This window comes from Zalophus californianus, chromosome 4 (assembly GCF_009762305.2).
Source record: "Zalophus californianus isolate mZalCal1 chromosome 4, mZalCal1.pri.v2, whole genome shotgun sequence".
Classification (NCBI taxonomy): domain Eukaryota; kingdom Metazoa; phylum Chordata; class Mammalia; order Carnivora; family Otariidae; genus Zalophus; species Zalophus californianus.
The window spans coordinates 169,429,028-169,933,071 of record NC_045598.1 but is presented as its reverse complement, the minus strand read 5'-3'; the positions used below and the strand labels follow the sequence as shown (position 1 = coordinate 169,933,071).

Sequence of the window (504,044 nt, the reverse complement as noted above, 5' to 3'; positions counted from 1 at the left end):
ACCGTTGCTATGTATTATTTATTGAACTCTGACACGTTGAGCTATCTGATGGAAACAAACATGGGGAAAGCATTTGTCGTGAAATAATTCATAATCTGAAACAGGAAGTAGGATTAACACAGCTAGATTTAAATACTTGCTCACACATAGAATGGATACAGAGTATGCCACCTCCCTCTCAGGGTTGAGAAGACCAAACGAATGATGGACATCAAAATGCTTTATAAGCTGTAAGAGCAGAAAAGGAAAGAGAAATATCATTTATTGAGTGCCTACTACATGGGGCACTGAGCCAGGTGCTGGATTTATATAATCATATTTTCATATTCATAAGAAATCTCAGAAAAATAAAAACATTAAAAAATGAGACTGTAATAAGTAGGTAACAAAAATGCCAATTCTGTCAGTGTGGAAATTATTCAGATAAATTGTATCACTCAGGCTAATGAATGGGATATGCACGAGAGGTATCCTCTCTCACCCCAAAACACACAATAAATATTTGTTGTTTAATAAGTGCTGAAATCACCCAAACATATTCTGTAGTTTTGATAATGAAAATATACCCGAGTAAATCTGTCTCCTAAGGTTCCTTGGATTAAAACCTACATTTGGCTCCAGCAGTTGGCAATGGAAGGGGAGAATTTAAGATGGCTCCAGGAAGTGGCTCCTAAGAGCTGTTGAATGCAGCAAGTGGTCCTGTGGCTTTGCACTAGCCATTTGTAATTTTGTGCCCAGCGGACTCTCTCCAGGTTTCTAGAAATACTTGTTCTAGAAACTCTCTATAAACACTGCTAACAGTGTTGCACTTTGCCAGGTCCCTGCCCCACCCACCCCGGCACCAGTTGCTTCCAGAGTTACTATGGAGCCGAGGTGGGAATAGATCTTTCAGTCCTCTGAATGCTCTGGAAACGTATTTGAGGATAAGAGCAATTCAACACCCCATTAGTAATACTCACACTAAGGAAGAAGGGATTGGAAGAAGTCTAAAGAGCACACTAGGATTGTGCATTCCCCAGTTGCTAGAATGGGGGACACTGCTGTCAATGGGAGCACTTACTGGAGTATGAGAAACTCTAAATATTGCAAAGTTCTGAACCATAGGATTTCTTTTTATGTAGAAAGATTTTCATAGCTTAAATGTCCAATAGGGGATTGCTTGAGCAAAATGTGGAGCAACTATATGAACACAAAAAATCACGCAGTAAAACTGTGTATATCAGTATGAAATAATGTGTGAAATATACTGTAAGAGGATTTCAGTTGCAAAGCGGTATTATTCAATATCATCTTACTCCGATTCAAAAATGCATAAATATGAATGGAAAGATGTTTGATGATGAAATTACAGGTCATTTGTATCATCTCTTTGCTTATCTACATTTTCTAAATTTTCTACAGTAACATATAACTTGTAAAAATAAAGTTTTTTTCTGAACAAGTGTTATTTTTTTAGCATCAGGATACTAATAAATAACATTTTTTTCTGAAGCTTACTACAGTACACGGTACTTTATTCTTGTTAGGTCATTTTCTCCTCACAATGGTATTCTGAGGGTATTCTTTAATGAGAGGAGGTGTTACCCCCAACAAAGCAAATGGATCGATGCTAATTGTAGATTTGCATTTCTTTCTACCACGCCTCAGTCATCTGGAAATTCAACTCTTCCTGACTTCCACCTACAGCCTCCATTTTGGAAAAAGACAAATTAGGAAGATTTGTTGAGGAGGTTGCTGGTATAGAAAAGGTGGTGACTGTAGATATAGATCAACTATATGCATATACCTGTCACAGAGTCCCAAGTTATTGTAGCAAAACAGCTTTTTCTAAGTGAAGGCAAATGGAAGGTTATGCAGATAATACTAAAATTGCTTTCAAAGAAATATTTTTATTTTAGTTTAAATATACAAATGGGATGCAATAGGGTATATTCAAAAAGCTAGACACACTGTAGCCCTGAGAAGCAACTAGACCCCAAACCAATAGATCTTCCAGGAGCCCTCAAGCATGTCCATACCCAAATGACCCACCTCCCCGCTAAATGCCATTTACTCTCATTTTAGGACGCCCCGGAGAGATGACAGTATGACCCACATTTCTTTGGGGTTTGTTGTTAACCCGCTTTTAAAATCTTGATTTTCATAAACACAAATAACTGCAGAAGAAACCATCTGTGGCCTCCCCATTATCCATTTTTCTTTCCTGCTAACACAATCCATATCTTGTTTGGGTTTTGAGTAACATGCTAGGGAAAGTAGGCTCAGCTCTGATGGACTGTTCTTAGTCTGAGTCAGTGTGATGGTTAAGTTTGTGTCAGTTTGACTGGGCTGTGGGGTGCCCAGATGTTTGACTACACTGGGTGTGTCTGTGAATGAGATTAACATTTGAATCAGTTGACCTAGTAGAGCAGATTGGTCTTCCTGGTGTGGGTGGGCCTCATCCAATCCACTGAAGGACTGACTAGAACAAGGAGGCAGAGTAAAAGCAAATTCTCTCTTCATGACTGTCTTCTTTTGCCTTTAGAATCAGGTTTGGATTGTGACTGGGACATACACCATTGGCTCTCCTGAGTCTCCAGCTTGCTGACTGCGGATCTTGGGACTTGTCAGTCTCAATGATCACATAAGCCAATGCCTTAGAATAAATCTCTTTATAAGTAAATATATATATATTTTAATATACATTTTTAGATATAAAAATATATAACATATTTTGTTTATATAATATATATAATATATATTTTATATATTTAGATATAAAATAATATATATTTTTAAAATATAAAATATGTGTGTGTGTATATATGTGTGTGTGTGTGTGTATATATATATATATATACATATATATATATATATATATCTTCTATTGGTTCTGTTTCTCTGCAGAACCTGGATGAATACAGCCAACCATGGTCATGGTATTCTCTTTTGCTGGTGACTGGTAACTATGTAACCTGTTTCTGCTCAGTGAAACATAAACAGAATGCTGGGAGGGGGGATGTTCTGGGACAATTGTCCTCTTTACTGAGGAAGAGAACAGCACCAACGGAAACTGCTGTGGTTCCCCTTGCTTCCTGCTTTTGGTTGGGGTTATGTGAAGACCAAATGCCTGGAGCTGGTGTAGACATACTGTAGCATTATCGCAGATTTCACTGACACATTAAAAATGGCAAAATGATGGCAGGGGGTGGGGCAGTGCCTGGCTCACTCAGACCATAGAGCATGCAACCCTTGATCTCAGGGTAGTGAGTTTAAGGCCCTCATTGGGTGTAGTTTACCTAATAAATAAATAAATAAATAAAATCAGAAAAAAAGAAAAAAAATGGCAAAGTGGGAAGCCAGAAAACCCTGGATTCTTCCTGGTAGTGCTGCCCTGCTTCATCCACCAATGGCAATTTCTAGATGACCCGTTAAGTGGGAGGCTAGTGATAAGACTTTCATTCAAGCCCCTTTGAGTTTGAGTGTGCTGTTACTTGAATCAGAAACTAGCCAGAGCACGAAAAAGTGTAGTTCTCTACTACTATCATATTTTGTTAGTCTGTTTTTTTAAAGTTTCCTCTTTATAAATCATTTCCGCTACAAAATTAGAAACTTTAAAAAATATATCATTTATTGTTTGTAAGATGCTGAAAGTCATCTCTGCAGGAGGACAAGGAATATATAGAAATGTGCATCCCTTCCACCAGTGAAGATGTGTTCATGTTGTGGTTGACCAGACACACACCTGTAGCTGGAGAGGGGGCCCAGGGCTGGCGGCGGTGGGGGAGGGGAGAGAAGACTCCCTCTTTTCTGTTGACCATGGGGCTGTCAGTGCTGCCAAATCACTCTCAGACTTCAGAGTTATTGGAGGAAAAGTCATTTCAGCTTCTAAAGGGTAAAACTGGTTTTCTTTGGCAGTATAGTTTCTTGCCCAACAAGAGAAACTTTTATTTTAAAAGGTTTAAAGTGGAAAGCAGTTTATTGATGATATTGGCCATGAAGCCAGAGGAGACACGCATGCACACACAGCTTTGGGCCTTGGCAGCTTGCCTCTGAGCCCAGCCACCTCTGGGACCTGGAGCAGGGCCAAGGAGATGGCTGGATGCAGGACTTGGTGACCACGAGGCCACTTCGTTACTGTAGGCACACTCATTCTGGGACAGTTAATGACCTCTCTATGGAGCCAAAAAAATTGAACACTTGGGTGAAGGAGTTAGTCTTGAACATAAGGCCTAGCCAGTGGTAAACCTAGTGAGAATAAGGCAAATGGGCTTACAGAAATAATGTAGTAATTCTAAATGTGTGCCATCTTCTAGTGATTCTAAGCAACCCTGAAAAGTGAGCAAAAATCAACTTACTATAAAGAAGATCCCATTCTATTGGTGGCTATCATTTCAAAGATGACTTGTCAGGCTAATTAATTTCCATGTGCTATTTGTTTCCAACCCTTTAAAAACTTAACTTAAAAATTGTCTTTTCTCAGGACGCCTGGCTGGCTCAGTTGGTGGAGCATGCATGTGACCCTTGATCTTGGGATTGTGGGTTCGAGTCCCACGTTGGGTGTAGAGATTACTTAAAAATAAAAATCTTTTTAAAAAATTATTTTCTCTTCCTAAACCTCTTAGTAAACTGGCATTATGTTAAATTAGGGGTTCACTCCATTCAGTCAGTCAACATACATTTAAGGAGCACTGAACAGTGTGTCGGGCACCGGGCTGGGTGTCCAGGAGACAGAGGTGAAACATACATAGATCATCCTTGTCCTTATGAGGTTAACAGCCTTCTGAGGCTTCTGGTATGTAAATCAACAATTGAAATAAGATTGGAACAGCATTACTACAGAGTCTTGGCCAAAGAATGAACTGAGTAACTGAGCGTCCTAACAGAAACATCCCAAACATCATAATATTAATAATCTGATTGAAGGCCCTCCTTCCGCACACACACAAATGTCATATGCATTATAATACGTGTACTATTTCTGTAGTTTTCTGGAAATGGACTTATGGCTTAGGCAGGAATGATAGAAGACCTTAACTTGGGGATAACTTGCTTGCATTTTATTTTATTTTATTTATTTTTTAAAGATTTATTTGAGAGAGAAAGAGAGAGAGTGAATGAGTGAGGGGATAGGCAGAGGGAGAGAGAGGAAAAGAAGCAGACTCCATGCTGAGCGCAGAGCCCGATGGGGGACTGGATCTCACGGCCCTGAGATCATAACCTGAGCCGAAATCGAGAGTTGGAGGCTTAACCGACTGAGCCACCCAGGCGCCCCTTGCTTGCGTTTTAAAGAGACTCCCTCCCTGGCAGTCTCGGGCACGTTACCCCGACTGCCACCCTGAGAAAGCCTGATGTTGAGAACAAGCCTGGAAGGCTAAGAGACTCAGAGACCAAGCCGTGTATGTAGTGGGAGGGGTAGAATGCACCAGAAGCTGTTGGAATGTGACAAGAGGGCATTTATTTTAAGGATGTGGGGAGAACAATAAATTAGGCTGCAATTGGATTCTTCAGTCAGGGGCAGGAGTTGAGAGGTGCACTGTGCTCGTGTGAGGAATTTTTTTTTAAAGAACACCCAAGTGGAGAACAAGGAGATATAATTTTTCTTGACACGCCAGTGTACAATAAGAACATATATTTAGTAACATTCGCCTCCCTGCACCCTGAGCAGCTGTTCAGCTCCAGCAAACACTCCTCCTTCCGGAATGGGAAGAAGTGTGCTGCGCGAAGTTTCTGGAGTTGCCAGAGAGCTTGAGGCCGTGGCTTTGGAGCTGCCTTTTGCCTCTTTCAGGCAGCAGGGGGTCCAACAGCCTTGGGTTGAGAAGCAAGAGAAGTTGCTCCAAGGGAAGGACCAACTGAAGGGCCAAGTTTGACTTGGGCAGGAAGAGCAAGTCCGCTTCAGTCTGGCAGTCACACTTTGGTCAGGCTCTTAGAGACCCCAATGGGGCTAAAGCACACTCCCCTCGCTGCACTTTCTTAAAAGCGGGGATCAGGAAAGAGAATCTCTAAAAACCATCCCTCTTTGCTCTGTGAGACTGTACCTCACTAGGCCAGGTTTTTGGCTGTCAGGGAAATGTTTTCTATCCCTTGGCGGTAAGACCATGGGACGTGGAAGACAGGATGTATCCACCTCAGGTCTGACCATCCTTATCCAAGGAGCGAGAGTGCCATCCTGGACGTCTGGTTTCCTAGGTTCATAGTCAACGTCTTGATGCTTTTTGCCAGAGCCTAGGGGGTACAGGTGGCCGTGAGGAGGGTGCAGTTGACAATGAGGACTGGCCAGGATGGAGAGAGGCCGTAGGTAACTGCAGTATCAGGGATACGTATTCACTGGTGTGCTCCAAGTGTGGTCCTCTACTGGCTGTGTCATCATCTCTTAAGAGATTGGTAGAAATGTGTTCTTGGGTCCCACCCCATACTACTGTGGGAGGCAATGTCTAAGATGAGGCAGAAGTGATGGGATGTCACTTCCTGGAGAAGGTTACAGAAGGACTCGGCGATAGTCCTGGATGCTCTCTCTCACTCACTCACTTCGAGAGAAGCCAACTGTTGTGTTGCGAACAGCCTTTTGGGGAGGCCCCGGGGGACAAGGAACTGATGTCTTAGGCCAACAGCCTGTGAAGACCTGAGGTCCACCAGCCACCATGTGAGTGAGCCTGGCATCGGACCTTCCCCAGTCAAGCTGTGAGAAGACAGCAGCCTCTGAGGTCCCACAACAGCCCTGTGAAGGACTCTGAGCCCCAGAACCCCGCTAAGCTGTGTCTGGATTACCGATTCACAGAAACTAAGTGATAAGAAACGTGCTGTTTTAAGCCTGGATTTCGGGTTAATTGGTTAGGCAACAATAGACAACTAACACAACTGCTGAATCCGAAACTCTGTAAGGGGGGCCCTGAAATGTGTATTTTGACATGTTCTTCAGTTGCTTTTCATGCCCAGCAGTCTGAAAACCACTGCTGTGACTCAGTGAAGAGCCGGGGCTTTGGCACCAGCCTGCCTGGGTTCAAGTCCGAGCTCCACTACTTTAGCTGTAAGAGCTCATGTGGGTTATATAACCTCTCCGTGCCTCCATTTCTTCTGCAAGATGTTGTTAACCATAGTACATATCTTTAGGTAACATAAAGAGGATTAGTTGAGTTAATATATTTAAAGCACTTAGCATATTGCCTGGCAACAGTGAGTGCAATAACCTTAGGGAAGATTCATTCAACAAACATGTAAGGCATCAGCTAAGGGTCTGGCATAATTCTAGATGCTGGAGTTACAAAGATAATAAGACATGGTCCACTTCTCCTGGGACTTTTGTCCCAGAAGGGAGATAGGCATATAGAAGAATAAACACAATAATGGCTTAAAGATGCTGGGATTGACTTCCGGAGCCCAGAAGATGTCAGTTCTATCGTGGATGAAGACATTAAGGAGAGGCTTACTAAATGGGGTGCTTGGAGGGTCGGAAAAGAATCGAGGATACGGGCTTCATTCCCCACAACGACTCGCCTCAGTTCTTCTGAGTCTCCAGAGCTTCCTTTTTATATGGAGAAATGACAAAGCTATCATCCCAAAGAGCTTCCTTTGACAGAAGCTGCTTGAATGCAGGACCTGGGTGTCTTACCACATTCCAGCTCCTTGGTCCTGTTTCCTGCACCTACACCAGGCAGCCTAGTTTATCTGGCCTTCAGATGTTGGCATCTGCTCTTTGTCTCTCTGAAAGCTTCTCTCCCCACCCCCTCCCCCTGCGCCTCCCAGTCCTTGCCAGTCCTTCTTGTATCTGCTTAAATGCCTCCTCAAGGAAGTCTTCCTGGTCACGCTGTTTAAATAACGCCTCCATTTCAGGACACTATTCATTTCCTGGGCAGCATGAGAATTTGACGCTTACTCAGTTTGCTTATTACCCTGTTCACCATCCTCTCCCTGAGCAGCCTTTACTCTAAGGGCTAACACATGGTCCGTTTTCCTCACATGCTGCATGCCCCGTGCCCCGTGCCCTCCCTGGGACATAGTAGGCATTCAATAAATATTTATTGAGTGGATAAATGAATGAATGAACCTGTCCTTTCCCAGCCACTGGAACACTTGAGCATGATTTGCTGAAATGTCAATCTTAATCATGAAGGACATTAATTCAAATTCTGGGAGACAAAACTGCTGAAAAAACAGAATGTGAAACCAAGTCACTTTTACTCTAAGGGGCTGCTAAGGAATTGGGAAGGGATGGGGGAGGGGGAGGCCATTATATACTATTTAACATTTACTAAGTCCTTCCTCCGAGGTCCTGGGCACTGAATTGTCTTATATAAATTATTTCGTATACATCTGAAGTAGTTATTATCATGGGGGGCAGATGGGGAAACTGAGGCTTAGGGCCCTAAATTAATTTGCCTAGAGTCCCAGTCAGTCTGGTGTCGGACCGTGATTGAATCCAGGTGGTCAGATTCCAAAGCTCTTGTGTTCAACTTCTCTACTGTCCTGCGTCTAACGGAACGCAGCTCATTAAGTAAATATTCTGCACAAATAGAAGTGTTTACAGTTGAACAATGGTAAGACTGACACTATAACCCCAGACCAGACAGGGAAATATCAGAAAGGTTCTCAGGGTCGCAGCCAGGAGACAGTATCCATGAGCACGGGAACTGGGCTCTGGCCAGGCGGTAGCTCACTCTCAGTGGCCACCCTTCCCCATCCAGGGGTCCACCGTGCTGCTCGCAAGAAAGGGGGTCAGGACTGCAGTTGCGTGTCCCACCACCTCCAATTGATGTGAGTGACCTCACCCTCAAAAACAGGTTTGGTGGTCTCTTCTTAGACTCCAAGGGATTAACATTCTCCTTGTCAAAGCAGTATGTAATTTATAGCAATTGGCAGTTCCTGTTGCAAGGAGTTCCAAGAGCAGACAAGCCAAGGGGGGGCGGTGACAGGTCAGATTTGAGCTTAGATGGAGAAGTTGCTGGGTGTGGGGTGGGGGACAAGAGGTAGTGGGGAGGGAAGTTTTTCAAAGCAGTGAGGCCCGTCTGCAATGCGCCTGGAGCAGTCTTTGGCTGGGGGTTCCCATTAGCAACAAGTCCCCACAGGCCTAAAAGAACAAAAAAGGAACCAGGCTTCTCCAGGCTTAAATGGGACTAAAGTCTGCATTTTTCCCACATTATCATGTGGGAATTCCTGGGCCAGTGGCTAAGGTAGGCTAACCCAGGCTAAAATCCCCAGTAGGGGAGAATAATTAGAGAAATCGTGAATTATGCTTCTGTGGGCAATTCCCTTTTCAAGGCTTACTCAAAGCCAGAATGTATATTTTTAGTCTGCTTTTGTGACATTTAAATATTCAGATTTTCAGAGAGACAAAGCTTACATATAAACATCAAAATAGATTTCAACACTAGTCTTCTTCATACCTTTTTCTGATAGTTCCTGACCTATCTGCACTTCCACAGTGTGATCAGTCTCTGGGAAATGAAGAATACAACAGTGTAAAGAGACAGAAGTTGAGGCAGAATTGCTGGGAAGTTGATGTCTCAGGGTGGACCTAAAGTTGTGTAGAGTTTATAATTAGAGGAATGGTTTTGTTTGTTCAGACTGCAAGTTTTCAGAAGGAATCCCCAGTGATGCAGACTTCTGTAGACGTATTTGTGAATTTTTACTTATTTAGGAAGGCAACAGTCTCCCTGAAATTGACCTGGAGACTCACCTTTAAGACCTCAAGAAATCTGGGGTTCATAGATATAGAAGAAATTTGATCAGACAGCCTTAGAGTATCCAAGGCACCAAACATTCAGACAACTACCTCTAGAGTTCATCTTATCACCGTGCTAATAACAAGTTACTCCATATGCTATACATGGATCACCAACTTTAAATGATTTTTGACAATCATGAAATGCACTTCAAACACTGAAATAGGACTGGACATGATTTAACCCCCCTCCAGTGAGTTGGCAGTTACCTTGAGATCCTACAGGGTCTCACGGTTATCATTGTGAGCATCAGTAATCATTGTACCATAGTAAACTAGAAGCGCCAGATGATATAAAAAAAAAAAAATTCTGCTGACAGAACGTAAGACAAACTTGATTCTACTGAGTAGCAGAAGTTGAAAAAGAAAGGAGTCAAGGGAGCATTGACAGACTATTGCGTAATAAAACGTGTTATAGTCTAATGGGAAAAATTGGCAGGAATCATGGGTGACTTCCTGATTTCATCATCTTCCATGGTTGACATTCCCATCTCTCATTTTTGCTCACTCATCTATAAACGGATCCACACACAGTTAATAGGAACCCACACACGTGTAGCCACTTCCTCCTCTAGTTAATGACACCGCGGGGCCATTTTATTATGACCATTGCTGTCCATGTCTGCTTCTCCCCCTGAAGTTTGAGTCTGTAGAGGGCAGGGGCTGTGTGGCACATTCACTGCTAAAGGGATCAAAGTCTTTGGAGGAACCAGAAGCTACCACGACCAGCCAGCAGGGCCGAATGTCTTTGTCTTCCACCAGGGGTCAGTAAAACTTCTATTAGACTCCTAGGATGGCATCCCAACTTCCCTAAGGGTAACGTCTTGGTCACTCTTTGTCCCTCGGAAAGCATTCACCAACAAGAGGATGTCCTATCGCTGGGAAGAGCAGTTGTTGTTAAAGTTGTTAAACACATACAAAAGGCACAGCTGAATATAAATATCTACGGGTTGGACTCTACCAAGCACTGGAGTTAACATCATAGAGAGAGAGTATCAGCATACTGCGCACTGGAATTAACATCTTAGAGAGAATTCTCAATTTAAATGTGCTGTTTTGATAAGTACTAAGGCAAGCAATCTTGCCTATCTGGCCTAGTCCAGTGACTAGGGCTTATAGGCTTGACTCTGTCATAGTTTCTTCTTCCCTTCCGGGCTTGCTATCCTGGCTTACAGTGGTTGTTATCACAAGGAAGAAAGACTTTCAAAAATAGGTACTAGACCCATCAACTTGACTCCCTGCTTCCACTTTCGCCTTCCTGTCAGCTAGCGGGAGCTGTGAAAAATGGAAATCACATCATATTCTTCCCCTGCTTCAAATCCTCCAAGGCCTACTCGCCCCACAGAAAATAAAATCCCAACACTTCACCCCCCTGCAGGGCCAAGGCATGCTCAGTTTTCTGCAACTGATCTCATCTCCTGATCCTTTCCCCTGCACTCAACACACCCCAAAAACAGTAGCCCTTTCTGCTGATGGCTCTAACTCAGTGATTCTCAAAGTGTGGTCCCTGGATCTGCAGCATCAGCATCACCTGGGAAGCTGCTGGGAACGCAGAGTCTTGGGTCACACCGCAGATCTACTGAATCAGAAACTCTGGGGGTGGGCCCCAGCCATCTGTGTTTTAACCAACCCATCTGGTGATTCTGATCACTGCTGAGGTTTGAAAACCACCTTCAATTTTTCAAACTCACTTCTGTCTCCAGGTCTATGTACTTGCCAGCCCCTTTACCTGGCGCACCCTTCCTGGGGCTCTGGCCTCATCATTGAGACAGCAGCTGAAATGTTAGCCCCTCAGAGAGACTTCCCCTAGCTGCCTATTCGACATGTGCCTCCCTGCCCTTCTTCATCCCACTCTATGCCAGAATCCTTTGATTAGAGCTATCCGAAATTATCTTGCCTATTTATTTATTTGCTATTTTCTTATCTCGCCCATTAGAATGAGAGCAGATTCCTTATCTACTTTTATCCCCCAGATCCCAAGTGTCCAGAAGCATGCCTTGTGCAGACGAAGTTCTCAGTAAAAGTTTCTTAAATTCATGTCCATGAGATTTTTTTGATCAGGCTGTCTTGAAGAGGGAGATAAATTAAATTCTCTAAAGGAAGCTGCAGTGTTGTGGCAAAGCCCAGGGAGGGAGTCAGAAGATGAAAGTCAAATTCTAAATCCTCCACTTGAAAATCAACTGACCTTGGGTAAGTCGTGTAACTAGATTAGGTGATCTTGCCTCCTACGGGCATTTAGCAATGTCTAGAGATGTTTCTGGTGTCAACTGGAGATGCAGGTGGGAGTGGGGCGTGCTGTTGGCACCTGATGGGTAGAGGCCAGGGATGTGGCTAAACATCCTACAGTGCATAGGCCAGCCCCCTGCAACAAAGAATTATGCTGAGCACAGTGTCAGCCATGCCCGGGCTAAAGAAGACTGAACTAGAGCCTTATGTAGTTCCTTTCTCATTAGTAAAACCGAGATCATATTCTCTTTCTAATCCATGGGGTGCTTGTGATGCTCGAGGAAAATTCTTCTCATGAAAGTGTTTTCTATATGACAAAGGACTATAGACAAATACCCTAAGTGTCTGGCACCATGCCTTATGCAGAATAAATGCTCAAAAAATATTTGTTCAGTGAATGAATGAATGAATTGCCAGGAGTCCCTTCCCAAGATTGAGCTTTTGTTTTCTCATTTGTGACTAAGGAAAAGGAGAGTACTATGTGTGCTGGGGACCTTGTGAGGATCGCAGAGACACTGTGTATTGGTCTATATGGGGCATCTCTGACTGTTTCAGGTGGAAAGGTATCACGAAGTCCTACCCTGTGTTTTCCAGATGGAACCCTCAAAGCCTGGTATTCAGAAACAGTATGCTTGAGGTTTCCCTAAGTTCTGGCCCCTGTTTCCTGGTTGGGAATCTCTCCGCCCCTCCATCATGCCCCAAATCTTTTTGTCCTTGTCTTTTCTCACCTTCTGCAACCAATCAGCATATACCCAACAGGGTTTCCAGCCTTTTTAGGAGCCAGGATTACTTACTGTCAGAGACCCCATCGCACATCACCAAAACATGAAAATGTGCCGACATCAAATGAAAAAAAGAGGGTGTATAACTTTATGAAGATTGGATTGCCTAAAGTTACATTTTAGAGAATTTAAACATGTATTAATTTCAGTATTTTAGTTTGTTTTCCCATTTTGGAGTCAATGATCTTCTCTGATAGCAAATATAATTATAGGCCCTTGAAAAGCATTTGTGTCTTTGGTGCTTTATATACTAAAAAAAAAATCTTCTTTGCTTTTTGTCCATTGGTGGGTTTTCCTTCTTCCCTTTCCTGTTTGCTTACAACAGTCAGTGACCATTCCACAGTCTATAAAGCATCTGGAAACGGTTGTTTCCAGTTTGGTGGGTGATAGTTCATGTTATTTAATGCTGTCAACTTGCAAACATGGTCTTATATCCATATTTGTCCAAGAGTGTGATGACCAGACCTCACATTTGCTATGTGCATTGTGGACTGCAAAGGGCTTTCTCATACATTATCCATTTGTCCTCATTTGATTCTCACAGTGGTCCAGTGAATTGAGCATGATATATATTACAGTTACTCCTGATTTTACCAAGGAGAATCCAAAGCTTAGGGAAGTGTAGGGACTCGTTCAAGGTGATAAAGTGGCAAAGCCAAGATGAGAATCCACATCTCCTGGATTTCTTGGGTGCCATGCTATTTTCAGATCTTTAGTTGGCTGTGGGAAAGAATTATTCCTGGAAAAGGAGATGAAGCAAGACTTGAGCACTGGGATAGCTTTAGAGGTGTGTGTGTGTGTGTGTGTGTGTACGCGTGCACTCGTCCGTGTGTGTGTGTGTGTGTGTGTGTGTGTGTGATACTAGAACTCTAGCCTTGAACATTCTCTATTTGCTCTATAGGCGATGGGATCAAATTAATTAATTAGTTCAACACATACTTATTTAGCGATGGGCACTGTTGTGGGTGCTGGGGATATAGCAGATAACAAAAAGACCACATCCTTGCCTCACGGAGCTTATTTACAACAGATAAATGATAAATTAGCAATCGATATATAGTACGGTGGATGTTGATTACTGTTAAGGAAAAAAAATAAAGCAGGGTGAGGGGGTGGGAAAATGGGGGAAGGATTGCTCTTTTATTTAGGGAGGTCAAAGGTGGCCTCAACAGTAACGCGGCATTTGAAAAGAGACTTAAAAGAAGTGAGGGAGTGTGTCATGTGGATACTGGGGGCATGCTGGCAGAGTTGAGGATGTGCAAAGGCCTTGAGGCAGTGACATGTTTGGTACACATGAGAAACAGTAAGGAAACCAACCTGCCTGGGGGAGAAAGAGTAGATTGGAATGGAAGGAGAGTTACTGGCAGGAAATGAGGTGAGAGGTATCCTGGAAAGAGAAGGAAGACAGGGAAGATCCTGAAGGATCTTACAGGTCACTGTGAGGGCTGTGGTTCTTATTCTAAGAGAGATGGGGATGCCTTAAGGACTTTTACCAGAGGCATTACACGATCTAATATACAATCTTGGAGGATTTATGACACTTTGGTTGGCCCTCTGTGAAGATATTCCTGGTTAGTAATATTTCTGTCTTGAACAAGAGACTCATTTCTGCCGTGGGGGTGTGTGGGGGGATTCTTTTGAAGCATGCTCAAGTGCTGTGGTGAAGTTGAATTTTAGTAATTCATTCATCATTCAGATCAGTGGTTGAGTTCCACCTAAGTGCCAGGAGCTACCCGAGGCTTTGGGGGTTCAAGAGTGAGACAGACAGGGCCCCTGCTCTCAGGGAGCCTCTACAGTGAAGAAATACAGACAGTAAACAAGCGAACAAATAAAAGATTTCAGCTAGTAAAACGGGCTAGGAAGAAAATAAAACGGAGATGTCATGATGATGCCATTGTAGGGGCTACTTTAGATTTCAGTTGGATTTTGAAATGTGGAACTTAGGCAAAAAAATCTTACACATGTGGGACAATTTACAGTTTACAAATTCAAAGAGGCTGGCAAAAAAAAAAGTGTTAATTATTCTGACTTTTTAAATGAGAAGCTGAGGTTCAGTGAGATTAGGCCACATGCCCAAGGCACTAGTAAATGGCAGATTTGGGATCTGAGTCCAAGTGTTCTCTAATTTTCAGTACCAAAACATTTCTCACAGTGTGCACCGCTGTGAAACGCACAGTAGGGCTGGGTAACCCTGGGACATGGGATGAGGGAATGAATGAGCAATGGTTAGGCAAGGCAAGAAGCAGGTGCCAAAGCAGGAGGAGAATGTGAAAGACTAAGGATGGTAGCTGGCTCCCCCTAAGGTCACATAGGACAACTGATAGGATGTACAGGGCCTAACATCCCCACATGCCCAACTTCCCATAGGACCCAGATAATCTGCATCCTGATCTCAGCAGAAGGATCCCTGCCTTGGATGGCTGCTCTCAGCAACCCCAGGCTGGGGAGAGCCCAGGGTCACATGTGGTTTCAATCACTGCATTTATCTGCATCATTGTCATCATATTTGGAAGACAACTGAAACCTCATTTTTGTCCCAGGCCTCTCCAAATTGTGCAGGGGGTACAAATCAAATCTGGGAAAGCTACCTCATCTTTGGCAGTTCAGAAATAGGGAGAGGCTTCAGGAATGTACAGTAATGTCCCACCCATGCCCCTTCCCCCCTTTATTAAAACAAATCTGAAACAACAAATGTCTAAAATTTTCCACTGGATCATTTCCCCCTGCCTTGTTATAACCATGCCCTTCGTCCACGCCCTGCTGGAGTTTTTTGCAGCCTGAGGAAAGCCGGGAAGTGTCTGTCCCTAGCTTTCAGTCACTCCCATAATAAACAATCACTAAACAGCTTGCTGCCCTAGGCAACTGTCCGGCCTGGCCAGACCCTATGGACTTCAGCTAGGGAAGAGGGTGGGAGATGTTCTCTGTAAAAAAAAATTCAGGCTCTGAGGCCAGGGAACTTGACTTTGACCAGAAATGTTGTTTGGGAGCTGGCACATCTTTGTGGGCCTGGAGGACACCTTTAGGGAGACTGCAGGTCTTTATCGGAGCTGTCTAATGACGTTCCCTGGGGGTAGCTGGCGCTTGGGGCTGCAGTGTGGGAGGGCGGTTGCCAGAAGGACCAACCATCTAGCACTAACTGGAAATAAGGTCATTTCCTGCCTCAAGTTTCCCTTCTACAGCTGGGACAGTTGGCAGTTCTACCAGTCATCCATTCCTAAGAGATATCTCCTTAGAAACCACCACCCCACCACTACAAAAAGAGAAGAACATCACTTTAGGGACTGGAACCAGCTTAAATTAACCTGTTTCTCTCCAGTCATTAGAAAACCTCCCCCCCCCCCCCACCCCGCGCTGTGATTGGAGCTCTTGGAAGCTTTCTACAGAATAGACGAAGGGGCTTCAGGAAGCGAGGAAAGGATGTGCACGTAGATAATGAGGATTTAGAATAGATGTATTCTGTCAGCACAGACACGAAGAATTGCACAGATTCCTCTTGATTGTAATATTTCCTCTTTATTGGGGGGGATTGGGGCGTGTCCTTAAGGACAGAAAAAGCAAAGCTGGGCTTTGTAGGGAATAAAGGACCTGTTTAAACGCTTGGGAGGAAATTTAAATACTGGTCCTCATGAGGGTCCAAGGTGGGCGGGGAGAGGCTTCCTTCTGGTCGGCGGTCGCATTCTGCGAAGTCTTTCCTCCCCCACCCCTCGGGCTCGCCACACCGCTCCATTTTCGAGCATCTTTCCCCAGGAACCCGCACACTCCCTGCCGCCTGCTCGGGGAGGCGTTCCCCGCAGGCAGCCGAGGAGACCGGATTCTCAGGGGCGCCCTGGGAGCGCCGGCCGGTCCCTGCTTCCCCGGCCGCCCCGTGCCCGCGGGCGCCTCTGGGCGGCGCTGGCTCCCGGCGCAGCGACAGCAGGCGGTGCGGCCCAGGCCCGGGTCCCGGTCTGGCCGAGCCTCTGGGCCGCGGGGCTCGCACCGGGCCGCCCCGCGCTCCGCCCGCCGACCGCGGCCGAGGTACCCCGGGGTCCCCGCGCCCCTCGCGCCCCCGCGCCGCGCCGGCGCCTCGGCCGGCGGCCGGGGGGTTATGAATGGGCGCAGCGGAAGCACCGCCCCCCCCGGACGTGACGCTCGGCCAATGGCAGCGCGGGCTGCGTGGATGGATGAGGTCAGCGCTGTCGTGTCGGGAATGGAATGTGTAAGTGTAACATTCAGAACCGGGTAACATTCGGCGACCGAACGCGGCGGTCGGCGGCGATCGCGCGGGGGCCTGCGAAGCGCCGCTCGGGGCCGGCACTGCCCGCGGGGAGGACGCGCCGCCGCCGTCACCCAGCGCCGCCGCCGCCGCCTCCAGCCGGGCCGCCGCGCGTCCCGGGGGCCGGCCCCGCGAGCGCAGGAGTAAACACCGCCGGAGTCTTGGAGCCGCTGCAGAAGGGAATAAAGAGAGATGCAGGGATTTGTGAGGTTACGGCGCCCCAGCTGCAAGATGCACTAGCCGGCTGAACCCGGGGATCGGCTGACTTGTTGGAACCGGAGTGCTCTGCACGGGAGTGTGGATGAGTTGAAGTTGCTTTCCCGGGGCTCGTTTTCCACGCTGCCGAGAGGAATCCGAGAGGCAAGGAAATCACTTCGCCTTGCCATTGATTGGGCATCGGGAGCTTTTTTTTCCCCCTCTCTTTCTTTTCCTCCGTCTTGTTGCATGCAAGAAAATTACAGTCCGCTGCTCGCCCGCCCTGGGTGAGAAATATTCAGCCCCGCTTTCTCCCGTCCATTGTGCAAGCCAAAGATGAAAGACCGAAGGGGAGAAAGTTAAAGAAATCGCCCACATGCGCTGGATCAGTCCACGGCTTGGGGAAAGGCATCCAGAGAAGGTGGGAGCGGAGAGTTTGAAGTCTTTACAGGCGGGAAGATGGCGGACTGGAGCTGAAAGTGTTGATTGGGAAACTTGGGTGATCCTCGTGTTTATTTACAACCCTCTTGACCCAGGCAGGACACATGCAGGCCAAAAAACGCTATTTCATCCTGCTCTCAGCTGGCTCTTGTCTCGCCCTTTTGTTTTATTTCGGAGGCTTGCAGTTTAGGGCATCAAGGAGCCACAGCCGGAGAGAAGAGCACAGCGGTCGGAATGGCTTGCACCACCCGAGTCCGGATCATTTCTGGCCCCGCTTCCCGGACGCTCTGCGCCCCTTCGTTCCTTGGGATCAATTGGAGAACGAAGATTCCAGCGTGCACATATCCCCCCGGCAGAAGCGAGACGCCAACTCGAGCATCTACAAAGGCAAGAAGTGCCGCATGGAGTCCTGCTTCGATTTCACCCTTTGCAAGAAAAACGGCTTCAAAGTCTACGTCTACCCGCAGCAAAAAGGGGAGAAAATCGCCGAAAGTTACCAAAACATTCTAGCGGCCATCGAGGGCTCCAGGTTCTACACCTCGGACCCCAGCCAGGCGTGCCTCTTTGTCCTGAGTCTGGATACTTTAGACAGAGACCAGTTGTCACCTCAGTATGTGCACAATTTGAGATCCAAAGTGCAGAGTCTCCACTTGTGGAACAATGGTAGGAACCATTTAATTTTTAATTTATATTCCGGCACTTGGCCTGACTACACCGAGGACGTGGGGTTTGACATCGGCCAGGCGATGCTGGCCAAAGCCAGCATCAGTACTGAAAACTTCCGACCCAACTTTGATGTTTCCATTCCCCTCTTTTCTAAGGATCATCCAAGGACAGGAGGGGAGAGGGGGTTTTTGAAGTTTAACACCATCCCTCCTCTCAGGAAGTATATGCTGGTATTCAAGGGGAAGAGGTACCTGACAGGGATAGGGTCGGACACCAGGAATGCCTTATATCACGTCCATAACGGAGAGGACGTGGTGCTCCTCACCACCTGCAAGCACGGCAAAGACTGGCAAAAGCACAAGGATTCTCGCTGTGACAGAGACAACACCGAGTATGAGAAGTAAGTGGCTCGGCTGTCAGGCCTCTGCCGGCCTGCCAGGGGCCCTGCCCACCTCAGCCAGGTGTGAGGTTGGGGGATGGGGTGGGGCAGAGGGGCCCTCCGGCCTCTTCCCCTCCGGCTTGGAGGGAGCCTGGGACTGAGCAGCCTGGTTCGGGCGCGTGGCTAGGAGCTGGGGACCGAGAGCTTGAGCTCCTTGGGCAAGCGGAGAAGCCCAGAGCACTTTTCCTGGGCCAAGTAGGCGACCGTGTCTCCCTCTGGCTTGGAAATCCTTCAGGGCCATGTGTCTTCTGTGAAAGGCGTGGGTTTGAGCCAAGTTTGGAAACCGTGCTTCACCAGTGGGTGAGGGAGGGTGCCCGTGAGGAGGTCTAGGGACCCCGAAGAGGCTCTGAATCCACCCACAGTCTGGAGACCTCCCCCCCGCCCCAAGATTGATGCTTTATTTGCTTTTCTCAGGAGCAGGGGTACTGCTTTCCCGGGAATTTTCCAGCCTCCAGTTGTCAGATTTCTGTACACCTTAAATTTACGTTAGTGGTGGAAGTGTTTTAATTTAAGCTACTAAACTTTCCGTGCCTGGCTTCTCCCTACCTTCCGTGGCGTTGACTTTTGCTAAGGGAGACCCTAAGCTGATCGGGGCCTGTGATCTTTCTTTCATTCATTCATTCATTCATTCATTCACTCATTCATTCATTCACCCATTCATTCATTCATGTATATGTGTTTGTATATTTGTATCCTATCTCCTTCCTAGGGAGAAGCGGTTTTTAAAATCTGGGCCTCTGCCCCACTTGCTGTAAACTCCAGTTGCTAATTTAGATTTTCCTTTCCCTTTTGTCTTTATTATTTGCATGTCAATCGGAGACTGTTACTCTTTGAATGGGCATGAGATGCCTCCTAACCCTCTGTAGTGAGGCTAGTTTTGTCCAGTTGCTAAGTAACTGAGTCGGATGCTTTGTAGCCTTTCTTTCTCTTCCTTTTCCCTCCAGTGACAGTCACTGACACACAGGATTTGGGGTCAAAGCTAGTTTCTACAAATCTGCTTTAACCTGAGCTTGGCGGGTCAGTTTCCAAGTAGATGGGGTCGGAGCCCCAGACTCTCACTTATAGCTGGCTGTGAAAGAGTTAGTGAGCTCCTACAGTGCATTTCCACGTTACGCCAGTTAAAAACCGGAGCAGCCTTGTGCTACCCAGGGAGGGAAGGGGGAACCTCTCAGCTGAGTACAAGAGGAACTGGCAGAGGTTGGCAGATTTTGCAATTGATTCATGAAATGCAGAATAGGGGAAACGCTTCGCAAACCTGATTGGCACAGGAAGGGCTATAGTGGGAAGGCAACCCTGAAAATGAAAGGTTTGATTGTAGTCTGTGGATTTCCTCAGACACTCGGGCTTCTGTAGGAGTGATTGGAAGGGAAATTAAAGTCCTCCTGTACTGGATCACAGACACCGAAGGAGAAAGTATCAAACCCTCGGATTCCCCAACCCCCAACAATCCTTGCCTTCCAAGCATAAGAAAACCAGAGGCTAGGGTCAATTATGAATCCATATTTTACTCTTCTTCAGGGACAGTTATGTGTGAATGTTGGGTGCAGCTGCGATGGATTAAAATTTTCTCACGAGAGAAACAAACTATGGTTAGTAATAAACTGCTTTGTTTACACGACATTTACATTGACCTATTCCTGTGGGTGCTTGTAAGAAAAAAATGCTTATAGCCTTTCAGGAATTCCTTTGTCTGGCTTATGCTGGAGTAACTCTAGATGAAGTCTAACCTTTTGGTGTCTTCTAAAGCAGTCTCACTGAATTTTGTGGAAGGATCGCGGTGGTCCTCATTCTTCTAAAGGAGCTGGAGCTGAGTTCTCAGCTTAGGAAATCTGAATGATAACATTTATTCGGAAAACACCCTCGATCCCATAAGACAATCATCTTTTTTTACCCTCTTATTCCCCAAATAAATATTTAATCTCTATATTCCCTGCTGAAGCTTTTTCTAGAGCTTGGCAATGAAGGAAGGAGGGGCTGGTTTCGTAGAACCTCTAATTTTTGCCAATTAAATCTAACTAATTTTTGACCTCTTTGGGATTGGGCCAGGAAATCTGACACCCACGCTCTTGTTTTGGGTTTAAAGACCACAAGGGGTCCGGCCCTCCGGATTGGGTCTCATCTGAAAAGTGGCATTTAGTTAGGAAAGCAAGTGTGCGCTTTCTCCCGAGGAGGGATTTCTCCAACAGAGTCACTTCTGGATGTTTTTCATGTTCCCCTTTTGCACACTTTCCAGCTCTAACCTTGTTCAGTGGGATGGGATGGTGCTGTAGAACATTCACGTTCATTAGCCTGGTCTACCTGGAGTTTTAACTCATTCCTCTCCTTGAGTTATCAGAACCTGTGATCATTGAGAAACGGTACTTGCAAACATGATTGCCTTTTACTGTTGACTTTGAAGCACATGAAGATGAAGACTGAGCCTGGAAACACAGTGACAATGCTCATGCGTAGCGAGCAACTGCATGCTCTGCTCAGAACCAACAACTCCTTTCCACCCTGTTTGCTGTGTTCTGGAAGTGAGTCTCGAGTATGTGAGATGCAGAACTCCAGTCTGGCACTAATCTCTCTCTTCAGGGTCTTAGAGAAGGAAGTACTATTGAAGTTAGGTCTGTACAAGTCATGTAAGTCTGATTTGTCATACTTGACTCATCGTGTGACTTTTGATTTGTTACCTCGGACGTTAGTTTATCCTTTTGTGGAATGGGTTTTCGAGTCCTTTAGGGGCGCTGTACGCATCTATTTGGTAATGTCTTGTAAAAACATGGTCAGTTTTTGTCCACTTCTCTTCATTAGCAGGTGCCTATGAAAAGCCTTCAGTTTAATTTGCTGCCACCAGCAGCCCACAATATAAGTTTGCTTTGGACTTACGAGGTCTGATAATTAGGTTGACAATTTATGGTACCACAGCCTAGTTAGGGTCCTACAGAATATACACAGGTGAACCAACAGAAAAAAAAAAAAAAAAAAACAGTTGCCCTTAGTGAAATTTAGCCTTGTGTGATGATGAGGAAGTCGTGCTAAGTGGTTGAGGACTTCCATCTCACCTGTACTTTTGTGAAAATCAGACATTACTGGAAGTATAAAAGAGCTGCGCGGTATGAGGGGAAATACTTTTCTCTTGTAACAGCAATAGTTTTGAGCCAGACTTCCAGGATTATATTAAAACATCCATTTTCATGACACCCATACTTAATTTTCATCAGTTGCACATATTAACAGATGTAGGTGAGACTGGCTAAAATAAGTTGCTGCAGTGATTACATGATTTGGAATGAGGCTTTAGAGAAATTCTGTTTGACTCCTTTGAGCTTCTTATGCATCCTTACAGAACTACTATATTTTTTTTTTGCATGAACTTCATAGTTCAAATCCCTTCAAGGGGCATTATTGCGAAGCTTCAAATTTGGCTTTCTGAAATAGAAGAAAGAGAAGGAAATGAGAGGTGGCTTCTATCTTTGACCCCTCCAAGGAAGGCAGTGGTGAGTATTTTAAGCAGTTCTTTTGGGAACAGGCAGGATTTTGTGCAGGCCTTTTTAATGTCTTTTCCTGTGTTTGCTGAAGCTCTGCCTCACAATCTTGGTATTTTTAAGGGTCCTGAAGCTAAGTGATCATCCAGCTTCCAGGATCTTCATTTTACAGATGTGGAAACGGAGGGATAGAATGTTTGAGGGACTTGCTTAAGGTTAAAAAACTGGTTAGTTGCAGAGGTGGGTAGCCCTAGGATGCAGGCCTTCTGAATTTTCCCTCTTGACATACAGTGTTCCATCTTCAATTGCAGATACACTTGAAAGCTCTTCAGTGGCTAGGAGATCCTTACTGATGTGGTTTCTTGGGGGATTTCTCTTGGAATCCTTAGGGGAGCTGAGGAAGACCTTGGACAAACTTGGAAAGAAAAAAAAAAAAACCGAAACGACATATGTGCACCATTTGTCATAGAATTTAAGGGGCTGATACACAGCCACCTCCTCAGACTTTCCAAATTCTTGCTCTAGGGCCTACCTTCTGCTTTTCATTGCTAACTAAGGTGTTGGTCCCTGGAGCTGTTTAGTCAAAGTAGGAGGTTTTTGGACCTTTCAATTTGGCCCTAAGGGATTTAGGGATAGACTATGAATTAACCGAATGATAAGTTGAATACAGATATGTTCATAGAAAAAGAAAATGTGCCCAAGTAGTAATTGTAAATGATTATTTGTTTATTTCCCACCATCCCAAACTATATTAACAGACTCCTTGAGCAAGTTCATGATCCAGCAGTGAACCTTAAGTTGAATGTTTTCCTCCTCTAAAATGAAAGGTGGAAATTGTGCTTCTTAGCTTTTAAATGTAAAATGTGAGTGCCTTTCCCCCCACAGTTGTATGATAGCACAAAAGCATTTCTAAAATAAACCGTACAAGCACAGTTTAAAAAGAAAGGGAACATTATGCAGAATTAATGAAATTGGCAAGTGTGTCTTCTTGCACCCAGGTTCTAGTTCTCTCTGCTACCCCTTTCTTAACCTCCATCCGAACTTGCTTTCTGGAGAGGACCTGGGAGCCTCACTTCCAAGGAATACCCCAAATAAAGGTAGGGGTGCTGGGGGCTCCACCTCTGGGGACATTTACGAATTGGTTGAGTCCAGATCAACAAATGACTTGGTTTAGAGTAGAATCTGACCTAAGCTAGGATTTCATCATACAGCGAATGGCTTGCTAATAAGGCTTGGACAGGCCTTGCAAGGGGAGGCCACCGTTGGTCCCCCTGACTGTACCAGCAGCTCTAGGTGACACACACTTGGCAGAAGGGGAGTTGTCACACACCCTCAGGTGGTGATTGTTGTCTTTGTCCGAAGGCCTTTAGCTCTGCCTCCCAGAACCCTGCTAGAAAATGACCTTGAGTATACTAATGTCACACCAAAGGCTGCACTTGATCCGTCCTGGCTGCAGTGTGTCTCGCGAGGCCATTTTACAGGTGTGTAGACTGAGACCAGCTCTGGTGAGGTGGTGTGTCTAAGGTTGCACAGCTTTGGAAGTGGCTGAACTGAGGCCACAAGCCAAGCTTTTTCATTCCAGTTCTCTCGTTCTCACTGAGGCCTGCCGCCGCCCCGAGAGTGAACCAGGTCAGGCTAAGTGGTCACTGGCTTCGGCAGTCTTCTGAGCACGTTCTGTGTTCAAACGCGGACAGTGGGCTGGTGTTGCCCTGAGCTCAATGACTGATGGCTTTTACTAAGAAACTCTTCCACTTGTGACCAAGTTCGTCGACTGAACAGGGACTTCCTCAGAAGTGGAAGATCTGTTGAGAGCCTGCGATTTGCATTTACCTTTATTAGCTCATCTCAGCCTTTCAACAACAGCCTGAGGTGGGTTAAATCCCCATTTTACAGATTAGAGTGCAGGCCTGGAGAGGGTAAAGGAAGGAGCCCAGAGTCACATGGCTGGTGAATAAATGGTGGCGTTCTAAGGGGGGGCGCTTGGATTTCCGAGTCCGTTCTTTCTCCCTCTACGAAATGTTACTGCCTTAAAGAATTGAATGAAATTTCCACCTGTTCTTTCCACCCCTTCTTACGTTATTAGTGAGTTTAGTGTGTTTCAGGTGTTTGTATATCATCTCTTTTTTTCCACTGCTTTTTAAATAACATGTTTCCCAAGAAAAAAATCTGACTCAGAGATGTGATCACAGTGGCCCCTAATTTTGACATTTAAGTATTGAACTCCTTAAATTCTTCCCATTATAACTTTGTGCAAATTCTGCTTTTAATTCTCTCCTAGAGCTCTTTTAAGCAAAGCAAGGAAAAGGAGTGTGTGTGAACTTTGCCCTCACTGATCATGTGATTGTGAGCAGGGTTTCCCCCCTCTGGTTGCAAGTGAACTGTGAGACAGGACAGGAGTGAAGGTTGCCCTAGGTAAACAGGTAAACAGCATGTTCCGGTAGAAATGGGAAACCCAATGGAAGATCCCATTTCTGACAGAATGGGCCAGGTTTCTAGAACGCACCTCACCCCACTGCTCCCAGATCTTCCAGCTCCCTAAGGCAAAATAGTGATTAGAAAATTATAAAAGTTAGACAGTGCCTTTGTGAAAAATTGGGAAAAGAGATAAGGTACAAATGTGAAAATAAATTTTTTCTCTAATCCCCTTGATAAGAACTCCCTATTGTAAGAACTAACCACTGTGATTAAGCTTCAGTGTCATTGGCCTGTTATAGCCATACATCTATGCCTTTATGATTATATCATTCCATCTCTGCATACCCAAGTGTCTTGTATAGATATGGTAATTATCACTTAATTAATAGTAAGTAAATAATGAATTCAACACATTTTCCTTAAGTGCCTTGTTTGTGTCAGACACACAGGCATTGGACCTGGGGCTGTAGCAGTGAACCACACACCCTTGACCTTTCTTCCCATTCTAGTCTGTCGGGTTTGAAGTCAGACTTGAATGTATTTTTGCATGTTGCTTTTTTCTTAACATTATCCAAGAACATTTTCCACTTCTACTAAATAGGGAAATCCCATTAAAATATTAAAACAGGATTTTAAAAAAATAAAATATTAAAATGGGATTTTAATGGCTGCATGTTTTCTTTTTTATGAACCCATAGCTTGTACCATAGTTTGTTTAACCATTTACGTTTTCTTAAGAAATTTGTTGTTTCTTATTTTTCATTTTTGTTATTATATAAATAAGATTTTCTTAGTGTTCTTATTATAATTCTTTATTGCTTTTTTATCATTATAAGTAAGTCTGTGATGACTCTCACTTGGGTATTGGGTGTTTGTCTTTGCCCTGAGTTAGGTCTCTCAGAGGACAACGCGGAACTTCCCCTATCCCCTTCCCCCCTCACTCCCCCAGCCCAGCCTTTCTGAGAGGAACAGCTATTTTTGAGGTGAGCCTGAGCACCCATTTAGTGAAGTCGCCGTCATTAAATGACTGCTTAGATAAACATTTGTAGGTGTTAATTGGTCCGGCAGGGGGTCTTTGAAGCTCCCACAGCTTCTGTTCCCTTTGAAGTTTTGTTTTTGCCTGAGCCAAAAACCTCCAGGAGTCTCTTCTTGAGCAGGCCCCCTCAGCCTTCTTTCTCCTCACACGGTGTGGCCTTCCCCAGACCTTGGAATCTGCAGGCCTACCCCTCGGAGATGTCATTCTCTCAGCCAGCTGTTCATCAAAGCTCCGGTTCTGTTTTCCCAGTGGTTGCTGACACCATGGCACAGGGGAGGTGAGTTGGGGCAGGTCGCTTGAGCTCTGGACATCCAGTTAAGGTCTGGGCTCTTAAGCGCGAAGGAGGCCCTCGTCCTCTTGTCTAAGTGATTGACAAACTGAGACCAAAAACACAGCAAGCAGACAGTTTATGCTTCGTTATGTTCAGGGCTTGCTTCGCATCTCATTGCTCTGAGCAGTAAGGCCATGTGTCAGGATACACGTCCTCGCTTTGTGTACCCTCTGATCTTCTTGGAAAACCTTTAGAAGACAGCCTGTGACTCCGGGCCGAGTAAGGAAGTGACCCCCACAGATTCCTGGACGAGGTGCTTAGCCTCTGCCTCAGTTTCCACATCCGCAAGTGGAGATCCTGACATTCACCTCACAGGGTCGTGAAGGGGTTGCGATGAGGTGGCGCGTATGAACATTCCTTATAAATGCCAATGTGTTCTACAGGGTGGTGTTATTATTAAAAACTGTCTTCCTGCTTTCTTCTAATTAACCACAGTGGTTTGCTTAGTTTCACAACTTGGCTCTTCTTAAAGAAGCCACAGAAATAACTCTTCCTCTCTTCCTTGGTGTCTAATCCTTGGAAAATTGTGGTCGGGGCCGGGGAAGCAGGGCTCTTGTGTCTATGGAGTGTGGAAAGACCTACAAGGGGCCTTCAAGTTGGAGCTTGCAGGTGGGCTGGGGCAGGGAGAGGGTGGCCTCTGGGGCAGTCAGCACTTCCCTGACTCTGTGTCCTTCATGATTCCTCGTTGGCTGCTCTAAGAATGCAGCTTCCCATTTTTGCAGTGGACTTGTGCACCCTCACCAGTGGAGGGTGACATCGGGAGGGACTTGTCGTATGACTGGAGCTCAGCTCGTCGGTAGCCTCCCTGGGCTGTTTCTCGGCAGGCCCTCAGGTGACAAAAAGCAGAAAATTACTCAGGCCACTTTAAGTCACAGGATTTATTTGAGGAGACGTGGAACAGAACACTGATCTGTAAGTGCCCCAGCAGGTTCTCAGAACTCAGCATAATACCTTTCTACCCACTCTGGGCCTTCATATCTCCCTTGACTGGCACCACTGTTCCTGTGTGTGTCTACCAGCTACTGCCCAGTCTTTTCTGAAAACTCCTGTCGGGGCCCTGGAGGCGCCCAGCCTGATAACTGGCCAACGTTACTCCTTCTGGGGGAGAGCCATTCACAGGAGACCACATCTTGGGGATGGTGGTGATCTCATCAGTTAAGAGGTTACCCCGCCAGTCTGCCACTCTTGATATTTATTTGGCCATCCTTTTGCGAAGAACAGCCTGAAGTTGCTTCCTGGAACAGGGGACTGTGGTTAGGGGAAGTTGGCTGTGGCAGGCGCTGATGAAGCCATATCCTGTTGGCATGACATATTAGAGCCCGGTTGATGGTGACGATAATAGTAATAGCAACTAATATTTCTTAAGAGCATTCTGTGTGCCTGGTCTTGGGCAGTATCTTCTTCAATCTTTCTGTCCACCCTAGCAGGAAGAGCTGCATTTTAGGTGCATAACTGAGACAGAGGATCTTTACAGGTGACTTACGTAAGAGCACACGGCTGGGATATGAGCCAGGCCTGGCCTGGCTGCTGGACCTGCACTCTTCCCCACGGCAGGCCCCTAAAGTCTCTGCACAGCCGGACTGGATGTCCCAAAGACCCCACACTCACCAACAATACTGTCATGGACTGAGGAGCACTTGGACTTCTCCCCTAGTATTTATTTAATCTTACAGTAGAGGGACTTTTTTTTTTTGTTTAATTTCAATTCAATTAGCCAACGTAAGTACACCCTTCGTTTCAGATGTCGCGTTCCATGATGTCTCAGTCCCTCAGAACACCTAGCGCTCATCGCGTCCCGTGCTGTAGAGGGACAGTTCTCACCCGTTTGGTGATCTGGTTTCTCAGCCCACAGTAGATGAGCAGCAGTAAATCTGAAAGGTGGGGACTCCTGCAGACATCTAGGAAGAAGGGATCCCTGGCCACCTGGATGGGAGGAAATAGGCCAGGAAATGATGTCATGTCATGCCCAGAAGAGGTAAAGAAGCACTGCAGTCTGCGAGCAGCCGGCCCAGTGCCCGGGAGTGTGTCCTGTGGCGTCTTGGGGGGGTGTACCTGGCGCCCCACCGCCTAGTGCCGTGCCTGTCACGGCTCAGAGCTTCCATAAATATCTGAACTGCGCCACAGTGCAGGGCTGACCATGAGCCATCGTTTGTGGACCCTGCCCTTTGTTCAAGAAAGTAGAGGAACAAGGAATGCATTTTGTAACTTTTTTAACCCCGATGGTTTGAATAAAAATAGTTCCCTGCTCCTAAGCATAAGATCTCCATTTGAAAACTTGTCTGCTGAGCTCAGCAAGTTCCCCAAGGGCTCTAGACACCTGGGGTGTTCTCTGAGCTAGCACTGGATTTCTGGTGTTTGTTGCTAACTCAGATTTCTTGGGTTTCATGACACATATCAGGACTTTAAAGTTACAAGAAATGAAAAGTTTCCTGGTAATTGCGGTGTGGGCCTGTGACATGAGCTACTCTTGATTGACTAAGACCCAGAATGACTTGGGCCGTGGGCTCAGGAGAGAGAGTGGCCCTGGGCCAGGGCTGGCCAGCTTGCCCCGGGCATGGCACGTGGAGGTTGGGGATTGCAGAAGGGAGGTGCCCAGGAGAGGGGAGGGGGCATCAAGATTGTTGCTTAGGGGTCGTCCTGGCAGGCGTGTTGGAGCATATAACCTTAGCTTGCTTTGCTTTTTTCCCACAATGCTGGGGGTGCCCAGAATGGGAACTGATGGGTGGAGGTATAAGATGGATTTCACACTTGCTACATACATCTAGCACCCTGACAGATGGGTGGAAATCATCCACAGCACCCCCGACAAAACAGTAAGACCATGCCACCACCCTAGCTCAGCTTGCCTTGGAGGCTTCCCATAGTTCATTCACATGATAATCAAGGTGGGATTGTGCCTGTCTGTCCCCAGCCCCATGGCAGAGCCCTATTCCTCCTTCCTTGCCCCACATGCCCTCTTCTGCCTTTCTGGAAAAGCCGCTCCCCTGCTCCATTTTTCTTCTTCCAAAGTCTGGGTCAGAATAATGTGTTCTAATAGAACATGTGATACTTGGTTGCAGCTGTGGTTTTATATTCATTTAACTATTTATTTTTCTCTTTCCTAAGTAGATTGTATAGGCCCTGAGGGGAGGATTCATGTTGGTTTTTCATTACTTTCCTCAACAAATACGTACTGAGCACCTACTGTGTGCAGGCACTGTAAACAAAACATCCCTGCCCTCTAGGTGCACACTGTCTTGTGCCACCAGCAGTGGCATGGGTTAGAAGGTGCTAGATGCTGTGGAGAAAAGCAGGGCATGGAAAGGGGTAAGGCAGTGGATCTCAATGTGGGGAGTTTCTGGAAATGGGGCCTGGGCCCTACTTGGAGCCAGGCCCACCCTCTAGGGTTGAAGTTCCAGGTTTTTAAAAAGCTCACCAGGTGATTTGGGGGCACCGTGAGAGTGGGGGTGAGGGGGGTTTTGAGTGTCAAATATGGGGGGAAGGAAAGCCTCGTTGGGGAAGTGACATTGAGCTCAGTGGCCCTTGTGTCTTCACAGCCGAGCATCATGTCTGACCCACCCATACCAGGCACTCAGATTTTGTTGGGTACATGAAAACAACGTCTGTTTATTTAACGATGGAAATATTACCATAGCTGGCTGTCTATTCAAAGTACAGATTCTCTAGCTGAAACGCTCTGGTATACAGCACAGGCCTCCCCACGCGCCCTCCTACTTCATTGGATCATTTGCTGATTCACCCAGAGTTTCTTTTCATTTTCATTTCCTTTTAATTTTTAGAAAAAAAATATTTACTTTTAAGTCATCTCTACGCCCCACGTGGGGCTCGAACTCATGACCCAGAGATCAAGAGTCACATGCTTGGCCAAAGGAGCCAGCCAGGTGCCCCTTTCATTTCCTTTTTCTTCCAATTAAACTTTTTAACCCCTGAGGTAGTTTTTTTTTTCTTTTCCCTTTTCCTTCCCTTCCCTTTCCTTTCTTTCTTTCTTTTTACTGTTCTGTTGGATAAGAGCATCAGTGAAACCAAATTAAAATGAACTGAGGGGGTTTGCTGCATTATATGAACCCAAAGAATTTATTGCTGTAGGAGAAACCATTATGGCCTTTTTATTATTTAATTTTAACAGTCTGTAGGTATTGGGACTTTCTGTCCCTCCTTCATTGCAATTTTTCTTCCTAATAGTTGGTCAGATACAACTTTTGGCTTGTGTTTTTTTGCTCGGGTTACATCGAAATTCTGTTAACTGCTACTGAAGCATTGCCCCAGAGTATATAATAACATAGTGCTTAATTGAGCTATCAGGCTCCTAATGAATTCATACCGAGATTTATCATTTAATTAAAGAGCAAAGGGGAAAAAAAGCAAAGGGAAGGTGTACCATTGTTTCTCCCACTGGCCTCCATTTCCTGTGTTTAAAATCGCCTAGCTTGTTTGTGTTCGCTTGTCTACGGGAGATGGCATACAAGTGCTCAAGGTGTGTGGATAAAATGGAGGATGCACTGTATCACAGTTACTTCTAATAGATCTTAAAAATTGATTCAGATTTGGTGGCAATCGTATGGCACTTGATTAAATATGAATTATGTTTTATGTTTTATACAAAGCTCGGTGAGGTCATTCTCCAGAATTATTTCTAGGTCTGTATATGTAAGCCAATCTGAAAATCTAATCACAGGGAATCTGCTAACTGAAATGCTTTGGCTTTACTGAGAGGCAGAGAATACATTTTTCTTGAGAACACCATATCTTATATGCTACATGCTCCTTTAAAATTCACACTGCGTTAAAAAAGCTACCTTTAAGCAACACCTTTCATGATAACTGCATTTTTAAGTATGCAAATGTAATGTTGCCAACAGGTAAATGTAGGGCAGTCTTTTATTGATTCAGAGAGTGGAAACGCTTAATACTTTCTGTATTTAGGTGAGTTATATTACTTTTTTTTTTAAAGAACGGTATTTTATGTTAAGATAAAACTTAGGTACCTCATAGTGTAGTTAAAAGACAGTAGTATTTTCCTATACTTACTTTTGATTTAGCCATGTATAAGAAGTAACTCAAGTGGGATAAAAGGATTAAATATCAGAAGAAATCCTTTTTTTAAAAATTGAGATATAATTGACATTTAACACGGTATTAGTTTTAGGTGTACACCATAATGATTTGATGTATAGCAGTTTTTTTTTCTTGTGACAAGAATTTTTAAGATCTTTCTCAGCAGCTTTCCAGGATACAATACAGTATCGTTAACAATAGTCAACATGCTGTATATTGCATCCTCGGGACTTATTTGTCTTGTAACTGGAAGCTTTTACCTTAGACCCCCTTCACCCATTTTGCCTGTCCCCTACCCCATCTGTGGGGACCACCAATCCGTTCTCTGCATCTCTGTCTTTTTTTTTAGATTCCACATGTAAGTGAGATAATGCAGTATTTGTCTTTCTCTGTCTCACTTCTTTCACTTAGCATAATGCTGTCAGTGTCCTTCTATGTTGTTGCAAATGGCAAGATTTTTTTTCTTTTTTAAGGCTGAATAATATTCCATTGTATATCGCTACCACATTTTCTTTATCCGTTCATGTGTCAGTGGACACTTATGTTGTTTCCATGTCTTGACTATTGTAAAGGCTATCAGAATAAATCTTAAGTTTCTATAAAAATAAGGTAAGAAATGAGCATCCTTAAATCCAAAGTACAAAGTAGATATTCTGTGGGAGAATTGGTGACTGCTTCAGCCTCCTTGGTCCTCAGTTTCCCTCATTTGGTTTTCCTGCACAGAGACGTAGGAGCTCGTTGCTGATTGCGACTGCTGTCCACGTCCATTTATGTCTGTATGTTTGTCATATGTTTGTCTGAGGAGACAAGCTTGGTGTCAGTCATGGTATCAGATGGTTTTGTCTGGAGGGCAGAGCAACAAGATCATGGAAATGACCTTAAAGATTCAGTGTAACTCTTGCATTATATAGATAAGGAAACAGAGACCCAGGGATGTTGGGCAATTTGCCCAAGGTCATGTAGCCAGTTGTGACAGAATCAGGAATGGAACATACATCTCTTGACTTCCAGCCAAGTATCACATGGAGATTATACATGTGGGCTCTGGAGAGTAGTGGCTTGATTTCCAGTGGTTGGCTGTGCCACTATGAATTGGGTGACTTTCTTCTCTACTTCAGTTTTTGCACTGGTAAAATGGGAGTGGTGATAATTTCCACCTCATGGTGTTGTTCCTATGAGGAGTACATGAGTCACATTATACGTAATATGCTCAGAGTGGTGCTGGGTACACAGTAATTGCTCCATCAATAACCACCGTTAACCATTGTCATTAATCTGATCCATTAAAAACCTTCAACTTGTATCATTTCAGACTTAGCATTTGTGTGTGTTTGTCATTGTTTTATTTCTTTTATTTGACCTGTTTACAGCTCATTATAATGGTAATGTGCCGTATGATGCAGTAGCTTGCCAGTCATATAGACGCTCAAGGTGGTTTGGCAAGTGCCCAGAATTCCAGCCACCTGTTGTAACTATTGCCAACATACAGTAGATTTTCATTTCTGGGAGGGTGTTCAACCAAGAGTCCAAGTCATTAGTATGACTTTGTGTCTTTAAAAAAATTCTTTCTCCTTTTACAGAAGTGTTCTGTTTCCCACTTACTTGTTCTGTGAAGCAGAGCAGTCACATGGGTCTTCTTGTCCCTGTCTCTTGAAAATGCATTAAAACAGTGGCAGATGTGCCACTGGGATCACCTGAAATGGCTTTCTGAGATAAACCTGTGCGAGATAGGGAAGATAAAACTAGTCTTTTTTTTTTTTTTTTTTTTTCTCCAGCAATTCGAGTAGGCAGGAGAGTGATCCCATCGTGATGGGGCACTTAGCAAGTCAGGAAGCAATAGCAATGAATAACTTTCTACTTCCCACAATTTGCATGGCTATTAACAATTGATGACTTTTCCTTTAGGATAGAATTACCAGCAGCAGCGATGCCTATCCTTGATGGTAAACTTCTAATGGCGGTCCCGGTGAACATTAGGGAGGAAACTGTAGGGAGGGTTCAGACACAGTTGTAACTTACATTTTCATCCTTTCTCCCAGGGGACACAGCTGCAGTTGATGCACAGACACATCCTAAGAGCTTTTCCATAATACCATTTTTGCCACCAGATCCAGATGTGATCTGATTCCTACTGGATTCTACATGGTAGCGGCCCTTGCTGTGATTGGGATATACCATGGAGGACATCCTTTCCCTCAGAACTTCATCATATCAAAACAAACAAACAAACGAACGTGTTAGAATGGTATTATATTCTTGTTGAAAATCACAGAATCACATAGAGAGTTCTCTAACAACCGCTTTTTGAAAAAGCGGCTCTGGCGAATGGTTCACTAAGTATGAGTAAAAGCAAGACCTTCCTGCCCTCATCCCAAATTTGATGCTGCTTAGTCCCAGACAAACAGCAGGCATATATTTTATGCACAGTGGTGACCGTTGGCCTGTATTTGTATATGGAATGAATATTCAAAATCCAAATTGTTTTTTCCTGGAAACATTCCTGAGTCAGGTGTTGGATATTATTTTCTGCCAAGAATCACGGTACTATTTTTAAAAATACTACTTTTTTCGTACCCCCTTTCCTTGTCCCAGTGTCTTCTCCCTTCTCCACAAAATACAAACTGCTTTTCTTTCTCCCAGTAAGCTGACTTGTCGATTCAGGTAGCAGAGAGATAAACAATAGCGTATTGTATTTCCAATTAACTCATTTAATTAGATGAGGTGAATTAATTGGATTTTTTTGACACGTCTCTGAAAATCTAAAATACTCGCTTTTGGATTTCCCAGGTAGGGTGGCTTGGGTGCTTTGTCACTTGGCTCCTATGGAGGACCTGGTGTAAGACCTATCATTTGGAGGCTGTCATTTGAGTTCCCCTTGGGGGTATAAAAATGGACTAGTGATTTTTCAGATAGCAGAGCATAAATCAGCAGGCTGTTTGGCCTGCCCTTCAGTCCAGGGCTTTCTCTGGTTATCACCAACCTCATCAACAGAAGGTTCGATTAAGCATTTCTCTGTCCACGCGGGGCAGGTGAGATGATCATCTAAGGGACTCTCTGAAGTTTTTCTCCCCCCATTCCCATTCTCTCACCCTATATAATTTTAGGGGTCTGGGCATGCAGGCTTTGAGGGTCCTTCTTCTATCCTGTCATGACAGGGCCTGGAGAAATTCTAGAATTTAGACCGGGGCAGTTTTAAACCCTAGGTCATTCTCCCTTGCATTATAATTACTTAGTTTTTATCTCTCTGGTTTTATGTACCTTACAGGGTAAAGCCGGCTCCTTCTCCTCTGTACCCTAGAGTTCACCCCCACCCCCGATGGCAGCCATTTGCTTGACAGTGTCTAGTAAATGTCACTGTGTTTGATCAGCTTGTCATCTTCCTTTCTTTAGGTCTAGAAACTACTGAACCAAAACAGATGGAGGAAAGACTATGGTATATTTTGGAATCCTTCATCTTCATTTAAAGTTTTCTTTAGCATATGTCTTTTTCAAACACAGATCAAGAGGGCCAGCCCCCCCCCCCGCAAAAAAAAAAAAAATGGGATCAAAGTATACAGCACCTCCTTTCGTGGTGGAAAAATGCAGCCGATAGGCTCTTTCTCTCTACCATTTGCCTCTAAACAGTTTTCATTCACAAAGATTTTGGGCTGTTTCACACTTTATGTTCTACCTCAAATACAGTTGGTAAGTCTACTGTAAGTTAGAAGTTGGTAGTAGTCAGATCTAAAGCAGGTCATCATCCTGAATGTCAGTCAGCTCCAGGGGAACAGAGATGGTGTGTATTTCTTTTTAATGTGTTTCCCTGGCATCAGCCCAGTGCTGTGTGGCTAGTAGAGCCTCAAAAAGTACTCGTCGATCGAGTGTCTTTTGGTCATGGTGGCCTGTTAGTGCCGAATAAAAGACTTGTGGAACTGAATTATTAGAATTCTTTAATTTTGTTTGGGATCAACGACCCAGAGGGGGTGTCGAATAGGAAAATCCGTTTAGAAGAATTTGTCCTTTTCACCGCCGCCCTCCCCCCACCTTGAGGTTCAGCCTAGGAGTGAAATTAGAGAATCACCAACATCAGATGATGATTTGCAGCTTTGCAGTAACCTGTATCTTTGACTGTCATTTTAGCTGTGAGTAGGTTCCTGATCATAATTCTGTAATATCCCTAAGAGCCTGCTCTATGGAGCTTGAAGTGCACTGTATTATCTAGGATGGGCCTCAGTTCTGGGCCAGGTATTGTTTCTGTTGTTCAAAGCTTGCCTCCTTCTGGGGAGCAGGCTGAGAGAGTGAAGTCATTGCAGGGAATTGTGGTGGATCCGGGCAAGTCCACCGTGAAAGGACTGGCCGTTCAGTCCCTGGTGCTTTGAGTGCCGCCTCCAAGGAAGGGACTGAAGCCCCAGTCCTCCTGTCTGCTGATGTACGGCACACCAGCCTGCCGTGCTCAGCCAACCACGTGTGCTGCAGTCGTCTTTCCTGGGCTCTAACCCCATGGCATAAACCTTACCGAGGAAGCCCAGGGATACAGTTCTGTGGCCTTACCCGCCATCCACAGCCATCCATCATGGCTTCCTACAAGTTGGCTTGAGCTTCCTGGTTCATCCCTAGGCACGTCATTCTTCTCTACAGGCCTTCAGATGACGCCTCTGGGCGAGGCAGCACCTGCCATCTCCCACTACCACTCACAGGGATGGATTTTTTTTTACCACTCCTCTTTTCCCTGAGGTGCTCTCTGGCTCTTATCAGGGAACCATCAGACGCACTTTGTGGCTGTTCTGAAAGCCCTCCCCCCAGCCAGAGTCACACCACCTACATTGTGCTTCTTCCGTTTTGTTACCTTTTTTTTTTTTTTTTTTAATAACAAACTCTTCCTCCCTCCTGTGAAGGTTGTGTTCCTCCCTCCTGTGAAGGTTGTGCATGCCCAAGCGCATGTGTACACACTCTCTCTCTCTCTCTCTCTCTCTTCCTGTCCCGGCTCCCCCTCATCCTATGTCAGGCCTCCTCCTGCCATTCAAGTCAAGCTGTTCTAGCTTCTAAGAGTTCTCATCTTGGAAACTCAATTTTACATTTAACTCTGAAGCTAGAGCCACCCGAGGGTTACAGCATAAACCACAATCTGGTCATGTTTTGGAAACAAATATTTTAGAATTCAGGTTACAGGTTGCAGAAGTTAATACTTGAACATTGTTCCAAGTTCAAATATTACAGAAAGTGAAAGTTACCTGTAATATGTCCTCCATTTACTACTTTTATATTTATATATAGTTCTCTTTTCTAATTTCCTGTCTTCCTCACTTACTTAAGTATCCAAGCATCCATGTCTGTACATATAGATCTCTCACTTTAACAGCTGAAGGTACTCTCTTGTGAAAATAATCCTTTGATTACATTATAATAGAGTGTAAAATGAATTTGACTACTGGCCAGAGTCTGTTTTCCCGTATATTCACCCCCAATTCTTGGTCAGAATGAGGGGTAGTCCAAGTTGTTTTTTGTTTGTTTTTTAGCAGAATGAGTTTTTTTGAGGGATAACTAGTTTACATGCTTTGATTTCTCAGTTTCCCACACCTGTTAAAAAATCTATTTGAAGGGCTAAAAAAGGCTTAGGATTTTAATTGTTTTTTTAGATGTAAAAAATCATACACAGTTTATTTTTTTCCAGTTAACCAAGAGACCAGAGTCCACTAATAGTAAAGACTCGGTCTCCTGTAGAGGAAGAATTGGAAAGCTTTGCCTCCATCAGGACAACTCTGAGATTTGAAGCACAAGTCGTGGAAGTTGGGGTGTGACCCCTTCAATAAGTGTGATTGGGAAAAGGTTTGTCGATACTCTTTGTGGAGAGTTGGTAGCCAGATACAATTGCAAGCCGTTTCACATTACTTCACATAGTGCTTTCAAAGTGTCTGTTTATTGTCCCTCTTGGCACTAGCGTGTGCAGATCAGGACTGGCTGGATGAGAGTGAGTCTAGCACAGGGGCAGACAGTGGGGCTCACTCTGATTTCATCAAAAGCCAATAAGAAAACAAAAGCAAAGTGGAGAACAGTAAAAGAAGGAGACCACAGTTTCCTCATTTGGGGACCAAAATGCTGGGTGCTGAATTTTCACTTTCCGATTAGAACTGACAGTTGAACAGATATGATTTATTTCTGTGGTTGTGTGTCCATTGCTCCAAGAATGATAGAGACAGGAAGAAGCTGTCAAATTTTAGTTTGTTCCTTTTCTCTGTCTCCCCCTACTTTTTTTTTTAAGCATGGCTGTAAGAATCAGATATCGGCCACTGTCTGACATGTCCTTCTGTGGTAAGTGTTTGCAGATCAAGTCTGCCAGAGATCACCATGCCAGAAAGAACCATGCCAGAAATCACTTTGCATTTTTCTGATGGAGCAGAAATGAACCTGGTTCATTCCATCTCAACAGCTTTACCCAAAGGGCTCAGCATGGACCACTGGTTTCATAAAAGAGGGCTAATGTGGAGTCTGGTTCAATATGGTGGCATTAAGACATGTAGATTTTTTTTTTTCTCACCTCCAGGTTTTATATTTCCATGAACATTGGCCTTAATTTTCTTCCAAATGAGTCTGTGATAACATTGTTTTGAGTATCCCTTGCTGATTTCAACTCCTGAGTAATAAGCCTGGGAATGTCCTCTTTCTCAGCTCAGCAGGAGAAGAAGGGGTATTCCACAATTGTGTTCCATACATTTAGTTTCTACCTGCTGGCTTCAAACAGTATTAATTTTTATGTGCTCATTGTGTATTGTGTTTAATTAAAAGCATTTCTATTCGCAGAGGTACTTGTAGGATTTTTTTCCCCCTGAAATGAATAAAACAAACAGGCATCTGGTATTTGTTTTGTATAACACAATCCCCATAAAATGAAGAGTAATAAAACATAATTATCTGTAAAGGCTTGTTTTATAAGCCTGAGAATGGGCTTGTTTCTATCAGGTTTTTAAATTCCACTCATACGATAAAGACTCTCTTTGTACATTAATCCATAACAGCAATAACAACAAAACCTTCCCAATTACATGTGTGAATTCAACTTATCTTTTATTAAACAAATGGGTTTCCTTTTTTCTGTTATAGTGTGCGTGATAAAAGTTTGTCATCACATTTCTTCTACACAAACACATTCTGTTCAATCGGTGTAGCTTTAATTTTGATTTTTCCCTATGATTAAATTAATTAAACAATTTTTTAGTCCTTTATTGAATTTTTTAGATCTCAGACCACTGTGTGGATTCTAAAACCTTTCAGAAAAGTACACATCAAACTTTTGCATATGTTTTTATAAAGTTTGTAGGCGTTCTGATTCTTGGTTAAAGGATCTGTTAATTATTTTAAAAAGTGCGCTTATCATCTGAAGCTCAGATTTTAGCTTTAGTGTATGAATATCTAATGAAAGAAATCTGGTTTTGTAGCATTGGATTTAATTTCAGGGTCGGGCTCCTTTTTGGGAATGGAGGAACCCTCTCATATGAGAAAAAAAATAATTCAGAATGTGGGAGGTATAAAAATTATTAATTCAGTGGTGGAGTTGCTGTCAGATTAGACGGCAGTGCCTACATCCCTGGGGGCTCCTGTTCCCAAGACCGTTTTTATTGTTTCTATCCAGCGCCAGGCACGAGCCTTGAAGTGGCAAATTCATCCTCTGAGGTTGTGTGTCCATTGCTGCAAGAATAAAAGAAGCAGTAACAAAATCATGCAGCGCATATTTCACAATGACAGTTTTATGTGGTTGTGTGATGTTGCAGAGTCTCGTATGTGATATCGACCCCTTTCTTTTGAATCAAAGCACAGAGTTTGCCTGGAGAAGGGAGGCTTCAGAAATAACGGAGTCTAATACAAAATTAAGCCCCTACATAGTTATCCCATTCTGTCTACTATTATACTAATTGCTTACAGGAAGTGGAAGTACATATATGTAATATTTATATCCAGTTTGACTAGTGACTTCTAATTTTAGATTTCTGACCCTTTTTTTTTACATTATCCTTTTGCATTGAAATCACACTGAAACATTTGTATTATTATGAATGCACGCTGAATTAAATAGACATGGCTACTTGATCTCTCCCTTCATGTTGTCATCTATTGGAGAATGAATAGCTGAAAATAAGAACATCAGTTCCTCATCCAAAGGGAGGCTGAATATTCCAATTCTAGATCCGTAGTCACTTGGTATGCTTTATTTGAAATACCATTTTTGAACATACTTGGCAACTTAAAGTGCCCAATTGAAAAGCACTGTAGAGAGAGGAAGTCTGTGGACGTGCAATTAGTCCTTGGGATTCAGAGCATTTCCTTAATGTGTGGAAGGCCATTATATGAAATCACTGGACACCATAGCTTTATGCCAGATGCTTAGAATGGAAGGCATTTTCAGGATGGATTATTTCTGTACTCTTGCTCCTAAAATGGCTTGCCTAAAGAGACTCCCAACTCCATAAAAGTACTGGTGGTGTGAAAAAAATTCGGTGGTGTGCTTTCATCAAATTGTAGGCAATTGATAACTGCAACTGGCCACCTAAGTGACAGGTAATCTTTATTATTACAAGAGGACTTAAGTTTGCGGACTCTATTTTTATTTTATTGGCAACCTCCTTCCACCTTTTATTTTATTTTCATGTTTTTCAAGAGATGAGGGTTGGGTGCTGGAGAATTTGGCAGATACTGTGCTGTTCCTTACTAAAAAACGAAGCCTTCCTGAGTAGAGCCAGATGAGCTGTATATTCTGAGATTTATAGTGTCTATGATAGAAAGACCAAAAACACTAAGCACTTAATAGCTTTCCTTACTTACAAGTCAGATTCATCTAAGGGGTATTATTCTTTTATTTTTCTGGTGCTTGAAATGCTCCTTTGAAAGAGATTATCAGGGAGGATGCAGAGTGACACAAGATTTGCTGGCTGGGAAAATGCAGAACAGGTAAAGCTTTCCTTCCTTAATGCTCTGCAACAGCCAGAAAAAGGTCCATTGTATTTAAGTAGAAACACTGCTTTTTGTCTAAGTGAAGTCACTCACACACACATATACCTAACATAGGGTAGGTGAGTGTACGTGAACATGGGGCTCTTATTTCCCAATTATATAATAGATGCATTCCATTAAAGTTTGCAGTAAAATGAATGTCTGTTAAGTGAATTACTTTTCCCTAGTGACTTCTGTAAAAATAGTGCTGTCTTCCACTAGGCTGTGAAAGTAGTATGTTCTCATGTTCGACTACCAGGAAAAAAGAATAGAAAGGAAACCCCCCCTTTTTAAAAAATATTTTTGTTTTTTTAAAATTTATTTGACAGAGACACAGTGAGAGAGGAACACAAGCAGGGGGAGTGGGAGAGGGAGAAGCAGGCTTCCCGCCGAGCAGGGAGCCCGATGTGGGGCTCGATCCAGGACCCTGGGATCATGACCTGAGATGAAGGCAGATGCTTAACGACTGAGCCACCCCGGCGCCCCAGGAAAAACCCTCTAAATACCATGAATCTAAAGAAAACACGAAGCTTCTGATAAAGCTTCTAATGACACCCCAAATACTGCCTGTGGTAGTTAAGCTAGGGTATATGACTTTAATAACAAAATGGCAAATACGCAATAGTATCACAGCTCTGAAAGTGGTACTCACTTCCCTCACCCTTCTTCCCATTGTTCCCATGGCAGAGAGAACAGTCACAAAGGTTTTAGCAAGTAGGTTATTTTAATAATCTCAGCATCCTGTCTCCATACTGTATAAACCTGACATCCAAGTTTTGTTTTGTCAACTTAAATATGTAAGTTGAAAATAACCTCTTTCTAAACATTTTGTCCTAACTCTTCAATTTGTTACAGTATCTTTGCAAGAGGAGTGTTCGCCATGTTATTTAATGCTCAACAATTGAAACGTCTGCACCCCTTTAGCAATAAAGTCTTCTCCTTGGTTCTTTCAATTATCAGCTATTGATATGGATCAATATATGGATCGTCTGAGGTGCTGTGCTTTGGGTCCCCTGCCCAAATGCCTGATGTGTATTAGGCACTAACCGTGTATCACAAAGGTGCTGTGCTTAACACACACTCTGTCCTCTCATCCTTCAAAAGCTCCATGTCACCATTTTACAGATTTGGACAGTGAGGCTCAGACTTGCTAGATGATTTGCCTGGAGTCACTCAAAGAGTAAGAGGCAGAGTCGGCATTTGCCCTGCACTCAGATTGAGCTCTGGAACCTGGGCACTTACTTAATGCCATGGTCTCCGCCTGAGCTGTGTTTTCAGTCATCTGGGACTTTTCAAAACAGTGGTGAGTATAGACTCAGCATCTTGAGGAGCTGGGCCCTGAGCATCTGTGTCTTGAAGGTTTCTCGAGTGACCCCAATGCTCGGTCAGGCAAGCCAGACAGTAACTGAAACCTGTCACATGCCCGGCTCAGTTTCTTGCTAGGTTGTTGAGCTGCTGAATGATCTGATCTCAACGTCTTCGAACCTGCATTCCAGTGAGGGAAATGCACGTACACACAGCCAGTCGTGAGCATGAGGCATTAGGACAGGTGCTGTGGTGGTGTCTTAGTCTGTTCCAGCTGCTCTAACAAAATGCCCCAGACCAGTGCCTTATAAACACCAGAAATGAGTTTCTCACAGTTCTGGAGGCTGGCCGTCCAAGATCAGGGTGCCAGCACGATCGGGTTCTGGTGAAGGGCTGCTTTGGGTCTGTAGCCTGCTGACTTCTCCCCGTGTCTTCACATAGCAGAAGGGGTGAGCCTCTTTTATAAAGGCCCGGATCCCATTCAGCAGGTTCATGCTTTAATCACCTCGCAAAGGTCGCCACCTCCTAATTCCATCATCTTGGGGATTAGGTTTCAACATACGAATTTGGGGTGGGGGGTTGGACACAAACATTTAGACCATAGCAGGAAATAGAGACTGTGCTCTGTAATAATTCTGATGAGGGGGCTTATGACGGAGGAGGTAGCATCTAGAACATAGTCACTTCAGCAAGTGTTATTTATTCTAGCTCCAAAGAGGTGTTGCATCTTTCCTCTGTAAACCCTACAAACTAACTACAGAGAGCCTTGGTCCAGGTTCTCGTGAAGGTCCCAGTCAGGGATCTTGAATCTTCTCCATTCAGTTTGTCTGGGACAGCTTGGGTGATAAGACCAGTCATTTTTCTATTTCTTCAATTTTCTCATCAAACTAAAGGGTATATTCCTCAGGGTCCACTTGAACGGGATTATTAGGTCAGGGATAAAGCACCAGCTCGGACTAAGCAGGCTTGGTTGTGATGGTGTTATCTTTCACTCTTTTCTTTTTCTTTTTAAAGATTTTATTTATTTATTTGAGAGAGACAGCAAGAGAGCACAAGCAGGTGGAGGGGCAGAGGGAGAGGGAGAAGCCCCAGTGAGTGGGAACCTGATGCGGGGCTCGATCCCAGAACCCTGAGATCATGACCTGACCTGAAGGCAGACCCTTAACCGACTCAGCCACCCAGACGCCCCTCACCCTCTTCTTCTTGAGACCCATTGAGCAAAAGCTATTCTTGATTCCTGAGTTTAGAAAACCTCTGTTGAGCTGCTTGCTTCTGTTCTGGGCAGTGAGGACACCAGTGTGAGAGTGGTTCTTAAGGAGCCAAGTAAACTTGTCTAGGTTAGGAAGACTGGTGTTGAGGTATCAGCTGAGGCATAGGCAGAAGACCTATCTATGTAATGATACTGGGATTTAGTTCTTGAATTCTTTATATTCAGAATATGAATTAAGTCCAGGCTGGCTTTGACAACCAGGATCATTCAACACTTACGGTGACTGTTGGGTGATTGGCCGCATTATAAGAAGATATATTCCTAACAGCTAGTAGGAGCAGTGGGGACCCAATGGAGGGTATTAAATAGTACGGTGTTCTCCATAAGTGTTCTTTAATTGTGAAGAGGACTGTTCTGTAGCTTCATTCATTCATGCATTGAAGATGCATTGATTAAGTGCTTTTTGTATGTCAGACTCATTGAGAAGTCTATATTTTAAACTTGGTTCTTTGATCCCTTAAGTTTAGAGCTTAGCTAAAAGTTTTGTTATATCTCAAGAATTTTATCAAATTATGCTTAAAATGAGGGGAAACTCTGTCTCTCCATCCCCCCAGCCCTCCCTCCCCCCCCCCCCCCCCCGCCCAGTTCTGCTATTGATTGGTCTTGTCAAACAGTTTTGGGAGGTATAAAAATTTCTTGAGCCAAAAGTACCCCACTCCACAGCGTATCCTAGTAACATAGATTGAGAAGCCGATTAGAAGAGAAGTTTAATCATTACCATTGGCCTCACTGTTCTGAGATTTCGGGTTTCTTTCCCTTACCACAGACTTAATTCTTTCATCTGTTTTCAATTTCAGAAGAACTTTAGGAGTGAGGGAAATTAAAAGGAAGTTGGGAAGACCAGCAAAGATGCCATTGGTGGTGTGGATAGGAGTGACTTGTGACAAAGTTATTTGAAGTTGGATTTAAAAAAAAAAAAAGTGTGGTCAGCTCAGTATGTAATGACTTTTAGGCAGAAATGGTGTTTGGGGTTGTATTATCTGTGTTGAGAACTTTTTTTTTTTGTTATAGAGAACACTGGTACCCTACATTTTCTTAAATTCATCCTTTTCTTGCTAAAAGAAACTGTGGGCATCTGATAAAATATCCTCATTTTAGTATAGTTGATTTTACTGTGACTTTAGAGTGGTTTCATTTCTGGAGAGCTTTATTCACATTGGTGTGATTGAGGAAGAGTAGGCAGATCTTACAGGAAAATAAATGTAGAACTTTCCAAGTAATAAAGTCAGAAGGTTTCCAGTTGCAATCTTAAGGTACTCTCTCTTGGCATCTAGTTTCAGAAACGCATTTTGCCCCCAGGTGTGAGTAACGGTGCTTCTTAGGACAACAGGGAGACTTACTCCATGAGAATTGTCCTTCTTGCCTTGTGTTATGGCACATGATATGGAGGTTTAGAAGTAAACACACCTCTGGACACAACAGTGTCTTAGTTAAGACATCTACTATTTTTAATACATTTTGTCTGTTTTGGGCCTGGTGTGTTATCTTAGGGTGAGAAAAACCATCCACTTGCCTTGGTCTGAGGTCATATGTAGCTGTCAGTTCTCTGTAACGGACTCGATGATGTTATGGGTTTAAAATAACTGAAAACTAACATTTCTTGTCCGCACAATAGTGGTTGCAGCCCTCTATCATTTTTAGGCTATTAATCACACTCCTCTTTTACGAGAAACTCCTGTCCTGCCCCCCGAAGTTAAATCTCATAATTTAATATGCCTAGGTAATGCCTGGCTCAAATCCTGTAATATTTTGTTTTGTCCTCTGCTTTTATGATGGTGTTAAGACAAAGGCAAGTAGTGGAGGGTTTGGGTTGAAAGAGGAGAAAGAGGAGAAAATGGAGCATTGTAACCCTTCTAGGGGCCGGGTAGGAGATTGTTAGTACATTAGTGGTAGGAGGGCTTCTCCAGAAAATATGATGGTACAATTAAATGGGGCTATTAAAAGTATGTCAGCATCAGTTCATTAAGTCACAATGGCAATTTCTTTATGAGCCCCTTTGGTCTCTCTCCTCTTGTGACTCTGTATTTTCAGGGAGGGAAGTTCCACAGTTACTTAGATGCCCATTCTGTTACCCCTTCTTCGGGGGCTGGTTCTCTGATGAAAAGATTTTATAGAAGACCCCCCAAGTACCTGTTTGCATCTGCAGGCATTGGGAAGGAAAATGGGGACGATCTGGTACCACGTTCCCAAGCACTCCTGACCTTGTAAGAAGGTACCAGGTAGAAGAAATCTGCTTGAGAGTACAACAAATGAAGTCTTGTGGAAGATTTTGGATGAGAACCTTTTTATTCTGCAAGAATACTGAATTCACATTTGGCAGACTTGTGTAAAAACCTGCAGAAATGTTTCCATTGAGGAAAACAATGTGTTTTCAAGATCAGTTGGAATCTGATTACCTCCCCCGGTTTAGTGAGAGCTTCAAGGCTTGAGTTGAGTGGGTAAGCATGTTTGACGTCAAACTGTGTAGTGGGGAGTCGGACCTGGCATCTCTGTCCCTGTCACTTAACTATGTAAGCCCCCACTTCTTCATCAGGAAAATGAGGATTCTAGTATCTAATTCTTGTTGCTTTGTGAGATTAAACGAGATACCGGATGAAAAACATTCAGCACAGTGCTTGGCACAAGGGACCTGCCCCCTGAATATTAACTGGCTTTATTATCAATTTAGTTTTAGGACCAAAAAACCCATAAGCCCCCAAAACCATAGCGATCTTATCTCTCTGTTGAAGGGTAGGCCTATGAAGGAAGCTGAAGCCCAGAGAAATGATATGTTAATTACTGGTAGAGCCTGAATTAGGATCCAGTCTTCTGACTTTTCCCTGGAGCATGGTGCTTCCCATAGTAGGGGGTTGTTCTGCATTGTCTAAAGGAGGGTGTGCTCCTAAGAATTTTGCCTGGTTTTCCTGGGCATCACACAGCTCGTAGGGGTCGTATGAACTTTTCCATTTGGCCTCAATACCTTCTCCATCCCTATTATTATATATATGAGGTACGACTTTTATATATTTAAGAATGAATTTTTATATATTTAAGAACCTCTGTTGCCCTGGTTCTTTTGCTGGCAAAAATTTCTGCACTTTTGAAGGCATTGTCATTGTCTGAGTTTTCAAAGAACTACCTTCAGAGAAAAATTCACAGTTTTTGATTATGCCTGAGGACCGCAGAACAGCATTTGAACTACAAGTGATAAAAAAGGGCAAGTATTTGATTAAAACCAATCTCCCTTAAAGACTAATGTTTCAGTCTCCATCCGACCTTCTTCAAGGGAACTTTGGTGTCTGCTGATGGTCAGGTCCAATTTATTGGGAGGTAAAAGAAAAGGCAATCATTTTCTTAATTCATTTATTAGCTTCCAGGCTTCATAGAGTGAATCTAAAAAATGGCGTTAGATAATAGAAGAAGTTTAAGTGCTTAAGAAATATCTGACACGTCTCATACTTGCAGATTTCAGTACGGTATGAAGTTCTTATTGATATCGGGCAAGTGGCATTTATCAGCTGAGCAACTCAGGAAGCACAGATGCTTCACACTGCTGGGGACACATGCTCCGTACAATTTTCTGCATCGCTTTTGTGATTATCTGAGTTCTCTACTGAACGGACACAGACATTCCTATTTCCAGCTCAGATTCTGGCATTTGCTTTTTCCCGGTGCTCGGGCTGCCACTGGCCTCACCTCACCCGACTCTGTCGCTCACTTTTATGTCTTTGAAGACTTAGCTTCCTCCGCCCATCCCGGGCCAGGGGCGCCTCTTGTTGGGATTCCGTAGCACCCTGCTTTTGCCACTTCTCTTGGCCCTGTGGTGTGCAGTATTACAGGTGCATTGCAATCCTCCGTTTAGTGGTCTCTCCTTCCAGTTGCTCTCTGAGCTCTGTGGGGACAGGAACCCCTTTTGTCTTTTCATCTAGTGCCCAGCAGGTTGCCTGGAGGCAGAAGTGAATGTTCATTGAGTGAATGAATGAATCACTTTCTGCCAAAACCTGGCTTCCCTGAGCTTATATGCCCTGTAACCTTTTGTAAGTGAAACCATTTCTGTATAATTAGCCATTTATGCTTTTCTTTTCTCCTGAAGTAATTTTTTATTTTCCATGTAAATCTTGTTGTGCCCATTCCCCCCTTCCCTTTCCCCCCACACCCATGTGGCTCATGCTTTTTCCTTTCTTTAAAAAAAAAATGTTTGGAGAGGTGTGAAGTACAAGATAGAATATAATGTGGGCTAAATCCGGGGCTATTCAACTTGACTAGACTCTTAGCCTTCCAGAATATTGAGAAAGTAATTAGTGGGAAGGAAAGTGTTAGAAGAGATAGCTGCAGTTCTTTGTATGGGAAAGAATGTTTCTCCTTGGTGATGAGGTGGGCATTGTCACCCTTCTGAATAAATCTTAAGCAAAGTACAAAAACACCAGCAGGCGAGACAATGCCTGGCCCCTCTCCCTTTGGGATGGCGGTACCTTGTATGGGTAAGTTTAGAATTGGGTTTCCTGTTCAGGTTTTTGACGAGTCATAATGTTGAGTGGCAGGCTAACCTTTGAACTTTCTGTGTGTTTGACATCAAAAGGAATTCTGTGCTGTACCAAAAACCTTTTATGCAAGGAATTAATACTCCTAAGGTACAGAGGGAAATTAGCAGCAGACTTGGAGAGCGATGGTGGGAAAACTAGTATCTTTCATTTGCTTAGTTTTTTTGGACTATAGTTGGGTTTTTTTGTTTGTTTGTTTGTTTTTAAGATGGGAAGGTCACATTTCTCTAGTCCTCCCGTATGTTGCTTCTAATACCCTTAAAATTATTTTTCTTATGCAAAATTGAATTTGATGAGAGGTTTTTTTGTTTGTTTTTTGTTTTTGGTGACTTGAATATTCCCCTGATTCTCCAGTACATCTCCTTGTGTTAATTTTACTCATGAAAAAGCTTTCCCACGAGAGGCATGTTTTTAGTAACATTTTTATAGTATATGATACCTTTTATAGTAAAAACATGAATCCGTAAGTGTGCTTTTCGCATGACTTCTCTTTTAATGGAATTGAAAATCTTAACTCATTTTGCTAGCAAATTTTTGCACATAGTAGGTTCTTAATATTTGAACTGAATCCCCTATTCCTTGTATTCTCAGAGTCTAATGTGTTTCATTTTGTCTTTCACTGAGAGTTGTGGGGTTTTTTGTTGGTTTTTGTTTTTTTCTGTGCACACGTAGATGTTTGTTTTTTCTGTTCTTAATTTTTTTGTAACTAAATACATCCATTACTCAGTGTTTCCCTATTTATGAATAAGAGTGATTTAAATCTTTCCCACATGGCGTTATGTGATGTGTATTGTAACTGGAGGCCACCACTTGTTTGCATTTATTTCTTTATTTGCCTTTCATTTTTAGAAGATGACTTACATATTTATTATATAAAATGTCTTTCATGATGACCTTTGGGGCTGAGATTTTTTAATTTTTTTCTAAAAGGGTCTTGACCTAGGAAGGCTGATGATTAAAATTTTTAAATTAAAAATCTAGTCAAATGCCCCTCATTCTTTAACAAATAGTAAGTTATGTAAAGAAAGGGTTGGTAAGGGAGCCTGTAGAGTCACAGTGACGTAAGGATATAACAAATTTTGTTTTAAAACATGGGGAAGACTAAATCATAGTGTTTAGGGAGGCACACGGGTGATAAAACTATATAGAGATGCAAAATACTACTATTAAAAGTAGTTTATAAATATGTTGCCAGTAGTATACAGAATGATCACTTAATTTATGACAGAAGCATTTGGTATTTACAAATGTTTTTAATTTTTTAAGAAACTACAAATGAAATCAGGTTATAAGCTGTAGGCACAGGTGTTAATTATAGCTAATGTGAAAGTTCTGAGTTATTAATAAAAATATAAGGAATAGTCTCTGAAGTATGGGCCTAGCAGGAATACTAAGTAGAAAGGTGGCTCTGTTTTTTTTTTTTAAACTGTGAAGTAAATTTATTGTCATTGTATTTGATATTTATTATCAGAGTCCCTATGTTAATTCTGGTTTTATTGCTTTTCAGAATAATTAAGATCTAAATCATCCGCTGAATCCTGCTTGATTTTCTGACTTCTTCCTTCATCCTACGAATACTATTGGTTACTTTCCCTATGCCTTGCCTTGTGCTGAGGCTACAGTGAGTAAATACCATAGGGTGACCCTGCTTTTAAGGATCTTCTGGGATGGGGCCTTGAATAGTAGGACTCATTATTTTTGCTGTAAAAGTTTATTGGGATCCATCCTACAATACCATTACTGCCATTACTGTATATGGCTTTTCTTTTTTGGTTAAAATACACATTTTGCCCTGTTTTGTGGTAATTTATTTGATTACAGTGGTCATCATTGAATCATTAGGGAGGCTTCCTGAGCTCGATCCTAGGGATTGTCCAAAGCCTAGTGGTGATCTGGAAGGCATGAGAATGCATGCAGCCAGAGGCTCACTGCTCACTGGTGAGCTCTTCCATGTACAGCAGAACCCTGGGCATTCCTAATCTACCCCCTTGAAAGACAGTTCATTGCCTCCTAGGAGTTCTGGACATTGTGGGAATAATTTGTGTCCTTTATTTATTCCTTCCTTCCTTCCTTCCTTTCCTTCCTTCCTTCCTTCCTTCCTTCCTTCCTTCCTTCCTTCCTTCCTTCCTTCCTTCCTTTCCTTCCTTCCTTCCTTCCTTCCTTCCTTCCTTCCTTCCTTCCTTCCTTCCTTCCTTCCTGCCTTCCTTCCTTTCCTTCCGTCCTTCCTTCCTTTCCTTCCTTCCTTCCTTCCTTTCCTTCCTTCCTTCCTTCCTTCCTTCCTTCCTTCCTTCCTTCCTTCCTTCCTTCCTTCCTTCCTTCCTTCCTTCCTTCCTTCCTTCTTTCCTTCCTTCCTTCTTTCCTTTCTTCCTTCTTAAAAAAGATTTTATTTATTTATTTTTGTGAGAGAGACGTTATTTTTCAAAATAAAACCTAAAATGCACTTTTTGGAAGAAAAACGAACCTGTTTATTTCACTGCAACAGCTTGGACTTTTCCATGTGTTGGTTCCTTAATTGAAAAATCTGTCTGGAAACTGGTTTTCATTCTCCTTCCCTTCTCTCTAGTTTTTATTGGAACATTGCTTTCGAAATATTTTCACAGAAACAAACCCCTGCCCCAAGTAAAATCAATGTAAAGTCTTTTATTATTTTCATTATTATTCTGTTTTTATTTTACTATTAATCATTTTTGCTGTCTATATGAAGTCAAACAAAAATTACCATGTAATTTCCATGTGGTTACACAATTTTGGAATCTGAATACAAGATAAAAATAATTTCAGGAAATAATTGATTTTTCTAAAAGAAGTATCTCTGTCTCCAAAAGTTCTGTCAAATGTTCACTCAGCAGGCACTTTTTTTATAATAGTAGCTCACGTTTATTGAACATTTGCTCTGCACCCCACATTGGGCCTCCTCAAACTTCTTGAGCATGATGGTAAGTAAAGCCCTTGGCCTCCAACAGCTGAAAGATGGAGGGTGCGCCGTGGAGGGGACAGACAAGTACAAGGGGGGAATACTTACCGAGTGTTAATGGAAGTGCACCAGAGATGCTGAGAGCAAAAGAGACATGGAGACATTCTGAAAACTTTTTAGCGTTTACATTTGTTGTTAAAACTCATGGAAGGCAGCCAGTGATATCTACATCCTCAGGAATGAAAGTACCCAAAGATTATAATGGACAGTGTTCAAAACTCCACAGTTGACACCATTCCCTTTCCCTTGTAGCATGGTAAAGTAAAGGAGAAAGTGAAATCTGTTCTGGAAACCTTGTCAGAATAGCTTTTACATTTAAAAGAAGCCAAGTTTGTGTTTTATGGGCTTTGAGATCGTATAATCCTTGTAATATTGACTGGTGACTTTTCTCTGAAAATTTTTTTGGAATTACTTTATGTTTGGTTTCAGGGATATGCTTCCCTCTCCCATAAATTATAATAATGGGAACATTTAGATCTTCCCCCAACCAGAAGCATAACCTTGGTTGTATTTATTTTCTTTTTTTCAGTATATAAAATGTAAAAGAAAACAGAATAAGGCCCCCTGCAGTACAAATAACAACTTCTTCTTCCAAAGGAACTTATTTGTTTAAATAATGAGAAACTTGTGTCCTTAGTAACATTATTTAGTATATATTATACCTCCCAGTGTCCTCCTGACCCTTCCTGAAGATGAATAAATTAGCTTCTCTTTTATTTGTAAAGCTGGAGTATGAGATGTGGGGACACCACCCAACCAAGATTCCTAGAAGTAGAGAGGCTTGGGTCAAGCCAGTCCTTGACATTAGAATTCCCCGCCTCTGTCCTTCTTCAGGGGCAAATAACTACACAGCCTGGCTCTCAGAGCCCAAGACTTCAGGTGCTTTCTGAAAGGTCTTCTTGCAGATACCCCTGGAAAGAGGTCTCAGATCAAAGATGATTGGACCTCCCATTTTCTTTGTCAAGATAGATGATCTGTGTCAAGAATTAGGACCTGTGTTTAAGTTTGACTTCAAAACAATAACTTCTGCAAATGTTAACCATGCCATAATATGTGAGGGGAAAAATTTTTATGAGAAAAATGTCCTTTAGGAGTGTGGGGTCATTGAAAACCTACTTTTTTTTACTACTTATTGTAGTCACTGGAAATAAATAGGACTGGTATCCACACCTCCTGGAATGGGTCTAAATCAAACCCATGGCCAGCTCTGCTCTCCTGGATCCCAGCCTCCTGTGGTCCAGATTTTCATATTCTTCTCAATTTGCCCCAGAGCGTGCTGTGACCCTCATCCATCTTTTTTGCATTTAACAAAGTTGTAAAGGGATTTATATGCTTCCCATTAGCCTTAGCAAAGCTGCTGTCATGAATATTTAATGGTGAGCGCAGTTTGCTTTCTTTTCCTCTTTCCCAGCCTGGGTCCCCACCCTCACCCCCGCCTTAGGCAGCTAGAAGAAGGGTAAATATCTCAGCCCTGCACCCCTGGCCCGGTCCCAAAGCAGCGCTGGGCTCTCTCCATTCAAAGCCTTGACCCCATAAGGCAAGGTTTTTTTGTTTTTTTTTTCCTTTTTTCCTTTCTCTTCACTGTTTCCCCCTCCCCTGTCTTTCAGTTCCTCTTCCTGCAGGAGTTGGGGTTCCCTGGCGCCGTGGCCTGCAGTGGTGCAGGGACAGTCTCGCTTGGGGCTCTGCCTCCTCCGGGTCTCCGGAGCCCAGTGCCCGAGCTGCAGCCCAGCCACCCCAAGCAGCCCCGGACGGTCCTTTCCTTTGAACTTCACTGAAGCACAATAGCTGCCCTGCAACTTCGCTGGGGCTCCCTCAGATGCATTCCTGACCCTTCACGGGTCGCTGGTCCCTTTCTTTTTGCAACAGCAAAAAGGGTGAATGTCTGGGACAGAAAATGACTTTTGAAGACACTGAAAGATTTACCATGTCTAGAGCAACCTCTGAACTTTTGTGGTTGTTGTCTCAGAAAAATGCACTTTTCCCATTGGTAGCTTAGATTCCCCCCTTCCCCCCCTCCCCCCCTCCCTCTCCTCGTCCCTGCCTTTACTGTGGATTTTCTCTACTTCTGTCCCACCTCCTCTCCTCACCTCCAATCCGGCTCTTCCTTTCTCCTTTGAGCCTGGTCTACTCCTGGGCTGGAGGATTCTACCCGTGAGGATGGGAGGGGACTGAGGAGCCTAATCCTTAACTGAAGGGCAAGGTTAAGCGCGGGGAAAGCCTCCCTCCCCCATTGAAATCAAACGTGTTTGAATGCCTGATCCCCAGGTACCTGCCCTGAAGGATTCCTTGAAAGGGGAGACAAGGAAATCCAAACAAAATGTTTAGCACAGTATTCGGCTGTAGTAATTGCTCATTAAATGTTATGTATATGTTATAATTAATATTATACACATGTACTCCTTTTTCTGAAATTCATCAGTGTGGTCTCAAAAATTCACATGGGTTCCAAATCTCCCCCATTTAATTAATTGTAGGGTGGAATACATGTTAGAGCAACTGAGCTGGATTCTGTTTTTTTTTTTTAATGTGTACAAACATAGCTTTCTTTTTTGCACAGTTAAATGCAAAGCTAAGGAGCATGAACATGGATTTTTCTTTATTGGCTTCAGACTTTCCCTTTTTTTCTGTGTATCCTGGGCCTCTCTTCTACTTCCTTCCATCCGTTGGATCTGACTTTAGTCTTAGTTTCTTTTGGTGTGATTTTACCCACTAAGCACATTTTATAAAGCCTCAAAAGTAATATCTCTTCCTGATCCAGAATGCAAGGTACTGTGTTGGCACTTCTGCCAGTCTCCATCCCTCTCGCACTTCCTCTGCTTAAAACAGTAAAAAATACTGTGTCTCCTCCTACCTTTAATTGCAGACACTATTAAAAGATGTTGTAACATTACAGCAACACCATGTCCCAAGTGATATCTAATCCTATTACATTTCCCAGTGAAACTTACTGTAAATCTAGTAGTGAACCAGGCCTGTGTGTTAAGATTTATTTTGGGATATCAAATGGCTATCTCTTATAGGAAAGAGTGAAAAAAAATTGCTGCAGCTTGGAGAAAATCACCAAACAAATTTTATAGGAGTCTGCGTTAGCCTGCCCTTAGGCTTCTATAGTGGCATCATTCTGTTTGCCTGCCAGTGAGGATACCAGTAATAATTGTTAACCTGGTGAGTTCAGGGCACTAACCATAGGAATGCACATGGCTGTTGAAGGAACTGAATGGGAATGTGAGTAAGATTTATCTTCTGGGAGCCTATTCATCTGCAAATCCATAAAAACGTATAACAGGCCCTGGAAGTAAGTGGGTCCCTCTCTCTGAACGAATTATTTTTACCAGATCCTTAAGTGCTTATCTATCTCTGATGAACGCCTACTGCTGTGTGCTTAATTGATGGGAGTGTTGTTTCATTTCTCTTTGGGTTACCTAAAATTAATTAGTTAGTGTGTGGGTAACCTTATCTCACTAATTCATAGTGCAGTTACAATCAATGAAAATCTTGGAAAGATTTCTGCATGGGCTACTAATTAAACATCTCCTCCTCTCTCCTGTTTGGTAGATTTAACCACAACTTTTACATATTTCTATGTTCAATTTCTTTTTTTGTTTCTCTCTCTTTTTTTAAGATTTTATTTATTTATCTGAGAGAGAGAGAGCGTGCACGCACACACACGAGCTGGGGCAGAGGGACAGGGAGAAGCAGACTCCCCATTGAGCAGGAAGCCCGATTTGGGGCTCTGGGATCATGACGTGAGCCAAAGGCAGACGCTTAACCCACTGAGCCACCCAGGCACCCCTGTATTAAATTTCTTGTTAATGGATTTGGCCCCAAATTCCAGCTGATGAGATAGCTTTGTATTCTGCCCCTGAAGTCTGTCAGATCATTCTCTCCCAGCTTCAGGCTTCCCTCAGATTTGGTAAACACGTGCATGCCCCTGGTGTCTGTGATGGCTTTGTTGACAGACCAGCAGCAGGAGGAACTCTTTGGTGCATCTCTGTGGACCTGCTTGCCTTGAGTTGACTTAGACCCATTAGTTGGTCCCTTTGGGTCAGAGTTCCCACTGACAGTTCTTCCTCTCCATTTCTTTATCATGCTATGAGGCTGACTGGAAAGATCTTGTCAAGTGTTTTGCTAAAATCCTGACATACTTGTGAACAGATGTTGATATGATTAGGCTGGATGAACAGAAAACACGGATAGCCAGATCCGTTTCTCGAATAAACCAATTTCTACATTGCTTTTGATCTCCTCCCATTGTTTCCTGTAAGTAAGACTTTCAGTGCAAATATTAATTGATGTTAAGTCAACAAGTACTGGGGGTCTCGTCACAGGGTACTAGGACAGACAGAGAGAGACAAAAGGGGGCCGTGCCCTGGGGTAAGCCAGAGCCTTGCTGGGTCAGACAATTAGGTAACAATGTAAGGTGATGTATAATGAAATGCTAAATTATGTGGAACAGATTATAGGTATTATGGAATGGGAAAAATGACTTACATTTCTTACATCTTGAACGGGTTTCAAATTGTTTCATGCAAGTCTGTCTTCTCTATTCTGAGGCTGTTCACGATCATTGAGACTTCCCTTTCTTGAAACAGTGACAATTGTTAATATTTTCTGAGCACCTAGGATATGTCAGGGGACTAAGAATTGTACTGATACCAACTATTTGACCTTCACTGCACACCTCTGAGGTGGATGTGATTTTTTTCTTCCTTTTACAGACGAGGAAATTCAGGTGGGCTGGCTAATCGTCCCTCAAAGTGAGGTCTGATTAATTCCTTCCTCTTTTTGCTGTGGTGGGCCTGCAGTGAGGGGAGCCAGGGAGAGGTGGTATTGCGTTCTGTGAAGCGAGCCTGGATTTGAATCCTGGCTTCTTTTTACCTACTTCCCTCTGTAGGTAGGACCTTGGGCAAATTGCTTAACCTGTCAGAGCTTCTCAACTGTAAAGTGGAGCAGGATTGTTTTAAGGACTTAAGTGCCTCCTATGCAATGGTTGCTCAGTGAGTGGGAACTGTTGTTGATTAAAATAATGATAAGAATATCATTATCACATTCTCCACCCAAAGAGACCCGTTAGAATTGTACAGAAAAGGAACCTGTTGGTCTTGACAAGTTTTTAAAACCCCGGGGACCAAGTATAGCATTAGTCCTTTGTGGAACATTTGCCAAATGGATGAGTGGAAAGACAGAAGAGGACAGGGACCAGGAGAGTTCCCGTAGCAAGCAGAAGCACCGTCATTTTCCATTGGGGTTATTCTTTTCCTGACTCATCATTTATTAATTGAAACAATCCCTTTCTTAGCCTTACCCTCCACCATTTTGTGAAGGTAATGGTCACCACCTGACTTACTTTCTTTGGAAAACACAAGCAAACAAAGCTGTCTCTTTCTGTCATGGAGATTTGAATAGTAAATACCCACTGCATCGTTAACTCCTGCCTTGTGTTCCAGAGCATAGTAAAGGATGTTGTACCATCGCGGTCTCAACACAAACAAAGAACTATGCAATTTCACCCCATATTAATACATTGTCACATAGCAGGTACTGTCATTAGCAATCTATAAAAATGACTCCTGAGACCAGGTGCAGGCACAATTATTTATTCTTCAATTATTTATTCAGTTCGAAGGAAGGGAATGCTGACAGACACTGCAAAATGCACTACCTACCAATTTACAATAATTGAATGACGGAATCATTTGCAGACTGAAGTAGCTCTTTATTGGCACTATTTTTATTTACTTAAATTCTTACTCTCACAGCTTAACTGTGTTTACTACACCCACTTAGACAATCAAAATGAGAGCCTGTTTTGTTCGTAAAAGCTACTTCAAAACAAATAAATTAGCATTTAGGCTGAAAGGGTCAGATCATAAATGGAAGCTTTAAAACAGTCTCAGGAACATTCAAATCACAGTCTTAATATTTTATATGGTTTTATATTTAGATTGGGTATTTTATGTGAAGTCTTTTTTCCCTTTTTAGTGCTCTCACCTCTTGAGATCCCTTTTCTAGCTGAGTCAGAGAGAAAGTTACACTAGGCTCCATTTGCAGTAAGTAATTTCAATTCAATATATGTCAGGGGAGATTACCAGAAAGTTCTTGCCCTTGCCTCTTTCTTCTTCACTTAACTGAATGGATAGGTGCTGTTCTGGTGATTCTAATATGTTATTTGTATGTGATAAAATAGAATTCGTACGAATTTGCACATAGCAGTTATAAAAGCATTCGTTTGGATTTAACTCTGAAGTTTCAGAGGTTATTTATATTTATATTGATACTGGAATCCAAAAATTGAATCCTTTCCCAGATGGTATGGCTTTCTTCAGAGATCAGTTTTCAATTTTTCTTAAATCAGTTATTTTCAGTTTTGATTTTTCAACTCTTGGGTAATCCCCAGTTAATCCCGCCTTCTGAGATTTCTGAAAGAAAAGTAACTTTAATTTACATTAATTTAAAAGATCTTTATGCCAAACTCTTAATTGATTTGAGTGGATTGACTACATAAACAAAAATCCTACGAGAGAGAAAGAACTTAGAGTGTTTTAGAGGTATTTTTTTGAAATAGCCATCACGCTTATCCTAGGTGTATGTGTGTGCATGCATTCGTTTATGATACAAACACATAGACAGAAATTTATGATGTGCTTTTACAATCTTGGGTCTGTCAGAAAAAAGTAAAGTAAGTAAAATAAAAGTTTTTGAAAATATATTCCTGGAGTAAAAATATATCATCAGTGTTATATTTCTGTATAAATTAAATTTGCTGAAGTTTAAAAATAATCCACATTTTTTATGGTTACTTAAAACTTGGACATAACCAGATACATCTGTTGACAATAGTAACAGTATAAAAGTGGTCACATTTTTTTGCTTAAAGCCTCATTCCCATGGGTGAAGCGGGTATTCGAGGATAGCATCCGGTTCATGAGGTTCCTGTCAGAATTAAATTAGCTAATATAGCACAAACCTTTCCAGTGGGCCTGGATGACAGGTAGCCTGTACAGAAGGATCATTACTTATTACATTCCTAGAGGTAGGCTTCATGCTGGGTCTGACCATGAATCATTTTATAGTATTGTGCATGATACAGAGTGGCAGATTAAAAACAAAACAAAACAAAACCCTTGCAAATGCCCATGACATTGCTACAAAGTATCTTTCAACTCTTCTTGGGAAGTTATTCCCTGGAGGTTAAAGTTGGCCATCCGGATGACCTGTCTTGGTGTTCACTTGATTTCTGTAACACCTCTCAGCTGGTCCATCTCCACTAACTCTAAATCTGTCCTCCTGCCAAGTACACACTTGGCCACTTGCCATAACACCTTTTGCTTTATTTTCAGCCAAATGGGAGAATTCTATGATTTGCAAGAGGGAGAGAATGCTAGGTTTGCAATATTGGCCTCCAGCCGGAGGAGTTCTGAGACAACCAGCCTAGAGAGGAGGAAATGGAATCAGAATAACATAACAGGGGCAGCCAGGGCAGCCACTGGCTGTAGATCACGTGGGCGCCCGTAGATCTGTTTATGATTGACACGCTGGAGTGCCAGCTATAAGGCTACCCTTCGGTTCTGTGTGAAGAAACCATAAGCTAAAAACCACAGGTTGTTGCCTCTCTCTGTGCAAAGTATCGCAGGTGGGAAGTTGACCTCTGCCACATAATACCAACAAAGACAAGTCGCGGGCAAGTGGAAAGATCTAAGTGGCTTGTTTTCAGCCTCCTGTGTCCTTTCTCATTGTCTTGGGTTTCCTCACACTACTTGCTTCTTCCAGCTGGTCCAAGCTGGGTTTATCCAAGTAAAACCTGCCGTTGAGTGAACACTTGCTTAGAGCCAGGCATTGTGCTGTGGGGGAGGGTGGGTGTTCAGGGGGAACACCTCCCCAGCAGGTTAGCTTGGCCCAGTGTTCCAGCATGGTAGGAGTCGAAGCCACAGGGCTTCTGAACAAATCACAACAGCAGCAAAACAACAGCCGGAATAATAATAATACAAACAGCTCTCCTGGGAAGTTTGAGACAGATCTCTTGTTCATTGAACATCAGAAATATTCACCTTTAAAGATTATTTTAAAAATTGAGTGTTGTTTGTCAAGCATGTGCACTTGGAATCATGTGCTTGTGTAACATGTTCTACCACCCGAAAAGAGGCAGGATTTTATTCAAACAGGGGTGTTATGCAAGTTTATAACTTTTAGTGTTTCTTTGTCTGTAATGTTGCATTAGCCAATCATGATACCACATTAGCCACGTGGACACAAAAACCAATGTGCTTTTTCTTCAAGACAAGATTTTGAAAGTGTATCTACATTTTTGAGTTCTCTTTCAAAATGCCAAGAAAAAGCTGACCACTTTATTTTAGGAATTGTTAAGAACTCAGACTTCGGAGTCCACTGGACCCGCGGTCCCGGCCCAGCCCTGGCATATATAAGTCCTGTGGCCACACAATCTTGCTGAACTGATTTACTGAGCTACGAAATGAGAATAATAGTATCTTCCATATGAAGGTGAAATGAGAGCATATTTCTAAAGATCTGAAGACATTGCAGTGAGGCGTTATCTCAGGTAGTCAGAGATTGTGGTGGTGAGTGTTGCCCAGCTGCTCTGCGACCAAGCGTTGGTGACCATTTCTTATGGACGACGACACAAGCTCACTTTCCACAGTGAAGAAATGAATGACTTCCTTCCCTTCCACAGTGCTCACTCGCTTGCTCCAGCCTTGCAACACAGACAGCATGGGGCCTGTGAATCATGGATCAGCACAACTGTTAGCTAGCTGGGAGGGAGTTTAGCAGAAGTAGGTCCGTTTCAAGATAAGGTCTCTGACTTAATACGCAATTTCTAAAAACCAGCCAGCATTTAACTGGCCTTATCCCTGCTGAGATAAGATCTCTGGATAGTTGCTTTGCAATTTTAGTAATTGGGGGAGGCTAATTCCCATAATTTCCAGGTAGTATTGATCTGACTGCTGCTCTGGGAGGAAACCCCTTTGTGTCGGTCTGATGTCCTCAGCTGTGGCATGTGTCGTCTGCACCTGAAAGGGGGCGCAGGGCTGTGCTCTGTTCAAACTGGAGAGAACTGGGCAAGGAACAGAGAACCAGCAGGTGTCCCAAGCCAAACAGTCGTCAGCCAGTGAACACTGCGGAGCTCACATCCATCTTGCTAGTGTGTCCTTTCTCATTCTTTTGTGTTACTTCACACTACTTGCCTCTTCAGGTCAGTGCGTGCTCTGCTTGTCCAAGTAAGAACTGCCACCTTGTGAGCACTCGCTAGGAGCCGGACACCCCCTGGGGGCGAGAGAGGGGGTCTAGGTACTCCAGGGGGAAGGCATCTCCAGCAGGTTAGCTCAGGCCTGTTTGTGTGGCGGCAGTGTCCCAAGAAGGCCGTAAGTGGAAACAGCCAGGCTTCTCACAGTTTAGGCTTGAAAGCCTTGCCATGTCATTTCCACCACATTCTTTTGGTCAAAACAGGCCACCTGACTAAACCCAGAGTCCATGAGGGAGGGGACTGGTGAGAATCAGGCATATGGGGAAAGGACTACTGTGGCCATGTTGCAGACAATCTACCAGAGACTTAGAGATGGGCATCTGTCTTTTTCCCATTTGGCTTTGTCACTTAGGAGCAAACATTTTTCAAACAAATACTGGACGGCAAAGTGTCTTGGTATTAGGTTTTAAGTGTTTTATTTTTTTAACGTTTTCTTCAGAAAGTTTAACTCCATCTGCAAGCATCTGATTATCTAGCACATCTAGAAACTCTGAATTTCAAAGAGGTGTGGGGGCTAAGCAAGACGAACTTTTAAGACTGTTCAGGACAGTAACCTTATTAGAACTAGAATTGCCTTTAGACTCTTGAGTTCAGTTTCTTCTCATCTCCTTCTCATGAGCTCTCTTTTTCACCAAATGGGACAGCTGAGACCAAGAGCAATTTCAGACCCAAGTCCCAGGTATTTAGTGACAGAGCAAGGGCTTCAGCTCCTTTCTGCAGCCCCACTGCCTCATTGCAAGAACTGGGACAAGGGGAGATTGAAAACATGCTCACGCACTACATTTTATCTTTCTGATGCCCCCCCCAACAGATATGCTCGAATTCTCAAAAACTCATTTTTGATTGTACTTGGTTTGCAGAATGCATGATTAGAGCCACCCTTTCTTTAGTGAATTCCCAAGGTGTAAGTTCAAATGTAGAGTTGTTTTTTTTTTTCCTGAACGCTTTAACAGTATGCAGTTTTACAACATGTATAAGATTCTTAGATTCATTTGGTGAAGTCTCTGATTTAAAACCTTAATGTTTTAATGAAGCTGGAGAAGAAATAGAGAATTGACACTTTTTTTTTTTTTTTCTTCACACAGCTTTGTGAAATCATGGTGTTCCTGGCCTTTCTGGCCTGTTTGTTGCTACCATTTTGTTCCCCACTTTATCTGTCCTTGTGTTTACTTTAGAGAGCTTCTGGAATGTAATCCGTTGGGTTCTGGGGTATTGAGTCTTTTCAAAGACTCCATCTGGAGGCATATTTAAAAGCATGTAGCTCCAGCCTTACTAAGTGTATGATGTTCGTCTCTGTGTAAATAATAGGAATATAAGACCTGAGAAGTTAATACTTCAAGTAAAACCTTCGGTCTTCTGAATTAGGCTGGTGATCGCCCAGGTGAGTCCGGTTGCAAACTCAAGGCCAGAACTTAGAAGACTGCAGTGTTGTTTGTAAGACGGTATTTGGTCTGTCCCGGTTAAACAGACTCCTCTGTTTTCCCACTGAGAAATAAAGTAATTTGTTTCCAAGACTCCATAGAGCAAAACATCTGCACGTGGCGGGAATATCCACAAATGGAGTGCACCCGTGGTCACGTCAATTGCTGTGTTTCAGCTCTGTCCACCGCGTGATCCTCTGATGAGGGCTTCAGCAAAGCTTAGGAAAATGCTTCATCCACATTTGTGAGAGGCAGAAAAATAACTAAGTAGCTGCTTTCAGTGAGCCTTGCCAGCCTTGTTGAAGTGTACACCTTTCGTACAAAAACCTCTAGAGGAACTGCAATGGAAAATACGGGTTTGTGATCATTTTGAATGATGTGTGATTGCCTTGATGAGCACTATAGTTACTAAGCAGATATGCGCTTCTTTGTTTTAAAAGGGAACTTGAGTTTTTTTTTTTTTACTACAACTGCCAGTTGATTCATCTCTACCATCTTTAATATGTTCAAAAAAAAATTTTCCCCACCTCATCTGTGCTTGTCAGTGATGTCAGGTTTTAAAAGTAACTCAAGTTAAAAAAAGAAAAAAAAAAAGCTCTATAGAAGCCATCATCTGTCAGAAAGTTTGCATTTAATTTTTCCTTTCAGGTAGAGAGGAGACGTTTTTTTGCTTCCGTTTTCCACATTTGCACCTTTGAGTTTCCAGAAAGCTTGGCATCCCTATTACTTTGAGTTGATGAATTTATAATGACCCAGTAATATTTATGAGGTGGTTGGGGTAGAGGACATGGGTAAGTAACAGAAGAATGTTAAATGGAATAAATTGTACATTCTTACCTTTGACGAATAGTCTAGCATGCAGATCCCTGCTTTCTTTAGTCCACATTTAGAACTTCTCTTTCTGAAACACTGGTCCAATTAGGCCAGTTTCTTGTTAAAAAGCTTTTTATATCTGCCCCTTTACTGTGGGCAAAACACTCAAGCTTCGAGACATAGTTCTTCCTAAATTGGCCGTAATCATTCTTCCCACCTCATCCTCACTTCTGTTACTCATGGATATCTCACATCCCTGGGCTAATAACATGCTATTCCTTCTGCTTTGAATACCTGGAAAACCGCCCTCCTTCTACCAGCTGGTAACATTCCCTTGATTGACGTAGACTTAGATCAAATGCCCTCATTTTGTTGAGTCTTGTGATAATGCCCCAGGTAAGGCTGGCCGGGTCAGGTCCTCCTCTGCTTCCTGAGCCCTTGAGCGATCCTTCTGTAAAGCATGAAGTGCCCTGCCTTGCGAAGTCTGTGTCTGCAATTCTCTCTCCCTCACTGGGCTATGGCTTAATCATCTTTGGACCTCTAGGCTAATAAGGGCTTGACATGTCATAGGCTGCTGCCTAAATATTGAGCAAGTCAATGAGTGAGCCTTCATTGTAGGTTACCAGGCACCAAATGATCTTTTCATAGAATCTGTGTTAATTGGGGAAGGATTGTTGAGGCACAGAGCTCATAATGATCATGAAGCTAGAAAAAAGTCATTGAATGTGGGATGTTCCTTCAGTTAATGAATGGATGCTACCTGACTGTGGGTGTCTTTTTTACAAAAAAGTTTTGTTAACGAAGCTCTACCACTACGAACCATTTCCCCCTCTCCAAGTTTCTTGTGGAATTTCTTTCCTTATCAAGGTAATAATACCTTAGGGTTTTGAAATTTATAAATCCAATCAAAGCATTTTTTTTCATTGCACTTAGTTACTTAGATTCTTGTCCTGTAAAGTGGGGATAATGTCCTTGCTATTAGTTTATCTTGAGGGGGACAAAATGGAAATGTGAGTCTTTGGAGGTGAACAACTCTTAGTTTGTTGGTCTCTGAACCAGAAACTGGCCTGTGCTTTTAAAATCTTGGGGTGCTATAGCATGGTGCTGACCAACTAAATGTATGAGTATTTCACTGAGCTTGCCCCTTTTCAGATGACTTGTGGTTGAATCTTGAGGTTCAGGTTGAACAGAGTGCTTTTCAAACTTCCCCAGAGACCTAGCCATTTCTACCCCGGATCCCAGGGTGTGCCGAGCCAGTCATGGGGGAATTTCTCTTATTTTCTGTTTGAACATTTGGGTAGAAAGTTTAGGGTATGAAACCTTGTGGGTTATGAAATGGTTTTAGGTGTCTAATGAGCCACACCATGTTTCTACACAGATGAACAGTTTTGTTATCACATTTTCTAGCAAATGTGTTTGCTGGTTACTCTTAAACCAAACCAAACCAAACACAGTCTCCAAACTGCATCCCAAACAAGCCCCAACGTACAGATCGTGATTTATAAATGTCTTGATTTACAGCCACTGGAGTGGCTGCCAAAGGCATCCCTCTCCCTCTTTGGGTGGAATGTGCTTTTAATTTTGGCATGAATTGTCTTTGCTGATAATAATAATACAGTAACGGTAATTTGAGCCTTCATTGAACATGTGTGCCAGCCCCTCTGCCGAGCGCTTTACATGCAGTGCTTACTTCTTTCCCACTGCAGTGCTCTTCTGATGACTGATTGTAGACCAGAAAACCAGGGCAGCAAGGAGGGAAGTCGCTTACCCAGGTGCCCGACCATGGTTTGCGGAATCGGACTTTTCGTGGAGTTTTTGCATGTCTTTCTGATGCTCCTGCTTTCTTCTTTCAGGCTTGGGCATCTGGCCTGCAAAGCACTCTCGCTTGAGAACATCCCTTGTGCAGCCGTTTCTGCTTTTCCTTTTGCTGTTTCATGATGTAAAGAAAGAGAAAACAATACTGGTCAGTGTTTTGAATAATAGAAAGCAGATCTATCTATCTATCTATATATATCTATATATATATCTATATATATATCTTCCTTAAACTGCTCTCCTTGGGGGAGAGTAACAGACTTGCTCCACAGGCTCTGACAGGGTGATTCTTCCCTGGAGCTGCCGAGCTGGGTGATGTTACAGCCTGCTCTTGGACATGTTGATACGGCCCCTTGATTGCTTAAGGTATGTGCCTCTTCTTAATCACCTCTACTTGAACATAAGAGCTGTGCAACACTGTGACCTGGAAAACGTAGGCATTTCTGGCAACCCCAAACGTAAATGGCCCTCACTGACAGGGACTACTGAAAACCACAAGTCACCAGTTAAACATCCCAGGATAAAACAGTTGAGGGAATGGAGACATCACACAAAGGCTATGTCTTTGAGCTTTAGAGGCCCCTGAGTACAGACTTCCTAAGAATGAATACAAGTTGGTGGTTGCAACCCCGAATGTTCTCAGGGCCTAAGCAGGTAGTGAGTGCATGGAGTGCGCAGTGGACACTGAGATGGTTGCCACGTGGGAAAGTGGGGCTCGGGTGGGAAGGGGGCAAGATTGTCCGGTCTTTTAGAAGTTGGAAATGTGGAATCTTAGGGGAAATCCCCCAATGTTTCAAACACTGGAACCAGTCCAAAGCTTTGGAAAAGTCTGAGGGCCAAACCAAACATGCCTGTGGGCCAGAATCAGCTTTCAGGAACCCAGTTGGTGACCACTGGTTTAATACATGTTGATAAATGAATTTACTGGCACTTGGCTAAATGGAATCTGGGAAGATTTATCTTTTGGGTGAAAACAGAACTCACAGGAAGGAAGTCACTTATCATTACTCAAGAGTTATTTGTTCAACTAGCAAAATATTGGAAACTTAGCCCTTTGGGGCCCTTGGCGCATAGTAGAGAGCTATCTGCCGTGATAGTCAGATTTGGCGTGAAGATTTGCAGGGGTTCAGTGTGGTACTGGTGTGCAGATGGGTCATGTGTGTGGGACTGTAGATGCACGTTTGTTAGCGGGCCGTTTTCCAGTCCTTGGGTCTCGTTGCATGAGATTCCAAGCGATTTCACAAATGGGATCAGTAGTATGCACAGTGGGTATGGCCTGAGGTCTTTTCTCCATATTATCCTCTTTATCAGCCAGGTTTCAAAGAAGCAGAGCCATGGTGAGTGTTGTGGAATTAAGGGATTTATAGAAATTGGCCCTTCCTCACATATGAGAGGAGCTGGGGAGGTGCAAGTCTTAGTGGAGTGGGGGGTGTCAGAGGGTTACAGAAAGTTCCATCTGGAGGCTATCCGAAAGGGACCATGAAAGGAAGCACATGAGAGGGATCTGAAGGCCAATGCCTCTGTGTCTGTGTCATTCCTACCTCTGCCATCTGTAGCCAGGTGTCTGGTGGTGGGCTGGGGCCACTGCTGGCTGGCAGGGCCATTACTGAGAAGACAAGGGAGAGAGAGCAGAAGGAGACAGGGGCAAGCTGGGGCCCATTAGGCACCTTCCATCTGTTTACCAACTGTCTGAGAGTAATGGACTGGACTTCACTTCTACTTTCAAATCTCACACAAGCTCCTCACGTGGCTAGCTGTGGTTGGACCACAGGGGGAAGGGTCTTCTGTTCAAGTGGGCTTCACAGCTAACCAAGTTGACAGTAGTAGCATCTGTGTACTCTCTGAGCAAGAATGATTATATCCTTAGACCCATGTACTGAGAGCTGCTGGATTCTCTCTCCTGCTCCTGAAAGCCTTCTTCCCATTCTGAAACACAGGACTTGGGTAATGCGGTTTAGGACCCCGGCCGTGGTCAGGTCAACATAGGTGTTTTTCTGCTTAGGATCCTCTTCACATTCAGTTAGCCATTTACATGCACGTTAAGGGTAATTATTTTATCAGATCTTTCTTCCTGGAAAATTTTGGTCTGGTGGGTTGGAGGAAAGAGGGGTATTGGGAACCACCATGCAGAGAAGCAAAGGGGAGGAAGACAGAAACTTTGGAGGTTGGGTTGAGGGAAGCTGAATTCAATTTTGCCTTGGGCCCAACCCATGTAAGTCTCCTACCTTATCATTTTGTCCATCCGCTTATCTGTCTATCATCAGTCCATTCATCCATCAGTCACATATATGTGTATCTGTTCCTGTCAGTCCATACACCTATATCTGTCCACATATTTATCTACCATATTTTCATCTAATCTATATCATGCTATATGCACGTAGATGAGAAGCTTTAGAATGGAAAATTTTATGGGTTTTTGACCCTCATGTTAAAAGTATTCTGTATCAGATAAATATAATGATCCTCTTTAGGAGGAAACTTCAATTCTAGAAATTCTCACACAAAATAAAGCAGTCTTAGATGTCTGCTCTTTTCAGCCATATAGTGAGATAATTGGTTTCTCTCCATATGAAGAGATGCTAGGGTAAATGAGAACTCCTGCTCCCAAATTTGTCCACCCTCTGCCTGACTCCAGAGTTGTTCTTAGAGAATTAAATCTTGGTGGTGAAGGGAAACCTCTTTGTAAGTTTATGGCTGAAGTTGGCAATTTTTGCCGAAGTATGAGCTGCTCTTAGGTGATACTTCAACTTTGTATTGAAATTTTGGCTACTTGTACTTCTTGACTGGTAGGTAGTATGACTGCTGAACAAAAGAAGGTAAATTACTTTCAAACCTCAGAACATTACTTTGGAAGTCCTGGAGCACAGAATCTGGTTTCCCCCTTATTTCCTATGTGGCAACTGAACTCCTTCTTATCACCTTACTCCCAATTTAGTAGATGTTTCTTCGTAAGTTTTCGTTGCCATAAAACTGACCAGACTCCATTTTCTTCCTCACGTTGTATGTTTCTAGTGTGTATTTATGTCTATATGTGTGTGGGTGGGGGAGTTACGTGGTGTGGAAGTTTTGAGGGAGATATTGTCATTAACGAATATTCTCCTGAAGCAGCTAAATATTCTGAGTAGAGATAGCCTTTTGCTCAGGTGCAGATCATTTTAGATTTTTTAAGAGAGCAGACATTTATTGAAGTCCTCCACATGCCAGGCACCGCTCTGGATACTTGGCCATGGTAGGTACTCAATAGGAAGATTGTCTACTGGTCATGCCCAGGTGCAGAACAAAAGAATGGAAATTAAACATTTGTGAATTCACCACATTACATTCATTAATTTAATTTTTTTAAGATTTTATTTATTCATTTGAGAGAGAGAGAATGAGAGACAGAGAACATGAGAGGGAGGAGGGTCAGAGGGAGAAGCGACTCCTTGCTGAGCAGGGAGCCCGATGTGGGACTCGATCCCGGGACTCCAGGATCATGACCTGAGCCGAAGGCAGTCGCTTAACCAACTGAGCCACCCAGGCGCCCCTACATTCATTAATTTAGCGTGCATTTATTAAGCACCTACTATGTGCCTTAGGCATTGGGCTGAGTGCCAAGGATATAAGTGGTGAGCAAAAAGACAGCCCTGTTAGAGCGTGCAGTGTAGCTGGGGAACAGACAATCAGATGATCGTACAAGTCAGTGTATTTACTATGGTAAATGTCTGAGGGGAGCTAACAGGTGTGATGGGAACATGAATTGGGGACCTAGTCATCGGGGGTTGGGCAAGGCTGTTGAGAGAAGGCAGGGATTTGAGGAGCAGATACACTGGGAAGAGAGACTAGCCTTTCTGCCATGTCTGCATGAAGCTATCCTGCAGCCCTCTGCATACTGTAATCAGAAAGCAGAGCATCCATGAGGGTGTTCCTGCTCTGCATCCTCTGTTTTGGGAACCTAAGTCATACCCCCAGGCCTGTTTGGTAGCAGGGCATAGCTGGCTCTCACTCCGAGGACTGTTCTCCAGGCTGACCGAGTCGCCTCCTGAGCTCTCTAGCTACACGTGCCAAGCCCACCGGGCACTTCATTCCCAGCCAGGGTCGGAAACTCACACAAAGTCCCCCTCCAGGCTCTCTCCTCTAGGAGAATTCCTTGACCCTTTGCCCTGTTCTACCGTTCTTCCGATTACATCAGTGTCCATGCAGTGTGCCCACCATCTCTTTGGGGGAAGCTTACTGTTTTAGGTCAGGCCGCCCAGTGCAGGATCTCTTGCTGGCCTCCTCACAGATGGTCAGCCAGGCTGAAATTATAGAGCACGTTTCTTCTCCACCCAGGGCTGATTACTTGCCTTCCGAACACTCCCTTTTCAGACTTGCCTGCACACGGGCAAGGAGGTACAAGGGGTGGATGTTAGGGGCCAGGCTGATGGGGGGCAGGGTGGGGTAAGTAAACCAGTGTGCAAGAATTATTTATCACAGTCTTCCTGGAAATTAGTTGGGTTTCACCGAATCCATTCATTTCCTTCTCTTGATGAATGAATAATCAGGTGACTCATAGTGAGCTGCTAGTTAGAAGGTTGCAACATGTCCTCACTGGTTCTGTCCTATTAGACACTGGGGGAAAAGCTTATATTTGATGTGTTTTTAGGCACAATGTGTCAGTTCTTCTGAGACTTTTATTAAAAGCTCCCCCCCCCCGCCAAAGGAGGCATAATTTAAAAAAGGTTTAAGAAGAACTGTGTTAGATCATCTTTTGTTTGCTGTCTGATTTCGAAGTGGTGGTGTGATTACTTTTAGGTAAAATCACTATAGAGGAATTTGGCAGAAATAATAGGAATTTCTGTTTGAAGGCATAATGAAGCCTAATCATTTTTCACCATAGATATTCATGTTAACAGTAATCATATCACATAGTTATTGAACACTTACCATACGTTGGGCAGCAGGTTATGATTGTGTATGGATTATCATCATCATTTAATCTTTACAACAGCCCTGTGAAGGAGGTTCTGGTATCTTGATTTTACACATAAGGAAAGTGAAATAAGGTTAAATTATTACTAAGGGAAGAGTCCAAATGACAAGACAAGCCATCTGTCCTGGAAGAACATGCTCCTAGCCATTTCTGCAATGTGCACTCAATAGGAGAGCATGCTTGGTGCTGGAAAAAGGGTTCAGATTTAACACAGTTTTATGACCTGGCAAAATTCTTCTTTGGATGCAGCCATATTTCAAAGAGAATGGTGACTTGTACATGAATGCTCATAGCAACTTGTAATATCCCTAAACTAGACACAACACACATGTCCCTCACCATTTGGATAGCTAGACTGTGGCATATCCATACAATAGAATAATATCCAGCAGTTAAGAGGGAATGAACTATTGAAGCACCCTAACATGGGTGAGTCTCAAACTATTATGCTAAATGAAAGAAGCCAAAGGGAAAAAAAAATAGTATATGTGCTATATGATGCCTTTTATGTAAAATTCTGGGAAATGCAAATTAATTTACAATGACAAAAAGCAGATCAGCTGTTGGCTGGGTATAGTTGGGGGTAGATGATGGGGTGGTGGTAAGGAGAGGACTGTGAAGAAATTTTTCAGGGCGATGGGTATATCATTAACTTGATTTTGGAGATGGTTTCAGGATCATGTATATATGTCAGACTTACATTACCAAAGTGCACATTTTAAATATGTGTGGTTTATGGTATGTCAGTTATACCTTCATAAAGCTGTTATATATATATGCATGCAGTGGGGAAAATCAAGGAGAATGATGTGTTTATGTGTGGGGCTAATAAAAGAGAAATTTGTATGGTGGGAACCTCATTCGCAGAGTGACCCCTGAACCCCAGAGAGGTTGTTACCATGAGATCAATCTATCAGTGGGTGTTTATTGAACACTCTGCCAAGGTACTTTGGGAGAATCGAAGGTTTGTGTGAGACACAAGCTTTTCCTATGCCTGTCACTGGAACCCATTCAGAAAGAGCCTGAGCTTTGTAGTCAGCTGGATACAGACTTGAATCCGGGCTCTCCCACTCTCAGGCTGAAGCCTTTGAATTCCTTTAACTTCTCTAAGCTTCAGATTTGTCGTGGGGGAAAACAGAGAGAACGGTGTCTTTATTTGAGGTTATCTTGAGGATATCAGTAAATACCAAATGCTTGGCCAAAGTCTGGAGCACACAGGGGGAATGCAGTGGCAGTGACCATGATTATCAAACATGTGAGCCGGGAGTGCATTTTAACTGGCCGACTGGAGAGGAGGAAACACTTGTGGCAGGCTGGTCTTCTCAGGCAACACTTAACTTGAAAGAGCTTTTGGAGCCTGTGCAGGCGTTAGATGAAGTAGAATGAGCTGAGTACAAGCGTAGAGATAGGACTACATAAATCAGTTAGTTTTCGGGGGGCGGGGGTTGCAGGGAGGAGGTCAGGTCGAGGAAGAGCAAAAACTTTAAGAAAGTTTTTGGGTGCAAAGAGTCGATAGACTTGAAGGCAGTGGTGGAGAAAAGGAACGGAGGGAAGATCTTTGTCCTGGGAGGACTTAACTTACTGTCATTATTGACGTTTTGTTCCGGACAGTTCTTTATTGCGGGGGCTGCCCTGTATATGTAGGATGTTGAGCGGCATCCCTGGTGTCTACCCATTAGATGAGAACAGCACCCCCCGCCCCTATCCAGTCAATCAAAAGTATCTCCAGACTCTCAAGTGTCCCCTGGGCGGGGGGGGGGGCACTGAGGACCATTGCTCTGGCGGTTAGACCTGGCTTCACTGAAGATAATACTTTCTTTTCTACATTGGAAGGGAGAAAGGATTTGGAGCTTGTACAATAATGGAATAAACTGTTCTGGTCATAGAGGTTTAGCAGAAGTAGAGTGGTTTTCGGCATTGATCAGGAGTTGGAACTGATTGAGGTCCCGGTCCCGCCAATTACAAACATGGCCTTTGCCAGACAACCTCTTTGTACTTCAGTTCACTTACCTGTGAAATGGGGGGCAATTATAGTACCTCCCAATAGGGTTGTTGTGAGAATAAATACATTGTGACTGAAACCATTAATTATTTACTTAAAGAAAGCAGCCTACCGTGTGTCCCTTTATTCAAAAGACTCTGAAAGCCACATCTGGGAAGATAAAGAAGTCTTTCTGTCTCGAGCAGTTGATTTTTAAAATGCCCATCTCTTGAAAAGACCTGTTAAAAAATTAGCCTGAAATGAAGGTATTGAAAGATAAGTGTGGAGAATGGTACTTTGTCTCCAAGCCGATTCTTTTTCCGTGGACCCACTGAGAGGTCCTTGTGTTACTATGTAAGAACCAGGTATCCTTGAGCAGAGCAGAAAATGGTATATAGGGCATGAAGTGGCTGTCACTGAAGTGACTGGCTGTCATTGAAGTGAGTGGCTGTCAGTGTGCTGTAAAGGAACTTGTGAGAGTAGCCTTGGCCCCAGAGAAAGCTCCATCTTCTTGGCCCTGAAGGAAGACCATTCCAGACACAAAAAGCAGACCATGAAAGGGCCTTTCATGCCAATGGGACTTTTCAGTGCCACTGGAAACCTTGTGGGGTAGCCAGATTGTCTTCTGTGACCAGTTCCAACTGAAGCCTTCTGTTGCTTTTTACAACACAGTTGTTTTAGAGGCTGCTCAGGAAATGCTATTAGGGATGTGTCAGGCTTCAACAAATGAGAATTTCCTCCCTGCCACCCCAGCTAGGGCGGAGCTTGGAGCAAGCAGCGGAGAGCCTGGCAGGATGACGGATGCAGTGGCTTATCAAGGTCAGGAGTAGCAGCTGGCCCCATTGTCCCACATTCAAAGAAGGAATCCCCAACACTGCAACACTCTGGGATTCTCACCCAAATTCCTCAGATTCCACACACACAAAGGAGGTGCCCTAGTGCCCGAGCAATCATCCTGGGGAAGGCAGATTATTTTAAGCCCTTGTGTTGCTTTCACTACGGAAAGATGGGCTTCATCTATCCTAAATAAAGGGTATTTAATAATACTTGCTTCTTACCTCGGGCTTTCTTTACTCGCCTAATTTCGTGAATCTAAGCTGCTTTGGAACATCATTTGAAATGTTCCAAAACAAAGTGAGAATCATTTGGTCCTGACTCCCTTTGCAGAAGGTGACTGTTAAAAGGGTTTAAAGAGATTTTTTTTTTCACCTTAAAGAGTTGAAGCTCGTTCTGTGGCCTAACGTATATTATTCTGTGAGTACAATGCTTCCATTAGCCCAGTTGTCTTAAAAGTATGTAAAATCCTCCCAATAATTTAGATTCATATGACATGCTTGCTAACTTTATGAGGGTTAGAGCTGATTCAGATGTGAAAAACAATAGAAATACAAGTAACCCAAAACAAAAATCTAGTAAAACAGACAGTGAAATAAAAGCAAAATGTCTGTCCATGTCCTGTCATTCAGACCCATTGATTGAGAAAAAAGAAAGTGCACAGATTTAAAAACTTAGAATGCAAATATCAGGAGGAAATGTTCTGAAGATTTTTTTTGGACAGTCTTTCCTAAACATTTCAAGCTGATTGATTAGAACCCATCCTGTTATCCACTGGCCAGTGTTTTGTGGTACCTTAGGCTCTGAATTTTAGGGAGTCGCCTTAATCACGTTCACTTGTAAGTCTGTTTACCATTGCTCAAGATTGGACAATGGTAAGGTTAGTCCACATTATTTACATATGACTTTGATGCAGAAAGACATTGAGGGCAAAGACTCCCAGCTTCTAAGTCTAGTCTGCTTATTCCCCTCCACGTTGTTTCTGACACTTAGCAATGCTCCCAACCCTCTGGCATACTTTTACTTTTTAGGAAGCATGTGGTATGGTAACCCCCTTTCCAAAGACCAATGGCCAGGCCATTTCTGCTTTCAAAAGGTGGTTACACTTTATGTTGGGAATGCATAGCAGAAAATAGCCAGCCAGCCATGTGGAGAAACAAAGCCAGAAGAGACAGTATATTTTCAGGAGCAATTTAGTGCATGATTGATCTTATTGATACTGCTAGTGTAGTGGTTGTAGCTCACTGGGTTTACCCAACTGGCCAGCACTCCGTGTTTGGGAAAGATCGTGGGAGAAAACACATTGATTAGATGCTAAGTTAACTCCACACTAATGTTAGGAAATCAGCCTGTCATTGCTAACTTGGAAAGATGTTCCAAGTATCCTGTGTCTTACTAATCTCTGACCGGGGTCACCTTCTCTGTACTTCAATTTGCTTGTCCAATCAGATCATCTCCACTTCTTTGATTTTCAACTGCTTTTATTTAGACTCCTTTTCCCTCCAGAATACCTAAGGGGCAGTTTTGCCCAGGAAGCAAACTGATACTTAATGATTTTTTTTTAAAAGGACAAATTTCAAAAGTGTATGCTAATGTGCAAACTGAGTTCACTTTAATGCAACATCACTGTATCTGTATGTATGGATTCTTCTTTCTCTGCTAGTGTCAATGGCAGGGAATTTTTTTTTTTTTTTTTTTACATTCTGTATGGTGTGATGGAGAAGACACTTGGCCTGTCGTGAAGTGGGAATGAGGTCTTTGACATTAAACAACACAGGACACCTTCCTCCGATTCTCCCATCGAAATCTTAGGGCAGTATAATCTCCCTTCCTTTCCCCCACCCCCAGATTAATCAGGACCTTATCTATGAATGCTGTAGAGCAGGGCTGGCAAACTATGGCCGGCGAGCTAACAATGGCTCTCACATTTTTAAAGGGTTAAAATAATCGAGAGATGAAAATGTTTTGTGATGTGAAAATTATATGAAATTCAAACGCCAGCATCCATAAATAAAGTTTTATTAAAATCCAGTCTTGCTCATTCATTTACTTACTGTCCCTGGCTGATCTCCCCCAGTAGTGGAAGGGTTGAGTCATTACAGCAGAGACCTTATAGTCCGCAGGGCCGAGAGAGTTTACTCTTCGGCTCTTCACAGAAAAGTCTGCCCATCCCCGATGTGGATGCAGATGGAAGATTGCGAGCCTCAGAGTCAGGTGGTATGGGGCCCATGCCTTCGTTTCCTCGAAAGTAAAATAGCTACAGATTTTCTATTTCTGAAGGTTTTCGTGAGGACACACACACAATTGGCTCTTGAACACCATGGGTTTGAAGTGTGTGGATGCACTTGCAGGGTTGTTTGTTTGTTTGTTTGTTTGTTTTTGATAAATACAGTCCAGTACTGTACATGCATTTTCCCTTCCTTAGGATTTTCGTAATAATAGCTTGTTTTCTCTAGCTGACTTTATTGTAAGGATTCAGTATGTAATACATATACAAAATAGGTGTTAATTGACAGTTTATGGTATTGGTAAGGCTTCCGGTTAACAGTAGGCTTTAGTAGTTAGGTTTTTGGGGAGTCAAAAGTTATACATGGATTTTCAACTGAGTCGGGTGCCCCATCCCCTGTAACGTTCAAGGGTCAACTGTGTGTGTGTGTGTGTGTGTGTGTGTGTGTGTGTGTGTGTGTGTGTGTCTACACATACATACTTTATATGGATTTATTATATATATATATTCCAAGTATCCTGTGTCTTACTAATCTCTGACCAGGGTCACCTTCTCTGTACTTTAATTTGCTTGTCCAGTCAGATCATCTCCACTTCTTTGATTTTCAACTGCTTTTATTTAGACTTCTTTTCCCTCCAGAATACCTGAGGGGCAGTTTTGCCCAGGAAGCAAACTGATACTTAGTGATTTCTATATATATTATATATATATATGAAGTGGAAAAATCTGTAATAACCTATATCTATATAACATATTTATATATATACGTATCTCATGGGCGCTCAGTGTTTGTGTCTTTCCTTTTCAGTGTTGCCAATATTTCAAGTTTGTTTCCTTACCTTCCGTCACCTGTTCAAACAGAGCTATAGCAGAAAATATCTTTTCCAAGTATAGCTGAAGAGTTAGAAACTCCTCCTTCCCTCCCACCCTCCCCTTCCTTTATTCAGTGTTTCTTTCCTCCATGAAACTGCCAGCATTCGGCCCCGAGAGGGCAGCGAAATGTCATTTTACCTTGAGGTGAATGGGTATATAGAATTGGTCTTGACCTTGAATGAGAGAAAAGCACGTCAGGCAGCATCCAGTCGGTGGAACTTCAGAGGAGCTGCTGGGTGAGAGGAACGTGGGGCATTGACCTCTGGTGGAGAGTTTCACCCGTGACACTGAGCCCTGTGCAGAGCAGTTCCCGGGGCGGACAGCGGGGGCGGGGGGCGGGTAGGGGGGAGCCCCTGCTGTCACGTGGCCACCTCCACCTCCAGAGCCCAGTTCTTTCTGTTAACACGCTTCTTGTTAAGCCCATGTGGTTGCTTTCTAAACTGCATATCCACAGGCCAAAAAGAAATAAAAAGCTTCTCCGCGTGAAGATGAAGGTTCTTTGGCAGTATCTTCCTCTGTCTCTTAGTCAGCACAGCAAACAGAGAACTCCCTTCTTTCCGACTTAAGTTACACATATTTTTTCCTCTTTTTTGCTTCCAAAGCTGGCAGCCTCATAAGAGCAGCATTCAAGGAGACTGAGCCAAGGATGCGGGGCATCATGAAAGGAGCATTTCTTGTCCTCCCGGCCCCCTTTCCCTTTGTGCTGTCTCTACCATGTATTATTAGCCACCTTGCGAAGTCGGAGCTTTGCCAGCAACTGGTTTCTGGATGCCGTGGGTCGCTGTCAAGATCTGCTTGTCCAGCAAAATGAGTTCGTTTCTGCCATTTGTAGAAAAAAAAAAATCTAATCAGACTGTCTCACACTCATTTAGGTTATTAGTATATGTGGTAAGTCACCTAAGTAAGCTGGAAGTAACGCTGATGCTCATTACAGTTTGGGTTTTAATGTGAATTTTGCTCAAATTGATGAATAGTGTGCCCATTTGGCTTTTTACTTCTCTTGCTGTTCAAAAAAAAATAATACCTTCGACCTTCCTATCTTTCTTTTTTAAAAAATATTTTCATGTGACCTACCAGCCCCAATTAGTCGTCTGTAATGCGGGGTAGGAGTGTCATTTCAAATCTTTTATCATTTGGGAGTTTTCTGGTGGGGGAAGGTAAATAACAGAGCTGCTTTAGTTCTTGTTATTGGCTTATGATGATAGTCTGGAATTATTTTATAGATTGTGTTTGGCTGCCAGCATGGTGCTTGGGTGTGATTAATTTGTGCAGCTTGCCATTGGATAAATAATATTCATTCCTTGGATCCTTGTTCAGAAGGGATTAGCCAAGTGAACTGGAAAACATGCCTTTGCAGGAGAGCTTTTGCTGTTTGTGATAATCAATGAACAATCTAGTGGCTGATTTAATTCAATTCTTACAGAACTAGCTGACTCATTGGCTCTTAATGCTTCTTAACTTCTTGGGCAGTGTTTTAATCTTCAGTTTCTTACACATATACCAATATTATAGTGGACATAGTTCAGAACTTAACATTTCCCCAGGGACCTTGCTCTGAGAATTCAAAATAAATACCTTGTGAAGTGGGTTTCAAGAAAATTGTTTCTCTGATGGGTCTGTTTTTTTTTTTTTTTTTTCTGTCTTTCTTCTAATGGAAAAGAATTGCTTTGAGAAAGTAAAATAAACTTAGCTTTTCTTGTAAAGGGAGGATTAAAACAAAATACAACATAAAGCATGGGGCACCGGAGAGACCTATATGGCATAGAACTCTCAAAGCCCGTACCATGGCTTTGGGTTTTGGTCTTGCATCATTTATAGGGCTAAATAATTGATAGTTAAGCATTTGCCCTGTGGGATGGTTGTAGCATGTTCCACCAGGAGGCAAGGGTTTCTGTTCAAATTTACAGTTCACTTGATTTATGTATCAGATGAGTGACTGCAAAATAGAGGGGTCAGTTTAGGAAAGCTCTCTTCATTCTGCTCTCCTTTGCCTTTTGAATGGTTTCCTCGTGTGTTTTGTTCATGTGAACAATGCACTGACTTGCCCTGTGAAGGGGAGCTGGCTAGTTGCTTATAATTGTAGTAACATGTCTTTTGGTTACCAGGGAGTGAAGTGGTAAAGGTCCCAGGTACTGATTTGTTTTTCTTTGCCTTTTTTTTTTTTTTTTTTTTTAAATGCCTTCATGGACCAGACTGTTTCCCCACCTCAATTTCAGCCTAAGCTTAAAGGACAGGTGAATGTAAGGTTGGAAGATCTAACTAATAAATATACAGGGTGGCTGGGTAAATTTGAATTTCAGAGGCACAGTGAATAACTTTTTAATACTGAATATGCCCCTGTATTTTATCTGGCAACTCTAAGGGAGTACGGGGGCACTAGGTTTCCTGACGGCCCTCAAGTTAGATCAGGTACACAGAGATAAAATTGTGAGTGGGATATAAGAATGGGAAAAGAGAGGCACCCGGTTGGCTCAGTCGGAGGAATGTGTGACTCTTGATCTCAGGGCCGTGAGTTCGAGCCCCAGCTTAAAAAAAAAAATGGGAAAAGAGAGTGCCATCTATTAGGCATGTTTTGTATCAAGTCCTGTGTAGTTAGTCCTCAGCTTGTGAGATGGGTGTTAAAAAACACTTTTTACCTTTGAGGATGACAATAGCTAACATTTATTGAGTGCCTTCAAAAACTTCAGTGTATCCTCATTCAGTGCTGAAAATAACCCTGTGAGGGTTGAGTACTATTAGGATTGCCGTTGGACAAAGAGGAAGCTGAGCTGAGGTCTTGTGACTAGTAAGGGATTGTTTGGAGTTGAGGAAAAGGGATGCATGACGGGTATCTTGCTCAGGGTCCCATGGTTAGTAATTAGTGGAGCCAGGATTCCAATGCAGGACCCTTCATTTCAGTAGTTTTACTTAGGCTGCACATTGGAATCCCTGGGGGTGGGGGGTGGGGGGGCATTAGAAGCCACAAATACCTGGGCCCACCCCCTGCACCTCCCCCAGGGAGCTGAATTTACTTGGTCTGATATTGGCCTGGCTCTCAGGATTTTTAAAACTTCCCTAGGCGATTTTAATGTGCAGCCAGGGTTGAGACCAGCTGCTTTACCCCATTTTTGGAGTAAAATGAATTACTCTCTTTAGGAAATCTAGTCGCTCTATGTGGCCATTCCTTTAGCTCCTACCCCTCCTCCACAGAAACTCACCATTCCAAATCTGGCAGCTAATTTTTCATGGTCTTTGTTTCCTCAAAATTATTTTCAGGAAGTCCTGGTGAATATATGTTGGGGTATAAACAAACCACAAAGAAAGACCTCTTGGGGGTATTCTGTTGATGGATTTTCTGAGCGGTCTTTTCTTTTTTCATTCCCCCATTATACTTCCTGGAGGAGGGAATATCCCTTTGTTCTTCATTTAGCTCCAGCTGGGTACCAGGCTGGGTATTTGAGGAGGTTTACAGATTAATAAAACTAGACCACTACCCTCCAGGAGTTTTCAATTTTGGAAGGGAAGTATATAAACGTAATTCTAGGTTTAATTTTCTAAAAATCACCTCAGAGGAGTACAGAGTATGAGGGAATACAGAGGTGGTGTGGAGAGCGGCCCCTGCTGCCCGAAGCAGGTTCGAATGTCTGCTCTGCCACTTAGCCTGTGCCCTTTCCGTCTCCATGCCCTCCTTGGCACAGGGGCCACGCCGGTCCTTTGATGGGAAGCCGGAGTCAGTCAGCGCCTGTGAAGTGCACCCTGCTGCCGTCGCGGGCCCAGCCAAAGCATGAGTAGTAGGTTTATTGTTCCTTGAATTCACAGGGCCAAGAATTTTCCTGCATTTGGTAGCTGGTGAGGAGTCAGGAAGGTGCATGAATGGGAAACCAAACATACTTCTGGAAGATAACCTATGGCCCAGTAGGAACTGGAGTGGGTTGGGAGGGGACCCCAAGACCCTGGGTTGGCTAAAAAAAAAAAAAAAAAGATTTCTAAGCTAGAGGGAATAAGGGCCTTCACTAGCTTGAACACAGCAGAAATAGGAAGGGGGAAGGCTTTTGGTACCAGGACGCGGAAACACATTACATATGGTGAGTCGGGGAGAGAGGGGGACAGCTTTCAGCCTCGATGGTGACATTCACAGACAGACAACATAGGAGGAGAGGCTGAGTCTTAAAGGGAAAAGGACGATGGATTAAGTTCTGGGCAAAGTTCTCTTGCAACCTTCATCACAAGCCAAGCACAGAGCCGTGGTTGCACATTTGGGGATAATGTAGCATCTCTATAACTTACGCCCGTTTAAGAGCTTGAATGAAGGTAGGTCCCCGCCACGGTCGCCGTCCCGTCCGTCCTTTACGTTGAACTCAGGCTTTCTTGCCCTGCTCTGTTTAGGTGCAAGTGTAATACGTGGCACAGGAAATCGATAAATCTTCTATTGCCGTTTGACCGATGGGGCACTTTCTTTATTACCAGACAGTTCTGCAAGCAGTAAATACTTCTGGTATCCTGAGTATACTTACTTCTAAAGGGGAGTTAGAGTAATGAGACATTTACTAATGCCAGGCTCAACTTATAATTCAGAAACAGAAGGCAGATGACTCGGGAAGACTGCTCCCACTCACGATTTTTAAGGTCATTGGAAAGTTTCCGTTTTTGTTGCAAGCTCTGTACTTTGTGTATGATATGTTGAGCCTTTTAAAAGATTGCTAACACTTAAACATTTTATCTTTGCCAGTATAGCCTGGACCAGGGGTTGGCAAACTTTTTCTGTAAAGTGCCAGACAGTAAATATTTTAGGCTTTGTGGGCCCCACAGTCTCTGCGGAGACTACTCAGCTCTGCTGTGGTGACATGAGCACAACCATAGACAATATGCAAACAAGTGAGCTTTGCCGGTTTCCAGAAAGCTTCGTTTACAAAAACAGGCGGTCCCGGGACTTGGCCCTCAGGCCGTGGTTTTCTGACTCCTGGGATAGTATATGGGCCTTAGGGGCAGAGCTTTTGATTTAATCTATAAGTTCTTAGCTGTGTGACCGACCCTCCATTTTATCAGCTGTAAAATGGGACCAGGAGAAGAACCAGCCTCAGAGGGGTTATTATGATATTAAATGAGATCACACGAGGAGGTTTGCACAGTGGCCAGAACATAGGAAGGGCACAGAAAAGTTAGTTAAGGAAAAGGAAAAAAACCAAAACAGTGATGTTCCATTTTGGCCTGCCTTATACACAACCCTGATGTTTGATTGCAGTCATTTTCAGGTAAGACAGAGAGAATATGAAGCAAAATTTTTGAAGGACCATTTAAGATCCCAGCTCTGCCCAATGAACAGATATGAACTAGTTATATATTGGCTTTTAATAGACTAGAAGAACTCAGTGAGATCATGGAAGCTCCACATGGCCAGTATTGTTTATTCTTTGAATGGTTTTTCTTCTTGGAAACTCTGTGTCATTCCCTTTCTGAGAGTGTGTTAGACTTCGACCTAATTTTTGGTGTAGATTCGGGCTCCCCTCCCGTCCCCCACAACAGCACAGGTGTAAGGAATACTTTCTGCAAATGAAACATAACAAGCACTTATTGGGCGCCTGCTGTATGTTCAGATTGAGTTGTGGTGTTTTCAGTTATCCTGGAGTTTGCTGTGGAGTCGGAAGAGAAGTACGTATGTACGCGAAACGGCCGGCACAATGTGAATGTATGTAATAGTATATAAATAAGTGAGGGCTGTGTGTGTGTAAAGGTGCCGAGTCGATTCAGCCTGAGGAAAAAAGTCAAATCAGATGGTGTTTGCCCCTGTGGACCTTTCTTGGAGAAAATCCGGTTGGGGCCTTGTGAGTGCTGCATAGATATTGTTCCTAGGAAATAATACAGCCCTGTTCCCCACAGGCATCAAGATTGATTTTTGTGGATAAAGTGTCTCCTCATTTTAAAAATGGCACGGAATCACCAAAGCAGTGACATAGAGGGTGGAACTTTGTGGTGACAGCCCGTGGGGACAGTAATGGCTTTAGGCATTTAGTTTCCCTTCACACTTGAAAGAACCCCAAAGTGAGGGTGATTTATTTATTCATGAAAACACGCCACACACAACTGCTCCTCGCACCTGGAATTCTCGTTGTGGGTGGTCAGGCTGATCTGGTGAGAACAATGGTGGGAGCAGAGGCGAGGACGGCAGCCGCCCAGAGCAGGTATTTGGGGCTGTGGGGTTCACTCCCGGAAACCCAGCATTCGGAGACAGAGTGTGCCCTGGAGTCGGGGCTCGATATTTTCTGAATAAGTGAGCAAAAGAAATGCTTGAGGTCGGCCTGTTGCCCTAAATTTGGTGTGGGGCACACAAGCAGAGTAGTCTAGTGACGGAATGGACATCAAACGAGGGAGAATTATTCTGCAGATGGGGGATGTGATGAGTGTTCGGGTGGCCAGATGTGAGAGCACCAGGGGTCCATCTCAGAGTTCAGGAAGGCTTCAGTCGTGGTATTGTAGGAACTTGATCTTTAAGGGTGGGTGGAATGACATCGGGCGTACCAGAGCAAGGAGAACAGGGAGGGCATGCCTAGCAGAGGAATGACATCGGGCGTACCACAGCAAGGAGAACAGGGAGGGCATGCCTAGCAGAGGAATGACATCGGGCGTACCAGAGCAAGGAGAACAGGGAGGGCATGCCTAGCTGAGGAATGACATCGGGAGTACCAGAGCAAGGAGAACAGGGAGGGCATGCCTAGCAGAGGACTGGGCAAAGACACGGTGGAATTAAAGAATAAGATGGGTCCGGGGAGTCCTCACAAGCCCTCTGTGCCTGGGGAAAGGCTCTTGAGAAGGGTCATTGATAGACATACCTGGAGCCCCACTGCAGCTGACTTCTTGACATTCTGCAGGGACCACAGTTAGATTTCTTGGCGGGTCCCTCCTTGTGTTCTAAGTATCAAAGACCTTATGGGTGTTCCCTTAAGGTGGAAAGTATCTTCTTCAGCAGGGCAAACGCAGGAGAGAGTAGAGTGGAGGTGCCTCATCCGTGCAGTTGGCCAGATCCCCTCACTCAGCCCTGGGCTCGGTGGGGGGGACAAATGTGATATTCAGCCAATGTATCGTGCATACTTCTTTTTGGTAGGAAGCGGTAGGAAGTGACATTTCCTCCTTTAAATAACGGCTACCATTTCTTGAGGAGCATGATTCATGTGCCGGATACTGTTTGAATGGCTTTACCTCTAATCCTTGTTTTGGAATTCTGTAATATCCCTGTGAGATTGGTACTGTTAGCCCTGCTGCTGTGGCTCTGGGCAGAGACCTTATCTGTTCGGTTCCTTGCTGTGTCTCCCATGCCTAGAAAGGGGCCTGCCCATAGTAGGTGCTGGGTTTTGAAAGGTTTGGTGAACTGCAGACATCATCTAATCAAGTCACCCTGGTTCCATGTGGCAGTTGGAGACAGAAGTGTATGATTTCCAAGTATGGATTCTTCACTCTGTACGATTGTCGTCTCCCTGACGCCTGCAGGAGGAGATCCCTCTGTTTTTTGGACCTGAGGACTCCTTCTTAATGTTCTGGTTGTGGAATGCCCAACACAGATACTTCTGGTCATTCTCTAATTTGTTACGGATAAAAAATTTACAATAAACGAGATGATGTTTAGAAATGGCTTTGTATTTCATATATTACAACAACGTGTGTGTGTGTGTGTGTGTGTGTGTGTACTTGTCCTAATCCCATCATCTGACAGTGCTTGCTTTGTACAAGAACTGGGTCCCATGCAATAATCCAACTCCAAAACTGACAGATGGGGAAATTTGTGGCTTAGAGCATGAACTCTGCTCCTGGCGTCTGGTTTGGGCCTAAGTCCGGGCTGACCCCAGAGCTGGAAATTGAGTGGCTCAGCTGACAGGCCCCTTATCAAATAAGGAGTTCATTCCCTTCACAGACCTTTTCTAAGGCCTCATCTTCCGTCTTCCGAGTCTTCCCAACGGGGAGAAAATAGGAAAGTTCTTTGCCCCAGGGAGCTTGTAGTCTGCTAGAAGAGATAAAAATGGAAATGGGGCAGACTGTGGCAGGAGAAACAAGGAGAGAAGAGAAGAACGTTGGAGACTGTCTCACAGGTTTCTCTGTGGTCCTTGGATCTGAATGAACACCACGATTTTCTGTCTTGTTCCAGTTGTAGCATGGGCGTTCCTGAAGGAAGCATAAAGGAAACTTCCATTAATAGAGCCGAACATGGCACTGGTTCAGTAGGCTTGCTCTCCAGCTTATGGAGCAAAAACATAGCCAAAGGGAAGGAGGAAACGAAGGGAAGGATGTTTGAACTCATCAGGAACCCAAACAACTATGTCTAGCATCTCCTCCTGCCCTCATCTCCCAAGGTAAACACAAGATAGTTTCATAAAGAGAGTTCTCCACAACTTTCCATCACTTTGACGACAGTTGGGATTCCCGTCTCTGGGAACAAAGACTCCCTCGGGAAGAGAGTTGCTACAGGGGATTAGCCTGAACCTATAGTTTGAGCGCTGGGAGTTAGGCCAGCAGGTTTTTGTTTTTGTTTTTGTTTTTTTCTTTTTTGAACGGTAGAGCAATCTGTTAAAAATAATGTTTAAAAAAATACATCTAAATCTTGTTTCTAACCATAATGAGAAAGATGGTACAAGAGGTCAAACACTGGCTCTTTCTGCTTCTCATTTGAAATGTTTATGAGCCAGAAAGCTTCTTCATTAAACAACAGGTTCAACATTGCAGGGCTATATGTTTTGGGGGCTATTGTGCTTTCATAGACTTTTTGAAATGTAGCCACACTTCAGGGTGAAAATGCCAACATGGACATAGTAGAGGTGCTTTTATCTGCCGTCCTACCTTAGTGGATTTGTTTTGTTTGTGTGTTCATTTATTTTTGGAAAAAACCCATCAGCCTGCTCAGTCCCTGATCTCACCAACCCAGTGAAGGCAGACCCTTTCAAACTCTTTCACTCTCAACTCATAATTTATGTAAACTTTTGGGGCCTGCTTGGGTGTTCTGGGAAAACAGTTCATCAGCATCTTCTCCAAAAATTCTCATTTTTCTGTCGTTTTGACTTGCTTTTACCAGATGGTGGTCTTCCCATTGTGCTTCCTGGTTCTGAATGTTGAAACAGAATATAGGCTTTACCTCGGAGTAAAAGAAAGAACTAGCAAATAAATGATCTGGGCCTATGTAGTCCAACATACATTTAAAAAAAAAAATGAGCTTCCGCTGTGTGGAATTAGACGATGCCACAGAAGCTGTTGAGTTATTCATTCATCCCTACCAATATTTATTGAGCTCAGTGTTCCCACGGCTAGCTACGGGGGACTGAACGAGAAATTAACAAAATCACTGCCCTAGAGGGGCCTACATTCTTCTTGTTGGCGTGCGTGTGGAGAGAGAAGATAGAAAATCTAATGAATTAACTAGATTGTTTGAGAATATAGTAAATTCTATGAAAGAGATAAATGGTCCATGCGAAAGGGAAGAAGATAAGAAGGAGAGATCTTATGGTCAAGGATCAAAGGATCCTTTTCTGAAATGGGTGGAAGCGGTGAGTGGGCAGGTTTATTAGGATCGTTTTGGTGTAATTTAATGAAGGATACTGATAGATGAATATTTGTGTCCTGCCCCTCCCCCCCATTCATGTTGGTCCTCAGTGGGATGGTGTTTGGAGATGGGGCCTTTGCAAGGTGCTTAGGTCCTGAGGGTGGAGCCCTTATGAATGGGATCCTTGCCCTTATAAAAGAAACCGCAGAGAGTTCCCTTGCCCCTTTCCACCACATGAAGACACAGCAAGAAGACAGAGTCTATGAACCACGAAGTGAACCAGACACTGAACCCTGCCAGAACTTTGACTTTGGACGCTCCAGGCTCCAGGACTGTGGGAGCTACATTTCAGGGGTTAGAAGCCGCCCAGCCTGTGGCATTCTGTTAGAGCAGTCCGGGTAGACGAAAGTCAAAGGGTGATGACTTCAAATGAGACAGTGCTGGCTCTAAATCTCAGCTTTACCTTCTTGGATTTCCTCTCAGCAAATAGGAGAAGCAGTTGTCTGCAGGGCTGTTAAAAGGACCAAAGACAAACACGGCATCCCATGGCACGGTCCGTGCTCGGTAAACAGGAAGGGCTGTTTTGAGCATTAGATGTCCTATTTGCAGGTCCTCCGTGAATTACAACTTCAGAAGAAGGGGACATGGCTGATCGGAACTGTTTTTAAATTAAAATTAAACCCACTCGATTTAATTTGGTGGTCAGCAAAGGCCAAACACAGAGAGGGTGGCTGAACGTGATCCCTCCTGCCTGATATGCTGATTTGACCCCTGCCAGGGTATCCTGCGAAGTCCCTGGCACGCAGCAAACACAGCCTTCTATAGTCTGCAAACCGCTGTTGATTTCCATTGAATTATATTTAATCCATTCAGGGCACAAATAAGCCTCCATTGGAAGTTGCTCTTTATAGAACTTGTTCTTATTCCACATGTTCTCTTTTCACATGTTGCGTGTTTTAAATACTGTTAGGATGTCTCTCCCTCTCCCGCTTCAGAACAAAATACTTCTGGGACCCGGCACTCAAATTCTTCTTCTCCAGCTTATTTTTACTTCCTTTAAAATCTCTTCCTGATACAAGGAGAGATCTAGAATTGTGCTGGAGGAGGAAAATTGTAAGACTGAAAACTAACCCATCCAAGGATATTTAGCCGATTGGGAATAGAGAAAAGAAGAGATTTTGAATTTCTCTGCTTTCAGTGGAGAACTCCTATTTGACTTTAACTAATGTCTAAAACTGGTACAGCACATTCAGTAATGTATGTGCATGCTACCTAGAAATAGTCGAATCATGAAGTGTGTGTGTGTGTGTGTGTGTGTGTGTGTGTGTGTGTGTGTGTAAGAGAGAAGAAACACGCATTTCTCTTTTATGGTTTGTCCTTAGAGGGGAATCCTTTCAAGAATGTTTTCATCTGAAAACTGTAAGGTGCTTGAGGGCAGACATCAGTGTCTTTAGATACGCATGTGTTCACGTGTGTAAGCCTGGGCAAGCTCATGTCTCACCTCTCCTGCCTTTATCAGCTGCACTCCTCTAACTTTCCAAGGTCAGTGGGGGCTAGTTTATTTCACATGGACATTTTATTTTACCCAGGTTATCCTGGAGAAAATTCTGAAGAGTCATAAGCATTGATCATGAAATTAGAAAATGTGACTTGTAGAAGGAGGCCAACGTAGAAATTTAAATTTCCTCTCCCTTTTACCCTCGAGCATTTTTGAGGCCAGGGTTTCCTACTCCTGGTCTGATACAATTAGCACCTGGGGAGCAAAATTTGGTTTGTAAGGATTTTCTCCTAGAGGTGCTGATTGACTTGGTCTGGTGTGTACCACTGACCTCTGGTGATTCTCGTGTTAAGGCCGATTTGGAACACACAAGAAGATGAGAAAAGGGGAATAAGATACAAGTTCACTTGGAAGGGTACTGCAGAAATAAGGAACAGAATTGGCAAAGTTCTGCAGGTTCAGAGTATTGAAGAAAGGCGCGTGGTCCTGGGTGCCCCTGGGTGTGTGTGTGGGGGGGGGTGGGGGTAGGAAGATAAAGCCTATGAAGGCCTCGACAGACACTTGATGAAGGGCCTTGTGTTCAAGGCTAAAGAGTTCTACCTTCATCTTGGGCCCAGTGCTGTGTATTTTTTTGTCCTTATTGATCGTCACAATATTGTTTATTAAATTGAAACATTGTAGAATTAAGTTGACCCCTAAAGGGAAATTCTCCCATAAATCTATCCTGCCCAATTCAAACAAAATTGCCACTATAAAGGGTTTGGTGAAGCAGATGATGAGTGACTTAGAATTACAGTTCTGGTCATGGGTGAAATGGAATGTAGTGGAGAAAGATATTATACAATTTCAGTGTCCTCAGCAGGAGGTGAATGAGGCTCTGAGCCAAGGCACAGGGGGATGCAGAACAGATGAGGCAGCTGGGGGATGCTGGTGCATTGAGGAGCAGAAAAGATGGAAGGAATCCGAGGGACCTCTGAGGTTTCTGGCTCTGGGTTAACTGGCTGTGTCCTGGTGTCAGTAAGCATGCTTGGGCATGTAGTGGGAGTTACATGGTTGGGGACATGTCAACTTTGAGGTGTGTGGGGTGTGTGTGTGTATGAAGATGTCTGTTAGCCTGCTGGAAATACGGAAGTATACCTTGGGAGTGAGTTATTTAGAAATACGGATTTGGAACACACGGATACATGGGGGGAAAATGACATACAGAGAAATGGAGGCAGCAGAAACAATAGTAAAATGGGCCATAACTGCTTAAGTATTTTTGTTTGCAAGGCTTCACCAGCTAAGGGCCCACACGTAGATTGCAGTCCGGAAGAGAGATGAGCGAGGTATCTGCGCAGGTCGGTGAGGGGATGGAGGACCTTCCCAGATGAATTCACCAAATGTAACTTCTCATGCTGAAAATCCCCAAAGGAGCCATCATGTTGTGTTGTTTAACTTTGGAGAAGTCCAAAGACAGAATATTTACAAATTTAGAGAAACGTTCAATCCAGATTCTGAGTGTTGTCATTCCCATCGCTATGTGGTGGGAGAGATCGTCTTTCTTGAGGATACACTTTTAAATGTACCACTGAAAAACCGTGACTATGATGAGTTTTGGATTTTTGATATTGGATGTGTGTGTGTGTGTGTGTGTGTGTGTGTGTGTGTGTGTATTTGAATCGAGTTCATAGAAGTTATATTTGAAATCATTCGTCTTCTGGGGTAAATTTTGTTGAAATTACTAAATAATTGTAAATTATTTTTCTATTTACTTCTCTATTCTAGATTAGAAAGGATTGTATCTTAGTTTAAAAAGTTTGAACTTAAAAAAGGGCAAATAAATACATTTTTTAAAAAATTTAAAACAGTGGTGTTATTTATATGTATGTGAATTTGTGGCGGATTCTAACAGCTCAGGTTTGGAAAGTGCGCTGACCTCCCATAGCTTCAGACACTGCCGCTCACCACTCTGGAGGTGACTCAGTGCCTCTGGGCTTCAGCCTCCTGTTTGCAGGTGAGGATGACGACCAGCATAGCTCAGGATAGTTTGAGGATTAAGTTACGCTCTGGATGAAAAGCCCAAGAGCAGTTGAAACCTGCCCAGGGTCGGTATTCAAAAAATGTCCATTGCCTTTCTTTCTTTTTCTCTTTTTTTCTCTCTCTCTTTCTTTGGGAGGAAGGGAGGGGGAAGGGCAGAGAGAGAGGGAGAGAGAGAATCTCAAGCAGACTCTGTGCCCAGTTGCAGAGCCTGACTCAGGGCTCGATCTCACGACCCTGAGATCCTGACCTGAGTTCACATCAAGAGTCAGAAGCTTAACTGACTGAGCCACCCACCCAGGCACCCCACCATTCTCTCCTTTCTGAAAAAAATCATACTGCTTCTGTTCAGACTCTTTTGTAGCACTCTATTTTAACATGCTACTTACTATACTATCAGAAACCATGTTTCCCAGTGCATCTAGTGCACTTCATAATTTCTAATTCAGATTTTTCATTAAAAATTTAAAGCTTTTTAGTTTCATCAACTCATTTTTTTGCTGCCGATACGTGGCAGGGCAGGGATTTCTATATCTGCCCTTTTGGTGGCAACTGAGTCCCTGGTGTCCAGTAATAAGTTGAGCCCCTGTGTCCAAATAGAACCTGATGAGTGCCATGTTTCGGCCATCGGTGGAATGCTTTCTGCCTCTGCGGCCCGTGGCAAGGGTAGAATCAGAGAGGCGCCTCTTTGGACTGGTAGTCCTTCCGAGTATTATAGCAGTGCTGACACGTAGACCGCATCAAGAAAGCAGCAAGCAAGAATCTTCTCCAGGGCTACTCCTTTCAGAGATGCTGCAGGTCATCAGGAGCTCTGTGACTTCGTATGTGTGCCTGAGGCGGGGGCACCGTCACTCGGATATCTGTGTGATCCAATGCCATTTTGCTTTTCAGTCATTGTCAGGGCTGCTGTTGTTTCTGTGTCTAAAAATGTCGCCTCAAATAAACAGCCCACAGTCCACAACTCTGAGAGATGTTATCAGCCTTCATCACTTTTCTCTTTGAGGAGAAGGTAGACTCTGCTCAGGTTTCAGAAACGTTGTCTCAAGATAACTGGAAGGAAGTGTTTGAAATGGCACACGTGCTTGTGATTCTGGTAACCAAAGAAACATGCCCCTGATCCAAAGCTGCCTTTAGAAAAAAACAATAGTACCTTTTGGGGATTGTCTCAGAATCACCCACAAGATTCTAAGGGGATTCGAAATTCAACTAGGTCACTTCCAGAAACTGTATCAAGAATTAACGAAATACACAAGGAACCGCCTCTTTAAAAATGCGCTGTTCACAAGAGCAATCCAGTACATTGTGGATATAATATCCTACCATCTGAATAATCTGAATCTTGCATCCAGTGTAATGGATGTTGAATAAAACTTTCCTCTGCTCTTGCCTTATTATTTGTATTATTATTATTATTGTTATTCTTAGTTTGCCTCCTATTCCCAATCGATCGTTAGATTCTCCCCACCCCTTTTCTAACAGCCAGTGATTAAAATTACATAGTGGTGGTTCAGCTCCACAGCTCCCCAGCTTGCATATGGATTTTGCTAATACATGCATCTTGTGTAGAATCCTAGAAATTGGAGTTGATTTAGAAGATTATCATATACAAACTTTTCTTTCAATAGATGAGAAACTGAATCTTTAGGAAGAAGTTACTTAGAGGCAGAGGCCGTGCCTTGAATCTGAATATACACATTTTGGTAATGTTCTTGACACAAAGACCTGAGCGTTGGTACAGATTGTGTCGTATGATTACCGACACCATTTCAACATTTCTTTATGTTAACAAAAGACTTCTGAGCACTGGACAGCAGGAACGAAATACAGAATTCACAAACAGCAGAAGGATGAGGAGGACAGTCCTTCTGAATATCAGGGTCTCGGTCTCATGGGCCACAGTGGTCTGACAGGCTTAACAATGATATGGACTGGTACGGTGTTAGAGGACAGGGAGTGGGCAGGTATTTGGTGAATTGCAGTGGGCACAAATACCTAAAGTTGCCTAACTTCCAGGAGGACCCTTGACAGCCAGATGGGTAGCAACCCCTGCCTTAGACTTCCTTGCAGTAAGCTTGTAAACTGAAATTGTGCTGCATTTTTCTAAAGAATATGTTTCACAATTAAGGAGGTTGAAATGGGAAAAAACACACATAGAATTTTCACTTGAAAGCACATTTTAAACCTGATGCCTGGTTATTAATTAGATTATATTCCTGGGATTCAAATTTCAGCTTTGCTTGAAAGTTACATTCTCCCTCTCTGTGAAAGACACCATAGAGCCTTGAAGGGATTTTAGATTCTGGATTATTAGAGTCATGATAATTCTTGAAACCAATCTGTGTTGTCCTAAAGCACTGGTTTCTCAGAGCTCAGTGCACACCAGCATCACCTGGAGGGCTCCCTACTGCAGGTTGCTGGCCCTCATCCCCAAATTTCTGATTCACTAAGTCTCAGGTGGGGCCCGAGAACTTGCATTTCTAACAAGTTCCCAGGAGATGTTGCAGCTGCAGCCGCCCTTCCAAGGACTGCACTGTGAGGACCACTGAATTAAAGGAAGCCCAACTCTTTACTTAATTTAATAGAACTGTTCCATTTATTTATTTATTTATTTAGAGCTAACATTCATTGAACACTTGTTATGTATCTGCATTTGTACCAGAAGTATTCCATTTAATTTGGCACTTTTTATTCTCAACCTAGTTGCTTAGCCAGTCACCTGAAGGCCAATGCACCTCAGCTAGAACATCATAGGCAGTAGCGTGCTGATAAATATTTAACAATTGGCTTTATGTTTGAGGAGGAGACCTAATTTCAGTGTTGCTGGTTTCTGTGGTGTAAATACTCCCATCATGGTCCTTTTTTTTTTTTTAAAGATTTTATTTATTTGACAGAGAGAGAGACAGCGAGAGCAGGAACACAAGCAGGGGGAGTGAGAGAGGGAGAAGCAGGCTTCCCACCGAGCAGGGAGCCCGATGTGGGACTCGATCCCAGGACCCTGGGATCATGACCTGAGTTGAAGGCAGACACCTAACGATTGAGCCACCCAGGCGCCCCCCCCCCCCCATCATGGTCCATTTAAAGCTACCGGTTATCATATCCACCAGTTTGTATAAAATTCCTGAAATTTAACCGTCATCTGTCTTCACACCACCAAATCATAAGGAAGTATCAAAGGTTACGTTGAAATGTAACTTAAGAAAAGGGAACCCTTGTGCACTGTTGGTAGGAACGTGCACTGCTGGTGGGAATGTAAGTTGGTGCAGCCATTATGGAAAACAGTACAGGGAGTCCTAAAAAAATGAAAAATAGAAATACCACATAATCCAGCAATCCCACATCTGGGTATATATCCAAAGGAAATGAAATCAGTTTCTCAAAGAGATATCTGCACTCTCATGTTTAATGAATCATTATTCATAATAGCGAAGGTAAGGAAACAACCTCAGTGTCTTGTCAGTGGATGAGAGGATAACGAAAATGTGGTTTGTTACATATAATGGAATATTATTCAGCCATAAAAAAGAAGGAAATTATGTAATTTGCAGGTGCATGGATGAAACTTGAGGGTATTATGCTAAGTGAAATAAGCCAGAAAGAGAAAGACAAATACTGTGTGATATCACTTATATATGGAATCTAAAAACGTTGTACTTTCCCTCTTTTGTGCAGCTTCATTATTTTCCATAATTTTATCTTCTGCATCACTTATTCATTCCTCTGCTTCTTCCTTCTTTGTGGTCATTACATCCAGTCAGTTTAGAATCTCCGTTAAAAAAGTCATACTCCTAGAAACAGAAAGTAGGACTGTGGTTGTCCTGGGCTGGGGGATAGGGAAAAGGGGAAATGTTAGTCAAAGGGTATAAGCTTTCAGTTACAAGATGAGTAAGTTATGGGGATCTCATGTATAACATGGTGATTATAATTAAAATACTGTATTATGTACTTGGAATTTACTAAGAGAATAGATCTCAAGTGTTTTTACCACCACCACCAAAAAGAAAAAGTATGTGAAGAAAGAAAACTACTTTAATCTTGTGAGATGGACTCTCACCATCTCTTTGTGGGTCAGTATGGAGAAGGATGAAAAATAAACCCTTGTTTACACCTGGGGGGTTAGATGGAGATGAATATACTCAAGGCACAGCAGACAGACACTACAGTTCAAAACTCAAAGACTGGCTGCCCATAGAAGCATTTTATTGGCTCTGAGGCCTTTTAGTTTTGAGTTAGTTGCTGACTTTGAGATTTTTTGCATTATAAAAAATACCCTAAATTTCTCGCTCAAGGCCCAGATTCTTTCTCAACAACCATTGGCTGGAGCTGAGTAGCAGCTGCTTGCTCCTCCCCCTGCACCTGGTTCAGGGGAGGCAGGTCCTTTCCAGGTTTTCCCCAGGGACCTCCTTCTTTCATTTAGCTAGCTCTGCTGACTGGCACTTGCTCTTGTACCATCTGCATCATTTGGGGAGAATATGTATTCTCCTTTCTGGGTGCAAATTGCAGTGGGGGGAAGGGAAGCATTTTATTACCTTGGAGGACCTTTAAAAATTTAACAGTGAAAGTCAGGTATTTCTTTTTGTCCCTTCTTCAGTGTTGTCACCATGCAGCACCCCCTTCCTGCTCCTCCCCCCCCCCTTTACTTTGGGAGTGGGAAAGAAGGAAAGAGGAATTACCCTTTCCAGAAACAGAAGCCAAGACCCAGAGAACCCTCTTATTTCTCTTTCTAAACTGTAGACCTGGGATCCAGATGAGACTATTCCCGATAAGAGAACACATGCTCCTAGCTGGTTTAATTATTGTTTATATGGTATAAACATTTCAGAATCCTGTTATTTATTTGTCACTATACTGTTTCTTTTCCCATTTTTCTCTTAGCATCTTGAATCTGCCCTGCCCAAGTTGGCTTTTATATCCTTAGCTTTTGTTAGTATGAGAAAACCCAGGCCAAAAGACAATTCTCAGAAAATGTTTTACCTGCCTGAACCGCTCTGTGGTTATTTCATTTGAGGGTGGAGCAATGAAGGAGATGGTGGAAGATTCTCAGAGAGAAAACCGTGGATTTAAATCTGATCATTATCAGATTGAGAGCTAAATATTTTGGCAACTTTCATGAGGAAATATGCCTGGGAATTTTCTGGATAAATATCATTCTTAAGTTTTGACAGCATACAGAATTTAGGCCACCCACATTGTATGGGGCATAGAACAGTTGAGTGAAGTCTAAATGATGTGTTTCAAGAGTTTGGTTGAACTTGTAATTTAACCTGGGGGAGAGCAAACAAATACTTGTGGGAAAATATTTGTGCTTGGAATCGATAAGGAATGTGCAAGTAAGTTGCCTGCACTCTGGGAACACTGGTTTGCCATTTGAGATTAGTGCTGGATGGTGTTCGTCAATAGCAAGCAGGGAAGAGCAAAGATGTTGACTCTTGGCTAGGCACATTGAGTTGCTAAGAAACACTGCTCCTGCCGCTTGGCTTATCATGTACAAATCAAGTTTTGTCACAGATGAATGAATGATCAGTAAGATTTGTTAAGCATTTTCTTTGTGCCACATGATACAACACAGGAGTTTAGCACCATCACACTATCAAGATCCTCACTTTTGAGATGGGGGAACTAGGGAAACTGAGAGTCGGTTACTCCATAGTGGTCTCATACACATGTGTAAAGGAGCTAGGATTTGGATCCAGCTCTGCCTGACTCCACATTTTGAATCACATATTATGTGTACATGTCATGGGCCTTAGAAGAGGATTCCTTGTCAACTTTATTTTTTATATTCATAAATGTTGAATCTACAAATTCATTTCTGTGTTTCTTATTTTAAACTGGGTCCATATAGTTCTTTGTATATTGCTTAGCATATACACTCTATCCAGCTAGGCATGAACATATTTTAATTTTGTTTTTTAAAAAAGATTTATTAAATTATTTGAGACAGAGAGCACATGCATGCATGTGCATTGGGGGAGGGGGAGGGAGAGTCTCAAGCAGACTCCATGCTGAGCACAGAGCTGGACACGGAGCTTGATCCCATGACCCTGAGATCATGACCTGAGCCAAAACCCAGAGCCAATGCTCACCCAGGTGCCCTGAACATATTTTTATTTTTATTTTTATTTTTTAAATTTATTATTGAAGTGTTGACGTCAGTATTATATTTCAGGAGTACCACATAGTGATTTGACAAATCTGTGCATTACTCATTGCTCACCATGGTAAGTGTAGTCACCATCTGTCACTGTACACCCTTATTAAAATAGTTTTGATTATATTGCCCATGCTCTACTTTTCATCTCCATGACTTACTTATTTTATAATTGGAAGTTTATATCTCTTAATGCCCATCCTCCCACCCACAACCCCTCCTTCAAACACCAGTTCTCTGTATTAAAGAGTCTGTTTATTTGTTCATTTTGTTTCTTAGATTCCACATGTACGTGAAATCATATGGTACTTGTTTTCCTCTGACTTACCTCACTTAGTGTCATACCCTCTAATTCCACCCATGTTGTTGCAAATGGCAAGATCTTATTCTTTTTTTATGGCCAAATAATATTCCCTTGTATGTATACCCCATCATCTTTGTCCATTCACTTGTTGTTGAACACTTTGGTTGCTTCGATATCTTGGTTATTCTGAATAATGCTGCAGTAAACATACGGGTGCATATATCTTTTTGAGTTAGTGTTTTTGTTTCCTTTGGGTGAGTGCCCAGTCGTGGAGTTACTGGATCATATGGTGTTTCTATTTTTATTTTTTGACCAACTGCCATACTCTTTTTTCACCACCACCAATTTAGATTCCCACCAACAGTGCCTGAGGGTTCTCTTTTTCTCCCCATTCTCTCTAAAACTTATTATTTCTGTCTTTTTGATGCTAGCTACTGTGTCTCTGTTTTAATTGTTTTATATGAATACATCATTTATTTACTTTTCTGTTGGTTGACTTCTGGGTTGTTTGCAGTGTTTTGCTCTTCTAGTGTTGCTAAGAACTTTCACATGTCAGCTTGTACCCATCTTCTGAAATACATCTACAAGATTTCTTGTGTATAACTAGGGGAGATTTAATGATCGTTAGAGTATTAATATCTTCAACATATATAGGTCATATTCCTTGAAAAGCTGTTGAAGGGATGAAAGGCTTGTGTTCAGAGTGCTTCAGAAAGCTCAGCATCACAAAAGTGTGACGTATACAATGGAAGGGACAGACCTTAAGGAAGCTGGGCAGTGAAGAAATTCTTAAAACCAGTCCACTCTGAGACAGAGACCCTGAACATGAGAGCAGCCCTGGGCATTGTCATGAAAATGGAAAGAAAGAGGTGGATGTAGGAGACCTTCTAAAAGAATTACTAGGACTTAATAATTAACCATATTATAAAGCAGATGACTTTAAGGCACAGTTCATTCATTCAAAAGTTTACTATGGGCCAGATTTTCTGCTGGGCCTTGGTGAAAAGGGCACAAAACAGAGGCAAACTGTCTCTCCCTTCCTGAAGCTGACAAACACTAAGAGAGTGGGAGATGGAGGGGAGTACAGATCAGGAAAGAGGCAGTTATGTCACAGGATTCTCTATGGGAAAGGAGATATCTAAGATGTTATGTACGGAGCACCTAGGAGGGATGTGTAGTCAGAGGAGTAACAGAAAAGAAAATTATTCCAGGGACTAAAATACTTGGTACCTTTTAGAAGGAAAAGTAGTTTGGTGTGGCTGGACCACAGTTTTGAAGGATACTAGCCGCTTGGACTCTGTGAGGTGATATCTCATTGTGGTTTCGATTTGCATTTCCCCTGATGATTAGGGATGTTGGGCGTCTTTTGATGTGTCTGAACAGATTTTGATTTTTAATGAATATTTATTTACATATGTACATATGCTGATGAATACATCTTATTGCATAACACATTGCTTTATGCCTTACCTTTCTTTTTCTTTTTTTCTTCTTGTAGTGGATTTAGCCACCAGTGAGCCATATATAGAGAGAAATACATATTTTAATCTCCTTTCTTTCATTTAGTAACATTGGGAAACACCAGGTTTTCACACACCCACCTAAATAAAGTAGGCACATTTTAATATTCTGTAAAAAAGAACAGCGTCTGGTGAATGGGGCATGTTGGAATTTCCATTGAGGATTCTCTCATGCGTCCATTTTCTGGTGATATCTGGTGCTCTCCCAGTTGACCCGGAAGTGTGCTTTTCTAAAGCATTTCTTTTTCCTTGAGGCCAGATGTGCCCTTGCCTTTTCTCTGACATGGCTCCAGGCCACCAGTGAAGTGGGGGTAGCTCTGGGAAGAGAGTGACTGCTTCAGGGGCCCAAGCCGTGGGGCCTTCACCATCTGTCCAGTGTGGTAGGCTTTCATATCTTTAGATGTTGTCCTCACCACAAGGGCCGTTGAGGGTTGGGGCTACAACTCTGACTCTTCCGTTACAGCTTCATAATTGGTTGTAAAACTTTCACTGGAGGTGAAAACTCATTTTGGCAACCATTTTAAAAACTGCAGCATTTTTATTGATGGAAAAGTAAGCTCCTGCATCAAACCTCCTGGCTCCTATGTGTTGATAGTTGCATATTGTTGATAACCATAAACTCCTGGATTACACTCATAAAAGCTAATAATTCCCAAGACAACCAGGAAGGGCACTGGAGAGTGGATGCAAATTCAGCCCTTGCCCTTTTGCCATTTGTTTAGCTATGTTGTTGTGTGTGTGTTTTTTTTTTAAGATTTTATTTTATTTATTAGAGAGAGAGCAAGAGCTTGAGTGGGGGGAGGAGGGACAGAGGGAGAGGGAGAAGCAGACTTCCTGCTGAGCAGGGTGACCTGAGCCAAAGGCAGACGCTTAACCAAACTGAGCCACCCAGGTGGCCCTGTTTAGCTCTATTTAAATTAGTGGGAACTGATCAGAGTGCTGGTAATGTGTTGGCCAGTTGGGGGTGGGGGTACTAAATAAGGGTGATTGGAGATTGAAGACTTTGTGTCCATGTGGGGACATGATGTGAGGCCGCTGATGAGGCAGATGGTTTCTTGAGATAATTGCTAGGAACTCAGAGGGCAGTGGCAAGTGCCTTCCAGAAGATTGCAGCTCAGCACAAACCTTGTATGGTCAAAAAGGAATCTGCTCGCCTTTTGGATCCCCATGTCATGTAAGCTGACGCTCTGAGCAAGCACTTGTAGAGAGAAGGGGATGAGGGTAATCAGAAGGAGGGGTCTGGAGCCTGGCTCTGTCCCGTAGCTGAATGCCCCTGAGCCACAGCCCTTCGATTGAGTGATCTCAGTTTCTCCCCCCTGTGTGGAATGTAGCTCTTGCTTTAGGGCTATGATGAGCATTAACTGAGATAACATATATATGGGAAACTCCTTTGCAAACTTGAAAGCACTCTTTAAACATGAGGAACCTGGACACCTGCCCTTTCTTCATTTCCTGACGAGACAAATGGACCCAGGGGAAGCATCACTGTAAAAACCGTTCTCTGTACTGGAGCTTCTTTCAAAACACCAACCCTGAGTAGTGCTTGTAGTTTGTCTCTTTGAAAAAAAAAAAAAAATATATATATATATATATATTTTTTTTTTTGTTAAAAAAGTCAGTTCATGACTCATTCCCTGGGGCTGGAAGTACCTTTTTTGGTAACCCTGATTCCTGTGGCTGTGCACGGAGTCATTAGTTTGGACAATCTGAGGCCTGAGAAGATCCCGTTCTCTGTGTTCCAAATGAACCCTCTTGGGTTTAAAGGCAGCACTGTCCAGAGTGTGTGACTGATGGATCATTGAAGGTGTTAGACGTGGTCCAAACAACCCAGTGAATCAGTGACTGACTCTTGTCTCCAAGAGCCAGTGCCAGGTTTGTTCCCAAAGATAAAAGACCCAGGAAATAATTAAGTTGACTGTAACAGCATTTGTGGTAGAGCTGGAAATCAAATGAAAATCAACTTGACCGCTTCAGGAGATTTTTTTCCCTAGTGGCTTAATGTGGGTCATACTCAAGAAGAGGAGGATGGTGACTATGTTGGTGATCGCAAGGGGAGAGCTAGAAGTGTATTTTACCCTTTTGAAAATTTGACAGTTTGCATTAAAAACCTGTAAGTAGAAGTCAGATTTATTATTATGTTTAATTAAAATAAAAGAAATAAAAGTAGAGGAGCTGAAAGAGCAAAGAGTCTAGAGATTGTTACCTTTTTAGATCATTATCAAGGGTATGCCACAGACTGAGTAAATAAAAAATAATAACCCAAACTTTTCATCTTGAGATTCTGATGAAATAAACACCTTGGGGACATTGTTTTCTCTCCCAGTCTTCATCTTAACTGAGGGTGTCGTGGACAGGGCGGGTGAGTGTTATCTGTGAGCTAGATGCTAGAGTTCTCTTAGAGCCAACATGGATCCCAGGAAGATAGTAGGGTTTGGCGTTGACCCCCTGGGTCTCTTATTGTGCAGGTGGAAACCTCCATGTATTTTCATTATGGTGACGGTGGTGGGTGGTATCTCTTATCATAACCTCTGCATAACTGACCCCTGTACCTCAAGAGACAGTCTTGACAAAAGAGAGCCATCCTTTGGCACCTGGCATGTGGTACCCCTTTTCTGCATGAGCCTTTGTCTCCCAATTTTGCTGTCTGCAAACCCTCCTCCAGCCGAAGATTGATGTGCCTGGATGATTTATGGCAGTGATTGTCAGGGACTTTTGAAGCCCATCCAATTTCAAGATTCAGATTCTCATTTCTTGTCATTTATGGCACATTTGATGAATTCTCACCATCAGCTGACATGTTTCATAATTGTCAAAACTTTGATTGAAGTGGTAGTTCTGAAAAAAAATATGGAAGGGAAAAAAAAAAAACCAACAAAGCTCCTTCACCACATTTTCTCCCCTGTGTCCAAAACTGCTTTGCCTGAGGTTCCCAGCCCCATCATTTAGCCACTCAGCAACTTGCTGACCTTGCAAACGACTCCTCACTCTTCTTTTACAGTCTTGCACCTACATTTGCTAGGGCCTTGTATTTTGCTTGTTGGGGCCTTTTCTAGTCCAGATGGTAAAAGCTGTTGAAAGTGGCACTTTGGAGAAAGTGTCGAAGTTTTCTTTGTCTTTCAAGGTAAAAAAAAAAAAAAAAAAAAAAAAAGCCTTTCAAGATACATCAGAGTGGGGCCTGCCTAGATAGTATCAGGCTCTTTCCGTTATCTTAAACCTGGTGTGGTTTGTTTTGTTTTTGTTTTTATTCCATAAGCCAGCATCCTTTGGCTGGAATGCAGGCTCTCCAGGTCTTTGGCTGCTTTTACAACCTACAAAACTGTTGCTGCACTTTGGAGTTCTCCCCACAGTTAAGCCAGCGAAGATCAGTCAGGAATGGATCTGGTTCTTTAATATGTAGAATGATTTGTTGTTGTTGCATTTGTTCTAATTTTGCTCACCTCAGTCCTTCCTAATACAGTGACAGGTTTTTTTGTTTTGTTTTGTTTTTGTTTTTTTTTTTAATAGCAACGTACTCCTTTTCCTTCCCCCTCTTTCCGCAGGGTTCAGTGACAATGAAATCTCGCTTCTACTTGTAATTGTAGTTTCTTGGTTTCCTCCCCCAGAAGCAACCAATATCAGTTCTTTTTGTATCCTTCTAGAAATATTTCATGATATGTAAGGATTCACTCACACACATACACAGAAACACACATGCATACAATATTCAAGATAGGATTTGAACTCATAAATCTGGACTTCTGACTCTACTGTTTAAAACACATTAACATCTAGGGCGCCTGGGTGGCTCAGTTGGTTAAGCGTCTGCCTTCGGCTCAGATTGTGATCCCAGGGTCCTGGGATCGAGTCCCACATCCGGCTCCCTGCTCAGTGGGGAGTCTGCTTCTCCCTCTCTCTATGCTCCTCTTCCCCGCTTGTGCTCTCTCTCTCTCTCCCACATTCTCTCTCTCTGTCTCTCAAATAAATAAAATCTTAAAAAAAAAAAAAAACCCACATCAACATCTAGCATCTTCTTCCTGCTCTTTGGATGAAAGACAACCTCAGTAAGTCCTGCAGCGCTGCTGACCTCGTGTGATCTGGCTCCTCTTTGACGCTCCAGCTTCATCTAGCGCCATTTTCCCTCTCTTTCTGAGTTCCCTTGCCTGTCCCTTGTTCTGTTAGTTTCTCAAACAGAAGTCTTCCCTGGTTCCTCGTTACATAGTTACCCTGCTATATGCCACATAGTTTTCTGGACTGTTTCTTTATAGCACTTACCACAGAGGGTAAATTCTGTATTTGTGCAACTATTCCAGTAGCACTTCCTGCCTCGTATTAAACTACAAGTTCGATGAATCCAGAAATTTTTTTCTTTCCTTTCCCTTGCTTCTCTGTCTTGCCCTTTTATCCCTGGAGCCTGCACATTGTCTGGAATATAGCAGGTTCTCCATAGATAATCGTTGAGTGATGGATGATCTGAATAAAAAACAAGTGGGAAGCTGGATGGGTGGATGAATACATGATGTAGAAGCTTCCTTTGGGTAGGAAGGAAATGCTGTCTTTTGGGAAATAGTTGCGCTTCATTCAGTATCCAAACACATCTTTTAATCTTTAGGTTCTAGACATTTCTTGTTGTTTTTAACCAATTCCTAAGAAGTCAGCCATCCTGGAAAGGTTGGTCATAAAGCACTGTCAGGAAAAACCTTGGCAGTTCTATTAGGTATTAACTCACAGTGCTTACACTTTCTCACCTTTCTTGATCTATTTTGTTTCAACCTACTGTGGTTTATTTTTTCAAACATGAATACCCCCTATTTTTATTTTGCAATTTCTCCCACATTGTCATCTCTCCGGGAGGCATCCAGGATCTTAAAAGGGGAAGATCCGAGATAAGAGGACGGGGAAAGTGAGTGACTGCCAGCAGGACTTACAGTCCGCTGAAGGCAAGAGCCTCGTCAGATCTGCGTTCCCAGCATCTGGCACAAATTAAGTGCTTAATGCGAGCTGTGGAACAGAAGCGTGACAATGAACAAATATGCTGGAAGAAAAAGAAGAAATGGCACTGCTAATTCTGGAACTGACATTATCATTAATGAGCAGCTCTGTTTCTTTGCTCAAGTCTTCCTCCTAATAAGCTTCTAGAGCTGCGTGTTACTGCTGCAGTGACTTTTTCTTCCAAATTGACCATCGCTTCTTTCCTGTTGGGTGTTTTCATCTAACTCCTCAGTGTTCATCTTTGGTCTCTAAGAAAGAAAGAAAAAATAGGGAGAGTTTGGAGCCGGGGCAGGACACTGAATAGGAATAGGTCTGCGGCTGGACTTGGTGTTCATTCAGTTTTGAAGGCTGAGGATTAGCTGATGATCACCACATTTTCCTTGTAGCCCGGGACTCGGTTTACATTTCCGTCAGTCCACTTCCTGCATCTAAAGTGGTGGTGCGGCCGGCCGGGGGGGGGGGGGGGGGGGGGAGAGGTGAGCCATTCCTGTTTTGAAGCCCTCCCTCTGCTGACTGAGCTTTCTTCTGAGCAGAGCCTGGGCAGGAGGAGTATTTGCCACTCTCTCTCCCTTTGTGTTGAGTGGGACACACCATGCTTAATTGCCGATGGTCAGGGACATTCCTTCTTAATAAGAATTCTTGAATTTTTTATAATTAGCCCGTTGTTTGTATACCGGTAATGGGACTATATTTGAAGGGCTTGAAAATAGTTTAATCTCTCTTAAGTCAGTGATTTCTCCTTGTTTACCTGATTCTCTGCACACTTCCTCTTTCCTCAGCCAGTAGGAAAGTCAGCCTGACCCTAACTCATCCCAAGTCCTGGAACTCTTTTGCTCTCTTATGGAACATTTTGAGTATGTGTATAACATTCGGTTATTTTCTAGGAAATAATGGGACCTTGCCTTGAAATTCTGTGTGCTTTGTGACTTGGTTTATGACACCAGACAGAAGCGGCAGACTTAAATCCTCTAGCCACCTGGCTTTCTTTCCTACCCTTCATTTGTTTGGCTTTTGACTTTTGATAAAGTTCTCACACATGAAAAATATGCCTGGGTGCCAAGGCTTATGCTTGTGAACATGCAGGGTTTCAAAATATTTGACCCTCACTGGTTTCCCGAGGCTTTTTTTTTTTTTTTTTACCTCTGTCAGTGATAGGACACACTTTCTTTTTGTCATAAGAAGTAATTGGTTGTTTCTTTTAATCTCAGCTGCATTCCAGAAAGTAATAAATCTTTGAAATTGTTGAAATAATGAGCTACAATTATAGACGTTGCTGGGTTGACCTTGGGAACTAACCCTAGGGAAATTGAGAATTTATCCTTTTTTGTATACCCCCTGTTCTTCTATTTTTTTTTTTTTGTTTCCCTTATTATAGATTCATATATATCAACTTCACTGATAACCGAACAGGTTATTGCTCTTAGGTAACATAATCTGTACCTAATATGAAAGCTGTGCCTGAGATTTCACTGATGGGTCAGTTTCCCTGGAATTTTATGAGTCAGGAGGCTTACTGAGATTCTTGGTTTTCAGCCAAGTTTCTGTTTCACTGCAGGTGGAAAACCTGGATCTGGCTCTACACTCGCTAAAATAGGTTGATCGGGGCCACTCAAATGATCAAGAGGATAGCGTGGGCTCCAGAAAGCAAAGAGCAAAAAGATGAGGGCTCCGGAGTTGAAGGATGAAGGGAGACACGTAGGGTCTGGGCCCATGGAACGTGGAGCGGTTCACCGAACCCCAGAGTGCTTTCACTGAAGGGCACCTCTCTGAGCTAGAAGGAGGTAGTTTTAGTTCAAATAAAGGGAGATGGAAGGCCTTTGCTTAGAGGATAGCAAGCATGTCGAGCTCATTATCCCAGGCACCTGTGCAGTCTGGCACGCCAGGGCTGTGTATTCAAGAATGATTTAGGCAAAACGCAATGATGGCTTCTCGACATACAGGCAACCTCCAGACAACACCTCTAACCTCTGAGTGCCCCGTCACATAGCCAGATGATTCTGTTGCACAGATGATGTTTTGATGCCCTTGTCAGACATAAAGTCTGGTGGAAAGTAGACTTCTGGTCCAACCCAGGGTGGCAGTTTTTATATGCTTAAAGTTGGCCATCTTCCAGAAGTCTCCATTTTACCGTGCTTATATCTCAGTACCTGAACTTCTGTTGAGAATTTTTATTTGAGTCATAAATTTTTAATGTCAAAACCTTCCTGACAATTATTAGCTAAATGTTTAGTCCAAAAGAGAGATTAAATACATATATCTTATAACTTAGCTACCGAATGACTTAGCCCAGTGAGGATTTTCAGGTTAAAAGTAGTTTCATAAGACTTTGGGGAGAGACACCTAAAGATCTCATATTTTAGTGGTCATAGCAAAACCTGTGTATTACATTATCAGCTGCCTGCCATATGAAAAATATGTTCATAGAAGCAACCCAAAGTGTATAGTTAGGCAGTTCTTACCAATTAAAGCTTCCCGCTTTAAAAAAAAAATTTTTTAATAAAAGTTCATATTTGCACAATAAATGATTTATAGAGAAATTTTAATGTGTAAGCTTTCCACCGAGTCTAACTGAAATTAGAAAGCTTTGAAATGAACTCATAAATATTGTTGTAACATACAAAATATACTGGAAGCCGTAAAATGTACAGCAGTTTATCACTGAAAAGTTAAGCTACATTAAAGGATGTAGATTTGGTTTAACTCTTGTTTTCCCCACATGGCTCAGCAATAACTTTGTATGATGCTGAACAATCTGCAAAGTACCTTTTATGTATATCATTTTATTTGATCTGTGTAACCAACCCTGTAAAGTCAGGAGGGGTCGGTGTCACCATCCTGGTTTTATAGCCAAGGGACCCATGGTCACGAGAGGCTAAGTGACTTGTTGGAGGGTCACCGAGTAGCTAAGTGAGGGCTGAAGCACACACAGACGCCATGACTCACAAATCCAGGCCTCTTTCCCTTCAGCCATGCTAACCCATAATATAATACCATTTGATCAGGCACAGTCCTGAAATAACCTCAGACAGTGCTTAACGCCGAAGGGCATATGCTGTGTTTTAATCAAAGAAGACTGTGACAGCAAGGATTAGCTGCACTGTCCCCGTGTCTAATGCTGGGTAGCTGCATATTTGAAAAAGCTCTATATTTGCATCTTTGATCAGATAATACACTAAGCATTGTTTTATAGAGGATTAGCTTAGCATCTGTAGCAGTGTTTTAGGTAACACAATTAGAATAGCTCTTGTTTAAAACCACTTCTAACCTTGGACACATACATCAGTAGCTACATCTGGATTGAAATGTAGCTCTAACATTATAGGCAAAGGTATGCAGAGGACAGACCACGAGCTGTCTCTAATTCTAGCAAGGGGGAGAAATTTGTAAATAGAATCTCTAATGTCAGAGTGAACTCTAAGAGTGTCAGAGTGAACTGTTTACATTTTATGTTGCTGTAGGAACTGAGACCAGATGGGTCGATTGCATCTGTCGATCATTTCCAAATGAAATTTTATTAAAATTCTCTCCAGACAAGTGTTTTTATAAGGATTACTACTAAAACCTAAAATATAGATTTCAAGTTCCCTTCTTTTATGAAAACAAAACCAAGTGCTTTTTTTCCCCCAAAGCTGTTGGAAGAACATTAAAATGATAGCTGCCAATAAAGCTGGAAGAGAAGCAGAGACTGTGAATAATCCCCCAAATTGGTAACCAAGGCTGACTGAGTGGCCGGCGTTGCTGGGAGCATTCTTCCACATTGGAATAATCAGCGTTCTGGACATGAGACTCTCTGAAGAAGCATTCCTCATGCATTGGATGTATTGCTTCTGGTTACTTAACCACCATTTCTTAGAAAGCAGTGGTGGGGGTGGGGGTGAACAAAGCAGGATCTGGAACCTGGATTCCAGATCCCCAGTGGGTTCAAATCCTGACTCTGCCGCTTACTAACGGAATAAGTAACTTTGGGCAGTTGTTGAACCTTTGCAACTATAAAAAGTGATGCTGACAATAATCCGTATCAAGTATTTAAAGTAGTTTTTGGCCCAGAGGAATCCTCATTCTGTTCAGATCACCAGATCTGGTTAGGAAAGTGAGATAAAGATGCCCCTTTAAGGCATGGTAGAAGACCATGCCTACGGAAGATTTAGGAATTGCTTTTTGGGTCCAGACGAGGTGGGATGAGTAGTCACGGGAAATGAATCTTTCCTGCAGTGGAGCCAGAACCCAACATTTACCTGAGGCTCTGCTAACAATTTAATGTTGGGTTGCTCATTATTAATCATTATTCCTGTTCTGACAAGCAGGTGTCTGATTCTCTCTCTCTCACACACACACACACACACGCTCTCTCTCTCTCTTTCTCTCTCTCCACGCACATGCACACACATGCACATGTACGCACGCACACATCCTTTTAAAGAGTGTAACAGCTCAGAGGACTACTGTATGGAAGTTTGAGTCTCTTTCTCCACGTCCACCTCCTTTTTTGAGTCCCTTTCCTTTCCTGCCACCTCCTTTTTTGTACTGCCTTACCTTAACTGTTTCTAAGCGAAGGGGAAAGGAATCAATTAAAGGGAGAGAAATCAAAGGTTTCAGAAATGAAGAACGTGTATTTCCAAAGCCACTCACATTGTGCCAAGTTATTTTGTGTATATTTCTTTAAGTTCTCTCACCACCCCCCCAACCTCTGGAGCTCCCAAAAGCACATTGATCACTTTTTACAGCTTTTCCATGATAGGTGCAGTAGTTGCTTTTTTATTGAACCATAGATTGCGGCATTATAAAACACATTCAGAGGAGTAATGAAGGCCATTTTTAATTGCACTTGGGAAGCGGGGTGCTATTATTAAATTATACCTGCATCTGTATTGGAAGGAAGAGAGAGAAAACCAGATCATGTTTCTCCCTGGGATTTGAGGTTTCCCAGAGCTGAAGTGAATTCAGGGCTGCATGACAAAATTTGGAACTCCAGCCTCTTGGGATTGTGAGTCAGCATTTCCCCAGTCCTGTGATTAACCTCACATACGCACAACTATTGCAAATCTAACGACCAAGAAGTTAGTGATCTAAGGTTATTCACTGGTGGGTGACTGACTATATACAAATAGGATGCCGCTGCACACAAGTTTTTAGTTAAAAATTTTGTGTATCTACACTGTATTAGTTTGCTAGGGCTGCCGGCACAAACGTCACGGTTCTGAAGGCTAGTGATCCAAGATCAAGGTGTCAGCAGGCTTCCTTCTGTGGGCTGTTAGAGACAAGCAGTTCCCTGTCTCTCCCCTGGCAACTGGTGGTTTACTGGCAGTCTTTGGTGTATTTTGGCTTATAGAAAGAAGGCCCCAAACTCTACCTTTATGTATGTGTGGGTATCTGTACCCCTCCAAATTTCCCCCTTTTTGTAAGGATACCATTCACGGATTAGGGGCCCATCCTATTCCACGATGACCACATCTTTACTAATTACATCTGCAATAACCCTATTTCCAAATAAGATCCCATTCTGAGGTACTAGGGTTGGAACTTCAGAATATAAATGGGGGGGGGGGGCGGACACAATTCAACCCGCAATATATACCTGTAGATTTGTCTCTATTGGTGTGTGTGTGTGTGTGTGTGTGTGTATCACAATGTTCTGCTATCAGTTGTTGAGAATTTCTAAGAAGTGTGGGAATTATCTGCCAGAAAAAAAGTTCTGTGCAACGAACAGCACTAATTTCCTTCTTGACATTTCAGGGAAACATTCTGGAAAGTGAAATTGCTCTGAGCCGATGCATGGAAAATCCTGTGCGAGAGCTCCTTCCTTTTGTTGCATTCTTCCAAAGATTCCTTTGGCAGCCCTGCGTTCGGTCCAGATGCCTTCCACATCCGGTGGTTTAGGCGTGTGTGTACACGATTGTGTGCAGGGTTGTGCGAAGCCAATTACGGTTGGAAACAGTTGCTTAGCCGGCAATTAGGTTCCTCGCAGTCTCGAATTACACTGCTTTGCATTAAGATTGTGCAGATTTGAGTTGCTTTGGTAATTTGCAAAAGCCATTTTGGGGTTATAACTAGAAATATAATCTTCCAGTTAGGAGGTTTTCTATCCGATACCTGTTTTGTTCATTAGACTGCAGGCCCATTTTAAGTGTTTTTCAAAACCAAGGGCAGGAGTGTTTGCATGCCAACCAGGGGAGTTGGAAATCCAGAGGCAGAATCCTGAATCTGTGTCTGGTCCCCAACCCCGGATGTTTTGAGGACCCAATCGTGGCTTTATTATTGTTTACTTTAGCAACTCAGGTAAAAACAAGCACCAAATAACTCTTCTGTCGCATATAAAACCTGAGGTTTTTGCAAGAGATGAAACCTTTCAAAAGTGAGATCTGTTGTTTAAATATGAAGTAGTATTCTATTATTAACCCAGGCCAGCCAAGACCCACTCTTTTGTTAGCATACAAAAGAGAGGAGAATGCATGAGGAGAATGAGGTAGGTTTTACTTAGTGATGTTTTGGAGTTTTAAAATTCATCCTAAGGTGATCAGATTCGGATCCAAGGAGACAAATGGATAGAAGTATTTTATTTTATTTTATTTTATTTTATTTTTTATTTTTTTAAAGATCTTGTTTATTTATTTGACAGAGAGAGATATACAGCGAGAGAGAGAACACAAGCAGGGGGAGTGGGAGAGGGAGAAGCAGGCTTCCCGCAGAGCAGGGAGCCAGATGCGGGGCTCGATCCCAGGACCCTGGGATCGTGACCTGAGCGGAAGGCAGACGCTTAATGACTGAGCCACCCAGGCGCCACGAATAGAAGTATTTTAAATTCAAGATGACGGACATCTTCTCCTTAGAAATACGATGGTACCAGTCCAGGTGGGGTAAGAAGATGCTACATGTTGACTTTTTTCCCTCTTTCACTGGAAATTTTATAAACACCCCCCACAGATGGACAAGTTCACGAGTCCCAGGACTCAGCCGGATGGTTTTTCATGGAGTGACCTCCCCTGTGTAAGCAGCGTGCAGATCAAGAAGCAGAGCCTGCAGGGGCTGCTTGCGTCTCCCTTCTGGTTGCTGACTCCAAGTTTCAATTGTGCTGAAAACGTGGTTTGTTTTCTACCGGCAGTAAATACTGATAGTTTTTGAGAACACGCTTCCATCGTGGGGTTTCTTCAGTTGTGGGTTAATTTTGACTGGGAACGTTTTCGTGCGTCTCGTCCCCCCCGCTGGAGGTCGGCTTTCGCCTCTTAGAGTTGCGGCTTCTGGTGCAGGACACAGAGCTGAAGATGGCGGCAGGGATGGGCTCCTCCTGGCTGCTTGCACACCCAGGCCAGGATCTCGTCCCCTTCGCCTCGCTGCTGTTGTGTTTGTTAGTTCCAAGGCTGCTGTCTCCAAGTTCCACAAACTGGGGGGCTTTAAACGGCAGAAATTTGTTCTCTCATAGACCTGGAGCCTAGAAGCCCTAAACTAAGCTGTTGTCAGAGCCAGGTTCTAGAGACTCCAGATTTCTTTCCATGCCTCTTCCAGCTTCCGGGGTAGCCCCAGATGCCCCTGGTTTGTGGCAGGATAGCTCCAGTCTCTGCTTCCACCTTCTGTGTATCTGTGTGTGTCTCCCTCTTCACAAAGCGTTCTCCTGTCTGTCTCTTTCCTTTTCTTACAGGGACTCCAGTCATATTGGAGGGAGGACCTAACCTGCTCTCGTATGATCTCATCTTAACAAATTCTGTTTCCCACAAGCCCAGCTTGAAATAGGATCACATTCTGAAGTACTGGGGTTGTGGTGTCAGCATAGGTTTTGGGGACACAGGTCAAACTGTAACATCTAGCTTTCCCTCATTCTTGGTTTACATGTCCCCTTCTCTGGGAAGTCTTCTGTGATACTCCTTTCTCCAACTTCTGGCCTTGATGTCCCTTTTGACACCAGAACTTCCTCACTGTAATGCTTTTTAGCACATCTCCTAATTGATTCTGTGTTTTTCTTCTCTGTTAGACTCTAAGCACCCTGATGTCAGAGATAATTTAGGATTATTTTAGAAATATTTTTTCAAATTCTTGGAAGTGTTACATTATAGAAGTATGGAGACCTTTATGCATTTTGATGTAACTTAAGGTATTGGTAGCAGAGTCATCTTTATCATCTCTCTTTTGGGGGGAAAAGGGATACTTACCAGGAAAGGCAAAACCACGGGTGAAACATTAACCCCTCTCCCCAGTTTTTGTCAGTGTGGACAAAGGCAGTTTCTAAATCTTGGCCTGAGATCATACGATCATGGAACAGATGTGGCATCCAGTGCTCCGGAGGACCGTAAGCAGCTTAAAGACTGTTTACTGGCCATGGTAACATTACTTCTGGTTGCCTGTCTTAATTCATTTTAGATTAATCTGTCTTGTAGTTCAAAGGAAAATGAATTGAGTCAGTAACTTCAAGAGTTATGTAAAATCTGTACAGTGCTAAATAATTGAATGGGGTTTTATGTACGGTCTTGAAATTGGAATGTCAATTTGACACAAATGCTTCAAAACAGAGTGTTAGATGAGCTGATCTGTTCCTCATATAAAAGCTTTGAAACTTCCATTCCTGTATCACTCTAGAACTTACCATTCCCCTCCCTCACAGCGTAGTGAGGGCCCATTCATTTTCCTTGAGGACGTTAACTTTGGGAAAGGTGAGTCTGCCAGTGTGGCTCCTGGGCCCGGAGTTGAAAGTTTGAGGTGATGGTGTCCAGACGTCGGTGTGCTGCCAAGTCACCCAGAGACTTTGTTAGGAAGGACGCTTTCTGTGCCCCACTCCAGAAACTCTGACTCAGTAGGACTGGGGTTGGGTCCAGGAAAGTCCTTTGGAACCACTGGTGGTTCTCGTGCCGACATCCTCAGACCGCATGCAACAGAAATACCGGTTTAGGGGATGTGAGGGAAGAGTATGTGAACTCTTGAGGGGGAATCAAGATGATTTCCCTCTAAATATATGTATCACAACTAGATGGATCAAATATTACGTTGTTTTTTTATTTTTTTTTTAATTTTTTTTGAGTAGAACTGGGTATGTTATCAACCCAGAGGAAATAAATTCTGGAGGTTTCCCCAGAGGTCTGTGGGGAGGAAGGCTAAAAAGTTATTCTTATCAAAAAATATATTAGAATTCTATTTTCAGTCCCTTTAATCCCATTTTACAGATGGGAAATACTCGAGGCTCAGAGAGCAATGAAAACTAACATTTGCTGATCACTTAAGAAACAAAGCAGGTGCAATATTCATTGTTATTATCATTATCTTTATTTCATTTACCCTGTAGAACAGCCCTGTGAGGTGTCATCACCCCTAACAGGTATAGAAAGTGAGAGGTTGTTCAGGTAACTTGCGAGGATTACACATCTAGTTTTTGGTTGAGTTGGGATTCACACATAGCTCTATTTGACTCCAAAGCCCATTGTCTTTTTATCGCAATAGGTAGATTTAAGATCTTTCCATGGCTAGTGTTGCCGAGTAAAATACAGGATGCCCAGCTTAAACTGAATTTCCGATGAACAATGAATATTCTTAGGATGGCTCAGGAGGTATTTGGGACATACTTCTATTAAAACTTTAGTGGGATATAGTTAGACTTTTCAGAATTAGTGGGGTATACTTATTTTTAAAAAATTCATTGTTTATCTGAAATTCCCATTTAACTGGGCATCCTCTGGTTTTATTTGCTAAATCTGGTCACCCTGTATATGGCTAGTGGGTTTCACCTTATAGGGTTCTATCCTGACTTCTGACTCCAAGTCCATTCCCTCCTTCTTTCTAAGTGCTGCATTCTGCCCTAGCATCTTGTGTTCTCCCTTCTCCTCTTTGGGGCTAAAAAGAATGGTCTGTCCACTCTGGTCCTCTATCCATAGGTAGGTAAATCATAGCTTAGGTAAGAATAGGATCTGCCTCAAGTCAGAAGAGTAGGGTCCGTCTCAAGTCAGAACACCTGGACATAGCTCACACCGTCTTCACCCATACCATGGTTATTTTCATGTGCTTAATTTTAGAGCTAAGAGCAAGAGTCAGAGTCAGGTACTTTCTTAGTGATGATAGAAGAATCAGGCCACCCCTCAGCCACAACAAATTTAGGAAAAGGCTTTTATTTGGGGTATGATTAGAGTCAGAGCCGTAAAGGTGAGTTAGGGGGAAAAAAAAAACAAAACTTCCTGCAGTAAAGTTTTTGTGAGAAAAAGAATAATTGTTTTTTTGGCTAACATTAGATTCAATGCCGGATAATCATTATTTTCCAGTTAATATTAGATGGAGTGCCTGTTATGTGCCGGGCAGCTTACATGTCTCATTCTCACGGGCTGCCCTGTGAGGTGGTCATTATCAGCGGCGCCATTTTTAAGGAAGTGGAAGCTGACAGAGAAGCGACAACATGACGTGCAGCACTGGAGTCTCAACCAGGCTTCCCTCCCTGCAGCCCTGTTCTTCATGGTCCTGTGCCACCACCACCGCTTGCCGGGCACAGCCCCCTGGCTGCAGGCTGTCCTGTCACTGGGCTTCGTGGGATCCTGTGCTCTGGCGCCAGAGAGGGTTTGCGCAGCCCTGCCCCAGCATGTTCTGGAGGAAAGTGGGGGCATGCACGCGGCCACCAGAGTTTGCTCCCTGTAGTTTAAGATGGAGAAGCCTCCCAGGAATGGGGCCTCGCCAGACGTGCCTTGTGACACCTGACCTGTAGCGAACTGAGAGACCCCTGTGACTTCTTCAGGATTTAGATGGTGGCCCAGGGTGGGGAAATACTGTCAGATGGGTCCTGTGTGCAGCGGAAGCTTCCAGCAAGCTTCTGAACGCTGGATGATTGCAGACTTGTTTTGGCCTTAAAACTGGCGTCTGGCACGCAGGGAAACAAAGGTTCCCTGCTTTTGGCGAGAGCTTTGGAAAGTCTGCATCTATGAGTTTTCATTTATTAGTAAATGATAATGAAGCACCTTGAAGAAAAGAAACACATCCAGGGTAGTAGTTGATGCCTTTGTGAAGAAAAAGCATGAAGACTGAGACTCGGACTTGAGACGTGCCCTGGCCTTGTGCTCCTGTCCCGCAGGTGTGAGCCTCTCCCTTTGCACTGGGGCCAGCTGCTTCTGATGTTCTCTGGTTCTCCCTGGTCCTGGGACAACAGCAGACGTCCTCCCTTCTAGAACCACTGATAAAAACAGACGCTTCCCGTTTCTAAGCAATTAAAAGGCTTCCTTGAAATAGATCAAAGATGCAGTTGGGGATTTGTCTTTAAGGTAATATTAACTGTATCAGAGGCAGGGCAGAGCGAAACCTGATCCTTGAAAACTCAACCGAAAGCCTTCCCAATCAGAAAAGGGCGGGGGGGGTGGCGGGCAGTGCAGGGAATTTTGGAGTCAGACAAACCAGAAACGACCACCTTTCACATCTGTGATTTGGGGTAACTTGTCTTAGCTTCCCAGGACCTCACATTTCCTAATGTGAAATAACCCTGGGAATGCTGATCTCAGAATCGTAAGAATTCAGCTGAATATTATATACAAAAATACCAGGCACAGGCACTCAGACCCAGGATTAGCTCAGCGCTTTTCTCCTCTACCTCATATTAGGGTAGTGGGAAATGGATTTTGATTTATAGAAATCTCATTTTATAGGCACTTCTTAACTTAAAAAATAGCTATTACATAATTCCAGGTATTCACTAATTGGTGTTCACAATAGAAATATTTTGTCAAAGCCGCCTGTATTCCAGGTACTCCTCGAGCCACTTGGGGATAGAATATTAACGGGGCAGGCATGATTTCAGCTTCCATTCCAGGTCGAGAGGTGGTTAATAGGCAAATCAGTAGAGGGAGTGTGCTTTTAATGGCAGGTGTCATCGTGAGGGAAAGGGATATGAGTGGATTTAGCTGTGGTGGCAGGGAGGGCTTCCCCGAGGAGATGGCTGCTTTGTTAGAGCTGACCACTAGCCGTGGCTGCCGCACACACCCTTCCCTCCTGGAGACTAAGTTTTCTGTCGTGCGTCTTTCTGGCTTTCACTTTTCTTAGCCCTCTTCTCTCCTTTATGGTTGCCCTCCCAGCGCCACATTACCGGACAGAATAGAATTACCCACAGAAAGCTTTTGTTAATGTAACTCTCGCATCTGAGTGTTACCGGGAACCTCGGCACCATGAGAGCCTACCACCACAGTAGCTTCTAGCAAAAGGAGAAACTGAAGCCTGAGATGGGAGAGCGTGAGAAAAAGGGAGATGCGAGCTGACAGCATTCTTGAAAGTTTCATGAGGTTCTGCAGACCCGTGACAACACATGGGGGCCCACTCTGTTGCTCGAGAGATTTGGGGCCTTCAGCCAGGCTAATGGAAGCCTCCCTGCAAACTGAGGTGCCCTGTAAATACACTCCTTGATGGTCCTGAAAGCTAATATCAGCACTAACTGTGTTAAAGCTTCTCCTTTTAAATAGGTGTGATGGATTTCGGGAGGTGAGTGTAACACATGCAAGTAAAATTTATGCGGGTTTTCTTTGTAAACAGCCACAGTTGGAAGTCTCCCCAGCTGGTGGTCAAAGTGCTGTTTTCTCCTTGTTATTTTGCTGAGATCTGGAGAGAGGTGAAGTAGAGCTGGGGGTGGGGGGCGAATGAGCCAACAAGTGTGAAAATATACATGGGTCCTGCCGACTCTGAGTCCCAGTATCAGTATCAGCCTTGTTAAAGGCAAGTAATGACACCGAGGGTGTAAGACTGCTCTGACTTCCCATCTCTCGTACATGATACGGGGCCCGGCTGGGGGCTTGCCCTCACTGGTTCTTAAGCCGGTCCCTAACTCTTGACCACCTCCTCCCTCTCCCTCCCTCCCTCCTTCCGATACACTTCACAGCCTCTTCCCCTCTTTCTTTTTTAATGGCCATGCTTCTGGTGCAGGCAGATAGAGCCCCAGTGTTGGTGTGGTATGTGTGATACTCCGTGCCATTCCAGAGCCTGCAAACGTTGGCTGGTATTGGTCACTACTTGCTTCGACCTGGTCTCTTTCACCCTTTTCTCACGCAGCCCCTCTGTGCACCAGAGCCATGAATCACCTAAGGCCTCATTGTCTAGTACTGAAAATAGGGACATGTGATCTTGGCCACGTTGTTGATGTTTCTTCCAGGATTGGAGAGGTAATCTGGGAAATGTAGTTTGGCTGCCAAGAATTTGGCATTTCCAGGACACTTTGGTAGTTCCTTAGAATAACAGAGGAGAGCTTGTTTGGAGGTTCTAGCAGGGGAGCGCAGCTACTCGTATACCCTTGACCGAAGAACGGTCCTCTCCTCTATCGTGGAAGGTCGGCCTCTTTGACCGAGCGCGCAGCTTCGGGAGGGACGCACATGGAACGGTGAGGGAGGAAGGCGACACCCGCCTAGCCAGCCAGATCAGCCGAATCAACCATAACAGAGGAGAGGGACGCCTGGGCGGCTCAGTCGGTTAAGCGTCTGCCTTCAGCTCAGGTCATGATCGCCGGGTCCTGGGATCGAGTCCCGCATTGGGCTCCTTGCTCAGCAGGGAGCCTGCTTCTCCCTCTGCTTGTGCTCTCTCTGTCTCTGACAAATGAATAAATAAAAAATCTTTTAAAAAAGAAAAAAAGAATAACAGAGGAGAGTATTAGAATCTGGGAGGTGTCGTTATTTTCCCCAAAGCAGCTCAGAAGCCACTTTGACCAGAAAGGACTTGCAAGCTTCTGAGGTTGCTATTGTGCAGTGACCTTTGGGGCACCTGGGGCTTCTATCCCCCTAGGCTGAAGCCAGGGGACACCTCATTTCACAGGTTGACTTCCCCAGTCCTATAGGATTTCCACCAGTAAACCCCTCTTCCACTTCTTAAATGTCCTGGAGGTTCTACCACTGGGAATTTATCCCACAGATATACTTACATAGATAGGAGATGACCTGGGTAATTAATAATAATCACACCTAACACTTACTGAGCACTTACGGGATTTCAGGAACTAAGGATTGAACAACTCTGAGAGATAGGACTAATCGTGTCTTTATTTCCAGAAGCAGGAAGAAGTTAAGTAACTTGACTGACATTTTTTTTTTTACTACACTTTTTTTTTAAAGATTTTATTTATATGTTTGAGAGAGAGAATAAGATAGAGCGTGAGAGGGGGGAGGGTCAGAGGGAGAAGCAGTCTCCCCGCTGAGCAGGGAGCCAGATGCGGACCCGATCCCGGGACTCCAGGATCATGACCTGAGCCGAAGGCAGTCGCTTGACCAACTGAGCCACCCAGGCGCCCTACACTTTTGTTTTTAATAGCAGATTGGAAACAGCCTATTCAGTGTATGTCTAATTAAATATAAGATTCTTCATTCATGCCATGGAATACTATGTAGCCGGAGAAAAATGGTATTAAGTATCTTCATGTGTTAATATGTAAAAATCTCCACAATATAGTAAGTGAAAACAAGTGGGCCTGTATATAGAATATAATGTGCTATAATTGTCTATGGGGCTGGTTGGAAGGAAGATGATACCTTTTTAAATAATATCCAAGAGACAAATGGTAATGATTATGGTAGGAAGGGGCCAGACTGGTAGAGACACAGGAAGAAAGGAAATTTTTTTCACTATACTTTATTTTTTTTTGAACTACGTGAATATATTATCTATCCATGATTGCCTAAATAAAGTAAAATAATATAAAAATCTCTGCAGGACTAACCATTATGGACAAAACATGAATGAACTAGATGACTTTGTAGTTAAAACAACAAAATGACCTGCCACAAATGTTTATTGGCCTAGGCACTTTCCATACATGATTTTACCCCAACACCCCTTGCATGGTATATGTTATTAGCACTGTTCACAGGCGGGAAACCGAGGCTCACAGGAAACCGACGGGTAAAGGCCCCAGCTCTGTCAGGAAGCCTGGCTAATTCTGAAGCCCATTGCAGTTTGATTATTCCATCTTGGTGGATCCTTTGCACCTATTTGAAAGTGCACCTGGGCAAAGTAAGTTCAACTAATTTGATCAAATTACAAAACCACATGTTACTAGGTTAATTTGAGGGCTCAATGGTGAGTTGGTTTTGCTTTAAAATGTCCATCTCAGAATATGAGACCCTTGATAATGCTTTTCTAAAATGAATACTTCTCTAAATTATTTTATTCTTTATTCCTTTGAGATCTTATTTTTAAGAATAAGACTCTAGAGTCATTTTGTCTGGTTTTTCTGCTCTGGATTGTTATGGCAAGATTCAGAAACTGGGAAAAATGATATCTTGGAGGATTTGTGTCCCTTCATGAAACTGTTGGCAAACTTTTGTGTGTATTAGGTTTGCATGGGGGCATTTTTTGGGGGTGAGGGGTAGTTTTTTTTTTTAAGATTTTTATTTATTTGAGAGAGAGAGAGAATGAGAGATAGAGAGCACAAGAGGGGAGAGGGTCAGAGGGAGAAGCAGACTCCCTGCTGAGCAGGGAGCCTGATGTGGGACTCGATCCTGGGACTCCAGGATCATGACCTGAGCCAAAGGCAGTCGCTTAACCAACTGAGCCACCCAGGTGCCCGAGGGGTAGTTTTATTCCAAGTTAACAGATGTTTAGGTTCCCCTGAAGTTGCTTAGGGCTACTGTAACTTCATTTACCCTCAGAGGGCATAGTGATTCTTATGTGACACGTCTGCAGACCTGTTTTCTGTGGCCATCAAATGGTTAAAAACTGGTTCTGAATCCAGACACCATACCCTTTTAGTTGTACCCACAAACTACATAGATCTATATGAATTCGGAGCTTCTTCACAGCCAAGACATTAATGATTCCAACATATTTGATTCCAAACAGAACCAGGAAAGGTGGAGGGAGCCTCATTGTTGATGCTGTTTTAGAACGAGTGGAAAGTTCCTGGGGTCAGATGTGAGCAAGGATAACAGATTGCTTTCTAGAGCCCTATAAACTTCGATGGGGACCTAGGTGTATCCACCTGGAAGGATTTATAAAGACTACACTTCAATAAGTACATGTTAATGTTATTTTAACTGTGTTCTTAACTTCTAGAGTAAAAGGGATGTTGTGCCATATGATATCAAGTTAGAGATAGCTGCTTGATGGAGAAGGTCTTTATAAGCCCCTGTATAGTGATATTTGGATCCCATTAATTAATGCCTGTATCCGCCATTAAATTTGTAAGGTGGAGGTTCTCTGCCAGGAATGAAGAAACATGAAGTGTGCTATTTACCTGGATGAGGTTGCCTGTTGAAGAGTTGGCAGGCAGCTGACAGTCTTCACTTACACATAATGGGGAAGAAAAGGAGCAGGGAGGGGACCCACTATTGCAAAGACAGTAGGAACCTTGCTGAAGCTCCTGGACTCAGAGCCAGCCTGCCAGGTTTAAATCCTGGCTCCATCACTTACCAGTTGTGTGACCTTAGATCGTTCATTTATTTGACCGTTCGTCGCCTCTTATTTCTCCTCTGTAAAACCGAGAAGATAAAAAATTCATAGGCCATAGGGTTGTTGTGCAATTCAATGGGGTTGTTGTGGAATTCAATGAGTTTACATGTGAAAAACATTGAGGACAGAGGTTGGCACCAGCTAAATAGTGCATAGGTATTCTGCTGCTGCTGGTTTTTATCGTTGTTGACATGCCTGTTTCTGAATTGCTCTGTTGTAGGAGACAGAACTTGGGATCTAGAGCCAAGAAAGTGGTGGGCATGGACACTGTAAATGGGCCCCGTCTGGGGCTTCCTCCCCTAAGCTTTAATGTGAGGACATTAGACGAATCCCCCATAGTCTGTCTAGCTGCAAATAAGTCTGGGGATACCCTTCTATCAGGAGAAGCATTATTAAGTGCTTGATGATCTGTGAAGCTGGGGCAGCCCCTTGCGTACAAACCCCTGGCTATCAAAAGACAGGTGACCTTGGGGAGGAGCGTGAGACTTGACCTTGAGTTCTGACCCTACCACTCCCCAGCTCTACGATCTTGTACAACTCACTTTTATTTCAGGGCTTGGTCTCTCTCACCCTCATCTGAGAGTGGGATAAAAATATCTTTCAGGATCTGTGTAGGGAATAAATAGATAATGTTTGGTAAATGTCCAGAGAGTGTGATGGCCTTGGAGATGCTCAGCAAGTGGCCTCGGCTCTCAGTGTTATTATCAATGAAAAATTCTGGTCTCAGATCCCGGAAATCAAAAGTACTTTCCCCTAACTCCTTAGGCAATATTTTTTGCCTAAAATTATACAGATTGCATATTACTTGGAGAATGTGGGTAAATGAATTGCAGCCAGGCAGGGGGCGACGTGCTTGAGATTAAATCAAAAAGAATTTCCTGGGTCTGTGAAGTGAAGGAAGTTCTTGGTGACAGTGGTGGTTAGAATACGGAGGAACCGAAACCCCATGTGCAGGACCAAGGATAATGCTTGGACTGAGTTTAGTTGGACATCTACCCGGACCTGTGCTCTGGGTCCAGTTCTTCCTTTCAGTGGCTTAAAGATTTGGAGTGTCCGAGCCCGTCCTCCCCAGCCAAAAACAGTTTCATGTTTTTCCTGTATTTCATCCACACTCTCTTGCCCGCATTTGCTGATGCATTCAATAAGTTTTGAGCTTCAGGAGCACCTGGCTGGCTCAAAAGCATATGACTCTTGATCTTGGGGTTGTAGGTTCGAGTTCCACATTGGGTATAGAGATTACTTAAAATAAAATCTTTAAAAATATGAATAAATAAAGAAATTAATTAATATTTGGCTTCTACTATGTGTCAGGTCATGAGGTGCAACAGTAAAACCCACACGCTCACACATACACACCTATACGTACATATATGTACACTGCACACGTGCACATGTGTGCACGTGAATCCCTCCCTTTATAGAGTTTCCATTCTAGTTGTGGAGGACAGAAAGTTTTTTTTTTCCCAAGAATTCGGTGATTCATATAGTTTCTTCTCCTCAGGGTTGTTGTGAGTTTCTCCGCATTTTTTTTTCCTCTGTTATTTGGGAGGCTCTGTGTTCTATTTCTCTTCTTTGAAGGACTTCCAGTCTATGCAAAGTTCACAAAACCTCTTCCCACTGTCCCTAAAAGATTTCAGGAAGCAAGCTGTGATCCACAACTCATTCAGAATTTTGTTAACATATGAGAATGTGGTGGTAATCTTGTTTTTCTGTTTGTTGTGCTAAAAGCAAAAGTGTAGATAAGCACACAAAACATGAAAATATACCTGTTTGAAGTCAATAAATATGAAATGAAGTATATTATGAAGCTATGCTGGAGGTCAGTTTCAAATGTATTCTGTTTTTTTTCTGTGGGATTTTTCTTGAGAAATTTAGTAACTAGTGGGTTGGTTGGTATGTTGAGCAATATTTAAGAAATCAAAGTGGAATAAGTCTATTTTGTGACCAGAACATGTATGTCTGATTATAGAGGAATAAAATTTGCTGACAATGAAATCAAACTTCAGTTTGTGCTTGTAGATAAAATCAGCAAAATCTCTGAGCTTACCGTGCATCTGGCTGGCCCGTAAGGGAATAATGGTTTTCTTTTCCATTTCTTTGTTTCTAGCTTTTTGACTCTCAACTTGAGGAGTCCAGAGTCCCATAAACATTGTGCATAAAGGTCTAATAGTGCCTGGGAACTAGAAAAATCTCATTCCTTAGTGGCTGGTTGGGATTTAACGTTTATTTAAGTCTCTTTAATGTGAAGATGATAGTTAACAGTGTATCAGAAATGACACCTTTTTGAATGGAATTCATGCTAAGGAAAAATGATTTTGAAAATAGTTTATGGATGTATTTCCATTGTTAGATTTTTGTTGCTGTAGAGTGGAGGGCTCCCTGTCCCCTCAAAGCTTTCCTGTCTTCTCATTTTAAGACATTAGAAAATGACTATTTTACTTTGTCTAAAAATCTCCCAGCAAGAATCTCAGTGGTTTTCTTTTTAAAATTCATTTGTTAAAAGTATAAAAATCTAATTTCTTTTGATAAGTGTTCAAAAACATTAAGAAAGTAACAGTATATTAGTGAATTTCAGTAGACCCTTTTCTCTGAACTTGCTGGGTAGGATTTATCACCTCAGTCATGTTTATTTATGTGTAGCCCCAAATGCACTTCTTCTCTTTAGATTTACTTTACTTTTCTTTTTTTTTTTTTTTTTTTTTTTTTGAGAGAGAGAGAGAGAGAGGGCTGGGGGAAGGGCAAAGGGAGAGGGAGAGAGAGAGTCTCAAGCAGACTACCCGCTGAAGGCAGAGCCCAGCACAGGGGGCTTCATCCCACAACCCTGAGATCATGACCTGAGCTGAAATCCAGAGTCAGATGCTTAACCGACTGAGTCACCCAGGTGCCCTTCTTTGGCAGCTTTCTTATTGTAGCCGTAACCTCATTAATCCCAAGTGTTGGGGGAAAACTTTGAATTTCAAACCTGATCTTTGAATGATTGGCTTGTAAAATATAAACAGTATAAAAATAATGAAGCATGTTCTATCACTTGTAGTTTTTACTAAATTTGTTCTTACTATTAATAAATAAGATAATATTTATTTTAAAATATTATTGTATGTTAATTTTGTTCTTTTTATTTGTGTACATTTCGTAATATGTATTTTTATTGGTAGAGTAGAACACATATATTACCTAAAAATAAACCAGCCTATAGGGCCTGCATGCTCAATTTCTTTTTTTTTAATGAGGCACTGGGTATACAGTAGGGAATTAAGAACACTAGTATATGATATGATACCCTATGAATGCCAAAGGGTTAATAACATCTTCACTCTTGGGTGTGTTACTCACCTGGCAGGGACCTCCCAGGAACGGGCTCATTGTATGTTTTATTGTAGATATTTTATGAATGACATGCATTTTTATTATCAGGTGAGGAAAAACATCCATGATAATGGGGAAAGATTTCTCCCTTCTTAATCCATCTTTTCAGATCCCCTTCTCTGGGATATGCTGAACTCCCAGTTTTAATTACATAGACTGGGAGATTTTGCTATCTGTGGGTCAGATTACCTTCTTAGAGCATGTAGAATCTCCCTCCCTCCCTCCTTCCCCCTCTCTTGGTCCCCTCCCTCCCTCCCTCCCTCTCTTTCATGGAAATAATGTTAACTCCAATATCCATGATATGATTTCCAAGTGCTCTATTTCTAGTTATAGTTCCTAAGGAATTTTAAGAAGGCTTTGATAAGTGGCACTTGGCCTCTGCTTAGCTTATTTCAGATTGGCTCCTTGCCAAGGACCCATAAGATCAATGATGCGTGTAGTGCCAAAGGGCAGCTGCAGGGTCAGGGCATATTTATTGCTTGCTGGGGCATGTTATTGACCACTAACTAAGAAGTTAAACAGTGCCTTCTAACAGCAGCTAGGACACTGCTTTGGAGTCAGGAAGACAAGAGATCACCTCAGGCCACTTCCGTTTACATGAACAGGTGTGCAAATGGAAACAAGGCTTGCAGCTCTCGGCATCCCGTGTTTCTGTCAGAATTTCAGCTTATTGGGTCATGGTGGAAAGGTCTGCAGACATATCTATGATGCTATGCATTTTTTGACTCAGTCTTCCTTAAGGTTGACAGGGATTGTTCATTTTGAAACCTCTGTAGCTACACACAAGTTCACTGCAAGGTTTTGCTTGGGTGAGATGTTCTGGTTCATGTTTCCTAATGCTGATGGATTGATCTATCTTCTATCTATCTGTCTCCTATTTGTCTTCTTTACACAAACCTGTTTGTAATTTTCTTTCCTTTGAAAGTATGTTAGCATTAAATGAGGGAGGGACAGGAGAGATTTTGGTAACATTTGCTGAAATACAAGCACATTTTGCCTATACCTTAATGAATAAAGACTCAGATGTGCATTAATCAGGAAAAAATCAAACTATAATAATATAATAATATATATTATATTACATAATAATCATATATAATTATAGGTTAAATAGAACATGTTATATTTAACCCATAATTGTTATAACATGATATATGACATATATATATGTATTTTTTAAAGAAATACGTAGTGAAAATCTCCTTTTCACTTTATGTTGTGTTCTGAAGCCCAACTCTTCAGGTTTATGTTCTGGCTGTGAAAAAAATAAAAAAAAAATTTTATGAAGTTTTAAAAGAATATTTCTTCTCTCTTAAATGAAAAAAAGTACTATTTTTGTGAATTATCAAAGGAGGAAGGAGAGGCTAGAGCAGGGAAAACAATAGGAATCCAGACTCCCAAGGCCCCAAGGAGTAAAAACTAGTGTTTCTCAACTCATCTCCCCTACCCCCAAAGTAAGATGATAATTTCGTTTTGGTTCCTCAGATTGAAATAGCACTGAGGATTAGGTTTGTGTAAGCCTCGCAGAAGCTTGGCGATTCATGGGTTTTTTCTAACCACTTGCCTCATAGTGGAAATTTTTAGCATGTTGGGGGCTCTGTGTTGTGGGAGGTGGGGAGGGTCGATGAGCGTGGCATCAGGAGTGAGAGAAGAGTACCTAAATGAAAGCACAGGTACATTGTGTATTCTCTTGTCTAATCACATTTGAGGAGTCCACAAAGATGACGACCGGTGTGTGTCTGAGTGAGGAGAGGGGCCAGGGTGGGGGCCTGAATCTTCATGACCACCCCGTACTTCGTGCAACTCTCCTCTCTGTATGATCGAAGTCTAGGAGTTAAATTGTGGAGCATTTCATATCAATTTAACCAGAGCCGTCCTCCTTTAAAATTGGAATCAGATATTGACTTGTTTGTTAGTTGGGCATTCTTTGGTCAGATTTTCATTGTTTCAGGTAACAAGATGAGCAGAATCTGGTTGTTCTTAACCCTAAAGTTAGGCATTCTATTAGTTGTAAATAATTCTGTCAAACACGAAATTAGAACGGCCAACTTTATAAATGATGGAACTGTTCAGCTACTGTTGGTTTTTTACATTCTCCTTTAAATCTAACTGGTTTTCTGTGTGCCAGCCTCTCATTCCAGAATTTCCGAGGGGATGAAGGGAAAGCAAATTAGCCTTTACGCAGGGCCTGGTTGGTCCAGGCCTCGTGTTATACAAGACGTGTGTTCTCTCCTTTCTCAGAGCCCTGGGGTGTTAGTGATATCCCCCTGCCTTTCACAAGTGAAGCACGGTTGGTTTATCTGGGCCCGGCTACCTAGTTGGGGCGTAGTCAAGCTGGGATTGGAAGACAGCGTCTGACTTCAGTGCCTGGAATCGTTCCGCGTCAGTTTCATGAAAATGGGCTCATGTGGACTCACCCGGGGTTTCGCCAGTTAGTGTTTGGTCCCAGCGGCCTAGAAGCCTTCACCTGTGTTCTACTGTCTTGTATCTTGTGATACACACAGACCACTTTCATATGTATGCTTTCGTGTTTGCAAGAGCAGCAGGATCCTACCAACAGAAATAAACTTCCTCCCTCAAAACGCAGAATTTACCCAAACGCATCAATGTCGGTGGTTCCCTCTTTCAAAGGAGGAGATGCTTTGCAGAAGCATCACACCACAGTCACAGAGGATACTGCAAGGGAAGGGCTGCATGGTCAGCATGACTTCCCTGGGGACAGGGGGTTGTGGGAGCTCCTTCGGGAGGAGGGGTAACCCCACTTGAAGCAGCCAAAACCATCAGGTGAGGGGATGGGAGGTGGGAGGGAGTGGAAAGCAAGCATCCTGGGAAATGGATGCTCATTAGCTTGCTAAGAGACTCGCTTATTATCTCTTATTAAGAGATACTTGAGGAGGCCAATTTCAGTAAAATAAAGGGCGTGCTTTACCAAGGAGGACGTCTCAGGACTCCATGTGTGTGTCATTTGAAGAGCCTTCTGGGAGAGCTCTCTCTTGGCAGCATGTAGATGGCCTGTGGAAGCCTTGGTAGGGAAAACCAGCGTGGGAGGTCAGATGCTGTGCCACTTGGGATAAGTCACAGATGAGAGCCTACATTCTGTGGAGTTTCTCAGGAGGAAGGAAGAGAACCACCGCTACTGAATTTTTTTTTTTAATGTAAGTTTGGGGTCTTGAGACCAGAGTCATCTGTGGAGGGCATGAACTTTACTGTGGGAAAGAACTGGAAAAGCATATGAGCTACCCAGTACTTGCTCACATTTGCTTTGTGACTTTAGATCCTGTGTGATCACACAGGCCACTGGGATGTCACGGAAACAGCATCAGGCTTCGATGGCTCTGTTCACAGATTGGCCAGTGTGTACCTTGGGGTACAGACTATGTGCTCCTGGTTTTGTCATCTGTAAAGTGAGGATGGAAAGTGTCAAAATGCTTACCCAACCCTAAGGTTTTGTGATCTGTTGCCTTTGCCTCCAATAAGAAGAGAACAGTCTGGACAGTTGATTAATCCAGTAACCATCCAAGCAAACTATTTCTCTTTGTACATACCTGCCATATGAGGGGGAAAGGCTTTAAATTTTATGGCTTCATGTGCATTGGGCTATTAATGGAACAGAAGTTGTGCTTATTAACTTATAACAAATAATCAGAATAAGCTGCATCTGAGCTCATGTTTTCAGGCAGAGGCCAGAGTAGGCTGTTTATTATTCCATGCCTCTACTGAATGATGGAAAATGTGTATGTCAGTTCAGCCAGTTCAAGTTTTAATTTTTCTTGATCTCTTTCCCAAAGCAATTTCTGTTTGAATTCATGGCATTAACCCCTTGTCTTTCAGTCTGCACAGGGGGTCAGCAAACTGTGGCCCAGGCCCTTTACAGAAAAAGTGTGTAAATCTTGACCTCTATTAATGATTTTGGCTTGATTGTTGTATCTGTGCATTTATTGCAAACAACTGCAAATCTTTCCTGAACACAGGTGGGGTGGAAGTCTAACTGACAGCATTTTGGCATCTTACCTCTTGGTATGTGCAAGGGCAGGATAAGACTAAAGAAGTGTTCCAGACTGAAAGACGTGTTCCGCTGGCCTATACTCCGAAAAAGTACTGGTAGAAATTGCAGCTGCTTCTCCTCTAAAATGTTGACCCTCAGCGCATTCTGGGTAGAGCAGTTAGTGACAGATACTGAGTGTGCGGTTGTTACACTAAGCCGTCTCAACAATGACTGCCCTCTGCCTGTTGTTTTTCTCTTCCCTTTTTCCAGTCCTGCTTTCAGGAATGTAGGAAGAATGTAGTTTTGCTAGAAATTGTAATGCAAAAGATTGTTTTTCCACTTACTGGGACTGTATCGCAAATTACTCCGAAATTTACTGGCATAAACAGCTGTTTATTATGTTGACAGATTCTGTGGGTCAAGCATTAAGACAGGGCGGAGCAGAGATGACTTGTCTTTGCTCTGTGATGAGCTCAGCTGAAGAGCTCAAAGGCTGGGGTTGGAATCATCTGAAACTGTGTTGTCTAATAAAACTTTCTGTGATGATGCAGATATTCTATATCTGCACTGTCCAATATGGCAGCCACTAATCACACATGACTACTAAGCAATTGAAGCATCGCTGGTGTAGTTATGGAACTGAATTTTTACGTTAATTAATTCAGATTTAAATAGCCACTAGCGACTACCATATTGGACTGTACAAATCTGAAAGCTTGTTCACTTAGCTAAATATAGATTTGCACTGTCTAGTATGGTAACCAGTAGCTAGTAGTTGATAATTTAAGTTGGGCTCTCTCCATTGGAACACCTCTATGTGACCTTTCCACGTGGCCTGCTCCTCCTCATCATACAGTGGTTGGGTTCCCAGGGTGAGCTTCTTGAGAGAAGGAGCTAAGGAACCTAGCATTGGAATAGACAGTATTGCTTCTACCATGTTATATTCATCAAAGCAATTATAAAGTCCTATCCAGGTTTAAGAGGAGGGGCAATAGACTCCATTTCCTGATGACAAGTGGCAAGGTTCTGGAAGACCATTAGCACTGGCAATACTGCTCTAGTGATTTCTGGAAAATACAGTCTGCCCCAGTTGTTCAGATAATGAGTTCATTCATTCATTTATTCATTCATCAGACACAGAGTGCCTACTCTGTGGCTGGCATCAAGTTATTTAGGGGATGACAGTTGAGAGTGATGAAGCATAAAGTAGAAAGGGTGGGTGGGAAGGGCACACAGAGGTATTTCCAAGGTAGTGTGGTATGTGCCGTGATAATATAAAGAAAGTGGAGAAGAGATGAGTAGCTCAGATGCATAGGAATCTCTTTGAAGAAGCAACATGAAAACTGGATCTTAGAGTCAGACTAGACTGACTGAAGAGTTTACCAGAGAGAGAGAGAGAGAGAGAGAGAGAGTAATTTAGGCAAAAGATTGAACATATTCCAGAGGAGGAAAGGCGCAAAGCTAAGCTTTTCCTGGGGATGCCTCAATTTTACAGTGCTTGTTCATGAAAGAAGACCTTACAGTTACCCTGCCAACCACATCCTTCATTTTTGAGTGTGTGTGCCTACCCACACCATGCATATTGAGAACCAGCTGCATACCTAGCAGGTTGCCAATCCAGAAAAATCCATAGCCCAAGGGGATATCATTGATGAATTACAGACAAGTTGCCTGTCAGCAGGAAACATGGATTGGATTAGAGAATCCTCATACCATGCTGGCTTTTCTAAAGAAGGTCTGGCTCTGAGAGAGGAACAAAGATGCCTGAACACACATGGTCAGCAATGAAAACAAATATTGATTGGCCCCTGCTAGGGTGCTGAGCTAGAGTGGGTTAGAGTCTGATGTCAAAAAGTGCTGGGGTGTGGAAAACCATTAACTGTGCTGATTGACCAGAATAAAAGCTCCATCTATTTTTAAGATCTCGAAAATGAGGGTGAAATATTTAAACGAGTGGAGGGGGCAGAAGTGATGATGAGAACCCACGGCTGGGCAAAGAGCCTCTCTCCCTGTTGGCCTCTGTTACTCTGGCTGCAGGGCTTGGACCACACTTCTCTGTCTCCTGTTCTGCGTAGCATTTTTCTGGACCTCTATTTCTTAATGCTGTGCGAAATCCACTTAATTGAACAAGAACCGTCCAAACAGCTGATGTTCAGTGGTGTTCAGATTTAGGATTCAGACTGTCTGCTGGGTTCTTAATAAACTGGTAGAAAAATGCTCTGGCTCTATCTGATTGCATCTGACTGTCAACTGAGTTAGAAATATCTCCTTCACTGCCAGATGTACAAGATACTGTAAAAGGAGCATTTTCTCTAGCAAATTAGACTTGCTAGCTCCAATGGATCTAGATTGACTGAAACAGCTTGTTATTCAAGGGATAAGTCTGGATTTGATTCAGTCATTTCTTTTAAATACAGGACTTTAGAAGTCTGATCTAGAGTCTTTTCAATGAAGATTTTCAAATTCTGCTCCTTTACTTTGAAACCTGTGATTTGTTTGCCCTTCTAGAGCTGTATTCTCAATAGAACTTTCTGCAGCAATGAAATATTCTAAACGTTCAGGATAATCGTTAACCGCCTGTGGATACCGAGTACTTGAAGTGTGGCTAGCACGAGGAGTTCACGTTTAAAATTTAATTTAAATTTAGTGAGATGGCACTAGGGACTGGGCAACACAGTTCCAGGATCTGTTTTTAGAAATGGTATTTACTGAGGTCAGCATAAGAACTTTGCTAACTCACTCACTTTTTTTTTTAAGTTTATTTATTTGTTTATTCATTTAAAATTGATTTTTAGTAATCTCCACACCCAACATGGGGCTTGAACTTACGACCCTAAGATCAGGAGTCTTGCACTCTTCTGGCTGGCCAACTCTCCAACTTCTTAGCAGTATCTTAATTCAGGAGTCATTTTTTTCCTGCGGCACCCATCTCTGGAAGAAGCACGGCCGAGGGTGAAACTGGCAGACAAGCGCTGGTGCAGGGGTGCAATGGGATGGGACAGGATTGAGAAAGGGCCACAGGCCAGCCATGATACTCATTTTTGCTATAGCATTCTCTGCAAGGTAAGCAGGATATTGCTAGTGGGTTCAATAGCCAGAAAAATTTGGGGAAGGCCTGGTTAATTGCAATTATGTAGGTTTCCTTTCCGAAGCTTTTCTCAGCCTTGAATATGCTAATATGGCTTGTGAATCTCCAGAGGGGACCAAATATATCAGTACCAAAATATTTGATCAGAACAGACCCCTTTTCTCTTGTGCTATTCTGTGAAACCTGCTTTGGGAAATAGGGATTTGAGCAAAGACTGCCACAATAGATGATAAACTTAAGGTGTGTTATAGGCAATGAATCTGTCCTCTTCTGGATTTCTGCAGAGTTTATTTATTTTTTATTTTATTTTTTTTAAAGATTTTATTTATTTGTTTGACAGAGGGAGACACAGCGAGAGAGGGAACACAAGCAGGGGAGTGGGAGAGGGAACAGAAGCAGGGGAGTGGGAGGGGGAAGCAGGCCTCCTGCCGAGCAGGGCGCCCGATGCGGGGCTCTATCCCAGGACCCTGGGACCACGACCTGAGCTGAAGGCAGACGCCCAACGACTGAGCCACCCAGGCGCCCCTCTGCAGAGTTTAAAATCAGCTTTTGTGTTTTGAGTCTGATCATTCCTTCACTGTGTTTGCAATGTTGGTTAACTCTTCCAGTCCATAAATATCCAGGCTGGCCTGGCTCGACTGCATACCCTACAAGGCCACGGATGCAAGTGTCTTCCTTCTCCTTTCAAGCCAGGGCGGAAACAAGCAGCGTTGGCACAAAAGGCCTGACTGTAGGTGTCGGGGAGCAAGGCTGTCCTGTTCCCTCAGAGTCCTTCCAGATGGACTAAGAGTCAAACTGACATGAGACAGATTAACAGGAAAAAAATCAAATTTAATTTCGTATGTATAGGGAACCCACACAGACATACACATTCCAGGGATAGTGAGGCAAAATGAGATACGTATGTATCATTCTGAACTCAAGAGAAGGGGTTAGGGGTTTGGGAACGTAATTCACGGGAAGATGAAAAAGAGTCAACGTTTGGTAAACAAATGTTTGCTGGTCCACTCAGAAACAATGCGGCATAGAGGACTTGGATCACGCAGGCCTTGCTGAGTTCCTCCCTGTCTGCCGTACCTAGTTCAAAGGCTAATGTGGTTATCTACGGTAATAGCTCTCTCCCGGGCTCAGGTCTTCTATCGAAATTCTTTTCAGGCATTTGGGTGGGGGGTGGGGAGTACAGAGCTTTTTCCTGAATCTGCTGGGTTTTGATTGCTTTTTAACTCAAAATTATCTGCACGCGTAATTGGCCCATCTTGGAGCGGCCTGCCGTTGGCCCCTGCGTAGGAAAGCGTGGGACTTTATACCTCTACTACTTCGGTGCCTTTGCTGTTGACTTTCTGAATGGTCAAATTTAGTTCTTATACTGGCGAGATGCTGGTTTCTCCTCCACCCGCAATTACTCACTCACTCTTTTTTCTTGATCCTCATATAGACGTGTGTAGGAATGCACGCTTTTTTTTTTTTTAATATATATATAACTTGATGAGCCAGCAGGAGACAAACACAGCAGAGCCTAGCTCCCTGTTCATTTAATCAAGTGAGTCACTGAAGGTGGGGAAAAGAAAGAAATGCAAAACTGAAAGAGAATTATTTTCCCCTCGTCCTGCTCTTTCTCCCCCACCCCTTAAAAATTGTTCAACAAGTTATCTGCTGAAAACATCTGTCTCCCGAAGAATCAATGTAATTTGGTTTCTGAACTCAGCTTGTCCTCCTCTGGTTGGAAGGAAGAATTTCTGCCACACGACAGAAGTGAAATCAGCCAGATGCTGTCTGGGAAGCTGAAATATTGAGCTTGATGAGATGACAATAAAGTGGCAAAAAGTGGTGGTTTTCTGCTTGATGGTGTCACCGTTGCCGGTTAAGAAAGCATTCCGGAAAGAAGAGACCCAGAGACACGGGGTCTACAGCTGTCTGTCCCAATGTCCTCCTGACTGGGGGCACACTGCCCGCTGAGCTGGATCTCTCTCTCCTCCCTCTGCCTCCATGCTTATCTGGCTTGCACTGATTATCTTGTCAGGAGACAAAGGGTCTGCAAAGCAGGTGCCTGTGAGGAGTGTCAACAGCAGCTCTGCGGGGAGCAGGAACTCGGAAGGCCTGGGGAGAAAATGCCCGGCTAATGTATGAGGCCTGGAAGCTTCTTCTTTGTTAAGAAGATTCATAGGTCTCTGAGGAGTGGCGTAATCAGGGCAAGGGGAAGATTTTGGGCCAAGTCTTCGTACCCTATATCCATCTGCTTAAAAAAACTTTTTATACCTAGGCAAAAAGAGGAGGTCCCACTGAGGCTTATTTGAACAAATATTTGCTCTCCCTAATTATGTACCCAGAGCAGCCCTCCTGAATATTTAATGCAAACCTTAATATTTACAATAGCATAAGGAAGAGTTTATAATGTGTTAGGGAGGCTTCTGAAGTCGGGGCAATAATTCTTCTTTGCATTTATATAAGACTTTTCTTCCTAAGAGACCTCTGCCATATTTACTTTAGCCACTGTTCACAGAAGTGAAGTAGGGATGTGAAACCCCAGAGAAGCAAGGAACCCCTCCGGGCAGGTGCCAGCCTCTTTTATAGGTGGTAAGACGCTTGTCTGTGCCAGAAGTTTCGTGCCACTCACAAACCTTTATTTCTGAGCAGGAATAACAGACAAGCTAGGGATTACAAGTTCCTCCTGATACGAATGGCGAGAGTGTCACGTGGCAGGTCAGACGGGGCTGTTGACCTTGATGGTGGTCTTCTGGCTGTGTCCCTCCTCTGTGACAAGCCTCACCCATCTCTTTTGTATTCTCAAGATTTAGTGAGTTTGAATAAGATACTACTTGAAGAACTACGTTGGAGACCTGTGGGTCTGGAAGAACTGAATTTGGAACCTTTTATCCCGTGTATGGACCTTGGGCAGGTTGTTTAACTTCTTGGTACCTCAGTTTTCCCATCTGTGAAATTGGCACCATAGACACCATTTGCACATGTTTGATCTGAAGATTAGAGAGAATTCGAGCCCAGCACCTGGCCTGGGATGGACCCTTGTGCTGGAGTGGTGGTTATTGTTTCTGTCATTACCTGAGAAGCCTTTTGACATCTGCGGACCACACCCCCCTCATTTTGCAGGTTGAACGAAAAGGGCTTCTGACATGATTTCCAGGGTTTTGTCTCCATGCGTTCATGGTGCCCAGCTCACTACAAACTGGACAGTTACTCAGGAGTCCCAACTCCCTGCAAAAGAAGAGATGAAAATAGGACAGGTTCTGCCTCACGCAAGTAAGGTGATGAAGCACGAGAACATGCCCACGGCTTTGGAAATCTCTAGGAAATCAGATTGTGGGCCGCGAAGACAAGAGTTTAAGATGCACCTGTGTTTTAGTTGTTATTTTAAGTAGCTATATGAGAACAAGCTGATTTTCAGGGGCAGCCCCTGTCCTCTCTCTGTGTGGCCACTAGCCTGGCTCTGAGTTGGAGCAGCAAGAATGTGGGCTGCTCTGTCCACAGGGAGCAGGTTCGCCCTTGGCAATAGGAAGCAGGAGCTCCTCCCATTGTCTGGTCTGCTGCAGGGAAGAGGCAGACGGCGCTGTTCCTGTGGCTGCCTCTGCAGGGCTGCTTCCGACCCGTGGGGGGCTGGCGGTGGAGCAGTTGGGGGTTGGGAGGAGGGAGCCGCCCCCCTGCACTGTGGCCCTCCCTCTTCGTGGTCACTCCTGTACTCCCTCAGTTCCTAGCAGAGGGCACGGACTTCTCCGATAACGCGGTGCTTACCCCTTAGACCCTTAGAGCAGTGGTTCTCGCCATGTGGTCTGTGTTTCTGGTGAAGCAGAACCACCTGAGGTAATCGCCAAACCTGCAGACTCTCGGCCTCACCCCTGACCTCCTGAATTGGCATCACTGGGGCTGGACCCAAGAAGTTGCATTTTCTGATGAGCTATCTGTGCGAGCCTTGTGCGCTCTAAATTTTGGGAACCTCTCCATTTTAGGAAATTTGATTTTGTTTTTGGAGTAAGAATAATCACTCATATTTGTTGTAGGTTTATTATATGACACTGCTCAGTGTTCTGCATGTCATAACCATGTGGGACAGATCCTAATCATATACTTGTCTTATGGGTGGGTAAACTGAGGCATAAAGGATTTCAACAAGTTGCTCAAACATGGATTAAAGAGCCCAGATTTAAACCCAGGTCCCCAGCCCTTGTCCTTCCCCCTTTCTCTTCAGCCTCTCTCATGTAGTGAGATGACATGAATGAATCTTCCAAGTTTAAACTGAGTGTAGGGTGATCTGTTATGTAAAAGCTAACAAATTATACATAGAATATTTTAAAATCGAGCTTCCACTTTACATTAAAGCCTGGCATTTGGCTAGGGTTTTGACGTCAGTGTCCATCCTGAGTAAGTTATTTTTAAGGAATATTCTCCCTTGTTCACTTTGGTAAATCAGACCCTGGCGTGTGGCTCTTCTTCTCTCGTAAACTTTTCTTTGCTGTGCTACTTTGTGTGCCCCGAGACGCTCTCGCCGTCCTGGGCCAGCACCTGGAACATTCTCTGCTAAGGGGACAGCACCTGTGCAGTTTGAACGCCATTCTGTTTCCTGGGAGGCTGTGTGAAGAGACAGAGAATCTGGGGTTTTCCCCCTGGTGTCTGGAGGTCGCTGAAAGTATTTATTTTTCTTCTTCGTGATTCCAGGTTAGTGTCTGAGAAAAATTGGCCATCAAAATAGGACCAGCCCAAGCAGGTGTGAAGATAAAAATCAATCATTCCATTCATAGTACTTTCTTCAGATTCCTGTTGCTTCCAACTCCAGGGAGGAATTTGCTAAATAAACGACCTCACACATAACTTAAGGTGGAAAGATATTTTCAGTATGTATGGACCTGAGGTTTATTAGGGAATATTATTTAGGGTAGGATGGGTGGGTGGAGGTTTCTACCAATGTGTTCTCCTTGCATCTCTGGTTCTGAACCTTTACAAAAAAAAGTGCTACTTGGGCCTCACACTGACTCACAATCGCATTTCTGAAAGTAGTTTTGTTGGCTTTAATTAAACTTCACTAGCATTGTTACCACATTGAAAATCCAAAGCCTAATCTTTATTTAACAGTAATTTTAGGGGCTCCTGGGTGGCTCAGGCGGTTAAGCGTCTGACTCTTGATAGCGGCTCAGGTCATGATCTCAGGTCCTGAGATCCAGCTCACGCTGGGCATGGAGCCTGTTTAAGATTCTCTCTTTCTCCTTCTGCATGCCTCCCCCCCACCACGTGTGAACATTCTCTCTCTCTCCCTCTTTCTCTCTCTCAAAATAAACGAGAATAATTTTTAAATGAATGGTCTTTCACACTAAACATTTGCACGTTAGGTTTGTTTGTGGCAACATGAAGATTTAAGACTAACTGTCCCATTAACTACTTGCTAGATGTTCCCCGTGTCTTGCTATGCATTTTACAAGTTGTTTATAATAAGAACTCTTAAGATTTTCTGGCGTGTTTTTGGAAAATGAACCAATGATCAATGTACAATTTTCTCCTGAGCTTGTATCTCATTGTTATTTTGAGTTTCCTCCCTCTGTTGAAAGGGCTGGGTATCAAACACACATACTGGAGAGATGTGCCATGTGGAGACTTTATTTCCATTATGTTCTGGATTAATGAGCTTTGGTCTTATTTTTAGTCTTAAAGTTATTCTCTACGAAAGGAAGAGGTAAATAAAGACATTTTTGAGGTGAGACAGGGACACCAAAAGTTTGAACTTCATAGAAGAGGAGTGCAGGCCAAAGAGAGACCAATTTCTAGCTCTCTATCAAGAGCAGAAAGAGGAGGCTTTGAGCAGTCTGTGTGTGTGTGTGTGTGTGTGCGTGCGTGCGTGTGCGCGCGCACATACGTACCTAATTGTAGGATTCATCTTAGACATCACAGAAAGACCTTGATACCCTTTTATTTCTGGAGTGTCTGTGGGATATCGACTGTGAATTGGTTCCTTTTTATTTTAACTCAGAATACTTAGTCACAAACAGTAATAAAATATTTAGTACCTCTATGAAAGGAATAGCCTAACACTCAGGAGTCACCACTTTCCTTTTTCAACAAGAGTACATACAGTAGGTTTCTGTTAAAGAAGAAATGTACACTCCAAATCACGGAAATGAGGACACAACATCACATTATACTGTTCAATTGGGAAAACACCAGAGCTGTCCTTTATTCCAGCATTACAGAACAGGGATCTGTGAGTTGACTGAAATATTTTAGAATTGTTTAAATCATAAAAATGACAAATTAGCCAAGGAGCCAACAGGTGATGTCATTTCATGTTTGCATAAATTTTGACTAGAATAATACAAATGTAATCAAGGTGTGCTGCCCCCCGTCACTTCATCTATAGTTTATAAAGTTAGACAAAGTAGCTCAAATGGACAGTTTATTTCTTTCAGTTTTCAGCTGAAGTATTTCTAGTATTTTTCTTCAAATGACCTCTTAATTTATGTCCCATTTCCTCATTCCATCGAAGGCCCAGGATCTCTTCATACTAAGAGCACCCCGAAGGTGCAGACTCAAAGGCAGCTTTTCTTTTGGCTTTTTGCCTCACCAGGAAGACATTCTAACTTCCAGGAATCCCATTCTGACGCGCTCCGGGAATAGAGAAATCCGCAGACGTTGGGCCGTATCTACGTCTCCCTAACTGAGGGCCTGGGGTACAGGATCAGTGCTTACTAACGGCTCTCTCCCTGCTATCGCGGAGGGGAGGGCATGGCGACTGAAAGGGCGGCCGCGTGCAAAGCCGGAGGGGGGATGTGGAGACAGATGCGTGGCTTGTGCCTTTGAGAGCTGCCAGGAGGAGTGAGCACAGGCTTCGTGAATATTCCAAAATTACCAGACCGCTGCTTGTCCCCCAAAGGTTTGACTGGGTCCACATGGGTTCTTTGTATTTGTTCAGTGGGTTCAGTGTTCCGGAGTTCCAGAGAGTGGTTCGCAGAGTTTCTTCCTGATTCTTGGGTAGCCTGACAAGCAAGCGCCTCTTTCTCGTAAGCAACCATCTTGAGGACATTTCTCTGAGATCACCAGTGGGGAGTCAGAGCTACGGGGACTCGCCCACTCCTAGTGTCCTCGGTGTGTTACATCTTCTCTGGTAGCTTTTCTCCACCTGGTCCAGGCTTTTCTGGTTCTTGGGGGCATTTTTGAGGTGGTGGAAGGAGTTAAAACAAAAACAAAACAAAAAAAAAAATTTTTTTTTTTTTGATTGGAGAAGAGAGTCACTCAGCCAGTTTCCAATCAACTCCATGTCTCCTTCAGATTCTTTTTTTTTTTAAAGATTTTATTTATTTATTTATTTGAGAGAGAGAGAGAATGAGAGATAGAGAGCACGAGAGGGAAGAGGGTCAGAGGGAGAAGCAGACTCCCTGCTGAGCAGGGAGCCCGATGTGGGACTCGATCCCGGGAGTCCAGGATCATGACCTGAGCCGAAGGCAGTCGCTGAACCAACTGAGCCACCCAGGCGCCCTCTCCTTCAGATTCTTACCAAGACCCTCTTTCAAATGCCGTCTGGCCTCTCTCCCTGCACCCCATCAGAATGTTCTTTTTTTTGTGTTAAGCCAGATCATGGCATTTATCTGTTTAAAACCTGTCAATGGCTTCTCATCTGCGAGATGTGGTTCCCATCACCATGCTGCTTGCTCAGCTCACTCTCCCTGCAGACTGGCTTCCAACACTCCAGCCTCAGGGCTCCCTCCTGGACCGTCCTTCCCCAGGACATCTATATCCTTCTTCAGGCCTTCCCTTTGAGCTCAGTCATCCAGAGGCATTCCTTGATTGCCTCATCTAAAAATGCCTACAGCCCCTGCTGCCACCACCCTGCTTTATTTTTCCTAATTACCACTTGCTTATTTGTCTTTTCCCCTTGGAATAAAGCAGGGTGCCATAAACGTAGGGTAGTTCTCTATTTTGTTAATTAATCTCTCCTTAGCACCTGGAACAGTGCCTGGCACACTGTAGGGGCTCAGGAAATATTTATTGCATGGTGAATAGTGGTTGTTTTTGTTGTTGTTGTTGTTGTTTTTGTTTTCCGTTTCTCAATTACATAGTCTCTGAAAATTACAGTAGGAGGGGGAGCCAGAGAAGACAGAGACTGTAAACAAAAGAAGGCAAGATAGATAAATTCAGAGTATGGAGGACCAGGCAGGATGCATAATCATGACTAAGAAAAATACCTCTGCTTAAATATTGTTAGGTCTAAAAACAATAATACATCTCTTTGTGTAGCCCTTTGCAACACACACACATATTAAATCGTTAGATTCCCCTAAAAGACCCTATTAAAATTGTATTACATTTTTTTTTTAATGCTGCAGTGTTGACCTTGTTTGAAGTAGGACTGCCTCTAGTCTTTTGAGGGCAAGGGAGGGTACTGTAACTGCTGGTAGGTGTTTAGAACATGCAAGTAAAGTGGGGGCTACCATTACTGAGTCCCGTTGATATTTGCAGTTTTCTGATTTTTTTTTACTGTAATATTGAAGGCGGATATTCATTACTTCTTCTCCCCTGCCCTGCCTGGTGTTAACCTATGTGGGAGAAAAAAGAAAAGAAAAGAAAAAAGAAAAAAGAAAAGACAGGCCTTATCAGCTGCCTTCAAGGAAACTACAAACCTTGTGTGATGGGGGGGGGGTGTCTTAAAACTATTTCATATGGGCCTTGATGAAGTGTTGAGAACACTTAAGTCAAGAGCAGGAGACTGGTGCTGGCTGGGGAACACATTTAAATTTGTTTTTTTGTCTCATGAAAGCATCAATTTTTGAATAACTGGGGGTAGGCAGAAAACTAAAATGACCCGCAAGATTTCCAGGCCCTGGAGTCCACACATCTTTTCCTGGCTGTCTAATCAAATGTTAATGTGGGTGTCACCCTGAAAAGATGTTTGCAGATGTAATTAAGGCCCTAAGTAGTCAACCTTAAGATAGGAAATTATCTTAAGTGGATCTGACCTAATCAGATGAGCCTTTAAAAAGGGACTGGATGCTTCCTTAAGATAAGTTGCAAGCCTGAGAGGGATTCTTCCTGAGGGAGCTTCTCCATTGCTGGCTTTGAAGATTGGGGGTATGAGGTGTGGGGGATGTGGCAAGACATGCAGGTGGCCCTGGAGTGGCCCCCGACGGATGTCCAGCAAAGAGATGCGGACCTCAGTCCTACAACCACCGGAAACTGAATTTCACCACAGCCATCGGTGCTTGGAAGAAGCTCCCAGGTTCCAGAGGAGAATGTAGGCCTGACACTTTGTGAGACCCCCGAGGAGAGAGAAACCAGTCATGCAGTGCTGGGACTTCTGACCTACAGAACTATACATTAATGAATTGGTGTTATTTTAAGCTACTATGTTTATAGTAATTGATTATAACATCAATAGAAAACTAATATAGGGGATGGGCGCCTGGGTGGCTCAGATGGTTGAGCGTCTGCCTTCGGCTCAGGTCGTGATCCCAGGGTCCTGGGATCGAGTCCTGCATCGGGCTCCCTGCTCCTTGGGAGCCTGCTTCTCCCTCTGCTTCTCTCTCTCTCATGAATAAATAAATAAATCTTTAAAAAAAAAAAAACTAATATAGGGGGAGATCTCATTCATATTAAATCTGGGAAAAAAAAAAAAAAAACAACCTGAACTTTCAGAAACAAAATGCAGTTTGCTTTCTGAAGGAAGGTATTTCTCCCAGGTACAAATAGCCAGCACACACTGCCAGTGGGATCAAGCTCCTGGTCAATTGCCTTGTTCCTGGTTGAACAGATAAAACATTTTTGTAATTAGTAGATCAACTGTTTATAAATTAATGGGTAGCTCCAAAATACTAGAGAAGACCTGAAATAGTTTCTGCCAAGTGTTTAATCCAATCTTGGAACAGCCTTATTCATGCATTATAATTTAGCAGTTCTTTCTTCATAGACAGTAAAAGATTCGTTTTGGCTCTCCTCCCGTCTGAATACTGTAGTTTCTGAATTAGTAGGGATGGAACTGATTGTCTTGAAGAAAAAAAAAAAAAAAGAAAAGTAAATAAAGCATTTAAACTTCCCAGTGTTGCTGGTTTCACATAGAGAGATGATAGCCTTTGATGACTATCATGAGGTTCATAGGCGTTTTGAGTAAATGAGGCCTCTTTGGTAAGACTTGGGCGAAGCATCTTTGCGCGGATGCCATATTCGTGCAGGCAGGAAGCTCCTGTCGATGGTCCTTTTTGCAAGGAAGCCGCGGATGCGATCGTGGGCTGGCTTTTCATGAATGACAGCGCAGTAACAGGAAGGCGGACAGCGGCTCCCTGAGCCACCGCAGCCACCCAGCGCACGCCGCGCGGGGGCTGCCCTCCCAGCAGGAGGGTGTGTTTGTCCTGCTGCCCGGGGACTGTGGTTTGGCCTTTTTGTTTACAGGAGAGAGGACAGCAGCTGCTGTAAAAACAGGGTTGGAAAACCAGAGCGAAGTTCCCCTCAAGAACTTACTACCCTGGAAAAAACCTGCCCAAACAAACAAACCTTTTTTAACGAAAGACCATCTGCGTTCAAGCACAGCCCTCGGGGTTAGAGCCCAGATGACAGGAAAAACGTCATGAGAATAGCTGCGCTTTAGCAAACTTTCCGAGTAGGATTTCCATATATTAAGTTGGCAGAGGGCCCAGTGGTGAGACACCGGAAACTGACTGAAATGTGGTTTGTACGGTTTGTAATGAAGATTTTAGCAGTGGGATTAATTGTGCATGCTGGTTAAAGAAGCCCCATCTCTGAAGGTCTCCCCAAAGTGAAGTAGGTGCTGGGTCTCTGGCTTCATATGGCCTGAAACTTGGGTGAGAAGTGGGAGGGGGGGATTCACTGTGTCTCGGGAACCAGGCTTAGGTTCTCTGGGGAGGACTGGTGAAAATATACCACGATCTCTGCTTTCCTGGAGCTTGTGCTCTCGTAGGGGGATATAGAAAATACCAATTATTTTAAATTGGAATTTAGATATAATAATTGCACAGTGTAACCTTATCATTAGAAATTTTGCTGTGAAATGGAAGAAACTCAGAGAATGTAGTGATGCACAGTGTGCTGGGGCGGGCACAGTGTGCTGGGGCGGGCACAGTGGCAATAAGACACAGCCATCAGAGAAGGCCTCTTTAAGGAGGTGGCATTTAAGCAGAGACAGGAATTCAGGATGAATCAGCCCTTGAAGAGTTGGGGAAGAATCTCCCAGATGGGGGGAAAACACAGTCAGAGCCTGACTCAGGAAGGAGTTTGGTACAGTCGGAGAACTCCAAAGAGGCCGGTGTGGCTGGGACAATGATCACTCGGAGGATGTCATCAGATGGTGATGGAGAGGTTAAGCTGGGCTTCCTCACGCGTGGTCTTCAAAGAGGTTTTGCTCTAGCGTCAAGAGTGCTGGGGAGCCATTGAAGGTTATACAATAGGGGAGTGCCCTGCTCTGCTGTGCATTTCAAACCTTTCTGCCTACTTTTTTTTTTTTAAAGATTTTATTTATTTATTTGACAGAGAGAGACACAGCGAGAGAGGGAATACGAGCAGTGGGAGTGGGAGAGGGAGAAGCAGGCTTCCCGCCGAGCAGGGAGCCCGATGTGGGGCTCGATCCCAGGACCTGGAATCATGACCTGAGCCGAAGGCAGACGCCTAACGACTGAGCCACCCAGGCGCCCCCTCTGCCTACTTTTATGAAGGGACTGTAGAGGGGAAGCAGAGAGGCAAGAAGCGAGGTGACCGTGGAGGCAGATGGAGATGGATTGGAGCAATCCTCTGGCAGAAGGCTCAGCAGGACTTGGTGATGAATTGCATGTGGGAGGTAGGGAATGGGGGATGATGGGGGGGGGGACGGGCCAGGATGACGCCCAGGCCATTTTTTTCCCTTTTACCTTGCCCCTCTCCTATCTATTATCATCTCAGGAAAAATAAGAATGGGCTTATGAGATCATTGCTTTGATCAGTCAGTGCCAGAATCCAGTGATCTAGAATTCTGTGCAGAGCTTCTTAAGGCCTCTGGACATTGATAGAGAGTGCTGACCCACTGTGAATTAATAACATATCCACGCTATCGTAGACAGGCAACCACAGTCACTTAGCACCACGGGGCTCTCTTCATTACAGCTTTGCTCCCTTGTCCATCGTGTGTACAAGCTTCACATTAAAGACTTTGGTCCCAGTGCATCACTGAACACCTGCAGTCTCCCTTGGGACTCTGGGGGAAATAGTGGGATGCACACATATAATGAAACAATTTAGTTAAGTGGGAATTTATTTTTCTAGCTTTTGTATGTCACTCACTAAAGGCACAGTGGTCCAAATAAAGGTTGTTTTGTATGTATATTTCCCCATGGCACTCTGTTTTATTACAGAGCTTTGGAAAGATGAAAAGAGTCACTTTACTCATTCAAAGGTAGAAATTAGGGGTGGAGATTTGGAACATTTTGTTGCGCAGATGATGCATTTACTGTTAACTACGTGTTGCCTGGTCTAGTTACTGAACTGTGGAGGAGAGCTGTCTTTGTCCTGTTTTTGTGTTACTCTCTTTTTCATTGTCTGTCTACCATAATACTCTGGTGTCTTCCATTGTCTAGAGTACATTTCTCTCTCTCTCTCTCTCTTTTTTTTTTTTTTTAAGAGAGAGCATGCACCATTGGGGAGAGAATCTTAAGCAGGCTCCATGCTTAGCATGGAGCTCAATGCAGGGCTTGATCTCAGGACCCTGAGATCATGACCTGAGCCGAAACCAATTAAGAATCAGACGCTTACCTGACTGAGCCACCCAGGCACCCCCATTTTTCCCTTCATTACAACTCTTGCTACCTGCTTCGCCATGACTGCCTACCCCCCTCCCAAATTGTCATAAAAATATGCCCTTGGAATCAGTAATGAAGGCAGAAATAAATGGCGGATGGGGACTGGAGACTAAGTGATCCCATTTGGTTTTTAACCCATCATGGTAATCTGTCCCTCTTGGGACCCGGGCCTGGGGGACTTAGCCTGAGATGGTGGGAAAGATGTCTTTTGGAGTCATTTCCACAGAGTCCATGCTGAGCTGTGCTGGTTACTAGCAATGGGACCTTAGCTTAAATAACCCTGTAGCTCTGCTCTGTTTCCTCATGTGTAATGTGGTAATAACACCTGCCCTGCCTCCATCACAGGGTTGGTGTGAAAATTAAGTGGGAAGGAGAAGTCAAACACGGAGTTGGCTTGGTTGGTTGTACAGACTCTGTTAGCATCCATGGTGGTTGGTGTCCTTTCTCCACTAGTTGTAGGAATATTAGGTGTGCCCCAAACCAAACCTAGCCTTTCCAGAGTCTTTCTTCTAGTGGTAATCACTTTCAAACAAGCACCAAAGGGCCAAAACTGAAAGTGGGAGTGAATGCAGTTATAGCACATTTGAAGAAAGATAAAGCTTTCTGGACTGTCATGGGAATGTTGAGTTAGTTTTTCGTCTATCTCTGTCCTTTCAAGGAGATCTCTCCCCACCGCACCCTACCACAGCCTCATATAGAAATGTCACCCAGGCTGTTTTTTTTTTTTTTTCTCCCCTCACTAGTTTAGATAAACTGTGATTTTTTTTAGGGAGAGCATTTCAGATAAGAAAAGTACTTTTCCATAGTTGAATGTGACCTCTAGATTCTTTTATTAAGTCTTCTAGCATTTGCATTAAAATTCCAGAGGAGTGATCTGCTGGCTGAGGGAGCGGACACGGAGGGTTTGGGAACAAGTCCTTAACTCATTACTCAGTTTTTGTTTTGTAACCACTTAGAATAAGTCTCTGTATAAAATAGGAGCGTAATGATGTGGTTTTAGTTAGGGCCAGATGTGGTTGTTCAGAAATAAGTAAGCAACGGGTTGCCCGACATTCACATTTCACTGGGCTTCCTGCGTTGTTGCTGTTGTTGACTAAAGCTGGCAGCACGGCCCTGGGAACGGGGGAGAACATTTCCATCGATTCCATAGCACCTACACCTTTCATCAGCAAAGAGGCACCACATGTCATGGGACCGAGTGGATACTGAGAGAGCATGCATTCTGCCACCTTTCTCCCAACAGATAAGGTCCTAGATACTGAGTTAAAGCAACTTCACTGTTAATTATTGTGGTCAGGGATTTTTTTCCTTGAAATGAAACTCCCATTACTCTGCCTATTGCCTCATTGACTCTTTTGTTAGATGCCTGGGTTGTGCATAGCTCCTCTTCAGGAGCTCTCAGTGTGGAGAAGAAAACTTAGTGGCTAACTTCAGGGTTTGGGGTTTTACATTTATTGTATACCTACCAGTGCACTGATCTTGGATACTCAGTTCAGAGATGTTTATGTGGGTCTCATACCCTCTCTCCTGATCCTTCTTATGACCAAGGCCAGGCTGTGATGGGGAGGACCCAAAAACCCAACTGACGGAGTAACCTGTGCTTCATTTCATGCAAGGATTTCTCTACCTCTTCTACCATCTGTGTTCCTTGCCCCTTTTATATATGTTCTTTGTATTAGGTTCACAGATTTAAAATGGCTTGTGGTCCACTGCGGACTGCAAAGTTCTTTGCCTCTCAAAAGTTACCAGCTCATTCTAACTTCATCAAGCATCAAGCAGTTTCTTTTCCTGCAAGTACTTTCTCTTAACTCCTTTGCCATACTTTGTCGTGTCCCCACTGAGGAGGCACTTGGTTGTGTGAAAAATCTCAGGATTAAAGGTCCTTGTAAACCTTAATGTACTGTGTAGCAATGGGTTCCCTGAGAGATCAGTTCCAAAAGATACTGCTCACTCTATCCAGGGATGCAAACACTAGAACCTTAATATCCAGAGCCACTCTCTCCAGGGGTCACGCCTGGGATACCCATTCCCTGGCATCTTTTTTGCTATCAGTCCTCAGCTCATCCAAGAAAGTCCCTAATCCCTCTCTCCCCCACATCAGCTCCCTCTCCACCACCAGCCCTTCTGCTCTTACTGTGCTATTTCAGGACGAAATCTCCATTTGAGTTGTTAAACAAATGTATACTGATTTAAACTTTCAACGAAGTATAAACCTTATGAAATGTGCATGTATGCACCCATGTAATTAGCACCAGGTTCAAGATACAGAACATTTCCAGCACATGGTAACATCCCCCACGCATTCTGTTGATACTTTCTTTTGCATGATTTTTAGATTTCATACAAATGGAACCATTCTGTATGGACTCTCTTCGCTCTAACTTTTCTAATTCAACGTTATATCTGTGAGATTCATCCACGGGGTTGTTTATCTCGGTTCATTCTTTGTTCTTGCGGTATTCCGTTGTACGAATATGCCACAGTGTGTTTACCCATTACTGTTATGGATGAACATACCATTTGTTTCCAGTTTGGGGCTTGTTATGTATATAGCTTGTATAAACATTATTTTACAGTATCTTTTGATGGAAACACTTTTTTTTTTTTTCCTGTTGGCTGTATAGCCACAAGTGGAATTGCTAAGTAGAAGGTCATTCATCTTGGGCACCTGGGTGGCTCAGTCGTTAAGCGTCTGCCTTCGGCTCAGGTCATGATCCCAGGGTCCTGGGATCTAGTCCCACATCGGGCTCCCTGATCAGCGGGAAGCCTGCTTCTCCCTCTCCCACTCTCCCTGCTTGTGTTCCTGCTCTCTCTGTGTCTCTCTCTGTCAAATAAATAAATAAAATCTTTAAAAAAAAAAAAAAGGTCATTCATGTGAGATTTTTCATGGGAGAAATGGAATTTGATATTGAGAATTATGCTTCATAGCAAACTTGGTGGGGTTTATTTTTCCATGATTTGGGAAATAGCTGTAATCGAGGTCTGAATACCTTTTGCTTGATCCTTTGGAGAAACTATTTCTCCAAGTTACCAGTGCCATTTTGAACCCGATTTTGGGTCTGTTTGTTTTCTGTAAGTCTTAGCCCACTTCTTTTAGCTCACGTTACTATTTTCTCTATTTGCTTCCTTTCTCTTCCAGCATTCAGGGTCTTTTTGAAAAAACAGTAACATATGGGGCCAGGGTCAACACTGCCAGAGTCTTTCGTGTAAAATTACTCCTGGGTTGACATTGAACTACAGATGACAGGTTTGCCAAATTATATGAAGTAAAACTAAAACTAAAGTGAGGAGGTTAATTTTTCAAATGGATTTATTTGGGCAACAAGCATTTATGGAGCATTGTGTGAAACCATCACTCTGTCAAGTACCAGAAAATACAGCCATTATTTGTAAGGAGCTGACAGTTTGGTAGTGGGAGGTGAGGGGGCGTGCAGAAAAGGAAACCAGTGTTTTTAATGTCCTTTACATATTGCTCTGCAATGAGAGGGGAGGGTGGGGGTGTGGGAGCATGCCTCAAGGGCATCCGCATCAGCCTGGGGACTCAGGGAAGGCTTCCTGGAGGAAGAGATTTTGAGGGAAGAGAAGAATTTAGATGTTTTGGGAGACAGGCTGGGGATGAGGGACTTGTACTCCAGGCAAAGGGTCCAAACAGCATATTTAAAGGAATGGAGGCATAAAATAGTATTATCCATCTGGTAGCCATTTTTAAAAACAGTTTTCATTCCATTGATGGTGTTATTCCTCTATACATTTCTGAAATACCTCTTTTGGAATGACTTTCAGAGCTAATTTTCAAACCACACCAGAAAATCATTGTTGATACCTTATAGCTTTGACCCAAATGGTACGCCCCAGCTGGATACTCACCAGAGTTGTCTCCTAAACACTCTCGGCTCATTTCAAAAAAATATAATCTGTCTAAAGAAAGTTTTAAGACTTACCACTATTAAGAACATTCAAAAGCTTGTGTGTCTCAGGACTCAGGAATCAATTCCAAAATGCCACTTGTGTGCAGAAAGCATTTAACATTGGAATAAGTCTATAACCTTTTCAGGTTGAAGTTCCGGTTCCCAAAGACTCGGCTTTCAACCAAGTTTCTATTTTAGAGATTTTTCTTGGTCACAATTGGATCATTTTATATGGTGAGAGATGGTGGATGTGCCTTTAAGCCCAAGTGCCTTTTGAAGAGCTTTATTCTTGTAACATTATAACTAGCCCTAAATTTGGTGAAACTGGCTTGTAACCTATGGAAACAAGGGTCATCTGGGAGACAGCACTGAGAAGCAAAAGCAAACTCCAGGTGATGGTCACCAGTGGTATCAGCCCGATTTAGGCCAGCAGGTAGATCCATGAGGCCATGGAAGGAAGAGGGAGGGTAATAGAGCAGAGAAGAGGGCCCAGGAGCCTGGTGAGTCATGGAAGCTGGCCCCAACTCAGCAGCAGTCAGTTAAATGCCTTGCCCCTAGCCATATATTTTGAGTTGAACTTTTCTTAGTTCATTGGCTCCTATGACTTGTAAAAAAAAATAAACCAAAAGCCTTCGTACTGTCAATGTAGGTCTTATGTTATTTTTCCGTTTTTTAAATCAATCTGAGTTATTTTTGAAGATGGGGATTGTTTTATGACCGAGTGTGGTGAAAGGGGATGGGAAGAATGATAAACTTTTCACCTTATGTAAAGACTTTCTTCAATGAGGGACTAAATATCGGGGCTGGTCTACACTGGTCTACAAGCTTACGTAGAGTCCTATTTGTCACTTACTTGTTTCCACTAATTTAAAAGTTTACTCGAGTTGTTATCTTTAACTTGGCTTAAACAAAAACACATATACACCATGTACTTCCAAGTAATTAGGTTCCCAAATCAGTTTTTGCTAGCATCTTTCTTTCAGCTGTATTTACAGACGTTTTCTATAAGGTGTCAAGGCCGTATATTGCTAACAGTTGCTAATTTGCAAATAGCCAACAACATATTTGGGGATGGAGATCCTGAAGCCTGCCAGAGTTTTCCGCTATTCTTCACACACATTACACATTCTCACGCAGTTTTGGTTCTAGAATGACCCTGAGGATGAACCAATGCATTGGAGCCCAGACGGTTTCCGTAGAACAGATATGGTGGAAGGGGAGGGACTTACTGGCCATCTCCACTCTCCTGTCATTTTGTCTCCTGTCCTTGTATCATGTGTGGCCATCAGTTCATTGTTGCACGAGAATGTCCACATCAGATAAAGGAGGAGCACCAACACTTAATTTCTTATAAAAATGAAATATTTCCAGGGGTTCTGCAAGTTCTTCTACCACCACCATCCCGTAGTTTGTGTCTGAAATGTTGTTAAGCCCTAAGGCAATGTCAAGCTAGGTCTTTTCTTGGTTTTCAGGATCTTTCTTTGGCTTCTGGTGAAACTAGCGAAGAAAAGTTATTGGTATTTGACTTTGCATTTTGCCACCCTGATACGTGTGCACGTGTGTGTGTGTTGTGTGAACATGTGCCTTCTTTCTCCCCTGGAATAGAAAGAAGGTGCTTGGGATATAATGAAGTTACTCCCCTGACAGCTCTTCACCTCTTCCTACCATCTGAATGAGAGTGGTTTCATACTGTCTTCCAGCAACTGACCTTTCCTAGGTTTACCTGTTAGTTACTAATTTTATTTGTGTCCAGCACCCTTGCCACAAATTTGCCTTTCAAGTAGAAAACAGTAGATATTCCTCTATAGTGTTCTATTGCTCTGCAAAATAAATGGGCAGAGGTTATAAAATATTGTGGACTGCACTATGGATTCTTCAGCTGTTCTCTGGACATCCGGGAGCCTCTTCTAGTGCCAAACTTGATTTAATTTTTCTGTTGCTCAGGTTGTCATGTGTTATGAATGGTCCTCTTGGTGATCCTGAACATGTTGGCAGAGACCTTAAGAATGTCTTTTTGGAAAAAAATCAAGATGGGGTAGCATTTGCAGTAAGACCCAACCCAGATGATCATCAGGCATCTAGAATTTACATGCCCGTTCATTCAGTGGGTTTGGGGGCGGGGGGCAGAGGAGGAATGCTGAGCATTCTTTAGCTCTTCATCACGGATATTAATTTCAGTGGCTTCTTTATTTCCTGGCAGTTAAGTCATTTAGAATTATGAAAAGTCTATAAACTTTGGATTTAATCTTCACTAAAAAGTGAAACTTAAAGAGTAATAGCCTTTGACTATAGACTGTTTATCTAATTTATCCTTAAAACTGCCTTTTTCCCTTCAGGTTCTGGTGGTCCCCTTAACTCCAAGAAGTAAGTGCCATGGAATGATTTTGATCAGGGAACCTGTGTCTGTAACTATTTTGTGACTTCTAGCTCCAGCTGTGTTTTGTGGGTTGGCCAGAGCTTATCACATAATTTCCACTCCAGGAATCTGCCTGTTACTCAGGCTCCGGGTGATGGGGGAAAATGGAGTAGTGTTGGGGAAGGGGGTATAAGAGAGACATTTTTCCTGTGACTTTCTATAGCAAGTGAAACAGTTTAGTTTGAAATAAGTGCAGGTGGTTACAGGCCACTCCCTTTCCAAACAGGACAGATTAAGGTCATTTTACTCTTTCAGGGAGATGAAGGCAAGCCTGCATGGGGGGAGGACACCTGGGGCCTGGGACTGGGGCCAGGAGAGGACGTCACAGCATTTGAAGACCTTCTCTGTATGAAGGACCACACTAGGTAATCCCTCAAGGTCCCTCATCCTCCCTAGAATCCTGTGAGGTAATTCTTACTGCCTTTATTTTTCCCCATGGAAAAATTGAGATAACCCTTGGTTACACTGCCTAGAAGTAGCAGAAAGCGGCCAAATTAGAACGCGTGTTTTTCAAGTAGAATTGTGCATTCTCTCTCATATGTGTTCTCAGTTCATTTAAATCAGATTTGCAAGGAATTTTGGATCCATCTCAGTCAAGCTTATAATTGCTAAATCATGATCCAGATCTCCCAAGAATTTCAACTAAACCAATTTCTCAAAGCATCCAGATCTCCAAGAATTTCAACTAAACCAATTTCTCAAGTGTGGTTGTGGACCACTTACCTTGAAATCACTTGGGGGGGGAATGTGTTGAAAATGCTAATTCCTGGGCCCTGCCTCAGACCAACTAGATCAGAAGTTCTGGGGGTGGGGCCCAGGTATAAGCACTCCGGGAAAGTTGCGTACTAAACTGTGAGAACCATGCGATGCAACCAGTTTTACAGAGTCCCCACTCCCCACCCCCACTCCCCCAACAAAGGCCTTGGGGTTAGGGATGGCTAACCGGGGATGTCTGCAAGCTGCCAGGATGTGAATTCTGCCTGAAGAGCGTCTGGTTTTATATCCTCCTTTTACAAAAAAGGAAGCTGTGGTTTACAGGGTTTATAAGTAACTTGTTAAAATTCTCATGGCTTATTTGTGGTAGAGTGGGGACTAGAACCAGTTTTCCTTTCTCCTCGCTGAAACGCTCTGCCTTCAGCCTTTTCAAAATCAGCTAATCAAGGGAACTTGGATGCATTTCAATCCTGTCAGTGACCCTACAGTCCACATAAAAGATGAGTCCTGTGAGAACCACCGTTCTGATTCACACTCATTTGAACGTTGGGGGAAAAAAACGTGCATTTCTTCAGAGTTCTCTGTAGGAGGTGGAAAGATTGAATAAGCTAGCTAAAAGGGGTTCCATCTCATGTGGACGCATGCGCGCGCGCACGCCCGCACATGCGCACACAACCCTACAGCTGGACGTATCACAACATGAGGGAAGGTTGACTAGCACACATGCCTAATTTATGCAAGATTTTCGTGGATTTTTTTCAGTATTTGGAGATGATTTCTTAAACTATACGTTGAAACGGTGCCACAAAGATGAAGCTGGAATTTCACCGTGGCCTCCGAAGTAAGAGAATTTGCATCTCTGGGATCCACGTGTATATTTTAACGTAGGCATTTCACTTTTTGTGGCACGGAGGGTCTCACGTGGTGGTTGACATTTTTAGTTTCAGGGCTGAGCACATCGATTGCTGTACAGTCCTGGAGAAACAAAATGAGAAAGAGATTGCTTTGGAAAACTGTTCAGTTCAGTTAAGAAACAAATTCCTGAGTACAATTTGTGTATTATCGATGATTTCTCATTGAATGAATAGCGTGAAAGATACTTCTTGGGTAGGGGGCCATGGGGAAGACACCAGTCCTGTTTGTTTGCATTTTCACTTTGTATTTCAAATAATGGGGCTTCCCAATGAAGGCTTGGACCTTGTCCCCAGGCCTTCAGTAATAAATACGGGTGCTATGTTTTGTTCCCGAATTGTTTCATTTGTAAGTCTCATTTTTCTGTTGGAGGTGATAAACTCCCTTGGACTCGGTCTGCTTTATGCATTTTTTGTTTAATTATACACCATCATAGAACCTAGTTTTGCTTAATAAATAGTTTGGAGCACAAAAGGAGGTACCTATTTGTTTTTTCTTTCAATACAGTATTTTTGAATGCCTTCTGTGGTTGATGTTAGTTATACTCCATCCAGATTACTGAACACAGCTGTATACAGTAGGTAGTTTATAGTCAAATATTTATTGTTTTGCATAAGGTGGAATGCATGGGTAGGGCTTAATTAAGAACATGCACTTTGGAATGAGGCAGGCTCTCTGATTCCTAGCAGTGATTCTTACTGCCCTTCGTATGATCTTGGACAAGTTGCTAAACACCACTTCACCTTTGTTTTCCATGAGTTAATAGTAACTTGGTGGTGTTATGAGGATTAAGTCGCAGAATGCATGAGTAAGTACTCAATAAATGCTAAGTGCAATGGCTATTATTATTTTTAGCAAGAACAATAACAGTAGCAGTAGGTCCGTTTTTGTTTTGTTATTTAAATATATTTTTTAAGTTGTATTTATTTAAGTAATCTCTACACCTAATGTGGGTCTTGAACTCACAACCCAGAGATCAAGAGTCACATGCTCTTCTGACTGAGCCAGTAGGTCCATTTTTGAAGGGAGTGGTGGTGCTGAATTATCTAGGTGCTCATTTCATTTGACTTTTGACCTTTGGAAGGAACAGCTAGGCTTAATTTCTGAGTTTGGGGGGTTTTTTTGTTTTGTTTTTTTCAATATTTGGTGTGTTCAGTTCATATCTGTATTTTATGATGTTTCCATTTTAAAGATATTCTCCCAAGTTAACCAAGCTGAACTTCTAAGCATGGAAGTCTGAAGATGTCTGCTACTCTGAAAGAATTTTTTGTTGTTGTTTGATGACTGTTTCTTCTCAAGTTTTTGGTCCGAGGAAAGGGCAGCATTTCCTTGGCTGTGGGACCAAACAAAGAAATAATAAGAAGAACTAATAACTGAATAGAAATGGGGAGTCTGCGAGTGAAGACTTGGTCATCTCAATGGCTCTCTTCTCTCATTCAGGTGCATTCTGGGAAAGTTAACTGAATTCAAAACACCTTGACAGGGTCACCTTTAAGTGCCAGGCGCAAAACTATAATGAGCTTCCTTTCTCATAATTCTTCTTTTCATGATTTTCTCAGCTGGATTCTTCAAAGGATTATTTGTAAAGACCTTTATGGCGTGTTATGATTTAATCAGATGTAGCTCGAATTTCCCAAGATGTGTTAATTATCATCGCCCCACAAGTGCAACAGAGGAAGCAAAATGTTTTTCATTTGGGCAGGTTGAGGGTTTATTTAAAATGTACTTAGGGCCATTAGGATCAAATCAAAATATAGTGCATGGTAATTATGCATGAAATAAAAGATTACCTGCTGTTTAAGTAGCCAGTTTCCTGATAATATTGCAATGAAGTCTTGAGAGAAAATTGGTTTCCCAATAGCAGTAAAACACCTTATTTAAGGGACAAAGTGGACTGGATTAGATTGAGAAATGAAAAAGAGATAGGGAAACGGAAAAAAAAAATTTCATGTAAATTATCAGTGGATCTTCTCCTCAGTGTTAAGGAAAAATTATTGTTTTAGTCTTTCCCTTGATCAAAATGGAGAATGATTTGTTTGCGTTTAGAGAGTAGTGAAGTTGGCATATTTCAGATTTGATTAAATCCAGGAAAGAATAAACGTCTCATGTAAGAAAGGAAAGGCCTACGTTAGCCTTAGTATGAGAGAGTAAAAAGCCAGACTTCAAACAAATCCCAAAGTTGAAGCCTAGTTCCCATGCTTACTAGCTCCCTGACCTCCTTCCTCCATGTTCCTTAACTCTGTCCTTCAGTTTCTTTATCAACAAAGTGGGGATGTCAGTGCAACAGACCTTGCTGTAAAGATTAAATGACATAAGGTATATAAAGCACTTAGATGCATTTTTTGCATAGTAGTGATAAATTACTATTAGATGTTGTTATCATGTCAAGTAGGGCTGTGGCTGATTAAAAGTAGTCTGGAGGGAACCTGGGTGACTCAGTCGGTTAGGTGTCTGCCTTAGGCTCAGATCATGATCCCAGGGTCCTGGGATGGAGCCCTGCATCGGGCTCCCTGCTTCTCCCTCTGCCTCTGCCTCTCTCTCTCTCTGTCTCTCGTGAATAAATAAATAAATATTAAAAAAAATAAAAGTCTGGAGAGCAAGGGGGAAAAGTTTAAATCTTGGAACCCTAAACAGTCATATAATACACAAAAGGGAGAGCTCTCATTCTGTGTTGGAATTGGGTGCTGCTTTGTGGACCAGTCAGGAGGCGGATGATAGAGAGTTTACAACTGTGCACCCATTGGATAGTGATTTTTTTTTTTTTTTTACCTTTTAGGGAGAATTAAATTATGAAATAGACCTATTCATGGTAATTTGGCTAGCAAAATAGGTGGTTTCTGTGAAGGTTTGTTTTGCTTTTGTCATGGACCTGCCCTTGATGAAGAAGAAAGACTTTTCTTGGTTATTCTTCCAGGGGGAAATTTGGACATTGCCCCTCTGTTCATGGTGGGGAGTTTCTGTTCACTCCCCAGGTCTGAACCATCTGTGTGAATAGTTAATGCATACTTAGGGTTAAAAATTAACTAATTACAGAAAGTCTTTTTTTTTTCTTTTCGAATTCTGAAAATGTTGCTTCTTTTTGAGCCTAAGGGGGAAAGTTCAAGAGATTGATTAATATTTATTGAGCCTATTACATAGCTGGCAATGGACTAGTGCTTTCACTTAAGAATAACTGGAAGGGAAGAGGAAGAAAAAGATTCTTCCTCTGTATGAATCAGGGAAGTACCCTTTAAGTTCTGAGGTTTATATATGGTCTTCTCGATTGAACCGTATTGATTGAATCTATGTAACCAGAGGCTTCTGACCCCAAAATGCCAGCAGCATCTTTGGTGGACTTGGGAGCTAATTTCCCCTTGTTTTCCATGTAACCATTGAAAAATGAAATGGAGATATTTAGTGCTGTGCTGCTGGGGGAGTCCTCCAATTGGCAGGCCTGATTTGGCTCCAGGTTGTTAATTGAACAGTAACAATCAGCCCTTGTGATCGTTAATATTCTAACGCTGCTGACTGATGCCCAGGACACCAGACGTTTGGTAATTGAATATGAAATCACTCTGTACTCAAAATGGAAGAAACACAACACATAATTTAGACCATGTTTTATCTCTATCCTCAGGATATACTGGTTATGTCTTTCCATGGTCAGGTTAACTCTCAAGTACTCCATTATCTCAAGCACAATGTGAAGGATAAGGAGAGTAAATTATGGTGAATTCATTTCTTTCTGACTTTCCCTTTTGCTTCATTTGTTGAGCCAACAAATACTTAACTGAATTTGCCCTACTCTTCTAGGCATCTGTGAGTGAATGCAACAGTGAGTAAAACAAAGATTTCCATTTGTGTGACAGTCACACTCCTGAATGCAAGTGGTTGGGATTCTTCAATGTGTCCTTTGCCTCCTGTGGTTGTATTTGGAATGAAGAATTAAACCAGAAGGCAAAATACTCTACAAATCATATTTTGTTAAACAAATACATATCATATTTTGGTAAACAAACCTCTGTTCCCACACCCCCCACCACTACCACACTTACACACGCACACACACCTTGGTGGGAGGAGGATGGGAAGACAAGATAAAATATACTGTACATGGCAGTGTGTGCTGTGATCATACCAAAGGTCTATATAACTTAGTCTCCAGTCTCAATAACTGATGTTTTACAGAATCAGCATTGGCTCGCTCCTTGTTGCCCTCAGTGGACAGTTCCTCATCTTCCTGGTACCAAAAGCTCTACCTTCTCCGTAAATTTATGATTATGGCAGTTTTTATTTCCTGCTCTTTCACGTGCAGTTAAGTACTCTACAAGCCAATGTGATGGCTGACCTCAGGGGATCCTTATAAAAACTAAGCAGACAAGAATGGTAAGCACGTCATTGGAATTCTACTAATTCTGGAGTTGGGATCAACTGGGAGGGTTGTCTAGACTGAAGCTTATCTTTGCTTTACATTGCTATCTTCAAAGATAATGTAAATTAAGAGGATGGGGGGAAATATTTAAAGTATATAAGTAAACAAATGATAAAAAGCACTGTAATTCCCCAGAGCAATTTCTTTGAGAATGCACAATGGTTTTATACTTAAAATTAATATTCCATATTTTATAGCTTTCACCAGCTTTAATCAGCATAACCATTTAGTCAAAGTTATTGGGACCTTCATCAAACGAACCTGACTCCTCAGGGGTGGGAGAAGGAGGTGGGTTGCATGTAATAAAATCAATTTATATTTGGGGTAAACAGCCACACACATTATATCCTTGGGAATAAAGTAGTTAGCAGTGGCTAAATTTGATTTGCCACATTTATAGCTGCAACATAAGCAATTTCTGCTTTTCATGGCATAGATTCCTAGAAAGAAGAGTATTCCACATGGATAATGGCTTTCAGTAGCCACTGTGTAGCCTGCAGTACATCCTTCTACCAGGAGGTGGCGGTTCTTTCAATTCAGGAGGCTGAGCCCCTGACCAAGATTGAGATTACCAGGTAACTGAATGAGGGAGAAAGCAGTGATCAGAACTGACAAATGAGTAGTATATAAATGGATGAAATTTGAGGCAACTGAAAGAAGCAATTGATTGCCTTGTTAGCTTTTTCCCCCTGCATTGATCATTCTTAATTACAATCGGAGTTGTCACTTACAAAACAGATATTGAATCACTAATTTATGGAGGCTACTGAGTGAAGAATTCATAGTTCGCTCAGAGAGTTGGGGGATCTCTAAGACCCCCCATTTTTTAAATAGGCTCTATGCCGAACGTGGGCTCAAACTCACAACCCTGAGATCATGTGCCATACGTGCTTACCAACTGAGCCAGCCGGGCACCCCTCTAAGACTCCTTTCAACTGTGAGATCTGTAGTTCTGTGCAAGACAACCCACAGGGGAAAGAGTTGTTCACTATGTTTCAAGGCCCCGGGCTGCCGTGTAAAGGGCCTGTTCCCAGGTGCATATTACTGTAGGGACCTGCAGATTCTCTTGGATGCTCTCCTGAGAAAGACTTCTATCATTCAGCTGCAAGGCCAATACTTATTTTCTGTGAGAATATTTGTCCTCGACAGAATACAGGTGAATCTCACTTTATATGTGAATTCTGAAATTAAGGGCATGTAAGTTTCATGTTTGCGAAGAGCATCCAATTTGAAAAACTTAAAAGCTTTTAGAAATTGACATGTATAGGCTCATAAAATGTCAGCTCACCTCCTAATGATTCTTTTAGTACATCCAGATTTCTGTATGCTGGGTTTGCTTAAATTCACTATAAATTTAATTTAATTTAATTTAATATATTTATTTTTTTAAATTGCATTGTTATGTTAATCATCATATATTACATCATTAGTTTTTGATGTAGTGTTCCATGATTCATTGTTTGTGCATAACACCCAGTGCTCCACGCAGAATGTGCCCTCTTTAATACCCATCACCACGCTAACCCATCCCCCTACACCCTCCCCTCTAGAACCTTCAGTTTGTTTTTCAGAGTCCATTGTCTCTCATGGTTCATCTCCCCCTCCGACTTAATCCCCTTCATTCTTCCCCTCCTGCTATCTTCTTCTTCTTCTTTTTTCTTAACATATGTTGAATTATTTGTTTCAGAAGTACAGATCTGTGATTCAACAGTCTTGCACAATTCACAGCGCTCACCATAGCACATACCCTACTCAATGTCTATCACCCAGCCACCCCATCCCTCCCACCCCCCCATCACTCCAGCAACCCTCAGTTTGTTTCCTGAGATTAAGAATTCCTCATCTCAGTGAGGTCATATGATACATGTCTTTCTCTGATTGACTTATTTCACTCAGCATAACACCCTCCAGTTCCATCCATGTCGTTGCAAATGGCAAGATCTCATTCCTTTTGATGGCTGCATAATATTCCATTGTGTATATATACCACCTCTTCTTTATCCATTCATCTGTCGATGGACATCTTGGCTCTTTCCACAGTTTGGCTATTGTGGACATTGCTGCTATAAACATCGGGGTGCACGTAACCCTTCGGATCCCTACATTTGTATCTTTGGGGTAAATACCCAGTACTGCAATTGCTGGATCGTATGGTAGCTCTATTTACAACTGTTTCAGGAACCTCCATACTGTTTTCCAGAGTGGCTGCACCAGCTTGCATTCCCACCAACAGTGTAGGAGGGTTCCCCTTTCTCCACATCCCCGCCAACATCTGTCGTTTCCTGACTTGTTAATTTTAGCCATTCTGACTGGTGTGAGGTGGTATCTCATTGAGGTTTTGATTTGGATTTCCCTGATGCTCAGCGATGTTGAGCACTTTTTCATGTGTCTGTTGGCCATTTGGATGTCTTCTTTGGAAAAATGTCTGTTCATGTCTTCTGCCCATTTCTTGATTGGATTATCTGTTCTTTGGGTGTTGAGTTTGTTAAGTTCTTTATAGATTTTGGATACTAGCCCTTTATCTGATATGTCATTTGCAAATATTTTCTCCCATTCTGTCGGTTGTCTTTTGGTTTTGTGGACTGTTTCTTTTGCTGTGCAAAAGCTTTTTATCTTGATGAAATCCCAATAGTTCCTTTTTGCCCTTGCTTCCCTTGCCTTTGGCGATGTTTCTAGGAAGAAGTTGCTGCGGCTGAGGTCGAAGAGGTTGCTACCTGTGTTCTCCTTTAGGATTTTGATGGACTCCTGTCTCACGTTTAGGTCTTCCAACCATTTGGAGTCTCTTTTTGTGTGTGGTGTAAGGAAATGGTCCAGTTTCATTCTTCTGCGTGTGGCTGTCCAATTTTCTCAACACCATTTGTTGAAGAGACTGTCTTTTTTCCATTGGACATTCTTTCCTGCTTTGTCAAAGATAGTTGACCATAGAGTTGAGGGTCTATTTCTGGGCTCTCGATTCTGTTCCATTGATCTATGTGTCTGTCTTTCCCAGTACCATACTGTCTTCATGATGACAGCTTTGTAATAGAGCTGGAAGTCCGGAATTGTGATGCCGCCAGCTTTGCTTTTCTTTTTCAACATTCCTCTGGCTATTCGGGGTCTTTTCTGGTTCCATAAAAATTTTAGGATTATTTGTTCCATTTCTTTGAAAAAAGTGGATGGTATTTTGATGGGGATTGCATTGAATGTGTAGATTGCTCTAGGTAGCATTGACATCTTCACAATGTTGGTTCTCCCAGTCCATGAGCATGGAACGTTTTTCCATTTCTTTGTGTCTTCTTCAATTTCTTTCATGAGTATTTTATAGTTTTCTGAGTACAGATTCTTTGCCTCTTTGGTTAAATTTATTCCTAGGAATCTTATGGTTTTGGGTGCAATTGTAAATGGGATCGACTCTTTGATTTGTCTCTCTTCTGTCTTGTTGTTGGTGTATAGGAATGCCACTGATTTTATATCCTGCTACTTTATTGATTTATTGATACTTTACTGAATTCCTGTATGAGTTCTAGCAGTTTTGGGGTGGAGTCTTTTGGGTTTTCCACATACAGTATCATATCATCTGCAAAGAGTGAGAGTTTGACTTCCTCTTTGCCGATTTGGATGCCTTTGATTTCTTTTTGTTGTCTGATTGCTGTGGCTAGGACTTCTAATACTATGTTGAATAGCACTGGTGATAGTGGACATCCCTGCCGCATTCCTGACCTTAGGGGGAAATCTCTCAGCTTTTCCCCATTGAGAATGATATTCGCTGTAGGTTTTTCATAGATGGCTTTTATGATATTGAGGTATGTCCCCTCGATCCCTATACTCTGAAGACTTTTGATCAAGAAAGGATGCTGTACTTTGTCAAATGCTTTTTCTGCATCTATTGAGAGGATCATATGATTCTTGTTCTTTCTTTTGTTAATGTATTGTATCACGTTGATTGATTTGTGGATGTTGAACCAGCCTTGCAGCCCAGGGATAAATCCCACTTGGTCATGGTGAATAATTCTTTTAATGTACTGTTGGATCCTTTTGGCTAGGATATTGGTGAGAATTTTTGCATCCATGTTCATCAAGGATATTGGTCTGTAATTCTCCTTTTTGATGGGGTCTTTGTCTGGTTTTGGGATCAAGGTAATGCTGGCCTCATAAAATGAGTTTGGAAGTTTTTCTTCCCTTTCTATTTTTTGGAACAGTTTCAGGAGAATAGGTATTAATTCTTCTTTAAATGTCTGATAGAATTCCCCTGGGAAGCCATCTGGCCCTGGGCTTTTGTTTGTTGGGAGATTTTTGATGACTGCTTCAATTTCCTTAGTGGCTATAGGTCTGTTCAGGTTTTCTATTTCTTCCTGGTTCAATTTTGGTAGTTGATACATCTCTAGGAATGCACCCATTTCTTCCAGGTTATCTAATTTGCTGGCATAGAGTTGCTCGTAATATGTTCTTATAATTGTTTGTATTTCTTTGGTGTTGGTTGTGATCTCTCCTCTTTCATTCATGATTTTGTTGATTTGGGTCCTTTCTCTTTTCTTTTTGATAAGTCTGGCCAGGGGTTTATCAATCTTGTTAATTCTTTCAAAGTACCAGCTCCTAGTTGCGTTGATCTGTTCTACTGTTCTTTTGGTTTCTAGTTCATTGATTTCTGCTCTGATCTTTATTATTTCTCTTCTCCTGCTGGGTTTAGGCTTTATTTGCTGTTCTTTCTCCAGCTCCTTTAGGTGTAGGGTTAGGTTGTGTATTTGAGACCTTTCTTGTTTCTTGAGAAAGGCTTGTATTGCTATATACTTTCCTCTCAGGACTGCCTTTGCTGTATCCCAAAGATTTTGGAACAGTTGTGTTTTCATTTTCATTGGTTTCCATGAATTTTTAAAATTCTTCTTTAATTTCCTGGTTGACCCATTCATTCTTTAGTAGGATGCTCTTTAGCCTCCATGTATTTGAGTTCTTTCTGACTTTCCTCTTGTGATTGAGTTCTAGTTTCAAAGCATTGTGGTCTGAAAATATGCAGGGAATGATCCCAGTCTTTTGGTACCAGTTGAGACCTGATTTGTGACCTAGGATATGATCAATTCTGGAGAATGTTCCATGGGCACTAGAGAAGAATGTGTATTCCGTTGCTTTGGGATGGAATGTTCTGAATATGTCTGTGAAGTCCATCTGGTCCAGTGTGTCATTTAAAGTCTTTATTTCCTTGTTGATCTTTTGCTTAGATGATCTGTCCATTTCAGTGAGGGGGGTGTTAAAGTCCCCCACTATTATTGTATTGTTGTCAATGTGTTTCTTCGCTTTTGTTATTAATTGCCTTATATAATTGGCTGCTCCCATGTTAGGGGCATAGATATTTACAATTGTTAGATCTTCTTGGTGGATAGACCCTTTAAGTAGGATATAGTGCCCTTCCTCATCTCTTATTACAGTCTTTGTTTTAAAATCTAATTTGTCTGATATAAGGATTGCCACCCCAGCTTTCTTTTGGTGTTCATGAGCATGATAAATGGTTTTCCACCCCCTCACTTTCAATCTGGGGGTGTCTTTGGGTCTAAAATGAGTCTCTTGCAGACAGCATATTGATGGGTCTTGTTTTTTAATCCATTCTGATAGCCTGTGTCTTTTGATTGGGGCATTCAGCCCATTTACATTCAGGGTAACTATTGAAAGGTATGAATTTAGTGCCATTGTATTGCCTGTAAGGTGACTGTTACTATATATTGTCTGTGTTCCTTTCTGGCCTATGCTGCTTTTAGGCTCTCTCTTTGCTTAGAGGACCCCTTTCAATATTTCTTGGAGGGCTGGTTTCGTGTTTGCAAATTCCTTTAGTTTTTGTTTGTTCTGGAACCTTTTTATCTTCCCTTCTATTTTCAATGACAGCATAGCTGGATATAGTATTCTTGGCTGCATATTTTTCTCGTTTAGTGCTCTGAAGATATCTTGCCAATCCTTTCTGGCCTGCCAGGTCTCTGTGGATAGGTCTGTTGCCAATCTAATATTTCTACCATTGTAGGTTACATATCTCTTCTCCCAAGCTGCTTTCAGGATTTTCTTTTTGTCTCTGAGACTCGTAAGTTTTACTATTAGATGTCGGGGTGTTGACCTATTATTATTGTTTTTGAGAGGGGTTCTCTGTGCCTCCTGGATTTTGATGCCTATTTCCTTCCTCACATTAGGGAAGTTCTCTGCTATTATTTGCTCCAATATACCTTCTGCCCCTCTCTCTCTTTCTTCTTCTTCTGGGATCCCAATTATTCTAATGTTGTTTCGTCTTATCGTATCACTTATCTCTCGAATTCTGCCCTCGTGATCCTGTAGTTGTTTCTCTCTCTTTTTCTCAGCCTCTTTATTTTCCATCATTTGGTCTTCTATATCGCTGATTCTCTCTTCTGCCTCATTTATCCTAGCAGTTAGTGCCCCATTTTTGACTGCACCTCATCAATAGCCTTTTTGATTTCGACTTAGGTTTTAGTTCTTTTATTTCTCCAGAAAGGGTTTCTCTAATAACTTCCACGCTTTTTTCAAGCCCAGCTGGTATCTTTAAAGTCATGATTCTGAACTCTAGGTCTGACATCGTACTAATGTCCGTATTGAGTAGGTCCCTGGCTGACGGTACTACCTCTTGTTCTTTTTGCTGAGGTGATTTCTTTCGTCTTGTCATTTTGTCCAGAGGAGAATAGATGAATGAGAGAACAAAATGCTAACAGGTTAACAACGTCCCCAGCAAATATATTGTATACAAATCAGAAAAGACCTGAAACCAGGGGAAAAGAAAGGGAAAGAAAGAAAAAGGAAACAGAAAAAAAAAGAAAAAAAAACGATAAAAACAAAAACAGAACAATACAAAAAAAGCAGAATATGATCAAATATGATCAGGCTAGTGCATAGATCAGTGCCACACACTAGATTTTGGGCGTATTTTGGTCTGTTAGAAAAAAGTGCCTCCTAAAATTTTAAAGGAAGAAAGACATATATGTACAAAATAAGGGTTGATACAATGAAGGGATGGAAGATGACTGTAAAGATGAAAATTATAAAAGCTTTTATAAAAGGAATTGATAAGTTGTTTGAAAAAAGAAAGAAGAAGATTTGAAGAAAAAAAAGAAAAAAGGGAGAGAATGTGATCAGGCAGGAGATTAGAACAAAGCCATACACTAGTGATTTAGGGTATATTTTGATCTGTTAGAAGAAACTGTATCTCAAAATTTTAAAGAGAGAACAACATATATATATATATATATATATGCCAAAAATAAGGGTAACTACTATGAAGGGATAAAATATGACTCTAAAAATGAAAAATAAAAAATGTTTTTTTTAAAAAGGGATTGATAAGATGGTTGAAAAAGGGAAAAAGAAAAATTAAAAAAAACAGTTAAAAAATTAACTTTGATGAACTAATGAATCATGGTAAAAAAAAGCCATGAATCTATGTGCAGTATTCCCCGTAGCGCTGGAGTTCTCCCGTTCTCCTTGATCGGTAAACTTGGTCTTGGCTTGCTGGCTGTTCGTGCTGATCTTCTGGGGGCGGGGCCTGTTGCTGTGGTTCCCAAATGTCTTTGCTGGAGGCGGAATTGCCCTGCCCTTGCCGGTCTGGGTTAAGCAAGCTGCCCGGGTTTGCTCTCAGGAGCTTTTGTTCCCTGCAAGCTCTCGGTACAGCTTTGGAGGACCAGGGCAAAAATGGTGGCCTCCCAATCTCCACCCGGAGGAGCTGAGAACTCGGGCCCCCGTTCCTCAGTGCGCCCCCAGAGAAAAGCAGTCACTCCCATCTCCCAGGTCTCCGGCCGCACTCCGTGCTCACCCGGCCTGTTACCGAGCGTTTCTGTCTCTGGCTCCCGACCCCGTGTGGAGTCTCCAAACCCAGCAGATCCCTGCGGTGCGCTCCCGCACCACTCCTCCCGGGGGAGGGAGGGGAGTCTCCCCGGCTCTGCCGCTTGTTGGGTCCCTGCTGGAGGAGCAGTGGCCCGACTGGGTCGCGGATCACAGTTTATGGCAACCCTGAGCTGAGAGCCTGCGCCTCGGCTCCATCTCTGCGGCCGGCTTCCCCGCTCTGATACCTGGGAGCTCTGCTGCACTCAGGCTCCCCCGGTCTTTCTGTGACCCCGAGGGTCCTGAGACCACACTGTCCTGGGAGGATTCCACCCCCTACTTAGCCACTGGAGCGACCTCCCTCAGCGGAGCCGACTTCTAAAAGTTCCGATTTTGTGCTCCGCGGCTCTATCACTTGCCAGAAGCAGCCGACGGAGGCCCCCTCCCCCGCCGTCTGTCCTCCCAAATATCGCCTCAGGTTCACTTCTCCGCACGTCCTACCTTCCAGTAAGTGGTTGCTTCTCTGTTCAGAGAGTTGTTGCTACTCTCCTCTTTGATCTCCTGTTGAGTTCGTAGGTGTTCAGAATGGTTTGATCCCTATTCAGCTGAATTCCTGAGACCAGATGAAATCCAGGTCTTCTACTCCTCCACCATCTTGCTCCGCCCCCGCTTTAATTTATTTTTTAAAGATTTTATTTATTTATTTGACAGAGCAGAAGCTGGGGGAGCGGCAGACAGAGGGAGAGGGAGAAGCAGGCTCCCGGCTGAGCAAGGAGCCCAACTTGGGGCTCGATCCCGGGACCCACAGATCATGACTTGAGCTGAAGGCAGACACCTAACCGACTGAGCCACCCAGGCGCCCCTCATTATAAATTTTAATTGCAAAGCATATTGAAGTCCGTGATTAATGTCAAAGATACCTATTTTTCCTCAGGCCTGTCTGCTAGGATTCCCCTCCCCACCCAATTCCATATGCTCTTTCTTTGACATCTGCTTCAAATTCAAGAAATGCTTTGGACAAACAAATGCCCTGAAATCTCATCAGGGTTAGAGTTTCCTCAATACCAAAGCAAACAGTATTGAGATTATTTCCTCATTAAAGAAAGTTGTGATCACTAAGTAGCGTATTGTACCTCATTTGGTTTCCTTTCCTTGCAGCTAGAATCACCAGGGTAAGGGAGGGCATAGCGTAGAACATCTCGAGAATATTTCACCACTCTGGAATTCTTCCTCGTTATTATTTGAAAAACAAAGGATTCCTTGTAGCCCTTCAGTGCACTAACAGTCTCATGATTTGCTGCAGGCTTCTCATAAGTAGCAGTATCCAAAACTCCATGTCTAATTTCACTGCTGAAACATCCCTTGTCAGCACAGTATCCAGGATGCTCATTATCACTTCCCCAAGATGGCCGCCTTAGGCAGTCAACTTAGTCAAAACCACATTGTAACTAAACTGTTTTAGTTTTGGGGCGCCTGAGTGGCTCAGACGGTTGAGCGTCTGACTCTTGATTTTGGCTCAGGCCATGATCTCAGGGTCATGGCCTTGAGCCCCACCTGAGGCTTCACACTCAGCAGGGAGTCTGCTTGATATTCTCTCCCTCTGTTCTTCCCCACACTCGTCTCTCTCTCTCTCTCTCTCTCTCAAATAAATAAATCTTTGACAAAAAAAAAACAACAACAACAAAAAACACTTAGTTTTAAACACCTGCCTTCACAGTTTTCTCCATTTGTTATGCATGGTGAAAAATTCCTCATTGCACAGATCTGGGTACTTAAAATTATGTACAAAAGAAGTGAAACTGTTTTCTAAAATTGATTCATTTCCCTGATTTCCTTTTCTGTGTAATCTCAGTTGAGTACCTCTAAGATGAGGTAGTGGTGAATGGTTTGTTTTTCACTTAGGTGAGTAAAAACCAGAAGAGTCCATTAGGTTTGGAGCTTTTTGTAAGTTTTTGAAGAAAGCAAAGGCATAGTGGGGGTAAGGTGTGTGTGTGGTGGGGGGGGATGCATTTAGATTACTTATACAAAATAGTATGAAGTTTTACCATGGAAAACACAAATTTTATTTAATTTGCAGATAAGTCTATAACTTACATTTTATATTGTATTGGGTATTTACTATGTGTACTCACTCTGCTAAATCATTGTTCTAGTCATTGGTGGTCATATCCCAGTGAGGTCACATTGAAGCCTTGAGATTCTAAGTAACTTAACTATATAGAGAAAGTAAGTGGCAAAATTGGGCATCTAGAGCAGAGGTGGGATATGCCCTTAAACATCCAGCCTCCTTCAGCCTGGGTTCCTAACCTCTAACACGAGGCTCCAGTGCCTGGTTCAATGAGGCTTGGACAATTGTATCATGAGGGAGCACTGCAATGCATTCATATGAGCCTGGACTCTGGAGTCAGACAAACATTGGCTCAGTCTCATTCTTTTCTCCTCTCTGTGACCTCTAGTGTTCCCATCTGTGAAATGGGGACAATGGATAGTTACCACGGAGGGTGACTGGGAGGTTAAGTAAGGTAGTCGAAGGTGTTCATACAGCACCTGCATCAAGCAGGCAATGACAATGACACGGTGAAGGTGATGAGGGTGGGGTAGGTAACTTCCTCAGTGACATGTGCCCCCCCACCCCCCGTGCTTATAGCTTGAGGGCACTTCTGACACAGAAGGATGAAACCTCTTTGTTATGTGGGGAACCGGAAGCAGAGCAGCATGATGGAAGTGCCAGTAACGAGGCAGTGATGGGCAGCAGTGGGGCCAGGGCAGGAGGCAGGGGGGCCCTGTGTCTCCTACAGGAAGATGGCCTGTCCCTAGGCCAGCTTTCCCCAGTGAGTGCAGCTCTCCCACAAACTAGCCCTTCTCAGGCCGTTCGCACCCTAGGCCAGCTTTCCCCAGTGAGTGCAGCTCTCCCACAAACTAGCCCTTCTCAGGCCGTTCGCATTCTCTCACTCCAGGCACCAGCATGTTGCAATTTTCCTAGGTGCAAAGTGATGCTAGTTGGAGGAGGTGTCAAACATTAGACCCTGGAGTTCATCCCTGGTTCTCTTTAGCTGATTTTAGGAAGAACCAGACCCTTTGATAAAGGGCAGTAATGGGAAATCAAACAGTGCAGAGAAATCCATCCTACTGCTGGTTCTCAGTGGCTTCAGTGAAGAGACTTCGTTGTGGAATAAAATGGGGATGCTTAAATGCGAAGCCAGTGAAGCTGAGAAGTGCAAGACTTCTCGATGGAAATGGTGTGTCTGGGGGGGTATCTTTGAATGTATTTTTAACTGAATAACTTAAACTTTAGTAAATCACTTACTTTTGACTGGGTGAATTGAGAAAAGGGCCCAGTTCTACTTAGCAGGGACTAAAACTGGTGCCTATGGGTCTTCGTTAAATGCTCAATAAATATCTGCTAACCAGTGGATCAAAGATTATGATGTTGCTCTGATATAAAATTTTTAGAGTATGGTTTATTATTGTTGCTCTTTTAATTTGGAAAGCAAATAAACAGCCAAATAATTATGTTAGAAGTAGCAATTTCAATAGAAGGAAAGATGAACTTTTAGTCCAGATTTGATTCAGAGAATATTTTGATGTCCCAGGTTTTATCTTAGTTTATATGTGTATTCTGCATCTCTAGCTCTCCATTACCAAACAGTGGGGCAGGAGGGGGAGTGATTTGTGTTGAACTCAAGCGTGAGGCACACACTTTTGACACACGTTTGGTTCTTTTTGGGATTCACGTTCTTTTTTAGAAGGTTTAGGGTCATCCGTGAAACTGTGACGATCTGTCTCTGTATGTTTCATTTTCCGGGCCCTGTGTACACTCTGGCACTGTTTCTTACTTTGCCTCAACTTCTTTCTCCTGTGTGCTTTAACATCTGGATGCATTCCTATGGGATTGGAATCTCGTTCACAAAGAACCCTGCACTTGAGAAAAGCCTTGAAGGATCCCCCTTCTGCTGAGTCCCCATTTCAATAAGCCTCTAAACCTTTGAAAATAAAGTACACCTATTCAGAAGACTTGTTGGCAGGAACTCTTGAGGTGGTATTTGGTTTTGTTAGAGGAATCAGAGCTGTCCTGTCCCCACCCCTTTCCAAAGTAACCAGAGTTCTGCTTTTACGAGTCTCAGTTTTAGAATGAGTTGATTGTAATGGCTGTAGAGATAAGATCATTTTGATACCTAGTGGTGATATTCCACGGAAGCCCACTTCAACAGAAACATAGCTAAGTATCTTGAACTGCACAGACATACTTTCAACTTTAAGCTGGAAATGAGCATTTTTATCTTCTTTAGAGCCGGGGCAAAGAGCGAAAGAAAACAATGAACATTTTACACTCCTTCCACCCCAAACCCTCCATTAAAAAATAAAAAGCAAGTACAAATAGGCCCACATTCCTTGAAAGTCTGCGGTGCGCCATTAAAATGTCTCACACGTTTTCTCTGAGTGTATCATATGCAGGACAGGTGTAGTTGTTTTGAAAACTTACCTAGGGGGACCTTGAGGAGTTTGTATTTCTATAAGCAGCTGTGTACGCGCGTGCATGGCCACGTGTGCGTACACACACACACACACACACACACACACACACTCAAATACATGGCAAACTGTCTCTTTCAAACCCCTCATCCTTTCAGATGAGATTAGGACCTACGGGCACAATTTTATAGTAAGACATAGACCTGATTAAAACATTGCATGCATGGTACCTAGTAAGAACTTGCCTCCTTTACTCTTTCAGTAAAAGTTTGGATTTTCTAGTTTGCAACTTTGGTTATATTCCATCCCAGAGTCATGGATGGGTAAAAAGTATGTTGGATTTCTGATCTTCTAGGCAAGAAAACAGAGGCCCAGGTGGCAGGGACCTCTTCAAGGAAGGGCCAGGACTGTGCCAGAGCTTTCTCGGTTCCTATCTCAGGGCCTGTCTACTGTTTCCAGCCACCTAGGTAAGGTCTGCGGCTGATGAAGAGCAGTCTTTCTGTTCCGAGCAGGGGCATCACGAACTCCTTGGCATTCAAGGAATTATTGGCTGTTTATCAGAGGCCCTGGCATCTCTTTAGACAATTTAATTTAGTGGCACTGTGTTGCTGATTGAATAGTTTGCAACTTTGTCAGAAGTAATGTATTTAATCAATTCCCTGCTTTTATCTTGGTGTCTTAGCAGTCTTTGAAGAATGTCAGCTATAATGAGGTGATGCAGAATACTCTTAAAACACACGTGGGATTTTCTGCTTTTCGTATCTGCTACGGTTCCTTGGCACTTACAAGCCTCTTTCCCTCGGTCTGTGTATAACTCTTGGTGACTGCTGACACACTCTTGTCGCCAGGACACAAAGCAAGGAGAACCACTCTTCGGGAGCTGTCAGATGGTTCAAGTTAGACAGGAAATCATGACTGTGTTGTTACAGCCTGGGAAAAGTGAAACGACGTGTTTCAAACTTGCCACTTCATCTATCAGGGTAGAAATTGCCTCGGTCGTAAGGACTGAGGTCTGCAGAACACTTTCCATCTCCCAGCTGGTGGGGCCTTCCCCATGGAGGCGGGTATCTTAAGTTCACTCTCCCGTGTATTTATACCCCCCAGACTCTCCTCTTTCCCCTTGGGGAATATACGCCCATTGGTAAGGAACCCTAGCCTGGTCTGCCCATTGCCCCTCACGTGAGAATCTTAAGCTGAGAAAGCAAAGGTAGCTCTCTTCTCTGTTTTAAAACACTTTCTCAGAATCATTTGTGCCTGCCCCTGGGATGGTAGTTAGGGTCTTCCAACAGTAGTAGGGAAATATTATTTTTACTTTCCAATTTGCTATTTGAAAAAAAATCCATAGTTACAACTTCGGGACCTTTTTCTCTAGTGTCATGATTATTAAAAAAAAAAAAATTGAGATGCAGGAGGTTCAGATTATCTGTAAACAGCAGATATTCTAAAATCTTTTTGGTGTACCTTTTAAATGAACTGCTTTTGTTGTTACTTTAAGAGTCCGTCTTCTTTGAATATCGTTCATTATAATGAGAGAACTCGTCATGCCCAGGGTACACTTGGGATGGAACATTGTTCTAGGTGAGGCTGGATTGTGTGGTGGTATGCTCTTGGTAGCACATTTGTTTTAAATAATCCACAGATGCAAAGAGTTTGCAGAATGGAGTTTTAAATTATAACACTGCTGGGCACTGGTGGGATTTAAAGTAAGGCTCCAGATTCAGGACAGCGTTTGAACCTCCGTTCTGTTCATTGTTTGTACCATTTAGCAAGGACATAGGTTAATCTGACCAGGAGTACAGAGGTGGGTGGGGAGCTCCAGAGTTGGTTCATTCCATGGCTCGACACATCCGTGAGATTCCGGGTACTTTGTACCTTTCCACTTTGCCAAGTCAGCACTCTAGTTTGGGTCACAAGCTGATTCTTCCCCTCTCCTCAGGGTATGGCAACTTCTAGAGACAGTCTCCTCCTTGGTCTCGTCTTGGGAGTAAGGAGACCTTTCTTGGAACCCCTTAGCAGACTTCCTCACTTCCTCATGATAGGGTGACCCAGTCTGAATGAGCTGGAGCTGGGGTTAGCCTTTCCCCAAGCAGATAGCCCTGGAAGGAAGCAGATATGCAATGGGGATTCTTCTAGAAAGGAGGGTCCAGGACAGAAGTGGCTGTCGGAGTGATAATCAAGATGCCTACCACAGCCTCAGTTTCCTCGGTGGTAAAATAAGGATAACAACAGTACTTAATAGGATCATTGTGAGAATCCAGTGCATTAGTACATATGTAGTACAGCACCTGAGAGAGTGCCAGGCACATTAGAAACATTCAGCAAATGGTAGCTGTGATTATTACAGTATTGAAAGCCTTATCATCCCTTGGTCTCATAATAAACGTTAAGTTAAAAAAATGAGAGAGGAAGGAAACTCTTGTGGGAATGACCCAACTCCAAGGCTGTGTAACAGACTGCAGTCTGGACCAGAAGCACAGGCATCACTTGCTCTTGGAAATTTGGGGCTCATCATTTGGCATATTGAGCTGTTAAGTGTTTGGGGCTTTCAGGAAGGCATCGTCAGAAGTGTGGCCCACCAGGTGGACAGGAGCCGCAGAAGTCAAGCATAACAACTGAGTGGGAACTCAGGCCAGTGTTTAGGCTGCAAGCTTTATTGGGGTTTCCAGTACTGGGGGGAAAAAACATTCTCAGAATCATGGGAGTAGAATAACTGCTCCTCCCATAATCTGGGGACCCAAGCACAGTTACGCTGACCAGATGATTTCATGAGGAAAGATTAAAGCGGCAATACATACATTTGTGTAACTTGGCTAGGTGACAGCTGAGGGCCAGCTGGGTTAGAGCGCAAAATAAGATAATCGTCTACAAATCCCTGGAAGGTTTGAGAAACAAACGAGGGAATTGTTATTTGGGGCACAGTGGGGAAAGTGGGTAAAAAGAAAAGCAAATTAATTAAAATGCACACATCCTTGCCAGTATTAAAAGCTATCACATATTGGGTTTTCCAACTTATTCAGTCCTGTACTAAATATGGCTTGTAAATAGGTCAGTCAGTGAACAACGTGTTACTATAAAGTTGACGAACCTCTTCGGCGCACACAAGTCCATCTTCCGTTCTTCCGCGGCTGAACCTCATTTAAGCCAATGCAGCCTGAACGGGGAAAAGGATCCTGAGGCTTCATTGGAAAATGTCTTCTCACCCACATTTTTGAGAGTTGATTTTGTTTTCCTGCTAAAGGACAGATTCTTTTAAAGCACAGTGCCCTCCTCAAATTTTTGTCTCCATTAGCAGAGGACCTGGGATGAAGTGTTTACTCTGTCGGTGTTGGCTGAGGCCTTGAACGTGTGAACCAGCCGTCCTTTAAATATGACACTAATATTGTATTCAGATAACATTTTAATATTTCACTCTTTCTTATCTATCCTACTGATGCACGTGCTATTTAATAAAGACAATGTAGCGATGTGTATTAAAAAAAGAAAAAAAAGGATTCTTTGTGACTGATGTGGGGCGGGTCCTAGGATTGTCCTTGAATGATCACAAAAAGAACGTCAGAAGCCACGTTTTTGTGTTTTCCGATACTAATAATTGCTGATAGTGATTTCATTTATTCTTTGATAAGGTCCAAACCTTCTAGACCAGGGGTCAGCAAACTTTTTTCTTTGATAAGCCTAATAGTAAATATTTCTGGTTTTGTGAGCCATCTGGACTCTGTCATAAGTATTCACTTCTGCCATTGTAAGGTGAAAATAGCCATAGATGATACTTAAATGAAAGGGTATGGCTGTGTTCCAGTAAAACCATTTATGAACTTTGAAATTTGAATTTCACATAATTGACTTTCTTATCTTTTTTTCATTCCCAACCATTAAAAAAAAAAAAAAGTGAAAATCATTCTGAGTTCGCAGGCTGTACCAAAACAGCCTGCAGACCAGATTTGGCCATGGGCTGTCGTTTGCAGACCCCTGATGTAGACTGAAGTCATCTACTTCTTACTAAGTGTGCTGTCAGCGGAGGAAGCAGTCTATATTAAAAAAAAAAAACTAATTTTGGGCGCGTGGGTGGCTCAGACGGTTAAACATCTGCCTTTAGCTCAGGTCATGATCCCGGGGTTCTGGGATCGAGCCCCAAGTTAGGCCCCCTGCTGCATGGGGAGTCTGCTTCTCCCCCTCCATCTGCCTCTCCCCTGCTCATTCTCTCTCTCTCTCTCAAATTAAAAAAAAAAAAATCAGCAGTAGACGGAAGAATGGCTTGTAGGGCAGCCATTTGTACCTACCCGTAGGACTGTCCTGATTCCACCGGATCTTTTATCTGCTTGTCTTTTTCCTTAAGCAGCAGGTCTCCCCAGTGAGGCCAGAGCCCTGGTTCATTCTTCCCTGTAGTCCGAGGGTCTAGTGCTTATGAGCGAACGAGCAAAAGAATCAAAGAATCAGACTTACGTATACAAGAGTGCTTCTGATTCCTGAATTATCAAGGATGAAATTTCTTTGGAGGAAAAACAAAAACAGGGGACCCACTGCACTCCTGTCATTTTGCCTGGAGACTTCCCACCTTCATACATAGGCTTTTGTAGGACCTCTGGAGGAGTGACCAGTGAAGGGGGGCGGTTTAAGTTGGGAAATATGCAAATCATTTTTAAAAGATTTCCATTCCTACTGACTCAGGGTTGACAAGGTATTTCGGTTCTTCCCCTAAAATGATCTGTCTTTAATGATACTCTAAAATGTTACCTTTTCTCCAGTTTGATTAAGCAACCCTCAGGGAGGGGTTCCATTAGTAAATGATCTCAAATAGGATTAGATTTTTTAACTAGGAACCATCCTTTTGTATGTATTGATACTCTGAGTTCTGACATTGATTTAATTAACCGTGATCTTAATTAAGGCCCAAAGTTCAATAACACTCCCCCCAAAAACACATTGTCCCCTTTTGTTTAAAGTAAAGAAATCCACTTTTTTTTTTTCTTTTTACATTTTTGTTTCTCCATGGATAGAGTGTAGAGAGCCAGGAAAATCCTATTAAACATATAAGGGGATATAACTCAGTGTAGTTAAAGCTCTGGGCTAGTTTCCACTAAAATAATCAAGGTGAATTTGAATATTATCTTTGAGCATGGCTCATAGGGCATCCATTTAATGGTCCAGTATACAGGTTTTTTTTAACCTCTTTCAACGCCTGTCTTTTCAACCTGTTTCTTACCCTGGTGTGCTCCTCCTGGTTCTTTCATGTCAGGATTATGTAAGCCCCAAAGGGAAGATTCGGACCTGACCATGATGCTAGCCCAAGACATCCTTTTGTGATCACTTTCATTTAGCTGTCATGTTGTCCTATTTTGACGAAGTAAAGATTCATCGTGCCAGAAGCTTGAATAGGAATTGGACTCATACCCCATTTCCAAGAAAAAATGGGAACAGCAAGCATTATCTGATGTAATTAAAGTTTGTTGAACCCTGAACAAAGTACCCAATATAAATCCCCATTTGGCCCTTACAGCCAGCTGGCTTAGAATTAGTGATATGAATTACTGCTGCTTGGAAGGTCTGTGGCCTCTCCAAGGTCATGCTGTAGATTTGATGGCCAGCCTACTAGAGATTTCCTTGGTAGTAATTTTAGAAGAGCACTCAGATGCCCCCTAGGTACCCCTCTCTGAGCCCGTTACCTTGTCTACAAAATGGACATAATTTCACTTCCCATGTGGGATTGAAGTTGGGCTTAAATTAAACAAGTGTTTTTAAGTACTTAGCACAGTTTCTCAGATTAGCATGCCCTCAAGACTGAGTGACTGTTACCTACTGTTCTCTTTCCTTTTCTGAACACCACCCCCAAAAAAAGTCTTAATTAGTAAAAGCTCTTTCTCTCTCTCTCTCTTTTTTTTTAACCACATTGAAATCTTTGCTATATAACCTAGTTCCTGTTTTATATCATTGGGGACTTCCTTTCATATTGTTACTTAAGTATAAAAGAGCTGAGTTCTAATTTCAATTAATTTATTTTATTTTTCACAGTTAACTTACAAGGAAGCCCAAGAGAATAACTTTCAGATGTTTGGCTTTTTCTGCCTTGATATATGTGTCATTCATATATATGTATATATGAATACAGATAATGATATTAAAAATACAGGTTTTTTCATTAGTTTTACCTGCAAATTATAAATGTAAGCTATCTCTCCAGTCCACTGTGATTTTTTTTTCTAATGCTCTCAAATATTTCCAAAGCTATAAGTGTGTAAGCTTGTGATGGATCCATTGACTTCAAGTAGATATTTGTTATTCAATCTCAATGCTATTCAGCCAGTTCAACTGCCTTTTCTTTTATCCGACTTAATTTTTTCTTCTGAAAATGATCTTAACAATTTGTTGACATATTTAAGATAATAAGGATTAGAAAATTGATTGGGAATTTGCAAAACCATCTGGTTCTGAGGGTGAGAATGAGTGTTTGGGTTATTTGTCTCCCAAGGATACATTAACCTATCTCTTAGACACAACAAAGAATATTAGCGTCGTTAGACAACATTTAAAATTCAGGCCTCTCTGCCCTTCCAGTTCCAAGTTGGAATAGAGTTGTCTTCCACTGGGGAATAATTTGTCTCCATTAATTGAGAACAAATGTGCATGGGTGTTTTAATTACACAGTAAATTAGGGGAATTTAAGATGCAGAATATGTGAAAGCCAAGAATTCAAAACCAACAACTCAAAAACATAAGTAGATAAACGGGGGAAATATCTCAGCATACGAGTGCAAGCAGGTCCCAAGATAAAGAAAGAAAAAAAAAAAAACAAGATCAAGACAAATTACTAGGGTTTTACTAAAGCTCCTTTCAAGCGGAATGATTCTGATTTATGATTACAAGCCATTGTTGGCTCTACATGGCAGGTGGAAGAAACCATATTCATAGGGTTACTCCAAGGTGTCTGGCTTCAGACACCTTGTATGCATTCAGTGAAGAATAAATATTGAGGATTTCCTATGTGAATTTAAACTTTACAGAGCATTCCCAAAGCAAGTATACAGCCTAGGCCCATGGAACTCTAAGAGTACATGCAAAACTTATGTGATTATGAGCTGATGAGGGGACAGGGTCTAGAACTTTCCTTAGATTCTCACTGGTATCCATGCTCCTAAAACATAAGAGTCAAAGCTGCTATGGCCACCTGTTAACTTTGTGCTCTGTCATTTAAATTAACTAAAAGTTGTCTTCTCATAAACTTGCAGCTTCTTTTTTTTTAAGTCAAGCAGAGTTAAATGACTTTTCTGCTCCCTGCCCACCCCCAACCCTGTTGTGAGGGCTAGAATGCTTTCAACCAAGTTTGGTGCTTTCTAGTAAGACCAGCTAGTTTGTTAGGAGTTCAGAGCATTTTTCTCTCTCTCTCTTCTTACCTTATACATATTTAAGTATTTCACTTTATTCTTTTTTTTTTTTAATTGCTCTGGACATATGTGTGTTTATTGTAAGCCACTGTAAATCTTTTCTGGGAGCAGGTGGAATATAAATAAAGACAGGCCTCCCCAAGATCTCAGAGTGCTGGCTGATTGCAGAATAAGGAGGGTGGAGGCCATTTTTCTGTCCCCCTTGACGGTTGAGGGGATACCTACATCATCTAACTGTTCTGATAGGAACTGGGAAAAGTTCCCTTCAAATGAGAGGCCCCGGAAGGGAGGAACGGGGACTTTGGCTGACCTTTGAAATGAAACTACTATAATTTCTGCCTTCGTAGGACTACTTTAAGCCAAGTATTCTAATACGCTGACACTCTTTTTAAATGCTTTCACCAGGGGCTGTGTCCTTCTGTTGCTGGTTCACTTCGTGTCCCCCAGTAGACTTTGAGCTCCTTAACAATGAGGGTTATCGTGTCTGTTTATCAGTTGTGTCCCACAAAGTAGGCAGGAATGTGATTTAAGTTAATGATCAAGATGCTAATCTCTCACCAATGGGAGTTATCAACTTTTGACTTTCCTACCTAGGAGCCTAACGTTGTCTGCTTTGTGGAGGATCCTAACTTGAGCCCCCTTGACTTGTTTGTGGTTAAAGTGTCATCAGCTTCCCCCAAAGTTTCGGAACTTAGTAATGATCTGTGCTTTCCCAAGACGATTTGCTGTGCCAGTGCCTGCGAAACATTCCTTTTTAAATTGAGGTGATCAAGTTTAACTCATGGTAGCTGATCCCTGAAAATTATAAGATGCAGTTGTGTATTTCCCATGTAAACATTATCTCAAAGAAAAGGGTGAATTTAGAAAAGTGTCAAGTATAACTTACCTGTTTGAGCCCTGAACTAAGGGCTAGATCTTGAGGCCGCTGAAATACAGAACATTCTACCCGCTGCAATTGGGATGCAAGTGTATTTACCCACAAAAGTGGCTTCTTTTCCTAGTTTATGTGGATTAAGCACATCTGTGTATCATCATGTCTGCCCTTTTCCTCTCCCTCAAATCCTAAGTGGAATTAATAACTTATTATGGTCCCTTTCAACAAGACAGAACAGATCTCTGCTTAAAGCTTAGGAGGTTCCTTTATAACAGCTCCTGGCTCAGGTAGCCCATATAGTTCTCAAAAATACGTCCTGTAAATGTTATGAAATTGGCAGCTGAGTCCTCCATGGTTTCCTCTGTGAAATGCTGATGAAGCAGTTGCAGAAGGAAAGAAGGAAGCAGCATTCTCAAGGAGGAGCCAGAAGTCAACTTCTTTTCTGTTTCCCAATGTAAGTTTCACTTTCCCCAAAGAGGTTGGTGGAAACTCCCTCAGGACAGTGCCAGGTGGCATGAGGGCCAGTGGTGAAGTCCACATGGGAGCACGAGAAGTTAATAATTACGAAGCCATGGGCCTCCCACCCTCCCCTGGATCAGTGCCTGTTGTTTGCTGAAGCTACCTGCAAGCCCGCTCCTGGTCCTCATGCCAAAGCCCCATTGTTGATGAAGCTTTTCGTCTGCTTTCTTATGATCCCAGTCTACATGCTGGCTCCTGTGGGTTGTTCAACTCCCTGGTTGTGTCTCAGCAGGCCTTGGCCTGTCTCTACCTTCCTTCTGTGTGACTGGCTTCAGGAACAAGCCCCGGAGGGGACCAGGATTAAGCACCACACGGCACTTACATAGGGTTTTCCTGTGTGCTCAGTGCTTTGCATTCCCTTTTATTGGTTCTCACTCAGAGCACTGATGTAAAGTGAAAAATCATTATGCAGGTTTTAACGCCAAAGGGGAAGTTGAGATAGGCAAGTCAAGTGTGCCTCACAAATGAGAGTCCTGGTTAAAATGGGCACCCTCAAAACCCCAATCCTACTTTTTTACATTTGATTCATTTCCTCAAATAGAAGACAACATAGGAATCTTAGATATCGACACTTGTCAAATATTCCGTAACTCTAGAATCTCACAGTAAAGTCCAGGATCTGAAAGAGGAGAGTGGAGGTCTCCCGGATCCATTAAACTCAGCCCCCTCTGTCCAAATGGCCTCTGAGGGGACTCTCTGGAGTGCAGCGTGGCCAAAGCTCCAGGGCCTCTAAGTGCTAAAATGGAGCCTCACCGAGGGAGAGCCTTATGACATGACTGGGGAAGGGTAGTACACAGGGGACTGGGAGCTCTGACATCAGTTCCCAGCTGTGCCAACGTGCTGACTGTGTGCTCTTAGTTCCTTAACCTGTTCAAGCCTCAGTTTCTTCATCAATAAAGTGGGGACAGTCAATGGGCTCATGTCTCTTATAGCCCTGCACATAGTGCTCAGTGAGTTATGGCAATAGTATTTCTGTTATAAAAAAATCACTAATTGTACTTTGAATTGGGGAAGTAGGTTTGAAAACAGAAACAGTATCAGTAATAAACATTGCCTGTTCTTGTAGTAGGTGTATTCTTAGTAGGCATTCCAACCACGATATGAGTTTTTCCAGTTGGAAAGTCAAGAATTGGTTCTCTGTCTTAAAACCTATCATGGAAGTCTAAGTAGAGCTTATGTTCAGAGTTTAGTTGTAGCAGGGAAAAGCTGTTATCTGATGAATTTTTACTTCTTCACATTCATCTCATGGGAAAGAAATACCAAATCGATAGCTCAAAAGAGTAGCAAGAGGACAGTTAAAAGTAACTGAGCCCTGGGTTCACATACAGCCTTAGGGGCATTAATACTCCCTATACCCATTTCCTTTCCGGTAGTTAGAGGTAGAATTGGGGAAAGATCAACAGATTAAAAACCACCACACCCTCCTGATCTCCCTTATACCCATTATACAAAAATGAGCATTTCTGAGAAATTGGAACTGAACAGCCAGTAGATAAGGGGGACAGTCATCGAGGGAACAGAGAGTAGGGCGGGTGGAGGGGGGTGAAGTCATACCAGGTAGCTCAGTGAGGTTTGCCACAGGTGCTGGAAACCAGAGCAGGGATGATACCAGGAGTAGGAGGCGTAAAGAAGCAGGTGAGCATCATAGGTGATGGGGCTATTGCGCCTAAGCTACCCATCTCTGGCCTAAGATCTGGAGGTTATTTCCCATGGCAAAATAGAAACCAAATCCACACGGTAATACACATGTAATAAAATGTCAGTGTTAAAAGTTACTCATCATTTCACCTCAGATATTCCTGTGCATTGTGCCTTGTATGCCCATGTGTGGGTGTATACACTGCACACATGTATGTATACATACTTTTGCAAGAATACCGCCATTGCTTCTTAACATGCTTTTTTCACCAAACAGTCCACTAGAGACAGTTTTCCATTCTAGCAAATATTCCTCTGTAAACGTAATTTTTTTGTCTGTGGCCATGTAGTGTTCCTTGGCATAAATGGACTGTAATTTTTTATCAAAGTACTTATTGGTGGTCATTTGGCTGTTTGCCGTATGTCTTGTTATAATCGGTGTTGTGATTATAATAAATATAGACCTTTTTTTACATACCTCCTTAGGTATTTCTGTAGGATAGTCAAGTTGCCCTCCACAAAAGACTTCCCGGTTCACTTTCTTACCAGGAGCTTATAAGGGTCTATTTATTCTCACCCTTCCTGGTATCATCAGGTAATTATCTTTAAGGAAACAAAAAAAAATTCTTGCCAATCTGTTAGACTAAAAGAAGGTATCTTGCTTTCATTTGTGTGTTTGTGGTTACCGGTCAGCTTGCAAATCTCTTCATATATTTATTGACCATATGCATTTTTTTTCTTTTGTGAGGTGCCCGCCGGTGCCCTTTGCCTAATTGTCTATTATGATGGCTCTCTTTTTCTTATTTTATAAGAACTTTTTACATATGTAATCCATTATCTCATTGTTGGTCATAAATCCTGGCAGAATTTTCTCATGACAAGAAGATGATCTTCCAGGAAAGGGGATATCCTAGGGACTGTAGGATCCTCTGTAAGCAGGAGAAAAAGAAAACCCAAGTACAACAGATTCCTTGTTTCTTCACAAATAGGAAGCCGTACTTTGGAGACGGTTTAGGGATTGGTTGCTTTACATGAAGAGGACAGGCTTCTACAAGAATGAGGTATATGTACTCAGCAGATGGTCTTGAGACAAAACAGTCAGTGACTACTTTATTATTAGACCATTAAGAGCGGCTAGTGATTCTCTACCTCTGCCTTTTAATAAAGACGGAGTAAGCGAAAGTTGCATCTGCGAAGCAGTTATGGTATAGTGTCGAGATATTCATAGTTTAAATCTGGATGGTTCAGGACAGAATATCATGTTTACTTTAAAGATTTTATAAAACCACTTTTAAAATTTGCCTAAATAAATGTTTCCTTAAATACTCTGCAAAGGAGAAAGTCAGGCTTTTGCTTAAATGGCTTAGAGCTTCTACATGAGTATTTTCCACAAATACACATTTAAGAGAGCTGCTAGAAAATTAGATATGGACAATCTTGTTTTAGCATAAGTTGCATATTGATTAGATTGGGAAAGATCTGTGTAATCCCTGGAGAGTTTCTAACCCAGTGGCCTCATGTTCCTGTGAGCCACGGGCCTGGGAAAGTGCATATTTTCCCACATCACTTGGGTACTATGTGCCTTGCTAGGCGTTAGACCCCTAGACCCTCTGACTTTATCAGATGTGATTCTTGTTGTATGAGATTGTTCGGCAGAACTTGGTGAATTTTTGAGAGTAGAAGTTTTTTTTTAAGATTTATTTATTTGAAAGAAAGTGTATGAGTGGGGGGAGGGGCAAAGGGAGAGGGAGGAGAATCTCAAGCAGACTCCACGCTGAGTGTAGAGCCTGATGCAGGGCTCAGTCTCACAACCGTGAGATCATGATCTGAGCCAAAATCAAGAGTTGGATGCTTAACCAACCGAGCCACCCAGGCGCCCTGAGATTAGAAGTTTTTTTTACCATGTACTCATACCAGCTACTGTTCTGGGCTCTGGGGATATAAAAGACATGGGCTGGGTCTGCCTCTGCCCTGTGCCATTATAGTCTCCTAGGGGAAAGACCTAGAAGAGCTGTGGTAAATAAATAAATGCCTCAAGTGTACAGGTCATATGATTTTGGTCTGTGCGCAAGGGTACAGAGAGGATGCAGAAGAAGGTGTGGTTTATTTGGGGTAAAATACTAGGAATAAAGCATGAGCTGAGTTTAAGGGGATGAGGAATTGGGATTTAATCGATCAGTGTGCCCTCCATGTTAAAGTTAATGACTTTGGACATTAATGAGGTTGTGAGCTTTGGAGACAGACCTAAACACATGAACAGTTAGGTCCGGCCCCTTGAACAGTTTATCTTTTCTGTAAGCCTCAATTGTCCCATCTGGAAATAGGATGAGAATATGTACTGAACATGTAGAAATCAGATTGTGGGATTAGCCTCGTGCCCGGCAGAGTAAGTAGCAAGCAGAAATGGCGGAGAGTGATGGTGGCAGCATCAACAATATGGAGCGACCCAGCAGGAGAGGGGCGCGGACTGCTCCGCCTCTCACATTTCTTACTGTGTCCTGCATTGGATGGTTGTGGTGTCTACCCTGTGGTTTCATGTCAAAATGACCGGTGGTTTAAAGAGAAGGGACAGTGAGTTTTGTGTTTGGAGCTTTTGAAGGACCTGCTGTGGAATAAGGGAGGATTTAGTCTGAGGGTGTGAAATGTGTCAGAACAGAGCCCTTCTGTGCCAGCCCTTTTAGGAGGCCTGCGTGGGGTTTGGCTGGACAAGGTTCATTGATGACCGGCCCTTCCTACACGGTGTGTGGTGAAGGCCTGGGTTTGCTGCTGCAGCGGCTAGTCCGCAAAGCTTGTTTGTTGCTGTTTCTCGAGTGGCCCCTTCTTCATCCAGCCCCCTTACCAGTCCCATTGCCATAGACCTAGATCCAGCCTCCCTGGAGTTTGCCCAGACCACCAGTTTTTTTTAAAATGACAAGCCTAGGCCAAGGGATTTCTTCCCTCCATAGATGATAGTAGTCAAGTTACAGCTTCCAAATTTTGCAAGTTAGAGACTCTGATGGACCTTTCCACCTCTAAAACTGTCCAGTGGCTTTGCATGGCTTTCATAACAAAATGCCAAACTTCTTAGCATGGTGTTTGATAGGCTGCCTGTGTTCATCAGGTGGCCACCGCCCTGCCTGCACCCCCTGCCCATGACAATATGAGAAAGCTTCTCTCTCTTGTTTACTGTTTCTCCTCTTGCCCACTGTCATGGGTAAGGTTCCTTAGAGGCAGGGCCTGATATGGGAGATCTTCTGCAAAGTGATCAAGATTGAGATAATATTCCTTTTTTTTTTTTTTTAAAGATTTTTCACCTATTTATTTTGCGAGAGAGAGAGCACTTGCTAGCGAGCAGGGGGAGGGGCAAAAGCAGAGGGAGAGAGAGAATCTCAAGCAGACTCCGTGCTGAGCACAGAGCCTGACTCGGGACTCAATCTCACGACCCTGATACTAGGACCTGAGACAAAATCAAGAGTCAGACGCTCAACCAACTGAGCCACCCAGGCGCCTCTGAGACAGTATTCTTTATGCAAACCAGTAAAGGCGTGAGGGAAGCAGGATAGGGCAGGACAAGCAGGGAGGCAAAGATGGGGGTTCCGCTATAGTCTGCAGCCTGGGGAGCTGTACAGCCTTCAGATGCCCACACCAACGAGTCGTAGGCTCCAGGCTGCCCTCCGGGTGGGAGTGGCGAACACCCAGGCCTTTCCCCAGAGATGGCAAGGCTAGCGGTGGCAAGACTAGCTACGGCGAACACCCAGGCCTTTCCCCTAGCGGTGGCAAGGCTAGCCGTGGCAAGGCTAGCTGCGGTGAACACCCAGGCCTTTCCCCTAGCGGTGGCAAGGCTAGTGGTGGCAAGGCTAGCTGCGGTGAACACCCAGGCCTTTCCCCTAGCGGTGGCAAGGCTAGCTGCGGCAAACACCCAGGCCTTTCCCCAGAGATGGCAAGGCTAGCTACGAGGACAGCTCTCTGAAGACAGTAAGAGGCAACACGCGGAGCATAGGGAAGACTGCACTGGTCAAAGAAAGGGGGTCTGGGTAGGATAGCAGCAGCTCCCACTCTACTCACCGTTCAAACTCCTGCTGATCCATCAAGACCCAGACAGATTCCACCTGTGTAAAGTTTTCCGCAGCCCAGAAATCCTCATTCGGAATTAATGATGTGTTTTGTTTCTGCTTCTGCTTATCAAGCCTTCCCATGTGTCACTGTGCGTTGGCTTAATGTCCGGCTCCCTGCAAGGCTAATGAATTTCTTGAGGGCACAGCATGTTTTAATTCACCTTTAAAGAGATACTCTCCAGACCCCAGGACTGTTCCTGTGTAGCTGTTTAGTAAAGGTCCTTTGAATTTCAATGAGCTAGAACATTCTTCCAGACTGCCTAGTGCTTTGGCTCCAAGAGAGTATTCCTCCAAGCCCGTCCAATTTGGGGTCCATGGGTTTTTTTCCAGTAATGTTAGCTCTGCTTGCTGCTCTTTTACCTGCAGAATTCGAGAGCCATCGAGATTGTATCACCCTATCTAGGTTTTCTTTCTGGGCTAGCATTTTCTTCCACTTGTGCCCCTGCATGTCGCCCTACTTCATCACCAATCAGCCCAGGCCAATAGCTTGCTGTCCCTGCTGGCTGCAAGGGCTGGGCCCCAAAGGAGATGAGTTGAAACAAGCATCACTTCTTGGATGACACTCTGACTGCCAGTCAGAATCTGGCAGTTGGTAAATCCTGGCTTGTGTCATTGAATGTCATGGCTTTTTGGTGTAACTGTGAAAATCACATTCAGAGGACAGTTGAGACCTCCTTGGCATACCCCTTTGGCAGTTACCATTTCTGGTGATTGAAAAGGGCTACCACTTTGTAGTTTGGTCCAGAACTGGATTCTGAAAGATGCAGTCAGTGGTCAAATGGAAAACATTTGTTCACTCATTCACTTACTCAGTCTTTTATTCCTTGGTTTTTATTGTGTGCCGGGTGAGTGGAGAAATGAATAAAGTGTGGTCTCTGCATTCAAGGAATTTCTAATCCAAGGAAGGAGTTGGGATTGAGACAGATGGGTACACGACTCGCAATCATCAAAGGAATAATAGGACATGCGCCACCAGAAAAGAAACATGTAAGGCCTTGGTTAAGAATTTAGTCTCTAAAGTTGGAGGGCCCCGAGGTCAAACCCCAGCTCTGTTATTTATTAGCTGTGGGACTTTGGGTAAGTCATTTTTCTAGGCTTCACTTTTTTCATCCATCAAATGGAAATAATCGTAGTATCTACCTCACAGGGTTTGTGAGAATTAAATAAGATTATCTGTGTAAAGTATTCAGATTGGCACAATTGATAAATGTTAGCGATTATTAAGAATGTTACTGATGGGCCAAATCTCAACAGAAGGGTAGGGTCCACAGAATAGGTGGCGTTTGATTGAAGTCTTGAATTTGCACAGGCAAGAGAGGCTTCCAAGGAGAAGAAACAGCCTGGAAAAAAAAAAAGTGAGGGGGTAATTTATTAGGGAATTAGCAAGTGGTCTGGACTATCCGGGTTATACTGATGAATGTTTGATGGGTTTCTGTGGGTGCTGAGGCTGTAAAGATAGTCTGGGATCCAGTACCCTCCAGACAGTGAATACTCATTAAATATTTCCTCAATTTCTTTGATCTGTAAACTTTGAATTACTTTTTTTGGTTCATGTGTTAACATTCATTTATGTTAAAGAATGCTAGTAGGCACTGGGTCCAAATTTATCTTATTACAAAATGAAAATAATCATGAGCACACCTCCTTTACCAGGTGGGGATCTTCAGAGATTGGCATGCTTCCTAATCTGGGCTGTCCAGTGCACCAGCCCTAAATCACATCAGGCCAGTAAGCAGTCAAAATGTGACTAACAGGACAACGAAACTGAATCTTAAATTTTGTTTAATTTTAGGGGCTCCTGGGTGGCTCAGTCGTTCAGTGTCTGCCTGCGGCTCAGGGAGCCCCACGTCAGGCTCCCTCCTCCGCGGGAAGCCTGCTTCTCCCTCTCCCACTCCCCCTGCTTGTGTTCCCTCTCTCGCTGTGTCTCTCTCTGTCAAATAAATAAATAAAATCTTTAAAAAGATTTTTTGTTGTTGTTTAATTAAGTTAAATTTAAGTAGCCCCATGTGGCTAAGGGCTACCATAATGCACAGCACCCCAGTGTAGACATTATTTAGGGTAGCCATAGAGGGAATGTGCAAAGGTGAAGCATTGGGTTTGGATTGGTGTGGGCTAAGGAGAGGTTTTCTACAGAGGCTTCTGCTGCTGTAAGTCCAAAAAGGAAGGGCTACAAAAACTAGCTGTTTATTTTGATGAGTATTGTTTCAGAGAATATTCAGGCAATCTATGACTAGGGTAAGCAGTGCTTAGGAGAGTGCCTTGAGAAATACCAGGCTGATTAGGGAGCCACAGGAAGCAATTGTCATAATCAGGCTCTGTTAATAAACTACGGACCACAAGCCAATGTGTGTTTTCTCCCCCACCCTTCCTCTTTCTCTCCCTCTGTCTCCTCTCCCTCTCAATCCAGTGCTCACTCTGCCACATAGCGCACAAGAGTTATTTTTCTACCCAGCCTCGGCTTTTAAACAAATGGGAAAATGCTCTGAAACGCATTGAGTACTGGGGAAAACCTTACAGCCTTTATTGTGCGTCAACAGCTAATGAGGAAACCGTTTGACAAGAGCATGCTTTGTGTCCTGGCTTCTGGCCTCCAGCCAATTCATTTGCTTGCTGGGACAACTATATTCAGGCAGGCAGAGTTGAGCAATGGGGAGGGGGCAGCATGAAGAAACACAGACTTCATAAATCAGGACGATTCAGCAAGATTCCATTTGAATTGAATCTGGGCCAGGGGCAGGAGTGCCATGGAGTGTCTGCATGGAAGCTGACATTTTAATGATTTGATTAGTTTAGGAAGAATATTTTTATGGGTTGTGTCGTCGATTATATTAAGTACTGAGTGAAGTTGTTACATTATGATGAACTTCCATTACCTACCTCGGCTGTGTTCAAGTCGTCTGTACAATGATTTCAGCCCAAGACCCTAAGGGTAATCTCGTGCAATCCTCTTAAAGAAAGCACTGTTTAATGACTAAAGCTGTTAATCATATTAAATACACACAGCCGCTCTGGAAAAAAATGCCAAATAAGCATAAAGTTAAAAAAGGTTTTGAATTAGCTAAATGGGTTTTTTTTTGGGGGGGGGAAACTAGGAGGGTGCGAGTTGTAATGGGGGAAAGGGATGGATGAGGAGATCGAGGAAGACAGTAAGAATAGCTCCAGTAATGGCCATGCTTACTGATCTTCCATATGGCAGGCTCTGGGTTGAGTGAGTGTATCAGAATGCTTTGGGCCACACATAAGAGACTATCCAACTGCAAGTAGTTTAAACATAAGAAATTTATTATCTAACCTAAAAAGAATTGACAACGTTAGTTCTAAAGTGGTGCTGCTTCTTGTTGTGTTCTCTGTGTGTAAATCAGCAGTCTCGAATGTCAGGGTTCCACGTTGGCATCTCTGTGCTTCCTTTGGTTTTCTCGACATGGGTCCTGTGTGGTCACGTTTAAGTTGAGAAGTAAAAATAGCAGCTACCTCTATCCTTCTTGCCCAGTGTGGATTTCACTGACCAATGAGGTGCCTGGGACGTGAGGTATCCCATGTAGAGATCCCGTGAGGCATCTGGGACCCAGGGATTTGGAGATTCTAGATCCACCTCCCCACCCCCCCCCCCCCCACCGTTGGAGGCACTAATGAAGACCAGGCTCAAGCCCTCACCACACCAGAGGCCAGGCAGGGAAATTCCAGTCTCAGAGGTTTTTGTTTAAGAACATGGATATGGAGGTAACCCCCTTTCCCCCCACCACCCACCTGTTTTGTTTTCTTGGCACAAGTCTCAGTGGGATTAGGTTGCCAAGTCAGACCACCATTCAACTTGAGTAAATATGGTGCCTGGTTTTCCAACCAAAGTTTTGTGGGGTGTTGTGCTGAACTGAAGAAGGAACAACCCCACTCTTTCCTTAGCCCTTCTGTTGACCAAGGCAAGATTTTATAAAAGCATCTTTGTTCATTCCCCTCTTCCTGGTGTTCTCCTGTAAACCAGAAGCAGGGAGCTTAGAGCACAGCATTGAACTGTAGAGGATGGTTTTCATTAAATATCATACCTACCTGTAAGGTTCACAACCTAGTGTTTTGACAATCCAGGCTCTCTTTGTACTGAGTTTCTGTGTTGCGACTAGTTTAAAGGTCCAAAAATGAAAAAAAAAAAAAAAGGCTATGAGTTATAGAATTACATATTTGCATTGGGAAATAGGAAAGTAGTTTGGATGGCACAGGATTTTAAGTGTGATAGGTGACGAAACAGGATATTATGCAGAAAACAGATGTGGATTTGAGCAGGGGAGTAGAAGTGGGCAGCCTGTCCATGGCAATGACTGTTTTGGTCCCCTGCCCGCTTGAGAGCTCACTTCCTTAACCTAACCCTTACCACTTCATGGCCACCACAACCCTGAGAAGTTCTCAGGTCCCCATGTCAGAGATAAATTGAGGCAGAGAGTTTAGTAAGCAATAGTGGATTTGCAAGCCCAGATCTGTTCTGATAACGAAGCTCCTGGGCTTCCTCCCTGATGGTGCTCTTCAGGCCGTGTTCTGCTGTGTCCTAGAGACGGTGGAGGACAGATGCATGTCTGCGATCGATTCAGGGAGAAGGGAGTGGCTTGAAGACTCCCAGCCTCTGTTCTTAATCAGTTTATATCTTGAATTTCAACATACCCACTTCTGTGGAGGGAAAGATGCTGTGTTTTGATACAGAAGGAGAGGAAGGAACATGCACCAGGCTGTCCTCAGCCATGGGGCTTGTAACAAGTGCCCGGTGGTTATGGAGGGGTCCTGGCTTTTCTGAGGCCCAGCTGGGGGGCTGCCTCTGTGGTCACTGCCTTCCAGCTTTCTTTTCTGTGGGAAGCTGAAAGGAAGGAGCCCTTTGAAGAGATCCAGGAGAGCAAAGAGGGCCATCAAGATGAGAAGGAAGAGAAATGGAGTGTGACATTCCTCCGAGGAAATTTCCCCAGAGGGCACTGCCTCCAGAGCTTCCACACTAAAGCTTAATGGGAAATCGCTTTCCGGTCTCTGCCGATGCCCTGGGGGCCTCTTCGCACACCCTGCTGACTCCCCAGACTCCTCTGTCTCTCCTTACTCCATAGAGGCCCAGAAGCTTGCCTGCCTCCCTGTTCAGAGCCGGCTCTGCCTCCCTCTGCCTCGTCCTGAAGGCAAGTAACCTGCCTTGTCTGTCCCGTAGGACAGTAAGCTCTGTGGGGAGACAGACAGAAGCGAACAAAACAAGCTCTTCTGGACCCTGCCCCTCCCGCGCGCGCGCGCGTGCATGTGTGTGTATGTGTGTGTGTGTGTAGGATGTTAATGAAAATTTACAGGTGTGTCCCATGCCGAAAAGGTTGTGAAACATGGCGCGGAAGCCATGGCTGCTGGAGAAGGCACAGGCTGTTCTGGGTGGGAAGATAACCTCTGTCCAGAGTCTGCTCAGGAGAGGAAGCTCTCAGAGCTGGGGCCTGGAGGGGGAGGGTCGGGCGGGGCAAGGACGGCAGGTTGGAGGGGTGGGGGGCAGGGCCTGTGAGCAAGTCTGACCTTGGTCATTTGAAAACACAGCAAGCAGAGGAGTGTGATGTGACAACACTGAGAATGGGGGGTCGTGGACAGAGTCAGAGGGGCAGATGTATCCTCATTCTATGTCCTGTGCCACTCATTTCCTCCTTTCTTCATTTGTTTATTCAACAGGTGATTATTGATTACTTATAATGGAAAACATGGTCCAGGTACATGGGACACAGCTGTAAATAAGACCTAGAAGGACCCAGTTGCCGTGGGGCTTATGTTCTGGTAGACCGAGAATAACTAAATTAAACAATGCTTAGAATAAAATATCCCCAAGTGGCAAAAGCTATGTAGAAAATTAAAATAGGTTTATGGTAATGCTAGAAAGTGACTGATCTGCTAAGACCAGGAGGCCTATCTGAGGGGGACTTTGAGGTAAAACGTGAATATAGGATGATGTCAGTCTTGTGAAGATTAAGGAAGAACATATCAGGGAGTGAGAAGAGTCAGTGCAAAGGCCCTGAGGTAGACAAAAGAGTAGTATGTATGTTCAGGGAACAGCAAGAACACAAGTGTGGCTGGAGTTGGGTGAGCAAGGGGAAGAGTGTTGGGAGTGTTCATTTTTATATCCCGGGTGAGTGTCCTTGAGCAAATTACTCAGCCTCTCTATGCTTCTGTGCCCTTGCTGCTGGCTCTGAGCTTCACAAACTAGATTTTGGGTGCCCCCAGATGTGAATCCAAGTTGTCTTTCACTCTATGTTGTTCATTTTGATCATAATCTTAAGAACAGTCATAAAAGCGTTTTCTGGGTCTTCTTGATGATCCCAGCTCTGAGCAAAGCTGTGGATTTCACAACCGTTTGTGTTTGTTTTCGCAGTTGGCTTGTGCCAAAATGGAGGCCCAGGAAGTTGGGGCATGCTTGGTGCAGGAAGATTTTCTCAGTAGTTTGAATAAAAAAAGGGGCAGGGCAAGTGAGCCATCCTAGATACTGAGGCATGTGCACGCCGCTCTCAGGACCCTGGGCCAGGCGGTCAGTGCACGCATGCCCGGTGAATGGGATTCCACTTTCACATCTGAGCTTGCCGAGTTGGTTAGAAGCAGGCTTAGCAGTTGTATGCCGTAGCTCCCCTCCACCATCCCCACTCCCTGGCTCAGTAATTGGATTAGATACCATTTAACACAGCTTTCAGTGCCTCAAAACAGGCCTTATCTTCATTTGAACAAGACACCTTTTCAGATTTACCCTAGTGACTGCTCAATAAAATCAGCGTGAAAGGATTGCTGCCTTGTCTACCTTAAGTTGAAGTCTGATTATCTTGAAAATCTGCAAACAAAACTTGGAAGTTCCTAATAACTTTTTGTTCAGTCTGCTTCTGTAAAAGGAAGTTAAAGCACCAAAAAACCCACAAAAAACAAAAAACAAAAACAAAAAAACCCTTAAATACAGAACCCAACCAGAGCTCTGTTTTTCATATGGTAAAACTCAATATGGACCCAGCGGGTTTTAGCAAAACAACATGATTTCAATGAAAATAATTTAAATTTCTCTGGTTTTTAAAATTTTGTATTTGTGCAGAAGGAGGAATGTTTCAGTAAAAGTAAGTAAATGCATTTACTTAATGCATTCTCCATGTGGGCATTTTCTTCTTCAAACGGGGTCCACAGTTATTTGAGATTCACTGCCCCAGTTTACAAACTAGCTGCAGAGCATTTCAGGTGGTCAAAAATCCAAGACCCAGATGGGATGAATGCAAAGCTTTGGGATTCTGACTTTCGCGCCTTGAGGGGTGCATACAGTTACTGCTGTGATGTCCCACTAAAGGAGTAGGTGTGATCAAGGAATGGGATTTTGCAGCATGCAGCTGTTGTTTACTGGTGTATCTGGAGTCAGGCCCCTTTGGAAGCATATTTTTGAAAATTACCATCTTCAGCCTCTCCACACCTCTTCACTTGGTTTCTGAAATACTGATAAGCTTGGTGAAACGGTCATCTTAGTATCTGGCTAATAACCACTCCTCTGCTTGGTTTTCCCTCTCGCCTTCCCACCCTCCTCTTTTCTCCTTCTGTTCCTCCTCCCTTCCCTCCTTTACACACGCACACATCAATGTTGCTTGTAATTTATAAAGATTTATCCATTTCTAATATATCTGTCCACCTTGGTCTTAATCATGCCTCCTCAATGGCTCATGTACAGGAAATGTTTCCATATATCAGTCCACTTGGCTGTTGGAGAAAACTTTGTCAACTTGTCATGTGGCTTATATAAATATAGAAATATATATTTAAAACTCAATATTGACATTTTGCCATCACATTCTCTTATTCTCTCCCACATTCTCTAGCCTGGTGCATTTTTAGAAATGATTTTTGGGGGTGAGGGAAAGACCAGATGTGGATATTCAGAGACAAGTCTCCCAGTTTTCCGAATAATGAAGAAGTCTGTGTGGTCTTTGACACCTGGATTGTGTGTGTCACTGTTCTACTCTTTTGGGTGTATGGATAAAAGAATTAATTTGCATTTAATTGCCTAAATCTGTCTTCATAGCCTGGGGAGAAATGATGGTTTGTCACTTGGTGTCACTCTTTCTCCCCCTCCCCCTCAATTTCATTTGGTGCTTCATCTCTTCCTCTCAGTGTGTGAGCATCTCAAGAAAAATGTTGACTGGTCCACGGGTGGGGGTGACAGTGAGTGAAAGGTAGTCTCGCACCTCTTGATGAATGACAAAAATCGCCCATTTGGCTAGCTCCTCCACGTTCCTATCCAACATGTATTGAGAGAAGCATGTTAATGGCCGTACAAGCCTTGAAGTTAGGAATTGCTTGGAAAATCTTCCTCTTTGGGGCATTGCTTCGACTTCATCCCTATGGCCCTAATAGGAGCAGTCCCGGGGCTCTGACATGGTGACCTACCCGAAAGATCTGTTGAGCCTACTTCTGATTCTTTGGGGTTTTTTTTTGTTTTTGTTTTTGTTTTTTGTCCTTAGTGTTCATTGGTTCATTCATTCAGCAAATACTGAGCTCTGACTCCTTGTCTCCTAACTGCTTTTCTGGCTGGTCGTGAGCATGACCACAGGAGGGCAATGTATATTGTTTGCTCTTGTGTCCCCTGTGTCTGTCACATTGCATAGCATGAAGTAGGTGCTCATATTCGTATCTGTGCACGGAATGATTGGGGAAGTGCTCAGAGAATGTGATGCGCCCTATATTTAGGGCCCCTGCCTGCAGATCATCTTTTTTGAGCATATGTCCAGTGACTTCACTACATGTGTGTTTCTTCACCTTCCTTGCATATGTCTCTCTTGAGCTGAGCCTTGCACACACTACAGTACAGAACACTACCTGGTCGGGCTTAACCCATAAACACACAACACTTATCGAGCACTTACTGTATACCCAGCATGCTTCCACGCACTGCAGATATATGTCTGCTCTCATTCCCTCCTCTCAGCGACTGAAGAGGTATATGCCTCTGTTAGCACCCAACTGGAAAGCCAAGGATCAGAAAGGAGTCAGACCTAGCTCACATGACCCACTGAAATAAAGGAGGCTTGATTAATCAACCAGCAGCTCAGTTATCTCTGTGTTTCTTTTGGCCTTGGGCTTTTGGGTTGTTTTAATGGGAACGTAACTCAAAGTCTTTGCCCTTTTCATACCCACTTTAATCTGTGTCACAAGTACTTGCTCCATAAAGAAATAGTCTCACTTTTACTTTAGTCTTTAAAATGAAAAATTCCTACTCTGTAATGCATTGGCTTAATCTTCGTGTGGCTGAATGTGGACTGATGCGCCAAAAGACCCTATGGGCTCTGAGCACACACATCTCCAGACCTGTTTGCTAGACACTCAGGCCCTGGCCCGAGGTTTCATGTATTCAAGGGTTTCATGTATTCAAGGGTTACCAGGTGGGGAGGGTTGGTATAGCTAATTTCTGTTGGATGTGAGGTTGGAGCCAGTTGCCAGCGAGGTGTCTCGGCCTCCCTCAACTGTTGTGTTCTCAATAAATGTTATTGCTGTAATTATCATCACCATTATATTGTGAGCCCTGTTTGATATTTTTCCGGAGAGGCATTCCTTCCTTGAAAGATCAAAACAAACAAACAAACAAACCCAAAAAACAAAAAGGAACTGAAGGTTTTTGATAAAGTTTAAGTAAACAAAACATTGGAATTTTTAGATTCTGTACCTAGCGGGATACAAATTATTTTATTACCTTTTTTGTTTGTTCATGCATACGTACATACACACATGCATTCAAGTAGATACTTATTTACTACATAGCGACCATGTGCCAGGCACTGCGCAGAGGTGATGATTTATAATAATCAGCAAGCCAGACGGACAGACTCCTGCCCTGGCTCATCGGGCTCATCAATAGGACTTAAAGTAGTTAAAAGAGAAGTGGCCTTGGTTTTATGCTCTCTTCCATGAACTGTTTATTCTTCAGTGAGTCACCCAAATGTCCAGGCTCTTTACCTGCAAAATGAGGCTGTTGGCCTAGATGTTCTCTGTCAACTCCAAGGTCTGAGGGATTTATGATGAGGCGTGTGTCCACCCAGCGAAGATCAGCAGGCATCATTCATATCAGGCACGTTCAGTGGGGAAGCTGCCCTGGCAGCTGGAGTTCTCTCCTGAGCAAATAACGCTCCCTGTTCTGCGGGGGTAGGGTTTCTCATTCGACCATGGTGGCGAATATGAAAGGAAGCTGTTCATAAACCAGCGAGACTAATGTTTGCAGGTCTTAGCCAGCAAGCAGGACCAACTACACAATTTACAGGGTCTCACACAAAAGAAAAACGTGGGCCCCTTGTTCAAAAATCGTAAAGAATGTCGAGACACCACAGAGCATTAAACCAAGCACAAGATTGTTCTGGAAACGCAGAGTTCCTGTGTCACTGCGTTGGCCCCACACCCATGATGCCAGCCCTGCCTTCACATGAATCTAATTAGAGACAGGAGGCTCTTCCTACTTTGGAAGCAGGTTAAGTGGGTACGTTACTGTTTTACAATGTGTTATTATTTTTATTCTTACTAGGATTATTTTCAGTGACACCACCCCCATGCCTAGCTTCTCTTACAGGAGTATAAACTCCTTGAGACAGGGTCTGCAGTTTACATAATTTATGGTTTCTTCAACCAGATGACTGGCACGATGTATGTGGTGAATGCACTGAATGCAGTGTTCATTTGTTGTAAGGATTGTGATTTTTTTTTTTCCCAAGACTCCTTTTTTTTCCCCCAGGGAAATGGGTTTGAAAAATCCAGTTGAAAGAAGAGTAACATTTAGTTAGGTGTTTGTAGGAACTGAGATGGGCTATTTGGTGAAATGCTCTGAAATCAAACCAGGCCAGTACAGTGTAATAGGGAAGAGACCTATCACGGTGAGTTGTTCTGTTGTGTTTTTAAACATACGCTTTCAGTGCAACACAAATCAGTATTTTTGTTGCTAGTAGGGACTTTGTGCAAGATGTTAGCCTGCTGAGGCAGAGCTGAGAAAATCAGTGAATGAAATTTAGAGGCTTGCAGTGTTCGTTAATTCTGCATTTATTCTGCGTGATATTTTAAATAGCTAGGGGATAGTTATGACTGTGTATGTCCCACATAGCAGAGAACCCCAAAAAGGGCTCACCAAAGGAGCTATAAATTGCACATGGAAATGGCTGGACTTTTGAGTGTTGGTAGAGCCTCTGAGCAGAGATTGATGAAATACACTGTGACATTTGGGGCTTTAGTTGCTAGTTTTCTTTTAGATTTTTTGGCCGGTCTTGAACCAGGAGACATGAGCAGTGCAGTTATTTTCAATAACCTGGACTCTCTAGGAAAATTTAGCAATCCGTCCAAAGAGAAGGTAAATAAAGACGTTTATAGGCAAAGCCTTTTCTGTAAAGCATTTTTTTGTTGGGTGTGGATCTTCAACAGAGTTGAACTGTCCACCCTATTTTCCTTGTTGTATTTGACCTCCTGTGTTGTGGCTTTGGCTTCATGACCACCCCCTCTCCCAATGTTCTAGAAGCAGGTTGTCATTAGGAGCTAATGCATTTAGGTCCTTTGGATTTACTCAGTGATTTTGGCAGTTAATGATTTTTTATGGGTTCCATAACCAGGCCCCATTACTGCATCCCTGCACCTGGCCGTGACAGTGTACATTCATGATGAAGCCTGAAGGAGGAAACAGCAGATGCAAGACACTAGGGGACCATTTCTAAAGAGTAGTCATTGATGAGGAGTCCTGATCTAGGGTTTTATGTCTTTTTTTTTTTTTTTTTAAGTAATCTCTACACCCAGGGTGGGGTTTGAACTTACGACCCTGAGATCAAGAGACCCATGCTCTACCGACTGAACTAGCAGGTGCCCTACCTCTTACCTGGTCTGTCTTGAAAGGAACTCACTTGCGTCCTAACCCCGAGGATTACAGGCCATGAAGCAGTGGTCGTCTCAGGTCCATTTGGGGACCAGTAAATCTTTCTGAAATATTGTGACTATAGAGAAGGGAAAGGTTGGAGAAACAGAGTGCTACCACCTGAGTGATCTAAAGAACAGGGTCAAAGTCCACTGTGACCTGCCCCTTGCCCTAGGATTCTACTGAGGTTACGGACCTATGTCCCTGTAGTTGAGGACCCCCATTCCACCTTAGTGCAGGAGTCAAAAGGAGGCTGGGCTGAGCTGGGAGCCAGCCAGCCTGGGTTCTAGTGCAGGCTCTTTGTGCACACCTGAGGTGGATCGATTAGCCCACTGGGTCTTGGTTTCCTTAATTTTGGAAAGGAAGCAAAGGAAGCAGTTCAACGAGACCTCCTGTGAAATGGCTATTGCAAGATGCTAGCGATAAAAGCAATTATTCGCTGTTTTTTTATTTTATTTTTTTTTAAAGATTTTATTTATTTGACAGAGAGACTGAGAGAGGGAACACAAGCAGGGGGAGTGGGAGAGGGAGAAGCAGGCTTCCCGCCAAGCAGGGACCCCGGTGTGGGGGCCCGATCCCAGGACCCTGGGATCATGACCTGAGCCGAAGGTAGACGCTTAACGACTGAGCCGCCCAGGTGCCCCTGTTGTTTTTTTTAAAGTAATCCACTCTGACTCTGGAATACGCTCCCATGTTTTACCCCTCTAATAATAAGTCTTGTTGTGGTAGCTGCTATTGTTTTGTTTAATTGACCCGTTCCTTCTTTCACCATTTCTGTGCCAAAGACTATATTAAATGCTGTGGCAAGAATGACCAGTAAGACCAATGCAGCTCCGGTCCAGATGGCCCTTACAGCCTTGCCCTGTCACATGAGGAAAGCTCTAGAACACAGCGTGGGTGAGGGGGAGTGACAGGTAGGGTAGGCCCCCTTCTCTGTGGTTTCTGTTGCCACAGATTCAGTGACCTGCGGCCGACCACGGTCCAGAAGCTGATGATTGTCCGTCCTTCTGACAGACCATCAGAAGATCAGGAGCTGCCTAAGGCTACGTCATGTGCCTATGTCATTCCCCTCCCGTCATCCCCTCACAGAGACGTTTCATCATCTCCCATTGTCACAAGACAAAGGGTGAGTACAGGACAGAAAGACATTTTGAGAGGGAGACCATTCATTTAACTTTCATGACAGTATAGTGTTAGAATTCTGTTTAATTATTAGCGATTGTTAATCTCTTACTGTGCTTAATTTACAAATTAAACTTTATCATAGGTATGTATGTAGAGGAAAAAACATATTACCGAACCTATATATATTATCTGTGGTTTCAGGCATCCACTGGGGGTCTTGGGGTGTGTCCCCTGTGGGTAAGGTTGGGAGAGGGCTACCATATTTATAAAACATTTCAAAAGCATTCTTACTTCTAGTCTAAAGATATCTACTGTGGAATTGGGGTGGCTTTAGTAGAGTCCCTAACTACCTAAAACATTTCAAATCTATCTTTTGGGTTATTTTCCTCCACGGAGACATGTCTCCATTTATAATAAGAATCATTTAGGAGACAAAATTAACAGAACACATACTTAGGAGTTTTTAGATTATTAGGGAAATAGGTTGCAGTTTGGGGCATCTTACAGTAGTAAGCTCATTACATATTAAAAATTGTATATATTTCAAGGGCCATTTACTTAAATGCTTTATTAATAACATATCTCTGATATAAAATCACCTTTAAATCGGCAGATGCCAACATGCAGAATAAGGGGATGTTAATTTTCCCTAATCTTTATCAACCTTGGGTTAGGTTTTATGTCTTTCTCAACCTTACTGGACCAGATTTCGCCCACCAGCCCCTCACTCCCTCCCAGCTCCTCCCCCTGCCCTTCTGTCTAAGTCAGTTGTGTAGAAGGCAGTGTTTCCCTGGATTTCCTACTTACTCTACCTGTTTTGGCCTGTAGTGAGAATTGTTTTTCTCTAAAACGCCTGATGTAACCAAGGAGGCCAGTGTGAGGTGGCATAGTAATCACTGGGAACTGTTGATTGCCTTTGTGCTCAGAAGATTTGTAAGGATGTTGCATCAAGGTGTAAATGGATAATTTTCTCTTAGCTTCTGTTAGCAATATAACCTAAAGGGATTCCACTCATTTAGCATTGCTCCCATTGGCTTTTAGAACAGCCAAAAATAACCCCCCTCTCCTCCCCCGCTCCCAGTACTACTCTGGAGGGTAGTTGATGACATAAAAGTAAATTTCTTAATAGTATGTGAGCTATAGATCAGATCAGTCAGTTCCTTGTAAACATTCCAATAGCTCTAACCCAGTGCCAGGTACCGAGAGGGCATTTAATAAATAAGTAGAAAAAGAGAAAAGAATTGTTTCCAAATCAGGCAGTTTTAGAGTTGGCTATATAAATCACCTATTTAATTTCTTAAAATTCAGTTTGTGATTCAGTAGGTTGAAGGTAGAGTCTAAAATTCTATGTGTCCTACCTGCTACCATGTGCTTTCAGTTCCTCAGATCCAAGGGCCTCCTTCAGTACAAGTGAGGCATGCTGGGACCAGAACCCAGCTGTTTTAACTCCTGTCCTTGAGTCCTTTCCCATGTGTCAGTGATGGCAAATGCATGCCCCTGTGTTTCCTTCTCCCTCTCACATAGCCCTTAACCCTGCTTGATTGGTGAGCTCGTTCCTATTGAGTCCCCAAGATGCAGCGTCACAATCATTCTCAATGGGGTGCTTCATGCCCCAACTACCAGTTGAGTAGAGCTTTGTTCCAGATCACACTTCGGGGGAGGCAGCAAAGGAAGTCATCCTCTACCCCGTTTTTCTGCCAGTCAGTTGACATACAGATACTGCACAGACCCATCTAGCATTAGCATTAGAAAATGTTGCCTCTGTTCTATGATGAGTCCAGTGAAGGTTCCTTGCAACAAACAATAGAAACTGACTCTGGCTGAATTCACCAGAAAAAGAGATTAGTGAGAACTATTGGACAAGTTCACAGCATTGACAGGATGGTGAGGGGTAGGCTCGAAATACTGGTGAGAACCCTGACTGGGTCCTTGGCAGCAAATCCCAGATACAGTGGATCCTGGACAGTGCCACAACTGATTGCTAAAGGCTGCATCTGGCTGGCTACCTGAGGTCCCAGGTCTGACCCTACCTGGGCAAGGAGAGCGAGAAGCTGGCCTTTTCCTGCTTCCATAACGAGAGGCAAACCCTGCCCCCTCCCAAAGCCTCTCACAGTGGAGAATTCCTCAATCACAGAAGATTAGGAAGTCAAAAAGATGACACATGTCCCCCATCACTTTTATGCTCGTGGAAAGTTACGTAGCAAAAGTTTCTCAGTGAAACTAAGTTGGCCACTGGCCTGCAACATGCCCCTCTGTGCTTTTGAATTCCAACGGCTACTGATAGTTTCTCACGACACTGTCAACCCCTTGGGAAAGTACGGTATATGTGTTAGAGCAAATTGCCAGGTTTCTTTTGCCTTAGACCCTGTGAGATAAAAATCAATTGACCTCTTCAGATGGATGGAGGCATGTCCCTTTCTTCTTGAGGAAGGGAGACCTTTGGGAATTGCAGGAAGGCATTTCGGGCTAAGTGCTAAGGGCTGTGTAGCTCAGGTAGCCCACGACAGTTTTGAGACCGATCTCCTTTCCAAGAGCAGCCGCCTAAGAGCCAAAGTGGATTACTTCCTCCGGCGGCAAATCCAATTGGCAATTGAACATTTGCAGTTCTTACAGGGATTTAAGTGCAATTTTGAAGCTGCAATTTTTATAACTGGGGTGAAGAAAAGAAAACAAATCCGAATAAGGCAAGATAATCCTATGCAGAATTTGAGCGTACAGTACTATTTCTTCTGTCCTGGATGTTTTCCAGGCGGAGGGAAAAAAAAATTTGAATGTTGAATATATGCAAACATTACAATCAAGGATAATTGTTGTGTCTGTATGCTCTGACTCTGATTTTGCTTTCTCTTTTTCATCTCCTGTACCCTATAGGAATATGATCACAGACATAGAAATAGAATTTGCATTTATATAAATTATGCCCAAGCTGTTTGGAGGACAGGCTCCCTGTCTAGGGCAAAATGTTTTAGAGCTGGCATTTTTGCCTTCACATCTGGGTTTGGCTTAGATCACAGAAATAAGGCCTTCTCTTTGTAGGGCATCAGAATTTACTCAGCACCTTTACATCTGTTCCTTGATGTGATCTTCACTCTAACCCCGTGAAGTTGGCCGGTCTGACATTATTATTCTCATTTTGCCAGTGAGGGAAGGAGGCTCTGAAGAAAGCATCCAGATTAGAGATTTCTGGGTAATGTTTATAATGACATCCTCCAGCAAAACTGTTGTTACTCTGTCTAGAATATGAACCGCTTGCTGTTTTCTCCCTCTGGTGAATGAGGTGGCCTTTTATGTTCTGCTTGGGTCTGTCTCAGAGCAGCCTCATGAGACTTAATGAGTAGTATCTCTAAGGTGCATCAGGATCCTCAGATAAGAGGAACCCCTGTTTGTATTTATTAGGACAGAGCAGAGCCCCTTGAGGAGCCGCTGCCTTGCTGTTAATGACGCTGGCCAGAGGAACTGCAGGTTCCTGGGCTTTGCCTGGAGCCTTTACTAGTCATTACTGTCAGGAAATGCACCCCTACCGGGATGTTACTTTATATGCTGTAAGTGCATTTTTAAAACAGAGAAAGGAAAATAGAAGTCATCTTTTTGATATAAAATGATGAAGGACAGCCTGTGACTGTGATCCTCTGTTCTACGAATTGGAAGATCTAGGCTTGTTCTGAATTTTGCATCTCCCAGGCTTTAGGGCTGGGAGGTGCCGATGGATCCATGCTGTGGGTGGGGTCAGGCTAAATTTTTGGAGGCGCAAACCGGGAGCACCCTGCTCCCCTTTCTGCACCAGCCACTCCTATTATCCCAGGACAGCCGTGGATTAGTTACTTAAGGCCATAGGTCTGTTTCCTCCTCCCTCAAGTAATCCCTAAGATGATAATGCTGATCTACTTCCCCAGGTGTTGGGAAAGGGTACCTAGGGAATGGTTGTAAAGGCGTTTCAGATGTATAAAGGCACGCCATAAACACTAACTGCGGTAATTAATAAGAAAAGAGCAGCCCCTCTTACTTCCCAGGAGATTTTGTATGATGGTGATTTTCCCTTGTGTTTTCTTTGCTAAGTGAAAATGCTGCCCCTGCTTCGGAGATAATGCAGGGGAAAGACCCTCTAGCCTAGGATCCAGGAATGTGTTACTAATTGGTAAATAATTCTGCTGTTAAAAAAAAAAGAAAAACAAACCTGCATCTCACTGATGTGGTTAGAAAATAGAAATTTGATTTTTCCTTTTCTGTTCCTTCCCCTCCCCTCTCCTTTCCCTCCCTCACCACATCAGCTGTCTACACGGTGGGGCAATCTTGCCCCCTATGAATCTGAGAAAAATGAACCAGATGGTAAAAACTCTTGACATGTGGAGAATTAATTTTTTGTACTACATTCATTGTTTATAAAATAAAATATTAGCTGACCTTCTAAATAACATAGACTAAGTCATTTTGCCATGATTTTGAATTTGGACTTGAAATATAGAGTGGTTATTTCTTCAAAAGTCAGGTGTCCTTTTAATTTTCACTTTAATGAGCATGAACCTAAAGAGAAATTCTTTTATTATTTTTTCTATAAAGGGCCATTCTTGTTCTCCAAGGACATGTGGGGCAAAAACAAGAGTGTCCTCCACAGTGGTAGAAAGGGGTATTGAATGTAGCAAACCTGTAGATTTTTTATTCTCGGGAATTTTAGATAGTTCACATAGGGGAGCTGATCCCTGGGTATTGTTCTCATATTCTGCAGTGGGTGTAATGCATCATGGCAGTGATTATTCACATGAGTAATGCGATACTCCCAAACACAGGAACTTAAAATGACAATTTATAGTTTCTCAGAATCCCCTACGTTGGCTGGGGTTTTGGTCCATTCCTTGGGGTGTCATCTGGGGGTCACTGGTGCAACTGTGTTCAGCGGGAGGCTCAGCTGGGGCACCGTGGTTCACCTACGTGCAACCTCTCTCCTGCAGGAGAACTTGGACTTCCCTATAGTGGGTCCCAAGCACAGATTCCTAGAGAGCAAAAGCAGAAATACAAGACCACTTAAGGGCCACTCTCAAAATAGTGTCCCATCTGCGGCAGTGCTGCTGGTTAAAGCAAGTCACCGGAGCAGCCCAGATTCTGGAAGAGGGGAAACAGATTTCCCTTCTCGATGGGAGAAGCAGCATGCACATTCAGGGAAGGGAGGAACTGATGGAGGCCTTCAGTGGAGGCTGTCAGTGGAGACCAGCGCATGCATTGTACTGGGCCGCATGGTCATTGCTATGTACGCTGGACCCTGTTTCCAGGTGCCGCTGCTAGATGGAGTTCCTTTGGGGCAGGAACCATAGTATTCTTCGTGTCACTCATAGGACCTGGCAGTGTGCCTCATGCAGGGCAGAAGCTCACTCTTGTTGAATGAAAGAACATGCTGTGAAGTTTTAGAAAGTTGAGTATGATATCAATCCCAAGAAGTCACATTGCTGAGGAATAGGGAATACCAAGTTCACGTTTAGTGTAGTGATGTCTCTTGTTCCAGACTTTCATGCTGCTGCAAGCTGCATTACAGAGTCTTTGAAGCCCAGAAAGGAAGTCATTTGGCAGATAGCGGTGCTAACTGGTGGTTTCTGTAGCATCCCTGGAAAGAGCAGAGAACTCTCCACATTAACATCTACTGTGGCAGGATCCTTGCTGCCAGCCCCCCGACGGGGCTGACCAAGCCTTGGCCATCTGCAGCTCTCCAGAAAGGCACAGGATGCATGCTCGGCACTGGATAAATGCTAAGTTGGTGGGTGAGTGAAAAGAGAGGAGGGAATGTAGGTCCTGTGTACCAGTACCAGCACCAAGGGAAGACTTCTGGGATGGAATGTATGATTGCTTGTCCGAGCACACTCTCATGGCCTGTTCTGTCTCCCGTACCAACCGAGACCGTTCTGTTGGACACACAGAAGGGACATCTGTAGCATATGTTCCTGAGCACATGCAACCGTGCTTGCATCCGACCCCATCCACTCTGTTAAATGAGTATTAAACCGTCCATCTCAAAACATTCAGGTGAGGGTTTTATGGAAGTATATTAACAGTGAACTCTTAGAGAAGCATACATGGGTTCTTAGATTTTCCTATGAGTTTTAGGATGAAGATTTTTAAAAAGACTGTAGCTGCTGATGAAAAGATGTCTTTTAGGTTGTGGGAGCTTCTGAAAATCCTTTTCCTCCTCTCCTTGTGTGTTTCTTCCCATCGATACTTGCTTACTAAGGTCATTTTGGTATTGTCCAGAGAGAAGGAATGGATTTTGATAGGTGTTCTTGATTATGTGTAATTCCCTCTTATTCATGATACTCTGAGATAATAGCATTTTTCTTAATCAGTATTGTTAATAACATTTGGACAGAAATCTGAATTCTTTGTTAAAAGTGCTAATTTCCTACTTTAATGCTCACTTTTAACTTTTCTACCTTCTCATGCCATTTTAATTACATACACACTGTCATTCTGAAAACGAAGTTTCAGAACACATGAAGGCCTCCATCCTGATAACTCTAAATCTCTTGAAGAAAGAAAAAGAGGAAGTCTAGCCGGGTTTCCAAGAAATTGCTGTGTGTGTGTGTGTGTGTGTGTGTGTGTGTATTCATGTGTTTGCACAGGTGTGTGTGCGTGTGTGCATGCGTGTTCGTGCCCTGGGCCCTGGAGACTGGTATCAGAATGACCTAAAAATGCACTCTAGATTTTAACACACCTCCGGTAGAAGAGAGTAGAAAACATTTGCTGCGTGGAATTATTGGTCCCATTACCACCCAGGTGTCAAAGAAATGAAGCTTTTCTATTACAAGATTGCAGTAAATCACACAAGAGGATGACAGCCTCGTTAACATGGGTAAAGTTACTGTAATTTATGTATAAATAACTTTTCTGTGTCAAGACGTAGTATCATTCAATCCCTCCAGAATAACGTCTCTTCCATGAAAAAAGTGAAATGCTAAAAAAAAGCCATTTCTGTCAAAAAAAAAAATCCACAGAAGACAATGCTTTCCTGCTATAAAACTGGCTTTGACACAGCCCACATCGACTCTGCTTTATAGTTTTAGATTTTTGTGTTCAGCATAAATAGAATATTTCAGGTCTTATCTCAATAGTGATTGTTGTCTTTGATACGTAAATTGGCTAGGAACCAGTTTAGGGCCAGACCAGGTATAAGGTTCTCCTGGGTGTTCTCTGGAAAAGGGGCCATATTGAGTGAAGAAAGTCTCCACTCTTGATTTTATACCCAACTCATGGTCATAGTTAAGAGGATCTTCCATGTGTATCTCCCTGTATTGGACTGTAAGAATCTGGAACCTATCATAGTTTTCACATGATAGCCTGCCCACTGTTATTACCAAGAGAGTTACTGGTTTCCAGATATTTATATAAATTCTGGGAGGGAATTTTTCTTAACATTGGTCTTGACTTTGGGACATTATATTTATATGCTTTCTGGTGGCCATGTTGTTTAGTGGTAGACATTTCACTAGTTGGGTCAGGGTCCAATCTCAGCAGGATAAACTTATCACACTTTGCTGCCTCACCTTGACCTCTCCAACCCAGGGCTCTGAGTGTCGACATGGTCCTGCAGGAAGCTCAAAGAACCCTGAGGCCAGGGTTAGCAGGCCTGCGTCCTGGCCCTGAAGTGCTCTTGCTTATGCCCCCAGTTTTCTCTTCAGTAAATGAGGCCAATAAAATTAATCATGTTCGAGACCTCTTCTTGGCCCAAAGGAAGATTATTTTTTCTTTCTCATTATTTTTTAAACACAAAACTAGTACTTGCTCATTGAAAGACATAAACTAAATAAAAGAGAATGAAAGGAATCAAGTGAAAAGTAGAAGTTGCACCCCCTCCTTAGGTCCCAAAATATAAAGAGAGAAATAGCTGGACTTGAAAGTTCTTGAGGTTATCCTCTAAAGATGGCGTCGTGTAACCCTGTCAGGTTGTCTAAGGTATCCTGTAGTGTGCTGTGCCGCAGGCAGAACCATTCCCCGGGAAGGGGACCTCTTTCTGGTCTTTGTCTCTCCACTGCAACTGGTGCCACGGAGGGCCAGTGACTGGCATGTCTCTGTTTCTGACATCTTGTCTCCAGTAGTCTTTGTTTCTTCTTCTTATGTGTAAAAAGTAGCTCTCTGGGGCGCCTGGGTGGCTCAGTCAGTTAAGCGTCTGCCTTTGGCTCAGGTCATGATCCCAGAGTCCTGGGATCGAGCCCTGCGTCCGGCTCCTTGTTCAGCTGGGAGACTGCTTCTCCCTCTTCCTCTGCCTGCCGCTCCCCCTGCTTATGCTCGTTCTCTCTCTCTGTGTCAAATAAATAAATAAAATGTTTTTTTAAAGTAGCTCCCTTATCTTCTTTCTCTCCCCTCTTCCTCCATCCTGCTACCCGCATTCTTCTTCTCTGCTTTCATTTTTCTTTCCTCTTCTGCATTTCTAAAAGGGTGTCCTAGTCACTTGTTGGTAACTCCCTGTGAAAAGAGAATGTTGGTGTTGTAGACTGTTGGTGTTTTTAAAAAATAAACTAATTCCATGGGTCCAATCCGCAAAGTGATTGCTCTGTATAAGATGTCAAACTGAGTCCTAGAGAAAGGTACGATTATGTGGTATTAAACTCAGATTTGTGGCTGGCCAGCTCAGAGGGAAATGAAAGCTGAGGGAGGGTTCTGGGTATCCTGGAAGCCAGCACTCTTTCCTGAGTTGAGAATAGGAGACAGATGTTAACGATGATGCTTTTTTACAAGCTCCTCTAAAAGCGTATATGGGAAATGTAAAATCTGGATCTACCATTTGCCTTCTCCCCAAGGCCGATTCCCCAAAAGGGTTCCCCATTTGCTCTTGGCTCTCGATTTGCTTTCTGTTTGGCTGTCGAGTGTTCATTGCTTTTTGTTGACCATCATTTGCAGGCTTTTGCCCCTTGTCTTCATTTATGGTATTTAGACTCGGTTACTCATTGGGTAGGGAGTGTGAGCAGGCCATTCAGACTGTGAGTGGATTTCATCTCTAGAGTTATTACGGTTGGAGTAATCACATTTCAGGGTTTCTGCTTTCTTCTGATGGTTAGTGGAACGTGTTTTCCAGCTGACCCATCGGCTACCAGGAGATAGGAAACCTTAAGGGGCTTGTGTCTCTGGCCGATTTGGAGATCATCTAATCTGTGATCCTCTCCTGCCTTTGGTTTGATTACATAACTGGGGAAAATTAATCACAGAAGAACTTACTTAGTAATTCTAAAGAACTCACTGTGTGCCAGGCTCTGCACTAAGCACCTGCTTGCACCCGAAGGCAAGTACGATTATGCCCATTGTAAAGATAAGGAAGATGAAGTTTGGAGGGGACAAGTGATTTGCCGGAGTCACTCAGCTAGTAAGTCTTGGAACCAGAAGTCAGCCTTGGGCATCTGACTCCCGAGTCCAAGCTCTTTGCCTGATGCCTTGCAGCATCATCCATCCCTGGAGCCTGACATCTCACAGATTTACGCCTCCCGGGCGTGTCTGTGGTTCACTGCATACCAGTGGCACCTAACAGCAAAGCTCTCTCTGAGACACACACACAAAGAGCACTAATTGTATTGTTTCACTAGTCCAGGATCTTACGGATCTTGCCACAATCTTGTAGAAAGGGTTCTCAAGGTAGAGTCAAAACAGTCGCGTTACTAGACGTTTCTAAGCCTTGGTCAACTCGTCTGTGAAATGAGGACTCTGACACTTTGACGGGGTTGTGGTGATGGTTTAAGCTCCAGAACATGCGAAGCAGAGACGGGCTCCCATGTCATTGGTTCTCAGTTCATTTCTTTTCCTGTTCCCCACAGTTTCTTCTTCCTTCCTCCCTCTGTGGCCTGCTCTTCTCATTTGCTGTCACAACAGCTCAGTACATCTACTGCCAGGCTGTAGTTTCAAGTCGTAGGAAAGCTGAACTGGCTGTGTTTCCGGCGGCCTCGAGCTCTCAGGGAGAGCGGGTGGCATGGATTAGCAGCGGTCAGACCCCGGCACCAGGCGGCCCAGCTTTCCCGGAGCTCTGGAGAGGCCCAGCCTGCAGGCAGACACAGGCATCGCAGGAGGAGGTGGCCCGCTGCTGGAACATTCTGCAGTTCTGATTGCGGTCTGCTTGGGGTGTGATTTCCATCTTCATCAGCAGTCCATCTTGGCCTCCCAAGGCTTGACTCGTGCGGTCTCACGGGGGCTCCTGAAAGTGTTGGCCCTTCTGTTGCCAGTCTGGCCGAGGCCTTTAACCCACTACGGAGACAGCCTCCTAAGAGGAATTGGAAGGCAGATTGCACTCGTCCGAGGGAAAACATATGAGGCCCCATCCTGGACATCCTGGAAATGAATTCCTTTATACATTTTTGCCAGCAGAAGTTTCCAGGAAAGGAAAATGATCTGAGAAATGGTGACAGTGGCTCTAACCTCCTACTGTGATTTTTTTTCCTTTTGGAATTATTAATAGCATAAAGTTATAGACATAAGAAATAAAAATAGTAAGTTTTTAGGAGATATATATCACCAGCAATTATATGCTACAAATCAGCCTTTCCTGTTTTAACTTTTTATTTTGAAATAATGTTATACTTGCAGGAAAGTTCTGAAAGTAGTATCAAGAGTTCCTTCCTATTCTTCACCCATCTTTCCCTAAAGTATACCTATTACATAACCATAGTATAATTATCCAAACTAAGAAATTAGCATTGGTACAATACCATGAATTAAACTACAGACTTTATTTGGATTCTATCAGATTTTTCCTTGCTTCTCTTTCCGTTCCAGGATCCAATCCAAGAACCCACACTGCAGTTAGTCCTCATGTCCCCTTCAACTCCTCCAAGCCTGTGACTGTCCCCAGTCCTGTCTCTCATGACATTGACAGTCATTCATTCATTTTAATGCTGCTTTTCAGTCCTTCTCTCTAATTTGTTTTCTAGTCAGCATTATTGTACTGCAGTTCTGTTTTTCCATTTAACATCCCAATGTAAGAAACTTTCAACGGATGGCATGTTAAGTGGCTAGAATTTCTATCTGCAGTAAATGTTAGGGTTTGGTCAGTGATTCAGTTCTTATAACCTAATAATCACAGAATGAACAAACAGCAGGACTGGTAGTTTTCTTCACCACCCTGTCTTGCTCTCAAAGAAACTGAGGGTGGTGGAGTGAGGGGACATGTCAGGGATACACACAGACTTTGATAGTCAACGGAGACCCCCAGCCCGGGTTCCTTGGTATGTGGGGACCTTCTTTATCTGTCTAGGCATGATCACAAGCATGGCTCCCACCCCCAAAGCTGGAGATGGGCTTTAAAGATAGGAGAGGCATGATGTTGTCCTTGTATGAAAAACCTTCCTTAAGACCTGCAAAGTTTTCCCATTGTACTTGGAATGAAATCCAGTCCTGTTGTCTACAAGGTTCTCAGAAACCAAGCCGTGGCTTGCCTCCCCACCACATCTGTACTATTTCCTCACCTCCCTCATGAGTTTCTAGCTACAGGGGCCATTTCTTTTCCTCAGACATTCCAAGCTTATTCTTACCTCCTACCACAGGGCCCTTGCACTTGTCATTCCCTCTACCAGCATAGCTTTCTGTCTAATCTTCACAGGGCTACTTACATCCTTCTGCCCATTCTGGCCTCTCCAATATTCAAGGACAGTCTCTTCAGATAGGCCTTCCTTGGCCGTCCTTTTTAATATGGGGTGCCCCCATGTCACTTTCGCTTGCTATACTCTGACTTACTTTCTTTCCCTCACCTGTTACTGTTGCTTGTTTCTTGTCTCTATCCCCCAGTAGAACAGGAGCTCCATGAGAGTAGGAACCCCCTCATGCTCCAGGCTGTGCCCCTGGGCCCAGAACCCATCCCTGGGCATCTAAGAAGTAGCTCAATAAAGAAGTTGACCAAGTGAGTACATTTTCTGAGAGCAGCAGTTACAAGAAGAGGAACTCTGCCCTTAACCTCTCTTCTGGAGCATTTGAGAAGTCTTTCCTGGGTCCTAGTCAACAAGAATTGATTGGAGGTCTCTGTACCTCGCAGCATAATAGCGCTTTTGTTAAAGCTGCCCATCCTTTTTTGTTTTTTTTTTTTCCTGTTTAACTTGAATAGACAGCAAAAATGATGAGCACTTCAAAGGCATTTAAATTAATGTCGGCACTGCCCTAGGCCTTTGGTGTGTTCTTTTCATGGAGAAACCTCCCCTTCCCTTAAAGGTGTTTCAGGACACCTCATTCCCTAACATTTGGAGTAGAATTAGGGCCTTTAAAGGATAATAAAATGCCATGGTTTAAACACATTTCTATTACTTCTGACAGCTCAGTTATTATAGCATTGTCATGGGGGTGGCCATGCAGGAGTCTTGAAGGGCCTTTGCTGGCAGATCAAAAGAACGGAAGTGCCTTGCTTGGGGATCCACGGCCTGAAACAAAAGGGCAGTGCTTCCCTTCCTGGGGCCTGTACCTCACCCCGCCCCTACACTTTGTACTGTTACATCTGGATGGAGACCCGTTTTATTTGAGAGCTGGGCAGGGTTTTATTGTTTAATTTTTTCCCTTTCTAACGAAGTTTACTTCACCAACTCATTTGGCATGATTTACGGTGGCTGCTGCAGATAACCCTGCTGCCGTGGCTAGAAGTGAACAAAACAGAGGTAATGGGGAGCTATGCTCAGCTAAGAGTAAGACATTAAGAAATGCCCAATGATGCCATTCCGATGAGATTAGAAACGCGAGGCTACCCTTTTCACTTACAGGGAAAAAAATCCATTTCTAGCTAATGTTACCAGTCCATTTTATGGATGAGGACACTGGAGTTCAAAGAGATCAGGTAATAGTAGGCAATGAAACGTGAACCCAAGTCTTTTTTTTGTTTGTTTTTTAAGATTTTTATTTGTAAGTAATCCCTGTGTCCAACGTGGGGCTTGAACTCACAATCCTGAGATCAAGAGTCGCATGCTCCACTGATGAGCCAGCCAGGTGCCCCCTTTTAAAATTATAAACATAAATGTATTTGATTGTGTTCATGGACCGGTAGGCATTATCCTTGTTTATTTAGTGAACAGTATTAACGATGAATAAGTCCAAAAAAAGGTTTTTGGGTTTTGTTCCCATTTTGTTTCATATTTATTTCAAGTGCACAAAACCACCAAACTTAGGCTGAGCATGAGCTCCTTGAGAAGAAGGACCAGATATGGACCCAGGAAGCCAGGGGTGCTGCCTGCTTCCCTTCCTGTCACCAACTAAGCCATTTGTCAGCGGAGGGCAGGAAGTATCTCTTTAGGCCACAGTTCCCTTTACCTGGCTGGTTCTCAGTTTTTAATCATTGTCTGAGCCTATTGTAAAATGAATTTTTTAGAAACTGATTTGTATGAGATATATAGCAGTTTTAAGGGTCATTTATTTTTCCCCCCAGGTTTGGGACATAGCGGAAAAAATACCATTCGCCTATAATTCTATATTTTTGATAACATTTCTTTGTGTAAAAAGACTTTGTACACAGTATTTAGGCTCATTTGTGGATAGCAAACAAACATTGCCTAAATCAGTGGAAAACTAACATTGGCTAAAATGAGCCAGAAATTTGTTTCTTTGAAGTTTATACCTTATTTGAGAAAGAGAAATGTAGTCCAGTTTGATAGATTGTCCCTTGATGTTACAAATGATGAGGAAGTCGGTGTTTGACTCCTTCCAAAATGTTTTATAACGCTCTCTCTTACTATCCAAGTGTGTTTCAAAACAAACTGCCTATGTGGCTGGTGTGTTTTATAGGCATATAAATACCTGAATTTACTAACAGGCCAATCAGCAAACTTTTTAGGTTGCTCTAAAAAGTGAGAACTTCCTAATCGTGGATAAATACCTACCAATTTCTTTGTTTAAAAAAAATGTCAATTTAACCAGGAAGACCAAGTTAAGTGTGGTAGGACAGTAAACCTCACAGCACGTTTTATTAATTCATGTGTAATACGGCAGAACTAGTGGTTACTAAAAACAGCAAAGCAAGAGGATATTTCTCATTCAGAGTATCTCATTTTCCATTATTAATAATTAATAGAGCTTTTCATTTTTAAGTGTCAGTACTGAAAGCACCAGTGTGCTCAGCAGTAAGCGATTACAGTGTTATTTTAAGGTAGTGGTGTTCCCACTAACAACAGAAGTCAGAGGGTGGGCAGGAAACACACTTATTATCAGAAAGGGGCATCATCCTGAAACAGACTTTGTGGATTGTTCCCCCACCATTTGCACAGGACTCCGTTGGTAGGTACCTAGACTAAGCATTTTACAGTGTTTAAAGTCTGAAAAATGGGGGTAAGGGTGGAACAGAATTGTTAATGGTGAAAACTGGTAGGCCCTTCAATGGGCTGATCATCTTAACTATGAAAATGCGGGCAAGTCATTGTCACCTGTTTGTGTTTGGGCAAGAATCTGGGTTTTGGTTGACTTGCCTATGTGAACGCATTTGCTTTGCTGAGGCAGCCTGGTTTGATCTGAGAATTATTTGTGATGGGTGTGAGGAGGAGAATGTCAAGAAGGAAATCTGTGGAGAATGCCAGGTCTCTTACAAGAATTCAGGGCTGTTTTTGGGCAAATATGTAGAGTCAGGCATGGTCTGGGCCATCCTAATACCGAGGGATGCGGGAGATGTGTTAAAACAAGCAATCTGTCTTGTCTTGTACGTTTTCTGCACTTGGAATTCTTCAAATTTTGAATAATGATAGTTCCATATCCGCCAAATAATATAGAATGAGTTTATGGTGTGTGATAAGACCTGTATGACATGACCTCTGCCTTCTGATCTCATAAAGCTCATACCTGTTAATGTCATCATCATTCTCCTTAAAATAGATGTAAAACATACACTCTGCTTTCCCAAGAAGACAAGTGTTTTCCCTGTAAAATATTTTTCATTCATTAGTTTTTCAGGTGCCCATGGTACTGACCTTTTGTTGTTTGGGTTTTGAGGTATACCAGTTGTATATAAGAAGTTTAACATACAAAGTATGAATGTCTTGTGCTCTAAGGACTTCCATAGGAAGTAGTGCATGTGTTAGGGCAGATTTTGGAAATGTGCTCTGAGGTTATAAGGTCTTGGAGAGATGTCATTTGGGAGGAATTTATTTATGGGGTAAGTTGATAGATTTCAACTGATGGCAACTCAGAACAATTGGCGGTGGCTTCCTGGACTGCTGTGTTGAGAAGGGTTCTGAGGGTTCCTGAATTCAATAGGAAAGAAATCCATCACTTACGGGTATCAGTCTTGTCTTGTGTTTTGGCATTGCTGGTTTATATATTCTTCTTTCTTGAGACCAATCCAGCCGTGCCTTCGTCTAAACCACTATTTAGATGGGTTCTGTACCAGTGTCCCAAGAATTAAGTTAATGAAAACTCCTTATTTGTCGAGCTCTTTACCATGTGCTACTTGCTGTGAAGAAAACCAAATATGCAAAGTGTAAGGTTGAAGCATTAGGTCAGTGATCAAATGGTGGGGAACGGTCAGGCAGCAACTGCTGTGAGAATTGGGAAGAAGCAAATACGAGGCCAGAGTCAGGACAACCATGGAATCGGGACACCAAGGAATGGCAAAGGGGAAGCCACTCCTGCAGAGAGGGATGGTTTTAGGTAAGCAAAGGCAGCTAGCAAGAAGCATAGTCTTTTCAGAGGGATGTGAAGACATCGGCCTATTTGGAGAAGTTAATTGTGATCGGGAGAAAATGGGAGCCACAAGCTGGTAGAGGGCCTTGGAAGTGAATGGTTTTATGGACTTATTCTTGCTACTCTGTTCTAGATTATAGGTCCCTAGAAGGTGAAAAAAACTGGCTATTAGTCAGCTTCTTGCATTCAGCAAAGATTTATTGAGATGCTTACCATGTGCTAGGCACCATATTAAGATGGCAGGACTACCTGATACACACTCTGACCTTGAGGGTTTTTCAGAGTAAAGTAGGAATCAGGAAGGAAATTACTACCCATTCATACCTATATGTGCCTTTAAGGAACTTAGTGTTAGCACCATTATACAGAAGGGAAAACCAGGGCCCCCAAAAATCTTAACTTGCCCAAGGTCAGCCTGCAGAGCTAGATTTGAATCTAGATCTCTCGGACTTGAATTCTGGCTTCTTTTCACAGGAGTTCTTACGAGTACACTTGAATCAGGTGGTATATTTATGAGCCTCCTTGATTTAAATTCTCCTTTGCTCAGAGCTAGAGATAGAATGTTTTTATAGTTCTTTTTGAAAGACACTTAAAGGAAGCATTTTTATTGAAACATAATATACATTATTATAATATACATAATATACATACAAAAAAAGTCCACAAATCATAAGTCAACAACTTGACCAGTTTTTACAAAGTGAACACACCCTTCGTGACCACTACCTGCAGGAATGTGCTTTGATTTCACTTGGAGTGGAAACTATCCATAGAGTGATTTTTTTCCTCCATACCTCTTCCTTTCTCTTTCTTTCTCTGTCTTCCTCCTTCTTTCTTTTTAATCCTAGTCCCCCCTCCCTCACTCTCCCCCCACCTCCTGAGTTCCTCCAGGCTGAAGTGTGATCCCTTGGGCTTCTCCATCACAGAACTTTGTCCCAAAGACTTCCATGAAGCCACCTGAGCTAGTGGAGGGGACAATGCTCTGAGGTGCCCCTTGTCTGGGAATCACTTATTAGAGAATGAATATGAGAAGTAACAGGAATCATGAGTGCTGGTTTAATTCTACTTCAAGCCACATTCTACTTCTATCATATACCTGGAATATATCAAAGAATATAGTCATTTCACTCTTCACAAGTAGACCCGTACAAAGAAACTGAAGTTCAAAGAACTTAAGTGACTTATACAAAGTTATACACTACCTCGTAAATGGGAAATTTCTCTACACGCCTCCATTTTTCCTTAAAATACACCATAGCTGCCTGCTTTTACCTTCACTCTTTGCTAAACATAAGTTTGCATGCTTAAAAATAAAACTGAATTAACAAAGAAGAACATCGACACCAGGTTTGTTATAGGACCTGCTTTTTTTTCCTTCTCTTTCTTTTTTAGAATAAGAACTCTGATTCCAGATAATTGCAGTCCTGGAAATAGCACAAAGTCCCATATTTTAAGGAGCTGTTCTCATATTTCCAGATCTCTGTAAGAGCAGGTCTTTGCAGCCTTGTTTACTAGCATTGTTATCTTAGAGCTGTTGCAACTGATTTTCTTAGCAGGACTAGAAGTTCCTAAAGAGATGCCAACAAGAGATAAATCTGATCTCTTTGTCTTCTAGTTAATTATAAAAACAAATTTTAGGAACTGAAGTTCAATAACTGTCCCTTGAGTAACCTAGGAAATATTTTACATGCCCTTTGAATTGATACACATGAAGTTCAAAAGAAGGGCATCTGAGAACGTGATTGTTTCCACCTCCCAGCTTCCATCATTAGAACAGTCTTACAGATTGAGTTTTGTGGGCTGAGTCTCCTTTATTATTTCTAGTTCTTTCTCATGTCATTGCGAATGCAGGAATACTAACCTGTTGGGACTGAGACTGTCGTCCTTGGATTCCTGATTATAGGCATCATTTGATATTTTGATAAAGATTGTCTCAAGTTTTAAGACTAACTTGTCTGTGCAAGGAGGAGAAATGGACGATTCAGTACAGATCATCAGAGATTGACAATTTTTAACACTGCCCAGGTCCTTTCAGGAATGCCATTTTGATTTATGTTTAGTTGAATCCATGATAAATCTTTACACATTGGTGGGTTTTTTTTTTAAGGTTTTATTTATTCATTTTGAGAGAGAGCGGGTAGAAGGGGCAGAGGGAGAGAGTCTTAAACAGACTCCACGCTGAGCGCAGAGCCAGACGCGGGGCTCGATCTCATGACCCTGAGATCACAGCCTGAGCCAAAACCAAGAGTCAGATGCTTAACCTACTCTGCCACCCAGGCGCCCCTACACATTTGTGTTTTTTAAGAGTCCTGGGTGATTGGACACTTCGGGAAATTTATAAAATGCTGTAATATATTCATAATAAACATAGAGTTTTTAAAGTGGAAAATGAATATTTTCTTTCCTCCTATCACTCATCAGGGAGTTTTGGCTCATCAGTGGAGTGTGTTATATGGATGTCTAGGGAATCCATGGAACTAAATGAACATCCCTCTCCTTCCCCTGTTCCTTTCCTTAATATCTTCTGAGAGTATTGGAGTTTTTGCCTTGAGAGCTTCCTACTTCCCTCTTCTTAGTTTGAGCCTTCATATCTGGCCAAACTTAATAAAACACCCCTCAAATAGGCGAATACCACAAGGAAAATACATGGCCTGTGCTTCCTTCATGCCAGGCATAGTTGTAGACAAACACAGTGCTGTGTGCATATTAAGAGTTTAACGAATACCCTTAATGGCATGAATGAATGAATGCCTGACGACACTGAAGATCGCGTAGTTCAGTGGTGATGTACACCGATCCTGGTTTCTCTCTCCCTCTCATGTGTGGAATAAAAACAAACTTTTCCCTTTATAAAATTAGAGATTTGATGGGAAGATCAAGCAACACCTTAGTGAAGAAAGAAAGAAATTTCTTACTCCCGGATTGTTGAATGTATTTGTAACATCCCTTCCCATGTCTGACAATAACAAGGATTCTATTTACACGTATGTGAGCAAACTCACAAACCTGAGCTGCTCCTTGGCCTTAATAGAGGGGAAAGGAAGAAAGGAGCAGGAGAAGATAGGTAATACATTGTTTCACCCGCGGGAGCCCGCTCTGTTCCCCGCTTTGCGCAGGGTTACTGGAGGCTGGAGCAGGGCGTTGTGTTGTTTTCTTCATATGTTTCGCCATGCACCTTGTTTGGCACCTTGTTTCCCCTATAAGTGCCAGGGAGCTAATTATCATAACAGTGCTTGGCCGAGTACTGTAAAATGCTCTGATCTTGCCAAGTAGTGCCTTGGAAAACACTGGACTCAACTCTGCTGGATCTCATTTCTGGCAGATCAGAATTCTGGCTTCAGTAGCACTTCTCACAGGGTCCTCTACTTCCACATAGGACTAACTGAGTCTTTGCACAGTTTACACAGTGTCTACCTCAGTAGGACTCAGAAAACTCTTTTACTGGTATCGTAGGCTTTTGGGTCAGGCCGACCTGGGCCTGAACCGTGGATGTTCCACTCCTTAACTCTGTGTCCCTGGGCATGTCACTTAACCTCTGAACTTCATCAGTAAATCCAGGGATGGTATTACCTACTTCCAAAAGTAACGATGACTTGAGGAAAAGTCACTACCCGTCATGGTACCAACTTTCCCTTTTCCTCTGCTTTCTCTTCCCCCAGTACCAGGAGTCGTCACACCTCTTACTGCTGAAAGTGAATCACATGGGGGTTGTGGGGTCCCGAGTTTAGAGACAGTAGACTGTGTTGTGGCGGTCGGGTCTCCAGCTAATTCTAGGCTTCTGCTGATTCGAAGCCAAAGGAGTGGAGTCCGCTCCCCATGGTGGCTGCAGCTCAGTCATATGTGGGAGTTTTTCCCTATTTGTCAGTAACGGGAGTGAATCAGCGTAGAATGAATTTCTGCTCCAGAATTAGACTTGTGGTGAACAGTGGCCTCCAACAGTGAGTCCGTGGCATCAGCCTGGTATCGAGCCATTCTAGATCTTGAACTGGAATGAACTCAGTAAGCAACCATGTTGTAGGTATTCTCTCCCAGACACAAAGAGTCCACTGTTTTCAGCTTGCTTTTAAAAACAGAGAAAAGAGCTTCCTTGTGTTTTTTTGATACGTAAAAAGTATGTAACATTTATAAAAACCCACGTGTTTGAAGAGTGATAGTGTTTGTGCTGCCTTAGCCTTGTTCTGCTTAGCTGAGTGCCTCAACTCAGATGTCCCCTCTGGCCATCTCCTCCTCACCTCCAGGCAGGTCTTCGTCCTCCTCGTGCTCCCATGGAACACATCTCTCATTGTGTAGAAATGAACTGTTTACGTGTTGGCTTAGCCCACAAGGCTCAAGCCCCCTGAAGCCGAGAATCTTCCTAGAGTCATCGTGATGAATCTCTCAGCCCAACACCTAGTATGAAGTGGGAGCTGGATCTGTTTTTGCTGTGGTTGACCTAAAACCTCCCCCGATGCATTAGAGGGGTTCTATTCCCCTCATAACTCCTGTCTGAATTTAGACCAACGCTTAGGAGCACACATAGAGTGCAAGGGAAGATTTTTTTGACATAGGGCGTTCCTTGCTCAAATTGCCACATACAGAGAACCATTTTCCTCAGACATATACTTTCCTGATTCTCGAGCCCCAAAAGGCGGCATCAAGTACCAAACCCGGACAGCTAATAAGCGTTGACTTTACGTTCGTTGCCTTTATCTTGCTGCGCCTTCGAGACTCGGGCCTACGTTGCCTTTGAGACATAATCTTTGGTCTCCCCCATCCCTCTAGATTTGATTAATAGATTTATGTGGCTGTTGAACACAAGCTGTCTCAGAATGCTTGTGTTTTAACCCAGTAGGAACCCAGCTGATCCTTTCAAAAGCAGCTTTTAAGAGAAACTGATGTCCTGTGAACACGCTATCAGCGGGCTCATCTTAGGGCAGCTGCAGACTCATTTGGAGATTGCCTAATTATTTATACACCCAGATTTCTCCCCTTTCCAGTGGTAGGCTGAGATGGAGCTGGCTCTCAAGTACGGGAAGCACATTATGAATGCTTTGTCATTAAAACAGGTCACTTTTCTCTTACGTTTTCCAAAATCCTAAAGCTGCTATTAGAAAATTATATTTCTACCAGCTTCTAAAGTTGTAAAACTGTTCTTTAAAAAACTTGCCTTTCTAAGTGTTTGCAAGTGTGAGAACAATGTGCTCTGCTGTACCTTAAAGTATGTGCATTTGTGTGTGTGTGCGTGTGTGTGTGTGTGTGTGTTTAGACAGAGAATGTAAATTTAATCCTAGTAAATGCCTATTCTGAAGACAGTCTTCTCTCCAGTGTAAATGCATATTTATCAGTATGGAATAAATGCATTCAAAAATAGAGTAAATGGCCTTTTACTCAAATTGCATGTATATATTTTTAATAGTGAACACTTTATTATCAATCACTTCATTTTTCTCCACCTACAGATTTGGAGGTTAGAGAAAGAAAGCATTGGGGGCCAGTTTTTTTTTTTTTTTTTTTTTTGAATCAAAACAAATCAGGAATCGGTAACACTGCCCTTTCCTGACTATTTACTGACCTGATTGGTATCATTTTCTGAGCTTGGGAGAGCCGTGTTCATTCATTTTTATTTTTCTTCTGCAGACTGAGTTTAGTAGGCAATGTTGCAACCATCTACCATAAATAAATTGCTGCAAGATAACAGAGTTGGAATCTGTGCTTGCATCTGTCTGTTTTGTTCTGTTTCTTTTCCTCCCTTATATCCAGCTCTGCCTGGAAAGGCCATTAGTGTGCTTTTTGGGATGTTCACCGTTATAACTTACAAAGCTTCATGTGGCCCTCAGCTGTTTCACACATTTTACACAACCCTCAAGGGTGGCAGTGGGGGAGGAGGTTGAAAGTCAGCTTGTCACAGAGGCATAAGTTAACAATAGCTGAATTAAAAAGATAGGATTAATCACACTTGAAAAGGTAAGGACACCACGATGCTTCCGAGCCACCTCTGTCTCATTCAGCATTTCCGTGGCAGAAAGTCCCAAACTTGTATATCCACCAAACTGGCAAGATTGAAACTAGGAAAAATAGTGAATCTTCAGAACCTCTTCAAGATGACCGTCTGGGACCTTGTGCCTGGGATCCCACAGGGAGGCATGTCCCCTGAAGAGCTGCTCCCCACACATAACCTCAGAGACAAAGGGAATCAATGCAGAGACCCCAGTGTGGGATTAAGGAAGACCTGAGAGCATGCGTGGCTAACTTGAAGGGTTGGTTGTAAAAGAGCCTAGATAACACCACATCTTGGAGTGTCTCCATACGGTGTGGTGTCTCTGTACAGTGTGGATTCATGAGGAGATAATAAGGTGTTGTGGAAAGAGTACACACTTTGGAGTCAAGGCAAATTAGGAGCCCATTCCTGGATTTGCCTCTATATAAAATGGGTATTATAATAATGACCAGAGCCACCTAGAAAGCACTTCCTATGTGCCAAGCTGTGTGCTCAATATTACTCTCATAACCACCTTATAAGGTAGGTTCTTACATTCAAAAGGAGCAAACTTAGAGGCTTAAAAATGCCAGGTGACCAGCCAAGATGACACTCTTAGAAAGTGGTGGATGTGGGATGGAAACCAAGGCATGCTTTAGATCCAGAGCTCATGTTCTTTCTTTCTTTTTATTATTACTTTTTTTTGAGAGAGAGAAGGGGGAGGGGCAAAGGGAGAGGGAGAGAGAGAATCTTAAGCAGCTCCATGCCCGGCATGTGGAGCCTCATGTGGGGCTTGATCTCAAGACTCTGAGATCATGACCTGAGCCAAAATCCAGAGTCAGATGCTCAACCAACTGAGCCACCCCAGGCGCCCCTCCAGAACTCAGGTTCTTAACCAATACAACCTTACAGATGGTTACAAGTGTTCATTGACATAATATTCGAAGAGTGCCTAGCACTGGATTCTGGCACATAGTAGGGCCGCAATAGAGGTGAACCTGGAGTGTCCATTCCTTGGCGAAAGCAGTTAAGGCCTCCATACCCCATTACCAGACGACCAGCCACTTTTGAAAACTCACCTCCACTCAGGTGGGTGCTGTGCCTGGTCTGTGCCCTGCTGTATACAGTTTAATATTCTCATGTATATATTAGGGGGGTGTCAACAGGTCATACGTTAACAGGTGAAGAAGCCACAGGAGGCTGGTTTTGTCCTGAATGGAGATAACAACTAGCTCTGTTTGAATTAATCAATTTTTAACTAATTGCTGCTCTGGCATCATTGAAACACAGCCTTATTAGCCACATATTCTTTCCAGTTGAAAATATCATGCACTTGCACGGCAGAGAAATTCTGTGGACAGAGAGCTGGCGAAGAGGGTCCCTCGGGAGAGGGGAGGATGCCGAATGCTGTCCTTAAAAGTGATGATGGGGACAGGAGCTGGTGGGTGGAGGCCAGGGGAGGGAAGTTCAGCTCAGAAGTTCCCTGTTCTCCCTTGGGGAGAAAACCTGTGAAAGCGACCCCTTTGTTAAAGGGCAGTGAATTTCGAAGGCAGCTAGTCTGTCCCCTGTTCTCTCTAAATGTAATTAAGAAGACTTTGAAGAAGCAATATTGCACTAAAGCCTAGATAAGAACCTGCTCTCTGTCCACTTCCCCAAATCCCTAAAGCCTCGTTTTATTTTAATATTGTTCTTTTAGATTCCACTTTGCTGCTGTGTTGAGGGGGCAGCAGGTGGGGAGGGTAAAGAGGAGGGTTCCTGGGGAAGCAGAAACCCTTGTGGAAACCTGTTTTTAATCTGGATGATGGCTTGGTAATGTAAGCAGTGAGCTGGCAGAGGAGCGAAAACTGTAGGATTAATGGCCTTGAGCCTAATTCCCAGATACCTTTTAAAAGGCCAGCTAACCAGCTGGCTTTGCCCTTTTTCTCCACGTCCGCTCCCTCCCATATCCCCGGTGGGTTTTTTTCTTTTTAATGTTCGTTTTGGCCGATTTTTAACTATTCTCTGAATCTGAATTTTAGCACCAAAGCATGTCTGACAGAGTTGTATGTATATGATCATTTGCACTAAAGATGCTTAGAAGTTAATATACTAACAGGAGGACTTGTGTAATGAAATAGGAGATGATTATTTGCATTATAAAGTAATCTGAGGGGCTAGGGGGTACAGGTTTTTAAAAAATATAAACTCTTACCAGTTGTGTGCTCAGGTGCACATACATTCATGCATATGTGCACACGAACATGATTTTCTGCGTTTATACCCTTGAAATCCTGTATTTTCCGTGTAAGGAGAAATAAAACCCAACAGATACCATCAAGTCTGGCAGTGTTCCAGATAAAATATAAGCACATAACCTCCTTCACAAACTCCACATACTTAACTGGAGTGCCCATTTATATGCCTTTTAGAAACCCATGCCATCTTTAAGACAGGGAGGCCAGTATAGAAGCAAACGGCTATGTTTTGGGGTGTGCGGTGTGAGCTCCTGAAGATATGAGTATCCAGGTAATGAGCATGGCTTTGGGTGTGAATGGAGACACTAGGCAGGAAGCAAAAGGAGTGGGGACTTACTCCAGCAAACGAGAATGTGATTAGTGTTTCCAGCTTGAAACCTTTGAAGTGGGTCAGCAGGAAAGGAAGGAAAAGCAAAGCCAGTCAAATGTCAGAGAATAAGAACATTTCTTGTTGCCTGGCTTAATTCTGGTAGACTTTGAAATACCAGTCCCTATTAGTTTGGTGGGTAAACATTCTCATTATTTTCCATAATTTGCATTATGATTGGAAGGTAATTAACAACATGAACATTTTCATATAACACTTAGACCTGGATGGGTCTTAATGACTTGCCTTCAGTCTTGCGTGAAGTTGTTTACTGTTTGATTTTTGAGTGCTTGAAACTACTTATGGGTTCTGGCTCAGAGTGGACTCTGCTGGGCCAGCCTGCTGTATTGTACAATAGGATTGCATTTGCCTTGCCAGTCGGATCTTCTCCATTATTTCTGCACTGGCCTAAAGTCTGGCCAAGGTGGCAGTTAATAAATCAATAAATCATAGCAGTTCTTCCCATATTTGTTAACCAAAACATGGGAGTCTTTTTATAACTCTTGTCATAAACCATGACTGGTTTATGTCTGTGGACCCCTTGTGATATTTTGGGACTGTGGAGTGCTTTTCCCAAATCACAGATAAACCCCCACGTAGACTCTATTAGAGCTGAGCCCAAGCAAGCTGGGATGTTATCAAATCACTCTCTGTACTTCACAGCCTTCCTTGGTTTACAACCATTTTCATCATGTCATCTAAGATTTCCCATTGACAGTGGATTAGTTCACCCATGCAGAGGTTTTGCCAATTTGATACAGCAAGTGCACGGAGCTTACAAACCTTGTGTTCACCGGTTGATGCCTGATCCAATCAGCCTGTTTATATTCAGTTAAACTCACATAAACTCACATCTACACACTTCCACATTTATTTTTAGCTCCTTTATCGCTTCCTGTCATTTTTCTCTGCTGCCCTCTCCCCTCTCCAGATGCGGTGCCAGGATTAAACTGGACAGTCCTGATGAAGGAGGCAGCATCATTGGGGGCCTGTTTCTCACACTGTATTTAATTTGCCACCGTCAAGGATAAGCCGAGGTGTCTCTCACTACAAGGGACAGACGTGGCAGTCCTGGGTGGAGATACAGATACGGTCCATTCTCTGCTTTGAAACACAGCCCTGGATGAGGTGGGAAGGATGTAGCATAAGTAATTCATAGTCACTTCAAATTCAGTGCCAGCAGGGACATGTTTCTCCTGTATTTACTTAAAGAGGAATTCGGGGGGGTGGGGGTGAGGGGAGCAAGCTATCTTAGGACCCTAAGTTACAAGAAAGGGCTCTTGTCTTTGTTCTTTTCTCTCCGGACTGATTTTGTTCATTTTAACTGCATTGTGCCGTAAGGATGGAACCAGGACCCTTGTGCCGGGACCCGACCCCTTGCTGACCTTATCGCCAGCCTCATTCATACCTCCCCCAGGGCCACCGTGGAGGGAAATACTGAAAGGGGTGTCTGCTCTGCCGGCCATTGTCTCGTCTCCACAAACGCAACCAGAAGTGCAGCAAGAGGACACGAGTTGCACCCATTCAAAGCGCAGTTAGGTCCATGCAGGGTGAGAGCAGAAGGCACCGGGGATTAGGGACGGGCTCAGATATTAGGCACCGCTTGGGGTTTACCTGCCTGCTTGAGTGCAAATATCTCGAATTTATGTGCGATACCCCACAGACGTCAGCCTGGATGCTTCTTGCCTCACTGCCCAAATTCCATGTTCACCCAGCAATCCTCAGAGGATTCCAGAGACCTTTTGTTTCTTTGTGCCATTCTCCCGGGAAGTCTCCCATATGGCCTTGGCATGGAACAGGTTGATCTAGCCCTGTGGTATTAACAGCATGGCTTTGGCTTTTCTCGGAGACCTTTGGTTCAATCTGTGTCTCACCTCTTGAAAGATTAGAAAATGCTAGTAGTTTTCCTTTTACTTCATTATACATACACTCTTAATTATTTATTAGCAGAGAGTTCACTTAGGCAAGAAAGATGGAGTATCATAGCCATTTTCGTTCTGAAAGAAATGACCAGCTCGAGAGAAGAGGAAAGGAGAGCATGTTATCTGTCCATCAGTCCCTTCTTATTTGCAATATACATACATGTATGTATGCACATAGATGTACATATAAATATATACACACACGTATACATATACACACATACGTGTATACACATGTGTGTATAAATGTGGTTATAATGTGTTACTTTTTCAGAGATGTCCAGAAATGAAACAGCAAACACAGTTTTAAACATAGAAGATTGAAATACATTTGGAGTAACATGTTCAAAACCAAGTTCTTAATTTCTCCCTGCTCACCCTCCCAGATGTACTATATCTGTAGTTACCCCATCTCAGTGAAAATCAAATCCTTTCTCTCTCAGTTGCTCAGGCCAAGGCCTTGGTGTTGTCCTTGACTCCTTTCCTTCTCTCATAAACCATGTCCAACTCACCCGAACATCCTGTTTGTTGTAGAATTTAACGACTTACCGTCTCCACGGCTCGCTCTTGCATGCACGCTGTGGGCACCACTCAACCTGACCGTTGCGATAGCCTCTAAGTCCATGCAGGCTGCTGTAGCAGAACACCACCCATGGGATGGTTTATCAGCAGTTATTCCTCACAGTTCTGGAAGCTGGAAGCCTGAGACCAGGGTGCCAGCATGGTCAGGCAGGAGCCCTCTTGTGGATCACAGACTTCTCACTGTGTCCTCACTTGGTGGAGGGGCTCTGGATCTCTCCGGGGCCTCTTCTATAAGGCCATTAATTTCATTCATGACCTAATCACCTCCCAAAGACCCCACCTCCTAATACCATCACGGTGGGCATTAGGATTTCTACAAGAGTTTTAGGAGAACACAGACATTCAGACCCTAGCAGCTTCCTGATGGCCTTCCGTGCTCCTGCCGCCCACCTTTGCCTCACTATGGATTCGTCTCCACACAGCAGCCACCAGAGAATTCTTTTAAAAAATAAGTTGTGGGGAGCGCTTGTGTGGCTCAGTCGGTTAAGCGTCCGACTCTTGATTTCAGCTCAGGCGGTGATCTCAGAGTGGTGAGACGGAGCCCTGCGGTGGGCTCCGTGCTCAGCAGGGAGTCTGCTTCGGATTCCTCTCTCCTTCTGCCCCTACCCCCCGCAGCCCCCCACCCCTACTCAAATACTCTCTCTCTAAAATACATAAGTCTTTTTAAAAAGTCGGTTCTTATCCCTCCTCTGCTCACACTCCTCAGTGGCTTTCCAGTCTCACAGTAGGATCCATCTCCCTTCCTATGACCTGCAAGGTGCTATAGTCCGATGTCATCTTCTGACACTTCCTCACCCGTCTCCCAGTTTATGGGTATCCTTCAAACAGTATTACTAGCAGTCATAGTAGTAGTGGGGGTCATTTTCTTACCAGATTTAAGCTGACTCTTGCTGGCTAGAATCCTCACATCAAAAATAGCCTTGTAAGATTATTCACTTTGGGCATTTCCCCAGGTGGCTGCATTTGACACCTTCCCGACCGGTCCTGGGGCAGCACCTAGCAGTGGGCTATGTCGCTTGGAGTGGCTGGAATCTTTCTTTGTGCAAAGCTCAGGAGATGGTTAAATTGGAAACAGAAGCCACTAGTCAGGGGTCAGCCTCTGCCATCAGCAAACTTGTGCTAAGAAGGCATTTCCTGCTTAGGACAGCGCTGTCAGCCTGTGTCCCCACGATGGGGAAAGCCCTTCTGAATATTTTCTGTGTCTGGAGTAATAAAAAGCAAAATAAACACCGTGACATTTGGTGCTGCTACTACATCCAAGGGCGCTCAGCGACTTCTTTTGACTTCCTATGAGAAGCATATTTAAATATATTGAATCCGGGGCCATGATGTTGATCACACCCACTCTGTCTTGCTGACTTGGAGCCCTTTTTTTTTTTCCTCAGGGGCATTTCCAACAAAGGAGTATAGCTTTCAGATTTGTAAACTGCCACCTTATTATCCTATTAGTCAATTACAGCTGCTGAAGAGCAGGGAAAGTGACAGTCTGGCAGATTACAGCAATTTATTTGCTGTTCTCATAGTCTTGTTCAGCATATCATCAGGCTGTTTAAATTTAATGATAAGACTTTCACATGTGTTTTAGAGCAGTTAAAGTTGTAATCAAAATGTTTAGGAAAACCCCCACTGACCCGCCTGAGAGCTGCCTTTAGTGATGCTCGTAACGCCTTGTTGTAATCTTTATTAGCAAAGCTGCCTCTAATTAGGAAAGGCAGCCTACTTTCCAAAGACAGTATAGGGCTTTTTGGTGTGCTTCTGCACAAAGCTCAGGAAAGGTGGAGGTGATTGAAATTTTTTATACTTTGCTTTTAAATAAGCTGCATACAAATATGCTCCAGGTAACCCGGTCCCCCTGAGAAGCTTGATTGAGCCTATGGGAATCGAAGGGGCTGGGTGGTGAGGTCAGGACAGGTCTGCAGCATGGGATTGGGAGTTACTTGGAGGAAGGTGAGCAGTGGGTAACAGAGGAAAAATAACTACCGTCTCGTGTTTGGTTCTCTTTCAAGCTACAGGCGACAGTTTTTGTAGTAGGGGCTGTAATGAAACAGCAAGAAAATGTCTGTAAAAGAAAAAAAAATAGAAAAGAATGCTTAGATAGAATCTTTGGATCTTAGGCAACAAGATGAGGTATTGGAGGACCTGTTACCTTGAACTTGTTCACACCTTCAGCTTTAGCTGGTGGACGTGAGGAACTGTTATTAACTGAATAATCTAAAGACTCAAAATATACGCTGTGAGGTAGAAAAAAACATGTGTACAATAGATTTGGCCCAAGGACACTCTGTTCTATCGCTTGCACTGGTATTTGCATATTTTAATCCATAACCTACTAGATTATAATTTCCTTAAAAGCTGGGGTTTTTCTTATGTGATTTCACATCCCTGGAGGGCTTATACAGAGCCTGGCTCAGGAGAGCCCCATAAATCTTTGATGAATGTCAAAGGATGTGTATTTTATCTCCATGATGATATGCAAGTTCCTAAAAGTCAGCAACCACTTTTAATCCCTAACTCCATGGCTGTACAGAGGAAAGGTGCTCTGTAGACCTGTTTTGATATTGCTGACATATTAGATGTGTTCCATCTCCCCATCTATCCCCAGAGAAAGTATGCGGAAATTACTGTGCATTCAGTGGTCCTTTATTATGGAAGGAACTCAATGTGCCAAAGACATGAAATCATCATTAGGTCAAACTGCATAGGAAAGTTCAAACAACCCCACTGTTCTGCTTGACAGCTGCAGTATTAATTAGGGTGATAAATAACTATGAATGACAGAAAACTCAATGAAGCAGTGCCTCAAGCAAGATAGATGTTTGACTCTCAATCACCTAAATGTAGGTAGCTCAGGACTGGTAAGCAGGCTCCGTTATCATTAGGGACCCAAGCTCTTGTTTTGTTTTTCCACCTTATTAATTAAACACACAGCTTTCACCTTGCAATCCAAGGTGGCTGCCCCAGCTCCAGCTATCACAACTGTATTCCATCTCTTGGAAAAGAAGGAATGGGGTTGAGAAGGGCCCCGTCCCTTAACATTTCCAGGAAATTACACATTCTACCTCTCTTGGGACTACAGGAGCTAGCTCCCAGCAAGCCACCAAGGCTCGTAATGTGTTGGGATTGACCCAGTGAACATCATCAGATTAGGTTCTTACCTCAGGGAAGAAGATTAGTTCTTTAATAGTAGAAAGAGAATGGGTTTGGGCAGGCTGAAATATGAATGTAGTCTGCATTACTTACTAGTTAAGGGAGCAGAAAATAAGTGCCATTTGACAACAGATGTTACCAGAATTTAAGCAGTGTGAGATCAGGGGCCTTGGCAGTCAAGGAAGGCAAAGGCAAGGAGGTGGAACTTGAACGGGTCTCGATAGAAAGAGCTTAGATAAGCAGACAAAGAGAGACCCCAGACAGAGTCCACTAAAAAGACATATACCAGCTCTGGTTTCTTTAGAAGCATAGTTTAAGAACATTTAGCTAAGACCTGAGAATACAGAATGGACAGGTACCTGGAGGTCCAGCAAGTATTTGGTTTTCTCAAGACCATTTACAAGACCCTTATCTAAACCATACTGCCCTTTCTATATATAATCTCTCCCTCCCTCTCTCTCTCTCTCTCTCCCCATATATATATATATAGACTGTATGTGGTGATGGCTTTCAGGATTTTGCAGAATGAGAAATATCTTATGACTTGATTCAGCCTATTTCCCAAGCTGTTAAGCAACCAATTTAGAAGTTCTGAGACTCACGCTATTAACATCTATAAGGATCATGAATCTATATGAAAGTAACTATATTATTTAATCTATTATTATATCATCTATTATTTTTATTATCACCATAATCTCAAGACAGTTCATTGTAGCACAGAATGATAACCTCCATGCCAATGGCTTGATATGTACTTCTAACTTCATATGTGTGTCTAAGTACCACAAGTCTGCAGAATGTTTGCTTTTAATATGTTCTTAAAAGTAAGTATTCAGGGGAGTGGCATTGTATTTAAAGAGAATAGTCTTGTTGTTATCCATTTTTGGACAATCCTTCAAATTGGATATTTGATAAAAAGAGAAGTCAGATAAGCAATGAGAGAAAGAGAGATTGTTGGATGAAAAGAATAGGGAAGGGTTTGGAGACATCCTGAAAACATGTTCCGCTTGGTGCTGAGTCCTTACAATATTTCTGGAAGATTGACTATGGCATAGTCAGTGTTAGAGGAAGAATGAAAACTATCTGAGTCATATAAATGTGTATCATTTCTGAATGAACCCATAGATCTGTCTAGTGAATTGTTGGCCAGTACGTGTCTTAGAATGTTAAGATATGGCCTGGAAAATACAACAATATTTGTTACACCTCACAAAAGTAAGACAAGGGAGAGACCTCTTTTCATGGCAAGCGTTCTTGGTTGAACGGTAGAGCCAAGGTGGTGTTATCATGGCACGCTCCCCGTGACTTACTTCATTCCTGTTTAGCGGATGTGCAGTTGAGGCACAGAGAGATTCGGCAACATGCCCAAAGTCACACACTAGTAGGTTGCAAACCAGTAAGTTTTCCAACTAGGAAGATGGAAGCCCTTGAATAATTTTGCCCATTTAAGCACCACCTCAGAGCAGGTAAGTTCACCTTCTGAAACTAATAAGTGAGGTGAACATAATTGGCTCGGCTAGCCTGAGCATGGAAGGAGAAGACAGAGGAAAAAGAAGAGACCTAGCAGTTTCTGCAGGGTCCTGCCCAGTGACTAGGGAATCATCTAGTTTCTAGCTCTGAGGTGTAACTTTCCTTTGGAATGTAACATTTTTTGTGCTCAGCCAGTTTGCGGGTGAATCAGTCACCTATGCTGAGTAGTGCTGACAGTTCAGGTTAGTAAATGTTTACTGAGTCAACAACCAAGCTACTTTGTCTTTGAGGGTAGGAATGTTCACACTCCTTTTTGTATGGAGGACACAATAGGTAGCTACCAAATATTTGTGGAATCAGATTGACAAGTTGCTTGGGTAGCATTTCTGTCGGAGCTCACTAATAGGAGCTGGGAAGAACCGAACACAGAAGAACCCCTAGTGAAGGCAACATGGTACAAGGTGGTCCATTCTGTACCACACCCAAGAGGATTTAAGTGCTAAAACATGAAAAGAACTTGATTGAGGAAGCTCACTTAAAAGGTATAATTTTACATTTAGTGGAGTTGCCATTTTTTTCCTTCTCTCTGTTTATGTGCCAGGTATTTAACAAATATATCATCTCATTCATGGCTAATAACCTTATGAGGTGTGTATTATTAGATCCGTCATATAAATATGAAAATTGAGACTCAGAGGTCACACAGCTGAATTTGTCCACAATCTTTAACTGGTGTTTGAAACTGGGCCCAGTGGACTCATAATTTTAAATTCATTCCACCATTCCCTTGGCATCTCCTACCAGTGGTAGATTAAGGACCCAAAGGCCAATGTCCTGAGAAGACTGTAGACATTGCATCTTTCAGGGAGGTGGTGGAATTGGGGAGTCCCCATATATACATGAGATTAGAGTGAAGTGTGAGGCTGGTTTAAAAAAAAAAAAAGTGAATTCTTGCATGTTTTAGTCACTAAAGAAAAGCCCTGAATTTCTTTCAATATGTGAATGGCTATTAAAAACACAGAGTCAAGACGGGAAGGAAAGTCTTAATGGTACCAGTTAGTTGGGAAAGAGCCCTGTCAAGAATTCCAGTGCTACTTTTGAGCCAAGAGATGTATTGTTTGCCCTCTTCCTGGTGCATCATCCTTTTAAACCTGTAGGAGGCGCTGACATGCATCTTCCTAACTATATGAATTGATAGTCTAGATTTTTTTCTTCTGTTTTTCATTTTCAGAAAAAAATATTATGGGGTTCCTTTCCTCTCCTCCGCCAATAGTAACGTCAATATTGTTAGAACAACTTTCGATGAGACATATTAAGAGACATGGAGTTAATATAACAACTTGATTTTACTGTTTAATTTACATGTAAATGTCTAGGCGAGTTATCATTTAATATTTACTTAAAATATTTACTTATACGTATACATAGCACTTGGTAAGAATGCATTTAAGATGAGTATTGATTTCTTTGGTTTGTTCTTTAGTAGATAATGCGTCTGTATTGGAATGAGTTAGAAGGGGGTCATTATATCAGCTCACTCTTCATCCCGAAGAGTATATTGGTGCCATGCCTTGACACCATTTTCTGTACTTCGATAGTGTATGGTAGCTGGATGTTGTCAAAATAAATAATTATTTGTAGCTGGTTTTTTAGATTCATCTCTAATGTAGCACTCAGAGGTAAAAAAAAAAAAAAAAACAACCTCAGGAGACCTGTATTAACTGGGAAGCCACTTTTGTGTTACATTTCGATCCATTTAAGCTAAAGCTGATTAGCACTCTTTGAAAAGTGAATCTAAATCCTTGTGCTAATCAAGGGAAATTGAGCCATGTTGTTACTTTGGAAAGCCAGAGAGAAGAACGGATGTAATGGTAAGTTTCTTTTTTATTAATCATGCACATACAGCTTGGTTCTGTGCCCACTCCCTTCCCCAACAAACCCCTCTCCTAAGTGCTTGTTTAATAAAGTAACCCAGCAGGTGAATATTTAGGTGTTAGTGGGGATTCAGATAGTTTCATTTCAGTGCAACGGGGAGAATAGAAAAGAATGGAGGCAGGGGCTATTTCCAGCATGCTGTTAAGGAAAGTGTGCAGACTATTATACATTAAGGACACAATGGTAATTTAAAGCATGATGTGTTTGTGCATTTGGTACATATGTTTACTGTAATTAGTGGCTGTTCATCCTTGGGTGCTGTTTTAAAACGAAGCTTTCATTATTATTCAGGTGTGGTAGGGCCTACAGATGATTGCAGTTGCTGTTGAAAAGATAGTTTGTTACTGACCAAAGCGGGGGGGGGGGGGGCGGGGGGCATGCCCTGCCTCTCAGGGCCCCATGGGGAGGCGCCTGGGTTGGTCAGGAGGTGGAGGGAATGGGGGGGAAACCGGGTCAAGAATGTGTCTTGTGGTTTCTGTTGGGAGGAAGGGGTGAGGCAGAGTCAGCAGGTTTAGGGTTGGCTAATTTTAATAATTTCAGCCGATTCTGGAACACAGGGGCTACCTCGAGTTGTCCGGGACTCTGCCCTTGCAGTGAATACAGCAAGGGAATAGTGGCAGGAATGGGGGGTACAAGTCTGATAGAGGAGGTGATTGGGGGTATGGGCTCTGGACTGGTAGCTTTGCATACGGAAGACACTCAAACTCTTTCCTATCTCTAGGGATTAGAAGGGGGCGGACGGTAGGAAGGGGCAGCCCTTCTAGTATCTGTAAGACCCCAGATGTCAAAAGCATTGGAATGAAACAACTTGCTTAATACAGGTGGTAGGAAACTGGTGGCCCACCTCACACATTTGGCGTTCATGATCACATCTAGGAAAATCACTCATCTGCATCTGCCACCTCCAAGTGGATGCCAATGCCAATAGCTGGACAGGTGGAGGTGAGGGGGCGAGGGCAGTAAACTTGAATTGTGGCTAATTTCACTCTTCACCAAGCAGTGACTCCAAGGAGACACTTGCTAATCCCTTTCTGCCTTAAGTTTGGGGGGGGGGCAGGGGGACTCTTGGGAATGCCAGACACCTCTGTCTTCCTGCTGTCTAGTATGGAGCAGCTGATGCCAGGGAATGGGGTGGAGAAGTGAGAGGGGCGTATGATAATATTTACTTTTATTCTTTGCATGCTTAAACAGATTTAAGGAATTTTCAGAGCAGAATCTTGTTTCAAGTGTATGGCCATTTTTTTTTCAATTAGAGTCACTTATTAACCTCTACTTTTCACAAATAGAAGCTCCTGAGTCTCTTTGAAGATGCAGAGAAAAGATTTACCACCCCCTCCAACCTTCTCCAAGTCACCAGCGCTACTCAGAGCTGGTTGAGAGAGTTAAAAGCTCAGGGCTGTGAAGGCAGAAGCAGATTTGCACCTTCGTGGCATGACCACTTTGAAGTCTTCTTACAGAGAAAGTACCGCGTGTAATCCAAAATATTCAATGTGCATTCAAGAGTGACTGCAGTTTACCTGCTAATGCTGTCCCAGTGATGTCTGGCCTAGATTCCAGCTGATCTGTGGTCCCCAGGAAGACAGCTGCATAAAGCCTAGCCCTCTTAAAGACTTCTCCAGGGTGTGCATTCCATTGTAGCCCATGCTTAGCTAGGGGACTTTCCTAAGGATAGCTCTGGTTCGTGTTAGTCTAGTTGTATGCTGTGAAGGTAACAAGGATCTAAGAAAGCCAGAAAGAGAAGTGGTATGGAGAGAAGTGCCTTTGGAAGGGAGCCTGAGTTGACTTAAGAGTTAGCTCCTGGCTTTCAGAATTGCCAGTGGGTGTTTCAAAAAGCTGTGATGATTTTGATGGGATGCTGTTGTTGCTTTCACTAACAGTGTCATCCAAAGGCAATAAGAATATAAGCTCTGTCTGGTGAAGAGTAGTTCCTGAAATTATTTGAAAGTGGGTTATAATCTCAGGAATGGTAGTGCAAAGTCCAGAAAGAAGTTTATAAAGGAAGCAGATGTTGACCAGATGATGCCAAACAAATGGAACTTCAAAAGTTGATTTTTTTTTTCAAACACTGGGTGCCCAGGACCACTTTTTAAATGTCCTAATATTTAAAAGGCAATTCAAGACCATTTCTTAGGTGTGATCGAGGACAATATGCATACCTTTGGGGTAGGCTAACTGGATTAGAAGCCTTCACTGAAAATGGAGTGTTGTAGTATTTAGTTTTCATTGCTTTTTTTTTCTTCTTTTTTTAGTCCTTCATATATCATGGGCTTAGGCCTCTCTTTCTCCCAGACAGAAAAACCATTTTAAACAAAAGTATAATGCTGTACCATATTTTTATACCCGGAGCATCTAGCACAGTGACAAACACAAAGGACTGACTGCATGACCCTGCCTTGGAGGAAATGAGTTGACTTACAGCACCTCTAAAGCTGCAAAGTAATGATCCGTGTCTTATTCTACCCTGAAGACTTTACTGAGGCTAGCTGGGAATTGATAGAACCGAGTATTGATTGGGGTGGAGGATTTTTTTTTTTAAGGTTTTATTATTTATTTGCGAGAGTGAGAGAGAGAGTGCACGCACAAGCAGTAGGGGAGAGGAAGAAGCAGGCTCTCCGCTGAGCAGGGAACCCCACACAGGCAATCCCAGAACCCTGGGATCATGACCCGAGCCGAAGGCAGATGCTTAACCGACTGAGCCACCCAGACGTCCCTGGGGTAGAGGATCTTAATAGCGGTGACATTAATAGACAATAGGAAATTAAGGCGGGTTGCTGGACATCTCTCACCCTGCCCAACAAACAACAAACCCGCCACTTGCTACTTGAAATAAACTAACAACAATAAAAATCCAGCTCACTTGGTTTTGTCTGGTTACAGTTTCCTCATAGGCTTCAGTCTTGAGGTAAGTATTAAATGGCAAAAAATTCCCATTAGGCTTATCACTGTTTTCCTTGCTTGATCATATTTCTCAAGAGAATAATGTTTGGGGAAGCTACTTTATGGCAGGACAATCCCAGGGAATCTCTGGAAGGAGATGTGTATTTTGTTGTATTGCAGCCACAGCTCTAGTTTGGGAGGAGAGGTGGGTGTGGTTTTGTGGTTTCCTTCTTTTCAGGGCAGCTCATCACTTCAACCACAAAATCACTGCCAACCTTCAAAAGGGGAAAGAAATATTGGCCAACCTACATTTTCTTTCCTTTTTTTAAGGACAAGCAGTGACTTGGGTTTTTAGAGACCAGCCAGCTTAGTTGTCTTTGGAGTTCCTCAATATAGTCTTTGCAGAAATATGGCTTAGTTTCCACGTTGCTACAAACCAGTCTCTGCCCTAAGGTTGGCCTCTGTCCTGGAACCACAGAGGTGGTTCGCTCTACCAGTTGACTCATGCCGCCTAACTCCGGCATCACCGTGAAGAACCAGCACCACTCACCAGCTCGTTCAGTTGGAAGACAGTGAACATTCAAAGAGTCGACAATGTTAGCCAGCCTGGGTTAAAAACCAAGAGTCATTCATTCATTCGTCCCTTCAGCTAGTATTTATGGAACCCCCAAAACTAGCCAGGCATGGCTTGGGGAGCTATGGATACAGTAATGAACTGGACCAGCAATTGCAGACTTTTTCTTTCTTTCGAGTGTCAGATGGTCAGTATTTTAGGCTTTACCATTTCTCTTGCAGCTATGCATTTCTGCTATGTTTTGCACAATAGAGCCATACAATGTACAACAAGTATTGGCTGTGTATTCTAATGAAACTTGATTTGTAAAAACAGGCAGTGCATGGCCCATAGTTTACTACCCCGAACTAGACCATAATATTTTTGCCCCTGATGAGCATACATTCTAGTAACCTGCATTTGATTTCTGCTAGATGGTTATATTTTATAGGGAAGATCTGTTCCTAAACCCTCACCTAATTCAAAAGAAGAAAAATTCAAAACTTGAAAGCTTAGGTGCACAAGGTAAAGGATTCCTGAAAAGGTTACAGTGTCAATAAAACCAACCAACAGAATGACTCACAAAAGAGTCAAAACAAAGCGATTATATTTTCTTAAATCCTACTGACTCATTATTAATTATGCTTAATAATTATGGAATATATTTCCCAGATATTAAACATTCATAAGAAAACTAAGTCATCTGTAGTTTTGGATGAATTGACCATTCCTTCAATGCTATGAAGACAAGATGGAAACTCATCATTAACATCAAAAGTCTAAAGTTTTTACGACTGCTCCACCTAAACTCCATAAAGAGTTTAAAGAAACAAGATGTTCACAAATTTGGTGAATTCAGCAATTGGTTATTCAGCATGCTGTTTGGTGAAATGGACTTTCATTGATTTGGTAGCTTGGCAAGTCGATTTTTGGAAGTGAATCTAGAACAGATAAGCATAGTTCTAGGTACATGTGACTAAAAATGCTCTTTGAATTTATCAGTCCATTATGAATACACGCATGGGACCAAACTTGCTAGTAGCATGATATTAGTTGTTTAGGTTATAGGGTTTATCAAAAGTTCCTATATGACAAGAAATTTCTTCTGTGATTATGTACAGGAAGCATTTGCTTCTGGAGTTCAAAGGCTGATTCAGTTCTGGGCTGCTTATAATTTTCCCCCTAACATTTTATGTATAAATTTAACATTTATAAATTCTCAAACATGTAGAAAAGTTGAAAGAATAGTTATGAATTTTTATTTTTTACATTTCTTTTTAGAGATCTTATTTTTACATAATCTCTCCACCCATTGTGGGGCTCGAACTCACAACCCCAAGATCAAGAGTCACGTGCTCTACTCACTGAGCCAGCCAAGCGCCCCATGAATTTTTAATCATAAGTGACAGGCTCTCCATTTCCAAAGCGGCTAAAAGAATACCAGTGCAAATCATTTTTAGGACCACATCTTTTCAGGAGTGACCAGAGGCTGAACTGAACAATGTCTGGTTCTCCTTTGTGTTTCTTGGGAAAAACCATGAAATATTCCTTCACCTTAGGCCACACTTGCTCACTCTCACTTTCAAAGAGTTTAAAAAAACCTTGTGTCTGCTAGGTTTCTTTAAGTGTCACAATCCCCATCAGCCTTACAGTAGCTGAAATCAGCACCGAATGTTTTAATGCTGGGTATGAACCTGGGTGGCTGAATCCTGAAGTTTATTCCTCAGCACATTGCTAAGAAACCAGAAGGGCTAGGATGGCCTTTTGAATTGTTAAGGTATGTCTTTCCCCCAATACAATTCCATTTAATTGCTGCAGAATGAAAATTCAAGAGGTCTGTGTTAGCCCAGCCCCGTCTCCTTCCACCTGGCAGTGTAAAGTATCACGTGGATCCCAGGAAGAATTTACTAGCTGCGAAGTAAAACGCAGTCTTCCACACTGTAATTTCTCGAGTTCCTTTTCCTTCATGTGGAAGGGAATGATTGAGGGGGAAAAGCAGTTGTTTGACATCTAACCACAGAAGGAAAAATGAGTCTCCTCAAACTTCGCTGGGCTCTGTTTTTGTTTCATTCTCCATCCAGTGTGCTTCTGGTCTGGTGAGGAATTACGAGGTGAAAGGGAGTTATTTACCTTCAGAAGATTCCGTCACAATTTAATAGTAATCACAAGTTTGGGAAAATTGAAGGGTTCGAAGTGTTTTCTACATCTTTTTTGGTGGTTGGCTTCGCTCCAATAAATTCTACAACCTACCCATCTTTTTTTGTTTTGTTCGCCACTGCTGCCTGTGGGATAATAATAGATTCTTGCCCCGTTGACCTCACAGTGTGTTAGCTGCTTTGGCCAATGAAATGTCACCTGTGCCACTTATGAGGAAAAGCTCCAAGAGCCATCAAATGCTCCTTCTGCCATGAAGGCAGTCATGTCCTCGAGGCAGGCTGCCCGAAGCCTGGGTCCCCTGGTGCAGATGTGGAGCATAGCCCACAGCTGACCCACGTGGGACATGTTGTAGGAAGCCACTGATCTAGGTGCCGAGGTCATTTGTTACTGCAGCTGCAGAGCTTCACCGGGGCTGACTGGCTTGCCACCCTTAGACGGTAGAGACTGTTCATACTTCTCTGGTTCTGGAATGGAGTCATGGAAAGATTATAAACCTGGACTTGTGTGATTGTGGGACGAAGGGAGGGCTTTGAGCCAATGGCCTTTAGGACAGTGGATGTTTCTGTGTGCAGTGATTGGTGGCTTTATAATCCTCTTTCCCTTTCCCTGATTCTCCCCAAATTTGCCCTTGAGAGTTTAAACAAAGTCACAAGCAACTTGGCCATCTTTATGCCAGAATACCTGATTTCTAGAGGATTCTTTGTATGTTTAATGATGAAATTAAAAGCTCCATGTGGGCAAGAGTTTATTTTCAATGATGATCTCAAGTACCTGGCATACAGTAGATGCTGACCAAGCATTTGGTGAATTCATGAACTATGTAATGTGCTTTCATTGGGTTTCTCTTTTGATTTTAGAGAAGTATATAGTCAGAATAATCACATTCCTTAACTATGCCTCTAATAGAAAATCAGATTCTGGTTAATAAGTTAAATATTTATTTTTCTCAGTAAATTAATAGACACCACAAGGTTAAGTCACCAAGATTCATAAACCTCAGTTTATGATAACCAAGGTATCATCAGTTGCTTCAAATATTGCCTTTCTCATTTTGGTGAAAAAGTTAAAACAAAACAAAACAAAACAAAACTAGTAGTTGAAAGGAAAAGTTGATTATGAATAAGTACCTTTCCAAAATAGGAGATTCTGTTTGACTTTGGTATTCTGAAAACTGAACTGGATCAGAAGTGAAGTACACATTATGTTGTATTCACGGCCCCTCTAAGCCATGCCTCCCATCTAAGGGTGAGGTGCTGGTGTATTTCCGCAGACTTAGCGCATTCACTCATTTCCTCCGCTTTGTCGTCGTTAGGCAGCTTTTAAGTTAGCGTTACTGTAAAATTTCCCACTGAGAAATTTCAACACGAGGAGGTTTTCTGATCTCTTTAAAATAAAATGGTTAAAAATAGACCTTGTGGGAACAGTTTTCCACTTCAAGAACAAAATCCTGCAAAAGTGTTTTAATGCAGATTTGGGACCTAATTATTTTTTCTCACCTTAGCTTAGCTCCAGTTGTGCTGCAGTGGGAACAACAAGTCTCAATTTTATAGAATCTGGCCAGCGAGCCCCTCTACTTCCTGTGGTTTTGTAGTGGGTTGGCTGTAGCTTGCTTCCGCTCCCCTCCCTGGGGCTTTTCTTGGAGCAGTGGGTCCAACTTTGAAGCCCTACATCAAGTTCCTCATTAATTCACTGACCTCCCGTATGAGGCCAGCGAAGGCCTCGCCATGTCGGCTACACCAGCCTCTGGTTATTACAGACGTTGACATCTGTACTGGGCCAAGTTGAAGGACTGGAAGGAGAAGAGCATGCAGAAGAGACTGTAATTAAGATACGGTATCCTCTGTATGCTCAGTCGCTAGGGCTGGTTAAATCAAGCCTCCCTGACTTGGTTAGTCTGAGACACCTGCAGGGCCTCTCTGTGACCAGCCGTATCGTTTTCTTATTTTAATGTCATCCCCTTAACCACAGCCTAGGAGCCCAGTGTCTGCGCCTTATAGTTTTCCTTGTGTTACTGCTGTAGCTCTACTACCTTAGAACAGTACCTGGGGCTTATTACATGCTCAATAAATGAATGAAGAATGAATGACAGCCAGATAAATGAATCTCCATCTACTGGTGATCAGTCATTGTTTTAATTCTAGGTCTGTGTTCGGTTCTTTACTGGCTATTGGGTCTGTTTCCTGACTGTATCAGGAAAAGGACTCATACAGAAAGTTCTGACTGTTCAGATCTTTTGCAGTGAGAAGCTTCACCATGACCCCCATTCATCATCGTCATCCTCATCATCGGTAATTATTTACCCCATGCCCTTACCTCTACCGGCAGATAGAAAAATCCTTTTTTAAAAAATGGCAAATGATCCCAACTCTGTCTTAGTGACAAGGAATGGAACACATTTCTCTTAACTCCCAGTTGGACCACACGTGTGGGGCATGTTTTAAAAAAAGCGGTTTTATGAGACTCCTTCAGCCTCTGGGTCTGGAGTCTAGTATCTTTTAAAATGAATTTGAATGTTTCTGAAATAAATCGCTCTCTGCTTCTGCCTGTTCCTGTTGCTGAGTTCTCACTTCTCGTGTGCTCTTTTGCATTCTCTGCTACTGCACAGATACATTTCCTCCTTTCCCGGTCCTGGCTGTCCTGTCCCTTTAAGATTCCTGTCCTTTTAAGATTCATTTCAAGTGTTGCTTCCTCTGGATCAGCCCCCTGGGAATTAGATGCTTCTCAATCTCTATGTACCCTGCTATACGCTGTGAGTACACTTCCAGCATATAGTGTTTACCGCCTTTTATTGTTGCTGTTTGATCAACAGTTAGATGGTTAGACTCTTAGCTCCTCTAGGTCAAGGCCTGAGTATTATTCGTCTCTGTATGGTGGGCATCTAGCATAGTACCTGGCACCCACTGGTGCTCAGAATACTTGTTGCACGAATTGAATTGTTTATGTTCTGAAGAAAGCCTCAGCTGAGTGCTTATCATCTTTAGCATCTGCCTTTACATTAGGCAATTGCCTTCTTCGCAGCCTGGGAGGTTTGAATGTAGGGCTTGATTGTACTTGCCGCTGCAGAGCCCACAGCCACTGTCCACTGCTTGTGTGGGAAGAAGGGCCAGACCGGCATTTGCCGAACCGGAAGCCTGACATCCTGGGTCCTGACGCCTGTTTGCTCGGTTTCCTCCCGTATTCTTCCCTGTCTTTGTTTTTCCTCCTCCCTTCCACTCCTCTCCCCTCGAGGTGGGGACAGGGGGGCCTTGACAACTGATTATTTTGCTCCCTTAAATGTCACAGAAATATAGCAAATAAAAGAGTGACCCTGACCAGTCACCAAACACAGTTGGAACATTGCCTGAAACAGTTTTGCATGTGGAATTAGCAGCCAGGGCTCTGAAATCCTGGCTGCTGCTTTAGAAGCAAGAGGCTGGAAGGGACCCTACGGAGGCTTTTTCCTTCTTCATCCTTCACCTCTAGCTGATCATCCTACGCAGGTGATTCTCAGCCTGGATAGCAAGGCGTAGAGAAGAGTACCACCATTTCTGTTGACAGTCTCCTTAGATATCTCATCCGTGGAAAACCTGACCAACATCTGAATATTTCCTCTGCCGGCTACAGTTTAAAATCTTTCCCTCTTGCAGTTTCTATATGTAGAAAGAAGGCTAACCCCACTGTAGGATCTCCTAATGCACCACCGGAGAGAAGAAATTCAGGAAATAAAGCAATATTTCCAAAATGCAGTCAGTCACCTGTATCTGTGATTGGACACTAAAGAAGATGGAAAAGGAATGCATTTACTAGTTTCTGTGATCATTAGTATTGGAATCCATTTGGATGAGAGACCTTGTGAGGTTTGTGTTGTCAGTGAAGTGTTGCCTACGTCTTTATGGACACATGAGTAACAGGAGATCAGTTGGTGGGAATGTATGATAGCTCATTTGCTAATGACCCAGAATAATTGGGGGAAAGGGATAGGGTTTTTATTTTAAAGATGTAGTCGGAAAAATCATCAAACTTGTCAGTCTGTATCCACTCATAATTATGCATTATGAAATAGTTGACCAAAACTATTTCGTACCTCTACATTCATTTCTTTTAGAAAATAATGATTACCTGAAATTTGGGAATTTCTCACAGAATAAATTGGACCAGCTCATATCCAGATTTACTCAGCCACTGATTAACACATAAATTAATGCTGAGGTTAACAAGGGTGAAGAGGACTGAAGTGTCTGGAGCAAAGGAGATACCTGAGAAATTCACCCAGGACACTGGTAACCCCTTACATTTGTTTCCACCTGTGTTTCAGGATGGAGGGAGATAGGCTTAGTGTGTTATATTATCTTAGCATTCTAAACAAACAAGCCAGAAATACCAAATGAATCCCTTTCAAGTATTAATGAACTGTTATCTATATATGGATCTCAAAAATCATTCTGGTCCTATGGGCATGCACATCTGTAGATACCTCTTTGGTTCTCTTTTTACAAATGAGAGAGAGGTCAGTGTTGGTATTAACTGTGCTTGCTAATTTTCTCCAGTTCCTTAACCTCTCTCAGTTTCAGCGGAAATTATAATTACCTTCAAAAAGAGTTTTGTGTTCAGAGATTTCTCTTTTAGGGAGCTATTTTGAACTGACCAACCCGAGTATTTACTGTAAAACTTCTAACACCTTTCTTTAACTTCTCCCTAGTCCTTGTACGAAATTCATAATCTATTATGTAAAATTCCATCTTGGCTTCATCAGCCTTAAACTAGGTATTTGCTTTTGGTTTTTTCTACCTCAGTGTTCGATTTTAAGGGCTTAGAAATCTTGGAAATTGAGTGAATAGTAGAAGAATGTGTCTTACAGAAATTAGACATCAAATTGCATTGTATGATGTTGCCATTTCTTTCTTTTCCATATTGCTCATATTAAAAATAGTAATTTATCTTTTGAATAAAATACCAATAACCAAAAAGAGTCAAATTTTTTTTTTCTTAATGCTACACGATTAGTAGCTATCCAGACATCTCGTGGTAAGCATATTAAAATCCACACTCAGTATTTTTAGGTAACAGAATGTGCGTTGAGATACTCTTCATTTTGTAAATTAGGTAATCCCCTTAACATTTGATAGTGTTACTGTCAGTTCTTATCTGTACTATACAATCATTGAGCTGAATAAAATGTTGCAATGTAGCAATTAAGAACATCCTATCTTTTTTCCCCCCCTTTAATCCACAAGTTCAGTAAATTATGACTTGATTGAGTAAACAATGTTGCCTGCTATGGTTGCTCTGTTGTAGAACAGAGTTCTGCATGCAAATTAACAACAGTTAGTGATTCCCAGCATGGCAGAGCATACTTTTTCTATACCTTAAATTTCCCTTCTCCCACCCCAGGAAAACCGATTCAGATAAACTCATCGTCATATTATCCTTTTTCTCCGATTCCTTGGCCACAGGCAACCATGCCCACCCCAGCACTACCCCGGGGGATACTGACGAAGCACTGTTAGGAAACATGCTTGAGTCTGCTTTATCACTCCTCTGCTCTCTCAGTTGCATTTAGCGGGGCTTCACCAAAGCATACACAGCTTAATCAGGACAGAGGAAACGCCGGCTCGTTTTCTCATTAGGGGATAGAAATTTTCGTGGACCCGAGTATGCACAATCATTCTTGCATTGGGGTAACCTGCGGTATTTCAGTGAGGTCCTGCTCTGGTGTACTGCATATGGTTCACTGTCAGATAATTTAACACCCAAGAATATCTTCCTTGAATAAATTAGAATATATTTGCAAATTAATTGGTTAATTAGATTTTAGACATCTCTGGGGGACTGAGCTGAAACAGATGTGTGCAAAAGCCCCTCACAGAGCAGGGGATGAGGGCTTCTTGCTGAGCTTTCTGAAGGAAGAGTTCTATCACTTGATCCTCTTGTTGGTGCCAGAGTATTCCAATATCTGCAGTTGTTCATAAAGCAGCGGAACTACAATTCTGCCTTGGAGTTCATTGTTATAAGGACATACTCAGAAGGTGCCATCCTCTTCAAATGACTGTACTGTGAAATAAAGTACTAGTAGAGTTGATTCTTTTTTTTTAATAGGTTATTTTTTTTAAAGATTTTATTTATTTATTTGAGAGAGAGAATGAGAGAGAGAGAGCACATGAGAGGGGGGAAGGTCAGAGGGAGAAGCAGACTCCCTGCTGAGCAGGGAGCCCGATGCGGGACTCCAGGATCATGACCTGAGCCGAAGGCAGTCGTTTAACCAGCTGAGCCACCCAGGCGCCCCAGTAGAGTTGATTCTTTCTTGATTATGTCCAGAAACCATATGGGGATCCAGTTACAACTAAAGAAGGATGCTGTGAGTACTGCTTATAATATGTGATTTTTCTAACTGAATCATTAAAGTAAATTTCATTTTAATTTTTTTTTTCTCATGAAGCATTTATGGTGCACCTACTGGGTGCTGAGATGGATGCCGGACACAAAATAGAATGACCACAGTCCCTACTTTCAATGGGCTCCCAGTCTCTTGATGCTTCCCGGAATGGTAAAACTGGTTTATATTTGCAGTGGGAAGAGGCAGCCACTCTGGAGCAGGTTGCATAACGGGGGAAGAAAAATGCAGAGCTGAAGATTGTTTATAAACGAGCCACAGGTCCACAATTTGGAACTCCACATTAGCAGAGCCACTGAACTGGTATAGACTGTTGGCCAGTGTGCTAGAAATTGGCAACAGATGGAGTATCCAAGATATAAACATCAACATTGGACCTTTCCTTCCTCTTTCTATTTGGTGCCCACTTGTTACATTGATTGTCAGCTCCCTGAGGACACCTTTGTGTCACCTGTGCCTAGAAAAGTCCCTAGCAAACAACAGACTGGCAGCGAATGTTGAATATGAACAGATGCCCAGACATAGCGATTCTCAGCTGTTTGAATAAAGGGGACCCACACCTGGAAAATCATAGGGGAAAATTAGGGGCCAAAGATGGATTTTTAATGGGACTGTGCATCCCGTTTTACCAAGATTTGAGAGATATGTCATATTGTCATAGTTAATTGCTTCAATTTTAGTTTTGCCTATGTGTTAAGAAAAATGAGTCATCACGGAAATAATTTACAAATAATTGGGTCATCTTTAAATGAAGTTTTCCATTTCCTAAATCTGATTTTTATTTTTTTTTTAAGTAAGAAGCATAGCCTTGAAAAGACAAAAATGGGGGCACCTGGATGGTTAAGTGTCCAACTCTTGATTTTTGGCTCAGGTCATGATCTCAGGGTTGTGAGATTGAGCCCCATGTTGGGCTCCGCGCTCAGCGAGGAGTCTGCTTGGGATTCTCCCTCTCCCTCTGCCTCTCTCCCCCACTCTCTCTCTCCCTCTCTCTCTAAAATAAATAAATAAATCTTTAAAAAAAACACAAAAATCGGGCACCTGGGTGGCTCAGTTGGTTAAGCGACTGCCTTCGGTTCAGGTCATGATCCTGGAGTCCCGGGATCGAGTCCCGCATCGGGCTTCCTGCTCAGCAGGGAGTCTGCTTCTCCCTCTGACCCTCTTCCCTCTCATGCTTTCTATCTCTCATTCTCTCTCTCTCTCAAATAAATAAATAAAATCTTTAAAAAAAAAAACACAAAAATGATATTCTCATTTGAAATCAGTCATGCTTTAAGCTTTGGGGGCCATTGCTTCTTGCAATAGGTATAGTTTTGTCACCTCATACTATTTTCTTGTATTATCTCCCATGGTAACTAGTTTTTTTCCTAAAGCTTAGAAAATTAATTCATAAAGTACCATTATATATATATTTTTTTAATTTTTAAAAAAAATTTTAAGTAATCACTATACCCAATGTGGGGCTCCAACTCATACCCTGAGATCAAGAGTCTCACACTCTACTGACTGAGCCAGCCAGGCACCCCAAAAGTACTGTTATATTCGATTTTATTTTCTCAGAGCTGTGTTATTAACAGCACTATTTACCTAGCATAACCTTATTTCAAGGAGAAAATTTCAACATTCATATACTATATATTTTTTTAAATGTGAGGGACAATAAATATTTATGGCAAAAGAATTAAACTCCATTCTTCCTTTTCCAAACACAATCCATTAAAATGTAACTTCATCAAATAAGATTACTTTAAAATCAGAAACCTATATGTTGGTGGTTTTTATACTTGACATTAAGATAGGAATACCATAAAATGAAATATTATATTGAAAATGGACTTTGTTCCTGCTATGCCGTCCTTCAGTTAAGAGCCAATATGGCCAGAAAGAAAGGAAATCTACTGCGATGTTTTATTTTATTTAATTTCCAGTCATGGCTTATGAGGGAGGGAGATAGATGTTTTGGAAAATTTCAGAAGTTTCTGGTAATTGAATTTACTTGAGACCAGAACATTCCCATCCATCCTGTACTCTGGAATGAGAATTACCCTTTAGCCAATCCTGAGTGGGTTGAAGAGATAGACTGCTGTTTATGGGCAAGATGGAGCTTCTTTGGAATTTCTGTTGGAATTTCCATTTGAATACCATAGATCGGCAAATTGGGTTTCTTTCATTAAGTTCTTCCCCATTCCGGATGTGGAGGCAGGCACGGACCGCATTCTGGATGTAGAAACAGGTATGGACAGATTAGTTGAGGGTCACAGAGCAGATCAGAAGACCTGCACTTGGAGAGAAGCCCTAGCCACTGGAATGGGGTGGACGCAGGACGGGAATCTGCTGGTGTTGGCAACAAGTCCAGCCCACCAGGCAGAACATACACAGCAGGGAATGTGGAGTTGTGCAAAAGGTGAGATTTTTGGCAGGCACTTGGCACTGGGGAGGTCCTGAGAGCCCCAGGGCAGGTGAGTGGAGGAAGTCTAGGAACAGACGTATGGAGAGAATGCTTGGCTACTTTCCGTCAACTTTAATGTGGTCTGACATTGGTATCGGGCCCTACTTCCTGGGCTAGGATTTTTGGCAGGACTCCAGAATTTGTTCTGAGACATGTTTTCATTGTAACAAACATGCCACTTGTTAGTGAGGATGTGGGGAAGGATGTATATATATATGGGTTTTTTTTCCTACATTATTGCTGATGCTACCAATATTGACTAAAAGACCCTGACCAGAGGAAGCAGCCATATTGGTGTTAAGGATTCCTAGCACCATACCTGGAAAACTGTGGCCTGGGGAATGTGGTTTTGTGCTGATTGCTTATACTTAGATCACTTCCGATTGTTCACCCTGGTTCCATTTTCCTGGACCAGAAGTGCAAACAGAGATGCTGTTGGCTAGTGGTGGGTGGTTCCTGGAGCCAATTTCTTGAGCCCGGAAATATGGACTTGGAGTCTGGAGCTGGGGGCGGGGGGGGGAAAGTCCAGTTATAAGTAGTTGAGACAAATGATTAAAAAGAGCTAATGGCATTGGTTGTGTCCTGAATCCCTCAACTTGAATTCAGGTTTCTCAGGGCTTTTCTCTCAGAGGAAGGACTGGTTCTAGAACCTTGGGTTGAATTAAATTGCAAATGTCGTGGTCATGTGTGTCACTGCGGGGTTTTGAAGACTACAAGAATAGGGGACCAGCAAACTCATATGCTAGAGCATACAAATTGCTGATTGCAGGTGTGGTGGAAGGTAGGTCTGGTTATGTTCAGAAGAACATTCAGCCTCCCAATTAGCAGGAGAGCTTTTTTAAAAATAAAAGCTAAGAGAGAAAAGGGGGCGGGGAGAAAAGGATATGTTTAGACAAGGTAGGTAGGTGTGAAGAAATCTGAGTCTCTCTGAAGATTGTTACATCCAGCCTTTTTACCTCAAAGCCTCCAATCCAGCCAGGGTGTTGGTGACTGAAAATCATTATTTTATGACCATTTGCTGTTTGGTGGGGTGTGTGGAATAGCTAGTTAATCCCATTCCAATTCATAGTGGGCAGGTAGCCAATTCATACAAAACACCTTGACAATCCATACTAATTGGGTTGTCTCCATGGAGCAACCAAAATTGAATTGCCTGTGGAGATGGAGATGGACGTTTCCTTCCACCCACCCCCTTCTTTCAACTCTTCTCCTCTCCCTGACCGGAACCACGCCCCCCCCGACACACACACACACACACACACACACACACACACGTGTGTGCACACGCACACATACAAAATCTGCTAGAGTGATTTTGCATTTAAATAGCATCATTTTTCCATCCATCTTCCTGGGCTATAAATTTCCCCAAGCTTTCTTCCTAAAAGAGGGAGTGGATTAGAGGTAAGGAAAGTAAACTGGATGTCCTTGGGACCTTTTCAGGGTCATTTGTATTGTCAGAGTTGGTTTCATTGCCAAGGGTAGTAGAAGGGAAGTTATCTGTGAACAAACCAAAATGCACTTCGTGTTTTGGATGGCCAAGGAAACAAATTCCTAGACCAAGATTCATACAGCCTAGTAACAGTTTTAGAAAGGTCTACTGACCCACAAAAACTACCAGTCCACAGAATTATCTGCAAGGATGGCTCATCATGTACTATTGAGAGACACCCCCCCAAAAAAGTATAAACATGTAGGTTTATATAACTTTGATAGCTGGATCCTGAATAAATAATTACCCCTTACACCTGAAAGTTGGCTTTATCAAGCACTGCCTACCTCTGGGCTTATTTGATTGGGCATTTCTAAGGGGCAGGGGGGTTGGTAGCCTTCCCACCATTTTGTTAAAGGATCTGTTTAGTTAGCTAGCTGGGGAAGTAGTGGTACTTTGTAGCAGTTAAATTGGAACTCTGGAGCTGGGCTGAATCCCGGGGTGACCTTGGGCAACCACTTAACCTCCCTGTGTTTTCAGGTTTTTTGTCAGCCATTCTTGAGATAAGGTCTCTGCTTAATTGAAAATTATTATCTTATAATTAAATAACATCTTTTTAATAATCTTCCGTTTTAAATGGCTTAACTTTTGTATACATTTAGGTTTTACCTAAAGAAGGGAAACCTCCATGTAATGATAAGCTGTAATACATTCTTCCTTTATTAATGTGATATTGCCCATACCTTTCTGCCCCCAACTGAGGGTAAATTAAAGCGGTATAACTCAGTGCAAACATTTGTCAGCCCAAATGTATTTCTAGAGATTCAGTGTGTACAGACACCTGGTTATTTACACAATTTATACAGTAAGTGCCATCATCTCTAGGTAGAGTGAATATCTATTGAATACCTGCTCCTAGTAAGCCTTGCTGTGAGTTTTGACAGTCAGAAATACATAACCTTACCCATAATTATCTCTATCTGTAGAGTGTGGCAGATAAGGAATGGTGGGTATGAAGCACTCCAGCCCTCTAGGGTCTAAGAAGGATGAAGGAAATAGAGAAAGTTTTCATGAAGTGTAAGACAAAAGAAAGAAAGTGAGCCCATTTGATACTTTTCTCGCTCTGTAATCTGAAGGCCTACGTACAACTGAATGGAAGATGACCTGATAGGCTTGCCCCTGTCAGGGAGGTTTGATTTGAGCCTCCAGGGCTCCATGAAAAGTCAAATGGGAGGTGAAATTTACAGGGAATGCTAACAAAATCAACAAATGTTTGCATGGGGTTCACAGCGCAGCTCAAACACTCCTTCTGGCCTGCAGACTTTCTTTGGGCTTCTGCATGGTAATTCATCTCTTATGCAGATGAGTGAATAATACTAGAGGCGTGAATCCATAAAGAAACCCCAGCTTCTGCTTTTTATTTATTTATTTTTTTAAGTCTGTGTATCTTTGAAGAGAAGGAAATAAGAGAGGGAATCTCTAGACTTCCCTAAAGAAAACATGCAAGGCTTGGTTTCTTATCACCCATGTGCATAAATCACTAGATAATGTCAAGGATACTTTTAATTTAGGATGAAAGAAAAGCGGGTGAACCTGTTCCTTGATCTGGGAAAGAATGGAATTTTTTTTTTAATTTCAGATTTTTGTGTTTTTGCAGTTGGTTTGGAACCTGTACTTGAGAACTTTTGAAAAACATGTTGCTGTAACCTGTTTTTCAGCATTACTCCTCATCCTTTTGAGAGGATGGGGTAGGCGTGGAATTGTGTTGCTATTATGTCAGTGTAGTGAAATTCCTTGCAACTTGTTGCCTGTGTAAGAGCTTGGAATACTTTGTAGCCAACCCAGACTAACTGGCAGCAGAAACTTTCCCCAACATGTTAAACAACTTCATCTTTTGGAAAATTGTATCCAGGCAGGAAAGACTGACAGTGATTTATGTTGACTCTGCTTTCTGCTCCTTATACGCATATATGAAATACCACTGGGCTCCACAGAGTTGCTTCCAGAACTGCACTGGATCTCATTGCAGCCTTCTTCCTTAGCCTGTGTTGTTGACGCATCTGAAGTGTGATTTGAGGGTCTGCAGGAGCAAAGAGCCAGGATCTGGAGCCATCTGGAGCCTGGGAGAGTAAGCACAGGAGGAACATCTGTTTGAGACTTGGTGGAGATATGTAGTGCACTGATTTACAGTCCTTTGGGGAGCCTGTGTACAGAACCCAGACTCAGGAGGAAGCTGGTGTCTGGCAGGAGTCGGGGTACACAATTGTGCTTGATTATCAGGACATGTGATGAGTGTGTCTAGTCTTGTATTCAATGCCAAATTGTAGATTTCTTATTTGGGGCCACATCGGTCGTCCGTGCCACCAAAAACAAAGCAAAAATGCAAAGAAGAAAAAAAAGGCCTGGACTTACACATCAGAATAGACACAGCAATAATGAAACAAAATGATGCTTCTCACAGTCTTTAGAATGTAGGAAGTTAAGAGCATGCCCTTTGGAGTCAGACCATGGGGGTTCCAATGCAGGCTGTACACACAAAGCTGTGTGACTATGGGGAGGCCACCTAGCCTCTCTGTGCCCCGGTTTCCTCATCTGTAAAAAGGGGATGGTAATAATAGTATTTACCTTTTAAGGTTCTTTTGAGAAGTAAATGAGGTTTATATATGTAAGGAATTTAAAATAAAGCTGGAAATAAACCTGGCAAATTAAAGCTCTGTATAATTTTTTGCCTGGAGGGCATGAGTGTGCCTCAAAGTCTGGGACACCCACTGCCTTGTCAGACAGATGCCTTCTGCTCTCACCTCTGCCGCCACCACCCGGACTGGCTTGGTCTCTCTCCCTTGTTCCTTGAGTGTGTCAGGAGTGTTCGAACTGGGGCTCTGTACAAACAGCTCCCACTTGCTGAACTGTTCTTTCCACACGCCTTCTGGGACGCTGGCTTGTCTTTGGCCCTTAGGCCTGTTTCCAATGTTGCTTCTTCAGAAAGGACTTCCCCGATCAACTCATCTCTGCTTCCATGCCCCCTCCCACCCATAACTGCTTTGATGCCCACCCAGTCTTCAGCATCTTTGGGATTCGTAGCTACCCATGACATGCATGTGCATTTTAACAGGGTTTGTACCCACAGGAGAGGATGGAGCACGCCCCATTTCTGTTTGAGTCCCCACTGTAGATTTCGTATCCAATCCGGTATCAGCATATCGTAGGCATTCAGAAAACACTAGTCCAAAGTTAGAATAAGTAAGTGAGTAACCAGTGTGCTTTATAGAACACATTCACAGTGATGTGGGCAGAGCATTTCTTCCTTCTGAGTTGGCCAATTCTCATTCCGCCCAATCCGAACTAGTCTTTACCCCATTTTATGTACATGGTAATATGAGGGAAAGGGAAGTCTGGGAAATTATCAAATGCCTCTTCTAGAGATGAGATCTGTCTCCCCCCTCCCTATGTATGCTCTTTACTCTTTGGGAGAGGGGAGGAGGAAGCAGGCCATGTTCTTTCGCATCAGGCCAGTTCAGTGGGGACACTTGGTGTGTGGCTATACCCCATCTACTGGTTGAATCGAGTGGCCACATCCTTCATGGACAGCATTACCCCGCGCAGTTAATAATGCTGGCCGTCCCAGTCTTTAGACGCCGCTGAGACGGTGCTGGGGTTTCGGCCACACATTGTTATCCTGCTGGCAACGAAATGAAAGGTAAAGCATGGTTTGCTCACGGAGCACACGTTCTGGCATCTCGCCTAGATTTTCATTGGAGTCACACACATTCTGTTGTGTGGGGTTTGCACGGTTGAAGTTAAGAGTTTCACGCTTGTATCCACAGGCTAAAATCTGTTGTTGAACATCCATGTGCACCATTTTGTTGTTCCCTGCGTGCATTACATTGACCAGGTTTGCAGCGTTTATGGAATAAATGTTCTCTGCAGGATAGCTCAAGGAGATGGGGTCATCACACTTTTTCAGTCTTCATGAGTTCACGAGAGAAAAGTTACAGGGAGAAAATGGAATCTCCTTGCTCTTCTTTCTCACACACACACACACACACACACACACACGAAGGACTTAATTGCTTATAAGGCTCAATAAGTAAATTGGAGCAGGTGGAATTTGCCGGTTTGCTTAAAGAAACATAATTATTTTAAAATGACAAACCGGTCCCTTTGTCAATAAATGTTTTATGTCATAGCTTGCATGCCTGGATACCGGGTGTAAATGATGAATTAGCTTATAAGTAGACGTAGCAAAGGATGCCCAGCAGGGCTGTGGGCTGAGGGCTAAGCAGGTAGCCTTTCTGACTCTCCGCTTCTCTTATGCTGGGAACGCAGCTGTGTGAACATGAATTTTATAGCTTTTTCATAACTTGCGCTCCCTTACAAGGATTTATCTAACATCTCCATCCAAAAGTATCTCACTTCATACTACCCCCTCCAGATTTCCACCTCAGAAGTAGCAAAAACATGAAGCCATCTTAATTTTGTTTAAGGTCACTTACTCTCAATTACAGAGGTTTTTTTCCTCTTTTAAAAATTATTAAGTAGTTGTTAACTTCTTGTTCCTCACTAGGATTCTGTAGTCTCCACTGAATCCACAAAGGGAAAGTTTGAATGCTCGCTGGGTTTTGTGCCTGTGTGTCTCATCCCTGAGTTAGTTAGCACGGAAGGATTGATTTTATGGTGTCAAGTACACTGAACAGACCAATAGCTTACTTTGGTTTTTCTCGGCTCAGGATGATTTCAGACACGTGAGAGAGTGCCTAGCATCCTATCAGAGCAGAGGCGTGAGAAAGAGAGAAAGCCAGACAAGAAATATATTAACTTATCCAGAGTGATGCAATCAGGAAAAACCTAGAAATAAGCCATTTTAATGTCAGCCTACACGTAAGGTCTGTATGTTAAGGTTTGGTAATACTTTATTTGAATTACCTGTTGCAACAAGCATCAAAATATTTTCAGTGCTAATGCTGTGAAGGATCTCACTTGTACCTCTTTCTTCTTAAGACATCAGATACCGCAGGTACAAAACACGGCTGACAGTCTGGCAGGTTCTCATACTTCGGGTTTGGACCGACCACATTTGATTTCCAATTGTCTTTATTTACTGGCTACATAAGTCTGGGCAGATTATTGAACCTCTGTCAGCCTCCGTGCTCAGTTGTAAAATGGGGATAATTGTACTAACTTCAGATTGTGATCCACTGTGCAGAGAGCCCTTAGCACAATGCTTAGTGTATCAGTTGTGGCAGTTGCTCTGTTCTGAGCATTATTGTAATTCCTGCATGGCAATGAATGAATGAATGAGTGAATGAATGAATTTATTTACTTTTTTATTTATTTTTTTTGCTGAGAGCCCTTCCTTGGACTCTTGTCATCAATTTCTTTTTCTAGGCAGGATTTTGACTCAAAGAATGGAAAGTGTGTTTTGTGATGCTGGAATATGTATGTAGATTGTCCCCCCATCTTTTCTTCCGGGTTTTTTTTTCCCCCTAAGGGGATTAGCAGCCTTAAAGATCCAGGTGGCAGTGGCTTGCTCTGGTCTGGCCTCACAATATGGTCTTTATTTTGCTGTGTCAGAGGTTCTTGGGTAGGTCCTATAATCCCTAAATTAGTCCAGGAGGCAGATGCATGAAAGCCATGTCTTTGTTGGGCAAAGCCCAGTGGTGGCTTTTCTTTTGTTCCCGGCTCCAACCCAAACTAATGCCTTAATAACTGAAATTCCCTCTTTCACGCCCTCACCTGAAGGAGTATTAAATCAGCAGGAAGGACACATCACAGTGGCAGAGAGATGCCTTCACAGGGCCTCTCCTGGCCACGGACCCTGGGTTAGGCCTGCCACAGGCAGCCCTCGAGGCCGCTGGACAGAAGCCAGCCCCCAGGGGCAGCTCCCGAGTGCGCCCTCCCAGCGGGAGCCCTGGCTTCCTTCTCCTCTCGGCTCACGTCCCCTGCCCTGGGAGGCTGCCCCTTTCTGCGATTATGGCATCTCTGCCTTTCCTCTCATGATTTCCTTCACCCTAGAGATGTTCTCCGTTAGGGCAAAATACAGGCATTCAAGCTGCTCGTCGCATTTAGGGAGTTGGGGAATTTGGCTTTTAATTACTGTGAAAATATGATGATTTAGGGACTCAGCACAATCTCTACAGAGCTTGGAGAATTTTGTGGCCCTCGTAAATAAGGGCTACACTTAGGTGAGTTGGCCTGTCCTGGGGGGAGAGCAGGGGAAATGGATGGAGCAGTCCGCAGGGGGCGCTCATTCGCTCTCACCGGGATGTGATAGCTCCTTCCTGCCGCAGCTTTCCAGTCTCTAGCGCGGGTTCAGACCAGCTGCCCGGTGCCATTGCTTCGCAGGTGTGTGGACTCTAGAACGTTCTGTACAATCAGCAGGTTTCACAGGAAGCGCTCATCCATCCAGACGGGCCGACTTTCACCACACTCCTGTTTCCAGGCAGTAAGAAGCCCCAGCCTTTGTTTTGTACAAACATCCTGAGAGTTAGTCTTTGTCGCAGCAAGATGTTTTTGACTTGTTGAGATGAATAGTTGTTGTATGTGTGTTTTGCTTGCCCAAACGTATTTTAAAGTTCTTGGCAGTCTTTGCACCCAGGCCATCTTGGTGGCCTTTGACGGTTTGCCATCAACACTGCTCACTGTGCTTCCTTTCAACCCCAGGCCTGCTTCACCCTAAGGTCCCAGCTCAGTCCCCTTGTCCTGACAAGGTCACTGTCTTCTGTGTGCTCTTGGAGTACCATTAGTCTCTCCTCTCATTAAAAATCACTTAATATCAGTCCCCTCAACAAGGGAGAAGTCCACAAGGTAACGAAATGTGATGATGGCGATGATGAATTTTTGCTCACCATGTATTCCTTGCTCCTAACAACGGCATGCCTGGTTCTTAGGTAGGTTCACAATATGTATTATTATTATTATTATTTCTTTTTTTTTTTTACAGAGAGAGAAAGAGGGAGGGGGGAGGATTAGGGGGGAGGGAGAGAGAACCTTAAGCAGGCTCCACGCCCAGCAAGGAGCCTAACGCCTGGCTGGATCTCTCCACCCTGAGATCATGACCTGAGCTGAAATCATGAGTCGGACACTTAACGGACTGAGCCACCCAGGCGCCTCCACAATAAGTATTATTGGTAGGTGGGTGGATGGATGAGTAAGTAAGTGCATGAACAAGATACCAGTATCTCCTGCAGTGTTCATTCTTTGTCTCTTCCCTGTCCTGTTCATATGGGATTAGGGACCTGCACACATTAGAGGGGTTCCACACGGTTTTCTAGTTAACTAAAAGGTGGGTTGTGGGTCTTGGTACCAAAGCCTTGCGGTGGATGGGGAACGTAAAATTATATAAATGCTTAGAACGAGGCCTTGAGGTTTCTATGTTCTAAAAGTGGTCCTTTCTGGGATAAAATATAGCAAATGAGCAGCGATTTATTTCTTACCTGCTCTGTCTACTCCCCAGGATCCGGGAGTAATATTTGAGAAGGGAGGTGACCCCAGGAAGGACATCTTCTCTAATTCAGAACCAGATAAAAGAGCCGGAGCAGTGCCAGGCCTATTTCCAACCAGAAGACCGTGAATCAGTCCAGGAGATTCCATAGGGGTTCCCCTGGTGTCCCTCAAGACAGAGCTCACTTACCTAGTCCACGGGACATCTCCAAGAAGCATTCTAGAAGCGAGGCATTGTGCTACCATATGATAAATTAGGCCCTACAGTCAGAGTGCCTGAGTTCAGATCCCACCTGCCTGCTTATTAAACGAATGTAGACAACTTAGATATAATCCTCAATTTCTTCTTCTGTAAAGTAGGAGACATAATATTCTCTACCTCACAGGGCTGTCAGAAGATCAGATGGCCAGCTATAACGTGCTTTGCAAAAGGTTGGGCATGGAATAAGTGCACAAGAAATGTTAGTTCTAATTATTATCTTCATTCTTACCGATAGCAAGAGTTTCCACTGCAATTCCAAGCCAGTCCCTGAGAATGCCTGTCCATCCTACTTTCCCCTGCCTACGTTTTCCCCTGCCTACTCTGCCCACGCGTGTTGGCCTTAGACTTTTACCATGAGGACCCAAGCACAGTGTCCAGGAATGGCACCAGTTATACTGCCTTTTGCCTTCTAATACCTTAACCATTACTATAAAGGCCAACTCGAACCAGCTGAAAATCCATACTGTCTAGTGATTTGTGGGGCGTGCATTAAATTAAATAGCGCGGACAGTGTGTGTGCCCCACGAAATCACCCCACTTTCTGAAATCACGTAAGCACCCTTGATCTAATGGAATGTATTATGACTTCGGCAGCTTCTGAATAAAAGTTGGAGAAAAAAAATTTTAAACGTGGCACCAACTAAAACCCCCATGCGGTTATTTAAGGCAGTTTCAGCATTTCCTCGGAAACTGGGCTCTGCTGAAGAAATAGCCACCCCTCTTACGGAATGATTTTTTTTCCCCCTTTTAAAAAAATTCCTTCTTTTATTTTTAGATTTTGGTTGAGATTGGGACTCCAAATCTATTTTCAAGCTGTCTTTTTCTCTGTTCGCTCGGAACTCACCTTTTTTTATCTTGCTTCTACCCCTGGTGGTGGTATCTTGGGCAAGTTACTTGACCTCTCCTGGCTTTGCTTTTTGCATCTGGAATGTTTGGAGTGGATGATATTGGCAGTGCCTTCCAGCTGTTAACATCTTTTATTTTTTTAATTTCATGATTTCTCTCTCTTGTTATTTCAGAAAGCACGAGCGTTGTGCCGTAAGCATGAGATAGGAAAGTATTCATTGATCAAGTTGAAAAACCTCCACTTTCTACATTTCAGGACTCTGAGTTTGGGCTCAGAGAGGTACAGTTGTTCTCAGGCAGTTTTTGGTGCTAAGGGTGGTTTGGGTTTTATTCCTGTTTTTCTGTGGACCTTACTGGACATGTGGCCATTTGATGTTGGTAGAGAATACTCTATCTTGATATACACCAATGCCCTTACCCTTGGCATGTTTTGGGAGCCCACAGGCAGGACCTCAAGGCTGCCCGAGTCATTGTTAATGAACCAAACTGCCTAAAATGCTCCAGTGGTTGCCTTTTGGCACGTGGCAAGAAAATCCTTTTCATGTTCGTTTCAAGGTTGTCAGATATCATTATCTCCAAGTATTAAAAATTTCAAAGAAAGGAGACAATGTGTTTGATTTATAGAATAATTATCTAGCTTTAGCTCTCACTTGGCTTTGGCAGTGGTTTTGCAAGCACTCGAAAATTAAATCCATTTTTTATGGCGCTACAAGGTATTACCTCACAGCAAATGATAATTAAACACCTGTGAAATCAATTAGCCCTTTAAGCAGAAAAAAAAAAAGTTTTCCAATTATGTTTTCACACCTCCAAAACTTTTATAATTCCAAAACCAACAGTCGTGGAGAGGGATGTGGTCGATGGGCGTTGCAGGGTTAACTTTCCTTAAAGATCTTCCCCTAAATACTGCTTTGACTTTACCCCTTTTACCAGCTCACTCGCCTGGTGGCTGGTCAAAGTCATCAGGCGAGAGAGCTGGTAAAACGAGCAGATGGGTGAATTCAGACAGTGGTAAACCCTAGTGGTACCAGCTCCCTTCCCGAGAGGACGCAGTCGCCTTTGGAGCCGACTCTGAGCAGCTATCTGTCGGACACACAGCCGAGCTGTCAGCTCCTCTACAAAGGAAGTTACTCACTTTGTGTTTTGATGCCAAGTTTTACTTGACGGTTTATTGAAAAGCCAACATACCTTAGTGGAAACTAAGCAACAAGACGGTCCACGTGACAAAGTTGCTCTCTCCTTAAGGGCCCCATAGCCAAGGGTTCTGAGCCATCTTCATTACAGATGCATACCCTGAAAATGGACCGATTGGCTAATAGCTGAGAACTCACACAGTGGAGCCCTGGGAATCAGGGCTGGCTTTCCAGACCCTTCCAGGATTGTGTGTGTTTCATCATCGGCTTTGTTAACAAATTAGCTATTCCAGATGCTTCTTTTGGAAAATGATCTGCACTTCTGAAGCATTGGTTGAGTTTGGGATATAGGCCATAATAATTTGGGACTCAAAAAAGAGGACAAGAGGGGCGCCTGGGTGGCTCAGTCGTTAAGCGTCTGCCTTCGGCTCAGGTCATGGTCCCAGGGTCCTGGGATCGAGCCCGGCATCGGGCTCCCTGCTCGGGGGCGGGGGGGGGGGAGTCTGCTTCTCCCTCTCCCACTCCCCCTACTTGTGTTCCCTCTCTCGCTGTGTCTCTCTCTTTCAAATAAATAAATAAAATCTTTTAGAGAAAAAAAAGAGGACAAGAATCAAAACAATGCCAAGCCTTTGACATCATCTACATTATGACCCCCTCATATACTAAGACCGTTCCAAGAAAGCCCTTGCCTTGTGCTCTCTGATATTCCTATGCACTTCCGTTTACGTAAAGTTCTCAGGGGCACTTCAGTTTACATGAAGTTCTCATGTACTCTGTCCCCTTAGATCCTCAGTAGACCTTGTTAGTTAAGATTAGCATGATTGGTCCATGTTACAAATGAGATGGTTTAGAACCAAAGCACCTTGTTTAAAATCAAACCATTAATGACAAAGTCAAGACCAGAAACTATACTTTCTAATGTTCATGCAGCTTTCATTCTATCTCTCTACATAAACCTCTCTTAAAGGCATTCTTTTTAAAAAAACTTTTTCTCCAAAGACATTTTAAATGAGATTTTGCTTTCATAGCAGATGGCATTTAGAGCAGTTGATGAATCTTAATAGTAACCAGAGAAGTGAGGCTGGTATTGCACACACACACACACACACACACGCACACACGCACGCACACACACACACAAAGACAGAAGAAAATTTCTCTGTGCTCTTCTGTGTTCTTTTAGAAAGTTGTCCTAGGAGTTATCCTGGCGTACGTGGCCAGCGACTTGGACACTTTGTGACCTCGTAGGTATTATTCCCTGAGGAATGAGAGGAGATCTGGTATTCAGTCAACAAGAAACATTTCTTAAGATTACCATGGTCCAGGCACAGGTCTAGGGGCTGAGGTCACAGTGGTGAAAAAGAGCAGGTAAACTCTTTTTTTTTTTTTTTTTTTTACGGTATATGTGTATGATATTAGGGAGAAGATGAGTGAGCTGGTAAAACAAGCAGACAGAGGAAACAGACCAGTGGGACAGTGAGTGCAGGGAATGCAGGCTGGTCTGGGAGGGCCTCTCTGAGGAGGGCCTGTTTCTCTGAATGCTGATGTGCATCTTGGGGCAGATTGGGGAGAATATTCCAGACAGAGGACATAGCAAGTACAAGTCCAGGAGATGGTAATGAGCCAGTTGTGTGTAGAGAAGCTGCTAGCAGTAGATGGTAGGTGAGGAGAGGGGCATGCTATGGGCAGAGGCCAGTTCTCATGGAGTCCTGTTGGCCAGGGCAAGGGGTGTGAACATTATTCTAAGTGCCATGAGGAGCCACTGGGGGGTTTTCAGCCTTGGAGTTAGCATTTTAAGGGTATTTTTGGTTGCTCTGGGAAAAAAATGAATTGAACCTATAAGACTGGACTTATTCTGACCTGAAACTAATTTGAACCAGAGTATGCTTCTTGTTGTTCTAGTCACGTGGAGACCCAAAGGAGTAGAATTAAGGAGATCTGGGAAAGAGGGGCGTGCAGAGATTGGGGTTTCAGTGTAATTACAAAAACCACTGGGGGGCGTCTGGGTGGCTCAGTCGTTAAGCATCTGCCTTCGGCTCAGGTCATGGTCCCGGGGTCCTGGGATCGAGCCCCGCATCGGGCTCCTTGCTCTGCGGGAAGCCTGCTTCTCCCTCTCCCGCTCCTCCTGCTTGTGTTCCTGCTCTCACTGTGTCTCTCTCTGTCAAATAAATAAAATCTTTAAAAAAAAAAAAAAAAAAACCATTGGGTGTTTGCATCTTTGTTTCCCCTCTGCTCAGTGTGCTACCTGGCACGTAGGAGCTGTTCAGGATTCATTTGTCCAGTGAACAAATATCAGAGCAAGAGGCATCTTAAGGGCCACCTGGTCTACTCCTCCCCTATTAGGTACTTAAATTTTCTCTGTCCCATAGGCCTTTCCCAAAATGAGGCCACCTAGGAGTTGGCTAGCTCCTTAGCTGCTTCTCAAGGGGAGCTGGGCTAAGCAGAGCCAGTTGGAGGAGAAGGGAGGGGTGACACCGAGCTCAGACTCTCTCCCCCAGGGCACTGTTGTTCTTCTGCCAAAGGAAATGGCAGAATCTGGATTTATGGGCCTTTCCAGTCTCCACTGACCAAACCCTTATGGGAGAGTGATCTGGTAAATAAACAATACATGCCATCAGGTCATTAACCATAACACAGATGTTTATGTCCCAGGGACACACATGCACCTGTACATTTATACATTCACATATCCAGAGGGAAAGAAACTTTTCATAGTCGACCAGCTTCACGCAGCTTTCATATGATGTTGGTGTCCCATTATTTCTTGAGGATGCACCATCTTTACCTCCGCAGACTTAGGAGTCCTCATTTGCTGATTCAGCATGAAGGGCGCAGAAGTGAGCTGGCCCTGACTGTCCAAGTCAGAAGGTAGACCTCAGGAATGGCAAAAATAGGAGCAGAGTTAGGAAGGTGAGGTTAGCCGAGCCAGCTGTCATTTCATTAACTGTAATTGGATTCTCAAGGTATTTTATAATCACTTAAGTGCAAGGACCAGACGAAAGGCTTATGTGCTGACAAAAAATGCAGGGGCATGTCCTATTCACCACCACTGGGTAGTGCCTGCTCTGGTGACGAGAACAGCCCAGCAGGAGTTCCAGACATCCTCCTAATCCCAGGACTCACCAAGTCTGGCCGGGCAGGAAAGAATGTCTTGGCTCAAGAAGGGAAGTGGTCAGAATGCTGGATTGAGCCCAGTTTTCTTTGGGGGATGGGGAGTCATTGCCTTTGGACCAAAGCAGTGTTTATCCTTAGGAAGCCAGGAGGAGGTTCTACCATTTGTTTGCTTTTCTTCAGCTCAGACGTGGAGGAGAGCCAGGTGAGGGTTCACTTTGAGTAGCACTGCACATGTGACTCGATTTGCAAATAATGCTATTTATCAGGGCCGGTGAAGCACATTTCCCACCCTCACCAGTGTGCAGAAAGAAAATGAAATTTTTAACAAGCTGCCAGGGCTTTAGAACTAAAGACAGAGAAGAAGGGGTAGGAAGTGTACAAAAGAAAGACAAAAATAAATAAATAAAAGACACCGTTTTCCGTTCTCTAACTTCGGCTCAGCCTAAACACAGAAGTGCAGATCATCCCGGGAAGATCTGGCATAACCACAAGCTGGACATGTTGTCATGGCTAAATAGAGGTGATCGTCGTGAAGAAGGGCTTGCCTCTCTTGGTCTCCGTCTTGCTCTCACAGCCCCTGCACACATAAATGCAAACCGATGGATGCTGAGCGTCTGAGCATTTGCCATCCATTTACTATTTTTCAAGTGGCTGCTGTAGGCCAGGCCCTGGGGTTGGGGGGGGAGGTTGGGGCTGGTTCAACAGAAAGTGGGACCATGGCTCTGTCTTCTGGAGTCTAGGGAAAGAAGACAGGAAAATAGGCAACGTAATACAGTATGAGCAATAGACAGGTCAGCCCTGGGCGCTGTGTGAGCAGCGAGCGGGTCTCTGGCCAAGACTCAGGGATCCAAGGAGGCGTCCTCCGGGAGTACAGGAAAAGCAGAGGAAGGAAGGACAGTTGTGTTGGGGAGAGGTGCCCCCTGCTGCTGCCTGCTCCCTGAGAGATGGGAGTTGTCTCTGTCCTGTTCCTGTCCCTGATGAGATGCTGCCATTTAGGACAGATGCTCCGTGCTGGTGTTCTCAGCTTCGGGCCACACTCCCTGGCCCCGTTCCCCTCAGCCAGCCTCCTTGGCGCAGAGCCTGGTGAAAGTTAATGGTAAGATAATGACCTCGGGCTTCTCACTTGCCCTCGGGCCTGTCACAGGCACTTAGCTCCTGCAGCCAAGACCTTGGTATACCTCTGGCAGACCCATTTTATCCACGCGAGGTCATTGTTGCTGCTGGCCTTTTTTATTGCCCCTCCCTCTTCTGTCCCCCCTGTACCCAGGTCACGCTTTAGGTAGCATTTCCAGAAATGCGTTCTTTCTGACCAGAGAACTGTTGAGACCCATGTGTCCCAGAGGTGCATCTATCTCGGGACCGTTTGAAATTTGGTGTTGCTGAGCACGGAAGCTGGTGCTCCAATCGTCTCCGCCTGAGAGCATTCTGAGATCAATGTCACCCGGCCCAATGCAGTAGAAATCTTTCGTTTTCACCTTGCTGTCATCATATCACTCCTTCTCAGCAGCTCTGAGAGACAAGAGAGGATATTGTGGATTCTGCACAGTATGCGCTCTCATATGAGCCCCGTAAAACCTTTGTTGCTCTACTTCATCATCTGTAAAATGGGGCCATTTCACATGTAGTTGTAGAGGTAAAGTACAATAATGAGCCCAGGTTGTTGCCCTGCTCGCAGGAAGCTTGTAATCAGTGTACGGGGGTAGGGGTATTGTTATTATAATTGTTACCTTTAGGGGCACCTCGGTGGCTCCATTGGTGAAGTCAGATGGTCTTGATTTTGGCTCAGGTAATGATCTGAGGGTTATGGGATCGAGCCCCACATCGGGTTCCGTGCTCAGCAGGGAGTCTGCTTGGGATTCTCTCTCCCTCTCTCCCTTCCCTTGACCCTCCCCCCTCCCTCTCAAATAAATAAGTAAATCTTTAGAAAAAAATAATTGTTACCTTTAATGGCTGTCATATTTTATCACTTGCTTTTACATATTCGCCATTGAGCTGCTATTTAATGAGAGGGAACCAAGATGGTCTTCTACCCATGTCGAAGGAAGAGGTGCCCCTGCTACGTGCTAGATTTGTTAGTTTACGTAGGTGGTGATTACCACGAAGTCCAAGTTTAAAGTTCTGAGCTGTCAGTAGATGTTTAGGGTAGAGATGGGGTGGGGGAATTTTGACATGATATGGGCTTATGATCCAGTGTAGTCAGACAGGGTGTTTGCTTCCAAGTGTCTTCTGACTCTCTCTTCTCCCCCATTGGAAGCTGGCATAACCATACCTACCTCCCGGCATGGATGTGAGGCTTCAGTGAGACCGTGTGTGTGCAAGAGTCCACGCCTCCCCTGGGGCCTCCTGCTCCAGCCAGAGCTCCCTCCCTTCCCTATACTGAAATGGGTTTTAAATGGACAATAAAATGGAGATGGTTTTTTGTAGATAGCCAAGAAATGGGAAAGGGTGGATGTCGCCACCCATCCCTCATGGCCAACCACTGCTCTCTGCAGTGCACAGCACGGGACCAGCAAGAGCCATCTGAAGAGCATTGTAAGAAAGTGCTACCGTGGGACCTGACTGTGTGCCCCCGAGGTTCTAGCAGCAGGCACTGCTCAAGGCAGGCGTCGCCGGAATGAGAAATCACCACCTCCACATAGCGAGTGCCTTCTGACTGCGGGCTGCTGCGTATCCCCGAGGCTGCCACCCCTCTGGTCAGCCCGGTCCAGCACCGCACGTGAGTTAGCTCTCAGCATTTGCCCGACGCCGGAACACATGGAGCTCATTCGTGGGCACAAGAGCTGTGTGAGTCGCTGGCGGAGAAACAGGCTTAGTGTGTCCCATGAATTCTCAGAGACCGCAGGGGCCTGTACCTCTGTAGGAATGCTTACAAGGCATCACATAACTGTCCTCTGAGGGCCAGCTGGACCCATTTTCTAACTAGAAAGGTATGTTTCTCCGTTCACATTTATGTCTTGGGCCAATTTCATGTTATTACGTGTTATGGACTTTGGGTTTTCTCAAAAATAATTGAGATTTTATGTGTTAAGTCTGTCAAGTCCAAGAAAGGGTCTACGCCAACATGGTTCATAAAAAACAGAGCACCATCTTGGACTGAACGGCTGGTGGGACGTGACGCAGTTTTGAGTCAGGGAGAAAGGGTCCTCTCAGTGGTAACCATTTGTGGCTAGTGCTCGAAACCAGGTGAACTGCTTAGAACTTCGCTCCATAAGAAATGTATTTTCAGGGGCACCTGGCCGGCTCAGTTGATGGAGCGTGCAACTCTTGATCTCGGGGTTGTAAGTGTGAGTGCCACGTTGGGTGTAGAGATTACTTAAAAATAAAATCTTAAAAAAAAAAAAAGAAAAAAGAAAGAAATGTCTTTGCAGTCTCTGCATTTGTGTGAGCTGACCAAAGAGGCAGCATGACGTGGTGGAAGGCAATCACCCTTTAGAATCAGAAAGCCTGGAGTTGGAGCCCTAATGGCTCCAGAGCTGTGACCTGCATTGTTGGCAAGGTTAGCAGGTCCTAAGAATGCCATTGGGAAAGTGTCATTCTTCTGCTAAGCCCTTCGGTGACTCGACCACTGCACAGGATCGTGTCTGAGCTCCAGGAGATACCACACATAGTCTGCCCACGGGGACCCCGCCCCTACCAGCAGTTTCCTCCCCTCCCCCCACCCACCACCTCCCCCTCCCCCAAACTGTTGTGGCTTCTCTCGTCTTGGTGTTTGTTCCTGCTGTGCTGTTTCTACCCCCCCAAAATTCCCACTGCCCCTCCTCTCAGCCTTGCCAAGCTGATTCGTGCTCTTCACTTAATAATTAGCTCAGTTTCCCTTACTCGTGGAGGCACCCGTGCTTCTCAGTCTCCGCACCAGAGCCAGGTTGTCGTGCTTGTTCTTGTTTCTCTTCGCATAATCCACCTCATGCCTCCGTCCTCCTGCTAAATAACAATCATTGATCATCATATTCCCTCACTGAATAGCGATAACACGTCTGCCTTTTCACTGGACCAGCAGTTCCTTGAGTAGTGTCTGACGCATGGTAGGCATTCAACTAATTAATGTTTGTTGATTGAATAAAAGAAAGCCCAGAGGAGGCGATGAGGAAGCTATTTTATTTCCCTTCTTCCAGTGTACTTTATGGAACTACAGCAATCATAAATTGTTTTTGGTTTCTTTCTTTTTCTCTTAAGGGACGTGATTCAAACCTGGGTGTAAGCAAAGATTAAGTACTTATGAGGATGGGGACTGGAGAGAACAAATAGCATAGATGTTCAATTACTTTACAAATAGGTACTTGAGACAAACTGTAGCAACATCACGGGGAGACTAGAATTGTATGACTACAGAGATGAGGGGCCGGATCACTTGCTTCGGGCCTACCCTCTTTGATTAGCAGAAAGCAGGCTCTCGTGGACACTGTGCACGCCCCGGAGGAATTGTGGGCCGCGCAGGAGGATCAGTAGGCACCCTGCACCAGCAGCGTCCTTGTCCGTGCAGCTTTTGATAATAAGGCAAAACCCTTTCAATTAGAAGCTGCTGTTCTGTTGTGATTCCCAGCTTCTCTTTGCATTTTATTTTAAAGGGTCTGTTCCACAATTCTCTCTGGCTCTGTCTTTGGGGATCAGTCCTTTCTTTTCTTTCTTTTTTCATTGTTACTTTTTTTTCCTTTTTTAATGTTTTTATTCCTCTCATCCCGATGTCATTTACCACAATAACCTGCAGTTGCGTAGTGCATGGCAGTTTATAGGACGTGGACATGATCTCATTTGACCTTCACGACTTTGATGTACAGAGAACTCCGAACTCCATTTGCATAGGACCCTATAGAAAGTGGTAGATCCAGAACCCAAAGTCCTCAAGCCACGTCTTCTAACAAGTCAGTTCTGTTTTCCACTATATTCTGTTTCCTTCCTTGAGCCATAATGATAATAGCTACCATTTATGGATTGTTTATGATATGCCTGTGTTTGAGTTAAGTGGTATCGTCTAAGCCTCATAGTAGAAGTATCTCCATTTTGCCAACCAGGAAGCCAAGATTTAGACAAATACCTTTCCCAGAATCACTCAGCTTGGAAATAGCAAAGATGAAATTTGAACCCAGGTTTGGCTGTGTCTAAATCTGCTTATTCACTAAGCTTTGTATTCCTAACCTCTTAACTCAAAATTTTTTTGAGCTCTTAGCGCAAAATTTAGGATGCATCCTAATTACGAGGAGGGGCTTGTTAAAACAGAAGTGTGGACCTTTCCCCCGGAGTTTCTACCTCAGTGGGCCTTGGTGAGGCTGGGAATTCCCATTTCTACGAGGTTACCAGGTGGTGCAAATGATGCTCCTGATGGGGAGAAACATGTTTGGAGAACTCCCACCCCTGCCACACTGCCCCTCCCCCACCAGGTGCACTGAATTACTGCCAGCAAAAATGTGTTTCATATGGAGGGGAAGGACTTCAATTATGCATTATTCCATGGCCCATTTTAAATGGGGTGTATCCCATCCATTATTCTGTACAACTTTAAGGAGAAAATTATTATGGCCATAGAGTGGTTCCTGGTGTCTAGGTTAAATTCAGGTCTTGTCATTTTATTGCATTTTTCTTTGCAGTCATTTATGAGAACTGTTCTAACTTCCGTGTCACCACCTATACATTGGGGAGCTTAATGCCTATCTGAAAAGGGTAACAAAACCATTTATTAATTAAAGCTGAAAGTTCTCTGAGATGAGTTGCCTGCCTTATCTACTTACCTTCTTGCTTAGGATATCATGTGTTAATTATCTCTTATTTTGAAGAAGTTTATGATTTTGATGTGATTTATGTTTCTAAACTTAATCGTGGAGAATGAGTCCCTATAAGAAGGCTGCCCCCCTTCACTTGACCTGTCTTCTCCCTCCCTATCTTTCTCCCCCCGTCTCTAACCACTGATAACCACTAACATGTCATCTCTACAATTGTTATTTCATGAATGCTATATAAATAAATAATGCAGTATATATCCTTTGGAGATAGGCTTTTTCACTTAGCATAATTTCCTTGAGGATGTTGTGTGTATCAATAGTTCATTTCGTTTTATTGCTGAGTATTCGAGGCTATAGATGTGCCATAGTTTGTTGAATCGTTCACCCATTGAAGGGCATTTGGATAGTTTCCCATATGGGGCTATTAAGGATAAAACTGCTGTGAACATTCATGGGCAAGTTTCTGCGTGAAAATAAGTTTTCATTTTCTCTGGGATAAATGCCCGAGAGTGCAATTGTTGGGTCATATGCTAATCCCATTTTTAGTTTCAGTAAAAGAAACTGCCAAACTTTTTTCCAATTTGACCGCACCATTTTACCTTCATACCAGCAATATGTGAGGGTTCCGGTTTCTCTGCAGCCTCCTCAGCAGCTGTTCTCCTGAGGGTGGCCATCCTCGTGGGTGATTCGCATTTCCCTAATGGTTCATAATGTTGAGTATCTTTTTACGTGCTTATTGGCACTTTGTGTATTTTCTTTGGAACAATATCTAGTCCATCCTCGGCGTGGTTTCAAACTGGATTGTCTTTTGATTGTTGAATGTCAGAATTCTTTACATATTCTGGACAAAGTCTCTTATCAGGTCAATGATTTGCAAATATTTTCTTTTTTCTGTGGGTTGTCTTTTCACTTTCTTGATGGCAGCTGGGAGGAGAGGGAGCCCAGTCTTCTTGACTGAACTTGTCTAAGATGGAGCTTCTAGAAGGCGGAGCTGGGAGGGGTTGGTAATGGAGCAGGTCATGGCTCAAATGCCACAGACGCTCACTGTTCTTGCCAAGATCTGGTAGGTTTTCTTGAACAAATGTTTTTCCATTTGTCATTATATTCTTAGGACAATTTCCAGAAACTTTTAATGAATGTTTTTATAATTTTTATCAGTGAAATTGTTGTTTTGCTAAGGAGAGTATCCACAGAGTAAGTGCCTCACTGTGCAAGGCCAGCCTTCTCGAATGTACTTTATGATGCAGACACCCCCAGGAGATTTTACACCCTCCGTTCTCATCTGCCTTTCTGAATTATCAGATGATTCTCTGGTAGGTCTAGCAACTAGAGTAGGATCTTCTCCGCACAACTCTGCAGGACTAGAACAGGGCCTGGAACGTTGTGTTTCTTGAGAGAATGATGAAAAATAATGAATGAGTTTAAGCATCTAGAAGGAGATAGATGTGGGGTGTGTGAGCACATCCAAATGGAGAGGTGGGTCCATGGAAGGGCTGAGTGGAAGGGTACCAAACACATGTGTGGCCCACCTAGAGACACTGACCCCTTGCAGATTCATGGGCTGAGCATGTTTAGAAATCTGAAAATCACTGTTTTAAGTTTTATGTGTACATGTCCTGTATGTGTCTTTATGTGGTTCTAGGGATACACAAACATCAAACATACATGGTACACACATGAGCAGATACCTATGTATACATACAGACACACATACACTTATTTGTGCAGGGGTTATGGAAACCTTTGGAGCAGTGAGATATTCTGAAAGGACATTCTTTCTTACCTAGAAGTAACATAGAGAATAACGGGACATTCAAACAATCTCTCGTCATTTTGCTGATGAGGAAACTGAGTCCCAGAGAGCTCATGTGTTTCATTCATAATGTCACAGCTACCTAGGGGCAAGAACGTTCATCCCAGGCCTCCCGTTACCTGTTGCGTGAATGAACACAAGCTTCAATCGTGTAAGCTTTATCCCCTGCATCAGCAAATCCTGCTTCTCTACCACCACTTAAAAATCAACACCCTAGAGTAACTGTCATTTGAATTTTTGCTATAAGTTTTCTGCTTTCCTTCTACCTCCACTGCTTCCCTAAAGTAAATTCTGCAACTGGCAAATTTGAAACTTGTTACCATCCAGAACATTAATAGGGTTTTACATTTTTAGCAGCCTAATGATGAGGATGTAGGACCTTATGTGCTAGTCCCTCAGGGGTTTCTGTTCTGGGCATTTATTAAACTTTGCTGTAGTCTGAAGTATGTTTGACCTTTTTATATTAAAAACAATTTGAGTTTAAAGTCTATATGTATATTTGTGTATGTGTTTGTCTATACATATTCCCCTCTTCATTCATTAGGTAGAGATCCCAACATTTTTAACAGTTGAATTTGAAGATACTTATCAATTATTTCCCTGTGTTTGGTGAGCAAAGAAGTCATTACCATCAAAATTTAATATTTCTTATTTAGCCAAATTTGAGCCCTCTTGAAAATCTTTTCTACTTTCAAGTCTATTTTGCAGTTTAATTAATGCAGCGAGGGTTTTTATTTTACTCTCAATGGAGATAATCTTAATCCATTCACGGTGACCTTTTCTTGTGCAAATTAGTTGTACAAGCTTGTTTAAGCAAATGGTCCTTTGCATGATGTCTCTTCTTAATGACGGGTTTATAATTGAAAATTGGCTTACTCCCATATGCCTAGTTTGTATGAGAATATAAAAATAGATGTGGACCTTAAAAATATAAATGTATATATCAGTATCCCAAAACAAGGAGGGAAGAATCTGATGCCTTGAGGCTATGATTAAATTAGACTATTAGAGTCAGAAAATTCTGGCGACATATGCTACTGTCAAAGCCACACCTGTCTGCCGAACATTGGAACCTCTTGAAAAATGAGAGTGATTTCATCTTAGTTCTCAGAATCCACGCTTTCATAGGACAGGAGCCATTTCTGGCTTCCCAAGTTTGCTTAAACTCATAATGAATCTGAAACTGTGTGTTTAGGAATGTGTTTGTAGGTATCACTTTTAAAGTGATAGCCCTCAACAAAATGAAATGCTCCTTGCTTTTCCTGCACTTCACCAGCAGAAAGAGACAGCTGATGCTCGTGTTATATTTTGCCTTTTTTCAAGTGCAAAAACCGTGTGATACCGCCAAGTGGTATTTGAGTAAAAGCCACGATCCTCTCTTCTGCTCCCCCGCCCCGGTTTTCTGCACCCCGGTTTTCTGCACCCCCCTGCTCTGTTTTTTTTTTCTCTTGTTATTCTTATTTCCCCATTTCTTAGGCCAGCTCCTTCCATCTCCCTTGTCTTTCCCCTGTAAGTCATGTCAGCCATTCTTATAACAGGAGTATTTGTCTGGCGTAGCTGAATATTCTTGGTTAAATGTAGAAACTCCAGCGTGAAAGAGAAAGTGAATGTTGTTGTGCCCTTGTAATGGAGGTTTCCTGAGTAGTTTTTAATAGCATGGGATGGGGAACAAGGACAGTCTTAGTTTTGCTGAATGACATGGCATCAAGAACAACACGTTGTGGTCTTTTTTTTTTTTAAGCTTCTGGGAACAAGACATTTCATCAAGACACAAAATCTGATTTTTGGAAGCTAAACCTAGGCAAGCCAAATTGTTCCTGGGACCATCAGACTTGTCTTTTATGTACCCCTAATTGCCTTGTCCCCCATGAAATTTCACATGTGCTCTCCCTCGTGCAACACCCCCACCTCCACAAAGGGGACATGAGAACTGCACGCCAGCCAGTGTATTTCCTGAGTTGCTCTGGGTAATTTCATGCAGGTGTGCACCCACAGATGTTCATTCATCCCCCACTCCTAATGGGTCTTCGTTTGCTGATTGCTCCTCCTCTCCTTGTAGGTATGATTATCGGGAAATGCTGCACAATGCCACTTTCTGTCTGGTTCCTCGTGGTCGCAGGCTTGGGTCCTTCAGGTTCCTGGAGGCTCTGCAGGTAAGAGACTCTGAACCCTCCCCAGACTAGGGCTGAGGACTGAAGTCAGACGGGGTGGGTTTCACCTTAGCCCTTCTGCTGGGATCTAAACAGAATGCACAGTTTGCCTTGAACACCTGAAGTCTGTTTTCCCAAGAAAATCTGCAACACTTTGTATAAGGGGTGTGGGGGATGGGGGGAGGAGGGCTTACTCCATGTCTTCAGACATGGGAAGATTAAATGGTTTCACCACCAGGGAGGATACGTTCTTCGGGGACACGTTTGCAAACGGAGGGTAGATCTGACTGCCCAACAGTGGCCTCGGCTGGCAACCTGCAGAGACACTGCCCTGCCTGGAAGCCAGTCTCAAGAGCACTGACTTAAGAAAATGGCTTCTTGGTGGTGCTTCCCAAAAGCAAATTGTCTTTTCTGCCCACCCCACTCTGTCGTCTCTTGGGGCCTCTAAATTCCGAGAGTGATGCCCAGGGGGTCGCGCTCCTCACTTTGGCCCACCTATCCCCAGGCTTTGCAGCTCTGGGGCCTGTGGCGGGGTGGTGGGGTGGGGGGGATCTGCTCATTAGCCTCACTCTGCAGAAAGACCTGCTGAGACACCTGTGCCCATTTCCTGCACCTGGGAGTTGCACTCAACCACGTGATCTTGAGAAAGCATACTCTCAGCAGCGACTCTCTCCTCCATTCCTTGCCTCCTGGCTTCTCTGTTCTTTCCCCCTCTATGTTCTGCACCTTGCCAGAGTCTGCTTTTGTGCGCAGTGCTTCCTAACATACATCCTTCTGCCGTGTCCTCCAACTGAAGAGCTTGCTTCTCCTTAAGGCCGTTTCCAGTGTGTTCTGTGGAGCATAACCCTAACACTAATGTTCTCGTTGTCTCTGTGGGATGTCGCATGAAGCAAGTAGTTCTCCGCTTTGGATTAGGAGTTATTCGGACCCAGAATTGGGTCCTTAACCTGGTGTTTCTTGGCTGACAGATCTCTGTGCAAGCAGGACGTTGGTACGACAGTGGTTTGGATCCGTCCACAGTGAACGGAACAAAGTTCTGGCTCCGATGTTTGCACCGCAGGGGAAAGGGGAACACCCGGTAGTAGTTCAGTCCACAGCATGCTTCATCAGGAGGCCCAACCCCCATTCTACCCTGTGTTGCTCCTCACGGTGGGGTAAGCCACCCCCCAAGCAGACGTGTGGCAGTTACCTTGACAAAACCGTTTATATTCGAGGTTGGTTTTAGGCTAGGATGCTGTTGGTGGACGATCTTTGTTACCTCAATAAAACTTCTCAAACGAGGCCAGTTGTCTCCGTGGCAGTAAAGTCAGCCAAACCATGTACTAGAATAGAAATGGGGTTTTAGCCTTCGAGGGCAAGGCCTGCACACGTTAAAATCTCGGCTCTATCTCTACAGCTTTCCCGCGACTCGGTAACTCATACGAGCTTACTCTTCTTCTGGCCCAAGCAGCCCAGGATCCATGCAGTGATCCGAGTAAGAAACGCCAGTAGTTGGGCTTGTCCTGCTGTCACCTCCCATTGGAAAGGCTCCCCCTGCCGCTGCCCTCACATTCACGAAGCCCCCTTCTTCACCTAGGCTGCCTGTATCCCTGTGATGCTCAGCAACGGATGGGAGTTGCCGTTCTCTGAAGTGATCAGTTGGAACCAAGCCGCCGTCATAGGCGATGAGAGATTGTTATTACAGGTAAGGAAGGGTGTCGGCCTTCAGCACATCAGTGGATTATTGCTGCCCCCGTCCAAACTTTCAAAGAAGATGAATCCAAAAGGTCAGCTCTATAAAAGAAATTTTATCAGGAGAAAATCGCCTGTGTCATGGCGAATATGAAGTCATTTAATATGACATTGTTCACTTTCCCACACAAAACACACCCCGCTGCAGGGAAGATATTTGGCAAAGGAGGAGTGGCAGGTAAAGGATATGAACTTTGATGGTGAGAAGAGGTGTGTGTCCATCCTCTTTCATATCCAGAATTTTTAGAAATTGTACCAGAGAGTTTTTGTACCATCCTGCCACTTCATATTCCTTTCCCCTATTTCTGTAATGGCCTTCAGATTAATTTTCAGAAAGAGGGAGGTCTCGAGGGTTGATTCTTATAATTAGTGTTATCATTGCTCAAATGATCCAGTCTGGGAGCCTGAGCAGTGTTAACTTCAACATGTATATTTAAAAGAGCAGCCTCTAATAAAGAAATGATTTTTTAAATGTATTTTTTGCCACTCGGATCTCTTTATTTTATTGTATTGTATCAAGAACATTTAGCATGGGATTTACCTTCTTATTTTTAAATGCAGGATTATTGTTGACTGTGGGTTCAATGTATTAGACATCTCTGGAGCTTATTCATCTTATTTAAACTTTGTGCCCTCTGATTTAGTAACTCCCCATTTCTTCCCCACCCCCAACCCTGGCAACTCTCATTCTACTCTTTAATTCTGTGAATTTGACAATTTTAGATAGATACCTCATGTATGTGGAATCATGTAGTATTTGTCTTTCTGTGACTGGTTTATGTCCCTTAGCCTAATGTCCTCAGGGTTCATCCATGTTGTCCTATATTGCAGAAGTCAGACTTAATATGATTAAAATGACCATATTACCCGAATTGATCCATAGATTCAATGCACTTCCTATTAAAATCCTAATGGTGTTTTTTACAGAAAATGAAAAATAATTCTCAAATTCATATAGAACCATAAAAGACCCCAAATAGCCAAATCAGTCTTGAGAAAGAACAAAGCTGGAGGCATTATATTTCCTGATTTCAGAGTATATCACAAAGCTGCAGTCATCAAAATGATATTGTACTGCCATAGAGAAAGACAGATCAATAGAACAAAATAGAAAGTCCAGAAGTAAATCTACCCATATACGGTCAACTAATCTTCAACAAGGATGCCTAAGAAAAGTTTGAACTTCTCACGAGTTGCCTAGGGAGAGGAATATGATACTCACAGAGAAGTCTAAGGGCAGCAGTTGTCAGTCACTAAAGATTTCTTTTTTCTTTTCTTTTTTTTTCTTTTAGAGAGAGCATGCGCAGGAGGGCGGGGTGGGGCAGGGAGCAGAGGGAGAGGGAGAGAGAGACTCTTAAGCAGGCTCCACACCCAGGGCGGAGCCTGATGCAGGGTTTGAGCTCACAACCCTGAGATCATGAACTGAGCCTAAATCAAGAATCGGACACTTAACCAACTGAGCCATCCAGGCGCCCCCACTAAGGATTTCTGAAGCCCTTTTGTGCAATAATGTTTTAGGTTCCACATAAATTGCCATACCCCTTTCTCTAAAATTATAGAGTATTTTAATGTTTTTCATTGATGGCATTATGTACTTGAACTACCACAAATATTGTAGAATGATTTTTAATGTCCTGGCTTTTTTTTCCTTTTTTCTTTTTTTTTAATATCAAGAAAATTGAGTTCCTTACTCTGTTGTTGATTCTGCTTCTGCTGCCGGCCAGTCTGCTAGCTGGCTGATGAAGTAGCCCAGTTCTTTTCCTAGAGTAACAGTGAGATATCTGTACCCAAGAGGGCTGGGAATTAGGCAAGCCAGGCTGAACACAGCCCCCAGAACATTCCTTCCCTCTGGTACTCAGGTATGTGATCTCCGTGGCCCCCGGGACCTCCAAAATGAAAGAGGAGTACGTGACCTAGCAAAATCCTCCCCGGCCCGAAGGGTGTGTGTGGAAAACATTGACTCATGAAAGGCCAGACAAAAGTGATATGTGTAGTTCTTTCCCATGTTGCCTTTCTCCTTCCTTTTATGATTTTTTTTTTTTAAAGAATGCATCCTCATCAAAGGAAACTTGGGACATAAAAGGAATAAAAAAACATCAGCCATAATCTCTCCAGTTATACACCAACGCGCACTGTGAGTTTGACGTGGGTAACTTGGGAGTTTGTCTCAGAGAGGAGAGCATTCCAGGAAACTGAATTGTGGTTGTCCACTTCCTACCATTTCACCAAAGCTGGTGTGGATATCACCTTCTGAAGCAGTTGTTTTGGCCTTGCCTCTGAAGATTTTTTCTGTCCTGTCCCCACCCAAACTTGCTGGTGTTTGCCCCTCTTGTATGCAGTCTGTCTTTGCCCAGCTGCCTCCATATTGAACAGCGACTGTGCCGTCATTGATAGTTGTGGTGAAGAGCTGGCGCCGAGCCCAAATGTCTGCTCCAAGAGATGTTGTTGTTATGTTACAACTTTCTGTTTCCTGTTTTAGAACAGCTCCGATGTTTTTATTTGCATATATTCTTGTCATTATGTCACCAAGAGAGCTGAATGTTGCTTTCCTGTATCTATTTTGGTAGATTCCATTAGTTTTGTTACCATACATGACCTTTTATTAAGACTTCGCTGAGTTCTGCAACGCTGAACAATCCAACCAAATTGGAATTAATTTATCACTCTCGTATACCTGTCTCTCAGGACAAGCAGATTAATAACCAATAGCCAAATGCCATGAAAACCTGGAACTCTTATCTTTTCAGGCAGTTGGAATTCTCTTCCAGAGCACTTTGCAAAGAGCTATCGTTTATATTGTACATACAAATGGGCAGCGTATAGTTCACTTGATGTCCTAACATCAAATTGTGGCTTATATAAAAAGGGGAATATATTAGTAGGCTAATGTGTGATATTCCCTCTGGATGCCTGGGTGGCTCAGTCAGGTGGGCATCCGACTCTTGGTTTCAGCTCAGGTCATGCTCAGCGTGGAGTCTGCTTGAGATTCTCTTCTCTCTCTGTGCCTTCCCCCCCATGTGCTCTCTCTCTGTCTCTCTCTTTCTCTTTCTCTCTCTAGAATAAATAAATAAAATCTTAAAAAAAAAACATGGTATTCCCTTTACTCAGTCATAACCATAGCCTACCTAGTTTTCTGGAGACTATGTAGTCACAGTAGCTTTTGGCGTTTTTCTGATGGACTTCTTGTGATCATGACAAAACAATGAAGCCAACTTATATGACTCTTCGAATAGGCCACTGACATTTAGAAGAAGGCATGATTATGAAAATTGAGCAGAGTAACTTTTTTCTAGTCTTTTTTGGCAACCTAGGTAATTTTCTTGAGTAAATAAAAATAAATTGTCCTTGACTTATCAAGGATCCATAACATTGATAGTTTCTCTACCTTCTCCAAGGATATTTTACTTCCACTTGACCTTGAGTTCTAATTTCTGGCTAACATTTGCCTGCCAGTGCTCCTTTACCCGTGGCCTCCATGCTTCTTCAGCGTTGGGTATCCAGATACACACTTTGGGCCACAGATCTAGGATCTGCTTTGGCAAGTGAGCTTGTCCTTTTGTTCTTACTGTAAAGCTATTTCATTGCTCCTCTGTGGAATAGTCTTGAGTCAAAAAAATTTGCTACCACCTCCTTACCCTCCATGGAAATTCAGATATAGCTTAGTCACAATGCCATAAGTAACTTTCTTATTAAAGCCGCTAACAGAGCATTCCTGCTCCAGCCCAGGCCCCCATGTCTGTCTGATTAGTTACGCATTAGCGAAGCAAGCATGCAGAAAGAGGTGAGCACAAGAGGGCAGTTGCTAATCACAAGGAATCTCCTCTAAGAGTATAGACTCCATAAATGAAATAGACCTTGAACTATAGGTGAAGATAGGGAGCAAGCCCAGCAAACTCACCAGAAACCCAGGAAGTACATGTCAGAGCTCCAGATCCAAACAAGTTCACGTACAGACATTAAGCAATTGGTCCAACGTTCATTATCAACACCTTTATGTCAATAATAATAATAGCAGTAGTAATAATTTGCTGTGTTAATTAAGCTTCCCATGTTCTAGGCACTGTGCTAGGCACTTACATGATCTCCGTTACAACCTTCTGATGTTAGTACTGTATCCCCATGTTATAAACGAAGAGATGGAATCTTTGAGAGATCCAATAACTTGCCCAAGAAAGCACAGCTAGTAAATGGTAGAACCAAGAATTCCCACCTTAGTCTAATTTCTGTGTCCCCATGCTTAACCATTAAAGCTATATTGCTGGTAAAAATAATGATATCCCTATGGTGGGTTCAACTGGCCATGTTCAATTCAACTCTTATTTCTTGAATAACTACTATATAAAAGCCATTCTTATAGCCATAAACTGTGTAGCAGGATGGACAGGGCTTAGCTCTCTCCTTTGAAATCATGTAGCCTGGTAGAGAACGGTGATGGCTGGACGTGTATGATGTTTGACACATCGTGGTAGATCGGGGTAAGTGCTCAAGCCAAAAAGAGAGGTCGGGGAGCAGAAGAGTCCTTGGGGTAAGGTCACAGGTGTGTGTACATAGAAGTGACTGTCCGGCTACAGATTAAATGGAGAGGCTCAGAGACATTCCTTTAAAAGCCCCTTTGTAGATCATTTGGAGTCCCTGGCATGGGCATGTCTTGGAAGTGTTTGGGGGATAATGTCTTTCAGCCTTTCCCCAAAGCTGATAGCTCCCTTCTGTGTAGAATGTGGTTGTCCATGTGTTAAGACTGAGGATTTGTGAGACCCTAAGCAACTGATAAGCTGTTACCGAATCTTAGAGGGGACTTTAACTTCCATGCATTAAAGGTCGTTAAAGCTGATCCCCAGTAAGTACTGTTTGTACCTAACGCCTGTTAAGGGCATTTCAACTTAGGGGTTGGTGATTTTTAGCCAATCTGTACACTAACACCTGAATGCTAAGAAGTATAAAAACCTAACCCAGGTGGGTTATTTCGATCAAATGGCATCTCATTGTTTGAGAGTTACAGTTATTTTGTGTTCACCTTGTGTTACAGATCCCTTCTACAATCAGGTCTATTCATCAGGATAAAATCCTAGCACTTAGACAGCAGACACAATTCTTGTGGGAGGCTTATTTTTCTTCAGTTGAGAAGATTGTATTAACTACACTAGAGGTAAGTGAGACCCCTTGGCTCTTGTTCTTGAATAATGGTCCTTTATACACTTCTGTTGACCTGCTCTTCTGTTACTGGTGAGGTATAATTGGTCAAATGGGACAAAACTGAATTTTTTGTACTGGGATATGTCAGTTAACCCTCTTTTACCTGCTCTGCCATGCCCAAGCACATCCCTCCATTCCTCCCATAAGTCCACAGAGGAAAACTGACGTGAGGAGGAATGACCCTCCTTGGCACAGAGATTGGCTTGTCTTCCATCATTTCAGCGATATGTGGTTAATGAGTGTCCTCCCAGCCTTCACACTCAGTAGCATCCTTTGAAGACCTGTTTCTGGAGTCCAGTTAGAAATCAGATAGTGACTGGGTAGGGGAAATCTTCTACAGAACATTCTAGAAATGTGAACAGTTTACTGGGCGCCGGTGGCATTGGTTCTCAAGACATGCAACCCAACCAGCATCAGTGTTGCAAGGATGTGTGAAGAAGAAAACCGGGATTACACTTATCTGGTGCAGAAAGCGTTAAACTTTCTGAAAGGAGAAAATCTTCTAGGCATATGGGTGCCCCTTGTAAGCTGCTTTTTTTTTTTTTTTTTTTTTTTTTTTAAAAGGCAGTAGGGAAAAAGGTGGGGGGAGCATGGAGATGATTAAAACCTTTGGAAGTAGAACAGATAGTGATGGCCTGAGGCTACACCACAATAGCACAAAGAGCTAAGAAAAGAGTTAGAAAACTGCACACTCATGAATTACAGACTCGCTGGAAGGAGAGCAGAGGTCCTCTGATGAGGCACACCATTGAGGTGATTCTGAGGTGTTCACATAATGCCACAGGGGCATCTGTGGCCTCCCTTTGGAGTATTTGCTTTGGAAAAGTGTTTATTGCTCCGAAAGCTAATGTAATTTGCAGCATACACTGGGGAGTCTGAGTAATACCAAGAAAACTGAAAATCACCCTGCTTTGTCCACACTGCTATTCTCCTGCCATCCTGGGTATCAGAGCCTGTGCTGGTCATGCCCTGGGCACAGTGGGGCATTTCCCTACCCCAAGCCGAGCCTGGGCTCCTGCTCTGGTCAGAGTGTCTTCTCAGGAATGGTGCACATTTTTTTTTTTTCCATGCTGGAACTAGGTGAAAGGGGCTCTTTAGGAGCCAGGCTCACCCCATGAAGGGGACAAGGTCAGAGTGGCTTCCAGGGGCTTCCTTCTTGCAAGCAAACCTCTTGTTCCTTAAAATTGATTGCATTTGTTCATCTGTTCATAGCAGCAGGTTTGAATATGTAATAGATTTTACTCTTCTATCCTGTTTTCCATCCAAGACCTTTCCTAGGCCCTTCTTAAGGAGAGTTGAATGTCAAATTTTTTTTTCTTTGTGGAATGAGTGCTTTTTATGAAGAGTACATGTTCATTTTAGAAAATAATGGAGAATACTTAAAGCATAAAAATGAAATAATCTACCCATACAAAATCACTGTTGACATATATATATATATACACACAAACATATATATATTTGTTTTTTCTAGACAAATTTATACACAAGTTGTAATTTTTAAAGAGTCTTTCAGGAGCGTCTAGCTGGCTGGGTCAGCAGAGCCTGTGACTCTTAAGCTCAGGGTTGTGAGTTCAAGCCCCACGTTGGGTGTGGAGCCTGCTTAAAAATAAGTAAATCAATAAAAAGGAGTCTTTCTCAACTTAGTTTATGTTTTTTTCTCTTTTTAATAATGTATTGTTAACATTTTCTCATGCTGTTGGATTTTTCTGCAATTATTTTAATGACTATATAATATTCCATTCATGATATCACTTACTTTCTTTCATTATCCTCAATTTGAAGACATTGCCATTTTTTCTGCTTTTTCATTATTAGACACATTGTTGAAGCAGATAGCCTCAGCACTAAATTGTTGTGTGGGTTCAAGATTACTTCCTTAGGATTAATTCCTTGATTTCAAAGTCCTGGTTCAAAGAATATGACAAATGCTAAGATTTCTAATAAATTGTCAATTTTCCTGCAATAGAATGAAATTAATTTATATTCCCTCCAGCTTATATGAGAGGACCTGTTTTTATTATTTCTGGTATTTTTCACTTCCACCAATATTGGACATTATATCTTTCAAAATGATAAATCATTATTTTCTTAATTTATATTTCTTGTGATACTAGTAAGAATGATTTTTTTTCATATTTCTTAGGCAACTCACAAAGAAAGAAATAGAAATGGCCACAGCATTGTCCCACTTATTCTCATAAATTAAGAGCTTATTATATGAAAAATATTAACCCTTTGACTCTTTTGTTGCAAATATTTCCCCCAACTTATGGCATCCCTTTCTCTTTTGTTTATAATGAGGCAATCTTTTCTTCTGTGGCTTTTCCATTTGCTACTGTTCAGAAAGGACCTTTTGACACACAATCTATATACATACACTCCCTTATGTTTTTCTAGTACTTTCGCAGTTAACTTTTTACATTTAGCTCTTTAATCCAATTTACTTTTATACATATGATCTGTATTGAAAAGTCTATTTCTTTTTCTTCTTTGACAGATTGTTGTGTAGTTTGTCCCAACATACGAAGTTGTCTTGCCTCAGTATTGTCGCATGCCACATTTATGCACCTCTGGGTCTGCTTCTGGCCTTTTGATTCTGCCCTGTTAATTGTCCACTCTAAAACACAAAGGCCACATATTTTCATTTTTCCTACCTTTTGCCCTCCTTTGGTGGACCTCCATTTATTTAACTAATCTACCGTTGGCTGTTAATGTTGTTTCTAGCTGTTTGTTTTGTAGAGATCTAGATATAGATGTCTTTATCCGAGCAACGGGTTTCTATGTGTATCTTCGGCTATATCTCTATTTCTCTGGGATGGAGTCCTTAAAGTGGGATTATTACTAAGCCAGAGTCTAGGTTCATGATCTGCTTGCCAAATTACTCTTCAAGAAGGATGCATCAGTCTGGACTCTCATAAGCCCTCTGAGGGGGAGACCTTCTCTAGCGGCCCTTTTGTTAGCCTTAAGGATCATAATTAAAACACACACACACACACACACACACACACGACTGTGCAGATTTGCCAGATGAAAGATGGTATCTCATTAATTACATTTCTTTTGAGTGTGGTTTATTGCATAGAGCTGATCTCTTGCCTATTCAGTTAGCAGTGCTCAGTTATCCTGTAAGAACAGTTGGATGTGTTATATTCATCAGAATAGAATCTCAAGTCAAGCTGTTGTCATCTCTGTGCTAGAAAGGCCTTCTTCCGCTTGTATTTAAGCCATGCAGTTCTTTAGCGACACAATTGTTTTGAAAACACTATGAACCATGTACTTCATTCAAATTTATAGCAACTGTCAAATCTCCATATATCATTCCAAGATTGGATTGTAACACTTTGACCCCTCAACCGAAATGCATGAAAGATACCATCCAGTTTCCCTTTTTAATTCAGAACACAGATTACCCTAGAATTCAATGTAAATAGAAAAGCAGAGAACATAGCAGAAAATGCCATCCACATACACAAATAAAGCCAACATGTTTATGAGAACGACTTAAGTATAACATATCAAAAATGCCTACTTGGCTTAGAACTTAGATGATATAAGTCAGTCTGTGTTGGAGCTCCTAAGTTATGAAGATAATTCACAGTTACCCTTAGACAACATAGATTTGAGGATCCTTTGCTTTCAGGATGTTCTACACCCAGACTCTAAAACCCTGGACCTTTCTTCCTGCTTGCCATACTCTAGGCCATGGGAAGGGGATGCCTCCGTGTTTGGAGGGTATGAGCCTTAGTGTTGCAGGTGATGCTTAGACACAACTGGAAGCAGGACCTCTTCTTTCCAGCGCCAGTATCAAGTTGTTAATACATTACAGTGCCCTGCACTCTGTCATACTTGGGCCTTGGACTGATAGAAGCTTCCTAATTCTGTATCTTGGAATTAAGGAGCTGTTGAATCAGAGCTAGGCTCTTTGGAGCTCAGTTTTTGTGTGTGTATGCAAATTGGAGAAGTAATGATGGGGACAGTGATAAAATATTACAAAGACAGTGTTCCTTCATAGATCCCATTATTTGTCAGAATATTACACAGCAGTAACCTGGCACTAATGACTGAACCATGGGAGCTCAGTTAGAATCAAGGTGAGTGAAAGAAAAGTACACAAGACTGTAATGATGTGTGAGAAGAACTAATGGTAGTTTGGACAGCACATTTTTAATGGAGTTTTATGAAGTATGCTCCAATTTTTTCTCTTTCTCTATTGCCTAACAATGCACATTTCAAACCATGGTACTGCTGATGCTGTTGTGTAGTGGGATATTAAAAATCAGTGAGATAATGGAAGTAGAATGCTTTGGCTCAAAGTGAGGTGGCATATGGTGGCACTGCGTGTGTGAGGCAGCCTTGCATTGGTCAAAAGACCAAGTCAGGGCCACACGGAATGATAGTAACCTGTGACCAATAGTCCATTATTCATAAAACAGGTGGCACAGAAAAAGAAAAATAAGGAGCCTGTCATTCTTCCCTTTGAATTCATATTAATGAGAAATATTATCCTTATCAGGGGTGTCAATTACACCTGTAATGAAAAGCTTTTGTATTGTGTGTGTATATGTGTCTGTGTGTATGTTGTTGATTTTCTTTATAGCAACTTCTAAGTGTGATGTCTTCTTCCGCAATAAAGAGTAAGCTCTAGTGCTCTGAAAGGATCCTGGGAGCTGTTCAGTGTAGCGATAGGGAATATTGGACATTAGGAGAGGAACAGAACGACTTTTCTGTTTGGTGAAGTGAGATCCATACTCTTTCAGACTTTTGAGAAGGCAAGTTGTTACAAACCCTTTAGAAAATGTTTGTCAGTACGTATGAACAGCCTTAAAAATATTTATGCCCATTGACAAACTTCTAAAGAATCAATTCTAGATGGGGAAAATTTTAATTCATAAATATAGTCATTGCTTTGCATGAAAAAATTTACACTATCATTGGTCATTTAGGATAAGTAACCCATGAACACTATTAATAATATGGAAAGTTATCTATAATATATAATATCTATGATATTATAGCAGTGTAAAAATGGAAAAATCTATGCCTAGAAAATGAATGCAGGAATGAGACTTTTTTTTTTTTTTTAAGGCAAAAAAGTCAAGTCTTAAGTGTAAAAACTTAGGTAGCTCTTCCTAACAAATTCTGAGAGGTTATTACAATTTATGTGATATTTTATTGTTCTATTACAAATGAGAAAAGTGAGACATAAAGTGGCAAATTGCTTGGCCCAGGTTAAATGAAATATTTGCTATTGCTTTTGTACCTTTGCTGATATCTTCCTATCAGGATTCATTTGAAGAGAGTATGACATGCTCATTGCTTTCTCGGAAGAATACTATAACTTGTTGTATCCTTGAATTCAAAACAATAACAATGTTGTGATACTGAACCAGAAAGAGTATGACAATGAGAAGCATACTGCCGAAAGATGGTGACCCATTTTGTGGCATCCCTTGGGTACATGTCATTTGTAAATGTGTGGGATTTATGATGCTGTCTACTTTCAATTTATTCTGTGTCTTGATATCCAAGTTCATTTAAGTGACCACATGCTGGAAAGTACATAAATCTGGAAAGCAAAAAAAAGTTGATCTAAACAAAAAGCTGTAAGGGAAAATAGACAGTAGATTTGGAAGATATAAATAATATAAAACTAGGATAAATGGTATATGAAGTGAAATTGCTCGCCATATGAAAACCCTTCACAACCGTAAGAAGTTTCTCATAATTAATGCCTAGACAACAGCTTTTTAACACATCTCTGTTGTCCCAAAGAAAGTAAATGTTAATAATTTAGCTAGGTTCCTAAACTCTCCACCAAATTAGAAACTTCTACCTAGCCATGTAAAATTAGCAGTTTTGATCTGGGGGAAAGAGAAAAATGCAGAAATCATTGAACTAAAATATTTGAGTTCTTCCAAATTACCTCCTTGCTTCCTTTCTTCTCTCTCATTAAGAAATGTAAACATGATAAGGTTTGCAAAATAAATGTAGCTCACTTTATTACTTATCTATCACTATGTGGGATGAGATGATTGTATTAATAACCTTAAATGATAAAGCTCCATTGAAAATGGTCTTTACTTAAAGTCACATTGCATTAAATGGGGGCCTTGAAAATAATGATTTAGGTCTTAAATCTCTTGAGAGACATGGCAGACTTTTTTTTTTTTAAGTACAGAAAAAAAATTGCTGCAAACATGAAATCCTGTATCAGGTTAATTATTTGCCAAATCATGTCTTAATGAGTGGATGGTATAATTACAAGGGTTTGAAAGTCACAGAGAGAAATCTGTAAAGTGAACTAATCACGTTCATCTGACAAATGATTCAGGATGGGAGAATGTTTGACTCTAAATGTAGAATTTAATGATCTGCGAGGTCCCAAAGTCCAAAGAAACTAATGAACTAGCATGGCTATTAGTCTTCATATGCCATGGTGCTTGTCCTATTATGTGGGATGTTTTGAACAATTGTTAACTCACTGCTTTTTGAGATGAAATGTAGAAAAACTTCAGCTAACCAGTACCCCAGAGTCCTACAATTGACTTTGAAAGGAAAACAAAATATGACAGATAAATCTGCCTCCCCAATTAAAGGAACAGATCGGAACTTCAACGGTTTCTAGAATGTTCCATGCCTCCTGTACCCTCCCAACCCGGTCTCCGCATGCACATCTCTGTGGACCGAGGACAGATCTTCCTGGCTCAGCCATCAGGGAAGCTGTTCCACACACTCTGCTTTGAAATGAGAATGTACTTATTATTATAGAAAGACAAGGTAGAATTATGGTAAAACTGAAGTTTAATTAGGAAATTTGATTAGCCATCATTCATCTCTTTCTCTCTCCCACTCTCTTCCACTGCTCCGTCACTCTGTCTGTGTCCCAGACACTTTTATCAGTGGAAAATTTGGGGATAGAGTCACTACTTTGAGGGACATCATTCCTCACATTTGGATTGAACATGCTCCTTATCAAATATCGTCAAGGTCTCATTCTCACCACATACTGTGTTTTTATCTTCTAGATTATTCAGGACAGAATATTCAAGCACATATCACGTAACAGTTTAATATGGAACAAACATCCTGGAGGATTGTTCGTACTACCACAGTATTCATCTTATCTGGGAGACTTTCCTTACTACTATGCTAATTTAGGTAAGTGAGTTCCTTCCAGGTTGCTGCCCCTTGTTTACCCTCCAGATGTTGTCCAGACTCCAAGTCCCTTGATTTCTCCATCCTGTAGCAGGGTCTTCCTACCAGCCTACATTGGACATGGCTTTCTAGAGCCCTATCCTTAAATGGTGTATCAGGATCAAGAATTAGAAATCCAGCAGAGCATTGCAAAATGAAAAAACTCCTTTCTTGTCTAAGCAGCTGGACTTCACATAGAGTAGACTCATTCCTTTTTGAGAAACAGGCTCCCCAAACTACAGATCATTTCGAACATGATGATGGGTTTGCTATAATTTTACATCTCCTCATATATAAGATGGAACCAGGAGAGCTCTCCCTAATTTCTTTTTTCTTTTTTTTTTCTGCAATCTCAACTTCTCTCTCTCCTACCAAAGAAAATTCAAATTAATAAAGGGGAAGGAGAAAGATTTAAGAATGGATGACAAGAGACAACTCTGTTCACACATTTAACGTTTATTGTGCTCGTCTTAATGTACTCCGTTAATGCAATGCTAGGTGGTAGAAACAAAAAGTCAGATGAGATACAATCTCTGCTCTCAAGCAGCTTTTCATCTAATCATAATGGGGAAAGAGAATGGACAGAGGGAGAAAGCTCTCCAAAAGGCTGTTGTTACTGCCATAGGCCCTCTGTACGTGGAGACTCACTTGTGCTAGCGTTAGTGACATTTTAGACCTTATCCCTCATTCACAGTTCCGAGTTGGAGAAACTCTGGGATAGTAAAGCATTTTTCAAGTCAATGTGGCAAAAAGACTCTAGATTTTCCACCCTGTGCCGATATTCTCCATAACAATCTCACCTCTTTTTTTTTTTTTTTTTTTTGAGTCGTGCGTGTTTAATTTGAAACTGCTAAAAAGAAACTTAAAAGAAGTGGTGGCCCGAAATACCAACCAGTGACAAAGAACCCTTTAAGCCAAACCAAACATATTATGGGGACTGTATTAAAATCAGTGAATGGCCCACACAGGGTAATGTATTTAGAATTTGGTAATTTTCAGAATAAGGCCAGAGTCAGTAAAAAATGTCTACATATTTCTTCCTACAGAGCAGTGAGATCTCCATGTGGAGGGAGCACGTTAGAAGTGTGTACATGATGCTTCCTAAACTAGTACAGGAAAATGTAGACACGGTGACTTGTCCTCACCAGGAGAAAGGAAACCCCTCCACCCTATTTCTTCTTCTTCTTTGGCAGAGTTTTGAGAAAGCAGAGAAGTCAGCTTCTTTCTAACATGCAATTAAAGTACCAATCGGATGATCTAATTTGCTCTACAAAACACTCGCAGAATCCTTGAGTAGACGTTGTCTGATTCCTACCTTTATTCTATCAACATCAAAGCTTAACTCGAATGTCACTGCATACTCTTGTTTGCATTGAAGCTACCAGAACACAAAATTACTGGGTCCGAACTACTGAAGTTTTAGAAAGTTTTTAAATGTGTCTCCAGTTTCTTAGTGAGTTCTTCCAGAAAACTTCCTTTGGGGGGAGAAGCCATCTCGCTGCTTTCTCTTCCATGGCTCCTGCTCGTTTTACATATTTATCTAAACCTTTCCACCCAGGGCTTCAGAGCACGCAGCGGCGGAGGTCTGGGTCACGTACTTCTTCCCTCAGCTTATGTCAGCACCACACAGAAAGAGCTTCTCGAGAGTGTAGAGGCTTCTGCTCCAAAATGATGATGATGGGGCTGAGGGATAGCCGCGAACACATATTGAGCACTTACTGTTTGCTGGGCCCTGTTCTCACTGCTGTGTCTGCGTTCACTCCTTTCATTCTGTTCTCCTAACAGCCCTATAGGTTTGATGCTCTGACTCTCAGCCCCATTTCATGGCTGTGGAGACACCGAGGGGAAGATCCCACCACCAGTGGGCGGTAGCACAGGGACTCAAACCTAGACAGTGATGCTCTGGATGCTGTTCTTTGAATCTTTACCACCTGCTGGTCATTATTGGAAATAGTATTAATTGGGCCAAAAAGACAAATAAAAAAAACAAACCCTTAACTCCATCATGAAGAATAATAGCTATTCAAATACCCAGGGAGAGAGCACATTTCCTTAAATCCACGTTACGATGTCAGTGGCTGGAGTAGACTTCTGGGAGTAGAGGGTGGTGAGTGGTGGGCTGTGTGTTCGGACTTGGGTTCCCTAAAAAGCCGCAGGGAGGTCAAAGGCACATCCCCAGGGAAGAAAGAGGTTATCCAAGGAAGAGCGTACAGGTGGACGTGCAGCTGTAAGTTATCAAGGTCTCAGGCAGCAGTTACCTGGCAGCTTTTCACCTTGTTTTTGTTCTGTCAGGACAGAAGAGGAGAAAGAAAAACACGCGAGGAGGGAACATCAGCTTCAGGGCAAGGCAATGGAGTGAGGAGGAATGATTTTCTAAGTGTTGTTTCCCAGTGTTTCATTGGGCTTCTCTGGCGTTTCTATTTCAGGTTTAAAACCCCCCCCCAAATTCACTGCAGTCATCCATGCGGTGACCCCCCTGGTCTCGCAGTCCCAGCCAGTGTTGAAGCTTCTCGTGGCTGCAGCCAGATCACAGTACTGTGCCCAGGTGAGTGGGGGGCCAGCCGCCACTCCTGCCGCCTGCAGACCCCGCTCTTACCTCCTCCATGCTCTGCTCCCTGGGGCTCATCCAGCGATGCCCTGCTACTCCCTCTCACTTGTCATGCTTGTTACTCCTCCCTTTCATCCAATGAGCTAAAGGTTCTCGGAAGTGAAATTTAGCACTGGTAAGGGATGGGTTACAAAGAGATGTTTCGCTGGGGTAAAGTTAAAATATATATAACCAACACATTCTTGAAAGAACGCGTAAGGACGTTATTTTGTTTTTAAATGTCAAAGTGTTAAGGTAACCTCAGACGTGCCATGGGAGGACCCAGAAGACGGAAGTTTTTAACGGAAGAAACAGACTTGCTGGTGTCAGGAGGTGTCCACTTTTCTTTCATAGCCCCCGTAGCTTCATTATAAAATTGGGAGCAGAAGATTCTATGATAACAGAATTTTCCAAATCAGTGTCACTCCCATACTCTTTCCACAGTGGCATTTCGGATTTGTAAATTAGGTTGTACAAGAAGGCTTACAAACCTGTAAAGAATTAAATCATGTTGAAGTATGCCTTTCTGAACTGAACACACTTACTGGGAAAAATAAAGTCACATAAAATCAGCAACCATTCTAGAGAGTCCAAATCATGAGCTCACCCTACTAGTTCCATCTTGGATTCTCTTCTCTCTCCCATAGTTGCTGGAGTAGCACTGCTTCCTAGCCAGTGTTCTAGAGCTCGCTACCCATTTTTATTTAATTTGGTCGGTGTTGGTTGCTCATCAAACGATATCAGAATTTAAGAAACCACTGTATCAAGATTCAGCAACCCTGAAATTTACTTCTTTTCTTCCCAGCTTTCTCCTGCCCCCTTGATGTAGTTTTTTTCAGGGTGCTCTTTTTGTCCTCTCTCTCTCTAGTTGTTGAGGTGACTGGGTTCTGGAGATTGTGTGGGAGGGGGGCTCTCTTTAAAATTCAAGTTTGATATCTGCCTCTCTGCCTTGCTTAGGCCTCTTTCTGTGTCTAAGAAGAAGCTGGGTGGAGGCCTCACTCAAGCCAGCCTTACCAAGCCGTCTCATGCCCCCCTGTCCCTTTCAGATCATAGTTCTATGGAATTGTGACAAGCCCCTACCAGCCAAACACCGCTGGCCTGCCACGGCTGTGCCTGTCATCGTGATCGAAGGAGAAAGCAAGGTAGGACGGGAAAGGGCCCTGAGCGTGGAACCGCCATGGAGTGTTTGTTTCTCCCTGCGGCACTGTGGGTGTTGGCTGTAGACAGCTTCTTCCTGCCCCGCCCCCTCCCCGGGGAGCTTCTGGCTCTGGACTCTTTTTCTCTAAAATTATCCCTGTCACTGAAAATCCTCAGCTTTGACAGCTCTCGGTTCTTGAATTGGGGATTCGTGGGTCCTAACACCATCTCTTTAGGAGATTTGTGGCCCTGCGTATCCTTTCCTCCTCTGACCGTCGGTTTCCTCCTCGTCTACAAAATGGAAGTAATAACACATATTCCTAGGGTTGCTACTAGGATACAGTGAATTCAGGGCCTGGCAATAGTGATCCTTGTATAAACGATGAGGATCAAGACAAAGCTGCTGGTGGTGGCCAAGCATGAGGTTTGCTTGGCTGGTTCATCTGGATCAGTTGTGTCTTTCAGAAAGTGGCTCGTCCTCACATTTCTCTTCACAAGGACATCTGCACTTTAATTCCGTTTGGGTGTCTCCATCAGAGACTCACGTGTGCTGCCTAGCTGGCCCCTTGCTTCCATTCTCCAATTCATTTTGCCTAGACCTGAATGATCTTCTAATCATCTCTCGGCCTTAAGGGACTCTATTTGCTAATGCTCAAAATCAACATTTGAGGCCATGTGTAATCTGGCCTTGGCCAGCCTTGCCAGTCTTCTTCTCTCTCATTGATTCCCCCACCCAGACCCTGTCCTCTCACCAAATTTGATCATTCACAGTTCTCTAAGTTGCACTGTATCCCCTCCTGCCTCTAATCCTTGCCGTTCCCTTTTGCTGTAAGTCTCAATGCTTTATCTCTGTTATCAGAATTTCCATGCATTCTTTAAGCCCCTGTTCCCATGCTACCTCCTCTTTGGAATTTCTTCTGCTCTTGGCAGCCAGGGCTGAGTTCTTTTTTCTCTAGCTTCTGCTCGTTGCTTTCTTGTAGATCATATCCATTGTGAAGAAATTAGTTGCTACTAAATGGAACAGATTGGTGAAGCATGTCATCTAAGAGATATCCTTTGTTAGTCCCCAAGAAGGCAGGTCTTGAGAGATTGTCTCACACTAAGTAAAACATCTTTGAGCCAGGATAAAAAATATCAATTAGGTCAAACCATTTGAAAATCATCATTTGGCTTGCTAAAAGTAGCAGTTTCATGTAGTTCGACATGATGCAGTGAGAATTACAACTGTCACGTGGGCAAGATGATCAATGCATTATACATTCATTTCCAATGTATGACCACCTGCTCTGTGCTGGGCACCATGTAGTATGTTGGAACACGGTGCGCGATATGATGGATAAAGTCCCAGCATTCGCCGGACTGGAGTCAAGCAACATGGTTATCTAAGAGCTGCTTCATAAGCATTTAATGGGTAAAGGTGGGAATTAGAAAATCACCTGCCTCTCGGCATGGGTCTTACTTACCCTTATGAAATCCATCTCACCATAGATGTGGTTTCACGAAAGGAATGGCATACGATCCCATACGTCTGTCTCCCCAGTGCCAATGCCTGAGGTCCCAAACAGTGCTCAGATGGATGCTGTCAACTTTGGACTTGGGAATTCATTGTTTTTTGTGCTTCCGTGGGTGACTAGCTCTCCTTCTGGTAGATAAGTCTTCCTTTGAATATGTCAGGATATCAAACAGGATCCAGTCAGACTGGGTGCCATTCTGACTTCTATGGTTAGTATTGCATTTTTACACACAGATTCACTGACTGATTTTTTATTTTCACTCTGTGAGTAGTCCCAGTTTCTTCATGTACAAGATGGTGGCTCGATAAGCTGTAGCTTATAAGATATTTCACATTCTCCCAGCATATCAATCGCTTCTCGGCCTTTTGGCTGAGATCAAGTGTTGTACGTTCTCCCAGCCATATCTGTGTCTGGACTTCTGGCCGTTTGTTAAGTCCTAGCCTCTACCTTGGCCACTGATTCCAGTGGGCCGTTCCTTTTCCCTCACTCTCACTGCCCTGGGATTGCACCACCTAGTAAAGCATTAATTAAGTGTCACTTCAGGCTCTGTATTCTGGGGAACCTTGGCCAAGACTCGGGCCCATTTTGAGGATTCAATGAGATAGTGCATTACAGGGGCTTAGCCTTGGGCCTATGATGCACCCAGGGTCCACTAAAGGTCAGCTACTCTTCTGGGTGGCATTGCAACATTACAGTTTGTCTTATGGGCTCTAAAGCGAGTTATTTAAGTCTCTGTGCCTCAATTTCTCCTTCAGTAAATGGAAGCAATCATAATACCTAAAACGGGGTTGCTAAAAGATCAAGTGGTACAATACTAGACGTGTAAATGCACTCGGAAGTGTGGATACGCATGGTGGGTGCTTGATAAATGTTAACTCTTACTGTGCTTTGTATAATTACTTAGGGATATTCCTTATCTTCCCCATTAGACAATAAACTTGAGTCTTGGTCATTTCCTACCCATGTTTGCTAATTCGAGAAGGGGTTGGGCTGGTATATGGTAGCTAAATATTTCTTAATGTGAACTAATAAGCAAAACCCATTTCACTTAGGATTGACTTTCTAAGTACTCCAGTTCCTTTCATGTTAAACCATTCAACTTTTGGAATGTGGCCGAGGCAAGGTATTTGGAAGAGAGCGTCTAGTTTCTACACTAGAATTTGAAGTGGCTGGACGATGGGCTCATAACTTCCGTTGATGAAGCAGGTTCAGAAAAAGGAAATGGATCCTTTTATAAAACCAGTGGTTGGGAACGTAATGGGAAGGAGGTCATAGGTCCTGCTCATTCCCCATTGTACGTTTCCATATCTAGCCTTGAGTTTAGAGTTGATGTGTTTGCTGTTTTGGCTACAACATTATATTTTGAATTTATAGGCCTTGTCTGTGCAGCTCTCCCCTATAGACTTAACAAGGGAAAGGTCAGGGCATCACTAAGCTGGCAGCTAATGGTTTCTGTGTTAGTCGGTGGACATGTAAACAGTATCAGGAGAATTGCTTCAGGCTGATATTTCTGAGCACCGTGTATATGGGGTTGCTGATCGCTTTGTATTTTATTTTATTTTGAAAGCCTGAGAAAGAAAAAGAAAACTTGACCCATTTGACAGATGTGTAGGAGCAGACCCTGGAGCCATTTACGCTGTAGATACATCCCTTGAGCTCCCAGAGATGGAAAATAGTGGGCACTTCCCATCCTTTAATGTTCAGCAGCCCTCCAGTAGCTTCATGGGCGTGGAAACCGAATCTCATAGATCACCTGGCTTCTTGTTGTAAATACAAGCTTGAGCTTATCGGCAATGGGGGTCCTCAGATTTGTGGGTGTCATAACTGTTGATATGACTTCCAGAGGAAGGTGGTGAAGATGAGGTTGCCTGATGTGCCCCCAATTCACTTTTGAGGTCCTTCTCGAACCTGAGACAGGTGTCACATAGTGGCTGAGGTGCTCTACAGAATCTCACCGTGGGGGATGAAATGCTGGCAGGTCCGTCCTGAGCAAGACACCTAATCTTTCTATGCCTTCGCTTTCTCAGACGTAAAATGGGGTTATTACAAAGGAGAAATGCGATGCTATTACAATGTTAGTTATTCTTATTTTTTTTAAAGATTTTATTTATTTATCTGACAGAGAGAGAGATAGTGAGAGCAGGAACACAAGCAGGGGGAGTGGGAGAGGGAGAAGCAGGCTTCCCGCCGAGCAGGAAGCCCGATGTGGGACTCGATCCCAGGACCCTGGGATCATGACCTGAGCCGAAGGCAGATGCTTAACGACTGAGCCACCCAGGCGCCCCTGTTAGTTATTCTTATTCTCATGGTTAGTTATTCTGCAGTACATTCACCACACAGGTTTAAGGTATGACTGTCACAGAGAAGTCTCTCTAGTCTTTTGTTTTTTAAAGATTTATTTATTTATTTGAGAGAGAGAGAGGGAGAGCATGAGCCGGGGGAGGGGCAGAGGGAGAGAGAGAGAGAATCTAAAGGCAATTCCTCACTGAGTGCAGAGCCCAAAGTGGGGCTCAATCTCAAGACCCTGAGGTCACGACCTGAGCAGAAACCAAGAGTCGGATGCTTAACCGACTGCACCACCCAGGCTCCCCGGAGTCTCTCTAGTCTTAATTTTCCAGCTGGTCCTCTCATGCCCAAAGCCCTCACCCCAGACACACCTGTACACACCTCACCGTGCCTTATCCTGGAGCTGCCCAAACTTTATTCATATACTGCCTTCACAGTTTGCCTAAATCCATGGACCACGTCGGCTACTTTTAATTTAATGTTTGTCTCTAAATCAGCTTACTTTTCATTTCAGTGAGATGATTTTTAAATAACTTGACTACTACCTGTTATTGCTGTAGCTACTGATACATGTGTGTATATTTTTTTTCTAATCTATGCTAACATCCGTAAAGAGGAGCATTTTTAGATGTTTTTCTATGTACCTCCTAAAATGCCGTGGCCTTCCAGTGGGGTGTGCCCCACACTTGGAATCATAGCTCCATCTGCCTAGTCTCTCCAGACCTCAGTGTTCTGGTTCTCTCCTCTGTGCCTTCACATCCGCTCAGCCCTGTTTCTGCCTCACTTCTGTTTATACCTGGTGAATTTCTATCCATCAAGTCCTACTTCCGTGTCATTTCTTCTACGAGGCCTTCATCTGCCCTTCCGAGTGGCTGGTTGCAGGCTGGGACAGATCGTCTGCATCTTGATGTCTCTGCAGACTGTGAAGTCCTCCGAGACAAGAGAATATGTCTTACTTACCTTTGTGTACTCCCTTTGAATAGCAAGGTGTCTGTACACAGTAGGCGCCCAACAACTGTAGAACAAATGACTACACTGATGGGAAATGGAAGTCTTCAATGTTGAGGGGTGACATGATGGCAGAACATTCTTTTTGAAGGTGAGGATGGGGGAATTTTCCCGAAAACAGATCTCTAAGTTTACTTCTCCTTTCCTTAATTCCTTCCCTCCTGCCTGCTTTCCACCCACTCCCAGGTTATGAGCAGCCGTTTCCTGCCCTATGACAACATTGTCACAGATGCCGTGCTCAGCCTCGATGAGGACACTGTGCTTTCAACCACAGAGGTAAGCGCCCCCACCTGAGGAGTGGGCGGGGGGCTCTTCAGGCAGTTGCCCCAGACCCCAAGGTGCCGGCGCTTCTTTTTCCTGGGCCATGGCCAACCTGAAAACCTTTTTCAAAACTTCCTGCAGAGTCCGTTATAATCAACCCAGTTCCTGTGAGCACCTTGCCACCACCTGGCGCCCAGAAAAGGGCATTTTCCGCTTTGTTTTCTCTGCTAATTGGCTTCTTATTTGCATGGCTGTGCCTCACCTCTTCCCTCCTGCCTGCCCTCCTTTCCTATTTAAACAGCACAGCTACGGGCAGGTGTGCGGAACCCAGAAGAGTAGGGGGAACACCTGCTTAGCATCATCTTGAGACCACACGGTGCAGAGCAAACGGCCCATCCTTCCCCAGTGATCCGAATGCCTGTGTGGGTGTGTGTTGCCTTTGTTGGAGAACACTATTCTGGGTTCTGAAGGCAGCCTCTCTGTCTCGGTTTTAAGTGCTCATTTTCTTTCACCCACACAAGAGCAAACGGTTTCACTTTAAGACTGAGACGGGAGATCCTTGCTATTTCAGATGTTCAGGTATTTGTGCCAAAAATAAGATTGCACAAAGAACGTGTGAGGAGGAGAGAGAGGAGGAGAGATAGATATGATAGAAAACCAATTTTTACAACTTGAATGAGTATTGATCTCAGAAACCTTACTTTAAACCATCGAGGGGACCAAAGACAGTCCTATAAAAATGTCGTATATTGGAAATGCATTATTAATGGTAGCTGCTAAAAAGCCTGGAGTCTGAGCTACTTATACCTTTCCCTTTCTTTTTCCCCTCTTATTCATAATCATTTTCTTTTCAATTTAAACATCGACACTTACCAGCATGCACTTTCCTGGACGCCAGTCCAATTCTAATGGTCTGCCGTCCATGTAGCCGGCACTGGGTGTTAACCTAGGCTAACAGTCCCACTGTCTCCTTCTTGAAATTCCACGGATGCTTCCAATTTCCATCAGATGGAGTTGAACAGACATTATGTGCAGCCTGAACAACCCCAGGACAAAATGCCCTGGGCCTCACCTTCGTAAAAGGCTTTCTCTGCAGCCCCGGCTCTACAAATAGTCGGTGAATGAATGATTGAAGGGATGCATGCTGAGGGGATCAAAGTGTGAATGCACAGCTGACTGTGTCCTGTGCAAGTCAGCAGGAGAAAGGGGTTCGGGGGGCGGGGGGGAAGATAGGTTTAATGTTCCAAGGGAACGGCAGCTATGGACCACGGGGTATGGGACACTGCGGCTTGCACAGTTCTGCTGCCTCCTTCGAGGGAAGCTGGCATCCGAGGAGCACGTTCACTCCCCAAGAATCTATCGAGGGATCTCTTTGCTCTGCTCTCCGTGCCAGGTACTGGGATTACACAGTTCCTGCCGATGGCCCCCCGAGTCCTGGCAGCAAAGAGAATTCAAGTCAGGTGATTCCAGCGAAGGGATTTCGGATGACTTAGGTGGGTGGGGTTGAAGACGCTGAGGTACCTGGAGAGCGGCAAGAACAAGCGGCAGCTCCCCCCGCCTCCCCCAGGTCTGAAGGAAATAGTGTTTCAGAGTCTCTGAGAGATGGAACTGGGGAGAGGACCTGCCCGACGGGAGCTACGATCATGGGGGGTTGTGGCAACTGCCCGAAACTCTGCTGCCAAACCTAGAAGGGAGCCAGGGAGAAATACTCCGACCTCTTGCTCTCTGTCCCGCCTCTGTTTTCCTGCGGGCGACTCCCACTGACCTAACCCAGTCAGCCACTGGCCTGTCAGGAAGACAGGGCTGTGCCTTCCAAAGCGGACCTCCGACGGCAAACACAGGGAGAACAGCGCCTTGCAGGAACGTGTGGTCAACACAGGGATGGCATATATTTAAATCCTTATCCCTTGACCTCAGGTAGCCATGCAGTTTACGTCTTCCCCTGGGCAATCAGTCCCACTCTAGAGTTGTTTTTTTCCCTGTCCCACAGTCACATCTCTTCCGGCTTCTGTGGTGTTTCCACGGGACTGGTGAATTTCTTTTCAAAGACGAGCAATTCCAGCCGCTCGGTAGGTGCTGGGAGGAACGTGTGACCTCTATGAAGTAATTAGAAGTCAGTGTGGATGGAAAGTGATATGTAAATTTAAGAGGCCGGTGGTCCGGTTTACTTTTTTATTGTTACGTTAGTCACCATACAATACATCATTAGTTTTTGATGTAGTGTTCCATGATTCATTGTTTGTGCATAACACCCAGTGCTCCATGCAGTACGTGCCCTCCTTAATACCCATCACCAGGCTAACCCATCCCCCCACCCCCCTTCCCTCTAGAACTGTGAATTGTGCAAGACTGTTGAATCACAGATCTGTACCTCTGAAACAAATAATGCAATATATGTTAAGAAAAAAAAAGAAGAAGATAGCAGGAGGGGAGGAATGAAGCGGGGGGGGGAAATCGGAGGGGGAGATGAACCGGTAGTCTGGTTTACTTTTGCCTGCTGATCATGGAGTGATGGCATCACCTAAGATGGTCAAGGATGAAGGGCTTCTCTTTTTTTAAGTGAATAGATGGTAGTTCATTTTAGTTCCTCTCTAAGGAGTCTCCGCCTGTTTAAATGCCTCTCTGTAGTATTAAGGATAGATTTTTAAACAACATTCTGCAAAGGGTATTAGATTTAGTTGGTTTACAGTTATTTACATTTATCTGGGTTGCTGCAAATTCTCAAAAGAAAAGATGTTGGTTTTTAAGCTGACCTTTGCCTCCTTTGATGTGTTAATGATCTTCGGGAAAGCGGAACTATCACAAGAATCATAGTTTTATCTGAATTTACTTTTTGAGTTTCTTTGAAATGACTTGAAACAGCTTTGAGATAGTAAGAAATTCATGTGATGAGAAAACCCCATCGGGTTCTGTAGGCGTTGCCAGGGTGTGTGTTTCCTTTTCAAAGAATCATGGAAAAGCCCAAAGAGCGCTGACAGCCGGGCTGATTGACGACGGGCTGCATGAGATACCGTCCCATCAGTTGACACCAGTGACGGCGTGCCGGTTATCACAACCCGATTTCCATCTTCTGGCAAATACTGTCCACTCCCCTGCTGCTGGCTTTGAGATGCCCTGTACCCCAACAGGCTTTCTTAATGTATTTTCCAACACCCTGCTTTTTTTCTGGATGTTTCCATTTGGGTGGGGGGACAAGCTATATGCTTAAGGCTCTCTTATCTTGAGTTAGGGGGCCAAACTAGATTTTCCTAAAAATTTGACTATATGGCTGTTCACAAAAACAGTGACTTCTAGACCCAAAGGATTCAGAGATAAAAGGACCCTCACAGATCCCTCAGGCCAGTGTTCCGGAAGGATGGTGTGTGCCCCTTAGTTTTGCATGGTTCATGGCAAGCATATTTCAGCAATTATATTTACTGTTTGTTAGAAAACAATATAGCCAGCAACCAGACCTAGGGTTTTGCTGACAGGTTTACCTAGGATGCGGCTAATGGGGGGGTGGGGGACCAAGGATGGGCAATTTAAAGAACAACAGTAAAGAAGTGATTGTATGGTGTGGGAATGTGGCAAAAAGGGGATGACATTGTACATGTGAAAGCTTGGGGACTAGGCTGAATTGATCTAGGCTGAATTGCTTTGTTCTTTTAATTGAGGTAACATTCACAACATCTTAAAATGAATAATTGAGTGGCATTTACTGTATTCATGATGCTGGGCAATCATTAATTCTGTCTTATTCAAAAACATTTTCATCACCAGAAAAGGAGTCCCCATCAGTCACTCCCTAGCTTTTAGAACCGCACATCTGTTTTTTGCCTCTGTGGATTCGCTTCTTCTGGGCAGTTCATACAATATGTGGCCTTTTGTGGGTGGCTTCTTTCACTCAGCACACTATTTGCAAGTCTCATCCATATTCTAAGTATTCATTACTTCTTAGAGCTGAATAATATTCTGTTGTATGGATATACCGTGGTTGGTTTATATATTCATCAGTTGATAGAACCTGGGTTGTTTTCACTGTTGGCTGTTGCACATAGTTATTGCTTCTTGACCTCTGGGAGGTAGGAACTGGACTCGACACCATCACTCCGTTCCCAGCCACCATCACAGTGCCGCAACTAGAAATATTTGTAGAATAAATGAAATTTCCATTTGTATTGCTAATGGAGGAGAGATGAGAAAGTTTGTAGGCTGAATGTGTAACCTGTACAAGAGTTGAATTGTTCTCAGTACTGTAGCAAGAGAGCTAAAAAGGAGGCTGTGGTAACAGTACATGACAAATTTGAAACCAGATGGCCGGATTAAATCTTGACTCTGCCACTTACTGCACCTCCATATACCTTAGCTTCCCTCTCTGTAAATTGAGACTATAAAATTACCTACTTCACGGGGTTATATTGTGAGGATTATGTGAGTTAAAACGTGTTTAGTACTCTAACCAAAGCATTACATGATTATGAGCATTATATGATTGTTTGCTGTTACTGTTTTAATTTTTTTTTTTTTTACTTTCTGTGTACTTCTTTATCATTCATCAACCATAGCAAGTAAGAAATTTGCTCACACATTTGAAAACAGACTATTTGCTAATTATAAATGTCGGTTTTTAGCAGGTTGAGAAGTACCTGCTTTGGGTTATCATAAGCACTGGACAGTCATTTACCTGCATTTTATTTAAAATAATCATGTGTAGGGGTGCCTGGGTGGCTCAGTCTGTTAAGCGTCTGCCTTCGGCTCAGGTCATGATCCCAGAGTCCTGGGATCGAGAACCGCATCGGGCTCCCTGCTCCGCGGGAAGCCTGTTTTCTACCTCTCTCCCCGCGGCTCCCCCTGCTTGTGCCCTCTCGCTTGCTGTCTCTCGCAAATAAATAAATAAAATCTTTTTAAAAAAAATAAACAAATAAAATAATCATGTGGCTTCACTTGGCGTCTTCCCTACTTACTCTTAGTGATTTTTCATTGTGGATGCTTTTTCTAGATTTCCTTTTTACTGAGCATCTTCAAACCTGAGACGCCTGACTTACATTTCTCTATGATACCTGCTCTGAATTCCTGTTAGAACTTGTGTCGTTTTTAAACTTCTTTTCTCTTGCTCTTAAGAGGATGCTTTTATTTTAGTCACTTTGGCTTTGCTGGATGCTAGTCATGATGCATGCTGTATATTCATACTCTGGATGTGCATGGGAAATCTCTCGTTTACAAAACAGACCCATGTGTGCCTCGCATGAATCAGTGGTCACGTGCACCGAGGAAGGAGGAGGGGGAGACAGCAGTTGCTTTTCTGACTTGTGTTTTTGCTTGAACAAACTGGATTCTAAAGGACATATCAGCAGTTTCTTTTCTTCTTTCATTTCTGCACTAATCTGAAGTTTCTTCAACAGAAAACATTAAAATGTGCATAATTACGGGGCAAAATGTCAAGCAGTCAGTTTAATTTGCTGATGAATACATGGAATTAATGTTTCGCAACAGTCCTGGGATTTCGCATCATGAATTAGCAGGGGGAAGGTAATGTTTTGTTGACATTTGTTAACACTGTTGATTGCTTGTTTGGCTTGTGTTCTGCCTGCAGGTGGATTTTGCCTTCACGGTGTGGCAGAGCTTCCCCGAGAGGATTGTGGGGTACCCGGCGCGCAGCCATTTCTGGGATAACTCTAAGGAGCGGTGGGGGTACACATCCAAGTGGACAAACGACTACTCCATGGTGTTGACAGGAGCTGCTATTTACCACAAGTGAGGAATTTAGAAATCCTGCCTGTCGATTATGTAACTCCTTCTATCGTAGCTTCTGGCTGTTGCATAAAGAGGAACTTGGGCCAAATCTCGTGAGCAATATTAACAAAAATGAGTTTGCATCTCTGTTTAAGTTCTGTTGGTGTGGCCAGCCTGTGTCTTTGAAACCAATAAAACCCCCTGGCTTACTACTGCATTTCCAGAAATAATGGTAGAGAAACAGATCAGGTTGTCTGGAGTTGGGAGGACATACTGAGTAACATTTAGAATAACAGCAACAAAAGTACATACTTAATTGTGCACCCCCAGACATTCTAAGTGCTTGGGATTTACCAAAGAGTTAAAAAAAAAAAAATTCTTGCCTAAGTAGGTTTTCTATTCCAACAAGGGGAAGACATGATATTCGTAATAATTCTATAATAGGTTAAGGGGGTGAGTTATATAGCAAAAAGGCAAAGTCGAGCAGATCAAGGATCATGAATGGTGAAGGTAGAGGGGAGGTTCAAGGGTTGCCAGTGATTCTCATTGAACAGGTGAGATCAGAGCAGAGACTTGAAAGAAAGAGGGGAAATCATCTAAGATTTTTGTAAGAAGAGTACTCTAGCATAGGGAACAGCTGAGCCAGAATGTTAGATAAATGCTCTGAACCAGAATGTTGGAGGATTATCAGGAAGACCAATGTGCTGAGAGTAGACTGAGTGGAAAGCAAGAGAGAGAGGTCATGGGGGGCCCAGATGCAGGACCTTGCTGCCCATCATGAGGACTTCACTCTTCTTTGAGTGACATGGGAGCCAGTGCAGGGCTTTGAGCAGAGTGGAGACATCTTTTTTATATTTTAGGGCACCCACTCTGGGTGCTGTGTTGAGAGCAGACTATATGGGGGCCAGGGTAGATGCAGGGAGACCTATTAGGAGGTGATTGACATCTAGGCAAAAGATGATGGAGCCTGGGAGCCAGAAGTGGTAAGTAGTGATCAGATTGTGGGCATATTTTGAAGATGCTCTAACATGATGTCTTGACAGATTGGTTATAGAGTTTGATGGTTAAGCTTTTTTGACCTAAGGATCTGGAAGGATAGAGAGGCCATCAAGAGATGGGGAAAGCCGTATGGATGGATTTAGGTTTTAGGGAAAATACAGAGTTCAGTCTTGGGCATGTTAAGACATCCAAAAGGATATGTTGGAATAACAGCAGGGATGGAGATATACATTTGGCAGTTGTTTGAATATATTTGGTCTTTAAAGCCAGGGAACTTGGGTAAGACTGCCAAATTAGTGAGTTTAGATGGTTAACATTACTGAGTCAGTCATTTTCATCCATTCTTCTGCCTAGTCTTTTTTAGTAAAGGGTAGAAAATCTTGCTATCTCCGGGATAGAGTTGGAAGTGCCTAAACAATAAGCATTTAGGTGAGCTGAATCTTGATCTTAAGACCCTACCGCTTAAAAGTTCATTGTTCCCCTTTCCTCCCTACCACCAACACGCAATGAATCTGATTCATTCAAGTTATTTTTTCTATAAGTATATGCTATTATGTCCCTCTTAAAAAAAGAGTAGAGTGAGAAATAATTCAACTTAATCATGGGTCTTCCATAATGACTGACCACCAGATTAATTAGGGTTTTGCTCTAACAGTGTCAAAATAATATGGTTTATAGAACACAAAAATGGAATAGTATATTGTTGGACTCAGAGTTATAGGATAGTATTGAATACAGTTCTGATTCAGCCAGTAATTAAAATTGTAAAGCAGTTTGTAAGGATATACAGATTACGTGTAAGTAACTTCTCTTACCATCCGAGTATTCAGTTTCTAACCAACCACCCTGATATTAAAGTCAGGCTGGCCAAGCAATATCTGCATCTGTGTGTATCTCTTGTACCTTCTTTCCTTGTCTGTAAAGCAAGGATAATAATAGTACCTATATCATAGGTTCCTTATGAGGATTATATGGAGCATTCCTTGTAAAGCACTTTAGAACATTATCTGGCATATAGTAAGTACCGTATAAGCGATGGCTGTCGTCATCGTCATCCATGATGTGTTTAGGGATTCAGACAATAAGTATAGGTTTCCTGTCAAAGAAGACCACCTGTGATTATATAATGATGGCCACCTCGGAAACCTGTCTGGCTTTTACAGATATTATCACTACCTGTACACCCATTACCTGCCAGCCAGCCTGAAGAACATGGTGGACCAACTGGCCAACTGTGAGGACATCCTCATGAATTTCCTGGTGTCTGCTGTGACAAAATTGCCTCCAATCAAAGTCACCCAGAAGAAGCAGTATAAAGAGACAATGATGGGGCAGGTAAGAGTAGAACTCTCCTTCCCTGCTTTGCTCGCTGGTGGTTCAGCCTGGGGTAAATGACTCACAGTTCCTCTAGGAAGGATAATGAGGAAATGTTTTAAAAATATCTAAAAGCCCCAAGGGAGTATATGGTTGGCACATGGATGATTGGGAAGACGTAAGTCAAGGGTATCTTTCTCTCGAGAATGTAAAAGCTCTCATATAACCTACAAAGTGGTGTGAGAAACATCAACCTTCTCCAGAGTTAAAGACCTACAAAGAATTTATGTAAGTTTATTGTAGGTGCTTTATTTAGTGAATAGCTAATAATATTGTCCTCAACACAGCCCTCTGGTGATTGCTCTTGAATTGGGTGAGCATCTTGGTGACAGACTAGGAATCACAAGCCTTGATTCTCACCTGGAACTGGCACATAGAAGCTATACACAAGTCAGTAACCTCCTGAAACTCAGTTGGCTCATCTCTAAAATGGAAACGGTAAAAATCGACCTCACAGGGTTGAGATAACATGTATGAAAACTTTTATGAAAGTAAAATATTGTTGAGTCACATAAGTTTAGAACTAAAGATACTTGCAAGGAAATCTAATCCAACTTTCTCTTTTTATAAGTAAGAAAACGAGGACTTGGAGAATTTAAACATATTGCCACAAGTCACCTAGTATTAGAGGCAGAAGTGGGAGTTGAATCCCCTGCTCTGTTCCTTCCACTGCTCTTTATTTTATACCTCCGGCTATTGTATCGGGCTGGTCTGGATATGCCGAGGCTCATTCACCTTTATTCAACTTGGACAGAGCCCAGTACTATATGGAAGAAATCAAAAACCTGTAGACCATTTAGATCCACCCAAGTTAAATCCTGGAGAATCCAACAGCATTTGAGTCAACCTGGAAAGATGTACTTGAGGGTTGCATCAGGTTGGTTGTTGAGGTTTTCCATGTACCTTGTTCCAATCATTATTGAAAATCATATACAGACCTAGCTTTTGCAAAGGAAAACTCAACCAGACCTCATGTTAACACAATTGATGGATTTTCATTCACTAAATTTAGTAAGAGCAAAAATCTTGCAGGATCTTAACTTTATAGAATTTCATAATTCAGTATTTACAAATGTGTACTGATTATCAGGCACTGGTCTGGATACTGGTTATGATAGAGCTGCTGTCCTTAGTGAGCAATGAGTCTAGTGGAAAATTTTATTTCCCTCTAACTACTAAAAGAACAGGAAAGAGGATTTGCAAGAATTTTTCATCTTTAAGGCTAATAGACTATTCCAATTCAAGCAAGATGTATTGAGTGGCTACTGTGTGCCCAGGCATTTTTATCTATGTCCATTTAAGGACATAATATTCCTTTAATATTGTTTGCTCAGAGAGTTCTATGAAATTCCCTGAGGTTATACACTCATTAGGAGTGGAACTCTGATAACACATGGTTCCTTAGGAGTTTGTTTTATATTCTTTTTTTTTTTTAAGATTTTATTTATTTGCCAGAGAGAGAGAGCACAAGCAGAGGGAGTGGCGGGCAGAGGGAGAGGGAGAAGCAGACTCACTGCTGAGCAGGGAGCCCGATGTGGGGCTTGATCCCAGGACCCTGGGATCATGACCTGAGCCGAAGGCAGACACTTAACCGACTGAGCCACCCAGGCGCCCCTTGTTTTATATTCTTTGCATAGATTTGCCTAATTCTACCAAACCAATATTTCAAGTGATTTTACACATATTTTGGGACAAATCTGAATTTAGCCTTAGATATAACTCGATGTGTCCAGTTAGATATGTACTGTATGTGCCCCCTGCCTTCCTATCATGCACATGAGTTTATTGAATGAATGATCGGTAAAAGGATATCATGTGCTAATAAGATTATGTTTTGATTACAAAGGAAATCTATCTATTCTTAAATGTTGGTTGACCCAAAATAAATGTTAAAATCTACAGGCAAAAATGATACTTGGATGATTCTGAATTCTTTTTTTTTTTCCATTTGTAAGAGAATAAAAATAAGCTTAAGCTCTTGACACTAGTTCGTTTGCATATATGTGCACTTGCCTGGGGGTAGGGAGCCTGGCCCCATACCAGTTTAGAAACAAAATGAGGTCCCTTTGAGACCCTGTGCTCTGATCTGAACTCATCTGGTTAGCTTAGTTAGAAACTTTCTCTGGCTTTCCAAGTAGAGTTCTCTTAGTATAAGTGGTAAAGGATGGAACCTGAGCTCTGCCCCTTTCTAGCCTTGAACAAGTAAGTGTAGCTTCCTTGAACCTGCTTCCTCATCTGTGCAGTGGGGATGGTATTACCCGACTGGGTAGGTTACTTGACCAGGTTGTTGTGATGAGACTCAAATGAGCTTCATGGAAACACTTTACAAGTAGTGTTTTGTTTGTTATTCTGCTGCTCAGAGGTAACTTGACATTTGTATTTACCTTCAGTGGTTCCCTTCAAGCACGTTGACATTTGTGCTTTTTAAGTGACTCTGAGTGATTCTCACAGTAAAATGTACCTTCCTGCGAAAGCATTTTCCAATAGTGCATGAGAATAAAAACACACTGAACACACACGCATGCGTATATACATCATTGTATGGTTGCCTATTGATAAATGAGTGGGGGGTTCCCCCAAAATCGGGTAGTTCCCTTTTTCTTTGTTTCATAAAAATGTGGTTTGAACGACATGATGCTTATTTAAATGTCAGCACTTAAATCATTTAAAGCTTTCTTTTAATTCAGTGTCCTCTACATGATCTAAAAATATTTAACCAGCCTTAAGGCAAACACCGAGAGCTAAAGAGATGGTAGCCATCTTTTCTGCTTACCCAGAATCAACCAAGTAAACCAGAAGGTTTTAGAAAGCTGTCTTTGAAACCATAAACACATTGTGAGTCATAGTATTTGTTCACATGTACAAGGAGAAGTTTTATGTTTACTGACCATAGTAGTTGCTCAACCGGTAAATCATTCCCAGACCAGAGAATCAGTCAATGTGGAGCTTTGTTTGTATGTTTTTAACGTCAAGGAATGTAGCATATCTTGGGAAAACCTTCTGGCAAGGCTGAAACCCAGGACTGGTGCTTGCGTCTTCCCCAGCATAGGGGAGGTTCGGTGGCCCGTCGAGATCCCAAGCTCTGCCGCTTGCCCTCGAACCTGACTTTGGTTTTCTGCAGCATCCCCGTTGTACCTTGCACCTCGCTCATTGTCTTCCTGGTTTGTCTCCCTTTCCCCAGACTTCTCGGGCTTCCCGCTGGGCTGACCCTGACCACTTTGCCCAGCGACAGAGCTGCATGAATACGTTTGCCAGCTGGTTTGGCTACATGCCGCTGATCCACTCGCAGATGAGGCTCGACCCTGTCCTCTTTAAAGACCAGGTCTCTATTCTGAGGAAGAAATACCGAGACATTGAGCGACTTTGAGGAATCCAGCCAAGTGGGGGAGGGGAAGCGAGAAGGGACGGGGTCAAGCTGCTCTCTCTTCCCAGTGCAGATCTGCTCAGCAGCGGAGCCAGATTGTGCCAAGTATCCAAATAATCTTAGATGAACAGAATGACAAAAAAAAAACAAAAAAGAAAAAAAGGAAAAAAAAATAAAAAGGCCAATGAAAACTCGCCTCCCGGCTCCTGGGACTGCACAGGACTGCTCCAAACTCACCTCACTGGCTTCTATGTCCCAAGACTAGGTTGTGTACAGTTTAATTATGGAACATTAAATAATTATTTTTGAAATGATTGCTATGCAGGTTTAAACTTTTTTAATGATCAAAACTATTAAAAACCAGAGTTCTTTCTTTAATCAAAATTGTGTTGGTCGTGAATATTTCAAAGCTGCTACTCTTCTTCCCACAAGTATCATTGCCATTGGTCATGCAGGGTTTCCTGTGGTTACAAATGTTCAGACTTCATGGAAGACACAAGAAGTCACTCCACCCAGTGTCAAGAAATAACCAAGCATAAGTTAAGACAAGTTCATTATTCCACTTTGCCAGTGCAAATTGTTTTCCACTTTGAATTTGCAGATCCACTTGAACTTCTGTCTCTAATACGTTGCTGCATGAGAGAAAGTATTATGACCTCCAGGTAGACAGTTGTAACAGAAAACTTTATGTCTGAGATATAGAGGTATGATCATCTTTTGCATTGGGGGGGGGTTAGGACCCAGAAAACACTAGTATAATTAAGAATGTTCAGCTTACACAAGGAACCATCCAGACAATCCACCAGCATATTAGTGAGATGGAAATATTGACCCACAACAGTAACCCAAGGCTCTTCAGGGATGTGGGCTACATTATGCATTGAACCTTTGACACAGGGCTGCTGAGCGCTGGGGGAAGGCTTTGGTTTAGAGGCAGAGGAACAGTGAATGTGTCCGTGGCAGACCAGGAGTCACAAGACAAGCTCTTGATGTTTGTGAAAACCTCGAGTTTGAGAGGCTTCTCTGTTGAGAAAGTAGTACTCATGTGTAAATTCTCCCCGTTGAACACAAGCATTGCTGAGAAGTCACCAAGGGTGTACCTCACCACTGGGATCCTGATACCTCTTTGGGTCAAGCCTTGTTTCGAGCAAGAACTTGGCAAACAAAATAATCAGAAACAAATGTGAATACCATTTTCTGTCGCTTTAATTTTTAAATCTGTGGAGAGGCTGAGTTGTGCTTCTTGTTAAAAAGAACATTTCTATCCCTGCAAATGCTGCTTTGAGTTTCTGATGATTGTAAAACTGCAAGTATAAACAGAAAAAAAATATATATATACATACATGTCCCTTAACTCCCTTGTAGAAGATGAAGATTTCTGATATTAAATGCCTTCTTCTACTTGGAAGAGGCAAGAGTGAACAGAGGGGAATATTAGTGGGTCCTACCACCTCTTATTCTGAATAAACAAGAAGCACTTTAGACTTTCCTTCCCCCTAAACTCTCAGAGAACTTATAAATTTATTTCTAGTGTTGGCTGGGAAGAAAATTCCATCACAAAATTATGTTCAAATTCCTCCAAGTGCCTGGCTCAGGTCAATGGGAACCATAAATCCGGCAGACTTGAACTCATCTTGCTTTGTAGACGTCCGGAAGGGAAAGAGGGACTGGCGAGAGAGCAAGGAGGAAGGGCCCCGCGGACAGGAGAGAAACTGGGTGTTTGCAGAGGTCCAGAGAGGTGATACGGGGCTGCGTGGCAACAGAGCGAGGGCCAGCCTGCGCACCCCAGACACTGCGCTGGGAGTGGCGTGCGGGCAAGGAAGCTCCCATGAAAGGGGGGCTTTTCTCTGTAGCCTCGTGCCTCAGAACAGTTCTCAAAGGCTCTCTGGCATCCAGTGTGACCCAGCATTAGCCCACTCTCAAACACATGACATTTTCTCCCAAATGGATGTGATTCGCTCTTCTGTATTTGTTGAAAAATAATTCTTAGGTCCATGGTACTTGTACTTGTTTCTTCCTCTGAAATGCCCGGTTTGATAGGTTCGGTTGCCATTGAAGCTGCAGGGCTCAGCGACGTCAAGGGTTAGCAATAAATCCTTATTCGCCAGGCCTTGGCAAGATTGTATTTAATTTTTTAGGACTGCCAAAATATTCTCATAGCTTCCTCCTTTGCAAAAATGTGAATGCAACGTTTTGTTCAACGACCCCCAAGCCAACTTGAACCTCCTGTTGTCACTTGGCTGGCAGAGCCGTGTCCCTAATTGTACCAGTCACATGAATAGATTTGGGGAACCCACCTTGTGAGATTTACCTGTCACAAAGCTCACAGGGCATATTCTCCATAAACGGTATGTGTTACGTGAAAAAAAAATGATGGTAATTATAAATGAGAACAGGATCTGACACACTCAGCCACTTTAAATCTCCATGGTTTCATTTCATGTCATTGTCTGAGCCAATCTCTTTGGGATGCTAGCTAGTGTGTTCTTTTCCCATTTGGAACATACAGCTGGGAATTGAACAATGCTTAGCACATCCGTGAGGCCCCATAGTAAGATGTAATTTTAATTCACTTAGGCAAGAGTTCTATTTCACTGCAGCAAGTTGACAAATGATAACCATCTCTGTGGGGTGTCAGGAGTTATCGCTCAGTCAAGTTTAATGATAACCAGGTGTCCCTAAGTGGGCCAACATGAATTGGGAAGAAGCCGAGGCCGGAGAGTGCAGTGCCAACCCTGTAACGAATTATATGTAGAGACTCCATAGAGGACTCGGCCACTTATGATTTCTATACAACCATCTTTTTCCAGCTCCACATTAGGACATATGATCTTAAGAATCATTTTTTTAAGCTGGCTTATGTATGTATATAAAAAGGTTTATAAATATCAAATCAAGTTTGCACATCTGTGGAGTACACCACCTTTGTTGAAAACCAAAATGGAGGCTGTAGAGGAAAACCCATGAAATCGTCCTTGTGGTCCTGCCCGAGAAGATCACGCCACTGGGTGGGCCCACCTGGACAGAGCAGCACGTTTTCCAAAGGATGCTTCAGAAGAAAGTGAAATCTCTCCTACCTGGAATCAGATGTGCATTACGGTTTACTTTCTTGTTACACACGGTGCTCAGAGAAAGACCACTGTCAGTTGCTTCCTTCCATGTTCCTTTCGGAGTGATTTTTGTGTTTTCGTTTCCAGTGGGTGATGTTAGCCTTTATTTTAGTGGTTCTGGATACCTGGTCACTTGAAGGACTGTTCTGCCAGTGGCCTTTCGTAAAGGTTACTCAACTTTAATTGGGGGTGAGATGAATGAATATGAATAGACCCATACTGCCTTTTTTTTTCTTTCAAAGTGAGCTCTTGATTTAAGAACTAAGGAAGTTTTAGTGAAACCTGTTTGAAGGGCAAGAGTGGGGAGAAGACAGCTCTGCTGGGTGAGAATCTAAGACTCTTGCTGGACAGGCTGAATTAAGGATGCAAAGGCCAAGGCAGACTTCCAAACCTGAAGGTGTCTTGTGTTCCCTCTGGTCTCCGAGAGCTCCAGTTTTAAAAAGGACCGGTTATTGCCATGAACTCTTAAATAAAAATGTCCCTGCCTTCTAATGGTTAATATAATCGACAAGTGGCCAGTCCAGCAGGCCTTGAGTTGCTGAATTCATTTGCCTTGTTTCCATTTTCAGATGGCTTTGTCATTCTTGGACAGATTTAACCAAGAAAGTTCTTTTACTGCTGGCCTCCTTTTCTTGGGCATGCTTGAGGGGGGCGAAGTTGTTTTGACTTTTCAGTGAATAAGCATTAATATCAGACAGTGCTAAACTTGTCTCCCTCGGTCTTAGAACCTCAGCATGCAGACATTAGATTATTCTTTCGACTCCAGGTCTACTTTTGAAAAATGAGATCCAGCATCCTTAAGAACACGGCCTCCCCCATCAAGTCAGTAACCCTGTCTGGATGCTGTGGATGGATAGAAAAGCTGCTATTTACCACAGAATCTCAACAATGAAGATGACTCCTGAAAACCATCTCCTCTTTTTTGCCTTTTCCAGAAATCAAAGAATTGTATTATCATGGTTTTTACTTAGTAAGGATTCTCTCTAGTTGTCATTAAAATCCACCTTGTTTCATATCGGGAGCCTAGATGGACTTTCCAAAGTTGGATCTCCATCGCCCAGTTAAGTAGGTGAGGAAGTCTGTATTATCATCTGGAACGAGAGGCAAGTAGCAACCATCCAGAAAGCCCTCCGATTATCATGGTCTCACCCTTGTTTAAAATCAAGTCAAGCTAATCTTTCAGTCACTCTACTTCCGTAATAATTTGCCTTTTAGGCCTCAAGGGCCATTTGATTTCCGCCATAGTTCTCTGTTCTACAGGACTAGGTCCCTTTCCTTTTGGTTGTAATTATTACCAATTTAGGGCCATGCAAATGACCTGGTTACCACGTAATGAGCCTTGTATGTTTACTTTGAGAGAAAAATTATGTGTAGGAGATGTTGAGGGGTAGAAGAAAGGCACCGAAAACTGGAACTATTTTAGGTGGCAAATTGTAAAGCAAAAAAAGAAAAAGAAGAAAGTATACCTTATTTTGTATCCACTGTACACCTGGGACAGTTTTCTAATATGCTGCCAATGTCTTTGTAGTATCCCCCAGGTCTTCTCTGGAGTGTTTACCCCATTTGTGATAGACTATTAATTACTTAGTGCAACGAAACCCTGAAGTGTGTTGGAGAGAGCGTGTGCAAGAAAATACAAAGCCATAGATCTTGATCGACTTCACTGACCTGTGTAACTTGATGTCTGGGTTTTGCCATCCGAGATAGATTGTTTTATAGCGAGTGTCACCAAAGACTTTTTCCTTCCAATTTATAGAAGAAGAAAAAAAGAGAAATTATTAATAAATGACATGACTTTTCATCGGTGTGGTTCTCATTCCATCTTTTCTGTGGACGACAAAAAGGGGTCCATTCTCAGGGGGATTCTGCGCCCTGGGGGCGGCAGAGGCTGCACGGAGATCCTGGGGGAGACAAGCCCATGAGGTGGGACCACGTGTGCTGGGGGCAGACCCAACCCTCCCCGCCTGGATGCAGCCCAGCGGCCAGCCTGGCGGGGAACACGGTGCTGCCAGCGACAGCCATCTTCCAGGCCAGATGCAGCTGGTGCTGTTGGAAGCAGGCCAGGGTGAGCGGTGGTGACATGCCCAGCTCCCAGCGTTCCTCCACACAGACACTGGGACAATGTGGCAGGGCCGGGCCCAGAGCATCTGGAGCCTGACAGCTGTGGCTATTACCCCCTTTGGTTTCAACTACTGTGGAGAGCTTATGAATTACTGGCTGGCGAAGCATTTATTAGACTGGCATTTCTCAAAAGAATTTATAAATGGTTCCAGGTGGGAGTGCAGCTCCAAGCGTCAGCACCACAGTAGTCAGGTGTATCCAGTAATGAACCTGCTTTCGATCGCCCCTTCCCACCTTCCTTGCCAGTGGCATCTTCTCCTCTCTGTTCAGCTTCGTCCACCCTCTTTCTTAGGGGGCGTTTTTAGAGAAAAAATGTCTGCCACCAATGGACATATTTGCAGGGAGCAAATGCCAAATTGCACTTGGGGGTGTTGATTTGTTTTCGGATGTCAGTCGAGTTTTATGTTTTGTGTTTCAGTTTGTCGATCTGTAAAATGGTGACTTCAGAATATTTACAAGTGTTTTCTGAACAGCTGCTGTCTTCTCAGCCCTGTGCTAGGTGCTTTGGAGGGAATTAAAACGAAAAAAATCCTATTCCCTGTCCTCAAGCAAGGGAGAGAGAAGTCAGGGTGGGGTTGGACAAGGCATGTCTAAGGCAAGTCATCAGAGGAGTCTCAGCAAGGAATTCGCCAAGTCCCAGGTTCCATACTGGAACGTGGTCCTGACGGCGGTACTTGTAGAATCTGGCCTGGCAATGTGACTGATGATAGAATCCCCAGTGTAGGGGCGCACTAGAAGACTCGGAGAAGTCGCTTTAAAATTCAGTCCAACCCTACCTCACAGATGTTTCAACGAATGCCAGAGCATGCAAAAATACCTCGAGCCAACCTACTTAATAAATAAACGATGGTGTTGCTTTAGAATCTGAGCATTTCTGCCAAGTCTGCACACGACAAGAGAAAACTAGAAGTTATTGGTGAACAGTTGAGTCATTCCATGTTGGCCACCCTTAACGTGATGCAGTCTTTCCGATTTGCAGGGACTCAAAATATAGGGGGAATGAATTTGACTATGTTGCCTTCCATTTGAGCCTCAACTACGCTTTGGAGGAGATAGTGGAGGTGCTTGTCTACTACAGTGGGTCCAACATTTGTGTTTGCTTTTGACCTCACTCACATGAACTGCTCAAGTGTGCTGGTTAAAGTCACAGTCTTTGGAACAGGACCACCTGGGTTTGAATCCTGATTCTGCTCTTGATCGTTCTGTGACCTTATGGAAATTTCCTGCCCTCTCTGTGCCTCATTTCCTCGGAATTGTGCTAGTCTATACCTCATAGGGGTCTCATGAGGATGAAATAAATGAATAAATACCAAGTTCTTCAAATAGCATCCAGTATATAATAAGAAGTATGTAAGTCTTACCTATTATTAGTAGTTAATATTTTGCCAAAATGGTTTATTTTAAGAATCTTTTCCTTAACCTGTTAAAAAGGAAACATTCTGAGTTTAATGTTCAGGATATTAATACTGACCCAGATTAAACTGTGATCTTTCTAGTGTCAGGCGTCTCTTGCTCCCAACTTTATAATTTCCAAAAATTATATTTTAATGTCTGTCAACGTGAAATTATCCTAGCATCCAGGAACAGGCAATCCATCAGCAGAAATTACGTAAAGTCAAGTTTTTATTTTCTGGCTGAACTTCTTTGGGGAATGGTCTGGGGTTTTTATATTCTCATTTAATAGAATATAGTTAAGGTGGCTCAGGACTAAAATGAAGTTTAGGTGCTAATTATTAGTGTTTCTTTTCTGGTGGCTTCAATTACATGAAGAAAGAGAACATGCTCTTGCCAATATGTAAATGATCTGCCAAGTTTGAATTTCTTGTCCAACCTAAACTGCAAATAACCTGGTCTCCTTGGCTAAATCTACTTGTAAATCAAATCCAAAATATGTCTTTAATCAGAGAGGATCAGTTATCCCATTTTAGAGTAGAGAAAAACAGGTTAAGCTATGAATAGGGAGACTTGGAGGCTATTTGCTCTGCTCCCCAAAGACCCATATATACATGTTATTTTATAACATGCTTTTTAAAAACTTAATATATAGCGAACATATTTCCATGTCATTACATCATCTTTAACCATCAAACTGTAATGAATGCATAGTACTCCATTGTATAGCTATTCTGTATTTTCTTTACCCAATTCCTAACTGTTGGAAATTTCGGTATTTTTAAATCTCTTATGCGATAAATATTGTAATCAACATTTGATCAATGTGAGCCATGCTATGATAAATATTCATAAAAAAAATCTTTGTTCACATCCATGACCAGTCTCTTAGGATGAGTGACAGACATAAAATTAGCAGGTCAAATATTATAAACATTTTATTTTATATTTTTAAGATTTTATTTATTTATTTGAGAGAGAGAGAGAGCACAGAGGTAGAGGGAGAAGGAGAAGCAGACTCCCCGCTGAGCAGAGAGACCAATGCAGGGCTCCATCCCAGGCCCCTGAGATCATGACCTGAGCCAAAGGCAGACACTTAACTGACTGAGCCACCCAGCCGCCCCTTATAAACATTTTAAAGACTTTTGCTACATATTCATTACATATTTCAAGGTATTATAATGCCTACTGAAAGAAAAAGTAAATTAACGTGATAAAAAGCTTTCTAGAAAATCTCATAATTGCAGTTTGGCAGCCATAATGTTTTTTTAAAAATTGGGGTCCATAAAGGCAAAATTAACAAAGGGTCATCTTTAGTGGTTAAAAATAAAAAGCTGAATATCATTCCCCTAGAGGAACTAATTTACTGGTATTAGCCCTCTTTTTGGATGTTGGAAAAATTTTTCTAGGTAAACATGTCCCTTATGTCTTGTCTTTGGGTTGCAATAGAGAGTAAAAATGAATCTTCCTTCTCAAATATTTTCTTCTTCCTCCTGGCAATATCCATATCAATTAAGTTTTAATAAAGGCATTCTATTTATTTTCTTAAAGATTTTATTTATTTATTTGACAGAGAGATAGAGAACACAAGTAGGCAGAGTGGCAGGCAGAGGGAGAGGGAGAAGCAGGCTCCCCGCTGAGCAGGGAGCCGGACCTGGGGCTCAATCCCAGGACCCTGAGATCATGACCTGAGCCGAAGGCAGCTGCTTAACCAACTGAGCCACAGTCGGTGGTGCCCCAATAAAGGCATTTTAAACATCATCCTCCACGGCAGCTAGTGCCTCTCATTTACCAGTAGCAACCTAGTTTTCCTCTTTCCCTCTTAAGAGTCATGATTTCTATGGTGCTGCCCCCCTCCTCCTGACTCCAGGGGAGGATGTGCCTATCAAGTCATTTAGACCCAATTCTAGATCATCTGTTGGTACTTTAAAAAGGAGCTACCATCTTTCCTCTAGCATTATGTGCATAATACAACACAGTAAGCTTTACACTAACAGTATGGTAGGCCAGATGTCAGAGAGTAGGCATTTCACATGTCTTGGGGGAGACTTGATGGAAGATGTATGTTTAAGTGAGACCTTAAGAAATAAGTAGCAATTTAACCAACAGAAAAGAGTAGAAAGGATACTACTTGCAAAGGGATGTGAACTCAAACACCCTCCATCGGAAGTATGTACAGAAGGAAAAGTGAGAGCCTGGATCGGTGTGGAAGGCATCATCCCACAAAGACGTGGTTGGTTTGATTTGACATGGCTCAGGATGGCTGTGTGGCTAATGGCAAGTGCTCTCAGCAAAAACTAAAGGAAGTAGGTAATAATAATAACAATAGCAATAATTTCATTGAATCCCATTCTCTTTTCTCCTGATGCAAAATTTTCAGTGCAAAATACTGGAATTGTGGGTCATATCTGATTCTACTGCATTCACCGAGGTATGGAGAGGGTAGCAGAAAGCATGTTCTTAAAATCTTTTGGAAAGGTCTGGCCCTGAAGACTTTCGAAATGGAAAAATTGACTTCATTTTCTGGTTAGGATGTTGAATGTTGCAGGAGATTGTCACACTCATCCTTACAATGAGTGTAAGTCGAATAAGTTACAATATCATGGAAATTTAAAGCCTGGCAGAGAGCTGCAGACGCAAAGAAATTTAAATGAGCTGAATCTTAGGAAGAGACAATCCATTCCCGAGAGAAGAGTATCCTGTGGTTGCTTTCATCCTAGCAACACCAGAACGTTATGCCATCAGAGAGTGGGGGAAGAAGAAACCAGTGAATTGCTAATGAACTTTTAGCGGCCATGTGTAGGCTGCCATGAGGGACTCAAATTCCTAGGTGACTCAGTCACATATTGATCCACACCTACCTGCCAATTCTTTCCCAGGACAGCCTCATGAAGTGGATGCAGCAGGAAACTGAGTGCAGACAAGAGAACTCAGAGAAATCCCCTTGAGACACACTGGGTCTTCACTGTTTGGAGGGCTGTGTCCACCAATATCTGAGGGAAGGGAAGGAAAGGAAAACAGAAAATCCTTCCCATCCCAACATGTACAGGACCATCACAGCGCAAGGCAGTGGCCCACTGAAGGTGGGGGGAAGATCCAGAAAGCTAAGATCCCCCAAAAGCACACAGGAGAGACCCCTTCAAGATTCACTAGGCTCCCACTGAGTGCATGACCATGACCAACCAAAGGCTGGGGGCAGGACAAGAAAGTTAAGACAAATCCCCCTGAGGTTCATGGGACCCTCACCAAATGCAGAGCAGAAACTCCTCAAATTTTGGAAACAGGACTGAAAGCTGAGAGGGTGCCTTCAAGGTACATAGGGCCTTTATCAAATGCAAGTTAGTGGCTTATGGGGGACTAGGGGCAGGAGAACAGAGTTAAATGCCCTTAAGTACATAGAACCATCCATTTGGCAAGAATGTGAAGAAAAGGGAACCCTTGTGCACGATTAGAACAAATGTAAATTGCCACAGCGACTATGGAAAACAATATGGAGGTTCCTCAAAATATTAAAAATAGAACTACCATATGATCTGGCAATCCCACTCACGAGTACATACCTGAAGGAAATGAGATCACTTTCTGGAAGAGATATCTACACCCCGCATGTTCACTGTAGCATTATTTACAAGAGCCAACATAGGGAAACAGTGTAAGTGTCCATCAATGCATGAATGGATAAAGAAAATGTAATATATATACATATAATATGTAATATTGTATATAATATTTTGTGTATAATATATATTACATATATGTAATAATTATATATATGATATCATCAGCCTTAAAAATAAAGACATTCTGTCATTTGCAACAACATGAATGGACTCTGAAGATGTTACACTAAGTGAAATAAGTCAAACACAGAAAGACAAACCCATATGTTCTCACTTATATGTGGAATCTAAAAAAAACCAAACTCATAGGAATAGAGAATTAGAATGGTGGTACCAGGGGTTGGGGGTTGGGGGGTAGGGAAATGGGTGAAGGTGGTCAAAGGTGAAAACTTCCGGTTATCAAATGAATAAATTCTGGGGATGTAATGCCCAGCATGATGACTATAGTTGACAATACTGTACTGTATATTTGAAAGTTGCTAAGAGAGATCTTAAAAGTTCTCACCACACACACACACACACAAATGTAATTATGTGGGGTGATGGATGTATTAACTAAATTTATTGTGGTAATAATTTTGCAATATACATATATATCAGTCACTACATTGTACTTACAATTACATTACATTACATCATACACCTTAAGCTTACACAATGTTATATGTTAATTATATCTCAGTAAAGCTGGAGAAAAAATAAGTTCAACATGTCAAAATCAGTGGCTTTTAAGAAAAGATTGGAAATGACCTTCTTGACCTTGGCCTTTGAGTAAGCAAAAATTTCTAAGTATTTAAAAAAAATGATCGTAAAGGAAAAAAAAATGACCTCCATTAAAATAATTTCTGTTTATAAGATATCATTAGGAAAATATTTTTATGAAGTTTGAAATAGGCAAAACTAATACACGGTGATATAAACAAGAAGAGTGGTTGCCTCTGGGTTGGGGTAGAAGTGAGAATACCTAGAAAGCAGTATGAGGGAACAGCCTAGGGTGATGAACATCTTTCTGTATCCTGAAATAGGAGATGATTATATCAGTGTGTATAATTTGCAAAACCTAAGGAATTGTACACCTAGTATCTGTGTATTTTATTATATGTTATTTATATACCTCAATTTAAAAAAATGTTAAAAATATATAAATTCACTAGCAATAAAATAAACACAATTTTGAAAAAAAAATTAAAATAGGTGTGAAGACTCCAACCGTGGTCAAATGGGGGCCTCAAATATTAGCCAATGAGAAGACAAAGTAAGACCTTTCCTAAAAGTAGAGTTGGTGCACCATAGTGAGACATTTGGAACTTAGGAATGTAGGTTTTATGCTACCATGAGATGGTAGAGCAATTGTTTTTCAACTTTTTTGGGTCTCAGACTCCTTTGAAATTCAATCAGATCTATGATCTCTGGCCCAGAGATACGCATAAGCTACACACACACACACAATATTTGACATGCTATAGAAGAGCTCCATGAACTCCCTGAAGGCTATCCATGAGCTCCCATGATTCCAGTGACACCAGGATAAGAAAGCATCCCTAACTCCTCAAAGCCATAGAAAGTTACAGCACAAAAAGACTACCTTTTACTAAAGAAGACAGTCATGTTTCCTAAGTGCTCTTTGCAAATACCGGTTGCAGTTTTGTAAGAACATTTCATCCTCCAGTTTATATGACATTTCCACTCAATATAACATGTCAAATCCCACCAAACCTTCTGTTACTATTTACTATCCAAACTGGTGGGAGCACCCAAGGTCAATGAAAATTATCAGTTACCTGTGGTCCTAAAATGGAATTGGATTCATTGGTCTGAGGATTCTTGCTGGGAAAATGAACCCAACTCTAAATGTGAGTCACTCTGAGTCAAAGGATCAACCAGTGAGAAGATAATACCAAGAATATGATTCACGACACACAGCCGCTCGGTAGAAGCAAATGCCTGCATGGCCATGATACGTAAAACTGCTCCCGGAGATGGGAGGAGAGGCCGGGGCTATGGGTTGGTAGACATTTGGCATTTTTGACAGATGTGGAAAATTATCTTTGCAAATTAATTTGTTTTTCTTAATGATCCCAAATGCTTGGACTAGCTCTGGTTTAGACGATTTATGAATGGATATTAGCTGACCCAGTTTTTCCAGTAAATGGGTATGATATTCCACCCCCTTCCTTAGGTGAGGAAGAGAACATTCAGATTTTTTAGAGTATCATATCTACAACCTGTTTCCAACTTTTTTGAAGAAAAAAATCTCTTAAGCCAAGCATATCTCAGAAGCATTTCACGCTAGTTTCTTCCTTTCACTCCCTAACTCCTTATTTATAGCTCCTAGATATTGGCAGGAACAAATTCCTACAGCTATTTTTTGCATAACATTGTCTAAATACTTTATTTTGAGGCCCCTTTTTTCCTCACCCATCAACTCATAGTGTCTGTAAAAATAAAGCGTTAGGCTGCTTAAAGGCAACAACTCTGCAGTATATCCCTGAATCTTTAATTACAAAAACAACTGTCCTCACGTTATTTAGGTGAATACCTTAGGCATTCTACGTGGATGCTAAAAACTACTCCCAAGATGGCCACCCAAAAGCCAACTACCCTTAGGTCATCCAGGTCATCTAGATCGTCTAGGAGATTCACCCACTACATTACTCCAGGTGGGTTGTGGAGGCTATTACATGAAAACTGATATAACCTTATTCAGTTATGATTATTCTATTGTAACCTTTGAGAGTAAAACCACATTCTTATGTGAAGTTAGGACTTTACTTGAGGGGTGAGGTCATTCATGATGTGAATAAATAAAAAGACACAGGAAATGGAAGTATGTGGGTGAGTCCTGGGGAGGCAAGAGTTAGGGCCTAGCCCTCTTGGTCCTGAATCTATCTGGCTATCAACTCTACCAAAGGAGATTTACAAAAGTACATAGATTTCTAAGCCCATGTCCAGAGTCTGATTCAATAAGCCTGAGGTGAGTTCTATCATCTAAATATTTTAAAATATGACCAGACATTTCTTTCTTTTTTAAAAAATATATTTATTTATTTGGGAGGGGGGAGGGGCAGAGGGAAAGGGAGAGAGAGAAATCCTCAAGCAGACTCCCCACTGAGCACAGAGCCTGACACAGGGCTCAATCCCAGGACTGTAAGATCATGGCCTGACCTAAAATCAAGAGTTGGACTCTCAACCAACTAAGCCACCCAGGCACCCCATCCCCAGACATTTCTGATACATGGTTACATTTACTATTACTTCCTATACCAGGGTCCATAATTCTTCTATGTCACTGATACCTTTCAGAATCTGATGAAAACTATGGGCCAATTTTGTAAAAGGAAAAAAAAAAAAGCATATGTACCCAAAAAAAGTATGTGGAGTGGTTCATCTAAATAACATGTCTGATCACATCTCTCTGCTGCCTACAAGCACTAGAGAATTCTCTATTCCTAGGATTTTCAGCTTCTCAGACTCCTTTACGTGGTTTTCTAGGTCTCCCATAATCTCACCACTGAAGCCTCTTGTGTCCTTCCTTTCCTGTTGGTTTGTTTGTTTGTTTGTTTGTTTTTAGCCTTGTGGCCTTTGCTCATGTGGTCCCTTCTGCCTGGGATCCTATTCTATCTTTCTCAAACCCAATTTTTTATGTGTTCTTTTTTTTTTAAAGATTTTATTTATTTTTTGACAGAGACACAGTGAGAGAGGGAACACAAGCAGGGGGAGTGGGAGAGGGAGAAGCAGGCTCCCCGCCGAGCAGGGAGCCCGATGCGGGGCCCGACCCCAGGACCCCGGGAACACGACCGGAGCCGAAGGCAGACACCCAACGACTGAGCCACCCAGGCGCCCCTTTTATGTGTTCTTTAAGAGTAAACTCAGCCAATACTTCCTCCAGAATTTCTGACCCTTTCTCCCCAGCCCCCTTTCCAAAGTCTATTAGGTCCCTTCACCTGTTTTACCTTAGCATCCTGTGCATATTTCTTTCACAGCACATACCACGTTATGCTGGAGTTTTCTGCTTAGGTGCCTGTCTGTCCCAGATGGGGAGATAAGTGAGGGCAAACAGGGTATCTTAGTCATTTGGTGTACCACTAAATAGAGAGTTGGGATTTGGGTTCTTGATTGGATCTGGAATTGCTTGTGGCACCTTTATCTTTTTCTAGGCTCTACCCCTTTTCCTTCCTGGGCCTCGATTCCTATGGAATCCCACACTTTTGAGTCTGACGTGATGTATTACCTGCTCAAGTGCGGTAGAGTGTGTATGAATTCTCTCGGTGGGCTCTTCTGGGCTGGGGCTCAAGCTTCAGTGAAGCCTAAGTATGGTTCTAATTTCATTTGGCTCAATTGCTTTCCTGCTGCAAAGCCTAAAGAGGATAATGATTCTCTGAGCCAAAGGATCAGGACCAACTGCCTGGAGGGCTGGGCTCAAAGAAAGCGGCCTCCAGGGCCAAGGTATCTGCTGGAAGGAGCTAGAGCTTCTCCAGAGTGCCCCCGCGTCGCCCCCAGGGAGGCTCTGCAGCTGAAAGCACAAGGTTGGCAATCATGATGGTTTCCTCTTGAGATGCTTGTCGATAACTTACTGAGCTTTTGTTAAGAGTAATGTATCTACTTTAATGAGCCGCGAAATACAGTTTGTAATGAAATAGTGGCTTGTAGTATTCCTGGAGTAGCCCCAGTTGTATTTAATGTACAGAAAGGGGGGGGGGAACAAGGGAGGGGATTTTTCTTTTAAAGATTTTCTTTATTTATCTGAGAGAGAGACTGTGCATGCATGTGCCTGAGTCAGGGGAGGGGAGGAGGAAGAGGGACAAGCTGACTCCCTGTTGAGCCCAACCGGCCAATCCCAGGACCCTGAGATCATGACCTGAGCTGAAGTCAGATGCTTACCTGACTGAGCCACCCAGGCGCCCCAAGGGGATGGTTTTTATACAGAAAGACCCTGCTTGTTGTTAGTAAGTTATTCTTGAAAGTTCTAGGAAAGTCAGAATTCCTATATTGTAGCCACTTTTAATTACTAGCAAGAATCTCACTACTTAAACTAAGCTACACTTGTGTAAGGAAAAAGTTGTTAATGTGGCTAACCATTTTCTCATTTACTTGGCTTGTAAGTTTTAAAGTTTCTTCAGATAGGAAATAGTGAGGTAGACAGGAAAGAGCCTGGGCATTAGTATGAGCAAGACCCAGTTCATGTTCTAGTTGGACCACCGCAGTAGGTATAGTTGATTGCTTATCTCGCATTTTCTGCCTTCCTCCTGAAGAGAGTAGCATTTTTGTGGTTCAGGAATATGACTGATTGGCTTTAGATACTTCTCTCTCCCTTTGCCAATGACTGGTTCATGAATGGGCATATGAACCCAAACTGGGCCTCTGAGAAATGAGGAGAGCTCTGCTGGGGTATTCTAAGAAAATTCTTGCTCACCTTTCAGGGACATCTTCTTAAAGTGGCTCTTACTACTAAATATGAAGTAGGAGCCACCATCCCATGGGTGTGAAAGGAACTGCCTTCAGGGTGACCCTGAACTGTGGATGTCTGGCACAAGGAACGTGAATCCTTGCACACACTTTGGAGCTTCTGGATAGAATAACCCTAAATTATGTACCATTTCTGGACTTGCAGGTTTGTAAGCCAGCAAATTTCCTAACTGTTTACAGCTGTTTGAATCCTTACTACTATTACTTGCTGCTGAAAGCAGCTTAATTGATAACAGCCACTAACCAGTTTGGGATTTAGGCAGGTTGCTGCACTAGGTTAGCCTCAGTATCCAAACCCAGAAAAGGAAAAAAGACAAGGAATGGAGAGTTTCGGGAAAGATGACAACAATCCACCTGTTGAGTTGTGGTGCCTGGGACCATCAAAGTTGACTTTTCTCATGTTGCATTTCCTCTCAAAGCCATGGATTCTTCTAACTAGGTTGAGAGGTTTCTTGTTGGGCAGGACTCCGTGGCATGACTGCCTAAGTGGCATCTTTTGCTTCAGAGATGAGAAGCAGCATCTTCTTTTTCTGTTCTTGATTCCGAAATGGCCCTGGTCCTGACTTTTTCTATGGATGTTAGACAAATTCTGTTGCTGGCCTATTGTTGCCTCTGCCTCAGTGACCTTTCACGCAGAACATCTTCTGAGCCTCACAGAGGACAGAGAGCTGGGAGTCCACTGAGCTTCCGGACCTGCTCATGTGATGAGCTTCTGTCTAGTCACAGTACACACATGGCTGGATGTGGTCTGAGACCTACTTTCGTCAAAACCTGGGTGTCAACTACCCACTGCACCATTTTTTTCTTGGATTCATTCAACAAACAATTACTGAACACCTACTGTGTGCCAGACACGGGGCTAGGCCTTGGGGACTGTATCAGTTTTTTAGAGCTGCCATAACAAAATACCGCAGCTTGGGTGGCTCAAACAACAGAACTTTATTTTCTCACAGTTCTGGAGGCAAGAAGGCTGAGACCAATACCAATTGGCAGGACCAACTCCTTCTTGAGGCCAATCTCCTTGCCATGTCGGTGCGCATCTTCCCTTTCTGTCATCACGTGGTCTTTCCTCTGTGTGGGCACATGTCTGTGTTCACATTTCCCATTCTTAGAAGGACACCATTTATATTGGATTAGGGCCTACTCTGCAAGACTCATACTGGAGCGCCTGGGTGGTTCAGTTAGTGGAACACGGACTCTTGATCTCAAGGTCTGTGAGTTCAAGCCCCATGTTGGTTGTAGAGAGCACTTAAAAATAAAATCTTAAAAAAAAAAAACTCACTTTGATTTCATACTTCTTTAAAGACCTTATCTCCAAATACATTTACATTCTGAGATACTGGGGTTTAAGGGCTTCAACAATGTGGACTTTGGGGGGCAAACACAATTCAGGCCACAACAGATGGGATACAGCTGGGCAGCAGAAATGCAAATCCTGAGAGGCAGCTTGTTTTGAGTGTGAGCAGTTTGCCCATAATGCTCTCTTAGTTTGTTTCCTGAGCCACCTCTTGGTGGAGTGATAGACTGCTGGGGAGCAACCAGAATAGCAAAGGAGCTCTCCTGGATGGGGTCTGACTCTCTCCTCTTCTTTGCAGGGAACTCTGATCCTCTACAAATATATGCCATTACTCACTGACAGTACATCCTATTACTGTTTTTGCTGATTCTATGCAAAGTGATAAATTTAGCTGAAGTCCTTCTGAATTATAGGTAAAACACAGTTAGAATTACAGATGAAGAAATAGCAAACTGTCTGCAAAAATGTATTCCGTGGCAGGACACCTATAACCCACGGAGGTCGTGTTTGCCTGTAGCTAGAACACAATTATAGATTGCCTTCATTAAATGTTTGTACTATTACAGGTTTGGTGCTCAATTGGTTATGTGTGCCACCTCGCTAATTCACAAACAATGCCTTGATATCATCACTCCCAGGTTTTAGATGGGAAAAATGAGCACTTCGGGAAGTGAGGTTACTGAACGCAGATTAGGGCCCTGGTCTAGCTGGTGCCAATAACCACCAAGCAGTATTGCTAAGGAAAAGCCTGACTGATTTTTGTTTAGGGAGGCATGGAGGAGAAAGTGATAGCTAGTGACACTTTCCTGAACTTGAAATTACATAACTAGAGCTGGAAGGGACTGATGAGATCATCCAGGCCTCCCTCCAAGATGTACCTTGGGTGAATGAAAAAGTTAGAACTATAATTCTGGTTTTCTGATTCCAAATCTAGGATTCTTTATCCCTATGATGTCCCTCTGGTTCTTTGTCTACCACATAATGATAACCCAAAACCATATTGCTATTTTTAGAGTGCTTTTGTGTTCTCATAATGTTTTCACTTACTTACATTTAAAACAAAACAAAACAATGGGCTTTATTTTTTTTTAAGATTTTTTTTTTATATTAGAGAGAGAGAGCATGAGAGCAGGGAGGGTCAGAGGGAGAAGCAGACTCCCTGCTAAGCAAGGGAGCCCGATGTGGGACTCGATCCCAAGACTCCACGATCATGACCGGAGCTGAAGGCAGTTGCTTAACCAACTGAGCCACCCAGGCACCCCAAAACAATGGGCTTTAATTGGCTAAGCGGGAAATGCCCTGGGCTCTTCCAGGCGACGAGAAATGTAACCAGGCTGAAGGGAGACGTCTCAGAAGTCCTGTTTCTCAACAATTTGGGGTTGTTTATTTTTTTGATCCTGGATCCCGGTTAGGAAGACTGACTCGAAGGAGCAGACTGTAAGTCTCTTGGTTGTCATGCTGAGGCAGAGAACAAAACTTTTCAGAATCGGGACCGCACAGGACTCAGCGTAAAGAGCAGAACTGCAGTCTGGAGCAAACACAAAGAGGAGACATTCCCAGGGTAAAGCGAGAAATGAATATATCATGAGTATATCCTTGGTAGCAAGCAACAGAATCCTCTGCTGGCTAAAATAGGGAAAAAAAAAAAAAAGATAAGAAATGCATTATCCTGCCCTAAGGTACCTCATGGGATGAAAAGGAAGGCTGAAGAAATCAGGCTTAGAACAGAGAGGAAGCAGGTAACTCCAGATTGTCTCAAAAACTAGAATGAATGAATAGAAACCGTATGTTCTGCCATAGTTTCATTTCATTCTAGAATTAAATCCCAGAAGAGGAATTACAGTTGGCCAAGCTGAGGTTATGTGCCTGCTGCCGACTAGGTGGTGTGGTTAACAAAAATACCTGTAGAGCTAGCTTCCCAGGACAGTTCCAGTTGCCCTGATAGAAGGCCCCTGGGCTTACCATCCTTCCCACTGGGATTACAAAATGATCTCAGGACGCTTTTATGCTCTTTAAAGTGACTGGGGACCCCAAGGAGCTTTTGGCTTATGTAGATAGCCTATTAGAAATTAAAACTGATAAATTTTAAAATATTTATTTACTAATTCATTTAAAAGAAACAATAAACCCATTTCATTTTTTTAAAAGATTTTATTTATATATTTGTCAAAGAGAGCACAAGCAGGGGGAGTGGCAGGCAGAGGGAGAAACAGGCTCCCCGCCGAGCAGGGAGCCCGATGCGGGGCTCGATCCCAGGACCCCGGGATCATGACCTGAGCCGAAGGCAGACGCTTAACCGACGGAGCCACCCAGGCACCCCAAACCCATTTCATTTTTAATGTAAATGGTATATTTTAAAAATAAAATATCTGTATTTTCTAGAGCCAGAAACAGTAAGGAGAGGAGTTTTGTCATATTTTTGCGAATTTCTTTATGTCTGGCTTAATAGAAGATAGCTGTTGCACTCAGTCTGTTGCGATATTTTATTCTGCTTAAAGTATTTGGGAAAAAAAGCTGTCTTCACACAGCTGTGAACTCAGTGAGCCAATAGCCTTTCACGTAATTGTGGAGATTCTTCTTCGATATTCTACCAAAACTCAACAAAGAGTAGCTTCTTAAAAATCTGAAACTTTGTTAGTAAACTTTTCTTGCCCAAATACTTTAAAATCCATTAGTATCTCTTGCACTTTGAATGGGTCTTTTGCCCACTCATGATTTTCTATCATCATGCATTGGTCATTTGGAAAATATTGGCTCACTGAGTTTATGCAGATGTTCCAAATATTGACACATTTTATTTACAATACACAAAATTACAGTGATTGATACACCACCAATCTCATGAGAAAAATACTTAAGCATCGGGACACTGTCAAACTCATGGTGGCAGATACTAACTTTTCTAATATTTTCTAGTTTTTTCATGAAATCTTAAGTGTTATTAGTAGCAAAAATACTGTCAGCTGTTTTCCTTGAAGTGACAGGCTCACGTCATTCATTTCTTGAGAAAGTGTCTGCCTAATCAGTACTTGGGTCTGAATAACCATAGTTTGTCTATAAGTCATCCTTTTGAGCCAAAATGGAATTCCAAGAGGGGGGGAAAAAACAGTTAATCCAGCTCTCACTCAAGCAATTGCACAAATGCTTTTTCTTGAGACAGTGATCATAATTTTGTCTGTAGTGGGAGTGCTTTATGGTGTACTTTCCATTTCACCATGAATATTAAAATGATGTGTACCCAGGGGCCGAGGCTTATTAGGTTAACAATTCTTATTGCAACATCAGTGATATTTTAAAATGAAAGTGGCTTGGGGCGCCTGGGTGGCTCAGTCAGTTAAGCGTCTGCCTTCAGCTCAGGTCATGATCCCCGGGTCCTGGGATCCAGCCCCAGGTAGGGCTCCCTGCTCAACGGGGGAGCCTGTTTCTCCCTCTCCCTCTGCCGGCTGCCGCCCCCTGCTTGTGCTCTCTCTCTCTCTTTGTCAAATAAATAAATAAAATCTTAAAAAATAAATAAATAAAATGAAAGTGGCTTTTAAAAAGTTGTTAGCATGCGGTGATGAAGAAAGCAATCCAGTGGCTGTTGGTGCTGTTTGGGGGCATCCCGGGAACGTGTGTGGAGGTATCAGTGATTTGACTCATTGTTTTTTCGTCACTTTTTATTTGGAAGTAATTTTCAACTTTAAAAATTTTCAAAAATAAGAGTAACACAAAGAACATCCGTATATTCTTTATTTTGAGTCACCATTTTAAACATTCCATTGGCTTTACTATTTGCCTTTTCTCCACCCCCCCAACTCTTTTTTGTTGTTGTTAAATCATTTGAGGGTGAGTTACATACATCGTCACCATTTACCCCTATATATTTCAGTTCCTATTTCCTAAGAAGAGGGGTGTTCTCTTCCATAACCACAACAGTTATGAATTTTATAAAGTTACATTAACAAAACTATTTTTTATTGCCCATTTTCCAGTTTTGTCAGTTGACCTAATGAGGTTATATGTACAAGATCCAGTGTGGAGTTGGGTATTGAATTTAGTTCTCTTGTCTCCTCAGCCTCCTTTAATCTGGAATATTTTTCCACAGCCTTTTTTTTTTTTTCTTTTAAGACATTGATTTTTTTTTTTTTTTAAGATTTTATTTATTTATTTGTCAGAGAGAGAGAGGCAGGCAGAGGGAGAAGCAGACTCCCTGCTGAGCAAGGAGCCTGATGTGGGACTCCATCTCAGGACCCTGAGATCATGATCTAAGCCAAAGGCAGATGCTTAACCCACTAAGCCCCCCAGGCGTCCCTAAGACACTGATGTTTTTGAGAGTAAAAGCCACACTTGTCCATGTCTTCATGGGAAAAAAAAGAAAAAGATAAAACAAACCCAAAAACAAAAACGTTCTTCATCTTGTGTTTGCCTAATGTTTCATTGTGATTAGATTCAGAGTATGTGTTCCAGGCCAGAATCCTGCAGAGTGTCTTTCTCAGGAACCACATCTGGAGGCCCGCCATTGCCATATGTCTTTTGTTGGTAATGCTGATGATGTTCATTGTGATCACCAGTCAAGGTGTGGTCCAAGCTCTTCTCCGTGTAATTACTATGCTTTATCTTTCTCCTTTACCACAGGAAGTAACCTGCGGGGAGACACTTGAAGACCATGCAAATATCCTACTTCTCATCCAAATTCTCTCTAGATTTGGTGTTTCTTGATGATTCTTGCCTGTGTTCTGATGGTTGCAAAATGATGCTCCAACTCCAGCACTCTCTCCATGTTTCCCCGTTGGCCCTGGCATTCTACTGTGAGCAAGAGCCCTCTTTTCTCCCCGTCTTTTGTACCTAGGTATATATGTCTCTCTATCTATTTCTCTGTTCATTCATCCATCTATCATCTTTTATTGATATGAACTCATGAATTCTTTCAATTGTTTATAATATATTCCTGTACTTAATTGTTTGGGTGATAAAATTGACCCAGATTTGGCCAAAGGAAGCCTTCTAAGCTGTTTCCTGTGTCTCTGTGACGTGTCCCAATCACTTTTTCTTTCTTGAGCCCTTTCTTACTTTCTGGCATAGGTGCTCCTGGCTCCCCTTGTGCCCACTGTACAGTCCCTGGCGCAGTTATTTCTTCAAGGAGGGCTGATTCCTTTCTGCTCCTACTGCATTTGCATCATCAGTGCAAATGTCAAGTGAAAGGGGCAAGTAGAGTCTTGATGTGATTACAAAACTAGTTTTGACCTCTTGGACATTCTGAAATTGTCTCAGGGACTCCCAGCAGTCTGTGGACACTTTGAGAATTATGGCTGAATATAAATTATGCTTAAGTTAGCCAAATGGTAAGGTATTCACAATTTGTCTTGTATAATGTGGGTTAAATTCATTTCATTGAGGAGCTAAAGATCCCCTTTTTGTAGCTGTGAGATTTTGATCACCTAGCTTCTCTGGGCTTTATTTTTATCATCTGGAATTAGAGATGATTTTACTTATCAGGACTGCCAAGGGTTAAATGAGATAACTCACCTAAATGCTTAGATTCGGGGCCTAATATACTGTTTAATAAACTATGTCTTTTTTTTTAAGCTTACTTACTTTTTTAAATGATCTCTCCACCCATCGTGGGGCTCGAACTCATGACCCTTTGCTGTGCCTCCTTCTCCTGTCCTGACTCGTCCTCCTTCCCTCAGAGCAGTTTGACTCAAAGTGAAGGAAGAGAACTTTGAATTTAAGCAGGCCTGGGTGTGACCCCCTTATTGATTACTTGACTTTGGGCAAGTTGTTTCCCTTCTCCCAGCCTCACTCCTGCATCAGTACATTGGAAGGAACCTCACACACAGAGAGTCACTGACGTTAAAAGCCCTCCTTGCGTTGCTAGGCACACAGAGGATCCACAGCCCCCAGTCCACGTTTGTTTGCTTCCCTCTCCCTGACCCACGGTCAGAGTTTTCTCCTTTGCTGACTCCAAAGCTCCTTGGCCTCTGTCTATAGGTTATCCCATTTCACAGATGCTGTTTTGTTTCCACTCGTGGTTTGCTCTGCCAAAGCCTCCAGCAGACCTACAAATTCCAGATGCTGAGAGAAAAGCCCTTGATGCAGGCTGAATGCAGGGATGATATTCGCTCAAATGCAGATGGCACATTAGGTACCTGTGGGAAGCTTGTGTATTGAATTGGAAACAGACAAAAACAAAATTTCTTGGCAAAATGGGCCCCCCATATAGGGCAGGTGGGAAGAAGCAGAGGCTCATGGCCGCTGACTGATGGTGACTGAAGCCAGGATCTCTCCCCAACAGCCCATGTACAAAGTAGAAGAGGGAGTGATCTATCTGAAGGGCATGAGAGGGAGCGCGGGGCCTCAGGGAGACGATATCTTGGAGAATAGAGCTGAAATCCACAGGGTGTTTGATTACCCACCTTGGTGTCAGATGGTTGTGTAGGTTAAATGGGCCTGATCCGGCAGGGAGTGCCCCAAGTCAGTGGGAGTTCTGAGGGCAGATCAAATACACCACTAGGAAGACTGTGGACTTTGGAGCCAAACATGGGCAGAGGCTGAGCCCAATGATATGATAGGACACTGCATACATCCAGACGTTTCTGAAGAACAAAAAATAGTCAAACAGGCAACTGTGTTCATAAAGGCTTTGTAATAACCACAAGGTGGGCTATACGACTCCAGGTTAGGGAGCAGGAGTTGTTTTTGTTCAAGGATCCTCTCTGACAGATAAATACTTGTATTTCTATGCAAATCTTTCCCTGTTGGCACTGGTTTCTATTTTCAAAACCTCAGTCCAAGTGCTCATATGCGCTCACAGACTGCTAGTGCTAAAGAGATCCTTCGAGATCATCTAGTTCTACCCTGCCATTTCCTGGCTAAGTTTACTAAAGCCCCAAGAGTTGTAATGAATTCTCCAAGGTCACATAGCTAGCCAGAAGCTTGGCTGCCTGACTTCCAGACCAGGGCTCCTTCCCACTCTTTTCTTCCTATCTTCTCAAAAATTACAGACTCTGTACTCCTTTACCAAACACCACTCATGAAAAATATTTCCTAGATGTCACCATTAACATTTTTGCTCTAAGTAAGGTCACTTCCCCCTTTGGGGAGGGTCCTACTCCTCTGAAAGACAGGTCATAGTTTAAATACAGGCTATGGTTCAGCAGAAACTAGTTCAAGGTTGTTTATACATTCATTCGACAGGTGTTTATTAATCACCTACTATGTGCCAGCTTACTGTGTTAATCGCCATGCTTTCAGTAAAGACCAAAGAAGCAAACAAAAAACACCTCACACAACTACAGAGAACAGAGAGACTGAACACATGTGTATACAGTAGAGAAAGGCCTGGCATTCATAGTTGGTCATACATTTAATACACTGTTGGGGAATAAAAGGAAGATGCTCTATGAGGGCTGGGAGATGATTATTGTTGCTATTAATTAGTCAGATCTTATAATGTCATATTTGCCTCATGAATTAAAATGACTCCCATACTTCTATGAGGACAAAAATAAATGAAAGTGAGGTATTTAAGTTAGAATTTAGAAACCTAAAGATGACTTGAAACTAACTCAAGTTATGTTACCTGGCCATGCTCTGTCTTCACAGAGAACTTTGCAAAAGAAAATGAACTTCAGGTACGGTGGAAGAGATTGTGGTTGGACCTTAAGGAAGAAACATTTCTTAACACTCAAGGTGAGAAACCTAGGCTCTGGGATCTGGGAAGAACCTGTAGAGGAGGGGAAGTCTCCTTTTCTTGTTGGTCAGTTCTCTCCTTCCAAATTCTTGATCAGAAACTGTTATGGTTAGATCTTTTCATTCTTTTCCCCAAGGTTTAGGCAGATCCGTGAGATCCCTGAGGGCTTGGGGTCCCTGAGTTCCTGGTCTGCCCCTCTGGGCCTGTCCACAAGCACGGACCCCGTGAGACTTCCTATAGTGAGAGCTGGCCCCCCAGGTCTTGGTGCCACGAGTCTATCTGATGACCACCCCCAACCATGTCCCCCTGCATAGGGGTTTAGGATCTTGAACTCAAAATATGGTTCTGGGCTCCGCAGGATCAGCATGACCCAAGATTGATTGAATCACAATCTAGAGTTTAATACAATCCCCAGTGATTTTTATGCATATTAAGTTTTGAGATGCTTTGTCCTAGAATCCTGGCCACCAAGCTAGCCAGACTTGACTTCCAAAGCTTGGCTCTGCTACTCTCTGACCCTGTGACCTTGGCTCAGTCACCTACTCTGAGACTCAGTGTCCTCATCTGGGGAATGAGTATAGCAGTTCTTACTTCTCAGGCTTTCAGAAAGACCCTGTCTGGCTACCTTATTTTACATGGATCCTTCCTATTATATTTACCTCAGTACTTTATTACTATTTTTTTTTTTCTGTGAGAGCAATTATTACAATTCTGAATTACTGGTGTCTATACGGGTTTGAATGTCATTTCCATGAAGGCAGGAACCAGGCCATCTCTTTTCTTCTGATATCCTTGGGGTCTCACACAGTGCCTGGCCCTAAAGGCTGGCCCAGTACTTATTGAATAACTGAATATTACAAGGATTAAATTAGATAATGTAAGAGAAACATTCGCTCAACGTTGACTTGGAGAAAATGCTCACTAATGGTAGCAAATGATAAAACTGGTTGCACAATTTGTGGGGCCCAGTGCCAAATGAAAACGCAGGGCCCCTTGTTAAAAAGTTACTAAGAATTTCAAGGTGGCGATGGCAGAACTCGAAACCAAGCACGAGGCCCTCCTCAGAACCAGACGCGTTGCATTTGTACACTTTGCACACCCAGCAAGCTGGCCCTGGGTATTGACCATCTTGCTATTCTTGTGGTGATTCTGTGGGAGATGTTGCCCCCACCTCAAGGATGGGGTGTCTCACCTTTCTCCCTGAGGCGTGACGTCCTGGCCAAGAGCCCCACAGGTTCACGTGACCTTCCTATGCTCGACTTTTTCCTCCTTCACCTCCTCAGATGAAGAGGCCGGGAGATAACTTGAAACTTGAGAAAGGACAAAATGGACCCTGTCAGGTTGGCCAGCCCCTCAGTATTCCGCACAGCAAAATGCTGACTTACACGTGATTGGTAATCATGGCAGTCCCTGGATCAGCGAAAGTTCTGCAGATGTGTGCTAAACAGAATTTTAAATGAGTTTCCATAACGCACATACACATAATGTATGGCTTTTAATTTACTTGATAATGTAAAAATACAGTCTGAAATGAGGAAGGAGGCAGACGGAGTCACTCAATTCTAATGTAACAACTTTTCTTTATGAGAGACTGAAAATAAGGGCAGGGCTCTGAATATATAAAACAGTCATGAGGAATTGAAGCTAAAAACAGGAGAGATGAGTTCACTAGAAAACAACCCGCCTGGCCTGGTTCCAGGATCTGCTGAACTGTGGGGATCTGGTTACTAAAAGCAGAAGCAAGATGTTTCCAGGGGTCCCGCCCTGCTGGGTTGAGAATGACAACCTTACTGGACTAAGTTTGTCCTTTCAGAGGCTCGGTGCCTCGCTGGGAAGTAGGGAACATCACCCACCTCCCGCCCATCTCACAGATGTTGAAAAGAGACAAAAGAACGCCGCTCGTGAGAGCGCTTTGTTTGACGTTATGGCACGCACAAACAAGGCGTTGTACTCCGTAGACAAGGGCACTATCCTGGCAGTCAAAACACCTGGTTTCTGATGCAAATTTTCTTATTAACTACCTATCATGTGTAAACTTGGGCAGGCTCTTTATGCTCTCTGAGCTGAAGTGTTCTCATCTGTCAAATGGGCTAGACTCGGTCCTGGGGAGTATTAGCACACCTGACATGTGGCAAGTCCTTAACAAATCTTTTTTGGTTTCACTTTTCTGCCGATTGGGATAATAATATTTAGAAAACTTCAAAGCACTCTCCTGCCATAGGATATTCCCGTGTGCTGAGTTCGAGCTGGGGAATCTGAATTTCCCCTGCAGCTCCTCTTCGACCTTCCACTGGCCCCAAATTTCCACTAGTTTTCTGGTTCTGGTGCGACAGTCTTTTGTTCAGAATTGTTACCTACTCTTCCCAAGGGGTTAACTTGTAGCTGTGGTGGTAGCTCCCTTAGAGGGGTTTGGGCTTGAATTGAAAGACTTCGCAGATGCCTCACCCTACTGCGTGTACCTTCAAAACGTACAGCTCAGGCACTACACAAGTCCAGCATCTTAAATACATATTTGGCTGGAAATGCAAGTATCTCTTGACATTTCTTTCAGCCTTAATGATTGTTCCATATTGATAATGACCCCACTTCTGTCATTTGTTATTTTATTGTGTGCAATTCTCAGCATTACACATAAGTGTTTGGTGGACACAAAATCCTTGTGGCTACACAGTTCATGATTTCCCTCGCAGCTGTGTATGTGATTCCCCAGCTCTTTTAGCAACAGACACTCCCAACTCTAGCCAGCCATGAAGACCCTGGACCGAGGTTGACCCAATAACCATAGCTTCCCTGTCAGAGTAAATGGGTCAAGAGGTGGCCATGTGACTCAAGGCAGGCCAATTTTGTCCCCCTTTCTCCGGATTTTCCCAACACACTGGTCAACACAAGGAAAAATGGGAGGCCAGAGTGGTCTCCACCTAGTTTCCTTCTTGGTATACAGTTACAGAAATGAGACAGATGGACAGTCATTCACAGCACCTGATGATGTTCTAGCCAGGTCCATTCCTGCCCTTCCCAAGGTTTGAGTATGTGAACCAGTATGCCCTCTCCCCGCCTTAAATCCTTGAGCAGTTTCAGTTGGTTCCTGTCACTTATAAACAGAAGTCCTCATTGTATAATGTAATACAAACATCCATATGGATAACCAACAAGAAGTCATTTCTCTTGGAGTTATAGTAACAGACATATTACAGAGGCAATAGAGTGAGGAGGTACAGTGATTAAACAGAGGCTGGTGGGGCGCCTGGGTGACTCAGATGGTTAAGCGTCTGCCTTCGGCTCAGGTCATGGCCCCAGGGTCCTGGGATCGAGCCCCGCATCGGGCTCCCTGCTCAGCAGGGAACCTGCTTTTCCCTCTCCTTCTCCTGCTCCCCCTGCTTGTGCTCTCTCTCTCTCTCGCTCTCTCTGTCAAATAAACAAATAAAATCTTTAAAAAAATAAATAAATAGAGTCTGGTGGGAAAAATTACTCTTACAAGAATGTTAGTGGAGAGAGGAAAAGAAAGAGATCAGACAGTAGTAGGTGTGATATTGTGATATAATAAGAAATATATATTTGGTCTTCCTCCCTGGTTCTTGGCGCAGAACTTCTAAAACCCTTGGAATTTCTGGAGTAATAGGGATGAGAGGAGTGTCTTATTATTCACAGTAAACCCTTTTCTACCTTACCTGATTTTATGCTAATGATGTGACTCTCAGTAGGCCCCTACATAGCTTCTGGCTGGGAGCTGGTTGCCAGAGAAACCAACCATGTGATTAGAGGGTTGGAACTTTTAGCCCCACCCTCTGACTTCTGGAAGGTGGAGTGGGGCTGGAAATTGATTTAATCACCAATGACCATTGATTTAATCAACCATCCCTACAGAATGGAACCTCTATACAAATGCTACATTGAAGGGGCTCTGAGAGCTTCTGGGTTGATGAACTCATCCACATGCCAGGAGAGTGGCACTCCCCAAAATCCAGAGGAACAGAAGCTTCTGCTCTCGAGACCCTTCTGAACCTTGCCCTATGTACCTTTTCATCTGGCTGTTCATTTGTGTCATTAAATTATCTTCTATAATAAACTAGTGCTAGTGAATAAAGTGTTTCCCTGAGTTCTAAGAGCTGTTCTAGCAGTTTATAGAGCCTGAGGAGGGGGTCATGGGCACCCCTGATTTATAACTGGTCAGACAGACATAGGGAGGCCGGGACCGGCATCTCAAGTATGAGTAGTCTTGTGGGTCTGTGCCTCTAACGTGTATGGTCTGACACCAACTCCAGGTAGTTAGTGTCAGGATTGAATTGAATTGTTGGACACCCAGTTGGTATCTGGAGAGTTGAAGAATTGGTTGTTGTTGTGGAAAAAAACCTACACATTTGGTGTCAGAAACATTCTGGTGTTGTAGAAACAGTAAATCTTCTTAGTAGGGTAGCAGACTCAAGGGAATGTATGTTTTTCAGGCTAGAGGAGAGCTTTAACTGCCTGAATTATCTCACTTCTCTTGTAGACAGGGAGAGGATAACCAATGGAGTACTATTCTAGGAGAAATGCAGAAATAACCAATTCTAGGAGAAATGCAGAACACCGTGCCAGAAGAGGCAATAACATTGGTCAGGAGGGAGACACTTCTCCTTTGAGAGCACTGTAAAGGAAGAGATGAAAATAGAGAAAATCTGAAAGTTGAAGAGAAGTCAAGGAAGCTCATGCTGGGGTAGCCACAATTTTCTCAGGGCCAGAGAAAATTTGCAGACTTAAATTGCTCTTTGGACAGGGGTGGGGTCCCTCTGGGGCTGGTGATATGCTCCTCCTCTGGAACACCCCAGGAGTCAAGGAAAGGAAAGAATGGGTAGTAGCAGCAACAGACCTAGGGAATGGTAAGGCCTTTGGGGCTGATGTCTATCTTGTAACTGATGGTTTGGCATGGACCGTCATATCTCAAACTCCCTCCCATGGCAAGGGCACCTGTTGAGGCTGTGGAGATGTCTATTGCACATAGCTATGGACAGAAGACAGGCTCTGTCAGAACAGAGGAAAACAATGGGCTGTTTGCCCATGTAATCTTCTTATATCTCCCAATCAACTGCTATAATATTACCGAGGGGAAATTTTCTGATATCCTGGTCCCACTGGGACTGTGGTAACTGTCCTGGCAATGTCCCATTGCTACGGCTCTTTATTATTATCTGGTCCCTGAGACAGCAGACTCATGTATCTAGTCAAGACAATATAAATGTAGAGGTTTAGAGGTCTGTTTGTAAAGTTAGGTGAACTTGCTTTTGAACTTCATTGCTATCTGATGACCTCACATGACCAAAGTTAATTAGCCCCTTTAATATTCTCTTCTTCATTGGTGAAAGGAGAAACTAAAAGTATCTACTTAGTGTGTTACGTGTATTCAATGAGATAACATATATAAAGTGCTTAGAATACAGCCTGGCACATAGCAGGTATTCACATAGCTAAATTTAATTAGATAGCTATTGAGAGAATCCAGGGTTCCTTATTCCTTCTTATATAATAAGGTTTTGGGGGGAGGGTTGGTTGGTTAGTTGGTTGTTTTTGTTTTTGTTTAATTTTTTATTGTTATGTATCACCATACATTACATCATTAGTTCTTGATGTAGTGTTCCATGATTCATTGTTTGTGCATAACACCCAGTGCTCCACGCAGAACGTGCCCTCTTTAATACCCATCACCAGGCTAACCCATCCCCCCACCCCTCTCCCCTCTAGAACCCGCAGTTTGTTTTTCAGAGTCCATCGTCTCTTATGGTTCGTCTCCCCCTCCGATTTACTCCCCTTCATTCTTCCCCTCCTGCTATCTTCTTCTTTTTTTTTTTTTCTTAACATATATTGCATTATTTGTTTCAGAGGTACAGATCTGTGATTCATCAGTCTTGGACAATTCACAGCACTCACCATAGCACATACCCTCCCCAGTGTCTATCACCCAGCCACCCCATCCCTCCCACCCCCCCACCACTCCAGCAACACTCAGTTTGTTTCCTGAGATTAAGAATTCCTCATATCAGTGAGGTCATATGATACATGTCTTTCTCTGATTGACTTATTTCACTCAGCATAACACCCTCCAGTTCCATCCACGTCGTTGCAAGTGGCAAAATCTCATTCCTTTTGATGGCTGCATAATATTCCATTGTGTATATATACCACCTCTTCTTTATCCATTCATCTGTCGATGGACATCTTGGCTCTTTCCACAGTTTGGCTATTGTGGACATTGCTGCTATAAACATTGGGGTGCACGTGCCCCTTCAGATCCCTACATTTGTATCTTTGTGGTAAATACCCAGTAGTGCAATTGCTGGATCGTATGGTAGCTCTATTTGCAACTGTTTGAGGAACCTCCATACTGTTTTCCAGAGTGGTTGCACCAGCTTGCATTCCCACCAACAGTGTAGGAGGGTTCCCCTTTCTCCGCATCCCCGCCAACATCTGTCATTTCCTGACTTGTTAATTTTAGCCATTCTGACTGGTGTGAGGTGGTATCTCATTGAGGTTTTGACTTGGATTTCCCTGATGCCGAGCGATGTTGAGCACTTTTTCATGTCTGTTGGCCATTTGGATGTCTTCTTTGGAAAAATGTCTGTTCATGTCATCTGCCCATTTCTTGATTGGATTATTTGTTCTTTGGGTGTTGAGTCTGATAAGTTCTTTATAGATTTTGGATACTAGCCCTTTATCTAATATGTCATTTGCAAATATTTTCTCCCATTCTGTCGGTTGTCTTTTGGTTTTGTGGACTGTTTCTTTTGCTGTGCGAAAGCTTTTTATCTTGATGAAATCCCAATAGTTCATTTTTGCCCTTGCTTCCCTTGCCTTTGGCGATGTTTCTAGGAAGAAGTTGCTGCGGCTGAGGTCGAAGAGGTTGCTGCCTGTGTTCTCCTTTAGGATTTTGATGGACTCCTGTCTCACGTTTAGGTCTTTCAACCATTTGGAGTCTCTTTTTGTGTGTGGTGTAAGGAAATGGTCCAGTTTCATTCTTCTGCATGTGGCTGTCCAGTTTTCCCAACACCATTTGTTGAAGAGACTGTCTTTTTTCCATTGGACATTCTTTCCTGCTTTGTTAAAGATTAGTTGACCATAGAGTTGAGGGTCCATTTCTGGGCTCTCTATTCTGTTCCATTGATCTATGTGTCTGTTTTTGTGCCAGTACCATACTGTCTTGATGATGACAGCTTTGTAATAGAGCTGGAAGTCCGGAATTGTGATGCCGCCAGCTTTGCTTTTCTTTTTCAACATTCCTCTGGCTATTCGGGGTCTCTTCTGGTTCCATACAAATTTTAGGATTATTTGTTCCATTTCTTTGAAAAAAGTGGTTGGTATTTTGATGGGGATTGCATTAAATGTGTAGATTGCTCTAGGTAGCTTTGACATCTTCACAGTGTTTGTTCTTCCAATCCATGAGCATGGAATGTTTTTCCATTTCTTTGTGTCTTCCTCAATTTCTTTCATGAGTATTTTATAGTTTTCTGAGTAGAGATCCTTTGCCTCTTTGGTTAGATTTATTCCTGGGTATCTTATGGTTTTGGGTGCAATTGTAAATGGGATCGACTCCTTAATTTGTCTCTCTTCTCTCTTGTTGTTTGTGTATAGAAATGCCACTGATTTCTGTGCATTTTATATCCTGACACTTTACTGAATTCCTGTATGGGTTCTAGCGGTTTTGGGGTGGAGTCTTTTGGGTTTTCCACATAAAGTATCATATCATCTGCAAAAAAGTGAGAGTTTGACTTCCTCTTTGCCGATTTGGCTGCCTTTGATTTCTTTTTGTTGTCTGATTGCTGTGGCTAGGACTTCTAATACTATGTTGAATAGCAGTGGTGAGAGTGGACATCCCTGCCACGTTCCTGACCTTAGGGGGAGAGCTCTCAGCTTTTCCCCATTGAGAATGATATTTGCTGTAGGTTTTCCATAGATGGCTTTTATGATATTGAGGTATGTACCCTCTATCCCTATACTCTGAAGAGTTTGATCAAGAAAGGATGCTGTACTTTGTCGAATGCTTTTTCTGCATCTATTGAGAGGATCATATGATTCTAGTTCTGTCTTTTGTTAATGTATTGTATCACATTGATTGATTTGCGGATGTTGAACCAGCCTTGCAGCCCAGGGATAAATCCCACTTGGTCGTGGTGAATAATCCTTTTAATGTACTGCTGGATCCTATTCACTAGTATTTTGGTGAGAATTTTTGCATCCATGTTCATCAAGGATATCGGTCTGTAATTCTCCTTTTTGATGGGGTCTTTGTCTGGTTTTGGGATCAAGGTAATGCTGGCCTCATAAAATGAGTTTGGAAGTTTTCCTTCCATTTCTATTTTTTGGAACAGTTTCAGGAGAATAGGTATTAATTCTTCTTTAAATGTGTGGTAGAATTCCCCTGGGAAGCCATCTGGCCCTGGACTTTTGTTTGTTGGGAGATTTTTGATGACTGCCTCAATTTCCTTAGTGGTTATAGGTCTGTTCAGGTTTTCTATTTCTTCCTGGTTCAATTTTGATAGTTGATACATCTCTAGGAATGCATCCATTTCTTCCAGGCTATCTAATTTGCTGGCATAGAGTTGCTCATAATATGTTCTTATAATTGTTTGTATTTCTTTGGTGTTGGTTGTGATCTCTCCTCTTTCATTCATGATTTTGTTGATTTGTGTCATTTCTCTTTTCTTTTTGATAAGTCTGGCCAGGGGTTTATCAATCTTGTTAATTCTTTCAAAGAAACAGCTCCTAGTTGCGTTGATCTGTTCTACTGTTCTTTTGGTTCCTATTTCATTGATTTCTGCTCTGATCTTTCTTATTTCTCTTCTCCTGCTGGGTTTAGGCTTTATTTGCTGTTTTTTCTCTAGCTCCTTTAGGTGTAGGGTTAGGTTGTGTATTTGAGACCTTTCTTGTTTCTTGAGAAAGGCTTGTATTGCTATATACTTTCCTCTTAGGACTGCCTTTGCTGTATCCCAAAGATTTTGGAACAGTTGTGTTTTCATTTTCATTGGTTTCCATGAATTTTTTAAATTCTTCTTTAATTTTCTGGTTGACCCATTCATTCTTTAGTAGGATGTTCTTTAGCCTCCATGTATTTGAGTTCTTTCTGACTTTCCTCTTGTGATTGAGTTCTAGTTTCAAAGCATTATGGTCTGAAAATATGCAGGGAATAATCCCAATCTTTTGGTAGCGGTTGAGACCTGATTTGTGACCTGGGATGTGATCTATTCTGGAGAATGTTCCATGGGCACTAGAGAAGAATGTGTATTCCGTTGCTTTGGGATGGAATGTTCTGAATATGTCTGTGAAGTCCATTTGGTCCAGTGTGTCATTTAAAGTCTTTATTTCCTTGTTGATCTTTTGCTTAGATGATCTGTCCATTTCAGTGAGCGGGGTGTTAAAGTCCCCCACTATTATTGTATTGTTGTCAATGTGTTTCTTCACTTTTGTTATTAATTGCCTTATATAATTGGCTGCTCCCATGTTAGGGGCATAGATATTTACAATTGTTAGATCTTCTTTGTGGATAGACCCTCTAAGTAGGATATAGTGTCCTTCCTCATCTCTTATTACAGTCTTTGTTTTAAAATCTAATTTGTCTGATATAAGGATTGCCACCCCAGCTTTCTTTTGGCGTCCATTAGCATGGTAAATGGTTTTCCACCCCTTCACTTTCAATGTGGGGGTGGCTTTGGGTCTAAAATGAGTCTCTTGCAGACAGCATATTGATGGGTCTTGTTTTTTAATCCAACCTGATAGCCTGTGTCTTTTGATTGGGGCATTTAGCCCATTTACATTCAGGGTAACTATTGAAAGGTATGAATTTAGTGCCATTGTATTGCCTGTAAGGTGACTGTTACTGTATATTGTCTGTGTTCCTTTCTGGCCTATGCTGCTTTTAGGCTCTCTCTTTGCTTAGAGGACCCCTTTCAATATTTCTTGGAGGGCTGGTTTCGTGTTTGCAAATTCCTTTAGTTTTTGTTTGTCCTGGAAGCTTTTAATCTCTCCTTCAATTTTCAATGAGAGCCTAGCTGGATATAGTATTCTTGGCTGCATATTTTTCTCGTATAGTGCTCTGAAGATATCCTGACAGTCCTTTCTGGCCTGCCAGGTCTCTGCGATTGGTGTGTTGCCAATCTAATGTTTCTACCTTTATAGGTTACATATCTCTTCTCCTGAGCTGTTTTCAAGATTTTCTCTTTGTCTCTGAGACTCGTAAGTTTTACTATTAGATGTCGTGGTGTTGACCTATTTTTGTTGATTTTGAGGGGGGTTATCTGTGCCTCCTGGATTTTGATGCCTGTTTCCTTACCCACATTAGGCAAGTTCTCTGCTAGAATTTGCTCCAGTATACCTTCTGCCCCTCTCTCTCTTTCTTCTTCTTCTGGGATCCCAATTATTCTAATGTTGTTTCGTCTTATGGTATCGCTTATCTCTCGAATTCTGCCCTCGTGATCCAGTAGTTGTTCATCTCTCTTTTTCTTAGCTTCTTTATTTTCCATCATTTGGTCTTCTATTTCACTAATTCTCTCTTCTGCCTCACTTATCCTAGCAGTTAGTGCCCCCATTTTTGATTGCACCTCATTAATAGCCTTTTTGATTTCAATTTGGTTAGATTTTAGTTCTTTTATTTCTCCAGGAAGGGTGTCTCTAATAACTTCCATGCTTTTTTCAAGCCCAGCTAGTATCTTTAAAATCATGATTCTGAACTCTAGGTCCAACATCGTACTAATGTCCGTATTGAGTAGGTCCCTGGCAGACGGTACTACCTCTTGTTCTTTTTGCTGAGGTGATTTCTTTCGTCTTGTCATTTTGTCCAGAGGAGAATAGATGAATGAGAGAACAAAATGCTAACAGGTTAACAACGTTCCCAGCAAATGTACTCTAAACAAATCAGAAAAGACCTGAAACCAGGGGGAAAGAAAGGGAAAGAAAGAAAAAAGAAACAGAAAAAAAAAAGAAAAAGATTAAAACAAACAAAAACAGAACAAAACAACAAAAAAAGAGAATATGATCAAATATGATCAGGCTAGTGCATAGATCAATGCCACACACTAGATTCTGGGTGTATTTTGGTCTGTTAGAAGATAGTGCCTCCTAAAATTGTAAAGAAAGAAAGACTTATATGTGTACAAAATAAGGGTTGATACAATGAAGGGATGGAAGATGACTGTAAAGATGAAAATTATAAAAGATTTTATGAAAGGAATTGATAAGAAGTTGTTTGAAAAAAGAAAGAAGAAGATTTAAAAAAAAAAAGGAGAGAATGTGATCTGGCAGGAGACTAAAACAAGGCCATACACTAGAGATTTAGGGTATATTTTGATCTGTTAGAAGAAACTGTATCTCAAAATTTTAAAGAGAGAACAACATATATATATATATGCCAAAAATAAGGGTAAGTACTATGAAGGGATAGAATATTACTCTAAAAATGAAAAATAAAAAAAAATTTTTAAAAGGGATTGATAAGATGTTGGTTGAAAGGGGGAAAAAGAAAAATTAAAAAAAAAACAGTTAAAAAAATAACTTTGAGAAACTAATGAATCATGGTAAAAAAAGCCATGAATTCTATGTGCAGTATTCCCCTAGCGCTGGAGTTCTCCCGTTCTCCTTGATCGGTAAACTTGGTCTTGGCTGGCTGTTCGTGCTGATCTTCTGGGGGAGGGACCTGTTGCCGTGGTTCCCAAATGTCTTTGCCGGAGGCAGAATTGCCCCGCCCTTGTGAGTCCGGGCTAAGCAATCTGCGCGGGTTTGCTCACGGGAGCTTTTTTTCCCTGCAAGCTCTTGGTACAACTTTGGAGGATGAGAATGAAAATGGTGGCCTCCCAATCTCCGCCTGGAGGAGCCAAGAACTCGGGGCCCCGCTCCTCAGTGCGCCGCCAGAGAAAAGCAGTCAGTCACTATCGTCTCCCTGGTCTCCGGCCGCACTCCGTGCTCACCGGGCCTGTGACCGAGCATTTCTATCTCTGGCACCCGACCCCGTGTGGAGTCTCCAAACCCAGCAGATCCCTGTGGTGCACTCTCCTGCTGCTCCTCGCAGAGAAGGAAGGGGAGTCTCCCCGGCTCTGCTGCTTGTTGGGTCCCTGCTGGAGGAGCAGTGGCCCGACTGGGCCGCGGACCACAGTTTATGGCCACCCCGAGCTGAAAGCCTGCGCCTCGGCTCCGTCTCTGCAGCCGGCTTCCCTGCTCCGATACCTGGGAGCTCTGCTGCACTCAGGCACCCCCAGTCTTTCTGTGACCCCGAGGGTCCTGAGACCACACTGTCCCACGAGGGCTCCACCCCCCGCTTAGTCACTGGAGTGATGTCCCTCAGCGGAGCCGACTTCTAAATGTTCCGATTTTGTGCTCCGCGGCTCTGGCACTTGCCAGAAGCGGCAGACGCCCCCTCCCCCGCCATCTATCCTCCCGAATATCGCCTCGGATTCACTTCTCCGCACGTCCTACCTTCCAGTAAGTGGTCGCTTTTCTGTTCAGAGAGTTGTTGCTACTCTCTTCGATCTTCTGTTGAGTTCGTAGGTGTTCAGAATGGTTTGATCCCTATTCAGCTGAATTCCTGAGACCAGACGAAATCCAGGTCTCCTACTCCTCCGCCATCTTGCTCCACCCTTGGGAATCAGTTGTTTTTGTTCTTAACTTCACAAAATTCCAATGTATTTGGATATTTCTTTATACAGTTAACCAAGGAGGTCAATTTAAAGCATCCAGTATTTGCTTTATTTTTAATTCAGTGACTTGTTGAAAGGTAAATCACTAGCTTTCTCTGGTCAGTAAGTTTTATTATCTGCAAAATCTAATCCTTTGGTGGTGACCACCTGGGACGTGGTCATGGGGATTTTCTTGGCCAGATTGAAAGGAACGGTGTGGTTGATTAGTGATGTCTGCCATGGACATGGTTAAGGGTAGTGACTTCACCAGTTCCCTATATGTGTTGACTCTGCATAAACCCTGGGGTCATAGGTCACAGGTGCAAGTTATAGGCCAAGGAGTGTTACTCCATAACTTCCAGAATTGCCAATTCTCATGGTGAAGGTACTGGCCAGTTTGAAGAGGCTAGAGAAGCAGCTGTCATTAAACCCAAGGTGACGGAACAGTGGTTAGCAATAATGAGAAAGAAACATTGCATTCTGCAGTCTTGTACTTGGGGAATGACAGTGCAGTGTGCATGTGTAAATCTGGAGCCTCTAGAATTGACAGGTTTAAGACTGTGTCTACACAATCTCAGGGAAACTGTTTGCAAAGTTAAAAAAAAAATGTGCCAATGAACTGGTTGCTGATGTCAGGACTTGCCTGCTTCTCATCTATTCCTTTCCACGGCTAGATCTACCTGAGTCCCACCTGCAGCTCAGCTGGTGTCACCCTAAACCCTGAGCCTAATCCTTCCTGCTGTCAACAGGGATTTTAAGAACTCTAGAAGGCTTCCAAGTAAGCTAGCGCCACCCACCCTGGTATCTAAGCCAGTTCTGCTCTGAGTCTGGCCATGTTGCCTTGAGGTTGGGATCCACCTTTCTGATGTCCTTGAATGCAGCTGGTTGTCTCCCTGAAGGGATTTTTCTTTCTGGATTCTACATACTCAGGATGTCCTGGCACCTCTTGCTTTCAAAGGTCAAAGCCTTTCTTAGATTATAGCTGACATCTTATGAATGAGCCTTTTCACTTCCACAGGGTCAGGATAGGCAGTGGAGATAATACACACTTGGTAATCAGCTAGACCTCGGTTCGTTTCAGCTTGCCTTTTTCTTAACAATGTGGCTTTGGACATCTGGGTCATTTTTCTCATCTGTAAAATGGGGATGTTAATAAATAAGGCAGGGCATTATATCTGGGAGGAAAATAGACAGCTGTGTTGGAAGACCTAACACATAGTAGCTGCTAACACTGAACAACAACAGAGAATAACACTAACAATAGTTCTAATTTATTGAGAACTTGGCATGTATGAGGCATTGAACCAAGTGCTTTATTTATTCTTCTTCCCATAATGAAATTATACTGTGATCCACATTTCATAGACAATATAAGGTTTAGCTAGGTCAGTAACTTACCCAAGATTACCCAGCAAAGAAAGGGCAGAGCCTAGATTTGAGCCAAGATCTGTTTGTCCAACTCTAAAGCTTGACCTCCTTCTATCACACTTCCCTGTCAACAAATAATATAAGCATCTTCCACTCATTTGGATGAATTTTTCCCTGTTCTCTGAAGCTAGGTTTGTCCCAGGCATTTACTAGACCCCTCTAGACATAAATGATTGCAATTTTCCTCTTCCCACTTCTCCTGTTCCCATGGAGCATTTTATGACTGGCCATGTCACGAGTTATGACATCTTCCAGTCTATTATACCAAACAAATTTGAGTTTTAAAATATTGAATTGGTTTTAGATACAGCCATGGGAGTAATTTAAAAATCTGGGCTCCCAACCAACAAAGTAATTTCCCTTTATTAATGGGAAAATAAACATCTCCTGTAAAGACTGTTTTTTTCCTTCCATGGCCCTTGTCCTCAGAAATACAGGGCTACATAAGTATCAGTCATGCCTGAGGATATCACATGAGACTAGGTAAGCAGGTTTTGGACCCAGAGCAAACCTTACATATGTGTCTATTTGACCTTGCCCATTGAGTGTGCTTCCTGCTCCCTCAGCTCCTGCTGAATATTAGCTCTGTCTTCTCATTCAGGATCAGACTGGAGTCATGGAGGGACCCCTTTCTGGGGTGTTTTTAGCAAGCAAATGAATTGTGAGGAAGTTATTAAAATTTAGCCCCTTGAGGTACCAATGACTATCAGGGTGATCTGGCAACAGAGAAGAGGAAAAACTGTAACTTACTGATCCAAATATTGTTCCAAGTACTTTGTATACATTATCTTATTTAATTATCCAATAATCCTATAAAAGAGTCATTAGTATTTCCATTTTTGCAACACTGTGGCTCAGAGAAATTAAATAACCTGTTGTAGATTAAACAGTTACTAAATAATGGTACAACACAACACATTTTATTATAAAGGCACATCTTTTGAATCCAAGGTTCAAATAGTGAATAGTATGTTAACTCTCAAAACTGGTGTCAGAATTTCTCATTGATTCAATACCTATTATATTAGATGCATAATTAGAATCTACCCAAAACTGATGTGAGTTTACAGCCAGAGCCTGAAATTGAGAGATGCCGTTCAGCTATTTGCATACAAATAGACTACAATTATTATGAAGTATGGTCCATTATGGAATTTGGTGTAGCTTGCATTTTAGCTGAAACCATAAAGTCAGCTAGGAAAGAGTTAGCTTTATCAATTACATTTTTGTGAACCCGGTTTTGTTTTTTAAGGTTTCTAAATCGATATGCTCAAGGAAAAAATACCCATGGGCTAAAATTATGTAATCAGCATTATGGGGAATGAGATTGAAGTTTTTGAAAGTCTGAATCTCTTTCTAAGGAATATGCCCCAAATCTCAACTACAGTGTTGCTTTTGGCTCCGATCTCAATGTTATTTCAGCGCTTGACTGTCTACTCATGAGACAAATTTTAGGTAGCATGATTTCCCTGGGTCATCAGAAGATTCCTGGACCCCAAACTCATAGTTCTGGTTCTTTCTCTTTTTATTTTTGGACAAAAAATGGAGCCATTCTGCTCCAAGGCAACCATAAGAGATAATGTATGGGATTTGGTTAAACAGACATAGGTCTGAGAAACAACTCAATCATTACTTACCTGTCTGTCCATGAGCAATTGCTTTCACCCATCTATATTCTACAGCCATCTATATTCTATTCATCCAAACAATGAGGACTATAATTGATATCTCAAAGAGGTGCTGTAAGAATTAAATAAGATAGGGGGCTCCTGGTTGGTTCAGTCAGTTAAGCATCTGAGTCTTAGTTTCGGCTCAGGTCATGATCTCAGGGTCCTGGGATTGAGCCCCATGTTGGGCTCTGCGATCAGCATGGAGTCTGCTTGGGATCCTTTCCGCTCCTCCCTCTGCCTCCCCTCTCTACTCCTCCCCCACTCACATTCTCTTTCTCTCTCTCTCAAATAAATAAATCAATAAATAACATATTTTAAAAAAAGAATCAAATAAGATAATAAATGTAAAATCTTTAGTACAGTTCATGGTACATAGTAAGTCACTCTGAACACAAATCATTATAATTGTTATAGGATTATTTTTAGGGGCGCCTGGGTGGCTCAGTCATTAAGCGTCTGCCTTCGGCTCAGGTCATGATCCCAGGGTCCTGGGGTCGAGCCCCCGCATCGGGCTCCCTGCTCATCAGGAAGCCTGCTTCTCCTTCTCCCACTCCCCCTGCTTGTGTTCCCTCTCTCGCTGTGTCTCTCTGTCAAATAAATAAATAAAATATTTGAAAAAAATTGTTACAGGATTATTTTTAATGTTCATAACCTAATAAATTCAGTGACCCATATGGTCCAATCACAAGAGTGGTATGTCACATTCAAGGAAACAATCTAACAACTAAAGGCAGTTAAAAGCAATGGAAATCTTCTATTTGCATTTCTTGGAGAACATCAAAGAGAATCCCATTACTAAGCCACCTTGGCACTTTGTAACATGGCTTTTCCTTTTTTCTTCCAATTCCCTTACAACCTGTAGCCACTCCAGTATCTCTTTCTTATAAAACTCAGTTCCAAAAAACTCTTCTTCTGTAATAGGCTACAAAGTTTTTTGATCTTTCTTCTCCTTACCCCTCTTTCTATCACTTTATTATGTGGGTTGACTTAGCTTCTCTCTGTAAGCAAAAATCCTTCCTTAGCAGGACTAGGAAGGAGTGGGAACCGAGCAGGCAATGCAGGATTATTTTTATTGGACTGGAGGTGGAGTGGGGGTGGCTGTGAGCTCTCAAAGACTAATAACTTTAGTTCCATCACATAGATTTAATCTCCAGAGCAAGGAAAGTTCTGGCTTCTAAGATGCTCACCCTACACCTGAAGCCCTACTTGATGAGGAAATTTGATACATTTGACTACAGGAGAGGGAGAGATTGGCAAGAAAATCCTATGTCAGTGAAAGATCATTCCATATGAGAAGTAATTGAAGGACCTGGCAAAAGGGAAGCTCAGGGATGATCTGACAGCTGCTTTGTAGATATCCATAAATGGCAAAACTAGAATCAAGAGAATTTAGAGAGTGGACTGTTAGCTCAGTGTAATGAAGAATGTTCTTATGGTCAAAGCTGTTGGAAGGCAAAATGAGCTTCCCTGAGAGGCAGTGAGTCTTTCTCACTGGAGATATTTAAAATAAGACTGATGACTTCTAGGCAGACATATTGTAAATGGTGTCAAACATCTGAGGAGGGTTGCAGAAACCACAGAGGTCTCTTTCCATGCTGAGATTTTTGAATTCTATTAATCAGAATGGACTTCAATACATACTTCCAATGTCAACAACTGGTAACTGCTAATCTGAGGTCCCATTCACTTATGGCAGCGGGGGAGTATATATTTTGGTGGGATTCTGTGTCCTAGTGCTTTCTCTGGTCCCGTCTTTTCTTCCCTTGGTTGTAGTAGCATAGTTCTCACCCTTATCCCAGTCGTTGTGTAACTTGTATGAAGTGGTTGGTGTGATTTCAAACATCATTGCTCTCTTCTTGCCAATCTAGAGGGTCAGAAGAGGCATGGGTCCAACAGAACAATATTAAAGCATGGGTCATGTAATGACCACTTGCCTGAACCTTAGGAGTTTTGGGCTCTTGGCCAGGCTCTGACACTAAATTCCGTAAGCCTCGTCACATCCCTGGGTCTCCATCTCCTTATCTTTAAATGAGGTATGATAAAGCTTCTTTCTAAGGTTTGCATGTTTCTTTGAACTCATGACACTAAGGGCCTAAATCCCCCTCCAGTGCTAGTGCTTGGAGAAAGTTGGAAATTAATCTGGGGGGTCTGAACTTCAATTAAACAAAACTTCCGTACTATGGCTCCTCCTAACCACAAACATAGCAAGACTTTAATTTTATTTCTAAAATCTGGTTTAGAAGTCTCCAATGTTATAGGCACACAGTGAATGTAAAATAAACGATTACATGTCGCATCAAGGGGTATCTGCTTTTTAAACTGACAGCAAACATTTTTTTCTGTAGAGAAAAGTGGCTGAAAGTGTAGTTTCAACCATCTAATGAAATCAAAGAGAGAAAAATTTTTTTCTTCCATGCACATAATTACCAAGATCTATGCACACTGGGTAATGTGTTCTGATTTTCTATAATTCTGCAGCCAGTTGCATCTTCAGAGATCAAAAATAGCCTTTAAAAGAGAAACTTTCAGGCTGATTCCAGGAACAGGAATCAAGCTGAAGGAACGTTGTTTAGTACCTTAGCTTTTACTTCTAGGAAGGTGTCTTTCTTTCTTTCATTTGAGATGTCTGGAGTAATGACAAAAATTGATGAAGACATAAGAATTAAGCCAAGTCCTATAGTGATAGTTTGGGGATATTGCTAATTTCTCACTGTTTTACCATCAGTCACTGACTGTCCTTCAAGGACTAAATTAGTGAAGCTACCTCTATTACATTTTTGCCAACTTCTCCTTCTTCTGATCTAGTTTTATTTCTGGAAACATTCTCTATTGTACTTAACTAATCCTAAAAAAAAAAAAATGCAATGGTATATGATTCTATATTTGCCGACATTAGGCTGTAAGTTCCTTGAGAGTTGATCATCTTTCAATGATCTTCATATGTTCTATGAGGATGTATATGGTTGCAAGTAACAGGAAAAACTCAAGTTAATGTAAACAATAAGGAAATGTATGAGATTATATAACTGGAAACTCAGACACAGAGCAGTGTTATAAGCTGAGTTAATCTGGTAGTACTGATCCTGTTTCCCTATAGTTCTCTTGGCCCTTGATTCTCTATCTTCAAACTGGTGGCAGGATGTGAGTAGCAGTTAGGGACTTCACATCCATACAAGGCCATAACCAGAGGGAAAGGGATGTGTTTTCCTGTGATGGTTTCTTCAGACCAAGGAGGACCTTTCCCGGAAGCCCCCAGCCAACTCTTCTTAATCTCAATGACCATGGGGAAATAAGTCACTGGCAAGATGAATGAGGGTGTCAAGATTGGCTTAGGTGAATCAGTTCCCCTAACCATATGGCTGTTATCCCAGGGAAGACTGCAGGGAAGAATGGGGGACAATAGGGAAGAAGTCACGATGCTCCCCAATGCTATGTCCAATACCTAGCACAGGATGTGGTACTTAGATAATGCTCAAAATGTGTTTGTGGAATGAAAAAGTGAATTATCATGGCCCTCTATCTAATATGCCCTTTTCAGCAATACTGTCTTTATAATCAGCACCCTTTAATTATTTATATACTTTCTATTGCTCTTTGATAACTTCCTATGTGTTAGTCTTGTCTTAAGAGATATCAACTACCTAAAGGCGAGATCCATGGCAAGTAAGTGTTAGTTGAATGAATGAATAATGCTTTCTTGGTGTCCTTTGCAGTGTGGAGACAAGGAATGGACATGTAATACATGTAGTGAGTTATTTGTGAATTTTACTCTCTAGTGAAGAGCAAGGCCTGTGTTTCTTTGATAGGAAACCGGTTAAAAAGGGGAAAAGTAATTTTTGTGTTTAATTTAACGAAGGCTCTGTGAAGCTCAGTTTAAATAATCTGGAGTCAACAAGATATTAATCGCTGGATCAGAAATTCTTAGCTCTTACTATAATGCTTCCCTCTTCATTAGGCATGGTGTGTCTGCATAACTGAAATAAGTGCTCTTTTCTCTGTCTGCTGGAGTGAACTTGGCATGGGTTTTCAGGTGTGAAGTACCTGGAAGATAAGCAGCAGTGAGAGGATGAGCTGTGCCAGGTTGACTAAAGTGTCCACATGCCATGGAAGTGGTAGAAAAATGCCTTGCAACTGCTAACATTTACTAAGCCGTTCTATGATGCCAGGCATTGTTTTAATTGCTTTTCATATAAGCCATTTTATCTTCTCAACAATCCCAGGATGTAGGTGCTATCATGAGCACCATTTTGCAGTTGAGAAAATTAAGGTTTAGAGAATTAAAATAGCCTTTCCAAGGTCATACTGTTAATAAATGGCCATGTCAAGATTTGAATTCAGGTAGGCTGGTTTAGAGTCTGTGCTCTTACCTACTACTGAAGAATGTCTCAAATTCAAGGCTAAATACAAGGAACAAGGAGAAGTTATCTATAAGAAGAAAGACTAGAAGGTTAAAACCAGGAAAAAAGAGTTCAGGAAGCAAGAAATGAAATGAATTAGAGCAAATGGTTCAGGACTCAGTTGTGAATAATGCAAAACATTGAATGAAGTCCTTCTTACAGATGAAGCCAAGTGTATGATATGTTAGGAGAGTGAGTTCTAATGGCTTAAATAGTTCAGGAACTGGATAGTCTCTTCCCTCATACAACTTATGATCTAGCTGAGAAGATAAGAATTATATATGGAAAATACTAGTAAATTACATAAGAATGTAGATACTTGAGGGCAACTGAATGGGCATTGTGGATTGTGCAGAGATTGTGTGAGAGGTCTCTCAGCTGTCATCATTCTGTGTTTAATATAGATTGGATTCACAGGCAAAAACTGGGCATTGTTGTCCCTGGAATGGGGACTTCCAAGTGCCAGGGGCATCTTTCCCTGCAGTCTATGGAACTATCTTTCTGAACAGTACTTTGAGAAGGCAGGAGCAGAACAGCTCTGGCTTGCCTGGCTGAAGCACGTCCAGGGGTGCTGTATCATGGAAGCCTTCTCAGCCTGACTGCTTGTTGGATGCTGTTCATGGGGGCCTTCTGTGAGAAGGCTCGTTTCCTTTACTGTGTTTGGCTAAGACAGCACTTCTGTGGGTGGCTTCAGTATTAAGTTTGGAACAGAGGAAGTATTACAACACATGCCAAGAATTGAATTTTATTTTTAAAAGCTGCTTTTTACAGAATTGAATATATCTGTGACCCTCCCTGGTTACTTACAGCAGACCCACACATGGGAATTGGTGTGAGGTGGGTGACTCGGGTATCTTCTAGTAACAGGTATGCACTCAAGGACTAATCTCAAGAGGCACCACTTCCTTTTGAGAGCCCTTACAAACTCTCGGGCTCTTTCTTGTGGCTCTTCTTCCTGTCTGTTTCTACCGCTGTATTTTAACATCATGACAAGTGTTGTGACTGAGGTATATTGCTTCGCTTTATGAAAGAGAAGGTGTATTTTGTTGTTTCACACTTGAGTGTCCTGTTCCTCTATCTGAGCGCCAGGATGGAATAGTTCAAACATAAATCTGGGAAGTGGGATTGATGGAGCAAATCAGGACCTCCAACAGCTTGCCCTGTGGCCTTGGGAAAAGCATTATCTTATCCTCTGCTTTAGGTGGTCCCTGGTAACCTAAGATGGCAGTGTTCCCTGAGAGATCTGATGAGAGAAATGATGGAGCGTATGAAACACTGGAGAAGACTGAGAAATACCAGTAGCACCGTTACCCTCCTACCCCTCCAATCCTCAGTCTTCTCCCTTAATTTTTTTTAGCTGTGACAGTGCCCTGATTTTGGGGAGTGCACCGGTGACTTAGTGGCCCATGGGTGGGAATTCCAGATATCAGGAATTCAAAGGCAAAGCTGACCTACTGACTTTGAGAGGAAAACATGTATCTGCTTCCTTAATGGTAGCATGGGGATTTTGATCTACTTTCATGAAGGCTGTGGGCAAGATCAACATGCTAGTGTTGGTGCGGCATTAGGGAAGTATGACAAACTGTTATTGCTTATGGGTGGCCTACCCACCCCTTCTTGAGCTCTGGCTCCTGGAACTGGGGGTGTCTCTTTCCAACAAAACGGTGGACTGCCAAGCTGACTGCTTAGAAGGACTTTGGAAGCATTACAGAGTAGTGTCTTCGTCAGACACCTGCCGGGACAAGCTTTGCTCAGGATTGCTCTCCGGTTGGCTGTGTCCTCCTTTGAAATGTGCTTTTAGTTAAGTGATTGATGTATTTGATTTTTGACTTAGCTTAACATTGGGTATTAACTCAATGCTCAGTCTTGTCAGCTGTTAGTCAGTGCTCTGGGGAGAGGATTGAAGCGGCTTTGGAGGGAGGTCCTCATGGTAAAGACTGTAGCTCAACACTTTAAACACCAGTTTAAAGTCTGTCCTTACCTAACTACTTGAAATGGGAGGGGTGTGAGGTGTAAGGAGACGCACCTCTGCTTCTTCCCTTGAAGGCTTAAATCTTTCAAAAGTCTCAAGTGATTTCAAGGGTACTTGAAGTTGATATAAAAATTACCACACACACACAAAATACCACAAAAAGAGCCTAAGAGAGCAGTATGCTTGGAGTCCAAAAATCATACTTATCAACTAAAGACAAAAGGATATGTGTAGGTTTTATTATTATTTGTATATGTATGTATTTCCTGATTGATATCCAAGCTCCAGGAAGGAAAACATATGAGGTTTTCATGCCAACACATGGCACATTCTTGACATGTCGTGTGATCTAGCCTATCTCACCTAGAGTGATTACTGGCACCTGGGACGCAAGCCTCACTGAGTAAGGACCCTTCCTTTTCCTGGCCCTGTCTCCTGTGAACATAAAGGACTATGGCTATGATAGGATAGGGTGGTGTTTACCACGGTGATTCCAGCTCTCTAATGAGGCTGAGGTGGGTGTGTGGTGGCTGAATACAAACCAGGGGCGAGAATTCCTCTGCCGTACGTTGTGTTGAAGAGAATAGGTTTCTTTTTATTTCCCTCCCAGAAGACAGAAGTTGTCTGATATTTGGCGTCTACATCTCAAAAAAATGAATGAATGAATGAATGAATAAGAAAAAAGAAAAATGCTTGGGCAGTTGGCAGGACAATGGCTAGAGACAATGAAAAGCTTAGTAGAATCCCCTTATGGCTGCTGGTAAAGAAATGCGAGGCCCAATCTAAAGGCATAAAATTTCAGTGAAGCAAGTTGAATAAGTTCTAGAGATCTGCTGTGCAACATTTTAGCTCTAGCCAACAATAATGTCTGTACACTTAAAATTTTGTTAAGGGGTAGATCTCATGTTACATGTTCTTCCCATAATAAAATAAAATTTAGAATAAATAAATGCATAAAGACAAAGGGGGGGGGGAAAGGGAATGCAAGGCCCAGGTTCTGGAGGTGGGTCAGCATTGCCCTCCTGGTGTAGAGGCAGTGAATCCTGGAGGGATGCATTGGTAGTAGAGGATTGATGGGATGCGACGGGATGGGATGCTACCACTTATTGGCTGGAACCTCTTGGGCAAGTGACTTAACTTCTCAAAGTCTCCATTTCCTCATCTGTTACATGGAGTTCTTTTCTCATAGAGCTATTACGGGCACAGAATGATATTCCATACAGGCATACCTTAGAGACATTGTGGATTTAGCTCTAGACCACTGCAATAAAGCGAATATCGCCATGGAGTGAACCAAATGAATTTTTTTTTTTGGTTTCCTAGCATATATAAAAGATGTTTATACTATACTGCAGCTTGTTAAGTGTGCAGTAGAATTATATCTAAAAAAACAATACACATACCCTAATGAAAAAATACTTTCTTGCTAAAAAACGCTAACCATCCGCTGAGCTTTCAGTGAGTCATAATCACTGATCACAGATCACCATAACAAATATAATAATAATGAGAAAGTTTGAAATATTTCAAGGATTACCAAAATGGGACATAGAAACATGAAGTGAGCAAAGGCTATTGGAAAAATGGTGCCACAGGGTTGCCACAAACCTTCATTTTGTAAAAAATGCAGTTATCTGTGCAGAGCAATAAAGTGAAGACAATAAAAGGAGGTATGCCTGTGTATCTATGCAGATATAGCCCTTGGCACAGTCCCTGGCCCTTAGAGCTAAATAAATGATGCTTTTGCCATTGTGGCTAAAGGATAGCCTTTTGGGGGAACAGCAGGGCATGAGCCAGTCTTCCTGAACTCTCAGCTTATGTCAGAGGCAGACTGTCTTCCTCTTGATGGTTCAGAAAGGTGGATATTGGACTGAAAAAGCAGAGTTCACTCACATCCTTTTTGGTGCTATGTCCCAATCACTATTTTGATTATCTAAAGCTATATAACAAAGTACCCCCAAACAGTAGCTTAACATGGCAACATTTATTTATTTAGTCATGATTCTGCAATTTGGATGGGATTTAGCAGAACCAGCTCATCTCTGCTCCATGTAGCAGTGGCTAGCATGGCTCATCTGTAGAGGGTCAACACGGACTGGAGGATCTTCGCTCACTGTGGTTCACTCAGCAAGATGGCTAGTGAGTTGATGCTGGCTATTGATGGAGAGCTTAGCTGGGACTCTCAGTAAGGGCCTTAATTCTCCTCCATGTGGTTAATTTGAGCTGCTCACAACATGGTGGCTGGAATTTGAGAGGGTGTGTCTCCAAAGCGAGCATTCCAAGAGACAAGTCTCTCTTTACATCATGCTTGCTAATGTCCCGTTGGCCAAAGTCAGTCCTGTGGCCATGCCCCGATCAAAGTGGGGAATAGAGGGTGGTGAAAGTAGGGAATGATGCAAGTCATGGATGTCAGCATGCATGGTTTGTTAGTGGCCACCAAGGTGAGGTTTATGAAAAAAAGTGAGAAGTCAGAATTTATCCGCAAAATTTGGTGAGTTCAAACAGATTCTCTATCTACTAGCTTCTGTTCTTCATTATAATAGATTCCTATGAATTATTCTTTCAATCAATGCACACAATCTTCAAATAGCCCTGGAAGGTGCCAAGGAGGCTTTGTTAATGTGTTGCATCCCTCACCCTCCATTTCCCAAAATATAAACATTTTAGATTAATGTGCAAGGAGTCCAGGGCTGAGTGGATCAATGATTTTAGGTCTAATATGTGCAGTTTCTTGAGCCTGAGGTGAACCATCTAAAAATGTCCTCAGATCGGCTCACGTCCCTCTGTTCACCCTGAATGAACAACTTTTTAAAAAATATTTTATTGACAAGGAATGAATTCTCAGAAACCAGGAGCAGAACCATTGTATTTTAATGATAGGTGCACATTACCTGAATAAATGAATAAAAGCCTTTATTTGCAAGGGGAAAAAAATCCATTTAGTGATTGAAACAACTTGCTCTTTTATAGCTTGTAATATTAATTAGCCTCCCCTTTTATCTCCCCCTTTAAAAAGAGCATGTTTTAATTGTTGCCTTTTCCATACCCCTTGTTTTATGTCTGCCTTTTCCAAATTGATACAGGGCCTGCTAGTAAGATCTTAAAAATAGGCTTGCATTACTTTTGAGAAAGACAATTTTCAATTAATTATAAATGATTTCATTTCAAAACTCAGAAACCTACTGCAAAGCCTGAACCTAATACTTATCTCCTCTAATTGCATGAAGGAGAATGTAGAAATAAATGTAGTTGAATATGTAATTGGCATGCTCGTATTAAGGTTATTGTTTTAGCCCAGTTAGGCTTCTCAGAGAATGTACTGAAGTCTACACTCCCACCAAAAGCTTTTGAATTCTTTGGCATAAAATAGGTTTAGGGGTGGAAGCATACAGATGACAAAAGGGGCACCCGCAGGCGCACCAAAGGAAGGGAGGACAGAGCCGCTGTCCCTGGAGTCCTTCTCCGGATGTCTTTGTGTGGATCATGTCATGCTTGCAAATGGTCGAAGGTGCTGATTTCTCCTAGAGCAAGAAGCAGGAAAATAGCCTCAACAGTCCCACACAATTACAATTTTGTTGCTTTTTCTCCCTCCTTCTTCCTCAACCTCCTTCTTGTCCTAGACTTGCCTCAAAACGTACAACCCCATAGAATGGGGTCAGTAATGTGCCTGGCACCGAGCAATGCCGTTGACTTGCAATACCTCTCAACTCTAAGAAGTAGATGTCGTTAATCTTCTTTTATAAATGAGGAAACCAGGGTGTAGAATGTTTAAGTGATTTGTCTAAAGTCACTGTGCTTGGTCCTGAGCTTCAATCGAAAGTTCACTTTTCAATTATGATTTTATTGCCTTCCATGGAAGTAAGGAGAATGTTACCAGGACACATGAGGCTGATTTCCCTGTGGGTGACTTCTCCAGGGAAAGACACTTTGGAGGCAGTAAGGGTTTTGAGAACCTGGCGTTGTGGACAGCAGATGCCAGATCCATATTTGACTGTCTGTGTGACCTTGGGCAATTGATTGCCCTTCAGTGAACCTCAGTTTTCTTATGTATAGAATGAAAATAAGAATACCAGCCTCAGAGAGGAACACAGTGTCATGGTTAAGATTATGGCCTATTTGGTAATAAAAGAAATGAAATACTAACACAAGCTACCACATGGGTGAACCTTGAAAACCTCATGCTAAGTGAAAGAAACCAGTCATAAAAGACCATATATTATATGATCCTATTTCTATTAAAAGTCCAGATGAGGCAAATCTATAGAAATAAGAAGTAGATTAGTGATTGCCTAGAGCTGTGGAGATTAGGGGATGGGGAGATACAGTTGAAGGATACGGGGTTTCTTTTGGGGATGATAAAAATGTTCTACATTTGATTGTGATGGTTGCAAACTCTGTGAATATACTAAAAACCATTGAATTGTGCACTTTAAATGGTTGAATTGTATGGTATATGAATTATATGTCAACAAAGCTGCCTTAAAAAAAAAAAAAGTGTGGTCTAAGAGACAGAATCCTTGTCCACGTTCCTATCCGAACTCCCCCAGTCAAATACCCATGTGCCGGCGGCCCCAGTAAATAACTCTATGCTCCACTTCCTCACTGGTAAGATTGGGATCATAGTACCTACTCTATGGGGCTGTGGAGAGGACATAATGCCTTAAAATATATAAAGAGCATGGAACAGTGCCTGACACCCGCAAGTTCTTAATAAACGTCTTTATTCTTGTTCTCAATATTATTATCATTCTTGAATGAGTGCAGCACCTGGCCTATGAGAAAAGCCTAATAAGTGGTAGCTTCTGCTACTAGCAATGGGGGTTGTAAGGAGTTCACTGTTTAAGGGAATTACCTGGCTTTTAGGAATTCCGTGATGGGTCTGCTTTTGAAAAGTCAGGCATAAAGAACCTAAAACACACTGCTCATCCTGCCCTTCCCGAGAGGCCAAGTTGTGGGTTCTAGTGCTTCTCTCTTGTCTCCATGACCTCTGTCACGTCATGAGAAACCGGTGTTTTAATCAGGAGAGTCCGGGTGTGACCTCTTCTGCTCAGGCCCCCACGGCTTGGCGTCGGGTGGGAGCTCCCACTCCCAGGCTGGGCTGGAGAGTGTTCCTGCTGCCCCTGGAGCTCCCTCAGGAGAGAGATGCTGAAGCCTGCCTCCCAGCTTCTCCATATTCAAATTCCTCCATGCTGACTTGCACACACTTCCAATCTGTTCCTTTTCTCTGGCTTCGCTTCAGGAAAACTTTAAGGCAACATTTTGCCCAAGAATGATAATCCACTCAGTTGAGGCTACGCATAACACTTACTGCTTCTGTTTCCTTCAGATGAACTCTTCTGTTTTATTCTTAAATGGTTAGCATTGTTTCTCAAATCCTATCAGGAGCAGCGGGTGCTAGAAACCTTCCCTCAATAAACAAACTTAATCTTAACTAAGTAATACTTTGTAACTCAAAAGGATGTAAGCGGGACTATTTTTTAATGCCGAACATGAAGTTCATCTAGAACCCATATGCATCAATCAAAACCAAAGAAATTTGAAGGATGAGGAAGAAAGAGGAGGATTAGATTCATGAGCCCAGTTTCTCCACTGTGTTCGTGAAACTTCTGGGAGATTTGCACATCAGAGTCAAGGGAGGAAGTGGACATCCTTAGCTACTTAAGAGCAGAAAGATGGGGAGCCACTGGAAGACCATGCCTTTGGCAAAGCTCATCACCTGTTATCTGCCAGGGGGAGAAGTTGAGTGCCACACGCATGACTGACAGAGCTGAACCTTTTACTGGACTGCATTTTCTTCTTTTTTTAAAGGGGCGAGTTTGTGCGAAAGCCTCCATTCCTCACATGGCGGCTATGAATCATCCCTGGAGCCGGATCCGTCATGGAACGCCAAGAGCCTAATACAGGCTGATGTGTTGTCTTGGCCAAGAAATCTGGGAAAGCGGCATTGTGATAAAGTTGCTTCTTATTTGACTGCCTTTCTTTTAAAATAGAAACTTCTGTTACTCACAGGAAGGTGCCAGAGGCTGTTTGCGTCTCCTTTTTCTGTGCAAAAGTGCTTGATTTTTAAGCAGCCTATTTTTATCATCCTTTCCCACACTTACCAGGACTTCATATTGTTGTTTGGAGGACACTGGAGTAATGCCTTCTGAACGTGAACATTAGCGGTGGGCTATGAGGCTGAGGGCAAAGGGATGGACCGTGTGGTTTGCTTGACGTTTATTCCATTTGGAAACTGGAGAAGAAAGTCACATTTACAGTGAGAATTCAAGTAGCTGGGTGTACAACCACTGCTGCTCTAGATTTCCCCTGAAAATGCATTCATTTCCAACACTTGTATTGAGTGCTGACTGAGGACTAGGTGCTATGCTAGGTAAGCTCCTGGGAAACTAAAAATAATTAGACATGGTCTCTGAGCTCCAATGAGGAGCTCATGAGGAGGTTGTAAAGGAGAAGAGCATGTAATCAATAATGGCAATGAAACTGTTATAGTTCCCATGCTAGCATGATGTGTAAGTCATGGCTGGGGTACAAAAGAAAGGGTGGTCGGTTCTTCCTGGGAGGTGTCAGGGAAGTCTTCATATTGGAAGTGACACTTCGGAGCTTTAAAGAAGAATAGGTGTTCACCTACCGGATATGGGTGGAGGGCATCTTTGCTCCAGTGATTCATCCTAAAATGACATCAGGGAATTTGTGTAATGTGACAAGGATACTCCACAATATACAAGAGTAAGGACAGTGCTTAACTATCATTGGATCCCTGCCATATCCGAGGATGGGAATCAAAGAGAGACAATAGGGTTTGTACATGGTAACATGATAGGACTGTGGCACTCTCAGCATTTGGGGTGGGATGATTTGTTTTGGAGCGGCTGCCCTGTGCATTGTAGGATGTTTAGCAATAACCCTGGTCTCTACCCGCTATATGCCAGTAGTACCCCACCTCCGCCAGTTGTCACAACTTGAAATGTCTCCAGAGATTGCCAAATGTCCCCCAAGGGACAGAATTACCCCCAGTTGCAAAACAATGGCTAGAAAAACAGGGCGGTCAATTGTGGACCTGAAAAATGGTAAAGTCGTTAATAGAACTTTAGAAATCTTAGACACTTGCAGGCCTACATAGGGTTGCCTGGGAGAATTGTTGATTATTATTATTATTATTATATATATAACTCTCTGGAGCTACTCACCTGGGGAGTAACTTAAAGTATGAGAAGCAGCTTGACAATACATTAACACCCATGATTCAAACATCTGAAAATCATCAGTAAATGACTTCCCATTTGGAACTCATAATTGAAACCAGAGTTGATTTCCTCAGTCTATGGAGTTAATGCATAGAATAGATGGCTCCCAATCGGCAGGCGAACCAGCTTTGCATTGCATTCCGTACCAACTTCTCTGAAAGATACCAGCCTTTCTTTGTGCGGTGACCCCAGAGTCTCACCAAATAAATTTGACTTCTAAGCTGGACCATCACAAACATACTCAGCAATTGTGTTCAAATTCATCTGGCCATTTTTGCATGATTTGGTAAGATACGTGCAGAAGGCACTTGCATTTTATTACACAAATGTGTTAAGGTCTATTTAAAGCACTGAGATAGAGGCTCTTTATTAGAGCCCCGCCATTATGAAGCACACAACTATGAGGGACACATCGTCCCTCTTATGCCAGAGCTCAGGGAACAAAGATTAGAATTCATAGCGATCTTAATTAACACCTCTGTGTCTCAATTTTTTTCCTTTGTAAAATGAGGTAATATAAATACATACATCTTACAGTGTTGGTGAGAACCAAAAAGAGCTCAACCAAGTAAGCCATCAGCACCGTGCCTGACCTTCAGCAAGTACTTTATACATGTTAACTGCAATTTATTATCATCAATATTTTAAATGCTATCACAATATGCCTGCATGCTCTGAGAGCATTGAGATAGGATCCTTAATTGAGAATTGGCAATGGGAGCAGGAAAGGTGGGAGACACCCAGTAGGAGTTCTGCAAAAGGAGAAGTTAGAAGCTTGGCAGAGTGAGAGGGACAAGGAGGGGTTTTCAACTCTGCTGTTCCCTCTGCTAGAACGACCTTCCTCAGATATCTGTAAGACTTCCTCCAGCAGAATTTTGGTCATTGAGGTCTTCCATCCACATTCTATTTAAAATTGAACTCATTCTTTTACATCCTATTTTCCCTCTTGCTCTATTTTTCCCCTTGGCACATGTCACCATCTGACATCTTACTTGCTGATTTTGTTTCTTGCCTGCTCCTAGGTAGGGTCTACAAAGACAGAATTTCTCTTACATTACACAGCTATATAACCACCATCTAGATTCTAGAACAGTGACTGGCACAGGGCTGGAGTTCAATAAATATTTGTTAAATAAATGAATTCCAGGCATGTGGGCAGAAGCACGGAAGTGAAAGAGAACATTTGTTTAGGAAAATGACAGTAATTTGATATGGCTTAAATGTAGACTATATGCTTTGAAGAAATAAGGAATTATGCTGGAGAAGTAAGCAGGGACTTTATCACAGAAGGCCTTCTTTGATCTTGGCCTTTGTCCTAAAGAACTGCAGAAGGTTTTAAGGGACTGGTCGTATTCTCATTCTGTTAAGCTCATTCTAGCATGGGTATGAGGAATGCAAAGGAGAGGAAATGGATTAAGGACAACTAGAGCAGTCGCTTGACTCTTGACTGTTAGGGTTAAAAGAGATGGGTTCCTGAACCAGACACAGATGATATGGACAAGGAGACGTCTTTGAAACGAGGAGGTTGAAGTGGCGAGGTGTAATGATCAGTGGATGAGGAATGTAAAGGGACAGCAAGGAATCCAAGGTTATTTCAAGATTTCAGATCTGGGCCTTTAGACAACCAAAAAGCAGGTATGCGCCCAAGGCTTTGTCCATCTGATGCTCTAGTCTGAGACTTTGGATCTGGAGTGAGGCATGCAAAGACAATGCAATTCTGGAATATTTTAAGCCCCCTGGTCAGCAGTAACGCCCCACAGAAAAGCCACATTGATGCCATGTTTCTGAGTGATTTCCTTTGCCCTCTTATTGTTTATTTGCCTTCTGGCTCTGCCTTTGTCTTGGTTTGGATTAGTCCCAGAAGCTGATGTTGAGCCTAGGATTTGAGTGCAAGTGGTCTGTTAGGGAGATGATCCCTGAAAACACTGGTAGAAGAATGGGAACATCAAACAGGGAAGGGAAAGAAGGCAGAAAAAGTGTCCTATTTGAGCAGATTACCACTGTGAGCAACTGGGGCTCCATTCCGCAGGGATTCCTGGGAGATTGAGTAGAAAGTAATTCGTAAAATAGGCTCCTAAGGCCAGCAAAGCCAGCATTGCCTACGAACATGTTGGGAGTACAATTCACAGGCTCCACTCTGACCTCCTGAATTAGAATTTCTGAGGCCGGCACCCATTAAACTATTTATGCTTTAGTGTTAGCCCCCACGAACAGGAAAATATTGGGTGTGGTTTCCTACTAACTCATTTCTTTGGGGCCATTAAAAAAAAAAAAAGAAAGTAAATGGGAAATGGATGGTTATACTATAACCTTGAGTGAATTGATTTGGCATTTTAGGTATAGAATAATTCTGTGCAATGAAGTGCTTTCCACAATTATGCCTAAATTTGGCTTATAAGGTAATGTTTCCAGAGCACTGTGGGAAACTTTGAAATTGGCCTTATTCTATTTTTTTCTCACTGGGACCCTACTTCACCAGCTGTCACGTATTTCTTCTCACACTGAGACCTCTTTTCCTTGTGCTTGACCTGTGGTGAGTTGGGCACCATTTATGAGAATCATAGAAAAAAAGAAAACAAGAAGAAGTGTATATTAAAGTTGGCCTACTTGAAACAAGCTGAGTGACAAAGACCCACTGGCTCTTGATGTGAAGTTTTTCGTACACTTGGTTAGGTTTCAGAAAACTTCATAGACTCAGAGGTCTTGAAGACGGGGGTTGTTGCCTAAATACCAACCTAGGGGCTGGTATGGGAAGATTACTCTTTGGTGTTTGGCTCCTTCCTTTTGTGATCTACTCACTGAATTTCTGTAAAGCATCTGCATGGTAGGATTTGGTAGGAGAGCTGCTCTCGGGCTCCTCATACGGAGATTTCACTTGGTTAACAGGGCTAGTGAGAATGTTAACACTACAGATTTGCAGATGGCCCTTGTGTAGAGAAAACCTAATCCCCAGAAGTAAATAACACACATCTGAGAGAGTATTTCTCTACTCTCACTTAACAGGGCTTCTTACATCCCAAAGTGCTGTACTTTTACAGATGAATTTAGGAATCAGGAGAGGGAGGAGATACCAGCTACTGGGGTGGCCTAGAAAAGTCATAGGCGTTTTCTCTTCCCCACATCCTAATCCTATCATTTTAATTGAAAGAAAATCTGTCCATTATTCTTTGAGCACTCAAAGCCAAGCTCTCCCCAGTGACGGTTAACAGTAGTTAATTCTGTTGGTAACTGGATCTCACTCCCTCAATCTCCTCTCTTTTTCATTTTCACTCTCCCTGGGGGATCTCCTCACTCACAGGGCTTTAAATACCATCTATATGTTGACAAATTCTAAATTTATATCTTCATTTCAGTCATCTTTTTTTGTGCTGCAGACTCAGATATCCAACTGACTGCTGACAGCTTGTGTGGACATCTCCTAAAACTCAACTTATCTAGAAGGAAAGTCTTGATCCTTCTCTGAGGTCCTGAAGGGGCTGCTTCTACTGTTTCCCATTTTAAAAAATGGCACCTGTATCCATGCAGTTGCTCAAGCCAGAAATTTAGAAATCATCTACGTCAGTTTCCTTTCCCTCCTCCTTTGTAATCTCCAATTACTTAGGGTTGTTGATTCTGCCTCTAAGGTGTATCTTGAATCCATCCACTTTTCTCCATCTCTACTGCCCCCCAAGTGGGTCAAGCAGTGGCCTCTGGATTGGTCTCTCAGCAGCCTCTCTGCAATCCATGCATTACATGGCTGCCAGGGTACTCTTTAAAGTCACGGAACCGATCACGAACTCTCTCCTGCTTAAAATCCTCCAGTGATTTCCCATTGCTTTTAAGATCAAGTTCTAAAGATCAAGAAGACCCTCTATGATATAGCTCTCCAATCTCATCCCCTTTTCTCTGTCACTCAAATTCTTTCTTCGTTCAAGGTCGTTATCTTCCCTACTCTCAATCTGGGTAATTCATAGCTCACTCCAAATGTGACTTTTCTGAAGGAGGCCGTCCATCATTCCACTGACCCGGTTAAAATTGTCTTGCTCATAATCTATTGTTTACTCAACTTTTCTTTCACAGCATATATCAAAAGTGCAGTTATAAATTATCCACATAGTTATTTATTTACTATCTATTGCCCAGGCCAGGCTCTAAGTTCATAAGGACAGAGGCCATATCTCTTTTGTTTACTGCTGAATCCCTAGGACATTTCACAGAACCAGACACTGAACACTCAAATATCTGGTGAATGAGTGAATGAATCCTATTGGCAATAGTTAAATTTCAGGATGTAAATGATGGTAAGACAATTAGGGTGTCCAGGAAGACTCAGGAGAGAGAAGTGGCATGGTGAGGCAGCATAAAATGTTGGAGATAGAGAGGCTAAGACTCTTCCCTCTTCTATTCTGTATACCAAACTATAGAGAAGAGACAATAAGGATCACTAGTCATATAGGACTGAAGTGTCTACCTAATAATGCTGAGCAAGAGTTATTCTTCTCCTATAATTCAGAGCTCCTGGTAACCTTGCTGGAGAAGCTTACCCACCTAGAATCTTGGGCCTAATTCACACACCCAGTCACTGGTACAAGATGGAGGCAGAGATGAAGAAGGAGATGGAGGAAGAGGTAGCGTTGGAGGTGGGGGTGGAGATGGAGATAAACACATAAAAAGATAAGGACAGAGGAAGAGAGAGATCCTGTATGGCAAGGAGGCCCTTCCCACACTGAGACAAGAAGCAGAAAAGAAAGACCCTTTCTGCCTATAAGCCCAAATGTCCAAGTGAGCAAGAAGCCACTTTGAGGGGCTCCATGAATGGCAACTGACTAATTAGCCTGAGGAGAGAGTAAAACAGTAGCTGGTAGAATAAGGGAGCTAAATGCTTGTACTCATATGGCCCCCCTTATTGGCAGGAAGCAAAAGTTCTTTTAGTGAAGATAAAAAATAAGGTTTCTCACCTTATGGCCAGGAGATTGAATGCTATGAGCACCTATGGAGAGAATCCTAAGAATTTTCTCCTTGTGTGATGATTTTCCACCATACCTTGTATTTGCATTCTTTATATCCCTTATATTATTAGCTATAGATATATTAGATTATTATTATTAGATTATTATCTCCTTATGAATCAATGTCTCCCAACAGTTTGAGCTTTTGGAGGAAAGACCATCTTTTCATTGTTGTAACTCCTAGGTCTATGCAGATTTTGGCACATTTTATTCTCAATAGTATTTGTTAAATGAATATGCATGTAAAAGAAAAATGGTCAGGATCTGAAGATGCTGAGGTGGTATTTGTATTATCCCATATTTTAGGAGGCTTCCTGTCTTTGCTGGTACTTATGTAGCTCCCATACTGTTCTGAATCACTACGGTTAGTCCCTGATCATTATAATTTGGTAATTCTCCAAATAATTCAGGAAAAGTATATATTTTCATAACTTTTTTCCCCTAAATAATCCAGGAAGAGACAATAGGCAATCATGATTCTAGACATGCACTGTCCATATAGATTTGCAGAACCATTCTAAGCTTACAAAAAAAATCTCTGGGGCTTGTTGCATTATTTACAAATAATGAACCAAAGTGACTAAACTTCCTTGTGTGTGTCTGAATAAGAGTATGCTTTTTATTTTTTAACCAAGGTTTTGTGTGTGAGAGTGCAAGGAGACACTTTGAAATGAGAATAACTAGTACCTTGCTTTTAATAAGGACCCAGAAATAATAAGATCATAGAACCAGCATGAATTTGATGCTACACAGCTAATTTAGTCCAAGAATTTCTATGCTACATAACAAGACAAAGGGGTTAAGCTCTACTGAAGTCTCTCTCTTTCTCTCTCTAATGATGGATTTTCCAAAACACGGGGACGTATGACACAGCTTCTCATGTTTTAAACTAAGAACTATGTTTTTCTCTTTTCTGTGTAATCAGCGAGATGCATCAGTCCCCAAGACAGGATCAACTGTGTCAAAGCAGGAGTGAAAATGTACATGTTTTCCGCATAACACTTCTTAAAGCCAACAGGAGACTATTCGGATATTTGAGACCAAACATGATAGTAGTAAGATTTCTAATATGGGAACTTAGTTGTTATGAGAGTCACATCTATATGTTTGGAAAGTGGAGAATTGTTGCATGTAGAGCAAAGAGAGAGAAAAAGTATATTAAGTTACTCGATGAAGGGTTCTCACTTTTAGGGATTTATTGAAGATTGCTTTTAGATATTTTATTAGATATTAGATATTTAAATATCTTTCTATCTATAGATAGATAGATAGATATTAGCTATTTTTGGGTACTTAGATACCTTAGAGATTAAATAAAACAGGATTGGGGGGAGATTTGTGACACTGAGCTTTATGAGCCTAGATTCTATACTTTTGTGTGTAGGGTGAGGGATGAAGGTCTCAGATGAGCCTAAAAGAAATTCAGGATATTTTAGCATATTTATAAAGTGGTGGGAGCAATAGCCTTCAGCTATCTATTTATCTGAAGTGACTTATATGAAGTTAGGAGAGCTTCTTTTAAAAAAAGAGATTGATGCCAGGGTGCCTGGGTGGCTCAGTCCGTTAAGCATCTGCCTTTGGCTCAGGTCATGATCCCAGAGTCCTGGAATCGAGTCCTGCATCAGGCTCCTTGCTTAGTGGGAAGCCTGCTTCTCCCTCTCCCTCAGCTGCTACCCCTGCTTGTGCACGCTCTCTCTCTCTCTCTCTCTCTCTCTCTCTCTCTCTGTTAAATAAGTAAATAAAATCTTAGGGAAACAAAAAAGAGAGACAGATTGATGCCTTAGTCCATGAAAGGAAAGAGGGTTGGGGGACATTAGGTAAATATCTGGGTGTCTGAACCCAGACCCATGGATTCATATTGGTGAGGGTGGTGGGTGTACGAGGGTTACTTACTGTTAGAAGTTAGAGGTCCCATTTCGATCAGTGAGACTTGAGAAGAAAGTGATCCTGTTTGGAGAAATCTGGGATAATATGATGGTGACCGTGAAAAAGAGGTTTATGTCCATACTTCTGAAGGACACTACTTTGACATCATAAAGATTTGCTCATGGATCACAAGGAATTAAAACTTGGTATGGACATCACTGTTGACGTGACCTCAGATCACTTGTTTAAGTTGGAAAAAGGAAGAACTTAATAGAAACCTGATAGTCTTGGAACTCTATGGCAAATGAATGGCCTATAGTCAAAACTCCATCCCAGGACCAGGACTATTTGGACTGAGGTCCACACTTAGCATGTCACTATGAACATTCTTTCATGGAAGCTCTTCATTTGTCTCTCTAAGGTTGAAAACCACCATAATCAATGCAATTTAGGATGGTCATTGCTGGTGATGCTGGAGGGAAAACATTAATCATCAAAGTTGAACAAGTGTTCACAGATTAAGAGTATGTCACAATACTGAGAAGGACCTCAGCCTTCTTTAGTCCTGCTCCTCCTTCACCATCCTGTCCAAACAAGAGGATGTTGATGTGACTATTAAAAAGGAGGGCAGTTAATGGACCACAGTGCTGGGCACACAACCTCATTCTCCTTTCAGGTTCCTTCTAACATGCAGTACTCCTGAGAGAAGTAACCTATCTAGTCATTAATACTGACAACGTAGAATGATATGAAAAAAAAAATGACTTAAGGAAAGGGAACTCTTGATGAAGAAGAAAGGTGCAGGAAGAGAAAGGATTGGATGGATCACAAATTTCATTGACATCACAAGTTGGCACAGGGCAAGCTTTGCTCACAACCATCTTGTTTTCAGTGTGCTATACCCATCTTTGGTGTTCCACCTCAAAATGCAATTTTACCTTCTCTGACCTCATGAATTCAGAGTAAAAGTATTCCTGCAAAACTTGAAAGCAATATATTACAACACAGTGTGGATTTCACAACATGATTAGGTCAGGGTTTGCGCTGGCAATTACATAGGCTCTGTTATCCAAAAATGACAAGGTGCTTTATACCCAGTCTATATTCTTCTCTACTTTTTCCAATTAATGGAGAGAAAGGTAGAGATGGCTGGCTGGTTAGAAAACAGAGCCAGAGCCAGAAATAGAACCTAGAAGTCTTCTTTTTTTCTTCACACTTTTTCTAAAATTATGGAACTGTTTCCTTCCTTCTCCTTGTCCCGTTGCTCTGCCCACTTGTGACTGTTGTTCACACCAATGCTTCACGGAAGTGACTTCCCTGGAAGTAAAAAAGACAGAATTGTGAAAGCAAAGTCTGGAATTTTCAACAGACTGTATTCTCGGAATGCCAGAGTAGGCTATTTCTTGTCATCTAGACAGATGTTCAGAACTCATTATGAACGTGTTACCAGGAGGGTGATACTCATATCTAAGTCAGTTATCACCGGACTTTGTTTCCTTATGTTAAAATTTGGTGTTATGACCTGGAGAAGTGGAGGTAAAGTTACATTTGTGGTAGGGTTTTATTAGGATTAAATGAGATGATTTACATAAAGTGCTTTAGCTATTTTTTATTTTATGGCTGTAGACTAAAGGGAAAAAAGGTACCACACTGCAAACTTCAATTTAACACAATTGAAATAACTTCAGTGTCATAAATATTTCCTGTGTAACTATTTAAAGAAGTGCCCTCAATTCCTGGGAAGAGGAGCTGATATTAGTTGAGTTGTGTCAAGTTTTGATTCTATGTGGGTAATTATGGGAACCACTGTGGAGGAAAACAATATACCAGTGACAGTGTTAGTACCATCTTTATCGGATATTTCTTTAACTAGTGTCTCAGAACATGGATTCTAGAACTAAAACTACTTTGGATCAAATCCTGCCTCTGGCTCTTTCTGGCTATGTGATCTTGGCAAGTTTCTTAATCTCTCCGTGTTGTAGCTATTGCATAGAGTTTTTGTAGTGATTTAAAACGCTCAATTCATGTAAGACATTCAGAGTTATACCTGGTTTGGTGGTAAGTGCTCATTTACTGTTACCTCATATCCTTATTTGTGGTAGTTTGACCAGTCAGGATGTATTTTCTCTAGAAGATTTCATTGGCTATCCATCACGGCCTCACAGGAGGAAGAATCTTGCTGGGTCACTGTGTTCTAGAATCTAGTTCTCCATTTACATGTTCAGACTCGCAGTTATATCAATGCACTGAAACTTAAACATCTGAAGGCAAGGGATGCCTGGGTGGCTCAGCTGGTTAAACATCCAAGTCTTGATTTCAGCTCAGATCATGATCTCAGGGTTGTGGGATCAAGCCCTGCATCGGGCTCTGGGATCAGGGTTAGTCTGCTTGAGGTTCTTTGCCTCTGCCCCGCCCCTGCTCTCTCTCTCTTTCTCTCAAATAAATAAATCTTTAAAAAAATCTGAAGGCCAATTTATTAATTTGTCACGATAAATAGAACTATTATGTATTGTAGTGTAAAAGTATGGATGCTCGAGATGTATTCTAACCTTGCTTTTGTTCAGAAGTAGTTGCCCATTCTAGGGCAACTTATCCTAGCTGTGCTTGTTTCCTCTCCTGTAAGATTAAGATAATATGAGTACTCCCTTTTAAGGAATGGGATGAGGATTATATACTATAATTCAGGTAAAGAACTTAGTAGATGGGGAAGAAACCATTTGGATCTGTCGGTTAGTACATTCTCCTTTCTGAGTACTCAAAGACATTTCTCAACTTCCCTCGTAGTTAGATGTGACCATGTGCCTGAATTCTGGCCATTTGAATGTGGACACATGTGATGTGCATCAGTTGCAGACTGGCTCAACAAACCCGCTATGTGCTATCTTCGCTGTCTTTCTCCATGCACCAACTGAATTAATAAGTTTCTGAGGATGTGGGGGACAATGGTGCCAGTGATATGAGGGCCTGGGTTTCTGACTGAACGCCTAGATTAAAGCCTCCCAGAGAGTTAAGGGTCCATATCTGGGCTCTCTATTCTGTTCCATTGGTCTATGTATCTGTTTTTGTGCCAGTACCATACTGTCTTGGTGATCACAGCTTTGTAATAGAGCTTGAAATTGGGCAACATGATGCCCCCAGCTTTGTTTTTCTTTTTCAACATTTCCTTGGTGATTTGGGGTCTTTTCTGATTCCATACAAATTTTAGGATTGTTTCTTCTAGCACTTTGAAAAATGCCATTGGTATTTTGATCGGGATGGTGTTGAAAGTATAGATTGTTCTGGGCAGCATAGACATTTTAACAATGTTTATTCTTCCGATCCATGAGCATGGAATGCTTTTCCATCTTTTTGTGTCTTCAGTTTCTTTCATGAGTGTTCTGTAGTTCCTAGAGTATAGATCCTTTACCTCTTTGGTTAAGTTTATTCCAAGGTATCTTATGGTTTTTGGTGCTATTGTAAATGGAATCGATTCTCTAATTTCTCTTTCTACAGTTACATTGTTCATGTATAAGAAAGCAACTGATTTCTGTGCATTGATTTTGTATCCTGCCACATTACTGAATTGCTGTATGACCTCAACGCTATGGTCAAATAATCTTTGACAAAGCAGGAAAAAATATGCAATGGAAAAAAGACAGTCTCTTCAATAAATGGTGCTGGGAAAATTGGACAGCTATATACAGAAGAATGAAACTCGACCATTCTCTTACACCATACACAGAGATAAACTCAAAATGGATGAAAGACCACAGTGTGAGACAGGAATCCATCAGAATCCTAGAGGAGAACATGGGCAGTAACCTCTTCGACATTGGCCACAGCAACTTCTTTCAAGACACGTCTCCAAAGGCAAGGGAAACAAAAGCAAAAGTGAACTTTTGGGACTTCATCAAGATAAAAAGCTTCTGCACAGCAAAGGAAACAGTCAACAAAACAAAGAGGCAACGCACAGAATGGGAGAAGATATTTGCAAATGACACTACAGACAAAGGGCTGATATCTAAGATCTATAAAGAACTTCTCAAACTCGACACCCAAGGAACAAATAATCGAGTAAAAAATGGGCAGAAGGCATGAACAGACACTTCTCAAAAGAAAATACAGAAATGGCTAACAGACACATGAAAAAATGTTCATCATCATTAGCTATCAGGGAAATTCAAAACAAAACCACACTGAGATACCACCTTACACAAGTTAGAATGGCAAAAATTGACAAGGCAAGAAACAACAAATGTTGGAGAGGTTGTGAAGAAAAGGGAACCCTCTTACACTGTTGGTGGGAATGCAAGTTGGTACAGCCACTTTGGAAAAGAGTGTGGAGGTGCCTCAAAAAATTAAAAATAGAGCTACCCTATGACCCAGCAATTGCACTACTGGGTATTTATCCCAATGACACAGATGTAGTGAAAAGAAGGGCCACATGCACCCCAATGTTCATAGCAGCAATGTCCGCAATAGCCAAACTGTGGAAAGAGCCCAGATGCCCTTTAACAGATGAATGGATAAAGAAGATGTGGTCCATATATACAATGGAATATTACTCAGCCATCAGAAAGGATGAATACCCAACTTGTACATCAACATGGATGGGACTGGAGGAGACTATGCTAAATGAAATAAGTCAAGCAGAGAAAGTCAATTATCCTATGGTTTCACTTATTTATGGAACATAAGGAATAGCAGGGAGGACACTAGGAGAAGGAAGGGAAAAATGGGGGGGTGGGAATTGGAGGGGGAGATGAACCATGAGTCATCTGAGAAACAAACTGAGGGTTTTGGAGGGGAGGGGGTGGGGGGATGGGTTAGCCTGGTGATGGGTATTAAGGAGGGCACGTACTGCATGGAGCACTGGGTGTTATACACAAACAATGAATCATGGAACACTACATCAAAAACTAATGATGTAATGTATGGTGACTAATATAACATAAAAAAAAAAAAAAAGCCTCCCTGCTCTTTCTTACCCAAGACCCATACTTGACAATGAGTGAGGTGGAAATTTTTAAACTTTTATTGGGTTAATCCACTGAGATTCAGGGTTTTGGAAGTAGCACTTTTAGCCTATCCTGAGAAATATAGCACTGTAACTGATCAAAATGATTAACAAACATTAGTTAATAATGATTGCCAGCAATCAGACCGTGATGCTCAAGGCGCCATTCTCTCTCCATATGTGGTTCCACATGGGAAATTAAATAAGGCCTCTTTATATTTCTCAAAACATTTATGAGCAAAGGCATCAGAGGAAAGGAGTGTTTATACCCCAAAGCAGTTTTATCCAGGCAGCAGTGATACAAACTCCATTTCTCCCTCAATAATGAACTCCTTTCTACTGACCATGATACTTCTGCTTCTGATTCAGAGTCAAGACACAGCTGGGTAAATGTTGAAACATTGCTCCCTTTAAAATAGCCTTTTATAGAAGGCATGTCCTTTAGCCCAATTTTGCTTGCATATCCTTTCTTCCAACAAGATTCAATGCATCTGATGAGATAAAAGCTTTGACCAAGTTACCAAGAATCATTTTTTTTCCTAAGTTGGTTTGAGATACACTCATATAACTTGTACTTCCTTGACACTATTCTCTAGTGAGCTTGATTGGAATTACTCTTTAAGAACTGACTGGTCAATGTTGACAGATGTCTTAGGTCATATTTTAGGCATCAATTTTAGTAATGTTATTTTCAGAGTAACCTCATTTTTAAGTTCTTAAAGTCACCTCACTTTTGTCCATACTATTGCCTGACTGTGTTGAATTTCATTTATATTTGTGCCCTTCAAGCTTTCACCGAGGCCATTTAACATCAATGGACATTATTTTACATCTCAGCATTGCTAGGTATCTGCCAGCTCCCGGGCTTATTTGGGGCTGATGCTTTCAGAACCTTGACTATCTCCATGTGGTAGCTGGCATGATTTGTTGGCCCAACACAGTGGAAACAATGGATTCCTAGAGATTTACCATCTGGACTACACCATTAGATGAGTTAGAGAAAGCACTCTAAAAGGGGAAACATGATAAATTTATGCCCTCTCATTACTGTAATTCTGTATAATTCAACAATTACATATTAAACACCTATGAGGTGCCAGGAAGTAAGAATATAATTTTGAATAAGTTTCTGTTTTGTCTGGGGGAACCCATAGGCTTGTGGGGAAGGAAAAGGCTTATTATTATTATATTATTATTGTTATTACATGACTTGTTTTTAATACCTAACTTGTTTTTCTTTGCTTAAAGAATGACTAATTAATGCACAACTTTTGTACCTTTTAACTGAGGTACAGTTCATATATAGTGAAGTACACGAATCTCAATTTGTATAATGCTCAATACATTTTTACATATATACACACTCATGAAACTATCAGTCAATTCAAACTATAGAACATTCCAAGCACCCCAGAAGGCTGATTTATTGGTGCCTCTTATTAAACAAGACATACCATTCAAAAGGATACCTCTGACATCATAGTTTAGTTTTGTGGTTTTAAATCTCATTGAAATGGACTTATATGAATCTGCTTGTGTCCAGCTTCTTTGGTTTAAAATTATCTGTAAGATTCATGCTATTCAATGAGATTCACCCATCCTGCTCTGGGATATTTTTGCTATTTCTAGTTTGGGGATTTTATGATTGAGAACAGTGAACATTCTCGTACGGACATTTGCTGTCTATAAGCACTCATTTTGGAAGGCTGTATACATGGGATTAGAATTGCTGGGTCATATGGACACATAGGTTTGCTTTAGTAGATACTGGTAAGCAGCCATCCAAGGTGTATCAATATTTCCTTTAGCAGTATTTGAGAATTCAAGTTATTTTCTGTCCTCACCAAAGCTTGCTTTTTTTAAAAGCAAATTATTTTTTATATTTATATTTTATAATTTATATATAATTTATAATTTATATATATAAAATTTATATTTTAAAAGCAAATTATTATTTATTTGACAGAGAGAGACACAGCGAGGAAAGGAACACAAGCCGGGGGAGAGGGAGAGGAAGAAGCAGTCTCCCCGCCGAGCAGGGAGCCAGATGTGGGGCTTGATCCCAGGACCCCGGGATCATGACCTGAGCCAAAGGCAGAAGCTTAATGACTGAGCCACCCAGGCATGCACCAAAGCTTGGTTTTGTTAGCTCTTTAGTTTTACTCATTCTCATGCAGGTGTGATGGCATCTTATTGTGGCTTTAATTTTCATTCCCTTGGTGACTAATATATTTATTTGTTTGTTGACATTTGTATATTCTCTTATGTGAACTGCCTTTTAATGATTTTGCCTTTTAAAAAGTTGGATTATTTGTTTCTTTTTCTTATTTGTAGGAATTCTTTACCTATTTGGACTATGAGTATTTTGTAGGATTTATCTATTATATTACCCTTATAATGTCTGTAGGAACTATAGTGGTGGCTCTCTTTTTCCCTTAATATTGTGTCTTCTCTCTCTTTATTGATCAGTATTGTTTGGGGTTTATAAATTTTGTTGATCTTTAAGAAAACATTTTCTTTGACTTGGTCAGTTTTCTCAATTGCCTTTCTGTTTTCTATTTAATGTCTATTTTTGTTGTTACTCACTTTTTTCTACTTCAGGTTTAATTTTTCTTCATTTTTCAGCTTCTTGAAATGAAAACATAGAGCATTGGTTTTAAACCTCTTTTTCTTTTCTAATATATGCATTGTTTTAGCTTTAGATCACACACTTTAACATGTAGTATTCTTATTGCCATTCAGTTCAAAATAATTTCTTATTTTCCTTATGACTTTTCTTTGACTTTACATATGGTTGCAGGTTTGCCTATTTCTTCTTTTATTTCTGTCAACATTGCTGTATATATATGGAAGCTATGTTAATTGTATAAAAATTTCAGAATGCTATATCTTTCTACCGAGTTGTCCCTTCTATTATTAAGAAATATTCTTATTTTTTTTTTTTTGCCTTGAAGTCTACTTTATCTGATACTAATGTAGCATCAGCTTCTTTTGCTTGGGTTTGCATTGTATAGCTTTTATTATTCTTTTACTTTCACATTTTTTGTGGGCTTTTATATAAGTTCTGTTTCTTACATACAACATGTAGATTTTTGTTTAATCTAGTTTGAAAATATATGCCTTTTAATTTAATTTTTAAAAATCATTTACATTAAATGTAATTCTGATACGGGTTTCATGCTTACCATCCTATTTTTTTTTATTACATCTGGGGTTTTATTTCCCTTATTTCTTTTTCTTGTCTTCTTTTGGATTAATCAAGTATATATTTTGTAAGTATGTTACATCTTATAGACTCTATAAGATATTAATATTGTTGTTACTTGAAGTAGTTATTACTTATTTTTATATTAATAGTTGTTACCAGAATTCTTTTGAAAAGCTTGGGGTCAGGATGAGGCCAGAATTAATTTGCTGCTAGCAAAAGTTTCTGCTTAATGCTTGATGAAGGGGGACATGAAGGAGAATGGGGGGAAGGAGGAGTAGAGCAAGGGCTAGTGTTATGGCAGAAGGCCAAGAACTCTCTGTTATTGTTGCCGAGTGGACCAAGGAGACTCCCTGGCCCTGAGGCCTCCACCCAGCCTATCCCCAGGATGTTTCTGGAGCTTCTTGGTCTCCTAGCAAGAAAGAATTCAAGGAGAGACCAGACATAGCAGTTGAGCAGTGGAAGTGGGAAAGTTTACTAAAGTGAGAGTATACTCTTGAGATGTGAAAGCAGGAGAGCTCGAGAAAGAGTTACATGTGCCGGGATTTGGGTTTCTATCTTTTATTGACAGTTCTTAACTAGGGGTGGAATATTTATTTCTTGGGGAAGGCATTTCTTGGGAGCCGGATTTCGTACCTTTTCTCCCTTACTTGGTCAGGGTTTCTGGCCTTCTTTGTCTTGGGCCTGTCTGGCTTGATCCATCTTCTTGTGGCTTTGTTTTTGGAGTGCTGTCAGGACAGGTCTCTAACTTTGCTGATAGTTGATTCTGACTCCCCCTTTGCTGGCCTCCTCCAAGCATCCTGTTAAAGCCTAATTAACTACTTACTGTAACAATAGGCTTTCTCCTTGAAATTCCTCATTGCCAGATCTTCTGTAAATAATGCAGAAATATCAAAGTGCTTGCTAAGTATATATCTTTTCATAGAATTATTTATTTATCTAATAAACGATTGTTCATTCATCTATAAAACAACTGACTGTGTATCTAGGTACTGGGCTGGTTGCCTAGTATAAAATGATGAAAATAACATAGATACAGTTTCTGTTTTCAAGGAACTTATAATCTAGGAGATAAAACATGTGTAAATAGATATAAAGAAGTTCTTGTTTTGTTCAGACAAATAGATTGGTAATTTAATTAGGTCACCGGCATCTCCAAAATCTCCAATAGATTTCCATTAAACTTAGCAAAAAGATCTAAACCTTTTACACAATCTGCTACTACTACCTCTCTCTGTCATTGTCCTTTATGGTCACACTCTCACTTACCTTTTATTTCAGGATGCACAAAATTTGTTGTTAACTCAGAGTTTTTGTCTTTATAGTTTTTTCAGTTTATAACATTTGTCTCAAGCTCATCACAAGGCTGATTCTGTTACATCTTCAACTCTCAGTTCAAATAGCACTTCCACAGACAGTCCATGCCTGACCACTCTGTCCTAATTTGTCACTGTCTACCCCACCGAGTAAATTTCATATCACCAGAACTTGAAATCATCTCATTTATTCATTTGTTTTGTGTCCCCTCTACTAGGATGTAAGTTTTGTAACAGTAGAGCTCTTACCTGTTTTCCTTCATCTCTATATCCCAATTTCCGCCCATACAGTGGGTGCTCAATAAATAATTGTTGAATACATGAGGGCTTGGAGTAGGATGTGACCCTCCACCCTCAATACTCTATGCCTACTTCCTTGCAGTTCCTTCATTCCAAAACCTTGTTGGTAGTTGGTGCCAGGATTCTGGGGGAAATTGCTCTGCATAGATCATATGAAGAATTTGAGGAATTATTTTGCTTATATGAGAGGAGGAAAGGTGTAAGGGTTGGAGTTAAGAAGACAGTGAAAGGCAGAGTACTGCACTACCTGACTCTTTTTGATGCCCTCTCTCCCAAATTATGAGATGCATGAGTACCTGGTATTGATTTTAGAAATCAAAGAAGATGTTGAGTTTCATCTCAAAGTGGTAAGATGATAGACACACACAATAACAGAGAAAGGTGAAGCTTGACAGAGAGAGCAAATCAGGAGATGCAAAACCCTTGGGAATTAGCAAAAATATTGAGGGAGTACTTCCTGTGATCACAGAATGGGGGATTCCAGGCAATTTTGCCTAGCTGTCATGGGTAGGGAGAGAATTAAAATCTTTGATACATAAAGAATTGTGCCATAATAGGGATATGTGGAAGTGTGAAGGAAATGATTAAGAAAAGATTAAGACTATCCACTAGATGCGGGCTGGGGGGTTTCTCTAAAATCTTGTCATACTGTACATAATAACTAAGCTAAATCTTGAAGAACCATTTGATGTTTTGTAGGTAGACAAAGTAGTTGTGAATGAAGAGTGTTTTGAGAAGAGAAAGTAATATGTATAAAAGCATAGTGGTATGAATCAATCTTCATATTAAAAAATAATCGTTCAGCCGAACTTCACTGAGTGTGCACTAACCGCCAGGCTTTGGTCCAGCAGGGAACTGCAGGGGTTCAGAAAGGCTGGCTTGCAGGCAGCAGCCTGGGGTAGAAATTCAGACCGTAGGCTCTGGTGTCTGCCAGACTCCAGCACAAATCTTGTCTCTTCTGAGTTGTGCAAGCTTGGGCAAGTTATTCAATCTCTCTGTGCCTTGGGTTTCCTCACCCATCAATACTTGCTGTTGCGTATCCATGAGAAAATGTATGTAGAGCACTTTGCCCAGTGCCCTGTATGTGATCAGATGATGTGGAATAAATGAGTACATATTAGTTGTGCAAGTGTATGAGATAACAAACTTTTTGTAAGCCTTGAGAGATCTTTCAGTGAATCGGTATGAGGAAAGCAAGAAGCTTTTTCAAACTCCTCTCCTGGGAGCAAGGGTGGGGATCCTTGATCTCATTCCATTGGTTACAGGAGAGTTTTCACAGAGACGGCACACATTTGCCTCTCTCCTGCGGTGTGGGGATTGTTGCTGGGTGGATACATCTGCATCACAGCTTTCTGGGGTAAAGTGGTCACTCCCTACTGATTTGTTAGCATGCTAAATGTGTCTCCTCCCTTCCTTTCTGGAGCTTTTGCAGCTGTTCCTGGAAGGAGACCCAGTTGAAAGGGGTTGTTATGGATCAGGAACAGCTGGGATCTTTAATGATCCATCAGCAGCTCCTAGCAAAGTTCCAGGACCCTGAGGAAATGGTGTGGATGGGGAAACCATTTATAGGAAGAGCTGATTATGCAACACGCTGAAAGCCCCTTTGAAATCAGGTGACACAGCTATTGAGAGGCTAGCACTGGAGTAGGACCTGGGGAAGGCTGATGAGAGAAGTTCCTCTCAGGGGATGACCTGCGGCAAACAAATGAGATCCTGTGGGAGATTCCAGTGTGAGCAGTGGGGGAGAAATCCTAGGGTCAGGAAATTACAGGCTCATAATTAGCTGGTCAGAGCAATCAATAGTCATGTCGATTGTCATTTGCTTGCAAATTGCACACCTGGTGTCCCTCAGAAAACCTTGGCCACTAGACTTACTGGTTCTGAAGGTTAGAACAGTAATTACTCTGTGTCCCATCAGTCATCACAGTATCATCCCTAAGATCCTTGCGATCTGGATTCCAAAACAGAGTACAAAGGACCCAGTATGTTAGTTTGGAGATGCTAGAGGCAGAGGGATACTTTCCCTTGCATTGTCTGATGGTCCCATTTGTTTGTTTTCAGGAAGACTGATAAAGAGCTAAGAGATCTCAGGCCCTGAGGGTTAGTCCTTGAAGGAGGGTTGTTCTTTAAAAATTTTCCCAATGCAGTGCCTGGGTGGCTCAGTGGGTTGAGAGTCTGCCTGGGATTGAGGCCCGCATCGGGCTTCCCTGCTCAGTGGGGAGTCTGCTTCTTCCTCTGCCTCTGCCTGCCGCTCCCCCTGTTTGTACACTCTCTCTCTCTCTGTCAAATAAATAAATAAAATCTAAAACAAATAAAAATAAAAATTTTCTCAAGACCTGAGATTACCACCCTAAGTTTTCAGCAACCTGCACTCACCTTTTTTTGTTGTTGTTGCAAGGGACAAAAAAAACTCAGATTAATAAATGAGAAAATTTTTGTGTCATTGGAAATTTAAGTCCAAGGAGATTTTGTTTATTGGTAAATTCCAGAGGATGACAAGCCTCGGCCATGGCTCAATCCAGAGACTCATGATGTCTTCAAGACTCAGTATTTCTCTATTGTCATCTCTTAGCTTTACATTTTTCTATCTTGTTCATTATGTGGGAGGTTTCCCCCAAAAGATGGCAGAGAGAGCTGTCTAAGCCTTTATTCTACTAGCTGCACAAATGCAATGTAAAGGGGGGAACTCCTTTTCCACAGGTTTCAGTGTAAGAGTGCTAAGGGACTCTCATTAGCTGAATTGCACTGTGTCCATTTTGGAATCAATCCTGGTTCTTCTTCCTAGCAAAGCCTGAGTCATGTCCTTGAAAGGGGTAATAGGGTTATTCCCATATGAACCACATGAATGGAAGTGGGTGTTTGGTGGTTCCCTAATGGCAAATTGGGGTGCAGTAAACAGAATGTTAATGAATGTGTGCTGGGGGGGTAAAAATTACAGATATTCTACTCCATACCTAAACTAGGTTTCAGGTCTGTGTTGTTCTAATCACAAGTCTCTCAACAGAGGATAGAACGTCTAGTACAATTCAACAAACATTCAGCAAGTACTTATGTGTCAAGATCCACGGGAGGCTCTGGAAAAGCAAAGATGAATGGAACTTTTGCTGTCAGAGATCTCACAGTCTGGTGACTAAGACTCTACTAGTCTGGGAGGTTCTGGAGTGGTGGGATGGACAAAGTGCCATGAAAACACAGAGAAGAGAGTATTGAACATTAATTGAGGAGTGGCGAGGTGCTGAGAAGACCCCCTTAGAGGTCACTTAAGACTTTGAGTCTTGAAGTTTGAGGAGGATTTTGCTGAAGGAATGGAAAGCAAGGGAAGTATTCCTAGCAGAGACACTGGCATATGCAAAGGAATAGAAGTGCATCATATGGTTAAACACAGATGAGACAGGACAGGGAAAGAGCACTTGTTAGATTGTAGCAAAAGTTCATGTGAAGTTATAAATTCCCAAATTAAGCAGGGGTATGAGGTAGGCAGATTCTAAGATGATACCCAATGATTAATATCCTTGTATAATCTTCTTTTTGAGTGTGAATGGAATCTATGAATATGATGACATATTACTTAGTGATTAGGTCATTTTATATAGCACAGCTGACTATTAAAAAGTTAGGTCTGGTGGGCCTGGCCTAAGCACATGAACCCTTTAGGAGCAGAAAGTTTTCTCCAGCTGGTAGCAAAAGCTAAAGATGGATGTGGTCACATGGGAAAGGCTTGAGGGTGGCTGCTAGCATCTGAGAGCAACCCCCAGTTGGCAGCCATGAAGAAATCAGGGACCTGAATCCTACAACCACAAGGAACTAGATTCTACCTACAACCAGAAATGAGCTTCAAGGTGGATTCTTTTCCAGAGCCTTCAGATAATAGCTCAGCCTAGCTAGCACCTTGATTTTGGCCTTGCAAGACCTTCAGCAGAGAACTCAGTTGAATTTGCCTGTTTTTTTGAAATAGCATTGTGAGTTAATAAGTGGGTGTTTTTCTTAACTGCTAAGTTTGTAGTTACTTGTTCTGCATCAACAGAAAACTAACACAGCAAAGAATAATATAGAGTTCATCTTTAGATTGTACCTATTTGATTCTAAGACTCTCCCAGAGGTATAAGCTCCTCAGGGCTGGGGTTGTGTCTGTTTTATTTACCAGGGTATAGCCAGCACCTCTCACTCTGCCTGGTACCTTTCTATGTACAGAAAACAAGAATCAGTTGAATGAATGGATACATGAATAATTAATTCTAACCACTATTAGATGAAGCCTTCACTTTGTACATCCTCCAGATGCTAGTGAGCATATAGCCTGTCTATGGGTACGCTACCCTGCCTGCCAGGTTGAATTCCCAAAATGACCCAGCTCACAGCAGCCAGGTGCCCATTGCTTCAGCCAACAAATTATCTTGGAATCCCAATCCTATACATGGTACTGTGCTGGGCTTTCTGCAGGTAGAACATAGAGGCAAAAAGACCTGCATCCTACCTTCAAGAAGATTGCTGACTTGCTGGGGAGACAAGATCATCAAAGAGAATATAATTAGAGGCGGTGTGTTATGGGAAGGAAAGCAAGGGATCTGTAATGAGAGGCCCTGGGTTGAGGAGCTGGCTTTGCCACTTACCAGCCATGTGACCTTAAGTTATTACATTTTCCTTTTGGGCCTCAGTTTCCTCGTCTCTCAGGACACAACAGTAATATTTATCTCTCATAGCTGTTGTGACACTCATACAAAATGCTTGGGAAAGTGGTTTGCAAACTGTGAAGTTATTACACCACGTTAGTAATGAAAGGCAATCACAGGAATGTTAAAGATACCCTGGGACATGCTGGAGAGAAACCAGAGGAAGGCACTGACTTCTAGGAACACTTAGGCAAGGCAAAGCACTCCAGGAAGTTTTGCACAAAGTCTAGCTTGGGTTGAGATTTCAAAGAAGTCATGGGTGTGGTTCTGTAGGAGGAAGCAAGGGCATGGAAAAAGGTGGGGTGACTCTGGGGCAGAGTTATATCCCGAATTCATTTTCCGAACCACTCAGTGCTCAACCTTAAAAGGCTCTTCTCCTGCTGGGATCCAACTGTGTTCAACAAGTGCTACAAAATTTGGCAAATTAAGAACAGAGACTTTGAGATTCTTGTACTATTCAAGGATTCCTTTTTTTTTTTTTTTTCCACAGTGGTGGAGCAATCCAGTACCTTCTGAAGAATTTGGAGAATAAATCTGATCACAGTAAAAAAGCAAATTGTTTCATTAGATTACCAAGTATTTTCTTGACAGGCTGCTGGGACCAGTCAATAAGGTCAAAATGAATTTCTTTCCTGCCAGAAAGGGATGCCTAGATGCAGAGTCCCCTCGTGTGACATCACCGGGGACTTGCTCCAATTACCCCAGACCCTCGGTTTGAGGTAGTCAGGAGGTGAAGCAGAGTCCTAAGTCTTGGGGTGCCTACTCCCTTTCTTTTTGATAAATTACTAACTATACTTTGACAGTGCAAGGGGTGGGCAAGAGGGAGATACTGAAGAAATGTTTAGGTGACTGCAGTATAATAACAGTGGCAAGAAGATGGCAAGGAGAAATCCAGAATGGTGTGGATCCCAGACAATAGCTTTGGGCAGACAATCTAGGAAGGGCCACCAGCTCCAGGATGGTGATGTACATCTGTTGGTTTGACTGTTTTATATTCCTTCCCTCTTCTTCTGGTAATATAACCCTTCTCTTCATTGGGTCTTTCATGAGACTTAACTAGCTATCCCTCTCTTGTAGCCGCAGAGGTGGCCATGTGACCTAGTGTGTTCAGGAAAATACCCAAACTTTTTAGCCATAGTGACTCAAGAATGGACACATATTCCCAGGCTGGACCAATCAATCAAAACACTCTCTGATCTCCTTTTGACATAGATATTAGGGAATGTATTTTTTGTTAGACTGCTGGGGTTGCTAGGGTAGGTCTTGGGCTACTAGAAACCATCACGAAGATGCACCATAGAGAGACACATCTAAGACAAGGAAAGAAACAGGGCACTGATGATTTATTTTGAACCTCTGGGTCTAGCACTATCTGACATCACTTACTTGACTTCCCTGTTACATGAGACTAAAATTTCTGTTTTGCAGAAGTCACTATCAAGCATCTACTGCTTGCAATTGAAAATGTCTTAAGTCATGTAAGTACCAAATCTTGGCATCACCCATATTAACTCGTTAACCTAGAGCCATGCAAGCATTAAGTATAAGACAGTGTTCTAAATGTTAGCAGGCTACCAAAATTCATTTATTCATCTATTAATAAGTAGTACTGAAGTACATGCATGAATCAGGTGCTGTGGATGCAGGGGTTATTATAAAAGATTTTTTTTCCTTTTGAGGACATCACAGTTTAAGATGATATGTAAGCCAATCACTGAAGTCCACATATGTTTTGAAAGTTCAGAGCATGATGCTTCATGGGTAAAGATAACTTCCAAAATCAGATAAAGATATAAAATTTTGATTAAAATATCTAAAACACAGTTGTAGCTGTTAATGAGTTTGCTGTCAAAATAAGGAGGAAGGGCTTTCAACAAAACAAAATGAAAATTCAGGGCCTAGAAAACCGTCTGGAGTTGAGCCCCAGTGACAGTGGTATGGTCAGCCATTAGGGAGCTCAGACAAGGGAGAGATCCAAGAGGGCTACCATTCACTGAGGAAGGCTTCATAAACAAGGCTGACCTTGGAAGAGGCTTTCAAGACTAGGTTGGATTCTGATTGGTTGCCCATGATGCAGCTGGGGACTTTAAATCTGTGGGGAAGCAAGCCAGGAAGAAGATGGGCAGGCAGCAGCCCCCAAGCCGATCAGCCTTGCCTGGTGCCTGGGAGCACTTCAAGGGAGGCTGAAAATGCCTGAGGTGAAGATTTGTCACTAACAAGACTGGGATGGTCACAGATCTCCTGATACACCTGCGTTAGATCAGATTTACTTTCATCTGCAATAACAGAGACTGAAAATATCTGTGATTTAAACAAGAGAGATGTTCATTTCTCTCTCATCATTTGGGGGCTAACATGGTTTCTCTAGGGTTCAGGGACTTACGACACTATTCTCTTGATGTCAGCTTTCCGGAGGGTAGTGCCCTTGCCTCTTGTCCAGGATGGCTCACCATTATATCTGAGTCTCACACAGGGACTGGGAAAGAGAAAGGGGAGGAAACACACCCTATAAAGGCAGGCCCTAGAAATACATTTATATTCCACTGGATAGAACTCAGTCATATGGCCACAGCTAGTGACAAGAGGGGCTGGGAAATGTAGTTTTCTTCTCAGCATCCATGTGTTGAAACCCAGGGATTCTAGCCTTGAGGAAAAGAGAAGCATACATTTTAGGGTACAACCGGTCTCTGTTACACTCTCCTTTCCAGGAGGCCCTTGAAGAAACACAGGCATTGAGATTCCTGACTTTCTTTCTTCCAGCCCCACTTCAGCCTCCTGATGAGATTGGGGAAGGTGGAAGGAGAAGACAGAGTATTTGTTGAGCACTCTTCTAGGAACTTTCTGCAGCACATTAATCTTCCACCACCATTATGAAATAAGCATCATCACCTGCACTTTATTTATTTGTTTGTTTTGTTTTTCCTGGGGTGAGGAGCAGAGGGAGAGGGAGGGAGAGAATCTTAAGCAGGCTCCATTCCCAGCGCAGAGCCCAGTGGGGGCTTGATTTCACAATGCTGAGATCATGACCTGATCTGAAATCAAGAGTTGGATGCTCAATCAACTGAGCCACCCAAGCACCCCTGTTTTCTTTTACATATGGGGAAATCAAAATTGGTAAGATAAGCATGGAATCTGCATTCAGGTCTAACTTCAAAAGCCCAAAATATTTCCATTGTACAAACATACTTTTTCCCACTACTGTCTGCTACAACCTTTTTTTTTGGTGTGGATTGATTACTTTAGTCACACACTAATTAATTAATCAACCCATCACTTCAACAAAAGTTTTTTAAGCACCCAGGATATGTCAAGATCAAGTCCCTGACTTCTTAGAGCTCACATTCTAATTGGGGAAATATTCATCCATTGAAACAAATACTTATTGTATGCTTATTATGATTAAGACTGGTGTTACAAAGACAAATATGCACAATGCTTGGCAAATAGTAGTATATAATAAATATTGAATTAATTAAAGACATAACCCTCAGGGACCTCACAGTCCTTTAGTTCAGTTTCAGAACAATGTCAATTTGGGAAAGGATGTTCTGAACATCATTTTCTTGGCTACAGCTGCAAACCAAAAGGCCATCTTTGGATGTGCTGGCTGTGGAAAACTGTTGGAGCCAGGTCTGTCTTCTCAGTGTCTCTCATGTACATTCTCTTTCCCTGAGCTCCCTGTGAGTAGGATCTGCTCTGAAAACAGAAAACATACAGAACCCAGGCAGGAAATAGTACCTGAACTTCAAGCCAATGACTAGCAGATGAGTTCATTTCTTGGGCCTGTAAGAGTTGCCTTTTGTACTAAAAAACCTGGTCATGATTTCAGGGTGACTAAGGGCAACCTAGAGGAAAAAAGACAAGAACCCCTTAAATACATCTGTATTAAATCATCGCTGGGTTTGGTATTGAACATGAGGCATTCCTGAATCAGATGGGCCCAACATGGGGGAAATGTTGCTGAATACTTCTGTATATTACTCTTTGTTTTCCATCCACTGCCTGTCTCCCTCTAGGGAACTTTGAACCACATATGTAAGACTTATCTATGCTAGAGGCAAAGATAATGATGGTTTGTGATGGAGATTTCTTAAAGGAAGATATGAATTTTAATGTCTGGATGGGTGCCCAAATGGAAAAAAAAAGTATGAAAAGGAGAAGAGAGCACTGAAATAGAATGCCTCTAGAATGGAAAATGAAGTGGGAGAGTGTGTGGGATTCTCATTATTCCAGGCACCTCTATGGGGCCGCTGGCTTTTTTGTGGGATGATCACCATCTCTACTCCTATTTGATGGTTGGGCTGTTGACAGTTGGCAAGAGAATCTCTGATTCTGAAAGAGGAAAAATGGAAGATGATAGCAATTTTTGTGGAACTTGAGGCCATCTAGGACCCCATCCTCTAATGAGATTATGCTTTGAGCTGGAGGAATGACTGTATGTTATTTCTTTGAGGACAGAGACATTTAGTCACAATGTGGGTGCACACCTATGTATGGGTGCACATAATGGTATCAAGCTTGGAATATCTACAGAAGAAGAAGAAAAGATTTAAATCAAGCAAGTAAAGCCATCAATCCAGATGTTTACACCTAAAATCAATGTTAACATTAACTTAGTCACCTCAGAAAGTTACCTGTAAAGCAAAAACATTTTTAGAATCTCTTTCTCATTTTTTAAAAGATTTTATTTATTTACTTAATTTGAGAGAGAAAGAGTATGTGGGAGGAGGGGCAAAGGGAGAGGGAGAGAAGAGAATCTCAAGCAGACTCCCTATTCAGCATGGAGCCCAACTGAGGGCTCCATCTCACATCCCTGAGATCATGACCTGAGCCAAAATCAAGCATTGGACGTGCTTAACTGGCTGAGCCACCCAGATGCCCCCTTTTCTCATTTTTTTTAATGCCCTCATAGCCATAGCCTGTGCCCTTCAATAAGGTAAATCTCTTTGCTTTCTAGTTATTCTTTGTTTTAAAAATACATTGGCATATTAGGAACAGTGGTGAGAAAATTAGAAAAAAGAAATATAGTTGATGTGTTGGCATGGAAAAAATTACTTGCATTCTTTTAAATAATAAAATGACCTATATTAATTGTAGAAAATTGAGAAAATTATAATAAATACAAAGAAGAATATAAGAATTTTCCTATAATCCCAGTACTCAATGAAAAACACTTTTAATATCTTTTTGTTTTGTTTTGTTTTAATTGAAGTATAGTTGACATCTTTCAGGCTCTTTAATGCGTGCATATGTGGCCAGTTTGATTACTTGTTCTCACTGTTTAGTTGAAAGGGGATAAAAATATAATTAATTCCCCCACTTCTCCCATTCCATCCCTTCAATTTTTTTTTAAAGATTTCATTTATTTATTTGACAGAGAGAGACATAGCGAGAGAGGGAACACAAGCAGGGGGAGCGGGAGAGGGAGAAGTTGGCTTCCCATGGAGCAGGGAGCCCAACGCGGGCCTCGATTCCAGGACCCCGGGATCATGACCTGAGCCGAAGGCAGACGCTTAACGACTGAGCCACCCAGGTGCCCCCATCCCTTCCATTTTTATCCTCTTCTCTCAACACACACACACAAACTTCTGAGGAGAAATATAAAAACCACTCTTCCCTTTTTATTCTAAGGTTTAAGCTCATCCGTGTGTGGGCTTATGTGTGGGTTTGAGTGTAAGTGTGCATGTGTATGTGGATTGAGTTTAAGGGATGGAGAGTGATAGTTTATTTGGGTCTCAGGGGTCATTGAAGAAATAATCAACCAAGGCCTTCCTTAGTTTGGAAGGTTAGGCTTATCGTGGAATTAAGGCAGAATTTCCCTATAAGGAGAGGACAATATAATGGAGCTTGAAGAGTGGAGTCGTCCTAGAAAAGAGCTGGAGTCCCTAAGAGAGATAGAGAGGAGAGCACAGGTGCCTTCAGGGTCAGAGATCTGTGCCCCTCCCACCCAGCACCCCCAGAGCGGCAAAGCCACTATGATCTATCCCTGGGGACAGAACACTGAACATCACTCTTTTGAGATCATCAGTACAAGCCTCCCAAAGCCAATCCAATCACAAATCCATTGCTACAAGCTTCCCCCCTTCTCCCACCTCCAGAACTGCAGCCCTTGTCAATATCAAGGGGTACTTTGAAGACTTGTGGTTGGACAGAGGCACTGACCATGGTCTAAAGATGGACACCTCTTCCATTTCTTGGTACCACATAAGCCCTAGGATAGTAGGAAGATCCAGAGGAAGGTGTGTGAGTCTGTGTGTGTGTGTGTGTGTGTGTGTGTGTGTGTGTGTGTGTGTGTGTGTGTGTGTTTGAGGGTGGGCAACAGTCCCTGACACAGTTCTTCCTTTCAGCCCGGCAGGATGGGACTCTTAGCCAGATTTCATTCCATTTAGGGAAATAAGGAAATGTGATAGTTCTTGCACCTGTATGGAAGCAGAAAATTCATGCCTGATATAGATGTGTTTTTAAAACACAGTAAGAATGGAATCACACTGTATAATGTATCATGATCATTCCATGCTGTTAAATATTCTTTTGGAATGTAATTTAAAATAGCTGCCTAGTAACTCACTGTGTAGCCAAAGTAGAATTTGTCCACTTCCCTATAACTATTTATGTGGTTTCCACTAGTCTTATAAAAATTTCTGACATTGACAATACTTTTGCTATATATCTGTACTCATATCTCTTATTTCATTAGGATAGCTTCCCCAATTCCTAGGTCAAGGATTTTACAGAATTCTGAAGTTTATGGACTTGCAATACATGTTGATAAACTACCACAGAAAGGGAGCATCAACTTACTCTTCACCAGCAGGGTAGGAAATGGCCCATTTCCTGGCACTCTGTTCAGTCCTTTTCAAATGTTGGCAGTTGAATTGGTGACAAATGATATTGCTATATTTTAACACCATTTTTTAAATTAAAAGGGCAATTATTTCTGCTAATCACTCACCTTTAGTTTCAGACTTTTGACTAATTTGTAGATCTGATCCTCCTTAATATATCAGCGTTTGCCCTGTGGACAAATTGTGTTGTCACAGGATGTGTTGTATGCCTTCTAGTAGGATGGCTCCTCCTGGATGCAAAGTTGGGGGTGGGGGGTGAGGGCCCTGGGGAATAGTCCTGGGTTCAAAGCTACTTCCCAGCCATGATTTTCTCTCACAGAAGAGAAGGCATGCATCTTGGGGGGGCAGCTAGCCATCTTTGTGACAACTACTTGCAACCTGTATGAACCTGGAGGGGTTACTTCACCTCTCTAGTTCCCCATGTTCTCATCCATTAAATGAGAAGACAATCATATCTACTTAACTTGATTATTGCAGTGCTACATGGGATAGTTCTTGTAATGCACTGAGCACAGTGCTGACACAGAGTAAGATTTCAGGAAGTGTCAGATGTTATTATAAATATCAAAGTCTATTTTTTTAATAAATATCAAAGTCTTTATTTTGGGATTCCTATATTGGGAATAACCTTTTTAAAATTGCAGGCATTGTCTGCTTCACTCATCTATACACATATGAATGATGTGTTTATCCTAATAAAATTTTAGTGTTTTAAGAAATGTACACTACAAAAATGTTAAAAATTTGAAATAGAGAAAAAGGAAGAGAAAAGTAACTCTTAAAATTGAGATTCTTTTCTGTATTCTTTCTAGTTTTTCTTTATTTGCATGGGTTTGCATAACTATAGTCATTATGCATATGTAATATTATACCCTAACATAGGCATTTATATTAACTTTGTATTGATATCTTGTCTTAATATTTGTCCTTTTTGGTGTCTCTATATTATTCCCTTGAGTGACTGTGCTGTAGTTGCTATGACAATTCCTTTAATACTGGACATTTGGAAGTATTTCTAATTTTTGATTATCATAAATACCATGTTTATAAACATTGTCTTTCATATGATGTTTTCCATAGTTTGACTTATTTTTTAGAGTTTAGGAAAAGAGATGCTTTGCCAAATTGTATTTACCAACTGATAATGCCACCAACAAACTAAAAATACATTTTACTGAACTCCAAGTAGCAAGGCTTTCTAGCTTTTGGTTATGTATATTATGGAAACGTGCAAAAAATAATCTCATTGTCTTTTGATTTGCATTTCTTTCATGACTTGTGATGAACAGTTTTCTTTTTTACTTACTAGAGCTGGTTATTCTTCCTCTCTGTGAATTTTTTTAGGACCGTTATGATAGCTTCTTGAATTGAATTATCTTAAAACTAGTTTTTTTCTCTACCTCAGAACACTATTAAATTGTCACCAATGGTTATTAAGTACGAACCTGTGCACAGAACTGTCCAGGCACTTGGTGTGGGTATAATAATGGGGGAGAGCTGGAATGGGCAACAACATGCAGAGGACTGGTAGAGAGACCAGGCTTGGACTTAGTATAAAGGATGCAGCCCAAAATGAGGACATAATGAGGCTGAACATCTTCTCAGATATTTATTGGCATTTGGTTTATTTTTTGTGAGTTGTCCATTTAAGTCCTTTGTCCATTTTCCTATTTTTTTCTTGAATGCTCTTTGTATATATTTAAGTTTTATTTTATTTATTTATTTTTTTAAGTAATCTCTATGCCCAATGTGGGGCTTGACCTCATGACCCTGAGATCAAGATTCGCATCTTATACTGACGCAGCTAGCCAACCACCCCTCTTTTTTTATAGTTTGATTATGTTTTGGAATGTTTTTTGTATATGTGTATGAGAAAGACAAAGATATCTATATGTCTCTATATAGATTGGATTAGTTTTCTAGGGCTCCCATAATTAAATACCACAGTCTGGGGGGCTTGAGCAACAGAAATGTATTTTCTCACAGTTCTGGAGGCTCAAAGTCCAAGGTCAAGATATCTATAGGTTTGTTTTTTTCCTGAAGCCTCTCTCTCTTTGGCTTGTAGATGGCCTCTGTGAAATAATAGGAACCCCCATCCCCCATATTTTGGCCCCTGGTTTCTGACACAGAGCTCCTAAACCCCTTGTAGTTTCCTAAGTGATAAGAGCACTAGGAACATCTTTTGTTCTAACATTTGGTCTTTGACCCTGGTTCCTGGCACAAGTCCCTATATCCCTTGGAATTTCCTGGGTGATAAGGGTATCTTCTGTTATAATGAAATGACTCTTGGTGGGTTCCTGGACAGTTTCAAGATGAGGGTTGATCAGCAAATCATGATTAGAAGCTTGGAAATTTCAGCTCTACTTCCATCCTCTGAGAAGGAGAGAGGGGCTGGAAACTGACTTATTGATTGCTTATATCTACATGATGAAGACTCCATAAACACTCCAAAAGTAGAGAATTTGAAGAGCTTCTAGGATGGTGAACATATCAATGCACTAGGAGGATGGGGTACCCCCAACTCCACAGGGACAGAAGCCCTTGAACTTGGGGACTCTTTAAGCATTGCCCTATGTATCTCTTCAACTGACCGTTCATCTATATCTTTTATCGTATCTTTTAGTGTATAATAAAATAGTAAATGTAAGTGTTTTTCTGAGTTCTGTGAGCTGTTCTAGCAAACAACCGAATTAAAGGAGGGTATAGTGGGAACCTCTAATTTGTAGCCAAGTCAACAGAAGTTGTGGGCAACCTGGGGACCAACTACTTGCAATCTGAGGTTGAGGGTAGGGGAAAAAAAAACCTACACATCTGGTGTCAGAAGTATTTTGTGTGTGAGTAAAGGAAAAACACAGAGTTTTTCCTAGACAGCTGCCTTTTCACTGTGTCTTTAGATGGTCCTCCCAATGTGCAATTATGCCCCTGGCATCTCTCTGTGTGTCCAATTCCTTTCTATAAGGAGATGAGTCAAATTGGATTAGAGCCCACTCTAATGACCTCATTTTAAACTAATCACCTCTCTTAAGACCTTATCTTCAAATACAGTCACATTCTTAGATACTGGGCATTAGAACTTCAATATATAAATTTTGGGGCACACAATTACACCCATAACATAGATATATATCTACATACATATATGTATACATCTGTAAAATATCTTTTCAAGTTTATTCATGATATCTTTCCACATAACACTTACTTACATTTTTATTTAGTTATATCAGGTACCATAGTTGAGGTACCTAGAAACAGAGGCTGAAATGGAGATTTGTCTACAAATGATTTGTTGGAGAAATACTCTTGGGAGAAAAGTGTAAATGAATGGAGGGAATGAGGATGGGATGGGGAAGAAGCAAGGATATAGTTTTGGGTTAGGTCCAACCTCAGCTTCAAGAAGGTGAGGAAAGAAGCTCACAGCAACTTTGCCTTAAATTGACAATGGACAGTTCTCCCGAGAATCTATTGTAGCAGCACCTGCAGAAGCTAGGCTATGGCACTCCCAAGAGAAAAAAGATTGGGGCGCCTGGGTGGCTCAGTTGGTTGGGTGACTGCCTTCGGCTCAGGTCATGATCCTGGAGTCCTGGGATCGAGTCCCGCATCGGGCTCCCTGCTCAGTGGAGAGTCTGCTTCTCCCTCTGACCCTCTGACCCTCTGACCCTCTTCCCTCTCATGCTCTCTATCTCTCATTCTCTCTCTCTCTCAAATAAATAAAATCTTTAAAAAAAAAGAGAGAGAGAAAAGATCGCAGGGGACTCAGACCAGTTACCAACGGCATCTACAACACATCTTTTGCTTCATTCTTCCTAACACTTGGCTCATAAGTAGAAGAATGGTCGCCAACATTAGCTCATATTTTCTTCTAATATCTTTATGGTTTAAAAAAGTCTACCTGGAATTATTTTTTTTTTATCTGGCGTGAGATAGAGATATAAAATGATCTTTTCCTAATGAGTCTTCTTAATACCAGTCACTGAAATAGGCCATCGGGGCCTAATAGGGCCAGAAAAAGCTGGAAATTGCTGTTTGGTACCAACCTGGGTGTAGAAGTTGAGAGCACAAGCTTTTGGTAAAGTTGTTATTTCTAGCTCCCTTACTAGTTCTCCTTGGTCTAAGACCAAGTGTTCGTATCAGCTCTACCCCCAGAATGAGCAGGAAATGGAGAGAGGAGTGATGAAATTTGGCAGTAAGGAAGGGGGTTCATGCCTAGCCTTGACTTTCAGCTCAAGCAGTGAGGTCCTAGCACCATGTCTGAGGTTTGCTGAGAGAGGGAATGCCTGATCTCTGGACTTCTGGAATTGAGACTCTGAAAATATGGAAAACTAAGCCTCTCTCACTGGGCTTGTGCTCATAACTGTTTCTCTTCCTCTTCAGGAGCACCAGGGATTTCTAACTTGAGCATTTCCAAATGGACTTCCAGACTCTCTCTACCTTGGAGATGTCCTTGCCCCAGTGGTTGTCACTACTATATTTTCTTCCTTAAAGGAAAACTCTCTGCCTTGGCTCCCCATGAATTTTCCTCCCTGGAGAGTGCTGAAAAGACACATTCATCCATCTTTTCTGTAATGTCTAACTCCTCTGACAAGTGGCCTTCCTTCCAATCTTGGCAAACCCTGCTGAGTCCTTAGTTGGCCTCTTATTCTGTTTATAGTTGAAAAAGAGTTGTTCTATTATTTATCTCAACTTCTCATAAAATCTTCATTTCATTCTTGACTTCACTTTTCTTATCATTGTGGTACACTCCCTTCACCTCCAGTAAACTTCCCTTTCCTCCTCAGCAGGGATACCTGATGTGTGTATTTTTATAACTCCTGTGGCTTTTTCTTATCTGTGATTACTTCATGTTAAATTAGCTCAGCCTGGCTGGGGGCACTCACACACATGATTGCTTTAGTGGTACAGCGACCTTGCTGGAAAGGTCTCCTAGCATTGCTGATGAACTATCTGAAAAATGCTGACTTCAGCTTAGTGTGTGAACATGTCAGGGACTGGAGTGGGACATATCCCTGACTTCAGTCCTATAATTTGCTTGCTCAGTTGAGTCTCTCAGAGGCTAATGTCACAGAGAACAAGTCCTACTATTGTAAAGAAGGAAGAAGGGTTACTTTCCATGGTAAATTATAGCATATGACCATTAAGTAGGAAAATGGCCAGAGGTTGATGAATTTCCAAACTGAGGCTGAGGTTCTTTCAAATCAGCCTACAAATGACTTTGTCAAGGTCATAAATCAAGGGACGAGGCAGGGTCAATGATCTTTGGGTCCAGCCATGGGTCCTGAATACCAGTGGAGCATATATGGGGAAGCAGGCAGGCATCCTTCCTGAAGCTGCCTGTCAGGCAGCTCCAGTAGGTTAGAAATGTTTGAAGATGAGACCAGTATAGCCTGTTTGATCCAGTCTCTAACGATTTAGATCTGTTTTACCCATTCATTCATCTTTCATTTATTCATCCTTATGTAACAGGTCTAGGCTAGCTCTGGGCCCAAACTGTGAAGTCAGTAATATCTCCTGTGCCTCTCACCTCCTCCTTAATCGAGGTGCTCTGCTTCTCCCTTCCATCCTCAGGTGTTAAGGGCCACCATATTTGCTCTCCCTTTTACTAAATGACCCCCTCTCCTTCCTCCTAAGCATGCCTTGCTTCTCTCTACTCTTGCTACTTCTCCAAAACATACCCTTCCTTGGGTTTATTCTCACAGAGCTCTGATGAGTGACTAGCAGGACAATCTGGTTAACCATTCACCTAAGGTGATTTACAGATTCAACTCAACTGTGAATAACCTATATGGGAATTTACAGCATCAGGGGAGCTGTTTGGAGAAGCTTTTTAGAGTGCCAACATGGCAGGCAAGTTAAGGGGGTTGGTGAAGAGTATACAAGAGTCTGAATACTGTCAAAGCATAATTTTTTAAAAGTTGAAAAAAGGAGTTTCATACAAAATACCATGAATTTATGTCAAAATGTATTTAGTTCATTAATGAGGGAACCAATAATATGACAAAACTAATTCAAGGAAAAATAGAGGAACTAGATATTTATAGACAATGAACAAAGACGGTTAGAATAAGATTGATATGTTAGAAATAGGTTGCTAGGTAAGATACAAAACTGCGTAGTGTCCTATAGGGCAATATAAGCATAAGCTCAGGCATTATCTTTACTGCTGGACAAAGATTGTTTTTGCATGTGGACTGGATAAAAACCATACATGTTAACTAGTAAAAGTGCTGAGCTCTAATCAATAGCAAGGAAGAGGTCAAACAGAGGTATATTCCCCTAGGTAATTAAATGATTTTTGGGTAGGCCTGTGAAATAATATTGTAGTATGACACTGGAAAGGACATACTTTCTTTTTTCCAAGTGTTGGAAAATGGATTTTTTATATCCATGTATGTGTATATATGTGTATATGTACGTACTGTATATATGATATATATCCAAACTACATATGTAATATATAGTATACACATATATATTTACATATAATAATATATACAGTCTATGTTTATATATATAGACATACACGTATGTACTTATATTTCTATTTTATAGATGTATACATAAATCTCCCTAACTTCTTTTGTTTTAAAGATTTATTTATTTTAGAGAGAGAGAGAGTATGCATGAGTAGGGGGAGGGGCAAAGGGAGAAGAGAGAATCTCAAGCCGACTCCTTGCTGAGCAAGGAGCCCAACACAGGGCTTGATCTCACCACCTTGAGATCATGACCTGAGCCGAAACCAAGAGTCAGACGCTCAACCAACTGAGCCACCCAGGTGCCCCAAACCTCCCTAACTTTTAAAGCAGCAATATTGCAGCTTGGTAGTGCACTGCGACCGGTACCTAGATACTGCCTCCAGAGATTCTGCTTTAAGTGTTTTGGGATGTAACATGGGCATCAGAATTTTCCAAAATCTGCCCTGATAATGACCTTTATCCCTTCTCCTAGGGGAGACTTTCTGTAAATGCAGAGAGATTCTTTTAAGTCATGGTGAAGGAATCCTGTACCATCTTCCTGGATTCTTCAGGTTTTATGCTATCCAGATTCTCCTTGGTCTCATTACTCTTCATTATAAGAGCAGGACATCCAAACAGCTCCTTAACTGGCTGGCTAAAATAGCAGAACTCCAAACCCATGCAGAATCAGTATTTTCTGTTGGGAATCTGGTAGCCTATGAAGATGGCACAGCCAGTCTGTAAAGGGTGTGTGGAGGTGCAAGCTTCTGTAAGCAGGAGAAAGATCTTGCGTGTGCTGCTGGGGGCAGAAAGGGCAGCATATCAAACATTGGATTTCCCAGGCATGCTCTTTGCATAGATGGTTCCACTGTTGGCCGTGTCCTTTATGAAGAACTTCGGCTGGCTTTCTTCTTGGGAGCCTTTGGCTACCTCAAGCCACTTATCCTGTAATTTCTCAGCTAAGGATGTTATTTTCACCTCCCTACTGTACTATTCCCTTTTCCGTCCTGCTCTTCAATCCCTTAGTAGGTGACCAGCTTTGTAGGTGACCAGCAGGGACTGTTATGCATTGAATGCTGTCCCTCAAAATTTATATGTTGAGGTCCTAATTTTCAGTATTTCAGAATTTGACCTTATTTGCAAACCAAGTCATTGTAGATGTAATTAGTTAAGATGTGGTCATTAGTGTGGACTCTAATCCAATATAACTGATGTCCTTATAAAAAGGGGAATTTGGACGCAGAGACAGACAGACACACAGAACTCCATGAGAACATGAAGGTAGAGGTTAGGGTGATGCTTCTACAGGCCAAGGAACACGAATGATTGCCTGCAAACCACCTGCAGCTAAGAGAGAGGCACAGAACAGATTCTCCCTCCTCTCTCTCAGGAGGAGACAACAACCCTGACAACACCTTGATTTTGGACTTCTAGCCTCTTGAACCATGAGACTATCTACTGGTTAAGCCACTCGGTTTATACACTTTGTAATGGCAGCCCTAAGAAACTCATACTGGGGTCCAAAGAGGAGGGACCATGCTTCTTCTGTCTGTCCCTCAGGCACTAGAGCAGTTTCCTCCCAACAGGTTCCTCAGAGATGGAAGCTGCTCTGAGTTGCCTCAGGGCCAGGGGAGGCCAAGCCAAGGGGGCCTACAGGCTCCTCTTTCAACAGAGCAGCTCTGCATCTCATGTTTTTATACCCTGAGTTTCCATGTTAAATTTCATTTGCCAAAACAATTCATTTGTCAATAAAGTTAGAAACCCCAGCAGGTACTCTAACAATGAGGACCTCTTTCTCCAACATTTTGTGACCCTTCCAAATGTTCTCGTTCTAAGTGTTTTCTTAGTCTGTGCTGTGCTCCAATAAGTCCCTCTTACGATCAACTGTTTGTAAGGCCGAACAATGGACCTGCTTCGGAAAACGTGGAGTCAGGAAGGGGAAGTCCGCAGACGCTGAGATAACAGGCCTGTTTTTCCATGTTATAGAAGGCCGGGTTTCCATCAGACCCTTCCCAGAGAGCAGGGCCCGCGAGCAGCATGCTGTGTGGGGTGGTTCCATGGGGCAAGAGGAGAATGACAATGGAGAGGAGCCTCATTATGGAGATGATGCAGCCCAACCCCATGTTGGTTTCTTAGCTGGCTTGGGGCTCTGCCTCACCCGTCTGGTCTAGGGTCATGCTTACCACCTTTGTTGTCACCCGGTGACTGCACTCCTTCCTCCAGAAGCAGGGGTTCCTTTGCTCCATCACGTGGTGGGTGCTTAGGGCCACGGCCACTGTGGGTTGCTTTGGACTTTGATTCATACTCTGACCTTCCTGCTGGCCTCTCAGAAATCTTAACTCTTCTTATCGCTCCCATGCTCTAACTACTCTGCATTACCTGCTTAGGGAGCAGTTTGTCAGGCCTTACAATTCAAGGGCACTTCCATAACTATACCTGTGACCAGGGGAGCAGGCAGTAAAGAGCTGAGAAGTAATGAGATCAAAATTAGCACTTGTGCTCTGCATGATTCTATGTGCTCTTATAACAACCCTATTCGGTGGGCACTAATATCCTCAACTCACAGATGATGAAATCGAGGTTCAGAGAGGTTAAGTAAGTTGCTTAATGTTGCATGGTCAATGAATCACAGAATAGGAATCCAACCCAGGCAGCCTGGCCCCAGAGCCCGTTCTGAAGTACCATGTTATACACCCTTAGTGAATATTCACAGTAAGAAGGCTAAGTTATGAGCCCAGGAGACTGTATGTTTGCATGGGTTTCTGAGGTCTAAGGGAAAGCACGGAAAACTGCAGAAGGTGCAGGTTAATAGTAATTCACAAATTAACAGGAATGTTGCCTGTTACATAAAGAGCATAATAAAGACTACAGTAAGTACTGAACTAAATTGCCATCGTAAAATTTTTTACCGAACACAAATAAGTGGCAGATAATTACAGCTTCCCCTTGGGCCTTAGTCCAACCTAAAGGAAATGTTAAAGTATCAGTAAGAACCTTGGTCTCAGCCATAGTAAAGTGGTTCTACATCTTTAAAAAGGTGATAAATATCGGGGCATCTGGGTGGCTCGGTTGGTTAAGTGTCTGCCTTTGGTTCAGGTCATGATCCCAGGGTCCTGGTCCTGGGATCGAGCCCCACATTGGGCTCCCTGCTCATCGGGGATTCTGCTTCTCCTTCTGCCTCTCCCCTCCCCTCCCCGGGGCTTGTGCTCTCTCACTTACTTTCTCTTTCTCTCAAATAAATAAATAAAATCTTTAAAAAAGATGATAAATATCCAATATGTTTAATTGTCATTTCTGTATCTAATTTCCCTGGGAAGGTAGGGCCTTTGCCAAGAATTTCCTAGGAATGAATACAAACAGAATATTATTTCCTATACATAGGGCATATTTTTAGTATCATACTGGTTATATGGTCCTTCCTTTCCAGATTGTGGGATTGAACTACTTTGCTGGAATGATAGCCTTTGCCATTTGCAGGGTTGGCTGTCCTGGTTCCTCCTCTGGAAAGAGGTTTTCGGTGTGATTTCTATGGCAGGATCCAGGCTCTACCTACATGCTGGGAACCCAGGGCACACTTGATTGATGGCCACAGCTGCCTGGCTAATTGGTGTGTGGGGCCTTCCTGCTTCCCTGCCATGCTGGGCTGTAGCTTAGGCTTTATTGAATGCCATTCTTTGCTTGTCCCTGCGTTGGTGGAAAGTGCAATTTCCAGTTTCGACACAGGGTACCGTGGGCTCCCGTCTAGCCAGGCTGTATGTTGGTGAAGTCACTGGACCTGGAGCCTCTGCTGGACTCCCACTGCCAGGCAGACTGGGAGGTTAGAAGACACAGCTGCTAATAGGCACTGAAAGCTGTGGTGTCTCCCTGGAGGCATGAGGGGCTCACAAAGGAAATCGATACGGCAAAGATTATCCTGCGTCTACCGTGGTCACTTTTCACCAAGACTGGATAATAGGAGGGATGTCCCCAGGGGACACTACATGAAGAACTGGAGGTGAGACCAGAGAAGGCAATAGCCCCTCTTTCAAAGTGCTTTTTGCTGTGGACTTTTGATTATAGAACTATTGACCAGCCTGTTCTTCCTCACAGGAGATCTTCTCTTAAAAAAATATCCCACGTGGAAATTCAATATATGAAACAGAGAGGAGTAGATGTAGAGGAGCCTTGCTCCATGTTGCATTGGCCTGGCTTGAGTTAGCCAGCCGGGACAGGCAGATGGTGTCCTTGCTTCTCTGCCCAAGAGTTTTCTTCTGTATCCTCTATAGAGGATCCCTCAGCTGGCCTGCAGGCGTGTGGGGAACTGAGGGGTTTGAGACCCCCTTGGGGCCACCCTCAACCAACGTGGTTCGAAACATGGTGGAAAAATACTCTAGTTTCCTGCCGCTCTGTGGGAAATATTTGCGGTGAGCTCCACACAAATCTTCAGAGGCTCTCCGACAGACTCTGCTGTCCTCAGAGAAAATCTATTCATGAATACACACTTTGTGGCTCTTTCTTCCTTTCCAGCTTCACTATCTGCACCTGTGCTTCCTGGGATCCTCTTTTAATATTACCTGTGCCTTAATCCTTTCCTCAGAGTTTGAAAGACAGTCAGACTTGCTCTGGTATAAAAAGATGAGGAGCCCTGGGTGAGACCACTTGGCTTTCTCATGTCCTTTCCTCATGGCCCCAGCCCCATCCTCCTCATGCAGTTGGTCCCTGAAACTCCTATGGAGCTCCAGGCATGCTACTCAAGAGCTACCTATCTCCTTTTCAAACTGAAAACACCCAAGGCCGAATTGATATATCCTTCCAAGTCCTGCTCTTTTCCTTTCTTTCCTTATCTTTGAAAATGGCCCCACCACGCCTTCCTTAGGGCCAGCAAACTAAGTATGGTCTTGTACTTCTTAGGGTCCATCAGCGAAACTCTCCTTACCCCTCCATAGTCAATTAGCTGTATATCCTCCTAATTCTACTATCTAAACAGTTGCTGGATGCCTCCCATCCTAACTAACTCCACTACCACACTTACTTCAGACACCACGTGTCCTGGGTTCTCTGTGGTAGATACTGTTGGTGCCAGATGAGTCGATAAACAATGTAGAATTGGTTTAAATTATTCCTTAAACATTTGGTAGAATTCACGAATAAAGCCATTTGGGCCTAGAATTTCCTTTGACTTCTTTTTCTTTCTCTTTTCCCCCTTATAGTTCATGAGTCAGTTCTGCCCACTTGCCACTCTGTCTAGCTTCGGCCTTAGGGTATGAAACTTTCTTAGCCCCTGGATGCCAGGGGCTATGCTGTCCTTCTTCCAGAGGGACAGGGACATTACTTTTCCACTCCCACAGTGCTCCATATGTGAGTCCCTCTCAAATACTCTGTAGAGCAAATAATGGTAAGCATATAGAACTTTCTACTCTGGATACCCAACACTCTTTCACTGTCACTGCCTTGAGGTTTCCACAGCCGTGCTTGAAGATGACAATGGGGTACTAATGTGGCCCATGATAAGCTGCCCCTGTCAGCTCTGGGCGCTCTGTGTGTAGCCACAGCTGAGGTGGGTTTAAGATCTGGGCCCAGGAAATCTGGGGCTACCAGCACTCCTGCTCAGTAAAGAAACTCTTCAGAGACTATAGCACCCTGTTCCTCTCCAATATCAGAAAATACTAAAATTTAGTCCTCTCTATTTCATTCTTGGTCTTAGTGGAGAAGGCAGTGAGGTGATGGTAATGACCCTGGCAGTTTGAAGACAATCTACTATTTTGGGGAGAGGCAAGAAATACTTGGCTACCTCTTCAGGTACAAGGACTATTTTCCTTTACTTTGGTCTAGGACCTACTACTGGAATATTGGTATTTCCTGCCCAGGGTGAAATACTTCCTAAGGTGTGGTCTACAGTGTCAAAATCCTGGTTTTAACCCCTGTATATCTGGCTTTGCCATTCCCACCTTTTTTCCCTTCCCAGCGTCCAGCCTTTCTCCCAATCCAGAATGTTGCCTTCTGTGGCCATGGTGTAATACTCTGGGACTTATTTTCCACATTTATAAAGTGATAGTGTTAAAATATATAGATTCCAAAGTCCCTTGCTGTGCTAGCATTCTGTATTTCTAAGACTGACTTGCATGCGCCTTACATTGTTACCTATTTAAAGAGGGGGGTTTTCCATTCTCCTTGGTGACCGAGAGTCTTGTTATTTCCTTGATTGATACAGCAGACTATGCAGACACATGGCAAGTATGTAAACATGAAACAAATATGCATTTCTAATGAATTATTTACATCATGTATAAGCAATTAGTGCAAGTGGTTTTGTTGAAATGGAATTATAAGTCAAAACTCAGTGGTAGATGAAGGGAGGGGAATCTTTCTTCACTTCCAGTTAGTTGGAAGAAAAAAAATTGCTCGAAGAGTGGTGGTTTTAAGGACTTTTGTACAGAGAAGGGAGGCGGCCTAAAGCCATTTTGGCAAAGAGACAATCTCCAGATGCAGGATGTGGAACAAGAGAAAAATTAAGATGGGGTAAAAGGAATGGTACATTTGTTTGGATGGGTGGGCTCTGGGTATGACCTGAGCAAAGCAAAAGCTGAGGGACTCCCCACTCTAGGCCATGTTGAGTCTGTATTGACACCCCAGAGTAGGATGCACTTCATAAAAGAAGTGAGCAGAAAATAATAATAACAATGAACGTTAAGTATAGACAATATTTACTGAGTTCTTACCATATGCTAGGTTTTGGGCTAAATGCTTTAGGTGTATGATCTTGTTTAATCATCCTAACATGTTTTCCCCTTTACGCATGAAGAAACTGAGGTGTAGAGTTGCTAGCAATCTGTCCATGGCCATGCAACTATTAAATATTAGAGCTGGAATTCAAATTAAGGTTTGTTTAACTCTAATGTACCATACTGATTCTGATGCACTAAAATAAATTCTTATATAAATAAATAATATACACATCTAGAACAAACAACCCTGAGGATATTAATTGAGCTCTCTGGTTGGGGTAATCTTAGGTCGTAACCTTGACATTTTCCCTTTTCTGAACATGGACTATTTAGGTCCTCAGGACTTTCTAGATATACAATTTTCTCAGAAACAGACTATTTCCTTGCTGAGAATTGTAATTGGGATAACTTCATCACTGGTAGCCAAACATTTTGAATTACCATGCGTATAAAGAAATATTGATGTAGTTTTCAGAAAAAGAAATGTTATCTATTCTTTTGTATTTTTTCCTCCTCCCCTTCTTTCCTTTTTCCTTCATTTTTTTCCCCTTCCATGCCAATCTGAATAAAGTCTGATATTGCCTTTCAGACCCCAAAATTCAAGTCTTGCCTTCCAGAAGAAATAACACCTGCAAAGTTTTACCCTGAAATGATATTAGAAGGGCAATTTCAAACAACCAAATTTGATATCATTTCTTATGATATCATTATCAACAATTAAGCTTTTTTTTTTTAATGTACTGGACATTGTGCTTAGCATATACATTATCTCACAACACCCTTTGGAAGTAAGTGCTGTTATTATCACAAGTTTAAATGAAATGATATTATTTTCTTCATTTTAAAAAAGATAGAGGAGGGTACACCTAGGTGGCTTAGTCGGTTAAGTGTCTGCCTTTGGCTCAGGTCATGATCCCAGGGTCCTGGGTTGGGGCCCCACTTCAGGCTCCCTGCTCAGTGGGGAGTCTACTTCTCCCTCTCCCTCTACCCCTTCCCCCACTTCTGCTCTCATACACTCTCTCTCTTTCTCTCTGTCTCATAAATAAATAAAATCTTAAAAAAGAAAAAAGAGGACAAGTCACTGCTCAAGGTCACACAGCTAGTAAGTGGTAGAATCAGGATTGAACCTAAGCTGCCTGATTCTAAGGACAGTGCAATTATCATAACATCATATTGCATGTCACCAGAGGAAAAGCCAGTCCTGCTAAATCCACAGGTGACATAAATAATGGTCAACTATTTGACATCTATCCATCTCTTTGTGCATTCTTTTATCTTCTCACCCAACCCAAAAGTATCTGTTATGTACAAACAATTTATTGGCTTCCTTAACAAGCAGGGAAACAAACGGCTTGGAGTTTTGCATTCCCCTTACTCTTCTATAATGTTTCTAAAGAGGATAGAACTAGGGGAAGAATGTGCTGAAAGAGAAAAGTGGAGAGCCTTATTTCTCCAAGTAATGAAGAGGCAAAGGATTAAGAGGCTGGGCAGGGCATTGCAAGTCGGGTCAGAATGGTGCATCTCTTATTCTCTACTTCTTGGCACTTTCCTTTAATGGGGACAGGAAACATGGTGTGAGTCACTCGGTTCGCCCCACTTTCTTCCTGCAGTAGCAGGCTCACCAGATTTCCCCCTGCAAACCCTTGCTTCTGTGGACTCCCTCTCTCTGCAGTATAGTCAACAGCATTCCATACCTACTATGTCCCAGGCACTGAGGAAGACAGAGTCCCTTCTCTTAAGTAGAGTTCAGTGAATGATAATTTTCTCACGTTTACAGGGCCTTGCTTTCCAAATGCCGGTCTGACAACTGGATTCATCAGAATCACCCAGAGAGATTTGCAGCCAGCACTTTTTCTTTTTTGAGAATCATGCAGCAAAGTGATTAGAGACAGACTTTGCAGCCTCACGGCCTGGGTTCAAATCCCAACCGTACGTGGCATTGGTCAAGTTACTTAGCCTCTCGGGGTTTCAGTTTTCTCACCATAAAGGATGATAATCATTAGTTCCTAATTCATACAGTTATAATGAGGACTTAGAGAGTGACTATTATATATAAAACACTTAGAAGCTAAGTGTCTGCCAAATAGTAAGTGCTACAGAGTATCAGCTATGTTATTACTTAAACATATAAATCATGAAAGTCTGCTCAGATGGACTAGATGAGAACTTTTGGACTTGGGGCCCAGGATCCTTATTTTAAAATATTTATTTATTTATTTATTTATTTATTTATTTTTGATTTTTCAGGTGATTCTGCCTCTAGGTCTTGTTTTAGACCCACTGAGGTGGCGTGTCCGGTGAAATATTCTTAAATACGAGTCTGTGTCCTGTCTCTTTCTCTCTTTGTAAACAGTTGTCTTTACTCCTTTATGTCCTGTTAGAATCTCATTTCTTCCAAATATCCTGTTCTTGTCTGGTTTCTATTGAGGCCCCCTCTGAAGATCTGATGTTGATCAGGAACCACTACTCAGAAACTAGTGGCTGATTAGGCTCTTCCCCCTGCGTGTGATCCATCTTCTCTGGTTGTTATTCACACAGTTTTGTTGGACCTGTGAGATTATCAATCCCTTGGTGTAGACCCACACCTATGGGGTTGCCCACAGTCAGAGCTCAAGAAATATCAAGTTTGATAATGACTGAGACACATAGTTCAAGCAGGTATTCTGGTTATACCTGCTGCAAACCTTTGCAAGAGCTCCGTTCAACTGATAGAAGCACTTCTCTTGATATCAGCCATGATAAATAAGTATTCTACTTTTATAAGTCTTAAAAATATGAAATCAGTGGGAAAAAATCACATAGTGAATAAAATGTCACATATTTTCTTTTACTTTTATATATCCAGGACTCATTGTCTTTGTGACATTGACCACAGAGCCTAAATAAGACTCACAGAATCAGGAGATAGTTCTAAGAAAGGCAAGTAAAATAAACATGCTGGCAGATAACTATATTCTTAATGACTTCAACAGGAAGGACAATAACTTTAGAAGATACAAATTGGCTTCTGGGTCAAAGATGATCCTCCTAAGGCTATAGATTAGGTATTCCTCTCCTGCTCCAACCACTGATTCTAGAGGGGGTTGCCATCCTGATTTGTCTAGGATATGGGCACAAGACCCGTGTTGGGTGTTTTGGCTGGCTTATAAACCACAGATCATTGTTTCTTACACTTCTGGAGGCTGGAGATCCCAGATCAGAGTGACAGCATTGCTGGGTTCTGGTGAGAGCCCTGTGCCAGATTGCAGGTGATTGACTTCTCATATCCTCACATGGCAGGAAAAAAAAAAAGTGGTAAGAGAGCTCTCTGGGGTCCTTTTATTAGGCCACTAATCACATTTATGAGGGTTCCACCCTCATGACCTAATTACCTACCTAATTAGCTCCAGGTGCTAATACTATCACACTGGGGGTTAGGATTTAACATATGAATTTGGGGCACACAAAATTCAGACCATTGCATTGGTTGAATAGAAGCTTCCCCTGGGAGTTTCTGAGTTGAAACTGCAGATGATCAGCACAGGAGTTTTGACCTGCTCCGTTTCCGATCTGGGCTGGTTCACCCCTCCTTAGGCAACCTGGTGGTCCCCATCTCCCGGGAGGTCACCATATTGATGCCGAACTTAGTGTGGACACCAGATGAATACCCAACTTTTACATCAACATGGATGGGACTGGAAGAGATTATGCTAAGTGAAATAAGTCAAGCAGAGAAAGTCAATTATCATATGGTTTCACTTACTTGTAGAACATAAGGAATAGCATGGAGGACATTAGGAGAAGGAGGGGGAAAATGAAGGAGGGGGAATCGGAGGGAGAGATGAACCATGAGAGACTATGGACTCTGAGAAACAAACAGGGTTTTAGAGGGGAGGGCGGAGGGGGGATGGGTTAGCCCGGTGATGGGTATTAACGAGGGCACGTACTGCATGGAGCACTGGGTGTTATACGAAAACAATGGATCGTGGAACAGTACATCTAAAAACTAATGACGTAATGTATGGTGACTAACATAACATAATAAAATTACAAAGAAAAAAAAAGAAACTGCAGATGAAGATCATCTAGATCTGCTATGGCCATGACTAGCCTCAACCATGACATTTGGTGGCTTAGAGAATAAATCCAGCAGGCAGAGAGATACACTGATGGGGGTTAGTAAAAGGGAGATATGGGGTCATAGCAGCATAGAGGCCTGGTTTAGTTCTTACAGCTTTACTCCAACCCCACCCTCTCTGCAATGTAGTATGTGAAGTCACTGCTTTCTCCCTTTTGCCTATGTTAATATGAATTGGTTTCATTTAAATGTCATGGAGTTCTGACTTGGTAGAGTGCAATTAGTTTAGAGTTGAGACCCGGTAAAGTTCATTCTTCTATTAATATAGTGTACATGATGGGAGTCACAGCAAAGTTGGGAGTTGGTTCACAGCAAAGTAGAGATTAACTAACATCCCTAGATGTTTTTCAGATAAACTGCTATCTAGTTCTATTTCTGCCTTTCTACAATGGGCAGTTAATTCTTTTGAATAAATGCAAGAGTTCCATCTTGGTGGCTATAACTCCATATTCTAACTTACGTAGTTTGAAAGTTGATTTTTGTCATCTAACAAGTTATCTCTCCCTTCTGAGTTAGTGTCATCTGCAAACTTGATATACATGTGTTTTACATCTTCACACATGTATACAAGTTATACCTGTTTTACATGTTAAAAAAAGTTGAGTATTTTTGACTTTGCAAATTGCCTTCTAGGCATTAATCCTCTTACAGATGCTTAAGAAGACATGTTGAAGGCTGTCCTTTGCAGAATTGTTATAGAGAAAAATGGGAATAACCACAATGTCCCATAATAGAGAAATAAACATGTGGTATAGTCATGCAATGAACTACATGACTATAATTTAAAAAAGTGAACTACAATGCTAAGTATGAACATTGTTCCTAAAACATACTAATGACAAAGAAACTGTGCAGATCTGTATAACGCAATATGATATTATAACAAAATGTTATATAACAAAATGTTACAAGTGATCAATTCTGGAAGTAAGAACTTGGATAATTATTATTGCTATAGACTGAATATTTGTCCCCCCAAATTTGTATGTTAAATCCTAATTCCCAATGTGATGATGTTTAGAAGTAGGGCCTTTGGGAAGTTGTAGGTCATGAGGGTGGAGCCCTCCAAAATGGGATTAGTGCCCTTATAAGAGAGATTCCAGAGAGTTCCTCACTTCTTTCTGCCACATGAGGTTATAGCAAGAAGACAAACCTCTATGAACCAGTAAGCAGGCTCTCACCAGACACAGAATCTGCTAGCACCTAGATCTCAGACTTTTTCTTTCTCCAGCATTGTGAGAAATGAATGTTTGTTGGTTAAGCTACCCAGTCTATGGTAGTTTGTTATAGCAGCCTGACTGGACTAAAACAATTACATGATACTTGTGATTTTCTATATTTAAAAAAAAAAATCTGAAATATAGTCTTTGGCCCTCTCACAGGAGCATGCACCAACATGATCAACCTACTTAATACATTTATCAAGAAAGCAAATGAATATGACCAGTTTATCATTCTTCTTGGGCATTAAGGAAGGTAACATTTACCAAGGTCCCTTGTGGTTGAATCTGGGTCATATGACTGGATTCTGGTCAATGGAATGTAGATCTGGTCATCAAACTTCTTGCATGATCCTCTATATTTTCTCTTCCCTTTCATAGTGACAGTGGAGGCCAAGGGATGAAAGGAGTTACCACTCAAAATACAGCCATCCAGGACAGCTGTCCCATCTACATCAGACTATGATGTGAATGAGTGATAAACCTCAGTTGTGCTAAGTCAGTGAGAACCACGGGATTATTTTTCAGTAATTAGTGCTTCACTAACTAGCTCGTCTACAAAGATTCATTTCTTAAGATAGTATTACTAAAACTTTAAAGGAAAATAAAACAGATAATGTTATACTATCCTAAATCAGCTTTTAATATTTTTCCCTTTTCACATTCCATTATAAATTCCAGACACATTTAAAGAGAGTTGTATTAACTTGTTGCAAAATAATTTGGAATAATTATTCTCTAAGGACAAGATTTCTGAAGAAATCTTTCCCCTTCTTTTGAGAGTTATTTTAGGATACATTCTTGAGGTACAGATATATTTAATTTTTTCCAAAGTAATTATATCTATTTGCAATACCATCAGCAATTTTCCTGCAGTGTTACAGCATTAGCTTTTAGCCATTTTATTTTTTTAAATGAAAATTGCTGCACCTTTCTATGTATAAAAATATTACAATCTGCTTTGGGAATTTCAGACGCTACAGAAAAGTTTAAGGAAGAAAGTAAAAATCATCCATATTGCTACTGTCTGGTACCTATTGATGACATTTTCGTGTGGAGCCCTCGGATTGTATGTATGTGAACACCCACACTTGTGCACACACACAAAAGGGTTACTTATAAATATTCTCTATATAACCTACCTTAGCAATCTATTATGGATATTTTTTATGCCAACAAATACTCCGTTATTTTAAATATGAGCTGATCTTTTCAGAAATCACTAGGCAATGTGGCTATTTAAATTCAGTTAAAATCAATTAAAACTATATCAAAATAAATTAAATTAGAAATTCAGTTTCCTCAGTCCCACCAGCCACATGTCAAAAACTCAATAACCACATGTGAGTAATGACAACTGTACTACACAGCACGGATACGGAACATTTCCACTAATGCTGAAAAGTCTGTTGTATAGCACTGTTATATATTTATAAAGGTTTGCATAGGTTAATGAACAGATCCTCTATTCTTGATATTAGGTTATCCCCAGCTTATTTTTTTTCTCTATTCTAAACAATACTGCAAGGAATATTTTTAAACAGTACTGCAAGGAATAGTTTTGTAGCGATCTTCAGGCAGATCCATGATCACTTACTAAACTTCAAGGTGGGGCTTAACTCCAACATAATGGCACATGCTAGTCTCAGAGCTGACCCAACTCTTGCTACACTGAGTTCCTGATTTTCTTTGACTTTGCTACCTTACTGTTAATCACATCTGGATTTTGTCTTTTGTCCTTTGAGACTGCTATCATCAAAATAGGATAAACTGAGTGCTTAAGTAACAAACATTTATTTCTCACAGTTCTGGAAACTGGAAAGTTCAAGATCAAGGCATTAGCAGATTCTGTGTCTGGTGACAGCCTGTTTCCTGGTTCAGGAGAGCTGTCTTCTTGCTCTAACCACACGGCAGAAAGGTGAGATCCGTTTTTATAAGGGCACCAATCCCACTCATCAGGGCTGGGCCTAATCAGGTCCCAAAGACCCCAACTTCAAATACCCTCACCTGGGGCTTAGGATTTTAACATATAAATTTTGGGGGGACACAAACATGTAGTCTACAAGCAGATACCTTGTCATTTCATGTTTTAACTGTTGTTTCAATAGGCCTTTTTAATCTTTATGATCTCTAACTGTATAAAACAATACTTATTTTCTTTCTTTTTGCTTTTTTTTTAGAGGTAAACTTTCAAAAACCATCCTCCTCATTTACCTTATACTTCTGTATAATAGGCTAGGTTGTGCTACAGTAATAAAAAAAAAAACCCTCAACTTCTTTTTAGAACAATGATTTATTGTTCTAATTTATTTTTCACTCATGTTATAGCAATTGGCTGGGGCTCACTCCTGTGAGAGGGAGAAAGAGCTTGGCAGATTCATGCGCTCTTTTTTTTTTTTTTTTTTTTAAGATTTTATCTATTTATTTGACAGGGAGACGGAGAAAGAGAGCATGAGCAGGGGGAGTGGCAGGCAGAGGGAGAAGCAGGCTCCCCCTGAGCAGGAGCCCAACGTGGGGCTTGATCCCAGGACTCCTGGATCGTGACTTGAGCTGAAGGAGACACTTAACTGACTGAGCCACCTAGGCGCCCCTCATGCACTAACTCTTAAAATTGCCTCCCAGAAGGGATAGATTTGACTTCTACTCACATTTGAATAATCAAACAAGTCACACCACCCTGCCTAACTCTAAAGGAGAGGGGAAGTTCACATACCTGAGAGAGCAACCAGAACACTTGGTAAAAAGCAATAAGGATGCATCCAATATTTATTTTGCAAAGTCCTAATAATTTAGTGAGGGTACTAATGCCTAATGGGTACCATGTGCCAAACATTTTGGAAGTATTTTACATACATATCTCATTTAATCTTCATGATCTTCATTTTCTTCACAATGATTACCCTTATTTTATAAATGAAGCATAGAAAGGTTAAGCATCAAGGTTGCATAGCTACTAAATGGTAGAACTGGGATTCCGATTTTAGAAACTGCATGCTTAGATACTTCCTACATTACTTTGTGATGTTTTTTAGATTCATACTGGTGGCTTTCTCCTTTCTCATCTTTGAATGGGGAATATTTTATGCAGACCTGCTGTCCCTAAATAATGCATAGGTAAGCTGCCTTCTATGGTTATTTGGGTGTGACCTGGCTTTTCCCCATAGAAAGTAAGTAGAGGGCTGGGTGAGGCAACATCATATAAATGGGTAAGTCTGTATTTCCTAAGAAAGGCCCCATGAACCATCAACATTGAAAACCTGAGTCTTTTGCATCAGGGTTCTCTGTTGAAACTACCGCAGAAGCGGAGGCTTCACTGAGCTGGGGGAGTATCCAGTCCCTTGGGGAGGTTCTAGTCATGTATTGAGCTTCGGGCTTAGGGCAAAGGAACACTATTAAAAGTAACCCAGTTAAGAGAAAAGCTCTTTGACCTGTAGGCTTTCTGCTGGATGTAGCTGCAGCTCTATCTTCCCAAACTGCCGCCTTTCCTTATTATTCATATTTGATTAATCCTTGTCTCTCCCACGGTATGCCTTTGCTTTTAGATCTTACCCCTTCAAATCAGGAGAATTTCCCCCTTCGAGCCCATATTCACCGTATTCACCTTACTAGTACCATTATGACTTTCCAAATATGAGCAAACGACCAGGGGTGGCATGATGATTTCTCTGCCTTTTCTCGCCGGTAGGTCTAGGTATGTCCCTAGCTATGGAGAGACTGACTCCAAGTGTGGCTGTCTTCCCTCAGCTCCTAACCTGTTCGAGGGCCTAGCTCTAATTCCCCACCCACTTCCTTCCTCTAGCTGCCTTTGAGAAAAGGTAGTTACTTCTCTCCCCTGTTGGGACTGAAGCTGGCAGGAATTTCCCACTTTGTGGTTCATATGTTGCTGGCACCATTCCTGGGGTCGCAGAGGGTGACTTTGTGTTCACCCCCGTATCTTTCCTTTTTGGTCATTTCAGTGACTTCCCAGAGGGCGGGTAGAGGGGCGGCAGGGGGGAGTGGAGACTGTGTTTATGTTGTCATCCTTCCTGTAAGTCTGGTTTTTATTTTTTTTCAAGCATTTTCTTAAACTTAGCAGATGTTAAAAAGTTGCTTAAATTTGCATTTCTTGATTACAAGTTCGTTTGAACATTTTTCCAGACATTTGTTTCCTATTTGTATTTTCTCCTCTGTAAATTTTGTTTGTTTGATACTCGATCATTTGGCCACTGCAGCCCTAGGGGTAGTTTCTAAAGATACATGTTGCATTCTGAGATCATGAAGGAAACATTCCTTTCTATCACTGTTGATGCAAATATTTTCTTTTTAGTTATGTTTCTTTTGCATTGTGTATACATTTTATAATGGCTTTCTGTCATGTTATCACTCTCCAGAAGTCCTTTCTGTCCTAATCTGTTTACCTGCTTGGTGGCTGACTCTTCTCCCTGGAATGTAGGTTCCTTGAAGGCACGGGTTCTGTCCGTCCTGTGCCTATATGCTGTGTACAGATTCACCTGTACACCGACTTCCCAGGACCTACAGTAGTGCTTGGCACAGACTAGCTGCTTAATAAATGTTTATTATATAAAAATATGTTTTATTGCTTCAAACTCTCCAAAGGGACCATCTCTCCTTAATGGTATAAATGTTTAATCTGGTTTTTTTTTTCCAGATTGCTTGATTAAATGAAAGCACTTAAGATTCTTTAATTTTACTGGCATACATCTGCATTGTTTTCCCTCAGACTATTATCTTAACCCCATATATTATTTGATGTTTCCTTCTTTCATTTTTTGTACTATTTTTAAAATCATATATTAAGTTATTGTGTTCCATGGAATATTACCATATGAGTTTTATTATTATTGCTTAAAATAAGATTTAAAACAGATCTTGTAAGTTTAATTTTCCCTCATAGTTTTTCTTTTAAGACTATTCCTTAATAATTGTACTCATATTCTCTCAAGTTAATTTTAGAATCATTTGGAGGTCATTGCGGATGGGTCCTCATAATTACTACCATCTTTTCTAAATGCCTACAAACTAAATAATTGCTAATTTGGTTATGGATTGGCATCAAACTTCTCAGTTTGTCATTCCCAGCATCCTCCTTTCCCTCCTTCTAAAACAGTCACTGGGTATTGTATGTAAGTGATGAATCATTGAATTCTCCAGAAACCAATATTGCCCTGTATGTTAACCAAATAAAATCTAAATTAAAATAAATAAATAAAACTCTGAATAGTATTTTCCCATCTCTGAACTTCTGAAGACTCTTCCATTTTTCATGATTACTTGAATGTTAATAGTAGTTCTGAGATTGCACCTGTAAGTTTTGTTAGTGTTCTAGAGGACAATTCTTTATGGATTCTTGATTAAAACTTATTAGATGAATGAAGGGTTTTTTATATGGTCTTCACTGATATCTTAAATTGCAATTTCCACCCCATATGCATTCCACCCTTCTATTTTAACGACTTTAACCATAGTTAAATCAGAAAACAGACTCCTCTTTGTTATAATCTATGTAGCCATCCATTCATTTTCCATATTCTTTCTTTTTTAAGATTTTTTAAAGTTTTTTTTATTTAAGAGAGAGAGAGAGAGAGAGAGCAAGCAAGCGGTCAGGGAGTGATGGGGGTGGAGAACAGCGGGAGAGGGAGAGAGACTCTCCAGCAGACTCCCTGCTGAGCAGAGCGTGATGCAGGGCTCAGTCTTTCATGACCCTGAGATCATGACCTAAGCTTAAACCAAGAGTTAGACCCTTAACCGACTGAGCCACCCAAGTGCCCCTCCATATTCTCTCAACCAAAAAAAGTACTTATGTTCCAGGTTCAGTAGTAGGCTCCATGGATTTTTTTGCTTAGTGCTGAAAAAAAAATGGTCATTTTCCTTGCTCTTGTGTAGCATGAAAGCTGAAGTTTTCTTTCCTTTCCTTAGTCCTAGAACTAGAAGAAGAGAGAAAACCACTGGAGTTTTCTAACCTTCAGATTTCTAATCAGAACTGTTGAATTTTTAGAGACACATTTGAATGATTTTCCCCAGCTTTGTCATTTGTTCCACATTCATCAAAAGTGGGTAGCAATCTGCGGGCTTGAAGAGCCTTGTCAGAATTTCTGCCACATCTTGGATATATGTTTCAAGACCACAAACCCATGCAATTGCTTTTTCAGGTCTGAGTCCCATGGAAGAAACTGACCAACCACCTTGATGAGTCGCTTTCCTTTGGGGAACTAGCTGTGTTCTTCCCCAAAGTCGGAACCTTCAAATTCTTCCTGGCAGTCAGTACAGGGTAGTCCTACTTCATCTGGAGGTTTGAAATTAATCTCCGAGAGGAGACTCAGTGTGCTCTCCCCACTTACTTTTCCTTCAGTCTTATATTCTTCTCTCCTGACTCTGACCATTCACTTCTCTAGTCAGTACCAGTGGGTATGTTTTACTGCTTTCTGTTTGCATTCTTTCTGCCATCCATTTTAAGAAGTTATCATCCTCTTTTATAAGGGTAATGTGGGAGGGTATCTCTCCGCTCTTTCATGGATATTCTTCCCTAACAGGTTACATAAACAGCAAATGCCGTTAAGTCTTTGGCATGTACTTTGAAGGTCCTTAAAACAGTTCCTTTGGTATTTATAATTTTGATGATCAATTTAATAAACTCGCCCCCTCACCCCACCCCCTGAGGAGCTTCTTCTGTGAAGTTTGTAAATAGAATATAGAAGACTCAAGTTGTTTATCATGGAGATTATAAAGTTGAGAGATACAAATATGGACTGAACTTCTGGTATATGTAGGAGTCGATAAAAGAAGTTAGAAAGAAGTTTAAACTTTATAAAAATGGCACCATCTAAGGCAAAGGCAAATTGAATCAAATCTTCTTAAAAGGCCAAAGAGAGTCTAACTCTGGTCAGTGACCTAGGGATGACCAAGTCTAAGAAAACTTGTACCAAGTACATCACTTTGGAATCTAAGGCAAACCCACAAGCAGAATGATTAACATTGGCCTGATCAACACATTCCCTTTCTGTAGTCAAACTGTATTCATCAATTCAACACTTTTTATTTAGCAATCTATAATGTGATAGACACTGTGCTAGGTTCTCAGGATATAGGAGACAAAAGAAAGACCTGGGCCCTGATATTAGGAATCTTAAGGAGATATTGAAATACCAAGGAACAGATAATAATATACTAGATAAGAAGGGCTATGATAAAAAGAGTTTTATTAGCAGGCTGCTATAGAAACATATAGGAGAGTTATCAAATTTAGATTAGGTATGTTGGAGAAGGCCTTCCAGGAGAAAATACCTTATAACCTAAAACCTGAAGCTATTCAAAGGTGACATGAGGATGGATCTAAGTTGTGGTTCTGGGCTGGAGGAACAAGGGAATACAGATGTCATATACCATCAAGTTATATTAAATCTAGGCCTCTATTTCATCATGAATAAATTGAAGTGAAATCTACTTAAAATCTACTGTTTCTATCCAGCTACATATTGGAATTATGTTACTCTACAGACTAGAATACTCTAAGTCCAATAGCCAAGGCTATGTTCTCCCTAGACAGTACTTGGCTGGACACCACCAATATTGGCCTCGATGATTTCCCTTTTTGTTTGTCTTCATAATTGACCAACTCTCTCCCTTTATCCATCCCCAAACCTAAGATTTACACAATCTCAAAGCTATGATAATACATCAAAGATGTTACCTCAAAGTTCTGTTGGCCTGAAAGCCATCCTGCCCCCATCAAGTGTCTCTACATATATATATGTTCTGACCGATAGGGGTTCTTATTTTGCAATTCAACATTCAGAAAGCAATCTTTTTTTTCTGTTGCTGAGAGTCACCTAATTGTGACTTTTCAAATTTGTGTACTTCTAACTTAAGTTTGCTTTCTTTTCTGTAGACAGAAAGAGCATAAATTTAATTAGAAGTCAAAAGGATCTTCTAATAAAAGGACCACTGTCCAGCAATGGACAATGGACTGAAAATATCCAAACCTACCCCTGAAAATACCCAAGCATTGTTTGGTGATTATCTATCAGAAATGGTATAAATGTGATTCTAGCAGTTAAGGAGAAGTTGACTCCATTTTCCAAAGATCCCTTAAACCTTAGACTCTTGCTTAAAACTGGCAGAGAAGTCATCAGAAGATAAATATAAGAGTTGATATAGTCCAATGGCACACAATCTCTGAAATAAAGATGACAATGTCAAGAGCAAAAGATCTTAAAGGCTATTGTTCTAACCATATGAGAAAACATAGCTTTATGAGACTCCTGGCTCAATAATACTGCAGAAAAATCAGGTCATGCCGCACTTTAAAAACTCTTAGATGACCTTTCTGGCCTGTCAAAATTAGTGGAGAAAATTTTAATGATACTCAGATCTATTGATGTTTTATGCACTGAACTATCTTGAAGAAATCAAGGGACAATATACCATTATAAAGTTTTAGTTCTACTTCTCTCTTACTGACATAACTTTTGATCACACATCTTTTTTTTCTTTTTTTTTGGAAATAAAAATGCTTTATAAAATGTCATCCTTGAGAGTTTTGGTCGATGTTTTCAGAGTCTGTCATTTTGATTAGTCATTAGATGACTCTGTGTCATTTATGTCAATATATGAGAGTAATTGACCAAGAAATTTCATTGACTGATAATGTTGATCATACACAAGTGTCTAGATGTTTCTGCAGTAATATTTTTTAGAGGAACGATCTCCCTAATTTGCCATTTTTAGCCCCTGAGAAGTTGTTCCTGAAGAATTACATGACCTTTGACCTCTCCACAGGAGGGAGAGCGACCTGTCTGTGGGTAACCATGAAGTGGTCCTTTGGTTATGAACTCATCCAGAGTTGACTTGCCAATGTTTGTGTAATAGTTACACAGAGCCTCGAACACTGTGGGTGCATTGAGAGGTATCTGGGAAATGTAATGTGCTTTAAATTACCAAGAAGTAATTTGATCTGAATAAGGGAACTCCAAAGAGAGCTCATTATGTTTCACCAAAATGCAATTGCAAACTGTAATTGGATTTCTTTTTAAGATGAACAGCAAACCCAGGGAAGTGGTGCATTTATCATTTTTGTCAATCCCTTTCTAGAACTTGAGCACTAGGGGCGATGGCACACAGTGTCACCCCCTCAGGAACAGTGAGTGTTCTGTAACTCAGATAGGGCAGGCAGATATTGCTGTTGCTCTTCTCTTGTACACAATAACCATTACGGGGTTTTAAGCAGAGGAGGCATTATTCAGTGGACATTTTTAGAAGGTTAATCTGAGAGCAATATATGGAGAAGACTGGGGGTCAGAAAAGAAATTAGAGGAAGCTAGGATATGAGATTGTTGTACCAGTCCAAACCTATAATGTTAGGGGTTTGGACCTGGGTGGCGGTAGTGGGATTGGAATGAAAGATGTGGGGATGAGTAATAACTCAAAGTCACTGCACCCACAGCATTTAATAACTAGTTGCATATTGGGGATGGTGTATAATGGAAATAACCCTCGTCTAAGTATTAGGAAGAAAGAGTTTTCAGGGCAAGTTTGAGGCGAAGTTTTCTGTTTTATGAAATAAAGGAATTGAACTAGCATGAACTCCGATTCCTTTCCAGGCCTAACATTTTTTAAGATAGGAAGATTTTAAGGCATCATAAATTTGCCCTCCATCCATGTAAGGAGGCTTCACACTGGGAGGAGTAAAAGATAGAGTTGCTATTTGGTATCTCCCTATTTGGTGTCTCACTGGCATCCAGGCACCCCAAATAGATCCCTGGCTAATGGAGACCCTCGGTTTGAAAACCATATCAAACTTTCTGATCCTTCTCTAGAGTCAAAGATTGTGTCTTAGATGTACTTATGTTGGTGGATTGTCTCCCAAACCAACTTATAGCCTATAATGCATTTTTTTCTCAGAGATTATATTTTGTCTTTGTATAGTCAGCCCAGTTTTCAGAAATACATTTCATTTAGACTTTTCAGGTACACTGTGAGGCATATAAACATTGGGGGTATCAATATGCCTATTCTACAGATGAAGACACTGAGACTCAGGACAATTAATTAGTTTGTACAAGATCATACAGCTAACAAGTAGTGAATATAGAATGGAATGTAGGTTTTCTTACTCCAAACCCATTACACTTCCCACTCTATGTGCATATTCGTGGACATTTTAAATCCCTGGGCTAGAATATAGAAATATTTTTGGGCCAGGGGCATTTGAAACCATTCAAAGATCACCATTTGGCCTGCTTTCCTACTTCCAAATATAGTCCCTGCAACCATCTCATTTTGAATAGTTCTGACAATATTCTACCTAGTAATCCATAGCAATAATGATCATAATCACACTTTCTCCCTGACCATCCCAAAGAACGTTTAGTGTATTAATGTTGTTAATTAATCTTCATGACATCCTGGCAAATGAAGCAGATTGCAAGTAGGATGTCCCACTTGGCTGACTGGGAAGCTGAGGTAGAAAGCAAGGTTACAGAGCTGCCTCAAGGTGAGAATAAATCAGCAGAGCCAGTGAGCCAAGAATAGCCTTTTCACAGCTGAAGCTTAAAAGTCTGTTGGGAAGGGACTCTTGCTATTCTCCTTAAAAGATTACTGTTCAGACACCAGAAGAAAAAAATGTCACTTTAAAGCCAAGCTTTTCTTTGCTTAGTTATTTTTCAGTGCTTTCGAATTCGCTATTTCTCTTCTGTGGGGTTCCCACCCTTTTGCAACTGAAGTGACTCAATCTTTCTCTCTTCTGGGAGAACGTACCTAATTGTCCTGCAGACAATCGCCTCCCTTTTCCCTTCTCTCTGGTTTTTAATGGTTTTTCTGGAATTTGTTCATTGGTCTTTGCTTCCTTTACTCGGGAACCTAGAATGGTGTCTTGTCTTTGCAGCACACATTTCTCCATTGGGAGGAAGGGTATTTGTTTCCAATGCTGTATTTCAATACTTTATTTTCATCAGAGAGAAGATTGAGTGACTTAATCTGTGTTAAAAATGATGATTGTGTCCATAATCACGTGCTCAGTCCAAGCTCTGTGTGGTTTCTGTGGTTACTGCAGCACTGGGAGATTGGCCCATATAGCAATGACTGATTGCCCTGTGGTGAAGCTAAGGAGGAGAGTGTTGTTTCTCTGTGGCAGGGAGTTCAGTTACACTGGGGGAAAGGGAATGGGATTCCTGGAGGCCGACAGGAAGACCATGGTTATCTGTGGGAAAAGGAACAATTATGTTGCTCTGTTGTTGGGAAATGTGGTTGTCTTTAACCTTGAGCTCGACCAAAGAATCCTTTATGATTTACTTTGACACTGTATTTAAATCCCCCACAATAATTAACTATCTTTCAAACATCACCAGGAAGTGGGTTATCAAAATAATATTATTCTGATGGTAAAAGTATCTTTAAAAGCCTAAGCCACTTAGCTCAGCAAAGATAAAAATGCCAAACAAAGCCCACACCAGAACATTACCAAAATATTTGCTGGTCTTCTTTTCAAAATCACTGCCTGTGACATTTTCTGAAAAGTTTCTTATGATCCAGATGAGTAGTATAGGATGGGAAAGAGCCCGGGTAATCTTTTTATGAAGTACTTGCTCAATACTTACCTTGTGTGACTTGAGACAAATGAAATGGTAGAAGAGGAGATGAAAATGCTGGCAGAGTTCTAGTGGTTTCAGAGGCAGGAATAGCAAACAAATGCTAGACGTGTTGCCACCTGCCATTCCCAAGTTTATGGCAGACATCACTAATGGATCATACCCCTCTTCCCTGCTGAGTCTGTTCTCAATTCACAGTCTTTTCCATCACGGCACTAAACATAGCCACAATTGAATGGTAGGACTTGGTTCTCTAGTTGAAAACCTATTACCATCCCTGTTTCAGAGCAAGCTGACTTGCCCTATTTTCTTCCAGAATAAAGCCAAAGAAACAGGGTGAGGATAGTGGGCAGGGCAAGTTGGTGTTAATATAGTTAAGGTATTTTCCAAGAGATCTGGGCTAATCTGACGTCTGGGGCTGTGATGGAATTATCTCCAGATTTAGGACACTTAAAAATACTGCATCATTAACAAAAGAAAGGCAATTAAAAATATCAATGTTTTACCTTTGGAATTAAAAGTTTGATAATGCAAAGGGTTTGGGGAAGGTTTGAGGAAACCTAGTCTCATTCACCTTGGGATAGTAGAAATTGGATACACCACAGTTTTAGAAGTCAACTTAGGAGAGTCCAAAACAAAAGCGAAATGTACATATCACTTGTCCCAGTAATTCTACCTATAGATATGTTTCCACAAGTATTTAAAAATACGTATTTTTAGGGTATATTGCAGCACTGATTGCAAAAATAAAACTAAACGTACAATCTGTATGTGTCTCACAAGAATACTATGCAGACATTCAGAAGAATGGTGGATGGCATTGTTTCTTTATAGTCATTCAGTTCCTTTGCATCCTAGCTATGCTTCATTGTTCCATTGGCTTCATACTTGCCGTATAATATGTCTCACCCATGAGATGTAAATGGGTATGATATTTGCCACATTCTAAAATGTCACTGCCTAGCTTGGCTGAAGCCCTTTTGCTCCAACTCTTTATCACATAAGCATAATGTTACATAGGGGCTACTTTATCAGCTTAGATTCCAAAATGAGAAAGTGAGTTGAACAGAGCTTATTGGGGAAGAGCCAAGTGAGCCCAGCTAAGTCAAGCAAAGCCCTTGGAGCTACAGTTGATCTGTAACTATCATGTAGCATGAGCAATGAATAAATATTTGTTGCAAGCCACTGAGATTTTTGAGGACGTTTGTTATATAGCACTACTGTAACAAAACCTGACTGATACATCTAACTTAGAAAAAAATGTCAGGAATAAGCTAAGTGAAAAAAGTGTATAACCTAAAAACATAATCAATATAATGACATTAAAAAAAAAATCTATCCATCCATCCACCCACCCATCCATCTTTGCCTGTATATGTATAGAAAATATCTGAAAAGATGTATAGAGAATTGTCAAAGGTAGGTCCCTCTGGAGTGGTTGAGGGCAGGAGGGATAGAGGGATGAGGCATTTAGTATTTAATTTGTTATCTTAACTGTTTGAGTTTTTCATCAAAATGGGTTCCTTTTAATAAAAAATATTAAGGAAGGTTTTCCTTTTTAGTTTGTGCTATTTGGGGTATTTGTTCTAATTTTGATTATTGATTTTATTATGTCATTATACCTTTATTATGCCATTATGCTGTGAGTTCTGGTGGGGAAAATAATTCCACAAGAAATGTCAAGGCTCTGATAAAACAAAAACAAGTTCTGTATTCATTCCTTAGAGACATAACTTGAGATCTAACCTGAGACTAGTCCCAAATGCTAAGGAAGTAGGTGGAGAAGAGCAAAGGGTTTTTGGCAGTGATGAGTTGCTGCCTAGGTTTGTGTTCCCAAATCACCAGGACAAAGACAAACATAAACATAAGGAAATTTGAAAGCAGATTGGCAAGTGCTTCCTTTCTTCTCTCGCTCCCTCGCTCTCACCAGATTTGACCCTTTTCTCTGTGAAAAGCAAGGACTCATAATCAGTGTGTTTAACATCTAATTTAAAAAATAACAAGAAAGCCGAACCCCAGACAAAACTGAGAAGTAATCCTTTCCCTAATCTATCCCAGGCCAAGAAAACTCATCTTTCTTTTGACCTATTCCTTTGTGATTCATATGCTGGAAAAACAAAGATCTCTTTTCCCTTGAGGCCATTGTTCCTACAGTTTCCTCTCCATGGACTATCCCTCCCTTACTTCTACTTTTACCTCAGTAATTCCTGCTAAACTTCAGAGCTCAGATGTCGCCTCAATCTAGACACCTCCTCTGCCTCCCAAGGTTGGGTAGCTGCCCTCCTGTGTGTCCTGGTATCACAGCATATAAGAGAGTATGGAGCTATCATGTTCTGCTGTCAATGCCCATTTACTTGTCTTCCTTGCCCGTTAAGCTCTTTAAGGTTGGGCATCATGGCTTATTTATCACAATATCCCTAGTAACTCGTCCTGGGTTTGGATTGCAATAGGTGCCCAGTAAATATTTGAATATTTCTTCAATTGACAAAGTGTGCTGATTTGATAAAGTAATCTGTATTCAGATGTTAATGTCTAGTTTTTTAGAAAATTTTGCCTTTTAATACAAATGGGCAGAAATTTTAGATTCTTCCATTAACAGGCTCTTAAGGCACCCATTGTTTTTTTTTCCCCCCACAGCAGCCTTCCAACTCTTAGAGTAACCAAGTGTCTTGATTTGGCTGGGACAGAGGGGTCCTGGTATTTGGGACTTTCAGTGCTAATAGAGGAATAGTCGTGGGCAAATTGGGATGGCTGGTCACTCTCCTTTTAGATCAATTACATATGAGCTACCAGTTCTTCTTATGTACAGATCTCGGCTGTACCATCCTCCTCTCACAAGAGTTCAGAAAGAATACCACAATTAATATGTTATTACCAATATTGCTATTTCTCCTACCCCTCAGGGGATAATCACATCTTTATTTATAACACATAAAAGAATGTTGATTGAAATCTCCTAACCTTTCCTGCTGTGTCCACAAAAGTTTATCAATCAATACAAAGAGCTTATTAAGAGAATAGTGTAAGTACTTAGAGGGCAGGGACTCTGGCTGTTTTTTTATAGTGACAGGAACAATGCTGAGCCAATGCTGCCTTCTTAACCTTCTCACGCCAGCAGTGGTGATGAGAGAGAGAAGGTTTCAGGACTGTTAGTCATACTCCAGGTTTCCACAAATTATGCAGTCTGGCTGAGAATCAAGGACCCTTATGCAAACACACCTCAAATAGTCTTCCAAGCAATGTTGATATGCTACAGCTAAACAGACAAGCTCTTGTCTCTGTTGAGTCTGCAGGTTTCTACCAGAAGTCAAACTGCCTTCCCTGTCACAGGCAAAGGTTGGCTAAGGCCAGCTGGTGGGCACAACTGTGACTTACGGGGATTTCCAAATCCAGACTCCGGCGGGAAATCAGTTCTCTGGCTGGCAGCTGTGCTCCAGCTGTGATGGAGCACAAAGGGCTCTCCCAGAAGACAGCTGAGACTGAACCAGATCCCTGCTCCCAACTGCTCAGTCTTCTCCAGAACACTGAAGTTTTCTCTGGAAGCATCAGATTACACCAGACGGGGATGTTCTCCAAACTGTGGCTTGATGAAGCTTTGAAACTCTCCACAGTCTTCCTCTCTTCTCTGTGCTTCGGTCTGAGCCTCTGTTCAGGGCCAGTGAGAGGCTTGGGTGAGAAGGGGCAAAGAGAGCATCAGTTAGAAAAGAGCAGTGGTTTATTACCATTTATTCAGTCAACAAATACCTACTGGGCATCTATTCACAGCTGTATTATTCTCAGTGGCAGGGGCTCATAATGAGCAGTTACATCTGTGACTTTCCTTATTCCTTCAGTCCACTGGGTGAGGCTCTAAGAGCACCCTGGGTATGAACACCAAGCTGGTGTGTTTCTAGGTAGAAGCACAGTCCACAAAAGGGATGTTTTCAAAATATTTTTTTAAAGATAACATGTTGACAGGATAATTGTTAAAATTGATAATAAAATGGTAGAAGAATCAGTATAAAGGTAAGACGGTGAAATACAGGGAGAAGGAGACAGAGCGAAAGACATCTAAGACTGACTGCATAGCCCTTTCCTTCTTCCTTTCCCTATCCTCACCTTAGGCCAGCTCTCCTGATGTTAATACCCGGGTAAGCCTCTTATTCTGGGAATGTTCGTGATGCCTGCCTTTGTTGGCTTTTCCTGTGGCTCTGGGTAGAGCTGACTCCTTAAAATGGGAGTGGTAACCTTGAATGGTGAGATGGCAAACGGCATCTGTCCCCACAGAAAGAAAAGAAGGAATGTCCTAGCTACTATTGCTGAGTAATCAGCCACCATAAAACTTAGTGGAATAAGACAACTATTTTATTTTGCTCACAGATTCTGTGGGCCAGGAATTAGGACAGTACAAAGCAGGGATGGTTTGTCTCTGCTCCATTATGTCTGGCACCTCAGCTGGAAAAATCTGAAGACTAGAAGTGGTGTAATAGATGGAGTCTAGAATCATCTGGAAGCATCTTTACTTTTATCTTTTTATTTTTTTTTAAATTTTATTTATTTGAGAGAGAGAGAGAGCATGAGTGGGGGGAGGGGTAGAGGGGAAGGGAGAGGGAAAGAGAGAATCTCTCAAGCAGACTCTGTGCTGAGAATGGAGCCCAACAGGGCTTGATCCCACGACCCTGAGATCATGACCTGAGCCAAAACCAAGAGTTGGACACTCAACTGATTGAGCCACCCAGGCACCCCTACTTTTATCTTTAAAGGTTGATGCTGGCTGTCAACTGAGACCTCTGCTGAGATGTTGGCTGGAGACCTCCCTGTGGTTTCCTCTCCCTATAGTCTCTCTGCATGGACTAATTGGGCTCTCTTACAGCATGGCAGCTATTTTCCAAGAGCAAGTGTACCAAGACAGTAAGAGGGCATGGCATTCTTTTTTTTTTTTTTTTTAAGATTTTATTTATTTATTTGACACAGAGAAAGAGACAGCTAGAGAGGGAACACAAGCAGTGGGGGAGTGGGAGAGGGAGAAGCAGGCTCCTGGCTGAGCAGGGAGCCTGATGTGGGGCTCGGTCCCAGGGTCCTGGGATCATGACCTGAGCCGAAGACAGATGCTTAATGACTGAGCCACCCAGGCGCCCCAAGGGCATGGCATTCTTGATACATCCTCCTGTCCTATTCTATTGGTTGAGGCAAAAACAAAGTTCTATCCAGGTTCAACACGGAGGAGACATAGACCCTATCACCTGATGAGGAGAATGTTAAGTTTACATTGTAAGGTGAGCATGTAAGCTGGTAGATATTGTGGTCATCTTTGGAAAATACCATCTGCCACATCTTCCTAAGTTAAACGTTTGAGGAAAGAGGTTAGAATTTAGGTAAGATTGAGGGACTGGAAGCCATTCATTTTTTTCTTTGGAATTCTTCTGACTTTCTCAATATGCTCTGCTGATTAAGCCTCCATACATTTGCCCTTGTGATTCACTCTGCCACGTATGTACTTTCCCATCTTTATTAGGCATTCTTTTGATTTGATGTCCCAGACATGATTCTGTTGACACTTCATTGCTAAAATCTCTCCTGATGAATCAAGATAGAATTAACCACGCATTTCCCTGTTCTCCAAATAATAGTTAATAGGTAATGAGCATTTTCTATGTACCAGGCACAGTTCCAAGTAATTTACATATTTTAAATAATTTATTCTTCCCAGCAAGCCCATAAGGTAAAGGACATTATTATTATGAAGAAACTGAGGCACAGAAAGATTAAATAACTTGGCTAAGGACATACAGCTTAAAAGTGATGGAACCAGGATTTAAGGCAGAGCCAGGCAATAAGCCAGATCCACTGTGAGGGACAATTGGGAGAAAGACTTCAAAATGATGTTGATAAAAAATATTTACCAAGTCTTTTACCCAAAGAGAGGAGGTAGGAGGTGAAGCTAAATTCCCAAACTCAGTCCTTTCAGTAATTTTAGGCACCGTCCCCAATAGTGTCCAATGAATCAAAGGTCTGCTTAAGATTGGATATCAAAGTACTAACAGGAAAAATTTTCTAGCAATGCAAACCTACTTTTAGAACAGGAACATAAAAGAAGCCCGAGAACACACGATTTTAAATCATTATTTTAGAAATATTTCTGTGAAATCTGGGAAGGGTTAAGGATGTGATCGGCTCTTTTCCTTTTCTCCCCATGGAAGAAAAGTAGAATTTTAAATAGCTCCTCTTCCCCTGCTTGGCAGTATTCTGACTTCGGAGGATGCCTCTAATTGCTCAGAAACACAACCTTCTCTCCTTGAGAATCCTGGCAAATGATTTAGGCGCTTTTCTGTTTCTTTGCAGCTTTCCTTGCCCTCCCTATCATTCTCCCACCCAACACACATCTGTGCAGTTGCTAAGCATGAGTGAGGGTTTATTTGACCTCATCTTCCAGGCACACTTTTTTTTTTTTTTTGGAAGAGTTTCTAAAGTGAAAGGGGCAAGGGATATTTCAATGTCATTGGGTCATTATAATTTTTCTTGAAAGAAAATAATGTTAACTGTAGTCTGATTACATGGGTAGTTAGCGTCAAATATGCATATGCCTGATTCATTTGGAGAGAATTACCAGTCAAGATGCCAGGGATTGCAGAAGCTCAAACTTCTCAGATGCAGAGACTTCATCCAAAAGTAATCCTGGATTTTTATTTCCTGTAAGAGGCTTTCCAAAGCCTGTGTGGTCTCATTTTTCTCCTGATACTACTGCCCCAGACCTGAATTTCCCCTCCAAAGTCTAAATAAGGTTATAGGAAGCCATGAATCCTTTCTAATTTTGGAAATTAAACACTTGCTTTCTGCCAGAGGTCTGGCAGTACCCAAGTGATCCAGTGATCCAGTACCCAAGAGGCAGGTTAAAATGCTTACCTGACTCTTTCTTGGAGGAGGTCACTGAGAGGATGTGAGGGCCAATTGACCTGTGATCTGGACTGGGACAATTGGAGGCTCAATAGTGCCTCCCCCACCCTTGGAATGGATGTTCTGCTCATTGTTCCCACGGTAGGAGCTGTTCCAAGTTTGTAGCCTTGAGGGAGTGAGGTGTTGTGGACACCATCTGGATAGTATACTAACTGAACCCAGTTAAGACCTCTATATAAATGTTTAAAATTCTGGTGAGGAGGGTCAGAGATCTACCCATCTTGTGGATGCCCAGGACAAGCCTAGTATGTGTGTTCCTCCATGAACAGGGGCCAGTTTATGAATCAACATTCCATGTGACCACTTTCCTCTCTTTTCCCCCTAAGCTGGAGGTTTCCAGCAAGGGCAGTCATCTGCATACCACATTATTACCTTATAATTCATCTTTTTATAGCTTTATTTTCTATTATTTGCCTGTGATTGGGTGGTGGAAGTTTGTAGAAATAATGCTTGGAAGGAACTGTGGGCTTTTGAGACTGAATATGTCAGAATTTAAGATTTATAGAATTTTCAATGAATATTCCCTGAGGAGACCATTAGCTTTCAAAAGTGATCTTTATTGACCAGCATTTTCTTCTTGATGTGTTTCAGTCCAACATGGCTTCTCAGCCAATTGTGTAGACCTCCTTTTTGGTTCTTTGTGAAATGATTGATTGGAAATTTGTTCTTTGGGCTAAATATCATCGACATAGTTTTGTTTTCTATCTTTTTTCTATTCTTTGAATCTCAAGTATAATTTCAGATATAATCACATTGGCTCTGCCTGTGGCTACTTCCTGCTCAAGTCAATCCAGAGATGTGCTTTTGGAGAAGGGACATGTGGTACGAATCGTAAATTGCTGTGCTCTGCTCCTCAGCCATCAAACATCCTTTGTTAACATTCTCATTTTCCATTAAATGAGCTATTGTTGCTACAAGTCAGTGGTTCCACTACAGAATTTGTAGCACAATAAACAAAGTGTAAAATGTATGTAATGAGGACTGCCTCTAATTTCCCTTAATTGCACATTGAATTACAGCCAGCATGACCCTGACACCAATATTACTTCCTCAATACATAGCCTTGATGTACAGCAAATTTTTCTTCCATGACAGGTTTATTTCTTTGTTGAAGAACTGTTTAAGAGGTGTTTCATTGTATGTTGCAAAGATGTAATTGGGCTCTGGCTGGTTTATTCTTGTAATAGGTGTGGTAATAATTATATGTCACTTTTTAGTATATGGGCTCCTCATTCCTTTCCAGGTTGATTGCTTTATCTAGGAGACATCTAATGGAGTCGCTCCAAAATAATATCTGTGGGAAGATGAACTGCAGATTTATTTCTCTCTGTAAGCTCAGGGCTTTGGTGTGTTCCAAAAAAATGGCAGCTTTATATCAAATAAGGCTCAAAAAAAAAAAAAAAAAGAAGAAGAAGGTAGTGGAATGTGCACATAGGATTACTTTTACTTAATATTTAAAGTATATTTTTCTTGAATGGCAGGGAAAATCTCTAGAGGTATTAACTACTTACCAACCAACTACTGAACACAAAAGGGATGATGTGCATTGGAATTAAGTTTCAAGACAAACATTCATGGTGATAGATATTGTTTTTATTACATTATGTAATCTGAAACTATTTTTATTTTATCTTTTGTACCTTCAACGTTAGGCCTAACTACTCATCCACTTTGAGTATTGTTTTCTTATTCAATTTTTGTTTCTCCATTTGCTTTTTTAACTGTATGTTGAGCCTGAGTTGTATTTATCATACAATTTAGAAATATCAACATAAGTATTGAGGATGGGTAGAATTGAGGGTAGGAAAGATGCAAAAGTTCGGAAGGGACAGTTGATTCTGGGCATAGCGCAGTAGGACTCAATGACTGAATCTCTAGCAGCAGTCTGATCTGAAGGGTCATTGGCCTGGGTGATAAAATGTCATTGCTTGGACAAGCAGCAGGTTGGGTATGGCTACAATGACATTGGTGGTGACAAGAACATGGTTGGCTGTGGTCATCAATGATTGGCTGCTTCAGTAAACTTGTTGTTCCATATATATCGTCAGTGGTGGTAGCAGCAGCAGTAACTGTCATCAGAACAAAGCAGTTGCCCTAGTGTCTTCAGTGGATACCAATGGCAATTGACATTTTTGGTGTCAGGAGTAGCTAAAGATGTAGCCATAGCAGTTAAAAGAGATTGGGGAGAGAAAGAATTGAAACACTGTGGTTTGCAATTAAACTAGTGTTCCAAGGACAATACCTACTGTAGATTATCTGTGGCTAAGCCTTGGGTATGAGGTGGGGAAGTTAGTTTTCCAGTAGAGCTGATAGAAACAAAGTCAGAGAGTTATGGTATATGTCATGTAAGACTGGGGCATTAAATGCACTAGTAGGTATAAAGCACATAAAACAATAGCTGGCACACATTAAAAAATAGCTAATTTTATTAATATAATATGATAATAATATTATCATTACTCTTCCCTCTTGTTAAGCATTTATTAAGCCCAGGGGCTGGACTAAGGTTTTTACTTATCTAAGATGGACAAAATTTTTTATCAATCAACTTTAGTTTATATATTGGTGTGGACTGAATTGTATCCTTCCCAAATCCATATGTTGAAGCTTTAAGTCCTGTAGGACTGTATTTGGAGATGGGCCCCTAAGGAGATAATGAAAGCTAAATGAGGTCAAAAGCCTGGGGCCCTAATTTAAGAGGACTGGTGTCTTTATAAGAAGAGGAAGAGACACCAAGCGCAGAGAAAGGGCCATGTGAGGGCATAGGGACAAGATGCTATCTATAAGCCAAGGAGAGGTTTCACCAGAAACCAATCCTGCAGGAACCTTGATCTTGGATTTCCAGCCTCTAGAACTGTGAGAAAATAAATTTCTGTTGTTTAAGTCACCCAGTCTGTGATACTCTGTTATGAGACTCTGAGCAGATTTAATACATACATTGAAAACAAAAATAAAGCCAATTCTTCCTCCCAAATCCTTTATTCTCCATAATTCCGATTATTTTCTATGACTTTACTTTTTGTTGTCCTACCCTATTGATGGGGAGACCAGTTAGTCTTATCAATAAAGTATTTCTTGGCTTTATGGTTTATAAACAACTGTTTGTTTAGTTACTACCCCCACCCCCACCCCCACTTTCCCAAGATAGCACCTGGGAGTAGAGGAACACTCACTTCTTCTTGAGGTTTTGCGGCACGAAGTCATTCTTGTCTTTTCCTGGGAAGGAGTTTGTGCTGCATCCATTGCTGAAGTATTTGCAGTAGCATAACTAGTTTGTGTCACATTTAAGAGCCTGGTGATTTCCTCCATGGTTGACTTGGGCTTCACTTTAGCTATCCCTGGGATTACTGGTCCTTTGGAGCTGGATATGACTCCTGTTGCATCGCTAGGACTCCTGGGAACTTCCAATCCTCCACAGACCTTGGGAATGAGGTGGGGGCAGGGCTGAGGGTAGAGGGTAGAAGAATGTTCTCTGGAGCACTTCCACCTGACACTTTCCTAGGTCATTTCTACTTTAACAATTAGACACCATGTTTGCCTTGCTGCCACATAGACTCAGGTCATCTGTGAAAGGCATGAGCTCTGGGGAGGCAAGGAAAAACTGTGCTTTGAAATCTCTGACCCTAACTAGAGGTTTTTAGATACCCCCCAACATTGACCTCAAAGTGACAGGGAAACAAATTCACTTACGTCTGCTCCCCAGTGTCTCCTCTTCTCCCATTCCCAGGCTCTATCTTCTCATTTTTCACTTCAACCCCAGTGACAGAAACTGCCCTTCAGTCCCATCCTGCCCTTCCCCAATTCAAGGCTTATGTTAAAACCTGCCCTAGTCTTTCTAGCCTTGGCTCCTGATGTATAAAACTGGCTCTAGTCTTTCTAGCTTTGGCTCACTTTTTGGAGTTCAAAGAACACATGTCATCAAAATCTTAGATTCTGAAAATTAAAGATACTTGTCTTCAGCCTATTGTCCTACCATGAACAATACAAATCTATCTTTTAAAACTCAAAGCAAAGCAATGATTTATTTGATCTAGGATGTTCAACTTTCTCTCTGGAACACTGAATGCCTCAAGGGTGAGAGGGAAGTGAACAATAATTAAGGGCTTAAAGGGAAGGCAGTGCATTGATTAAATATTTTCAAACATACTCTTCCTGCTATACTCTTCTTTTAGTAAATTTCTCCACACTCAACACTTCCCCTCAAATATCTTTAGCCTTATCTTGGTATCTTCCTCCTTTCAAACAAAGTGGGAGCTCTGGTCTGCCTACATTCTGTTTTCATCTCTTCTCCCTCTCCTTGAAAGAATTCAAAGAAAGCAGGCAGAGATTTTTGGGGGAGTGGGGATAAGCCATGGAATGACTTTGAATGACTAGAGGGTGTTAAGCAGCTTTTTGGGTTAAAGTCTAGAGGAAGCAAAGGCTGCCACTCTGACCCTAATCCTCATCACTTCCCAGACTGACCATTTTGTCTCCCGTCTCAGAAAGCCAAAGAGTAGCACTGGCTGAACAGAGGCCACCAGAGAGCAAGAGCAGGTTCCAGGGTATGACCTCAAGCTTACGTCTTTGTAATCCAAGTTATGGTTTGTCTGTCCAGCCTGACTTTGGAATCTGGTTTCTTTCTCTAAAACATAGCCTGTCCAAATCACTGAACTGAAGGGGTGACTTGTAGTTGCTAGAATTACCCTTCCTTTCCAGGAAAGATTTTGGTTCTTTCAGAGATTTAGATTTTAAGAAATGGACTTTGAAGTTGCTTCCCTTGCTCATCCTTTTCTTCTTTCATTTGATTATTTCTTTTTTGATTATTCTGCATACTTCCTCAGTAGGTAGAGAGAGCAGAGCTTCAAGTGTAGAGTTTGTGATTAGAGTCCCTACTTCACTGTCTGGGGAAAGACTGGGGAGATAGACATCCTCCCAGAAAAATCCTATTATTGTCTATATTCAGTGTCCAGTGTGGTAGAGTAAGTGTAGAGGAGCAATGATCAAGGGTGGGTATAGTGGTGAGCTACAGGCAGCCTCCCAGGGTCTCATGCACTCTAGTATGGTGTAGATGGGGTCATTGAGAGGTACCCAGACTTCCAAGGGTGCTATAGAATTAAAGAAAAAACTGACGGACAGGAAAAGATCTGAGGTAAGGAGAGGGAAGCCGAGGAAGGCAAGGATCTTTTGATCAGAAGCATTGGCTGGGAGTACCAGCAAGACATCACAAAAATCAGGCAGAACCAGCTCTACTTGAATAGATACCAACTTGGGTTACCTAAGGCTTGATGGACCCAACTTACCAGAACAGAAGAGAAAGAAAAGAGGCCAGCCACCAAAGGCCAAGCAGAATGGGATGTCTCAAATGCAAACCAGCAAGAATTAGAAGCCAGGACCTTATATAACACTCTTCTCCACAAACTTATTCACCCTTCGGTAGAAGGTGAGGTGCAGCAGGAGAAACTTTAGAAAGAATGATTTTTACCCCAAAGCATCTTAGATTTGAATGGGATAAAAGTGGAGAAAATTATACTTTAAGTTGGCTTTATAAAAATCACTGAATAAGGATGGACAGTACTGGAATGTGATAAAATGTATCTTCTGCTATGAGCAGACTGGAAGTTTATAATTTAAGTTGAATTCACTTATTTTAAAAAAAGCTACTTTTTTTCTCAAATCTGAATTTTTATACTCACCCACTATGCTTGCTTGATATTTTAATCAATTCTATAAGGAAATTGGGCTCAGAGAGATGAAATACTTTGCTCAGGTCACAGTTAGCAATTGGTAGAGTCAAGATTTCATTTATCTGATATCAAAGTTTGTGGTTCTAACCACTGTGCCTAAACCTCAGAGTTATATGGTTATTATTTTTATCCCTGTGTTGTTTGTAATCCATAGGAAAGTGTGCGCTGAAAAGAGTTATAACTACATCCTGTTGCAAATGTTCTTTATTTGCCTTTGTCTTTTATTCCCTTCCACTTCTTTGACCTCTCTGACCTTGTTCCTTTTGTTTTATTAGTCCCCCATTTTGTTCTTCTTTTACCACTCCGGTGAGCCCCCGTGATTGAAAATTGGTTTCTCTTGGGGACTTCTTTGCCTACAAGGAGCTATGTAGCCTTCAGGATATAAACAAACCATATCATATGGAGGTACCTAGCCTGGCGTCTTCCCTCTAAAATAGATTTTTAAAAATGTCAGATGGAACGAAAACATTTAAGACATATGGTGCATTAACTAAATGTTTAAACATTTGCCTTTAGCTGCGTGAACGTGTCATTGACGAGATGAGCTCAGTGAGCTATGTTGAAAATCTTCGGCTGAATCACTGTCCGGTAGAGAGTTCTATTTCTTGAATCTATTTAATATAAACCATCCCCAGATGCTCACAACAGATACCAAATATGTGTTATAATTTCACTGCTGAATGCAAATGGATGTAAAAATGGAAGATCCAAATGAGAAAATGGATCTGTAATCTCCGTCATTACCTTTTATTTGAAATAGGTTCTGTAGGAGAAGGGCAGAAGGAAGAGTATCTTTAGAGCATCCCTGCATGAAGCAGGAAAAATTCTACTATTTTCCAGAAAAATCTCAGTACTTGAGTGCATGGTCAGCAAATAGGCAAGTGTGGGAGTGCTCCCCCTCATTCCATGTCCATGGCAGACATTGTTAATCAATTACAACACTTAATTTTCCTGCTGAGCCTGCACTTGGCCTGAGAATTTTTCTCCACCCAGCACTCCAGGCAACCACTGCCAATTGATTCAAGTCAGAACTTAAAAAGAAACCTATTTGCAATCTCCAGACACAGAACAATGATAGAGCAGTGGGGTGTTTTTATATCTGATATACCTAACAGATGTGATAATTGGAGGTATTAGGCCAATTTACTGTTGGGATACTATTGGGAGTTATTCCTTAAATTTAAAGTATGGCTTTGGAGATCTTTGGGCTCTGGAAGAATCTACTAGGATTTGTATTGGCCTCTATCTAGTTGGATAAAGGGCCAGTGTTTTGTCTTTCAGACAGACTGCTTCCTCATTTACCTGTATCCCTTCCTCCTTTATACTCTTGAGTTTCACAAACTCAATGAAAATGCTGAGAATCCTAGACTCATTTGAAATAGAATGAGTCAGGAACTACCAGAGATCTTAAAACTAAGATAATCACCTAAATTATGGAAACTGTATAGAACTTCCTGGAGTAAAGAGGCATGTATGTGTGTGTGTGTGTGTGTGTTTATGAGGGGTGGGAGGACTTGTGTTTAAGGTCTGATCTTATTTGCATTCATATTTCCTGCATAGGCCTTACATAAGAACTGCTACTGTTTATATACCTGATGAGGTATCAGGCACCAAAGGACATGCAATTTAATTAATCTTCATGACATCCCTCTGAATTACAACATGCTCACTTTATGGATGATGAAACTGAGACTTATAATGCTAGGAAACTTATCTAAGATCCTTCTAAGTACAGGTCTGTGTTGGACAAAGTCTTGATGGAAACAGATGGCATATTCTAAAAGATAATTGAAGACAGTTCAGTGAAAGAAAATATTACAGAGGTGAGGGTAGGATTATGCGAACCAGTAAAGGATGGCTCCAAGTCTTCAGAAATAAGAGACAATTGGAATCCTTTACCATCTTCAACACAGTGTTACAGAAACAGCAAAAACAGGTATGTGAGAGAGATCCTCAGATATGAGCTGTCTCCTTAAGGAGAAGATGTCCTTTACTGTCCAAACCAACCATGTCTAGGCTGGCTGGAGGAATGGGGCAAAGAGGAGAGCCTGTGCCTCCCAAAGGCCAGATCCAAGTAGAAGTCAGAAGGTGAAGGAGCCCAGAGGTGCAGTGGATAGAGGCTAGCACAAAGCAGAGAATGCACCTGAGGGGGCAATGAGAATAATGAGCTTGATGGTGGAGGGGCAGTTAAGTCCAGTATCGCTCTGAGCCTATTCTCATAATGCTACTTTATATTTCACCCCTTGCCTGGGGTTTAGGAGTTCTGGAAGTAATAGCCAGTGCTTGCTTTCATTCCAGAGAAGAGAGGAAGTGACCTTAAACTTCCTGAGTGTATCATGATAGTACACACTGTCCTTGGCCCATAGCAAGTGCTCAATGAATACTGTTTGTATTATTATTTCTTCCTCTTCCTTTGTCCAATTCTCCATTTTTACACCTTAGTTTCTTGACTAAAACAATGGTACTTAGTGCAAAGGAGGTTGACTTGTAATTTCCAATGCTTTACTTACAGTACCTTTTTTATGCGATATGAGGTGGGTGGGAATTTGTTCCCAATTTCTAGAAGAGGGAAATGAACTTCACTAACTTGAAAGCCAGTGTTCTTCTAATACTTGAAGCTTCCTCTAGCAAATGAGCAGCAGTAGACTCTTACAACATGTAAGAAAAAAGATGACTATTTAAAAAGATGGTAGCTATTTTAATAATTGTTAAATTTATGCAAGATTTATCAAGGCATAGATTACTTAAGCTGTGAACCATAGAAGGTTCTGGGACCATCACTGGCTCCATATGCCTTTCTCTTGCTCCCAATCCCTCCCTCTCTCCCCCTCTTCCTCCCCCTCTGTCCCTCTTCCTCAGTCTCTCTCCCATGTTTCCCCCTTTATCCCTCCTCACTCCTCTTTCCATCATCTCCTACTTTTCTTCTTCCCACGTGCCTTCTCTTTCCCATATCCTTTCCCCATATATATTTTCCTCCTTTCCTTCTGCTCCTCCTCTCTTGAGAGTGTTGAAGAGATCCAGCTTAGGGGTTTATGATTGCAGGCTCTAAATGCAAACTGCTTGGATTCAAGTCCCTCTTTCTGTCATTATTAGGGATGTGACTTTGTATAAGTTAGTTCATTGCTTTGAGTCTCAGGTTCCTCATATGCAAAATAGAATATCAAAATACTCATAGAGTTGATGGAAAAATTAATAATGAATGTAAAGGACTTACTAGCACAATTACTGTGTTCCCGTCTTCTGTTTTCCCAACTTTCCCTTCCACCTTACCTCTTTCTTCCAAAGCTTGCCGACTTGTAAATTAATAAAAAGGTGGAGGACTGGTGAATTCCATGACTCATGTTCTAGAAGAAATAGTAAAGTAGCAAACAGCATTGGAAGGGTAGTAAGGAATGCTTACAACTTTAAGGTTTGTTGTTCATGTGTATTTTGAAAATGTTTGGTTTTCTGGTTTGAGAGCCTTCCTGAAGGCAATGTCCCTGTTGCCTTCAGTTGTAAGATGAGCAGCAGCCTGCAGGAATAGCGGGTATTACTGGAGAGGTACCCTTTTGGACAGGAGCTGCAAAGACTCATGGGTTGACAGAAGAGTTGCGTAATTGTTCAGTATTTAACTCTCCCCGGAATGGCTCAAAGAGGGAGCTATGTGAGAAGTGAACTTGTAGATAAATAACTCTGGCACAGAGCTCCGCACCATCTGCAGACATTGCAGAAATGAGCAGGGGAAGCCAACAAGCTGTGAGTGACAGAGATTAATCTTCAAAGTCACAAAGGCATGTAGTTCTGTTTGGAATTCAGGCAACATTGGAGAGCGTCACAGCCCCAGAACATTTCTTTGAGGCAATGAAGACATTTATCAGCCATAACTCTCAGGTGACTGCGTGTCCTGGAATCCTTGATACCGAATCAAAAAGAACCCAGAAGAAAGACACTTCCTTTTAAAAGTAGGAGAGGCAGCAAGAAGATTATGTTCAGTTCTTCCCTTAAAACAGCTCACCAACATTCCTGAGATGAAGCTGACCTCCCACATCCAGAGGGCTGGGAAGGAAACAGAGGAGGTCACTGCACCCCACAGGCTATGCTTCTTTCGGGTGGCACATGGACTACCTGTTTGGGATGAGTTAGACTATAATTGTTAGACCAAAAGGGGATGCTTCAAAATTAAAATTATGCTTTTTGAAACATTTGCTTGCTGATCAATCTATTTGTTTTTATGGAACACATTTGTGTTTGTAGAACAGTTCTATGGAAAAACCATTTTCAAAAATAAAATTCTTTCTAAAACATAGCACATATCCATTTATGTTTAAGCCAAATAAGAAGGCCTTGTTTATTACCTTGGTTATTATGTCTTGGTTTTACATTGGTTATTATGTGATTATATGAAACATTAAAAATAATGTAAACAGGATAACTATGCTTGATCTACTTTACATCTATTAATCAATTTCTTGACATTATCTGTTTCCAGTGCCTTTTTTTCTGGTACTCTCAAAAATGTATTTTTTTTCAAATGGCCTCATTTTAAATTTTTTTCCACAAAATTGCCTTGCAGTCTTCTAAGTGTAATTTATGGCTATTAAATTTCAAATTATTAGCATATTTAATTGACTCATCTATTGACCATAATGTTTTTAGTTAAGAAAATTCTCTTTAGATACAGAAGTACCTGGTGAGCTAAGAGAAAATATTGCTAATGGAGTATATTCTCAACTTCATTTTTAAAATCAAGATGTATAAATATGTCATCCCAAATGTTTTCAGACATAAACTCTTTTTGCCTCCATTTAGAATCTTTTTCTTGAAAAATATTTTAATCAAAGTTCTTTGGTTAAGATGCCTTTATGAATCTTTTGAATGTTTCTCCAGACTCCGATGCTGCAAAATCATAGGCATTCTTACTTTCACTCCATTCCACATACAGAATATAAATTTATTTAATTAACAATAAGAGTTCCATCCAGAGTCTCACCACAAATTGAGACATTCCAAAGTACATGTATAGAATTTCAAATTTAAATATTATACACAGCATGAGGGTTCATCTTTTTATTTGCTCACTTCCTCCTTTGATCATAAGTTCAGTGATAAATTTCATCAAGTTGTTACTTTCAGGAAGACCTGCACAAAATAACTACTACATTTGAAATAGATGCCCATGTCTTTTCAGTAGATCTGCACCTTAAGTTTTCATGTGGTCGCAAATATCATTATGGTCCCCAAGTTAGATGTCGAACACCAGAAAACATTTTGTGTAAGTTATGTGTTCATAAAGTTTCTTCAGAACTAGAAACTCAGTACTTAAATTTTTATTAAACATGTACTTTTCCCTCCTGGAAGTCATTGCTGCTGAAAAGATTTATTAAAAAGTTTTTAAGAAGTTGCTAAACAATGTCATAAATAAAAAGTTGTACATTTTGAGCATAAATGCTGAAACCAGGGGCGCCTGGGTGGCTCCGTGGGTTAAGCGTCTGCCTTCAGCTCAGGTCATGATCCCAGAGTCCTGGGATCCAGCCCTGCATCGGGTCCCTACTCAGCGGGGAGCCTGCTTCTCCCTCTGCTCCTCCCCCTGCTTGTGTGCTCTCTCCCTCTCCCTCAAATAAATAAATACAATCTTTAAAAAAAATCACTGTGAAAACCATAGTAGTAGGGGCTATGCTGTATACATTCTAGGGAAGGACTCTCAGTCTTTATTTCCCACACATTTTATAAACAGCTAACCTAAAATTCCCCGTTTCCCTGCCTCCGTGGCCTGGTGCTCTGGTGGCCTCAAGCATCTTGCAGACAGCAGCATTGGCCACAGCACCAATTGTGCATATGTTGCCTTTGCTTGGAAGGGGCAGCAGTGTTGAACACGCCTTCCCAGCTCCTAGTGTCCAAGATCACTTTGTCTCCTTCAAAGGGACATATTATTGCATTGCATGTAGAAAGGGTCAAAAGAAGAAAGAAAGGTCATCTCTGGTTGTTTTCCAAATATAGCCAAGTGTTAAATTCTGAAATCTCTTTTATGGCATGCATGTTTCACACATAGACTGGATGGAACTGGCAGAAGCAGGAGGTAAAAGCGAAATCCTAGCAAATCCAGCATTTTTTAAATGCAACTATTAATAATAATACTTTTATAAAAACAAAAAAACTCTGAGACACATGCTAAGCCAGATGGAATGTCAGGATACTAGACATAAATAGAGACTCTTGGAGGCAAACCTGGTATATGCTTTCCCTACTTGGCAGTTAAGAGCCCAATAATCAGACCATCCTGGACCAAATTCTGGCTGTATCAGTTAATAGCCACAAGATTGTAGGTAAATATTGACCCTCAACCTTCTCATTTGCAAAATGAGGGCAAAAATGTCTGCTTTACCAGGTTATTGTAAGGAGAAAAATGCATGAAAAGTATCTAGAGCAAGGACCAGGTATACAAAACAGATCACGACATGAGACAGAGCTGTTATTATTACCATGCTTCTCTAACCAGTGACTTACTGGGCACCAATGCCACGGGATGATTGCTACTCAGGCTAATCTTTTCCCATAAAAAATGAAGTGGGATCAGAAAGAATCAGGGCAAACAGAAAAGGGAAGTAAAGTAGGTAGGTGGTAACATGGAGTAACATCCTGCAGTATTGGTAAGGTGGTTTCAATTTGTGTCATTAGCTCTTCAACACAGGAGGAGAACCACGATTTATAAGCACTTATCTAAGTCCAGTACTGGAACCATCTTTACTCTTTGTTAACGGGGCTATAATAGCATTCCTACTGGTGCTTTCCCCATAACTGCCGCATGGGGGCAGTATCACCATCGCCTCCATTTTACAGAGGCGCAAACTGAGGCTTCAAGAGGTTAGCAAGAGCTCACAAGGCATGTCGTCAGAAATAAAACACAGCTCCTAAGTCCATACTTTTTACCTCTGACTACATTACTTTTCAGAAGTTAACAACGTGCCTAGTTTAACCCATATCTAGAATGTCCAACCTATGAGTCTGTTCATCAACACTAAGTAGGATTTTATGAAAAGATGGGGTTGTCCTTTCTTACTAACAACCTCAAAAAGTCAGAAATCCATAAAAGCCCGTCAGGGATGGTTTATCTCTAGGTTTATCTGAACACTATTCTGAGCCTATTTGTAATTTTTACCTATTGGCAATAGTAAGGTCCATAATGTCGCTTTTTGGCTGCATCCTTAGCACATCAGAAAGAATGAGATTGCAGCAGACATTTCAAGTGCATGGGGCTGCAGGCATGCAATGTTGAGACTGGGAACAAATCCAGCTTTTAGAGCATAAAGCATTAGAAGTAGCCAGTGCTGTAGAATAGGCAGATAACTTTCAGATTTCAATAGTTTCAGGTAACAAGGGATTATTTCTTGGTCATGCTACCTGCCTATTGCAAATTAGCAGGGGTTGAGTTGACTCCTCAAGGTGGTAACTCAGGGAATCAGACCCACAAGACAGCCATTGCCAGGTACCAGCCAGAGGGAAGAGAGGTCTTGAGGGTCTCACATTGCATGATCCATCTCAGAAGTGACACACTCACGTCTCCGGGTAATTCACTGGGCAACACTAGCCCCACAGCCCCACCTAAGCAACAAGAGGGCCAAGAAGTATGATTCTGCCATGTGTATGGAAAGGAAGAAATGAAAATAATTGGCAAACAGCAATAATCACTGCTCTACTTAAAGTTATTGCAAATGTTGTAATTTATTATTCTCTCTTTTTAGAAAATGCCCTATTTCAAGCTGCAGGTGGTTCCCCCCCCCAATACATTCTGCTATCAGATAAGCAAATCCTTGTTCGTGTATTTCAATACAATTTTCACCTTGTTTCCAATGGAAGAACATGAGGTTTGAGAATCACTTCTGTCTTTTCTAAAAAGTTCTTTTAAAAAATGACACCAGGTCCTAGCTAACGGGAATTCCTTAAGGAAATGTGTCATTTTCTTGTCTAGAACTCAATGAGCTCAAAGAAAAATAAGGGTAGGACTGAAAGGATATGGAATAAAAGACCCAGTTAATGCCTAAAAGACGCCAAATTGGAAAGTGTTACTATTCCTTGTATCATCTATCACTGCAAATGGCTCAGCAGGAAAAAGACTATCTCAAGCTGGCAGTCTTGCCATAGAAATAGATCATCTCAATAAGGGTGGCGGAACTGCGGGGCTCAACATGGCAGCGAAACACCATTGCCTCTTTCAGAACTGAAGAAAGGTAAGAATTGAGGGAATGAAAATTCAATTAAGTCCTAATCAAAGTAAAGTTCAATAAATCCGGGAAATATTCTTGTGTTGGATTTTTGGGGGGGATTCCTAAATACTAATCAGCCATAAATTAACTTCGAGGTTATCCATTCAGCTTTTAAAAATGGATTGGCCTTTTCATAGACATCTGTATTCAATGGTAAAGATGGATTTAATGTCCTTGGCTTAGATTTACTTCTTAGAAGTGAGCAGTCTTTTTTGGCTGCATCCTTAGCACATCAGAAAGAATGAGATTGCAGCAGACATTTCAAGTGCATGGGGCTGCAGGCATGCAATGTTGAGACTGGGAACAAATCCAGCTTTTAGGGCATTCAGTGCCACAAAAAGGAAATTCTTGATTGTGTCGCTATTAAACTCCTATTTGGTAATCATGACAAAGGAGAGTAATTCAATTCAAAAATGGTATTGAATACCTACTGATCTATCTAGAAGTGTTCTGCATACTTCAATGAAGTATATGAGATGAAAGGTACCATTGCTGTTGGAATGGCACCATACTTGAAATTGCAAGGACAACACAGGTCAGCAAGAGCAGGCAATGAACAGGGATAAAATAATAAACTGATGGGTTGAAGTTATTGATCAAGAAGGTTTATATTTTGTAGAGTGAACATAAGTCCAAAGCAAGTATTGGTGAAAAATCAATGACTCATTTTGATGTCTAGCTAGGTCAAAGCACATTGTAACTATGTGCAGGACAGAGAAAACATTTCAACCTAGTTTTAAAACTATGTCATTCTAATTTCTGATTAGAATTAGTCAGCTGATGAATTAAGAAGGTTCTCTACGTGATGTTAAGTAAGTCAGCATTCTTAGGTATCATTTGAGATCATTCAAGACGGGGACATGATTGCATGCTGGTTAGCAGCTCATCATAGTTATTAGATGAGAGACAGTAACATCAGATGCTCTTGAATGAAATATTTTGATGAAAAAAATATAAGGCTACATCCGAAAAGAAAATACCTTATAAAATCAAAAAGCGCCCAAATTATTATTATTAATGAAACACATTAATGGTACATCAAATGTAAAAATATCTTTTAAAAAATTACTGGTTGAAAACATACATAATTCCAGCTAGCCGATGCAATTATATCAATAACTGACAAAATGTACTTTAAAGAAATAAGGACTACTAGAGCTAAAGATGACCACTAAATAATGGTAAAATATTCAATTTGCCAGGGTGATGTCATAATTCCAAACTTGTATGCACTTAACAGCCTCAAATATATACAACAAAAGTTAATAAGACTACAAGGAGAAAGTGACTATTGCACTATCCAAGTGGGACTTTGGGGACCCAATTTGTCTCTCAATTGGTCGATCAAGCACATAAGAAAAGCAGTAAGAGGGGTGCCTGGGTGGTTCAGATGGTTAAGCGTCTGCCTTCAGCTTGGGCCATGATCCCAGGGTCCTGGGATGGAGCCCCATGGCGGGCTCCCTGCTCGGCGGGGAGTCTGCTTCTCCCTTTCCCTCTGCTTCTCCCCCTCCTTGTGCTCTCTCTCTCTCAAATAAATAAATAAAATCTTTAAATAAAAAAGAAAGAAAAAAAGAAAATCAGTAAGTGTGTTGAAGGTTTGAATGGGACCTGATAGACATTTATAGAGTGCTGTATCCAACAATGGCAGAATACATATTGTTTCCAAGCAAACATAAAAGATTGATGAAATTTTACCATAGCTAAACCACAGATTGGTCTGAACAGATTTCAGAAGATGGACGTCTGCGGCAAAGACTAGCTAGATGTCCACTCACCATGCTTCCTCTTCCTGAGTCCACATTTTCTTCTTGCATCTGGATGGGAACATGGGATCCATTCCAGTTAAAGGAAAGCAGGTGCGTGTAGTTACGGCACCTGCATACATCCTATGTGATCTCCCCATATTTTCTCTCTTTACTCATCTGCCAGCTCAGTGTGGCACGGTGTCCAGTGAGGCTTTAGCAGGGGAAAACTATTCAAGGGATGCTGCCTGGCCCTCTAGGTTGTTGCTTGGAGGAGAGCCACTCTGGAAAGCCCAAATGACTGATTGCCTTACTAAGGAATAAACTTCTGGGTGTTAAGCCACTGAGATTCTAGAACAGCTCATCATATCCAGTAGCTGACTAAAATAGAATTGGACAAACTACATTCTCTGACAAATTGCAGTAGGTTAAAAATCTAGAATAAATAATAATGAGGAAAAAATGCTCTACCCTTCGAAGTCTAAAAATGCATTCTTAAACAACTGGAATGAGCAAATAATGATGGAAATTAGAATGTACTTAAAACTGTATAGTAATTACTAATTATCAAAGATGTATAGGTAATAGCTTAAAGGGTATTTATAGGAAAATATGTAGTCTTAAATGTTAACATAAAAAATGATGAGGGCTCAAAAATATTTAGCTAGATTTCTAACTGAAGGAATTAGAAAAATAACAGAATGAACAGCAGAGCAGAAATTAATAAAAGAGAAATCAAACATATAAAAGAGAGGATCAATAAGCCAAAGGTTGATTTTTTTAAACTGAAATATAATTCAGGCACCATAAAGCTCACCATTTTATTCTTATTTTTTAAAGATTTTATGTATTTATTTGAGAGAGAGAGAAAGAGAGCCAGAGAGAGAGCACGAGTGGAGGGGGTGTGCAGATGCAGAAGCAGACTCCCCACTAAGCAGGGAGCCCTATGTGGGGCTCGATCCCAGGACCCTGGGATCATGACCCAAGCCAAAGGCTGATGCTTAGCCAACTGAGCCACCCAGGTGCCCCTAAATTTCACCATTTTAAAGTGTACAATTCACTAAAGTGTTCTGTACTATATTCATAGATATGTGAGCCCATCATCACTAGCTAATTCCATAACATTTCCATCACCCCTAAAAGAAACCCTGTAGCTATAGGCAATCACTGCCCATTTCTGCCTCCTCTCAGCCCCTGGCAACCACTAATATACTTTCTGCCACTAAAAGTTTGCCTATTCTTGACATTTCATATAAATGGGATCGTATAATACATGGCCTTTTGAGACTGCTATCTTTCATTTTGCATATGCTTTCAATGCTTTTCATAATGTTTTCAATGCTTTTTTAAAAAAAATCTAGGTTATAGCATGTATTAGACCTTCATCTTTCTTATGGTCAAATTATATTCCACTGTATGGATATATCGCACTTATTTATCCAGTCATCAGTTGATGGCTATTTAGGTTGTTTCAACCTTCTGGCTACAATGAATAATGCTTTCATGAACACTCATATGCAAGTTTTTGTGTGGACATATGTTTATACCTATATATATCCAAGGGTGTACATGGGTATAAAGGGTATGTAAGTTTATACTTACATATACTCAATTATCTTGGGTATATACCTAGGAGTAGAATTGCTGGGTCTTACGGTAATTCTATATTTAACCTTTTTGAGGAACTGCCAAACTGTTTCTCAAAGCAGCTGTACCATTTTCCATTCCCATTAACAGTGTCTGAGGGTTCCAATTTCTTCCTATTGACGCCAACACCTGTTACTTCCTATCTTTTTTATTATAGCCATTGTGAGTGTCAAGTGGATTTTCTCCAGTGACTAATTATGTTGAGCATCTTTTCATGTACTTCTTGGCCCATTTGTGTATCTTTTTCGTAAAAATGCTTATTCATATTTTAATTGGGTTGTCTTTTTAGTTATTGAGTTGTTAAGAGTTCTTTATATATTCTGGATACTAGGCCTATAAGGATATGTGATTTAAAAATAATTTCTCCCATTCTTACTTTATTGATGATGTCATTGGCAGTACAAAAATGTTTAATTTTGATGAAGTCCAGTTTTTTTTTTTAATGAGCACACCATTTATGATTTATGGGTGCCCGTGTGCCCAGGTGCCTGCCTCAAAAGCTAATCTTGGCCGCAACACCCTTAACCCAGGTGTAATATATAGACCCTGGCTGGAGGCCCGCACATGAAGTCAGAGAAACGGAGAAAGACTCCCCGCCGTTTCCCCAGGTGAACCTGTAGCAAAAGTACAAAAGGAAAGGCACTGGGGGAAAAAAAATTCTTAAGAGCAGAACCATTACAAAACGGGAAGTGAGAATTCCCCAAACCAAAGTGTTCTATATACTCAAAGTCAAGTATTAAATAAAAATAGTGCATTTTAAAAACATTAAGAAAAAGGGTGCAAACTTCAAGATGCTTTCATGTCCCGAGCCATGGGGTGTCCCCGTTTGGGCTGTAGTGCTTTGGGGACCCATGTGGCAGAGGGTGGGGGCCCCGCTGGGTCCAGGCACCATGCCCACTCAACCTTTCTCTTCCGGGCTCCGCTGCCGCGGAGTGGCCTCCCTCCTTGGAGGCTGGAGAGAGGGAGGGCGTCCCTCAGTCCGTCCTGGTGGTGCTCAGGAGACACCGGCTGAGGCTTTGCGTTTTCCCTACCCTGTCCCCAGCTTCCTGCCCTGTGGTCTTCCCTTGGGGGAGAGCACGACGGCTCCTCCCCGCGGGCCTGGTGGAGCAGAGGAGAGGCAGGGGTGGTTCCTTTCCCAGCGCTTCGGGCCTCTCGGCTGCACGGTCCCAGCAGGACCTTGGGGCTGCTTGTGCACGCTGTCAGGTGCGCACTCCGGGCTCCAGGAGCCAGCCCACGGGGTCCTTGCGGGTGGGGAGGGCCCCAGCGTGAGCTTGGCGGCACCGGCCAGGAGCCGGATCTCCACCACCACCTGCGGCGGCGTCCTGCGGTAGACCAGCAGGCGGACGAACGAGCGCCGCGCGGCCGTGGCTGGGAGCAGCCACAGGCCCGGCGTGAAGGGCGCGGCCTCCTGCCCGGGGCGAGGGCGCTGGCGGGAGATCCCGGGCGGCGTGCCCAGCGCGCGCGCCAGCTGGCCGTCCTCCTCTGTGGTGCTCCTGGGGCCGAAGGGCAGCTCGGTGGCCTCGAAGTGCCAGGAGGACTCCCCGCACGGGCGCCGGGCCAGCCGCAGCCGGGTGAGCAGCGTCTTGCGGCCGCTCCGCGGGCCTTGCTGACTGGTTGTAGATGGCGGCACTGGAACGGTGGCAGCGCCTGCTGCCAGGGTTCGGGGACAGGGCCGGGCCCCTTGGTCAGACACCCACAGGATCCACGAGTTCCTTGGTGTTCTGCTTGAAGCTCCGCCAGACGGCCAGGAGCTCGGGGTACACTTGGTAGCGGTTCCTGCTTCAACGGGGTGGGCAGCAGGGCCCCTAGGCCATGGCCACAGCTGCCCCAGGCAGGGGACAGCAGGGAAACTTGAAAGGGTGCTGCCACAGGAGCAGAAGGGATGGCCGGGCCCTTAGACTTCTGGAGGAACCGCCAAGGTGGAGTCGGTGGGCGGCCCCTCAGCTGGAAGATCCACTCAACCCAGACTTTCTGTCAGGCCCAATTTATGTATTTTTAATTTTGTGGCTTGTACTTTTGGTGTCAGATCTAAGAACCATTGCCTAATCCGAAGTCTCGAAGGTTTATACCTTGTTTTTTTCCAAGAGCTGTATAGTTTCAGCCTTTATGTTTAGGTATTTTTCATTTTTAGTTAATTTTTGTGTATGGTATGATATAGTGGTCCAGCTTCATTCTCTTGCATGTGGAACTCCAGTTGTTTTCGCATCATTTGTTGAAAAGACTGTTCTCCCTCATTGGGTGGTCTTGGCAGCTTTGTTGCAAAGAAGTTGACCATAAATGTATATAGGTCAGTGTCTGGACTGGGAATTCCATTCTGTTGATCTATTTGTCTACCCTTATAACAGCACCACACAGTCTTGATTACTATAGCTTTGTGGTAAGTTCTGAGAGTGGGAAGTGAGAGAGTCCTCTAACTTTATGGTGCTTTTACAAAGCGATTTTGCCTTTGCTGTCTCATTTTCATTTCCGTATGAATTTCAGGGTAAGTTTGTAAATTTCTGCAAAAAAAAAAGGTAGCTGGTATTTTGATAAGAGAAGAGAAGAGGAAGAAAGAGAAGGAGAGGGAGACAAAGTGACAGATCAATTTCAGAATGGAGGGGAGGAAGGGAAATATTGGGGATGGGTACTCAGAGTACTAATCGGGTTATAATGCTGAATATCTCAAAGCTTGAGGGAGCACATGAGTATTTTATTATTTCTCTCTCAGAGGTACGTGTATATTTTTGTTCACTCTTGAATACATATATTTTATTGCAAAAATATATTCAGCCAGCTGTGAGACTATATTGTGTTATTCCCATGTTCTATTTACAGAGACTATGGCTTAGGAATCAGGAGAGACTGAGACTGTAGTCATTCTGGAGTTTTAAGAGCATCGTGAAGAAAAATGAATGTTTGCAGTGAGCACAAAAGTGACTTTTGCAGCTAAATGAGATGGTGTTTAAAAAATTTAGCTTTGAGAGAAGAAGGGCATGCTAAAGGAGATGCCCAGTGAATTATTGCAGTAAGATTAGAATCTGAGCAGACCTTCCCAGGAGGATTTGGTCTTAGGTGATAGATATAAGGCTGTGTCACTCTGCAAGTCCCTGGGCAGGTGCAAAATGAAAACCAGTGCTTGGTGTTAGCATATTGTGGTTAGATTGCTGACTCCTCTTTCCAAGCATCTACAGACAGGTGGCGTGGACACATTACAGGTTTAGAGAATGTTTTCAGAAGCAATCAAAACATTACAGACTGAGGCAAGACATGTGTGCAGTGTGGCCAAGAAAACATGTACTTTCACATCCTGGGCAAATCAAGAACCCGAGGCTGAGAAAATTGATGTCATAAGGAAGATGATTTGCCAAAGTGACTTTTGCAGGGTGAAAATAATTGAGATAAATGAAAATTTCAGAATAAATATCGAAATGGGTCAGATACATTTAAATTGATATAAAGTGCCTTTGCATTTTGCTTCTGAGGACCAGTCTCCACTCAAATTCTTTTGATAGTCATGGTCCAAGGAAAGAGATCCTTTGGTCAAAAAAGTTTGACTTAGACACAGCTTAAGAAATTTCAGTGAGTTACTGGCCATGCAAGGTATAAAAAAATAAGGACTACAGTTGAGCTTCAGCACAGAGCTGGAAATTTTGCTTACAAATGACACAGACCAGTAACAATTATCTCTGAGAGAATTGTGAATCAGGAAAAGAGAATAACTAAAATGGAGGCTGGCTTCCAATTTGTGCCACAAATTAAAGAAGGAGTCTTTAAATTTATTTATAGCAATGCCTATGGCAAGTTACTTAGATTTATTGAAGGGAAAGTTTGGCACAATTAATGCTAAGTGACAGAAATTTTAATTATCGTATTGTATTAACATTTAAAGGTGGATTTCTCCAGGTTCCTGGGGAAGGCACAGCATAGCCAAATCACGAGAACTTTTTATGTGCTCAGCACTATATTAAGTAGTGTGGCAAATCATAGGAACAGTAAGATAGGTTTCCTGCCCGCACATACTTTACAATCTAGTTAAGGACACACCAGCAGGGTGGAATAATGAGATAAAAATATGAGACAGAATAAGGGAGTTGCTCTTATGGAAGGCTCTCAGGAATGTTGCTCTCAAGGTCCTGGTAAAGAACCATGTGGCTGGAACATCTGCTGCTAGACTGTTCCGGGAGCCCTCATTTCTTCTTACTGATACCTGATTGTGCCCCTCTTTGAGGTTATATGCAAAAATGAAAATGACTCCTTGCAAGGCATTGTTGTCGAGCTTTCTACAAATGAAAAACAAGAATTTTTTAAAGGAATGAGAAATTGCTTGAAGCAAGAGCATTGAAAACTGGTAAAAGGAAAACTAATAGTGAGAAAGGATATAGAAAGGCTTTCTTAGACCTGACTCTGAAAGCAGAAGGAGCTAACCTTTAGCAAAGGAGCAAGCAAGTCTTCCTCTTCCACACTTCCCTCTGTGATGTTGCCCTGTGCAGTGGCTAATAGCCATGTGCTAACTTTATCACTAAGAATATGTTAACAGCTTTTGTATATATTTAATTCAGCTGGAAATTGTGTACTACGTTTGAGAAATCTTTCCATCAAAATTAGTTCAAATCAAACTTTTTGGCATGGGAAGGGAATTGGTCTCAGTTATCAGGACAAATCACAGTAGGACCACCGCATTACCCAACCCTCCTGATCAATGCAGCTTTACTCTATGTCGCTGAGTCTGCCATTGTGTGGTGCAGAACATATTTTTTATATTATAATAAAATATGGTTTTGGCAATATCACAACTTTATAGTGGTTCCTAAGGCAGCAAATTAGTCAAATTTCAGGCGTAGTAACAGAATGAGATGCTAGACCAAATGGCTTACCAAATAGATAAGCTCCAATGAAAATAAGTATATGTTTCATGTAGGTCTTCTGTTTTAATATTTGAATGTGGGGTTTTCCAGTGTCCAGCACGTGCACAAGGCCATGGCAGTGAATTTCGTTACCCACACATATTTGTATTGTAAAAGGAAAGCTATGCATCTCGATTTTTAATCGGAACAGAATCTAAGGGGTGTTTACTATGATGGCAACACTTATTTTGGGAAAAAAAAAAAAAACGAGAAGATGGAGGGAACAGCAACCCAGGCTTAAGCAACAGCAGATTTTTCTTTTATTGATTATCCATTTATTTTGTAGGATTTCAACAGTGAAAGAGACCTGAGAAGCCATAAAATCAATCCCTCAAATTGAAGTTGGGGAAAAAGCAAATCATCTCTCGCACCTCCCAGGCCTGATTGGTAGTACTTAACTTGGGAGCATCTCAGTTACTCTTCCATTAAGCAGTTCTCCTAGGGATCGAACTTATTACAGTTTATTTATTGGATTCATCCTAAGCACTCAAGGTGCTTTTGAAGGATATGATGCAAATTGTTATCATTTCACATTTATTGAATTATGGAATCACATAACTTAGAGCAGACGCTAGATGTAGTGAGAAGAACAAGACATTATTCCCATTTTGTAGCAAGGGTAACTAAGGCAGGTGGGTAGGGGAAAGACTCATCCAAAGTGGGACAGAAAATTTTCAGAGAAGCCTAGAACCCAACGAGGCTATCCTCCTCAGTCGATTCCTCTTTTCATTGGAACATAAGCTGAGTTTGCTGCAAAAATATATCTCAGGAAGAAACAAAATGTATTGAGAAAAAGAAGACTTAATTCCTAGACTCTTAGAATGGTAGTTGGGATGCTTCAGCATAAATACTTGGAGGGGTGGTGGTTAAACACCTGTATTTACTTTGTCATTATTCAGTTTGCATTTGCCAGTCTTTGCCAGTTGAGATTCGTCACTAACCAACGAGACAAGGAAGGGACAGGAAAGAAAATAGTAAACCCAGATAATTTTTTTAAAGATTTCATTTATTTATGCAAGAAAGAGCATGAGGGTGGGGCGGAGCAGAGGGAGAGGGAGAAACAGAAGCAGGCTCCCCACTGAGCAGGGAGCCAAATGTGGGGCTCAACGCCAGGACCCTGGGATCGTGAGCTGAGCCCAAGGCAGACGCTTAACCGACTGAGGCATCCTGGCGCCCCCAGATTATCTTTTTTAAGTGTGTAAATTGAGGAATGGGATAGACGTTCTTTTCCAATGTGGAACCCAACGTTCTGTGCCTAGTTTATTTCGAAAAACATTCTGGTTTTGTCAGTAGACCCAGAGCCAGGGGGTTTGTTTAAAATCCTCCTTTTTGATTGGAATAAAAGGGATCCGAGACCACCAGGGGATTTTAGCCTCCTAGTTGCCAACCTCCCCATACCCCCCAACGTAGAGCTGACTCTGAGCTCTTTCCTGCTGTTTCCATGGTCTTGGCTGGCTGCTGCTCTGTTCCAACCCAAACTCTACTGTGATTTTGACTGTGGGTCCCTGGCTGAAGCAGGCTGCTTAGAGTCCTGGTTGGGGGGAGGAGGAGACATGTGTCTTACTTCAGGCTGGGCTCTGCCAAGCTCTTTGAAGGGAGGCATCCTAGAAAGTCTATAAAGAGGACTCTAATCCTCTGCTCTTCTTCCTGGGAAATTCCAGCTTGGTCTGGAATTTTGTATTTTAGAATTTTCTTTCCTTTTTTTTTTTAAGATTTTATTTATTTATTTGACACACACACAGAGAGAACAAGTATAGGCAGAGAGGCAGGCAGAGGGAGAGGGAGAAGCCCGATGCAGGACTCGATCCCAGGACCCTGGGATCATGACCTGAGCCGAAGGCAGCCGCTTCACCGGCTGAGCCACCCAGGCGCCCGTATTTTAGAATTTTCTAACAAAGTAATAAGTCTTTTGGCCTCCTGTACCCCAACCCCCCACATCTTGTTTTTATTCTTTTCCTTTATTCAAATAAAGGCATTTCTACTGAAGGAGAAAAGAAAGTGGGAGTAGGGAATGATGAATACTGGAGGTTGATTAATGTATTAAAACCAAAAATGATTATTTTTGATTTATGACTTGTGAAAATATAGGTGATGGTTCTTCATCACAAGGAAAAAGATGAACAAAGAGAAAGAGAAAATCTTTGTTGTTTTATTGAACTGCCTTAATTGTATTCTTTCATCTCAGAAATAAGCTGCCTAGAAGCTTCTGCCTGTACATGCTGGGTGGCTGGATGTTTCTGTATCCCTGTGATTCCTATTGGTTTTGCCATTCCCCAGCCCTTGTCAAAGGCGGCCTTAAAATACAAACAAAATCATACAAAACATCTAAAGATCTTTTGATTTCTAAATGGGTAAGAATTTGTTTCTGAACAGAAAGGAACTTTTTTTTCCCCTAACAAAACCTGATCATTTCAGGATAAAACATATGATAGGTCAATATTGCTTTCCTGGTGACAGCCCTGAATGGGGTGACCTAGCAGAAGGATCCAGTGACAAATTAAAAACAAGAGTCATAATGGCGACTGTGCTAAAGCACGGGGTTGGGGGCGGGGGGAGGTAAACGCACCAGTCATTACTATATATATATTCTGAGTATGATTAGTATCATAAGAGCCTGATGTGTATTTGCTTTGGGGACATGGTGGGAGGAGAAAGTAGTGACTATCTGGGGACCCAAGATGACTTCATGGAAGAGAAGGTTTTAGGGAGGGTATAAAGAGTGCCTAAAGAGAACATAGAATTGAGAGGATCCACGTGTGGAGGTGGTGGAGGTGAATGTGTCCTTGGGGAAACCAAGTTGTCTGATGACCCTGGGATACAAAGGAGGAGTGAAAGTCGAGGCAGGAGCCGGGGCAAGCAGAGCCTGATTGTGGAGGCCTGAAACATTTGCACTTGAATTGGTAGGCAGTGGTTTTACGCATGAATGTTAATAGGTTTGGAGTTTAAGAAAATCAGAGTGTGGGCTGGAGAGAGACTGGAAGGCAAGTGGAATTAGCAGTCAGGAGAATTTTGTCATGGCCTAAGTGAGAAATCTCAAGAGCCTAAGCTGAAGGAAAAACCCAGATTTCATCGGCTGCATCTTCATGAAGCCAGCACATCTAGTGATTGAATAAGCCATAGATCCCTTAGAAAATATAATAAAAAAAATCTCTGGAAACGCTCCAGTAAAAATCGCATTTGCATGTATTCATAAAATGTTGCTTATAATTTCGGGGGCTTTACAGATCCCTGAGAGCCAGGGACCATTTAGGAACCTGTGGACTACAGATTAAGCACCTGTGAGTCTGACCAATTTGATTGGCATTTAAACAATGAGTCAATCAGTCATATAACAAAAATGTACACCATTTGAACTTTATACAGATCAGCATTTCCCAGTACAGAGTTTGTGGTCCAACAGTTTTGGAAATTGCTACATACTCTGTTATCCTCTGCAAGACTAATTATTTATCTTCTTATTAAATGTTCTGCAGTAAAGAACACTGGCTTAACTGTTCACTTCCGGACGTCCAGCCATTGACCTAAGGCTTGTCAGAGCCCATGCCTGCAGTCTTCACCCACAAATGACTGGTCCGTGCTTTCACAGTCTTTGGTTATTTGTTTATTTTCATTTTTAAAATTTGCATTTTGTGACCGTTTTATTGAGATATCATTCATATGCCATCCAGTTTCTCATTCACAGTGTACAATTCAATGGATTTTAGTATATTTACAGATATATGCAAACCATCACGACAGTCAATTTTAGAACATTTTTATCACCATAAAGAGAAACTGTACCCTTTAGCTACCCCTCTCCTATCCCCTTATCCTCCCCCTTGCCCTAAGCAACCACTCATCTACTCTATAACTATGCTAATTCTGGACACGTCATATATATGGAATCGTGCAATATGTAACCTTTTGCGTCTGGCCCCTTTTGCTTAGCATGATGTTTTCAAGGTTTATTCAGGTTGTATAGTGTGTATCAGTACTTTTTAATGGCTGAAATATTCCATTATATGGATGTACCACATTTCATTTGTCCATTTATCCAGTGATAGACATTTGGGTTATTTCCATCTTTTGACTTTTTTTAAAAAAGATTTTATTTATTTGAGAGAGAGAGAGAGAGAAAGCATGAGCAGGGGGAATAGCAGAGGCAGAGGGAGAAGCAGACTCCCTGCTGAGCAAGGAGGCCGAGGTGGAGCTCGATCCAGGGACTCTGGGATCATGACCTGGGCCGAAGGCAGACACTTAACTGACTGAACCACCCAGGTGCCCCCAATTTTATTACCTTTAAATTTAAATAGCCATATGTGTTGCGTGACTACCATATTAACACAGTGCTAGTAGAACTTGGCTACATTTATTTTTTCATTTGAAGAGAGCTTGGACTATGTAATGGCAGTTTTTGCCATCTAAACAAGAGTCTGTATTTTATGCATACCTTTTGACTATTATAAATCATGTTGCTATGAAGGTTCATGTATAAGTTTTTGTTTGAACACCTGTTTTAATTCTCTTATGTATACACCTAGGAGTGGAATTGCAGACCATGTGTTGCATATGATTTAACTCCTTTGTGGAATCTGAAAAAAACAAATGAATACACAAGCAAAGAGCAGAATCAGACCTATAAATACAGACAAAACAAACCGATGGTTGCTGGAGGGGAGGGGGGTAGGGGGATGGGCAAAATCGGTGAAGAGGGGTGGGAGATACAGGCTTCCAGTTATGGAACGAATAGTCAGTGATATTGTAGTAGCATCGTATGGCGACAGAGGGGGAGCTGCACTTGCGGTGAGCACAGCATCACCTATAGACTTGTGGGATCACTAAGTTGTACACCTGAAACTAATGTAACACTGTGTGTCAGCAATCATCCAATAAAAACAAATGAACACAGTCTTTCTATATAAATGGGACTTAGACTTGCAGGGACGTAAAGTCCCTTTGAACCTGTCTTCACCTCTTCCAGCCTTCCTGTGTACCAGGAGATACATATTCTGCTCTTTACCAACTAGCCGTGTGACCTTGGAGAAATCATGCATCTCATATTCATTTCTCTAAAATAGGATGTGTACTGCGCAGCTCTGCGCTCTAGATCAGCAGTTATCACACTTGAGCGCTCAGGAGTCACTGTTAGTGTGAGCAAACCCAGGTTGTTGAGCCCCACATCAGAGTTTCGGATTTGGAAGGTCTGGCTGCGACCTGAGAATTTGCATTACTGTGGAGTTCCCAGGGGTGCCGATGCTGACGGTCCACGGACCCAACTCTGAGAACTGCTGCTCTAGCATTTTTGTGATCCGGTGAACTCAGACTCTCCGTCATTTAAGTCATCTCTCCAGAGCTGGTGACTCACTGCCTGGTTGCTCCTGTTTCGTGTCTGAAGCTTCACATATTCTCACTGCCTCGTTCTGGTGCAATGGTTGCCATTGGTGTTTCCTGAGGCTGCCCACTGCAGCCATCATAAGTGCTTTTTGAAAATTTCATACGTGTAGACGGCATTCATGAGTTGTGTTGCCATGCGCCTGACGTGGTATATATAAATGCAGATTTTTTAGGATACTACACATTTGATGAACCCAGGGAACATACTGATGGATTTGGTGGTACGAAGGACCTATGTACATGACATGTCTGTTAGGGGAACACTGCTCTTTTTAATGTGCATGTTGGTGTGGGTGCCGGTCAGATGCAGAGAGGACTCTGTTCGAAATGCATGTGAACAATTTCTGCAGAGCCAAGGCTAGGACAAAATGATGACATTGATGAAATTTGACTTTGGAGTCCCTTCCCTCTATGTTTATTCAGTTAATTAATACTTACCCGCTGTTGGCACATAAGGCATTAAGCTAGATGCTTTGGGGGATACAAAGATAGATCAGATCAAATCCTTGTCTGCGATGGAATTTACAACCTAGCATGAGGCATAAGGTGTGTACCTGCATGGAGACAGGGAGTAGGGCTGCTGTATTATCATCCGGGTTCAAATGACAGTAAATCTGATGATTAGTTATGTGACCTCAGACAATTTATGTAACCCCTCTGAGCATCAGCTTCACAATGGTAGATAGGGAAAATAACAACCCCTAAGACCAACTATGGTTTCCTTGTGAAAGCCCGTATAAAATGCTTTCCACCATGCCCAGAGTATAGTATGTGTTCGATAAATGTAGCAGTTTTTAACACTATCATCACGAAAGTAGAAAGTGATAAATATCATGGATAATTTTTGAGTGCTCACTATGTGTTGGCTACCGAGCTAAGTTTTTGATGTATTATCTCATCAATCCTTACGACAACCCCTCTGAAACCGATGGTATAATTTTCTTCATTTTGTAGATGAGAAGCAGGACTCAGGGACCTTAAGTAATTTGCCCAAGGGACCACGGCTTATAAATGCCTAGCTGGTATCTGCACAACAGCATTCTGGTTCCAGGGCTCGTACCCTTAACCACTATGTATATTGCTCCTTAATAAATGCTCCAGGAGAGATAGCCAAGGCATTTGGAGGGGTCAGAGGTAGGAGTGAAAACTCTCTAGAAGGAACTGCTAATACGATAAAGGCTTTGAGCTGGGACTCCCAAGGATAGGGGGATTTTTGGCTCTGCACAATTTTCATCTGCCCTTTTCCTGTTCAACATATTTCTTGATTCAGTAAATATGTATCCAGCATCTGTTTTCACCAGGCATTGTGGTAGATGCTGGTGACGAAGCTTAGCACAATGTCCCTGATTCAGTGTCCATGCTGGAGGGAACTTAAGATCAGAGGTGGGGATGGTGGTCCAACAGGCATTTAATGAGTAATGGTGAAGGAGAAACTTAGGATGCTGTTTAATTCAGGAACTACACACCGAGGGCTTACTCCGTGCCGGGCTGTGCTACATTTCATGAGGAACCCAGGAGTTTGTAAGACATGATTCTGTTCCATTCAGTAGGTAGACCTTCCCCGGGAAGTACTTTATGTTCTTTGCTTCATGTTTCTTGCAACTGCGTATGTTGCTTGCTGCAGTGGAAATGTCTCTGGTCTAGAATCCATTCATTCAGTTACTTATGATCTCTTAATTTTTAAATAAACTAGTGTGATAGGATAACATTTTGAAATTATTGTCCTGTTCTATGCCTCCCCCAGCATTTATCTTTTATCTCTTTCTTCTGCCCCCAACCTCCATTCCTGCAGCTGAAGCTTTGTACACACATTGCCTAAAGAAATGGATACTACAGCAAATTGACAGGAAAAGTCAGTAGTTTATAAAAGCCTACGCCTTCAAAGGAAGAGATAGGACTCTAGGCATAACCCATCCCAGTTAGAACAGGCTTCCTGGGCAGGGAATGGCTCTAGCAAGGTTGGGAAATGCCTGGGATTAACATTTCTGCTGCCTTGAGGGTTGCGGGAGGGGAGATGGGTGGGGGGATGGGGTAAATGGGTGATCCATGTCAAGGAGGGCACTTGTAATGAACGCTGGGTGTTATATGCAAGTGATTAATCACTGAATTCCACTACACTATATGGTAACGAACTTGAATTTAAATAAAATCTTGAAAGAAAAAAAAAGAAAAAAGTTCAGTTAAAGTATAAGGAAAATTTAAAAAGGTTCATACTTCTTGCCTGCTTGTGTTGGTAGATAATTTGGACATGAATCTATTGCACTGATTCATGTTAAGGCTTATGATCCTTTCTAGATAATTTTGAATTTCAACAATGACTTTTATTTTTTTTTTTAAGATTTTATTTATTTATTTGAGAGAGAGAGAGGCAGCGAGAGAGGGAACACAAGCAGGGGGAGTGGGAGAGGGAGAAGGAAGCTTCCCGCGGAGCGGGGAGCCCGATGCGGGGCTCGATCCCTGGACCCTGGGATCATGACCGGAGCCAGACAGACACTTAACAACTGAGCCACCCAGGCTCAGTTCCAGGCGCCCCTTAGCAGTGACTTTTAATACTGTATTCACCCATTCAACATATATATATATACAGAGCATCTACTAAGTACCAGGTAAGTGGTAGAGGCTAGTATTAACAATGTGGGGCAAGAATAGACACAGCTCTTGCTGAATAATCTTTACCTGCAAGGCAGAAAGTAATTAACCAAATAGATGTGAAATTACAAATGTGGGAATTTGCCACTGAGGAGAAAGAAACGTGGAACATATAGCAAGGGAATCTGACCTCATCTGGGGGGATCCGAGAAGTCTCTCTCAGAAGTGACATTTGAATTGGGACCTGAAAATGAACAGAAGCTAATTAGATAAAGAGGAGTAGAGAGAGCTAACATTCCAGGCAGACAGAATCAGGATTTTAGGCCCTTTACGTGGCCCCAGAGCTGCTAGAAAAAAATCTTGGTTGCCAAGGGGAGGGGAGAAAGAGAGACTTTGGATCACAGAATGAGGGCAGCCGCTGACGTGAAGGGTTTTCCTGAGTGTGAAGACATCTTGTGTGTGTGGGTGCTGCTTGTGTGTGTCTCCCATGATCTTTGTGTGTGTTCCCTGAGGCCTCAAAGCCCAGGGTGTCCAAGGCTAAACCGCCCATTTTCCCCCAAATCTGCTCCTCCTCCCGAGCATCTCATCTCGACAAACGACTTCTCTGTCTTTGCATTTTGTATAAGCCAAAGCCCTCAACCCCATCATTTCCTCGTCCTTCCTTCTCATCCCCTATGTCCGATCAATCTCCAATTTCCGTCAATACGGTCTCATGAATATCTCTCACATCTGATGCACTGCACTCCGTTCCCCCTGCCACTGTCTTAGCTTGTGGTCCACATCCTCCACCTGGCTTCTGTGCATCCTGAGCTACTTTCAGTTCTTTGAAGAAGCTGCACCTTTCCCTCTCTCCAGGTTTTTGGGCCAATCTTTCTCTCTGTCCAGAATTATGCTCTTCCCTAGATCCTCAGCTACAGTACTCCTCTTCCTACCACAGGATGCTTCTCCTTGGAAGAACTCTCTCTGACCACCAGCCACAGCTATCAATGGAGACGAAGTTGGATTTTTCCTCCTTTGTGTTCACTCTTAGTATTTTGTGCTTATCCCTGTAATTACCTGTTTACTTGTATGTCTAGACCTGGGCTATGCAATACAGTGGCTATAACCACCCACAGTAGCTATCAAGTACTTGAAATGTGGCTAGGATGAATTGAGATGTGCTGTGAAGTATAAAATACCATATTTCAATGAAATAGTATTAAAAAATACAAATTACTTAGTAATTTTTAAATACTGGTTTCATAACCAAGTCAAATTAAATGTATTGTTAAAATTAAATTCACCTGTTGCTTTTTACTTCCTAGAATGGGCCTACGAGAAAACTTAAAAGTATATTGATGGCTCACCTTTGTGTCTCGAATCATTCTTATTGGATGGTACTGGTCTAGACTGTAGACAACTAGAGCAGGGTTCAGCAAACTGTAACCAGTGGGCAAATCTAGTCTGCTACCTGTTTGTGTAAATAAAGTTTTATTGGGATACAGCCGGCTCATCCATTAACATATTTCCCATTACAGCAGCAAAGTTGAGCAGTTATGATAGAGACTGTGTGGCCCACAAGCCTAAAATATTTGCTACTTCTCCCTTTACAAAAAGTTTGCTGACCTCTATCCTAAAAGGCTGATACTGCATTTTATGCATCATTCTATCTCCAAATCATTGCATGATACCTGGCACATAATAAATGTTTGTTGAGTGAATACATGTCTAATAAATGTTGAGTGAATACAGGGTTGAGAATTGTATTGCCAGGATCATCACTGAAATTAGTTTATGATCCACAGCTGTGATGAGCATATGACTGGAACTAGAAATTGAAAAATAGCCTGATAAGTAGGTGTATACTTGGGTAGTAATCACATACAACATTTAATCTGGGAACTCTCTTTAAAACCCCAGAATACGTGGTCCCCACTCTGTCATCATGGAATATCTTTTTTTTCTTTTTAAAGATTTTATTTATTTATTTGAGAGAGAAACAGAGTGTGAGAGAGAGCACAAGCAGGGGTAGTGGCAGGCAGAGGGAGAAGCAGGTTCCCTGATGAGCAGGGAGCCCGATGTGGGGCTCAGTGCCAGGACCCTGGGATCATGACCTGAGCCAAAGGCAGACGCTTAACCAACTGAGCCACCCAGGCACCCCCATCATGGGAATATCTTTATTTGGGAGTGGACAGAGGTATTTTAATTATGCCTGAAATGGGATGGAGTGCTGTGTAAGTGAGAAGGAGTGTTCTTTCACAGGTTGGATATTTGGGTTAAGGGTTTAGGTCATAACAACCTTCGCTGTCCCATGTGACTGGTCAACCTGATAAGAAGCTGTGTGCTCTACTGATTTGTAGAATGGAATCTGGGCCCTAGGGATGGTGGTGATGGGGACTCAGGACCAACAAAGAGGCTCCTGGGAAAGCAATATTCCTGTCCTTTTGCAAGAGATCCTGATCTTATAGAAAGGATTCCTAGATGTAATTTTCCTATAGGTTCTTCCCATACAATCTTTCCACAGGCAATTTTTGCCTAGAAATTTAAAGCAGTGATTCACATGGAGATCTGAATCTGGTTTGTGTGCATGGGAATTAATTCTTATATCTTAAAAATGGGACTGAGAATGAGTGTTGGAAGAGAATTAAGTACATCTTCACACTTTGATCCAAATATATGCCTGTCATTTGCTCTCTGCTCACAAATCTGCAGCTGTTAGAAGACACAAAATCATTTTCTTTTGCTTTTCTCTGTCAAATTGTTGATGAAAATTATTTCACAAAATTGAAACAGCCAGAGTTACCATAGATGAGAATCAAATTCAGGTCTTGGTTATGAACATTATCTCATCTCATAAGAACCAGTCATTTTAAAACAATCATAACATGTCTCAGTGTTGAGTTGGATCTTTTCTTTTTTAGTAATTAAAGTTGTAAAAGCAACTCAGTATATTCATTAGAGCAGGTAGATTCCACAGGGCTTTTCTGAAGGGAGGCAGAGAGTTTTCTTTTATTAGAGCAGATTTGGGAAGCAAACGAAAAAAGAAAAAGAGTAATATTCATTAGTAACATATGTGATCAATATAGAAAAAGAAAATTAAATATTTGATGATTTTTATGTTAGCTAGTTCAGAGAAATGAGGGATTATAAAGTTGATAAAGTCACAGAGCTGCATCTTTCCACCCATCCACCCACCCACCCACTCACCTATCAATCCACCAACAGTCACTTATTAAATTTATTAAGTTACATTTACTAAATTAGTGTTTGTCCAGCTCTGTAGTAGATGTTATGAGAGATACAAGGGAAACAAAAGACAGTTCTATGAATCTAAGAAGAATCTTCTAGGTGTGAAGATACTTTAAAGAGGATGTTACTGTAATTCAACACTCTTATTTAGAGAGAAGAAAAAACAGTTGTTGGGTAATTTGCATAATGTAATACTCAAAAGAATTTTATGGTGGGCCACGGGACCCTTGTTCCTAGTCCAGTAAGTTTTCTACTGATACCAGTTGGGTAAGTCAGACATATCTATCCACCTAAAAAGTGAGAGAATAAATAATTGCAAGTCATCATGTAAGCGAGTGTAGGATCATCAGGCATGCCTGCTTTGGGGGATTTTGAAGAATATTCAAAAATGAGCAAGGTAAAAGGAAGGTGGTAGGGTAGACGTGTGTGGAGCTAGATTTATCTATTTTTTTAAAGATTTTATTTATTTATTTGACAGAGAGAGACACAGCGAGAGAGGGAACATAAGCAGGGGGAGTGGGAGAGGGAGAAGCAGGCTTCCCGCTGAGCAGAGAGCCCGACGCGGGGCTCGATCCCAGGACCCTGGGATCATGACCTGAGCCAAAGGCAGACACTTAACCGACTGAGCCACCCAGGTGCCCCGTGGAGCTAGATTTAAAGGAAATCCAGAACTTAGTGTCATACATGGTAGAGAGAAGATACTCTAGGTGTGACCAACAGGAGAGAAAAATGCAAGGGGAGGGGGATTAAGAAGAAGAGAAAGGAAAGAGAGACAATTAGGGCGGATAAATATCAACAGAAATGGTGGAGGTGACCCTGAGGGGAGCAGAGGGCCTCCAAGTGGGGAAGCAGGTGGGATGAGATTGGGTTAGCAAGGGGAGAGCCGTCGATGTAAGAAGGTTGCCTGCTGGAGAAGTTTTCCTCTATTAGTAAGAGACTAAAGTGTTAGCCAGGATTTTGGAAGATTTATACAATGCATTTCCACTCTAGAGAAAGACAAAGTATTCCTCAAGGACCCAGCAAGGAACCCAAAAGGAAAGAAAATCATTCTGGCAAATTAAATTAAGTATGGCAGTTAAGTGTATCATGTTTCCTTTTTCATATCTTTATATTTGCACACCACTTCCTGATGTCTGATCAAAATTTACCAGTTTGGTGGGAAAATCTAAATGAGAATAGTTGGAAAAAAAAAAACCCTGAAAACTAATAATATTAAGGATATGAACACACTTATTTTCAGAAATAGTCCATTTCTTCCCCACTGGGGTTTGGATTTTTTTTTAAGGTTTTGATATACTGCTCAAATTATTGCTTATGTAGGATGAAATGTATCCTTAAACACTATGCTGTCACAGTAATACCTACCAATCACTCAGAATACCATCACTGGCAGACAGTAAATATTTTATATCTTATTGAAAAATAATATTTTCCTTATAAAGTATTGGAATCATATTCCTTTTATACTGTTCCCAAAAGTCCTCCTTCAGAGGCTTAAAAAATAATCTGCCTATAGCTCCATCATACAAATTGGCCCGTGAATTTTCTGTGCAGGTGTTTTGGGTTTGGGTTTTAACTTCCATGGATTTGATGTACCAAATTCTGTTCCATAACGTCCCCGTGTATTGCCTTTGCATGTGTGCCTGAAACTGGTATGGACAAAGAACCTATAGCATTCTACTTCTTTTTAATTTCTGGTTTCTTATAATGTAAGTAGAAAATTTATATCCACATAAATAATGCTGGCCTACAGCTATTTCTCCAATTCCAATTTTATGCGTCTACAAAAGATGACCAGTAATCGTGACCAGGCTCTTTCAACAGCACAAGTTTCTGCCTTCATTTGCCTAATGAACTTGCCTTTCAGGGAGGTGGGATGGTACGAACAGAGGCAGAACACGGACATTCATCGTTGGTTGTTACTGAGAAAGTGAAGCTGGAGAGTGTAAGCAGGGACGTGATTTACCCTTATCTGAAGATGTGGCGTGAAGAATTGGCTACCTTAACCCTTCCTTAAGCATTCATTCTTCCTTATTCTTTTTCAAGGACAGGATAATCTGGTGAGAACAGATAACTCATAGAGAGAAGTACGCTAAAGTGGACTAAACAAAGCACCATGAACATGTGGGATTTGTCCCTTCTCCCAAGTTGATAGAGAATGTTGACTGCTCATTTTAGTTTTTGAGGCACGGTCTTCTGAAAATAGACAAGTGTATTCTGCTTATTCTCGTCATCCTCAAATCTGGGCAGGACATTCTGAATGGATGATTTTATGAGGGCAAGAAGATATTCTTGTAGCTAAGGCTGTGGGAAGGTGGGCAGTCATACTTTGTTGGTCGAAGGGTGTATCAGAGGACATTAGTAGATTCTCTCTGGAAGCATTTTGGTAACATGCTCCATGAAGTCTTTGTGCATCTCAATTACTACTCAGCCCCTAATGCCGAAAATTCAACTTGAATAAATTAATAATAAATGCCAAAATCTTTAAAATTTTGCATATGCTTTGATGCACAAATTTTAATTATAAAAATTAGAAATTATATGAACCAACTATTAAGACTTAGCTGTGAGAATATATATTATGTTGTTACTTATAATACTAAAAGCTCAGAACAACTCATTTGGGTTTACCAATACGGGTTAGAGTAAAAATTACATAACATCCCTACTATGGGTTATTAGGCAGCCATAAATGATAATGTTGCAGAAAAAATATATAAATGGTATCAAAAGATGCATGAGACTGTTTTGTAGGTAGGTCATAAAACAGTGCATAGAGTCTTAATCCATTGTCATAAAATTATAAATAAGAATTTTTAAAAGGCTGTCAGAGAAAGGAGTTTACCAGAGGCTTAGGCATTGCCTCTAACAACAACAACAACAAAAACCCCTAAAACTGCAGTGGCTTAAAACAATAGCTGTATAGCTATATGGCTATTATAAATCACTAGGGAAACTGCATATCATGGTTGCTCAGGCTCCCAAATGAAGCGTCAAAACCAATGCTAATCACTGTGCCATGTGGAAAAGAGCTTTGGAAGCTTTCACACTAGGAATTAAATGCTCTGACCTGGAGGTAAAAGATGACACTTCCGCTCACAGCTCATTGACCAGGTCTAGTTACATGTCCCACCCACCCACAAAGGGAACAGGGTATTATAATCCTCCCATGCAACTGGGGATGAGAGAATTAGAAATAGTAAGCAGCACTAAAGATACGACTCCTGGTCATCGATCTTTAGCTCAGTGTGTGTCCCTGCGCAGACAGCTCAGGAATCCTATTCAGTCAAAGCATCAAACTCCAAGCCCATGATTTTTGGATGGTGCCTGATGGTCTGGATGTGTTTTTTTTTTTTTTTTTTTAATCTCCAAACCAATTGGAAAAGAATAGATGATCTGTTTCCCCCATACCTAATACAGAATAGTAGAGTAGAGGCCCGGTGTCTACAACATTCCCATTTGGAAAGGGGAAGTCACTGATTCACATCAATTCTGAAATTTAACTCAAGTCCCAATCCCCTGGGGGTAAGAAAGCTTCTAAATTAGGTGCTGAGTGGGCCCCAGGGAAGGGGTTTTCCAGCCCATTGTTCTCCATGGCCCCAGACTCTGCACTTTAGGGGCCTTTCCTTTTCTTTTATTTGGCTTGGCTACTTCTGGAAAGTGTATTGAATGTGTCCTCCTTCAAAGTTGAGAAGCTTTCTTAGCCTTCAGCTTGATCATAGAAGCTCACAAGCCCAATTGTTGTTAAGGTTTCTGTCTTTAGACTACACAAAACTGCACAAACGTTTTTAGAAGGCTCATAGTTTCTTTGGCTGCACAACTTTCTCAAGAATTTAATCAGCTTCTTTTTATAAAAAGTTGATTCTGGTCAGTTCCTTGTGCCACTAGCCACATACACTGTTCTTTGCTGAGACACCCTTCCCTCTGTTTCATCTTAACTGCAGGCATATTGAGCCCACCGGGCTTCATTGGAAGAGCCACAGCTTCAGTCTTTTATTTGGGCTGTTTTGGTCCAAATGAAAGGCTAAGTGCCATCTTAACTTGTTCAGAAGTTTAACACTGGGTGTGAAAACCATATAGTTGATTTATTCTTTGACACAGAACTGGGTTCTAATCTTCCAGCTTTCCACCAAGTAGTGATAAGAAACAGTGGTTTTTTCCAATCCTGCAAATCTCCAGTTTTCCGGACCATCTCTCTTACCTTCCATACTTGCTTAAAAACCAGTCAATTCTGTTCTTAGCTCATTGTTTTTATTGTAGTATCTTGTCAAATGTGGCCAACAGCAATCAACACCTGCTAGAAAAGTTCTCTTTCCAAATCACTTCCTGTAAAGCTACAAGTTCAAAAAGTCTATTACCTTTTATGTTATCACAGGTGACAATTTTACAAAATAGGTCATCTCTGCCTAGATTATGATCTTTGCAGCTGCAACCAGATTCCTTGCTGTCTACCAGCTGAGCACTGAGCGAACGCCACACACTTTAGGTTTTTGATATGTTATTACTGCAATTCTAGGTTCTTATTTTTGTATTGACTAGGATGGAGAGCTCTCTAGTCCTTAGTTTTGTAGGTTCCTTTAATTTGATTATCATCAAATGATTTTGTCCCAGGCAACTGGAATATACATTCAAACCCTTAAGAGATTATGGATAAAAGTGCTGATTTGTTAATTGAAAATTGAAAGTCTACTTGTGTTCTCTAGCCAGAACACGTTATTCTCTGAGTCAAGAGATTCCAGAAACTAGTATTGCTCAATCATGAGTGGATATCACTGTGGGAGATTTCATTCATTCTCCACAGAAGCTCACCACTGAGTCAGATATTCATTGACTGGGACACTTTCTCTTGGACTAGGCTGTCTCCTTACAGTTTACATTCTGGGGGGCAGAGACAGGCAACAAATAGTGAAGACAAAATATCACCACATAATATAAGTGCTTTTAAACTAATAAAACTGGGTGATGGGATGAAGGGGAACTTGCAGGAGGGAATGGAGAAAGACATTTTAGCTGGAATGGCCAATGAAAGTCATTCTAAGGAGGGGACATCAGAGCTGAGACTCAAATGAGGGGAAAGAGATAATCATAGAAGATCTGAGGAAAGAATGTTGTATGCAGAGGAATAGCAGTTTCAAAGGCTAGTGACATGAAGGAATGTGCTGGAAGGATAGGAAGAAGGCAGGGGCTGCAGGAGAATGGTGAGGAGAGAGGTATGTAGTCGTGTCTGAGAGATTGGCAAGGGATGTATCATGGACAGCTTTGTTGGTGATGTGGAGGAGTTTGTGTTTTATTCTAAGCCCAATGGAACCATTGGAGGCTTTTAAGCAGTAGATCAATTTGACCTGTTTTATTCTTTAAAAAGATCATTCTGGCTGGCTGCCGTGTGGAGAATGAACTCTGGCAGAAGAAGACTTGAAACAGCCCATTGCAGCCCAGGTATGACATATTGGTCGCTGGGATGAGGGCTGGAGCAAGGGAGATGGTGATAAGTGGGATTTTCAAAGGGTTTTGGAGATAAGAGTTGGCAAGATTTACTGATAGATTGTTCAGGAGGAATGAGAAAAGGTTTTTTTGGTCCAAGAAACTTGGTGGTGGTGATACCATCAACTGTGATAAGGAAGACAGCTGGGGGTAAATCAAGAATTTTATTTTGGACATACGAAGTTTGAGATGTCTATTAGACAGCTAAGAGGCGATGTCAAGTAGGCAGTTGGATATATAAATCTACAGCCCAGGGGAGTGTTAAGAGCTGGAGATAGAGATTTATGAGTCATCGGTACAAAAGCATTATTTTAAGCCATGGAAGAGGATGAGATCACCTAGAGAAGGAATTTGGAGAGAAAAGAGGGTGGACAGCAGAGTTAAGGGTTAGCAGAAGAGGAGTAACCGGAAATGGATATTAAGAAGGAGCAAAGTTGAGGTTGGGGGAAAATCAAGAGTGATAAAGATATTTCTGTCAGAAGAAAGTCAAATGCTGAAATTTGATTAATGCCCTAAATCTGTTTCCTGTTTATATTTCTTCTGAACATGTACCACAGTACCATGCCCTTCTCCTTAGCATTTGATCCTACTGGAAAGGAGGTTATTTACAGAATAGTCATTGTTTGTATTATTATTCCCTTTTGGTCAGTTATATCAAGAGGTAGATGAAGTGGCATCTTGATGGCTCAGGAGGCTCTTGGGTCTACACTGACAGGACTGATGATAAGAACTCACTTGCTGTGAGACTGTGGGAAGGTTTCCTAATCTCCCAGAACTTTGTTCTCTGGTGATGACAATACCCAGAGCTTTGTTATGGGTGTTGTTAATATATAGAAAGCACCAAGCTCAGTGCCTGTAAGAAGGTAAGTAGATAAAAAATGGTAGCTTTCCTATTTTTCCCTGATGCTAATTGGCTAACTATGGGAATGGATCAGTATCAAGTAATCCTGAGAAGATGAGTTGGTTAATTGTTTAGAACTATGTTGGAGAGATTCTGTCTACCCAGTGTTGCTATAGGATAGAAGGCAAACACTCACCTTATAAACAGATGCCCCCTGCTGCCTTAATCCTCACTACCAAAACTCATCCTTTTCTGAGTCAGGATGTGTAAAATTCAGATGAGTGATGTTTTGAGAGATGGAGAATCGGTGATAGAAATATACCTCTGTGCTTCTCTGCGGAGAATTATCCAGGCCTGGCCGTGAGACTGGTGAATCAGGCTGCCAGTGAACAGATAGGGTGGGGACCAGGGCCTCCATAGAGCTAAGAGAGGGTCATGAACTCTCTTAAAATAAGCAGGCATTTCCCCACCTTTGGGCAGCTCACAAGCCTACCTTATCCTCTGAAGCACAAGAGAGTGGGTCAGGGATATAATTGAGCAAGTGTCTCAGATTCATTTTGCAGAAAATGAGGCCGTTAGCCCTAGCTGCTCTCAGAGAGGTTTTTGTTAAACATACCAATTCTTCTGAAAATGTTACAGTTCCCCTTATCGTCCCTCTGTGCCAGCCACTTTCATCTGTGGTGGCTGTTGAGTGATTGTGGCTGCCCTGACTAGGGCAGGGACTCCATGCCGGTGGAGATGGATCAGCCCCTTCCTCCAACTGACAGCTCCCCCGCCCAGCAACCCAGTCTCTTTGAGAGCATCTCATCTTGAGTTTGGGAATGATACTCCACACCTACCCTTCCACCCACATGTCTAGTTTTCAGTTCAACTTAACCTGTTAAATTAATTTTCCCTTGAGAGTTATCGCTTTGGCCTAATTATCAGAAAGGCAACCCACCTGCTGTGGAGTGGGACTCCGTTTGAATCTTGAGTTCAGCATTTAAAAAAGATCTCCGTGATCTTGATGAAATTGGTAAAATCTTCCCAATCCTGTCTCTTCATCTATAAAATGGGACTAACTGTTGCATAACATGTTATGTAGAGTAATAAATTAATCCACACAAAAGACTTCCTTAGCATTAACTTAGAATGGTTGACCCTTGAAACACTGCAGGGGTGGGGGGTTAGGGGAGCCATCTGCCTTGCACCATCGAAAATCTGCATATAGCTTTTGACTCCCCAGCGCTTAAATACTCATCGCCTGCTGTTGACTAGAAGCCTTACCATAACCTAAACAAGTCGATTAACACATATTTTGTATGTTACATGTATTACGTACTGTATTCTTACAATGAAGTGAGCTAAATAAAATGTTAAGAAAATCATAAGGAAGATAAAATACACAGTACTATACTGTGTTTATCGAAAAAAAAAAAATCCTCGTTGAAGTGAACCTGCATAGTTCAAACCCATGTTGTTCAAGTGTTAACTGTACTATTAAGTCTTTTATAAATGTTGATGGGATATTTAATCCATATTATGCAAGAACACTGAGAAACTCATTTTAAGAGACTTCTTCATGCTGTTATTTTCACTAATGGTATTTTACATGTCACTGGTGGTTTAAACATTTTATTCTATCCCCTGTGATGCTTAAAAAAAAGGAAATACAATGTTGGGAGGATCTAGGAAACTAGCTTTATGATATAGTAGAGGATAATGGCACCTCCTCCAGTTTTATATTTATGAGAATGTCTAACCCATCAAACAAAATATCAACACAGAGCTGGGGTCATTTGGCTGAGAATGTTTATCTTTAGGGTGTTTTCAGCTGCATATAATGGAAAACCTTGACAGAAACTGGCTTAAATAATAGAAAAATGTATCTCACAAAGCTAAAAGTCCAGAGGTGAGATAGTTCAGCCACATCCTGAAGGATCCATTGCTTCCACCTTGATGCCATGCCATCTTCAAAGGCTTGTCCTTGTCTTTAAACTTGTCTTTCTCTGGTCACAAAATGGTGACCCTCCAGGTATGGGTGTGTCTAGGGAAAGAAGGGTCATTTTCCTTATGTCTCTTTCCCACTGATGACTATAAGAAATTGCTAGCATTGGCAGCCTTCCTTAGGCATGTAGATGGTCTCAAGAGTTCAGCATAAAACAGTTGAACACCTTGCTGGTGTAGCCCACTGGCGTCCTCTCTTCTTTCTGCCCATACCTTTTTTTTTTTTTAACATGGGTAGTGGCACATTTTAAAGTCTGTTACTTGCAGATTCTCACTCCTAGTTCCAATTGTTTTTATCAATTTGGGTTATCTGCCACAAGCAACAGAAAACAACTCTGGCTGATTTAGGCAGGACAGACATTTATTTAAAATGTACTAAATATTCCAGAGTGATCTTGAATTTTTTTTTGCTATAAAGGACATTATTGGGACACTATGCAAATTCTGAATAAAGTTCTGCAGGTTCATTAATAGTAGTGTATCCATATTAATATGATTTTGAAAATTTTGCTGTGATTATATAAGATAATTTTTTAAGTAAATATGAATGACATTTTAGGGAAAAGATAACATGTCTATAACTTACTATTAAGCTATTTAGAAGAATTATAAAGAGAGAGAAAATAAAACAATGCAGAGTAATAATATAATAATAATATTGGGGAAACTGGCTGAAGAGTGTCCAGAAATTCTTGGAACTGCTCTTGTAACTTTTGTGTAAATTTGAAATTATACTCAATTAAAAAAAAATTTAATGATGTAAAGAGATGCAGGGTTAAGGTTGAAGTGTTTTTTTTTTTTTTAAGATTTTATTTATTTGAGAGAGAGAGAGAGAGCGCACGCACATGAGAGGGGGGAGGGAGCCCGATGCGAGACTCGCATCCAGGGACTCCAGGATCATGACCTGAGCCGAAGGCAGTTGCTTAACCAACTGAGCCACCCAGGCGCCCAAGGTTGAAGTGTTTTATCAGTTCCAACAACTTGCTTTAGTAAATCCCTAAAGACAATGAGGAAGATACTTAGTGGTGAGCTCGAGAGTAGCCTAGATTGCACAAAATCCAGTCCAAAAGGCGTCAGAACTGGAAACGATGCTCTGAATCCCACCATGAAGCTGGACCTGTCACAGAACAGCCACCTTCATGGTGGGCCCAACATAGCCCTTTGCCTTACTGCTGGGGCTAGCACCGGACGCCACACCACGCTCAGCACAGTTGCTACTGCTTCTCCCAGATGATGAGTCTTTTTATGCCACCACCACTGCCAGGGAGTGTCCTGAGGACCTCTGCTTTTTAACTTTGCCACGTTAAATTCAAAGTCCATGGTGCAAGAGTCAGACTGAAAGAGCCCCCGTCGTGGGCTTGTACGTAGGTGCAAGTCAGGCTTGTAACAGGAGTATGGAGAATTTGCAGTCTCCAATGTGACACACAAGTTCTGCTTTGCCACAAAGGGAGGAATCCCCCAAGGAGGAATGAGTTTCAGATACTGTGCAACCCACAAGGAGGACAGATGTCCGTTGCAAGATAGTGTTCGTAACTCACTCCCTTGGGATGTCAAAATACACTCTGGGTGTCTCCTTGAAGATAGGAGCAAAGGAAGATTGCTTTCTCTCAACTTGAAGGTAGTAAAGTAGTCACAGATATTGGGTCCTCACTCTCACATACACTCTCACACAGTAGGGGTTGATATGGAAGAAATTAGCCTTGATGTGATTCAACCTCTTTCTGACCTTGCAGAGCCCTTTGTTGTCAGCCAGATTGATTTTATTCTGAATATTCTTGATTCTGGACATTGGTATCTTTTTCATTCTCTTTCACAGTCTTTAAAGTTTCCCCCTTTTCTATTTCTTTTTGTATAAGCGATTGGGTTATTTCACATGAGGCTGACTCTTCTGCTTTGGAAAATATTCTGTTGGTGTCTCTCAGGAAGAAAACCCGGCCCTCAGCTCTGGTCCAATATCTAGTCCATAACTGAGACTCAACATACTTTTGTTTCTTACTCAAACTTTGTTTTATTAGGTAATAGAAATATAATTATATAACATATAATATTGAAGTCTTATTCTGGCCTAGTAGTTAAGTGCTATTTGTGCATTAAACATTAAAATAATTTTTTTTGCTCTTTATATCTTCTTGGGAAAGAAAGGCTCCTGCTTCAGTTAAGAAAAAAAACATCAGTGTCATATAATTCTTAAGAACATAACATTTTTATATATGTTCCCCATAAAAAATGATTAGAACAAAGTAGAAAGATATGAGAAATTGTACTCAAAGTATTTGACATCTGGTTGGAATTGTTATGTTATTTGATTGTCGAAAGTTTCTTCGGAGGGGCCGAGGGAATTTTAACATTTCATTTGGCAGTCAGATAAGAGATGAATTTTAACTGGACTTCGGTAGTGCTGGCCTGTTCCTGAGAGAGAGGGGACTGAGGGGAAGGAGGTAGGGTGGAGGAAGAAGCCTTTTCTTACTCTCCTTGAGGGAGGATTCAGGTGGACAGCCTGAATTATGGGACTTATTGGTAGCTGGACTTAAGTGTTGCCTGAGTGGATTACTGCTGAAGGCTTCAGCTGGGGACGGGCTTTGAAAACCAGTCATCAATTACAGATGGTACTTGGTATAGTAGCATGAGTACCCTCGAGGGCTTTTGTCCAGGAAATTTGAAGGAACCTGTTATCTCTGACTTCTTCTAAGCACTTCTTCCTTCACGGGTGACCTTTCTTACCTGAAGACCTCAATTGTTTATCACAAACCTGCCACTCCACACTGTGTATCAATTATTAAACAATGCCCAATGCATGACAGTGACTTTAAATAGTTTCAGAAATGATAAAGGCCAACATTTGTCTTTGTTCACCTGCTGAGTAATTCTTTGTCTCCAGTCATAAGTGAAGGGATCAGATTTGGGATTTCTAGATACCAGAATCACATTAGGGTTAAGCAAAACTCCAGATTTTCCCAGAGTTACTTTGGCTACAGATGTTGCTTATCTGGGACGGGAAGTAAGATGAAATGTTCTAACGTGGTTAAACATGGTAGGCAAGTGAACTCATCTAGGGACAGTAGGTTATAACTGTCCCTACTTGGGTCCACGTAGTTACCCATGGTAACTGGGGTTCATGGATACCTGGAAGGTCCATGGAAAGCCTTCAAGGTATTTGTGAGTCTGTTCAAAGTGTAAGCAAAATTTTTTTGTGTATTTTCTTATGTGCATTAATTTTTCTGAGGAACATCCATACTTTCCACTGAATTCTCAAAGGGATCCAGGTCCTGGAAAATTTTGGAAATACTGCTCCATAGTGAATAGCACAAATCTGTCTAAATCCAGGATGTCTCTAGCCTTAGGCAAAGCTAGGTTAAAGGAAAGAATAGAGTTAGTTTCCTGGAGTGCCCTCTATAAGGAATGCTAAATCATTACTGGAATAAATTGAAAAAGAAATGCAAATTCATCTCACTCCTGGACATTGCCCTTGAGTGAAATTAAAAACTGAAACTTTTCAGACTTTTGAGCATTTTTGGAAAGCACCCATGTAGTCATAGCCAAAATTTGGGAATTAAATAATATACATAATCCTAAGTATCCTGGAGACCTAAGTGGCTATTTCTTCAAGGAGAACTGTAGTTGAGCAACCACAAATAATAATAATAAAAACGTTTTACCCCATCTCTCATAAAAATGAAAGCATATCCATGCCATGTCATATTTCTCATAGTTTCCACTGCAAATCCTCGTTCCCTTGTCGCACAGCTGTTGCAAAGCCCTTCACACGGTACCCCGCCATATTCTCTATCCCAGTCCCGGCTACTGATTTTCCTCTCTGGCCTTCTCCCATGGCCTTACTCTATATTATGTAGGTCAGCTTGGTTGCTTTGGCTTCGTCCTTTCCCCTTCTCTTCTCTTCCTGGGCCCGCTCTCCACCCATATTTCCTATTTGGCATCACAAACGTTCTAGTACCTGGTCTGGGAAAGACTCCCTTTGGGAGCAGGAGAGTGGAAAAACCAAGAAACACACACTCCTAGATCTTGTTCTGGTTGCACATGGCAGACTGCTGATTACCAGAAACAAGCGATTTATTTCATTACTTGATTTTTTAAGCCATCTAATATGCCTCCCAGGTGGTTTTCTGATTTGGAAAAGCGCAAGAGAAAATGGAAATGTTTAATGCTTTCCAGAATTCTTGTTTTAGAATTCTGCTTCAAATTGTGGAAATGAATTTGTAAGTGAATCTGATTCGGGATGTAGTTTTCCTTAGTAGATAATCTGTTTCCTTCTATCCCCACTCAGAGTTGATGGGCTTGTACAAATCTTGCTGCCTGTGCCAGATGTCATGCCAGACCCCGGTGAAATGGAGATGAAAAGACCCATTTCAGCTCTCAAGGACTGGCTGTCAGATAAATGGGTGATTGCAGTATGTGAAGATAAATGCACCCACGGGGGTGTGTATATTGGGCAATGGGAACCCATTGTGGGAAGCATCTACATTTGTCTACAGGAGGGGAGCCTTAAGCGAACTCCTGGAAAATGAATAAGCATTAGGCTAATGTGAGAAACATACTGTGCACGAAAAATGAAGGTGCGAGTGGGCATAAGAAGACATGAAAAGTGGTGTTGGAATAAAAAAAAATTTAAATCAAAGGTGGCTAGGCAGATACCTTTCGTCTTCTCAGTAAGGGGCTTTGTTTTCCTCTTGGGGTATTCAGGAACTTGGAATCACTCTTCTGTATCTTAATTGCTGTGGTGGTTCTCAGAGTGGCTTGGGGGCTAGCTGGGTTCCGAGATCAGCCTGCAGGGTTCTGTTCTTCTTGCTGGCCTAGTGCCACTGGGTACTTGACCTGGCTTCTCCGGGCTTCACCTTTTCTCATCTTTAAAATGAGGATGATACTGTCTCCTTCACAGGGTTGCAGTGAAGATTTAATTAATCCATGTAAGACATTTAGAATTGTGCCTGGCATAGGTATTAGAGTGCAGAAAACATTAACTGTTATGTGCATTCTTTTTCACACATCAATAAAGGGAATGTTCTGCAACATTCCAAAGTTGGATCTTCTAACAGGGTTGACCCTGGGAGTAGGTGGGTACATTAGACGCCCCTTTCTCTGTTGCAAAAGAGCAGTATTAACCATTCTCTGTTCTCCAGTATTTCCTCTGGTTGGGACGGTCACGATACCCACCGATTAAACCTTACTAGTGTCTGAAGATAGTTGATAATTAAACCATTATTAAGCACTAGCATCTGGGTGTTAGCTGATGAAGTTATTGGAGCTGGGAGCATAGCCTAGGAGGAATGGGTCACAAATCTGGTGAGTCGAAAGCACAAGTGAAAAATGATGGAACACAAATTAAATTTTGTCTGTAGCATAATATATAATTTAAACCTGTTCACAACATAAGTATTATGCTTATTGCTTATAAAACACTTAAACATGTTGTCTCGTTGGATAGCTAAAACTAGCCCAAGAGGTGTAGGTAGAGCATCTTTTACTATTTAAGAATACATTCAAAATAAGGAAACCAAGGCACAGATGAAGACAAATCTGGCAACTTCTGTTCTATTGCCTCTTCCCACCCCATCTTTCCTGTCTAGCTCTGCAATGTTTTTATCGAGAAGGGGAGAAACATCTAAAATACACTTTAGGGAGTTGTATGACTTCTAGCAGAGCCCTTGCTATATTTATCAAAAAGTTCTAGTCCCTGCTAGTATCCTTCACTGGCAGTATCTGCTGCCTAGGGTGGGAACTTACTTGGGATATATGTATTATTCATATTTACAGGCTTGCCTGTTATAGCAAGACTTTAGAGTTGCTACCTCATGTTTATAGACACATAGCAACAACAAGGGACAAAGAAATGGGCTTGGAATTTATCCTGTGGATATTTTTATAACCTGCGCTGTGTGTGGAGTCACCATGGAATGACTCAAGAAGCTTATAGACGAGTTGGAGGAGGTGTCAACTGCAAATATAAAAGGTTAAATAAAAAGAAAATGAAGTTAAGAAATGAATAAATGAAAATATCCTCAGGTACCATGATTTGGTAGGTACTATTGAATAAGTGGAAATCAGCATCTGATAACATCTCATGATCTCAGTTTCCAGTTAAAAATGTGTACCCTAAACTCATGAGCCTACCAATCTGTCATGATTCAGAAAGATCCTTATAGAATAAACATGTGGTGAGAAAAGAAATTAGAGAGGAACCCAGGGGCTCCTGGGTGGCTCAGTTTTTAAGTGTCTGCCTTCGGCTCAGGTCATGATTCCAGGTCCTGGGATCGGCCCTGCATCGGGCTCCCTGCTCAGCGGGAAGCCTGCTTCTCCCTCTCCCACTCCCACTGCTTGTGTTCCCTCTCTCGCTGTGTCTCTCTCTGTCAAATAAATAAATAAAATCTTAAAAAAAAAAGAAAAGAAAGAGGAACCCAGAAGGAGACAGCAGAGTCTAAGCTCCCTGAGTTTATGGACAAAGCCTGAATTATTTGTTGAATCCCCAGGGCTTAGTATAATGTTTTAGTAGATGCCCAATAAACATTTGCTCAGTTAATGAATGAATGGATGCATGGGGAAATGCTGGAGACTAGCATAGAACTGGAAATGCATATTGTAATATGCAGCGAGGTGCGTGCAGTGTCTTTTCATCTTTATAGCTTGGTGGGTAGCACATACTAGATGTTCTATAAATGTGAAAGGAAAGCAGGAAGAAAATGAGAGGAAATTAATATCATAGGATCACAGGACTAGAAGGAAATTTGTGAGATCATTGGTTCTTCCCTTAAACCTCCAGGAAGAGTCTGAGTATAGAGCAAAACAAAACAACAAAACCAACCATCAACCAACCAATCAACCAACCAACCAAACAAACAAACTAAAAACCTCAAAGAGATGACATTTAACAGTGTTAACCAGCCTAATTCAAAGAAGCAAAGAGCTGGAGTTTGAGAAAGGTTTTGAATTGAAGTCAGTTTGGATCCTGGCTTTGCCATTTCTCCTTCTGTAACCTTGTACAAGTTGCTGTCCTGGTTGGGCCTCAGTTTTCTTACCTCTTTAAAGGGAATAAATTACTGAGCTAGAATAAATTATAAAGATTATATGAGACAGTGTGTTAAAATGTGTTCAGTAGTTCAATAAATGTTTGTAAAAGAAATTCCCTTAAATATGTTGAACTGCTTAATGTTAATAACTCTGCTATGGAAAGATTTTTTCCTCCAAATCCTTTAAAAGGAGAAATGCTAACTTAAGTCACAAGTATCTTTTCTTAAAATTTGATTTATGTAAGAACCTAGTGCTTTTGGTTGGTGGCATGTCTCAGAGGATTTGGCATACTAGACAAAGTGCTTTAAAGAGTAATAGAACATGGTAGTATAAATTATTTGGCAACAGGCTGTCATCTTCTACCACAAAAATTCTTCAATATTTAATTAAAAATTCCAACAACATAAAATTTAAGACATGTCAAGGACATTAACTGAGGGTATAGACTAGCTGTTGGAGGACTTTGGTTGTCAACTCCAAGGCCGGACTTTCTCTCTGGTTCAGATTTCTGGTAAGGCTTTGAAGGAATGGATCCAGCTACTGTAATGGATGCCTATGGTTGCAGCAGAAAGTGTAGATATCAGTGTCTATTTTGATGTGCTGTCCCTGTCTGAGTTTGGAGAGTCAGAAATGGAAAGAGATAAGAAACCTGTCAGAGCTAACAGCCCAGGAGTCTCTTGGGATATGTGGGAAGGGTGGCCTTCAAATCTGTAGGGGTTATAGCTGTGCCAGGAGAGATGTAAAGTTTTAAAAACATTAAATAAATGAAATCAGTCCTTTTAGTTTCTTATACTATGTACCTTGCCAGCTCTGGGCTCAGGGACAAATCTACTGACAAGTGATTAATACCAGGGAGAACCACCCAAATCCAGAGACATACATAATTCTGCCTCCGTCTCTTGTTAGTTGACAGTCACTTGGATAAGACATGCCAGCCGGGTCAAGTGTGGTCACAGCAAAAGTTGAGTTCCAGTTTATCCTTGCCACCAGTGCTCTGTCATTTAAGGGATCCAAGAAGGAAGGGAGATTTGTTTTATCAGACACTGTCTTTGTAGGCTGGGAATGACAGTTTCTTCTTCTCTCCCCTTTAGAGCAATTTGGTCAAGTCACACAGGAAATAGCCAGCCACCTTTTCCCCAGATCTCCCTCCACCTACTCTGACCTTAAGTAACCCCAGCACCTAACTAAAAAAAAAAAAATAGAAACAGGAAAAAAAAAATACAACCAGCAAGTTTCTTTATGATCATGCAGTCCCCCATCCACACCTCATTTTACAGGTGAGAAAGTTGAGGACTTGAGACAGGAGGTAATCATGTAACTGGCTTATAATCAGAACCCAGAGTAGGCGCCTGGGTGGCTCAGTTGGTTGGGCGACTGCCTTCGGCTCAGGTCATGATCCCGGAGTCCCGGGATTGAGTCCCGCATCAGGCTCCCTGCTCAGCGGGGAGTCTGCTTCTCCCTCTGACCCTCTTCCCTCTCGTGCTCTCTCTCTCTATCTCATTCTCTCTCTCAAATAAATAAATAAAATCTTAAAAAAAGAAAAAGAACCCAGTCTAGGGCCTCAAACTCTTGACAACCAGGGCAAAGTATTTTCTGGTATTCATAGTTTGAGAAGCAGGATGCTCCAAAGATGAGTTGAATAGCAGAAAAGAAGAAAACTAGGAAAAGTCTACAAAGAGAAGGTCTGCGCAAGAGACATTTGCAGATTGAGTGCAATTCTAAGAAAGCAAAAGAATTTGATATGCATGTGAATAAAGGAGTATGTTAATATTTAAATGTGAAAATTAAAAGAGTCTGTTAAATATTAAAGGGAGTGAGCACTGATGGTCCTCCAAGGAGATGAACAAATGAATGATTGAATGAACCAAAGGTGATTTTGTCTTGATATTTCTTGTTCTGGAAAATCTAGCATTGAACCAGTCAGCTATATAAAAGAGAGGGAAGGCAGTGAAAGTCTGTGTCAGCCTCCCATCTCCATGGGCTTGATCCACTGGAGAACAGACACATGTACCATTATGGGGAATAGGTAAGCTGGAGCCAGAGCTTCTGGTCTGGCTGCTTAGGGCTTCTTTAATGTGAAGGGGAAAAAAAAAATCAGTGGAAACGAAAAGAAAATGGAAATTTTATTTTATGCTTATTAAGAATTACTAAAGATTTGACCATAGGACAAGAGCTCTGAATTCCCTGGAAATGGCTGACCAATTGGAACATGTCAGGTCCTCTGGTTGACCATGAAGCCTATTTAATCAAACAGCCAACTGGTCAATCATTCTGTTAATGGGTCAATTCAGTCCAAATGGTTACCTGATAAGATATAATGAATATAGCCATTGTGTTTCCTCATCTATAGATCCTGGGCATTGCCAACTTCCCTTATTGGATAAATAATCCTTTGAGAGGTTATGATGTTGGGATGTACTGACTCATGTGATACATCTACAGAGTGACTTTGTTAGATGAAGTGGTAAAATTTGGCAGCAATCAAATGCTGAATAAGGAAGACCACTGGACTAGGTGGGCTCCAGATTACACAAATCATAGAAAAGTGTATTTTAGAATAGTGTCTAAGATTGCAAGCTCCAAATGTGGACTGCCTAGTTTAAATCATGCCACTCTCCTTTACTGGGTCTTTGGACAAGTTATTTAACCTTTTGCTGTGTCAGTTTCATCTGTAAAATGTAAAAATAATAATTCCCTTCTCTTCAGAATATTGTGAAGATTAAATTAGGAAATATTTATGAAGGGCTTAGAAGAGGATATAACAATATAAGTGCTCTATAAATATTAATTATTATTAACCAAATTAATAATAAATAAATATAGACAAATCTGTTGACATGAGGAAGTGTTAGATGAACAGGGCATATGCTTTAAACACATATGTAGAAACATAACTGACATAAGATTATTCATGGTAGTAATAGTATTACTTGAGGCAATGATTAAGGGAATACTAGCAAGAAATCTTTTAGGTTACCTAATCTTCCTAGAACACCAAGTAACAATCAGCTGGAAACTTGGTAGCACAGAGCTTTTATCTTGGAGTTTAAAGGGAAGGTCATTGGCTCATTGGTTCAACGGGCACAACAGAACAACTACACATATCATTGAGCTTCTACTATAAGCTCAGAGATTAAAGAAATATGGATAAAATATAGTTCCTGTCATCAAAGGCTAAATAGAATAACAGGGGAGAATAATATAGAATAACAGAAGCCACTAGCTCTCTTCCAAAGAATAAGAGCCATATTCTTTTCTCAGAGAAACCCACCTTTGGCTCTTTCGCTGCAACTAGTTAGCTCTCCACCTCCTTCATCTCTATTCTCTGTCCTCTCTCTCTCTCTCTACCTAGCCTAGGCATCCATATTATATACCCTACCACTCCATGTTCTATCCTTTGTAGCCTGTATCATCACATAACTTCAAAAATTATTTTTGCAACTTTCATCCCATTTGACAGTAACCTCTTGAAACCCAAGACCATGTCTGCCCTTCTCACTACTAACTCCCCAATTCCTAGCACAACACCAGGCACAAAAGTATAACTATTTGTAGAAAAAACAGAAGTGGAAGGTCCTGCCTGGCAGAGCTGAGGGAAGGTACACAGAGGAGGAACTGGGCTTTGAAGGGTACAGAGGAGTTCCATGGAGGAAATGCATGTTTGGCCATTAAAAACCCACTGTGCACTCCCAAATAACTAAGCTGCCTGACTTGTTCCAACCACTCAGACCCACTGTTGAGCTGAAGTATGTAATCATTTTGACATTTTGGAGAGATATTTACTAAGCAAGATAAACCTACTGCCATATCTGGTTCAGACATCTCAGTTCATGTTCTATTTCTGCCAGTGAGGAGCTCTACACATGTCGTTTAACTCATGTGAGCCTTAGCGTCCACATCTGTATAATGGAAGTAGCAGTGTTCATCTTTACTGAGCTGTGGTGAGCTTTGAGCCAGTACATAAGGGGGAAACCTTTTGTAAACTACAAGCATATATGAGACCTTCTTATTAGTATACTTGGCCATAAGTGTATTTGCAGAAGTAATAGCCATGATGAATCATATGGTCATAAAAGGAGGTCCCATGGAAGCCCCCAGAAGTGGCAGGTCAATGTGTTTTACAAACCCATGTTCTCCCTTAAAGGGAACCAGCACATCAACAAGATAGGAGCTTGTCAGCTTTCCCTCCCTCTGAATCTGGGCCAGGTCTATTGCCTGAATTTTATGTTAAATAATAAAAGCACTGGCATTAAATGTGTTGCCACGAATCAACAACCTATTCAGGGTAAGGTATTGTGGCACAGCGGTCCCCAAGCAATGTATGTTTTTAAAAATATGCTTAAAACTGTGAGTGCTTTGTGTGGCTGCTTCGCAAAATCACTAGAGCTGAAGTATTTGTATTTTAATGTTTATCTCCAAACTGGCCTGCTGTTTTCAAATTGCCCAGGAAACCAAGTGTTGAAAATGGAAGGAAACCAGCACAAGCTAGATTTAGAAATGCAGTGTTAGTAAAGCAAGCTGTGGGGTTCTGATACCTTAAGAGCACCATAAAATGCTCATAATTAAATAACTGTTTTTCTTAACACAGCCGTTCCTATTTTTCCCCCAGCCACTTATGTAAAAGCATTTAATGTTCATTCTTTCATTACCAACCAGAGACACTTGTAAAGAGGTAACTGGTTCCAGAAATTGTTAAAAATATTTTAATAATGGTGTCCTTTACAAAGGGGAAAAATGTATTAGGAAACAAAGTCAGGCTCTAGATACTTCCTGTGGTTATTTTTATTGGCAGTTGGCCCACAAATGATTTATATAATGGAGGGAAATCATGCCATGGAGCTGCTACCTGAACAACAGTGGTAAAAGCAATGACAAAATGCATTCTGGTATCGGTGTCTCAGACACAATGGCAGAGCATGAGGCTACCAGGAGCTGAGGAGAGACGAGTTTGCTGGGGAACCATGAGATGGAGCAGCTGGGCTTCCAAATAATTAATGGAAGGAAGGAAGGGGATAGAACCAAAGACCAGCTAGGATTTCAGTGCTCCTACCATGGATCAGCATAATTTATACAATATTTTGAAAGCCTCACACCAACTGTATGAGGTGAAGGTAACAGCTGAGGCTGAAGTAGCTTATGTATCTATCTCAAGGTTGCACAGGGAGGAGGTAGCAGAGCTAGGAGGATGTCTCCTATCTGCTCAACTCTCAATCTCGCGTGTTCTCTAGGAGTCAGTGAATACTGAGGTAGCAAGTTAAGATACGAATGAAATGGGGGAAGTGTTCTGAAACTGGCAGAATCCAAGGTAAGGGGAAAATGCTGTTTGGTGGCATTTCCCCAACTATGGCCCTGAGTCATCTGCCTCAGAAGCACGTTAGAAGTTTGTAAAAAATGAAAAATCCCAGGTCTTCCCACTTTAGACTATGGGATCAGAATCCCTAGATGTGGGGCTCAAGGATATAACATTCATTTTTTCCTCAAGAAGCTAATGTGATTCTCATGCACACTTAGAAACCAACCATGACCATCAATATGTCTTAATTTGTTCTCTGTGCTCAACTTAAAGGGAGTGTTCTTCAAGGAGATGCTTCTCATGGCACTGTTGGTTAGTGAAGCACATTTTGAGAAATGCTGGTTCATATTTCATCTGTTGTTTGAATAGTGGAGCCCTAGAAACATGAGTTTGAAGTTATTGTAAATTTCTTTGCCGTGGTATGATGGCCATTTCTAAGAGGCATTCAATAAGTGTTCAAGTTCCTGTACCGAGTGGGAAATCTTTTTTCAGCTTATATTTTATTCAGGAAGTAATTCTTTCCACGAGTGATGTATTAGTTATCTATTGCTGTGTAACAAACCACTACAAAACTCAATGGCTTATGATAAAAAAATAGATGCATATGAAGGATATGCAGAATGACAAAGCTAACCTCAAAAGATCATATATGATATAAATTATATAACATTCTCAACAAAATTACAGAAATGGAGAAGAGATCAGTGGTGGCCAGGGGTTTGGGATGGTGTGTGGGATGGATATGACTGTAAAACGGTAGCGTGAAGGAGACCTTTGTGGTTATAGAGAAGTTCTGTATCTTGATTGTGATGGTGTTTCTGTGAATCTACACAGTGGGTAAGATGGCTTAGAATTCTATACACATATGCTACCTGGTTTTGTTTTTGGTTTTGATTTTGTGCTGTAGTTTTTATAAGTTGTAATCATTGGAGGAAACTGCATGAAATAGACATGAGACCTCTCTGTATGATTCCTGAGATTTCCTGTGAATCTGTAATTATTTCAAAGTAAAAACATTAAAAAAAAACTTAAACCCCTGTAAACACTTATTATCACATAGTCCCCATTGGTCAGAAATACAATGGTGGGTATGTCTGACTCAAGGTCTTTCATGAAGTTTCAGTGAAGCTGTGGGCTGGAGCTGAGAAATCATCTGAAGGCTGCACGGAAGGATAATCTGCTTCTAAGCTCATTCATGTGACTCTTGGCAAGATTCAGTTCCTCATGGATCATTGGACTGAGAACCTCAGTCCCTTGCTGGTTGTTGGCTAGAGTTCTCCCTCAGTTTCTTACCATTGGGGCCTCTCCCTAAATCAGCTCACAACATGGCAGCTGACCTTTCTTAAAGCAAGTGAGAGAGAGTGGGCGAGCACTGAGATGGCACCCATAATCTTTTTAGAATCTAAACTTGGAGGTGACATCCCATTTTTTCTGTCATAGTCTCTTCATTAGAAATGAGTCAAAAAACCCAGCTGACACTCAGGGGGAGGGGGTTACACGAGGAACATTAGGAACTAGGGATCACTGGGAGACATCTTAGAGGTTGTCTACCACCATGGCCTTTAAAAAATGTCCTTCTTTTTCACACAATATGAGGAAATGATAGAATACACAGTGATCATATTGGAGGAAGTCTGATACAGCTCTGGCATTGAGTAGCCATTCTGAGGCTAAACACTGAGGCAGCCAACTGGTATTTTTTGGTCTATTAAAAGAAGCAAACCTCTACAGCAATAACAATGTCAAAGTCTGTACTGAGAGGGACATCAGTAAACTCATAAGCAAATATCAAAGATTTCTTGCAAATAGTAGTAAAAACCCTGATACGAAGAGTAAATATTGTGGATATTTATTTCAAGATATACCCGATTGTGCCTTTGCAGGTTGGGAAAGCTAGAACCAGAGTGAGGATCACCAACAAGCAGTGTATCTCCATGCTAAATTTTCTGGGATTATATTCATGAGGACTGGTCTCCTCAATGGAGGGCATGCTAGTTGTCTGCTAGGTCCCACTGAGACATAAATCATCATTTGGTGTGGCCAGAATTGAACTTGGGCTGAGAATTGGAATAGGGTTGTCCTGCCACTGGTAGCCTAGATGGGCCCTTGGTAGTTATGTGCTGTACCCATGGCCTGCTGGTGGAATATTTGGGCTGTCTACCAAAAGCCCAGACTCGCAATGTGTCTACCCCGTGGGCAAGGTTCTGTCCAACTCTTTATCCCACAAGATGATAGATAACAGTGTGACAGACTCAGCTAAGTGTTAGCTAAATGAATTTTGAACAGCATACTCTGGAGTATTGAGCATTGAGGAATGGCTAGAGAATTTTCTCTAGAAATGGGTGTTGCCAGAAGTATTGGATATGGTGTATTGATCATAGTGGGGCTTAGTGAGTCTTCTTTTTAGTCAGTAAGTGCTGAATGCCAATGGTGAAAGGGACTTGCTGGCCAAGGGAGCCAGGATTATGGTGGTGATGATGGTAAGTGCATGCTTGAATGTGTGTATGTGTGTGCATGTGGCGCGTATACCCTATGTCAGCCATTGTCTACCATTCCAGGTGGTAATAGTTGGGACTATGACCCTCTTGTTCATCATTATACTTTGGCATATGTTAGCCGTTCAGTAAATAAATTGAATGCAATCTTTTTTTAAAAAAGATTTTATTTATTTATTTGAGAGAGAGAGAGAGTGAGCACAAACAGGGGGAGCAGGAGAGGGAGAGGGAGAAGCAGGTTCAAGACCCTGGGATCATGACCTGAGCTGAAGGCAGATGCTTAACCAACTGAGCCACCCAGGTGCCCCAAATTGAATGCATTCTTAAGAGTTTCATATAATTTCCATTCTTTTTTTTTTTTTTAAAGATCTTATTTATTTGAGAGAGAGAGAATGAGCGGGGAGGGGAGAAGGAGGGGGAGAGCAGGCTCCCCTCTGAGCAGGGAGCCTGACATGGGGCTCGATCCCAGGATCCTGAGAACATGACCTGAGCTAAAGGCAGATGCTCAACCGACTGAGCCACCCAGGCGCCCTAATTCCATTCTTTTAACATGCAAGGGCTGAAGAGTCAGGACCTGGTAGATAATTGACAGTTGAGTTGTCTGTCCTAGTGTGCTTTGGCAGTGAGATGGATAGAAGGTATAAAACCAAACGAAGGACAGAGGGGAACCATGAAAGAGGAGGCTGGTGTACACTATCAGGGTATTTTCTGAGGCCAAAATGCAGGGTACCCACCAGCCTTAACTTCCCATGATGGCAGACATGATTGTGATGGGTACATGTAAGGCACAGGTCGGAGAAAAACAGAGATGACGGTTTAGGTAAATCAGACTGTCCTCAAGTAGTAGAAACTTATTTTTTTCCAAACTGTGTTGAAGCAGAGATGTTGAGAATAGCAGAGGTACTTTCTAATGTTGACAGCTGTGAATTGTGTTTATCGATCCATTAACAACTATTATGATCAGTGGCACAAAAAAATGTACTATCCTGCCAAAGCTCGAGAGCCACATAGCCTGTAGTATTTTGTTTCCAGAGTGGTGTGTGTTAGAAACACCTACTGCTGAGATGTGTTTGTCTCAGGATGAGGTGGTGAACTAGCTGCTTAGCATCGCCACTGGTAGAGACAGCAGTGTGTTTTGGAGAAATGGGAATCAAGCTCCCTACAGGCCTCTCTTACAAGGGGCTATTTGAATGTCTCTGGAGGTGCTAAGGGGCACAACCCTTAAGTGGAAATTTCACACTCGCCAAGAGAGCTGGTGCTCACCGATGGCTTTGTTTCTTCCTTTCTTCCTGGCCACAGTACTAAATGGTACCAGACCCCTTTCATTTAGGTGGAGCCATAGGCTATAGTGTGGGGAGAAGGGAGGGGATGCCATTTCCTGGACTGGCCCATAAAATCTCCCATGCACGATCCTCTGTCTGTGATGTGAATGAGAAACAGAGTGTTGCTGTGCTAAGCCATGGAGATTTGGGGATATTTGTGACAGCAGTTAGCCTTCCCTGACTAATACAGCCATTGTTCCACACGACAAGGCCTGAAATCAAGTCTTTCTCCAAAATATCTGATGTTATGGAGGACATGCTTCATGGCCTAGAATGCAGGAACACACTACAGGATGGCCCTCGGATTGCATTTACAAACAGAAAAAATTTAACATAAGTGAGTGAAAAGAGACAGTTCACACTTGAACACTGTCAAAGAACCCATGATTCCATTGGGGTGTGTGTGTGTGTGTGTGTGTGTGTGTGTGTGTGTGTGTGTGTGTGTGTGTGTTTATGTGATGCCAAAATACTAGTTTGATTAAAATATACACATTTCACAGTCTTTGGTTACAGGCTAGTCGGTCATAATATTTAGTGTGAGAGATGTTGTCTCTCCTTAAAATGTCCTTTCATCATTTCATACCCTGTTTATATGAAAAATGTGAAGTTGTATTGAACCCAAGATTCAGGCCTAGTAGGAATGCTGGTGATAGACAAGCCTCCCATTTCAATGTCAATGGATCAGTGATAAGGGAAAGGGACTTGTAGGCACTTAGGGAGCACTGGAGGAAACAGACCTAGCTCATCTTGCACAGAAGGGAAGGGCAACTGTCAGCAAGTCTTAGCAATGGATGTTCTTGACAAGTGGTCATAAGAACCACAGGAATTTAGAGGTTGGCATCCTGGTCAGATTCCCTGGAAGCTGAGCTTGAGATAGGGATTCTTGTGCAGGTGAGGCTGTTTCCCAAAGAAACCAGTAAGGAAGTGAGAGGAGCAAGATAAAACAGAGGAAGAAGCTAAGCAAGATGTGGTTTAGGGGGAAGTCTAGCATCATGTGCCGCAGGAAGGGCATCGCAGATGCATTCCACCTTGAGGCATCAGTCACTCATTTGCTGTGGACCGTTGCCTGAGGTGAGGTGTAGAACTTCCCAGACACTCCTGTACAAGGTGGTTCCCATTGACTAATGGCAATTTTCCAAAGAAGGAGATAGCCAGGGATTATCAGTAGCCACTGGCACAGTTTCTGGGAGGGTGCACTGCCCTTAATAAGAGGATATGAATGGGACCCAAATCACATACTCTGTTCCCTGCTTGTATTACTCAGACCCACTTATTTCTCACATTATGTTTACTCCATTCATGCAGAGCTCCACTAAGATTCTGATTGATCATAGTTTCTAGGGAAACTTCTAAGACTAGGGGTTAGTGAAGGTAATATCCCAAGGTCATAATTGATACACATCATCCCTCCTCTACTACCCTTTCTGGATTCCCCTCCCTCTTACCTGGCACCTCTGCTGGTCAATATGGCTTGCTTGGTAGTGTGATACAGATCTTCATCCTTGGAGAGGGGGTGTTCTGAGCCCCTAGTTCCTTGCTCTTCTCTAGTTATGGTTGCTGTCCTTGCCTATTTACAACTAAACTGAGCATTGGTAGTATCAAGAGATGCCCAGTTCATCCTCTGTGTTCCAAACATATTTTTATCTACCCTTATTATGTAACAGTAGCTCTAACTTTTCATGCTAACAGGGTCAATTACCTCTGTACACGTGGCACCTCTTTTTTTCTTCCTATTGTTCTCCTGCTACAAGGAGCCCAAAGTGATTGGGCAAGAGCAATAGTTTTAAGTTTAACGAGACTCTTACTGTGTTTCTGATGGAAACATCCTCTCTTTGTGAATCAGGACCTCTATCACCACACAAACTAAAGTTACAGGGATGAGAAGCACAAATTCCTAATTAGGTCACCGAGAGTGATGCAGAACAGGACCATTCCTACTTTATCCCTTGGTTCTTGGACCCCTGTGCATTCCACTGGTTGAGTACACAGCATCACACCTTCCCCTGGGATTTGATATCGGTTTTTAGTTATTATCTTGGCTGAGATGTTTCTACTAAATATGTCCCTTCTGATTATACATTTCAGAACCAAGCAAATAGCGGTGGGTGGCGGTTCCATGTTTCCAGTAGACCTTGCATGGTCTGGCCCTGTATCAGGAATTCACTTATTCTTAGTTCCCATGAAACCCTACCCTGCCATGTGGGCCATGATAGCATTTTGGACCTCGGGTATCAGTATCACTCTGAACCCAGGATCCAACAGTTGTCAAAAGATCTAGGTATTTCCCCAGGATATTGTTACTCAAGGAAATAACTCTAGGTCACTTTGGGGAAGGACTGTATACACTTGCTGTCGTATTATAGAGTCCTTTTCTCCTTCAGTTGATGGTGTCTAGGTTTGAGAACTGATTCAGCTCTGGAAACTAGGCAAAGGATTGTGATTTTCCTTTGGTGCAGTTGACCTCAGCCTCCTGCTTAGCCATCCTTAATTTATTTTGATTATCTGTATTAAGCAGTATTCTTATGGATTGTCTATCCATTTTGCCCCTAATAACACAATGTCTTTTAGCCATATCTGTAGATTCCTGTGGTTCAGGGGCTCCTGGCAGCAATTCTAACCGGCATGCCTGTTAAGGTAATTATGTCCACCTTCCTTCTCATGGTTCAGTGCTGCCACCTGGCTTCTGTCATTCTGGACCTTTATCATCCCTGTTGCTGCCAGGGAGCCCAGTTCGGTAAAAACATGGCCAACTGTGAGTCCTACTCTACAGAGGACAGACGCTAATAGGTTCTCAACAGTGCTGCTGTCCCCATCACCAGGGCCTTGGAAGAACAAATTATTCTCTCAGCCCTGTGGAGGAACATAGTCAGCTGATGGGTTCCTGCTCATGCAGAAGATCCATTCTTGCATGCTCACTTCTCTGAGCTTTTTGACCCTTTATACTTTGCTTCTGAAGGATCTCTTCTGCATTTAATATGGCCGTTACTCTTTCCAAGCTTCTGAGAGCCATCCCTGCACCATACCAAGAGCAGTGCTCAGGTTCTTACCAAGATATTAAGTCCTATGTCATGAGAGGTGTCCCTGTATTGATTAATCTACCTAAATCTGCATGTTCTCTCTTCACGAAGCAGTTACCTAATTTTACAGTCCTTGTAATTACTACTTCCTCGGTGCCTCTGAATGCCAGGGATGTTACACAGAAGCCAGTGCATGCCCTTCTACCTAAATTACAACCCAGTTCATCCTAGGTGAAAAATGCTAGTACGCAGCTACACATGCCAAGGACTTCCAATAATCCATCTACCCCTGGGGATTGGGCTTTCATTGTCATCTAGAACTGAAAATGGGATTCTTGTGCAATCAATTTATTAAGGGAGTGTTCTCAGGAGAAATCTATAAAGAAGTTAGGGTGCAGGATATGACAAGGGATGAAGCCAAGCAAAGACGAGAGTTCAGCTAAAGTCTAGTCTAATTCTGTGCCCACAGGGAGCAGACAACTGCTCCCTGTGGGAACAGACAACACAGAATTGTTCCACCAACAACACAGACAACTCTATGGTAACTGACAACACAGAATTGTTCCACCTTCAGGCCAGGGGACCACATTTTTGTGTCCTTGAATCATTCTGTCATTGGCTTTTTGGCCACTCCCAGGGGGGGGTTATAGAACTTCCCAGACATCTACAGTTGATGTAGCTCTTGTCCAATGAGGACATTTGCCAGAGAATGGTGCAGCTATGTGCCCTTAGAAGTTCGCACTCACGAAAGCTGGAGGATGGGTGCACCAGCCTTTCAAAGGGATCTGGGCAGGGTGCCAATGAATCTGTTATAGTGAGAGAGGTCTCTGCAGGCTGAATGGTGAAGGAAGCTGCCATAAATATGGAGGGCCTTAAACTCTGTTGGAGAAGAGTGAGTAGTATGACCACATTAGCACTTGATGTGCTAATTAGTTTGGTAATGCATTAATTCATTCATGCATTCACTTATGCATTCATTCAGCAAATATGTATTGCATGCCCATATGTGGCAAATGCTGCCCCTCTTGGCACTGGATAGATACCAGTGAAATAGGAAGAGATGGTCCCGGACCTCAAAGGGGCTTACGTCCTAGTTAGGGAAATAATTCCACCACAATATGGAATTTCACTTTGTGTATATTAACAGTCACTAGTTAAATTACATACACTCAGAAAGAAAAAAGATTTAACAAATTCAATGGGGTGGGCTTTTTTTGCCCAGCACCAACTCAGGGAATGCATACCCTGAACTTAGCAGGAGATGGGAGTTGTAAAATAACTGTTTTCTCCATCAGATCTTAGCCTGATGGAACCTAACGGCTGTGTTGGGTATTATTCTATTGATATTAACTTTTAATTTTTTCAGTTTAATTTTTAAGGTTAGCTTAACCACTTACCTACTGTTTATAAAAAATGAGAACACAGATTGTGAGTGGAGGGGCACCCATTTCTGGAAGCTTCTGAGTAGGTCTAATGCATGTAGCTAGATATAAAATTTAAGCTGGGTCTAGATATCTATCGTCTAGTCTACCTAATTTTCTTAGGTGCCAGCCAGCCCCAGAACAGTATTGCCAGGACCTGCATTTTCCTTTAAGTGCAGCCCATGTGGAGCAATTTGATCTCGGGTGTGGGCAGACTTTGGGGTAGGGGAAATGATAGTTTCTTTAAGAGACAGCATTTAGGTGTGTTCAAGTCCAGACTGATTTGCTGATTCTGGGTCATTGGACTCTGTTTTCTACTGGAGAGAGAGAAAGAGAGAGAGAGAGAGAGCTCAGTCTTCATATTGATTGGATACAAGTTTGAGTCTGATGATGTGCAGTAATGGCAGTATTGAGTTGTTGAGTTGTATTTGTGGCTTACCTAGAAATGAAAGCTTTTTATTGGATTATTGTGAGGATGGGTAATGAAAGCAAGTAGTCATCGAAGTTATTGATGGCTTTGTGTTTGGAATCAGTAACCAGGCCACACAAGGGCTAGTTGATTTGCTGGATTTGGCCATAAAGTATGAATGAGAATTAATTGGTGAAATGCTTATTAATAGATCATCATCATGCATTCTTTCCTTGTCTGTTGGAGAAAATTTCAGCCTTTGAAAAAGAATTTAGCAAGGTCAATATTCTGTTTAAAGCATATTTAAAAAAAAAAAAAATCTATCAGGGTCAGAGAAACTATGGAGTTACATGACATCTACTGACGGTGGGGAGTATCACAGTGGAGGCTGTGCTGAGAGATTACCTCCCCCGCCTGTAAATACTTGTAACAAATATCTGCATGTGGATATACTGTGGCTCTGGCCTAGGAAACTAGAAACCTAGTGCAGAAGTTCCCTAGTCAGCTCTTACTCTTGCCGGGGATTGGGTGGGAGGTGGTCAAGCCCAGGAGCTAGTGTTCGATTTACCTTCTTTCCGATTGAAGGATGATGCAGCCACTTGCCTCTCGCCCTGCCAGAGAGCAGCCTACAGGAGATTTGTGGGCTGTATTGTACACAAGAGCAAAACACATCACTGTCGTTCTACCAGAGGCCTGCTGTTCCCTCACACAGGCAGAAATCTAGCATAACTCATAGAATTCTGGACCCTGTATCTAGGCAGAGGAAACTAGAGTCCCAGCATAGGAAAGGGATTAAGGTTCTTGCTCTGTCAGTTATCTTTTGCCACAGTAATGCTGCATAAAAACAACCACGAACCTCAGGGGCATATGTTAATAAACACTTAGTTTTGCTCATGCATCTCTGGGTCGGTGAGGTGGTATTGCTAATCTGGGTCAAGTTTGGGTGACCTCAGCTGGGCTCACTCATGCATCTGTGGTTAGCCGACAGGGAGTCTGGGGGCTGCATGTCTCCGGTGGCCTCACTTTTACTCCACAGGGGCTCTCATCCTCCAGTAGGCTAGTCCAGGATTGTTTGCCAGGTGAGGCAAGGTCTAAGAGAACTTCAAGGCCTCTTGAGGCCTGGACTCGGAACTGGCAGGCCTTTATCTTCTCTGCATTCTTGTGGCTAAAGCAAATCACAGTGGCAATCCAGAGTCAAGAGAATGGGAAGAGCTTCAAAACCACATGCAGAGGGCATGGATTCGGGGGGGGGGGGGTGGGGGGGGGGCGGCGGGATGGAGAATTGGGAGCCTTTTTTTTGCAATCAGTTTACCATACCCAGTTGTGCAGAAAAGTTTGAGGGAAAAGGATAATTTATTGCTAAATGGTTCATGATAAGCCAGTCAAAATCAGACTAGCCCTGTATAAGAGCAATTAGTACTTCTGTCAGTCCTTCCTGAATTAGATTTGTAGACTGGTCATGCTCTGACAGATGTAGCTTGTCTTTGGCATCTCGCTCATCTGCCTTTGATCCAGCCTTCAGTTACTTTCCACTTTTCAAATCTGCTTTTCAGCAGTGTTTAGGGAAGAAGCTTATAAATTATTTCCCACTGGGTAAAAATGACTGATAAAGGCAGAATGCAGTGAGTCTCCCTGGCCTTTTCATGGAGTGAACCAAAAGGAAGAGAGTGCCAGGTGTAGAGGTTTAGGCATTGGACAATAAGTTCATGCTGGGCAGAAAGTATCCTTCTTCTGGAATTACCTCCCTATGGAAAAACAGAGTTCCTCCTCAGAGATCTGGGTTCTGATGGAGTTAAAGTGCTCAGTAATGTCTAGGTTGTAGCAGTTTACTTGACCTCTCTGAGCCACTGTACCTTCATCAATAGAACAGGATTAGTAATATATACTTCAACACTTACTGTAGGATTCAATTAGGTAATGTAATGGACTCTTCGCTGTCTGTGCCTGGCAAAAAGTAGACTCAGAGCAAAGTTCTCCCCCCCCCTCACCCCATCCTGAATGACCCTTTACGTTTGGCTCGATGTAAAGGTTGACTCTCTGCTTCTGGCTGAGAGTCGTTGCCAGGGTGGGAGAGAGCAGCTAATCTATGTTAGCTCTGTCTCTCTTGGCACCTACTGTGTTCATTGGGCCATGAGGTTATGAAGGTGTCTATGGGATGGTCCCTGCCAGTGAGGCATTTCTAATTTGGTAGTGCTCAGGAGTGACACTGAGAACTTGAGCCTGTTGCTAAAGAGTTCAGTGTCCCATTTCTACTCACTGACTTTTCCATGACCTTCACTAAGGATCTGATTGTCTAGGAATAAAATGCCCCACAGGAAGAACTGGCCGAGTCCATTTGTGGGTTTAGCAGTGGGCAGGGCCATAGAGCTGGAAGAGGAGATTTGTTGGTTGAGCATGATTTAATAGGGTAACGCTCCTAATAAGATTCCTAGTGTATAGTAGGTCATCAAAATAATAGCTCTCTTCCTCTTTCCTGTGGGAGCTTCAGCTGAGACTCAGGAACATCAGCTTTCATCTCAAAGTAACTAATCAAAAGTTAAAAAGTGCCCAATCATCAAAAACTAAATTGTAGGTTCTTTGAGGGCAGCAACATTTATTTTTCTTCTGTGTGTCTTTAAAGCCTGCTTCACATATACATTTTTAAAAAAGATGTATTCTAAAGGATAGCATTCAAAAGATCTTGCATAGTGATGGGATAGTTCTGTATCTTGATTGTAGTGGTTGTTACACAATGTGTACGTGTGATAAAATTGCAGAGAACTGTTCACACAGATATTTAAATGAAGGCATGCAAAATAGGTACAATTTGAATAAATTCCTTGGATTCTGCTAATGCCAATGTCTTGGCTTTGTTATTGTACCATAGGTCTGTAAGATGCTGCCCCTAGGGGGGAGCTGGGTGAAGGGTGCACTAGACTTCTCTGAACTACTTTTGAAACCTCCTGTGAGTCTATAATTAATTCATAATGAGTATTATTAAAAAACATGTATTAATATTATCTATGCACACTTTTATAGTAACTCCTATTGTTTTTTTAGTGTAACTTAACTTACTGTTTTCGTATCTTTCCCTTGTGAGGACCAGAACCTAGTCTTGCTTGCTGTTATATCTCCAGGTCTAACCTGGCATTCAGCAAATAGTTACCAAACTATTGAATGTGCACTTGAATGAATGAATGAATGAATGAATGAACGAGTGAATCTCCCTTTTTGAGTAATCTAAGGCTTGACTTAATTAAGGGCAATCAACTACAATTTGTTTAGGTCACTTGTCTACATTCATATAGTTGGTTGTGGTTGGTGGGTTTTCTGACTCTACTATATGCTGTTCAGGAAATGACTATATTAATTACACAATGTCTAATGCCTTTATATTAAACTGGGAATGAGTGCCCATCTTGACTATTCTTCATGGGACAACATTTATCTGAGATTAAAGTGAAACAAACAAAGCCTTACTCATGCTGTAGATTTTCTCTTCCCCCAGCATGGTCTGTGTTTACCCACATGCAGCAGCAGGACAAGATGAGCCGATGCAGGGAGGACACCACAGCAGAAAGCTTGCCCTGAGGCTTTCCCATCTGCTACTACTCATACAGGGTCATTGTAATAATATTTCCCATTTTGCTTTCCATCCACAAAACCCGTTGCAGCCATTAACTAATTACTTTTTGATCAGAGTCGATAGCTGTCCGGTGTGGTGCCTTTAAGTATTTAACTATGTTCAGAAAAGAACAACAAAATCCCTAAGTTGGCAAGCGCATGACATTATCCAATGGCAGATAGCGCTTTCCATTTTCCTGTAACCAGGATTATGTTGCTTTGGAGAGCAAAGCCCTGATAGGACAGGAGATGCTCTAGGAAGCAGAGAAAGATTACCCTGCGATCTTCCAACTCCCTGTTTAAAACCTTTAGTTGTGTCCCGTGCTCCCAAAGTATAAATTTAGCGCCAAACCTCACAAGTCCTAAGTTACCCGGCCTTTGCTTCCAACACCAGGTTTTTCCTATGCCAAGCTCCCAGTTGTTTTCTGTACTCTGGTCACATCAGTCTTTCCCAGCGCTCACATTTCACCTTTTTCCTTCCCCCGTCTGAACCCTATCCTGTGAGGCTCTCCTGCCTTTTCCTTTTCTTCTTACCACCTTCTCACACTTCATATCCCCAGTTGTAACAGGACGTTCTCAGGACTTTTCTGTCCCATCCTGGTCTAGGTTAGGATATCTTATTTTACACTCTCAGAGTACCTGATATTTCTTTTGTAGTCATTATCATAGTAGTAGTGAAACAAATTTAATTATATAATTAGCTGTTTATCATCTGCCTTCTCCTCTATGCTATAAGCTCCGTGAAATTCTGTGGCACTAGTATGAACAATAATTATTTGTTGAAAGTATAAATCAGGGAGTGAACTAATGAATTAATGTCATAGATTAAGAGAGAGAGTAGGAGGAGGTGGGTAATGACCTCCAAAGTAACATTTCATAGGTCCTCTTAAGCTACTGAGTCAGCCACCTACAGAGAAGTTAAAATGCTTACCCAGTAAATGTGCAAATAAGCACAGTGGAATAATACTCGGCGCTAGAAGGAAGTGAGGTATGGAGCCATGAAAAGATGGAAGAGACTTAAACGTATTCTACCAAGTGAAAGAAACCAATCTGAAAAGACTACATACTGCATGTTGAAGTTGTATAATTCCAACTATATGACATTCTGGGAAAGGCAAAGCTATGGAAACAGAAAAAAGACCAGTGATTGCCAGAATTTGGGGGAGGGAGAGGAATAAATAGGCAGAACACAGGATTTTTAGGATAGTGACAATGCTTTGCATAAAACCGTGATGATGGAAACATGGCATTATGCGTTTTCAAATGCAGAGAATGTATAACACCAAGAGTGAACTGTGAACTATGATGTGTTGATACAGGTTCATCAGTTGTAACAGAATTACCACTGGAGTGGAGTATGTTGACAGTGGAGGAGGCTATGCCCATATGGGAGCAGAGATGTGTGGGGAGTCTCTGTTATCTTCCCCTCAATTTTGCTGTGAACCTGAAACTACTCTAAAAAAATAAAGTCTTAATAGAAAAAAACTGATTGGTTGCTCCAGAAGTTGGGGGAGGTGGGAAGAATAGGAACTACCTGTTAATGGTTATGAGGTTTCCTTTGGGGGTGTTGAGAAGGTTCTGGATATTAAGGTGATTGTTGTACAACATTTTGAATATACTTAATACCATGGAATCATATACTACAAAATGGTTAATTTTATGGTTATGTTATATAAATTTTACCTCAATAAATAATAATTCTTCCCTAGAATCTTTTCTAAGAAAAACGCTCCATGAAACTAGTAGGCTGCAACATATGGAGATGAAGTTACCCTAACATATTTTTTAAATTTTATTTTTTTTAATTAAAAAATTTTTTTTGCCTAACATTTTAAGAGAGGATTAAGAAAGATGCAGACTAGCATTATAGGCAAATTCTCCCTGGTTTCAGAGCTCCTGCCCTGTTTCTCAAAGAACAAGTGAAGTGGGCTGATCAGTATTCTCATTTATAATTTTCTACTCAGTAAAAGAGATAATCTTAGGTGTAGGAATGTAATTTTTTGACCTGAGTCTTAATAGTTATTTTTATTTTGAATGAGAAAATGTAAAACATATCAATTTTAATTAAAAAAAATTTTAATTGAAGTATAGTTGACATGCAATATTATATTAGTTTTAGTTGTACAACATAGTGATTTTACATTTATATACATTATGAAATGCTCACCACAAGTATAGTTATCATCTGTCACAATATAAAGTTATTTCAAGTTGTTACTATATTCCTTATGCTGGACTTTTCAGCTCTGACTTGTATCTGGAAGTTTGTGCCTCTTGATTCCCTTTCCCTCCCCCTTCTTGCGATGATCCGTTTGTCCTCTGTCTTTATGAGTCTTGCTGTTTTTCTGTTCTTTTTTTTTTTGATTCCACATGTAAGTGAAATCATACGGTATTTGTCTTTCTCTGACTCATTTTACTTAGCATAATACCGTCTAGGTCCATCAGTGTTGTCACAAATGGCAACATTTCATTCTTTTTATGGCTGAGTAATATTCCATTGTGTGTGTGTGTGTGTGTGTGTGTGTGTGTGTATATATATATATATATATATATATATATATACACACCACATCTTTATCCATTCATCTAATGAGGGAGATGAAAGTTTATTCTATAAATTGTCTATTATGAATAATGCAGCTTATAAACATAATGGGTGCATATTAAGACTCAGGTCAAAAAATTACATTCCTACACCTAAGATTATCTCTTTTATTGAGTAGAAAATTATAGATGAGAATATTGATCAGCCCACTTAACTTGTTCTTTGAGAAACAGGGCATTTCTTTGGGTAAATACCAAGTAGTGCAGTTACTGGATTGTATGGTATTTCTATTTTCTATTTTTAATTTTTTTTAAAGATTTTATTTATTTGACAGAGAGAAGGACAGCCAGAGAGGGAACACAAGCAGGGGGAGTGGGAGAGGGAAAAGCAGGCTTCCCGCAGAGCAGGGAGCCCGATGCGGGTCTCGATCCCAGGACCCTGGGATCATGACCTGGGCTGAAGGCAGACGCTTAATGACTGAGCCACCCAGGCGCCCCACTATTTTTAATTTTTTGAGGAACCTTCATACTGTTTTCTGTAGTGACTGCACCAATTTACATCCCCACCAATAGTGCATGAGGGTTCCCTTTCTTCCACATCCTTGCCAGCACTTGCTATTTCTTGTCTTTTTGATAGTAGCCACCCTAACAGGTGTGAGGTGATATCTCATTGTAATTTTGATGTACATTTCCCTGCTGTTTAGTGACGTTAAGCTTCTGAGTGATATGTCTGTTGGCCATCTGTATGTCTTCTCTAAGAAATGTCTGTTCAGGTCCTCTGCTCATTTTTAAATCAGATTGTTTTTTTTTTTTTTTTTGGTGTTCAGATGTGTGAGTTTATATGTTTTAGATATTAACCCCTTATTGGATATATGATTTGCAGATCTCTTCTCCCATCCAGTAGGTTGCCATTTCATTGTGTTGATAGTTTCCTTCACTGTGAAAAAGCTTTTTAGTTTGATGTAGTCCTATTTTTTTTTTCATTTTTGTTGCCTGAGAAGACAGATCCAAAAAAATATTGCTAAGACTGATGTCCAAGAGTTTACTGGCTCTGCTTTCTTTTAGGAGTTTTATGGTTTCAGGTCTAAAATTTAGGTTTTTAATCTGTTTTGAGTTTAGTTTTGTATTGGTATAAGAAAGTGGTCCAGTTTCATTCTCTTGCATGTAGCTAGGTGTCCAGTTTTCCCAACACCATTTATTGAAGAGACTGTCTTATATTCTTGCCTCCCTTGTCATAGTTAAATTGACTATATAGGCATGGGTTTATTTCTGGGCTTTCTATTCTGTTCCATTAATTTTAATTTTCCTTGAACTGGCACTTATATAAAAAAGACTGTTCACTAAACTCTGCAACCTTATATACTAGTGTCTTCCTGATGGCACTTGCCTTCTTTGCAGCTTCACTTTGCATCTTAGAAATCTTGCAAGGAGTTCTAACAGGGGTCACCTGTGTCACTGAAGACTTTTCTTTTTCTTTTTTAAAAACTATGCATTTTGGAGCACCTGGGTGGCTTGGTCGGTTAAGCATCCGACTCTTGATTTGGGCTCAGGTCATGATCTCAGGGTCTTGAAGATAGAGCCCCATGTCATGTTCTGCTCTCAGCATAGAATCTGCTGGAGAATCTTTCTACTCCTCCCCCTGTGCGCACACTCTCTCTCTCAAATAAGTAAACAAACACACTTTAAAAAAGAATACAATTTCTATGCATTTAATCTTCCTTCCCAAGTCTCAAAAATCTAGTTCTGCTCCCACAGAGGATTTTTATGACAAGAGTAGTTTCCTTCTCATGTTTATGCCAGCTTTCATTTCTGAATGCTTCATATCAACTGGAAAAATATAAATAGAAGCATCGATAATAATATTAACACGTATGGATGTCTTAGTCTTCCCAGACTGACATAACAAAAACCATAGACTGGTGGCTTAAATAGCAGACATTTATTTTCTTGTAGTTCTGGAGGCTAGAAGTCCAAGATCAGGGTACCAGCATGATTGGGTTCTGGTAAGGGCGCTCTTCCTGGCTTACTTCTTGCTGTGCGCTCAAATGGCCTTTCCCCCATGCATGTACATGTTCCTCTTTTTCATAAGAAGAGGAAACAATCTCTCTCTCTTTCACTTCTTTTCCTCTTCTAAGGCCCCAAGTCCCATCAGATAAGGACCCTACCCATATCACCTCATTTAACCTTATTTACCTCCTAAAAGCCCTGTCTCCAAACACAGTCACATTGGAGGTTATGGTTTCAACATACGAATTTGATGGGGGGGGGGGATGGGGCACAATTCAGTCTATATAATGAAGAAGTATTTAAAGTTTCCTATCAAATTCTCGTTATATTTTTATGTGATATTTACTTCATTAAACATACCTTCTTTCATTTGATTAATGTTGATGTTAATACATTTCAGATTTGAAACACTGAGAAGTAAAAGTGACTTTTCAAGGTCACATGGCCTAGAAATGACAAAGCAGGGACTCCAAGTCCGGTTTTCTGACTTTTACCCAGAGCTTTTTCCACTACAGCTATGTTTCCCAATCTTATTTGACCATGGAAACATTTTTTTTTCCTTGAATATCAATTAGTACCTTTAGGAAAACACTTAGGATGATCTGTGTGTAATCCCGTGGCTGTGGAACTTGTGGGAAGAGCTGAACGAGAACTCGTCCAGGAACACAAACACCTGAGAATCCCTGATCTCTCAAGGACCATCTCTGTCTTTATAAGAACTTGGCAAATCCATTTCTGCAGTCTCATGTTGCATATTAGGGTTGGCATCATTAGTAGAAAGGTGTGACTTGAGACCCTGAGAAGACCCTTCTTTGTTCAAAATTATCGTCTTTTTACTCAGCCATGCTGGCAGCCATTCCACCAGTTAAAAAGATTCTACCTTCCAAATCAAAATAAAACAAACAGAAACGTCCCACCCTATTCCAGAACTTTCTACACAAGTGTCCCTACTTGAATCCCCGTTCTGTCAGCAAGAACCCTGGGACTGCTCCTGAAATGCCACGGCTTCCGTCATCACCCCCCTTTCCAACCAAGGCTCCTGATTGTCTTCCCTCATGGACCCCATCCTCTCCTTCCACTGCTAGTTCTCTGCACATCCAGTGAACATCCAGTTACATACCTGTGCTCAGGGCAGAAGGTTTCCTCTGAAGAGTGCTTGGGGTTTCATTAGTGACTAAGCTCCCCTCCTTTTCCATCTTCCCCAGTTGAGCAGCTTTTGCCACCCCTCCCCCTCTGCCACCTGCGTCGCTCAGTGCTCTAGAACTATACCTTTTGTCCTTTCACTGGGTATTGGTTGACTTAACTGAACACATCCCACCCTGTGGTCAAGATGAGATCACAGGCAACACTCATCTGTTGGTGGCATTGGATCCAGTTTTGTTTTTTTTTTTTTTGTAGGTAGGTGTATAAATCTCATTTACCTATTCACCAAAAGTTATTGAGCACAGTTATGTCCCATGCACTTTGCCTTTCAGTTGGGATAAAATAAAAGTAAAATATCGTCCTTGTGCTCACAGAGGCTGAGCGCCTAGGGAGAGATGTATAGGTTACAAATTTACAATTCACTGTGCTGCAGAATCAGAGCTGTCCTGGGCAGATAGTGTTACTGATGGCACAAGCCAGTAACTATTTTATTCATTTACCAAATGCATAACAGGCAACTGCTTTATGGCAGGCATTTCATTATTTGGTAAGAACACATGGACAGGCAGAACAAGGGCCTCATCTTCCAGAAGCTCAGGGTCTTTTTTTTTTTTTTTTTGAGGCTTACATGGGTCTTGGTCATGGCACGAGTGGCACATGAACCTGTGAATGCCCGTGCTCTAATCTAGAGGCTTGGATTATGAATGTGAAAGGAATACATTCACGGGAGTGTGCAGATCTTGTCCAAGGATGATGCAGTGGCACCCAGATGAGAGGCCGTGGAACACAGCTGTTAAGATCAAAGGCTCTGCAGTCAGTCTGGTTACCCGGCCCGGATCTGATCGTCACTGCTGTGTGACCTCAGGCAGGTTACATTTCTGTGCCTCAATATCCTTATCTGTAAACTGGAGATAATAATAATAGCTACTTCGTGGCATTGTTTTGAATGGTTAGGGAATTAATTTATATCTGGTGCTCAGGACAATGCCTGGCCTGAAACAAGTCCTCAGTCAATGGAAGCTATTGCTGTTAATATCATATGCCTGTGCCCAGTTTCCTATGACTGAAAAGCTCTCCAATGCAGCAAGGAAGGATGCCCATGCCAACAGTGGGACTAGGGCCTTATTCACTGGTATTCATTCATATCTTTTCCTTTCTTAATCCCAACTCCAGTGTCCAGTGTGCTGTTAACTTTTGCACTGGTTTTTGAATATTGTTTTTTTTTTTTTCCCCAAAAGGATTGAGGGCTCTGGATTCTAACTGGGTTTTCTTGGCGTCTTCTATATCCTTAAACTCTTTAGTGTTAACCTTTGTCGGGCTCCATTTCCTCAAAAGAGAGAGAAGACAGCTAACCTCCCTGTGAGACCCAAGAGTGCTGTTTCACGTTCCCCATCCAGCCTCTGCTTCTTTTTTTTTTTTTTTAATTTTTTTGGCAAAGATTTTTTTTATTTATTTGACAGAGACAAAGCGAGAGAGGGAACACAAGCAGGGGGGAGTGGGAGAGGGAGAAGCAGGCTTCCCGCTGAGCAGGGAGCCTGACGCGGGGCTCAAACCCAGGACCCCGGGATCATGACCTGACCAAAGGCAGACGCTTAATGACTGAGCCACCCAGGTGCCCCAGCCTCTGCTTCTTGCCACTAGAGAGGCAGAGGTGCACAGAGCCCTCATCCGGCCTTTAGCGGGGGGGGGGGGGCAGTGGGCCCCAGGGTGGGGGACATTCCAGGCTCCACCTGTGCTTCTGCCTTGTCTCACTTCCTTGACCTGGAGATTTTAAAAAAGGTACTAAAAACCTACTTTCAAATAAAAGTTATTTCTTTGTGGATAATGGATTATATCCTATAAATTAAATATCACTCAAATGACTGAGTAGTTGAATCTTAGGACTGGTTATAAACATAGGACCACAGTATAGTCCTGGTTTGGGTTGTGCTGCCTTACTGGGATAGGCTCCCAGCCCAGTCCCTGGGACCTTTGGATCTTGAGTTGCTTCTCTTTTACCTTTGCTCCGAGTGTGTGTGACCGGATGCTTCTCGCCTCCCGCTGGATTTGCCCAGTAAACAGGTTTTGCTCTCGTGACTGCTCTCATAATCTGTCCTTAGATGCTCGCTCTCCTTCTGCCTGTGTTCTGCCCCCTCTTCCGTCACTGCCCCCTCTGAGTCTTCCCCCACTCCAGCCACCGCGCGCCCTCGGCATCGCCTCACACCTTCGCTTTGCCTTTCTGCTTTGGTGTTGCTTGCCTTTCATTTTCTTCTGCTCTGCTCTGTGATGCTGGGCTTGTCCCCATGGCACAGCGTTTATTTTCCAGCTTTTCCTGAGGTCCTGCTTGACATGAAGACTGGCTCTTTGGTGTCCATCTGTCCTCCCAAGGACAAGGCTTCACTGCCAGATCCCACCCTAGTAGCCAGGCCCCTCTGGTCATGGGTGACTTCTGTTTACTATATCCCTTTGTCTTAATGGGATATGCTCATTCTTTGGGATGGAATTAACTAGCTTCCCAGAAAGGGCCCCCCAAAAAGTCCTTGCCAAACTAAAGCAAATACTTTATCTCAGATACCCATGAAAGTCCTTAAAATATCTACCTCCCTGCAAAAGGTTGATAGGAATCGAAGTAACCAGGCAGGACAGGTACCCCAGCAATACCATGAAACCCTCTATCTCTATACATATAATCCTTTCTTACCTACTTGGTATGGTTTATAAACACATTTTGGACAAAGAAAGGAATATGTGAGTATAGTTGTTTTGTTCACACAAAGTGTGAGTCAGTTTTTGTGATGAGCACCGTGTGTTGTATGGAAGTGTTGAATCACTATATTGTATACCTGAAACTGATATTACTGTATTAGTTAACTAACTGTATGTCAACTAACTGGAATTTAAAAACTTAAAAAAAATAGTTGAGTCAATTTTATCTTATTTTTTATTGAGATACAAAAGCTTGCACATATTTAATATATATAATTTGATGAGTTTGGTCATATTCGTATGCCCACGAGAATCATATGCTTTGGAAGACGGTACTTGGGAAAAGAGGGAGAAACAGAGAAGTAGAAGAAATGTTTGAACATAACATAATAATAAAAAAAAGAAAAATGTAAGCATCCTTCATTTGACTTTTGGCTTGGAAAGAGCATTTCTCTGCTTTGGAGAAAGTATCCAGTGTCCCGACTTTCCATTCTGTTAAATAGGAAAATATATGTATATTCCATATTGACCTAAGCCTAGTAAAAGAGAACAACTAAGTTGTAATAGTGGCTAACAATGTGTTGAGTACTTATTATGTACTTGACAAGTGTCCCTGGCCTTCCCTTCTTAGCAAGTTTAAATTGTACTTGAAAGAATGCTGTTGCTCTAGCTATGAGCCCAGTTCTTCTCACTCGACTTGTGGGTCCTAATTCTGTGGAAATCTGATCGTGTGCCAGCACCTAGAAGCTGTCTGGTGGGAAGGGGCTTGGCTGGGCTGGCCTACATTATTCTCAGTTTCCCTTGTCATTCACTGGAGGTGCAGTATCGTGTAATTAATTCAGTGTTGTGAAATGGAAAGCAGAACCAGAGTCCCAAGTTCCCAAAGTCGAGGCTGCCAAACACACTATCCCCAAGATGTTAAATCAAGAGAAAGCGACTATGTGATCAGGAGAGACTTCTCTTGGTGGGGCCTGGGACGGACACTCATCCAGAGTCAGCTGTAGGCAGCTATTTTGGATTTGATGCAAATGGGAATCACAGTCTGTCAGGCACTTTCTGATTGTGATTGGCATATTTACTGTTGACGATCTAAGGTGAATCTTGCAGTCCTCTTAGATATGTGGCTCTCTGCTTCTAGACAGCATGCAGGGTGACAATGGAATGTGGGATTTTGTTCCAGATGCACATCTGCCTGGGAATTTTTTTTTTAAAAACCCTCTTGAGAATTCTCCAGGCTCCTTCTGACTGACAGCTAGCACAGACATCTTGTCATCTAAACATGTAAATCTTCTGGCAACTGACACATGTGTTGTTGATAGAAGGGGTTTAAGATCTCAAGTGTGATGGTTCTTCCTACAGTTTGTACATTTGGGTTCTTCACTGACCAATGGATACTGTCTTGCCAGAGCTGGTAATTAGAAGTCACATTCCTGAAATCACGGTAACAAGGGTTCGTCTAGGGAGGTTCTTTTCCTACTTTGGCCAGGCCAGTGTTCTGGCCAATCTAGAAGTGTTCGGTACTGCATTGCTCAGGACAGGTGGCTTGTGGAATGTTAATAGGTGCAAAAATCCCCATAAAACTATGTAATGAAACTGGACCACTCTTCTGCCATCAATGGCTCACTTGTGGAGTTTCATGATATACAATACAAGTTCTGGGAAGCTCTGGAGGCAAGATGCTTGTATCATTTCAACCATATCACCCCAAGTAATTGACTGTGGAATAGTTTCCAGAAGCATCTCTTTGTATCCTTAACACCTATCAACATTGTGTAGGATGCATTTTGGAAAATACACAGGTAGGAAAAAGGCTCTCATTCCCTGAAACATGGCTTCCCAAATGTGAGCAAGTAACTCTAATTGTGGAAAAAGAGGGGGAGAGTGATGTGAGGTTGCCTGGAAAATGCAGGCCAGGGGCCTGTGAGCCGGTGAGACACTAGCTAGTGATTTAGAGGCCGTGCACTTTCTCTGCAAGGCTCAGCCCAGCCCCTTCTTGCCCATGGTATTTTCATGGGTGACCCCATCCCAGAGTCACTTCTATTTCCTGCTCAGACCACTCACTGGCTGTGTGACTACACTGTACTGAGTCCCAGCATCATGCTGAGTAAGCATTTGAAACCACCTTGAAAAACACGAAATCCAGCCCTTAGGTTTTAAGTGATGGAGAATCAGAGTAGATATTCATTTCCTTTTCTACGTGCATAGATCACTTCCTGACATTTTTGTCTATATGAGGAATTACTGGGTAAAGGGCTATGCATGTTTTGAAGGTTTTTGATACCTATTACCCAAATTACCTTTTAAAAAAATTTTACCAATTGACGCTTCCATTGGCCAAGGATGAAAGTGACTTTCTTGGTGGACAGAATGTAACCTCACCTATGATATGGTTGTTATTATATTTAACTCATTATATGATCACAAATTCCTGAGAATAGGAAGGAACAAATAGGTTCCCAACACACACTAGAGGTTGCCACCTCCCAACCCTGGGTAACTCTGGGGCTTTTCTGTGCAGTGGGGCTGCTTGGTGATGGCAGACTATCATCAGCAGCATCCAGAAGTTTCTGGCACTTCCAGAAAAGCGTTTTCTTGTCTGATTGCTGCCTACACACTTCAGCTGGGTCTGTGCCTGGCAGCTTGACAGGAGCCTGATATTTCCATGTGTGATCACCTCACCCTGCAAATCCAGGGGGTGCTATCACCGAGGAAGGCATACTCAGTAGCCAGATCTGTCTAATCCTGTTATCAAAGTGGGCAGCCCATTTGTGACAGTTGTGCAAGCCCTTCTCATAAAACAGGACTGGGAAAAGGATTTGTACAGGCTTTGGTGTCTTCCAGATCTTGGTATTCCCCAGATCCTATAATGTCAGTATTAAGAAACATAATAAGAATAATAACTAACATTTATTCAAGTCATACCATATTGCTGGCCCTATGCTAACTACTTTATATGTATTATCCAGCAGCCTGAAGGATTCTGTTAAAACATAAGATTATGTCACCCCCTGTTGAAACTCTTTAGTAGCTTCCCATATCACTCCAAAAACAAGTGTTTCTGTTGTTCTGTGTGGTTCCCCTACCTATCCATCCCACTGCAACCTACATGAACTCATCTCTTTCTCTGCTCCAGGCACACTGGACCTCTCCTCTCTTCCTCAAACAGCCAGGCACACTTCTGCCTCAGGATCTTTGCCTATGCTCCCTACTCTGCATGGGATATTTTGACACCTGATATCTCTAGGTATACAACCACTTTCTTCTGGTCTTAAAAGTCACCTTCTCAGTGAGATCTTTTCTGAACAGTCTACTAACCTGTTACTTCAAATGTTCCTTTCCTGATTTATTTTTTCTTCACAGCACTTAAGAGGATCTGTATGCGTGATTTCTTTGGTGTCCTGTTTCCCCCCCTTAGAATGTAAGACCCCTGAGTCCGGGTGTTTGTCCTCTTTGGTCATAGTTGTATCACCAGCACTTGGAAGAGTATCTGGCACATAGTACGTGCTCCGTGTAAGTATTTGTGCATACGTGAATCGACTCACCTACCTTGCATATCAGCCTGAGGAGGAAGGAGCTATTGTTTTTTTCATTTTCCAGATGAGACAGCTTAAGCTTGGAGAGGTTAGGTAATCAGCCCGGGAAGCAGTGGCCCTGAGATCTGAGCCCCTATTCTCAGACACCTTCTGTCTCTCTGAGAGAGCGATGAGAAATCAGAATCCTCTGTGCACACCTGATGAGGCTCAGTGTTCATAGCCAAGCATTCAGGACTACTCAGGCTGGCCGCACACCCTCTTTCCAAACGTGGTGTCCGCCCTCAGCCGTCACACCCTGACCTTTAGCCCAGCAGACATGGTGTTGCCACCTCCATGATCCTGCTTTCACTGTGCCCTTCTTGTCAACGTATTCAAATCCTTTCTCCACTTCTGGGCTCAAGTCAAATGCCACATCTCCAGGATGCCCTCTGATGGTCCTTACTTCTGTTGTTCATGATAGCTGCACATAAGGATCATCACTCTCTACAGTTCTTAGGGCAGAGGCCTCTCTGTTTGACCTTTGTTTTTTCCTCAATGACATGTGGAGACTCTACTCAAAAAAAAAAAAAATCTATCAGAATTTTTATCTACCAAAAAAGTCTATCACAGACAGACACCTCTTGACACAATGGAATGACATAGTTCAGAGTAGGGAATATTTCCTAACATGGACATCCTAATAACCATGAAAATAGACTTTGATGCTGAACACGAAGCTATGTTTAGGAAAGAGAACGATTAAGTGGCGTGTTGGTTACAATCCATTCAATCAACACAATTTAGAAAATCAATCTAACCAGGTATTTGGCTGTTTGACATTTGTAGACAAAACAGCAAGTAGATTGAATTTCCTCTACTTTATATGGTGGTTTTTGCTGTTATATAAAATGCCCTTAGATATTTAAGATACTCTACAGATGTTAATCTGTTACTTCTCTCAGAAATATATCATAGCTTAACAGTTTGGGGGTGGGGGATGAGAAATAGGAAAACGGGAGGACATATTCAGGACAGATATACATCTGGTGATACTTCACTGACAATAAATTAAAGTCACGTGTATTGGCTTTATTTTTTGCGTGTGGTAACAGAATTTAGTATATTGGGTAAAAAGAAAGAAGTGGGAGGCACACCGCCCTCCCTTTGTGACCTTGGGCAATTAGACTCCTTGGGTAAGCTTTGTGATCTCAGTGACCAAATAAGGATACTAACAACCATACCCAAATGTCACAGGCATCTTTCAAAAACAAAAGATATTTCAAGACAAAATAAGTAATGATATATATAACATATGAAAACATTGTAAGCTTTTAGCATCAAAAATATTGTAAGAATTCAGCTGTAGTTTTCCCTCTCTGAGATACTGCTTTCTACCTTTAATTAATTAATTTAACCAATTAATTTAATTACCTGTCATGTTAATTGCATCCACCACTCTTGAGTGGTTCCCACTTCTCCTTCAGTGCCTTCTTTTTCCTGCTGTCCCATCTTTTGCCTCCTTGCTTCTTCCTCAACGCCCAAATGACAGACTGGTGAGGATGGAGGATAAGGGGGTGCTGGCTGAGCTGGAAGGTGGGGAGCCCGGTTAGACTTAGGCTTCCAGAGGAGCCCCACACAGATCCTGTCTAGAAAAAATATCAAATCAGTGATAAGAACTTTTATGAACTGTGTTACTATTTGTATTGCCAGCACTATTTTTAAAAACCATATTGTCTAGTATATCAAAATATGCATTTGAAAATATCTTAGCAGAGGTTTTGTACTATAGATCAGGAAACTGTGATGACCAGTCATTTTCAACCTGAAACACTTCTCAGTAAAGCCGAGGGTCTCAAATAAATCAATGCAGTCTTATGAATAAATACTGACATACCATAAGTGTGCTTTTAAATTGTTTTTCCTTAGCTCTGGGCATCAAGAAAGCTTTAGCAACTGTCTCTGAAGCCAGATTCAAACCTGGGTTCTCAGACTGCTTACCTTTGTGCACTCTTAATAGAGGTCCACGAGGAAGAGTATCTGTTGACAAAATTTATTTTTGAAATGCTCAGTAAAACTAATTTAACTAACAGAGTTTGTTTTTGTTTTGTGCAAGACTTTCCAAGCTGTTAGCATGCTATGCCAGGGATTGTGAATCTTGGAGGGAGAATATAGCATGGAATGTTTCCCATAGGGATTTCACCATGGAGCCCCCAAACCCTTTTTTGTTCCAAGGGCATCTGTAAGACTAGTTTTCTGGGGAACACATTCTGGAGAACACTAGTGAGAAGTATAAATCCGTGTGGATGATTTCTGTGTGAGAAACAGGAGCATTACACATGACTCTTATGTGGGGGTGCATCCATGAATGAAGACTCAAAGATACCCAGGATCTATAGGGGGCAGATTTGGAATGTGAAATGATAAAAAGCCGAGTGGAGAGATCCTGACTTTCCTTACGGTGCACGAGAGAAGACAGGACATCAGGTTCCATTTGATAACTGGATCATAATTAACATGGAGTCAATTATAATAAGCAAAGGGTCAGAAAGATTTGATCACAAGGAAGAGAAGACATTGACACCATTTTCACATTAGCAGGATGGAATTAAACCTTTTAAATCTTTTTTTCTTCTTTGATTGTTTTACCTTTTCAAACTTTGAAATGGCAATTCCCAGAGTACACTGTATTTATAACAGTTTATATATAACTACTAGCAGGTCTCCTTAGGTCCAGAGCTCAGCTTGCTAGGAACACCTGCCCTTTTAGGAAAGAGAGCTGTTGGACTTTAGCACAGGTTGAAGCAAAACTGCAGAAATTTCAGAGCTATTGCTTCTGAATCTAGATTAAGCTGTTAAATTCTTTCTTGCAGAAATTGTTTACCACTCACTTTCTGTTGCAATTCTGTGTGGTGACAGCTGTAGGATATGCACTTTCAGGGTTTTTCCTTAGACAGGCTGCTGTTGAGACAGATGTTTTAGGGACATCTTTTTGTGTTTCCAGTTACAAGTGGTCAGAGCGACTGCTCAGGGCGACTGTTCTCTGGTAGAGCCGTGACAGCTCAGTATCAGTGCAAGGTGAGCTCTGATCTACAGCTAGCTCAGATCTTTATTTCCACACCAGTGATATTACACCTTTCAATTCCTTGTAAGTAACTGAACTAATTACTTAAACAGTCCTTTTGAAAATGGGTTCATTTGTTGGCTTAATGGCTTAAGATGCATTCTTTGCAAATTCAGCCCTGAGGGCCCAATCAGAAGATGAAATACGTCTGCCTTGGCCACTGCAGGAATTGATTAAAGGAGGCGTTTGCTTGCTTGCTGGTACCCTGTCCAATAGGAATTAAAATGCAAACAAGGTGTTGTCCTTAACTTGAGTGATTTTGATGGAGAGGTTTTTCTCCCTCTAAAGTGGGAGTGACTGAGGCCAGTTCAAAGGAGAATCTTAGTTTTAAAAAAAATATTTGAAAAGTTTTTCAAAAAGATGTTATTTTGACCCAGACCTGAGTGCTTCCAAATATGTCAGCTTTGCACGGGTTGGAACGAAAATTATTTGGGTGCAAAGATCGTCTGACCACGTAAAGTTGGGCCAGGCTACCCAGGGTCCTTTCTCCATAAAAATGTGGGGCAGGATTGGATTATCTAGAAAGTATCTTGGCTACCGGACTCTGATGGAAACTATAGTGAGTGAGTTTTCCGTCTTCTTGAGGCTCCAAATGAGACAAGAGAAAGGTGGAGCCTCAGGACTCCATCTGAAGTATGGCTCTGAAGACACTCACTTGCCTCTTCTACATGCTAGCATCTCCTCTGGGACTGTGAACTCTGCTCTGCTTCTCAGTTCAGTCTAATCCGTGGTGTTTGAGCACACCCTGGCACAGAGACAGAAGTCAGGACTCTGTGAGTTGCAAGTTACAGAAGCCCTATTCAAATTGATTTTTCAAAAGATTTCATTTATTTATTTGACAGAGAGAGAGAGAGAGAGAGAGCGCAGAAGCAGGGGGAGCTGCAGGCAGAGGGAGAGGCAGGCTCCCAAGGAGCAGGGAGCCTGATGCAGGACTCGATCCCAGGACCCTGGGATCATGACCTGAGCCGAAGGCAGAGGCTTAACCGACTGAGCCACCCAGGTGCCCCCCAAATTGATTTTAAAAGGAAAATAATAACAGTAACAACCATGAGAGAGAGAAAGAGAGAGAGAGAGGGAGAGAGAGAAATGTTATTGTCACTTGTAAAAAGCTTGTACTAAAAAGTACAAGTGTAATTTCCTTCAGACATAGCTGTATCCAAGTGCTAAAATGTTTTCAGGAACCTCTCTTTTTTTTCTCCTGGCTCTTGTCCTCTGCTTTGGCTTCATTCCCTAGTAGGCTCTCCCTTCATGAAAGAAAAACAGCCACCAGTCGCTCAGGCTTATATTCCATCAGTTCAGCAACCCCAGTGGAAAGTGAATGTTTCTTTCTTCTTAAGTCCCAAGATTCATTTAACATTCCTCAAGCAAGTGGAAGGAGGGACAGCAGTGTGCAAGGCGGGTAAAACCTCTGCCCTTTCTGGTTGCCACCTCACTGGAGTAACTAAGGTGGGGTGTGTGTACCTGAATCAGTTACTTTGTTCAGGGGACTGGAGACTCCTGCTGCCATCCAGCAAAGCTCATATATTGGAGGACAGCTCTGCCTTGTCCCCAGTATCTCTCTCTCTAAATGATACTTTCTATTCCTTTCTTCATCCTAAGGCTAGCACTGCATGGGGCAACCTCGTCATCTTCTCCAGCTTAGACAATAATGATAATGATAGTAAATCCTTGTTGAATGTCTTTGCATACATGAACACATATAATCTGCATCACAACCCATAGGTTACATGGGCCCTTTATGATGTCCATTTTAAAGATGAATGAACTGAGGTACAGAGAGGTAGGGGTGTTGCCATACTGCCCAGGTTCCAGGGAACTGTGAGGCTGGTACTTACTGAGGATAACCTGACAGTACACCTCTCCCTTACCCCCATCTGATTCCTTTCTTTTAGCAAGGGTACAAGGTGATCTAGAGAGAGTTAAAGGGAGAAAGTAGGTCATCTCTTCTGTGTGGCAATCCCATAGGATGTATTTCACCTCATGTAATAGGTATGTTTCTGAAATAGTTTTGAACTCTCCCACAAATCAGTTCCTCCTTTCCCTTTAGAGTTTTTGCTAAAACACCTGATGAGTATCATAGACTCTTCCACTGTAATGGACTTTTCTTGAATAAACAATGACTTAAGACAATTGGATAAAATTGGTTGGGGCTTAAGAGTCTTTTTATGAGATGGTAGTTAATGCTCCAATGGGTACTTGTTAAAGATGGGTTCTTACCTATAAGGCATCTAGCTCATCCTAATAGGTAAGTTGACTCCATTTTTCTTACTACTCTGCTTGTGTGAATATAATCAACTGCCCTCTGATCTACTTGAAAGGAATAGTATTGCTTTACATTATTTGTTGTGGACTTTTAATATTGTTTTTCTGAGCTAGGAATCATATCAGTTTTTTCCTGGCCTATGTGTAAAGGTCACTTATATTCTTGTGATGCTTTTTACTAGGATGAACTTGAATTGAAGATTAATAAATGTAATGCTATTCTAGTTGGGTTTTATGCAACCAGGTGACAACACTGTCTTGAAGCGGCCAATTACTGAGCCTCTCTACTAGTTAATAATGAGAAAATGAGGAGAAGTAGATTATTAGATACCCACTGGCTTTGACTTGCTCTTTAAAGTGTTGATTCTAGCCACTGATTTTCATACATTATTGATACAGGAGGCTATTTTGATGTACAGTAAGCCAATTGACAAATGTAAGGTGCTAACCCAAATGAGTAATCATCACATTAAAATAATTTTGTCCTTCTTAAGAATTTTAGAAGAGGCAGACAAATGGTTTTCAAGAAGAACTTATGTTTGTCAATTGATTAGAAAAATGGAGGATATGTCCACTCTTCCTTTAGAAGAGTTGATGTTTCTCGGAGCTTTTGAAACAGAAGATAAAATGCCCTTGACCATCAGGTCATCCATTTCAGAGGCTGTCATTCTCTGTGTAGAGTTCAAGTTTTGTTGTGTTTGGTGGTCTGTTGTAGCCTCCTCAGAGTAGAATAGATTTTCAAATCAAAATCACCAGGCAGGTACCAAACTGAATGTGAAAATCAATGACCCATCATCATCACAAGCGTATAGAGGAGTAGAGCACTGCAGGGAAGGACATGCTTGAAGAACAGACAGGTTGGCTTTATTTACTTCTCTCTCTCTCTCTCTGCCTTCTGCTCCCACCACCCTGATCTGCCATTGACATGTGTCAGTGAATTTAAGTCAAGTAATAATCTGTGACTCATCTATATGCAGCTTCTAAGTCCTAACCTAACTTTTAGGTTAGCAGAGGCTTCTGCATTGAACAACTTTCCCTCCTTCATAGAGATCCCTCTTGCCATCCTCATTTACATAGCGTATGCCTTATGTCTTCATCCCCCCAACAGCTTCTTGTGACCCTGGAGCTCTGTTGGCAAAAAACTGAACACTGTTCTTTAAGATCTTCTGCTAGGGGCGCCTGGGTGGCTCAGTTGGTTAAGCGACTGCCTTCGGCTCAGGTCATGATCCTGGAGTCCCAGGATCGAGTCCCACATCGGGCTCCCTGCTCAGCGGGGAGTCTGCTTTCTCCCTCTGACCCTCTTCCCTCTCGTGCTCTCTATCTCTCATTCTCTCTCAAATAAATAAATAAAATCTTTAAAAAAAAAAAAAAAGATCTTCTGCTAGAAGCCTGAGGCTGCACAATAGGAAAATCCGTTTCTTCTGTTATTATTTGTAACAAGACTTCCTGTTTCTGGGAACACTTTCTATGTGCAGGCACCGTGGTAGCATTTTTGAACCTTGTCTCATAAGATTCTCTGGAGGTACCTATGAGGTGGGCATCATTACTCCCATTTTACAAATAAGGAGGCAGAACTTCGGAGAAATGAAGTCACTTGTCTAAAGCAATTTCAGATCAGACCTATACTCTCAACCACAGCACAAAAGTGAAATTAGAGACTCACAGTTTTCACCCAGAGTGAAATGTCCCTCTCAGAAGTGAATTAGAAAATTCCTCTTGATGGGAATTTTTAGCTTTTATTTAGCTTTTTAAAAATAAGTTTAACTTTTTTTAAGCTTTTTAGAATAAGTTTTTAATTTTAGAACAGTTTTAGACTTAAGGAGAAGTTGCAAGGATAGTACAGAGAACTCCCATATCTCCTGAAACCAGTTCCCCCTACTGTTAGCATCTTAATTAATATGACACATTTGTCACAACTAATGAACCAATATTGTTACATTATTATTCACTAACTTTCTGTAATTTATTTGTATTTCTTCAGTTTTTGCCTAATGTCCTTTCTATGTCTCAGAATCCTATCCAGAATAACACTATTTTATTTAGTTATCATGTCTCTTTAGACTCTTCTGGACTTTGACAGTTTCTCAGACTTTCCTTGTTTTTGATGACCTTGACAGTTTTGAGGAGTACTGATCAGATATTTTGTAGAATGTCTTTTAGTGTGGGTTTGTCTGTTGATTTTCTCTGGGATGTCTTTTGACTGTTAAACGAATGCATGATAGCATCATCAGGAGAGTTTCTTGAATAAGCTTTATACTGTCGATGCCTAGGCATGGAGATGAAAGTATGAATTCTTCTGTGCTATTCCATGGTCAGTTTTAAATGGGCCACTTAGGAAAAGTGCACATATATACAGCAAGGACAGCTACATTGTTTTGGATGAATGAATAGAAGGACACATTTCGTAAGAAATCCTTCACTGCAGAAATCTCTCTCTCACACACACACACCCACACACCAGGTATTTATAAAGAAGTTAAAAATTTATAGAATAATAAGGTAGGTGAGGCCATGATTTGAGTTAATGGTAAAACTGTTTTGTAAATAGCATGTTCATGGCCAACAAAAACAGATGTCCATATAACAATTTGGAGCCATCCAATGCATAAAGCAATTTGTAGATAATCTCCTAAGCGGATATAGTATCAAAATGTATTCGTTGTCAATTAGATGTACATCCAGGCTGTATGTCTAATTGACCAGTTAATTTCCAGGCTGTCTCAGGAGCTACTAAACATGATTTAAAATGGAACCCTTGGCACCACACCTCAGAATGATCTAATGTTGATAAACAGAAGAACAGATTCCTCTGCTTGTTCAGGGAACATAGAGTTCAATGTGCTGTGTTCTGTATGCAAAATCAGGTGCCTCATCAAGCTGTTGTTGACTCAGTCTGAATTGGTAATGTAATGGTGTATTAATGTATCATCCCCATTTGAATGGCTGGCAACTAAAACTATTATTTAAAAAAGGCATATTTCACAAAAATTGAAGACATGGCTATGAGACCCCAAATGTCCAGTCACATCAAAGAAAAAACCATATCACTGAAGCTTTTTATGATGGTTCTATAAAACATACCTGATTTTGGCCATTTGAGTGAGTGACAAAGTCTTTCTTCTTCAGTTCACAGCTTCCAGAAAATTCTATCTCAACTCTTGGTGTCCATTTAAAAGCTCCTCTCAACTTCACCCCTGGACCATGTCTATTATCTCCCACTCTGATAACTGCAGATAAAAATAACTATTCCAATTTCTTTTTAAAAGAGGAAGAATATGCATTAGAATAAATAGACAAGATTCATTACAACAGGATTATGATACTTCTAAGCAGAAGTCAAGGTGATTTTTCTCAACATCCTACTGACAGTGATGGGTTTCCAGAAACACTCTTCTGCCACCGCTCCCCAGTTGCCCTTGGCTCCAGGTGTGCCCATTATTCTGGAATGCAGCCAGAGAGAGAGTCAGAAGAGGTGGGGGCCTCTGATGGTTGAGCAACATGAGGGCTTT

The 504,044-nt window shown here is 42.2% G+C and overlaps 1 protein-coding gene across 1 annotated transcript; it reads left to right on the top strand.

The window, feature by feature from the left end:
* The first annotated feature begins 16,931 nt into the window (after positions 1–16,931).
* On the top strand, positions 16,932–298,120 carry EXT1 (exostosin glycosyltransferase 1). Its single transcript, XM_027608895.2, has 11 exons — positions 16,932–18,659; positions 263,283–263,376; positions 264,950–265,057; positions 270,131–270,250; positions 277,326–277,458; positions 279,921–280,039; positions 281,128–281,223; positions 286,213–286,302; positions 291,860–292,020; positions 294,162–294,333; positions 297,554–298,120. Exons 1-11 carry the CDS (start codon positions 17,698–17,700, stop codon positions 297,737–297,739), a joined length of 2,241 nt encoding a protein of 746 aa, XP_027464696.1. The 5' UTR covers positions 16,932–17,697; the 3' UTR covers positions 297,740–298,120.
* The last annotated feature ends 205,924 nt before the right edge of the window (positions 298,121–504,044 follow it).

Coding starts and splice junctions, on each gene's coding strand:
- EXT1 (XM_027608895.2), top strand. CDS start 17,698: ATGCAGGCCAAAAAACGCTATTTCATCCTGCTCTCAGCTGGCTCTTGT. Junction 280,040..281,127: donor GATCACAGTACTGTGCCCAG/GTGAGTGGGGGG, acceptor TGTCCCTTTCAG/ATCATAGTTCTATGGAATTG. Junction 292,021..294,161: donor GGAGCTGCTATTTACCACAA/GTGAGGAATTTA, acceptor TGGCTTTTACAG/ATATTATCACTACCTGTACA.